Source organism: Paramisgurnus dabryanus, chromosome 21, assembly GCF_030506205.2.
Source record: "Paramisgurnus dabryanus chromosome 21, PD_genome_1.1, whole genome shotgun sequence".
Classification (NCBI taxonomy): domain Eukaryota; kingdom Metazoa; phylum Chordata; class Actinopteri; order Cypriniformes; family Cobitidae; genus Paramisgurnus; species Paramisgurnus dabryanus.
The window spans coordinates 14,781,393-15,351,825 of record NC_133357.1 but is presented as its reverse complement, the minus strand read 5'-3'; the positions used below and the strand labels follow the sequence as shown (position 1 = coordinate 15,351,825).

At 38.0% G+C, this 570,433-nt stretch overlaps 7 protein-coding genes and 1 pseudogene across 20 annotated transcripts; 5 read left to right on the top strand and 3 right to left on the bottom strand.

Annotated features, from left to right (window-relative positions):
- Positions 1–90,445: 90,445 nt before the first annotated feature.
- her9 (hairy-related 9) lies at positions 90,446–92,260 on the bottom strand. Its single transcript, XM_065285847.2, has 4 exons — positions 91,856–92,260; positions 91,648–91,743; positions 91,449–91,536; positions 90,446–91,337 (listed from the first exon to the last, which is right to left on the bottom strand). Exons 1-4 carry the CDS (start codon positions 91,961–91,963, stop codon positions 90,754–90,756), a joined length of 876 nt encoding a protein of 291 aa, XP_065141919.1. The 5' UTR covers positions 91,964–92,260; the 3' UTR covers positions 90,446–90,753.
- A 54,459-nt stretch (positions 92,261–146,719) lies between these two features.
- Positions 146,720–440,869, top strand: agrn (agrin). 12 transcript variants are annotated; one of them, XM_065285836.2, is made up of 41 exons: positions 146,720–147,162; positions 148,260–148,521; positions 224,450–224,470; positions 271,099–271,137; positions 311,945–312,160; positions 329,885–330,109; positions 334,966–335,178; positions 338,020–338,226; positions 357,586–357,807; positions 361,986–362,186; positions 362,789–362,989; positions 374,348–374,490; positions 374,605–374,710; positions 378,858–378,974; positions 379,340–379,504; positions 381,191–381,334; positions 383,345–383,469; positions 383,550–383,655; positions 391,353–391,709; positions 394,170–394,295; positions 400,651–400,778; positions 403,160–403,274; positions 404,477–404,596; positions 405,750–406,088; positions 407,956–408,148; positions 408,234–408,449; positions 408,809–409,038; positions 413,295–413,429; positions 417,366–417,456; positions 417,609–417,773; positions 417,920–418,031; positions 419,132–419,143; positions 424,905–425,021; positions 425,103–425,286; positions 426,153–426,240; positions 427,626–427,649; positions 432,514–432,546; positions 434,470–434,694; positions 436,608–436,711; positions 438,395–438,589; positions 438,717–440,869. In XM_065285836.2, exons 1-40 carry the CDS (start codon positions 146,962–146,964, stop codon positions 438,550–438,552), a joined length of 6,186 nt encoding a protein of 2,061 aa, XP_065141908.1. In that variant the 5' UTR covers positions 146,720–146,961; the 3' UTR covers positions 438,553–438,589; positions 438,717–440,869. The 12 variants fall into 12 exon arrangements, with proteins under 12 accessions (XP_065141908.1, XP_065141907.1, XP_065141910.1 ...); XM_065285835.2 differs by having other exon boundaries at positions 146,721–147,162; positions 438,395–440,869; XM_065285838.2 differs by lacking the exon at positions 224,450–224,470 and having other exon boundaries at positions 146,721–147,162; positions 438,395–440,869.
- On the top strand, positions 267,056–267,205 carry LOC141281369 (U1 spliceosomal RNA; annotated as a pseudogene).
- Positions 440,870–443,217: 2,348 nt separating the features above from the next.
- ptpn11b (protein tyrosine phosphatase non-receptor type 11b) lies at positions 443,218–476,101 on the top strand. Of its 3 annotated transcripts, none has more exons than XM_065285832.2 (16): positions 443,218–443,368; positions 453,323–453,445; positions 463,404–463,598; positions 464,378–464,570; positions 464,660–464,776; positions 465,627–465,740; positions 466,064–466,160; positions 466,262–466,341; positions 466,456–466,611; positions 467,092–467,223; positions 468,183–468,337; positions 468,589–468,656; positions 468,763–468,914; positions 470,820–470,920; positions 471,334–471,448; positions 472,828–476,101. In XM_065285832.2, exons 1-15 carry the CDS (start codon positions 443,355–443,357, stop codon positions 471,413–471,415), a joined length of 1,779 nt encoding a protein of 592 aa, XP_065141904.2. In that variant the 5' UTR covers positions 443,218–443,354; the 3' UTR covers positions 471,416–471,448; positions 472,828–476,101. The 3 variants fall into 3 exon arrangements, with proteins under 3 accessions (XP_065141904.2, XP_065141905.2, XP_065141906.1); XM_065285833.2 differs by lacking the exon at positions 472,828–476,101 and adding an exon at positions 472,685–472,820; XM_065285834.2 differs by lacking the exon at positions 443,218–443,368 and adding an exon at positions 449,693–449,872.
- Positions 476,102–476,579: 478 nt separating this feature from the next.
- rnf223 (ring finger protein 223) lies at positions 476,580–480,133 on the bottom strand. The gene is made up of 2 exons (XM_065286675.2): positions 479,879–480,133; positions 476,580–478,057 (listed from the first exon to the last, which is right to left on the bottom strand). Exon 2 carries the CDS (start codon positions 478,021–478,023, stop codon positions 477,358–477,360), a length of 666 nt encoding a protein of 221 aa, XP_065142747.1. The 5' UTR covers positions 478,024–478,057; positions 479,879–480,133; the 3' UTR covers positions 476,580–477,357.
- Positions 480,134–525,829: 45,696 nt separating this feature from the next.
- ttll10 (tubulin tyrosine ligase-like family, member 10) lies at positions 525,830–532,952 on the top strand. The gene is made up of 11 exons (XM_065285163.1): positions 525,830–526,070; positions 527,058–527,157; positions 527,471–527,589; positions 527,672–527,792; positions 527,935–528,011; positions 528,622–528,808; positions 529,062–529,233; positions 529,327–529,467; positions 530,473–530,589; positions 531,466–531,559; positions 531,816–532,952. Exons 1-11 carry the CDS (start codon positions 525,830–525,832, stop codon positions 532,508–532,510), a joined length of 2,064 nt encoding a protein of 687 aa, XP_065141235.1. The 3' UTR covers positions 532,511–532,952.
- A 1,176-nt stretch (positions 532,953–534,128) lies between these two features.
- Positions 534,129–545,242, top strand: LOC135775546 (probable pleckstrin homology domain-containing family N member 1). Its single transcript, XM_065285831.2, has 12 exons — positions 534,129–534,530; positions 537,149–537,293; positions 538,424–538,462; positions 538,574–538,717; positions 538,805–538,891; positions 539,019–539,100; positions 539,184–539,320; positions 539,413–539,559; positions 539,640–539,741; positions 542,230–542,305; positions 543,509–543,585; positions 543,774–545,242. Exons 1-12 carry the CDS (start codon positions 534,442–534,444, stop codon positions 543,843–543,845), a joined length of 1,197 nt encoding a protein of 398 aa, XP_065141903.1. The 5' UTR covers positions 534,129–534,441; the 3' UTR covers positions 543,846–545,242.
- A 1,650-nt stretch (positions 545,243–546,892) lies between these two features.
- Positions 546,893–569,659, bottom strand: arhgef19 (Rho guanine nucleotide exchange factor (GEF) 19). Its single transcript, XM_065285830.1, has 16 exons — positions 569,165–569,659; positions 556,293–556,926; positions 555,538–556,062; positions 555,274–555,406; positions 555,106–555,185; positions 554,781–555,019; positions 554,537–554,697; positions 554,142–554,294; positions 553,902–554,031; positions 553,488–553,562; positions 553,295–553,384; positions 549,880–550,043; positions 549,592–549,750; positions 549,385–549,464; positions 549,115–549,219; positions 546,893–549,019 (listed from the first exon to the last, which is right to left on the bottom strand). The coding sequence occupies exons 2-16, from the start codon at positions 556,903–556,905 to the stop codon at positions 548,862–548,864; spliced, it is 2,865 nt and encodes a 954-aa protein (XP_065141902.1). The 5' UTR covers positions 556,906–556,926; positions 569,165–569,659; the 3' UTR covers positions 546,893–548,861.
- Positions 569,660–570,433: the final 774 nt, after the last annotated feature.

Sequence of the window (570,433 nt, the reverse complement as noted above, 5' to 3'; positions counted from 1 at the left end):
TACCTTATTAAGATCCTCTGCTTCATACTTGTCTCCATTTTTTCTCTTTTTGCCAGTCTTTGAGAAGTTTTAATGCCCATTCTGTATTTTTTTGTGTGTTGGCTTCGTAGCTGTCATGCTCTATTTTGTCAAGTTCAGTCTCAGTAAGCTCTCTGTGTCTTGTCGTGGTTGTCGAGTGTTTGTCACAAGATGGCGCCAAACAGACAGTAATCTTTATTGATCTTTATTGGCGCGGAGCGATTTTACTCGTGAAAGTAGTCCGGCTATGCGTTATTATTTTGGAGCGGTTATTATTTGAAAAGAACGAACCTGCAAATGTCTCAACTGACCAATCAGAATCAAGCATTCCAGAGAGCTGTGTAATAAGTAAAATTAATAAGGTGACTTGACTTGACTTGGACTTGACTTGACCTACTACAGGACTTGACTTGACTTGACATAGCCTGTGACTTGACTTGCCCAAGAAAAAAAATACTTGGGACTTACTTGAGACTTGAAGGTTCAGACTTGAGACTTACTTGAGACTTGCACATGTGTGACTTGGTCCCATCTCTGGAAGGAAGCGGTTCCGCGTTGTCCATCTTTTTACAGTCTATGGGCTGGATTTACCCTGCAGATCTTGATGCCCAATGTTTGTCCTGTGGCAGCTGCCATTGCTTCTCTTTGCTTTCAATATTGAGGTTGGCTGCAATTCGCAATCTAACCCCTAGATGGCGCTAAAACACACTGGACCTTTAACAGTTGGTAAAACAATTCGAGGTAGACAAACTGACCTGAAAAAGCTTAAACAGAGAAAGTAAAACGTCACAATACGTAATGGACAAAAACAAAATTATTATACAAAATATTTAAATACAAGATTATACCACTTTATTTCTTTAACAAGACACGAAAGTTCAACATTACTCCACTAAGTGGAGCGGTCGCCCTCCACTGCTTGATACGTGAATCTCTAATCTGTCCGCTAACACTGCTGACGCAAATGCATGTATCCGATTAATATCCAATTTATTTCCACATACAATGAGGCCAGAAAACCAATCTGAGAATATCAAAATCTGTGCATTTTTCTCCTGCTCACACGTTTGTGGGTCACATCTGATCTGCCACATGTGAGAAAAAAATCAGCATTAAATCACTTCAAACATGCAGTGTAAATGCAGCCTTAGAGTGTTTCCAATAAGGTATAGTGTACTATAGCTTTTCTTCAATTTTCAATGAAATCTCATTTGTTAACTGTGTTTTTGCACTGTGTGAGTGTGCGCTAAATGTATACACCGAAAGCCCAGGGATTATATTCCCAAGCAGCCAAAAAGATTCCATCAGCTGACCGCTATCTCTCAAACTGGAAGTCATATGAGTCTGTCTGTTGCCAGCATTCTGGTGTGATATGATTAGTGTACGTAGGACCTTATTTTCCCACTGCTCAGGGACACATCATGGTGAATACCACTGAAGGTATTAATGTCACTGAGCACATTCACATTTTGATCATTTGATACGGCGCTGTCGATCTGACACGTCTTCTAACCGCAGCGGTCACAAAACACGTGCTGCCGCAAGGCAGAATATTGCGCAAGGGTCATATGCACAGACAAGTATTTCATTTGTGAAAATATTACCACTTTAGCTAAAAAAAATATGAATTCTAGTTGAATAAATAAGACACATATGCATGTAGTACTGTATAATTCGTTCCAAATTGCGTGTGCTGACAAGTCCACCCCAAGGCCAATATGTCAAATTGGCTCTGAGGTCTGATGTTTAGAGACATCAAGATTATAAATGTAGACAGCAGGATTAACTAATCTGGCTAATTTGCGAAGTGTTATTAAGTCATTATAATATTAAGATAAAGGATCTCTCATTATCCCATTATCTACAGATCTGAGCAATGTCTGAAAACACTCATGCCTTCTGTTCTTCGACCCTCACAAGAGTCTGGACAAAACTCTATAGGGGATCAAGTGACAAATGCTAGCACACAAAACCCCATATTGTTTTAACATTGCCTCAGATATAATGTTAAATGTGAGAACCAAAGACTGCAGAGAATAACTAGTCTGTATCGCTTTGAGTCACTTCACAAATGGAATGCTATTTAAGTCTTTTTAAAGTGAGAAGTTCGCTTGACATTCAAGCCGACAAAAGCCACTTTGCATTCACACTTTTAATTATTCATGAACTTTATACATTTCATTCTGTCTTCTGTGGGAAAACGCCCCTTACCCCCGCCACCACCACCAATTAACCAACCACAAACTGGGCATCGTGCCCAGGACGGTCTTACAGTATCAATTCATCTGAGGTTTACAGAGAGAAAGAGGGGGGAAAGCCTTGGAAAGTTTTCTGCACCTGGGGCGGAGGGTTGTCTGAACGTGGGTGGGATTCTGTTTTCATCAACAGGATTAAGCCAAATAAATCAGGTTCAGGGATTAAGATTGGGATCTGTTTGGACTACTTAACAGCGGCTAATACGGCTGTGTTTTTTCTCTAATTGTACTGCTGTTTCAGCACCAACAATTTAACGCCTGACTTTTCAATCCCTTGTAAACAGAAACACTCAGGTCAAGTGAAGCATGGCATGGCTTCTTTACAGTTAGACAGGTGCCAAAAGCCACTGTTACAGTATTTATTGCTAAAAGGATTTGATCAGTACATTTATCCTTGAGGACCTGTTTAGCGTCAATAAATGGTGCCATTTACACTACAACTGCCTAAAAATCAGCAGCGACTGGTGCTAAATTATATTTGCGCTACAAAATATAAGTTTTACATTAAATCTGAACATATTTTTGCCAGACGTTTAGTGGCCTTATGCAAATCAGCATGAGGGTGGTGCTCTGAGGGTGACTGACAGGCTCTAAAATTATATACACATCAAAATAGTAACTTTGTATTTGAATAAAATGTTACGAGTTGTGGAAAATTCAAGAAAGGGTAAACAAAGTTACATAAATTCTCAGAACCATTAACCAAAAGTAACTAGGTACATGGGGAACTTGTATATTTAACAAAAACATAATATTATTAATATTATTTTATTTATCTTTAATTGGTTGTTCTTCTTTTCCAATTGTTTCTGATTATAAAAATTAGTATTTTGTATATTCCCATTAAAGTTAAAGAGCATATTTAGAATTTACTCCGATGTTGTTTCATATAGAACTTCTTTTAATTTTCTGATTTGTTAAATTTGGGGAACTTGTGTGTTTAAAAGCGCAGCTGATACTGAAATGCTTTAAATTGCCATGGTTTTATCATAGTAAAAGTGTAATAACATGCTTTTAAGTGGACTGATTAACATATAAACACAATTTTACTAAAAATATCATGTTTAAACTGTGGTTTTTGTAGCAAAAATAGGTTTAAGGATTTATTCAGACTGATCTCATGGAAAGTTGTGTTATAGTCACAAAAAATTTGATTAATTTATTTGTGTCCTTGGCACGAAATTCAGCTTTTTTCGTGCTTTGAGCATGAATGTCTTTTTCGTGTCACTGGCACAAATTTCTATAAATAGTTTTTTGTGTTGGTTGAACAACTTTCTTTTTCGTTTCTCTTTGTTGTCTCATAGTTTTTTCCAATTTTTATAAAAAAAAACATAAAATAACACAAAAAAAAGTTGTGCCATGGACACAAAAAAATATTTATAGAAATTTGTGCGAGTGACACGAAAAGGACATTGTGCTCAAGGCACAAAAAATGCTGAATTTCGTGCCATGGACAAACATAAATGAATAAAAAAATTTGGTGAGATCATGTTGCTTTGTTTGTAGTAAAACCTCATAGTCATAGTAAAATATTTAGGGATCTACGTGTACACAACCCCCTTGTTAAAGATGAACTGGAGAGAACCATAAACACTGGTAACGTTGGTCAGGTTGATCTGGTCTCAGCTCTTACCTTTTAAGTTTTTCTGCCATAGTTTTCTTGTCAAACGGACATTGAAGAAGATTGCCCGGAATAAGTGGGTGAATAAGTGACAACTGCGACCGCCATTGTCACATAGTCAAAATTGCACACCTATCCTCTCAGTATTGAATTTAGCAGATCTCGGAACATATTTGAGGATGCTGATTGGCTAAATTTTATGTCATCATAATGTGTTTATTTCGTGAATCAGCAATTGGCTAAACTTTTACAAAGACACACCTCCTGTGGGTCACAAAATATAAATATCAATACTTTTAGAAAAATTTATTTTATTATTTTGTGTGTGTGCCCAGGAAGGCACCCTATAGCGCCCTTTATTGACCAGCCGCCAGTGCTATTGATTATGAATTTTACACTGCTTTATATAGAAGACATTTTGTTAAATTGTTTATATCGATTTATTTTACATTTCGATTTAATCCTACTTTTTGTAATATTGTTATTTTCATTATTATAACCTTTTATCTTGTTGTGCATTACTTTTACAGTCTACAAAACCTAATATAACCTGTATACATAACAAATAAACTGAACTGAAATTGAACTAAAATGAAGGATTTGAGCACACTGTCATGCGTCATAGCAACATACATATTAGGCTACATTTTACTAATATTCTTTAGGCCTAAATTTAACAACATTTTAAGTCACTGCTTTATTTATTTTATAAATGTATGTACACGTTAACGTAAATTACGTGAGGCATTCTGAAATATCAAATCTATGTCATCTTGGTCATGTGTGAGAATTTCTGATTTAGGCCTAAATTTTACAACATTTTAAGTCACTGCTTTATTTATTTTATAAAGGTATGTACATGTTAACGTAAATTACGTAAGGCATACTGAAATATCAAATCTATATCAACTTGGTCATGTGTGAGAATTTCTGATTATATTCTGATCAACCTACTGAGGCGAATTACCTCAGGAACTCGTCGTTCACAGTAGGCTACACTGACTAGATGCGGCTATTGAAAAAGCGTTTGCAGTATATGCATAAATGTCGACAAATCCTGTCAACACAGGTACTTTATTGTGTTAGCGTGCTCCACTTTGTCCACTAGTAATCTTTACCTGTTAGCCAGGGGCGTTGGACGACGAATTACTGATGCTAGACAATAAGGGAATCTGACGGCTTGTTCCTCGGAGCTCATCCTGCACGCGGAGGCAGATGACGAACAATCACGCATTGTCTCGTGACAGCAGCACCTGAGCGCACCAGATAGCGGTCATCAGATACTCTGTATACTGTCTACCTCAATCCCATTATTTACAAAAGGTGGAATGTCGTTAAGAGGATACTGCTCATTTAAGTTTTTCGGAGGGTTTCAGTTATAGGCTTACTTGCTGATTGACGGGATTTGCAACACATTTGGTGTCAGGTTGTCCGATTGCAAGCACAAAAATGCCCTGGCCTAGCCTACTTCAGATTTTAACGTTTACATTAATGTATTGGACGCTTTTATCTAAAACGACTTGCAGTGCATTCAATATATAAATTATTTATAGCAGTAGGCCTACGTATTTTTCCCTGTAATAAAACTCACAATCTTTGCGCTGCTAAAGTATTTATTTTATAACAGCACAAATAATTTACACAAATACACTGAAAACACGTCCCCATCAGAAATGCTTATGGGAAAAGGGAAATAAAATAGGCTATATTTGATGCGACAATGCGGCCAGGGGCATATGTTACACAGTTGACCACTAGGTGGCACCCTATATTAATCTGACAGCAGAGGATATTAATACTGCGCTTTCTTTATGAGCGTCTGGTCTGTTTCATTTCCTATACAAAGAGTTTAAAATAAAGCTTTTGAGATAAAACCCTTGATGTGTCCATATGTTTGATCTCAATGCCCTGGTGGTAATGCCAAATATCTGTTTATTTATTTAACCTTGCAAGACATACTAAGAACAAACTAAGTTTACATTTACAGGATTTAAATGCTGCTTTTATCCAAAGCAACTTACAATGCATTACACGATACAAGCCTATACATTTTTCACTGCCTATAATTTTTCCACAGTAGCCTACCCGATATTTTGTTCACTGGGGATCGAACCCATGACCTCTTGTGCTGAACAGTGCTCTACCAATTGAACCATAATGGATCAACAAACCAACAAAAATATTTTCTATTGCATGTATAATAGATGCAATAAATAAATTAATGAAAATGTACTTCTTTTAATGCACATAAGTGTTACAGGAGTCTTACAGTAAGGCTTATTTTGTGTGTTTACATAAAGTATGGACCACAAGAGAGTAATACAGCTAAATGTCTCTGACTCAACCGTCTGGCTAAAGTCCATAAAGCACAGTATCTCACTCAGCAGTGTGTGCTCTTCTAGGCCTTTGAGGCTCTAGGGAAGGGTCCGAGACCACAGCCTTCCTTTCCACCATGAGTCATTTTCTGAAAACCTAAAGGTCATGCAGACAGGAATAGGATGAGTGATATTTTTAGTTAAATAACCCTCCTCCATTGTAATATCCTCTTAAAGATTTCAAAACAACACGTAATATAATCCTTTTCTTTACCAAAAACTAAAATCATGCAAACCATGGATACAATACATATAATCTTAACACAGTCTCTCTTTAAAGCTTAATTATCTCTGACTCATTTGAATGCTAGACAATGACCTCACAGTTTACCTTTATTTCTACTTTATTTCTTGTTGTTGTTTTTTGCAAGCAAAAATGTAAATTATTCAAAATTAGAAACAAAATACAGACACCTCAAACGTTTATTTTTACTAGGAAAAGATTAGTCCATTTTCTTAAAAAAAAATCCAGATAATTTACTCACCACCATGTCATCCAAAATGTTGATGTCTTTCTTTGTTCAATCAAGAAGAAATTATGTTTTTTGAGGAAAACATTCCAGGATATTTCTCATTTTAATGGACTTTAATGGACACCAACACTTAACAGTTTTAATGCAGTTTAAAATTGCAGTTTCAAAGGACTCTAAACGATCTCAATCAAGGCATAAGAGTCTTATCTAGCAAAACGATTGTCATTTTTGACAATAAAAATAAAAATATGCACTTCATGTATATCTCCAGTCATGTGATGCGCCAGCGCAACCTCACGCAATACGTCATCACGTCAAGAGGTCACGGCGGACGTATGCGAAACCATGCCCCAGTGTTTACAACGGTGGAGAAAGAGGACCGTTCCGACGTTGTTGTATGTCGAATGATACTAATTAATGTCTTTGTGTCAGTTTATGGTTTAAAATGGTCTGCAAATGTAACATTAAAATGGTCTCTCATATATGTAACACGTGACCTTTCCACGTCGTTACACAATTACGTGAGGTCGCGCTGGCCCTTCACAGGACCGGAGATAGACGAGAAGTTGTGGTTTAAAACTGCATCTTTTTTATTTTGTTTGTCAAAAATGACAATCGTTTCGCTAGATAAGACCCTTATGCCTCGTTTGGGATCATTTAGAGTCCTTTGAAAAGGCAATTTTAAACTGCATTAAAACTGTTACGTGTTGGGGTCCATTAAAGTCCATTAAAATGAGAAAAAATCCTGGAATGTTTTCCTCAAAAACATAATTTCTTCTCGACTGAACAAAGAAAGAGATCAACATTTTGGATGACATGGTGGTGAGTAAATTATCTGGATTTTTTTTTAGAAAATGGACTAATCCTTTAACAATCTAACAAACAGATGCAAATGCATCAAGAAACCCAAATGTTAAGTACAGACAGCTTCCTCTAGAAAGGAAACTATTTTAAATAGATATGAATCTAGGAAGCAAGATTCCTCATTAACATAAAAGTTTAATATTGTATGGAATTAGTTGAAGGATCCACTTTCAGTCGTCCTGCTAAATGTGCTGTTTACATGTGCAGAAGCTCACCAACTTTATCCACACAGTGAGTAATAAATACACAATAAATACTGTTAGACGGTCTGTGTCACTACCCCCAGGTTCGGGGGGTTGAGAGGAAACATGAATAGAAACCTTTCCAGACAGACGCACTACATCCCCTCAACCTCCCGCACAGCCTGCGTATTTGCTCTGAGTTAAACATACCAGGACCGATCAGAGATCCATTCTCCGCTGGTGGAAGTGTTTGTTAATGAGTGATCTGATGACAAAGGTCTGACAGGCCCTCTACCACACACAGACTGATGGTTAAACCTGTTTTCCTGAGGTCGCCTGGGTTATCAGTGCCCATAAAACAATAGAAACCGGCAGGGCCAGGCCCTGACCAGCTCTAGCATTGACATGCTGCATGCCTCCAGACTTATACAAACCAGCGCTGGACACAGAAACCTCTTCACTCAGCCCGTCACTCATCACGGCTGATAACAAGAGCAGGGCTGTCACTACTCATTCATTTATCCACACTGTGAATGGACTGAGAATTGCCCTCTGACCTCTCGGGTCTCCAGCTATTACTCCTCACGGCCCAATCAGCTCTGGACAGCTTCCACAATGTAAAAGAAACAATGGCTTCTATAAGTGTTGAATTGCACTGATGAGAGATATTGCTGGGCAAAGACGCGTTTCAAGATCAGTGGGCAGGCCTAGACAGAATCTGCAGACTTTTTGGTGCTGATTTTGACGATAAATCTAAAATCTTAAAGTACAATCTGGGTTGTTTCAACCCATGATCAGGTAAAACATAGACAAACCCGACCCTTGGTTTAAACAAATCTAAGTTGTTTTAACCCATGGTTGGGTCAAATATGGTCATTTTAAGGTTAATTTATACCAACGATTGGGTTTGCCCATACAAGTAGTTTACTCAACCAAGATTTTTTGAGTGTATCTAATTTGTTGCTTTAAGCATAATCAAATTAGCCTAAAATATACACTCTCAGAAATAAAGGTACAAAAGTTGTCACAGGGACCGTACCCTTTCAAAAAGGTACACCTTTAAATGGTACATATTAGGACCTTTTTTAAAGGGTTCTGCCCCAGTGACAGCTTTGTACCTTTATTTTTGACGGTGTACTTACAAATGGATGTGCAGATGTAAATAAAGGATGCTTCATTTCTGTGGCACTTTCTGCAGGATCAATGGTTGCAGATTTTGTGTTGGACTCCATTCAGCCAATCTTGATGTTCGGGCGATAGACATTTTCTTTGTTATGGCCAGTTAGTGCAAGACTTTTACGCTGTCAGAAAAAAAATGGTCGCAAGCTGTCATCGGTCCTGTACCCTTTAGTAGCATTAGGTACAGATACAGTATGTATTTGGTTCAAATATGTACCTTTGAGGTACTAATATGCACTTTTTGGTACCAGTATGCACCTCTGTGGTAAAACTTAAGGTGCAAAGGTGTATTGTTTGAAAGGGTACTGCCCCGGTGACAGCTTTTTTTGGGACAGTGTAGAGCAGTGGTACCCAAAATTTTCATTTTGCAACCCACTCAAATAGGTATAATCTATCTTGGGACCCATTTTTAAAGGCGGGGTGCATGATCTCTGAAAGCAATATATATGTTGATATTTGAAATCACCTAAACAAACATGCCTCTACCCCAATAGAATCTGGACCTACTTCTGATAGACCCGCCCAACGATGTCGGTTAGTAGACATACCCAGAGGCGTCATGCCCATTCAAACTGAATCTGTTATTTGACTTTTAATCTGTTTAACATGCACAATATTATCAATTCTGTGCTGCCTCCTTTTCACTTTTCAGAGATTTTCTCAGTTTTTTTAGTGTTACATTACTGCAGACAGCGCAGTCGCAGACGTTATAGCGTCTGATCGCGCTCACGGGCTCTTTCTCGGTGTAGCTGATGTATTTTGCTATCTGAGGAATTAAAACGTGTAAGAAATACTCACAACATCTCCAAACCACATGAACGGTAATGTGCAGTTTACCTCCTCAATGTAGAAAATGTATGGTTTAAAATGTGACAGTCTCTGCGTTATATTAGTAGATTTCTAGATTCATCGTCTTGGTACAACGCCAAATTTCACAGGGGCGCGGAATCACAAATGTTCACGTATGAGTTAAAATTTGATGCAGTAATGCATTACTCTAATAATTTTAGCTACAAATTTTTTTAATCATTATTGAATATTAAAATCAATCACGTGGCTATAGCTTAAGTCATTTTCGTTGTTTATATACTTTATGGATTTATAATTACATTAATTTTATTGGATAATGCAGTTGTTGTGCAAAATGCATTATTGACACAATTAAAAAAGTAATTTAATAAAACTTAAATAAATAAAACATGCCGTTTCAGATGTAAATATGATACCAATATGTCATTATTCTGATTGAATAGTATTTGATATGAACACTTTTATTTTGGAGGTTTTTGCATGAAAGCAGGGGTGTTCAGATTGTTAAAAATGTAAGTGCCATGGAAAAGACTGAAAGCTCTATAATATTTTGTTTGATATCTGTGTATGCAAAAATTTCTGTGAGCTCTGCACACTGTGCCCCCTTAAAAAAAATTGGTGATGACACCCCTGGACATACCCCTTACTGCTGATTGGCTACAAGTGTGTTTTGGTACTTCACCTTTTCCAAAGTGTTTTTCAAAAATCATGCACCCCGCCTTTAAATGGAAATATGAGAAAAATACACATTTTACCTCTTTAATTCTCCTTGTAAATAAAAAATGCAATGAAATACCAATCTAATTTATGGTAAATCATATCAAAATCATTGTCATTGCTAGTCATTTATTGGACAATAGCCTACTGTTTTTTTTGTGTCATTCACCCCAACAGCAAACCATATTTCGCGACCCACAGTATCCCACTATGCGACCCACAAGTGGATCCTGACCCAAAGTTTGACAACCCCTGGTGTAAAGCATATACATCACAAAAAAAAAACAATTGATCACACGATACTGCATGTTTATATTTATTACAAGCATTCATTTCTCCAGATGCTTCTGCATCTATAAACATGCACATTGCATTTTCTCTTACAGTAGATGCATGCGCTTTTAAACTGATGAAAAGTGTATTTCTGGCGTTGATAGCGGCAGCAGCTGTGTGACAGCTTTTCATTGTGCATACATAATCACTGATGTGTTTCACCATCGCTTGAGGTGAAATGTTTAAACAGGGCTTTTGTTGTTCTTTCACATAGTTATAAGCCATTATGCTTTTAACCGCATTTTTTGACGGCATATACCCACTGATCTGGCTGTAACGCACCACTTTTTGTTTAAGAAAAGGCTTTATTAGTGATTCTTTGCAGGATATTTTTGGTATATACTGTAGGTGGTATGAGGCCCTTTCCCAGACAAGGTTTAGATTAATTTAGGACATTTAAGTAGTTTTTACAAACATACCTTACAAAAGAACAATATTGGTGTGCACTAATATATGTTAAGATATGCAAGTTGTTTTTAAATGAAGGCAGCTCAAACATACAGTTTAGTCTGAGACTAGGATGCTCCCTGTCCCCATCCCATGTTCTGGATGTTACTGATAGATAAGTATTTCAGATCATTATTCTGGTACCAGAACACAGACTAGCAAATAAAAAGTTCTAACTGGAGTTTAGGTAACTTTAGGTGTGTACCTCCACACACAGTTTTCAGACGGTTAAATCCCATTCTCACACACATCCGGGTGTGTCTTCAGCCCACGCTCTATGGCTCACACACTGCTTCTTCTGTTCTCCTCAGGCATGTACAGTAGAGCTCGATCCCAGCGGAGAAGTCAGGCAAGCAGAAAGTTTAGACATTACCACTTCAGGGAGTGTACAGTACCGTGCGCCCGTGTGCTCGGCTCTGCGGGAGAAGGGAGGATGACGTCAAGACTGGAGCACAGTCAGGATCAGACAGTAAATCACAGGGCATCCGCTCTCTAACCACAAACACACCCAGCTTGGCCAGGGGAGGATGCGTCTGGATTTACTCCCGCTGTCTCTCTCTCCCCGTACACTCCCTTACTGTGAGGCTCTGGGATTGGCTAGTTGTATACAGAGTAATAGCCTGCTGTTGAGAGGAGTGAGGTCTGGTGCTTTCCCTGGACTTCCCCTTGCAGCATGCCAGGCTTTTGGCCGGGGCTTGTTTGTATTTCAACTCATTTAATCTAATGCGTGTCCATCTGTGAGATACTATTTGTGCCTGCGGGTCTCCAATAAATCAACCGAGCCGCACACCTTTTATCATTTATACGGTTTGAAATGTTTTTGGCTGCTGATGCTGCTTGAAAAATGTGCTTCTGCTCGTGCCTGACCAGAGGAAAATATAGTAGGTGGAAGTTTCCAAACTTGTAATTACTCTGACGGGATCATTATAGAAAGCATCCAATTAAATATCTGAATCACCTTCTTCAGGATGGGACCTACAGGATGGTTGTGTGTCTCAGAGGAGTTAGGGCTATATCTTATCTTATTTGTCAGGTATATGGCCCCAGAGCGCACAAACGTTTCCTTCTGTCGAGAAGACTGTTTGTGTCTTTCTGATTTGGATCAGCAATTCTCTACCATTTAGGTAAACATCACTAGGTAATCAGTCACTGGTGACATCAGCCTTCAGTAATGGATTAGTTCTCTCAAAATTACAATGGTCATTTTTAACTCTTTTTTATGTTGTTCTGAACTTGTATGGCTTCTTTGAAAAACAAAGTGAAATATTGTGAAGAAATGTAGTTGTTTTTTCCATGCCATTATTATTTTATATTTCAAGCTTAAAAACAAAAGCACAGTGATGTGTACTATACAAATGCATATTGCAACTAAGTTATGAAGATTACATTGGAATTTACAAGCTGTGTCCCAATTCAAAGGCCGCGACCTTCTAAGGACATATTTTAAGACCGATTGCATCACAGCAGCACGACTTGAGGCTAGTAATGCTATGTACACACCAAATGCGGGGTATCGCGTTACTCACTCTAGTTTACTCGCGGGATTTAACTTAGTGTCATGCAAATTTTTGAGTTGAATATTTTCAACTTGGGCGAGAACACGTTTGAGGCGAATAGCGCATGTTTTCGCGGTAAACGCGCTGCCCATATTGCGTCATTCGCATCGCCCCACGTGAGAACAACTCAGATTGCGTCTTTGCATTGACTTTGTATGTAATCTACTCGCGCAAAACATTGAACTCGCATCTGGTGTGAATCCACAGTTAGGGGCTAATCACACCAAAAGCGGTTTAAACGCTTGGAAACGAAAGGCGCGACGCACTGCCTTTTTAAATAAAAAACAGAGTCAGCTGTCTTGTCGATCAAATATTGAAGCGTGAGCGCTCTTTTGCTGTTTGAGGGTGAGTGGTGCACAAACACGCAGGAGAGAGTAAGCGAGTCCGGTTCTTCAAAGCAACTGTAAACTTCCCTCACCACAACGTAAGGCCCGCCTCTCCCCTCATTCAATTGGACAATGGAAAGACGCGAATGACGTCGGGCGCTTCTCCGCTGTCAGCGCTCCTTCAAAAGCGCGTGCTGTGGCTGGTGGCAAAAACCGCAAGGCGCTCGGCGCGCATAAACAGCGCGCAAACGCTCCCTGCCCATAGAATATCATTCAAAAAAGGCGCCTGCAACTGCCATAAACGCTTTTGGTGTGATTGGCCCCTAAGGCCGTCCCAATTCAAAGGATGCTTAGAATGAAGCCTCAAAATGCGTCCTTATTTCTCCGCGCTGTTAAGGATAGAATGAATGGATCCTTAACAGCCGAGCCTATCCAAAGATTAATTGCGTGCCTGCAATGGCTGAATATTTTAAAATAAACAATTAAAACCTTTATTAAATAAAAGTGTGTATTTATCAGAAAACAATTTCTTGTCACTGTTTTAGTATTATAAGTTATGTTTTGTGTTCCGTTTATGTTGCATATATTCCTAAGGTTAATTAATTTGATATACTGTTGAATAGCTTAATCTACATCAACGTGTCATATTCAAAACAAAAAAAAAACATTCTGATTCCATATTTATTTTAATAAGTCAGAAACGTCTCCGCTGTGTCCTGCTGACGGGCGTGGTGGGTGGGTGCAGCAGGTGACACAAATTATGGGTCCTCCAAAGGCTAGACCGTCTCATTTTAGTTCTCTTCGCGGACTTCTGAGGCTGCCACCTTGAAAGACCGAGTGCTCACCTTTTAAGGTCGCATGCTTAGAAGGTCGCAGCCCTTGAATTGGGACACAGCTATAGTGTGATAATAGTATGATTGTTAAAGTCATATTTCATCAACATATATTTTTACATTACTTTAATTCATAACACTCTAAAAATGCTGGGTTATTTTCAACCCACTGTTGGGTCAAAAAGGGACAAACCCAACCTGTTGGGCTGTAATTAAACCTACAGTATACTGGGTTGTTTCAACCCAAAATGCTGGGCTGTTCTGGCCCATTGTTGGTTCAAAATATTCTGGGTTAATTCAATACAGTTTTGTCCCAAAGCGTTTTTAAAGTAAAGATTAAGCATATTATAGTAACTCATCACTAGTCAAAATTGAAAATAGTATGCTGAAATGACTTGCAAAGCCAATTTGATTCAACTGAAGAGTTTAAATTTATAGTTAAACAAAAAATGAAAATTACCCCCTGATTAACTAACCCTTAACCCATCCGATATACCCATATCTATTGGTAGAAACGGTAGAAAACAGGTTCCACAAGCCCATAAAGTGCATCCATCCTTTACAGAAGTAATCGACATGGCTCCAAGGGGTAATAAAGGCCTTTTGAGGGTAATTGATGCAATTTTGTAAGAAAAATCCATATTTAAAATCTATTATAAAAAGATTCCGTTAGAGGTAAGGGTGTGACAAGATCTCGTGCGATGAGATTAATTATGTCACAAGATTTCTAGAGGTGAAATGCTAGCAGAAGGCTGCATCCTTTTGGAGGTTGCATTTGTAGGCAGCATATGTCATAAAGTCTTATTACAGAAAACTAACAATTAATGAGTAGTCCCAGACTAACTTAAATGTTAGTGGCTTTAGGCATTGAGGATTTCTTGAAAAGTAAAAAAGATTCTTCTCTCATCTCATTCTTGTGAAACCAATCTCGTGTCTTCCCTTAAAGGACAATGGGCATTCACCAGAGAGTAGCGTAGCGTACAATGCACAAGATCCGGTGAGAAAAGACTCTTGCGAAACCTGCGAGTTGTTTTAGCTGCAGATAAAGATAACTCAATATCCTCTTATATTGAAATCTGGTTTAGAAAATGGTTTAGACTTCTTATTTGTGACGATTCGTTTTGTTTTGATCTGCGTCCGTCCCTACGCATTGTATACGTTACGTCCTACACTAAAACTCTCTGGTGAATGCGCATTGTCCGCCACTGCTAGTTTTAAATATGGATATTTATCTTACAAAATCATATAATTTACCCTCAAGACATTTATTTACCCAATGGAGCCATGTGGATTACTTTTGTGAAGAATGGATGCACTTTTTTGGCCTTGAAAGTCGTAGACCATGTTTTCTACGTTATAAAGCTAAGAAGAGCCATGACATTTTCTAAAATAAATTATGTTCATCTGATCTGTTCATGTGGCTTGAGGGTGAGTAAATCATGGGGTAATTTTCATTATTCAACAGAGTATCACTTTAAGGCTTCAAATAAAGTTGAGGGTTATTTTTAACCAAGCACTGGGTCAAAAGGAACGAACCCAGACAAAATTGTTTTTAATATTTGACCTAAAAAATGTTTAAAACAACCTGTGATAGGTTTATCCCATTTTGACCCAATGCTAGGTTGAAAATAACCCAGCATTTCTTCTTATCCAGCGTAGAAGATACATTTTGTATATCTACGGTAATTTTGTGTTTTGCAAAACAGCTTTGGAGTGACATTAGGATGAATAAAACCAAAATTCATTTTTCATTTACTGAATAATTCAAAGCCCGCAGGTTCCTATAAATTATACCGGTATGTGAATTTTCACAATCTTCTACAAACATTTTACATTTACTGTGAGTGGTAATTCGTAAGTCTCTTCTATTGTAAGTTTGTTTGTATGTGTAAATGAAGCTTCTGAAGTGTCCTAACGTTTAGTTCTCCAGTTGAATTGCACATTCTTCACTGGTGTTGTCAAATTACCCAGAGCTAAATAAGACCAGCGAGACCGTGGATAAGATCTGGATGTGAAAACCTCTAAATTAACATAAACAATAAGTGAATTCTTTCTTTCTCATTAAGAATTTGTGTTCAGGCAGCCTCATTTTTCTAAACAATAAAGTGGATTCCAAGAGCTGCTTGCGTCCAGAGCTCTGGAGAAGTGCTGATCTCTGAAGGGTAAAAGCCCTTATGTAGATGACGACAGGGTCTGAGTGAAGAGGTTGGAGCTTATTTGCTCCAACGTTGCCATAACAGTAGGACAATAAGTAGTTGCAACTCATGTGTTGCCTTGTTTAATGAGGCACGAGAAAAGGTCAAAGGTCAGACAAGGTTTTAAGGCCGTTTAGCCCTTTAAAGGCCACAAACATCAGGGGAGACTTTAATATACTCTGACATATTTCAATATCCGCCTTAAAACTTTTCAAGGTTATCACGCCGCGGTGTGCCAGACTTGTGACGGTGAAAAAGAGCCGACACGACCCTCCAGGCCGTTAATCTATGGTGTACCTTGCCAACAAGAGACAAGAACTTTTTTATACCGCACTGCAGGAGCTGCCTGCCCCTCTCTCCCACAGCTCAATGTGGAGCTGCCCTGCTCTTTGAAGTGATATTTACTCTCTCATTCATTGCATGAGAGGAAAAAATAGAAAAGAGGTTAAAAAAAAGAAAGAAACACCTGCCAGACAGCAAACAGCTCCCAAGGTCTACAGCTCCTCAACAACTCCATCCCCATGATGTCATAGCAATCACATGAAACACTGCAAGTTCGCAGACTCTACTTTGTGATTGGCAGGCGCATTAAGAACGGAGAAGTCTTTGTGTAAACCTGGCGATGGATATGTATGGCTGTAAGTACAGGTCATTTTTTGTCTTTGTTAAAGATTAGATGCCAGGAGTGTTATAAAAAAGTACACATTAAAAATGCTGGGTTGTTTCAACTCATGATTGGGTAAAATATGGACATTTTCTAGGTTAATTTAAATAAATAGTTGGGTTTGTCCACATTTTACCCAACCATGAATTGAAACCATAACTTTTTTAGGGAGTACAAAGTGCCCTTTGTCTTGAAAAACAACTATAAAGCTAATATGTTGGTTTAGACCTTATTAGTTAATTTTCTTATCTTTCGAAAGCGATGTAATGCATGTGTTGATATAATGTCATGCTGTAAATGACTCTCATATAAAACGTAAATATTGCTTTGCTTAAGCTTCAAAGAGATGAGAGCAAGACTCAGTCAGAAACACAAGCTGTTAGCTTGATCATCTCGGTTTTAATCAAACATGGAGAGATACATGCTGGGAATGAAGTTTCACCAAGAACAACACCAGCCTGCCTAAACAAAGGGAAACTCAAAACACTCCTTTGCTCCTTCTTGCCCTCCCCAGGCTCCTACTGTGGTCAATATGATAGAGAGGCAGGGGCAGGACTTCAAGACATTTGGGCCTCCAATGCGTTATGAGGTTCACACAGCGAAATCACATTAAATACTTTAATTCTTACTGTTGGGGTGGGGTTGCTGAGGTGAAGCATTTGGGGGGGGGTTCTCTGTACACTCCATTTGATTAAAAACCCCCTTCATGGGTGCATGTGATATACTTTGTTACTTGCTGCTAGCCCCCATTTAGCTGCTCTTTCACGCCGTCTGGTACCCAGTAGCCAACTACGTAAACAGCCTTGGATTTGCAATGTGATGAAATACACTTGGTTTTCGAGCCGATAGACATTGCTAGATTGTGAGGCGTATGCTTTCACATTATGCTTTATGTAAAATGAAAAAAAAAGGCATCTTAGGAGCCATTAACACAACATTGATTTTAAATTCGAATGGAAAGTTTTTGTACGGTTTTGGTCTTTGTGTACACAATGGCGGCATTTTGGGGAACTAGATGGGTTTCGAAGTGCAAGTTTTTGATAACTATGGCCTGTCGTCTCCATCTAAACTACATAAAACACGAATCTGTGATAATGGTGACCTCATGCGTTAACTCAGTCTATAGACATGCACGAACATAACCAAAATGTAACCAAATGGAGGCCTACAGGACTGTGTTTGTGCTGCTCAAGATACTGAGTTTGTTAACACTTCTCAATCAAACCTTACAAGTTTCACTTGTAATAATAAACCAACCTGATCATCCGACTAAACAAAACTACTCAATGTCTTTGCTGAGCTTTACATGAACGCACATGTGCACAGTCGAGTGTTGCGTCTTTAGTGGTCGGGCACACCAAAGCAATTAATCACAGCTGAAAATGCCAGGCGCCAGGTGGACGTAAGTTACCAAAATCAGTATTGTATCAGGTCAGTATTCAAAAGAAAATTCTAAATTTTATGCAAAATCCAATATCCGCCACGTTATTCTGTCATATTTTCTCCCTTTTTCCCAAAACGTGAAAAACGCCATTCCTCCTTTTTTGCAAAATGCAATAAATTTACTCAACAAATCACAGCGCATCATTCCACGCATTGTAAACAACAATGGCGGCACGTTGAATACACACAGAATCTTAGTTTTCTTCATCTACTTTGTACTTTGTGATCAACAAACAAACAAAAACAAAATAATACTTTTGATAAACCTCTGGTTGTTTTGTGACTGAAAAGAAACGTAAGCTATCAAAATCTAATAATTTACACGAGAGGCACTCGGGAGATGGAAAAATGACGGCTATTGCTTGTTCTACCGACAGCATCAAACTTCTGTCATGCTAACACATTGACCCCATGTTATCTTATGAAAAACGTAACATTATTTTACTCCGAGTCAACGTAAGTCGAGCACGACCAAAACATTTGACAGCTGATCTCTGTGAAAAAAGTTTAGCGATAACATCCCAAGGACGACAGCGGCAATGACAGTGTTATTAATATGACAAAGTAAGTGTTTTGATTAATGCCATTAATGTTTATTTTTTAAATCAGTGGATGACACTAGGCAACTAAATGAATATATCATGGCAAAGATAAATGCACAGATAAATGATTTATTGATTTAATAGATTTATTGCATTTTGCGGAAAAAATAATCAGTTTTTATAATAAATCTTTGAAAATCAACTTTTTTATATCCTAAAGATGCTATGTGAAAGTTTGTAACAGAAAATAGTGGTTTTCATTTTGTCACTTTCTTGGTATATAAGTTTTTACAGAAATTAGTCAAAATGGATTTACTGCGTTTTGGAACCAAACTCTTCAAATTATATGTCCACAAAATGGATCAGAAATGACATATAATAAAATAAAAACAACATAATACACTTCCACAATGGTAAAGGGCAATATAACCCGAGTAAAAACCTGCTAGGTCAAATCAGATGTAACTCATTCTTTATTTTATAGATATGGCTTAGCGGTTGCTGCATGTGCAGTATTCTGAAAAACTGAGCTGTGGTGCTCATGCAAGTAATGCAGGTTTGAGTCTCATTTGCATTTCAACATTTTTTATCATCCTTTATCAATTTCCTTGTAATATAAACTAGCAAAAAGGCCAAAGAAGATAATATACAAGTATACTTTTAGTTAGAGATGGCCCTGATCAATCTACCCTCCTCTCTTTACCCTGCTGACAGCAGTTCACCCTCAGATGAACCTCCCCCTCGGCTATGGAGAAACTTGTGATTGGAGAGCCCTCCTGTGCAGTCATAGAGGCTTCACAGTCGAGAGGACCCTTAGGCCACGTTACACACAAACACACAACACTCTCTCTGTCGGACCCCCGGTGCCCTCAGACCTGCTGAAACGGCTGCTGGCCATGTATGTAAATGTTGTAAACTTCCAGCCTCGAGGCTCTCCGCTTGCTCTCTTTACTTTAACCATGTGTCAACTCATCACCAGGAACGTCACCAATCCTCCGCTGCCTAGCAGGATCTATAGTACATTCATTCGAAGCGGTGCTAAATGAATGGATTTATTGGCTGAGATTTGTATCTTTTGTTCTCCCTACCATTAGTGTCTTCTCTTTTTAGCAAAGAGAGTCTCTCTTTCTGTGTGTGTTACTGGAGTACATAGACAGACACACACTGCATTTCTCCACTGCGTCACACTTTCAAGTCTAAAGCTATTTCTGAGTATATCGACGTCTCCTCCAGCTGTGTCGCTGGGACTGCGCTAAATACTGACCCTGAGCCACAGGTTACAAGTCCAAATACTGCTCATTATGGCCCTAATTGATTGTAATGTGGCCTTTGAGAAGTACTCCCTGCTACGGGGTGGTACTACACTTACGGCTTCCCCGCTGTCCCTTCCTGTTGTCTGCTTCGGGTGCCAGCAGGGTCTATGCTTCAGCTACAATCGTCCATCGCAGACGGAATCATTAAAGCGGGGGGGTGGCACTGGAGCCTTTCATTGTGGCTGTTTCTGTGCACCAGCTTGAGCCCAGGACAGTGTCCACTCTACCTTCCCAGCAGGAGAACCCCATCCTGGGCAGTACATTGTTGGGCTCTCCCCTTGACTTGCTGCCTGCTGCTTGAGATGCATGGGTTTGGTTTTAATGCCAAGTCCTTGGACTAAAGCCCACCTAGCGGGGGATCTAGGTCAATATTGGTTTTGAGAGCATGTGGAAAAATGTCAAGTTCTATTCACTTTCCCGGTGCTGTTTGTTTCTGCGGTGAAAGGCCTAGTGGGCCATTAGTGTAAACAGCGCTTTGTCTCTCGGCTCAGCCGCCGGCAGGAGGGGACAGAACAAAACACAGATACAGAGATTAAAGTCTGGCCTTAAAATGGCAAAACAGCAGGGCTTACAAAGACCTTAAAATGACAAAAAAGTAAGAGATAAAGAAAACAAACTGTAATCATCCTGCTGTCAGAAGAAAGAAATTCATTGCATCTGTAAAAAGTCCTTCTTTCTGGAAAAGGGGGGAAAGAGAAAGTCTTTGTTTGAAATGCCTTGATAATTACACAGATTAACAAATTAGCCATATAGATATACCTTTAACTACCACACCACACACACACAAGTCAAGCTAAGTGAATGTTAATGTGTATAGGTTATAAATACATAAAGTTACAACCATAAATAAACAAACATGAAGGTGCAACTGTGTGAAAAGAGACGACCAAGGTGGTTTGAGATATTATGACTTGTAGTACACAAATAAAAATGCAGAGGAAGTGTAAAATATTGCACATATATATGCAAAAACACGTCTGGATATTGGAGGTGGAAGCTGAGCAAATATTATGAGGATGTGAAAATGTAATGTGCAACAGATAACATAAACAGTTACTGTATCTGTCATGCAATATATATGTCGTATAAGACTCACTGTGGGAAAAGTTACAAGGTGGACAGAAGTGATGCTAGGCACAATAGCATGAAGTTATCATAAATGTTATTTTAAAGAGCACCTATTACGTTACAAAAAAAGTATTTTTTGGTGTATTTGATGTAATGCAATGAGTTTGGGTGGTTTATGGTAAAAAAAACAAATTATTGCCTCTTATACACTGCCTCTCTAAAAAAAAACGTCAATTTTGTACTCATCAGTCTGAAAGGCGTGATATTCTCTGATTGCCAAGCTATCCAGAGCGTTGTGATTGGTCGAATACCTCAAGCGTCTGGTGGAAATGTGACACTCCTAACCATATTTGTAAGATCAGCTCCCAGTGTAATACTGGTGTTAATACCGGCCATCTTTACTACCTTATCAATATGAGCCAAAATTTGATCTAGAAAATGCAGATGACCAAGCTGATCGATCAACTTTCCCAGCCCCGCTTGAGCAGAACATAACAGATTGGTAAGGCAAGAATACGAAAACATAAAACCATGTCTGCATTTGTGATCGTAGAAACGATCTTTAAATATAAAACATTGGCTACTTATAGACTGTGAGTCAGAAGCAGGCGGGATTATGATAATGACCATTGTGTCTACGTCAACAGGCTGCGAAAAGTAAACTGTTGCCTACAGTTCTTGCGTTCACTGTAGTCTAAGAAAAGAGATTGCAGTAGGAGACGATAACTCGCTTCATCATAGATTTTGGGATTTGTAACTTTGCAGATCGTTAACATGTACTAACACACATTTACACACCAAAGGAAACGTAAAATCATGAATCGGATAAGAGCGGGTATTTAAATTATAACGTAAAGGCAAATTCCTGTAGTGAAAGACAAGTAGAATAAATTTACATGACTGCTGCTAGTAATTAACGGGTTTAATGTTAATACACTACTGAGAATGTAAATAAAGCAAAAATAAATGTTTTGGTCAATTTAAGGTTTTTAGACATTTATATGGCAATCTCAAGGCAAGTTGTGGTATAGTCACAAAATATTTGATTGATTTATTCCTGTTCATGGACAAGATTTTCTGCTTTTTCATGTCACTCAGCACAAATTTCTTGAAATAATTTCTCATGTTTGACTCTGTACCACAACTTTCTTTTCATGTCATTTTATGTATTGTTCTCTCATTTATATTGTAAATTTTTCTACCGTTGTCGCTTGGGGTTAGGGACAGAACGTTACATTTCAGACATCCAAACCCCAACTCTAACCCCAAGCAAAAATAGTTAAAAAAAAATTCGGAAGGAAAAAGGAAAAACAATACATAAAATGACACAAAATAAGTTGTGCTAGGGACACGAAAAAAAAAAAAAACGGAAAATCGTGGACATGAACATGAATAAATAAATCAAATATTTTGTGACTATACCACGAACTGCCTTGATGTAGCATTGGGCAGACACTTTTATCCAAAGTGACTTACAGTGCATTCACAATACAGTATAGCATAACACCTGAAAATTAAAACCATGAACTTTGTGCTTCTAATGCAATGCTCTACCAACTGAACTAAAGGAAAAATAACACAAATAAAATGTTTAATCAGCATTTTATCTATTCCTTTAAAGTATATGTGATTTTCAAAAAGTATTTTGCCAATCCATCTGTTTACAAAAGTTCTTTCAAATCGAATATTCATGTAACTATTTCATATTTTCTACACACTGCAAAACACAGGTATTTACTAGCACTAGTGCTGAGAAATGATCAACAGACTCGTTTATTACCATGAAAATTCCTCTTCAATATAACTTTCCATTGGAAATGGAAGATATAAGCATCTGTTTTACTGCAGCCCAGCCTCTTCCTCTGGCTTGCAGGCATCCTTTCTCTTCATTCCCAATGACTTCAATTAAACCTACTGCAGTAAAACTGTTTTCTCTCCACCTCCTTCACAACATTCTGCTCTTTAATTTCTTTCTTCTGCCTTTTATTACACAGGTACTTTTCTTAAAAAGGAAAAGGGAAGGAAAAGAGTTGCATTTTGATGAGAAGTGAGAGAAAACAAACAAACAAAACACACATGAAACCACAGCTAAATGTTCTGATCGTAATGTACAAAAGGCTCCAAATAACATTGGCAATACAATAGTTTTTAATAAATACCTTAAGGATACAGTCCATATTAACTTTTTAGGTTGTAACTTTGTTCTTTATAGCTAAGAACAAACATCATAAAGCAAATTCCTTTAACTAAATAAAACATATTTGTCTCCAGAGCAAAGAAACCTCACAGCTGTACATCCATCACACAATGGAGCTGGCATTAAACTAGGAAGACATTAACTAAAGCAAAGGCAACATTAGCTGGCTCATGTCTGGCTTCATGACTGCTAATGGGATAATTGAGGGCCCTCACACCTTGAGGAAACATCACAGACTTAGTTCACACATTGTTGTTATTTATGGCTCTTTTTTTTAAAGAGCTGTGTGAGATTAGTTCTTCGACACTTTAGGTGTGAGACAAGGGCCATGCTGACACCTCTGTATAAACTGCACAATACATCAGCATTACAAGGTTTACTCACACTGGCCCTCCACACAAACAAATAACATTTACATGGGCAGCCGTTACACTGAGGTCATATTAACAGAAAATACTTTCTTTAAAGTCAGAGCACGGGTTATAAAACAACCCTACATACAGAATCTCTGTCTGTTAGAATTTAAGGGAATACGATTGTGTTCTTAGACCACCACTATACATTTTTACCTGTGATTTGCAAATAATTTAAACAATTAAATTAAGTAAAAAAAGAAAGCTTTTTAAGGGCCTGTTTACACGAGAACCCGCGAGGGTGAAAACGTAAAAATATTTTATCGGATTTGCCTTTTGTGTACACGGCGACAGTGTTTTTGGGACTTAAAAACGCAAAAAAGTGAAACCACCCTCCAGAGTGGAAATCTTAAAACGATCTACCGTCACGTTTCCGTTTAAAGGGTAAAAATGCGAAAGTCTGCTAACGGTGGCTCTCGTCGCGTACGTGTTTTCCATACGTCGGACTTTCAAGTTGCCATAGCAGCTCTGATAATTATACAAGAGTCTTTCCAGCAGTTGTACGAAATATTCACAGCTAGTATTACTGATCAGAGAAGGTGCATTAATTACCTCCATGAAATTGTTGATGCGCCAATTCGTCGGAGGCAAACAATACGGCTTTGGACGAGACCTGAAAGAACAAGGACGAAGGTTGTACGCAGGTGTGTGGACTTGGTGTTGTTGTGTGTCAGTGCTTCACATTGCCACCTAGCCGCCTGGAGTGCATACTACATCGAATATCACACACTTTTGTGTCACCATATGCACGCATATTTCCCCCTCAAAATGCTCGTATAAACGCGGAATAAAACGTGATAACGCAACGCCACTTTTCTGTGTAAACCTAGCCTAATTTATACTTTTATTCAATGTCTGTGATTTGGTCTATTAGCCACTAAAATGTACTAAGGTTCATCCCCGTGTATGCGTTTAACTGCAGTGATATTGAGAAGTCATTCGCGTTACTATGGTTATAAATTTACACTCTTTGCTGCCATGACAATATAGAGCTTTCCATCCTCTCACACGTTTGCCAGTGCGCTCTCCCTCAAGATGCGTGCGTCACGTGCAGACCAATCAAACACAACCTGCAACTAAACGAAAGCATTTGCAGTTTACACAAAAGGTAATTATTTGCAGATTAATTCTAAAACAAAATTAAAAGGATTCTGGATTAAAACAAAATTAACTATAAGCTTTTAATAAGTTCTTTACTGTGCATTTGTCTCACACTCTTCCATGCATGAAAGCACACTGCTCGTGTATCCTGCGCATTAGATGCGCTAATGTCTTGTCAAATTTGTTTATTTCTATTTTTTCTATAGAAACATTTCAAGGGTTTATACTTACACCTACCCTTGACTAGATGTAAGATTTAGTCTCAGATGCTACGCCTAGATGGTGCAAAGGTGTAAATTCTATGTCGGACGTAAACTACATTTTATGGCAAGACTAGTCTTGGGTTTACACTTAGCTGTTGCAACCGGCCCCAGGTATGAAGGAACATGGGTCTCTCGTCCACTTGTGAGCCGATCGACCAAAACACATCTTAAAGTTACAGTATGGGTTTTTGCTGCATCTAGTAGTAAGATTGCGAATCACAGCCAACAACAATTTCGAAACGAAATGAGAAGCTATGGTAGTTGGCACAAGACAGACATGTCTTCATCTGAGACAAAGTAGGGACGAAACACGCTCTGCAGAACAGTTTGTCTATTTAAGGCTACTGTAGAAACATGACAGCGACTTCAATGTAAGGAGACCCGTAGTGTATGTGGATAAAAACGGCTAATTCTAAGGTAATATAAGGTAATATACATGTATAATTGTATTTCTTATAAATACAATTATAAGAAAAAGCAAGAATGAAGCCTGAAAACAGATAGCACTAAAAGATACAAATGAGATCATTAATTAATGCAAATTAAAGCCATGAAGAATTGCCATGAGATTGTGTTGTACAAAAACTTATGATGTATAGAATAAACAAACATAAAACACAGAACAGTTACAAAATGCCATGACACTGGGTTGTACTGCCATTGTACTTTATTTAATAGATCTAATCGTTGAAGGATTTCACATTGTGAAACTCTGCTCTCTCACCTTGTCTATAAAAACACACTAATGTGTCTGATTTCAAGTCAGGCTGATGAGGGCAGTAGACGTCTGGCTCGTGTCAGTTACTGGCACGTCCTGTCTGTCAAGACTGACCTCTTTCATTACCCTGAGAATGACAAGCACAAGCCAAAATCTTTGTGCGGTCACTGTTGTAAAGGTACGAACACCCAGACACTTGTCCAACTGGATTTGCTTGACTCGTGTCACCTGTGAGTCTCTCTTATTAGTAGTTGTAAAGCACTTCATGCACACAGGTGTGCCTGCCTTTGACAGATACAGTATGCTAATGGTTAAAGTGATGTAATCTTACGACAATGATTTCAAAGAAGTTTTTCAAACACACGCATGCGAGACCTTGTGCAAACCAAATCGCCTAGTCAGCTATCTGTAAACCGCAGAGGTGTACAATCCTCCATTGTTCATCTGCAGAACGAAGATAAAAACTCTGGCATGTTTATGTCCTGATTAGGACACCTGGGGAAAACACATGTTAGGGTGTTTATGCGTACTGTACCAGAGTAGATTTAACGCCAAAGTGGTGTGTGAAACTTCAACTTTCAATGTAAAACATTCTGATACGCACAGCACAAATACATGCAGCCGAGTACCACCGCATCACAAAAAGATATTACGCAGTGCCCAAAAATAGTCCCCTGCTATTAAAAGTTACTAAGGGGACTATTTTTGGGAGCTGTGTATTATCTATGCGCCTGCTGCAGCCATGTTACGGCAGCAAAGTCCTTGATTATTACGCCAGAATGAGAGTATAGTTCCTAGTCATATTGGCCTAGAAAATTGCAACTTTAAATTTTCCGTCTGTCTACACAATGTAACTACAAAAGAGTCAAGTTTTAAATAGGAAAAATATCGAAACTCTTTGGTCATTTTTGAGCGTGATGCTAATGGTCTAATTAGATTCAATGGATTATGCTAAGCTATGCTAAAAGTGATACCGCCAGACCCGGAGATCAGCTGAATGGTAAAAATCTAATCTTTAACTCTAGGGGAGCTGGAAAATGAGCATATTTTCAAAAAAAGTGGAGTGTCTCTTTAAAGCATATTAGGAACAGTCTGCTCAGCAATTACTTGTGTCACTTTAATGTCACACGCCAAACGATATGTGCAGCGTGCATGATTTCAAACACACACCAAATATTCCATAAACTCAAATTACGATAAGCTCCATCGCATCAATTTTCCAGTTTTCTTCAAAACATTTGCATCTTTCAATGACGTAAACATACTCGCGTATGGATCATAAAATGTAAAGTGAGCGCATAGCAGGGGAGGGGGGACCATTGCACTTTGGTACGATATGGTCCGGTATAATATGAGCGTGCCCTTAGCATCTGAGTGGGAAACCAGAACAGAGTTGAATGAAGAGTGTCCAGTCACAAGGTCCATTCCCCGGAGTGGAACCCAAGATCAATTCCACCAATACAGACCTGTTTTCTCCACGCCAATGAGTCGCCCTCTCCTCAGCCCGCTCTATCCCCGTTCGGACTCATTTACATGATGTTATTGTTATTCGTCTGCGACGTAATCTGATCGCTTCCACGGCACACACAAAACCGACATGAGACGCAGAGCCTGCGTTCCATTGTGCGGCCTTATTTCCCATGAACCGCGGACAAAGGTGAGAGAAGGCGGCAAGGAAAGAGCAGATCCGACGTGAGAAAACAGGTGGTGCCAAACCCTGCTCTGTGTCTGAGGCTAGTGAACCCAAACCTGTAGCCAGAACTAAGAAGGCACCGCACAGATCAAAGAAATGTATGGTATAGTGTTCTTTATATGTCTGCTTTGAATCGTGGGATCAAAATACAATGCGCGTCGTCTGGGTCTGAGATCAGCATTGAGCACGTTAAATCTCCTAACACTTCTTTGTTAATGTTTTACAGAGTCTCTCAACGGCGCTCTTGTCCACACCTCCAGCCTTACCGCTCTTAATCAACTTCCATGACACACTTTACACATTACAAACAAATGTTTAGCAACAGGGTGTGATGCTTCAATGCACAACAGATCATTTCTCAGGAAATGTAATTATGTTTATGGTAAAAAGAAGTTATAAAAGGCACAAGGTTCATGTTCTTGAACACAGAAGAAAGCATCCTTTAACAAAGCCTTGCTTTACAATAGTGCAGATTGTTAAATGTACTACAATGTCTATCCACATTAAAGGACTCCACAATTTTCACACCAAGGTGTCATGCATATATACTTGCCACTTCTATTACTTTTTAGTCTACCCTTTAAGCCTTTACAGACGAAAGAGAGAGATAGATTTTTATTATTAAATGAGGGCATATTATAATGTTTGTGTTATAGTAAACATTATAAAAAGTTTATAATTTTAATTTCCGACATAACCTTACCAGATATCATATTACTTTCCATGACCCAAGGGTGGCAGTATTGGATTTACCCCAGTGAATGTGTGAAACCACAGATTTCTCACACAGTAGATTTCATAAGCTACACTTATTCAGAGCTAACTTTTCTCACAGTTGTTTTTGGTAGATTCAAATCATCCTTAAAGTGCATTTCTTGAAACAACATTCATACAAACAGCAGCACATGGATTACCTGCAAAAGCCTGTAACTTTTTTGAAATCTGTAGTTAATAAACTCAAAATCACTCAAAAATAAATATTTACGTCAATGCTCGTGTCAGTGCCAAAAGAATGACAGGTCCTTGTGTCGCGGTTAAAGGGGCCATGGCACAAGACTTTTTTAAGATTTCAAATAAATCTTTGGTGTCCCCAGAGCACATATGTGAAGTTTTAGCTCAAAACACCATATAAATAATTTATTATAGCATATTTAAATTGCCACTTTGTAGGTGTGTGGAAAAATGTGCCGCTTTGGGTGTGTCCTTAAAATGCAAATGAGCTGATGAAATTCATACACTGATCACAATGATGGTGGTTTGTTGCAATTAACACTCAATTGTGCTTTTCTCTGCACTAAATGGCAGTGCTGTGGTTGGATAGCGCAGATTAAGGGGTGGTATTATTATAATAAGAGCTCCTTATGACATCATAAGGAGAGCCAAATTTCAACTACCTATTTTTTCATGTGCTTGTAGAGAATGGTTTACCAAAACTAAGTTACTGGGTTGATCTTTTTCACATTTTCTAGGTTGATAGAAGCACTGGGGACCCAATCATAGCACTTAAACATGGAAAAAGTCAGATTTTCATGCCATGGCCTCTTTAATGGACAAGACAGTCAAAATGCTTAGACATGTTATCAAAACCCCAAGAGCACAACGATAAATGTGTCTGTATTTCCTAAAGAAAACTATGGCTACAGTTTTCAATGACTGAAAGCTCAAACTGATTTTGTCAAGTGAGACATTTTTCTAAATAAAACCTAAACCCCAACCATAACAATAACCAAACCCTAAAATCAGAGGGACATGATAAGTGAAAATCAATGGTCTAGAAACAGCTAATCCTGGTTGTAAGCTTAAACTTAAAACAAACTGTAAACTTATTTCTGAAATCTGATTGGTTGATTGAAATGTTGTCCCAGGGTCAACATAATGAGGACATCAACCACTTGGCAAAATCAGGAGACTCATGACTGAAAATGTAGCTTGTGCGATATTGATCCAAGTCCAAGAGATTTAAAAATATTTAAATTTACACTTTTATTGTTAGTTACATTTACTAATTGTGATACAGAAAAGAAAGACAAGACTATTTTACAACACAAAAGAAAAAATCAAAACTAGAGAGGTGATAAGTGTGTATTTTGTGGTGGTGATGTACGAAGTTTTGACTGTTAAACAATAGAGAAGTTGAATTATGGATTTAGACAGGTAAACATAAGAAACAGCCCTCAGGCAGAACTGTACATGCTGCGCTTTTTGGGGAATTACACTGCAGTCTTTCCGCATACTTGCATACAATCATCCTGAAACTGACCCCTCTCATCATCAGGGATGAGATCCTTGTAAAAATCTTCATAAAGGTAAGGAGATGCCATGTTTTTTATGGCAGTAAAAGCAATTTGTGTGCAAAGCAACCATGAAAAACAGTCAAGGCCAGCCGTTGGGTTAAATTCACTTAAAAATGTTTATATGACCCAACAATGGGTTAAAATAACCCAGCATAGGTTAAATTTCAACCCAACATGTTGGATTCATCTCCGTTTGACCCAACACTCGGTTGAGAATAACCCAGCATTTTTTAGAGTGTATGTCATAGTTGAATCCAACAATGATCTTATATAAAAGTCCAATTGAAATGTATATACAATAGGCTTAATAGATTATGGCAACTGATTTAACCTTTTGGCATTGGATGACTCATGCAATAAACCAATGCCTAGATGTTTTTGGGGGGGACTATTCAACAGAAAACCACGATTATATACTTTGATCAACAAAAGCTATTAAATTTGTAGGACAAAAGATAACTGTACATAAAAAGTTTGCATGAATGTACCAAAGCATTAGAAACTGCTTTTATGGTTCATAAGAGATTAGATGATGTTGAGGTTAAATTAGTAGTTATGAAAATTGCAATCTAAGAAATGCATCTAAGTGACAGCACATGACATTTATGAAGATGTGAGAAAAAAGCAAACCAGAAACAACAAAGGAAAAGAAGGAAAAGAAGACAAAATAACAAAAAGTAAGTAAAAAAGAATATCTTGACCTGAACAGATATCTACACATAAATTCACATGAGAAGCTAATATATTCAGGACTGAGATTATGCTGTGATATTAGTGTGCTGATATGCCACAGGTGCACTCCAGCTGGCATCTACAGGGTTAACAACAATGAAACCACTCAGATTGGAATAAAAGAAGCAGGAAAAGTTCCCACACTTTGCCTCTACTTTGTTTCTCTCTTTCTTTTCATTCTTTTCTGAATAGTGCCAAGATAGGCTGATGTAAAGCCCAATAGCATGAATGAAATAAGGGGAAGAAAAAAGGAGTAAATTGAACACACTTGACTTCTGTAACTCACCTGTTGGTAAAAGGTTTTGTTTTGTATTCATTAGGTGGGGAGGTTGCTGGCCCCTCCCTTAACTTCTGTGAGTTTCCCAGGTAAGGCTGCGTACAGCCGTCAGAGTAAAGATAGAGGAAGAGAGAGAGAGAGAGAGAGAAAGAAGGGAGGAGAGTTCCCACCACCTTCGTCCGCTGTTCTCACAGGAGCCGATTGGCCAGATCTTGCCTCATCGCTGTAACCCGACCTCCCATGCAATGTAAGCAGGTGTCTGCAACCCGGAGACAAGAGCAGCGGCACACATGTATAGCCCGTGAGGTGGGAAAGTTAAAACAGGTTTCACTGTATATTGTTCCCACTGTCACTATGAAAAAAACACTCAATGATTCAGTAAATACCGACCATAATGCCGCTAAGCCCAACATTATTACTTCATTTGTGTGTGCTGTCAGACATTGTTACTAATGTTCAGTAATAACCTTTGTTACCTGTGCACTTTCATTCAAAGCGACTTACAGCATGTACGTTCCCTGGGAATCGAACCCATGACCTTGAGGTTGCCAGTATCAACTCTTTGAACATGGTGGTCAAACCATAAACGTAAATAATACATGCCCAATGTGTCCCTGCAGCTTCTGTAGTCCTATATTGCTCACCTCTGCCCCAGTCGGCAGCAGCGTGGCATGCATCCTGCCCCGGGCCATCAGACACCGCAGGCTTCCTGCTTTGGGTTTCGACCAGACATGTTTCTCATGCTTAACAAAACGTTGCACGTATGGAATTGCTTCCACTCGCCGACACAAAGTTGACAAATATTTAACCATTTAAAGACTCCTTTGAACTGCAATGCAATGAGTCTATTTGCTATAGCTATCTTTGCAAGTTTTGTGACTTTGATCAGAGGCGGTGATCATGCGAAGCCTTCAGATGTGGTAACACTGACGTGTGCACGATAATATGCATCAATCTATCCATCTGTCAAGCTGGCTGTCTATCTCACCCTCTCTCGCTCGCTCTCTTTCCCACACCTACAAACACTCATGAGAACGAGATTCATAGTGGACACTCCCACTCACGCACCATGTGAGAGTGTTTATTGCAGTCTGAAGAGCTTTATCACCATTCACTGTCAGCTGCTGTGTCCCAACCACACCCATCTGACTACACACCTCACACAAAACACAATGCACAGGGCTATTAACTAAATGACAGTGAGCCGAGCACGCTCTCAGCATTCAGCGCTATAATAATAACTCTTTAATATGACCTCAGCCATGACATAGATGAAGTGGATGAAAAATAGCCAAATGTATTAAATTGCAAATGTCCTTGGTCATTCGATGGCCACAGTGTTTAGTTTAATTGGACATGTTTTTTTTGCATTTGGCACATATATGCATCAATGGTTACAAAATGTGCATTGATAAAGTGTTATTTCAGCATCTCACCTCGACCCAACAAAACCGTGTCAAAGGATGCAGCCAGTCGCATCAGCGAATAAAAACACTTGGCCTTTGTTTTTGTGCGTGGGCACCGTGTATTTACTGTAAGTGTGTGTGTGTGAGAGCCTGGGTGCCTCGGGCTTCCTCATCCGACTGTTAAAGTGTGTCAGCGTGAGAGAGGGAGGCTGCAGGCTCGCCCGTGTGCTGCTGGGAACGTGTGCTCGTGTGCTTATGGGTGTGCGTATCTTTGCGCACACACACCAGGCTCGCTGACGGAACTTGTCACTATCAGACCCACAAATCTTTGGCACTGGGTATGTTGACACTATGCCCGAGGGGGAAGGAGTCAGCAGAGGTTGAGCAGAGCAGAGGTTTCCCACGGCTGAAGCTCGCCCGCCTTGGCCCTGCCTCTGCATTCCTAGGCTGCCAGCACTCTGTAAATGTTTGGACAGCCTTGAACAAATAACACACCTTGAAAGGCACAAGTACGGGCTCTCGTACCCTTTCTTACTCTCACTCACACACTCCCAGTCTCCCTCCTCTCCCTGTCTTATACCTCTTCGGACCACCTCCTGACCGCAGGCACGGCGTAAAACCTGTCCGTCAAAGATGTGGCGTGTAAACATGCAGGGGTGAGCATGGCTGCATGAGCACTTTATCACAAAAGCTGCCTAACAGAGGATCTCTGTAAAAGCACTTGCTTGATTCTTAAAGTTCAGGAATTGCAAGAATTTGGGTTCACAAAGAACTGTTATGATGCTTGTTCGTTGTAAAGCAATGCAAGCACATTAATAACATGGGAAATTTGTATCATTTTAATAGGTCTGTAAACGTATTAGTCATCATCCTGTAGTTTTTTATATAGGTTTGTTGTCGATGACAACACAGAACTACCAATAAAGCAATTCTCTGGTACATAAATAATGGGTGATCTAAACTTACATGACCCAAGCAGAGTTTGCATACTTCAAAACCAAGCCCCTATGAGGAAAATGCAAAGCACTCACTATAACAATCTGATAATTTGGAAGAAAACCGTGCCAGTACATTTGATAGGGGCAGGTGACTTACATGTGACATTTGTACGGGAAAACAAAGCTTATAATTTAATGATTGTTAATACTTGTTTATTAACCCTTTACTGCCTTTTTGTGTGGGTTTGGTGAATTTTGGTCTTGTTTTAAAGAAGATACTTTAACTTTTTTTACAGAAGTGTCTGGAGGTGAAAATATCATTTATTTTATAGCAGTTTACATTTATTTGTAATAAATAAAAAATGCAATATAGTATTATTTTTAATACATAAAATATCAAAAAACTGAGGTTTGTGTTGGTTTGCTGTGAGGTTTGCTGCATACTCTTGTCACAGAGGAATAAATTAAAGTTACTGCATTATTATTAGTGCTAAAAGTTTTGAAATATGAAAACTACATTCTTAGACCTTTCCAACAATATATAGTTTATCGTGATAGATTAAAGCTCACATAACAAACGCTGTTTTTGCATTTCTGATGTTAATCTGGAGTACCTTTAGAGTAGTATTACATCCTTTATATCTCCGAAGAGTTTTTAGTTTAATCAGATTTATAAAAGAAAGAATAGCTTTATTAAGGAGGAGTTACTACCGCGGGAGTAGCAAGTACGAGTCATGCAACACTATACAACACTGTTTAACTTATGATTCACTACATGTTCGTTTCATTTATATAATATGCACGTGCCTATTTCCAACATAAGTCAGATGTCTTACTTACTGCATGCAACTCATGACCCGGTTGGGACTTTTCAATGAAATCCAGCGCATCAAACACACACGCAAAACTCCGCTGCTACCCCGGATAATAAACTATTTCCATTGTTTCCATAAGGCTGGCTTTCTTCTCCTTACATCCAAAAACACACTTCTTCTTTCGTGCCATTGCTGTGTTTTGAAATTTAACAAAGATGTGTCGCGTGATGTGATGTTTGTAAGTTCTAGGGTCTCCCGCTGATTGACGGGTGGGCGGGGTTTTCCAGGGAAAGTGCCCATATAAATAAGTGATACGTATAGAAACCCCTGAAAAGTCAGCTGGAACCGTAATCGAAAAGAACTTTCCAAAACTTGTACGAACCCTGGCGAAGTGCATTCGGCACAGAAATACTGCTTTTTAAAACTTTCCCTACGTTTAGCATGAGAAAACAACTCTATAACTGTGTTAATAAGTCAGAATGCATGAAATACAATTGAACCACCCCTATAACATATACATGAAAAATATTTTCCAACCTGAATTTGTATGCATTTTGGCTAATTCATATGAAGAATAGTACAAAAACGTTTGAATTTGGTCTAGGGATGCTAAACAATTAATCACGATTAATCGTTAGCAGAATAAAAGTTTTTGTTTACATCATATATGTGTGTGAACTGTGTATAATAACTTTGTATAAATAAATGTACACACATGCATGTATATGTTTTAGAAATGTTTACATGTGTATATACATTTGTATATTTATGTATAATTTATATTATATATAAATACTTAATATATAAAAAAAAATCTTAAAATTATACATGAATGTGTTCATATTTATATATATACATATTTATTATACACAGTTTACACACATATGTGATGTAAACAAAAACTTTTATTCTGCTAACGATTAATTGCGATTAATTGTTTAGCATCCCTAATTTGGTCATACGAATTCATGCGATTTTGCCACCTCGTAAAAAAATAGATACAAATGCTATGAGATTGTGTTGCAAACTTTAGCTAACACTATGAATAATATGATAAATAAGCAGTGTGAGAACAGCCATGACAGCACATGCCTAAACATACAATGGAAGTGTAAGGAAATAAAGTTTATACAAATTAATATAAAAAAATATAAACAGTAATAACTTCATTTTGTCAACCCTCAAACTATGTTTTAGTTTAAGTGCACAAGAAATGACTAAAAACACACATCTTACTAGGTCAGTTCAAAGTTAGCACAGCTGTGTTTGTCGAATGACGCGTGAACGCTGGCGTGTATACAGCTTTAAACTGATTTATATATCAAATAAGTTTTAAATTTGCAAAACAAATTCAACATAAACCGTTATCGTATTCTTTTCACAAAAATAACAGCGATACACTGACACTCTAAAATCTCAAATTATTTTTCATTAATTTATTATTTCTGGGGAAAGTTTAGGTGAAATGAAAACTGGTTGCCCAAACACACCCACGCACGCGCGGGTTGATGTCAGACGGCAGCTGTGGAATTCTTTAAACTTCTTGCACACAGTAAATCTCACGTCACGGAGAGCGAGACGCGTTAAACTGCTGCTGCTCTCTGGAAGCGTCCGGTCAAACGTCGCTCTGTTTTCACTGTCAGGAGGCCTCGGGCTGCATATTTCTGTAATTAGGCTTTTATGCTCAGCAGTTCTGCAGCTGTGCTGACATTTGGGTGTCGCCCCCTTGTTTCTCACGGTCGGCCTGCCAATGCTGCTCGTCCGCTGGTCATCGGCCAAGACTGAGGTCTATGTGTCAGAAAAAGGTGCTTTTTCAAAACATATGCGATGCCAAGGTCAGCTCATGAAATCGTCTCTTTGAAAGAACGTGATCTGGATGAAGCACCAAAAACAAGGCTTGTATCACAGAAGGGATTTACTAATAGTTACTACTTTACTAATAGTCTAATTCTGTAACATTACAACATATCTGTTACATAAACTCCCTCCCCTTTAGTTGCCCCTTCACATCGTACCTTAATGTCTCTATTAACCCATCCCTATTGAGACTTTACTCATTAGAATGTAATCGCTGGACTTTAGCTGAATGACCTTTTGTGTCTCCTGAGAGCCATTAAGCGTCAAAGCAATGAAATGTATGTGCAGTGCTTTATAATGGCACCATATGTTGCTACTTTAGGATCTGAAAAAAAAACAGTTTAAAAGCACTGCTTCCAAAAAAATCCCAGTTCACAGGCCAATGTTGGACTTTTCCATAACTAAAATTATATATTGAATGTAATAGCAAGCAATTATAAATCAGACTTAATGTAATCTGGGGTATGAGACAAAGTAAGGCTTAAAGCAGTTACTACAAAACTCGGATGAGACACTGCGTACAGTCAGTCGAGAGGTCAAAAAGGTCGGGGTGTCCCCCTGTATCCGCCAGTCCTCAGCTGTCCTCCCGGAAACCCCGGTCCAGCTGCTGCCCATTACAGATGGAATGTATCCTTGGGTCGGATGCCAGGAGTGTAGTAGCATATTATTAATATGGTGACCACCAGCCATGGGCCACTTGTGAGATATTAACATTTCACACACAGATCTTTCCCATGAACCCCCAATCACCCCTCAGCAATATTAGAAGTGCCTGCAGCAACTGCTGAACTCTGTGCATATCAAACGCCACCAGGGGCATCTAGACAGATAATAGTAGGTGTCAACAAGTAGGATTTACTATGGGGAGGGGAGACTATGTGTCATGTAATATTTCTGCATAGTTATAGAATAAAGCAAGCAATGCTCGCCAGTATGGTCCAAAAATAACAGTCTCCAAGTGGCAAATGCAAGTAGAAATTTGCTTTGGAGAGCAAATAAAGTATGTTTGAAACTTTAAACTATATATTGCAGTTCCTTTCAAATCACTAAGAATAATAATAGTACTAATGTCACTGTTTTACTTTGATTGGAATCAAAGACATTCACAACGTTTAATATAGAAACATCAAACAAGTTAATCTAGTTTAAAAAGTTTATCCTCCATCATTTGAGGTTAAACAGTAATATAAAGCAAAAAAAAATTTTCACATTTTAATGACAGGTATTTTTTTTAAGAACATGCAAAGATTCATCTCATATATACGGTTTGTCCAAGGGGCAGCCTTCCGATCTCTATCCTAAAGCCAATATGGAAGTGACTGAAACTCCAATTCATCGACTGGCCGCTTGAGGCTAGCTCCAAAACGTAGTCAATCCCCATAGACCCCCATGTTAAAAAGCCCAACTTTACAGCAGAAATAAATGTTTACAGCCTGGTACAAAAAGTGTTTTTGGTCTGTATAACTAATTTTGCCCTTCATGACAACTGTGAGCGGGGTGAATTTTTGTGTAACTCATCCATTTAAATTATATTAAGCCTTAAAGTTCTGCATAATTAAGGGAGTGGCCAATTGAATGATGGGTGAACTGCCACTGCTGTCACTACCATCAAGCTAGGCTGGCACGGTTTCAGCAACCAGCCACTTTTACCCATTTTCGGTTATCCGCAAGCAATGCACAGTGACATGATGCCAAGATGGTAAAGGCCCTGCCAACTATTGGCTTCAAAAAAGCTCTTGGGTGACGTCACGGACACAACATCCATATTTTTACAGTCTATGGGTTTGTCACATATTTGCTGACAAAACAAAATAATCTCATTTTTGTAAGGACCATACAGTTTTTACAAAAATGCAGGCATTTAGTTAAACTGAACTAAAAATACTGCAAACACCAATTGTGTCTGGCAGTAAGAAATAACTTCATTGTAAAAACCTTAGTAGATTTAACAAAAATAAAATGAGTAAACTGTATTAAGATTTTGATTTTTTTTAAATCAAACTATGAGTTAAAATAACATAGGAATTGTTTTATTTTGAGTAATTCTAAATGAACACATTATTCAGTAAATTCAACTTCATTTTATCAAGTTTAATCCACTTAAATTTGTAAGAAGGAAATTTACTTTATAATTTTGTGTGAAACTACATTAATCAGACTTATCTAACTCGGCAGTAGACTCGTAGTTCCCAGCATGCTTTGCATGGGACTGCATTTGGAAATAAAAATTTCTATTAAAACTCTATTTTATGTGTTTATAATTAAAAAGAAAGACTAGTTTGTGTTAATGTTCATTTATCTTCAAGATTTGGAAGAGTTTCTGTTTCTACTTTGAGCTTTGTAGATACCATTGTTCAGAAGACTGGTGCTTGTGCATAGACTGCATACTGAAGTATGTTGCCTTTAAAGCTGTCCAAATCGAAACTGAGTGGGTGCGTTGATTGAATAAACATTTGGTGCCCTCATCTCACGGAATAAAAAACAACAACAAACCATAAATAAATTACCTGTTCCAAGAAAAGTAATACTAGTACTATTAGTTAACTCAACTTGATTTTAATAAAATTTATTTAAAAAAATCAGATGACATTTAATGTTCATTTTCAATTAAATGTTACCTATTTTAATGAAGTCTGTGTATAATATCCAGATTTTTTTTACACTGATTGTACCTCATTTATTGTCTTTTTCTTAAATAATTTGATTGCAACCACTTACCTTAAAAAAAATTTTCAGTGTATTATGAAGTTGTCTTTACTCAAAATATCAGTTAGTTTAATAAACTTGCAAAAAGTAGTTGGAAAATGTTGTCTTAATTTTATTGAGTTAGATCCAAGTAACAGTTTTAACAGTGTTTTCTCAAAATATGCAGGCTCTCTGCTATCAAAGGTTTCTGTTGGGTAACAATCAAACTAAGAGAGGTTGTATCAGCAAAATTAGAGAATAAGAGAATAAAACCATACGAATCAAAACAAAAACATGTGTTTATGGTGTAACAAAGGCACTTAAACGAGTACTGGAAATTGCATAATGGAAAGTCTGGCCCCTTCATTTTCAACTTCTCATAAAACAAGGAGCAAGACCTATACGTATAACAAGGTAAAACAACGTACTAACAACGGCTAACAAGCGCTGACCGATTCACAGTTCCGTTTTAACAATCTCCCCTATTGTACTCAGCCATAGAGCACCTGGACAAGGGCATGCCATTTGGCCTAATGATACATTAAACAAAATTTTAATCTAGTGGGTTCTTTAAATATTTTAAAGCTGCCTCCTAATTACAGCGAATAAAAAGCAAAATCAAAACGCTCAGAGCGGTAATTGGGGCTCTTTTCTTTGATGGTTCTATAGATGCCATTGAATGCAGAGACCAAGCCAAACAAAACCCTGTGCTTTCACTGACCCAAAGCTTTTCCCTAATTACAGCTTTGTACAATACAGCTGTGCAGCCATTTCCCTCAGGATTACATCTACACACTCCCAAATGAGGAGTGTTTTAAAACGTTTCTCTATTGGCACAGGAAGGTAGTTTGCACACAGTGGATTATCAGAGATGAGCTGATTAAGCGGAGCGGCTAATATCTGAGCAACCCTTAAGAAAATTAACCATGCTTTTACCCTACACAGGCTCATTGGACTTATCTACATTTCTGTATAACCTGAAATATGTTGCTTATAGTACATATTGTGCATTTTTTGGTTGAAGAGCGCTGGAAACGCTTGCATTTTCTCCATTTAAATGCGGGTTCATTAAAGGTTTCAAAGTATACTGAACATTATTGGTGATGTCAGTACTGTCAGGATTGGTTGTGTTTGGCCAACAACTTGTTGTTTACAGGAAGCATAGTGGTGACTTACAAAAGGGACATTAATGAATATTCAAATACATCTGTATGTTTTAGAAATGACGCACTATGTTTTATTGAAATTTAAAAGCAAGGACAACCTAAAGCTAGAAGTATAGTGCAATTTTTATGCCCCCGTCTTTACGCGTACAGAATTTTGTAACCGCATATACCTTTGTACATGTGGGTTGTGCATGCGCGTTCAGGAGAATGTAGTATGTAGCATTTTGTCGCAATGCACATGCATCGACCATTTGAGTACACATGAAAAACAGACTACACTTCGGGCTTAAGTTGCTTAGGCATGCACTTATATGACTCTAAGTACTGTAAAGTACAAAATGGCACAAATCCACTTAAGGGAACACGGCGACTTGTTGGGACTTTAGCTTATTCACTGTATCCCCCAGAGTTAGATAAGTCCATACATACCTCATCTCCGTGCGTGCCGTAAATTTGTGTGACGCACCCACTGGTAGGAAAATATTGGTATTATTTTGTCACTTTTGGTCACTTATTGTCACTTATTGTATGCTAGCTGGAGCCATTTACTTTCTGTCTTTGTGCTAAGCTAGCCTAGCGTGGGTGCATCAGACATGTATAAAGGCTAGATGTCTCGCCCACGCTGCTGGCCAATTGAGTGGAACGTCCGCATTTGGCGGCCATCTTACCACAGGCAGCTCGCTTACTCGTAGCATTGAGTTTAATGGTGCAGATACGTTTAAATGACCATAACTTGCTTAATTTTCGACCGATTTTTAAACTGTTTGGTTTGTTATAAACGTCAATTAAGTACCTATGACACTGCATACTTATACAACAACAAAAATTATGCAACATGTTAAATCATTCAAAATAGCCATGTTTATAACGTTTACAACCTGTTTGAAAATTGGTAGAAAATTGAGCAAGTTATGGTCATTTAAAAGTACCTGCACCATTAAAACTCAATGCTACGAGTGAGCGAGCTGCCTGTGGTAAGATGGCCGCCAGGTGATGACGTTAGAGACTCCGCCCATAACACATCTAGCCTTTATACATTATCTATGGCGTCAGACAGAGTTATGGGATGCACGAAGATGAAAAGGGTATGTATGGACTTATCTAACTCTGGGGGATACGGTGAATAAGCTAAAGTCCCAAAAAGTCGGCATGTTCAAGCAGGCTTTAATCTGTTTATGTTTCTGTTTCGTAACTTTTAATAAACCTGGATCAAGAAAAAACAAGTGCCTCTAGTGAAAGATGCAGCGATATGTACCTGGTAAATGTATTTTAGCTTATGCAAAAATGTAGGCAGAGGTCATAGGGCGAGTGAGCCTGGGTTGACTTTACTACAGTTAAAACCCAAAATCCATGGATACCACAAAATAACCAAGGTTTTGCAACAAAACCCATGTTTTAACCACGGTTACTAGTAAAACCATGGGTTTGCCAAAAGTAATTAATACACCAACCAATCAAAAAACTTTAGAGGACAATATTTTGTAAATCACAAATGTGATTTTTTTGTGTGCAATACACAAACTCATGACACTTATTTAATAGACTGCTTCCAACTTATGGCAAAGCATGCATTTTTTACACAGGGTTAGGGTCTATGGGGCAAAGAGAACTGTGGGATTGACTTCAGGGAAAAGCATATTCACACTTGCTCCGCAAGCAACATCGCAGACATGTGCCAAAAAGATGTTTCAGCCTCACAGGCGACTGAACAGACAGAACACATTATTCTGCTGGGATTTGGCAGCGAGTATTTCTGCCACATCTTTCACAGTGGAGTGATGATAAAACTATATTACTAAGCAACAATGTTTTGAGAAAAATGTTTCATCATTAATCACCTGCTTTGAATACAGCAATATAAATTTAGCTGTGTTTGCTATAGACATCACATATCCAAAGTTACTTATTTTGCATTAAATCTACACATTTAAGTATCTTATCTGGGATCAAACCCGTAATCCTTGCATTGCTAATGCTATGCACTAACAATTGAGCTGAAGGAATCTGTTTGCATCTATAGAATTACGTATGATTTATGCAGAATTACTATCATCAGTAAGCAATGTTATCAATCTATAAGGTAAACGTACATGATTTCTTCAAGACCTTTGCACGTTTTTGCCCACATTCACATGATGATGCCACTTCCTTAAGTAAAATGAGGAAATGGTTTAACAGTCTGGTGCAATGACTGATCAGTGGGAATGTTTCTCATACAACCGATGAGAAATAATCTGATAAGAAAGTTTACACCTCACATAACAACACTTTGACTACATATTTCTAGCCTAATAATTAAAGCTGAATTTTAGATTTGATGGAGCATCATGCATTGCATTGCATTGGATTACATTACATTTATGCATTTGACAGACGCTTTTATCCAAAGCAGCTTCCATTGCATTTACAAGATATATTTTATCAGTATAGGTGCTCCATGGGATCAAACTCATCACCTATTGCGATGCTAATGCAGAAACACATGTAAATGCTTTCATCCATGTGGTGTCATAGTGAGTCCATGACAACAGTGACTCCATGCATTAAACCAGTAAAAGGTTTGGGCATGCTGCCTAAAATTATTAAGCTTGCACAAAATCTTGTAAGCAAGCAAACATACAAGAAGATTCAAGATCTTGCACGCTGCCTATCGAAGAACACAGGGCAGCCGCGTGCACGTGCATCGGGCGAACAGCCTCTGTGAATAGGGAATCTCAGTGAAAGCATTCGCAGGCAGAGAAGTGAAGCAAATGTGTTGGTGTGTGAAGAAGGCACAGAGGCCTAACTGAATGTGGCTCTGCCAAGCCGCTCTTAGAGGCCACGCACGGCCCCTTTCAGAGCGGACCCAATCGCCTCTAATCTCTGACCCCATCAATAAGATGTATTCAGACTCCATCAAACAGCCGAGCTGCTGTGCAGGCGGGCAGAAACCGCTGGGGGAGAACCATGGGAAACACTCCTTTAATTGTCCCTCGACCTTTTTAAAGAATATTAAGCTGCATTAGTTGTCTATGAGCCTTTCTTTCCTGGCCTTTCTTTTGGAGAGGGCTACAGCAGCCCACTCAGCCAACAGGCCATTAAACGTGACAGGTCTTTGTGGAGAGAGGGGAAACACACGGCAGTGATGAGGCTGGGCCGCTGTGCACGGGCTCTGGTTTACATCAATACTCTCAACCCACACTGAGACCTCCGTATCTACAATGAATTATTTACTGTCTGCTATAGGCTTTAGCTCAGCTGCTGCCTACAACACTGCGCTTCTGAACATTTCCCAAGAGAGACTGACACCGAAGAACATAATTACTGTATAATGGTTACATTTCCCAGTGACGTTCCCCACGGTGAGAATTATCGTCATTATGAGAATGTTGAGGAACACGAACCCCGCTTAAGTTGTTCCCCGGCGGGAGACAGGAGTGCTTTATAGAGGAATGTGGTTAGGGCATTTTTGATAAGTTGATGCGTAGGATCTAACCTGTGGAATGCAGAGCTTACTAAGAGAAGCATGTGATGGAATTTTGGGGGGTTTTATTTGCCTTTAATTGTATAGGAGCAAAATAAAAAAAAACATATGAGAAGCTCAAATGAAAAAGCCTCTAAACGCCACCTTTGTCAAAAATGAGATAATGATATTAACTGAATGCTCCGGCATGTACTATATGTTCTTCAAATGCTATTGCTTCAAATCCGCTTAATCCTGCCCTCAGGGCATTCAGAAATACCGCTTTGTTAGCAGAATCCATTAAGAGTCTGAAATTTTTTTTACAAGAAAACATGTCAGATGCACTTTAAGGGATAGTTCACTCAAAAATGAAATTCTGTCATCATTTACTCACTCTCATGTTGTTACAAACTTGTATACATTACGTTGTTTTGATGAACACAAAGGAAGATATTTTGAGAAATGTTTCTAACCAAACAGTTCTTGGACCCCCTTGTACTTCCATAGTATTCCATAGTTTTTACTATAGTGAATGGGGTCTCTGAACGGTTTGGTTAAAAACATTTCTCAAAATATCTCAGAACAAAGAAATGTATGCAGGTTTGTAACAACATGAGGGTGAGAAAAAGATGACAGAAATGTCATTTTTGGGTGAACTATCCCTTTAAGCCCATCGTGCGTAGCCTGTGCATAGCCTGATGTGCACATCTCCAAAATTTTAACAAACGCTGTGATTGGTCGACTAGAACCCCTCCCATCGGGTTTAAAAAACAGCAACATAGGTGTTTCCATTTGCGACGGTGAGAACAAAGATGGGCCAAGTTGAGGAGTGATTTAACTCAAACTGCAACAAAAGTCGCTGGCTATTTACTTCCATCACCCCTGGGGTCTCATTTATAAAGTTGTGCGTAGGATCCTGTGCGTAAGTCTACTTATGCACAAAATCCAAAAATGGCATATGCCAAAAAATATTAAGACTTATAAAACAAAGCAATGTTCCCTTTACAAATCACAGATCACCTGCAAGTGTGCGTACATGAATCATCCTCAGATCCCACCCTGCAAGCCCATTCTCGTGTCAAGTTTGTTTTGTATAGATCACAACCTTTGTGTGGGAACTGGCGTCGGCACGTTTCCGGCCCCGTTTTGTGCATACGGACGCTTTAAAAATGAGACCCCAGGTCTTCTCAAAACATACACAACAAGGTGCTGCTGCTTCTTCGTTTGTGGGTTTTCTTGCCAAGCCGCTTCTTCTTTGGCAGTTGAGCTGCTTCTGTGGTTACATGCGTGGATACTGCCTACTAGGGCTGTCAAATTTTAATTCGAATTTCGAATATTCGTCGAATGTAAAAAAAATATGCATATTCGAACGTAAAACTTTGCATTCGAATTTTACATGTGTCAGGAAGCTCACGCAACGTGATGATGACGTAACTGACGCGGATTGTTATACAGAGCGTTAGCGGCTCAACCAACTATGCGGAGCAAGCCAGCGTTATTCATTTGAAAAATAGCAAGAAAAGACAGTGGGGATTACGAGTCGGACAGAATACATATTAAAAGGGCTGTGTGATGCTTCTTTGGTTTTTGGAGCATCAACTGGAATTCAACCGCAAAGTGAAACTAGCTGAGATGACAGAATTAGTGTCGTCTGCTTCTAAATGCAGTTTTAAAGTTTAAAATAACTGATCAACACGAAAGTGCCATATTTCAGCTGCTTGTTTAGCAACATTAAAACCATATGTGCGTCTACAGAGTCCACACCGCATATGAAAGAGTTGCAATGTAACGCCGCGTTGGCTTTATTTTAATAACTGACTGGAAACTTGACTTTCACCTGGACATTTGATATGCAAGTTTTTCATCAACATTATCTGTGTGAAATATAAACATGATGATCATCTGCCAACTCGACTGTTTCAGCACGTCCTCTATTAATTACGGAGAGTCTGCTTTATTAATGGCTTCGCTCTGCGCGTAAGTTAAACATTTCTGTTCTGTACTTTATTACTCGCATATATTTCTACATATTTTCAACCAAGGAACACACAAAATATAATACAAGTTGTTGTGAATAGTGTTTAAGCTTGACAAAATTTAAGTGACTAATGATCTTTCCCACTATTTTTGGCTTAATTAAAGATTAATTCGCTTTCATTAGAAACACGTTAATTTATCTACTTATAAATATTATATAAAATGCCCTATATTAATATGCATTGTCTATGTATGGCATTCGTTTTGTACATTTACAGGTGCACAAATATACTGGTTAATTTTGATTTCATTAAGACACCGTTGTGTTTGTTTGTTTGTTTATTAAGATCCCCATTAGCTGCTGCAAAGGCAGCAGCTATTCTTCCTGGGGTCTATAGACTTCAACAACAAAAAATGTATATATTCCTATTCTGTATTGACTGAGGCTCTGTACATTTTTTTTTATTTAATTAATGTATGGTACATAAAATAATTTGTGCGTTTTGCACTTCCAGATTTCTATGTGCACTTTTGTTCCTTTGCATATGAATTTATGAAATTATGTTTAATTTATTAGTGTTTATAACATTCGTTTTAACAAAAAATATGCTGTGCATGATTTGTTTATATAATTGGGGCTTTGTGCTGCGCCCTCTTGTGGGCTTTTAGGAGTATTTTCTCCAAGATAAAGTAGGTCTTTATAATTCGAATATAATTCGAATTTTATTATTTTTCAAGGACGAATTTCGAATGTACTTGTTCAGCGATTTTGACAGCCCTACTGCCTACTAGCGGTCTGTATGCGTGTTTGCTCGTCAGTGCAAAAGACGATGAAGAAGTTAATGAAAACCAACGCGTGGCTATGCGGTGGGAGGTACGCACAACTATAATGAGCCCTTTAGAAGGGTTTGCATATGAGCTCTTCATATTCTTTTTAAAAGATTGTTCACCCTTATTTTCTGTTTGAAAGCTGAAACCCAGTCTGTGAAAAACCATAAAGTCATTTTATTGTGATTTACTGTTTTACATAAAACCATACTCCATGATATTAATGTGAAATTGAACTTTGATGCTCCTAATCTCATAATTAGATTACGAGACTTTAGCCGGGATTTCATAGACAGGGTCACATTAAAATGTATAAATCCATAAATTTGTCTGACATTGAAACACAAAAAGAGTAATCTAGCAGAACAACCAAATAGCTTTTTGTCTATACAACTGACGTAAGTGGTGACCACAACTGTCCGCGGTCTCCATCCACATAGAAAATAAGTCATGTGTTCGTAACATAAAACATTATGTTAATGATTAGTATTATGTGAATGACAGAATATTCATTTTTGGACGAACCATTTAATACCCAAACAATGTTTTGAATAAAAAGGATAGTCTCTCAGAACAAGCAGTATTTCTCAAAGTTTTTCAAGTTTTTGTGCATTTCAAGGCAAAGATGAAAGGATAATTTCATAAAAAGATGACTCATGGACAGATGCACCTGACAAACAATTGGAGAGGTTAAACTGATGTTTTGCAACCTCCCTTAAAATGGGGGAAATCGTTATTGTGAGCTTAAACCACCCCATGAATAGCTGCATTCTGAGTAAATTGTGCATCACCTCCTTTTCACGTGTGGTGTGTTAAAAAGCTTGCCTTGACCTTGCGACACACAGCATAGAAATTCAACATAAAGCTCTTATAGAATCCAAAAATGGCATATGTTCTATTGAATAGAGGGTCCATTAATCAACAACCATTAAGCCCTAAATAGGCAGATTCTGACACAGCAAGAGAAACAAAGCAAAACTAAAGTAGACTCCTTTACTTATCCTAAGTGTTCATATGATCCAAAAAATAAAAAAGGAGAGAGAGATTCATCACCTTATCATCCTTTAAGTGACCTCAGATGGGATGGGGAAGAGAATGATGCTAGTGATACACAGATGCGGGGAGGGGACGTCTTTGGTAAGGTTGGGTGGGGCTCTATTTTAGCAGTGATACAAAGGCGTTGCTGTGCAATCAGCTCTGTGTAAAATTGGTGCTCTGTGCTGGATACAATGGAGCACAAAGGCAGGGGGCTGGTGGCCCAGTCGGGAGCGCAAGCACACAGCTGTGAACAGAGCCTGCACAGCCCCGTTCAATATGGGCCCTCATCACATCTGTAGTGGTCCGGCCGCGGCTTCCGCCGGTGCGCCGCACAATGAGAGCCCTCAGCAAATCCTTTGTTGTGACTTTCAAGGCCCTTTCTGGCCGAAATCTTAAATATTTCATTAGGCCCCCTTCACCCACTCCCATTCTTCAGGTCTATTATAAGGCGAAGAACTGCGGTTTACCCTGAAATCTATTCCCAAGAGGGTCAACAAAAGATTCCTCCAGATCTGTTTGAGGTCTGACGCAATCCTGTTGCTCCTCAAACACGTCAATGTTTAAGTTTCAAACTGTGATGAAAGGAGCATAACTTTTAGCTCTCTTATCTGCATATATTCCATCATGAATAATAAGCAAGTTTCATTTTAATCCAGCCTTGGTGGTGGTGATGTGAAATTGATGTTAGGCATGAAATTTATTACTAATTAATTATTAAATATTATTTAATTAATATTAAATGCATACATGTGCTTAATAAGATAGTAAGGAACTGTCCAACTAAATGAGCATTTTAATAAATTTGATTGATCGATCGATAGACACAAATAGCACCAAACTAAATAGAAAAATCTTTAAAATTACTTTTCCAATTTTCCATTTCTGATTTTTAAAATAAAACTGGTTGATGTAAATGTTATCCCATCTTTTTAAGGTTAAAAAGGTTTGTTTGTTTTATAATTGTAACATCAATAACTCTTAAACAATATTTTTTTTAAACATCATGTAAATGCTAAGCTTATAAAGTTTGTTTGTTAATAATTATCTCCTGAAAGATCATCTTTGCTTTGTTGAATCACACTTATATGGACTTCATACAGAAGATGATAAACCACTCCCATACAAATATTAAACACTTGTTAATAACATTTGACTCTGTGCCGCAAAGAGCTCTGTCAGCCTGGCTAAACAGCTCTGAAAAGGATTTGCCTTTATGTGAGGTCTTAAACTGCTGTGCTGATTTGGCAGATAACAATGACTTGGCTTTTGTCGAGGTTGAGGGGGCCTTGATTTATCCAACACTTTAAGCAGCCCTAATGAATAATTCAATGTTATCATTCAACGCACCGCTCAGTTATTATGTTTTGATTCCTTTTTTTCACACGTGAGGGAACCGGACGGACGGGGCGCATGGTGCAGTGGCATAAATAATGCACAGCATGGGACAAAACAAGAAAGGCCCCGGCGCAGAACTCTGCCTGTCAGCTTGATAAATATAATGTGTCACCAATTAAAAACTCATTGCCATTCTCTAATTCAGCCAGCGCCTTGTTAACCGCTGCCTGGCAGGGAGGCTCCCCCTCTCCGCCCCCGGCCCCAGCTACCAGCACCCTCCATAATAGAGGGCCTGCTTTTCCCATCCTTTAAAACCACATCCCCTTTCCATTGGCATGTAAATAAGACATTCATTCAGCACCACTTTTCCATCCAAGGCAAAAAAAATGACCATCAATGTCTTTGATTCAAATCTTTTTTCTCCGGAAAACAAAGAATTCTATAGTTTCGGATTTTTTTACGCCCCCAAAAAAACCTTTCTTGCCTTTCTTTTAGGGCATTCTCATGGTAATGGTGTTGACACAACTTTGGGCAGAGCGGGTATACAACGTGTATGAACCCTAGCAGGAGTCCATTACAGAAATGCCATTTAGCAAGCTGTTTCTGTGAGAAAGTCAAACGTTTAAGAGGCTTTTTTAAAGGCGGCTGAGAATCAGTGCTTCACGGGAACAGCGGGAGGGCTTTTCGGCGAGTTTAACTGAAACTAAAGGCTGTCCAGGTCTGATGTTTGCTAACCGGAGTCAAATGTGTCGGAATGCATGAGAACGCGATTCATTATAAGACGATGTCTAAGGTCTTGTCTCAGAGAACTTCAGTGCTCGTCCGCTCCTTTCTTTTATCTCTTGGTGTTCTGCTCACTGTTTAAGTGTTTGTTATTTTTTTGTTTGCAAGTTTGTTTATTTTTTGTTTGTACAATTATGCCAAAAGGGCTCCCACTTGCAAATCAGAGTAGGAAGGTTAAAGGTCAGGGGACTAATGAGAGAGATGCATCAGAGTCAACGAAGTGTCAATGTGTCCGAGTCCTGTTTGAGATTTTATAAAGTTTTTCCAAACAACCCAACATACCAATACACAAAAATAACATACAAAATGTATTAACTTACTTGTCACATTTTTTAAAGCAACTGCCATGCATCAAAATTACATGGGTGGAATGTCAAGTATCATTCAAGTTAGCTGTATTGACAGCATCAATGGTGCCAGCATGCATTTTGTTTGCTTTAACAAAAAGATAAAAGACGTGGCAATGCATTTTTATTTTACCTATGCATTTGGCAGATACTTTTATCCACAACTTACAGTGCAATGGATTACAAAGTTTACATTTGATCAGTATGTGTGTTTTCTCGGATCAAACCTCTGACCTTTTGCACAGTTAACGAAATGCTTAACCAGCTGAGTTACAGGAACACTTTACCTTAAAACACAAAACCTTTACCATAATACATCCAAGCAAAAGTATTACATACATCGGAAACATACAGATACTGCATAAACACAGTGTGTTCTCCAACAATCACTGCTCTCCATTGATGTGCCTTCAAAGAGACTTTTAAAGATTACGTGCCACTGTTTCTCACATCCGCTCTTAATCACCGTGGCCCCTGGCAAGCAAAGATGAGGGGCCAGCTGTGTCTGTGCCACAGACTAGAGAGAAAGAGCGAGAATGGGAAGAGAATGAAAGAGAGGCAGAATAAGTTGCGCCTAAAATATAATGCCTGCTTGTGTCTTTTCATCAAGCCTCTCTCATACAGTCGTACAGGAATGCGAAATATTCCATTTGGAAGTGTCTAAATAAGTGTTTTCAACATATCAAAGGCGGTCTTGCGAGAAGCATTGAATTAAGGAGAACGTACCCCCCCACCAAATCAAAGCCCACCCTAACTACAGAACCTCCCGCCCCACCACCAGGACTTCTCAAAGCCTATGCTCATTACTACTGTCACATCAGCAGTGGAGAGGCTTGGCACAGCCTCGTGTACTTAATTGAATTAGACATACCCGCTTGTTTAGGCATTGTGCGATGGCATGAGAATCCCACAGCCTTTTTCCATGATAAAAACGAGAGGCCTCGGCAACACTTGTCAGCACATCTATGCGGCCCGACCTCGGTGCGTAAGACTGAAGAGTCCGAGGAAAGGTGGCAGGCAGAGAGGAGATACACAGGAGCATCTTTTAAGAAGCTGGAGTGGTGCCCACCTAGGGAATGCTGGGGGCTGCCTGTTAGGGGTCGTATCTGAGCCCTATAATCACAAAGCAATCAACATCAAACTAAGAAATGACCCACACGTCAGGCTTACACGAGTGACCGGGTCAACAGTAATTTCAATAATTATGTGTGGAATTTCTTGCCAAAGGATTCGTCTTACTACAGCATTTTTTTAAAAATCGGCTCATGCAAATACTTAAAGGCAGTTACATAAAAAGTTTTTTCAATGAAATTAAATGAATAGTCCAACAAAAAATTACAATTCTCTTATATTTCTTTCTTCAGTTCAACACAAACAAATATTTTTATATTTAAACAGCGTCATGTTACCTTATATAAGAGCAAACACGTTGAAGCTTCAAAAAGCACATACATCCATCATTACAGTAATCCATAATCCATTGGATCAATATATGTCTTCTGAAGTGAATTATTATTTGTGGAAAACTGTTAATATTTTTAGCTTTGTTTTAGGGTTAGATTTGGTGTTTGCATTAAAATGTCACTTTGTGTATTGGTTTATACTATTTTTTCTGTTTTATTTTTTTATATGTCGCCTGGCGTTAGGGTTAGAGTTTGGGTAAGGATGTGATTTTATGTAAATCTAACCCTAAACCGAAGCGACAATGGTAAGAAAATAAGACAAAACAGTTGAGTAACCAATACGTGATAATCACACAAAAACAGAAATTCCTTATACGATCACGAAAAAACGTGAAAATTTGTGATAATATCACAAAAAAAGAATAAAAAATTTACGTGACTATATAACGAAATTTCGTGAGACTGGATTGCGAACCAATGAGATTAAAAATTTTCAATGTAAATTAAAGATGCACATATATGTACATGATATTTATTACTTTTGTAGAAAGGAAGTCATATGTATCTGGGATGGCATGAGGGCGATTAAATAATAGCGGAAATTTTATTTTCGACTGATCCTTTCCTTTTTGCATTGTAGAAAAATTCACCACAAATTATTTATTCTGCAAACAAAAATAACAATGCTTACCGCTATTCGGCTGAGATCTCAACATCGGCGCACATAACCCAATGTACATAAAAGAGTGAGAGTGAATGATTTTAAATGCACTATTTTGGCATTTTTGGCTCATTTCTTCACTTTTGTACTTTTTGTATGAATTCAAGTGGACATTCAGAAGACGGTCATTACTGAATGACATTAGAAGCAACAGCTTGGCCCCATGACCCACATCTCTTAACCTAACTTTTAAAGACAACAGCCCATGTGCGCTTTGGTATTTTAGAGTTTGGTTTAAAATTCAGTGCAAAAGAGAGAGAAAGCCACCGAGCAAAAAAGACAGAAAGGGCGAAAAAAGAGGCGCCTAATGTGATTGCCCTCTGCATTTATCCAGCGAGCTTTGAAGAGAGCTAAGAGGGGATGCCTCTGTGCTGTCACTACATAATGCCACCTCACTAACCTCGGGGGTCAGGCCCAGACTAACACCGTAACCCTGGGCCCTGATCCGCCTCCAGACCCTTTAGTGGTGCATCCAGCTGTCAGTAATGCAGCCCAAACTTTATTCAATTCGAGATCACTGAACGTGAAAGGATAATCTCTGAATAATTGGAGCCTATGGACCCTGGAGAATCTTAACTTTACCTCAATACCCCTGACTTATTTTCCGAGAGGACACCCTTGTTACCCTCAATGAACAACCAGATGGGCAATTATAATTTTGCAATAATTGTTGAGAGGCTTTTTTACCGGCTGTGGCGGGTTGTCATTCAGGCTAAGAGGGAGTAAACATAGCTTCTTCAGGGCCACCAGCACTCTGTCTTGCACTACAAGTGAACACCAGACATACAGACAGTCAACCATCCAAAGCCACTCCATGCCACTTCTCACATGAATAAAACGCAGACACAATTAAATGACTGAGACTCTCACATTCCTACACATTAGCATTGAAGAGACGCAACATTCCTGAGATGTTTCTCATTATGACCTATGGACTGTAGAGCTTTAGAAATGTCACAGACAATGCATGACATTTTGATGAAGAGTTCTTCACAAACATCTAATCGCAATAAATCTTCATTTTGCTCTCTGGGAAGGAATCTGTCATAGCGATGATTTATAACAATTCAAAACACTCGCAAGTCAACCGAAGCCGGTCATAATGTTATCATAATGGGGTTGCATTCACCATAACCATAATAGAAACTGTGTTAAAACAATACTTCATTGAGATGCATTGTCACATTTATCAACACAGAGAAAACAGAAGCAACAACAAAGTCGTGCAAACACAAACAAACAAATCCATCTCTGATCGAGCGAATGCATACTCGTGAAGGAACACAATAACTCAGTTTACACTTGAAATATGGCCTTTCTATCAGGCTGAATCAAACAGAGAGCGTGAATGGGCAAAACAGAGGGATCAAGTGGCCCCCGGATTCTCCTTACCGCTGTGCTAAGTGTTTGTCTCTTCACTGTATGGATGATTCGCTCATGGAGGGCCCGGTCACACTGGGAGGGTTTATGCTGAGGACAATAAAATATGAAAATTAGCATTGCTGGTGCTGCTTCTGTAATCCGTCATCATACTGTCAAATTAGCATTGGACCTATGGACCAAAGTTACCTCTGTCAGCTCAATAAACAATGCAAATTCCATTATAAATATCATTATGAACTATCAGCTGTTTACTATTAAAACCATTACAAAATTCCTTTATGTAGTGTTTAAGCCTCATTCCAGTAGAATGTAATGGTGCTGTATTTAGCATTGCTGACATCGCGGACACGCACGTTAAAATTCTTTTTCAATGCATCTTATGCAATATCAAATCCTCGTCGCATAGTTGTAGTAGGTTTTCACTAAATACGACATATAATACGTCAAGTCCAACCACCGGAAGCGTTTGATATTTTGAGCTTTCAACCCAGAGGTGTATTTAAGTTCACAGCAACTGTTTAAAAATTGGTGTCACATTCAAACGTTCGGTGTGCTTCCACTAAACTCTGGACACTAATGAAAGGCAGGTGGACAAAAATATATATATTTTATCTTAGTACTGAAACATGGTAATCTAAATCTATGGATGAGATTGTATTTAAATAAACTGCAGAAATTTGCATATTACGTTTCTGGTAATAGACAGTGAGTGTCCTGTCAGAACATCAGAACTGCAAGCATCGATCTAAAAACCATGGGTCCAATGCCCATTCCAACTAAAGTCTGATGCCCATTCTGAATAAAACAGTAAATGTTTATGATTTAATTTGAAAGAACAAACAAAATTTTACCTTCTGTTAAAATGTCATGCAAATATCTAATAAAATGGAAAGTTACAAGCAAAAACATGTGAATAAGCAGCATTTTCGGTCACACACCTTCCATTGACATCCATATATAACTTTTCCCTCAGATTTCTAATATTAAAAATATCCTAACTTTCTCAATTCTCAACAGATTTTTTACAATCCAGGTATCATTGTAAATGTGAATGTCTGGTCTGTCTAGACATGTGATAGATTTTGAGCTTTGGGGTTTTAAAACTTTTTGTCATCACACCTACTATATTGGCTCCCATTCGCCAATAAAACATCCCCCTATAAGAACTAAACAGATTACCAGACCCACTAAAACACTGCAGTCACGCCATCTGCGCTTCTGAAAAGCACGGTCACGCCATCTCCGCTTTAAATTGCGTTGCGCGTCTATATGGCTTTTTACGGTAACAAACGTGTGTGACTTCAGGCGGCGCTGTAAGAACAGATAGGGGACTGGATTTTAACTTTTGCTCCTTTTGCGAGGATAAGAAACAGAAAAGCATCTCAAGGACTGCAATTATTGTTCTTGAAAATTCGAGTAAATGGTTGAAAACACTATCTACAAGGATCTTTGTCAATACTTTTAATCGAGTTTAGTATTAGCATATGAACCTCGCTCAGACAAATTAAAACATTAAGAAAATCAAAGTGTTTTTTGCAAACTCCAAAACATTCTGGTTTATCACCTCCAAGAGTACCACTGTGGTGATTTTCAGGTTGTTTAACTGTTTTATTATTTAATAATTGCATGCCAAAACCATGACCAATGCTTTATTATAACTTCTATTCAGACAATATTTAAAAATTCATAAAAGCCTAAAATCAAACTGTTTTCTGCAAACTCCACCAGATTATTGTTCTACATCACCCAGAGTACCAGTATGGTGATTGTCAGGTTGTTTAACTGTTTTATTATTTAATAATTGCATGCCAAAACCATGACCAGTGCTATATTATAACTGCTATTCAGACAAGTTAAAAAAAATTAATAAAAACCTAAAATCAAACTGTTTTCTGGAACTCCACCACATTCTTGTTAATCACCTCCCAGAGTACCACTGTGATGATTTTTAGTTTGTTTAACTGTTTTATAATTTAATAATTGCATGTCACAACCATGACAAACGCTATATTATAACTGCTATTCAGACAAGTTTTAAAATTTAATAAAAACCTAAAATCAAACTGTTTTCTGCAAACTCCACCAGATTAATGTTCTACATCACACAGAGTACCAGTATGGTCATTTTCAGGTTGTTTAACTGTTTTATTATTTAATAATTGCATGTCACAACCATGACAAACGCTATATTATAACTGCTATTCAGACATGATTTAAATTTTAATAACAACTTAAAATCAAACTGTTTTCTGCAAACTCCACCAGATTATTGTTCTACATCACCCAGAGTACCAGTATGCTGATTTTTAGTTTGTTTAACTGTTTTATTATTTAATAATTGCATGCCAAAACCATGACCAGTGCTATATTATAACTGCTATTCAGACAAGTTTTAAAAATTAATAAAAACCTAAAATCAAACTGTTTTCTGAAAACCCCACCACATTCTTGTTAATCACCTCCCAGAGTACCACTGTGATGAGTTTTAGTTTGTTTAACTGTTTTATAATTTAATAATTGCATGTAAAAACCATGACAAACGCTATATTATCACTGCTATTCAGACAAGTTTTAAAATTTAATAAAAACCTAAAATCAAACTGTTTTCTGCAAACTCCACCAGATTATTGTTCTACATCACCCAGAGTACCAGTATGGTGATTTTCAGCTTGTTTAACTGCTTTATTATTTAATAATTGCATGCCAAAACCATGACCAATGCTTCATTATAATTGCTATTCAGACAAGTTTAAAAATTCATAAAAGCCTAAAATCAAACTGTTTTCTGAAAACTCCACCAGATTACTGTTCTACATCACCCAGAGTAACAGTATGGTGATTTTCAGGTTGTTTAACTGTTTTATTATTTTATAATTGCATGCCTAAACCATGACCAATGCTTCATTATAATTGCTATTCAGACAAGTTTAAAAATTCATAAAAGCCTAAAATCAAACTGTTTTCTGAAAACTCCAACAGATTATTGTTCTTCATCACCCAGAGTACCACTTTGATTATTTTTAGTTTGTTTAACTGTTTTATAATTTAATAATTGCATGCCAAACCATGACCAATGCTGTGTAAACTATGCTATTCAGACAAGTTTTAAAATTTAATAAAAACCTAAAATCAAACTGTTTTCTGCAAACTCTACCTGAACATTTTTCTACATCACCAAGAGTACCAGTATGGTGATTTTTAGTTTGTTTAACTGTTTTATCATTTAATAATTGCATGCCAAAACCATGACAAACGCTATATTATAACTGCTATTCAGACAAGTTTTAAAATTTAAGAAAAGCCTAAAATCAAACTGTTTTCTGCAAACTCCACCAAATTCTTGTTAATCACCTCCCAGAGTACCACTGTGATGATTTTTAGTTTGTTTAACTGTTTTATCATTTAATAATTGCATGCCAAAACCATGACAAACGCTATATTATAACTGCTATTCAGACAAGTTTTAAAATTTAAGAAAAGCCTAAAATCAAACTGTTTTCTGCAAACTCCACCAGATTATTGTTCTACATCACCCAGAGTACCAGTATGGTGATTTTCACGTTGTTTAACTGTTTTATTATTTAATAATTGCATGCCCAAACCATGACCAATGCTTTATTATAACTTCTATTCAGACAAGATTTAAAAATTCATAAAAGCCTAAAATCAAACTGTTTTCTGAAAACTCCAACAGATTATTGTTCTACATCACACAGAGTACCAGTATGGTGATTTTCAGGTTGTTTAACTGTTTTATTATTTAAAAATTGCATGCCAAAACCATGACCAGTGCTATATTATAACTGCTATTCAGACAAGTTAAAAAAAATTAATAAAAACCTAAAATCAAACTGTTTTCTGAAAACTCCACCAGATTACTGTTCTACATCACCCAGAGTACCAGTATGGTGATTTTCAGGTTGTTTAACTGCTTTATTATTTTATAATTGCATGCCAAAACCATGACCAATGCTTCATTATAATTGCTATTCAGACAAGTTTAAAAATTCATAAAAGCCTAAAATCAAACTGTTTTCTGAAAACTCCACCAGATTATTGTTCTACATCACCCAGAGTACCAGTATGGTGATTGTCAGGTTGTTTAACTGTTTTATTATTTAATAATTGCATGCCAAAACCATGACCAGTGCTATATTATAACTGCTATTCAGACAAGTTTAAAAAATTAATAAAAACCTAAAATCAAACTGTTTTCTGCAAACTCCACCAAATTCTTGTTAATCACCTCCCAGAGTACCACTGTGATGATTTTTAGTTTGTTTAACTGTTTTATCATTTAATAATTGCATGCCAAAACCATGACAAACGCTATATTATAACTGCTATTCAGACAAGTTTTAAAATTTAAGAAAAGCCTAAAATCAAACTGTTTTCTGCAAACTCCACCAGATTATTGTTCTACATCACCCAGAGTACCAGTATGGTGATTTTCAGGTTGTTTAACTGTTTTATTATTTAATAATTGCATGCCCAATCCATGACCAATGCTTTATTATAACTTCTATTCAGACAAGATTTAAAAATTCATAAAAGCCTAAAATCAAACTGTTTTCTGAAAACTCCAACAGATTATTGTTCTACATCACCCAGAGTACCAGTATGGTGATTTTCAGGTTGTTTAACTGTTTTATTATTTTATAATTGCATGCCTAAACCATGACCAATGCTTCATTATAATTGCTATTCAGACAAGTTTAAAAATTCATAAAAGCCTAAAATCAAACTGTTTTCTGAAAACTCCAACAGATTATTGTTCTTCATCACCCAGAGTACCACTTTGATTATTTTTAGTTTGTTTAACTGTTTTATAATTTAATAATTGCATGCCAAACCATGACCAATGCTGTGTAAACTATGCTATTCAGACAAGTTTTAAAATTTAATAAAAACCTAAAATCAAACTGTTTTCTGCAAACTCTACCTGAACATTTTTCTACATCACCAAGAGTACCACTTTGATTATTTTTAGTTTGTTTAACTGTTTTATAATTTAATAATTGCATGCCAAACCATGACCAATGCTGTGTAAACTATGCTATTCAGACAAGTTTTAAAATTTAATAAAAACCTAAAATCAAACTGTTTTCTGCAAACTCTACCTGAACATTTTTCTACATCACCAAGAGTACCAGTATGGTGATTTTTAGTTTGTTTAACTGTTTTATCATTTAATAATTGCATGCCAAAACCATGACAAACGCTATATTATAACTGCTATTCAGACAAGTTTTAAAATTTAAGAAAAGCCTAAAATCAAACTGTTTTCTGCAAACTCCACCAAATTCTTGTTAATCACCTCCCAGAGTACCACTGTGATGATTTTTAGTTTGTTTAACTGTTTTATCATTTAATAATTGCATGCCAAAACCATGACAAACGCTATATTATAACTGCTATTCAGACAAGTTTTAAAATTTAAGAAAAGCCTAAAATCAAACTGTTTTCTGCAAACTCCACCAGATTATTGTTCTACATCACCCAGAGTACCAGTATGGTGATTTTCACGTTGTTTAACTGTTTTATTATTTAATAATTGCATGCCCAAACCATGACCAATGCTTTATTATAACTTCTATTCAGACAAGATTTAAAAATTCATAAAAGCCTAAAATCAAACTGTTTTCTGAAAACTCCAACAGATTATTGTTCTACATCACACAGAGTACCAGTATGGTGATTTTCAGGTTGTTTAACTGTTTTATTATTTAAAAATTGCATGCCAAAACCATGACCAGTGCTATATTATAACTGCTATTCAGACAAGTTAAAAAAAATTAATAAAAACCTAAAATCAAACTGTTTTCTGAAAACTCCACCAGATTACTGTTCTACATCACCCAGAGTACCAGTATGGTGATTTTCAGGTTGTTTAACTGCTTTATTATTTTATAATTGCATGCCAAAACCATGACCAATGCTTCATTATAATTGCTATTCAGACAAGTTTAAAAATTCATAAAAGCCTAAAATCAAACTGTTTTCTGAAAACTCCACCAGATTATTGTTCTACATCACCCAGAGTACCAGTATGGTGATTGTCAGGTTGTTTAACTGTTTTATTATTTAATAATTGCATGCCAAAACCATGACCAGTGCTATATTATAACTGCTATTCAGACAAGTTTAAAAAATTAATAAAAACCTAAAATCAAACTGTTTTCTGCAAACTCCACCAAATTCTTGTTAATCACCTCCCAGAGTACCACTGTGATGATTTTTAGTTTGTTTAACTGTTTTATCATTTAATAATTGCATGCCAAAACCATGACAAACGCTATATTATAACTGCTATTCAGACAAGTTTTAAAATTTAAGAAAAGCCTAAAATCAAACTGTTTTCTGCAAACTCCACCAGATTATTGTTCTACATCACCCAGAGTACCAGTATGGTGATTTTCACGTTGTTTAACTGTTTTATTATTTAATAATTGCATGCCCAATCCATGACCAATGCTTTATTATAACTTCTATTCAGACAAGATTTAAAAATTCATAAAAGCCTAAAATCAAACTGTTTTCTGAAAACTCCAACAGATTATTGTTCTACATCACCCAGAGTACCAGTATGGTGATTTTCAGGTTGTTTAACTGTTTTATTATTTAAAAATTGCATGCCAAAACCATGACCAGTGCTATATTATAACTGCTATTCAGACAAGTTTTAAAAATTAATAAAAACCTAAAATCAAACTGTTTTCTGAAAACTCCAACAGATTATTGTTCTACATCACCCAGAGTACCAGTATGGTGATTTTCAGGTTGTTTAACTGTTTTATTATTTAAAAATTGCATGCCAAAACCATGACCAGTGCTATATTATAACTGCTATTCAGACAAGTTTTAAAAATTAATAAAAACCTAAAATCAAACTGTTTTCTGAAAACTCCACTACATTCTTGTTAATCACCTCCCAGAGTACCACTGTGATGATTTTTAGTTTGTTTAACTGTTTTATAATGTAGTAATTGCATGTCAAATCCATGAGAAACGCTATATTATAACTGCTATTCAGACAAGTTTTAAAATTTAATAAAAACCTAAAATCAAACTGTTTTCTGCAAACTCCACCAGATTATTATTCTACATCACCCAGAGTACCAGTATGGTGATTTTCAGGTTGTTTAACTGCTTTATTATTTTATAATTGCATGCCAAAACCATGACCAATGCTTCATTATAATTGCTATTCAGACAAGTTTAAAAATTCATAAAAGCCTAAAATCAAACTGTTTTCTGCATACTCCACCAGATTATTGTTCTACATCACCCAGAGTACCAGTATGGTGATTTTCACATTGTTTAACTGTTTAATTATTTAATAATTGCATGCCCAAACCATGACCAATGCTTTATTATAACTGCTATTCAGACAAGTTTAAAAAATTAATAAAAACCTAAAATCAAACTGTTTTCTGAAAACTCCACCAGATTATTATTCTACATCACCCAGAGTACCAGTATGGTGATTTTCAGGTTGTTTAACTGCTTTATTATTTTATAATTGCATGCCAAAACCATGACCAATGCTTCATTATAATTGCTATTCAGACAAGTTTAAAAATTCATAAAAGCCTAAAATCAAACTGTTTTCTGAAAACTCCACCAGATTATTGTTCTACATCACCCAGAGTACCAGTATGGTGATTGTCAGGTTGTTTAACTGTTTTATTATTTAATAATTGCATGCCAAAACCATGACCAGTGCTATATTATAACTGCTATTCAGACAAGTTTAAAAAATTAATAAAAACCTAAAATCAAACTGTTTTCTGAAAACTCCACCACATTCTTGTTAATCACCTCCCAGAGTACCACTGTGATGATTTTTAGTTTGTTTAACTGTTTTATCATTTAATAATTGCATGCCAAAACCATGACCAGTGCTATATTATAACTGCTATTCAGACAAGTTTTAAAAATTAATAAAAACCTAAAATCAAACTGTTTTCTGCAAACTCCACCAAATTCTTGTTAATCACCTCCCAGAGTACCACTGTGATGATTTTTAGTTTGTTTAACTGTTTTATCATTTAATAATTGCATGCCAAAACCATGACAAACGCTATATTATAACTGCTATTTAGACAAGTTTTAAAATTTAAGAAAAGCCTAAAATCAAACAGTTTTCTGCAAACTCCACCAGATTATTGTTCTACATCACCCAGAGTACCAGTATGGTGATTTTCACGTTGTTTAACTGTTTTATTATTTAATAATTGCATGCCCAAACCATGACCAATGCTTTATTATAACTGCTATTCAGACCAGTTTTAAAAATTAATAAAAACCTAAAATCAAACTGTTTTCTGAAAACTCCACTACATTCTTGTTAATCACCTCCCAGAGTACCACTGTGATGATTTTTAGTTTGTTTAACTGTTTTATAATGTAGTAATTGCATGTCAAATCCATGAGAAACGCTATATTATAACTGCTATTCAGACAAGTTTTAAAATTTAATAAAAACCTAAAATCAAACTGTTTTCTGCAAACTCCACCAGATTATTGTTCTACATCACCCAGAGTACCAGTATGGTGATTTTTAGTTTTAGTTTGTTTAACTGTTTTATTATTTAATAATTGCATGCCAAATCCATGACCAATGTAAATTATAAAAATCATTCCAGCGGTACTCTGGGTGACGTAGAACAATAATCTGGTGGAGTTTGACTTCACGTTTTTATGAATTTTTAAAACGTGTCTGAAAGCATTTATTATATACCATTGGTCATGGTTTTGGCATGCAATTTTTAAATTTAATTTTCCGTTTTGTCTGAATATCAGTTATAATATAGCATTGGTCATAATTTTTACATGCAATTATCAAACAATTAAAGAGTTAAACAACCTGAAATCAATCAAAATCAATACAGTGGTTCTCTGGGAGGTGATGAACAAGAATGTGGTGGGTTTGCAGAAAACCGTTTTAAACAGATTTTAGGCTTTTATGAAATTTTAAAACTTGAATAGCAGTTATAATAAAGCATTGGTCATGGTTTTGGCATGCAATTATTAAATAATAAAATAGTTAAACAACCTGAAAACAATCAAAATCAATACAGTGGTTCTCTGGGAGGTGATGAACAAGAATCTGGTGGAGTTTGCAGAAAACAGTTTGATTTTAGGCTTTTATGAAATTTCTAACTTGTCTGAATAGCAGTTATAATAAAGCATTGGTCATGGTTTTGGCATGCAATTATTAAATTATAAAACAGTTAAACAAACTAAAAATCATCACAGCGGTACTCTGGGAGGTGTTTAACAAGAATGTTGTGAAGATTGCAGAAAACAGTTTGATTTTAGGTTTTTATTAATTTTTAAAACTTGTCTGAAAAGCAGTTATAATATAGCTTTTGTCATGGATTGGCATGCAATTATTAAATAATAAAACAGTTAAACAACGTGAAAATCATCACAGTGGTACTCTGGGTGATGTAGAACAATAATCTGGTGGAGTTTGCAGAAAACAGTTTGATTTTAGGCTTTTCTTACATTTTAAAACTTGTCTGAATAGCAGTTATAATATAGCGTTTGTCATGGTTTTGGCATGCAATTATTAAATTATAAAACAGTTAAACAAACTAAAAATCATCACAGTGGTACTCTGGGAGGTGATTAACACGAATTTGGTGGAGTTTGCAGAAAACAGTTTGATTTTAGGTTTTTATTAATTTTTAAAACTTGTCTGAATAGCAGTTATAATATAGCACTGGTCATGGTTTTGGCATGCAATTATTAAATTATAAAACAGTTAAACAAACTAAAAATCATCACAGTGGTACTCTGGGAGGTGATTAACAAGAATGTTGTGGAGATTGCAGAAAACAGTTTGATTTTAGGTTTTTATTAATTTTTAAAACTTGTCTGAATAGCAGTTATAATAAAGCATTGGTCATGGATTTGGCATGCAATTATAAAATAATAAAGCAGTTAAACAAGCTGAAAATCACCATACTGGTACTCTGGGTGATGTAGAACAATAATCTGGTGGAGTTTGCAGAAAACAGTTTGATTTTAGGTTTTTATTAAATTTTAAAACTTGTCTGAATAGCAGTTATAATATAGCGTTTGTCATGGTTTTGGCATGCAATTATTAAATTATAAAACAGTTAAACAAACTTAAAATCATCACGGTGCTACTCTGGTAGGTGATTAACAAGAATCTGGTGGAGTTTGCAGAAAACAGTTTGATTTTAGGGTTTTATGAATTTTTAAATCTTGTCTGAACAGCAATTATAATAAAGCATTGGTCATGGTTTTGGCATGCAATTATTAAATAATAAACAGTTAAACTAACTAAAAATCACCATACTGGTACTCAGGGTGATGTAGAACAATAATCTGGTGGAGTTTGCAAAAAACAGTTTGATTTTAGGCTTTTATTAATTTTTAAAACTTGTCTGAATAGCAGTTATAATATAGCGTTTGTCATGGTTTTGGCATGCAATTATTAAATTATAAAACAGTTAAACAAACTAAAAATCATCACAGCGGTACTCTGGGAGGTGTTTAACAAGAATGTTGTGAAGATTGCAGAAAACAGTTTGATTTTAGGTTTTTATTAATTTTTAAAACTTGTCTGAATAGCAGTTATAATATAGCGTTTGTCATGGATTGGCATGCAATTATTAAATAATAAAACAGTTAAACAACGTGAAAATCTTCACAGTGGTACTCTGGGTGATGTAGAACAATAATCTGGTGGAAATTGCAGAAAACAGTTTGATTTTAAGTTTTTATTAATTTTTAAAACTTGTCTGAATAGCAGTTATAATATAGCTTTTGTCATGGATTGGCATGCAATTATTAAATAATAAAACAGTTAAACAACGTGAAAATCATCACAGTGATACGCTGGGTGATGTAGAACAATAATCTGGTGGAATTTGCAGAAAACAGTTTGATTTTAAGTTTTTATTAATTTTTAAAACTTGTCTGAATAGCAGTTATGATTTAGCATGGGTCATGGTTTTGGGATGCAATTATTAAATAATAAAACAGTTAAACAACCTGAAAATCATCACAGTGGTACTCTGCTATAAGTAAAACAAGAATGTGGTGGAGTTTGCAGAAAACAGTTTGATTTTAGGTTTTTATGAAATTTTAAAACTTGTCTGAATAGCAGTTATAATATAGCATAGTTCATGGTTTTGGGATGCAATTATTAAATAATAAAACAGTTAAACATCATGAAAATCACCATACTGGTACTCTGGGTGATGTAGAACAATAATCTGGTGGAATTTGCAGAAAACGGTTTGATTTTAGGTTTTTATGAATTTTTAAAACTTGTCTGAATAGCAGTTATAATATAGCATAGGTCATGGTTTTGGGGAAGCAATTATTAAATAAAAAAAACTGTTAAACAATGTGAAAATCACCATACTGGTACTCTGGGTGATGTAGAACAATAATCTGGTGGAATTTGCAGAAAACAGTTTGATTTTAAGGTTGTTATTAAAATGTAAATCTTGTCTGAATAGCAGTTATAATATAGCGTTTGTCATGGTTGTGACATGCAATTATTAAATAATAAAACAGTTAAACAACCTGAAAATCACCATACTGGTACTCTGGGTGATGTAGAACAATAATCTGGTGGAATTTGCAGAAAACAGTTTGATTTTAGGTTTTTATGAATTTTTAAAACTTGTCTGAATAGCAGTTATAATATAGCATAGGTCATGGTTTTGGGATGCAATTATTAAATAATAAAACAGTTAAACAATATGAAAATCACCATACTGGTACTCTGGGTTATGTAGAACAATAATCTGGTGGAATTTGCAGAAACCAGTTTGATTTGAGGTTTTTATGAATTTTTAAAACTTGTCTGAATAGCAGTTATAATATAGCATAGGTCATGGTTTTGGGATGCAATTATTAAATAATAAAACAGTTAAACAATGTGAAAATCACCATACTGGTACTCTGGGTGATGTAGAACAATAATCTGGTGGAATTTGCAGAAAACAGTTTGATTTTAGGTTTTTATGAATTTTTAAAACTTGTCTGAATAGCAGTTATAATATAGTGTTTGTCATGGTTTTGGCATGCAATTATTAAATTATAAAACAGTTAAACAAACTAAAAATCATCACAGCGGTACTCTGGGAGGTGTTTAACAAGAATGTTGTGAAGATTGCAGAAAACAGTTTGATTTTAGGTTTTTATTAATTTTTAAAACTTGTCTGAAAAGCAGTTATAATATAGCTTTTGTCATGGATTGGCATGCAATTATTAAATAATAAAACAGTTAAACAACGTGAAAATCATCACAGTGGTACTCTGGGTGATGTAGAACAATAATCTGGTGGAATTTGCAGAAAACAGTTTGATTTTAAGTTTTTATTAATTTTTAAAACTTGTCTGAATAGCAGTTATAATATAGCTTTTGTCATGGATTGGCATGCAATTATTAAATAATAAAACAGTTAAACAACGTGAAAATCATCACAGTGGTACTCTGGGTGATGTAGAACAATAATCTGGTGGAATTTGCAGAAAACAGTTTGATTTTAAGTTTTTATTAATTTTTAAAACTTGTCTGAATAGCAGTTATGATTTAGCATGGGTCATGGTTTTGGGATGCAATTATTAAATAATAAAACAGTTAAACAACCTGAAAATCATCACAGTGGTACTCTGCTATAAGTAAAACAAGAATGTGGTGGAGTTTGCAGAAAGCAGTTTGATTTTAGGTTTTTATGAAATTTTAAAACTTGTCTGAATAGCAGTTATAATATAGCATAGTTCATGGTTTTGGGATGCAATTATTAAATAATAAAACAGTTAAACATCATGAAAATCACCATACTGGTACTCTGGGTGATGTAGAACAATAATCTGGTGGAATTTGCAGAAAATAGTTTGATTTTAGGTTTTTATGAATTTTTAAAACTTGTCTGAATAGCAGTTATAATATAGCATAGGTCATGGTTTTGGGGAAGCAATTATTAAATAAAAAAAACTGTTAAACAATGTGAAAATCACCATACTGGTACTCTGGGTGATGTAGAACAATAATCTGGTGGAATTTGCAGAAAACAGTTTGATTTTAAGGTTGTTATTAAAATGTAAATCTTGTCTGAATAGCAGTTATAATATAGCGTTTGTCATGGTTGTGACATGCAATTATTAAATAATAAAACAGTTAAACAACCTGAAAATCACCATACTGGTACTCTGGGTGATGTAGAACAATAATCTGGTGGAATTTGCAGAAAACAGTTTGATTTTAGGTTTTTATGAAATTTTAAAACTTGTCTGAATAGCAGTTATAATATAGCATAGGTCATGGTTTTGGGATGCAATTATTAAATAATAAAACAGTTAAACATCATGAAAATCACCATACTGGTACTCTGGGTGATGTAGAACAATAATCTGGTGGAATTTGCAGAAAACGGTTTGATTTTAGGTTTTTATGAATTTTTAAAACTTGTCTGAATAGCAGTTATAATATAGCATAGGTCATGGTTTTGGGGAAGCAATTATTAAATAAAAAAAACTGTTAAACAATGTGAAAATCACCATACTGGTACTCTGGGTGATGTAGAACAATAATCTGGTGGAATTTGCAGAAAACAGTTTGATTTTAAGGTTGTTATTAAAATGTAAATCTTGTCTGAATAGCAGTTATAATATAGCGTTTGTCATGGTTGTGACATGCAATTATTAAATAATAAAACAGTTAAACAACCTGAAAATCACCATACTGGTACTCTGGGTGATGTAGAACAATAATCTGGTGGAATTTGCAGAAAACAGTTTGATTTTAGGTTTTTATGAATTTTTAAAACTTGTCTGAATAGCAGTTATAATATAGCATAGGTCATGGTTTTGGGATGCAATTATTAAATAATAAAACAGTTAAACAATATGAAAATCACCATACTGGTACTCTGGGTTATGTAGAACAATAATCTGGTGGAATTTGCAGAAACCAGTTTGATTTGAGGTTTTTATGAATTTTTAAAACTTGTCTGAATAGCAGTTATAATATAGCATAGGTCATGGTTTTGGGATGCAATTATTAAATAATAAAACAGTTAAACAATGTGAAAATCACCATACTGGTACTCTGGGTGATGTAGAACAATAATCTGGTGGAATTTGCAGAAAACAGTTTGATTTTAGGTTTTTATGAATTTTTAAAACTTGTCTGAATAGCAGTTATAATATAGTGTTTGTCATGGTTTTGGCATGCAATTATTAAATTATAAAACAGTTAAACAAACTAAAAATCATCACAGCGGTACTCTGGGAGGTGTTTAACAAGAATGTTGTGAAGATTGCAGAAAACAGTTTGATTTTAGGTTTTTATTAATTTTTAAAACTTGTCTGAAAAGCAGTTATAATATAGCTTTTGTCATGGATTGGCATGCAATTATTAAATAATAAAACAGTTAAACAACGTGAAAATCATAACAGTGGTACTCTGGGTGATGTAGAACAATAATCTGGTGGAATTTGCAGAAAACAGTTTGATTTTAAGTTTTTATTAATTTTTAAAACTTGTCTGAATAGCAGTTATAATATAGCTTTTGTCATGGATTGGCATGCAATTATTAAATAATAAAACAGTTAAACAACGTGAAAATCATCACAGTGGTACTCTGGGTGATGTAGAACAATAATCTGGTGGAATTTGCAGAAAACAGTTTGATTTTAAGTTTTTATTAATTTTTAAAACTTGTCTGAATAGCAGTTATGATTTAGCATGGGTCATGGTTTTGGGATGCAATTATTAAATAATAAAACAGTTAAACAACCTGAAAATCATCACAGTGGTACTCTGCTATAAGTAAAACAAGAATGTGGTGGAGTTTGCAGAAAACAGTTTGATTTTAGGTTTTTATGAAATTTTAAAACTTGTCTGAATAGCAGTTATAATATAGCATAGTTCATGGTTTTGGGATGCAATTATTAAATAATAAAACAGTTAAACATCATGAAAATCACCATACTGGTACTCTGGGTGATGTAGAACAATAATCTGGTGGAATTTGCAGAAAATAGTTTGATTTTAGGTTTTTATGAATTTTTAAAACTTGTCTGAATAGCAGTTATAATATAGCATAGGTCATGGTTTTGGGGAAGCAATTATTAAATAAAAAAAACTGTTAAACAATGTGAAAATCACCATACTGGTACTCTGGGTGATGTAGAACAATAATCTGGTGGAATTTGCAGAAAACAGTTTGATTTTAAGGTTGTTATTAAAATGTAAATCTTGTCTGAATAGCAGTTATAATATAGCGTTTGTCATGGTTGTGACATGCAATTATTAAATAATAAAACAGTTAAACAACCTGAAAATCACCATACTGGTACTCTGGGTGATGTAGAACAATAATCTGGTGGAATTTGCAGAAAACAGTTTGATTTTAGGTTTTTATGAATTTTTAAAACTTGTCTGAATAGCAGTTATAATATAGCATAGGTCATGGTTTTGGGATGCAATTATTAAATAATAAAACAGTTAAACAATGTGAAAATCACCATACTGGTACTCTGGGTGATGTAGAACAATAATCTGGTGGAATTTGCAGAAAACAGTTTGATTTTAGGTTTTTATGAATTTTTAAAACTTGTCTGAATAGCAGTTATAATATAGCATAGGTCATGGTTTTGGGATGCAATTATTAAATAATAAAACAGTTAAACAATATGAAAATCACCATACTGGTACTCTGGGTTATGTAGAACAATAATCTGGTGGAATTTGCAGAAACCAGTTTGATTTGAGGTTTTTATGAATTTTTAAAACTTGTCTGAATAGCAGTTATAATATAGCATAGGTCATGGTTTTGGGATGCAATTATTAAATAATAAAACAGTTAAACAATGTGAAAATCACCATACTGGTACTCTGGGTGATGTAGAACAATAATCTGGTGAAATTTGCAGAAAACAGTTTGATTTTAGGTTTTTATGAATTTTTAAAACTTGTCTGAATAGCAGTTATAATATAGCGTTTGTCATGGTTTTGGCATGCAATTATTAAATTATAAAACAGTTAAACAAACTAAAAATCATCACAGCGGTACTCTGGGAGGTGTTTAACAAGAATGTTGTGAAGATTGCAGAAAACAGTTTGATTTTAGGTTTTTATTAATTTTTAAAACTTGTCTGAATAGCAGTTATAATATAGCTTTTGTCATGGATTGGCATGCAATTATTAAATAATAAAACAGTTAAACAACGTGAAAATCATCACAGTGGTACTCTGGGTGATGTAGAACAATAATCTGGTGGAATTTGCAGAAAACAGTTTGATTTTAAGTTTTTATTAATTTTTAAAACTTGTCTGAATAGCAGTTATAATATAGCTTTTGTCATGGATTGGCATGCAATTATTAAATAATAAAACAGTTAAACAACGTGAAAATCATCACAGTGATACTCTGGGTGATGTAGAACAATAATCTGGTGGAATTTGCAGAAAACAGTTTGATTTTAAGTTTTTATTAATTTTTAAAACTTGTCTGAATAGCAGTTATGATTTAGCATGGGTCATGGATTTGGGATGCAATTATTAAATAATAAAACAGTTAAACAACCTGAAAATCATCACAGTGGTACTCTGCTATAAGTAAAACAAGAATGTGGTGGAGTTTGCAGAAAACAGTTTGATTTTAGGTTTTTATGAAATTTTAAAACTTGTCTGAATAGCAGTTATATATAGCATAGTTCATGGTTTTGGGATGCAATTATTAAATAATAAAACAGTTAAACAATATGAAAATCACCATACTGGTACTCTGGGTGATGTAGAACAATAATCTGGTGGAATTTGCAGAAAACGGTTTGATTTTAGGTTTTTATGAAATTTTAAAACTTGTCTGAATAGCAGTTATATATAGCATAGTTCATGGTTTTGGGATGCAATTATTAAATAATAAAACAGTTAAACAATATGAAAATCACCATACTGGTACTCTGGGTGATGTAGAACAATAATCTGGTGGAATTTGCAGAAAACAGTTTGATTTTAAGTTGTTATTAAAATTTAAATCTTGTCTGAATAGCAGTTATAATATAGCGTTTGTCATGGTTGTGACATGCAATTATTAAATAATAAAACAGTTAAACAACCTGAAAATCACCATACTGGTACTCTGGGTGATGTAGAACAATAATCTGGTGGAATTTGCAGAAAACAGTTTGATTTTAGGTTTTTATGAATTTTTAAAACTTGTCTGAATAGCAGTTATAATATAGCATAGGTCATGGTTTTGGGATGCAATTATTAAATAATAAAACAGTTAAACAATGTGAAAATCACCATACTTGTACTCTGCGTGATGTAGAACAATAATCTGGTGGAATTTGCAGAAAACAGTTTGATTTTAGGTTTTTATGAATTTTTAAAACTTGTCTGAATAGCAGTTATAATATAGCATAGGTCATGGTTTTGGGATGCAATTAATAAATAATAAAACAGTTAAACAATGTGAAAATCACCATAATGGTACTCTGGGTGATGTAGAACAATAATCTGGTGGAGTTTGCAGAAAACAGTTTGATTTTAGGCTTTTATAAAAAAGTTTAAACTTGTGTTAATAGCAGTTATAATAAAGCATTTGTCATGGATTGGCATGCAATTATTAAATAATAAAACAGTTAAACAACCTGAAAATCATCACAGTGGTACTCTGGGTGATGTAGAACGATAATCTGGTGTAATTTGCAGAAAACAGTTTGATTTTAAGTTTTTATTAATTTTTAAAATTTGTCTGAATAGCACTTATAATAAAGCATATATCATGGTTTTGGGGAAGCAATTATTAAATAAAAAAAAACAGTTAAACAATGTGAAAATCACCATACTGGTACTCTGGGTGATGTAGAACAATAATCTGGTGGAATTTGCAGAAAACAGTTTGATTTTAGGTTTTTATGAATTTTTAAAACCTGTTAAACAACCTGAAAATCACCACAGTGGTACTCTGGGAGGTGATGAATAAGAATTTGGTGGAGTTTGCAGAAAACATTTTGAATTTCTTCATGTTTTCATGCATTTATTTTGTCTGCGTGAGGTTAATATGCTAATATTAAACTCGATTAAAAGTATTGACAAAGATCTTTGTGAAATATGTATAGTGTTTTAAATCAGTTACTCAAATTTTCCAAGAACAATCAAATGCATTCCTTGAGAAGATTTTTTGTTTCTCATCCTCGCAAAAGGAGCACATGTTAAAATTCAGTCCCCTATATGTTTTTACAGCGCCGCATGAAGTCCCAGACGTTTGTTACCGTAAAACGCCATATAGACGCGCAACGCAATTTAAAGCGGAGATGGCGTGACCGTGCTTTTCAGAAGCGCAGATGGCGTGACTGCAGTCACAAAAACCATTATAGTTTCCATTACAAACCAATACAGCTACCATTATAACCAATAAATCTAGTTGAATTTCAGTGATGGATACTTTCATTGAGGTAAGCACTTCGCGAAGTCATAGTGTAACTATTGGTTACAAAGCATGAAGATTCACAAAATGGCACATCATTTGGAAATGCAGTTACCCACAGTAGACGGTCGTTAAAAACGCTACATGCCAATTAAACTAACTTTATCGTTATTTGCATGTTTTGTTTCTATTGACGTTCAGGGTTATGTTTACATTCTGTGTATGCAAGTATTGCTTTCCATTTACCTCAGAGATCGCTCCACACGATTCAGACGTTGATTGATGAACTTTACGAATTCTACGGACTGAACCGCGAGTGAGTCTATTTAGACCGGTATGAACAGTTCATTCCAAAGAATCGATTCAAAAGCGTATTCATTCGCGTCTTGGGTTTGAACCTTTTTATTTTTATTGCATTAAGCTAGTATGAAATCATCAGCTTGTTTGGATTCTGAACAGGTGACATGCGGCTTTCAAGTGGGGTGCAAATATCGTAATTATGAATACGAATCCCGAGCCTATAATTGACCAAACGAAGTCGTATTTACTATTGGGAAACTCAGGAAGATACGGTATGACACTCGAATCGCCACATTGTGACGGAAGTGTTGATTAGAATCAGAAGGAGCTTTATTGCCAAGCATGCTTGCACACAAAATGATTTTTTTATACAAGAAAACAGATAGTGTGCGAGAATTTCTTTTTGTGTATGTTATAAGAAAACATTGTAATAGCAAGAGACATAGTTAAAAACAGAAGGGAGTAAGAATAAAAAAAAGAAAGAATAATATATAAAAATATAATAGGATGACAATTGTACAGAAGAAATATTTATTTTTAAATCTACCTGTTATGATGTTATATACACCTGTGCAAGGTGTTGATAGGTGTTGATATGTGCACGAAATATAAATAAATATGAATTGACATGATGATAAGCAAGTCTTCAGTTTTCAATGATAATGAATTAATTTGCTTAGTTGAGTTGATGCTGTATTTCAATAGTTTTAAATGTGCAATGTATGGAACGCTTTTTGAAAACTGGATATTTTTATTCATGCAATATTAAAATTTACTATGATTTCAATAACTTCTGTAATGGGCAACCTGTCTGGAGACTAAATAGTTAATAATAGCATTATTTATTTATTATATTTATGTGTTAGCCTAATATTGATTACAAAATATATTGGTGCAGTTTGGTTTAGTCTGTTTTCCCACTTGAATATGTTATGATTGCCCAACTCAGACATACAAGTTTCCCAGGTGCAATGTGTAACTTTTAAAAGCATCTCTTGGCAGAAAGGCAATACAATATACATAACTATATTATCAGTGGTGTATAAAGGCAGCAATACATACGAAAATTATGACATTTTTTTTAAATCATAAAGGAAAATAATAGCGATAAACTTATATTCAAAGTAAACTTAAAAGGGAAAATGTTAAAACTATAAAAGAACATGAAATGTGTTGATTCTTTTCAATAGCTTTAGAGCCAGATCAGATATGATGAACAAATTTCATCAGTCTGTACTGTAAGTCAATGCAACACCAGCAATTTCATCACAGGATAAGCCATCCAGGTCTAATAACATTAACAATTATAATAACAGGAGACAAGAGAAAGTACACGGGACCCAAAACAAACAGACACACAGCCCACCACACTTGAACAAATTTCCCACCAACCATTTAAGCAAAATATTTTCTTTACTCAATCTCAGTGGCACATCACTTCCTGTTCTCGAGAAGGTATCAACAAGTGCTCGTTTTCCATACCACAACTTCCTGACTGCCATCCAGTTTCTCAAAACTCAAATCCACCAAAAAGGGGAAACAAAAAACCGAAAAGCTGCCTATTGTGACCATGATCTTATAGGGCCATCAGGGGACGGGAACCGTCTCTTTAGCAACAGCAGAGAAACAAGCACACAGACGGCTGTAAAATAAGACTTTTTTGTGAGGAAGAAAAGAAAATGCTGCTTGGTCCAGGGCTTATTAGTGAGACACAATGATCAGGATTTATGGCTTGCAACAGAAGGGTAGACAAGAGCACTAGATAACTGTCAAGCCCAACATCACAATAACACTCAAGATCTTATGAAGAAGGATAATTATAATATTCATGCTTTCAATCTGTTTGAATTGTTTCTTATACTGTAATTATTACCTTAAAAATATAATAAATAAAAATACATATCACAATACATTTTAATACAGAGCTGTGCAAAAAAACTTTAATTATAAAAAATCATATTTAAACTTGAATATAAACAATTCACATATAGGGTGAAACAGGAAAAGGAAAGATTAAAATGAAATAATATATTAAATATGCCAGTTCATGTTGTTATTAAAGCAAAAGTGAGACATACCAAATATTAAGACATTGTAAAATTCATGTAAATGTATACACTAACAGTGATATGATAATAAATTCATTAAATTATACATTTTTATCTAAGACTTTTGGACCTTATTAGCTGTATAAATATGGTTCATTTATATAGGTAAAACAAATATTTTCTTTTATTTATAAAGCAAGACAACCGTCAATAAAAGGTCACAAAAATAAATCTAGGTATCATTAGGAGTCTTCCAGATATCTTGACATTTATTTGACACTCTAAATTATAATCAAGCCCAAAAATAAAAGTGTACCTATAAATGACAAGTATTTCCTCCACTAATCCTCTTTAATTACCCTGTTAGTGTGAAAGCCCTTGTGGACAGACTACTTAAGTACCTAGATATTATAAATCAATGACGGTTTGTTATTCTGTTCATTTAAACAAAGGCAAGACGCATAAAAAGCCATTAAAATGACACGTGAATTGGCAAACAAACTGTTTAATTTGTGTCTGCAGTGCCGAGGGGGCTGTGAAACAGTGACGCTGGAGCAAAAGAAATTTACATCTGATTTGAGTTTAATGGGCCGTAGCAGGCCTACCGCCTGGTCTCCATGGAAACCAATCTTTTCTCAAGATTTTCAACAGGCCAAAATGTTCCCTTTTTGTGCGTTTGAAATGTGTCATGTGATCCAAATGGGGCCGGGGCTTGTATGTATCAATTTGTTTCTGTTGCAGGGCCTGCAATAGCCCGGCAATGAATATATGGGCTATTGAGTCAAGTCGCACAATGGTCACAGCTGATGCGGTTGCCACAGAGACACGCCCACACAAAGGCCAGGAATGATGACATATGGTCCCAACCTGCAGACCCCCAATAGTCCTGACTGCATTGGCTTACAAAACCCTTGAGTTGTCCATTTATCTATGCCTACTCATTTCATGCTAAAATAAACTTTTTATAAAGTTTCTACAGCCCTCGCACAAGGAGTAAAACACAGCCCCCAAAGCCAGCATGTAAAGTAGAAGAATTCATCATTAAGTGATTAACAAAGGACTCTTCACCACCTGCTCCTACATTTATACGGACATTACGTACAGCTTGCCCCCATTAAGAGCATAACGATGGCAAATTCGGAAAGGTTACAAGTGTGCATTCCTGGGTTAAAAATAAAAATATAATTTTTTTATTATATTCTATGCAACTATTTACTGAGACTGTGGCTATATGGCTATGCATGACAACATTTTCACTGCAGATGTAATGAACTTCTCAGATTCCTGAAACATGTCTTCATTTGTTTAGTTTGTGTCTTATGAGTAAGTGCAGCTCTGGAAGATCAGTTGCAGTTATGCCAGTATTTCCCAAGGAATGATGAGACAATTGCCAAGAGTCCATTAAATGCAGTAAGTGCCAAGCATCTGAATTCTTTGGATGGTTAGATGGGGAACAGTGTACTCCCTGGGGTTTATGTGGAAACCTAATACCTTAATGGTCAGAGATGCATAGACATATGATTATAGACAATAACAGCATAAGTACCAATATTTCAATGAAAATAAATGTTAATAATATGATTAGCCGAGACATAAACTATCAATGAACTTACTATTAGAGTAGCTTCTTTCTCACCACACCCCCAAAACAATTTTCATGTGACCTTACCTTAAACTTTAAATCTGTTTATTATTATTTTTTGTTGTTTAATTTCGTTTAAACGGAGGAAAATTATATTGCTTTCATAGCTCAGGAGAACTGATGGAGTTTCAGTTGTGCATGGTTTAAGTATCAACTTTAAGTATCCAAAAATTGCTTAGAATAAATAAAAATAGAAACAAATGGGAGAACTTTTTAAATGGAATACGAGTATGGAATTGTAAAATTAATGTAAAATGTTTAGGTAAAATAATCTGGATTTGATGAAAATATTAAGTTTATACCTAGTATAAAGTGAAAAAAAAAACTTACTTCAATTGGTAACACGTAAAAAAAAACTTTTATAAACTTCCATTTTCTACTTTAAGTGAAATTTAAAGTGTAAAAACTTTTATAAATGACACCTAAGATATTTTGAGCATTTTCAAATAAAAAATTTCACTTAAAGGGAGAAAATTAAGTTGAAATAACTTAAAATTTAAGCGTTACCAATTGAAGTAATTTATAAGTTGATCTTTTTACAGTGTATTAAAATAATAACATTGAAGCTCAGTTTGTGACACTATTGAGATATCTTCTGAAACTCTAATGGAGACCTAATATTTTAAAAATCATTAAAAAAATTCTTAGGACAAATATCTCTTACAATGTGCTATCTATTCAATCTCATGTCTTGGAGAAATAATTAAGGATCTAATTTGTGATTTTTCTTTCTATATGTTTCTGATTATTTGTAAGTGACAATCATTAGTCTAACTAACATTACTTCTCTGCGTTGAAAAAGTTTTTTTTCCAGAAGCAACTTTATCCTTTTCAGGAAGATCAAAATATCCCCCAGCTTACGAATAAAGTCACTTAAATAATCTATACGATGTTGTTCTTTTGCACTAAATGGCATAATACTTTACTATTTTGCATTTTGTCAAACATCTATTTAGCAGCCACTTACCTTTATAAGACTTTTATAAAGATGAATTCATGTATAGTTTTCGGTGAACTGCACCTTTAAGAGCTCACTTGTGGCATTAACTTTAATTAGCATAATTAATCCTCTGAATTGGACAAGCAAACGAATGAGTGACAAAAAAACTGTGGTTGGACACTAACCTAGAGTTGAATGTGAAAATAACAATGGATGAATAAATTAGCCGCTTCAAAGACAAACAGCAAAAAGGCTAATCAATCTAAAGTGATTGAAAAAACAAACTTTTTGCATTTAACAAATTCTACAAGTAGAAACTTCAGAGAAATAAAACTGGAAAAGAGTAAAGGAGATGAAAAATAAAGCTGAAAAGCTATGTAGGGAAGTGGCACTGATTCGCTTCTAACTGGATTTGTGGAGATAATCTGAGTTTGAATAAGACATCTCACGAGCTGTCCCTGTGGATTACTCATTTGAGAGGACTAGATGATGTCATCACAGACTTTTGTCTCACAGGGGGCTGGGGACTGAACACTGAATAGGGATAACAATCCACATGACTCAATGAATAAAAGCAAGAAAAATACTGGCATATTAGTTACCATTTTATAATTTATACATCTTAATGAATACAAAGTATTAATTTAAAGGGCTAGTTCACTTTAAAATGAAATTTCTGTCATCATTTACTCATCCTCATGTTGTTCTAAACCTGTATGAATTTATTTTTTCTGATGAACACAAAATAAGGATTTTTTTAAATGATGGTAAACACACAGCAAAAAGTGACCATTGACTTCCATAGTAGGAAAAAAATATTTTGGATGTATTGTGATAAATGATAAAGAAAATATTTTGATAAATGATGGTAAGCACACAGTTGACGGTACCCGTTAAATTCCATCATATTTTTTATTCCTACTATGAAAGTCAATGGTCACTATCTGCTGTGTGTTTTCCATCATTTCTTAAAATATCTTCTTTTGTGTTCATCAGAAAAAAAAATTTCATACAGGTTTAGAACAACATGAGGATGAGTAAATGATGCAGCATTTTTATTTTAAAGTGAACTATCCCTTTAAGTTACAATTTCATATTATTAATCATGAAATCTATCAAAGTTCAACGTGAAAAATGAATCAAAAGTTTTAATTTATCACTCAAAAAAAAAAATATATATATGGGATTGTTTTTTAACCTATATGGACAAACCCATGCTTGGCTCAAATATGGAAATTGTTTTATTTAAACCAATGGTTGGATTTGTCCATTTTTACCTAACTTTAGGTTTAAAACAACACTCCATTTTAAAAGAGTATTCATGCATTTATGAATGTACATTATTTATGTATTTAGTATAAGTGTGTTTAGATGTATGAATTTGCACACTGTCAGAATTCTTTTTTTTAAATAGTCACAGAGACAGTAAAATATCAAGTACATATTGGTACCAAAATGTGCATTTTAGTACATCAAATCCACATATTGGTACCATATACATATGTACCACTAGAAAGTTTCACTTTTAGAAAAAACGGCATAAAAAGGTACAGAATTCGTCACTGTAGCGGTACATTTTCAAAAAGTACACTTTTGTACCTAAAAGATGCATAGTGGTACCTCATATCTCTAACAAAATATGGTATCAAGACCTTTTTAAAGGTACTGTCTCAGTGACAAGTGTAGACAGCAAAAGGTTAAATCAGCAAAATTAAAACTTATGCCCGAAATCTCCCAGAGATTACATATATTTTCATAAAGCCAAATCCAAAAGAGTAACAAATCCTAATGCGACACACCAGAACGGAAAACTGAGGTAAGGCAGAATGGCTGGGGGGGGGGGGGGTTGTTCTGCTTATTCACACACACAGTCTTTATTGTCTGTCCCCAGGTGTTTCCTCCGGTGGACAGAAAGTCAAAGTTTCTCTTGGTTCCATGGTGAGAAGCTGAAAGAGGAGGTCTTCCAAGATTTCTTGCCATCTTTTCATTCAGTGAAAATGACAAAGCTCTCTAAATATGTCTTGTTATCCGTGTTCCATCACTTTAGTTATCAGTGGTCCTGTCTACTGGATGGTCGCCTCCATTGACAGTTTCTCAATGCCCTTGGTCCTGGTCGACTCTCAACTAGCCTAACTAAGAAGGGTCAGAGACCTCGAAATGCCCCCACTGTCCCCCTGCCATACACCCCGCTGGGCGCAAACAGTCCCTCAGGAAATGACCCAATGCTACTGCCTGACACTTTATGTATTGATTTGTCATAAAATGTCACGAGAGACAATAGCCTGTTAAAAAACTTAAAGTAGGCTACACAAACTACATAAATATACAGATTTTAAAATAGTTTAAACATGTAAAAAAATAATATAACTGACTTTGATTTAATGTCTAGTCCAAAAATACTCCAAAGGAAGTGTGACATTCCGGACTGATAGTCCCAACAGTACAAAGCAGCATGCGAACAATAAACTTTCCCTAAATCGGAATCACCTCAGACATTATAGGAAGTAAGAGGCTGTAGAGGGAGGTTTTCCTCTGTTGAACTGTTGTGTCTAAGCATTTGGCCATGGAAACGTGGAAGGCTGTAGCAAGTTGTCACATCAAAAGAATGGGATGTAAAATGGGATAAACAGATGTCGTACTGGTGAGCTAGACTCGTGCAGATGAGAAAAGTTCTGATGTCAATAGACGGAAGCCATAGATTTACCAGGCAGGATTGGATAAGTAGGCCTACGGCCAACCAGACACCAGAAGGTGGGTGGATGTACTGGTTCACTTCCAAAACGACACTTTGGAGGAAGTAATCTCAAATTCAAACCCAAGATTGGATAAGATACCGTGCGTCATAGACGTAAATGGTAAATGGTAAATGGACTGCATTTATATAGCGCTTTCATAGACCAATGGCCATCCAAAGCGCTTTACAATTTTGCCTCACATTCACCCATTCACTCACACATTCATACACCGACGTAAATAAAATGTTAGCGCTGCATGTGGCAAAGACGAAGTCATACCTTTGGATTGACTGACAGCAGCACAAAAAGCATTTGACCTGAGTGATTTGTCAATGGACAGAGATGGAAACAAAGAGGTATTGATTGGCTGTATAGAAAAGAGATGGCACAATGCAGTAGGGTGCGGGATAGGTAAAACAATCAATACTGTGGTTCTGCTCCATGGATCCTCTTCACCAGCGCATACAGTGGGGCTGCAGCCAATCAGCAGCGCACAAACAACGAGCGGAAACCCTGAGCGGCATCTCAGTCTCTCCTACCCACATCCAGTCTCACGCAAACAGCAGCAAAACCACAAAAGCAAACAGAATTTCACACAAGCAATGAAAAATTCAAAGCGCACTTTTATCTCTAAAATCACACAGTTTCATTCTTTGGTGCTTTGCTTTGTTATGACTAACACTGTGTTTTGGGTGTTATGCCCTTTTATTGCCCTTCAGAGTTGAATGTGGAGATGAGCGTGCAATGTAATCTGCCAAGCTTTTGGTGCAGTCAGCAACGTGTGAACCATCTTTACCTAGCTCAAGTTAATCGTGATCTTAACCTCCTAAGACCCGAGCTTTGGTTTGTCTTTTTTTTCCAGATTTCTTCCAGCTATTTTGGGGTTAGGAAGAACCAAATATTTTTTTTTGAACATAAAGCAGTGTAATTGTCCACGTTTGTGTACAACAGGTTCCCGTTACACATAATTATAGTGCAAACAACAAAAAATGTGATGTCCACATTTAAAAGGTTAAAGATGCAATTCTGGAAATTAAGGGGTAGTTCAACCCCCCCCCCCAAAAAAAAAAGAAAATCTGTCATCCTTATGTTGTACCAAAGCCATGTCCAGGGAGCCATCAAACTTTTAAGGGGCCCTAATGATGACTATAAAATTATAAAAAATAATATTCCATAATATTTTTCTCACTATGAAAGTCAATGGTGCTCCAAAACTGTTTGGTCAAACATTTCTCATTGTATTTAGCACAACAAAGAAACCCTGGGAATTTTTTAAAAATAAACATACATAGATACAGGTCATTGAAAGTGCTTGAATCTATTTTATGCAAAACCTTTTCTGGAAAAAAAATCCATATTATTCCCTGTGTTGTGTAGGATAATGTCATTAAAATTTTAGACTTTTTAAGCACACGTGCTAAACTGTTCGCTTTAAATGCTTATATATTCTGTATGCGAATGTTGATTCATACTGTAGTTGTGTTTGACACATGAAAACAGCTTGGGTTGCATATGTAACTATTGTTCCCTGAGAAGGGAACGAGACGCTGCGTCTCCCTTGCCATACTTCCTGCTTCCCTGTAACGCAGTATTTTTACGCAGTATCTTTGGCAATATTTCAGATAGCGATATACTTTCTGCACCCTGTCTTTGTCGTCAAGCCTCACAATTGGTTGAATTTGATATACAGATTCAGAGGCACTTACCACTGGAGGGGTCCCCAAAGTGTCACTGCAGTGCAAGTTCCCTCAAAAGGGAACTGTAATAATGTATCTTAAAAGGTAACACAATGTAACCTTGCTTTTACTTGGAATGTGTCCCCACATTTAGTCCTTGAATTTGAGGGTACTGGACCTGGAAAGTCCTTGAACGATCCTTGAATTTGAAGTTAAGGTGTGGAAACCTTGTATATAATAAATGCTGGGTTGTTTGACACATGGTTGGGTAAAATATGCACATACCCAACCTCAGGGTTAAATTAACCTAGAAAATGTCTATATTTTACCCAACCATAGGCTAAAACAACCCAACAGTGTATAAAAGAGTGAAATATTAACACCGTTGTTTTTCATACAATGGAACTAAGGCTGGATACATTTGACAGAATAATCATCCTCTATCTTCTTTATAAGGTTTAAGTAAATAAAAAATAAGGCAAATGTATTGGTTATGTTTGTCATAAGTTTGTTCTGCAATACAAAATCCTGCACATGAGCAGGTGAGTTGACATTCATTATAATAAATGACTGTTTGAGTCGGGATACAGAACTTTACCCAACATCACTTTCTATAGTAGACGCATAAAAGAAAGGAATTACAAGTTTGAAATGTGCTAACATAGAATGAAAACGTAGGAAAATGTGAAGACCAAAAAAACTTTAAAAGCGGACATTAATGATTTGAGAGCAAAACCAACATATGTATTCGCTAGCCGACTGGTAAAGATTAATTCACCAATAAGGAAACATGATGTGCAGAGTATCACCCAATAATGTGTGGTTGTGTGTGTGTGTGTGTGTGTGTGCGTGCGTGCGTGTGTGTGTGTGTGTGTGTGTGTGTGTGTGTGTGTGTGTGTGCCCAGCTGTGCTCTCATTTCGCCCTTCCTTTCACTAAGTGCCTTTGTTTGGAGGGAAGCCATTCTCTTATTGACACTTGACTCGACTGTTTCATGCATGAGAATCAACACCATAAAATCACCAAGTGCAAGGCACACCGCTCTACATTTACCATAAGAAGTGAAAGACAAATATGATGAACAAACTTTACCTTCCCGTTGGAAGAAAAGAGAGGTAGAGATAAAAAAAAGGAGATGGGCCCAGTGGCTGTCCCTATCTAGATGGAGACCTGTCACCGTCTGGCTCAAGAGCTTTAAAAAAGGGCAGATCCACATGAGGTTGCATGATAAAGAGAGGAAGAAAAACAATTTGATCTTTTGACAAGACGAGGGGAGGGAAAGTGCAGGACGTGAAAACTCCCAGGCACCTTTTCAAAAGCTGGTAACATCTGGTGAGGGGATTTGTCTTGTAGTTTCTTTTTGACTTTTCTTTGTCACACGCACCCTAGCAACCCTGTACCCGGCTAGATACCAGGACATCCTGTACGAGGACAATGAGCCACACGACTGGATAACTGGAAAGATTAGACCGCCTGTCAACGATATTTCATATACACACACAAGCTAATCCAACACACAAATCATAATGTTTATAGTTGTCTATGTATATTAAACCAAGTAGATTACTCATTAAAAAAAAAAACATTACTCACATCACCTTTAATAAAAAATTAATCATTACCATCAATGCACAGTTATGTGTCTTCAAAACAAATTCCTTGATTTGTAACAGAGTCAACGGAAATGCTCTATGTTGCTTTATTGTATTGTTCAAAGCTTTCCAGGGTGTGCACAAACAAGATTCTGTGTATGACACAAACACACACACACATTCTCACAGATGGTTTGAAAGGACTGACATGAGTCAGAGCAGTTACTTTCAGGTGTCTATCTAGGGCATGTCTGAGCTTGTGGTAAGACAGCGGCTGATTCACCACCCATATAGGGGGCAAATTTCCCACTCCCACTAACTGTGGCCTCACAGTGACCCTTGTACACATTGCCATCCTATTAAAAACATAGGAACCGCATTTATTAAAAGGATGTGAAAACGTATGGGAACGTCTATAACGTCCAAAACTTTCAACAGTTGAAACCAAAACTGTGCCATTCATTGCAGCAGCAAAAAATAGGTCAAGCAGAAAATAAATAACGTTGGTTCAACTCCTCCGGTCTTCCATGGGGCACATAAACATTAAAATGTGACTCACTACCTTTCCTTAAAGTCTACCAGTTTGCCCAAATGTAGAGCTTTGTTATTGAGTTCAAAACGCAGGGGAAATGCCATGCAGAGAAAAGTGATTTCACTACCTCACATCTACATCCCACAGACATCGGAGGCTTCAGTAGACTCATAGCGAAAGAACCCACAGTTCGTGCCCTCTGTTTGACTTTTCTTTTAACCATTTTGTTTTTCAACTTGTTGGACTTAATGTATGTTTCTTAATGTGTTTAATTACAGAGGTTACAGTTCAGAAAAAAACTGTTCAGTTCACCCAAAAAATTAAAATTTGGTTATGATTTATACACCCTTGTGTTGTACAATACCTGTAAATGTCTGTAAATTCTTCTGTGGAAATATCTTAGTGGTTTGTGTCCATACAGTGGATGTCAACGGGGGACAGTGTTGTTCAACGTTATCAACATTTAAAAAAATATCTTCTGAGTTTTGCAGAAATAGGAAAGTCATAAAGGTTTGGAATGTCATACGGGTAAGTCAAATTTTAGCAATTTTTTTATTTGGGTTAACAATTTTATTTGGGTAAATCTATTTGTATTTGTGTACTCATTACGGACATACAGTATAAGGAGCTCAGATGCTAAAGTTGCTAAAGGCACCTCTATCAAAAATGAGATATGATTAATATTTAATGTTTCATACCTTACACTCTAAAAAACAAACGGTGCTATATAGCACCAAAACAGTTGCTTTGGATCGTAACGATAGAAGAACCATTTTTAGTGCCATATAGCACCGGTGAAGAACCAGTGAAGCACCAGTGAAGCACCTGTGTAGAACCATATAGTGCTATGTAGAACCATATGTGGTGCTATATGGCCCCTATATGGTTCTACACAGGTGCTTCACTGGTGCTTCACTGGTTCTTCACCGGTGCTATATGGCACTAAAATGGTTCTTCTATCGTTATGATCCAAAGCAATTGTTTTGGTGCTATATAGCACCGTTTGTTTTTTTAGAGTGTACAAATTAGGTAAATAGCCGTGTAATAAGTGGGATAATGTATAGGCAGCCGGTTGTTATCGTGAAATAAGCCCCTTGTCATAGTATACATTCATCACATCACTTTGCTTCAAATCCGCTTATCCCGGCCTCAGGCTATTCAGAAATACCGTTTTGTTGGCAGAATCCGATGATTTTTCACCAAAGTCCTATAAAAGGTTTCATCAGACATACGCGCGTTGTCACAGTTACACTAGACGAAACTTAACTTCAGGTCTCTGTTTGTTTAATGGTCTAGCTAGTGGCTTAAAGGGGACATTTCACAATACTTTTTTAAAATGTCAAATAAAACTTTGGTGCCCCCAGAGTACGTATGTGAAATTTTAGCTCCAAACACTATATAAATAATTTATTATAGCATGCTAAAATTGTCACCTTTGTAAGCAAAAATGTGTCGTTTTGGGTGTGTCCTTTAAAATGCAAATGAGCTGATCTCTACACTAAATAGCATTGCTGTGGTTGGAAGGGGCGGTATTATCCCCTTATGACATCACAAGAGGAGCCAAATTTTAATGAGCTATTTTTTCACATGCTTGCAGAGAATGGTTTATCAAAACTAAGTTACTGGGTTGATCTTTTTCACATTTTCTAGATTGATAGAAGCACTGGGGACCCAATTATAGCACTTAAACATGGAAAAAGTCAGATTTTTATGATATTTCCACTTTCATTTTAACTCTGGAACAAATACATCATTGAAAAAAAATTGGTTTCCTAAAGATGAGAGGAGACGGCGATCATGGATCACCAAAGTGTGAATGGAGGTTTGGCAGCAAATCTGCAGAGGTTTATAGTACTTAAGTATTTTTACTTTCTACATAAAAGTAAATTTTCATGTATTCGTATTTTATTAGTGTTTTTCTTTGGAAAACATACATTCCAATGCATATTATTATAATTTTTACTCATCTACATTTCATAATTTAAGGTTTTTGGTTTATATTTAATATTTAAGTACATTAAACATCTCTTTTTTTTTTTACTTTTACTTAAAGGGACACAAGGCAGCATTTTTATGTTAATAAATCATCTTCGTAAGTCGGTATATGGTTAAATGACTCATTACATGACGAATGAAGACTCTCTCGCCCGCCCCTACCGTCTGTAGGAAGAATACCCCACTTGCAAGTTCGCTGTATCCGACCCGGTGTCCTTCAGTCTCGTATAGTCTTAGATATAGAACGCATTTACTCCCAGACACTAGGGGGAGCTAGTAGAGAAATAATACTCAGACTTGCCTTGTGTGCCTTTAAGTAAAAAGTACTTCCGTACTCAAAAAAGTAAAAGTACACAATATTTATGTAATTAGGTATTAAATCAATTTTAATATGCAATATTAAAGGAATACACAGTATGATTCTATGCTTTAGAATGTAGTGAAAAAATCTTAGTAAAGTAAAGTAAATTTTTCCTAAGACAAAACACAAATGCTTGGAAAATTTAACTAAAATACTTAAGTATTATACACCTCTGGACTGTATAGATTATATAGTACACATTTTATTCAGTAGCGTTAGCCCAGTTTAGTTTTTGATATGCTTTCACTGTAAAAAAAAAAATACAGCATGAAGTTAATACAACTTGGTTTTGCAAGTCAATTAAACATAATGTAGTATTTTAAGTTTTTACCTGTGTTAAGTTGACATAAGTTGAAATGATTTAACTTGTTAATATGTTTATGTTACTTTAACTTAACAAATTATGTTAACTTGACATAAATGCTGCATTTTTTACAGTGTATTATTTGAACTAAGGTAATCTACTTGTTGTTTATTTTGCTTGTTATGAACCCAGTCTCACCCCATGGCGTCAATATTTGACGACACTTGACCATGCGTCAATATGTTGACGCGGAGGGTATACCTTTCGCGTCATTTTTTGACGAACTGGGGACTTCAATACTATTACGTCCGTTGCATTCTCTTTCCTATTTTCTTACCATTTTCGCGTCGGTTTAGGGTTAGATTTACATAATGACATCCCTACCCAAACCTAACTCTAACCCCAACGCCAGGTGACAACTGTTTCAAGGACTAGAGTTAATGATTCTTTGTGGGAGTTTACCGGAAGTTACGTTTGTTCCACGAAATACGTTTGTTTATGTTGTTACTCCTGAAACCATCTATAAGTGCACGGAAGAAGAGTTAAATGAACGACGTCACGGCGCAAGAGTGTTTTTTACACGAAAAAAGGAAGTATATATTAGGATATTGACTGAATTTTTTTTTATTTTATCTTTATTCAGAATTCAGAAGTGTGACTGGATTTTAGAGATTTGCTGTTTTCTACATATAACCATTCTACATAATATAAAGAATGGTCTGTGAAAATATAACCTTGATATCTTTCATATTGACTGAGTAAGGTCAGGTCAAATATTTTTCAGGTGATGTCAAATACTTTATTCAGAAAGTGAAATTACTGAACCTCAACCCATCTTGATTTAGAGAGCACTTTCAACATACAAGTGCAACTACAGATAAAGGGGTTTGCATTTCTTCAAGCTTTTCATATTTTGCCTTTTATTTATGTAAAATTATGAAAAGAACCTTACACCTTCTCAAACGCTGTAAAAATAGGGATTGTTTAAAATAACACTAATAAAAATCATGAGAATTCATTGTTCACTATTTCTACACATTTTGATCTTGGTGTTCTCCAAACGTCTGCCTGTAATATAAGATCTTCACTTAAAATAGTACAGCAGCTGACCAGTCAGATCCACATACTCATCTTCAGGATGAGTAAAAACATAAATAAAAAGTGTGTCCAAATTTAAAGACGGCCTTCTTCAAGGCCACCAAGGAGATGGAATTAAAAATACTTGGAAAGACCTCCTGACTGTCAGGGGGTGGTCTTCACTTCTCCTGTGGAATCTGTAATATTCGCAAAGGCTTCATAGACTGCCAAGACATCACGACTTTTGAAACCAAAGATTGTGCTGAAAAGCAAAACCTGGACTAAGAAATATGTCCTGCAGACAAGTGACAAGGATCTGCGGACCTTGCGGCTCCTTGAGCTGTGATATCTGATAAGGGTCGGCAGTGCGTCCATACGTGTCTCCTCGGCAGATCCTCCCTCCCCTACCGTGCGACTCCTGCTACTAGGGAGATATGGCCTGTTTTGCTATTAATATCAGACCAAGTACAGATCAAAGTAATACAAATGTTTGAGAATAAATCTCCTAATATTTCTAGCATGTACAGATACATTTTCTAAAACTGGCTCTGTAGCAAATGTATGATATTGTTTCAAACAATAGCGCATGTGATGTCTGTTTCACACTTTGCATAAAAGCATAAACCTGTGTTTAGGGTAAACAGTGCATGCTAGCTGCAAAGCATGGTTTACCATGCAAATTATATCTTGATTTTCCCCAGCCAATGGTTTAGCAGCAGATTCTTATATCTTACCAAAATGTGTTCATGATGTTGACAACCCTCTGTACGTTCTGAGAAGATGAACTAAGTCTGAGCATAATTTTGCTGATGACTATGTCTTTCCTAACTGCTTGGGCAACAGGTGCTGAAGGAGAAGGAAGGTGCGTCAGTCTCCTCTGGGGTTTTTTCTGGACCACAGTGCCTCTTAGCCCCCACCTTTCTCCCAAAGCTTCCATATCCAAGCACGCAGAGCATTTCCCTCTTGTCCTCGTGAGTGAGTCACTTTGAACCGGAATAAATTTAGACAGGGTAATGTGTATGGTAATGTGCTTCTGAAGGCAAAAAAGACAAGACTGCCCCAACAATTAAGTATATACTGTACATATGTAAAACATGCATGTGTGAGAGAAACAAAATTATGTTGTATACAATTTTAGAAAATCGGCTGACATTCTCCCCTTCCCAAATCTTATTTTAGATTATCAGATAAGATCTGTGTAGCACAAACAAAGATGTTATGTTCCTCCTTGTGGTCAAAAAGAACACTACATTTGGCCCCTACAAATCATTTTGGTCAATACTCAAGATCAGCAATATCCAGTCTATACATTATACATAAACTATTCATAAGAGTTACTTTATATTTCTTTTAATTATACACCAACGTGCTAGAGCTTGTCTATTAATAGAAAAGTTTGAATAAAATCTACTTGACAGATGAATCATTGTTGTATTTAATAGCCTTATATTAGATGTACGTACACTAGGCCTATTTAAAATTAAAGAGCTTTAAAATTTTATTGAGGCCGATGCCCTGGTTTTCTAAAGAAGCTTTCAGTCCATGGTTTCCAAAATATTTTTTTATCCTATCAAACATTTTTCCACTACAAAGAACCTGATGTGCAACAAAAAGGTTTTGTATGGGACCAAGCAGCCTGACAATGAAACTTTTAGGGTGACCTTTATATTTAAGAATGCTAGGCTTATTGAGTTTTGATATCTGAAAACAAATGATATCCTTTAATATGAAGATTGCAATAAAACTAATGTTTCAAAACAAACTCAAAACGAATGAAATTGCTTTGGTTTTTAAAGAATTTGATATTTTAGTTGAAGTGTAGTACATGCTCCCTTAAGCTTATTGCGGTTAATATAAAGTCAGAAGCTAATCTTCAACTCTCAAATTTCACTGGAAAGGCCAGCATGCTCTCCCTTTGTGTATGTGTGTTTGTGTGTGGTGTGTGCGTTGGCCAGTGGCTCTTGTAATTATTATACTTTGGCTTAAAACTTGTATCTTGGCGGCCACGCGTGTGCGCCTCTTCACCTCCAGAGAGTGGGGCTCTGCGGCCAACGCACGACCCGGCCTGCCAGCGGGGATTTACGGATTGGCGCTCTGCCCGGCCGCAGGCAGTCTAGTTCGCTCGGTTCTCACGACCTCAGCACCACAACGGCATCTCTGAACTATTAACTCAGACACGCAGGCAGTGAGAGAAGCCACGAAGCCCACACACTGCCAACTAGTGTTTCAACAATGCGCATGCGCGAAAACTCAATGCGATGTAGGCTAGATGAGCCCCGAGGGTTTTTAAAGAATCTTTTTTCCACATCAGGGAGATGACCAAAACTGAATTAAGTAAATCGTTTGGGACACTGATAAGCCTGAAGTCTACCATAAATTTAGGTCTAAATAAAGCATCTAAAATGAAGCACAAAAATGTAGCCTAAGAATCTGACATGAAAAATACTGCAGTATAGGCCTATTTTAGTATTTATTTACTATAGTACATTGAAGTATACTACAGCAATTACTACACTTTATTAATGTATACTATAGCCTATTCTACTGAATTGTGATGAAATATTTACTCTAGTAAATTGTAGTATAGTTTAATATAGCCTATTATTTGTTACACTTTGTTCATGTATATAATTGTATTATATATAGTAAATACTGTAGTATAATTAATTTACTATGGAAATGCTCAAAAACAGTATAGTATAGAAATATCACTAGCTACAGTAATAGCCTACTAAAGTAGCCTATATTGCAGTATTATTGTGTGATATATTAAAATTTCTTGGAGATGACATGTTAATAAATTACTTAAAACTTTGTTCATCTAAGCATTACTTGGTTTAACATGATGAAGTGAGTTGTTAAGTGGGAAGCCCCAGGGCAGCCGGTCACTAGGGTATGAAACCTAATCCGAAAACGAAGAGAGCCGCTGACTGCAAGTGGCAGACACACGGCAAACGTCATGCCGACAGTCCGCGCAACACGTCTCTCAGTTCCGGAGCTCACGCGCAAAGGGAAGACGATACGTTTACATTCAGGGATAACATTAACGACATGAGAGACTCGATCCCCCACACTGCCTTCAAAATATTATGAGGTTTGTAGCCTTAATTTTGAAATTGTGTGATTTAGTCAGAAAAAGAAGCGCGAAAGACACCCCACACGCTATTCAGGTACAGCAAAACAATAAAAGCAACTGGTACACAAAAGAAAAGGAGGAGAGGAGTCTTCCATATTCTCTTTTCACTGAGGCAATCTGTTAGTGACATTAACCCAAAGCGTATTTCCCAGGCCAGTGAATGGGGGTTTAGGACTTCTTAAAGATCCCGCTGCATACAGGATGAGACCCTTTTCAGATGTTTAATTACCTTTTTGCAAAAGAAAAGAGAAAACCTGCTCATTGCTTTTGTCATTTCAACCCGCGACACTTTAAGGGTGATTCCCGCCAGAATTGAAAACTAATAGCAATACTTGGCATTACAGAAAATGTTTGTCATTTAAATCAAAAGCTGAACATTTTTTAAAGTCACATGAAAAGCATTTAGTCTTTGTGCTACCTGAGTATTTGAGTGTAAATACACAAAAACATAACTTGCCTAAATAAATGCCATATAAATTAATTCAATATTTCAATTAAATTTGTGTGCTAAAATACAGAATTAATAATAGTTTAAATTAAGTTGATTTAAAATACATATTGTCTTAAAATAGATTATGATTTATTCTATATGGTGTCGGTTATACAGTGCAGATAATAATTTAAAAAAGGCTTCTCAACAAAAGCATTTAGTTATTTTGATTTATTTAGCATCAAACATAAACACTCATGAGAGTAACAAGAAAGCTTTGGCATGATACAGTCTTTTACAAACTTTGTACAAAACTAGATTCTTTCATTAAAAAAGTACTTTATAAACAATAAGTGTTATTCTGTTGAATTAACAGCATATTCATTAACAGCATCCAAATTTTGGAATTAGCTAACGAACACTTGCGCCGTGTCCAACAGAAGGTTAATATAGTCCCTTAAAACGGAACTCAGTATATTTCTTCATCATGAAAAACTTTTAAAAGTTCGTATAGGTTGACAAGTCTACCAGGGTCGCCAAACAGGCTCATTGCTTTCTGCTCCAGCACTGACACCAACGGGACTGACGGCTTGTGAAACGCCTGCGAATGAGGTCATTCCGTGGACAGGAGATGCAACCGTCGGGGCTGAGCTGGCCTGGACCGGACTTGCGTTGACAGTAAGGGGTACACCTGCATTTGCGTAGAGGGGAATGACCGGAGTTGTTGAAGAAGCGAAAGCTGGGTTGGGGATAAGAAAAGCAAACTGTCCGTCAGTGGCTGGCACCAACTGGAATCCTCCAAAGACTTTGGGTGAGACAGCTTCTGAAGGACTGAGTTTGGATCCCATTGATGCGCTGTTGATGGGCAAGGTTGAAGGAAGCTGCACGTGAAGAGGCTGAGACAAATGTGCTTGCTGAACGGGGGTAGGCTGTGGGTAGTTCATGGCCATCATCTGTCCCATACAACCGGACAGGTGGTTGAGAAGCCGTGACCTGACATCTGTATTTACCCCCTCGCAGGAGGAGAGAAATCGAGTCACCTCGTTCATGCACTCGTTGAATCCCGCGCGATACTTGCTCAGGACGTTTGTGTCAGCTGACAGGGCCGCTAAAAACAAAAAAATGGAAATGTCTATTAAGAAAGCGTTTAGGAAAAACAATTGCATTTTTTAAATAATATTTTAATCATTGTAGTTCATTGCATGGACATGTAACTTACCAGTCATTTGAACACGCTGCAAATTACGCAAGTGCTTGACTGTCATCTCGAGAATATCAGCTTTCTCCAATTTTGAGTGTCTGGAGCTCTGTGAATGAGAAAAAAACATTAAAAATTGAGTAACTTGCATTGCTAAATAGTTTTTTGTTTTGTTGTTGTTATACAAGTATATTTGTTTGTTATGTTAATATTAACTTACATCTTTCTTAAGAGCATCGAGAATCAGGGTCTTCAGCTGGCCAAGGCTTTCGTTGATTCTCGCTCTGCGGCGTTTCTCCATGATTGGCTTTGAAGACTGCAGATGTGAAAACATCATTAGCATCATTCACATGTGGCAAAGACAGGACATGACAATCTCGTTTTCATAATTACAAATACCAACTGCACAAAAAGTAACACTCATTTACCTTTCTGTGCTCACTGGCATTCTTTGGTTTATCCGGAGTATGAGATCCATTGGCAGGGGCACCCGCAATAGGTGATGCAGTCTGCTTCTCCATGTTATCGGCGGGCATGATCAAACCCAAACTGTGTCCGGTAAAAATGCCAAAAAAGTTTATATTCCGTGTGTGGTCTTTAAAAACACAGACCTGGGCTCTTAGGATTTAAAGCGTGACCAAGATGCGGAGCGTAGCCAAGATCTTGGGACGGTCACGAGAGAGAACGCAAGTCCCTCTTATCAGCTATATGACTTATAGTCGGCGGGCTGTCATATGGGTGCACGAGCGTGTGCGGCGTAACGCTTCTGAGGGCAAATCGACTCTCCCACTGCCACACGCCAGCGGTATTTATAGATAGATCGCATGCTCCCAGTTCGTGTGAAACCCTCTCTGCATTCTTTCCCACACTCGCTTCAGCCAATAGGCGCACGGACTCACCCATTGGGCGCGGGCAGACTGCTGATTGGACAACACCCCCGCGGGCTGTCAGTCACGCGCTGCTCAATCAGCCCTGGAGGGACAAACAACAAAGAGGCGAGTGCAGTCGGCCTGACTGTGAAGTGATAAGGGGAATTGGAGGAATACTCTTGCTGGTTGCTACCAACTTTTTTTCTTCCCTGGCTAAATGATGAATTTAAAGTGCACGACAACATTCCTTTACACTTTGATATGATGTCGGAATTTTGTATTATTGCCAAATCATGTAGTATTGAGATTACAAATAAAATCCTCTCTCATTATCTCTGCATATATATTGAATAATATCACAAGTGAATAATTTATAATTGACTTATATTATTAAAAAGTAATATGCTACTTATTTTGTCTACCATTACTTTTTATATTATAAAATGCGTTTTATTGAAACTTGAGCAACTTTTCATTACAGATAAAAATTGTACTTGATTTACCTGTATTGGAAACAAAACTTAGTGTTGACATTAAAAAATAACATCCAGAAACTTTGGATATCTAGTTGCGCTTCAAAGAAGAAAACAGCTGTAGAGGCACGCGAGGCGGTTCAGAGCAGCACGCAGAAGACCAATAGAAAGCTGCCCGCTTTATGCAAATGAAGCTGAGCTTCGTCTTATTGGCTGGGTGAACATCATGCGCGTCAATCATTGCAGCAGTGCAGGAGGCAGAGAGCGCGCGGCGCGGGGGAGGTGTTGCTACATCTGTCCGCGTGCCAGCCCGTCTCCTCGCCCGCTCAGTGCACCGGTCCGTCCCCCGAGCACGTGCCGTTCCTCAGCTCGCTGGCTGTGGGCTGTAGAGTAAGTTTCGTGGCTGTTTGTTTTATTGCTGGTGCTAAATGTTCAACTTAGTTTACAATATTTCCCTGACTGGACTGTTTAAAACTTGCATTCTATTAATGTTTTTATTAACAAAGTATATTATTAAAAAGTAAAATATTATTCGTATGCATCAGATTAATTTTAGGTGGTTGCTAATCACACTGCTTCACTTAAATTTGCTTGGTATGTTGGCTGCAAGTGGAGTTTGTTATAAAATAACTTTTTACATTTTTTTTCGAGAGTTAAATTACTTTTAAACTGTTTATTTAAGCTGTTAAATATTGTATGTAAAATATATTTTGCACTATACATATAGTATTCAGTAACGTGCATTAAATCACTAACAAATAGTGATGAATATATTATTCATACTTATTCAGCAAGAGAAATAAAAAACGGGCTAATACCGATAAGAGACGATGTAATTAATAAGTGTCGTGCGCCATCTATCGAAATCCTGTTTAAACAGTCACGTGTTGTACCTTATCGGGCCACCAGACGGCGCACAGCAACGGTTCAATCAACTGCAATCAAATTTACTGAGAAATTAAACGAATATTTATTACAGGATTAATAAAAAGATGTTTTTATGTCTTCTATTATTTATTTCGTACAACCAACATATTAATGACCAAATAACAAAACAACGGTTTAAAAAGTGCAAAATCACTTTTGTGTTTTTTAGTCCTTTTTTACTTTTAATTCAACAGCTAGTGCTACAGATCAACTAATCAAAACAAAATTCTCATTATTATTAAAATCATCACTACTGGTTTTTGTTGAAATAGCAATTAAATAATACATGAAAATGTAACCAGTTGAAGTCTAAATCTTCTTTTTATTATGTATCCACCAAGAAAGTGAAATGGGAATTTATTAAGTCTTATGTTTATCCACTTCTTCTCTATTGTTTGGGATTGTCTTGTGTTGCAGAGACTAGATGGGGCATGCTGGAAGCCTGTTTGCCCAGGATCCTGAGGTCTCAGGGGCCAGCTGTGCTCTCATCCCTTCACATTGGTCCTATTTGCTCTGAGATTGAGAGATATTATTCAGCCTTAAATCCTACTTCTATACTTGTTATACCTCCATAATACCTCATCAGGAGAGGTTCAGAAACAGAAGGAATTAATAATTAGCCTACAAATTGACAAAACACTGCCTAATTTTGTGGACACTTGTTTCCAAAAAACAATGTTTATTTATGAATAGTTAGAAATTACAGCTAATTTCCCAAACTTACAAACTCTTGAAGACACACACTTGTAAAGGTTGTAAACAAAACAACAAAATGCACCTTGACTATTTGTGACCCTGGACCACAAAACTTTAAGTAACACAAAGGCCTTAAGTAGCATGGATATATTTGCAAAAAAAAAAAAAATTGTATGGGTTAAAATGATCAATTTAACTTTTATGCCAAAAATCATTAGGATATTATGTAAATATCATGTTTCATAAAGATATTTAATAAGTATCCTACCATGAATATAAAAAAAACTTTTTTTGTGAGTGGATGCAGTTGCAAAGGACTTCATTTGGACAACTTTAAAGGTGATTTTCTCAAATTTAGATTTTTTTGCACATTTAGATTTCTGATTTTTAAATAGTTGTATCTCTGTCAATTGTCCTATCTTAACAAACCATACATCACCAAAAAGCTTATTTGTTCAGCTTTCAGATGATCTCTAAATCTCAACTTAAACATTGACCCTAGTTATAAATATGACTGGTTTTGTCGTCATGATAACCATGATTAGATAGACCATAGCTATTGAAATCAATTAATTTATTAAATCATGGTACACAAAAATATATTGTCTTATATTGTCTGTATGAATAAAACAATGAATGAAGAAATGTTTTTTAGTAGACCAACAGATTATATAAAGAATAAGTCTAACATGCAGTTTTAAAAAAAAATGGGTTGTGACTTAAGAGATTTTAAACGCATTGTACTTAGACTTAACTGTGATCAGCACACTGTTGTCTGAGATCAGAGCGGGTTCATTGGTTTCTTTGCACTGAGGAAAAGTTCATTTGTTGTTGGGTAATGAGTCTCACTCCCTATCCAAATCTCAGCACAGAATGCAAAAAACAGTCAATCCCTTTACACGGTCTTTGATCATACTCTCTTCCGGTCTTAGGTTTGAATACTTTGAGATTTGAATAATTTTGTCATGCATATTATGATTAAAGAGTCAGAATTGAATTTGAGTTAAGTAGTTAAAATATTCAGACTTGCACTGAAAATAATGGGTGTGCTTTCACACTTATGTAATAAAAAAGTAAGATTATAGAAACAAGAATACAATGTGTTTTACGTAAATTATGCAAACAATCAAAATAAATATAATATATTGTATTATCTTTGCTGTGTTTCCTCTGGAGCAGTAATGTTAAAATTACAACCAACTTATGAAATATAGAGTTTGTTTGCACAAAGTTCTCACTTTAGTGAAGGCTTTGTTATTTTGTGTGTATACAGTTCTAGAATAAGATTTTGTGCATATTTTGTTAGGTTTAAGAATGGAATTTGAAGTAGGTCTAGCGGATCATATCCAGAATAAAGAAAAATATTGGCATGAGATGTAAAGAGTTCATCTTGGCAGGGGAAGATAACTTGCAAAATTGTTGCAAAGAATTTTGCTAAACCAAACATTATTCTATTAAAGTGCTCTAATGCATCTATGTGTCAGCTTTAAAAAATGTTATTTACTCATAGAGTCTTTTATCTTTTTTAACTAGCTCCGTGGGGAGTTTTCAAAACAGAGATATAAGCCAACATTAATTCATTAAAATATGAAGTACGTGAATTTCTACATCGAGCTTCCAAGAATTACACATTAACACTGGTTGTGTGATATAAAGTGTAGCATTTCATAAGCATTTTTTTCACTTCAGTCTTTTTTAATCTGAGCTCATACCTGCAAAAACTTGGATCAATTGTGTTTGCGTCGCCATTCAAACGGGTTGTTGTCATTTTACCATCTGTGGACCAGCATGCCTACTACAATGTGTTGTATTCACCCAAACTCTTTGGTTAGAGCAAGTAAGAGCATCCCCCATCCCATAGCTTTTCCGACCAATTCATGGCTTTCTTCTCTTTTTGAAGAGGGCCGTTGATGAGGTTAGCCTAATCAGATTAAGTCAACTCACATTGGTTGGTATAGTTTGTTTTCCCTCAGAGAGCCTGCTGATATCTCCAAATACTCTTCCTTTATCTCCTCTCTATGCACTTTTCATCGTGGCTTCCCCCCAAAAAAAATCTTTTCAGAGCGACTTCCAATAGACTCTTTATAAACCCTAGTTCCAGACCGATATAGGTTAGTTGGAATGGGTCACTTCACTGCAATGCCTGGACCAAATGCTTTAAAGGCTGTGCGGTGACACATTTGATCATTCTTGCTGATGTCTGTGAAAACGGATGGACTGAGACAGATTGAGGAAACACATAAAGCAAATTGAATTCGGGGAATTGCTGGAACCCTTAATTTGATTCTTAAATAAATGGTTGGAGGAGCTTACAATGACGTGGGATCAAACTGTTCATGGTTGCTTGTAGTCTGTTTTTAAAATTAGGACCCTAATGTTCTATTAACCAGTGAGGTGCTAATTATAACCTCATTGAGTGAAGTTCATTAGAAACCAAAATGAATACGTTAGACCAGTGTTTCCCAATCCTGGTCCTCGAGGACCCCCTACCAGAATGTTTTATACGTCTCCTTATTTAACACACCTGATTTAATTCATCAGCTTGTTAGGGAGACATGTTTACTATTTTGGAAGGAGGATGATTAGTTGAATCAGGTGTTTTAAATAAGGAGACGTCTAAAACTTTCTGTGAGGGGGTCCTCGACCAGGATTGGGAAGCACTGCGTTAGACAACAAACAGTGGCATAAAGCAATAATACTTTAAATATTGTCCAGTTCTTATTCACATACAGTACAGAATCTGCACATTTTTGACAATGTTTATTTAAGACATTTCAAAAAAGATGTGTAAGTAGCGCTTTACTATAATGTCACCACCCAACAGTCCATAATTATTCACTTTAACAGGACTATCATTTTAGAGCCATTAAACCAGCTCAAGAAAAGTGTCTTAAGGAGAGGCTTATAATTATATCTCATCTCTGAATGCAACTCCTCAGTTGTCTTTCACTATTGCGTCCATCTCATTGCACAGTATAAAAGTCAGGCAGTACAGATCTTACACCTGTGAGCTCTCTGATCTTCGGCAACTCAACTCATTTGACTCTCTGCACTAATAACAGGCTTCAATAAACACAATGAGTACAGAAGAGCCCTTTTCATAAGGTTTTAAGAAACCTCCCTTCAGGCTCGCTGCTTAAATTGGGACTACAGAGAAGATCTCCTGGCCTGCCGATATAATTACATTATGAGGTATCAGCTCTGATTTGGGTCCCGCACGTTTAGAAGCGACATACTTGTGCACTTCTTTCATATCACAGCTTTAAACTGCAAATTTGTGCTGACAGATAAGACCACCGCTGAGCAACGTGCCTGCGCTATGCAGACCCCCCTCCACTCCTCAACCAGAAAATTCCTGGAGGACGCGGAGTGACGCACTTAAAACAATACATCAAAGAGGATGGGAAAACAGTTGGAAGATTGAATTATTTTTAGAGCAGGTGCGCAGTTTTGTGCATGTTTCTTTTGCTTCAGTTCAATACAACTAACAAATAAAACAGGGATTTAAAGTTCAGAGCTGTTAAAGTGCATTGACTGGGACATAAATATCAACTGTTTAGCAAAAGAGAGCATGAGAGTGGTTTCAGTGTTTTCAGTATCCACAGATTCCCTGTTCACACGTACACATGTATTTTTCTATGCAGTTTAGCCGTTCGTCCAAAATCAAACACAGTATTATAGGTGACTGAAACCAAACTTTTATGCAAGCTGAGCTCCTGTTAGGGTGAAGATTTTTAGAAACTCCAGTTGCAACGCTAGTTTTTGGTTGTGACGTCAGAGTCCACTCTTTGTTGACATCATGCAGTGCAGACCTTAGGGACCCTTAACACAAGTCCACGAGGGTGCACCGGGTTCGCATTTTGGGACAGACTCGAGCGTCACGCAGGAAATAGAAAGAGAGGTTACCCATCAGTGTGAACTCCTCCCTTCCGTCTTCTGATTGGTCGGATTCTTTTTCCCAAGGACTTCTGGGTTGGTAAAGTGCGCAAAGCCTGCTGCAGTGCGGGCTTCGCCGAAGACCGCATCAAGGGTGCAAAGGGGGCGCTGATGAGCACACTTCGAAGAGTTAATATTTATGGCCACGAGACCGAACGTCCACATGAACTGGGCCATTTAGGGCCTTTGTTAGGCGAGACTCTGCAATGGCTTGTGATTGGCCAACGTGGCTTTACGTTTAGGGATATATCGCCATCTGTTGGTTTGGCATGTTCTTGACAGTGCTTCATATTGGGTTTTTGCTCCCGTGTATGTGTGGGCTAAATAAATTAGTATAAAGAATGGATGTTAGCTACACTGTAAAAAGTGAAAGTTGGCTTAAAGGCACAAAAGAGGATGTTTTTCGCCGACTGAGAATCCAAAAACGGTTACTGAGTTTTTTAAATAAGCGCATGTGTAAGAACAGCCTCCCTCCTTCACAGCTCATTTCTAGGGAACGCCTTCCAAAACTCGTGAACGAATATTTGAACACGAGTGTTTGTTTACCACCGGCATATGCTGTGTCGCGTCAGTGGATTCATTATGTGAAATGATTTGATAATAAACAAATAAGACGTTAAAACGTTAGATCAGTCGACGCAACTCCCATTTCAACTAGCATGTGGCAGACTGGTCACTGCCTTACAACTACAGTACAAGAACAACGTCAATATACCTGAATAACAGTACAACAATAATTATTCCACAAAGAAAGAATAATCACTGTTACCTGTCGGGAAGAATTTTGCGAACTGCGCGTCTGTCTTGACACCTCTCAGTTCCTTCATTGCTCTCCAGCATTGAAATGTTTCTACAATAATGACTCTTGTTAGATGACGTTCTTCTGACAATTTTCTCCTCTTCTCAGAGACTTAAAAAAGTTTTTCTTTTGCGACCTCCTTTCTCTTCCATGGTGCAAATTCGAGGAGGAAAGCAGGATTGACAATGAAAACAAACCTCAACTAAAGACGGAGTTTCATGCGCTATGCGCATGCGTCGCCTGTGTATAGTTACTGGAGCGCGCACGTCTCTCACAAGGATTGTAATGGCAGTGATTGACAAGCCAGAGGGCCAATCGCTTATGCGATGACCGCATGCGCAATTGGCCGATGTTTTTAAGGCCCTATCTTGTGCACAGATGACGTATATTAATATTATTACTTTCAGTGCACCCAATAAATAGTTTTTATCATTTAGTAAAGACAGTTTCAAGTAATATTGCAAAAATGTATAAAACAAACATCGTCTTTGCACCTTTACCTAAAAAAAAAAAAAAACATCAATTGGTAACAAACACTTACAAAAAACGAAATATTTCTCACTTTAGGTAAAAAATCTAAATTGACGAAGGTTCATTTTTTAGCTGTTACTAATTAAAGTCATTTTAAAAAGTTTTATCACCTTAAATATTTCACATAAAGTGAGAAAAATTAAGTTGATAAAACTTAAGTGTTAACAATTTAGGTAGATCCAACTTGTCACAGTGTATATAATGCAAAAACACACACACTTTAAAAATACTGGGTTATTTTTAGGGTCAGAAATGGACAAACCAAGCCTTTGGGTTAAATTAACTAAGAAAATATTTGTATTTGACTCAACAACCCAGCATAGGTTAAATTACAACCCAGCAATATAAAAAAATCCAACATAAAAATATATTTAATACAACAAAATAATCTTCAATCTTTAATGTATTTTTTTTGTGCAGTATAGAAAACAAACATATTTGGTTACGCTATGCCTGAAAATTGTTTGTCAACTAAGTACTATTAATCCATGTAAGACTGTGTTGAATCCATTCTGTGTCTGACTAGACAAAACAAGCAAAACAAGTATTTCCCATGTTTGGTTAATGCATTTGGATAAGGTAAAAGCTAAAAATGGAGCAGAAAAAAGAACATTTGTCACTTCTTTAAGATTCTGAATGCTATCATCAATCCTGTGATTTCCACAGAAATCTTGCATTGTGAACCAAACAAACAAAATTATTCAAATTCGTTGGTTTTCTCTGAAGAAATCAGCGCAAACTTGAACAATGCGCAGAAATCACAAAACCAATATCGTTCAATGGAAGCGTTTCCAGGTTTTTGGTCATTGATAACCATGCTAAAAGTGCCATTGATCTTTTTGTTCCATTTGGTTGGTTGAAGAAAATGGTCTGCATTCTGGTTCTCGAGTCCATAAAACGACTCTCTTTGTCAAGAAGCAAAATCGATGCAAATTAATCTTTTATCCGTTTCCCTGTGAATAATTAAATGTCTTTCTACTTTTGTCTGCGCCTACTTGCCAAAACAAAATCAAAAAGGTAGAGAATGTGGGCATTTATTAGCTGGCTGGAGCAATGAGTTGACCCTTCTCTCCAATGACAAAGAAGCCTTTATAGAGGGAGCACATTGTATGGAGTGAGTTTATTCCCTTTTGACTGACCAGCACTGCGGGACACCCACCACGTGCTATCGGTGCCTCAGCCAAACCCGGGACTACTTACCCCTATGAAAGGCCGACTAAACAAACCACCAAATCCATGGCCATGACCCATTCTCATCCGAAACAAAATTGCAGACAAGATAGCACTAGCTAAAGATTTGTCAATCCATGTATCTATCTATCTATTCTTAAGAAATAAACATCTAAATCTACCGACAGTAACTGTTTGTTTCCCCCCTGCAGTGAATTTGAACATTTCCTCAAGTCTTTCATCTTATTTTGGGCCAAACAGTGCTGAGGAGATGGGTTGTGTTCCTCAAAACACCACAAACTCACCAGATAAAATAAACTCATGTAAGATCAGAGCAACAAAGGCTCGGCTGGACCGGAGACACAAACACTCCCATTAGCTGTTTCTTTAAGAGAGGCTTCAGAGCAGAGATCACCATGTTTACAGTGGGAATACTGCAGGATTGTAAAGCCTGAGGGTGGGGATGACAAAGGACCAGACAAGACAATCACCGTTGGATAATTTAAAGATGGCACATGTGCAAAGTAAGCATGCCTTGAATGGTAGAGAATTACCCGTCTTTCAGTAGTCTCAGTTAAGCCTTTTTGCTGACACATCATCATCCCTCCTTCCACATATGACACAATCACAGTCCCAGCATCTGTGCCAGGATCTTTTGTATACAGTAAGCATCCCAAATCTTAATGAACTTTCTGTCTGCGTGTCACAGTTTGGTCCCCCCAGTTCAAACACCCTGCAAGTGTCCGACCCTGCACCCCTCCTGCCCAGGGTGGTTGCAGCCGAGCTGGGGCCTTGGCTCATTAGTGTGCCCACCTGGAGACTAGCAGGCAGCCTACGGACACTAGACCCTTGATCTGTGGGCTATGAGCAACATTGTGACACAAGGTCCAATTGGAGCCAGCAGACCAGCTCAGACAACATGACACAACACCGCACCGTGGGATAAAGAGACGCCTCCTCAACTATGGTGTCGCTCCACCCAATTACTTTAATTATCACTGTGGCTCACCAAGTGGGCTTTTTCTCAAACGTTTTGAGTTTTCTGAGATTAACCTGTTTTAAAGATTCAGCTTTTGTATTTGTTTTCAGTTAAAGCTTCACATTTTCGTGCCGGTCTAGCAGCTGATTAAAACAACAGTGCTTTTATATACAGCGCCCTCACAAAATATTGGGACAATAAAGACAAAATTGCTCTTTTTTGCTGTGGAGTCAAACAATTAAAAGTTGAATATGACACAGAATGTCACATTTTAGCATATTTTTCAATGGAACAACATGTTTGGATTTTAAAGGGGCCGTGGCACAAGACTTTTTTAAGATGTCAAATAAATCTTTGGTGTTCCCAGGGCACATATGTGAAGTTTTAGCTCAAAATAACATATAAATAATATAATATAGCATGTTAAAATTGCTACTTTGTGTGTGTGCAAAAATGTGCCGTTTTGGGTGTGTCCTTTAAAATGCAAATGAGCTGATGAAATTCAAACACTGATCACAATAATGGTGGTTTGTTGCAATTAAAACTCAATTGTGCTTTTCTCTGCACTAAATGGCAGTGCTGTGGTTGGATAATGCAGATTAAGGGGTGGTATTATTATAATAAAAGCTCCTTATGACATCATAAGGAGAGCCAAATTTCAACGACCTATTTTTTCATGTGCTTGTAGAGAATGATTTACCAAAACTAAGTTACTGGTTTGATCTTTTTCACATTTTCTAGGTTGATAGAAGCACTGGGGACCCAATCATAGCACTTAAACATGGAAAAAGTGAGATTTTCATGCCATGGCCCCTTTAATACTTCTAGCTAATGTGAGCTGTGAGAATATTGAGACAATTGGTTCACAAGTGTTTAGTGATGAGCTGTGTCCTGATGCATCAATCATTCGACACATCAAAAGCAGAGAATGTGTAAAAACAAACGGTGCTATATAGCACCAAAAGTGGTTCTTTGCTCTTCATCATAGAAGAACCATTTTTAGTGCCATATAGCACCGGTGAAGCACCTGTGAAGCACCCGTGTAGAACCATATAGTGCTATGTGGAACCATATGTGGTGCTATATGGCTTCTATATGGTTCTACACAGGTGCTATACAGGTGCTTCACCGGTGCAATATGGCACTAAAAATGGTTCTTCTATGATTACGAGCAAAGAACCACTTTTGGTGCTATATAGCACCCAGTGTAGTAACAGTTTGATCCATTACTTCTGCAATCTAAGTCTTGCATTTAAAGAAAGCAGACTTTTGCTATTTGTTGGTAAAACATGTATGTGTTGAAACAATCAAATGTTAATAAAATATAACATTTTGTACTTTTGCCTCATATTTATATTACAAACGTCTTTCATTCTAAATTAGTTTATTTCTTATAACAAGCAAAATAAACAACGTAAAGATTACTTTCAAATAATATCTTATGCAAAACAAAAACTGCACTGAGCTAACGTTACTGCGTAAAATTTGTACTTTATAATGTATAAAATGTTAACTAAAGATCGACTGCCAAATCTCCATTCAAATAGCATGATCGCTGTCTCCCCTTAAGGAAACCAAAACATTTGTTTTTTCCGATGAGGTATTTGTTCCAGACTTCAGTTTAGCCACTAATCAGACCATTAAACAAACAGAGACTGAAAGTTAAGCTCCGTCCAGACACGTAACCGCGACAACACACGTGTGTCCGATAAAACCGTCTAGGATTTCCAGTGACTACACATTAAAAGGGATCATTTACATCTTTGGTTAACTTCACACATGGGGGAGTTATGGGTAAGCTGTGCAACATATCTATAGGCAAATGTCATCAAAAGTAATGCTTAAATATATGTCAGGAAATTAGAAGAACATTCTTCTGAATAAAAGCATAACATGACAATTACAAACACTATAATTCCTTGCATTCCTTCGCGCCACCCCAAAAAAAAATTTGTGACAAAAAACTGTTCTAAAATTCAACATTTTAATAAAAAAAACATTAAATTATACAAAAAAGTAGTGCTTTTGGTTAGTAGCCTTATTTTTTTAGGTTTAATTACACAGAATTCATGATAAATTAATGTATTTCATAAAATGTCATAAAACTGGGCCCCCCCCCGGCACCATCTCACGGCCCCCAGTTTGAAAACCAATGAGCTAACTAACAATAAACAATATTCCACAGCATTTATTAAACTTGTTTATTTCGACATTTACCAATACATTTATAAAATCAAAAGTTAATTTTAACATTAATTAATGCACCTTAAACTAACATGAATAACTGTATTGACATTAACTACTATTAACAAGAATTAATACATGATGAAAAACTTTATTGTTCAATGTTAGTTAATGCATTTACTAATGTTTACTAATACAACCTTATTGTAAAGTATTACCAAAAATTGTATTTACAAATGCCCACTCCCATCACGGGTCTTACTTTGTTGTCAATTATTTGCATTTGCAGCCAAATGAGCCCCAACTAAGTATTGAGTGCTGTACATGCTCATACTTTTGATGTTCATACTTTTCAGTTGGCCCAGATTTCTAAAAATCCTTTCTTTGTATTGGTCTAAAGTAATATTCAATTTTTCTAAGATACTGAATTTGGGATTTTCCTTAGTTGTCATTTATAATCCTCAAATTACAAGAAATAAACATTTGAAATATATCAGTCTGTCGTAATAAATTTATATAATATACAAGTTTCACTTTTTGAATGGAATTAGAAATAAATCAACTTTTTGATGATATTCTAATTATATGACCAGCACCTATATATTATATACACTATAACTATTATATGCACTATTAACTTAGCTAATGAAACAGCATTTCTCAATGCATTTCACAAACTGTACCCACATTTTGCTAAATTTATTAATTATTTATTAATGGAAATATTTATTTATTTCCAATTTAGCAAATAAACAAAATCAAACTTTTTACATTTTAAGACACATCTTACCCCACCAACCAACTTTATATAATCAGCAGTACTTATTTATTTCACCCGTTGCACCTTCAGGAGGTTTAAATGAGCTCATTTAGGAGGGAAAGATCTCTGAACAGATGCTAACAGTAGCTGCACTCTCTCCTCTTCACTAACTGCATGATGACAGATTTGAATTGAAAGTAACAGCGGGGAGGAGACAATGGTGTATTAAGAGGAGCTCATCAAGCTCACTGGTCTGTTTGATGACTAAGCACGGCCTCAGGTGAGACTCCCTGTCGACACCTCTGGGCCGTGAAGCTCTCCCCGCTGAGAGGAGAGCACGGTGACCAACTAGCAATTATTAGCCACTCATAATCCTTCAAAGCCCAGCACAGAGCTATAACTTTAAACAATAGCCTATTATGTAAGATATTAACTAAAATATTTTGATTTGCCCTTTAAATATTTCCCATTCAGTGATGTCTTTTTAAACATGCGGAAAAGCCATGCTAATCAAAATTATAATGAGAGGAAAGCCTTCTTATTCGGCTAAGCCAGTGTTCAAAGGAATTTAGCAGAATTTACCTTCAGGCACCTGCCTCTGCCCAGCGGGTGACAAAGTGCTCCATCAAAAATCTCTGTGACATCACTCTTTTAGGGTGACAGAGAGAATATTTGTACAATAAAAAAAGCAAAACTATAAATATAAATAAATAAATTAATTATATATATATATATATATATATAATATATATATATATATATATATATATATATATATATATGTATATGTATATATATATATATATATATGTATATATATATATATATATATATATATGTATATATATATATATATATATATATATATTAGTAAATGCAAATCCTTCACACACACAGGCCTATACACACACACACACACACACACACACACACACACTCACACACCCACACACACACACAATACACATGATTATATATGCATATGATTACAGACCAATTTTGTGGTTTTAAACCATGCAGCTGCTCAGCAAAGAGGTGAAGAAGCATCTCTCTCAATGGGTCATCACTAGTTCAGTGAATTCCTCCATTGTTTCAGAAAGGCTAAAGAAGCCTTCAGGGCAATTGAGGCTTCATGCTCTTTTTACTAGATTAAGGCTAATAATCTTTAAATAATGAGAAATCTCCCATCTGCATATTCAGTGGTTAAATGTTTGTTCCAAAAAAGTCCCAAATGGTCACTATAAGGTGCTGATGATTTGTTCCTTTAGTGTCTTTACTATGGGTTTATTGAGAAAATTATTATAATGTAATGATAAATAAATCATTAAAGTCCACATGGACATTTTTTTTTTCAGAAACAACACAAAACCCATCAGTATCCATCTGCCAGTTAATGATAACTAAGAATATTACACAGTTTATACCTTGGGCTGTGGCTGACTGTTCAGGAGGACTCAGTGATATTGTTGGATGAGAAGAGTGTCTCGTGTCTGAATGAATATAACAGTGCGCGGTTTGACAGCAGTTCCGAGCACAGCAGGTTTTCGGGTTTCTATCGGCTCCACTCCTAATTGAACTCAGTCAAATTCCTGACTAAGCCTTCGTCATCCTGGGTAATCATTTCCTCTGGGACACACGGCTAAAAGATTGGCTGTTTATCACACTGCGTTTCTCTGCATTTACAAGACAACACAAATACAAACTGTGTTTCTGAAGCCACCTATGATTCTGTGGACATTATGATTTGTTGTTAGTACAAAATACAATATATATTTTATATGCAGTTTTGTTGTATTTTTAACTCTGTCCTATAAATTGTATCGTGTAAAACAGTGGTCTCCAACGTGGTGCCCGCGGGCACCTATTTATTTATTTATTACATATATTTAATATTAGCTTGGCTTCTTTTATTTATGTTAACATTTAAACAATGCTAAAACATATCAACAAGTAAAATAAAATAAATTCAACAATTAAAACAAAAATGTTTTGAGTAGACCGGCCATTCCCAAACTGTGGTCTGTGGACCACTAGTGGTCTGTGAGGGTACTGCAGGTGGTCCGTGTAAAGGCAAAATAAAATATAAAAGAATATATTTTATTAAAAAATATATAAAAGAATATATTTTACTTAAAAAAATATCTTTTTTTAAGAATATGTTTTAAGAATCTGTTGTACTGATGTGATGACCAGTTATAGTTTTAGTGCTAGTAAGCCTATTTAGACTAGAGGTGCAGATAAATTCAGGACTTTGTGTAGACATATTTTATTACGAGTATTTTGGGGTGGTCCGCGAAAATTCTTGATTACAAATAGTGGTCCACACACACAAAAAGTTTGAAAACCCTTGGAGTAGACTATATCAAAAGGTAGCGCTCCAGATTGTTTTAAACTGTAGAAAACATTTGGGTTCAACTTAAAAATAAGCATGTCAACTAATGTTTTTTAAGTTGAATAACTTAAAAAAGTAAGTTACTTGGTTGCCTTAAAATTTTAAGTTGAACCAACTTTTTTACAATGTATCAAGAACAACAGACAACATAAAAGCTTTGAACAGCTGTATTTAGGAAACCTAAATGCAGTGCAATTCACAAAATAAAAAGTACAGCTCTTAACTGTCAGCGTGGGCATATTTAATTAAAAAGAAGAGAGAGTTACACTACTGTGGCAGGCTTAGATCCCTGTTGTCGAGTATATTAAAGTAAAGGGTAGGAGACCTGCCTACCTTCCTGGGAAAGTGTACAAACCAATAATGTGTTGCTTACCTCCTGCTGTATGAGTGATTTGAGAGATTCCTGCGCTAGAGCAGCACGTCAGGACCCTAGTGTGCTTTATGGCCTCTGGTTGCTCTGTAACACAACAATACAACACACACATCATCATGCTCGCACAGGCATGCATCATCTCTCATATCTACCTCTGTGTTGTTTTATTCATTTCAATGCTGTGGCAGTGCGGAGGTGAAGAATTTACTTTTGAGAACTCAAAAGTGCCATGATGAAATATGAACTTTTGGAACAAACAAACAATTTATAACAACCACAAGATGTGACAAGATTATAAACTGTGTGCATATTTGCAAAGATACCTAAACCTACAGTCAAACATCTTAGATTTTGTATAAACGTTTTTCACCAAATTCTTTCAAGCCCGAACAATAGGACGTAAGTATATCGTATGTAAACAATTTCCTATTTGCATCCAGCTTGATTTCTCCTATAAAGAATTTTGTTGTATCACCATTCTCACTCTAGTACAAAAAGCATTTACTTGCTATATGTTTTAAGGTCACGTTTTTCCTGACCCCTTTTTTTCAAACTTTAGTTAGTGTGAAATGTTGCTGTTAAAGCATAAATAATACCTGTAAAATGATAAAGCTCAAAGTTCACTGCCAGGCGATATATTTTCTTTAACAGATTTCCCTTTTCAAAGCCTACAGCGAACGGCCGGTTTGGACTACAGCCCTCTACTTCCTGCTTTAATGACGTCACTAGAACAGTTTTCTGACTAAACTACGCCCACAGGAATACGTCATTCACCAACTAAGTGAATGACGGCAAGCTAAGCTGCTATCGAATCACAACATACTAAACAAGCTACATAATCAGAACTCGATACGTATTTCTGAAAGAGGGACTTCATAGAACAAGAAAGACATCAGCCCGTTTTGAGAACAATGAAAACAGCGCTATACAGATCAGTAAATTGTGTGGAAAATACCGTGTTTTTAAAGCTTTAAAAACACAGAAAGAATGGGACCTTTAAGTGATAAAGTACGAGAGAGTGTTCTACGGATTCATTGAACGCATGTGCGGTGACGAGATACCCTTTTGGTCCGAACTTTTACTTCCAGTTTCCGTTTTTTAATGGTCTGAGCTAAACTGAAATCTTGAACAAATACCTCATCGAAAATAACAAATGTTTTGGATTCCTAGGTAATCTATGTGTTGTTTATTTTGCTTGTTACATAAATAAACTACGTTTAAAGTACTTTGTTGTCATTTATTCTTAGCCGAATTTACCGGAAGTTACGCGTTGACCACGAAAGCCGCTTGTTGATGTTGTTACTGCTGAAACCATCTATATGGTAATTAGTATTAAAATAAGAATATAGAACTAGCCTTGAGAATCTTATTGCTTTTATAAAACAGTTACTACACAATACCAAATATTACAGCAAAAAAATAGCATTGCAACTTTCACGAAGTAAAATCACTAAAAGCCTAATATTACACTGTAAAAGGTAAAAAGTTGGATCAACTTAAAAAACTAATTCAATTGGTAACACAAGAAAAGTGAGTTTATTCAACTTAAAATTTAACTTTTTAGGTGTTACCAATTGAAGTACTTTTTTAAGTTGAGGAGCTCAGATGCAAAAGCTGCTAAACGTGACCTCAGTCAAAAATTAGATAAAGATATTAACTGAATGCTCTCAGTATATGTTCGTTTATTAAATAGTTTTGCTTCAAATCCGTTTAATCTCCACCTCAGGTCATTCAGAAATACTGATTTGTTGGCAGAATGCATTAAGAGTGATAAAAAAACTAATTTAAAAGAAAACATATCAGACGCAGTTTAAAGGATTTTGCATATGTTGACAGTGCAGTGCAATGATATAATTGTTGGGTGCAGCGGTCATATATTTTTATCGAAAATAAAACTTGCACTGCAAAAATGATTTTCTTACTCAGTATTTTTGTTTCAGTAATGTTTTGACACTTGCATATTAAATAGATGCTTAATATTACTTAAAAACAGTTAGTTCCAGTTGATTCTGATTGGTTAATAGCCAAACTGCAAAAAATACTTTCTTACTTAGTATTTTTGTCTTGTTTTAAGTAAAAAATATCTAAAAATTCTTTAATCAAGATGTATTTTCTTGATGAGCAAAATTACCTAGGAAAATAAGTCTATTTTTTTGACAAAAAATATAACATTTAAGCGAATTTGTGCTTAAAACAAACAAAAAAATCTGCCAATGGAATAAGAAAAAAATTATTGAATTAGGTGTTTATGAAAAAAGTAAACTTATTTCCAGAAAATTTTTCTTGCTCCATTGGCAGATTTTTTTTCTTGTTTTAAGCACTAATTTACTTAAAGTTTGCATTTTTTGTATAAAGACTTATTTTCCTAGATTTTTGCTCATCAAGAAAATACAACTTAATTTAAGAATTTAAGATATTTTTTACTTAAAACAAGACAAAAATACTAAGTAAGAAAGTATTTTTTCCAGTTTGGCTATTAACCAATCAGAATCAACTGGAACTAACTGTTTTTAAGTAATATTAAGCATCTATTTAATATGCAAGTGTCAAAACATTACCTCAGAATATGTGTCTGTGTGGGAAAAAGAGGAAGAGAAAAACAGACTGTTGGAGGTTGTGTGAAAAAAGGCTGATCTCACCGTGACCCCACAGGGCATCAGAATGGTGCGAGTAGAATTCACACCAGCTAAACAGCAAACACAGGCTGTGAGAACCAACTTCTCACTGTACAGGACAAATTCTTCACCTGCAGTATATACCAGCGGCTGTCAACTCAAACATTGCCCCAACATTCCTCTCATAATGTTTACACCACAACATTATTTATTGGATTCATGGAAAACTGAGAGAAGGGTACATCGGTGTAATACAAAGTATCTTTGGACTCAATGAAGGTTTCTATTAAAAAACAACCTACGATTATTTTTACAATAACACATTATAAGAAATACCGAGCTGCATAAAACAGTTTAAACCAGTTTAAGTTGGTTGCTGGGCTACACGCTGGGTTATTTATTTTTTAATCCAATGATGGGTCAAAAAGTGTCAAGCCCAGACGTTTGGTTAAATTAATGCACAAAATGTTCATATTTGACCCAAATATGGAAAAAAATAACCCATCATTTTGGGTTAAAACCCAGCATAGGTTAAATTACAACCCAACGGGTTGGGTTCACTCCTTTTTGACCCAATGTTTGGTTGATAACAACCTAGCATTTTTAGAGTTTAGTACTGTTCTGGTTTAGCTGGTCAGGATGCTGATCTCAAAACCTGACCATGCTGAAAATGGGTCAAGCGGCCAAAAGTCCATCCAAATTAGGTGAAAACCTAGTAAACCAGCCTAAGCTGGTTAAAGATGCTTTTCAGCAGAGTACTAATAAGGTTGTTACATGTTATTAAAAAAAACCAATAAGAGGAACAGGTCAGAAGAAACAATAACATTCCATTTAAGGTCGCACATGTGCTTCACGGCAGGAAAAACATCCAAACACAATCATTGATGAGTACACCAGTTTTTCATGCCTGATGCAACACAGACGACTGGAAATGTTAGGAATGCTAGACTCCCGCCCCATGGGAGTCCATGTTCCACTTATTGGCTACCAGTGTCCACATCCACAAGAACAATGTCCAAGATGAGTTCCCACACAATAGGAAACAGGACATTTATGATGCTGGTGTAATGGAAAAATAAAAGAACTCTCATTCCCGAGCCATAGAGCCCCACGTATCTCTGTGGCACTCCGCAGGACTGGGCTGCTCAGACAGACACCTTCACATTTTTGAGAGGTGGACATGGAGAAGGTTTAAAGGGAGACTCCTTCTGTCCCATTTACTTGATTTAAATGGTATGTTATTAGCTTTCCCATTGTCTCACATGTGGTCACTTTCTCGGCATGATCGCCTACATCATTACTGACCAGGCTGATGAAAACAAGAATGTTAAGGGAATTCCTATGTGGAAATATAATGTCTATAATCCTTCAGGAAAATTGCCTATTGACAATAATCTGTCATTTTTAAATCTATAATTCTGAGACATTAAGACCTGGTTTCACCGACAAGGCTTAGTTAAAGCCAGGACCAGGCCTTAGTTAATTTAAGGTGTTTAAGCATCTTTTGAGAACATGGCTTAGAAAAAGATGTTACTAGTTTGTATCTTGAGGCAAATCAATGGCACTGGCATATTATAAAATTTGTCAGTGCAAGTAATTTTCAGTTAAGACATACAATCATGTGTTTAAATCTAGGACTTGGCTTAAAGGGACACTCAAATAAAAAAAGCTAATTTCTAGCTCCCCTAGAGTTAAACATTTAAGTTTTACCGTTTTGGAATCTATTCAGCTGATCTCTGGGTCTGGCGGTAACACTTTTAGCATAGCTTAGCACAATCCATTGAATCTGATTAGACCATTAGCATCGCGCTCAAAAATGACCAAAGAGTTTTAATATTTCTCCTATTTAAAACTTGACACTTCTGTAGTTATATTGTGTACTAAGACCGACGGAAAATTTAAAATTGCGATTTTCTAGGCCAATATGTCTAGGAACTATACTCTCATTCTGGCGTAATAATCAAGGACTTTGCAGCACAATGATATTATGCAGCGCCTGAAAATGGCCCCCTTGGTAACTTTCAATAGCTGGGGACTATTTTCCGGCACAGCGTAATATCAGTAAATTGTGCTAAGCTGCGCTAAAAGTGATACCGCTAGATCGGCTGAATGGATTCCAAAACGGTAAAACTCAAATGTTTCACTCTGGGGGAGCTGAAAAATGAGCCTGTTTTGAAAAAAAGTGGAATGTCCCTTTATGCCTTGTCTGTGAATCCGGGGGTATATCAATTTTCGGTAGCTTTGGACTACCAGTGCAAAAAGTCACAAGTTTGATTCCCAGAGAATACGCGTACCGATATAAAGTTTAGGTTAAATGCACTGTAAGTCAGCAAAATGTATGCATATACATAAACAAATGCATATATGTTTCATATGATATGCAATGCAAACCAATACTTGAGAAATACTGAATCTAGATTTTTGACATTTTATCAAAATAAAATAATTTATCATGAATTCTGTGTAATAAAACCTCAGAAAAATAAGACTACTAACCAACAGCACTACATGGTATAATTTATTATTTATTATATGTTTTGTGTCATACATTTTCTTTAGGGGGGGACACAAAGGGACACACAGCGCATAGTACACGGGGGTATGCCAAAAAGTTTAAAAAACCACTCCTGTATAAAACTGTCTGCATATACTATGAATGATTTGGTCTAGACTGCCACCTTCTGGTTGCTATTTGCTGCCAACTGGTAGTGTTACTGGTAGAAATACCAGCGGGCCAAGCATACATTCACACAGACCATCTTTAGGTACTCAAACGCCAAAAAAATTGGCGAAATTAAGCTAAAACCTCTACTTAATAAGGAAAAGGTTGTACATAAATAGTTTTTTTTAAATAAAATGTTTGATATCATTTCCTGAACTACCAGGAAATAAATCTCTTTTATTGCTCAGTTTAAACAGTGTTATTTTAGCCTTCATTTTGTTAGGCGATGATCCCTGCTAATTAATTGTGCAAAGTTTTCCTTTTATAGACCTCCTTTGATACTCATCATTCATTCAAACCGCTAGTTAGCACCAGCAACTCTAAACAGCTGAATATATCTGTCCTCTTGGTATAGCCTTTGTGCCGGTGCTATTTGAACCCCACATTATAAGATGTCTTCCAATTAGAACCATCTTCCACTTCTCTTTGGAGTTTTCTTTTAATAAGGAGGAGAAAACAGCCATTTAACAAGTGTGCAGCATTCTCCAGATCTCTGGAAGTTTACCCACATCTGCACCGCTCCATAACCCTTGCAAAAGAACAGGTCAGTCGCAGGGTTAAGGGTCACCACTTATCCTATTGTGCGGCAGAGCCAACATGAACCCTAGTCCGACACCGTCGGAGCAGGGTGTTCAGGTTCAGGAATGAGAAATGAACAAGAGCCGTTCCTCGACATGCTTTGCCGCTTAGGACGCTCAAAGGATCGCATGGGTTTTCCAATTAGGAAGAAAACGAATAGCCGGGAAGCTCTGTCGTGCTTTTATGCGTCATCAATGACTGAGAACAAAACAGAAAACAAGCAGAGGCTGAGACTTTGCAGGTGCGCAAAGACGAATGTGAGACTAGATAAAAGGTGCTCTGAAGATCACTGATGGAGCCAGCAGGAAGAGATCCTCGTTGGAACAGATCTGTAGGGAACATCACAACAGGGCTGGTTAAACAAGGAGAAGGTCGGGCCAAGGGTCCACAGCGGGGCCAGCAAGATGCTGCTCGATTATCTTAAAACGGCAACCTGGCCCCTCCTCCTTCCTTTCCTGTACTTTCTCTCATCAGTGAACACTCTGTCCTCTCTAATTAACCTGATTCCCACAATCCACTGCCCTGTGACCACCCTTACTGCTGAAAAATGGGCAGCATAGGTGACAGAACATTGCCCGAGCCAAAGGAGTGCCAAAGAATGTATTCTTCTAATGGCTCTGAATAGCAGGAGAACAGGGAGATCAACATAATGGTCATGCACCCCTCCCACACATTCAGTCACACACTCTCTCCCCTCCTTCTCCTCTCCTCATCCAAACCTTGATTAACCTCCTCTTTCCCTCCCATGCACATTCACACAGGCACAATGTCCCTCAGAGGCCCTGACAGATGGGGCCAGGGCAGTTTCGTGGGGGTTTCTCTGTGTAAACGGCAGCATGGTTTGGTACTGTGTTGTCAGGCCAATGAATTGATTCCGAGCACTATAGAAGATTCTCTCTGCCAGAGCATCACAATGGCAGTGAGTGTGGGGAGCTGGGAGCAAGCTTGTGGAGGCATGGAGCCCTCACTCATGAATGATGGCCCAGCAAATGGTATTCCTTTTATTGGCATTCACCAAAGCTCATACCTCACTCGCTCTCATGCTGCCCATCCAAATACATAAAGAGCAATAGTCCAATAGTATTAGCAATAGGAACAGGCAGAGGAATAGAGCAAACGCAAATCTTAGCAACAAGTGTTTACCTACACATTTTACCCAAATCAGTTACACACGTTTTTTTTTGCATAATAAAATGACAGAAGATATAAAGATATAAACACTTTTTCCACAGTAATTTACATTGCATTGAAGGTAAAGGTAAGGTAAAAACTTTAAAAGCTAGATTTTTTTATTTGTATAAATTTGGTATAAAGACTACTGGTTATAATTACAGTATAAACAGTTTTTAAGCCTAATTACTATTAAACACAATGCGTAATTAAAGTTGTTTTTTAATAATATAACACAGTGTAATATAATATAATGAAATGTTCTATATTTTAGATTAGTATGCATAATAAAATACATCCCAATATAATCAATAATAACCAGTGGCGGCTCGTGACTGCTCATCCGAGGGGCGCAAATTCAAAATAAGTCTTCGAAGTGTCATGTGTGTTGTTTGGTTTTCAAAATTATGTGTTTGATTATGTGTTTGTTGCGTCATGTGAACCATGAGCACCACGTGTTTTGTCAAAATAAGTGCCTGCTGCACACCCGTCAAAACAGTTTATGATAAAAGAGACGCTCACGTTCACAAAATACACGCAAGACACTCCCTTAACAGTAAACTCTGATTACGCATGAGATTATGCGAGTATCTGACAAACGCCAACTTCTCTTTCATCATAAACCTTTTAGACGCGTCTGCAGTAGGCTCTTATTTTGACAAGACACGTGATGCACAAAGGATGCTTGACGCGCAGAACACATATTTTGAAATTACGAACCACACACATTACGGGCTACATACATGTTGTGACGAACTTCGCATTGAGCGCCCTCGAAAGAAGTCACAGGCCGCCACTGAACAGCGGTTATTAGTGACCTTTAACTAACGCCTTCCTAACTTTTACCATACTATCCCAGTTACTTTTAAAAATTGAAGTTTGTATTAATTGTATATACAAACAAACCGTACAACTGAAAGCCGTTCTCATGTGGATTAAAAATACGCTTGTTCGACTTCCACGGCGACGCAAGAACCGACAGGCGAATGACGTCAAGGTGCCGCGAGTGGGATTCGACAAATCATACGGAAAAATGTAATAACGAATCGCTCTCGCGGTACTTGACGTCATCCGCCTTTCAGTTCCGGGGGCGCTGCATTAAGTCGAACAAGCCAGGTGCACGTGACAAGCTTGCCTTAACGCGATGTCGAGATTTGGGTTTTAAAGCTAAATAACACAACTAACTTACATCGGTAATAAATTACATATTCGTTGTTTATACCTAGCTGAAAAATTACCGATGATTTCCGATGATCAGCCGAGCAGCAGTGTGTTTCCTTTTCCTCGCACATGAAGTTACCGCAGGCAAGGCCACTACTTTAGGTTGTCATGACAATCTGCGAGTAACTTCCTGCCAGATAGCGTTTTATGTCAGTGATCAGTGGTACAAACCACGTCATGTGGATAAACGCAACTTACCAACACTTGTATGTTCCACAGTGACCATGGCTGTTTCCCAGTTTGCCTACTTTTACAGTTTTGGATGGGTAAGTGCATAGCAAACGTTATTAAGAAAAATACACATTAATTAAAATACAACTCCTTGCATTTTGGCTTGCTTCATGTATTATTTCTTATGTAAGGTTTTAACTAAGTTATTATTTCGTTAATATAGCGTCACTAAGCTCCTCCCTCTCATGCAATATCAGCTGTTAAAGTGTGCATGGATCTTTATTTTGAATTGTCACTGGAAACAGTTCAACATACTACAATTTTGACATACTAATTGCAAATACAATTTTGGATGGATAGTATGTGAATCAGGATGCAGGCAGGGCATTTATTCAGGATTTATTCAGGCACATGCATTTATTCAGGGTCACTTTTTTATATTAACATTATCAATATAAAAAGTTACTTTTTATATTATTCTAATGTTGTAATGAGTTGCTTTAAAAAATAGCCTCCTTCAACTACACTGACTGCAAACGACAGTCCTTGTGTTGACATCAAAACCAAAGTTTTGGCAGTCACTTTCTCCATGCCCATCCCAAATGGGCATTAATCTGGGCGTTACGCCCACACTGACCTTTCGGCTGACCTCAGACAACAGAGACTGGGCTGAAAAAAGTCTTTACCTCAGGGTGGACAACAGGTCCATCACACTCCTGTCTCATTCCATCAGTGTCAGCCAACACAACCTGGTTAATGTTTCACCTGCCCTCCATTTTGTTCCCTTAGCCAGAAAAGAAAAGAGAAGAGAGCAGGGGAGGGTTGGTTAATCACAGGGAAAATGGAAGGCAATCGATCGACAAACAAACAGGGTAGAGGGACAATGCAAAGAGACTGAGGAGATTCCTTTCTCTGTGTATCTGCAAGCACATTAATTTATCACAGTCCATTAGAACTTCAGCAAATCACAGAGGCCACACCGACAGCGCACTTGCCTAAATGTTTGGTGTTAAGTTTGGACCCACACGTATAAGAGCAAGCGAGGACACTGATTTCATTAAGACCACTTTGTATTCAGATATATGCAACTGTAAAATGTTTTATATAATTCAGTTCCATTTTAGCAAGGTATTTGTAATATAAAGGACGTTTTGTTGTAAGGTCATGAGAAAGATTGAAATTAAAGTGATATCAGTGATCGAAATTAAATTCTGATGCTCCAAATCTCAAAATTAGATTGTGAGACTTTAGTCTGGATTTCACAGACACATACAGGTATGCAGATATTGGTCTTAAAGAACATATGAGATTTAGTGATGTTAGGTTCATTTAAGTATTGACTTAGTTTCAGGTTTGTTTCTCAATAATAGACTAAGACATGTGTGCCTATGACATGTAGACTATTTGTGACATACACTAAGATTAATGAGCAAGAAAATGAATGTGTAGTTTAGATAGCAAACGTCATGGGTATCCCCAGGTTCATTCCCACTAACTTCGAATTAAACCGTCTGCCAATGTGTAAATGTAAAAAGATCTCTGGTGATTTTTCTTTTCCCATGGGACTTGTATGAGATGGGAAGAAGTTCTGTTCTGCCTTAGCCCTATTGGTGCAAAGACGTAATTGTAATCCTTTATACGTGGCTGCAATTTCTCATCAGTGTGACTGCAAATGATTCATAGACATAACGGAATTTGTTTTTGTTTCACAGTTATCCATATTAAGTGGTCCCATCAGGACGCCACGGTCTGGGCATTGTGACTGAAGGCCGACCACAGAGTATCACCTTCCATCACCCAGTACTGTACGCCTCTCAGCGTGTTAGTCTACACAAAAGGGAATTTGAAGAACCTACAGGTAGGGCATCGCAAACCAAAGGGCAACATGCTCACACATACATAACTAACTGACAAGTCGTTGTATTTGGTCGGGCCGCTGTCTTTTGTACCACCGGAGTCTGCATTCCAATAGCAAGTACATTTCCATGTGTTAAAATGCGTGGGGGACAAGGCCGCAGTGTGTATTGTTGAGTGGCCAGGTCCAAAAAGAAAGAGCACACGGTGGAGAAAACAGGGAGCTCACAAAGGACTTGAATGAGAATCAATTAATTTTCATTTAGCGCAACAATCAAAGGGTAGGCATTAGCATGTGTGAGGTTCATTTGATGGTGGCAGGAGGCAAGGCGGGAGAGCCCATGCTCACATTAAGGTAATGACAGGGTCAGGCCTGCCCAGCCTCTCTTCCATTAGCACCCCAGTGTTCTCAAGCATAATCACAAAACCCCAGTGTGGCAGGGCAGATGATTAACCATTAGCAGATTCCAGTGCCACCGACGTCATTGTGTGCACGACAGGGGAAATAAATATACGGTTAAGATTTTGAGGGATTACATACTACTTAGCTTTTGTTGTTAGGAGATGAGTTGTTTATATTACAGAACAGTGGGGTTGTTTCTTATTTGTGTTTATGGGATAAAGTGTGTCCTAAGATCCATTGAGTTAAGTAAAGTGATGTCATTGAAACTCTTTGAACAGGACCAACATTTTGTTTTTGCTATTCAGGTTTGTGTAAATCTTAAAAAGTAGTGCATTGGTCTGAGAAAATAAGACAAAGAGGAATTTATAGGGAAATGAGGGAAGATTATTTAAAACTCATGCTTTGCCCACCGTAATGTTACACATAGCAAAGGTGTTTCGGCAGTGTTTTTGTGTCTGTCACTGAATGGACATTGTTATGCATAAACAAGATTGACACAGGGATATTTATTGAAAGTTTTGAACAACCATAATGTCTTCCCTGTCAAACTTTCATGAATGTGAAAGTTTTATTAGACGGCAATGTTTTTTAACATTACGTTTTTTTCGAAGAATGTGTAACTTTAGAAAATAGTGCAATGTCACTTTTCACTCAGACGTCCAATCACAGTTAAGGAGGGGTGGAACAAATACCACAACAACCAACCGGCACATTGTAGAACGACTGACAGACAAAACGCAGATATTATAGCCACCAAAGCGCTGAACTGAAGAAACCAAAGTCTTTTTTAGGAAGTCGTGTCACTGCGCCACCATACTTGATAAAATAATACTGCACAAAGCCCTTCCCCCAAAAGATGACATTTTTTAACAGTTGACAAATGGTTTATTTTAATGGAAGGCGGGACTAGAGTGACCATACTGACTTTTGCCATCATAGACATTATATACATAGATGCCTCATAGACTGAAGCTGCAAATTGGAACTGATGTATCAGCGCGCTGCCACCTTGGATGGGTCCCCAATGCGCCCCCCCTGCATTTATTTCTACTGAGGAACCTTAGTTATGATGACTTAACATTCTATAAATGGTAAAATAGGCAAAATTATTGTTTAATCTTGTGAAAGGTAATCCCATGCAATCTGGTTGCGCCGGTTATTGCAACCGTAAAATGCACAAAATACGGTCATAGTTGCCTGCTCTCCGTTGACTCCGATTGACTCTGGTGCTAGTGTAGAGTGAGGAGATCCAACCAATATGGCGATGATGCTGGATTACGTTTCATCACGTCATGAGGCGTCTACGTATATAATTTCAATGGTTGCAAGCACATATTTATATCAATACCAGTGACGTATCTTGTTAATTTTAAATATCTTGTTGGCTTCTGTCTGGTATTTTCAGCTGTGTTTAATGCTTTGGTGTACACCCCCCTTAAGGGTGTTACATGTTTCCTTTATTTCAAAACAGGGATTAAAATTGTTAGAATGTTTCATTTTTCTTTTTTGTTTGGTTTGGTTTTATGTGTCCAAAATTTGTTAATAAAACTCGTGTGAGATTAAAGTTTCCTCTTATTGGTTAGAATACATAACAAAGACAAAATACATTAACCTGCTAAAGTGTGGAACTGAGAAAAATAACTTTTTAGTTTAGAGTTTTTAGAAACTGTTGTTGTCAGTTTTTTTCTTCTTTATATTTATTTTCTCAAAAAAAAAAAAAAAAAACAACGACATTGACAAGATGTTAACCACATGTTAAAGAAGTTCTAGAATGTCCCAAAACTCATATAATGTCCCAAAACTAATTTTCGACCAAAAACAAAGTTACTACCTTTTGCTTTTGTAGGGCAGAGCTGCAATCTGATCATTAATAATCAGCTGCGGGTTTATTGTGGGTTTTTATTGTAGCTGTCCTTATATTATTGAATCATTTTGATTGCAGTCCTGTTCCACTGGGTGATTAAAGTCCATCCTATTTTTTGGGATAGGTACATTTTTGTTTATTTATGCATTTTGGACAGTTGTTTGTCTGAACCTATTTGCAAAACACACTTTTATTTGCTTTCTCACCAGAAGCTAATTACTAATTACAGAGTTTGTTTGCAGTCGGGCCGAGACCACCACGTTTAGGCGGTCTCGGACAGATTGTTTTGATGCAGATCCAAGTGCAATTTCCTTGTTCACATATGCCAAAACCATCCGAACCAAGGGAGAAAATGAACAAACACTGAAAGTATGATTTTCATTACTGTTTATCAGCCTTTATGCTGATCATGTGTTAAAAATGCTATGCATAAAAATAACATTTAAAATTGCATGGATGTTCGAAATAAGTTCAATTGTTTTAATCTAAAGCACAAAGAGGCAAACCCTGAAACCTGGGGTCGGTCATTGCTCCAATTTGTGCATTTATCCACGTGTGTGTGTGTGTGGCTAAAGGGTGTGTCACAGACAGCTGAAATGGGGCGGAAAGTATTCGGAAAGAAAAGAATTTAAAGAACAGTGTAGTTACGACTGCAAAAAAGGGTCACATCTGTGACACTCAAGACACAAAACTATAAAGAGGTAAAAGTGTGTAGACATGCCATATTGTGAAAAGCAGTCAGCCAGCTGTTTTGGATATCTGTCAATTAAATGGGAATGTATTTCATTCCTCATAGGGGTAAGGACAGCTTTATAGGGCCAACAAGACAGGAAGCTATTAAAGAGATGGGTCACCTCACGTTCAGTAGTAAATCAGCATCCTTATAATATTTGTTATCCCTTCATACAACTAAACTCTGTAATATAATGAATGACAAGGTTCTAATGAGCTTTGTGTATTTAAAATGTAAATAGTAGTTTAATTGTAAAGAAGATACTTTACATGAAAATTGTACCATTTGGTGGCCCATGATATTTTTAAAAGCATTATCGAGGCACCAATCACATGCTTTTTTGGTTCCTAGTGTTAAAGATAGACAAAGACAAATTTTGGCATACTTTTTTATAATCGTAGTAACATTTTTGTAATTTTAATGACCTAACATGGTATTCAGCTTTGCTCGTTTCGCCTGCAACATTGTTATATAATGGCAAGCACATTTTATTTATTTATTTATTTTTACAGATATTGCTGTGTGAATGGCCTAGACATAACAATTGAACTTAGTTACCCAAGCATTATTCAGTGCAATTTTCAGACATATACTAGTTGCATTTTCCATACTTAAATAATTTATAGAAAAGTGGATTTCTGTGGAATACCTGGATATCATCCAAGAGTATTGTGCAACCTTAATCGGCCATCATAAATACAAGAGTGATTTTGGGCTGGGAAATGTGATTGTCTAAAAAGCTCTCTGACAGATTATGGGGTATATGGGGCTATACCCCACTTTAAAGACACATGTCTAAAACAAGCAGACAGAAGAAATGGGCTCATTTGGTTTTTCTCGGATCATCAGTCAAGCGAACATTTCAGACTGGACAAAAAGGCCAAAAGGAAGCAGAGAGGTGATTTGAGGAAGAAGAATGGGTTAAAAAGAAGCACTAAAACACCTACTGAGCAAAAGAAAGTGAGAGAGAAGGCAGAAGAGGGTCTCTTTTCATGGCTGTGCACAGACTAAAGACAGGCAGCACTTGACAATACTGTACAATGCTGTTTTGCACTATTAAGTGGTGTGGAGGGCAGGGCTGGAAACAAAGCCTCCTGTGGTCCCTGGAGCTGCCAGCCCCAGTTGGTCTTCTGTTACAGCCCATATGTTTCTGCCCACTCACGGACCCCTCACGGGCCGCTCACAGCCTGTTTCTGCTGTACAACCTCATGCTCAGCATCTGGACACCCATGATCCCTCTGGTCACCTCGACAACAAGTCCTCTTTGGTTTTTAGAAATGTTTTCAGTAATAAAGTACAATGGGGTCCAAATATCTGAGGCCATATTGAAAATCTGTGATTTACTAAACCATTGAAATCTAAACCATGGAAATTGACAGCGTTTTACAGCAAAGAGAAGTGATAATGTAAAATTAAGATAGATTTAAGAACTTTTAAGCATAACAAATATTGGTAACATTGACACATCAGTTGACACAAAACTGGCACACAGGGATACCATGGACCATTAGGTTTTGAGCATAAATGCCAGCTGAAGAGCTATCATTTAAGCAAAACGGGAACAATCCAAATACTTAGAAATTCCAAAATTGATAACATTTTTAATTATCTACTACCTTGTTTTATATCCTGATATTATAATTTGGAAAAAAGTTATCTATAATTTAGAAAAACTCAAGCAAAGAAAGCAATATGGCATTCAGTGTTTGTGTCATAAATGTATCGAGTTACTGTCTGTGGTCTAAATCTGTGTGTTCTTTGATTGATGGACATTGTTTGTGTGACAGTGATGGACTGTCAGGATGCTGCTAGTAGAGAGGACCTGCCTTAACTTCTTTAACACATGGACACAAAAGAACCAAGGCGAGCGAAAGAGGAGAGAGAAAGAAAAAGGGATGGGGGTAGTGTAAGGTTGAAGGAGAAGAAGAATCGCTTCTTAACAAGTGTTTACTCTCACTCTGTTCCTGAGCTGCGGAGCAGTAACCAACCATGAAAAAAGGCAGCTCCTGATCCAGGAAGAAATCTCAAAGCCTTTTAGGTCAGGGGTCACTAACTCTGCCATTGTCCCTGACAGGGCAAGCACACTCCAGCTTTTCTCCATCTTTTAAAGGCCTGGGCTGGGGGAGGAAAGATATGCCAGGAACAACTGGGTCAGGACCAGGGGCTTTGTGGCTACCAGGGAAGAAAGAATCAGTCAGAAAAGGTTAAATGAAGAGCGAAAGGACCCTTCTGTCCAATTATGGAGGGACAAACGCTATCTGTGACCCTGCAGGGTCAAAGTTCACTACAGCCTTTGGCAGTGGCACACTCGGACCCTTTGTGGCTCAGATGAAATGAACCTCTGCTGTGTTTATTTATGTCACTCATTGGCTAGTTTTTGATGATATAAATATTCCAAACATAAGTGGCCACTTAATCATTTTATTGATCACCAGTCTAGTTGGGTCAGTATGTCCACCCTCAATTGAAATGCTTTGCAGCCGATGCCTTTTTCATTTGATGGCTTGCTAAAGAAAAAAGTGAACAAGAACATCTTGACTTTCAAACAGTGTTTCCAAACTTGAGCAAATCTGGCTTTAAGAAAAAAGGCTTTATTGAGAAACAGAACAGCAAACAGTCTGGCCACTCGGATTCAGATGTTGTCTGATAAAAAAAGGAACACAAAAGCCACTCTGAGACCCAGACTCTTTCATGTCCACTGCAAACCAAAAGAAACTGCAAGCCTAGCAAATATAAAGAGAAGAAACCCTTGAGAAGAGTGGCCTCTTTCTGCCCCTCCCACTCTTGGCTCTTTGGGGAAGGCCTCCTCTCAAGCCTGTAACTATTGCAGGTCAGACCTGCACTTGTCGGTTAATACCTGTCCAACACAAAGGCCTCAGCTAAATAGCACAGTGAGTGTCTTGGGCCTGTCCTGGGTGGATTAGGGCACCGGAGGTATTTCCGCCTAGACCTGGGTAGCACAGGATTAGCTCCTAGAATTAACCACCTGCTTGTTAGGTTAACAAGCAAGGTGCAATCATGTTACTGCGCTTGAACCTGCTTTCCCTCATCTCTGTACTGGGCTTTTGACTCTTAAGAGTACCTATGAAGTTATTGCAAAATTGAGCTGGATAGGCTGTCTGATTGCTGTTCCCTTGTCATTAGCCCGGTAGTGATGGGGGGCAGAGTGGACTAGTGGTAATATATTAAGCTCTGGCATGGATTTAATCGCTCTCTAGATCAAGGCCATGGTTTTGAAGTCACATTCCTGAGACTCTTTAAAGTTCTCAGACATTGCATTCTTGTAGTTCATAAGAAATACTGGATTAGACATACAGAAAGGTTGCCACTTAGGCTGTTTTTGCACCTGACATTAACATTCTATAGGCAAAGCATACTCTCTAACTTTAATGCACCAAAATGTTAAGTTTGGGTTAGCCTCTTTCTGGATTTCCCTATTTCCAATCAAAAGGCGGCACTGTTAAAGGGCACCTATTTCATTGCTAAAAACAACCTTATTTTGTGCATTTCGTATAATACAATCTGTTCGCATGGTATATGGTTTAAAAACACATTATTTCCCACATACATTATATTTTTGTAGCTCCATATATGCTGCTTTCCTCAAACGCATAGATTTTGTAGAAAACTCATCGATCTGAAAAGACGTCAGCCGGAAATGTGACGCTCCTTACCATGTTTGAAAGATTCGGTCAGAATGCAATGTTGACAGGAGTTAACTTACAGGTTGTGAGTCCAAGCGGGAGGAATTATGATAATGTCGGTCTTGTCTACGCCAACTGGCCCAGGATGTAAACTGTTGTCTACAATCTGTAAGTTTGTTGTAGTCCAAGAAAAGAGATTTACATTGGAAACGATAACTCGCATCATCGTTTACTTTGGGGTTTGTACCTTTTGAATATCGTTAACATGTACTAATACACACTTACACACCAAAGGAAATGTGAAATCGTGAATCGAACCATAGTTGATCTTTAAAAAACGTGCTGTAAGATAACTTGATGATCACAAATTGATGCTTTTTAATGCAAAGGCAAGAAACTTAAACCATGAAGTCCCTCAGGCATGCCTTGAGAAATCCATTTTCCATGCCTGTGCCTCTGAGCTATTTGCATCGGAGCCCAGAGGCAAGCCAGACATAGTGGGGAAGTAAAGACTGATGGAAGGGGGTGGTTGTGGAGGATTTTCTTCTCCCTTGGACACCTCTCCACAGGCATCCTCCATCCCTCATGAGCTGCTCTAAGCCTGTTGGACACACATCAGGGCAGTGTGAGCGTGCCCCGCTGAAGCATGCCAGGCTCAGCTTTTCTTACATTCCTATAGAAATAACCGGATGACCTTTAAACAGGGGATCAAGAGCCATGCCTGCAGCTGGACACTTCAAGAATCCTGGTAACATCCAGACCAAGATCACGTTATATGGGGCCAAGTTTGACTTGTGTTATGCAGTGTGCCACGCAGTCAGAATCCCATATAAGCCTGTGTGAGGAGCAGCCATGAATGTCACCATGGTATGAGCCTATCGCTCTTTACATTCCACAGTATTGTTACTCTTAACTCAGTCTTATTTTACTGACTCTTATTCACATGCCCACCAACAATTCACCAATGTGAGGCCTTGGCAGGTCTGCAAGATTCACTTTGAAGTCTGTTGTTTTATCAATGAAACTCTGTCTCGCTTGAGAACAGGTGCAACAAGTGTAAAAGTTACTTTACTGTTGTCTCCATTCAAGACGTAAAGCATAAGAGAGGGGACTCGCTGTGTGGTAAATAAACAGTTGATCTAACAAACACTTGAAAAGATCAAAAAGGTGCTCAGTTCTCTTCAGCATCTTGAGATTCCCAGCATGGTGTCCGTACGGCACACAAACGACTGATTAGCACAGCGGCATCTATCTTGCGGCTGTTTTAAGCCATGGTGTGGGCTGACACCGGACTATGCAGAGCTCCCAGGGTGCGAATGGGGGATTTCTCGGAGGTGCTGTCATCCGTGCTGAAAGGCTTCTCTGTCAGCCATGGGCAGCGGGGAGCCTTAATGTGTTGACCGAATCATCGCTCAGCTCAGTGGCCTCACTCTGAACAGCAGTTTGTCTTGTGCTGGCACGGATTGGCTCTCTCAGGGCACGGGAGAGACTTTTGTGGTCTGTAGGGTTCCTTAGTCATCTAGCCTGGCGTAGGCGCCTTGCATAGACCAGGGATTACAAACCCTCAACCCAAGCACAAAAAGAAAACAATTCTCCAGCTTTTCCAACTCGCATACGCCTTCACCTTATTTTTTCTTATCGTTTCTCATCCACCACCCTCCTAGGCCCCAGCCCACCCTCTTACTCATACCACCAGCAAGGCGCGCCCTCGTTTCTGTTTCCCACTCTTGGCCAGAAGAGGAGGAGGATGAAGAGCCAGGGTCTTTTTATCAGGAACAATCTGCCAGGGAGCTGGAAAATGAGCGGGCACTCAATTAAGAGCTGCCCATTGAGGCAGTAGAGTGAGCTTGAATGAGGGCCCCATCCAAAGGAATGAAGTCCAATGAATAGATTGTGGGGCTTCATGAAATATTAAAGAGTGGACGGATTTCCCACAATATTTGTACACCTCTCTTTGTGGGGATTTCTCCCTCCATTGAGCCTGAAACTGTTAACACATCCGCTCAGAAACACGGTTCAGCCACTGTGCTAAAGTGCCTTGGGGGCCCGGCATCAAACGCTAGCCTTCTCTGTCTCGCTGCAGTATTGCTCATGCATAGCTTTTCTCACAGTGAGAGAAACCGTGATCTATTCATAGAGGGGATTACAGCAGTTTTAATGACCACCTGGCCTTTCTGCTGCTCCACATTGAGTGTTAAACTGCACAACTTCCTAGAACGCTTTGCTCACCGCACATATGGGTCATGCTACCCAACCATGAAACCAATATTACTGTTATCTCATAATTGCAATCATATATGCAGTGCTTGACCGCTATGAATAAAGGCAAAGCAAAGAAACAAACTCAACCTGTGCTTTTGACAATAAGTTTACACACTCCACTTTTAGTCGCTCTCTCTCTCTTTCTCTCTCTCTCTCTCTTTTATGTGTCTCACATTCTCTAGTCTTTTTTCCCAGCAGATCAAGTTGAACAGAGGCTCAGACATTGTGGATAAGGAGCTGGTTAAATCTGCTATTAGCATTAGAATGGCTGCATATTCCTGCAGTGAACCAACATTAGTTAATGTCAGAACTGAAGGGCTGAGGGCAGGCCAAGAAGCACAACTCTCCTGAGTAAAGTGTGCTTGGTTCGTACAGATTGCACCTCTTGTGTTGGGACGGCGTGTGTGGCCCGTTTTGTGGAGCTATTACTGATGCATTACAGTTACAGTGAGTTTCTTCAAAGAAACACTTAAAAGTCGAGTTTAGAGGCAGCTGTTGACTGCAATTACACAAAGGCATTTTGAGTGTTCCTAAATTCTGACTGGATCTCTGGAAGCGCCCCCACTTTGTATTGTATCATCCCTGGTATTTTGCAATGATTTTACCTCAAGTTTTGAAAGTAAATTTGTAACAAACCTTGTTAAATGTGTATAACACATTCAACTGTTAATGTTCCAGCAGAAAGGAGGGGTGGGAAATCTGTATAATATACTGTTTAAATTACTTGTAAAACACTTGTTACCTTTTCCTTCTCCCTAAACAGCTAGGCCTGGTTTCAGAGACAAGGATTAAGCCAAAAATATGCGTTAGTTTAATTGGGACATGTAAATAGTTTTTTTTAACAATTATGCTAGTATATTTTAACATACAGTACTGTGCAAAACTCTTAGCCACCATCACCAGCTTTGGTGTGTTTTATCAAAGTTTCAATGTCTATTCATATTTATTTTTCACTCTTTTTAAGATACAAACAGAAAATACAGGAAATATGTACACAAAATTAAAAACAAAACCATTTTCAGCACTAAATGTCTTCTTCAGGCATCAGTCAGTATTTAGTGTGACCTCTCTTGGCAATTAGAAGAAATAAGAATTTCATTTCATTTAGGTTAAGAGATCCTGCAGCTGCCTGCTATTCCTCAAGTGGAAGGGGAGTTTACCCTAAATACTTGACACTTCAGCTTATACTTTTATACTGGTTTTAAATACTGTTTTTAATACTACATACACATTTCCTGTATTTTCTGGTTGTACTGAGACTGAGAAATAATTATATATGCAGGTGTAACTACTGTAGCATGTAAGTAATGCACATAAATAACATGAGCAAGTGCGCTTAACAATTATATCGAATAAACAGGCACGTGCAACCTAGCTAGCAGGTTGCTCAAACAACAAAATCACCAGCTAACTTACTTTAAATTTGCAAGAACTATAGACTAAAACAATAACAGGCTTAAATAAACCCAAAACATAAGTCCACTTACAGTTCTCACGGACACCCATTTTATCAACTGGCTATCCTCCAGACATTACGGACCATTTCGGCCATGTGAGGCGCGTTCATGCTTTGCGGTGTTAAGTGCGTCACCGCTATTCTCCGAGATGCACTTGATGGATTTTTAGTGAAATTTTTTAGTTTTTTTGGACAACCTAGTTAGGGCAGTAGGGCTTCCCAGCTTAGGTGGGCCGCCTGACATGCAAAGTGCTGCGGAAAATATGATATGATCACTATACAATTGCAAAAACAACAAATCTGATGGTACTAGCATGGTGGCCAAGACTTTTGCACAGCACTGTATGTCAGTGGCTCATTGTAAGATGTTTTCAACTAAGCCAGTTCAAACTAACATGCATTTTAGTCTAGGTTAATCTTACATTTTGTCTGTAAAGCCAGGCTGTAGTGTCTCCAGAAATGTTGTAATGCTATGTACACACCAAACGCGGGGCATCGCGTTACTCGCTCTAGATTATTTAACTTCGTGTCATGCACATTTTTCGCTCGAGTTGAATATTTTCAATTTGGGCGAAGACGCGCTTGAGGCGAATAGCGCGTGTTTTCGTGGCAAATACGCAGCTGAAATCGCGTCATTCTCATCTTTTGATCACGTCTTTGCATTGACTTTGTATGTAATCTACTTGCGCAAATCGTTGAACTCACGTCTGGTGTGAACCCACAGTAACTTTGTAAGCTTAAAGTATTATTGTATTGCAAAATGTTACATAAGCTTACATAAGATCAGTCGCTTTATTGTGATTTTTCACTTTTGTGAGTCAGTTTGGAAAAAACTGTCGGCTAAATGTAAGAGTTTCATTTACACAAGGAATCTGTAATATTAGTTCAGCTTAATTTTGGGAATAATGGAGAATATTAAATCATATTCTAATATGATTCCCATATGAAATAATGGGAATATGAAAACATAAAATGTGTTTTAGCAGGTCAACGTACTTGCAATTGTTTCAGTTTACCAAAATTCTGCCTCAGAATTAGCTAAGAATATAAATCTTCCAAAATTAAACGCAGGTGTAAGTGACAAACGGGTAAAAGATCACAATTAAATATTGTGATCAATATATCACCATTTTGAATATAGAGGACATAAAGAATCACAATATTATTGAATCATGAATCATATAACTTATTGTCACCTGATTCCTACCTGTAGCTTAAAGTAAATTGCTGGGGATCTTTGGCAACAAATTATGATTGAAAAATCTGATGTGTTTTGTTCTATACAAAATTATTGTATATTGTAAAACCAGACAGAAGTAAAACTTAAGTATGACTTTGAAAACCCAATAGACATTGTTTTTCCAATGGAAAAGTCTCCGTCCAGTAGAAGTTGTCCATCATGTCCACATTTCCCTCTTGACTTTTTTATTCACATCAGGAGCTGGTCTTAATAACAAGTAGGGGGTCAATTGAATGGTGTAAATACCAACAGTTTGACGTTTGGAACCAGACCCCCAGTCTTTGGTAAAACGAGAGCCGAATATATTTCATGTTTCTTTCACTCTTCACGCTGTCTTTCACAACAGTTTTAGTGCGCCCTCGCCGTAAAGTGTCGACCCTTGCAGTAAGATCTCATGTCCGGCGCTCTGGGAATAGGCTCCACACTGCTGCTAGACAGTGTAGCTGCTGCTGGGGGGCCACAGTGGAAAGCAACCCCCTCAGTCTGGCCTCCATATGCTGGGGATCTGGAGCCAGGCTGGGAATGTTCTCCCAGTGTAGCAAGGGCAGTCAGGGGGCAGGGGGCCTTGGCGGGCCCCGCATTGTGATGGCGGACAGGAGCCGAGCTGGGCCCAGCAGGAGAGTGGAGGCTTTTTCTATAGAGGAGCCAACCGGAGAGCTTTCTCACAACCTGCTTTCTCTTCCTCACCCTCTCACGTCATTCAGACCTATGCACTCCCTCTTTCTTGTGCTGCTTACTGGCAGATTGATACATTCGCTGAAATGTGCTCTTTTTGTTATTCTCTGTGAACTGACTTTTTATGAAACTTTGCCCCTCCCTCAAAACTCGACCATTTTCAACCGTTCTTTGGCAAATTAAATCAACCCATGCCTTCTATCTCTCAATCATCTTGTGTCTTTTGCAGAGGAATGAAAAGCACTTTTTTCTTTTGATGATCTGTACAAAGGTTTTCTTGCCTGAAATGTTTAGGTTTTGATATAACAGGCCTTAGTGATATGAAGATATATATTATTGATTGTTATTATTGATGTGAGGTGATAAAGTAATATAGAATATTAAAAATATACATTGGACATGTGCAATATTGGGTCAGAAGATTTAGTCTGTACATTTGGTTCCCTACCTGATCACTCAGACGGATGGAGACCCTAAGGAAGTTGCATTACTTACAGGTGTCCCTGAACCACAAAACCAGTCATAAGGGTTAATTTTTTTTAAAATTGAGATTTAAACATAATCTAAAAGTTGAATAAACAAGCTTTTCATTGACATATTGTCTATCGGACAATATTTGGCAGAGATACTACTATTTGAAAATGTGAAAAAAATCTAAATATTGAGAAAATTGCCTTTAAAGGGACCTTCCACTCCCCTTGGTAACTTTCAATAGGGGACTATTTTCGGGCACTGCATAATATCATTGTGCCTGCTGCAGCCATGTTACAGCAGCAAAGTCCTTTATTATTACGCCAGAATGAGAGTATAGTTCCTAGCCATACATGCCTAAAAAATCGCAACTTTTAATTTTCTGTCGGTCTTAGTACACGATGTAACTACAGAAGAGTCAAGTTTTAAATAGGAAAAATATCCAAACTCTTTGGTTGTTTTTGAGCGCAATGCTAATGGTCTAAACAGATTCAATGGATTATGCTAAGCTATGCTAAAAGTGGTACCGCCAATCCCGGAGATCGGCTGAATGGATTCCAAAACAGTAAAAATTAGAGATCGGCCGAATGGGCTTTTTAACGGGCTTCGAATCTTAGATTTTTTTTCCACCAAACCCTAGGCTTGCACTACGCTGGTCGACGTCACGCGGCCGTTGATTACACACATCGGGTGCTGACATGGAGATAAGCATTTTTTTCGGTGAGCCTTAGGGGCAGTTCACATCTCGTGGACGCATCTGGAAAAAACTAGAGCATCACACCGGATCGCTTTCATTATGCATAGGCTTATGGCAATTGTCAAAATAGTTTTCCCACTTTTCATCCTGGCATAATGTTGCCTATCCTTTTTTTACAGTTAAAATCAAATAAAATGAAAAATACACTGCTGTGGACGTTGTTTACTTCATAAATGTGTTTTACTGTATTAATGGAATAAGGATGCGAGTATGATTCGGTATTCGGATTCGGCCGACAATGGATTCGGTATTCGGCTAAACCCCAAAAATCTGGATTCGGTGCATCCCAAGTAAAAATCAAATGTTTAAATCTAACACTCAGTGCTGAATCACTTAAAGTGGTTCACTGGCTCGTAATCATAGGGGAACCATTTTGAGTGCCATATAGCACCAATGTAGTACCTGTGTAGAGTAGGGCTGGGCAAAAAAATAGATTTTTCGATTAATCTTTTTTTTTAAACGTGGTCGATTCAAAATCGATCTATTTTTTTATATTTATTTCCGCAAGCATTGAACATAAGATTAACGTTCATCTACTTACTAGTCTTCTTCACTAGATGTCACCCTCTTTTTTGCCTTGTGCAATGTTACCAAAGAGCGAAAGGTGAGCCTGTCATTCATTCATTCAGAGCTTAAAATGGCGGTTAAGTGCTTCATTGACGTTGATGCCACCTTCATATAAAAAGTCAGAGGTATGGAAGCATTTTAGATTTCGCAAGCAAGACGAGGACGATAGTGTTGTGGCTTTTAATTTCTTTTTATAAATTACCCACTTATAAACTGCTGTTCACTGTTCTTTTTTATTAATATAGTATTTGTATTAAATCTATATTCATTGAGTTGAATCGGGAATCGAGTATAAAAACCGACCCCAGATCCGGAATCGAAAATTGAAAATTGAACATCTAAACCGATACCCAGCCCTACTGTAGAACCATATTGTACTATATAGAACCATATCTGGGGCCGGTTGCATAAAACTTTAAGACTAGTCTTAAAAGTTAGTCATGAATTTTTTTCTTCAAGACCGATCATAACTGTTTTAAGTATGTTACATAGAAAGGTAGATTGGTCTAATTTAAATCCAAATAATAAGATTGATTAGCCCTAACTAATTGCTAGTTAGTAAGAATCATTCTTAAGACGCAGTCTTAATGTCACGGCTATGTTTATGCAACTGGCCACTGGTGCAATAGTGGTGCTATATCACCCCCGGATGGTTCTTCATAGGTGCTTTATAGGTGCTATTTAGCACTAAAATGGTTCCCTATGATTACAAGCTTTTTGTGCTATTTAGCACTAAATTTAGCATTTTTTTTAGAGTGTAGGGAAGCTGGAAAATGAGCCTATTTTTTTAAGTAGAGTTTCCCTTTAAAGTTGTCCAGATGAAGGCCTTGACACTGCATCCACTCACCAAAAAAAAGTTTTAATATATTTATGTTAGGAGATTTACAAAATCTTCACATGGAACAGGATAATTTTGACTCATATAATGTATTTGTGGCTTTATACATGTGCTACGTATGACTGGTTATCTTTCCTAATTGAAAAATATAGTATAACATTAAAATGCAAGTTAAAATTGCAACTAAAAAAGTGAAGTTACAACTCAGTTTCTTTAAAGTGCTGTGGTTTGCATTTGGTTTCTATCAGCCATTTATGAGTGTTAAGATCATACATTTCTTATAGCACACGAATGGCCAACTACTCTTTTTGCTTTTCTAAGTCTATGCGGGATTAATGTGTTAATGCCACAAATTCTGTGACAGCCACATTATAAGAACCATCTAGAGAAAAGTTTATTGTTACTTACAAGTCTCCTTTTGACATTTTAAATATGCTTTGTTTTTAAATGAGCTTCATTACCTACTTATTCCTTCATGATGATATTGTTGTACTTTAATTTGAAATGTAAGTTAAAACCTATTACAGAGTTCAGAAAATGCTAAATGGGATTTTAAGTGAAATGTAAAAAGTTGAATATGTTTACTTCAGTTGCATCTGTTATCATTGGAACATCACATGTATACTGGCAAAATTCTCATATTGTTATTATTTTGCAGTTTGTATTTGTTAGTGGTTATTTGGTCAGCTGTGGTCAAGCTGGCATGCACTTTTTATAAGCATGCATCTCTGCTGCCCTCTTGTGATAACCTTAAATAGAAAGGTAGAAAGGGACGAGCAGGAAGAGTAACTACAGGATTGTGTTTTAACAAGTGACTTTCTTTTATAACTACATTTTATGTTTTAAATGCTACTTCACATACTGACCCAATAAAACCCATCAAGTGAACAGTTTGGATTTTGTTGGTGTCTATTGGGACTGTATTTGCTTTTATCCTACTGTACATGGAAACCACAATCCCAGGATTTGGTTGACCATAGCAACCCTGTAGATAAACAGACTTTTCCTTTTTATGTATTTTATCTGCACTGGTGTCAGTCACATCAACTCAAACATTTCATCATTGAACTCTGACACTTTGAACGTCTAGCTGCTAGACTACACAGACTAGAGCTCTGCCTTAGGGCTTTTAAAGGAGTCGTTTAGTATGCACAGAGCGTTCAACCATGCAGACAAATCAAAAACACAATGTGAAAAGGATTTTTGAAGGGCTTGTCTTTTTTTTCCCCGCTTTCTCTTTTTTTTCATTTAGGTCACTGTTTTTGGCATCCGCCATCGGTTGTCATCTTTTCTTGCACCTGAACATTTCACTTCCTAATGTTAAGTGGCATCAGTTTGAGATAGAGCTTGTATTTAATTTGAGCCTGCTGCCAAGATTAGAGGACATTTAATCAATCCATCATGCGCACAAGCCAGATAGTCAAGATATTGTGAGAATGAACTCACAGACTCCTGAAGATTTGTGATGTGGCGAGAGGTGTTGAATATTTCATGAGTCCAGTGAACAGAAACAGACAATAATTGTGTCTATTTTTATCTGAAGAACACAGTAATTCAACAAATTTGAAAAATATTCCATTTCAAAAATACAAATTTACATTTTAGCTGTTTTTTTAACACATCAGGATTATTATTATCGTCTTTCACATTGTCAAAATAAAAGACTTATTTGTTTTATTAGCATTGATAATTTATAAAAAATAATATGATCTTATTGGGTCTTACTGACTCAGAAGTGGGAGGCAGTGTGAGGCATCAGGGATTGCACTTTGCAAACTGCAATGAATGTATTTGACCAATAGGTGGAAGCAAAGATTGTAAAGTGAATAATTGTCTGTACATATAATTGAAATGTTATATTCAAAGTGCTATTAGCAAGTATATAATACTAATATAATCACATAAATTGGGCATATTCATACTAGCCAAGTGTCAAAAATTTATGCCAGATACAATTAATGGAATTTCTAAACAGAAAGATGACTGAATTGATGGCAACTGTGTCCATTCAGGATATGAACGCTTGTTAGGCTCTCTTAGTTTTAAAGTAAAAACTTATTTTGCTTTAGGATAAAACGCAAAGCAAATTAGGAATTAGGGAGTATTTAGGCCTAATTTTAGGCCATTTGTTGGCTGTCAGAATCATTTTAGGTTTGTTTAGCTTTTGATAAAGGGCAGGGTCACATTAACATGTTCTTTATTCATGCAACAGTGCATTACTTCCCATCCCTTTTGCTTTCATTCGATTTCTTAATGAAAATGGTAGGGTTTGGATTTCAGTATGCATGCTTTTCATTACAATATTTTAGTCAACACAAAAGCATAGGAGTATTGACTGGAATTAACTTTCCATTAAATCCTCTTGATGTTTTGTTTAGCGGTCATTGATTCCCATAAATTTACTGTAGTTGTGAAATGATGGCGCTGCAATGCACAGCACCACCATTCCTTCGGATTCTTAGATACTTAGTAGGGCTGGGAAAAAAATCGATTTGATTTTAAAATCGAGTTGGCAGGTCAAATCGATTCATATTTTAAAAAAATCGATTTTTTTAGATTTTTTTTCTCCCCCTCTGCAGTATAGAGCAGTACATACAGTGTTTCCCAAACATAGGCTCTACTGGGCATTCCGCCCAGGTAAAATGGACCCGCCCAGGAAAAAAAATCACTTTACGAATTTCCGTATTTTCTGAACTCGACTGGATGACCCGTGTTTTGTTGAGAGAGCCCGTGAAGATGCACGCGTCATAAACTCATTATCCAGCGCATCATAAACTCATCATCCAGCGCGGCAAACTGGATCAACTGCAGCACATACTGAGGTAACTGACCAGCCAGGGAACTACACTGCGACCAAAATGGTCGCATATGCTTATGTGCATATGTGTTTATAGCATCCAAGTTGGCTTCATTTTGCGTGCAAGCACGTTGTGTCTCTCCCGTTGAGTGTCCGTTCACGTGCTCTTCGTTTCTCAATGAATTGGGTGCGACGCGAAGCAAGCTCAGTGTCACATTGTATCCTTTATGTTTCTGAACTTGAGCGGAGTTTTACCATTAGAGGTCTTTCTTCCCTGAGAGGACCCGTACGGTTCCGGGTTTATATTAGAAATGGTCAGTCTGGTCCGGGTCGGTCCTAGTTTATTACTTTGAGTCCCAAGTATGATTAATATTGTGTGTAAAACCCGATTCGACCGGAGAACTGCCGTGAGCGCTACCTAAAGCTCGAGTGAAGTTTCAGCGTGCCTCCGGTTTCTATGGTGATGACAACTGGCTCTTGTTGCGCCCACGCGCTGCATTTTCTTTAATCCATTTTTTATAATCTAATCTATACTATTAATAGACCATATCTTTTCTAAAATCTAAAAAGTTTGCACAGAGATTGTAGCAAAAAGCAGTGCTACTGTCAAGCCCATTGCACTGAACGAGCAAAGCTAAAGCTGACTCAGGATATAAAAAAACGCTAAGCTGTAATGTAAAGTCTGTCATCAGGACAGCAAGTAAACTTTTAAATCTGAAATAATGAGTGGATTAAGCTTTTTTAATCGGCAAAAGAGAAATAGAAAGCAGAAGCAGTAAAAGTGCCTATCTCTAGAAATTATTACCATTATAACATCAGTCACATTTATAATCTATAAACCTGCACTGTCTTTTAATATACTGTACATAATATTGTATTATATTGAGTTTGATAAAAGGGGTCTAATTGCTTCATATATCAGTGCAAAAACAGAAAGTGTTTTCGTGGTGCTTTGACAAACAGTGTCAGCTTTGTTCATGACAAAGAGAGTTTGGGGTGGTTAGATTAATGAACTATAATGTGAAATTAATATTAATGTTCAATAATTCAAAGTATTGTGTTGTGTCACACATTATTAGTTCTGTGTCACATGTATAGTAGACCATTTTTTGTCGGTGGATTATAATGATTGCCCTTTTCACCAGCTACCACCACAAGTAAATTTCAGATCTGTGGGAAACACTGACATACATTTTGCATTCGCCAATCTTCATTCCTTCCCAATTTTTTGTTGATGCATTTTAATTAAATATAATAAATATATATTTTAAAAATATATACAGTTTGCAATTATTTTGTTTTAAATGGGGTCGGGGAAAAAAAATCGATTCGAATCGTAAATCGAGTTTTTTATAAAAAAATCTCAGATTTTTTTATGGGGACGAATCGCCCAGCCCTAATACTTAGGCCAAGAATGTGACTTCTTTGCTTTGCCTAAAGGGACAGAAACCTAAGAAATAATTGCATCACCCACACAGATAGTTTATAATTGTACAAGACTTAAAGGAAAACACCATCGTTTTTCAATATTTTACTATGTTCTTACCTCAATTTAGATGAATTAATACATACATATATTTTTTTATTGCGTGCACCTTTAATCTTTGTACAGCGCTTCGGGAATGTGTTAGCATTTAGCCTAGCCCCATTCATTCCTATGGCTACAAACAAAAGTTTTATTTTGTGCCACCATACTTACTCGTGTAACTACATGTAACAGTCTTTAAATAGGGAAAACTTGGACGTGTTTGGTGGCTTCTAAATTCATTCCTGTTTGGAGCCATAGGAATAAATGGGGCTAGGCTAAATGCTAACACATTTACGAAGCGCTGTACAAAGATTAAGTGCACGCATTGAAAAATATTAATTCATCTAAGTTGAGGTAAGAACATAGTAAAATATAAAAAAATGGTGGTGTTTTCCTTTAACAGCCACTCTTTCCAATTCTGATGATATCACCATCTATGACAATCTTCGATTTTTTTTTTGATCCAGTTCCAAGTGGGAAAACATTTCAATGAGAGTTAAGTTAAGATATTACAATAAATCATCATAAATAATTTCTACCACTATAATACATTTTTATCCCATTTACACACCTCATTACATTCTGACACATTGTAATGTACTCATCATTTATTTACATTTTTATGTTCTCTAGGTCTTCATTTAATTTATATATACTTATGTCAAAGTCTTATAAAGGTGTGTCTGGGCAATGTCTACAACATCTGAATGCATGTGCCGATTGATGGATTATAGGTTAGATGCACCAGAGCTGATGTATGGAAGAAGGTATAAAGATGAGTCAAGGGTGATTATTAGAGGGAGTTTCTCTTCTAAACCTCTGTGTCACAGTGCTGAGAGGAATAGCTTGCGGCTAACTGGCGCTCGCTGAGGAAATTAGAAGGCAAATGCAAAAAGTGTACAGTAACAGCCGCTTTTGAGCATTGGCCATGCTGTGGCACAGGCCCGGATACATTTTTTACCACTGAGACATCAGGGCTGCAGGCGTTGCGGTCTGAGCACGATGTGTTATTCAGTAAGCACTGCAGATGTAGAGAAAGGAGCGTGCAGTGAACATGCCATAACTGGCTGCTACTGCTGTGGTATAGACAGATAGGTTGACAATTTATTAAATTTATCACTGGAGCTAGATTTTTCTTGTAACCCCAGCTGTCACTGAAAAATGGTTTTACTCATGACTCCAGACCAGCAGGGGGCGCTGATGACCTGAGTCTTATATTCACTAAACCTGCAGAAACAGTTTTATATTTACTTTGCCTGTTTTAAATTAAATATTATTTATGCCAATAACACAGTAATTTTAAACACTAAATACCACTTTTGTTTGTTTATTTGCCAGATAAAATTTTCCTGTAGCTCTGTGGTAGACCATTGTGCACAAAAGATCATGGTTTTAATCCTAAGAAACACACATACTGATAAAATGTGTACCTTGCTTTGGATTAAAGCATCTGCCAAATGCATAAATGTAAACATTCCCAGCATTTATTTTAGGGCATTGCAACTTCATAATCTGTCCCTAAATCTTTGGTTTTCAGAAACGTAATTTCCATTTGGAGAGCTCGGATGCAAAATTCTTTTGTGTTGTCTTATTTTTTTCTTGTAAATTAGTATTTTTATCACACTCTTAAAGGGACACTCTACTTTTTTTAAAAAATAAGCTCATTTTCCAGCTCCCCTAGAGTTAATTATTTGATTTCTACAGTTTTGGAATCCATTCAGCTGATCTCCGGGTCTGGCGGTACCACTTTTAGCATAACTTAGCACAATCCATTGAATCTGATTAGACCATTAGCATCGCGCCAAAAAATCACCGAAAATAGTCTCCTGCTATTGAAAGTTACCAAGGGGACTATTTTTATGCAGCCATGTTACGATAGAAAAGTTCTTGATTATTACTCCCGAATGAGATCCTAAACATATCTGCTTAGAAAATGCTAATGGTCTAATCAGAATCAATGGATTATGCTAAGCTATGCTAAAAGTGCTAGCGCCAGACCCGGAGATCAGCTGAATGAATTCCAAAACTGTATAAATCAAATGTTTAACTCTAGGGGAGCTGGAAAATGAGCATATTAAAAAAAAGTGGAGTGTCCCTTTAATGGATTCCTCAAAAAAGAAAAACAGTATTTGTCCAAATGCCTTAAGGCAGGGGTGGGGAACCCTGGTCCTGGAGAGCCACTGTCCTGCAGAGTTTAGTTCCAACCCTAATTAAACACACCTGAAAAATGTAATTAAAGTCTTCAGGATTACTTGGAAATGAAATTCAGGTGTGTTTGATTAGGGTTGGAACTAAACTCTGCAGGACAGTGGCCCTCCAGGACCCAGGGTTCCCCACCCCTGCCTTAAGGGCTAGGATTAAGTGGATTTGAAGCGAAAGTATTTCATAAACATATAATACATGCCGAGAGCATTCGGCTATTATCATTATCTCATTTTTGACTGACGTGGCATTTAGTGGATTTTGCATCCAAGCTCCTCATTCATTTTTCATCAACTAGAAAGTATAGGTCATTGAGAGGTGCGTGCCTGCACGATGTGTTAAGACAACGTCCCAACTTAAAAGTGCATTGCAACAGCTGCTTCTCTGTTATAGGGGGCGGTACCCACCGTAACATATACTTGAGTTCTCCATACCATGACCCCCCGATTCCAGCCATACCACGTTTACCCATCGTTTCTTTTGACTCTGCAGGTTGTCTCTGTCCACCACACAAGACATCTTGGAAGGACGTCCATTTCATCACAGGGCCGATCACTGGACCGGACTCAATCAGTCAGAGAAATCATTTCCAGCAGGTGGCATCTCTGCAGCATCTGCAATCACCTAATGAAGCGGCACAGGCCATTAGCAGAATGAGCTGTCTGGAGCTTTCAGGTTCCCACCGACTTCATTGCTTTTTTATGTTTGCGAGTGATCTGTTCTTCTTTGACTTAAAAATGACTTAAAGGGATAGTTCACCCCCGAAAATGAAAATTGTCAACATTTATTACTATGGAAGGCCTCTTATTGGTCTGGTTACAAACATTCCTCAAAATATCTTCCTTTATCAGAACAAAAAATGTATGGAGGGTTTGTAGCAACATGAGAGTGAATAAATAATGACAGAATTTTCATTTTTGAGTGAACTATCCCTTTAAGATTTAAAATGTAAAATCTGCTACATTAGTGTGCTTTGCGTATCAAACTCAGAAATTGAATTGGAACTTACAAGACGTTTTTCAATTCGTGCACAACCCTGAAAATAAGTGCTTGTCTTCCATCACGTTCATTTTTAAAACCTGCTGTGTTTCTGCTTTTATGTTTCTGAAAGGGCACCATTTGTCAGCCTACAATCAGCGGGGGCAGACGTTTTGATTAGAGCTAATTTACAGTGGCGTGAGGGAGCGAAGTGACCCCGGTGGACTCATTACCTAATTGAGCGCATGTGGTCCCTCTGCTCCAGCGTCCTGTTAATAAATTGCCTCATAAAACTGATCTAAGTCTAAATCATGTCCTTGTGCGTTCTGCATACCTTAATGTATATGCACTGCAGCCAGTGAGTCAGTAGAAAAACCTTTACATTAAACTTGGACAGCGGCTACCTTTAAAAAATATAGTGTAGTGATTTAAATCATGTATTACATTGATAGACTGAGTCAACTACAGATGCAATATAAGCAGTCAGTATATAGACGATGTTGCTTGGCCATAAGTGATCCCTACAGTATGTCCCCTTTGACCAGAAACTAGTTTAGTACTGCCCTTAAGAGCCCAATAAATTAGTTTAATGTCCTGCTGTTTCTTCTGTGCCACAGGATAGCCCTCGCAACAGGAAAACAAGCAATTTGGTAGAACTTAATTTTAGCTTATTTTGTAATCATTGGTTAATGCAAACCAGCACACTGAGGGTTTTTTGGGGGGGCAGTGAAATCCTGAAACCCTCTTTGCATTGCCCCAAAATCATACAATAGCAGGGGTCAATTTACTTTGACTTACAGTTTATACTGCATGTGTTAGTAAAGAAAAGATCACTGAAAGTACATCTAGTATTGAAGAGCTCTATCAAAGGATGACATTGTGCCCAGCAGGCATTTTACCATCTAGGTTAACTATGCATTTAGTCTGGCAGAGTAACCCACTTAAAGGGATAGTTCACCCAAAAATGAAAATAATGTCATTAATGATTCACCCTCATGTCGTTCCAAATTCGTACGACCTCCGTTCATCTTCAGAACCCAGTTTAAGATGTTTTAGATTTAGTCCAAGAGCTCGTTGATTCATTCAAAATCTACGTACGATATATTGTCCATGTCCAGAAAGGTAATAAAAACAACATCAAAGTAGTAGTCAATGTGACATCAGTGGGTCAGTTAGAATGTGTTGAAGCATCGAAAATACATTTTGGTCCAAAAATAACAATAATTACAACTTTATTTAGCATTGTCTTCTCTTCCGCGTCTGTTGTGAAGCGCATGCACGAGACTAAAGTCACGTGACTGCAGTGACGCGGCTGACGTGTTATCTGGTGCGCCCCAGCTGTTTTTTTTGTGCCCCGAACTTAGTTTACAGTCTGAGGGAGACACACGCTGTAAGTTTGACATGTCTGTGGATAACACGTCATCTGCGTCACTGCAGTCACGTGACTTTAGTCTCGCGCATGCGCATCACAACAGACACGGAAGAGAAGACAATGCTGAATAAAGTCGTAATTTTTGTTATTTTTGGACTAAAATGTATTTTGGATGCTTCAACACATTCTAACTGACCCACTGATGTCACATGGACTACTTTGATGATGTTTTTATTACCTTTCTGGACATGGACAGTGTACTGTACATAGATTTTCAATGAAGAGTCAACAAGCTCTCGGACTAAATATAAAACATCTTAAACTGGGTTCTGAAGATGAACGGAGGTTTTATGAGTTTGGAACAACATGAGGGTGAGTCATTAATTACATTATTTTCATTTTTGGGTAAACTATCCCTTTAACCCGCCAAAATAAACTTCAATTTGGTATAGTTTTTGCCAAAATAACTTGAGATGCATGATATATCATGTAAGCAAAATCTTCCATATCCAGTCGAATAAATCAAACACACAAGATTTTACTTAAAGGCTCTCTAAGCGAATATGTTCGACGTCACTTGTTGTTGATATTTGAACTGTTTTCAAACAAACGGAGCATAGCTAACTCCTCCCCCTCTCTTCCGTGCTTTCGTGAAAGCGACCAGCCCCCACCCCCAAATCCTTCTTGGCGTTTATTGGCTGTAAAACTTTGTTTTGTTTCGTGGTGCAGGTTTGGCCACTGTGTGTATATTGAAGTTTGTAGAGCCTGGGCTGTCTACAGAGATCGCGTTTTTTTACAGTTTAATCAGCGTTCAGGTAGACAGCAGATAGTGAGGAGATGTGTGCTGTATGTAACAAAAAATGTTTTATGGTCTAAAACGCGTGAATTCGCTTAGAGAACCTTTAAATGCAATGTTCTGGAAAAAGAAAGTAAAGATAGCTGAGGGAGAAATGTTTGCCAAGGAAACAGTCTTAACACACCAGGTGTGAAAAACAGCCTCCTGTTTAGACCTAACACCACAACACAGAACATCTGGCCATAAGCTGCTAGCATTGTCTGTCTGCTTCATTTCTTCTTAATATTTGGCTTGCAGTACTTTGCTGTGTGTGAGATAATGAAGGATGCAAACAAACAGCCATCTTCTTAATGATTGGTGGCTTCACTTATCGCAATAAAGAGCCAACTCTGGCCCCCTGCTTCGATTCCCATTATGTATATTACGTCTGAGGCCTCCAGCATCGCTAAGCACTTTTCTTCTTCATGGTTTCGTAATTTGTTTCTCTAACTCTGTGAACTCTGATATCAGATTTTCTTAGTCATTCTGCTGATGCAGTCCAAGCCACCTGCACTTTTATAAAAGCAGTCCATCACAAAGAGTCATCCACTTTGGCTTTTGTTCAGTGTACCGGCCATTACATTATCTGGTATATATTGCTGTGATACAAAATCATATGTCTTTTGTGCAAGTTAACAGGCACTTTTTAAAGCACTTGCAATGTATGTTTTTTGGTAGCACAGCATAGGATTCTGGGTAAACAGCAAAAGTAAGACAGACAGCTTGTTGGACAAATGATCATGTTTCACTCATGTTACAGGTGTTACTGAGATATTGTGTCCTGCTTAGGACATTTTTAAGAAAACTAAATGTGATTTTATTGTTCGCTGGGAATAATGGAAGATCTGTACAGGTTGGTTCAACACTATCTCACGAGAATCCGTACATATTTTACAAGTTGGCTAACTTATATCAATTCATATGACCACATTTGTAAGTTTTTGTACGATTTGCCTTGACCCATGTGAGGTGGGGTTAGGTGCGGGGTTAGGGGTTCGGTTTCGCTGTTGTTGTTGTTTTTTTTCATGAGAATCGTACGATTTTTTTGTATGAATTTATACGAATTGACCAACTCGTAAATATGTACAATTTATCGTGAGATCAGGCTGGATGTTGCTTGCAGAAAAAGAGAAAGTGCAAGTTAAGAAACAGAATTAAAAATCATAAAGACACATGGTAATACTACAGTATGTTTAGTAAAATCTTTATGCTGTCCTTACAAAAATACAAACTTTTTTGCACAAAATCTATTGAGACCCTCTCTGACCACAACCAAAATAAAATATTTTGCAAAAGCAATAACATACACATGCTATAAAAAGAACCAAAGATCTTTTAAAAAAAAAAACACAAAACCAGTCATAAGTCACACGAGTATATTTGTATCAAACATGTATTTATCATTAGTAATATGTGTTGCTAAATACTTCATTTGTACAGCTTTAAAGTTAATTTTCTCAAAAGTTAACCCTCTGCACCCTGAAATTTAAGATTTTCAAATAATTGTATCCAATACAGTACATTAATGGAAAGCTTATTTATTCAGATGATGTATAAATCTCAATTAAAAAAATGACCCTTATGACTTGTGGTCCAGGATCACAAATGTGCTTTTGTTTATATTTTAGTTTCTGTTTCCTAAAAAGGTATAGTAGATGTCTTCGATTTTGCAAAAACAAAAGAAATGCAAACAGCTTTTTGTTTTTATTTGGAACCTGGGTTTACAGAATATACTATATAGATGTTATTTTGCTAAGTAAATATGTCAGGGAAGATTCGCTATCCATGTATTTATACATTATAACATATTATATTATAAAAATTCCACATTATAGAGTAAAGAAAATAAAACAGGACAGTGACTCTTGTTAGTACCTGTTTAGTTTTTTCTTTTGTGGTAAAATATTTGTGGCCAGGTGAAAATTATTGTTGAAAGCTCTCAAGTTTCAGATGATGACAGTTTATGTAATCTGAACGTGTCAAGTTTATAACACAAGCCGTCTTTTTAAATCAATTCAAGCTATGTTAATTTTTTATATTCTGAAGTGCAACGAGGTTTCAGAAATAATAAACTCCCACACTTGTTTCAAAGCAGAATGAGTAATTTTACTGCAGTGATAGATCGGAATATGAGTGATATTTCTCAAAGAGGTTGACTGGCTTTATGTGGGCTGTCTATATTAATTCTATTTAGTAGAGAAAAGGGGAGTCTGAGAAGGTGGGCTGCTGAAACAAGATTCCAGTCATAGCTGAATAGGATGAGATTTGTCTATTTGGTTAAGAATTAACCTAAAATAGTTTTAAGCAGCAGACCCTCTGACAGTTTCTGAGACCATGTTTCTAACACAGTGGTTCTCAAACTGGGGGCTCGCAAGATAGGGCCAGGGGGGGCCCCAGTTTTATGACATTTTATAAAATACATTAATTTATTATGAATTCTGTGTAATTAAACCTAAAAAAAAATAAGGCTACTAACTAACAGCACTACTTTATTTTAATGTTTTGTTTCATTAAAAGGTTGAGTTTTAGAACTGTATTTTGTCATAAATTTTCTTTTGGGGGCTGTGAAGGAAGGCACCGTACACAAGAGGGGGTGCACGCTGAAAAGTTTGAGAACCACTGGTCTAACATATTGGACATTAGTTTTTAAAAACTTTTAAAAGGTCAAAGTGTTTTGTTATTGGCTAAGCTTTTTTAGGGTTTATCTAATTTTGTACTAAGAGACAGAAGCTGATGAGTATGTTGCCAGATAACAGTTTTTTGAAGATAATGAGCATATTGAGTCATTTTAACACATTTTAAAAAAGGGGGATAGAATCTATTCGTATATTGTACAATGAAATTGGGGCTAGTACACGGTGCTATTAAAATGAGTGTATTTCTACGTATATATATCAGTGCAACCACAGATTCCACACCCTGTCATTTACCAGGAATAGACCGGTTGTCAAATTACAGCTTTTGTAAGAGTGGAAATTTATGCACAGTCAGTTTATTACTGGCATAAGAGTTTCATCTGTCATGCTTTTTAGAATTATGTTTAAATTAATATGATCATTATTCTAATGACATTACTGTCTTAAGATACTGTCAAAATTCACTTACATAAACTAACATGCTTTTACAAGTAGGGTATTAACAACAATTTGTGTCAATAAGATTAACTGCCTCGTATTTATTGGGTCACTTTACAGTCTTCATGGTAAAGTACTAAGTAATTTCAATGAACGACGTGTACTTAAAATATCGTTATTGTGTGGAGGTGCTTGTAAATGCACATTTCTTATTATATAGAGCTTCCAAGTGAACTGAACCCATTAAAACTTTGAAGTTTATTCACCCTTGATTGTGCTTCTGTATTTTATAAGCACTTTGGTAACACTTTACAATAAGGTTCATAAGTTAACATTAGTTAATGTATTAACTAACATGAACAAACCAAGAGAAATACATTTTTACAGTATTTATTATTTTTTGTTAATGTTAGTTAATAGAATTAAAGCTTTTAGTTGTTTGTTCATGTTAGTTCATGGTGCATTATTAACAATATTTTTAAAAAGTATTAGTAGTTGTTAAAATTAATTTTAACAAAGATTAATAAATGCTGTATAAGTGCAGTTCATTATTAGTTCATCTTAACTAATGTTGTTAACTAATGAACCTTATTGTAAAGTGTTACCAGCACTTTTATATATTAAAAAATGTTTTAGAAGTGGTGTTTTTCTGGCTACAAACCTTTATTTTTAAGGGTGATTTATACTTTTTTAATAAAATAAAAAATCCATTAACAAAATGATTTGTTAAATAGTAATATCTGCATAATAAATTGTGACTGATCTTTATCAAACATTAGGATTTCATATTGCTTATGAAAAAGAGTAGACTGAAAGTTAATCAAATATTTATATTTACTCATCATCTCATCCTCAATTGTATTCTTTTGCCAGCACTTATGTTTCCATTAAGAAATGCTAATTAAATTACTGCCTAGATTATTAAATTTATCATAATTATAATGAAGTACTAATGGATTCACTTTAATTCAATAAACTGAAGATGAAAAGATTAAGTGGGTTGAAAGTTTTCTCTCTATATATTCCACTGGACCGGTTTAGTTGTCCGAATTGACGCAGTCTGTCCAAGGGGTGGCGTTTTACACCCGCTTGTCTCTCTCCTGCACTCGAATCACCTCCTCAGTCTCTCTTATCAGCAATTCAGATGCATGCAAATACTCCGTGAAAGGAGCGTCATACTCTGAAGGACGGAGTACGTGGGGGCGAGCAGCCGCTGACGCGCATTCCGCACTCTATTCTTTTTCTTCCAGCCGGCGGGAGCGCGCCGCGGACCTCAGTGCAGATATGACCGCAGATCGCTGTGAAGTTTGAAGAGCACGCAGAGAGCATCGCGCGGTCGGATTGTTATTCGCATCAAACTTGCGGCAGAACTCAACATTTAGTTTGTAACTTTCTCTTTCTTTGCGTTTTGTTGACCATGGGCTGCCTGCCCCGAAAGACGTTTTATTGGCCCATTTGGTCATTTCTTGTTGTTTTTGCGCTTTTGAGTCAGCGTTGTCATGGAAGTTGTTCAGAGAAAGGGCTGGAAAAGAGAGAAGAAGAGGCGAATGTGGTTTTAACCGGGACGGTTGAGGAAATATTGAACATGGATCCCGTGCACAACACTTATTCTTGTAAGGTAAGGAGACACTTTAGCGCACCGGCTATCGTTTAAATGCGTTAAAGTGAAAGTCAACATGGTGAATATGTACATCACAGCTCTGTATATGATACGTTTTAGCTTGAAATGTAATAAATGTGGTGCAACTGTGTTGTATGTTAGCTATTAATCATCACCTGTTAGCCACGCACCCATCCGTTACTAAACATTAAATACGCGCTACACTTAACTTTTTGCATAGCGTGGGACTCCATGGTGCCCCAGAAATTCGCTCTTGGTGGGCACATAGGTTATTTTAAACAATAATCTTTGTACAGTTAGCTGCACATTAAACCTTTTCACGTTTAAAAATCTAAAAATTGTAAATCAAGTGTCATTATGTCATATTCTGGTCATAATTTTTTTTTTTTGACATTGGTGCTTTTCATTTAAGTTTTTAATGAAAATGTCAGCCTGCACACTTCTACTTGGATCCACCTGTAATTTAATCTTTCGTTCGCGAGGAACCTGAACCTCAACCAGTGACTCCATGTCCTTTTGAGGTCTATTAGCACTTCAGGTCCATTTATCTTTAATTATCATGTAATCATAGGGTTAATTTGATATACATTATCACAAAGTCCGGCATAAACTAATATCTATTGCGTAAAAAATAACAATGAAAGCTTTTTAATCATTAAATGAATAACAATTATCAGCAACTGTGGCACTTCTATCATTTAATATAACCTGAGGGGATTGAGAGATGGCAGTGTAATGATGCGTATACAGTGAGGTTCAAAAGTCGTTGTCTTTTAAAACATTTTTCCGTACAAATTGCATCATCAGCAAAGTTAAACTTAAAAAAGTTAACTTCAGTAAGTGTTTTGCTTTACTAGGATCATGCATGCGTGTATGCTGTCAGTAAAGCAAATCTAGTGGTCCGTGATATCCAGCATGATTTGGGGAATTTCAAGCGTGCTTCCACAAAAGCAAAGCAGTCTGACCTTTTCTAAAAGTCTGCATTGTCAGTGTCTCAGATTTTATCTGTGATCTTTCCATATTATTGAATGTGACCTTGAAATGGTGTTTATTGATTATCATGTCTTCTGTCCTCTCTCTGTGTCTGTCTGAAGGTCAGGGTATGGCGCTACCTGAAAGGCAAGACTACAGTGAACGGAGAGATTCTACTTGACGGAGGAAACAAAGTGATGATCGGCGGGTTCGGGGACCCAGACATTTGCGACAATCAGGTAGCCACCGGAGATACGCGCATTTTCTTTGTCAACCTGGCACCTGAGTACATGTGGCCCGCTCACAAGAATGAACTGATGCTCAACTCTAGCCTAATGAGGATTACTCTCCGTAACCTGGAGGAGGTGGAACACTGCGTAGAAGGTAAGAAACAATCTCTGTACATAACTCGCCTGGGATTAACACGTTCTGTGTGGAGATGTGAGGGTTAGAAAGCTCATGTGGTTGTGAATGCAATCATGATTGCAAAAGCGGTTTTGTGCTCTGTGAGTTAAAGTATAACTGCATCTAATAAAGCAGCTTAAGGTTTGTGACGTTAACCATTTATATCCATAAAGCAGTGATTTCTGAAAAACTTTCATCATGTTGCTTCGGTAAACATTTTGTTAGCTGGCAATATTTTAGCACGTGCAATGCAAAGGTTTGATCCATATACGGATCTAAAAATGGTAGATTGAATGCACAGATTGAATTCGCTTTGGATTAAAGCATCTGCTAAATGCATAAATGTAAACATGAAATTTAAAACCATAGCATATGTGCACAGCCACCTCGAGAGCTAACCTGAGTGAAAGTCCAAATCTCTTGTCACCTTGAGGAAAATCATTTATAGAGTTATATAGTGAAGATACTAAAACCTATCTGCATAGCCTCAAGCTTTGCGGTCCTCACAAGAGCCTCTGTATCTCTGTCTTACGAAGGAATGCCATTAACGTCATGTTTCCACTTTCCCAAAGCCAGACTGTCAGAGGAAAGTTTGGCTGGACAGGTAATGACATCAGAAATAAAGGAAATGCACTTTGTGAGAGTGAATGAAGAAGAGCTGTCTGTTTCTAATTCTGTGAAATATCAAGCGCAAGACGAGTGAATGTTTTCTTAATGTTAAAGGATGCGAGACAGACACCTTCCTTCCTTAATATAAACAGTGTCTCTTTTTAAAACCATCCAGTTTAGTTTCTTAGTGCTGTACAATGCTGGCAATTCTACAAACTGAGGAAATGCAAAGCACATTAGTCCTATCGATTTTGTACATTTCTTATCGACATCCTTTTTGTATGATGAGGGAGTCAAGAGGCATCAATGGGGTTCAAGCATAAAAATGAACAAACCTCTTATTTTCCATTTCCGTTAACCTTTTCTCCTGTCAATTTTTTTTTCAGGGCTTTTAGTGCTTTTTAAGTCGCTCTTGAGGAGAGCTGGTCTTTTTGCTGCTAAAATCTTAAGAGGAGCGCAATTTAGAGGTGGAAGTGCCAGGCCCCTTAAAATAAACGCTGGTCTGTCTAATAAACGCCCATGTGCTTCATTTAACAAATGCATTTATTTTTGTATTATAATGGTATTAGATCTCTTTTTTTAAACATGGGATGCTCAAGTATACGCTACAAATAGCAAACAGCTGTGCTCAGAATAGCCAACTGGTTAGTTAAAACTGCAGCTTAAGTACCATTGCCTCCCACAGGTCCTTGAAATACTTGAAAATTTGTGAATCTGGGGAAAAAATTGGGATCTGGGAGATTTTTGAAAATATAAATACATAGATACAGGTCATTGAAAGTGCTTAAATATAAAAAAGTGCTTGAATTTTATGCAAAAAAATCCATGTTATTCATTGTGTAGGATAATATCATAAAAATTCTAGACTTTTTAAGCACACATGCTAAACTGTTAGTTTTAAATGCTTATATCTTCTGTATGCAAATGTTGATTCATACCAAAATGCATTTTTGCATAGCTGTGTTTGACACATGAAAACGTCTCGGGTTACGTATGTAACTGTTATTCCCTGAGAAGGGAACGAGACGCTGCGTCTCCCTTGCCATACTTCCTACAGTACGTCCCTGAAACGCCGTCTTTGGCAGTATTTCAGATAGCGATATACTTCCTGGCTCCCACATCACCCTGTCTTTGTCATTAAGCCTCACCATTGGTTGAATTTGATATACACATTCAGACGCACTTACCACTGGAGGCGTCCCCAAAGTGTCACGGCAGTGATGCAGCGCGAGTTCCCTCAAAAGGTAACTGTAACAATATATCTTAAAAGGTAACACGATGTTACCTTGCTCTCATTTGAAATGTGTCCCCACATTTAGTCCTTGAATTTGAGGGTATTGAACCTGAAAGTCCTTGAAAGATCCTTGAATTTGAAGTTAACCAAGTTGTGGGAACCCTGAAACTCTTGAGAGAATATGTGTTTGAAAACGTTCAGTGACAGCCGTTCTGACCCTGGTTTTGACATGGTTAGGCATGTACTGTACTGTATATTATAAACCAGGCCTTGAATGCAAAAAAAGTGCTGCCCTGAAGGTTGTAGGACTTGGACTTGCGCCTAATGCTATCTACTTAGTGTTGGCTAAACCGAATCAGGAATTTGATGTTATCCATCAGTTATTTAATAAAGCATGACCCTTCAGTGAGGTGTTTATTTTTCTCTCCCTTTTCGGTCACTGTTTATAATGCAGGTTTTAGACCTACAGCATGAAAGAGTAAAAGAGTGTGTGTGGGGTGGAGAGAACAAGATCGTACCTGTCAGCCTGCCGAGTGTATCCTTTACTCTCTCCTCACCTCTGACAGGTTAGATAGCACTGAGAAATGAAGAGATTCCAAGCTGAATATCGGAATATTTCAGTCAAAGGAAAAAATGCATGTGCTAAGAGAGGATTGGTAGGTGGAAATGCGATAATGCGAGAACGCAAGGAGAAATTCTTGATGCATGTGTGGACTGGAACGAAGATGAGCAAAGCTTAAAGAAGGCTTAGAGGCGTTTAGATCTCCTTTCCACCCTGTCTGTTAAAAACCTTGGGTTCTTAAAGGGAAACACTTGGGTTATTGGGTTTTTTGATTAAAAATACACAGTCTTACGGGCTTAAGTCTGATTTATACTTATACCTACGCTGACCCTCTATGTTGTAGAAGAGGTTCTAGCAGACCAATCACAGTACTTGCAGACAGCGTAGAATTGACTCGTTGTTATTTTCGGGGAGGTGTGCATCAGGCTGGGGTAGGCAACATGATCTCACAAAGTTCCGTGGGATAGTCACGGAATTTTGTGCTCATTTTTCCGTGGCATTCTCACGGATCTCCGCATTTTTCCGTGGCCCTGCTACGGACTGTCTTTTTCCGTGGCATTCTCACGGATTGGTTACTCAACTGCTTTTTCCTATTTTCAAACCATTTTCGCTTCGGTTTAGGGTTAGATTTGGTGTTTTTGTTAGTATGTCACTTTAACTATTGGTTTATATAATTTTTTCTGATTTATTCTTTTATATTTTCTAAACTTTAAACAATTGTCGCCTGGCGTTGGGGTTAGAGTTGGGTTTGGGTAGGGATGTCATTTCATGTAAATCTAACCCTAAACCGAAGCGAAAATGGTAAGAAAATAGGACAAAACAGTTGAGTAACCAATCCGTGAGAATGCCACGGAAAAAGACAGTCCGTAGCAGGGCCACGGAAAAATGCGGAGATCCGTGAGAATGCCACGGATAAATGAGCATAAAATTCCGTGACTATGCCACGGAAATTCGTGAGATCAGGTTGGGGTAGGGTATGCATAGGTAGTGCCATACAGTCGACGCAGAAGTATGAATTAGGCTTTATTCGCAAACACACCTCAGATTAGCACATAATTTTTGTTATATCAGAAGTTCTTATTTCTCTAAAGCTGGCATGTGTGCATAATAGTGAATCCATGTGTTTTACTGTAGGAAAACTGTTTAAACTAAAAAAGGCCGGCTTAAAATCATTGAGGTATTACTGACATCTTGTATGTGAGGAATTATGTAATGTAAATCCCAACATTCATTGCCCTTAATATAGTGCTTTGACTGACGAATCGAAGGAACAAAGAAATAATTCCTTAATTGACCATCACCCATCACTAATGGATAGGTGATAGATCTCCTGCTGTCTTTTTATTAACTTTTGATTCAGTCTCAAACAGATCCCTCCCTACTTTGTGTCAGCGTTTTTTTTTTTCTGTTTTCCTCCATGCTTTTCCCTCAGTTCTCTGTGTCATGAGGTTTAGACTTGTTCAAGAGGCCCAGCTCAAGTTGAGCTTTAGCCTAAGAACAGAGGGTCCGATGCTGTGTGCTGGTGGTCTCTCGTGATAACGAGTGTGCAGGTCCTGTGGAATGCTCTGGATTGTGTGTGGCAGGTTAGAGAATGGGAGAAGCAGGTCTCATGTCAAGGCCTATGGGAGCACTTACTTTTATTCTGGCTGTTTGTGTAAGGAGTCGGCCCGGCGTGCTTCTGATTCTATGAAGCACGAAGGTCAGACGGCCAGGTAATGATTAATAGATCAAGAATACTTAAGTGAATGACTTCCTTCACCCATTGTTAATGGTCTTAGCGCAAGAATCACCAAAGAAGGGCCCTCTTAGAGGGGCTTTATTAAAAATGTACCTCAGTGTTGTTATTTCAGGCTGATCTTTATGAGCCCAGGGATTTCCAAATGTACTATGATATTTGGGAAACTCGCCTTTGGAGAACGCAGCTCTGATATGTCACCAAAAGCCTGTGACATACAATTCAATTCAGTTTTTTTATTGTTCACATACACAGTTATACAAAAAAAACTTACAGTGAAAGTACACTTTCAGAAAAAAAATTCTCTAGCTGTCACTAAGGTGGGACCATTTTAACCTTTGCACCTAAAGAGTTCCTATTAGGACCTCAAAGGTACATATTGGTACCAAAGCAGGGAACTACACTAACCTTTTCCACTGGTGGCACTTGCGCTACCAACTTTTTCAGTTACTGGCGCAAAATATGATTTGGTCGCACATATTTTTTTCAAGTTATAGTAAGGCGCTCTGGATAATAATGAACAATAATAAAACTGTATTGCATACAGATATGCTTTTTATTTTACTTGCCATCTTTTAAACCACATGCCGCCTTGTTTTCTTAAACGTTGCAGTGTTTCCCACAGATCTGAAATGTACTTGGTGGTGGTAGCCGGTGAAAAGGGCAATTATTACCCACTGACAAATAATGGTCTACTAAACATGTGATGTAGAACTAATAATGTGTGACACAACACAATACTTTGATTCATTGAAAATTAATATTAATTTCACATTATATTTCATCAATCTAACCACCCCAAACTTTCTTTGCCATTAACAAAGCTGACACTGTTTGTCAAAGCACCACGAAAACACTTACTGTTTTTGCACTGATATATGAAGCAATTAGACCCCTTTTATCAAACTCAATATAATACAATACTATGTATAGTATATTAATAGACAGTGCAGGTCTATTATAAATGTGACTGATGTTATAATGGTAATTATTTCTATTAGAAAGGCACTTTTACTGCTTCTGCTCTATCTTTCTATTTATCTCTTGCCGATTTAAAAAGCTTAATCCACTCATTATTTCAGATTTAAAAGTCTACTTGCTGTCCCGTTGACAGACTTTACATTGCTTTGCTCGTTCAGTGCAATTGGCTTGACATTAGCATTGCTTTTTGCTACAATCTCTGTCCAAACTTAATATGGATATGGTTTTAGAAAATATATGGTTAATTAATAATAAGATTATTAAAAAAATGTGAGAAAGAAAATGCAGCGCGTGGTCGTGAACCATCGCCATAGAAACCGGAGGCACGCTGAATCTGCACTCGAGCTTTAGCGCGGTAGCGCTCATGGACGTTTTCCGATCGACTCGGGTTATAAACACAACATTAATCAGACTTGGGACCCAAAGTAATTAAACTAGGACCTAACCGGACCCGACAGACCATTTAAAATATAAACCCGGAACCATACGAGTCCCGCGTCCTCAGTGAAGAAAGACCTCTGCTCAAGTTCAGAAACAAGGAAGACACTGCGCTTGCGTCGCGTTCCACCCAATTCATTGAGAAACAGCTGAGCACGCAAACGCACACTGATAGGGAGAGACACGACGTGCTTTCACGCAAAATGAAGCCAACGTGTTGATGGCTCAGAGCACGTTATAAAACGTATTCTTAAGATCCACATTTCTGTTTTAATAAATGCTCATAGTAAATCATAGCATATTGTCTAAAACATTAGGTAGCACATTTGCGACCCATTAAAAATTAGGGTCGCAACGGCAGTTCAAAAGGTCGCATATGCGACCATTTTGGTCGCAGTGTAGCTCCCTGCAAAGAGTGCATATTGGTACATCAAAGGTACATAATTGTACCAAATGTATATACCTGTATCTAAATTATACATATTAGGACCTTTTAAAGGTTTAAGCTCGTGACCGTTTTTCTGACAGCGTAGGTTGTTTATACTAAGGTCATTTATTAATTATAAGCTTTGCATTGTGAATCAGGGTGAGCACTGTTTCTTATGTACTTGCTCAGTAACTGATTTTTATTAATTTTTACCCACAATTACCTTCATGGTGCAAGGCGCTTACAAAACAGAGCAAGCCGTGATGCATCAGCTTGAGATGTGTGTCGTTTTGCCTAAATAGGAAGCAGATTAAGGTTTGTAGATGCTAAAATTAGAAGCTCATTTTCTTCTCAAGTCATTTAGTCAGCACTTGTCACCCTGAGGTTTTCTTAACACACAATTCATGTCATAAGAGATCACAAGATGCTTGGCTTCCCCACTGAGAGTTTGATGGGACACTCGCATCATTACATTTTGCCTGGGCACAAGCACATCTTTGTAAAGTATGGGTCATGAGAAGGTGTTTTCCAACGGTTGATTTTCAGCATGGAGTGTTACTGGGACTTTCTTTAGGGAGCATGATTAGAGAAGACCTGGACCAAAAGCTGGAAGTTAAGATCTTTGCACAATTCTCATCCCAAATTTTAGCACGTTAAAAAATAAATATGACCTCCCGTTGTGTCAGCCAGGTTTTACAGACTACCTTCGAAACGTGATTGTCAAGTATGGTAGTCCATACTCGAAATGTTAACCCATCTCAGTGAGTAGTGAACACTTCCCAACCTACGGCCTTGAGACTGGAGCCGGCGACCTTATCAAAGATTATATGGTTATGTGCTCAAATGAGCTAAACAATAGCTTGTTGCTAACATTATTCATCCATTCTTAGTGAACAGTGCTGTAAAGTGAATTGTGCTATAAAATGTTATAAATAAACATTTTGCAACAGATTCATTAATACTGTTGGGGTGCTGAACCACCACTGGATCAGCGCCCCATTACCTTCAATTTCTTTTACAGACTTATATACCTATATTTCTAACTGTTGGTTATGTATGCACTTATGTATTGCTGTTCTTGTGTTGCTATAATTGCTTCTATTGTTACCTCATTTGTAAGTCGCTTTGGACAAAAGCGTCTGCTAAATGACTAAATGTAAATGTAATAATCATTTCAAAAAATAAATGTATCATCTTTATTATCAATGCTACTCTATGACAGTGGTTCTCAAACTGAGGGCCGCGAGATGGTGCCAGGGGGGCCCCAGTTTTATGACATTTTATAAAATACATTCATTTATCATGAATTCTGTGTAATTAAACCTAAAAAAAAAAATACTAACCAACAGCACTACTTTGTATAACTTAATATGTTTTGTTTTAAAAATTTTAGAACAGTATTTCGTCATAAACTTTCTTTGAGGGTCCGCGAAGGAATGCACCGTACACAAGGGGGGCCGCACGCGAAAAAAGTTTGAGCACCACTGCTCTAAGACATTCAAAATAACATATTTGTGTGTGCAAAAGATTTGAAATTTGAACCGCCCCTAATTTTGTGTAAAGGTTAAGAAATAACTTAAAAAAAAATTTTTTTAAATGTAACATTCAAATAAAAAAATTAAAAACACGGGCATGGAAATTTGGAAAAGCTACAGAGGCACACACCGGGGTACCACCTGCCCGGTAAAATGGTGGTCAAAAGTTCACTGAGGACTTTACAATTCACTTTTACAGTTTGTTTGCCAAGTGAAGTGGCCCGTGATGTTGGGGGTCCAGTGGCTTTTTCGTTTGCCCCTGTTGGAATGTCTATAGTTGTAAGGTGTAAAGCACAAAGAGCACACAAAAGCCCAATAACACATGCTAATGCTGTGTGTGCGGTGCGTGGCTTCCCTGAATGGGATGAATCTATTCACATAGGCCAGAACCAGCATGGCACTCTACAGTTCGGACCTGTAGTAAGTTAATGATTAAACTGGACCTGCATTGCTAGTTTTCCACCCTTCGAAGTGTACTTAAAAGGGTCACAGAGCAACTTATCCTGCTCAAATACATAACTAATCCAGCCCTCAATACGCCTATGATGTTACAAGCCAAAACTGTGGCTTTCCCAGCCAAGATTTAAGCTTTGTTGTTCTTTAAACCACATCTTGTTATCAGCTATATGTGAGCTACGGCAGACTCTGCTATCACAGGATGTCAGTGTTTTTTTTTGTGCTATCGGGTGGCCATTTCCATCAGGATGTCTACGTGGGGATACAACCCCTTTCCGTTCTCTTTTGCCTCCTTTTCTTCATTCTTGTCTAGATTATTTCCTCCTGCTTGTAACATCTTGAACTTCTTTATTTCTGTGATCTTATAATGGGTTCCTCTCTATCATCCGGCTGACATCACGGCCGCCCAGAACCGAATGACTTCGATATGCTGGACCATTTAAGTTAAATGTTTAATGCGTGAGAAACAGTAGCACTTGTCAAGTGAAGCAAACGTACCCTTAGCTTTCCCACAGTCCTCTGTTCAGTCATCTACTGAGAAGCATACCTGTAATTACATTGGAATCTGAACTGTAAAGCTGCCAATGTAATAACCACCAGGTGCAGACCCCTAGACCTGCTGAGGTGCAGCAGACCCGGCCTAATTCTCTACTCAAACATGTACTTATTAAATCCTACGCCCAATATGCGAGGGAGTTTTTGCATGTACATATCCCCAGGGTACGTTATTTCCTAATGTAAAGTTTCTGAAGTATACTTTGTAATACTGTATTTTTTTTTTTAAGAAACAGTTCACCCAAAAATTCTATGTATATAGACTTTCTGTTATAGACTTTTTGTTAAATACACAAAGAGACAGATCCCATTAAATTTTCCAAGAAACAGATTGACCAGCTATATGGCAATGGATTGATGCAGTGGTCTACTGTACGGCTGCAGACCTCTTAAGCCAAAATATCTGCCTGGCTTTTGCCTGGTAATCCTGTTGTTTTAGCTAACAATGGCAAGGAAGTGTTGGCTTTCAGAAGCAAACAGCGATATGTGAAACAGGGCATCTCAGTTGCAAATGCACACACATATGTTGCTCAGATGTTTGCAGATATTTCTGAGTCTGACAGACAATTGCAGTTTGGTTTTACTGTAACAGTATTTCATTCATGAACACTCTTTCGCTCTCTTGTCTTTCCGCCTTACTTTCTCTCTCACACACACACATGCTCATGGCGAGACTGGCAGCCTGCTGTGCAGAGCTGTCAGTATCTGTAACCCAATGGTCATGTGGAAAGAAAAGCCCTCATTACTGCTCTGTTATTATGGAACTGAGCTTGCTGGAATGATACATGCTTGAAGTAAAGCAAGTCTTGTAAAGAATTTGTGGCCTTTGAACTTAACTGTTTGCTTATTGTTTCTGGGCTTGTAACTCTCTTGTTCGTAGTTTGAAACTTGATAGGGGGATTTTGCACTGTGTCAATCACATATACACTGGTAATGTAAAGCATTAAAGGCACAATATGTAATATTCTTATAAGAAAATATCCCAAAACCACTTACACAGTGTGATATATTTCATACAGTTGCATGTTTCAATATTATACTTTTATACTAAAAAAAAGGCATGGGTTCAAACCCAGGGAACTCAAGTAATGTACAGCTTGTAATGCATTTTAAGTCGCTTTGGTTAAGAGTGTCTGCCAAATGCAGAATTATATATAGTGAAAAGGGACAAGGGATTATTTATTATATATATATATATATATATATATAATAAATAATCCCTTGTCCCTTTTCACTGATGCTTATCCATGACATAATTTCCGCGCTGTATTCACTTGCAAATTCCATACATTTCTGGATGGTGGATATGACATCTCCCATTGTTCCACTCTTTTTCATAGCAAACTACAAGTTAAAGTTACATATTGTGCCTTTAAATGGTCTGCTTTGAAAATAAGTTTTTGTTTAGTTTCATCATGTAGTTCAAATTTACCCTATTTTCTTGCATGTTCAGGCCTTATTGTGAACTAGTCATTGATTGGGCATTTTGAAGGATCATTTCACATTATTTATCACCATTTTTAACCCTTTCATTCAAACTATTATATAGATCATGTAGAATAAGTAAATTAATAAATATGCAACATTTAGTATTCAATTAAAAGTCATCAAAGATAATTGGGTTGAATTTGACCCGAATTTCCCCCTTACGACTATCCTTGGTAAAGTCCCGATCTTTTTGTGGTTGTACAGATTGTCTTATCTGATTTTCCTGTGGTTTGTGGTGCATATTAAATCCTATTATGGGGCGGCAGTGGTTGAGTGGTTCATGTAGGTTGTCTACAAATCGGAAGGTTGGTGGTTCAATTCCCGGCTCCACCTGACCAGGTGTCCTTGAGCAAGACACCTAACCCCAGCTGCTCCCGACGAGCTGGATGGCGCCTTGCATGGCATCTTATGTGTCAGTGTATGAATGGGTGAATGTGAGGCAAAATTGTAAAACGCTTTGGATGGCCATTGGTCTATAAAAGCGCTATATAAATGCAGACCATTTACCAAATCTCTATGGAAGCACATGGGCGCTCCGATCGCAAACATGTTGAATATTTTTTCGATCAGAAATTCTGTTGTGTGGGGGGAACCCCGAGGACAAACGCTTATGCATGCTGTGCATTGTCACGTGGACCAAAATGATACCCAATCAGAAATAAAGCGGATGAAATATGAAACCATAACAGCTGTAGTCATGGTGCAGCAGGCTATTTCATTTTTAATGCAGGGCTCCAGACTGCCCCCAAATGGTGAAATTTTAGAGTGTGCCACTGAATTTTACATCCAGTCGCACATGTGCAACCAGTAAATTTGACCTTTTTTTCCAAAAGTGCACAATAAAATGTGACACTGAATTTGAAACATCACATTGTACTTTCTGCATCTATCATTAAAGTATTTATTAGTAATACAGTGGAAATTAGTAGAAATGTAAATATTTGGTTAGCATGTTGATTTATGGTGTGTGCCCCTAAATTTTCTGGTTGCGCCCCTAAAATTTTCAGTTGGGGGCCACTGTGCTCCTAGTGAAAAAAGTTAGTCTGGAGCCCTGTAATGCCCATCGTCCACCATGTTTGTTTACTGTGAAGTCACATTTGACCAGGAGAGACATCGCAGGATTTTCTGTGTTCTTAGTCGAGACTCCCATTGTTTGTGAAGGGCATCTGATGGTGTATATTGTGATTGTAATGACCACATAGCGGCACTCCACACACTATAGGAACCAAACTGTTAAATCAACTTAATAAAAATTGTCATATTTGTGGTCTTTTTAGTGTGGCCCTATATGTATACAGTATAATAATGAAACTGGTGCCTGGCTCCATCTTTCTATTCACCTGAAATAGGATGAAGAACTGTGATATAGAGACAGCTTTTAATGATCAAACTTATCCTGCTATAAAATAAATCCACAATAAAATGTGTTTAGAAGAATTTAAAAGCACCCTAAACATCTGATGTGTAGTACATTCCCTTTTCAACTTCTGTTAGCCCATTTTAGAATATAGATTAAATAGTGGTAATGAGGGAGAAATAGGAAATAAACTGGAGATTAATGTTAACACTGGAGCAAGGAAAAGCGTCCAGATCTTCTTCTGTGGCTTTTCGGTTTGTGCTTTACATGCTGGGATAAATCACAGTAAGAGCAGCCAAAGACCGCAGATCTGCTCTCCACTGTCCTCTATGCTGCTGTTCTCTAACAAACCATCTGTCCAGCTGAAGGGAAGTGTTTTTTGGTGGGATATTCCTTTATCTCTGGGTCTTCTTTCTTCAGCGAGCACGGAGACCTGAACCTTTCTGTGTTTGTATGTACACACCAGACACAGCTCACACTGGCACGTTTTTTTTATTGCTTTAAGCCTGAGGGTGACGGCACAATGACTTCGATTGTCTTTCTTATAATCAGTGTCTTCATGTCAGATTCAATCAGTTTAAAAGCTTATCTGTTTAACTACATCTGGAACGTGGAAAGTGAAGTGGATACATTCTGTAGCCTAGAGGAACAATTCACCATCAAAGACACACTGCCAGCGGTTGACCTATAGAGGTCACGGACTTGCTACTGATCTTTACCAAGTTGCTTCAGATGGTACATAAAGGCCGAACTCACCAGATTTATCTTATGTGTCTTTCTCAACCTTGTTATGGAGTATGGCATCATGTCTGTGTGTGGCTTTTCTGGGAAGCTATAATTATAGTGGATTTAAGGAACAATGCTGATATTATGAAATACATGAATCTGTAGCATCATGCTATTTGAGGAATTCTTAGGTTGAAATGTTTCAGTCATTTCGTGAGCTTAACCCATTACTGTGAGTCTTTCCTATAACATTTACAAATCAGAAACATCTGAATAAACAGAATATTTGTTTGTTCTGTTATTGCGTTCTAACAAAATGCATTCATCTGTTTTTGTGTTGGCTTGCAACCTGTTTACCATTGTGTTAAGTGTGATTTCATTGTAATTGAATGGAAATCCAATTGGAATTTCTGTGGAATTCCCCACTTTTCCCCTCTGGGCTTTAGGTGAGATGGATAGAGGCTGCTCCAGACCTATGTTATCAGTAACATCAGTGTTTCTGTGTGGATACGTGTGTGTTGGGATATTAGAGTGTTTTCTCAGGGTGTGTACCAGTAGCAGCAGTACAGGTCAGTGTAAGTCAGATCTAGGGCAGGTGAGAACATGTTTCTATTTCCCAAAGTGCCGTGTTTCTGCTAAGAAGGAGGGGACAGCTAGGATTTACAAAGGGGTCATGTAGTGGACAGATCAGATTGATTTTCAAAGGCAGCATTTTGGACTACATTTTCTAAGGAACCTTTGACTGGTGTTTGTCCGTGCAAAATCACTGCCATGGTTGGATATTTTTGGTGTTTGCAAGGTTGTTGCTAAGTAACTTAGCATGTTGCTATGTGTTTGTTACACTGTCAGAAAAATGGTTAAAAAATAGTCCCAAGCAGTCACTGGTGCAGTACTCTTAAAAAATTATCTAATATGTACCATTTTTGTACAGACATGTATACATTTGGTACCAATACTGTATGTAATTCTGAGGTACTATATGAACTTTTTTAGATGCAAAGGTGTACTTTCTGCAAGGATACTGGTCCAGAGACAGCTAGGAACTATTAACTGAAGGTTTCTACTGAAGGTCTGGAAACCATGGCAGCTTTGATACCTTGACAAAGGCTTTATGCCGAAACCTTGGTATTAATAAACTTTTTGCAAGTGAGTGTGCACTCACATTTTTTTCTTATAGCTTTGATTGGCCAGAGACCACCCAAGAGGCCATATGAGTGACATGGAACCAATCACATTATGCTTTGTGTCATGTTTAATAGCTTGGAGATGTGCACCCATCATTCATGAATGTTTTTAAAGTTCAACAGTGGCAAACACGTTAAAATACCTTGCATACTTTTAACGTTTATTCGATCTTGATGTAGCATATTGTCACCGATGTAAACATGAACGCTTTCTTCCTCGATCAGATGTCTTTGTGTTGTTTCCAGGCGAACATGGGGCGTAAGCGTTTGAAGGAAGCCTTGTCTGAAGCGTGGCCAACAGCCAATCACAGTGGCCGCAACACATTTTCCGGTCTTCCATAAACGTAATTGTCTGACTCTGCCTAGGTTATTTGCATAAGGCAATCTGATTGGCTGACACAAGTTGAGAAATTTTCAACTTCTGCCACGAGCAACGGCAGTGACGCAGCGCAGATGGATCTACAATTCAGTTGGGCAATGCTTGACGTCACCCATTAAAAGTGAATGGGAAGCGTTAACGCTTATGTACCGTGTGAATGTACCGTGAGACTAGGCAAGACCATAATTTGGAAGATCATAAATCTGATAATTTAGAAATGAAATGGCATATATCTGTTCAGCAATCACATTAAAGGTATTTTGAATAGATATAAAGGTTTGTTGAACTCCCTATACTTAACTTCAAGTCATATTAATCCTGGAGAACCAAATTGGTTCAATAGAATTAATGGGTTTTTGGATTTTCCGGGGTTCTCCAGGGTTAATTGCCTTAGCATACATCTTTAAATATTGTCATAGATGGACTTCTGAGGAGTAGTAGCTCATCATATATTGTTTAGTTTTTTCTAGTTTCCCCAGAAACCAAGTTTTTCTTAATGCCTTTTTGTTCTTGAGGTGGCAGTAGGAATGTGGATGGATTTAATGTGAGATGGATGACCAGACTGAGGGACCACAGGCTGACCTCATGGGGGAGGGTCTCAGGAACTGGGGAGAACCCATAAAGAGGGAACTTGGTTCCCAGAAACTGTCTCTTAGAAATTTGGTAAATTATGCTACAGTGCGTCAGCTTACATTCTTTTGCACCTGTTCTGTAAAAGCGATTTACTTTGTAATACTTTGTTTGAAGAATTTGATGGATACTTTGGGAAGATGATGTGATTGAATTATGTCTGAGGAAGACTTTTAGGGTTTTTATCAAATGATTCTTTGATTCAAAAGGTTGGATTTTAGATGTAAGAAGAAGAATACCCAAGTTTGCTGTCTTCGTTCCCTCATAGACTCCTCAGCGTACCTTTGTAGATAAAACTTGTACTGCTGGAATCTTGATCAGTGTGTCTTTTCATAGAGACAATGGAGCAGACTCAAGTGATGTTGCTCTCTTTTTCCATTATCTCCCGCCCCTTTCCCTCTTTTTTTTTAAACTGTGATCGCTTTTGAAGGATCCGTATGTCTACAGTAGAGCTGCTATAAACAGGGCCGACTTCATATCTGCTTGTGTCTCCCAACAGCTTCCCTCACATAATCGACTCCTCCACGTTCTCTCTGTCCATTGGTTCATCCCTCTATTCAGACCTATGCAGATGCAGCTTGACATGGCACACCCCATCTGTTCCCAACCAGGGTGTTATTCAATTGAAAAATGACCTTGTTAAATGGGGTGGCAGCCACACCCACCCCTATGTGTTGGTACTGGGTCCATCCCCCCACCTGCTGCTTGAAGTTTACACTCGGCATATTACATGCAGTCAGTCATTAATGTTATGTTTTAGTTTTGCCTGCTTTAGCTGAATTGTCAGCATGTAAGAGAAATGAAGAAATTACATTTTATCGTTCACATTGCCTTATAAATGAAATGCCCCAGCCAATCCTTTAAAGTGTATTTTTTACAGAGTGTGACCTTTATTAGTATTCATCCATAAAGGTTTAATTTTGCCTTTGTTTAATAAAAGGTGACATGTTATAAGATGATATTTAAAGAGAGCATCTGTGGAGACAGGGAGGAAAATGTGTCACATGATCTTTTTGGCTGGCGCCAACCTGAAGGATGCCCAGACGTCTTTAATCGTGCAGTTGTTGTTGTGTGAAATACTGAAATTGAATGTTGCAGGTCCCTCCCCGGGGCTCAGAGTTGAAGATATTTAAGAGTTTGATTTTCTATCTCCCTTTTGTCCTGTGACATTTACGACATTGTTTTGCTCAACTGCACTTGAATTTCCTCAGTGGTGGTCTGAGTTGTTTTTACCAGGTTTTCTAGCAACAACCCAACAATTTTTTGCAGCCCCCCATGCCTCTTGATCGCAGTTCCCAACGGGGCCTGCAGAATAAACGTCAAGATAAAGGTCCTGCTTTTGCACCCCTGGCCCCTTTCGTTGTTCGACTGTGATGATGGCAGGAAGAGTGGGCCAAAAAGGGGATTTAACTTTGACTAAAGGAGGTGGGTTATGTGACAGGATTAAGGGGAGGACCCGTGGTGCTGCGAAAGAATCAGAGTATTGTTGCAGCCTTTTCATCAAAGCGTGCCGTTGCGTTTGTGAGGTTTGGGGAGTGAAAGAAGAAGCCATGAGGGAGAATGAGGCAGATAGGATATGAAAAAGTCTCAGAATGCTTTGAATTTTGACATTTTACGAGACACTAGCACTTGTGCAAACATACTTGCCTATATTTACAGATATTACGCCTTATATTAGCTGTGTTTACATGGACAATTGTAGTCGGTTTAAATGTTCAATCCAAATGAAACACCTCAATCGGAATAAAAAGAGCCAAACTGATTAAGAATCCAATCGGATTGAGAGGGGTGGTTTATACGTTTTATAAAAGGACATGTAAACACTTGATCGGATTGATAACTGAAACTGGGACGTTCTGCGCATGCGCAATCTTCTTCTTCTTAATGGCGGTTAGCAAACCCACTTAAAGATGCATTTCCGCTACCTACTGGACTGGAGTGTAGAGCATATGCAATGACGTAAAATTGGCGTAATCACATTTGACGCAAAGAAGAACGCAAGCTTTTGTTGTTGAAGGAAGTCATATAAAGTGACTGTCTTCTTGTCCTCTGTAAAGTGATACAAGACAGCGTTGTCTGGACAGTGAATGATTTATATTCTGATTCACCAACGCATGTGTTTGGACTCGCTCTCGGACGGTTTCATCAATCCGATCACATTATTACATGTTCATGTAAACGCTAGGTTAGGATTTATCAATCAGAATGATTTCATCCCAATGAAGGCAAAAGGTGTTCATGTAAACATAGCTTGATTGATACCCAGTCAAAGAGTTGAGACCACCTGGGCTGCAGGTTATTCACAAAGATTTTCATTCTTGAATTGAACCGTAAAGTTCATTTTGATTTTGTGATCAAAGTCGCAACTTTTCACCTGATGTCCATGAGGAATTAAGTCTTGTGTGTACAGACTTTGACTGTAAAAGCTTGCATGCGTGGACTGCAGGCCTTTGATGTGGGCCGCATGGTTGCGGAGTGTTTAGTAGAAACAATCACTCAGCACTTACCTTGGTGCTTGTGCCTGCTGGCCTTTTATTTGACTTTGTTCTGATACCTCTGTTTCTGTTTGTTTAGCTCCCATTTGAGAAATTCCAGTGGGATTTGTTTAGAAAGAGCATCAAAAATCCTCCAAACTTTGCTCATTTATAGCTCAGGAAACTTTATTTAATTCTCAGTTATGTTACATGTAGCTATTGCCTATGATAGTTCTCATAAAATAATTTAAGGGTGTTTTCCGACCTAAGACTTTGTTTCAGAACCTGGTGTGTTTTCTCCCTTTGTTCGGTTCGTTTAGGGATATGTGAACATGGCGATCATAAGTGTGGAAGCAATACGACCCAACTAACCAATAAACAGGCTGTCTTATTGCTTTATTAACCATGAATATGCTTGATAGCTCTTTGGTGACTAATTCTGGTGAGCACATCAGCACCATTCAAAACCAAAACGCACCTTTTCCTTATAAAATGTCTTCTAAATGCTCTTCTCCGCAATAAGTACATGATAAGAATGTTGTCCCATCTAAGTTTTGATTCCTGCTTAAAGGAAAAATATCATGAAAATCTGACTTTGTCCATGTTTAAGTGCTATAATTGGGTCCCCAGTGCTTTTATCAACCTAGAAAATGTAAAAAAAAGTCAAACCCAGTAACTTAGTTTTGTTACAACCATTCTCTGCAAACATAAAAAAAAAGGGCCATTGAAATGTGGCTTCCTTTGTGATGTATTGAGGGATCCCCTTATTCTCCACTATTCAACCACGGCACTGCCATTTAGTGCAGAGATCAACTCATTTGCATTTTAAAGGACACACCCAAATACGGCACATTTTTGCTTAAACCTACAAAGTGGCAATTTTAAAGTGTTTTTTTTTTTTTGTTAAAACTTCACATACGTACTCTGGGGACACCAAAGATTTATTTGACATCCTAAAAAAGTCTTGTGAAATGTCCCCTTTAAAATAGTGAAGTAATATTACCGCAGTTACCTAAAAAGCCACACAATAATCCCGCAAGCTGCTTTTTCCATCCTGACGGACAACTTTGAGTGGAATCACGGAAAATAAACAGAAGCACTCTGACAAATGAAAGGAAAGTTTACTCGGACGTGACTTAGACAAAGTTTGGAAATATTGCCTTGGGCAACATTATAGATCTACAGGTCTGAAAACACCATTAAAGAGATACACAGACATACAATAGACCATTGTTTAGATAAGGTACACTTATAGATCCATTAAAGAAATGTGGAGGAATGCAAAGTGTCAACAGAAAATTTAAAAGAGATCTCAAATGTGATTTTTATTTATTTTGGAATAGTTTTTTACACAGGTTGCATCTTTATGCCAGTATGATTACCAGATGACCCCTGATCAAGTCTTGGAAGTACAGAAACTTTGGAGGACAAATCCTTTTATCTGTATTTAGTGTAGTTTAGACCAACATGAGGGTGATTAAATTATGACATAGTTTTCAACTATCTTTTTAAGACCTCTAGGAAAGATTTGTTTTTGCATCAGGTTCGGTATAAATGAGACGTTTGCATCTCTTCAGAAGTGGCATTAAACTGTGTAAACAGTCAAACCTTCCATTGACAATTGTTGCACCTCCGGCAGTATTTTCTCACGAGGCCTCCAGGGTAGATGTCAACAAAAGCTCCCAAATTAAGTGACACATGCACCTCCCTTTTTTCTTAATGAGGATCAGATGGAGATAGCTGCTTAAGCAGTAAACTAGGTTTTTCAAATAGTAGCTGGCATCATTTTATCCCATTGGATGGCACAGTAAGGATATACCATAGTGTTGTAAAGGGAGTCCATTATGTGTCATCTTCCATGACAAGGCAAATGTCTTACTCTCAGGTCTCATGGCAACTAATGTAGGCTTTTGACTTTTAAGACTTCTCAGAGCTCTATTTCAGAATATTCTTTATTTACTTGGACAGGTGGTACTTTGCAGCATTAAAATAAGATCCGAAGGGAAATAGAGAGGTGAAAAGAGAACAAAACAGTACTCCTGAAACCCCTTCAAAGTGTCTGATCTATGTGCTTACTTCCTTTAAGCTGCAGGTATACCTCCGCAAAGGGAAGCATCTTGCTTTTCCTCTTGACATCTGCCCTGGATGGAGACTATTTAAAGCCTGCATCCATACCCTGTCAGAATTTGACAGATGAGTTTAAAACCGCTCAGCCTCTTACTGTCCAGTAAAAAGCTTGCCATACAAAGGCTGCCGTAACAATGACTCAAAGATGAGTGCCCTTATCGGTTTGCAGTAATCAGATTTCTCCGACATCTCTGGGACAAAAGAAACACTACTCCTGCAAAATGATGCTTGCTGAATCCTGGCAGAACCCCAGAGGAAAGGATAATAAAATTCCTTTAGGTTGGCATCGATGTGAATAGATTGGGCCCTGACTCACACTTTAGTGTAGGCAAAAGGGCTTGTTTTAGGTCGAGAAAAACTGGACACAGTGCTAGGAATGTAGTAATAATAAAATGCAGGTTTTCATAAAATTTGATATTTTTCAGGTAAACTAATGGTATAGTTGAGGAATTTAGTGGTACATTGGAAGAAAAAGTACTTTAAATCTCTTTATTGTATAGATGAGAAGTATACAAAAAAAGATATATTATTTTTATTATTGAAAATGTATATTTTTCTTACAATTATGCTTTAAATTTTGGGGTCATAAAGACCCCAAGGGCCAGTAGTGGAAACGGAAAACAAGAACCGTTTGAGGAATATTTGCATGTATATACGGTACATGTTAATATTTATAAATATATTAGTGCAAGTTGTTTTCAGTTTGAACAGCTCTTACATTTACTTTAGTTTAGGATAAGGACTGGTTTAATCCCTGTCCGGGAAACCGTCCCATGGAGTGATGAGGTGGCATTTTTATCAAATTGATCCGAAATTAACCGAAAATATAGTATGAAGCAATAAGCTCCTCGAGATGGAAATCAAATTTGTAGCAGAGTAATTTCTGTTCACCTCAGGATTTTTGAAAGACACCCCAGGAAACATTGATAGCATAAATTGGATCGGATGTTAAACGTTTTTCTATCTAGGGTTGGCCGTCTAACTAAAATCTCAAAGGTAAAGGGGATTAAACTTCAGGAGGACATTAAGAGCCCTCAGGCTAACAGTTATGGATCTGCAGGTGTCTTGCATTTGTTCATATCTGTTTTTAATCCACCATAAAAAACAATATATAGAAGTGATTTAAGTGTATGTAACTCATACCGGTTTGAGTATGTGGTTTGGGATTGTTTTCTAGCTTGGAGATTAGATGGCTTGCGAATTATGAAATCTTTAAGTGCAGATGTTTCAGAAACAATTCATAAAGTTTCATCATTTATGACTCAGTGTTCAACACTCCCTAAAGTTGAAGTATATAATAGTTTTGATGTTAAAAAGATTTCTTCTATTCCATCTTAAACTGCAAATACTTGTATGCATTTGGCACACACTTTTAACCAAAGTGACTTACAATGCTTTCAATCTTTCAGTACATGTCTCCCCAGACAATAATAAAAATAACTTCTTAATTAGATTCCTCTATAAAGTATAAACATTGTGGCTCAGTGGTACTAATAAAATTATCCACGTTTGCTTGAGCGTCCCAGCCGGTCCATCACAACAACTTTGGGATGCAGTCCCACCCTGCATAAATCACAGTTCTCTGTAGATGTGGGCAGACTTCGGACGGTTACTTTTAAAATGTATTCTGTTACAGTTACGAAGAACTTCATAATAAAATTATTCAGTACTACTTCAAGAACCAAAGTAAAGTAATATGATCCTTCAAGGTCACACATATATAGATAATTTTATGTTTTATTTTTAAGATGTAGGTAAAATATTTAGAAAGTCTGAACAAAGACTACACAATCTACAGGAAAATATTAAGAGTTTGGTTCCAAATGCTATAAACACCATTTAAAACCAAACAATCAGTATTGTATCAGGTCAGTATTAAAATCCGATATCCGCGGTGTTAATTTGTCATCTTTTTTCCCAAAACGCAATAAACGCCAGTCCTCCTTCTCTGCAGAATACAATAAATCCGCTCAACCAATCACAGCGCACCATTCCATGCATTGTAAACAACAATGGTGGTGCGTTGAATACACACAGAATCCTAGTTTTTATCATCTACTTTGTACTTCGTGATCAACAAACAAACAAAAACACAATAATACTTTTGAAGAAATTGATAAATCTGTCTTGATTTTTTGTGCACTCAGGTGACAGAAAAATGTCGGCTGTTGCTTGTTCACACATGACAATATCGATCTTCTGTCATACTAACACATTGACCCCAGGGGATCTTATGAAAAGCTTTCCATTATTTTACTCGAAGTCAACGAAAATCGAACAGAACCAAAACATTTTACAGCTGATCACTGTCAAAAAAGTTCAGCGACGACTTCCCAAGGATAACAGCAGCAATGACCGTGTTCTTAAAATGACAAAGTAAGTGTTTTGGTCAATGCCGTTAATGTTTATTTTTTTAAATCAGTGTATACAACTAGTCAACTAAATGAATATAACATGGCAAAGATGATGCACATTTATATATTGATTCAATAGATTTATAGCATTAAAAAACTGAATAATAATCAGTTTTTATATTAATTCTTTGAAAATCAAATTATGGATTTAAATTTTTATGTTTTTATAACCTAAAGATGCTATGTGAAAGTTTGGAAATGAAAATAGTGGTTTTCACAAATTTTTTTAATTAGTTAAAATGGATTTATTGCGTTTTGGAACCAAACTCTTCATAAGTTTATTTAAAAATGCTGTCTGAAGCCGTAATTTGGCCTGGGACGTTGGCAAAGTGGTAGTTTTCCTACCTATACAGCTAACATCTTTATTAAATTTTTCTGCAAGAGATTGAGAAGGGACATTGTGAGTAGATTACAGTACCATTTTATGGAATTGTAACGGATTACAGTTACTCTTTTTTGTATCCTGGTTACCCTGGGTGTGTTTGTGGTTGCTGTCATTGGGGATACTTTTATGTCTCTGGTTCCTTTAACAAACCAACCACTGGATTCACCTTATAAACACCTTGTGATTTGTCCTTCTACACATAAACTCCACCCTGCTATTATTGTCATTCAGCCATGCAGTGACTGTCGTCTTAGGGAAACATTTCTCACCTCACAATAAACATCTTGCTCTGTATTATCTCTGCTTTATCTCTGCTGAAACATTTTGAAGAGTCTTTATTCCCCATCAGTCTTGTTTTCCTATCACAGTAGATATGGAAAAGAAAGAAGGGTGGGTTAGTTTTCATCTTTGAACTATTCCTTTAAAATGTATTTCTTGTTTTGAAGGCCTTTTAAGGGCCCTATTGTAAAGATCTAAGCGCATTGTCTAAAGCGCACAGCGTAAAGTCTAAATGGGCGTGTCCGAATCCACTTTTGCTAATTTAATGACGGGAAAATGGTTTGTGCGCCAGCCATGGTCGAAAAGGGTTGGTCCTATTTTTTTAATGAGTAATGGGATTATTTTGGGCGTAACGTGCAATAAACCAATGAGAGTCTCAGCTCTCATCCCCTTTAAAAGCTAGTTGCGCTGGCGCTATGTCTAATCCCTATTTAGATGACGAACTTTGTAAAATGAAAACTAAGCAGAGGAAGAAGATCCCTAGTTTACGATTAATGTTAAATTATTGTGTTGTTTTTCACTATTGAAATTGTTATTTTTTATTAAAACCTTTAAAACCCCTTTTCTTTTAGTCATGGAAGTAAAAAAGCAGGCTTTTAATTGCTTTAAATGTATGGCTATTCAATATCATAAAAAATTATTTACAAGTATGTAAGAAAAGGTTTGTACTCTAAAATACTTTATTTGTAACAAACAGGAGATTAAAAATTTTTCAAACGGCTCTTAGCACGTTTCAGCACTTGGACAGCGTCAGTTTTTTTTAAGCATTACTTAAAAATGTTTCTCTCTCACCATATCCACAGGTACAGAGTCATTATATACAATAAATCTGTGAGCTAGCATTTAAAAAATCATTTAAAAACAGATGCATTTGTTTAAAACAAAGCATTTATTTACTTACCAGGCTACAGATGAAACAGCTCTTTGCGTCTTCTAACGCCTCATAATTAGTCCTCATTTATGTCCAAGAGACTCAATAATAATCTTTTTTTAATCCTTTAATCTTTTTATATTTGAAAAGCGTTTTTGTGCTGCTGAGCATTCATATGTGATAAGAAAACCTGCGTTGTCGTCCCGTTTATATAGCGCATATTTCTAACGTGCTCTTTAAATAACAAAAAACATATTGCGCCATTGACTTCAGACTTTAGACCAGGTTTTTGTTGGTCAATGGCGTAGTCTCAAAATAGCAACCCGCCAACAATGCGCCTGAACACACCTTGTTTTCAGACCAGAACGCCCATGGGCGCAAACATGGGCGCAAATGCATTTGCTATTTAAACAACGTGGCGCTAAACGTGAAAATTATAATTGCGCTGAGTCGAAACTAGCAAAATACACTTGCGTCGCGCATTGCGCTGCATTGCGCCGGGTGTAAGATAGAGCCCTAAATGTCAGAATGAATGTCAATATTCTCCATTAGGGGTTTTCTCAACAATTATTTACTCTTGCTCTGTGCTCGATGAGCCATGCTTCTTGGACTCTTTCTTCAGGAACTGAGGTCCGGATAACAAAGTTTTCAATCTCCGGAGGCATTTGTCTTATCAAAACCCAAAGATTTCATTCAGCCTTCCTTTTACCACAGAAGTTCAAAGATAACTGTGTTTGTACGGTTTCACTGTTAGCCTGTCTTGCGCTCAAAAGGTGAAATAGATCTGAACCACAAAAAGACAGATTTTGCCTTTCATTTATATGGGCTTTAAGCCTGCCCCCCACTAATGGACTTGGATCTGTTCCTCTTTTTATTCTCGAGTTCAAACAAATAGTGCCAAAAGGACTCTGTAGAGACTACAGTAATTGCTACCTGCATCACAAAAGGCTTTGGAGAATGCTGTTGTGTGGACACAGGTGTTTTGCAGAATAAAAAGAAAAGTAGAGGATGTAGACATGGAAAGGGGGTTTTAAAGGAATATGAGCAAGCTCTGAAACACTGGCAGTTATGAGATATGGTTTTGACTATTGGACAAAGCTCTTTCTTTTGCTACCTCTATGTTGCGATGGGTTTCATACAAAGACATGCTCTTGCTCTGCCATTTGTTTTGGTGTGTGATGGAGATAAACAGTAAAAGATATAAGCTTATAAAGAGCAAAATGTTGAGCAAATCGACTTGATACAAATGCACATTAAAAAGCATTCGCTCAATGTTTACAGATGTTTAAAACCACAAGTAATGTTGTTGTTGTAGCCTCAGCTGCTGGATCAGCCTTTGCTAATGTGCCTTGCATTGTATTGTTGCAAAGAAGGGTTTAAAAGTGTTTATTTTGAAATCATGCCAAGTTATATTTGTTTCTGCTGTTAACCTTTTAATACTGCAAAGCATCACCACTTTTATGATTTATAGGATTGCGGTTTTCGTATTGCTTTTGTTGTTCATTGTGATTTTTTAATATAAAGCTCTTTGTGAACTATGGCCAATGTGTCAATCATGTCTGTTTTCCCCTTTGAATTTGTCAGGGCCAAGTACATTTGTTTGCTAAGTACATTACTTAAAAGCAGACTGCTCTGATAAGAAAGCGATTGAAGGTCGGAAGTAAGAGGTTAGTGAGTCAGTGTTTACGTGCTGGGTTAGTCACCATTCAAAAGCATACAGATGAACTTTGATTTGGAAAATGTCTGTTGAGAGGCTCTTTCATTGAAATATACAGCACATGATTCATAGTTGATTTTGAAATGAGCTTGCAAGGAAGTGAGATAAAATTAAAAATAAGTTCTCGAAAGTAAAATGGGTTTCAAAACAAGTGTATAATTGTTCAAATTTTTAACACGAATGCTTTACTGAGGCTGTCTTGTTGTAGATACATACATAAAGTGTGCTTTTGTGTTACTGTGGTGGTTACTCCAGGGGCTAATGGAGTTGTATTCAGATGTTTGTTCCATTTAACCAGATGTGTTATTATTTGGGGAGCCAACCATAAACATGTCGTCAGTTCAGCTCATTTTTAGTTTCAAGCGCTGCTGTATTTTTTTTAATGTTGTGCCACCATAACGGTGCCAGACTGAGAGCAAGGAGATGGTGGACGCTAAAGCCTGCTCTGCCCATTGTGCCAGTACTGGGTATTTAGCACATACTTGCTGCATTATTAATTGTGGTTGTTCCGATGTTGTAAGTGTGCAAAGTACAGAACACTGACCATATGCTTTCGTCAAAGTCATAGATTCCTGTTCTCCTGCTGATCGCCGGTTCCCTGCAAAGTTCAGCTGGCTGCTCTCCTGGGACCTTTGTAAAATAAACTATACTGGCAGGGCTGTACAATTAATCGGTTTTAATTTTTAATTCGAACAATTATAAAAACAAAACAATTATTGTCAACAATTATTGTGCAATTATAAATTGCATGCTGCTGGACGAATGTGTTTGTAAGGCACTTCGAAGGCACCATATCTTTGACACATGTAGCCTATTGCAACACTTACTTAAAGTGTCATCCAAAATGGTGATGTCTTTCTTTGTTCAGTCGAGAAGAAATTATGTTTTTTGAGGTAAACATTCCAGGATTTTTCTCATTTTAATGGACTTTAATGGACCCCAACACTTTACAGTTTTAATGCAGTTTAAAATTGCTGTTTCAAAGGACTTAAGGATTTCAAATCAGGCATAAGGGTCTTATCTAGCAAAACGATTGTCATTTTTGGCAAGAAATGTAAAAATATGCACCTTTAAACCGCAACTTCTCATCTTCCTCCGGCTGTGTGATGTGCCAGCGCGACCTCACATAATTGCGCAATGAAGTAGAAGGTCACGTGTTACATATATGAAACGCACATTTGCGGACCATTTTAAACAATAAACTGACACAAAGACATTAATTAGTATCATTCGACATACAACAATGTCGGAATGGTCCTCTTTCACTTGTAAACACTGGGGCGTAGTTTGGCATACTTCCTCCGTGACCTCTTGACGTGATGACGTATTACGTGAGGTTGCGCTGGCGCGTCACAGGACTGGAGGAAGACGAGAAGTTGTGGTTTAAAAGTGCATATTTTTATATTTCTTGCCAAAAATGACAATCGTTTCGCTTGATAAGACCCTTATGCCTTGTTTGAGGTTGTTTAGAGTCCTTTGAAACTGCCATTTTAAACTGCATTAAAACTGTTAAGTGTTGAGGTCCATTAAAGTCCATTAAAATGAGAAAAATCCTGATTTTTTTTCTCAAAAAACATAATTTCTTCCCTACTGAACAAAGAAAGACATCAACATTTAGGATGACATGGTGGTGAGTAAGTTATCTGAATTTTTTTTAAGAAAATGGACTAATCCTTGGCTCATACGTGAACAAAGACATTCGACGCATGCGCATTAGGGGTGTAACGGTTCAAATTACTCACGGTTCAGTGCATCTTACATTTTTAGGGTCACAGTTTTTAACCTATGTCAAAATCAACATTTTCACTAAAGAGCACTTGCATTATTATACTACATGTACGCAATAAGTGACACGCCATATTAGATGTATTGCCTTAAGCATACGGCACTCGCAAATTTTACAGTTTTGTCCACGTTTTTTTGAGCATCGCTGCTGCAGTAGACTTAAATGAAGCTGGCGGTGCCTCTATTAAAGGATTAGTCAATTTTCTTAAAAGAAAAATCCAGATAATTTACTCACCACCATGTCATCCAAAATGTTGATGTCTTTCTTTGTTCAGTCGAGAAGAAATTATGTTTTTTAAGGAAAACATTGCAGGATTTTTCTCATTTTAATGGACTTTAATAGAGCCCAACATTTAATACTTAACTCAACACTTAACGTTTTTTTTCAACGGAGTTTCAAAGGACTCTAAACGATCCCAAACGAGGCATAAGTGTCTTATCTAGCAAAACGATTGTCATTTTTGACAATAAAAATAACAAATATACATTTTTAAACTACAACTCCTCGTCATGTAGATCCGGACGTGATGCGCCAGCTGACCCCACGCAATACGTCATGACGGCAAGAGGTCACAGAGGACGAACGCGAAACTCCGCCTCAGTGTTTACAAGCGTCTTGAAAGAGGACCGTTCCTACGTTGTTGTATGTCAACTGATACTAATTAATGTCTTTGTGTCAGTTTATTGTTTAAAATGGTCCGCAAATGTGCGTTTTATATATGTAACAAGTGACCTCCCTACGTCACTACGCATTTACGTTAGGTCGCGCTGGACCAGACCTAAACGAAAAGTTGTGGTTTAAAAGTACATATTTTTTATTTTTCTTGTCAAAAATGATAATCGTTTTGCTAGATAAGACCCTTATGCCTTGTTTGGGATCGTTTATAGACTTTTGAAACTCCATTGAAAAAAACTGTTAAGTGTTGAGTTAAGTATTAAATGTTGGGCTCTATTAAAGTCCATTAAAATGAGAAAAATCCTGCAATGTTTTTCTCAAAAAACATAATTTCTTCTGGACTGAACAAAGAAAGACATCAACATTTTGGATGACATGGTGGTGAGTAAATTATCTGGATTTTTCTTTTAAGAAAATGGAATATTCCTTTAACGGCTTTTCTCCTGGCTTGCCGTGCTAAACGGTCCGCAACACACACACAAACAAAAACACGTGAGGAGGATGTGAGGTTGGCAACAGATTTGCATACTACGAGTTGATTGGACAGGCACTCTCATGTTAACACACGCACAGCTTATTCAGAACCATACATTAGCAGTTTTATGCATTGTTTTTTCACCAAACTATATTAGAAATGCGTGGTTGAATCAAAAACGGTACACCGCGGGGCACGTGCATGCCGAAAAATTGGGAGGATAACGTGACGATTCGATTCTTTACCGAGAACCGTTACTCCCCTAATGGGCATTGAAACAAAATAAATACTACATTCTCCTGTAGGCGCATGCGCGACCTACGTAATACGTATACAATGTACGCAGCCTTTCAGACATCTGATGGTGCACATAAAGTGTGCAAGCACTCTTCAGATGACGAAAATAGCGTCACGCGCACTGTACACGGACCCTTAGATATGCATAAAAATGTACCTTTGGCCTTTTTTTAAACGTATTATGACTTGGGAAATACTGATTCTTGTTTTGAATACTTTTTAGAGTTGATATTTGGCAATTCACTTGGGATTTAACCCCTTAGGTAATTGGCTCAAAAAAGAGAAATGTATAACACTTGTAATCGAAATTAAAATAAAGCCCTCTCTAGATATAAACTAACTACTTTGATGTGTATGGTAAACTGTCTAGCATTGACTGACAGCAGCACCAGGCCCACTTCTGCATTTGGGGCTAAACCACTTCAATTGACCTTGATAACTTTCATTTCCCAAGTCCTGATATTCATTACTCATTACAGACTCCCAGGGTCTGTTTAAAGGAACAGTATGCAAGAAATTGATATCAATTAATCATAAAATGGCCCTGATATATCACTAGACATTAAGAAATCATTTTCATTTCAAATACTTATATCACTGACAAAAGTAGTCTGGCCAGGATATTGTCATTTAAAAAGTGGAGTTGCAGCCCTCAACTGATGTTTATGTTGTCATTTTGTGTATTGGCCACCAGTTGTGTGATTGCAGTACCAGTTTTAGCCACAAGTTTTGTGATTGCAATACCAGTTTTGGCCACAATCCTACATACTGTTCCTTTAATACCCGCAACTGTGCTGTTAATGAAATGCTTTCCCCTAGCTCAGCTTCCGGGCACTGTTCCCACCACAAACCACTCCATGTTTTCGGAAATACAAACTGATTGATGACAAAATTATCTATCCAGTAAGTCCAACCACTATACACAGACACAGCCCACGTTGCGGTAGCTGCCCCTCCCACCAGTTGCCTGGTAACTCTGGAAAATGTCAATGTAAGATACACCGCTAGGCACTGTTAACCTCTGTCACTAAAGATCCTGCTTTTGACAGTTCCTCACCACAATATCCTGCCACCCATACGGAGAGTGTTTGTGAAGCTGAGGGACAAGCCACAGACTGAGGGAGACCTCGGCTAACCTCTCATGGTCAGGAGATGGAAAGGAAACCGGCCAGATCTACATCTGGTGTCAATCACTATATCTATATCCAACCACAGCTGGAGAAAAGCCAGACTCGATGTGCAACAGGCTGGTGGATAACTGTACTAATAGAAACCAGACGTCTTTCACATATGGTCTCAGTTGATAAGTTTGTATTGCAGGAGATTATACATTTCCAGCGATTGGTAAAATGACTGGTGCACCTGTCACATCATTAGTTTCTTCTCAAGAAGATTCAATTAGGACCGTATGCAGGCAGATGTATGAAAAACGACAGCTGTTTTTCATTTCTAGCCAAACCAACACCAGGTTTTCCACCTTGTAGAGGAAGTTCTTATTTATTTTAGAGGTGGATTATGTGGTTTGTTCACAGTGGGTTTACTTTGTTAATCTAGACCTGGCTCTCACATTAAGAGAAGTCTACATTTCTGTGCAGTTCTTCGTCAAAAGACAGGTTTAATTTTATTGAAACAGCATTGACAAATGCATTGAGTGGCATAGGAGGTGCTTTGGAGAGGTTAAATCCAGAGGGAGATTTTGCAAAATATAAAAAGTCAATGGATAAAGGCATGTGAAGAAGAACAAGCTTTGTCTTTTCTTGGCTCGTTATATCTGATCTCGAGCACAGCGTGGCCCCCAGGACAGATAAGACGAGACAGGATGTGGAATGTTACAGATTTGTCCCCCTCTCCTTTTGTTCCCATCTTTGTTTTCACATTCTTGAGCTCTCTGACCGAAACCTTGCACGTTGTCCTTCTTCACCGTCTGAGAGCTCGAAGAGGATGCGACACTGCAGGCTGATGTCATTACTCAGGGGCGGACTGATGGACTGTTGAGAAAGACAGTGCGGGCCAATTTCATCTTCATTCCCACAAATTAATTTAAGATCGCCACTATTGACTGCTTTACGCTGACATGGTGCTGTTTTCATACGTGAAGCCTTCAGGAGCTACCCAAGATGAGAATTACCGATGTCTATTGGATATGCTTGTTTACATCTTAAAGGGGACATTTCACTAGACTTTTTTAAGATGTAAAATAAATCTTTGGTGTCCCCAGAGTTCGTATGTGAAGTTTTAACTCAATATACCCCAGAGATAATTTATTATAGCATGTTAAAATGGCCACTTTGTAGGTGTGAGCAAAAATGTGGCATCTTTGGGTTTCTTTTTGAATGCAAATGAGCTGATCCCTTCATTAAAGTGCCGTGGTTGGAGAGTGCAGATTAAGGGGCGGTATTATCCCCTTCTGACATCACAAGGCGAGCCAAATTTCAATGACTTATTTTCCACATGCTTGCGGAGAATGGTTTACCAAAACTAAGTTATAGGTTCTTCTTTTTCACTTTTTTTAGGTTGATAGAAGCACCGGGTACCCAATTTACGCAATTAAACATGGAAAAAGTCTGATTTTTATGTCCCCTTTAAACCTAAGTAAAAGAAAATGTACTTCCTTTTTTGATACTTTATACAGTAGGTTTTGAGAATGGCAAATAAAAAAGAACATAGCACAAATAATAATACCATGAATAACAATAACAAGCTACGATAGCACATGCCGGCAACCGAAAGCGATCAACCCTGTTTTCCGGTTTGGTCACGGTTTGATCCAGTTTGGACGTTGGACATATACCGCATTTGTTTTATTTTGAAAAAATTTCCAGTCAGGAATTATCTCACAATCAGTACCCTCTTTGGTGAATGCATTAGGTCAGTGGTTTTCAAACTGGGGGCCGGGGCCCCCAGGGGGGCCGCGAGATTGTGCCAGGGGGGCCCCAGTTTTATGACATTTTATCAAATAAATTAATTTATCATGAATTCTGTGAAATTAAACCTAAAAAAATAAGGCTACTAACCAAAAGTACTACTTTTTTGTATAATTTAATGTTTTTTTTATTAAAATGTTGAGTTTTAGAACAGTTTTTTGTCACAAATTTTCTTTGGGGGGCCGCGAAGGAATGCACCGTACACAAGGGGGGCCACACGCTGAAAAAGTTTGGGAACCACTGCATTAGGTAACTAAATGAGTGTGGTTGCATACTGACTAAATAGGGGGCTTGACTAGTTCATTTAGATGTTTTCATTTTTTTAGCTTTTTAGACTATTAAAGGTATTCTGAACTTGGATGGTTTTGTAGTCTTGAAAAGACTTTGCTGTTCTGAATTATTCTTCTGTTTGCTTTTTGTGTACAGATAGTGGATTTATTGTTTTGGTTTAGTTATGGGAACAGAGAATTTATTGCCATCATTACCAAAGACAAGCACACATTATGCTAATTATATTAGCTATCAGCTATAATTTAAGATGTAGGCCAGGGTGTCAAGTGAGCTGAGCTCAGTCTTGTACTGTAAATTTGCAGCTTCAGTTCTGAATCTATCTCCTGTGCAGACTCTGTCCTCAGAATATGTCCTCAAGACAGAGATTTGAAAGATTAAGATCTTTTTACCCTTTAAGCACATTGACTGAAGGGCATTTACAGCAGTTGGTCTCAGCCTTTCGGACTTTACTTGACTTTGGTGGGTGCTCGGTTCCCGTTGTTTATCAACTACTTGTGCTACGGAAGCGCACGGAAGGGCTTATTCATCAAAACATTGTAGATATTACAACTCGTGAGATCCTCCAATCAGAGTGGCTTCCAAATTTTAAAAGCATTTTTGATTCAAATTAATTTGGCATATCTAGTGTTTTGGATGCTCGCCCATTTCTCGAGCCCTGGAACCCTACTGGATAGGTGCCTATGCTGTCCAGAACAATATTTGTAGCCTGCCACTCAAAATGTCTACCGAATAAAATATTCTAGAACTTGGCGTAATTACAAAGATAGTGTATTTATTGTAAAAATAAACCAATCACTTAGAAATTGGTTTATTTGATTTCTAAAGAACTGGACTGAAGTTTCAAAAGTTGCTTTAAGACAGAGTAACATACATTGAGGGCCAAAAACAATGTGCGAAATTAATTGTTTTTCCAAGTGTATAGATCCATGTAGAATCATAACCTTTTAAACATCTGGAAATGTGAAACAGCTGCAGTTTGAATGCATTTGAGAACCAGGTAGTATGTGAGTTGTAGCTGACCAGCCATGAAACGACCAGAGGTTCACCACATAAATCTATGTAGTTTAAATCCTTTCTCTTTTCTATCCAAAGGACTATTTCACCCATGCAATATAAGTCTCCCCAAAGAAACTGTATCGGAATTTATAACTGTTCCCAGGTAACTGTACCATAGCTTCTGTTACACTACATTAGTCTTCGATGGCAGCATCTGTCAAATGATATTGCATTTGGTGATCGGATGTGATAAGCACCTGAGAAACGACAGCCATATCTCCATGGCTATGAACTTTGCCTTCCCTGGTAACTCTGGGTTCACAGAGTTTCACACAGCTGTCTGGAGAACAATAGGGTGAGCAACGATTGCTATTATCAGCTGTGACGGGTACCGTGGATATCCAACTTTTAAACTCACCTCCATCAAATTTAACCAAACTAGCATGCTTTATTTCTCTGCTTTGCTTTTCCCACAGATTTTTAAGGGGTTTAGAGGTCGCGTTCTCAGATATTTATATTACTAGATTGGTGCTTAGATTAAGGCTATGTTTATGCAACAACAATGCAGTGAAAAGCTGAAAAGTTTTTTTTTTTGGGCGTTTATGAAAAATTTCACTTTAGGGCTGGAACGACGCGTCGACGTAGTCGATTACGTCGATTACGTAATTACGTCGATTTGCCGGAAATGCGTCGATGCGTCGCACTGTTTACATTTTGAAATGAAGGCGGGCTTCAGCTCCGACCGGGTGATACAAGTGTTATACCAAACAGACAGAACGCGATCAAAAGTGTGGGAATACTTTAAGCAGAGACCAAATAAAACACATACTGTGTAAAACTGAAATGGCATACCACAGCAGCGCAACACCTGTGTATGATCATCTTAAAAGAAGAAAACCTGGTGCTCTCCGACCTCAAAATGACGAGACGTCAGCGTAAGAATTTGAACTATTACAGTAAGTTTTTATACTTACTCTATAAACAATAGAATCAATACATATTGTGCTTAATACAGCTGCGTTTACATCTTCGTTTAATACGAGCTGCGAGACGCCTGACAGACGCGACATTGCATCGCTTCTGGGCAGTATGTTGAAACAGTAAATAAAGAGCAGGACATGTTTTTATATTAAGAAGTTATGAAATAATAAGTTACTGTCACATTGAGAACTGATAGGCATGTGCCCGCGTGCACTGAAAGCCAGCTGGCAGTGCGGAGTTCCCAATGAACGTCTTTTTTGCGAATATGTGCGCAGATATTACAGAAGCTCGTCTTGTAAGGTATTCCTGACCAGTGTTGTGTGTAACGCGTTACAAAGTAACGCGTTACAGTAACGTAACTACTTTTTTGAGAAAAAAGTAGTGTAACGCGTTACTACTGAAAATTTGGTAACGTAACGTAGTTCATTTTCCAATTCAGCGCAACGTTACTTTTGGTTAGATTTGACAGCGACACTGCCATCTGCGTGCTTGCGCAATATAAGGTCCACACACATGACAGAGGCTCGTATCAGTCTGCAAAGAAATCATGGCAAGCAAGAAGCAGCTGACGCTAACTTTTGAGGGATGGAGGCATCTTAATTTTAATCAATGTTTTATCAACCAATTGCCTGATTTTAATAAATAAGAAATAAATTAAAGAAAACGATTCAGCTTCATATTTATGTTTAAATGAAATATTTTTTTTAAACATAAATATAAAACTAAATCGTTTTCTTTTATTTATTTCTTATTTATTAAATTCAAGCAATTGGTTGATAAAACATTGATTGAAATTAAGATACAATTAATACAAAACGAAATTCACTTTAGAGAAAGGTTTCTACGAAAACAAACTTAATAAAGTGGTCAAAATCATGTCTCCCCACTCCGTATGAAGTGAATTTCGTTTTGTATTAATTGTATCTTAGCATATTATCTCGGAAGCTCGTGCTTGTTAAATAGCTCTGTGGCTATACTGCACTGAAGCGGCAGTTTAAAATATAAACCCAGAATTCAGCGAACGTCAAGAACAAGAAAACGGAAACAACAATCAGACAGAGACGCGGAATTTACATAATGTTACACAGACCATGTTTAAATTTCAATGTTTCTGCACAGAAATACCAACTTGTTCACTTTGTTTGGTATTAATAAGCTGCGCATTGGAGTGCTGGCCGCGGTGCTGAAGACGCGCTCGGACGGAGTCTGGTGGCAGCACAGATATTTACGTGCAACCTATTGGAAACTATTATTCGTTATTATATAATTATTCGTTATTTTACATTATTACTTCCACTTAAGAAGAGTTCTGCACTTTTTATTTCAATAGTTCTCTTTATATAAATACTATTTTGTACTTAAATCTATAATTTAATTATTTTACTAACCCAACTAACTCATCTGGGCTTTCCGATAGGAAGCACGAAAGGGGGAAAAGCTTTCTTCCCCTTGAGAAGAGTTCTGCACTTTTAAACTTAAAAAAATATATCTCTTTACAAAAAATTTTTTTTTCTTCTATTTAACAGCTGTAATTTAGTTATTTTACTAACCCAACTAATGACTCCTCCACTTTCCAATAGATTGCACGTAGATATCTGTGTATATGTGCCATCACGCGTCTTCAGCACCGCGGGGAGCAGCCAGCACTCCAATGTGCAGCTTATTAATACCAGACAAAGTTGGTATTTCTATCCAGAAACATTGAAATTTATACATGGTCCGTGTAACGTAATTTAAATCCCGCGTCTTGGCCTTATTGTTTTTTTCTTGTTCTTGACGTTCGCTGAATTCTGGGTTTATATTTTAAACTGCCGCTCCAGTGCAGTATAGCCACAAAGCTATTTAACAATGAGCACAATCTCCCGAGACACTACAACATGCTACTAATAATTAATTAATAAGAGCTGTTTTCTTGTACACAATTAAATATTTTAAGTTAAATGTACAGTGTTAAAACATGTAAAAAAGACAAGATTTTAACAATGTCAAGATCAAATGCCTGAGTAACAGGGTATTGTGTGTATGTGTTCGTGTGTTTGTGTGTGTTTCCAAAATATTTTCAAAATAAAGAAAAACAAGACAAAGCTGTGCAGTTTGTTTCTGTGTAAGTTATGAACAAAATGATCGGAACACAATTGTGATTCTGGGATTCTAAAGGGCACCAGGTGAAATCTTGCCTAGGGCAGCAAATTGGCCAGGGCTGGCCCTGCACCATCCAGTGCACTAGTGGAAAGGCTGTTCAGCCTGGTAGGTCTTGTGCTTACCCCCAGAAGAAACAGACTTTCAGATAAATTTATTTTGAGACATATGACTCATCATTTTGAGGTTACCATGATGTTCCTAAGGAACTTATTGATACTTTTTTATAATAAAGAGCACAAAAGAAATACCTGTTATGTCCTCCATAGTATAACTTTATTTAGGCCTACACATTTAGAAACAGATATTGGGTTCTGCCCAATGTCAGGCAACATAAAAGTAACGTAAAAGTAACGAGTAACGTAAAAAGTTACTTTCCAAAGGCGGTAACTAAGTAAAGTAATGGATTACTTTTTTAAAAAGTAACGAGTAACGAGCAAACACTACTTTTTTAAAGTAACTTCCCCAACACTGTTCCTGACATGCGTTTATTTAAAGTAACAGCGGCGTAAACGCTGTTTATAAAATATTAGAAGATCATACTAACTGAACTTGTTTTTTACCCGGAACTTAAGAAAAGTTAAATGTTAAAGTTAAATGAGAATGCAGTACTACTAATAGTAATAATATTAACAGTAATAATATAACCATTACATCTTATATAAGGGTTCATGAATCACAATGAACTTATTTTTACTTCAGTCTGAACTAATGCTGAGTTAATGCATGTACTAATCATAAACTAATGTTTAAAATATTAATATATGCCTATTTTATTGTTTAAGGTGAATAATGCCTCTTTTAAAGTGGCACTGCCACTTTATTTTTCATGTTGAAAATTTTGGTTTGTGTGTTTGTTTAATTAAGAAAATGCTTAAATAAAATGTTGGCGTTAATGGCAGATGTTACATTTATTATTTGTTGGGGAATTATATGTATAAAAAAATCATTAGACTATTCGATTAATCGAAAAAATAATCGATAGATTAATCGGTTGAAAAAATAGTCGATAGTTGCAGCTCTATTTCACTTACACGCAACAACGCGAACAATGCCTTTTGCGAAGACGACTAAATTTGTGCCACCAACGTAGGGCTAGACATCAGTTTTCATATAATACTTCTGCGTTGTCATCTACAATGACATGTAATTACACATGCAGACCGCTAGTAAGCAGTATCCACGCGTGTTACTCACAGTAGCAGTGCAACAGCCGAAGAAGCAGCTTGGCCAGTAAAGCTTGCTGTAAATGTTATTTGAGAATACCAGCTGTGATGGAGGTAAGGAGGTAGACAGCGGCTATTGTTGCAGCTTGAGTTAAATATCACTCCTTAACTTGGCCCATCTTTGTTTTTTTACCGTTGTAAGCAGAAATTCGAATAAGGAAATGTGATGCAGATTTTTTTGACCTGACAGAAGGGGTTCTAGCGGACCAATCATAGCCTTTGCATTCCACGTAGAAAGGACTCACTGTCACATTTTTGTAGAGGTGCACGTCAGGCTACGCAAAGCCTACGGTGTTTGCATTCACATAGTTTACACGGAGACTACAAGACTTTGTTACCAAAAACCCGTTATCTGAAACCATTAGTCTTTAGAAGTTTGCGTTTTTGGGACCCAAAAACATGGTTCTGTAAATGAACAGCTTAAAAAACTATTCATGGTTGAAATCGTTGTTGTGTAAATGGACCCTTATACTGTGTTCACACCAGCCGCAGTAGAGGCATCAAGCGTGAGTGATTTCAATGTTAAGTCAATGTGAAGATGCGTGTCTGGAGGTCTTGCGGCGCAAATGAGGCGTTTAGTGCGGTAGACGCGATATCGCCTCTAGTTGCCGCAGCAAACGCGCGAGTTAAAAATGTTGAACTTAGACGGAAAAACGCGCCGTGTTAACCAATCAGGAGCTTGCTCTAGTATTGACGTGATTACAGGATGTGAGCAGAGTCACAGAAGCCCCTCAGATGACTTGAATTTCACACATGGCTTTCTCATGCGAATGAAGCAAGTAAACTCAAAATGTTCAAGCGGCAAACTAGACGCGGTATGCGCGAATTTTACGCCTCAAACGTGGCTGGTGTGAACCCACGGTAAGGCTGCTGTATATTCACCCACTGTGTGTTCCCACTTGTTGAAAATACACTGTAGTGTTTTTTTTTATCTTTTTGAATAACCTAGAAACTCGTAAGTTTCCTTAACTGTTTCACCGCCAATGACGAGTATTTCTGCTATTATCCAACTTATGCAAGAACTCATTGTATGTTTTGAGGATCACGCTGAATGGGATCAAAAGTCCTTTACAAAAATTTTTTTTTTTAAAGAAACCTACCCATATTTGAGAGGTGATTACAAGAGAACTAATGTGTAATGTAAGATGAAACTGTTTTTTTTTTAAAGAAGAGGGTCTGTTCTTTCATTTGATATATTGTATGTTTATATATTTAAAGAAGAACATATTCTGGAAGGCATAAAACTTTTGTGAGAATCATGAAAAATGCTGCCACTGGCTGGCATTTTTTTTTAAATGCTGGCAGCGAAAGAGTTAAACTCTACTCCATATCATCTATTTCAACTAATTTGTGGTAATAATGGAAGCTATTATTAAAGTAGAAGAAATACAAGACTTCGCAACCAATTTTATTCTCTTCCACTACCTGCCTCTTCTCTTTTTTTGCCTTCCCTAGCCAGTATGAATTAACTATGTCGCTGGTTAACTTTACCAGGGATACAGCTTTGGATCTCCCTATTCAGCAGATTCTGGCTAGAATAGGGGAACAACTTTATCCTCCTGCCGGTAATTAGATCACAGCGGTCACTCGCGGTAGTAGCAGAATAACAAACCCGCACAAACCACACTGTCACACAATAGATGAATGCAACTCTATCTCTCCTGGTTGGTCCTGGGAGGAGACGGGCGTCAAAGGACTTGAAATGGAATCGCTGGGCAAATCTCGGCTGGGGGGGTGGAAGCATGTGAATAGCTCCGCTGGGAGTCCTTACACCCAACGCCCCTTCATAGTTGTAGTCTCTGTGACTGTCATAAAAGAGTAAAACAGAAAGGGAGAGTGCTAAGTATTTTCTTTACTATCGACTAAGCAGATGTCCACGTAGCTGGCACTTCCCATAGGATTGTGGGACCAAACTTCTTGAAAGGCGCACATGTGCAACACTTGGACACGTGTGGTCATTCAATGTGAACGTATTGGAAATTGGGTGGAATCCTTGGTCAAAGTTATCACTTAACTTAGTAAGCTCTTTTTTGTTTAACACAAACATCCATGAGAAATGTTACTCATCTTCAGAATAACAACTACAACATTAATAGTGTTATCTTTTTGAAGAGATAATTTTAATACAGTTTAGGTTTGTTTGATATACAAAGGCTGTTTCAAAAGAAATGCAAAGAAAGCTCACAAGTTTGTTTTGCAGAGAACACAATCCCACAATACATTGCCTGCAAAGTGAAAATCATTGACAGTGGATGAGGTGAAGAAATGTTGGTTGTAAATATACTTATTTTACTCAATACTTAAAAGGTATGGATAAATATAGTCAATTGTGATTGAAAATTGTTTCGTTTACATTGCTTTTTGTGTACTGTTCTGTTATAACAGGTGTTTGTGTGTGTTTGAGTTTTTTTGTGTCAGCTAGTACAATGCCGTCCTTATTTGCTGAATACCTGTGTCACATTGACTCTGCAGTCACTTCTGAAGAACAATGAACTCCTTTCTCATTACTTTGCCTCCCTGTACTTCTCATGCCCGCTGGTATTTCCCTGAATTTTTTCTTGAAAGAGAAAAAAATGTCCTCTGGTCTTTCTTTTAATTTTTAATAAGAGCATTCATTGGCTCGCTGTGCTTTTAAGTTTTGGGGGTACAGACCTTTTCATTTTCAAATAAAGATTTCTTTTTTGAACCATAATCAAAGCGGGATCATGTGTCAACTTAAAATCTATGGAATTTCGTTATCTAAACTTTCTCTATCTCTTTCTTTCTCTCTCTCTCCACGAAAAAATTGCTAAAGATTTTAAGCTCACCCATAACAATAATGGCTTGTTACTTTCGGTCCGAAAGTTTCAGACATGTTTTTTTATTGAGACCCATTTCTGTAAGAGTGTAAATTGTTTCATAAATAATTTTGAGGGAGTAGATGGACCACTTATGGAAACGTAAATACAATTGCTTTTTATTGATTTTGTTTCAAACAGTGGAGCTCAAACTTTTTGACTTTGACGCGCCCCCTTGTCCACAATAATATTTCAATCCCCAGCCCTTTCAAATTCTATCAACTCATCAAACAAACTAACCCAACTCCGAAACAAAGAAATATCTGAATTTTTTGTTGTTTTAACCTATATTGTTTTTTAAGATTACAGATATCGAAAAACACTGAAGATTTTCTGGGGGAGGGGTGTGGGGCACTTGCTAACTCGTGTGCATATGCAGTACCTGAAGCGAACTTGGAAAAAATGTTTTTATTTGAGTGTAAGAAACAACAGTTAGGGTACAGTATATCTCATGGCAATTCGTACATATTTTACAAGGTGGCTAATTCGTATTAATTGGTACGACCACATTCGTACATTTTTGTACAATTTGCCTTGACCCCTGTGACGCTGGGGTTAGGGGTGAGGTTTCAGGGTTCGCACAATTGCTTGCCTAACATCCCAGGGCTAATGACCCTTGCAGTCGGGGCTAACAAAATGCATCTCCACCCTGCCTGTCGGGCTATCTTGACTTATAGGGAGGAAAAATATATTTAACTGCTTATGCATTCTCTCACAGATTTGAAAGGGTAATTATGGTGTATGTAATTCGGGAATTGGGTATTTAAATAAGCACGCTTTCACTTTCAGGATCATGCGAATCATCGTGCACTGTACAGGAAGCAAGCAGTACTAATTTGTCATTGACGATCTGGATCTGTTGTGCAAAATTTCCTCCAACGTCGTCCTGTCAGTCATTACTATCCTCACGTAAAAATGAAATCCCCCGCAACAAGCTATGAAGTGATATAGATTGCATGTGCAGGGAGAGAATTACGAAAAAGGCTGCAGTATATGCGACCCCATGCAGAACTCGCTCTTAAAGCGACAGTAGCCCCTATTTTTCTGATTGAAAAAATTATCCAATCTGTAATTGGAAAAACGGTATGATCCAAACTGTGAGTTTTGTGACCCACTGAACCACTATTAAATGGTAGTATATGAGTATGATTATGTCCATGTGTATATCCAGTGTGGAGATGAGCAGGAACAGTTAGGCTTTGCAAGCCCTGGTTTTGATTTCATGGGGACTAAGATAATATGTTGTTGAAACATAACCTTTACCGTTTTGAATATTTCAGTCTGTCCCTGCTTAAGTATACAGGCTGTACTTGTACACCCATTACCTACAATGCAATAACTGCCAGCGGCATTTTTCAGATGGTCGGCGAGTGGATTGTCTTACTTTAAAGGGACTTTGAATGTTCCTAGTGCCAAAGTCTTTTGTATTTATGGTGCGTCTGACGTACTTGAACATTTTCTGTCTTGAGTAATTAGTGCTGAAGTGTATGCTCGCTCAGGCAATAACCGGCTCCAGCCCTGTATTATAAAACTGATTTATTTTAGCAGACCGCTTTCCATTGATCGTTTCTTAATAAGACTAATGGAATACAGAGGACACATTCAAAAAACTTTGACTTTAGTTTTGTTGCATAGGCCTAATAGAGATTTATCCTCAACAGAAGGAATGGACACAGTTAGTCCAGCTAAACTGAAATCCAGGATGCTTGGTCTCAAAGTGAGGTCCGTTGGCATGATTGATGGTGTATTTCTGCACGTATAGTTTCCACAGGAAATCAATTAGGCTGTGGCCCTGACCCATGTGTGAAAGCGATTTGACAGATTTCTGCCCAAACCATATGTGAGATGTTTCAACAGGTACAGCACAAAGCTTCTTGTTGAGATTGCCGCTACAAGTTCTTTCACGCTTCGCAATGTTTCTGTTATGCCAGTGTTAACTCTGCATGCTGTGGCTTTTTTCCCAAGTTAGTTCCAAGTGGAAGTGCACAAGTAAAAAAGTAGCGGTCATTGCAGATACCAGAGACGAGGGTTAGCCGAAGTGATTAACATGTCTCAGTTTTCTCTCAGACAGCACATTCTAGATTCAGTAGAAGATAAAGTAAGAAGGCCAGATATAATCTGCCACTCTTCATATGTTTTTTTTTTTAACTATTTTGTTACTTTTTTATAGGAACAATAGAGGGATGACATGAAATTGTGGAGGGCATTTTAATCAGGAGTTGTTGCAAGGCAGATTTGAACCTGCATATTTATCCCATCAGTGCTATGCTTGTATCAGGAGGAGTGAGGTTTGTCTTTTCTGTGTCTTTATGTGTTTGTTGGTCTGATATATCAATTTATCACCAGGGAAAAACTGTGAAAAGGGCAACTTGAATCATTCCGGTGAATATTGGCAACTTTTCCAATAACAGTTTGTTTTGGCAAGACTTTATGTTTGTATTTTTATTGTAATGCTCATTGTCAAGCTGGTTGTTTGTCGGCTGAATAATTGAAAATGTGAGTGTGATCTCAGATCCGGTGTTGTCCTGAACTGACCCATTTGTTGATCATGTGACCTACGGCTTGTTGTCTGAATGTCTGAGCTAAACAGAGGCTGAACTGTAAGGGTGTTAAGAACAGGGGTGTTAGCTGTGTAAGAAGGTGTATGTGTCATGGTCTGGATATGGGATTTATATATTGTCTAGGGTGTTGTGATCTTTGCAGAACATGGAAATAATATGTTAGGCTGCAACTTCCAAAGTATATAGCTTCCATCTGTTCTTAAAGATGCATTTAAAATCCTAAGGTTTTCTGCATCCTCTATGTATTATACAAGACATTACATATTATCCTTCACTTTAATTTATTTTTCACATAACCTTCCATATACGCTTTTTCCAGTCTCAAAATTTGTCTAGGCCACATTTTTACCCCAACATTTCATTAAAAAAATATTGTTAACACTTAACAATAAGGTTGTATTACACTGTAAGTGTAACGTTGGATCCAAAAATTTATTCAATAGTAACACAAATTTAATTTTTTTGTGAAATATGACCAGGTTCTGAAATTTACTTTGTTATATACCTTAAAGGACACTTTACTTTTTTGAAATTATTCTCATTTTCCAACTCCTCTAGAGTTAAATATTTGATTTTTACAGTTTTGGAATCCATTCAGCTGATCTCCGGGTCTGGCGCTAGCACTTTTAGCATAGCTTAGCACAATCCATTGAATCTGATTAGACCATTAGTGTCGCTCTCAAAAATAACCAAAGAGTTTCTTTATTTTTCCCACTTAAAACTTGACTCTTCTGTAGTGACATCTTGTACTAAGACCGATGGAAATTTAAAAGTTGCGTGTCACTCGCACAAATTTCTGTAATAGTTTTTTGTGTTTGTGGCACAACTTTCTATTTCGTGGCCTTTTATGTATTGTTTTCTCATAGTTTTTTTGTATTTTCTTATCATTGTCGCTTGGGGTTGGGGTTAGAATCACGTTCTGTTACATTTTTAGACATCCTAACCCAAACTCCAGGCAAGAATAATTTTAAAAGCGGAAGAAAAACACGTAGAAACCAATACATAAAATTACATCCAAACCCAAACCCCAAATTTAACCCAAACCCCAAGCGACAATGATTTAAAAATGGGGGGGAAAATGAGAAAACAATACATAAAATGACACGAAATAGAAAGTCGTGCCACGGACACAAAAAACTATAGAAATTTGTGCTGAATGACACGAAAAAGATGAATTTCGTGCCGTAGACACAAATAAATGAATCAAATTTTTCATGACTATAACACGACTTGCCGTGAGATCATGTTGTAAATTATACAAAGTGGTGCTGTTGGTTAGTAGGCTTATTTTTTGGGTTTAATTACACAGAATTCATTATGAATTACTGTATTTTATAAAATGTCATAAAACTGGGTCCCCCCTGACACCATCTCACGGCCCCCAGTTACAACATTGTTTTTGACTCTTGTTTATACACAATGCTTTCCGTGTAAGTTAGAACATCCCAGAACATTTACGGGACGTGTTTATGTTCACACAGATGCCTGTCTGCCAATTTTATGGAAATTTTCTGGGACCAAAGTGCTGTGTGAATAAGGTTGAAGTCACAGAGTCAAATGGGAAAAAATTAAATCCCCACACCCACTTCTTACACCTTACACTTGTTTCCTGTGCAGTAGTAGGATTGTTTGACAGCCTGTGTGGCAATATGGGACTCATTAGAGACAGAAAAAGATTACAGGCCCCCTTTCTTGTGACTAGGGTCAAAGGTCACGCATAAAGTGGGGGGTAAGGTGTGTGGGAATATTCACATTCAGTCACTCAGTTTGTTTGTGCATTTTGTGCACAAAATGCAGGAAATTCATTGATGTTTTTGGATAATTAGAGCAATAAGCTTTTCAACATTTGACGTGTTATCACCACAACACCGGTAATACTTTGCCTTTGTTCTTGTAACTTGGAGAGGAAGTGAGGTAATTGTTGGAATCTGGACCTAGTGTTTTGTAGACATGACTTGGATATGAGAACTTTTATTTTGGGTCAGGGAACAGCTGAATGCACGAAATACACAAATGTACAAGCACACATTTTAAACGCATGTTCTGGACCGCAACCATAAGTTTAGGTTTTGATATTTATTTTAAAGTAGCACTCTGTCATTTTATGCAACTGCATTCTGTGTTAATTTTAGCTTCAAGTTACCAAAAGTTATCTACGTTAAAATGTGAATTAAAGATAAGATACTAAAGACCTAAAGATAACTCTGAAGTTTCTAAGACTGGTTCCGTACCCTACATTTCTTATAGCTTAACCAACAAAAATTTTGAATAAATTGCAACTTGAATCCATATTTAAAGTAATGCTTAGGTCTCCCAGAAGGGCTGCCGACTCTTAGATGTGCTGACAGAGTTGTAACTTTTATATTGCTGATGGGATTTGTTGGTTTAAGTGGCTTAAGTGTATTAATCTATAGATGAATTGAGCTAAGAGTGCTGTACGTCAGAAAAAACCTGGCTTAGTTTTTTACAAAATAATAACTATGTTTATGGAAAGGAATTGTTCAAAGGTTAGTCAAAGTATTTTCCTCTACCCATATAAGCATGACTTTAGTCTTTTGCTTATGTACAGACTATCTGGTTAGACGTTTAACCGTAGACTCACTTGGCTTAAACTTGACATGCACATTTGTGTGAAGTTGTGGCGGATGTTAATAATGACCTGACCTAAGTACTGTAATAAAAACTGCTTTCCAGATGTTAATGTTTTTTATCAGAATCAACAGACATCTTATTCTTAGACGTCTAAACAGGGATGGGAGTCAGGGAAGAGGAATGTCCAGGGATCTGGGTGGCCTGAGGCTCATACAGCGGATACAGAGAGAGAGAGAGATAAAGCCATTCATGGACTGTGACTCAAAGAGTCTGGATGTGGATGCATTTCGAGACTATGACAGGTTCAAATTACTCACTCGTGATTTATGAAAACACAGACGAATTACCCCTGTCAGCCATGCAAACATAACCTGTTCACTGAATGAACTCATACGGATGGTTACGCCCTCTAATGTCCCTCAGGGGGGAGATGTTAGCAGGACCGCAGGTTTACTTAAGCTTAGACATTGATCAGGCCAAATACCAATCCTCTGTGCTATAAATGTAAAAAATTTGTGTAAATATTGTAAAATGGTTATGATGATAACCATAGTTTCCATCAAAATACAAAAAATACATATTGTTACTGTGGAGTACAGCTAAGGCATTTTTTTGTGGTATTATATGAATTTGATTATTTTAAAGAGCCCCTATTTCATACCTATTGCAAGAAAGTTATTTTGTGCATTTGATGTAATTCCGTTTGTTGGTTTTTATGGTTCAAAAAACACTTTATTTTCCACATGCCATTCGTTATTACTGCTCCACTATGCCCCCATTTTTTTTTAAACACTTGGATTTTTACAAAGCTTATCCGCTTGTTAAGTGATGACGTAAGGAATACTGTTTCCAGGTCTAAACCGCCACTCATTTCAATAGAGGATATTATTTAAACAGCCGATTATGAGCACTATTTATTCATATCACACATTTAAGCGAAAATTTTATAAACTCACAGTGTACACTCCAGTCTCCAGGCTCATGTTATCCGCTTTTTAAGTCATGACGTAAAAAATACAGTTTCCAGCTCTAAGACACCACATTTAAACTGCCATTTATGAACACTATTTATTTATAGCACAGATTTTAGCAAAAATTGTATAAACTCACGTGTAAACTGCAGTCTCAAACTCACAGAATCAAAGACAGCAATATATTAAAAATTCATAAAAAATCCACGTCCATAAATCCATGTCTGGTCATCTCGGATTTTGTTATAGAGATAAAAATTAGGATCGGGTGTTTTTGGTAGTTCTTCATTGAGATACCAGTGTATTATAGCCGTGATTTTTTGTTATTTCTCTATGACATCTGTGAGTGGTTGGAACTGGAAGCGGTGCATGACGTCAGACTTAAAGCAACACCAAAGAGTTTTTTTACCTTAAAATAAAACACTTTCACATTCACTTTGCAGCCCTCTATCGGCCAAAGCCGCACTTAAGAAGTTTCCAACCGTCGGGTCGTGGTCCTGTAGTTCGAGTGAAAACTACAGAAACTTGCTTTATGGCACGTTACAATCCAATCAGAGCCAGCTTTGCTGCAATAGGCTAAATTATTTACGACATTGGTAATGGACAATTCCGCTTCCAACCTGTAGGGGGAGCAAACAGCAAAAACTCTTTAGTGTTGCTTTAACAACCAGATTGTTTTGAAAAGCATGATTGGCCAGCTATCCTGTGCGTTGTGATTGGCCAAATACCCCAAGCGTGTGCCGGAAATGTGATGCCTTTTACCATATTGGGAAGATCAGCTTCCAACAGATCAATACGAACCCAAATCTAATCCGTAGAATGCAAATGACCAAGCTGATTGATCAAACTTTTTTCAGCTGAGGCTACATTTCAATTTTTTTTATTTTTAAGTTTTTCAACTAATATTTAGGTTTATATATTTTTTAATTTCGAATAACAGACGTGTTTATAGTTATCAATAAAAACCTTGATTGAAAACTTGACGATGAAGAGGTTAAGGACAGTGCTTTCCAGTCCTGGTCCTCAAGGACCCCTTCCCAAAAAGTTTTAGATGTCTCCTTATTTAAAATACCTGATTCAACTTATCAGCTTCCTTCCAAAATGGTAAACATGTTTTCTTAACAAACTGAAGATTTAAATCAGTTGTGCTAATAGCACTGTTTTGGTGGAGAGGGGAGTGAGTTGTTTTTGTATTTCGGCAGAGAAAGGAGGACATTTCTGCGACCGCTGTTGTTATAATTTCATTAGTTCAGCTGTTAAAAGCAAAATACTGTTTTGATTTAGGGCTTCCTGAGTTTAGAGACTCAGAAGCACAGCATTAATCATTTGCTTCACATCAGCTTAAGCCCGCTAAACCATTACTGTGAAAGAAAAGAAATTGCCTTTGGCTACACATTTTTTAAAAACACTTTGATATATTGTTTCTATTTTGCAGAGCTTTCACAAGCCACTGCAAATTTTAGGTTATACTTTTCAAACCTGCAATAAAATCTTGAAAATACACGTTGTTCATTTATCAACATAGTCGTTTTATCAAATATGTTTATGCAGTAGTTATACGGGACTCCTGTCTGACATGTTTTTGGCCATTAGTACTATAATTATCCCACATAAATGCCATATGCTATTTAAATATGCTAATCATCTAGTTGCAATACTTGGTGTAAAACCATGGTTAGCAATGATGTCATCAATGAAGTACCACACTCGTAGCCTGACCACTAACACATGCAAAACCAACTTGAGCTTTTAGCAGTGCAATTGTTTGTTTTTTATCAGAGATTCTTGTGTGCCTGACTCAAAAAGTCCCTGCAGTGTTTATGGGGCAGAGGTGACCGTGACTCCAGCAGGGGTGTAGAGAGGTGTGAGGCTGGGGCGGTCGACCAGGCTAAAGATGTGAAGATGAACAGCTGGAATGATCCGGAACACATGGCCACCGCTGATGGATCACAGCAGCAGGGCAGCTCCGCCGTTTATTTATTTCATTGCTCTGTCCTCAGGAGAGGTTCAGCAGCTGCTATCTGGAAACGGTAAATTAGGATACAAAACCCGCAACCCAGCACGTATTTCACGTTTTAATATCCCCTCAGGGTTTGTTTAAATTAATTTACCCTAAGCTCCATATATCATTTCTTTTCTAGCATTGTGGATCATGACAAATGGGATCATTTGATCCGGTCTGCGCTTACTCAGCACGACGCTGTGTCCGTGAACATGCAGAATAGATTATTAAAGTGGACTGAAGAGTACAAATGAATCATTCAGACTCCTGATTGTTGATTTGTCTGGAGATTAATCATCTGGTTATCTGATTTCATGCGATCCACCTTACCCATTGCAGACCATTATGGAGGGGATATTTGATAGCACTCCATTTCGCCAGGACACCATTGTACCGCAACCTGGCTTTTATCATGACTGTGCACACTTGACTCAGCCTCAATAGAGTTGAGTTTAGAGCTGTAATCGGGCCTTAAAAGTTAGGCCCGAAATGTCCGGAGCCCGACAGAATGCAGCCCGAACCCGAACGTACATTTAGATTGACAGCTTTTTAAAAGCCCGAACCCGTTTACAGCCCGACATTATTTAAATGTGCGCACACACACAGCTTTTGTCAAGAATGAGAAATTTACACAGGTTTTAACATTATTTATTCATGACTAATAATCTACACGCCACTTGGAAGTTGAAACAAAGAAATAAGTAATCTGTAACAACATCTCATTCTAAATAGGCTTATGCAATACACTATAAATATGCCAATAAAATTATTATTTCTTAACGAATTAAATTAAGATAATACATTCTGAATTAAGATGGGTATTTGGCAATAACGAAATTAAGAGAAAGGCTCCGCGGGATTTGCGTCGGCACTTCTCTCCATTACTGCCAACATTAGTCTATATCCTCTGTCTAAATTATGTAAGACTCGATTCATATTTAGTTATACATTGAAAAACCTACTCACCAAGATTAGGCTACATGTTTTTGATGAGGAAAATCATTAAATCCACTGTAAATGAATTCAGCGCGATCCTGCGCTACTGATTTGAACTTGACCGCTCATTTACCTCACAAAGCCGGAGCGGAAGCCCGAGCCCGCCCCGAGCCCGTGTAAAATGTTAGAAATGAAGCCCGAACCCGCCCGAGCCCGTCGGGTCCCGACGGGTCCCGTCGGGTTCGGGCAAAGATCTTCAGCTCTAGTTGAGTTGCACTGACTCAGATAAATGCGGCACGAAATGCATTTAGACTTTAGTTTTTGTCTTCTCTTTTGGAGTCACCTTCCATTAGGACCACGGCTGTGCAGTGCATTATGCTATATCGAGACTAACATCCATCCCTGGACAGGGTATATACTGTAGACCATTCTTCTTTTGACTAACAAAAATAGGGCGATGATGTTGCATTGGAACCTGCATACTTATTGCATTAAGTGCAATCAATAAATTCCTTTTTTGTGTGCTGGCACATCTCCTCCTCTGAATCTCAATAAAGTAGAGTGCTCTCCTTGTAATGAAGATTGCTGAGCAACTTGATTACTTTTAGTGCATTCAGACTGAGGGCCCTGCACGGCAATTTCACTGATGGCTTTGTCCTGCTTCCAAGTATTTTTTTTACCTTACTTTTTTCTTGTTCCAGCTCAGAAGGACCATGACTGGCAGCACTATATTTTTCATACTATCTGTTGTTTCAGGGAACTGTTTTATAAGATAATGGCAAAACTTTTGCAACTTCGACTGATAAGCCAGTGGCAACTAGACCTTGAGAGATATTTGAGCGATGTCCAAGATCCCAAGAATGTTATTCACTTCTTTGGGTTTCGGTTTCAGGCAATGAAAAGCTGTCAGGAAAAAGCTGCCTTTAAGTACCTATTCTATTTTAAAATAAAGAAGTAACGATAAGCAATTTGTGCTTATTCTCAATTTGTCCTCCTTCTTTTTGGTAGAGGCACACTTCGGCTTTAACTTCACTTGGTGATTCTCACGAAATCCAGATTTTGGTGTCCAGCATCAGAATCAAAACAAACCCTTCAAAGCCATTTTTTTGCCCATAAGGTCTAAACTTACTACCATTATTTTTAGAGGATTTAAAAAATATTTCCTATAGAATTATTTACATTTTTTTAGATTATCATTATAAAAAATGATCATTACCGCAACATGATATTACATTAAATTTATGCATTTACAAACTCATGTTTCGGTAATGAGAACCAAAAAGTTGTCTAGGTACTATGACAAACAAAATTTCAACTTTTATCTGGAAAGAAAAAATAAGAACTGCTTAACTGGTAGCCATCTTGAGTGTCAGAGTCAATTATGTCCCTTCCAACAAATTGTTTTTGAAAATGTTAGTTCCTTGAGGGCTTAAACAATGATTGAAAATTGTTGGGGAGGATGAGGAAATTGGTCTTGGACACATTTATATTCTTTATTATTGTCAGTACATTTAACAATGATCACCAAATACCACATGTTTCTTTACTGTAAATGTTTATAGTATAACATGCACTGAAGCTTTTTATTTTTTTCGATTTTTTAATTATAAATATTCCCATGTCAAAGAACCCAAATCCATTCATGGACACGTTGCGGTAATGAAAATTTCCCCCTTATATGTGGAAAAAACAACAAAATTGGTTTGTATGATGTCATTTGAAATAATGTGCAAAATAGTACATGAAGAGATGTTTGTAACTGTATGCTTCTTATTTTGATATCATTTACTTTTTTTTATCAAAATGTTTCATGACAAATCTAATTTCGCGAAAATCCCCACACTGTATTGCCGTCTGTTCTGTCTGGCAAACTTTAATGTCTTGTTAAAGGGATAGTGATGAACAACAATGAAGATATTTTAAGGAATGATTTTATTCAACCCGATCAGATTCGACTTCCAATAAAAAGAATACTATGGAAGTCAATGTGGCCTTTGATCGGTCCCAGGTTTATATCGACTTAAGGGTAAAGTAAATGATTGGGTGAACTGTCCCTTTAAGTTAAACAGAACTGCAAATTTGACCGTCCCATTTAATCTTTTTGCAGACGTCTATGTGACGCAAAACCTGACTTTTGTTTAGAACTTGGGCTCGTTTTGTCTCCTGTCCCCCAATGTGTTTGATGACAAACAAAAGACTGCACGTGCAGACCAGACACGATGCATATCACCCTTTAGAGGATGGGGGGAAAGAGTCATATTTTGTCTATTGTCCTGCCCACTGCAGGTTATCTTTGTATCATGGCACCAGCAGCCTGATAGAGGATGAGCATCTACACCCCCATCCCTCACCTCTTCTCTCTTACATCTTTAAACACATATAAGATCTTTAAACAGAGTGCTGACCTCATGCTTGATCTAATGTTAGTGATGAAAAGTACCCGCGGGACGTCCCTACCGTTTCACACTTTCTCTGAAGAGCCCAAAGCACCTGAGTCCATTATTAACTTCTCTTTAAGCACATTGATATGCTTTGTACCGCAGGTCAGTCAGTGCTTTACACAGGGTCAGCTTTGATGCTTTCAGCCGCAAATGATTATCTCTATGGGCCGCCCAACCGGATCCGGACTGAATTTTAAAACCCTTGAAATTGTTTGATGAGTAGTTAGTGTTGACGCATTTCCTATCAAACAGGAAGTTTGGGCGACGTGTATCAGCATGTCAAACTATGATTTGCTATTTGCTAGTAGTTTGTTTGTGGTATTTATAGTACAGGCATTCTCAATATAAAGAGCATCTGATTGGACAAAAATACTTTTAATGTATATGCAAGAATTAAAATTTTGACCTTAAAAGTTATTACACTCTTTAACTAAAAGTAATTACTGTAGTTTTATTGTTTTTAATGTACAGATTTAGTTGTATCCTTATTCATACCGTTCCTGATGTCAAATTAAGAATTTTTATGGGAATATAAGGATGTATTTCTTTTTCCAAAATCTATATGTGTTAGTAATTGTAAAGTGACATGAAGGCCTCATTTATGTTTCAGGCAGAGCCGTATCTGCAGTTAAATATGCATGACATGGTTACTGGGTTTTGGCTCACAGTAGAGCCGGCTGGGGAACTTGTACATGTGTCTGGTCTTGCTGTAAATATTTCAGTGAGTGTCAGAGAGCTGAGAGATGGCAGCTGAGGAAAGGATGGAGATTTGCAGACCTCAATACTCCACTGAAGAACTAAACTGTCAACCGTTCAATCTCACCGAGTAGATGTATGGGAGTGCTTTTGTGTAGTTTATGTTTGATGTTGCAGCTGTGTTGTATTACATTTACCCTCAGGTAAATCTCGCCTTCCTAAATCTGAAAAGAAATCATTGTCCTAAGAGGTTTTGGATTCTCATATGCTATATAGCTTAAATTTTACAAAATGGCTTTTAAAATATATGCAGTCCTCAGTATGTATTCAAAAAAACAAGAAGAAAAGTGTGAACAGACGTGTAATATCAGATGAGTACTTGTTACGTGTTACGTATGTGTTGCAGTAAATGTGAAACAGAAACTGATGGCATAATACTTTACCTACAGTATGTTCCAAATCCTACTAAGAAATACATAGACATATCAATGATGGTTTCGCTTTGATCAAAGTATAAAAAAGCCACTTTTTTATCACCAACTCATAATTGCTGCCCAAGTTACGTTGGTCCTTCAATATACAAGCATTGCAGTTCATTGGGCTTTGAAACCGATCTAATATGTTGGCTGCCGGATATTGTTCAGTGCTCTAAGAATTTTTTTCTCTTCTTCTCTTTCATGTTCCATCACTGGCTTTGTGGACGGCACCTCTCAGGTAAGACGCTTCCTGACTTTCATCATTCACCAAATAAGCCGCTATCTCTCTCTACAAAGCTCATTTTGTCTTCTCTGCGCACATATGCCCAGTTCTTTCTCCATCAGCATCAGCTGTAATTGCAGCCCTCATGCCTTTTTCCATCTTTCTTGCGAGATCAATCACATCTTGAAGTTGTTGCAAGAAGCCTCCATAGAAACAGGAACAATATTCCTGTGTCACACATCAGTGTTTTATGTAAATGCATGCCGTTCATTGTTGCAGATTTGTCACAGATTTGTTGCTGTGTTGTATTGATTTGGTATTTAGGCAAAACTAAACTAAACTTTTCAAAACTATGGAAGGCTTTGTGAAAGCCTGAATAATGATGGTACATTCACATGGGGCGAAAGTGTTAACGCTTGACGGAAGGCTATTTTGTATAAGGCGATCTGATTGGCTGACGCACACGTTGGCGCTTGAAAAGTTAAGAAATGTTCAAGGGCAGTGACTCAATATTGAATTTTGTAATTCAGTTTGTCAACGCATTACATCACCTATTAAAAGTAAATGAGAAATTACGCTCCGTGTAAATGTACCGTGAGGGCTCTAGAATTTTTTTTTCTATTAAGTAAAAATCTTGTTAAGTTACTAGTTGGTTCGTGGACGAGTCAACTGGTTGACCAATGACCATTGTGACACTTAGCTCACAGTGTAAATGAATGACACTGGTATACTGAACTGAATAGAGAGAAAAAGAGGTTGATTGTAATCCCGCCCACAGCAAAAACTGATCGGTCTAGTTTTCAGAAAAAGAGACCGATCAGGATGCCCTCTCTGTCACTTTCTCGCTTTGTCTTGTCGCACGCTATGTTAATCTATTCAGACTGAAATCTTGTAAAAAATTATTTGAACATGACCTCTCTAACTTGCATGTTCTCAAATAATTGATTTTTGGGATATTTTACGGGCATCAGGGAGGCGCTATCAATATGCGTGAGACTCCTGGAACGTCCAGAGTACAATAGGCTTGTTTTGAACAAACACACCCCTCTGTTTCTCTTAGCTAGGCATTTCTACAATTTGTCACGGCTGGAGCTTGCTCTGCATCTGACGGCTGGAAAAATCGATACTGTGGGGTACATAAAAATGTGTCCAATGAGACAATGAGACGCCATTCGCTCCCAAACACTAAAACACAGATGCGCACTGACTGCCTCTTTAGGCTTACACTCCAAAACACATTGTTTTGATCTGTTACGTTCCGTAGATCATCAGAAAATGAGTCGAAACTTGCTGCCTTTTGAGAACACTGTCAGAAAGCCCATTTGTCATGCTTGTCCGAGTAGTTTGACTTCAAAAGCAGTACTGAGACGCAAACAGCACAACAGACGCCATTGTGAGGAAGCCGTGCGCCCGTGTTTCTGTAGGTGGGCCTGTGCTTTTAAGCCGTCCTTTCTAAGGACGTCCTTTATCATGTATATTAAATGCCAGGAGACAGTCAAAACAAGCCCTCTGTGTCTCATAAAACGGACGTGAGGGAGAGACCCTTTCATCCGTTGAAGCCCGTCCCTTCCTGTAAATCTCCTTGTGCCCCTTACCAACACCTCACTCCATGGACTAAATGGGTCTTTTATTGGCTTTTGTCTCGTAGGAGTGGGTGCTTATCCCTGTCCGGTGTTAAGCATGTATCCCAGCTGGCATTACACAGGAACTCATAATGAAACATAATGTTGAAGCCAGAATGCTAATATCCTCTTTCGTCATTCTCTGACCTGTTTGAATCCTCTGTTGCTGTATGTACCCATCCCACAACACAGGAGTATCAGTTGGCTGCTAATATTTGTCTTCGTGCCGTCTTCAAAGTGAAGGATGCAGTTAATTTTTTCACCTCAGCTGTTTTTTTGTCTTGGCCCGGTGCTAACTCAGCTCTTGCAGGCCACTTCATTAAAACAGAGTGCCGTAGCCAAACACTGCAGTCTTTGTATTGGTTAATAGGATTTTTATGCTCCCCCTTTTGTGGTTTAGAAACATTTTAACTATTAATATTCCCATAAACATTAAAGAGCTGCGGCTGGGAAAGTACATGTACCTAACTGCTGTAGCACGCCTGGATACTTTTAGTTTATATTATAAACGCCTTAATGATTCTTCTACAAACATCTCAAAATCATGCTTTTGCTCTTTTCACTGCTTAAATTATTTTCCTTTATATGTGTCATTCGGACCGCTTACGAATGGCTTGCGTAAATGTTGTCTTTGCCATAAAACTGGGAATTACCGTCCTGTAATGAGAAAAAACATGATCTGGAATGATTTGTATAAATCCAACCTGCCTAAATAATTCCTCTTTGCCCTCATAAAAAGATCTGTATGAAATTATCTGTGCTTTGTGATTTTTGCAATGACAAAACCTTTGCGACCTTCACATTTACCTTAACTGAATAGCCAGAATCACCTCAATTCAATATAACGGAGCTTGTAACATTACAAAAGGACAAATCTGAGACATCGCTCATTTCTAAGACCTAGTCCACACGGACACGGGTATTTTTCTAACCGTGACTTTTTTTACGTGGTTCGGCCGTTCGTCTACGGGTGAGGATTTTAAGAAACGCTGGTTGCGGTGTTGTCGTGTAGACAGTAAAACCGGGGGTTTTTGCCTTGCAACGTCAATTTTGTTAGGCTTTTGATTGGCCCTGGTGGCTTTACGATTTGGGTAATATTGCCACCTGCTGGTGTGGCATGCTCTTGACAGCGCTTGATAGCATGTTTTTGCTTTTTCATGTGGACAGAGATTTATTTTAAATCTAGCATGTGTGGACGGGAGTTTTTGGAGAAAAAACTGAGCTTATAAAAATACCCGTGTCCATGTGGACTAAGCCTAACCCCCCAGTCACATTAGCTACAACAGACAGAGCCACAGGCTGACATTCATTTTCAATGGGAGTGACAAGCTTGCCGTTGCGCGAGCAAGGTGGGGCCAATATAGACAAGAAGGCTATTTTATGCAAATGCTGAGCGATGCGACAAAGCGACTGCCAATCGCAGTAAAGGGGCAGCGTGACATAGGTCTGTGGCCGAGTCGAAGGAAATAATTCAAGATGGCGGAAATTGCGTATTTCTGTATATATCTGATATATATATAACAATACCTCTAAAGTGACTTTTGATACCGCTTTTAGATACTAGCCAAAGAACGCCCATCAAGCGAGTGCGTGTTGCTCAGTGTCGCTCACTTTTGTAGCTAATGTGACTGTAGGGTAAATCATGATAGCTAGCAGTGGGGGCCGGTGACTTCTCTTCCGAGGGGCGGGGATTTAAAATATTTGTTTGTTGAGTCATGTGAACCATATGCATCACGCGTCTTGTCAAAATACGTGCCTGCTGCACACACGTTGAAAGGGTTTATGATAAAAGAGACACTCACGTTCACAAAATATTCGCAAGACACTAACTTAACACCAAACTCTGATTACACATGAGATTAAGTGAGTATCTGGCAAACGCAAGCGTCTTTTTTATCATAAACCCCTTCGAAAAACGTATTTTGACATGACGCGTGATGCACATTAGTTTACACGATTTGCTGAACACATATTTTGACATGACTAGCCACACACATGACTGACTAAATACATGCTGTGACGAGCTTCGCATCGTGCGCGCCCTCGAAAAAGAAGTTACCGGCCCCTACTGATAGCTAGCTTATATTTTAATAAAAAAGTTAATAAAAAAATAACATATACACCTTTCCCAATCTGTATACTTTTAATTTCGATCTGTTCTTCACATACACGTTTGCCTCAAAAGACCTTGTTCTGTTTTGTTAAGTTTGTGCCTTATCATGCCACTGTTTATATTCCCAAGCACTTGCACTTGATGAAACTGCGCTGTTTCGATTGATGCTCTAATGTAAATTTGTTGTATTATTTAAAATAAAATATTAACAAATAAAATTTTGGGACACAATGATACACAGCCCTCTTGCCATTACTATCATATTGTTTACTGGATCTATCGCTTGTCTATCTGAAGGTTTTTACGAAAGCCGATGAACTTGAATGACCTTCGCTAGCTAACGTCTCGCATTTTGAACTGCGCACTGCCACGATTTGCGCTCACACTCTGCGTTCCGCACCTGAGCCCAAGTAAACATCGCCCGATCCCACCTCTACAAATGGGCCAGGGTGCGATTAACCAGACTGCACCCAGGCATGGTACAGGGTGCTCACACTAGTCAAATGAACCAAGATTTGAGGGTAATTTATGCATGGACACGGTTCGGTTTGGATAGCGCCCTATTTGCACTGCATATGTGGCGAGCACTTCTGGGATTATGCACGGTTGAGGAGGCTTTGGAAGCTGTGCTGATTCATGCCCTCATGAGGCATAGATGGACGCGGAATGTGAAGTACACCTGGCCCTTTAAAGTCTTCTAAACCACAGGTTTTAATCATCATTGTATACTTAGTAACAACTCCTTAAAAAAATTCTTCTTTCGTCCTGAAGTAAATTATGACAGAATTTATATACTGCTTTATTTGTACCTTGAATTTAGTGGTAGTACTACGCAATAGAGCTTTTTATGCAGTCTGATCTTTAGCAAATAAAGCCCTTGAGTGTGCTCGTAAAACTGCACTTCATGTTTATGGCACTATACATGTATTTCTCATCACGCTCGCAGCTCAGCAGAGACAGCTTTGAATCTTATGAAATCCTGCACCCGTGAGATCACCTGCAGGTCAGACTGTGGGTCGGTTGGAGCCTGTCTGCTGTCAGCAGAAGACAAAATTGTTTCAAAATAGTGTCAGTGTTGGCACATCATTGACTTAAAATTACAAACTGTCTTGAGACAGAAATCCTTTCCACTTTATTTCGTAGCTTTAAAAGGAGCTCAATCTTATCAAATAAGTGCCGTGTGTTTATATTTGCCTGTAGTGTGTAGTGATAGACATATTTGTCTGGTGTTTGACATGTCATGCTGACCACTGGTGTAGATGTTGTCTTTTGTAGATAGCGTTGAGTGGACTGTCTGGATCCAGTTTCAGATTTTCTCTCAGGACACATTTAACAGGGGGTGTTGATATGTCTGCTTTTATAGAGAGCGGGAACCAGGCTCAGGCGGGGAGTTGCAGGAATGCAGATTTCATACTCATTCAGATAATGAGATTAGGAACATGGAGTTTGGAGCAGGAATTTTAGCGATCCTGTTTCCACCCACAGGTCCTGGACGATCTGCCAAAATTCTCTTCTTTTTATATGCTCATTAAAGGTTTAGATATCGAAGAAAAGATTTCTTTTGACATTTGATGAATTTTCTTTTTTTGACATTGCAGGTGTTCATCTTGCAATCGTGTTCTTGAGTTACAATGAGTCATTTAATGAGAGTTTTGTATGAAACACTTGGAAGCCCTGCAATAGGCCATAGAATGCTTTGTATTTTAAATGTGCATAAAAGAAACCAAACGGTGTGGTGTAGTGCGCCTGAATCTGTGTGCTTGTGCCTTTGTGTATATCAAGTACAGTGTTCATGCTGTGGTACGTGTAGGGCACACATCTGTCCCATTGTCTGGGTGAATCTGGTGTTTCGTCTCGGGACTCTGGGGGCTGGTGGGTGTTTTTGTCTGCTGCAGGTAACACGAGCGCTTCGGATGACAGAACTCGTCCATTCCGTCCATTCACCCATAATGATGCCTCTTGTTAAAGTCGACAAGATCCATTGTCCCGCCCATTTTTCCACAGCAAGGGGTAATTATATCCGGAGAATACACAATTTTGCTGTCCTGCATGGTATCCGGAACACTTGTTTGAATTCCTGAAGACTTCCGGCTTTTAGATGTCCCCCTTTTTGAAACATTAACTTAGTTTTATCTTTATCTTGTCATCAAAAGGTGGTCACAGTTACTTCAAAGCCATGCGAGAGGGGCTGCACAAAGCCAAGATGTCAGCCAAGAAGGTGCTTGTTTTTGTGTAGTAGTGGATGTATAGAGGAAGAGGAACCTGTGCGGACGTGCCAGCGTGATCTTGTGTTAACCTGCTCGGCATTCCTCTCTGACGAGCTGTGCGTTTTTCACTATGAAGAATCCACAGCTCTGATCTATGCATTTCCAGCCCTCACCATCTATTAGCATGTTATGTGAGAATGGGCACTGCATAAACCAGATGTCTGCCACGTTTCCCTGAATTCCTGCTGTCATTATAAAGACAGGAGACGGTATCAGTTTTCATGCGGCTTTGTGAACGCCATCTCAGGTATAAATGACATTATAGCTCTTCCGAGTTGATTCAGATTTGCAGCATCCGCTGCACGTTAAAAAATTATTGTATATTCCCCTTACAGATGATAGTGCAAAGTCTGAAACGACATTGAAAATCTTGGAATCAAAATATGAAATAAGCCATTGCTGTGATCTAAGATTTGTTAAAAATTAATTACAAAATACATTTATTGCAGCCGTTTTCATCCAAAGCGTTGTACAGTGGATTTAATATCTATACATTTTATTAGAATGGGTGTCCATGGAAATTGAACCCACGACCTTTAACCCAATGCTGTTTCAATTGAGCTACAAAAGTAAACTTGTGACATTGTAACATTGTCAATCAGTCCTTCCAGAAAAATGTGATTAAGCGATTGCATGATTCAAAGCATAATCAGCCAAAGTCTGCAGCAACATTTTTTAAATACGCCACACTTTCACAGCATAAATTGCATTTCTGCTCGCAAAATATGCTGGGCTTGCATGATTTAATAATTCCCGCATTTTCATAGTAAAAAGTCATATATATTTTAGCAGAAAGTTGAAAAATGTTGCATTTAATTCACACATGTGCAGCCATGTTCCCTGTTGTCATGGGAATGTTAGAAAGTGATGTTATTACGTGACCTGAACATCAATGAAAAGCTACAAACAGTTTTTGCAAGTTCCCGCATTGCATAAATATCCCGCATATTCCATCGCATGTTTTAAGAAAACGTGCCGCAAGATCAAGGATTTTTGCACGCAACAATCACAAAAAAACTCTTTTTCTGGAAGGACTGGTCAGTGCATTTTGTCAGTAGTCCAAATGTCCTTGGTTTCATTCATTGAATGACACAAAATACCTTTTAGTAACAAGGATCATCAGGAATTGTGCCAACTTTCTGGGTTCAGTGCCAACTTAAGTGCATACTGTCATTAGCTGCGTTTCTTTCGGAAAAATTAAGCATTATTTTCTCAAGAAAAAAAACTAGTGCAAAATACTGGCGTATCCATTAACCGATGATATGCGACTGAAACATATTTTTTCCTCTCGTGATAAGTCATTCCAAACATCACGTTGACTGATGTTGGTAGGTTTAGTAATACCACATCCTAGGGATTATTTTAAACCGAAGGAGACGTAAGAGTACTATCCAAATATAAATGCCAAGGAAAGACCCCTATACTTAGGGGCGGCAAAGTATAGGTGTTTCTTGGAGGTAATAGTACATTATTTTAAAGAAGAAATCTAGGACTGTTATCCAAACATTATTGGGGAGAAAAACCCTCTTGTACTTTGGAGCAGAGACCAGAGTCCTGCACGGGTCCATTTTTGGAGACCCGTGTCCGTCCGTACCCGCAAAGTTGAGCACCAGATCCGACCCGTCACCCGTGATAATATCAAAATTAAATCCGCACCCGCCCGGACCCGTTAATATTTGGCCCGTTACCCGACCCGTACCCGCATAAATCACACACTCTAAAATCATTCCAATTAAAGTGCTTTATTTTTTATCTCGTACCTCTCTAAACATCACAACAGCGTCATGAATAGGCTAATGAAACAGGCTAAAGTGCGCTCTGTTTTGTGCCATTTAAGTAGTCTATCGGCACAAATGGAACATGATAACTATACAGAAATAGACATATTAATAAAAAAACAAGAAAAAGAACAACCTACCTACACAACCACTGCTGTGCTCCTAAGTCTCGTCTCGAAATGCTTTCTAAGCTTCCGGCTATCAACAGCAAAACTTTATGCCAGAGTCCCGCAACGCTCGCTTCAACCATAGGGCTCCAAGCATAGACAGTAAAAGAAAGGCTCCAACAAACTACGAGAAGAATCAACAAACTGGTCGCGCACTGTTGTAGTGGTGGTGACGTGATGGGTCAAATGTCATATGTTCCGCGTGTAATGGTAATTAGGGCGTGCACACCAAAGCTTTTACCCCCGCGGCCGTTTTTCAAATAAGCCGGCGGTCAGCGGTTTTTCCGCGCTCGGCGCTGAGGGTCGAGAGTTGAAAGATATTAAAGTTTGGGTGAAATTCTCCGCTCGTCAATGTCAGTTGTCAGTTGTCACACGGCCGTCCAATCACAGTGGAGAAAGGGCGGGACAAGTATCATAACAACCAAACGGCTCACAGCTTAAGTATCACTGTGTCACTGTGATACTATCACAGCTAAAAAGCGCTTGGCTGAAAAAACAGCCGTGTTTCAAAGTTTGGTGTCACATCATTAGACATACAGATTTTGCACATATTATCATTTGCACTACTACCCGCCCGCGCGGAGTTAATTATCCGCCCGCGGCCCCGCCCGTGAATTTTAGGAATGTCACAATCCACCCGTTTGAGACACTTTTATGCGGGTACCCGCGGGTACCCGCGGGTACCCGACCCGTTGCAGGACTCTGGCAGAGACGTTTTGAGGTGTTTCTGGGAGGTTTTAGGTGACCTGCAAATAAAATGCAAATAAACTGTGAAGATTGCAGTTTTGCGAAATACACCTTTTGCAGATTGCCTGAGAAACCATCTCATTTGAGTGTAAAAACTGTTTTGCGATATATAGTAGTATACATCAGTGGCGGCTCGTGACTGCTCATCCGAGGGGCGCAAATTTAAAATAAGTATTCGGAGTGTCATGTGTGTTGCTTGTGTTTTCAAAATATGTGTTTGTTGCATCATGTAAACCATGTGCATTACGTGTTTTCTCAAAAAAAAGGGCCTTCTGCCCACGCGTCATTGATAAAAAAGACGCTCACGTCCACAAAATACATGCAACACACTCCCTTAACAGTAAACTCTGATTATGCATGAGATTATGCGAGTATCTGGCAATTTTATTTATCATAAATCCTTTAGACGCATCTGCAGCAGGCACTTATTTTGAAAAAACATGATGCACAAAGGATCCCTCGATGCGCAAAACACATATTTTGAAATTACGAACCACACACATGACGGACTACATACATGTTGTGACGAACTTCGCATTGAGCGCCCTCGAAAAAAGAAGTCACCGGCCGCCACTGGTATACATGTTTTGACATGTTTCCATTGGCCATATTTTCAATTTGCAGTGTCAATTTGCGCAATTTTAAGTGTAATAGATAGGCAGCTATTGCACAGCAAAAACAGGACATAGCAAAGGTTTTATACTCCAAATCACTTCAAGTCATTTTTCATCAAACAATTGCATGTAAAAAAGCAATACCGATGCATTTTCATGAGTATAACCTTGTAACTTTTGGACCACACTATACACCACATTGGAAAAATCTGTTTATTTTTATGGTTGGTTGGTTCTGTGCTCTGGATTCCTTCATTTGCAGTGTGTTTGTTGCCTCACTATGTAAATCATCTTATGCGGTCAGGTCAGTATGTGTGGCTGATTTGCACACCGCCACTGTGTTGTATGGAGCTTTTCAGCACTTTAATGAGCCTCTCTGGTTGATTGTGCACCGCTCTGAGCAGAGAGAGTCAAGCCCCTGCCCATAAGCTCCAGTCCCTATGGAAACATAAGTGGCCATTGTTTGCAGAGGGTGAGTTTACCGAATGCAAACTGGAGACGAGCCCGAAATTCTGGGGCAAGTTGAGCATGCATGCACAGCGGGAGAGTGCCCATTTCCTCTCTGTCTTTCCATTGCTTGTTCTCTCCAAACTATTCTCTTTTCCTTCTGTATCCCAGTCACCGATTCGGCATCACTGTTAATTGAATTAGCTGTGCTTGGGGACTGGGATTCTGTGCGGGAATAATGGATCTCATTGTTTTCTGAAGAAAAAAAAAATTACCTCAGCGATTACAGAAAGGAGTTAGGACAATTCCTATCCTAAATCTTTAACCTGGACATTTACAATGATAAGAGATGGAGAGAAACTATATTTGTAGAGAACACACCTTTTGTTACCAACTAAAACCTTTTCAAAGGTTATAGATTTAAATATGGGTCTTGTTTAGCCATTTTCCAGTGTCTAGAAGTGTGCTCATGATATCATTGTTGTTTTTTGATGCTTTATGAGACCTTTGCACTTAAAACACTTTCACAGGTTGTCTATGGCCTTTTATTGCTAGTATTGTGCCAATTAATCTCATCTGTGACAGATAAGCTCAATGTCTGTTGAATACTTGTTATCCTAGCCTCATGCAGATGTGCTGCTTGTCTGTTTCCGCAGGAGTTTGTTTCCATAAAAGGAATCGCATTTGCGCAAGAAGGATGAAACATTTCTCAGTAGTGACATCCAAGGAGGTGTGAGTTATAGAGTTACTGCGAAGATTACCTCTTGAAGACAAATGAAGAGAAACAGGTCCACAGGCCAGTCTCCTATGGAGCATTTGATAACTCCCAAGCTGTTTACTTACAGCCCTGTGTGTGGCAGAACTGGTTTATAGATGAACAAAAACACATTTTGTATTGTCAAGCAATGGATTCTCTAGAATGGTCAAATGAGGACAAGGCCTCGTGGGCCAAAAATGCTTGCTGTTGTCCAAGACTTCAGCGTTGAATTTTATATAAAATGTTGCAGTCTGTATTTGGACTTCAAAAGAATACTGCAGATGTGTTTGATTTTAAGTTTGATTTCAAATAATGATGCCAACTTTATCAGCATTTTTTAGCTAAATAAGTGAATGTGTTCATTACATGCTAGTTGTGTGTCAAAATATCATTTGAAAATAATTAAGAAGCCAATATGACTAAAGGCTGATTCATACTTCTACATCATTGTCCGTATCGACATACTAGAAGGTAGTGCAACTGGCATGTTACTGGTACACAGTGGCGGCTCATGACTGCTCATCCAAGGGGCGCAAATTCAAAATATGTGTTCAGAGTGTCGTGTGTTGCTCGTGTTTTCAAAATATGTGTTTGTTGCGTAATGTAAACCATGTGCATCACTTGTTTTGTCAAAATAAGTGCCTGCTGCACACGCATCAAAACCGTTTATGATAAAAGAGACGCTCACGTTCACAAAACACATGCAAGACACTCCCTTAACACTAAACTCTGATTACTCATGAGATTATGCGAGTATCTGGCAAACGCGAGGGTCTCTTTTATCATAAACCCTTTAGACGCGTCTGCAGCAGGCACTTATTTTGACAAGACATGTGATGCTCACAGGATCACTCGATGCACAAAACACATATTTTGAAATTATGGACTAGGGCTGTGTTGAAAAAATCGATTCACCGATTCTGAATCGATTTTCATGTTAATTACTAAAGATCGATCCTTAACTCAGAGAATCGATTTAATAATTAATAACTTAAACTTGCCGCGTCGTTGAATTCACGCATGCGCGCGAGGTGGAAGGATATTAAAACAACGAACATAGCGGTCAGTTACGTTAAGCAAGCGGTTGTTTTGAAAACTCTAGAAACGCTCAAAGCTGCGATCTATATGTAAAATAATCCACTCATAACAAATGAACGAGTTATTCGTGTTATTTTTATAATAAGCGCCAGTGAATCCACCGCAGGTCTCCAGCAAAACTCTCTCTTTCTCTCTCTCTCTCTCTCCCTCCCTCTGTGCTCATGCAGCCGGTCTCTGACGGGCAGAGGTTTCTTGAGGCGCGCGCAACGGGTCGCCAAATGAAGAGTTCTTCTTGCACATAATGCTAATAGTTGTAACGTTTTCTGAACTTTAAGCAAGCTAAGACAAAACTCATCATATAGCACCCGTCATGATATCTATATCTAGAGCTCCGTCTCTCATATACAGGTATTTATCCTGTCAGTAGGTTTGTGCATATATTTATACCTGTTCATTTTACCTTTATTTTTAATGTAATGTATGCATAAATACAAAATACAATGCATACTATAGCTTCAATAGTCTATAAAATTAATAACTCAATTAAAAACAAGATTCTGTCTATCAAGACTTGCTGTTATCCTCTGGGCATTTTCACTTTAACATTATTTACTTTAAATTGTCCATATTTTAAAACTGTGGTGAGCAGTTAAAAGCTATAGTGAGTGGCAAATAACTGCACATTTTTATAATCCAAAAACAATATAAACTGAAAAACATGTATACATGAAATATACAGTTACTGTGAAATAAAATGACTCATTCCGTGGAATAGATTTTTGGTCATTCCGCCCACCCCTATCTGGCACCATTTTGGGCTTTTTTCAAAAACACTTATCTAAATCTCGAAGATCGGATCAGATCGGATCGAATCGAATCGAACAATGATAATCGATTCAAGACCTTGAGAATCGGAATCGAATCGATTCTTGAAATTTGAATCGAAACCCAGCCCTATTATGGACCACACACATGATGGGCTACATACATGTTGTGACAAACTCCGCATCGACCGCCCTCGAAAAGAGAAGTCACCGGCTGCCACTTCTGGTACAGTATCAAGGCAAAGGCTGAAGAAGCATGAGTTTGTTGTTTACATTGATGGAAAAGCATCAGTGGCAAATAGACAGTGACTTTTGATACAGCATGAGTTGTTAAATATCTCTCCTTAACTTGGTCCATCTTTATTTTTACCATTGCAAAGGCGTATGTGGAATGCAACTTTATATATCTCAGATTTATTTGACCTGAATGAGGGGTTCTAGCAGACCAATCACAGCGCTTTGGGATGGGTATGTGACTATGGGCTATGCATACTCTCAACACAAAAGCATAAATTGGGCTAAGCAGTTGTTGATGTGTATGTGTCATTTAAAGCTATGCAATATCTGTTTGGACGGCCATAATATTGTGCTGTGAAAACAATCCTGGTTTCCACTACTGGTTCTGTTTCATTAGTTTCTTATTCCCTGGATAATCATAACAGTAGTTAGAAAATCGTTCAGGAGAAACGCTCTCATCTCAACCCACATTTTTGAAACCAAGATCAGAGCTCCGTGAAAAGCAATGAGGTGTGCGAAAGCAGATTTTGTCAAAATGTGTATAATAACAGGGTGTAATCACTAACAAAAAGTAGTACCACAACAAACTGTGGTGCTATCATGCTTTTTCACATCATGTTGGCCATCCTTTTTTTGGACAGGTATTGGGTGGGATTCTTTGGAGTATCATGTAAATATTGTGTGAAGGAAATTGGGGTAAATTTAAGTATCATGTGGGGCCACGCGATATATAACCGAAAACATCAGAATATTGCAAATGTGCATATTGCAACGGTTTACAAAATGTGATTTAATTTCAATACCTCAAAATGTAGGGCCCCATAATTTCCACAATGTGAAAAACGTGGGTCTAATCACAGAATCGAAGCATAACAATATGGAATTCACAGTACAACGTGGAATGTCACGGAATTTGGCAAATTTTGCATTCAGTCATTTTTAAAACCCCATTATAACTCATTTTCAAATACTAGTTTTTTGTTTCAGAGCGCAAGCAGGTTTTTGTTAAAGCCCGGAACACAGCAGACTAAAGGCACAGTATACTTTCTTCCTGCGTCTGCCTTCCTCACAGGAAAACACGGAATTTGAGAACGATAAAACGGAAAACACGTAATTTAAGAATGAATAAAACAGAATTCGATGTAAAATAAAGCAAATTTCATAGGCCCCTAAAAATGAATGGCATATCGAATAGTCCATTATCAGAATGCTATTGCATATCGCATTCCTTCAATATATATATATCATGGTACCTTGTGAAACCCTTACTGTACTACGGTACATTGTTCTAAGGAATGGAAAAGAATTAAAAGAGTTTTGTGAAAATATAGTCATATTCGCATTTTAAAAAGACAACAATCTGCCAACTACTGTTTGAACGATGTCACCAAAGTTCAGTTGAGTTGGAGTCTATGTAATTTTCTACTTCGTAAGCTAGAAAATTGAACAGTTTCTCACAGCTGTGAGTGTATTGGAGTTGTCAAGTGCTTGACTGATGGTGCTGTGGGATTGCAGAGCAAAAGTTCCCCTACAGTCTTTTAGTCCAATCACAGAGTAGTGCCATTTCTCATGATCATCACGGCTCTCTATGGGTACTTCATTATTACTCCGTAATTTATACTTCATTTAACATTTCAGTGGTCATATTAGTCACTTAGTGCTCTTTCTCTAAGGTACGTGAAATGGCACTTCAGTGCTTCTACAGTCTACAAGTCTCTTCTATCAAAAAACGGCCAGCACTGAAAAAGGGGCAGCTATCACACACTTCACTCAAAATCAGATCTCGATTAAAATGAACCGAGATAGTCTGGCACAAAGAGGAAAGTAGGATACTTTTGCATGCTGTACAGGTTCCAAAATTTAGCATTCGAGCTCCATTACCTCCTACGTTTGAACTTCTAAGCGGCAGTGATGACCTCAAAGGTGAGACGCAGACACAGCAGTGCATCCTGGGATCTGTGCCACGAGTCACCGCTTTCATCAGGTTAATGCAATGCTGAAACTGCGTTACTTATAATGACACTCTGATCTGCCAGCAGGTTAAGGGTCGTGCATTGGATTATATAAATAAAACTCAGGGGATATGTTAAGGGAGAGGATGAGATACCAAGTGACAATCTCTGACAGTGCAGAAGCCCAAGAAAGAGAACGCAAGGTTGTGTTCTCTCTGCTTTATTGGTTTTCTGTCTTCCAGCCAGTGACTGAAGTCTGTATTTAATCTCCTTCCTTGTTGCCAATGCGAACACTTAAAGCAATTGATTCGGAGGTGACCTCTATGAGACTGCATGCTCATGGGTGCTTCGCGGTACACTATGTATTATGCAGCACTAACAGTGAAACGTGAACTGGGTTGCCAGATCTTACTAGAAAATTAAGCAACATTGTCTGACAGAATAGTAACTTTCATCACCAAAGCAGGCTTAAATAAGCAACTTGCATTACAAAGTCTATTAATTAAATGTAAATGTAAAGATTTTTAAATGTTTAAATGGCTTAAAATTAGATGATTATAAAAATTGGCCATATGAAAGCTGTTTAACAGAACAATGTAAACAAAGAAATAATGGGAATATTACCTCAGTTTAACCCAAATATATGACTGTATTAAACTTCTCAGCCTACATCTGCCCTTATATGCAAAAAAGTTGCTTATAATTTGGAGACATGGCAACCCTGAATGTGTCAGTACTGCAGTGCCTCTAATGGTCTCCTGCGTAATGACATCACAAGTGCTACTTTATGCTCCCATCATACTCAATTGCTCATTAAGCTAAACAGCCTGTTACACTGTTTTCTCTAAAAGGAAATAAATAAAGTGCAGACTTCATTAATTTCCCCTGAACTACAAGACATGACACAGTGATAAAGATTGATTGCAACCTTTTGAGGGGCACATTATCTGTAAGCAAATGAGAGCGAAGTAGAACGGGCCCTTGGCTCTAATCAGAGCTGATGAATAATAGCAAAGCAGTGTTATCATCCAGACCTGATCCTCATGCTTATGTATGAGATCAGGAGAAGCTGAGATTCATCTGATGTGTCTTCAACTTTAGCTTTGGATTTGAAGAGGGTTTGTTATTTCTGAGTGGCTCATTAACCTGAATAATACAATCTGTGAAGGTAAAGTGCATCTTCTTTTTTTTAATGACTTTGTGAGCTTTTATTCTAGGAAGAAAGTTCACTGTCTGCATAATCGCATCATTTTCAACCTGTGGGTCAGGATCCACTTGTGGGTCGTAAAGTCAGTGTGCGTTAAATGCCACAAAAAACCCAGTTCAATTTAGTCATTCATATTTTATTCACACAATGACAAGGAAAACAAAACTGTTCTCTAAGAGAAAACAATCCCCATATTGTCTTGTAAAAATATTTTAGTGGGACTTGAGGTTGACTACAACTGTCTGTGTGGTCCTGGAATGAAGACATTTGGGGAACTCCTGACATAGTAAACAAAATCTTAATATCTGTGACACTGCCTGTGAACTCCAGGCTTAAGTCTCTAATGGGGCATACACACCAAACGCGAGTTAAAAGATTTGCGTGAGTAGATTACATACAAAGTCAATGCAAAGACGCGATCAGGCACGTGGAGATGCGAATGACGCAAATTATTCCCAATAAAACATTAACGACAAGGTGATCAGTAAGTGATCGCTAATGTTTACGCAAGTGATCGGTAATGTTTACGCACTGTGCGAAATGTTGCGCAAGCACTTCCGGATGCGGCACGCGCTCTTGGTTTACAATCACAGTGTCAGTTACGTTAGACTTGAAGAAGTGGAGTAAGATGAGGCAAGTTATTCATTTATTAGTAGACCCCTATGATTTTCGCGTTGCGGATAACGCGGACGGAATCACGGAATCCAAATGCGTGGAAAGATTTTCCCTTTGTGTAATAGTTGATGCGCAAACAGGGCATCCAATATTATGCCCTGTGTCATTGCCCGGAACACAGCAGACAAAATAGGTACAGTATACTGTACTTTCTTTCAGCATCCGCCTTGCGCGTGCACACGTCCGCACAGCTTTAAAAGTATATTATTTACAGGACATTCACAAATTCAGGAAACTAAGGAAAAACAGTAGATCCACCACTGCAGTGAATATACTGTATGAGTGTGCACTCTCTCAGCTACTTGATGCTCTTGACATCCATTTATCAGCGTGTATAGCTTGTATATGTTAAACACACGTGTGATCAATGAACTAAGTTTTCTTTCTTGTTTAAGTAAACATAAACAGCTGGATATTGAAACTTAAAGCAGTCTGTCTCGGGTCTTAAAGTGACAGTAGCCTGCTGCTTTCTGTGTCAGAAATGTGCTGATTTCATAACAAATATTATCATTATTATCATTTAATACAGATGCCTGAACATTAAAACAAGATTTTAGTATTTGTATGTGTCATGTTCTGAATAAAAAGTAGTTTTATCCATTATTAAAGGATAATTCCGGTATTTAACACTTTGAGTCTCATTTCTGGTTTGTTTTGGATGAACTACAGTAATGGACACTGAAATTTTGACAATGGGTCGTGTCTTGAGTTTTTGACTCGTTTAGAAGTGTCTCTTGACTGCTTCAGAATGGAAGTCAATGACCATGCACAAACATGTCATTAAAACAACACTTAACGTTCATTTTCAAAACTGTACTACTCACCGAGTGGTTTGTGGTGTTCGTTGATGATTTAAAAACAAGTTGTGTAGCGAAATACAGCTTCTGTCGTGTTTTATTTTGTCATTAGAAGAGTGCGCACGTACTGTACGAGCACTGCCAGATTTTTTAAACCCCTACGTTGGTCACGCATCCGCCTACAGGAGAATGTAGTATGAACGTTTGTGTACACATACTAGTAAAATAAACTATACTTGTCCATGTGCTGAATGTTGTGCATTCGACCGTGCACGTACATTCGCGTATATGTAAACAGACTATACTCTGGGCTTTATAGTCCAGGGTCACATGTAGTAAATATCCTACCTTATCGTTTGTCCAAATCAAGCTGCTCAATGCTTTTCCGTCTTGATTGTTTGTATGTATCATTCTGTTGAAGAATTTGTATGTACGCAGGCATATCCACAGGAACACATGATGAGTTTGTGCAGAAACTTGTATACACAGATCTTTTTGATAACATTTTTCAACAACACAGGAAAAGCATTTACGTTATTTACTCAATCGTAGTAGGAAACTACATTTAAGGATAGTTTTTTGTGTGTGTTTGTGTATTATGAGGGGTTGTGCTGATTTAGGCTAATTCTAGGTCTGGTTTGGCTGCTAGGAAACTTAAGCAGACACATTTATGTGCCATTTGATTGGGAAGATTAAAAGCAGTTTCATGTAATAGCAGGGGTTTATAGAAATTAAATGACTGTATTTGGTTGGAGGCATGGAGAGTGGATTCACCCTTGTTAACACAGCGCATGAAAAATGATTAGGGTAATCAAATCCTGTCGGCGGGTGGGGAAGGGGGGCTTAAAGAATGCCATGTCATTGCAGGCACCTTCTGTAAGGTTTAACGCTTGCATAACTTCACATCACACGGATAGAAAGATATTTCAAGAATCGTCTAGGTCGGAATAATTCAGCTAAAGAGTTTTTTTTTTTATAGTCGTATCTGGTACATGCCCTATAGAAAGTTATTCAATGCAGGGTATGAATGAGAGATTTAGCCTGAAACTTTTTCTCACGATTTTCGATTAGTCAGTGCATACGAGTGTGTAATGAGATTCTTGAGAAGAACCTGTGGGAGACCCTGTGTTCCCAGAATGCCCTTTGCTCTCTGAACTTCACTGCCCTTCTCCAAATCCACATCAAAGCTTTTATAATCTTATACCACACTTTGGTGATGTAAAAGTGAACCATATATTGTGCCATTTGAGACAAGGCTTGAGCACTGTACAGCATGTCCAAGTCTCCCACTGTTTTAAACGGACTGATATTCCTGGTAAATGTGGAATAACTCTTGCAGCAGCGGTTGTGCTGAATCACTAACTATAAAAGAGTGGGTGGTGGTTTACCCTTCATCAGTCAGGCAAAACGATGACCTGTAGGAATCCACTCCATAGAAAGGTTGTCGATAACCCTGCTGTTTTTCTTAGCGGCTTGGACTCTTCTGACAGCGCATAATGTTCAGAGCTCCATGTCGTGATCACTGTTGGAGTCCATCTGTTTCAACTCAAATAAATCAACCCTGATTCCTTTTTTATCCGCTGGCATGAAGCTAGAGCCAACTGATAGATTCTGGGAAATCGGATTTGTGTTGCAGATTTACCAAATTGATCAACGATCTTAAATTAGCCTGCACATAGTTATATGTAATTTGTGTCCAAATGGGCAGATTTATGAGGATAGAAAACATCTCGCTAAGTTGAACAGACTAAAGCACAAGCTTTTCTCCTGATGGAGTATTTAATCCAGCCACTGCAACTAAATTAAACAAGACAAATCTTAAACTGATGAGTCGCATGGCGTGAAATTGCACTATTTTGAGAAAATGCGCCCATCTGAGCGAGAGAGGTCCTTTTGCTTTTCTATGCACGTCATACAATTAAATCCCAGTGTAAATGATGAATGACATCAGAGTCCATCTCTGGTGGGTTTCCATGTGAAATGTAGAGGAATGCATACAGAAGTGGCGTGAGATGGTTTTGCTATTCTGATTGTGTGAAGTCTTCATTCAAATTCAATGCCAGTTTTCCTCATTCTCCTATGGGTTTTTAGATGTATTGTATGGGAATGTTCGATGAAATTGAATCTGATGAAAATGAAATTGAAAAGAGGCATGTCAGGGAGTCTCGTGTTTTGATTCAATGCACACTTGTTTGTTAAAATCCAGTAGAAAGGACATCTGCCATGTCCTTGTATTGTTGAGCTCTGCAGCCTTTTTTTTCACTGGAATTTGTTACTATTTCTATTACTATTTTTATATAAAAATACAATAAACTGGACTCATTCCGTTAAATGGATTTTTGGTTATATTGCCTCCCCTAGTATGTGCTAAGAGCATCCGGTTTTTGAAGGAGGTGGTATTTAGTGGCTTTTGCATTTGAACTTTTCATATAATTAATACAAAAGCCCCCCATGAAGCCCCACCTCAAACCCAAAGTTCAACGACATGCAGGTTAGGTGAATTTTTGAAAATAGCACTAATCAAAGGAAGTTATACCACTTTATATATAAACTTTATAAATGAACATTATTTCTGCTAATTCTCATAGCCTGATTTAACACAGTATTAAGAGGATGTAACCGGATTGTTCAGTCAGGATTACACATTTGTATTAATGTCTGTACTGTAGGTATGAGAACAGCCAAGCCACATGACTTCATGGCTCTGCTTAGCCGGGTTATGTGATGTCAAGCCAGAAAATGAGCTGATTTACATAAGTGTGAAAGTCTAAAAAGTCTTAAATCCAAAGGAAATCTAATGCAGAGGGCAATAAATGTGGAACAGTCTCTCCCAAATGCAAATGGTGCCTGTGACCTTTAGCTGAGGAGTTAAGTGCTGTCAGGATAACTGCAGACAGAGGAGCTCTGAACTGGATAGATAGCACAAATAGCTTTTAAGAGTAAAGAGTGTCACAGAAAGGGTAATTAATCTGCGGCCTATATAAATTGCAAAGAAAAGTCATCTGTCCTTTCTGAAGTTGAAGAAAGTGCGCCACAGGTTTTCTCTCATTGAGTGTCATTCACTACAGTTACTGCACAACCACTGTTACTGCAGAAAAGTACGGGTGGGGCGGAATTGATTCACATGAATTGCGATTCGGTCTTCTAGCGATTTTGCTTCAATTCACAAATGTCAAAAATCTATTGTTCTTTAAAGTTAGTTTACAAAAAAGCAGGCAAAAGCATGCCCATCTTAGTAGGGTGCTCGACAAAAAATATCCCATCCCAAAATATGCCATGTAATAGTTTTTAATAATAAAAATTTTTGATACCTTTGGACAAGAAATTGTGGTTTAAAAGTTTATATTTGTTATTTTTCTTGTCAAAAATGAAAATCGTTTCACTAGATAAGACCCTTATGCCTCGTTTGGGATCGTTTATAGTCCTTTGAAACTCCGTTGAAAAAAAACTGTTACGTGTTGAGTCAAGTGTTGAGTGTTGGTGTTCATTAAAGTCCATTAAAATGAGAAAAATCCTGCAATGTTTTCCTCAAAAAACATAATTTCTTCTGGACTGAACAAAGAAAGACATCAACATTTTGGATGACATGGTGGTGAGTAAATTATCTGGATTTTTCTTTTAAGAAAATTGACTATTCCTTTAACAAAGGTGTATAATGATGATGAGAAGATATGGCAGTTCCTGGAACTGCCTGTTGACATGTAGAATTAATAAGTCACATTTAATTACTACTTTTTAACTTTTTTAATGTCTGACAACAGAAACATAACATATGTCAATGAGAATGGCTTTATTGAGCACTTCGTTGCATTATAGTACATTTTACCATGGGCCTGTTGAATGCTTTATTCTGATTGGTCGAGAAATTTTCTATGGGTGTTGATTATTTATCTGTAAAATGCACACCTGACCTGATAAATGTCTTAAAATAACCACCAGAGCAATGTTTGTGGTTTGCGAAATTATTAACTGGTGCTTTGAATTGTTTGGAAAAAAAAATGCACACCCGTGTTGGCACTCCGATTTGCATTACCACCTTGTGCATTATTTTCGTTTTTCATCAGTTATTCCTTACGTATATGACAGTTCCAAGACTAGTAACTTCACAAATATGCTAATTAGTATGTCAATAATCGATTCTGAATTGAACCGGGGCCCTAAGAATCGATTCATGAAGGTACAACGATCCCCACTCCTACAGAAAAGCAAGTCAATTCTGTGAGATTTACGTTATATGCACATACATTTCTTTGAGAAGTATACTGAAGATGTCGTTTTTAAAGTATTGTGTCCCTATTGGACCTCAGTGTCGGGGTCCTGATCAGGGGAAGCCAGGGTTGTACTGCACTGCAGTGATACAAGTGTCTCCCATGCAAATTCAATAAGCTCTTTGTTTTCTTTTTTTTGTGCTGCACTAAAGATCAAATATCCTTTTCTGTGACTCAAGTGACTTGAAAGTCTCACTTTTACTGTGATCTAGCAAACCCACAAGGACAAGAATCTTTATCGCATACTAATTTCGAAAGAGGGTTTCTTTCTTTTCTTTCTTTCTTTCTTTCTTTTGACTAAAATGCTATTATGCATGCCAGACCTTTGTAAAGAATCAAGAATTACAATAATCGATCCCTTTTAAAGAATTGCACTTCCAAACTTGTTTTCAAATGCTTGTGTATATAGGATCCCAAAATGCTGTTTTGGTGTAAACAAACATGGAACATGGTGTCGTGTCATGTCAACCGTCTTTAATTTTATGACCTCTCCAGATGAAGTTGTATGCATGCATATGTGTCTGTAAAGTGGTCAAGCATTCTCTTATCCAGAAGGTGAAAGTGAAGGCCAGTCCATCTGTTTCTTTGAGAACCACTTGTCAGTGTGAATGAAACGCTCAACTTCATTTAGAAGCACACATATCTGCACTTTTTCTGCACACTGCGCCTGCCATCTGTGACAAGTGTTTCACGTACCCATCAAACTGTGCATACGCAGCATGATGTTCATGAGAGGTGCTTTATAGATGCCAGCTTATGGAAATCTATGTAGGAGTCACTGTCTTCTACTCATCCATCATTTAAGCTCAGAATGCAACATATCACGGTCGGGGCGCCGGGTGAGTCAGACATATGAATTGGTAAGAAAAGAGAGACATCGCTCATTTGCTACTAACAAACATGAGCTCAGAGAGTGCATTAAGGTGCAAAACTTATAATGGGCCATTTGTTTCATTGTTGATTCAAGCTGGGATGACAAATGATGAACAAACCCGGTGACCTGAGACCAGAGGAGAGACAGTGTGAAGGATGGAGAAAGAGGTTTTTGCTTAGTGGATCCAAGTACACATAAGACTGAAGCTTGTCTCTTTTTAATGTGTACTTTTTTTTTCCTTTTTTGTGCTTACAAAATACCAACCAAGTGAGCCACAGAAACACTAATTATAATAGTGATGTTGTCATTTATACACATAGTTTGCAATATGAGCATGACAGAAAACCAGAAATGGAATTTTATGTGCGCTTTAGTTTAAACCTGTGCTAAACACGTGAGGTAAATGCAACAATCACAGGTGTAGGTTTAAGTGAAGGGTCTTTAGTGAGCCGACACCTGCGTTTAAAGGCTTGACTTTGGCAGTACAATAATAGCCTGTGGTGGAGTGGCTGTCTGCTTTATTTTGCCTAGGTAAATTCATCCTCGCTGCGCATTCATGCTTTATAGATGCGATCTGGTTTGCAGTCGGGATCACTTACTCACAATCTGCTTCAAAATAGAGGTTGATATGGCGACAGTGTGTGTGTGTGTGTTTGTGTATGTATGTATGTATGTGTGCATGCTTGTTTATCTACCAGGTGCATCATTCGCATAAGGGCAACATGCTGTAGTTGTTGTGAACATGAGGAGGTCTTTTGTCGGGAAGAAGCCGAAATTAGCTTGGATCCTGAAAGACAAGGATTTGCGGGTGATTCTCAAAAAGAAATGGCCAGGTCAAATTTCACCCCAAATTAAACCATAATAATGCTTTAAACAAAGCAAGTGTGTCTGTAAAAAAAACACCTTTTGCATCTTATTTTGAAAAATTAAGCAAATTTTCTCTTTTAAATTAATATATGGAAAATGTTTTTATATTATTATATATATATACTATATGTGAACTGTTTTTGATGTTTAATGTTACAATCTTGATAATACTATAAAATAAGTCTAAAAAATATATATTTAAAAAATATATAAATTAATTACTGTATGATCGGCTGCTATCCTTTTTAAGACTCATTTTGCGGTCCTTTCAAATTTGTATTCGGTCAATATATTGCATTTGATCCTTACTTCATGGAAGTTTCTAATAGAAACCAAAGTAAATCAAAAATATTTGTGTGGTTATAGACTTGAGGAAATCTATTTTAGTTGTATGGGGGTTAGGAACATGATGGATAGGCTTCATCAGATATCACCACTCCATCTTAAACGCTTGTTATGTCTCCACCTCATTCCCCTCACATCTTTCCCACAATGCCTCTCACAAATGCTCGCTGCATGAGCACTAACCAATGTTTTTCTTGTCTTTTCTTACTTTTGCCTTCTGAAGATCATAGAAGGATTGTTGCAGGTAAGCACATCCAAATGTCTCTTCGGTGCCTCTCTTAGATGATGTACACTTAAAGGAAACACCACCGTTTTTCAATATTTTACTATGTTCTTATCTCAACTTAGATTAATTAATACATATCCATATTTTTTCAATGCATGCTCTTTTAATCGTTGTACAGCGCCTCGTGAATGTGTTAGCATTTAGCCTAGTCCCATTCATTCCTTAGGATCCAAACAGGGATGAATTTAGAAGCCACCAAACACTTCCATGTTTCCCTATGTAAAGACTGTTACATGAGTAGTTACACAAGTAAGTATGGTGGCACAAAATAAAACTTTTGTTTGGAGCCATAGGAATGAATGGGGCTAGGCTAAATGCTAACACATTGACGAAGCACTGTACAAAGATTAAGTGCACGCATTGAAAAAAATAGGTATGTATTTATTAATCTAAGTTGAGGTAAGAAGATAGTAAAATATTGAAAAACAGTGGTGTTTTCCTTTAAATCCCCTCTTACTGCTCTGCAGAGCCTGAAACATATCTAAAGCTGAATCGCTGGGATTGCTTTATAAACTTCCTTATTTTGGTGGGGAGGATGTGTTTGGATTTTGTTTGCATTCCATAATGCTTTCAAATCAACCCTTCAACCCACCATTGTTGTGGCCCGTATGAAGCACCCGGCCTTATCCTCCACTGTCCTATCAAAGCTTTTTTGCTGAGGGAAAGAATCAGGATAGAGAGACTCTTTGAGTCGGTGGCTTGTGAGGAATCTAAAAGCTTGTGAGGAATGAGCCCCCCTTTTTTCCCCCAAAAAGTGGCTTGATAGCTGTGCCAGGCTCTAATTGAAAATGGCTGTAATGAGTGTGTGAAAGATCAACGCGGTCTCACTGCACACATTCTGCGGGCAAACCCCTGGAGTGCGGTTAAAAGACGGAGGGCCCTTCCTTGTTCACCCTGCACACTAATAGTCTCCGCTTTAGTAAACTGGTAAGGGAGATTTTTTTCTCCCAGGAGGATGAATGGGAAGAATCAATGAGTGTGTACCATGTCCGAAAGTCACCGCGATGAGAGGAAATAGAGACGGATAAAAGGAGCGAATGTTGAAAAAGGAATAGACTTAAGTGTTATTCAATCAGATATAAAAGCTTCTCCATAGGGTCCTCACTTTTTCTTATAACATTTTTAAGAGTTTACACATTAAATATACAATTGTGGGTGGGTACTTTTAGTTTTTTTAGTATTTACTTTCATGGATGTAATTATTGTAGATTTCAGTAATATGAAAAAAAATTTATACAGTGCACCCCCTTCACAACAGTGGTGCAATTTCTTAATTTTAAATATTTTGGTACCTGACCTGGACATTTCACTGACATTTATTACATGTTTTCTAATTAATTTACAAAATTTGGACAATTTTATTCTGTAATTGTTTGCTATAACTTAATTATGTGCAGTGAACACATAATCCTCTACGTGTCATTAACATGAATTGCACAACGCTTGCACATAAGTTATTTCAGCATCTATGGCTAAATTCATGGTGAGAACCGGTTAATCTACGTATCTAATACAAGGTAATCCATTGACCTTATCACTTAACCTCCATGTTTTTGGACTGTGGGAGGAAACCGGAGTACCTGTTGAAAACCAACTCTGACACAGGAAGAACATGCAAACTCCACGTAGAAAAGCCACTCGATCCATCCGGGGCTCGAACCAGGGACCTTCTTGCTGTTAATACTACTTATTAAGCCACTGTGCCAATCCCGCCTTATAGTTATAAACAGAACCACTGGTCTGAACGAGCCAGTATAAAAAAATCCTTAATGTTTATCCCTGGGTACAGTATGCTGCAGAAAAAGTGAAACAACAAAAATAAAATGATGAAGTTGTTTTTGTTTAGTTTTTTTTAATGTAGAAAGGCGCTCGGATGTTCTGATGGAGCTGTAAACATCATTCTATAATCAATCACAGTGCATCTAAATGTTCTGGAAAACAAGAATCTAGCGTCTCTTAATGTGTTGGCACACGAATTGCATGTTTTGTTGGTTTGTGGAGTGAGCTCTGGGGTCATCATGGTACCACAGTTAGGGAGGTTCTGAATTTATGCCATGCTCCTCCCTCTTCTCTGCACCCTGTCCAGCGTTATAAGGTGGCGAGTGTATTTGTAAGTTTAGTTTTGGGTGTCTGGCTCAGAGCGCCGTGCCCCGTAAGGCAGCAGCTGTTGCCTGGAGAGCTCATTAACTCCAGAGATGTGACTTCTGTTTTCCTTTCGAAGCAGATATGCAAACACAAAACAACCACCTGCAGGGAGAAGCCCTGATGATGGCGCCCGGCACCTAGACACACAAACACACACATACACCTCAGCCACAGAATTACTGTTTAACACAACAGCCTGAATTCGTATTATTGGCTGCTGTTTTGTTTGCATGATGTGATTACGGCTGAATGCATCTCAAAAGACATGGGAGGATTTTCAGGTATTTTACCCAACATGATCTCACGAAGTTCCGTGGGATAGTCACGGAATTTTTTGCACATTTTTCCGTGGCATTCTCACGGATCTCCTCATATTTCCGTGGCCCTGACACGGACTTTCTTTTCCGTGGCATTCTCACGGATTGGTTACTCAACTGTTTTTTCCTATTTTCAAACCATTGTCGCTTCGGTTTAGGGTTAGATTTGGTGTTTGCGTTAGTATTTCACTTTAAGTATTGGTTTATACTATTTTTTTTATGTATTCTTTTATATTTTCTAAACTTTAATCAATTGTCGCCTGGCGTTGGGGTTAGAGTTGGGTTTGGGTAGGGATGTCATTTTATGTAAATCTAACCCTAAACCGAAGCGACAATGGTAAGAAAATAGGACAAAACAGTTCAGTAACCAATCCGTGAGAATGCCACGGAAAAGAAAGTCCGTGGCAGGGCCACGGAAATATGAGGAGATCCGTGAGAATGCCACGGAAAAATGAGCAAAAAATTCCATGACTATGCCACGGAAATTCGTGAGATCAGGTTGATTTTACCATTCTATCCCGCCATTATCCCGTTTAAATGATTTCACTTATTTCTACATGTAAGAGAGCCATACAACAAATAAAACATATATACCCACCCATTATCTCACCTAAGCCCTTTTCACAATGAGATTACGGAAAATACACAGAAAACGAGTCCAGGATTTGTCTGGGATCATTCGATTTTTGGTTCATTCACACTGCCAATGATTTTCTGGAATCTGTGCGTGTAGTCAGACACATACAGTACCATAAAGATCCTGTAAAGACAAGTAAGTGTTTAAACTTCTGCACTTGTTAGTTTGCTGATTATTCGTGATTTTTTTTTCGACAAACCATGCACATGCATTTTTGTTTATGACAAGATCATAAGGAGCTTGTGATGCGCTGTTCTGTCATGCTGGTGAATGATCTCAGCTCCAGTGCGGATAGTGACGAGATCCCTGATCTCTGCTTCAGTCCAGTTTGCCAATATTACACGGCGCCCAAAAATAGTCCCCTTGGTAACTTTCAATAGCTGGGACTATTGCTCCTGCTCCATCCATGGTACGGCAGCAGAGTCCTTGATTACCCCAAAAAGAAAGTACAGTTCCTAGCCATATCGGCATAGAAAAATCGCAACTTTTAATTTTCCGTCGTTCTTAGTACACGATGTAACTCTGAAGAGTCGAGTTTAAAAATAAAAACAATTTGGTTATTTTTGTGCGCGATGCTAATGGTCTAATCAGATTCAATGAATTATGCTAAACTATGCTAAAAGTGGTACAGCCAGACTCGGAGATCGACCGAATGGATTTCAAAACGGTAAAACTCTACGTTACTAGGTCCTCCCTAACGGAGCAATCCTAGAACATTTACAGGATGTGTTTGTGTTCGCACAGAAGCCTTTCTGCCAATTTATGGACATTTTCTGGGATCAAAGTGCCGTGTGAATGGGGTTCTGGTGGTAATAGGGGTTAAGTAAAGAATGAGAGTTTGAGTTTTCATAAGGCTTTTTGGAATACTTAATTATTATTGGTCAATTGGGGTTAATTCTTCTTGTGTAATGATCATTAAACTGTATAATTAACTGTTTTACGATATAGTTATTAACTGTATCACTCCCTCTTTCCACATAATACAATAATTTTAACCGAAGTACATCCCTGTAGCTCAGTGATGCAAGCATTGCATAGCAACGCAAAGGTCATGATAATAATGCAATGAAATGCAAGTCGCTTCGGATAAAAGCATCTGCCAAATAAAAATTTTTTAAAAGTCAGTACAAGCCCTTTAGAGTGACACAAGACCCTTCTGCTTTATTTCAGTGCCCTAATATCCTAATCAATGTATATTTTGTTCTCCATAACAAAACTCATAGAACCACAGGTGGAAAACGGATCAAAACCAAAGGCAAAAAATCAAGGGCCAGATTTACTGACATCATTTTGTCATTAAACAATGACTTTTTGGATTTATTAAAGACGCGCAGTGGATTATTAGCGTTGAAAAGGTGTGGTAGTTATTTTTACCTTATTGCATATGCATTTCTAGGTGTTTTCCTTTCAGATGCAAAATGCATGGGAGGAGAATATTTGAATGATTCACCCAATGCGATTTACAAATGTTTGCGCATGTGAAATTACTGGTATTTGCGCAATTATTTAACTTTAAAAAAGTATGCCTTAAATAATTTTGTGCTTGAAATGGCATTGCATAGATCAGAGAACGCATGGTACAAGGCAGAGGATTTGTGAACAAGTAACCGAGGATATTATTACTCAAAAAATATATGTTTGCCAAGCCATGTTATTTTTATTTGCTGGAGAAAATAACAGAGGAGTCCCTAGAAGTCACACAATACCAGGTGTTTCAAAACGTCTTGTAAACCATTTTTTTAGTCCTCCAGTTCTTTTGAGTGTCCTATGGCTTCATTAGCTTGAATTTCACACCACAATTTTTTCGCAGCGATGTCCATGGTGCTGAACTCAAGCGCATCAGGCGTTAGTAGATCACCTGCACCTCATCATCTCTGCAACCCTGAACTAATTTGCGCTGCTCTAAGTAAATTGTGTTGGTCATTATGGAAATCATCTGTTGTGCCTGTGTTATTTATTTTGCGCTTTTTTATATTACCACTCCCATAGGCTTTTTTCCTGTTTAGTAAATCTTGCCCCAAATGCCATTTTGAGGAAACACAGGCAACTAAGCCATGGTTAAAATCCATTGTAACATAAGTTCTTTCTAGGTAGTGGTAGAAAATCTTACAATTTAGTCCATCATGGGTGTATGTGGGCTGCTGCCTGTTTAATGGGCTGTCTCAAAGTTCAATGAGGCTGTTTATTATCCAGCTTCTCAGAGGTGTGAAAAAACCCTGTCCCGTGTCTTTTGTCACCATGGCAGGGCCACATATAAACACCATCCAATAAACACTTCTCCTAAGCACAGTGGGCATCCGATGACTATTGTCCCATTAGCTGAACTCGCTAGAACCTTACCGTTTGTTTCTTTCATAGGTTTTCCCCGCTTGACGCATGATGGAGATGGCTTTGCTTTCTTCTGGATTATCAGAGCACCTTTTTCACCTTTGATGTTTTTTTCCCCTATAAGAGCATTTTTTGTCGATCACTAAACCTTATTTATAGTTGCATTTAAATTAGATTTTTTTTTGCTGTTTTTGCATTAATGCCCCGAGTTTTTTCTGTCCCCCTGTTTGTAACAGAACTCTGACATTCAGTGCTTTCTAAGGACCTGCATTAAAAATGTCTGTGAAGAAAAATTGCATGTTTGTGAATGGATCATTGGGGGAACCTGTTAGATTAAATGCGTTCCATGTGCAGTCATGTGCACAACAGTGCCAAATTCATTTTCTCGTGTGCTCTTTATCTCACAGCCAGAGCGACGGTAATAAGTTTGTTACCTGCAAGATCGCAATTATAGGGTGGTGAGGAGTAAACCCGGTGAGCCACGCCTGAGGTTTCAGCACAGCCGGCAGCTAAACGTTCAGATTCATTAGTGGCTCACTGCTGTCTGTCACAATGACTAATGCTTATTTTCACTTTGATTCAGCTTGGCACCAGATCGCATAAAACAAAACATGCGGGAGACTCTGCAGAACATGAGTTCTGTCGGTTAATGTACTTTTTAAAAATTGTATCCGCATGAAGGATGATGTGAAGGATGAGGTGTAGGGATGCAGTTTTGTTGTTGCTTGCAGCTTTGTGGGCTGAAATGCATATCACTGTGAGAAATACAGGCTGTAGTTTTGCAATATGCTGTTTGGTAAAATAAAGGCACGCAGGGTCGAATGGTGTTTTAGGTCTTGTCTACATTGGACTCAATGCATTGCAGCGAATGCAGATTCAGTTAATTTTCCATTTAAATGTTATTTTTGGAAAGTCAGCTTTACAGTAGGGGTGGGACGGTTGTCATGACCACCGCACCACCGTGGTGGTGCAATGCCACCGCAGTGTTGAAGTGCCACCGGCAGTTGTGTGACGTCACATATCAGGTGAATAATTAAACAAAATAATAAGTAAAAATTGCAGTTTTTTGTACACGTGAAAAAATAATAACAAAAGTTGTACAGTAATTTATAGCCTAAGATACAAATTTATAACATTGTTTTATGTTAATACTAGGGCCGGGACTCGATTAAAAAAATTAATCTAATTAATTAGAGGCTTTGTAATTAATTAATCTAAATTAATCGCATTTTAATCTCATATAAATATTTGACCTGAGAACATTAAGAAGTAATTTTTACATGGATTTTTATGAATAATGACTGAATACATAAGCTTAACAAAATATTGTTTATTTTTGTTCAACCATGTCGTTGTACCCGGAGTGGGGCTAATGTCCACCCTAGCTGCTGTATGTTTTGCATTGAGATTATACTTGAGGCTCGATGTGCTGCGGTGATATGTGAATTCCTTGTTCCATATCTTACACACAACCATGCTCTTATCGACGCTTACCAGTGATGCGCGGGTCAATGTATAAACAACCCGCCCGCAACTCGGACCGCAACGAAAAATATATATATATTATACCCGACCCGCTTCCTGGCCCGCATTTCTTAAAGTAGTTTGTTTAATATTGCAGGGTTCGGGACTTCTCAGGTTTTGACTGTCTGTGTTCTGGTACCTATGTGCGCGGATGCCCCACCTCGCGTATAAAAACAACAAAACATAATATACTATATATAAAATATATAAAAATGTGCATAATATATTTTTTAAGTTGCACATCGTTTATAGGTTTCTTAAGTGGGATTCGGATGTGAAAAGCGCTGCATAATGTACGCGCCTTTAGTGTTACCATTGAAACTTAACTAAATTAAAAAAAATAAGAGGTGATATATAGCTTTAGCCTACATAAATGCTTATTGCTTTAATGTTGCGAGTTCCTCTTCAGCTTTTCTTGCTGTTATGTTTATAATAGTTCATTGTTCAGAGTTCATATTGATGATCTTATAGTCAATTTAAAAATGTTCTTACAAACTGACTCTATTCGTTTAACTTTTTTCCTTTACCTGCCGTCGCTGTTCTCTGTGCGTGTCCTCCGTCAAAGTAGCCTATTAAAATTAATATGAAGTTGATTTTTAAAAGTCTTAAGCACACCGCAAATCAAACGTGCTGCTACAGTATGCTCTAAATGCGCGTGTAAATTTAACTTCTGGGCACTGCCAGGCTGATTTTTTGAAAAGTAAGTGATATAGGCTACTCACTGCATGTTTTGGCATTCGGTAGCATATGCATCAATGAGATGCACGGTGTTGCTTTTAATGTTCTTTTTAATTTATATTCACAAAACCTAACAACAAAACATTGTTTATAATTACGAGACAAATTATTTGAAACGAAATTCGTTTTAAAGTAGCAAACAAAACTTAAATTAAACTCGTAATAAACTAATTAAATTGAAACAAAACAACATTACAACAATATTTAAACCCAACAATACTCAAACATTAACATATAACAGACATTAGGATACATGTTAAAATAATCTGTAGTTTGTTGGTAGATGTTTATTGGGCAAAACCTCCGTTGCAAACCTCCATTTACCAGAATAAATCATTTTTACTTTGAAATTGATGCGTTGTCACGTTAAAATCAGCTGTTCGTTTAGGTTCCGTCTACTTTTATTTACACTGCATCACAACCCCGGAGTTCTCGAACTAAAACAGGGTCTGCAGCATTTACGAATGACTCTATTAATAAGTGCGATTAAAATGCGTTAAAATGTTTAACGCGTTATTTTTTGTGTAATTAATTAATCTTAATTAACGCGTTAAAGTCCCGGCCCTAGTTAATACACAAATCTCCGCTACATTTATGGCGTTTCCACTAAACTGGTGGATTTTAGCATAACTCAGCACGTTGGAGTTTAGCCATGTCACTGTGTTGTGCGTCTGCGTTAGTTTCTTTTGGTCTCCAGTGACAGTGAAATACACACACATCACGTTTGTCTTTTGATGTGAAATAAAAAATTTACCAGGTTAAAGTCGCGCGCATCAGGAAGCGCATTTAGTGAAAGCTATTTTCTTTCACCATTTAATCCACCCTTACCCCCCCCACGGACCCCACCACCGCAACACCGGCGGTTGTTGTTGATGGTTCCACCGCGGTGGTAAAAATTTGCCACCGTCACAGCCCTACTTTACAGAAAGGGAATTTTAGTTTAATAACAGTATTTTTAATGCCGTTTTAAAGCTTGAAGTTCAAAAATATTTGTTTTATATAGCCATCTAACTGTAAGGCTTTATTTGCTTTTCACACTCATAAACTAGAGCGGTTGATCTATTTGACCCTCTCAACCCAGGACATGCAAGCGTGAGTGTGTTCTTGATGCAGAAACGGTGTTGCATGACCTCGTCCGGGATGTACGGTATACACTGACAGTGAATTGAGTGACAGGAAGTCATTCATTTTCAATGAGAATTAGCAATTTGAGAACACATGAGCAACAGCAGCTTTTAGCGATGCATAAATGTTGAACAAACTTTCATTATGCAAATGACTTGATGAGAGCCAATGAGAGTGCCTACAGCTTCATCTCTCTATAATAGCTCACCCCACCAACACTTTCCTTAGTGACTCATCTTACTTTTTCTTTAGTATCATTACTGTTATTTCCCAGTCCCAGTGTTTAACCCTATTTTTTATTATTATATAAAGCATGCTTTATTTGCGAAGTGGGTTGCCAGGTACCCTCGCCCCTTAACACACACTTTTTTTTAACTCTGCGACTTTCAGAATGATCAGCTGTCATCTTTTTTCTTAAATTAATCCAAAGCTACTATCTATACTTATGTGTGCATGTTTATTTTTCATATTCTGGGCATAAGTTAGCACTAGGCCCTAACACACGGCCAAGCGGGACCCCAGAGGCCTTTTATCTATGCCACAGAGCCCATAAAGGGTACATTGCAAATTCAAATTAGGTGTTTGCTATTCGATTCACAGTGGGTGGAGGGCTTCAGACATGTGCTTTGTGTGATTATTTTATGATGTGCATGTCTTAGAAAGTCATACTGAAACTAGTGTATGTGGCAGAGAAAGATGGAAGTAGTTGTGTCAAATGAGACGTTACTTTCTGTTAACAGTTTCAAGATTTTCCATCCCCTTAGCTAACAGATAATGATCATAGCCTGTCATGGCAAAGCACCTGAAAAGGGAGGTGTTTAATATTATATGTTAAGATCTACATGAAAGATTGATCATGAAGATTTTTCTTTATTCGTCTGTTTATTTTATCTAATGCCATTTCTGGATTGTTGTTCTTATCTTCTTTACCATTCTGCAAACTGCAACATCTGTCATACTTTTGAGTTTGCTTAAAGCTTGAAAGCTCCATTCCCTTTTTTATTGCAGATATAACTTGTCTACATTTTGTGACAGAAGAAAGCCATTTTAGGTTTAGCACATGTGGGTCAGTGAACGGTAACAGAATTTTCATTTCATTCTGAATTATTCCTTTAAATATTGTGGCTAATGCAATTAAACTTTTTGCATCCCTTAACTCTTTCCCTGCCAATGTGCCAATATTTCTGCTATTATTCACTAAGTGGTGCTCTTACCCAACTTATTAAACACTTATCTAAAAACAGTAAAAAACTCTGTGTACGTTTTGATCATCGTTCTGAATCTGATCTCTAACAAAAGTCCTTTACGAAAATGCAGTTATCTTAGCTTTTTGCCAAAATGTTGTATTTTTTAAGAAACCTACCCATATTTGAGAGGTAAAATAAAGAGAACAAATGAAGATAGGATGAAACAGGTCTGTTCTTTCATTTGATATATTGTATGTTTATATATTTAAAAAAGACAGACTGATCTCATGGAAAGATATCATGTTATAATTACGCAAAATTTGATTAATTTATTAAGCTTTCAGCTTTTTTGTGCCTTAAGCATGAATGTCTTTTTCGTGACACTTGCACAAATTTCTTTAACTAGTTTTTTGTGTCCAGTGCACACGTGTCATTTTATGTATTGCACTGAAAAAATGATTCATTCAATTTACTCAATTTTTTTAAGGTAAGTGGTTGCAATCAATTTTTTTAAGCTACATTTAAACAAAAAAGATTAGTAAAGTAAAATACAATAAAAAGCTTTTGTTTAAATGTAGCTTAAATAAGTTGATTGCAACCACTTACCTTAAAAAATTGAGTAAATTGAATGAATAATTTTTTTCAGTGTGTTGTCTCATATTTTTTTCCTATTTTCTTATAACTGTCGCTTGGAGTTAGGGTTAGAATCACTTTCTGTTACATTTTTAGACATCCTAACCCAAACCCCATAATCTAACCCGAACTCCAGGCGAGAATAGTTTTAAAAGCGGAAGTAAAACATGTAGAAACCAATACATAAAAGTACATCCTAACCCAGTGGTTTTCAAACTGGGGGCCGCGAGATGGTGCCAGAGGGGCCCCAGTTTTATGACATTTTATGAAATACATTAATTTATCATGAATTCTGTGTAATTAAACCTAAAAAAACAAGGCTACTAACCAAAAGCACTACTTTTTTGTATAATTAAATTTTTTTTTTTTTTTTAGATGGTTTTAGAACAGTTTTGTGTCAAAAATTTTCTTTGGGGGGCCGCGAAGGAATGCACCGTACACAAGGGGGGCCACATGCTGAAAAAGTTTGGGAACCGCTGTCCTAACCCATACCCCAAATCTAACCCCAAGCCACAATGATTTAAAAATAGGGAGATCATGTTGATAAAAAAGAACATGTTCTGGAAGGCATTAAACTTTCGTAAAAAATATAAAAAATGCTGCCGATGGCTCGCAACTTAAAAAAAATAATAATACTGGTGGGAAAGAGTTAAGAGTGCAGTAGTCAGCTCGCAGCTTCTCAGACCACAGCTTTCTATCCCAAAATCAATACAGATCAGGCTAAACCCCTTAGCAGATTCTGCCTAGGCCTGTTCAATATTAAAGTTTCTTAAACTCACGTAAAGACAAGTTGGCATTCCTCATTTTTCATGTTTTCTTTAGTATCATTCACCCATTGTCGTGTTTTATTCGCTGAAGCTTTGATATGACTGTAGGCTCCTGTTCAAGTCAAACGTAACTCTAAACTCATTTCATCACCTTATTTTTTTTCTTCGCGTCTCTCCCTCTTACTATCTCTCTCACACCTTTCACCATCTTTGGGCTCCGTCCGACTTGAAATCAGATTGAAGTTTTGTAGCAGTTGTTGCCATGGCTTGTCTAATTGGCCATGGGCCATAGCTCATCCGGAGTCTTCTGTCTTCCACTAGACCAGCTTGCACTTCTTGGGCGTCTAAAAAATGTTTACCAGCTCGCTGTCTGTCAGTGTTTAACCAAGTTAGGATGTGTATGGTGTGATGCAAACAGCCTGCTGCTTCTGAAGGCCTTAAGGGCCTTGTTGCAGCAAGAGTATAAACCACAATACTCTGTTTTATTGACTGTGTTGAATGCTTGATAATTACTGTTGTTTTGATTTTAAAGAAGAGAGAGTGATGGTAGTGTTGAAAATGATTTATCACTGCTGGCTCTGACAGATCTGATCATTTTAATCCTCTAAATCAAACCCATGGTATTATGTGATGCTTCAGGCATGAGATAATGCACATACGGTATTCATCAGTTCTTTTTGCGAAATAAGGTTGAGTAATTGAATAAGCTGATCAGTCATCCCTGACCTGTCTGTTCATGTGAAGGACAGTCATTACATAGAAATGCTATATTTGATTTGACTGAGTCACAATTAAGTAACTAGTCAAGGAGAAAATGTTTTATTACATTCATAAATAGGTTGAACTAAATGTAGATTGCTAGATTAGCTGTTTTTCAATGTGACAGGTGTGTAGAAAGTCAGCCAGCATTCTTCATGCAGCCATACTGTACGTCTCACCTGTGGAAATCTTATATAGAGTACACACCGCCATCTGCTGGTCACTAAAGGCATTACTTTTCTACATTTTTGAATGGGTTTGATTGCCATTGAGATGAAATAGAGTTTAGCTCAGGTCACACCTCTGCATACCTTTGACTGAAATTTAAACAGTCTTCCTCTGTGACATGAACCATGTGCTAAATTTTAGTTTATTAAAGTTATATAATAAAAAAAACATCACAATACATTTGTTGGCTATAATTTAACTCCTTGTAGATATTGTACTGCTCAAATGAGTAGCATGATAAATAAATAAAATAATTAATTAATCTGATACTATCTACTTTGCTTTAGTGCATAAAAAGTATTAATAATATATGAATATTTTTTAAAACATGCTTAATAATAATATACATTGATTGCTGTAGCTGTTTAGGCGCAGTGTAGTTATGTTAAATGGGTGATTCTCACGAAATCCAGATTGAGAAGGTGTCCAGCATCAGAATTTTTAAAAAGCCCTTTTTTTTTGCACATATAAGATTAAGGTCTTAACTTACTATAACCATTATTTTTAGAGGATTTAAAAAATATTTCCTATAGAATTATTTAAATTTTTTAGATTATCATTATCAAAAATTACAATTACCACAACATGATATTACATTAAATATATGCATTTACAAACTCGTGTTTTGGTAATGAGAACTAAAAAGTTGTCTAGGTACTATGACAAACAAAATTTCAACTTTTATCTGGAAAGAAAAAATATGAACTGCTTACCTGGTAGCCATCTTGAGTGTTACGGTCAATTATGTCCCTTGCAACAAATATATTTTTAAATGTTTCTTGAGGGCTTAAACAATGATTGCAAATTGTTGCGGAGGATGAGAAAATTGGTCTTGTACACATTTATATTCCTTATTATTGTCTCTACATTTATCAATGATCACCAATTACCACATGTTTCTTTACTATAAATGTTTATAGTATAACATGCACTGAAGCTTTTTATTTTTTAGATTTTTTTATTATAAATATTTCCATGTCAAAGAACCCAAATCCAGTCATGGACACGTTCCAGTAATGAAAATTTCCCCCTTAAATGTAGAAAAAAACAACAAAATTGGTTTGTATGATGTCATTTGAAATCTTGTGCAAAATAGTACATGAAGAGATGTTTGTAACTCTATGCTTCTTATTTTGATAGCATTTACTTTTTATCAAAATGTTTCATGACACCTCATAAGTCTAATTTCGCGAGAATCACCCAAATGTGTTAGGTTTCCCCCAATGAGATGTTACTGTTACAAGTGTGAGTGTGAGCTGATGCATCACATTTACACCTGCCTGAAATAATATAATATGTGATGATCCCTTTAAACATTTCACACAAACCTTCTTAACATGTACAATACATGCATTCTATATGACAGCACCCTTCATATGTGAGTAATAATCACATGCCCACCTTTTAGTTGAAATTTATGTTAAAATGCAAAATTAAATCTTGTTATATAAAGAAATGTAAAACCAAAGAGATATCATCACCCATTTATGATGGCAACTGCACCACCGTTGTAAAAACTACAGTATGATCATTTGATAAAAGGCATCATTTGTCCATGTTACAGTACCAACACATCACTAATCACTTGATCATTCTTTTCTTATTTGACTATGACATGAGTCTTTAGAATTAATATGACAATACATAATTTGCATACAGTACTGTGATACTGATAAATTGTTACCAACAAACAGAATTGCATTTTGGCCCTTATATATGCAAACTAATGCTTTGACAGCGTAGGGCGTTTTTATTATGCCAGTTAAGTTGTTTATAATCATCATGCAAATGATCCAAGAACAGCTTAAAGTATATGAGGCAGGAGGCAGGCTATTAGTCAGCGCTCCCTTTTGAATCATATCCACAAGGGGGCGCAGCTGCACCTATGCTGATCCTCGTTGTTGATTAGCATCTGTATTGATTTTTATAGCTGCTTGAAAGGCATAAACCTAAATCCTTTGGATGTCAACTCGGAGAACCTCCTCACACATCATAATTCACATCCCCTGCCCATGCAATCACACATGAACATAGCTTTTACTCACAGGGATCATTATGAACACAGATAGCACCATTCAATTGCAGCCAGCTTTATGTTGCAAATGCTCCATTGATTTCATGTCTCTTTATGGCTGATGGATGGAACAATATCGTACGTGGCTGTTAAGAGATGAGACCGATTGGGTTGAGTGGATGATGAGCGGTGACCTAGAGGTCACAATGGGTGAGAAGCGAGAACATGGGCAAGGGCAGAGTAATACGATCTGTTTAACTTTCAGACGGCCACACCAGGGCACGGCAGGGCATGAGGTTCGTCCCCACCCAGCTTGGTGTTAAGTGGGGGACCCATCTGGTCAGCAGACATCTCTGATCCCCAGTGCTCTACATTAATAGAAAATCTTGGCGCCTGTCCATAGTTCCCCCCTTTATTTCTGGTCTCCTCTCATATCGGCTCCCCTGCTAAAATGCACACATCACTACCATTTCTTCTGATGTGTGCGTGTGTGTCGGGGGGAGGTGTGCTTAAATGGGGCTAAGGTCTCCATTAGCCTGCCTGACGGAGCTGGGCTTCAGGCAGCAGACAGGCGTGAGGGAATTGCTCACCCTGACCCCGATCTACCCGCCACTCACAACCCCACCCCTCCAGTTCCTCAGAACTAACCATCACCCCAATGCTTCCCCTCGGCACAGCTTCAAAAGGAGAGGTCAAAATCAGCATTGTGAAAATGATTTATTCTTTTTAAAAAGATGGAGGTCAGATTTTCAGCACATTGACTGTTAACTTATGGTGACTGGTCATTTTTTGCAATGCTTTGCATTTATGCATTAAGCAGATGCTTTTATCCAAAGGGATGTACAGTTAATACAAAGTATAAATTTTTTCACTATGCGTTTTCCCAAGGAGAACGTTTCGGTCTGTGTCGTGAAGCCAACACAGAAGTTACTTAAACTGCGATTCATTGACTGACACCTAGAGACTTCGTATTTTTGTTTAATCTTGAAATTCTTAAATCTAGATGTTTTTCTTGATGAGCAATAGACCTAAGAAAATAAGTCTAGTTTTATGACAAAAAAAAACCCAAAACATAAAATTTAAGTAAATTTGTGCTTAAAACGAGCAAAAAGATCTGGCAATGGGAAATGGACATTTTTCTTACATTTTTCTTGAATTAAGTGTTTAAGAAAACATTTGCTTTAAGCACAAATTCAATAAAATTGTATGTTTTTGTCTAAAAACTAGATTTATTTTCTTAGGTCATTTTGCTCATCAAGAAAATATATCTTAGTTTTTATTTTTAGATATTTGCACTGAAAACAAGGCAAAATGACTAAGGAAGAAAGTCACAGCAAAGAGACGATAGTCCAAAAACTTTACCAGTTGACAAATTTTTACCATTTTATCATACCTACCGGTTAATCGCCCGCCCCTACTAAGGCCGTGTTTGCGCACTCTCAGTATCGTAATGAATCAGACTAATCTGAATACAGAGATTGGTGTTATTTTGCCCACAGTGTTTTCATGACGATGTAAATGTGTAAAAGATATAATCACACTTAGAAATCACAGCATTTAAAGGAAGGAGCCCTGCGGTGTCTCCGGGAGGAAGTGTAAAAATAGAGAAGGCGAGCTGCGTCGCTGTTTAAGGACGCTGTCAGATTTCCCCACGCTTGTGCTTCATAATCTCAATCAGCATTCTGACACTGATTAATTCTGCTGGAGACACATTTTGGCTTGTCACGCTGTCTTACCCCTGTAGTTGTAAATGCTAGCAGCTCTTATGCATGTGTCAAATGGAAATCTGAATGACAAACATATGGACGATAATAATAATGAAAGGCATGGATTACTGTTTTAAAAATCTCACATATTTAGATACTTTTACATTGATGCATTTGGAAGACACCTTCATTCGAACCCATGCACTTTTGTGCTGCCATACAATGCTCTACCAGTATACAGGAGCACTGTGCATATCTTTTTATCAAATCGGTTCATATCTATTCTTCAATTCAAATGTGAAACAAGCTTCAACTTGAGAATCCCTGCGCGTCCGCGGCACTGAATCGTTCAATGTGTAATTAATTTATAGATCTGTGATTAAAGTCTATGCAAATGCACATTGAATCTGGGATGCTAACGTTATGGCAAAAAACAATGGCAGTCGTCAAACAAAAGCTGTTTGTTTGGAAAATTACTTTTGGCTACTTTAAAAGAAATTCGAATTCGGCCCATCATGCACCTCAATTTATTCACTCGCATTCTCCCATTATCATACAAATCATGTCTTAATCCATTGTATAATTAATTGGATTAATTGGTTCAGGGTTTATTTGTACCATATAGAGGATGCTGCTCTCCCTCACGGCAAAAAACGTGGAAAAGAAACGATTGTGTCTGACTAATTGATAAGAAAAAACATGGCAAACTATTAGCATTCCCGACGAGGGCCTTGGTGCTGAGTGTGAGGGCTTCACCGTGTTTATCAATTGCTTGATGTAATTTAAATTCTGTAATAGAATGTGATGTAAAAATGCAATATTGTTATCAGACTCTCCCATTAATTATATGCACCCCAGGCTATACCATTATGTGCACTTACCACATACTGTTCCTGGTTCCTACAGTGGAAATAATGAAAAAGAGCCCGTTTCAATGGTTACGACATGCCGATCTCATAAGAGGAAGAAGAATAAAGTATGAAGAAGAAATTGAACAGGATGTCCATTAAGAACCTGTTTTGATATGCTTACGAGCAGGGACTGATGGACTTAATTGGTACTTCTGAATGCGCTGTCATACAGCACTTTAATTAGCTTAAATAAGATGGAGCTGAGCTGAAGGGGGAGTTAGGTGGGTGGGTTGGTGGGTTTTTGCTGTGGGGTGTGCGTTACTCTGCTCTCGGAGGGCTTGAAGAGGAAGGAGCTTGATCGGCATAACGCATTAAACATTTACATTAACCCATAAACACAGGCTGGTCTCATTATAGCTATCAGCCTCTCCCAAATACACAGAATCTTCATCGAAGCATGTTTGGTGGGTGACTGATGACGAACGGGCTGGCCACTGTTGTCGTTTTCATTAGTGGTTTCCAGCTAGGGGAACAGATACCCTAAGGGCACTTTAGTAGGTTGCTGTGTGTAATCTCAGGGGAGATTGATGTTTTTTTGCTAAATGTATGAATCCGATATTGAACTGTAATAAATTATTAGCATGTTAGCGTTAAAGCCGGAGTATAGTCAATTTTTAACGTACACGAGAGTCTGCATACAGTGCGTGTGCCGCAATTTACCTATCGCTAAGCCCTGCCACCCTTAGTTACAGTTCCCAGATCAGACAAACACACGGTTGCTAGCTGTTTTACAATGGGAGCTGTCATTTTGAAAATGTTGCCCCATGATGTTTTTGATACATTTTGGACATTGAAGGACCACCGAATGGGACTTTAATATGCCATAAATGGATACATAAAAGATTTTAATATAAATATGGTGGGAAACAAGATTAATTTGGAAGCGAGGGTTTACAGATCACAATGCAAGTGGGATAAGCCTCGTTACGGTCGTCATGATCGCAGATGACATCAGGATTAACGCTGTTCATGTACCGCAGGGTAAGATTAAATCAATTTAACCAGTTTAATATGGAGAGGTACTGAACTTTAGCTAGCATTAGCACGAGCTATCTATCTAACTTACCAGAGGCTGTTTTAGTATATAATGATTGCGATTAAATAAGTTTAGGTGACGTTAGCACAGATTAAAACATTGCTTCTTCGACTTACCTTAGAACAAATGTATACATCCATGTTGATCTGGACATTACGTGTAGGGTGGCCATTCCTGCCAGTTCTGCCGGACACGTCTCGAACATGTTTTAGGGGTTTGTTCTCCGGAAGTCGCGTTGCTCGACCGCATACGTCATCGAGGTTCTCACATTTCAGTTAAAATACATTAAAAAAAATTAATATTTCTTTCTTTCAAGACCGCGCACTGCCGGATTTTTTGAAGCCTTGCGTATATTATACACGTAGGTTGCGCATGTGCGTACAGGAGTATGTAGCTAGTAATGCAATTTGTCGCAATGCGCATGCATCGAACATTAGCGCATGTTTATGAGTCAAATTAACTATGCTATGCGACTGTGCGCTCGCGTATGCGTAAAAAACAGACTGTAGTCATTTTCATTGGACGCACGCATGTGTGGACGGAAATTAACTTCCTGTCTGTTTGTTTAATGGTCTGGCTAGTGGCTAAACTTAAAGCAACACTAAAGAGTTATTGCTCTTTGCTCCCCCTAAAGGTTAGACGCGTAATTGTTCATTAGCACTGTCGTAAATACTGCAGCATAGCTGGCTCTGATTGGATTGTAGGTCTGCCGTAAAGCAAGTTTTTGTAGTTTTCACTCGAACTACAGGACCACTACCCGACGGTTGGAAACTTCTTTATTGCGGTTTTGGCCGATAGAGGGCTGCAAAGTGAATGTGAAAGTGCCATTCACCCTGTTTTGAGTGAATGAACCACTGAAACTTTTTTGGAAACGTTATTTTAAGGTAAAAAAAACTCTTTGGTGTTGCTTTAACTTTGGAACAAATACCTTGTCAATATAACAATTGTTATTGGTTTTCTAAAAACAAGGGAAGACGGTGATCATGAATCGGTGATTAGCATCTGATTGGTAGTTAACATTGTATACATTATATAGTACACATTTCACACAGTAACATTATCTCAGTGTAGTTTTTGATACGCTTTAGCTATGATTTAAACTAAGGTAATCTACTTGTTATTTATTTTGCTTGTTATCAGAAATAAACTACTCTCGAATGACTCTATTGTTATTGATTTTTTGAGAAAGTTTACCGCAGTTTGTTCCACGAAAGCCGTTTGTTTATGTTATTACCGCTGAAACTGTCTATCTATACCCAGGGCTTTATTGGTAGGGCTAGTCAGTATTTTAAAAAATATATTTTTTGTAGTTAACAGATTGCACATTTTTAGTTTCTTTTTAATCATTGCAGTGTTTGTTAAGTCGTGTCACTTTGTGTGAGTGACACTTGTAGACGCTTATATAATAACACCGCATGCACACTTTTCATTTCCCTGGCAGTTGATAATTGATACATGTCTAGTTTTGATGACAATTAAATTCCAGCCTACAAAGTCCGCTTATGAATTTTCTTTGGTGAACGTCCCATCTGGATTTAGTTTATAAATAATTAAGTTATGTCTATCTCGGAAAAGGTTTCTTCTCGGTTGCCTCCAGAACAGATGTAGCTACATGGTGAGTCTGTCACACGCTGTATTGATACATTTTAGTTAAAAAAGTAATTTGTCATAATAATGCCCACTTTAATACACGTAATAATAATAATAATGTAAACGGTATCCAGTATTAAATGAATTTACACCCTGCTAGTTAGGTGTTAAAGAATGTTTAGTACTTGGGTTGTGGCTGTGTCAGTACATTAAACATGAAAGGTTGGGAAATCAGCGCACTGGTCTCGAAAACACGCATGAGTTTTAACACCAAATCACTTCGTGTCACTTGTACAGCGTATTAACAAGGATTAGCGGATGGCCTTTGCTTTTGTCATTCAGAGGTGTTTAACACAGGTCAGTTAATCTAGAGGTTAATTCACTCTTTTTAAATGAACCGGAACGAAGCACCGGAGCCGTTACGAAAGCGAGGAAAATGAAAATGGGGTACGGTGTGAAAATATGTGGGAAATAAAGACAAGAGAGTGAAAGAAAGTGACAGAGAGGAAGTGGGTGGAGGTGCTGTTTTTCTCACACAGTCCATCACTGCTGGCTAATGTATGAATGGTGCGATGAAAATTGATTTCCAAGTGAATTATTCCAGGCTCTCAGGCTTTTATAAGACAATAACCTTTACCAAAGTGCCACCGGCTTCTGTAGGATGAGTTCACTTGTTCATCTCGCTGCCCATTTTCTTTCTCTCTTCCTCTTATATTCCGCTGTCTAACGGAGTCACTAAATACAGCTACGAATTATAGAGAGACTGTTTTGATCGATAGAAGTGGAAATGATACAGGAGAGATGGAAAAAGTATGAAATATGAGGCGAAAGAAAACAGATGGAGATTTGATTGTGGTGTGAAATTGTGAGAAATGGGGTATTGTTTTCTCAAAGATTTGTTGTGGGCAGGTGTTGGAAAGACTGACAGGTCAGCTAATTGACCCAAGTCGGACTCGCATGTGGCCAGCACAGCCAGACGACAGACGGGTCAGAGACGCATCACTGTGGTCCACCCGGTTGTCCGTCCTCGACCGGGGTGGTAAATCACCCGTCTTCCATCACTGTCAGCATCTAGCCGTGGTAAACTGCTCTACCCAAACGTGCCAGGTGTTCCTCAACAGAGTTTGGCTATTGTGCACCCTATGCTTTGTTTTCGTGAAAGTATTTTTGTGAATATGTTGGTTCTGGCTTTAGTTTTCCATCAGTTCTTTCAACCCCAGTGCCGGATTGGTTTTGGCTGGGTCGCTGCCTGGCTGCAGATGCATTCTGGATTGCGTCCACTGTCAGCAGTCTGTGGTCAGCGGTCAGCCTGCACAATGGAGACGCGCCGTCCTCTGTGTGGGTGTGGGATGAAAACACACGTTCACCCACGCATGGATACTACCAGCTGTATAGACAGTGCAGCTGGCCTGTAACACTTCATTTCTGCATTTTACTGGCACAGCTTACAGTAACACATTACTCTTGACCAGGCCCTAAAATTAACATTCGCCAAATGTGGGTAAAAATCAGCTTTGGTGAATTTGACTGATGACTGCATAAGCAACTACAGTTTATCAAAATTAGTGAAAATAGTCTGACCATCGTTGAATAATTTACAGTTTTTAAAACAACTATAAAAATGGCCAAAAATGGTTCCAAGCTGCCACAGGGGTAGTTCCCTTAAAACAGTGTTAAAGGTGCAGGGTGTAGATTTTAGCCGCATCTAGTGGTGAGATAGCAAATTGCACCCCTCCCTTTCCAAGCACATTAAAAGCTACGGTAGCCATCATAGAACAAACACAATCTGAGACAAAATAATGACAAACGCGCTCTGTAGAGCAGTTTGTCTGTTTAGGGCTACTGTAGAAACATGATGGCACAAAATGGCGGGTTTCATGTAAGGGGACCCGGGGTGTATGTGGATAAAAATGGCTCATTTTAAGGGAATAAAAACAATACAGTTCATTTTGTAAGGTCTTTATACACCATTGAAAACATAGTTATCAAAATTATATTGCATTGCTGTCAAAAGATCCGTCTAAAAATGACACACTGCACCTTTAATATGTGCATATTAGGTACCGATATGTTTACATTTGGTACCAATATGTACATTGGAGCTACTAATATACACTTTTTGGGTGCTAATGTGTACTTTTTGGAAGAGTAAGGCCCTAGTGACAGCTATAGATAATTTTTTTCTGAGAGTGAAGTTTGAAAAGGACTGTAAAAGTTTAATACTAGATATAGTATGTGACTGGCTTAGATATTATGATGCTGTAAGTGGCAGCGTGTTCTGCACTTTTATTTTGTATATAATAAAAAATACATTTTTTTACAAATGTACAGACAGTACTTTTTCTCAGTTCACTGGCAGGTTTGCTCTTGTACAGATGAACTCCCCATATTTCATCCGTTCTTTTGTTTATCTCTGGCTTATCATCCTGTGCGATTCCTCTCTTCTCTCCATCTCTCCGATGTTTTCCCCTGAGTCTCTTTGTTTTGTTATTTGACTTCGCTCTCCTGATCTCATCTTCACCTCAAATGCGCTCTGTGCCTTCTCTGCCTCTCCCCAACCCAAGTGTGACCTCCACCACTAACCCAGCAGTAATGTACAGTATATACACATCATCCTGCAGACCACCCAGACTGCCCTTCCTTGACCTCCCATGTGCTTTTTCCCACCTTGTGTTTCTCTTTAATTATTATAGTGTGATACAGAAATTGGGTAAATTCAAGATAATTGGGTGACTGAGATGCAAAAGGTGACCCTTTAATATGTGTAAAAATGATATTAATAGTAACATTGCAGATATTGTGATATCTATGGTGCAGAGGAGCTATAGCAATTATTGATGATAGAATAATAAGGATTTGTCTGTCACATCACTTCTTGTCTCTGATTTTTGCTTATTTTTATCATAGATGTGATGTCAAGGAGTTCATAACAATGCATTTTTTGCAGTAAATGAGTTGTTTGGAAGCGTTGTTGAATTGCCTTGGTATAATAAATTGGGTCAAGCAGTGACTAGATCTCCAAATAGAAAGCAGAGGCTAGCGAACACCATCTTATTCACCATCAGTAATGAGTCTAATGATCTCCTTTGTGTGGTCGATCAATATCCATCCTCTTTTTTTTTTGATACAAGGCGTCTGAGCGATCACCATATAATTTTATTTCGCCCAGCCTCTCCGAGATTGTATGTCACAAACAACCTCAGAATGAATGAGATCATGCAGTTTTCCACGTACGTGTCAGTGGATCGTTTCGAAGGGTGTCACATGACAACGGCCCTTTGGTACACTGGAACACGGAGCCAATTTGTTGCCTGGTGAGAGGAGTCACATGACCCTTGCTCTCTCCTGAGGGAAGTGGGGGTTGGGTGGTACTTTGGTCAGATAGCTAAATGTGAGGATGATTGTCAGGAAGGGCGAATATAGATCATCAGTATAAGAGCAATTGAAAAAAAAGGGAAAGTTGGGGCGGGCTGAGTAGGCTGAATCCCGCAAGGTTGCGTTCACATGCTTGTGATGTTCCCCTAATCAGAAAATGCAATGAAGTTATCACACAGGAGAGTAGCGGATGTAATTGGAAGGAAATAGGGAGACTGTAGAGCCGTGTTGCTGAATAGATACCTGGAGGGGGGACTTACTGATGGGTTCGACGCTGCCGCGGCTGACCCATGGCCTCTGGGTTGCTCATTAAAATGTGGTGGTTTCAGTCAAAAGAAGCTTCATTTTTTTTCCATTCACACTTTATTTAGAATAACTCCCTTACTAGCAGTGACTAGGGCAGATAGAATGTACTGGACTGATCAGAAAAGCAAAATTGACTTTGTATTACAGCAATAATAGGAACAGACATTTTATTTACAGCTGTTTGAGAGGGTTGGCATAAAGCCGCCTTTCCACTGCACACGAAAAACGACGGCCGATAAGCCGGAAGTCATTCATTTCCTATAGAGAGTCGCAAAGGGGTTGCGTGAGGGGCTGACCATCTGCGGATGCGTAAATATCGGATCCGTTTTGAGCGTTAGGGTTGTGCGACTAAACCGCATGCGATATACCTACCGGAAGTGATGTATTTCATTGTATTCCGATCACAGATTGTGTGTGAGGTGAAAATTATTCATCCTTTTGGTTCAACTTTATTAGTAACACTTGAATCCTTAAAAAACACTTTTGATAACTGATAAGTAATACATTATTAATTTAATTTGTGTACGTTATTATTTTAATCTTGTCTTTTATATGTTCTCTCCAAAAAATATTGTCAATCTTTGTCATATATGCATAGCTGTTTATTGTTTCATCCATTTGCGTTCATTTATTTATTCCACCATGGTAAACATATTAGAATTAAGAATCTCGCGCTGCAATGAGCTTCTCTCCCATATACAATTAAAACGAAACTTCATTACGACTGCCACTAGGGGGAGAACTCCGACTGTCGTTTCCGTATGTGGTGTGCAGTGGAAAGGCGGCTTTAGGCTATTGTGTTATTAGCCAATAGAGACAGAGTTATCTAACTAAAGGCTGGGGTAGAGAGAGCTTAGCAGTCGGTCGGTTTGTGAATTCCTCACACGTCTAAGACTGTCAGACCTGATTTTTGATGAAACAGGTGCCCTTTTTTGTCCCTCAAGCACGTATGCATATGTTTATCAATAGGTGACGATTTAAAAATGTCAACCCTGTTACTACGTTTTATAGTGTATTGGACATTTGTAGATTTATTAGCATTACATTTTCGAAGAAATTAAAGGTTCAGTGTGTTTTATTTTTTAGTCGCATTTAGCTGTGAGATTGCGAATTGCAACCAACAGCTCAATCCACAGCTCACCCCTGAATTTTGAAACGCATTGTGAAGCAACGGTAGCCACCACAGGGCAAACATGTCATCGTCTGGAGCAACGTAGGGACGAAACGCGCTCTGTTGAACAGTTTGAGCCACTCCCACATTAAAGAGCCACTCCCACATTAAATGCTTTCAAAGCATCAATTAAAACTTATCTTTTTTCTCAGGCCTACTCATAGACAGGTTTTATATTGTAGGTTATTTTTATACGCTATAAGCTGTGATGTTACAATGTATACATGATTGTGATTTGTTCTGTTTTTATCTTATTTACATAGCTTTTTAATTTTTTTGCACTGTTGTTTTGCTTGTGAAGCACTTTGGTCAACATTCGTGTTGTGTAAAGGTGCTATATAAATAAAAAACCTTGACCTTGACCTTGTTTGTCCGTTTAAGGCTACTGTAGAAACATATCGGCGACTTCCATGTAAGGAAACTCGGAGTGTGTGTACATAAAAACGTCTCATTCTAACAGTGTGAGCATCGAGGAGAGTTGAAATGAGATCAACTTCATGGTAATGAGCTATGACATGGTTTGGCGGCAACCAATCGGAAGGTGGAAACATTTGGCGGCATCCATTCGGAAGGCTGAAACCTCTGCTTAAAGGGATAGTTCGGCCAAAAATTATATTAAACCCATAATTTCCTCATCCCCAAGCTGTCCGAGATGCATAAGTCCATCATTTTCAAGACAAACACATTTTCGGATATTTTAGAAAATTTTTTAGATCTTTCAGTTGATTAAATGTAATGTTACGGGGTCCACGACCTTCAAGTCCCAAAAAAATCCAAACGGCTCCACGATGATAAACAAAGGGTATTCCGCACCGTTTTGTTGTAGAATGATGGACATATGCATCTCGGACAGCTTGTGGGTGAGTAAATATTGGGTTTGGCCGAACTATCCCTTTAAGAGAAGTCCAGAGGATGGATTCGCGCGTCAGTTCGTCCAGTACACTTTTTTCTATAGCGTCGTTGACAGGGCAGCCAGTGCATTTTATGATGCTCTCGCTGGTGGCGGTGTGAACGTACAGTAAGGTAATAAAAACAATAGAGTTTATTATGTAAGCTCTTTGTACACCACTTATACTAAAGTTATGTATATTATATTGCATTTCTGTCAAGAGATCCTTTTAAAGGCTCACATTGCACCTTTAATGAGCATAAGCATTAGACTAAAACGGTCAGCCTTGTTATAGTCAACCGTGTTACCTGTATAAATGTATTATCATTCTTACATAAGGAGTATTTGACCTTGAACATAAAATCCAGACTAAAATTTCTAACTAATTCTGAGCTAAAAATCATCAAAGTTTGATGCCATTCATTGACTTCAATCTTTGACATGACCTTTCTCAGTCATGTTAAGGATTGGTTGAGATGGCACAATGCACTTTATATGTCTAATATAATGCTAAAATTAACTGACCCAGCTTAGTGCAGCAAGTCTTATATTTTCATTCCAACAAGCTTAGTGTTTTCCTCCAGTTATATTTTTTCTGGCATTGCTTTGCTTACGTTTGCTGATTACGCAGAGAACAAATGTTTGCATTGGATAAGTCTGAGGTCCTGTCTGCTCCTCATTGTTATTTCTCTCGATTCAATCTCTCCCCTCCCTGTTTTCTTCTCCCTATCTGCCACTCTCCAGAGAATCCTGCACGGATTCTTGGAGGAAACTCGTCGTCCACACCACAGTGTCTATTGTTGTCGCTCATTGTTGGTTTGCAGGTGAATAATGGATGAGGCATCTCCAGTGTTTAAATGCAAACCAATCATTGCACCACGCTTCCAAAAGCAGCTGTGTGGGTGGGTGTTTTCTGTCGGTTTCCCTACGCTTTGCATACCGGATGTCATTCCAGGATAGTCGAGGGCCCGTTGCGTTTGCAAAGTGAAGCGGGATGGAGAATGAAACACTAGGAGAGATGAGTTCTCCAGTCCAAGTTCATTTAACATAAAGCACTAGCTGTATTTAGCCTTTGAAGAGTTTTTAAAGTGAACAGAGAGAAAGTCGGTCTCGGCGTGAGAGGAATTTGTGTCTATCTAACTGGGCCGTTGGGTCTCTATCGGCTCTGACTGCTGACAAATCGTTCCAGGTGATGGAGCAACCCTGTTTTTCCTCATCCCTCGAACACCTGTGTCATTGCGACCGGCTGTGCGGGCGTACAATGCCTCGGTGTCACAGATGACTCAACGGGTTACCCGGCTCTCCGCTGCTCTTAAAAAACAACAACTGCAATTGTGCAGTCAATCTTGCGTTCCCTGTAATACCCATAATGCCTTGCCTGATTGCAAATACACAGCTGCATAAAGCTTCTCCCACATTTGACAGTTACTCTTTGAAAACTGTCTGATTGATGTGAGAAAGGATGAAAAGGCTGTTTTGTGGAAGGAGACTTGCAGAGGCTCTTGATTTGAAATATAAATAATTGAAGCTCCCTTTTTTCTCCTCGGATGGGAATGTATGCCAATTAAGATTCCCTTCTGCCCTCTACCCAAGATGATCTGGCACGACAGAGAACGAGCCGTAAGAGAGAGAAAGAGGGAGAAAATGAAAGGTTGAAGAGAAAGAGTTCATTACTGTAAATGCAAATGAAACGGTCCCAGCGTATAATAGCTTGTCACTGTCAGAATTGATAAGAGAAAAAAGCTCGGTTTTGTGTGGACAAGTGTGCCCGTGCATATTTTGAAGAATTTTGAGTGTGTGGAGCTACAGTATCATATAATGGAGGAACCTACATGATAGAGATGGTACAGTATGGTATATTCTGATGCAGATAATGGTGATATTAAAAAAGCGCTTTTAGAGTGTTTATGAATTTTGTATTTAGCTCAAGCTTGTTAGGACTCCACATAGAAATGTAATATTCATAACAGCGTACTGTGAAATATTCTGAAAACATAAAACACTGGAGAGTGTAACTTTCTGAAATGTTGTGAAAGACTTTTTTATGGAGAACAGATTGCCCGTTAACTGTTTGTCAGTATTTGGATTTTTATATGTGGTGTATCTGTGTGTGTGTTTGTGTATGTGTGTGTGTGTGTGTGTACCTGGTAATTATCACGTTGTGGGGACAGTATTTTTTTGACCTTGTGGGGACATTTTGAGGTCCCCATGAGGAAACAAGCTTATAAATCAAACAGAATTATGTTTATTGAAAATGTGAAGTAGCAGAAAGTTTTTTGTGATGGTTGGGGTTAGGGGAAGAATATATAGAATATATAGTTTGTACAGTATAAAAACATGGAAACCAGAATGTGTGTGTGTTTTTATGAATGTTTTATGTGGGTCTGCAGTGAAAAAAAGCTTCTGGACATTGGTTGCACACGATTGAATTAGGCTTTGTTAAAATGAAATTAAAGGAGGGGTGCATGATCTTTGACAGCCAATGTTGATATTTGAAATCACATAAACAAACATTCCCCTTCCCCAATAGAATCTGAACCTTCTTTTGATAGACCCACCCCACACTTATGCAACCCAGGCAACGATGTCGGTTAGTAGACACGCCCCTTACTGCTGATTGGCTACAAGTGTGTTTTGGTACTAGGCCCGACTCCCTTTTCCAAAGTGTTTTTCAGAAATCATGCACCCCGCCTTTAACATGAATTGAAATTAATTTCATTTTAAGAAAAGAGATTTTTTTTCAGTGTGTCATATATACAGTAAATACTTATATTTGGGTGATTCTCGCGAAATTAGACTTATGAGGTGTTATTAAACATTCTGATAAAAAAAGTAAATGCAAAGTAAGAGTATCAGAATAAGAAGAAGCATACAGTTACAAACATCTCTTCATGTACTATTTTGCACATGATTTCAAATGACATCATACAAACCAAATTTTTTTTCACATTTAGGGGAAATTTTTAATTACCGCAACGTGTCCATGACTGGATTTGGGTTCTTTGACATGGAAATATTTATAATTAAAAAATTAAAAACATTCAGTGTATGTTATATCATAAACATTTACAGTAAAGAAACATGTGGTATTTGGTGATCACTGGTTAATGTAGAGACAATAATAAGGAATATAAATGTGTCCAAGACCAATTTTCTCATCCTCCGCAACAATCCGTCATTGTTTAAGCCCTCAAGGAACTAACATTTAAAAAAAAAAAATGTTGGAAGGGACATAATTGACTGTGACACTTAAGATGGCTTCCAGGTAAGCAGTTCTTATTTTTTCTCTCCACAAAAGTTGAAATTTTGTTTGTCATAGTACCTAGACAATTTTTTAGTTCTCATTACTGAAACATGAGTTTGTACATGCATATATTTAATGTAATATCATGTTGCGGTAATGATAATTTTTAATAATGATGATCTAAAAAATCTAAATAATTCTATAGGAAATATTTTTTAAATCCTCTAAAAATAATGCCTATAGTGAGTTCAGACCTTAATCGTACATGTGCAAAAAAAAATCCGATGCTGGACACCTAAATCTGGATTTCGTGAGAGTCACCCATATGTGTGTGTTTGTGTGTGTGTGTCAGTATTTGAGTCTGTGTGTGTTTGGTTACAAGCAATCATAAACTATGAGCTAGAGTAGAATGTAAAAATGTCCAGACGGGCTGGTGAACCACTCCCCTGCTCCCTGAGCACTTGCTGCTTTGCAGACGTGCCTTCATTTAAAAATGAAGTAGCACAGCTGGTTTTTGTCTATATACTGTAGACCTACGTGAAACGATATTCATTCGGCACTCCCGTTTGTTTATTTTTATAAAATGTGGCGCACACCATGTCACCCAATCACTGCATCCTCTCCACCTCTGGTTAATTTATAGTAGATGGAAAACAGGCTGAATTTGGCCTCTATTCAGCAGAGGTTAATTATGTAAAGGCGAATCTGTGCTGCTATTGATGTTGGCGGATGAACCGAGAATAAGTATTGTCTCAAGTGTAGATTTGCCGATAAATAGACTGCAGTACTACACAGAACTTTCCGTGATAAAATGTTGCACCAGACAGATGGTGTTGAAGTAGCTGAGCCAGAAGCTGAAATGTGCATGTCATTATTTCATTTTCCATACATTGAGCTAATGAACAGCATTCAGACATCAATTCCACTAACAGAAATTCTTAAAAACAACTCTCGGCTATGCCGCCTTTCTCGTACAGATTTAGCAGATCAGGAGACGGAAAGCGGTGTAGGTTCTCAACTTGATAGGTTGCGAATATGGGTGTCTATCCTTGGATATTTCATTATGTTTTTATGTTAAAGGCATAAACTGTTATAAAGTCCTTAAACTTAACAAGCCACTCTAGTTAGAGCAAGCTAGTCCTCAAGTTTAGTTCCACAGCTGCTCTTGCTGCCCACCTTCATTGCCTTGGAGTTCAATCACACGGCTCCTGTCCGTCATGGATGCCATCTCTCATGATTCCCAGCGTCAAACACAGCCGAATTCGGGCAAGTCTCCAACACAACATTCACTCACTGCCTTTCCTGCTGTCTCTGTGTTGGCACATTGCCTCATCGGCTCCTTAAAGATCCCCCACCTTCCTCGCCCTGCCATGGTCCCAGCACAATTGTCCTATGAGGGCCATTAAGAAAGCACTTTGAGAAATAAAGAACAGAGTGGGTAGTTGAAGCATGGCAAGTATTAAATGCTGCAATCATTATTGCAGTTACCATGATGAGAGAGAATAACATCACGCTGATGAATGATGGGCTCTGAATGCCGTCGCTGGTTAGTTCTTCTCCATTAGTGCGCAGCGGCTGGCCTGTTCCCAGACCTCCAGCTCCCAGCCCCGGGCAGCTGTGCTCCTGCCTGCGCTCAACAGCTCGTCCCTGGGTGAGGAGCAATCTGGGTGGGGGGGTAATGAGCTTGCTCCACCCAGAGCTGAAGATCCAGCTGTGGAAGAAATAAGTCTTTATCAAATCGATGTTTTTGTTTGGAAAAGTTTTCTGGTGGAGACGTAGTTAGGGATATGTGATTACGTAAGATCACAAATATGTTCCTCTAGCTTATTGGGTAGAAAATTTGATTAGCAACACAAAAGCCATGGGTTTGATCCCAGTCAACATGCATACGGATAAAAGTAAGTTGATGGAATGTTTGGATAAAGGCATCTCAGTTTTTGGGCTAATGGATCTTGTTTGGAGAGATTTTTTGGAGAAACACCTGCGACGAATGTTGATTCCCTAGGGAAATGTAAGAGCAACCACTGAGCAATAAAACATTCCTACGGAGTGATTTATTTGCTCGTTCTTAGATATACAGGAGAAGGTGGGATTTATTTGATGCTGGTTTTCTTCAGTCCTAAAGCACTTAACCTGAGTGGCAGTGGCTATCCTCAACCAAAATCAATATGTGATGTACGGTAGACGCCCGCGTGCTGAGCACACATCACCTAATAGGTATTAGGTTGAGGACTGAGCTAGGAAAGAGGGATTAGGGTAATTGTGTTTTATCTGCTGTGGTCTTTATTGGATTGTGCCAAGGACACACACACACATGAACAATATATAGCGAGGTAAAGAGAGACCTATGCAGTGACTTTTGCAACTGAACAGGATTAAAAAATAGTAGACATGGCTTTTCAACTGTGTTTAATGGGAAATATCAGATTTAAAATCTTTTGATTTATGTAGATAGCAGAATGGTACTAAAGCATTTTTAACCGTGTTAAAGGGTTGGTTGGTTAAGAATCATGAGTTAAACTGCTATATTGCTTCAGTTGCTAAATTGGACATGAAAAATTCCACCCCAAAAAAGTTATTTTCTGTTTGTTGTCAACCGTTGCGTCAAAAAGGGATGTGACAAAAACCGTTGGGTTGTAATTTACAGCAATGTATGCTGGGTTGTTTTAAAGGGGACATTTTACAAGACTTTTTTAAGATGTCAAATAAATATGCAGTATACGTATGTGTAGTTCTAGCTCATAATACCATAAAGATAATTTTTATAGCATGTAAAAATTGCCACTTTGTAGGTGTGAGCCAAATTGCATTTGGTGTGTCCTTTAAAATGCAAATGGCTGATCTCTCCACTAAATGGCAGTGCCGTGGTTGGATAGTGCAGACTAAGGGGCGCTATTATCCCCTTCTGACATCACAAGGGGAGCCACATTTCAAAAACCTATTTTTTCCACATGCTTGCAGAGAATGGTTTACCAAAACTAAGTTACTGGGTTGATCTTTTTTTCACATTTTCTAGGTTGGACCCAATTATAGCCCTTAAATAAAAGACAGATTTTCAATATATGTCCCCTTTAAGCCAAAGTGCTGTGTTGTTTTAACCCACTGTTGGGGCGAATTTAAACATTTAACCCAACGGCTCGGGTCTTCCCTTTTTGAGTCCCATTTTTTTTTAGAGTATATGCAAAATATTCTTAGCTTTTCAAGAAAATAAAGCCTATTTGTAAGATTATTGATTTGTTTGCAGCATGACATTTTGACACAACAAACCCAATAAACCTATTCCATATTTGACCCAACCATGGCTTTAAACAATTCAATTTTTTTTTAGATTGTAGTATGACTCATTATTATTATACAGTAAGAAAAAACATCCTATCTGAACCAGTGGCGAAGCCAGAAATGTTTAAGTGGGTGGGCCTTTATAAAACAGGGTGGGCAAAGCATAGAATGTACATAAACTGGGGGCGTGCACAACAAAATGTTTACGCCCGTGGTGGGCGTATGTTTTTTTTTCCCGATGGAAGCATGGCGTTTTTCAAAACAGCCAGCAGCTGTCCATTTATTGAAAAAGCTCAGCTCGCCAATGTAAGTTCTCAAACGGCGGACAAATATCACAACAACCAACCGGCTCACAGCTCAAGTATCACAGCAACCAAAGCGCTAGGCTGAAAAAACAGCTGGTATTTGGCGTCCTCTAGGCGTTTTCAGCCGCGTTTTAAAACGTTGGTGTGCACGCAGCCAAAATTATAAAACAACTTATAAATAACCAACAGTAGCTTGTCTACAGTATATAGGCAGGTGGGGCTGTGCCTGTTTTATACAGTCTATGGGCAGTGCCACACCAAATTATTAATCCACTTGAAAACACAGAACTCAATATAAACTGAATTAGTAAAGGAATTAGTTTTTACGTTATTTACGTTACGTGAACATAGTTCCGAACAATGATTTGTCATTCCTCGTCAGCAAAATGGATGACGTGAAAGCGTCATATGATACGACAGATTCAACAGGTAACGTTAGTGATTTGATTTTACTAAAGAACTCGTTTGAGAGATTGTTATTTAATGAGAAAATGGCCATCAAACAACATGGCGCAATACAAAATTGCATGTGTTGTCATTTAAGTGTACATTTTATTCCAACAACAGTAAATCATACAGCCTATGACACGACACAGAGTCTGCCCCCTTAAATAGTTGACTGGAGTAATACTCCTGACTATAAACTGTAAATAGTAATGACACCACTATAAACATTACGAAAATGTCTGAACTCACCTTTAGATGTCCTACTGTATTAGTCTGAGACGGGGCTTCTGGTTAAAGATGGAGAAAGTCTCGATCATAATAACAAAGTCCAATATCTTTGATAATAATATGTCCCTTCGCGCAAAGAAAAGCAGAAATACATTTCTCAGACGAGCATTTATCATCGATGAGCGTAACGTTATATGTTTTATACAGTATGTGGTGAAGAACAGTCTTTGACACAGCATGACGTCTTATCAAAGTAATAAGTGCTCGTTTCATTTTGACGACGTTTGAAAAGATGTCCTCAGTAATCCAACATTTCCATGAGTGATGTATAGTCTCCGTCTCCAAAAGTAAACAGGCATAAGCAGATGTCATCGTGGAAAGGTTGTTAAACTTGATGATTTGCGACTCGCTGTTTTCAAATTCAGTTCAATCGCGCGTAGGCGGAACTAACAATGACTGACGAATCATATTCAACGTTTCATGTTGACAAGCGTGTGCACCAATAGGGTAAAAGAAAACTGCGAAACTGCTTGAACATGCAAACTTGCACTTATATTTTATATTTTAATAATATTTATAATTGTATTACATATATGAAATATAATTGTGATAAGACGTCTATTCGTATAGCTATTATTTATTTTTGTTAAATTATTTACACATTTGTCTGGAAAATGGCCTTCTGATTGGATGGGCCACAACTCAAAGTGGGCGGGCCCAGGCCCGGCCAGGCCCACCCGTAGCTTCGCCACTGATCTGAACACAATGTTGTATCAAAATACATCAAATTCAGTACCACAAGTACTATTATGATACATACACACTGAAAAAAATGATTCAATTTACTCAATTTTTTAAGGTAAGTGGTTGCACATTTAAACAAAAGTTTTTTATTGTATTTTACTTTACTAATCTTTTTTGTTTAAATGTAGCTTAAATAAATTGATTGCAACCACTTCCCTTAAAAATTAAGTAAATTGAATGAATCATTTTTTCAGTGCATATAATATAATATTATTAAATTATTTATTTGTTCCTTTTATTGAAATATTGTCACAATGCAAAAAATAATTTTGGTCCCAATATATGTTTCTATTTTTTATTACTTTTCACATTTATAAACCCATTTTAACTCTGTATTTATCATTTTTTGGTAACCCCCAAGAAACAATTCAGAATATACAATTTAAACAGTTACAGAATACAATTTCCCACCCCGCCCGACAAAAAGAAATAAATAAACAAAAATAAATAAAATTGAAAAAAACCCACAGTTTTTATACATACATACATACATACATACATACAAGTACAAATATAGAATACTTCAGCCTGATCTCACGAATTTCCGTGGGATACAGAATTTTTTGCTCATTTTTCCGTGGCATTCTCACAGATCTCCGCATTTTTCCGTGGCCTTGTCTTTTTCCATGGAATTCTCTCTTTAAATTGTTTAAAGTTTAGAAAATATTAAAGAATAAATCAGAAAAATAGTATAAACCAATAGTTAAAGTGACATACTAACGGCTAACGCAAACACCAAATCTAACCCTAAACCGAAGCGAAAATTCTTTGAAAATAGGAAACAGTAGTTGAGTAACCAATCCGTGAGAATGCCACGGAAAAAGACAGTCTGTAGCAGGGCCACGGAAAAATGCGGAGATCTGTGAGAATGCCACGGAAAAATTAGCAAAAAATTCCGTGACTATCCCACGGAACTTTGTGAGATCAGGGGCCGTATTCACAAAGCATTTTATCTTACCACTAAAAGTACTCCTAAATCGCACTAAAAGATTTTAGCTAGGAGTTTTCTCTTAAAAGTTATTCACAACGCCTTTCAGACCTACTTTTAGTAAGGAAAAATGATAACTCCTAAACTAAGAGTGAGTCTTCGTTGCTACGGATGACGTCAATTCTCATGCACGAGCTGCCTCTTAATGACCACCGTGATTGGTTGTTAGATGACAGCTGTCATGCGTAACATAACACAGACGCACCAAATCATGGAATTACAACATTGAAATATGTCTGTGTCCTACACAAAATAATAATAGTAATGCCATCAAAATGCATATATTAAAGAAAAGTCGTGAATGAAATTAAATTAAATCAAGGTAGCCTAATACTCAAATGAAAACCGCCAATTGCCTAATAATAAAAAACGACATTACATTAACACTTGCTTGATTAATTGACATCCTATTAGCCTAAATAGACTACTTAAAGCAAGTAAATGTTGCCCATATTGAAGAATCCTAATGTAATAAATAAATGACGGTGGATTATGAACTCGCCAAAACGGAAAAGAAAGCCCAACTGGATGCAGGATCAGTTACTGCTGCTGTTCCAGTTGGTGCTGGAAAAAAGAAACGTAATAAAAGGGAAATTCGGCACTGATATATCAAGCAAAAGCGTGAGACATGCGAGACAACGATGCGCGGGTCAATGTACAAAACAACCGGCACCCGACCAACGTTTTCAACTAACCCGCCCGCAAGTCGGACCGCAAAAAATCCGCGGGTGACCTCAGGCATCCGCTCATTTCGGATCAACCCGCGCATTACTGATGGGAGAGGATTTGTTGCAGATCAATGCAGCATTCCCGCTTGTGTCGCGGACCCCGGACTGCGAGAAGCGGTGGTATGCATTACAATCGCAGTAGAGGGTTGAGATTGCAGCCTTTAAACAGACTAGCATGGCAACAGGTATGCCTATAATATTAAATATTTAATTTCATTATTGTTTCATGTAATTCTAAAAAACTTCCTGCTTGCCATGAATGTAATGAATTATGAAACAAATGTTATAAACAATATTCTTACATTAAAGTGTGCTTTTAAGTATGTGCAATGCTTTTGAGTTGGTGAAACTGTCCATGTTAAGGAGGATCAGCACCTAAGACATTTTAAGATCCTTTGTGAATAGGTCTTAGTGAGTTAGGAGTCCTCTCGACTTCTTTTAAGCTGTCCCAGACTTAGGTGCTACTTTTAGGGCTAAAATGCTTTGTGAATTACTCTTAGTGAAAAAAAAATAGGAGTCCTAAATTTAGGAGTGACACGCCCAGTATTTTTAGGAGTTGCTCCTAAATTCGCCAGTTAGGAGCTACTTTTAGCCTTAAAATTCTTTGTGAATACGGCCCCAGGTTAAATAATCACAAGTGTTCACATATACAAATACGATTTGTTGAGATTTGTTATTTTGGGGGAAAACTGATGTCAATTTTGGTTTGATTTGGTCCTGGGTGCATAAACCACAGCAGATACAAGTTTGAGTTTGAACAATATCTGTTTATATATTATTTTACCAGAATCATCTGGTTTGAGATCGGTGGGCAGAACAGCCAGCATGAAGCTGTCAAATTGACATAGATTTGATTTGGACATCTGTTCCCATGGGATTGTTGGAAATGACGGCAACCATACGAACCACAGTCTTCAAACTCATGTTGTTCAAACAAAACTATTGAATTGACAGGTACGAGTTAAAATTAGAACTGGAACCTCGACATATGGTTTTTGATGTTCCGGGTCTGATAAAATGACTAGATTTTGTGCAAACAGCTTAATTTGTGTGATAGCCCACACCTGGATGCATCGTAGACAGGCGGAGTGCATCCACCAGACAGCAGGCCAGCCGGCAGATGTGTTCTCACGTTAAATCACACTGATGTCATTTCCCATGTGTAAGTCTCTCGTTCTATTGACACGCCGGCAGACAGTGTGAAAGAAAAATACCCACTTTCTCATTTTTTCTTCAGCGTGGTGGTGGCGTTGTTTTCTATTTTTGCAAGCTGTATGACAGAACACTGGAGATAGGAACTCCCAGCCGTTTAGCTTATTCTCACACATAGGTTTCTCCATCTCCCACCTTCTCTCCTGAAATATCTCCCTGTATCTGTCTTTCTTCCTGTCAAATTTGTGTCTGCTGCATGAGCAGTGTGCCGTAATGAGTTGGGTAGTTAGGAAAATCTGCTCATAATCAAAACTGTCTAATTTATGTGATGATAATCTATGCAAAATGACAATCAACCAGCTGCTGCGCTCCGTATCTGGATGGAGCAATTTAAGCATGAGATGCATAGAAACTCCAACCTGTGATGAAGTAACAGGGCAACAGGTTTAAAGGGCTTTTTGAGGTGTGTTGTTTCTGTAAAATGTTCAGATGGATTGGGGAACTGCACAACTATATCTTCATAAAAGTAATTTCAAAGAGATCTTCTTGCATTTAACTATACCAAATTGTAAAATAATGGAATAGAAACCAATAGCTTTTTTTAATACAGCATGCCGCCCCATGTCACAACAACTCTAAAGAACACCACGCATGCATCATTCCAGGAACTTGGCAAGATAAACCAGCAGAAGCAGATAAAAAGCCTCACGGCTGTTCTCCGTGTGAGAGCGGGAAGTGCCGAGAGTTTGTGGTTGTTTCTTAATGAAAGTTGCCAGCTGGGAGAGCACACTGAGAGAGATGTTAACCTTCTGAGATAGCACCACATTAAAGATGCATCACTGAGTGCTTTGAAGTCAAATTAGGTCTCATTTGAATCATGATAGAGGGTATGTCGAATCCGCCAGATGTGGCGCCCCCTTCTGTTTCTTCATTAGCTGATGGGAGTTATTTTAGCTTTCTTTCTCGAATGATACTGAAGGACCAGTTGTCTTTGCTAAATGTATTACTTAGTCTGCGTGTCAGCCTGAAGGGAGATTAATGGCCTTGGTGGAGTGTGGGTGTTATTCATGGGGCCCAGCACCACAGCTGGTGAGTGAACTCAGGGCCCCGTGCTGGAGGCCTGGTTGACCCCGCGTTCTCTGGTAGGAGCCCGATTCCCCAAGGCCCCTAAAGTCAGTGTCCAAAAAGATAAACGGCCCCTGATGCATAACCTTGTAAGATATGTTTGTGCGCGGCTGTGTGCATGACCGTGTATCTAGAGATGGGTGGGGTAGGAAACAGACCGTATACATAATTGATAGCATGTACTGGCTTCTTTGTAAAGATGAACCTCTGTTGTGTATATGTCAGTTGGTATTGGAGATTGGGGGGAGTGTATAAAAAAGAAGCATGAGCTTTTTGTGCCGTTGACCCCATTATGGATGTAAAATTAACATATGTAGTAGTGAGAAACTACTAAAATGATGCTGCGGATTAAAACACATTTTCTACTGATCTCCTGCCAGCATATTCATATTCACTCCTGAATATTCATTTGCATTTATGTTTCACAGTATGACAGATGAATAAAAAACATGGCACGGTGTCACACGAAGATTAATCATTACGCGTTTTTTACAATTCGGGGATGTTTTGCCTGCCTGTTGATTTTTATTGCATGCGTTTCTGTTCGCACCCCCATTCTGCATTTGCATTGTAAATTGAGTATTTTCAATTATCGCTCATAGAAATACTTAAATAAATAAAGTAAAATAAATCTTTTCTGATTCAGTTTTTTATATTTCTCCACAAAGCCAGCCATTATTATGTAGCACAATTGCAGTAGATTGTTGGCTACACTGTCCTCCACAAAGCTTGACATGTTTTTGGTCCAGTTGCCCTTTTGTGTTTCGCTGTCATTCCAGCTTCCCCCCTTTTAAAACACTCCCAAGTATTCCCAAAAGCTTTTCTTTTCCCCCTCCGTGCCTCGCCGCCTCCCCCTTCTTACCCCTCCCATTCCTTTGTTAAAGACAGCCCCTCATCCACACCCCCTCTCACTATCTTCCCCTTCATTCGAAGCAGAGAGAGGGAGACACGAGCGTCCGTGCCGTGAGGATGTAAGAAACGCGTTCCCTTTATTATTCAACGTATCAGAGGGATGGACTAAGTATCATTAGGCAGTTTGCCTTCTTTTTTCTGCTTTTCTTTCTCACTCTCCACTCATTTCCGAGTGCCGCTCCCTGGCCACAGCTCTCTCTCTCTTTCTCTCTGGCTGAGAAGCACTGGATGAACGCAGGCTCGCACTGACAGGGTACCTGGCACTCCGGGGATTTCTGACATGAATAGGACCGATCAGTGTGTATGTTTTGGCTAGCACTGAACACTTCCTCCGAGATCAGCTTGAGCGAGTTGGAGTCCAGGAGAGGACACGAGGAGAAACACCGGGAGAAGAGCAAGCGCACGGAATGGATGCTTGACAGAACGCAACGGAGAGGGACCTTTAAATAGCTTCTGACTCAAATGCAAATAAATCACAATGAAACTGGCACTTTTTCAAAGAGACAAACAATTAAACTAAGTGCACTGAGCTTGTCTTTTCCTTGGAGTCGTTTGCTTAAAAGGATAGAGGAAGTCATAACAACGCATTTCTGAACCAGTCTTGTGTGCACACCGGCAATCTCAGCTGTTCTCCATATCGTATCTTGTTTCCGGATGCCCGAACAGAGGGACGCGTCTGCACGACATATGTTCTGAGGGACAGGTCTGCTCAACTGCCCACCGTACGTTTTGCCCTCCGCTGACAGTTAAAATCGAGCTTGTTGCCAAAAAGGAGCTGTGTTTTGAAGGAGGTGGGGGGAGCACGTGGAGGGGGTCGCTCTCTGGGGCATATGGTCGAGTTGACCCCAGACAGCTGCGGACTCTCTGTGAGCTAATTCATTTATTCAGGAGGTCCACGCTGGGGCAGGGGTTAGAAAAGTTTCTCAATTTTACGACCGAAGACGAGCCTTGTGTAACAGTTCGGGAGGCTTGGCTCAAGTGTGTGTGGTACAATTTGTACGTTGTGTGCGTGTAGATGAAAGGCTAATGACTCTAATTGAAGCCTGGGAGCAACAAATCGTTTCCCTGGGCTGAATGCTAGCATGATGCCCAGCCACACCCGCAGTCAAACCTGACACGTGCCACGCGGAGATCAGCCTGGCAACTTTACGCGGATGGTGTGCACAGACAGGTGGCATCGCAGCCGAAGAAATTTGGAGAATAGAGAAGTAATTGTGTCGTAATAATTAGAAGTACCAATAAAGACACACAAACACAAAGTTCTGCGTTTGGGGATTTATAGTACAAAGTGCACAGGAGTTGTTTGCCTTCGTTTGTGTGTGTGTGCTGCCAGTCTAGGCCAGGGTCCAGCTGATCTTTTTGTTCAAACACACTCAGGCAAACTAACCTTTCATGACCATCCACCCCTGTGTTTTGGAGAGTAATGGAGGGTTTCTGGAAAGGTTGAGGACATTAGGAACGGGATTCGTACCCTCCCGCAGAGGATGTAATTTGGGAACAAAATGCGTTGCTTGGAGACCGGTGAAAGCATTTGCCTACATTTTTCTGAAAGGAACTGCTCTGAAGTGTCCGTCGAGAAGCGTCACTGGAGTTTAAGTTAAAATTCTCAGGAGGAGGAGTCTCTGGATTTCTTTGGTCTCTTGGCCACTGTACTTCATCTCCCTTTTTCTCAAAGTCCCTTCGGATCACCTTGGCGTACTTCAGGGAAAACGTGGACTGGAGTATGACCAGTTGTCAGTACCCCACACCGCCCCCGGAGAGGGACCGCATGTACCAGCACAAAGTATCGCTGGTCGTGCGGTACTTCATGATACCTTGCAACATCTGCCTGATACTGCTGGCCACTTCAACGCTCGGCTTCGCCGTCCTCCTCTTCCTCAATAACTGTAGGTCACAGTTAATGAAACATGACATGCAGTGTATGTATATATACATATATGTCTATGTGTATGTGTTCATCTAAATATACACATGTGTAGTGAAATATTCTCTGTAGATTTTATAAAAGCTTGTTTTGCCTTAAAGGTTGAAAAGAGTAAAGTTAAAGGTTAGTGGTGCTCTTGTATGTAAGCATTTGGGCACAAAAGTATTTGGACACTTTGGGTACATTTGAATGCTGTACGTTTATTAATAGGTAACTTAAATAACTTTTAGCCAACTTGCCCCAAAATTATTATTAGTAGCTTTATGATATTTATTCTTACATATTTTGGTCCATAGCAAAGCAAGCACAGGTTTTAGTAAATATTTGAAAACAAGTGTACTTTTGGGTGAACTATCGCTTTAAGTATCCAATGCTTTTTGGAATTACTGTAAGAGCCTGAAGTTTTCCTACTTTGCTGCTCACAGAGGTAGAGAGGCATTTTGACGGATGGATGGTTCAATAAGGATCGATGGCAATCAAAAACTAATCCCTAATGTGCAGCCTTCGATCCCCTGCCTGACAGTGAAATGATTAAGGATGACACAGATAAACTGTTCTCATCGTATAAAGTGCTTTTAGCGCTTGTGTGTAAAAAACACGGGCCGGTGGCATTCTGTCATCCCCGAAGCGCTGGTATTTAGCCTCCACAGTGGGATGAAGGGGGCAGATTAAATGCCTTTGGGTGTGAAAGCTTGGCATTAGCGACAGTGCTTACAGTATCTGCTTGAGTGAATCTGCAAATGCTTTGGTGTCTTAGGATGCCCCGCCAGCCTGTGTGTTGCCAGATAGATTTGCCACTATGCTTACAAAGGGGAGATTGAAGAGAAAACGTGTGAGCTTCAGAGCGTGTCACAATGCGCTTTGATGACATAGAGCAGCAGGTAATGCTCTTTTTTGGATGTCTTACCATTTCCATCCTGTTTTATCAGCGTTTGCGCACTCTTTGATCCACGATTTTCTCTTTTTCTGTAAATTCCATTTGAAACTATTCTGAGCTTGAACAGCAATGTGTTTTACTAGTACTGTAGGTTTTTATAGCATGTGTTTGTAGTTTCTTTAAGGCTGTTCGACAGGAGAAAGGTTTTATAGTTTTTTGTGTGTAAATGTGTTTAATAGTAATATAAAACATTGAATTTTGACTTCAAAATTTATAAAAGTTTTGTTCATCTTGTTGGACAAAACATGTAAGTCTCATAAATGTTTGTTAAACACACTGAAAAAAAATAATACGCTGGATTTAGTAAAATTAAATATTGTAATATTATATATAAGTAAGTTTTACATTGAATTTTAAGCCACTGAAAAAAATGTTTCATTCAATTTACATAAATGTAGCTTAAATAAATTGATTGTGACCACTTACCTTAAAAAAAAATGAGTGAATTGAATGAGTAATTTTTTTCAGTGCAATTTAAACAAATGCAATTTTTTTAAGTAAGTTTAACATGGAATTTTAAGCAATTTCAGCTTAATTTTTTAAGCAATTGCTTAAAATTCCGTGTAAAACTTACTTAAAAAATTATGCAAACTATGTTTGTAAGGAAATTCAGTGTATTATTTTTAACAGTATTCAAGTCCACTGCCTAGGTAGTTATATTTACTAAATAATTCAAGTAGTTTCAACACAAAATTATTAAGTTAATTTCCTTCTTACAAATTTTACATGATAAAATTTACTTAATAATGTGTTCATTTAGAATTACTCACCTTTTTTATTATTTTTACTCAAATTTGGTAACAATATATTTTTAAATAGAATGTACTCATTTTATTTAGTTAAATTTACTAAGCCACAAAATATTTTTACAGTGCACCAAGCTTATTTTTTGCGATAATCCAAAAGTCTATAGGAAAAATTCATGGGCCTTTTTTCGAGGGAACCAGTATCCTGCTAACTTACGGATTAGCCTACAAAAAATACGTCATCTCTTTGTAAATACTCTATTATTAAGGAGAAAACAAGCTCGCTATATGTCAGTGACGGCCAATCAGAATGTATTTGATGTTATGCACATATGTTTATACTTACCTGGCAGGGGAGACACTATGATCGTGAATGTGGTTCACCCAGGGCCATTGCAATCCGGTTGTGCTGACTCCTGCAAATTCATCAAATGTGGGAATCTTGACTGCAAAATTTGTTGCATTATGTTATACAAATGGGTGATGTGGATTTAGTAAGATTTCACGGTGGGCGGAGCTACTGAGCGTTTACATTTGACAGACACATTAATCCAATGCGACTTACAGTGCATTACAAACTATACTGTACATTTTTTATAATTTTTTGTGTTCCCTGGGATGGAACGCACAACCTTTTGCACTGCTATTAAAATGCTTTACCAGTTTAGCTACAGAAACACTTAGCATTAGCCAGTCTAAGCAGAAACCGAGCAATTGACAAAAACAGATTTACATCGAAAAGTTTTTCTTTGTTTTTTCTCATCACATCTGTGTAGCTCACTGTGTTGAGCACATTGCTGCTGTGTACAAAAAATATGTCTAGTGTATGTAACTTCCTCCTGTGCAAAAACATATCTACTTAGATATGTATCCTGCTTTTAAAAAATCCTTGGAAAGGAGAGAACCGAGTGAATCGAAAGTAAAAGAGAGCATTCGGCCCTGTGCACTTTCTGTAAATCATTACCAACCTCATTTCTCATAATCTTACCTGTGCCCTCACTTAAAGGAACCCGCGGTGCCTCTACATCAGATCTATATTAAAAGACCAAAAAGGGCCCTTCATGAAATTCTGAAAACGTGCCCTCTCTATCCCTCAATAAAGGAGTCCGAATGTGAGGTTCATTTATAAGCCGAGCTTGTCGCGAAATCGATTTAATCCAGACAGATTCCATTAGATTTAAACACAAACTCACTGAGTGCTCTCCATTCCCATATCTCAAAGAAGAGTAAAAATGGGGTGGAATGAAAGAAGTACCATTAACATGGAGAGGTGCATCATAGTGTTTGAAAGCTTGTGTAGTGGGAAACAGACCAAAGGTTACTCATTTTTGTTTTCATTTAGCAGACGCAAAAAAGAGGCAGAGCTGCTCAGCTCTTTACAACCACATTCAGTCATATCACACATTCATCACACATATACACACACATATTGTATTGAATTGATATACAGCGTACATTCACATAACATGTATACAAACACACTGACTGAAAAGATCCTTGCAAGCCATAATTCCATTTACTGATATGTAACAGATAGTATGCTACATTTGCATTGATGTCGTGTGCAATATAAATAAATAGAAATAAGGGTTGCAAGATATATCAAAATTATTGAAATATTGCAATATGCATATTGTAATGGTTTGCAATAACTGATGATTTTAATTCTTCACAAAGTTACGTGCAGACAAAGTTTGAGGTCGATACAGATAGCAGAGAGATATGTGATCGATATGGCGAGGGTGATGCTTTTTTTCTAGACAGAATGTGAATCTATCTTGGTTAAATAGTAAAGTTTTTAAATATATTTTATTTAAATTTACATTGAACTTAAAAGCGTTATGTATCACATATTTTAATACACATTATTAGCATAAAAAAATGTGTTTAAAAATGCGAATAGCAAAATATTTGAAAATATTGATGCAATTGGTTTAAGACTTAACCAGTCATAATGAAATATTTAAGAGAATCGTGTAATAAATTATACATTTGTAGGAAGAAGTGGAGAATTTCGAAAGAAAAACATTTCTGGTGTGTATTATATACATGTGAAACAGATGTCTCTGTATGACGTATGCATCACACTTGTGTTCTCCTTCATGCGCCACAGGGCATTTCAGAAAGTTGAGTCGTGCATGTGAAAGCCCTGGTGTTATGCATTACAGTGGTGTGAGCAGTATGTGTTTTGTCTTTTTATGATACACATCTATGTGTGTGTGTGTGTGTGTGTGTGTGTGTGTGTGTGTGTGTTATTCGCCCTCAGCTATGGTGATGTTTCCCTGAGGATGAAACACTGTAACTGTCATGATTGACTCTCAGACCAGTTCAACAGACACTCCATTATTCAAGGAGAGAAGCACAGCAAGCCATTCCCCATATATTCCCCGTTCTATCTCGCCCGCTCATTTTCTCACCCCTTCTCTTTCCACTCTGTTTTTCTGTCTCTCTCCCATCCCTCTCTCTCCGCTCCCGGCTCTCCAATCTTCCTCGCTCTCTGTTGTTGACAAGCAATTTGAAGTGATCCTAAAATTAAACTCTATTCTGGCAGTTGGGGGTGCTGGTGAAGAGAGGAACAGAGATTTCCAGCTCCGGCCCTGCGAGTCTCTCTCTCTCTCTCTTTCTCTTTCTTTCTCTCTTTGTGTTGTTGGTGAGTGCAACCGGCTGGCTGGGCAATTGATGTGATAGTTTTGTGGCTTCGGTTATTCCCACCCACAGATGCAGGGTGTTGTGGCTGCGCTTTAGCTAGATGGCTTCACACGTGTGTTGTCGGAAAGCAGGTTCTGTCAAGAGTAATAAGGTAGCAGGAGTTCAGTGTTTTCAAAATGACTCACCTCCGACTTACCAGACAGTTCTTGCTTTCAGTCAGCTCTGATTTTAATGAGTTTCTTCCCAGCGCTACTGACTGATGATTTAGACTTTACGTTTTATTATTGTTACAGTAGTTGCGCAGACAAACATATCTCACCCAACTTCGGTCACTGCGTGAGGTTTTAATATGGTCTGTTGATATTGTATATGTTATCGAATCAGATTTAGGTTATCAGAAATCTTATTATGTGTTAATAAGATTTGTTTCATCAGTTTGTTTCCTTTGTCGTGTATAAATATTTGTATATATTTTAACATTCAAATACAGACCACAGATAATTTTTACACACAGTCCTGTGTAATATAAAAATACAGTGTTTTTACAGTAACATACAGTGGTATACAGAAGCTGAAAGAGCAGAACTGTGAAGCTTGTATTTTGGTAAAGACCCTTGAATGTTTCAGATAAAAGGTTCATTTTTTGTTAAAATTGTGTAAAGTAGTCCCTTTTGTTTTATCTGGGTAGACATCTTGTTACACATAATATCCAGCCTGATCTCACGAGAAACTACATATTTTACAAGTGGGCTAATTCGTATTCGTATCTCATACAGTACATAATCGTGCTATATTGTACGATTTTCATGAAAAACAACAAGGAAACCGAACCCCTAACCCCGCACCTAACCCCAATGTCACAGGGTCAAGGCAAATCGTACCAAAACTTACGAATGTGGTCGTATGAATTAATACAAATTAGCCAACTCGTACAATATGTACGAATTCTCGTGAGATAGCATTGTAATATCTTGGGGAATAGAACTAAATGTAGATTTACAGAATATGTTGGGATATTTACCAAAATTTTAAGGACAGGAAAGACTTTTTTAGAAATGGAAACAAAATGCACTTAGAGGGTTTTGCAGTGAAAGACAAATTTGTTGAATAGAAATGAAATGGCTAAAGTCATTTATTAGAATTAGAAATTAAGATTTGATTGAAGTTTAAGAGATCCTGCAGTGCAGCTGCCTGCTATTGCTCAAGTGGAATGAAGGTTTACCCTAAATACTTGACACTTCAGCTTATACTTTTACACTGTTTTTAATACTAAATACACATTTCCTGTATTTTCTGGTTGTATTATAATAACAAGACTGAGAAATAATTATATATGATCACTATACAATTACAAAAACATCAAATCCAATAGAAGCATGGTGGCCTTTTTGCACAGTACTATATATACTTGTTTTCTAAAGCAGCACTATCAACCCATAGACTCCTTTGTAAGAGCATTACTTCAAACGTAGGAGTATTTTCTGTGGTAATTGACAGCTTGTCATCTCACGGATGGTTTCGACAGAGCTCAAGTTGTATTTAACCCTGATATTCCTTTAATCTTATATTCTGTCTGATCTTTTTTCTTTATTCTGTTTTAGTTTGAACTTATCTAATATAAAGTCATTTAGTCACTGTCCACCCACTCATTCAAAACGACTGCATGGCCACTTGAGACATCCTGAAGTCTTATTTTAACTAATGTGCCTCTCTCTCTCTCTTTTCTCTACAGATAAACCTGTTCACTTCACCGAAACTGCACCTCCTGATGGTAAGTCCCATAAGATTTCCCCTGACCAGAGTGTTTCCAGCCTGCCCAGATAATGATCTCAGATCAGACCTGTCTTCTGTTTGAAGTGGGCGTCTTCACTGCGCCTTGTCCCACACCACCAGCTTGTGTGTAGCCTGTTAACATGGTCAGACAGAGGCAGAGAGAAACATCAGCTTTGATGTAGGAATCTCATGACAACTTGATTTATCCCAATTGGATATCTTTGCAGAGAGGGTGGCAGACTTCTTAGGCACATGGCAAAGTTTTCCGATATTCCTTGAGGAGATGAATGCATCTTCTATGAAAGGAAAGAAAAATCACAAATGGGATATTTTTATACTCATTTGTTTCTCACAGACAACTGATATTATATAAAAAATAGGGCTGTCAAAAGATTAATCGCGATTAATCGCATACAAAATAAAAGTTTGTTTTTGCATACTGTATTTTCCGGATTATAAGATGCATCGGAGTATAAGCCGCATCATTCAAAAATGGGTCATTAAGACGACATAACATATATAAGTCGCAGTGGACTATACGTCGCGTTTATTTAGAAAATTATTTCACAAAATCCATGCCGAAGAACAGACGTTTAATCTGGAAAGGCAAGTTATTCAACTAAACAATAGCAGACAAAACAGCAGGCTAAATAGATGTCTGTACGTTAAAGTATTATCATTTATTTAAACTATAAACCATAGCGTACAGAACTTACCTGAAAGGTTGAATATGCTAAATTAACCGAACAAGACAACTAGCGTGAAGTTCGCAAACTCTTCATTCCGCATCACTGAATCCATCGAATTACATAAATATAGGCGTAGCATATAGTGGACTCCTGCGGCTGTAGATGGTAATGATGTCTATTGCCTCATAAATGTCAAAATTAATTCATACTGACTTACAACGCGCACCTGACTATAAGACGCAGCACCAGCCAAGTTATAAAAAAGCGTGGCTTATAGTCCGAAAAATACGGTAATATATGTGTTTGCACTGTGTAATCATATGTACACGTATGTACATGTGTGTATATATATATATATATATATATATATATATATATATATATATATATATATATATATATATATATATATATATATATATAATAAACACACCACTATATTATGCAAACACAAACTTTAATTTTGTATGCGATTTATCACGATTAATCTTTTGACAGCTCTAATAAAAAGCAAATTTAGATCTGAGTCTCTTACATCATGTGATTTTTGTTGAGGTACAACTTATATCTCATTGTTTTAGATTGGTATATGTTTTAAGATATTAAAGTATGTAATCAATAGTCACATTTTTTAGATTTCATGAAATTACTCCAAGACTATATAACACCTTTTGTATCTAAAGAGTTATATTAGTAGCTCAGAGGTACATATTGAAACTAAAAAGTGCATATTATTACCTCGAAGGTACATATTAATTTGTCAAAGGTTCATATTGGTACCAAATGTTTACATATCTCTACCCAAATGTTACATTTTAGGACCTTTTTAAAGGGGTACATATTTTGACCATTGTTATGTTAAAAAATATTTTGATTATACACATAATGTTTTATGTAGAAGCATGAAATAATTTTAATACAGAAACATAACTAAGAACTACACAAAGTCTCGTGAGATATAAAAGAGAAACCTCTCGGCGGTAAAACTTTCCTTTGGGCATTTTTCCTGAAACTGATTAGCTGCCTGCCTTTGCCAAGTTTATGAAAATAAATCTCAGCATTAAATGAGGAATTGTTTTTGTTGTTGTCGCCATCCTCTAAGAGTCATTAATTATACAAGAACAATTTATTGGCAAATGGCAGATCTCTGCACAGATTAATTGGAAGAAACATCTGGTTTCCCCACTTTGTTAATGAATATTTATATGCTGCAACGTGAAATGGGGTTTGGTGGTTACTCCTGAGCGGTTGGCAGTGGAGATGCTTCTCTTTACGAGCTGGATGAAGCTTCATTACGGACACCATCGTAAATACTTGAACAAAATAGCTGTGTGTGGGAGTAGTGGTTATTAATGCACCAAAATTGCACGTTGCGTAATTAATTCCTGTGCGCTCGTGCAAGCATTTTGATAGTTCATCATGGCCACCATCGCAGAACCAGAAAGCAAAGTGTTTAAAGGCGCAGCCATTTCGGCGAACGGCTCTGTGGGGGGCGAGCCGAATTTTTCGCAGTAATTGCACATTCACCTGCTCTGTAGGATCGAGGTGTACTAGCAAAAGCTCCATCCGCTTACAACAGCTCTGAGATGAATTTCGGTCCCCTGCAGCTATAAGACAATAGTTATTATCTCCTTGAAACGGTGTCCGTGTGGCAGTGCTTGGTAATTACGGCTGATTGATGTTTTGATTAACCTTGCTCCTTGCCAGCACCCAACACCTCAATTTTTACTTAAAATTTATAGGTCTGACTCAGTGTAAAATCGAGGCAGTGTACACTTCTAACCGCATTTTTAATAGAAGTCCAAAGACATCACAGATAGCTTTGAAAAACGGCAGTTCTTAGGACAAGACGAGAGCTTCAAAAGAATTGTGAGGCTCCGCAAGTGAAGTTACTAAATTCATTCCTCCCTTGATGGTTTCTAAGCAGTAAGCTATTGATCACACACTTTTCGATATATGGAAGTTTCTTTTTCTCGCCTGTTTGTTTCTGCCCTAGCCGACCGTTTAAAAGCCACAGGCAGCTATTAATTACATTTCCAATTGTTGTGTAACTTCTCATATGGAGGGTTCTTAATGTGGCAAAATTTTTGCAAACGCACCGTAAAACTCTCATCTCTCGCCCGGCCGGCGCTGTCTTCTGAGGCTGTTTTGCATCAGGGGAGATCCATTGGCCAATTACAGTTAGTCCTGGCACTATCCTCAATCCTTCATTGTCACATTAATGTGTTACAAGGCCGAGATGCACTTATATAAAAGCCTGTACATTAGGAAAATGAGCATGAGTGGAAAAACATTTCAGTGAGCAATGGCATGTACCCTGTTCCAAGGGCACAATGACACTCCCAGACCAATTTATCTGCTGATATTTAATTAAACCAAATTACATCACAGCCACCCAGTACCATCCAAAACTGTTGCACAATAGGAAATTAAAATGTTTCCCCTTCAAGTATCTGAAACCAATTTAGGGCTCAACAATAAGGGTTGCTCTCTAGCTGATGTTTTCATTTATAAAGTATATATGCTTGCCCGAACATTATCTAAATTGTTAAGCTATTGTATTAATCTAAAGACCCCCCTTAGTTCCCCCCACTTGGAGGGGTGTTTGTGTGCATTATAAAGCAAATCGTACCCGATAAAAGACATTCAATCACCAGCTGGTGTTTGACAAAGCAACCTTTAATTTACGTCATTTGGTAACTGGAAGAGCATTCATTCGCATTCGGCTGCTGTCCGTCAGAGAATGAGCGGCATACAGAAACATTGCCAGATTCTCAGAGTTTTAGGGCGCTGTTGCCTACATAAGGGTCATTCGTAGAAAAATTTGGCAGCGTTACGTTAATTATCTCTGTTAGAAAGTTGGCTTGTGAAAACATCTTGAGTTTAGTAAAACCAATGTTTGTTTGTTTTTAGCATCTCGCTTTTCAAGTTGAGAGCTGCCAAGCGATTAACTGGAGAGTATTTCTGTTCTTCTGAGCCCTTGGTTTCAGTTGAATGTTGTCACATGTTGTCTTAGATTAATGGAATAGTTCTCCCGTGAGTTAAAATTTTGTCATTATTTACTCACCAAGTAAAAGTTTTAGTAAAATAGGAAAGTTTTAGTAAAGTAAAAAAAGAAAAAGAAAAAGAACATATAGAGTTCACAGTGGCTACATTATGCACGGTTCCCACGGGTCCTTGAAAGTTTGTGAATCGCGGGGGGGATGTGGGGGGTTGGATTCAAGGCCCTAGGAAGTTTTTGAAAATATACATACATAGATACAGGTCATTGAAAGTGCTTGAATCTATTTTATGCAAAAAATCCATTCCCTGTGTAGTATAGGATTATATCATAAAAATTCTAGACTTTTTAAGTACACGTGCTAAGCTGTTCACTTTAAATGCTTATATCTTCTGTATGCAAATGTTGATTCATACCAAAATACACATGAAAATGACTCAGGTTACGTATGTAACTGTTGTTCCCTGAGAAGGGAATGAGACGCTGCGTCTCCCTTGCCATATTTCCTTCGTCCCTGTAACGGTGTCTTTGGCAGTGTTTCAGATAGCGATATACTTCCTGGCTCCCGCGTCACCCTGTCTTTGTCGTTAAGCCTCACCATTGGTTGAATTTGATGTACACATTAAGACGCACTTACCCCTGATGGCGTCCCCAAAGTGTCACCGCAGTGACGCAGCACGAGTTCCCTCAAAAGGGAACTGTAACAATGTACCTTTAAAGGTAACACAATGTAACCTTGCTCTCACTAGAAATGTTTCCCCATATTTAGTCCTTGAATTTGAGGGTATTGGACCTGGAAAGTCCTTGAATTTGAAGTTAACTAAGGTGTGGGAACCCTGATTATGTATTATGTGTATAATTTTATCACAATATTGTGTCTGTGTTGTCTTGCGTAGCAAGCTGGAATGGTGCTTAAAAAAATGACAAAAATGTACCACCACCATGGTCTCGAAAGAACGCTTAGGTGTATGAAGCCCAAGTCAAAAGAAAACCATGAAAGTCTTTGAGTCATAAAGAGACAAAAGTAAAGCCACTATTTACTTCCGATTTGTCATTCCGATTCCAAAAAATGGATTTAGTGAAAATAAGCAGTTTCACGGTCCCATTTTTAAAGTTTGAAAGACATGGTCACTATGAACTATTTTTAGATAAAAAATAGGAGTGTACTGTAATTTCTCAAAAGATAGTAGCTTTATAATATATAACTGGTTTGAGAGTTTTACGTATCTGAGTGAATAAGAAAAGATGTTGCCTGTAGCACTAGGTCACCTAGCCTTCCCACTACCGGGTTTTATTTAGGTCATGTTAAAAATGAGAAATTAGATATGGACATGAGCCTCTCACTGTCACTCTCTTACACATCTGTGTATGTGGTAATGAATACACTTGTACTGAATGCAGAATCCGGGTTGGCATTTGTCACATTGGTTTCCCCCTCAGGGCCGAGCTGTACCTGCATAACATAATAGCAGATCGAATTGAGTAGGTGGCTGGATGAGGGCCTGAGATGTTTTTGTGATACCAAACTGTGGATTTAATACTTCACATTCAGAAAATCTGACAATTTTTCGCTTTGAGAAGCACTAACCGTCCGCTGCCTTAGAGATGAGATAAATAAAAGGAAGGACTTGTATCGTATATTTAGCCATTCCTGTGTGTTCTTGTCAGAGGAAGGCAGAATTAATTATTACCAGGTTCTTATCTTAATTAAATCTCTTCATGTCACGGATTTAACACAAAAGAGCCTGAAATATCATGTTCATCTCTTTTTCTGGCTGCCAAGGACGGGGTGTATCAAGATATCAAATATGTGCCATACATTTATCTGGGGATACTGTTATACTGTACTGTGAGAGAATGAGATTCAACTCTGTTTTTAAAGTTGACATTATGACAGCAAAGTTTGCAGCCCTCTTTGCTGTGTGTACATAAATACAGCTGCTTGAAATTCTCGAGATCGCTTGTCTTTGTAGTTCTGTACAATCAGCATTTGCTTTGCATAAGCAACAAACAGTACCGAGCTCGACACGAAAAGGAAGCTGGGGTTTTGTTATTAATCTGTCTAACATATTCTTGACATAACTCAGCGGCATACTGCACAGAAATGTTATCTATTGATTTTTCAAGGCAGATGGCAATTATATATATATTGAGGGTCAGAAAGTCGACAAGCGGCATTGGTACAGATCTGTAACCGAACTGGTTTATTTCCAAGAAACATGAGAAAAACAGATCATATTGACATTCACATCTGTGAGGTTTTTATAATGGCTGGACCTCGGATAAATCAGTGCAGACTATTCAGACCGAAACACACGCTGACCTACAATCTTCTGTTTGTATTGAATTTTATCACTTGTTCTAGCAATGTCCCATTGTTCAGATTGTCCGGTTTGCTGTTCCTCATCTGTTTTTCTCTTTCTGTCTGCCACTTTGGCCAAACAGCGATATACAGCACCGGTAGAGCACTTAGTAGATCAGCAGCATTGAGATAAATATAGTCTCAGCAAAGAGAAAAGATGTTTCCTGATGTACTTTTAGCTTTAATTATTGTAATTATAATGCATGGCAGTAATGCATTTCAGAAAATGATGAAACCTTAAGTGGTATTACTGGAGCAATCGCAGATGCGCAACTGAGGCAGAAAATGCTCGCCATGCTGCGTTGCAAGATTGATGCGGCAGCTTGACTCATAGATCCAGAACTCAGACTTGGTTGGCAGGCTTACAAGGAAATACGATATGACTTGATGGGACCATAATATGGGGGCAATCCCGAGAGTTTTATTTAATTGTTAATCGCGCCAGTTAAAATTAGAAAGCTCTTTAGTCTCATTATGAACCCAATTATGTTGCATACACTTCAGTTTCTATTACACAGACATTGACTTGTGTTTCTATTAGTGTAATCATTTAAGATTGACTAATTTAACAGATTTTAGACGTTGGATCGGATTATGTTATTTAAGCATGCAATTGCATATTCTTACCTCAATATTCAGTGTATATACAGTATACACATTATACACAGTATATATGTATACACAGTATACACAACTGTCAGTTGCCCGCATGGTGCTACATCATCATGAAAAATTGTCATTTTAAGCCTTGCCATTGTAAAAATTTAAAGTGATAGTTCACCCAAAAATAAAAATTCTGTCATCATTTACTCACTCTCATGTTGTTACAAACCTGTATACCCAAAATAAGATATTTTGAGGAATTCATGAGCCCCATTCACTAGTATTCTTTTTCCTACAATGGAAGTGAATGGGGCTCGGTTACAAACATTTTTTTAAATATCTTTTATTCGTGTTTATTGGGACACATTTTTTTATAGGTTTATAACAACTTGATGGTGAGAATATGACAGAATTTTTATTTTTGGGTGAACTATCTCTTTAAAGTTCCCGTTCTTTCTGTGTTTTTGAAGCTTTAATTGTGTTTAGAGTGCGCAATATAACGTGTAAATGTTTCACGTGTAAAAAAACCTGGTATTTTTCACACAATTTACTTATCTGTATAGCGCTGTTTTCACTGTCCTCAGAACAGTCTGATGTCTTCCTTGTTCTATGAAGTTCCTCCATCAGAAATACTTATCGAGTTCTGATTGTGTAGTTTGTTTAGTGTGTTTTGATTCGACAGCAGCTTAGCTTGCCGTTAGCTTAGCCCCAAGTTGGCGACTGATGTATTCCTGTGGGCGGAGTTTAGTAAAAAACTGTTCTACTGACGTCATTAAAGCAGGAAGTAGAGGGCTGTAGTCCAAACCGGCCGTTCGCTGTAGGCTTTGAAAGGCGAATTCTGTTAAAGAAAATATATCGCCTGGCATTGAACTTTGAGCTTTATCATTTTACAGGTATTATTTACGCTATTATAGCAACATTACACACTAACTAGAATTTAAAAAATGGGAGCAGAAAGAACGTGACCTTTAAGAAAAGAAGACCCGAAGCAGATTTTAATCCAATCTCCTGCGCTGTTGCATCTGTAGTGTAAGCCACATCTTAAGGCATTAGACAGCGCTCCAATACCTTCATGTTCATGTTTCCTTGCTCTTGAATTGACATATTTACACAAAATTATTTTGAAATTCTGTGATTATCTTCGTAAACGTTGTGTGTTGGTGAATGTGAACCAATAAAAAACCGCATTTGTAACTGTATATTGGGTAAGTCTTAAAGTGACAGCACACCAAATAAATTCCATGTATGCAGAACTATTTTTTTTTTTAATATAGATAACTAATCGATATTAGACTACACTTTAAAAACTAAATAGCACCAAAAGTGGTTAGAGTGTCTAAACAAAACCATATATAAAAAGACCAAATTGGTTGCAATACCCAGCCAGAGCACTCAGAGCATGTGTACTACCAATCAGATCACTTCTTTGACCTGCACTCAAATAATATTTTTTATGCTGTTCACTTAAACAAAAATTTTTTATTTAACACCATTAATGCAGTTTCTGTTTCAAACATGGTTGCATCATTTTAAAACATGTTAATTCAATGTTTTTTTTTTTCAAATGTAGGCAGGAGATTTTCTGTTCCCAGCAAGCTTTGCGTTGGACTGAATAATGAGACTAAATGTAGAAATTAAGTGGGTTTTCTTTTGCATTTTTAATCAAGATGAAATAAGGAGGAGAAATATTAATGTTTAGTGTTCCGTTGTGTTGGTATTTAAAGGTGGTGTGTGTACATTTTTGCGGCATCTAGTGATGAGATTGTGATATTACAACCAACAGCCGCCTCTTTTAAATTTTTAAAACCCGTATGGTAGCCATTACAGGACAAACATGTTGTAGATGAGATAACGTAGGGACGAAACATACTCTGATTCAGTCATGTTCTAGTATTCACATGAAGTAACTGAGTAGAGCTTGTGTTCATTTCATGTTGAGAAAACGTGGGACAGTCATGTTGAATCACTATCCATGATTAAGTCATGTTCAGCCAATGAGCTATTTTTGTGCCAAAGTATGTTTACTTAGATTGTGTGTTATGCCTGTAGTACAGTCTCATGTTTCTCAGTGACAAGACTAAATACTTGTATTTTATTAGTCACAGTTTTTTTCACTGTACTTTTATCTTTTTCATATAAAAGGAAATTGCCACACCAGGAGCTCTGCTTTCTTGTAAAGTGTGTGCTCTGGTTTCTCTGTCCACTCTTCTCTAACTGTAAGCCAGCACTGTTTTGTAATTCTATTCAAATGCTCCATCTGCAGCAGTCAGTGTTTGTGCCTGGACTGCAGCTGACATGACGGAGTAGACCTGTATAAATACACTGCAGGAAACCATAAATCTTCCAGTTTAAACACCTAAAACATTATCTTTCCCCCTCTCTCTTGCTTGCTTTCTCTCTATCTTTCAGGTGTTAGCACTAGTGACGGTTCATGATATTTGATCTAATCAAATGTGTCGGATAAATAGCAATAGATATTTTTTGCTATAGGTTGTGTTATGTTATTAACAAACACGCCCCTATCCCAATAGAATCTGGACCTTCTGTTGTTAGACTCGCCCTATACGCAACCCAACAACGATGTCGATTAGTAGACAAGCCCCTTACTGCTGATTGGCTACAAGTGTGTTTTGGTACTTGTTCTGACTCTCTTTTTTAAAGTGTTTTTCAAAAAAAATGCACCCCGCGTTATATTTTCAAAGAATGTTCTTAACATTATGTAGGATAGAACAGAAAATCACAAAAAAATGTAGTATGTCAAATTATAATTTTTTTATTAATAAAACTATTTTTCATATAAATTTATATCAGACATTGTTAAGAATTTAGCAAAAATATTGTAGAAATATTACATATCCCATATGTGGACCCATAGAAACAAACCGATTGTTGTGTCCTTCCCATGTTACTCATAAACCAACATAACACTGGGCAGTTTTGTGGGCAGATCAGAGAGCCCATTTGTGTGTGTTAGTGTTAGTCTATTGCCTCTGGTGTCATATACCCTACAGGAGTTCCACTCATCCTGATCTAATTTGTATTGTTTTCCAGACTTCCCCTTAATGGCTTGTTTGACATGTGTGCGCCGCACCACTGCACACAATTATGACAAGGTGCTTAGACAGCCCGGCGAGGCTGGAGGCCAACGTTTCTATTGACACTCGCTCTTTTGCGGTCGTGACCTGCCGAGTACCGAGAGGCAATCGCCGCATTGAGTGATCGTGATAGATGCGGCTATGTATGCAGTTTCATAGATGCATATACGAGCGACCGTGCGTGTTTATGTGTAGGCAAACTAGCATGGCTAAACTCACTGAAGTGCCTTGGATGTGCAGTCTTGTTCGATATGTTGACCGAAATTTCCATCGAAACTGAAGTTAGGGCGGAACACATTGAGAGACTCCTCCCGCTTTCAAAATAATTAACATTGTTTAGTTTAAATGTGTGAAATGATTGATAATCATAAAATCGTACAGTGTGAGACTTTGTTTTGAATGCTTACATCTTCGAAATGCTAATTTTGTCAGTATTTTGGAGCACACTAGTTTATAGACGGTTCATCGGTTTCATGAATGCACAGTCTTGTTCGATATGTTGACCAAAATTTCCACCGAAACTGAAGTTAGGGTGGGACACATTGAGAGACCCCTCCCCCTTTCAAAATAACCAACATTGTTTAGTTTAAATGTGTGAAATGATGATGATAAAAATCATACAGTGTGAGACTGTGTTTTGAATGCTTATCTTGGAAATGCGAATTTTGGAGCACACTAGTTTATAGACGGTTTCATCAGACGCACGTGCAGTTACGCGATACGCTTCTGGTCTGAACTTTACTTCCGGTTTCAGTTTCTGACTAGTTGCTAAACTGAACTCTTGAACAAATACCTCGTCGAAAATTACAAATGTTTTGGTTTCCAAGGTAATCTACGTGTTGTTTATTTTGCTTGTTATACAAATAAACTACGTTTAAAGTACTTTGTTGTTATTTATTCTTAGCGGAGTTTACCGGAAGTTACGTGTGGACCACGAAAGCCACTTGTTTATGTTGTTACTGCTGAAACCGTCTATAGATGTGCTTATTGCTAACATTAAAAAAACCAAAAAAGTAAATGTATTAATTTCTTACCGCAACATTTTACTTCTCTGATGTTTAAGCTTTTCCGGGTCAGTACTGTATGTCTACCTTATATTGTTTTGCCAAGCATTTAGTGTAAATGCAGATATCGGATACGAGCCGCTCAAAAAATTGGATACATGCAACAAATCGGAATTGTGCATAAAGATTTGCAGTGTAAATCCAGATTTAAGTGGTTCAAACCACTGCACATATAATCTGTAGGGATTGGGTTTAAAAATGGCTATTTTATTGACATGTATCATTTGAGAAAGTACTGATAAAATGGATTAAAAGGATATACGCAGCAAACTTGTGCATTATGCCAAGGTATCAGAGTCAATTTAGATGAAGAAAATGTATCCAAATCGGAACCAAAACAAAAATTCACTAAGCACACATTTTAAACGAATGACAAAGAGAAAACTTTGTGAGCAAAACAGAACTTCTGCCGACAAGATGTGTTTTTACCCTCTTGTTTGCCTTTAATGATACATCTCCCTCATTGAGAGAGGACAAATGAAGACTGTTTTGTATGCAGCCGTTTGCGACTCTTCCATGCGGCTCCGGAGAAGCTGCATCGATATCATTTGCATAATAAAAGTGATTGTGTCACGGGAGGAAAAACCAGGCAGCTGGAAAGTTGAAGATTTGAGAAGAAATTCACACGCACCTCACCAAATGAACGTGTCCTCTCTGTGTGAGTAAACGCCTTGGAAAAGATAGATAGGGTGAAAGAGTCGTCTAGTGCATAAACAACCATGTGTTACGGTGTAGGCAAGACCCCTTTGTTGCTCAGGGAGACACTTTGGGAATGCATAATCAAAGTATATATGTTTGTACGTGCATTGACAAGAATAATGCCCCAGATATACAGCGATGCCCTTTAGCCTGTTATTCTACCAGGCACTGTAGCTCACTCGTGAAGACAGACCATCAGTCAGGCGTGCTTCCCGGGCCACAATGGGAATGTTTAAGTCGTTCTCAAAACAGGTCTTGTAACATAACTAACCTTAGGTTACGCACCCCTAGATTTTCTCATATGTAACCTATTAAGCGTGTCGCTGTGCCTCACTGTGATCTCTTCCAGCTGTGGTTCTGTATGTGTTCCAGCACATTCGGGACTTGTCCCAGGCCTGAGCAGTTTAACGGATGGGTGGTTCTTTCCGAGGCCATGTCCGTCATAATGGGCTCTGAATTCTGCACCATAGCTCAGAGAAAATTTACAGCTCCCAAAATTAATGATCCCATCAGAGAGACTCTCCAAGGTGTGAGTCAAGCCAAAATATTGTACTGCCTAGTGACCCAGGGCCACTCGTGTGCCGGCTAGTCCGCAGGCATGGCTCACGGCCCGACCCTGTACAAACGTACCATTTACGGCAAAAGAAGAAACGTTCATGCGTTGTCAAGCCAGACTGGTTAGGCAAGTCAATTTGGGATGCCTGTATGGAAGATAGTCGATCCCCTGCTGACGGAAACCTCGTCATTAGATTTGTATCAATATTTCAGTCACACATTGCGTCATGGGGAGATGACTGTAGGGGGTCCGTCTTGAGAACGTAACCAGATGTCATTTACATTTCTCTTCATGCACTGCTTGGCTTTTACCATCTCAAAGTGTCTACTTCCCTGCAATGTTCTTTGCCTGTCTGTCTCTGTCTTCTCTTTCTCATCATCTTCATAGCATGAGATATGTTTTTCTAACATGCTTCCCTGTTATGTGAAGATATTTTCCATTGACTTAAAAGTTTTGAGGTGGTTGATGGCTTTAGGAAGAGGAGGGGTTTGGGTTCTGCTTTAGGGTTGGGCTCAGGTTAGGCGAGAGCATCTGGATTTGCAGAAGTTGTTTATGCAGCCATTGCTGTTTCTGAGCTGTCAGCTCTCTAGTTTGGTTGTCAGAATGTGAGTTGTCAGGGTTGCTGTGGTCAGAAACTTTCTGGTGGCTTGCATTTCAAAGAGGGTTTTTTGGGGGGCTGATTGCATCCCTAAGTGTCAAATAGATTTAGTCTCTCCAAGCATTAAATAAATGCTAAATTTATTAGTATTGCAGTATTTTTCTTTTCTATTTTAAGGAATAGTTCTGACATTATTCTCCCTCTTGCCATTTTTTTCTTCTGTGTTAGCAGATGGCAGAATGTTCACCTCGCTCCTTGCCATCCATTGAAAGTGACTGGGAACAGGCCATGAATTATTCGAAAATAATGCACACTCGCTGCCCGTCATGGCTGCATTATTATTTTCGAATGGACCAGAGTCAATCTTTATGCTTATACAACGTTTATCACATTATAAGACATAAGTAAGGTGTTTTGTTTTAAGACATCTGACAGGTTTTTGCACTTAAAAATGCCTGGTCAAAAAAAAAAAAAAATATATATATATATATATATATTTTATTTATATTATTCAGTATTTATGTATTCATTTGTTCTAGTTTATATTCTTTTTATAATTTTATTCATTCTTTTTAATTGATATTTTCACTACCACACATATATTTTTGCTTTATTTGTTGAAATTAAATAAATCTGTTATTTCTAGGGATACACCGACAGCATTTTTTTGGACCGATACCGATTTAAACAGACAACTTCTGGCCGATACCGATGCCATATCCTATTATACACAATTGTATACAGTACTATACAGTTGGTCTATTAGCTAGTTTATCTCTGCATCAAATTATTTTTACTGAACATGGATTTGATCTAATTAACATTCAACTGACCAACATAATAAGAGAGGAACAAAATAAGCTAAAACAAATATAATAAGACAGCATGACAACCTTCAAAGGTGGTTTTTGCTATTCAGCATTTATTTTATTAACAATATTAACTCATTTTTTTCACATATAATGGATTTCTTATGCAGTGAATTAATAAACAATCGGTATCGGCCTTTCTTGTGCTATTGCCGATATGCAGATGATTTCAAATTCATCAAGAATCGGCCGATACATATCGGCGACCGATACATCGGTGCATCACTAGTTATTTCAGTTAAACTTGGCATAATGATATGGAACTGTAATGTGGTCGACAGACTTATTTGTTCTCGATTGACATTTTAGGCTTTTTATAGACGCAATAACATTAGTCAAGCGTAGCCAGACCTTCAATACTGAAGGTCTTTCACACAGAATCAATAACAACAGTCCTTTTACAGTAGTTTATTTTTGACAACAAGGGAAATAAATAACAAGTAAATTAACTTTGTTCTTATACCACGTGGCCTGTTGAATGCTTTATTCTGATTGGTTGAGAAGTGTTCCATGGGTGTTGATTATTTTTCTGTAAACCGCACACCTGACTTGTCAAATGTCTTAAAAATAGGCACCGGAGCAATGTTTGTGGTAACGTTGGTATAAGCGGAATAATTGAGTCAGGTCCTTTGAATTATAAGAAAGTAATGCACACCCTCCGCTTCACGTCGTGCCACATTACAATCTTGGGGGTGCATTTATTTTCTTATAATTCAACGGCCCGTCGTCATTTATTCCCTACATATATAATATCTAATGCGTATCAGCTAACGTTACAGTGTAAAAAATAAATGCCTGGCATAGTTGTGATCCATGTTCGTCAGACGATACGACCGGAAGTTCACATTGGTTCAGGCGCAGAACCGTGACAATGCTCAAATATACACATTTTCACAGTGTCAATTGATTTTGGTAATGTATTATTAGAAAGATGTGCGCAGAGACGACTGAAAGCACAGCCTGTTTATTTTGTTTATTTGACAAAAACACAGTTTTGTTGTTACTATGAATGAGTAGACACTTCATGATGAGTATTTTAAGTTGATTCCGCTTTGATGAGAAAAAGTCATTCAAACCGTGTGTTTTTCGACCACAGGGTCTTTCTTAATAGCAAAGTATAGTCAATTTTTAACGTGTACGTGTTTTCGTCATCAGCAGGTGTGCGCATACAGTGCGTGCACCACTGGATTTTTAAAACAATGTGCCTACAGGAAAATGTAGTACTGTATGTAGACCAGGAGATGCAATGCACATGCATTGAATGTCTGTGTACACTTACGAGTCAAATAAACTATACTATGGCTGTGCGTTCGACTGTGCACGTACATTTGCGTATACGTAAAAACTATACTTTGGGCTTTATGAGACGTGTTGGAACCAGTGGTGTGTTTTATATCTTTCATTCTGAGTGAGTTTCTGTAAAATAATGAGCTAAAGTTTCTTTTATGGTGCTTTAAGTGATTTTTAAGTTTGGCAGTGTCAATAGCATTTGGGACTTTAAGCTGAATGTTATGTGTACGAGGGTTAGTCAATGAGGACAGAATTTTTATTTGTAAGTTTAAAGTCTGTTAGACTGTTTTTACATCACATTTCCCATCAGTAGACATTTTACAGTTTTATCTGTGTAGTTTATGCAGAACATTGCAGCGCTTTCTAATTGTAGGGTTTTTTCCAAAACACTGAGCAATCGATTTCACACAGGTGTTGAATATTTTCAGAATGAATTTCATTGAATTTCTCTAAAGAGGTACATATTGTTATTCTTTAAAGTACTATTTGGGCATCTTTTCTTGTGTGAATAGAAGCTAAAAGCATTGCTGGTCTTTCTTTTGGAAGCTCGCATGACAATCTACGCACCGTTTTGTGCTGTAATTGTGCAGATCTGAGAGCTCAAATAATGATAATGAGTTATGCGTAATGTTCTGTATAATGGCTCTTGTTTGTGAAGTTTGTTTTGTCTATTTTCTCTGGTTGAACAGAAAAGTGTGGCTGTGATCTTAAGCTCTTGTGATCCATTTACAAGGTACAGCTCCTCTGCGTAGTCCTTCAGACTTTCTTGTAAGATTATGAAACATACTCAGAAATGAATTTGAAGGATCAGTGGAGATCCATTTTCCAGTCAGACGTCAGCACCTGGAAACAGCACATTCCAACGTTATCCATCACGGAAGAGAAAACAGCCATCTTCAGGGCCCGAAAAGGTCGAAAGACGTAAAGCAAGCAGTGCGTGGAAGCAGATACGGCTGGTTTAGTGCTGCCCTGTTGCGATACAGGAGTTTTCAGCTTTGTAAGAGATAGGAGATGGTGATAAAGCTTTAGGTGATATAGTATTTTGTCTTCTGTCAGCCAGAATGGTCTGCTACTATGTAACACTAAGTCTAGTTTACAGCCTTATTTCGGTATCAGATTAGCCTGCTGAATGCATGTGGCACGCTGTCAGATGCTCATGATTGAGGCCTCCGTTAGCAAAGAAATTACAGTCTTTGACGCGGTGCCTAACAACCCGCTGCTATATCGGATCACCCGTGCCACCTTGAGTTTAGCCTGTTTCGCTCAATGCTGAAATTGAAGTCAAGTGTTCGTCGCTCCAGGACGCCTCTCAGCAGCGTGTACGGCAGCCAGCACAGCTTCACTCGTGCATACGAGACATGCTGGAGAGGACGGGATGGCTCTCTGCTCGTGCACAGAGAAGCTCTGTTTTCGATGACATCATTAAAATAGGGGTGATGTGCGCACAGTTGGAAGAGGAGGGGCGAGCGGAGGCTTGCTTGTGTCGGGTGTGGAAGCTTCCCAGAAAAGGAGATTATGTGTTAGAGTCGCCATATGCTCCCCTACCCCAGGTGACTACCGGCAAAACAGGAAGTGCCACCTTTTTAATAAGAGCCGCAATGCCTGCCAGCGTAGTATCAGTCGCCGGGGTATAACCGTCAACTGTGCATCTCCATTTCGCTCGCTGCTATTGAGTCGTCATGAAGAAAAGATAAAAGATGATCTCATTTTCTCTTTCAGCCCTCTTTGGGTCCGTTCTGAGCTGCGATCCGATTCACAGAGCCCCTACGCAGTTTTCACTGCTCCCTACACACTCAGCAGGGAATATCTGTAGATGTTCACTTCACTTGATACAATCCATTTGTTAGGAATACCAGATTTTGGGTTGAATTAGGGTTGATTTGTATTTGTTTATTAGTCGAGGATGTGGTGCATTTGTTAAATATTTTCATTAGTGACGCCTCAACTGAAGAGGATTTAAGGCTGGCTGTGTGTGTGTGTGTGTGTGTGTGTGTGTGTGTGTGTGTGTGTTAGGTTTAATAATTAAATGATGATGTAATGTCCTCAAGGAGAGAGAGGGAGGGAAAACGTGACAGAGAAAAGTGAGAGAGAAACTGTTCACCTTTTAGAGTCACTACAAATTTGTACTTCAGGCAACACTATACGAGAACTCATATCACTAATGGTATCGAAACACGGGAGTTTGAGTTCTCTCTCAAACCATTTTTTCAAACAGCAGGGTTTTCTGGGTCTTATTTTCGGACCTTACAAGTCTCCTGCTATGGATTTATTCTTGTGCGTGCGCACTTACACACCTGAATTCAGTGTTGCTCAGTTCAGAGCTCTTTTTTTTGTGTGTTTCTTGAAAGCACACCATCTGTTCACCCATCTCTAATTAGAGACAGATGAATCAGATCATGTGTTGTACAGTTAATGCCGTTCATTTGTTTGAGAGCATGTGCCTACCAGTAGATCATCAATGCATGTTTAGGAATTTGATTTTGAATAGAATGTCATACGGACAACTTGCGGGTGGGTTCTTTTCACTTTCGTAAGCAAGCACTTACAGTAGCACCCTAGCAACAGCGTAGAAACGGAAAAGCAAAAACCTGACATTGTGTTGGAGAGTTTGCCAGTGTGATGGAGATTTTGTTGTTCTGAAAATATTTAACGAATGCACCACAAAAAACATACTTGCAAATTTGACAGAAAAAGCTATTTAAGATGTTGAAATGTTTGAAAATGTGTACTTGTTAATGAGCATTTCTTATTTTTAGGTTCACTTTAATGGCAATGAAAAGGTCATTAGTTAGTAATGCCTTATAACAAATATCACTTTAGTCATTTCATTGGTATTTTACAAACTTTGACTTTCTTTCTCTGCAAACCCCTCAAAGTGCATGCCAAAATCTCCACTTTTAAAATAAGTTTCCAGTCGCTCTTCACTATGCTTTTTGAATAAAAATAAAAGGCTCAAAAATTTGGTCAACATATATCAACACTTAAATATTCTGTAAACCTGCTTTAGCTGAGAAAAACTCTTGTATCTTTGAAAAATCATTATGCTGTTTAATGGATTCTGCCAACAAACCAGTATTTCTGAATGGCATGATGCTGGGATTAAGCAGATTTGAAGTGAAGGGCTGTGCAAAAATACTGATACAGCAAACTATCGTGATATTTTTCCACAATAGTGTATCGATATTTCAATCTCTACTATCAATTTTTTTTTTTAAACCATCAAATCCCTATGTGTGCGTCAAATATATATATATATATATATATATATATATATATATATATATATATATATATATATATATATATATATATTAATTACAGAGCACCTATTGTCCGATTCACGTTTTTACATTTTCTTTGGTGTATTGGTACATATTAACGATATGCAAAAGGTACAAACCCCAAAGTAAATGATGATGTGAGTTATCGTCTCCAAAATAAATCTACCAAATACACAAAATAACATTGTTTTTAGCAATTAAATAGGTGCTCTTTAAATGTAAACATCAAATCAATTACTTTACATAATGATTTATTTAATTTGTGTAAACAAAGCACATACCTTGTAAAGGATATAGCAGAAATGTTTGTGGTTTTGAAACCTTGACTCTTTAAAACCTTGGTATACCTTAAAACCGGTAACCGACCCAACTGTGTTATTCCCAAGTTTTGATAAGTTTACTAAACATTTGAACGGTAGTGTATTTTATTATTTATTATTTAACGATGTTTATCATTTAAGTTCTTGCATTTGTGTAATTTAAATCAAGATTTATTCACATATTTTTCCATTAGTAAAGGTCACACACTACCAAAGTCATTTACCTTAGAGGTAATTAGGTGGTCTTCAGTGTGCCCCACTCAAACACAACAGATAATACTGTGCAATCTTTTCCAAGCATACCAGCATGCACAGGACTGTCAGCTACATTAGCATGTTGTTAGCATTCTGACATCGGCCGCAGCACAAATGGATGTCATTTTCCTCAAGCTTCTGCTGTGAGACGTTATGCCACGTTTCGTTCGGTTGTGAGACCTCTGTATTCCTTTGCCAGCACTCTTTGTCATTGCCACTGTGTCTTGCATTAAGCATTTACCCCATTGATTTTGGCTTTAGATTGGTAAAATGTAATAAATACCCAGATTGACTTTTAAAATCGATGTATTGACAAAAGAGACACATTGTATTAAGAGGTAGACTAAGCTGGTCTCAGGAAGAGATTTGTGGCTATAGATTAATGCCAGTGAAAATACGCGCTTAGCCTTTAAAGACAGAATGAGTAGCGCTTTTTAGCCAATGCCAGAAAATGCAATTATGTTCAAACAGATGAACAGCCAGAGACAATGTCTACGGATCAAATACAATGCAAATTTGCATGCGCACGCACACGCGTGCCTGCATACTCAGCATGAGCGGTACCTAACAGACATGATTTCATTATATTTCCAAAGTCATTTCACTTCACACACTGGTGCTCCTATGCTTCTTGTGCTTGCTTGCTAATTTACTCTCTCCCACCTGCTGTTGGCAAAAGTATGTCTAATTGTTTTAGTTTTGAGCGGCGTTTTATGCTAAACGCATAACAGCATGCCGAATTTGAGATAGATGAATATGCATGTCCTATCTGGGTGCCCCATCACCAATCCATCGTGTCAGAGCTCGCAGATGAGACCCAGCTGGAGCCAGTAAAAAGAACCAGATCGGTCGGCATGGCAACCTTAGCACCAAACCATTCATGCAACATTCATGCTGACCTTTCATATGTCTGGGTTTGGCCCCTGCGCAACTCCTCGCCCCCCGGCCCCTGTGCGTAATACTGGGGCCTTATACAGGTGAGTCTCCTTTCACCCAGTCTCGCCATTCCAACCCGATTCAGCCACAAGTCACCTCGTACAGCTTTAATATATGTCAACATGCTCCACCGGCAGCAGTGCGGGGGAGAGAGAGCTGAGGGAGAAATATGATCTGCTTTAGAGAGAGACGTATGGAGAAAATGACCTCACTATGGAGGAAGAGAGGCAGTGTGTTTGTGTCTCATTGAGAGAGGAGGTAGCAAGAAGATAATCACATCAAACGCATCTTTCTGTTGTTCTGGATTTAGACTTCGTGGATAACATTGACCAGAAACAAAGCTTAGCAAATGACAAACGCATCTACGGACGGCTTATGTGATTGACCAATTAATGACTTCAACTATTTTATCTACAGTTTCAGTATGTGTGTGTGCTCTTGTACCTGTTAAACCCTATGTGTGGGGACCAGATGTCAGAACAAAGATTATAATGGCAATAATTTTTGACCTTGTGGGGACATTTTTTGATTCTATGAATCCAACTAAATGATAATGATAAAATGCTGTTTTCTGTGAGGGTTAGGTTTAGGGGTTGGGTTAAGGTAAGGGGATTGAATATACAGTCTGTACAGTTAAAAACTCATTACATCTATGGAAAGTCCCCAAAAAACATGGAAATATGTGTGTGTGTGTGTGTCTATACATGTGTCTTTGTGTTTTTTTAAAGCTTATCACCAGCAGCATTGCATTTTTCTTGTGAACCCAAAATCAGCCAGCAACACAAAAAAGTTAAATTTTGTGGAAATTAGTTTTATAACTCAATCTGCGGCTCATTTTGGAGATAGCATCCACCGAAGGTCGCATTTATGGGCCATTACAGTTTCATTTAAGCAACGGTGGCAACCGAGCTGTCAAAATACACTGTTGGGTATGCTGGCAGTGGGCAGGATCACACAGACTAAAACAAAAACCGACATCGGCCAGAAAGCGCTTTTCAAAAACAGCATTGTTTCTCAGAGCATGTTTCCAAAATATCTACAGATATTTACTGTGTTTTTATTAAGTAGGGGAGAGCGGGGCACAACCTAACGTTTTTTGGTTTTGGCTCAATCATTCAAAAAATATTTGATTAGTTTGATTAATTATATTTTTACACAAGCAACACACACATCTCTGCTACAAATGAACATTTGAAGTTTGTTTCTAGTACTTACCATTCTTGGACAATTACACCAAACGTGACAGAAGTGCAAACGTTACAACTTACCCCATAGGTGAGGTTAATTGTAACAGGCAGGGGGTTAGTTGTAACACTTGCTAAAAATTAAGTTTGCAGGCAAATATTTTAATACTATTTTGTCTATATACTTGAAGTGGATATTGTTTATATATCTGTCTATAATAGACAGGTATCCACAATGTTTTCATTCATCCAGCCATTTTCTAACAATAGTTCAATTATAAATGGATACAAATGTCTAAATATGTGAGAAAACGCCACACAATTATGACAAAACATTTTTTATACAGTATGTGACCCAGTCTGTAATAACCATACTACAGTACAGTTTCAAAATCAAATTTTTAGATAATGAGCATCAAAGTCTGATTTTAGCCATTCATTTCATTATGATTTCAATCTTTGACGTGACCTTATTCAATCAATATTAAAGATATGAACAAAAATAAATTTAACACACGATTTTTTGATCAGACAGGCACATTTATTTTGTTGGGAGCCAGCAATCATTCGTGTGTAGCCTATTTAAAACAACGGCAAGAATTACGCTAACGTTAGCGGTTTTCATATCATAAGTGCTGAGGGGTTTGTTGTAACACAGCATTACAATTAACCCCGCTGGGTCAAAATATTTTCAAGCCCACCAAAACTGTTGCTAAGAGCTGCAGACTTCAAAACAATGCTATGTTTTATTTAACAAGACATTGATTACTAAGACATAGCATTGGATTTGGTATCTTACACACCCAACTTAGAAACCGAAATAAAAACATATGATGAAAAAAAATTTACTTGCATGCCACCAAAACACTCGTTCATCAATAACTCTCTGGAAAAATATTATACATTTCCAATAATTTGCAGGAGATTGTCTATTGGCAGTGTGAAATCCATACAGAAAAAACAAATCGCTCAACCCTGTGCAACAATGTAAACAGTCCGTGTTACAACAAAACCCATGTTAATTTCTCCCCCGCGCACCCCTATTAAGTGTTAGCTAATGCAATCAGTAATATTAACAAATAAAACCTTATTGTAAAGTGTTACAAATGAACCTAATTATACAAGGAGTTTTTTTTAGCATGACTAGTCAGTTTTTAACTACTGTAGCTTAACACGTGCCTGGCATTTAGAGCTTTCCTCCATTTGTTTTGCCCTACTTCTGTACAATGATTTACAGTAATACTCTTTCAAGATGTTGCGACGATGCTGTAGTTAATTGTTGAAATTTATTAGATAACCAGTGATTTCCGTTTCAGCTACGCTGAGCCATTCATCATTCAAACTGCTCAAATTTGAAAGGTCTCTACATTCAGCCCATTTTCATCTATTTCTGCATTAGCATCTATCACAAGCGATTGCTGAATGGCCATTCACTTTACCTGACTGCAGATCTCATTAATCAATGAAAAACTGGTAATACATTCAGTTCAAGTGCACTTAATGCAGATCACCTAATATTCTTAAATATGTGACATTTGCTGAATGAAGAGCCATTAACTCCATTTGCTCCTGCATGGAGTCTGTTTTTGTGAGAATGCGTGAGACGGATATTTTTGTACCTAATTCTGCTTGCATTATCCCTACTGGTAACTTCCCTTGAAATGGCGCCCTAATCAACCAGGAATATATTTAATTTTTCATAATTACTTCATTGTGCCTTTGGGGAGAGGTGGGGGCATGAGAGGAGGAGTGATCCGCAAGGATTTTTGTGACTCAGAGCACAATCCTATCTGTCACCCTTCACTACACATGCTGCAAATCAGGGAAGAGGAAAGAATTTGTATACAGGCCTGAAGAAAAGAGGAAAAATGGAGAGAGTTGAAAATTGGCTCTTTGTGCATAATTACTTTCCAATTGTGTCCAAAGTCAAGCCTTATGCTCCATGCATATTACAAGTTATACACAGCGAAAAATATACACAATACCATTCATTTGAATGCAAAAGTGATGTTTGGGGACGAAATGGGGCGTGTCCAGCAACGCAACAAAGTTGAAAACCTCCAACTTTATGCAAATGATGATCAACTTTTGGGAGCGACAACCAGTGGGAGTGAAGCGTGGGGTTCACGTCACTTATTTTTCATTAGTCAGTGCAATGAATATTACTTATTTGTTTATACGGTAATTGTTACTAGAAGAACTAGATTTAGGAACGCCTCCTATAAATTGAAAGAGACACACAGCAACAAAGTCTCTGGCATGCAGCATTAGCCCTTGGTCCTTGGTTTGATTGCTTTGCTGAAGTTAAATATTAGAGAGAGAGAGAGAGAGAGAAAGAGAAAGAGAGAGAGACTAAACACTTCAGGTGTGTTTGAGTTAACAGAATACAAAAATCATGTTATGTGACTACCTACTAACCCTCATCCAAATCCACATGCTCTTATTGTTATGTGGGACACAAAAGCAGAAATGCACTATGCAGCTTTTAACCCGCAGAAATACTACAAACATTAAACTGTGTGTCTCGTTCAGTACTGTACCACAGGAGTGTTATTCTGTCATCTGGTTTTGAGGCCATACAGTGGGTAAATGTATTCAGGTCTCTATTGGCTGAGGTCAAACACAAAAGACTTAGTTACAAAAAGCTTTCAAAAGAATCTTTAAGCTGCTTTGACCTGATTTATTACCTGTTGCGGTATTCATTACACTAATGCCTGAGATACTTTATTGAAACTGTAACTTGCTGGCTTGCAAAACCAGGTTGCACTCATCTGCACTGTTTAACAATAGACAATAAAGGCTATAGCCCTATTTGGACAGGATTAGTTTTACAAGGGGACATCTGAGAAAATCGTGCTTCTCAGAGGTCCTCTGTGTTTCTAATCCCTTCCGAATCGTTTTTTCTCTTACGACCTCCGTAAAATTTCAGAGCAATTTGCCTACTGTTTTTGCTGAACTCAAAGGTCTTCTGAGTAATGTAATCTCTCTGAATTCGAATGTTTGTGTTTGCCAGCAATATCTTTTGAATGTTGGTTCGTTTCGTGTTTTGGCCAACGTGATCTGCTGTAAGGTCTTACTAACGTGTGTATATTATACTTTGTATATTGTATATATGCATCCTATTTATTCAAACATGGGTGTTTTATCAGCGAAATATATTTTTTATCAAGACAAGCCTAACCTCGTACACAGTTAAGAATGGCCACTGGCCAACCTTATTTTTGTCTACTCCGCAATAGTAATGTTAATTAATGAAGATAATAAATTGTTATTAATCATGATTTCTTTATTTCTATGGGTTCATTAACAATTGTATAACTTGTAACAACTCATCTCTTGTCAAAATAAATAATAGTAAGTTGAAATCACTTAGATGGCAAAGATTTTTTTACAGTGCACTGTAAAAAAAATTCCGTAGAAATTGCAGCTGGGTTGCCGGTAACTTACCGTAGATTTACATTTATGTTTTTTTACTGGCAACATTTTGTTAAAAGAACATTAAACATTTACAAGTCTTTATCTTTACAGAGTAAAACTAAAAAAACAGCATCAAGCAAAACATTCTCGGAAACAAAATCTGGAGAAAAAACAGAAAAAGGTTTGATGATTTCTGGTTCCCAGAAAGCTTTGCATGAGGCTGTTATTGTATAGTTTTATTCTGTACAGCATAAAGACTTGTTAATATTTCAAATTTATTTAACTTTGAACAAACTCTTGCCAGTAAATAACATAAATTTAAATCTACGGTAAATTACCGGCAATAACATTGTAATTTCTACTGAATTTTTTTACAGTGTAGGCTGCTTTAGTAGGAATTTTTTTTGGAAAAATTTTGGAATTAAATTAATAAATTTCATGATCTGTAATAATTTTTAATTTAAAGCAAAACCCCAATACGCGTATCCAGAGCATGTGATCTTCTGCAAAGCCCAAACCATAGACTGTAAAAAAGATTGACGTAGTGTCCGTGACGTCACCCATTGGTTTCTGAATATCGTTTTAGAAGCTTAAAGTAGGCGTTGCTTGCCTCCGCCATCTTGGCCACGCGTCATCGTGCATCACTGGCAGATTTCCAAAAATGGGTAAAGAGGCGGGACGTGGGTGAAGCTGAGGTGTCTGGTTGCTGAAACCACACCCGCCTAGCTCGATTCTAGTGACCGCACTGGCTGTTCACCCCTCATTCAAGTGGCCACGCTCTTAATTATGCAGAAATTTAAAGCTTAATATCATTTAAACGGATGAGTTACAAAAAAATTCACCCCCCTCACAGTTGTCATGAAGGGCAAACTTAGCTATCCAGACCAAAAACACTTTTTGTACCAGGCTGTACACATATTATTTTTCTACTGTAAAGTTGGCCATTTTAACATGGGTGTCTATGGGAATTGACTCCCTCTTGGAGCCTGCCTCTAGCGGCCAGTTGATGAATTGCAGTTTAAGTCACTTCCGTATTGGCTTCATCAGAGAGATCGGAAGATTGACCCTCTGCCCAAAGCACGAAACAGATGTCGTGGAAAAATAATACGAATACCAGGATCTGTCCATCAGAGATGATTTATTTACTTGTACAAGGACTCGACACATAACGACAGTGAAACGATATGTGAAGAAGTGAAGAATCTCAAATCCTTCCTTCATTATATACTGACATTGAGTTTGTACCACCCCCCCATGCTATTCGGTCAAAACAACTCCTTATTAGGTGTAGTTTAGACACTTCTGGGTGGTTATATTTACTCTACTTGTATCCAGGCAGACGATACATATGTTTTTTAAGCACATCATCACACAAACAAAAACCACACTTGCACCTTGCCATACTTCCTATCCCGAGCTCTATCGAGCTAGACTTCCTGTCCTAGACTTCACCCCACGCAGATTAAAATGTCATGACTGACATAAATCATACACTGAAGAGTACAAAAATAATATAAATGCATAAAGAATAAATTTCCATTACACAGACACTCCCACCTCTGGAATAGCCTGTGAATTTTAGTCCCTTCCGTTTGGAAAACTAATCTTGTCCGAGAATATTGCTTATGACAACTTTGGCTTGCCTTTGCCCCAACGCAAGATGTGTTTCTACAGGCAAAATCTATTTCAGGACTAACATAAATCCTCAGGGAGTCATGGTCCTGTTGGCCCTTTTGAACATGTGAACGCTGGACAGATTTAGGTGATGTTAAACCCGCTCAGCAAGCAGACTGTGATTTCAGGGTGAGTGATGGGGACCCAGGGGCCGACATTACACTCTGGTGGTTTGGAGCATCAGTGCCTGTTAGAAGAGCCAACATTGATTCTACTGAGACCCTTGAGACCTCCAATCTACACCTGTCCTTTAAAAACCAAACACCTCAGTCAATCTTCCCCTCTGACCTGATTTTGAAAGACTCTACATTGGGTTTCTTGATGTTTACTCAATGCTCAGGACCTCAGCTGGTCTCCCTTTTATTCCACTCAATTTCACTACCATCTCTTGATTTATTTGGAGTGTTTGGCAGTGCAGTCGGAATGCTGGGAAATGTTTCTTCCAGTCACAGATGTAGGCATTACTTCCCTTTTGTTTTAAAGGGGGACCTTCTGTTGTCCTTCAGCAATGCATTTCAATTAACCTTGGATATAATTTATTATAAGCTACTGGTACAGTAACTGACGGTAAATGGTAAAGAGACAAATTGAACGCTACAGGGTTTTAGAGGAGTCGGAAATCATGCAGGTGATGTTGAACTTTTAATGATTAAATTGTTTTAATCATTGCACTTTTAATTAAGTTTAATGAACTACTATAATATGAATAATATGAAATATAATATAAATTAATAATTCAGTCACTACCATATCTACACTGTACATTAAACAATTTTACATTAGGGAGGCCACAATTCTTAATATACAGTAATATTGAACCGTGCGGTACGATTTCAATACACCCATATGAATTGCATTTTTTTTGGCTTATACATCCAAATCCGTTTTATTATCTCCTGTGCATCTGTTTGCTTTTTTTTCAAATCCACACACCTCCTGCGAGTAAATATCAAGTCACTATCGGCTAGGCAGCCAACTATGCTTGCGGTGCTGGTGTCAGATTTCACACAAGAAGAGAGACACCAATGCAAGGCTGCTCGGCCATCTTTCAAATCTGTAATGTGGGTTAATTATTTAGTGGAGTAGATTACATACAAAGTCAATGCTAAGATGCAAATAGATGCAAATTTGCATGGGGCTATGCGAATGACGCAAACGCGTGCTATTTGACTCAAATGCGTCATCCTCAGTGGAAAATTTGCATAACGCTAAGTTAATTCCCAAGTTATCTAGAGCGAGGAACGAGATACGAATATATGGTGTACTGTGTCAAAATTTTTGCATTTACATCAAATAAAAATGTTTCTTCTTACTGTTCCATGTCGCTTAAGCATAGAATAATGTAAAAACACTTTAAGGGCCTACTTACGCTATCCAAACCACGCCCAGGCGTGCTTGACCCCCAAAGCCTATTTTTTGGTTGCTTAGTTTTTTCGCTCTGTACTATGCCCTGACGCAGTTTGGCTAATCGCACCCTGGCCGGTTTGCAAAGGTGGGCTCGAGCGCGGGTTACTTGGGCCCAGGCGTGGAACACTCAGCGTGATCACAAATTGCGCCAAAGCGCGATTCAAAGGAGAGACGGCAATTGCACAACCACTTACCTTCATATGACTTTACTAAAACCTTCTGATGCGCACAGCATGGTTACATGAATGTCTGAGCTGCTTATAAGACACATCAATAAGCAATACGATAGGCATGTGAGAGGGCTGTGTGTCATTGTGCACCAAACCCTGGGTTAGGTATGATGTGAGTGCACCCTAAGGGGCTAAAACCAAACCAAAATGTAAACTTGTTTTTAACCCTGGAGAACCAAAGAACCCTTTGATAAGCAGCAATTAACATTGGCCAAATTTAACCCATGTGTTCTCCAGGGTTAAAAACTGAGTTACGTATTCAACCATGGACTATTGCTGCATCCCCAATAGACACAATATATCTTAGATCTTTGTCACAATCACCAACACAAAAATAAATGAGAGAATTTGTTGATTATGTAGTGTTTACCATATTTCGGCAGCCAATTAAAAGTAATTTTATATCCTCATCTCCGGCGGGTGCACATATGCCTCCAAAGATAATTCCGGAAGAGAAGGATATTTTTTGGGCAAGGTCAGATCTTCTGCTGGTCAGACAGGTGTTAGCCTTCTCCTCTCTGACTCTGTTTTTCTCTCTGACTCGATCTCACAAGTAGAGAATAGAGGAGTGATAGTGTAGCTGGTGTAATGGGGGTGTAGATCTCCATCTGTTCTCTACATGATGGAAACCTGTCAGGGAATTGAGGCACCCCCATTCGCAGCTGTCACTGATCCATGGACAGTGCTGAAGCATGCTGCCAAGAGCTACTGAAAGATGGGTTTAGGGGATGGAGGAGTAAAAGCCTATGCTAAGGGCTGATGGTGGACAGGCAGTGTTTCTGCACCATGGTAATTGGCTTTAATATGCCCTGCTGGGATGATCGAGCTTGGTTGGTGTTTGAAGCTGAGCTCTGAACTGTCGATGACGCACTGGCCTTCATCTGATGGTTCTGTTTAGGATCTGGTGCTGATATCGTAGGTTCTCCCCCACACGTTCCCATCCCAGTCTCTGTTGTTTTTTTAATGATATCATTAGCTAAACCCCCTTCTCTGTCAAATCCCACTCGGCAGCCTTTAATAAAAGCTAGATGAACGGACGGACGAAGAGAGGCAGGTCACGGTGAATGGTTTGTATTAACCCTTCGAACCCTGTGAGATGCAATGCCAGTGTATATCCCAGAGATGGGTGTCATCCCATCTCCCTTCAACCTTATCCGTGACTCCGGCTAGCTGAAAGGCACTCCTCAGCCATACGAACAGACAGCTTTATTGATGCGAGTGTAAATTAATGGCACATAGCTATTTCGCAACCATAACTCACTGTGTGTTTGTGCCTCATCATGTGGTCTGTTTGAGAGCGGAAGAATTCAGCAAATTTGGGAGGAATGGTATTCAATCAGCACATGCCAGAATGTTTTAGTGGGACATGGCTGGTGTACGTGACCGTCTTTTCACGTAATACTTCTCCCTGCTCTCTGTTTGTTTACAACACACGTCTTAGGTCAAAGCCGAACAACATAATAAACGTACATGGCGGAAATACAAATTAAAGAGCATAAAAACCAATGAGGGCTTTGATTTTGAATAATTTCATGCAGGGTTTTAGGGACAAATCTCTTGACCGTCGGTGAACGGGTACGCTTTGCGTTTTTACGTCGGTTCACTTCTGGTATCCCGAGAGAGTTCCATGTATTGAATTTTGCTATATAAATACTTGACTGAAGACAGAAAGCTTGAGTTTGATTGATGTACATTGTTATTTGCTTTGATTTCAGGGAAAAAAGCCTTATCGTAGGCAGCACTCACCTTTTAGAGTTATTAAGAAAGAAAGGAACCGAAAGAAATAGAAACGAATGATGGTAGCTTAAACGAGCTCTTTCATTGTGAAATACTAGGTGGCTTTTAATGGGTCTTATTTTGTACTTGTTCTTTGGTTAAGGGGGCAGGTCACATACTACATAGGCAGCCGGCTCTGTCTCTCTCTTTCTCTTTCTCTGCCTCTGGCAGATGTAAGTGTGAGTGCAGGAGAAAGAAAAAGAGAAAATGAAGTGATTTGTGGGGGTATTGATCTGCAGCGTGGTTATCGATCAGGGTGTTGCGTGAGATGGAGAAAGGTTGGGTGTGGGCTTAGTAATTCTTTGTCTGTCTGGGCAGCTGGTATAGATGGGAACTCTGCTCATTGTGGTTCTGCTGTTGGCCCTGAACCCAACATCCTCAAACCACAATTGCTGACCTCCACCATGACATACGAGCATAGTCACAGTGTAGCCCTGAGGATGTAAGTGCCTCATTATTTCACTTTTTTTCAAAAATAAAGATTCTAGAAAAGGTTCCTCACAGTGATGCCATGGGAGAAACATTTTTAGTCATTTGATGAAACAGGAATAGACAGCTAGTCAAGAAAACCAATGAAATGACGTGGCGCCTTATTCTCTACAAGTTCTTCTCACAAATGTATTGTTTAGCTTCAAAACTCAATGCTGTCATATGGGATACCTTTATTATAGATGGATGCGCTTTTTGGAGCTTTGAAATATTTAAGGGCATTACAAAGCTAAGAAGAGCTGATATTATTTAATGTTACTCCAATTCTTTTTGGTTTTGGCTCAATCATTCAAAAAATATTTGAGTTTGATTAATTATATTTTTACACAAGCAACACACACATCTCTTCTACAAATGAACATCTGAAGTTTGTTTCTATTACTTACCATTCTTGGACAATTACACCAAACGTGACAGAAGTGCAAATGTTACAACTTACCCCATAGGTGAGGTTAATTGTAACAGGCAGGGGGTTAGTTGTAACACTTGCTAAAAATTAAGTTGGCAGGCAAATATTTCAATACTATTTTGTGTATATACTTGAAGTGGATATTGTTTATATATCTGTTTATAAAAGACAGGTATCCACATGTATTCATTCATCCAGCCCATTTCTAACGATAGTTAAGTTATAAATGGATACAAATGTCAAAATATGTTAGAAAAAGCAGCACAATTATGACAAAAAAATTTTTTATATGTGACCCAGTCTGTAATAACCATACTACAGTTTCAAAATCAAATTCTGAGATAATGAGCATCAAAGTCTGATTTTAGTTATTCATTCCATTATGATTTCAATCTTTGACGTGATCTTATTCAATCAATATTAAAGATATGAACAAAAATAAATTTGACACATGATTTTTGATTAGACAGGCACATTTATTTTGTTGGCAGCCAGCAATCATTCATGTGTAGCCTATTTAAAACAACGGCAAGAATTATGCTGACGTTAGCGGTTTTCATATCGTAAGTGCTGAGGGGTTAGTTGTAAAACAGCGTTACAATTAACCCCGCTGGGTCAAAATATTTTAAAGCCCACCAATAAAGTTGCTAAGAGCTGCAGACATATTTCAAAATGATGCTATGTTTTAGTCAACAAGACACTGATTAATATGGCATTGGATTTGGTATCTTACACACCCAACTTAGAAACCGAAAAAAACGTATGATGAAAAAATTTACTTACATGCCACCAAAACACTCATCAATAACTCTCTGGAAAAACATTATACATTTCCAATAATTTGCGGGAGATTGTCTTTTTGGCAGCGTGGAAAAATACCTGATAAACTAAAGTTCAATCTTGTGCAGTAATAAACAGTCCGTGTTACAACTAACCCCGCATTAGTTTTGCCCTGTGCACCCCTACACCTAGAATATAGCACAAAGGTGGTAAATTATGAGATAAAATTTATATTTGGATGAATTTTGAATAGACTGGTTCAGACCTTTTGGTTTCATAAAACACAATTCCAACCCAACTTAAGCAGCCTGTTTGACTAAATTAGAAAGTATTTCATTATAACAACAAATGTTATTTCCAATCAAACTAAAACAAATTAATTGGAATACATCTTATGCAGAGCAAGTTAAAACATGCCAGGAATAAAACTTAAACTAAAAAACTGTGAAAAACATTTGGGTTTTGGATTGGCTACAGCTATCTAACATAGTGTTTTGTAATTTAGCAGATTTGTGGATAGATATTAGAGATCTTTTGGTGTTTCTGTGGGTGTAGCATGAAGCCATCTGGATATAGCTTGGGTTTGGTCCAGAAGAAATGCCACAGCCCCCATCCCGCTCCATTATTGAGTGCCTTGCCCCCACCCCATTCACCATAACTGCAATATCTCACTTCATAAGACAGACAGGAAACATTTACATTAATGTAATCTCTTTTCTCAATCCTTCATTTTTCCACCATTTCAATATTGCTTCACTCTCATCTTTGAACTTGATGGAAAAAGGCTCCTAGAGGCTGATGAGAAAGAGAGAGAGAGAGGAAAGGAATATGGGAAGTTGGAAATGGCTGAGTAGGGAAAAATAGATTTTTAAGGAAATTGTGTCAATTGTAAGCACACAATAATACAAATGGAATACCAGGCACATCGGAGAGAATTCTGGGAGTAAAAACATAAAGTGTGTTCATATGACGATACACACACACTCTCTCTTTTATTCTCTCTCACTCTTTCTCTCTGGACAGCTTAAATAATAGAATCATACGTAGCTTCGCTGCCAGTTGCTAGTGACTTATTCATGTATATTTCAGGATGTTGTAATCATTTCATATCTCGGCTGTTTTCTTTTGTGCTTGGAGATGGAATTGTGACAGAACAGGGCCTCGTCTCCGCTCTCCAGTTTTAATATTGAAGGTTCGGCAAGTGCAGACCAAGCCAATGCCTCTTTATTTTTACAGAAATGCTCTCCCTGGCCTTTCCATCATGAATTTAGCTTTCCAAGACCTTTGACAAGCCGCTGGGCACTCCTACATACAGGTGGATACCGGTTACATGGCTTAACAAAAAACAAATTGCTAGTTTCTGGATCTTTCTTTTTATTTTGAATACCTCTTCATTCTGTTGGCTCTTATCCCTGTCCTTTAACCTTGGTTGAGATGTGTGGGAGAGTTTAAACCAAGGCTCGATGCTGGTAAATAAGTTCATCGAGGTTTAACCCGGATCACAGTCTCATGCAGCTGGCAGCGAGCAAGAAGAAAAGAATTGATTGGGCTATTATGTGTGGATATTGAGAAAATCAAGGGGTTTTTGGCGTGACCTACCTTTGCTCACTGTACTTTCTATAGCTATAGAAAAACAAAATAACACCAGTTTTTAAATTGTGTTTCGGTGTGTGTTGTTTAGTTTTCATGGTCATTCGATCTTTTAAAAAGATGTAATGAAAGAAGTATGAAGCAATAGAACAGAAAGATCTTCAAGAAATAAATGGCCAAAATAAGTACCCTTTAAAAAGGTCCTAATATCTAACATTAGGTACACATATGTTTACATTTGGTACCAATATGTATCTCCGAGATACTAATAATCCGGGTTTAAAATTAACACCCACCAAATGCGGTTTATAAATCAGCTATGGCAAGTCATTTAACTAGCCAATTTGGCTGCTTACTTTTATATGTTCAGTCGTTAAAGGTGCAGTGTGTAATTTTTTAGAAGGATCTCTTGACAGCAATGCAAATTACATACAAAACTATATTATCAGGGGTGTATAAAGACCTTTCATAATGAACCATTATGTTTTTTTTACCTTAGAATGAGACGTTTTTATCTACATACACAGAGGGTCCCCTTACGTGGAAGTCGCCATTTTGTGCCGCCATGTTTCTACAGAAGACCTTAACGGACAAACTTTTTACTAAGTTGTCTCCAACAATGACATGTTTTTTTTTTGGTGGCAGCTACCGTAGCTTCTTAATGCGTTTTAAAAGCGAGGGGTGAGCAGTGGGCTGAGCCGTTGGTTGCAATTAGCAACCTCACCACTAGATGCTGCTCTGCTAAAATTCACACACTGCACCTTTAAGTTCTTTGTAAAGCTCATGTAAGCCAAATCTGCACAGTGTAAGCACAAATACTCAAATTGTGAGTCATCAACAACATTATTGTGCAGCGTCTGCGCATCTCTTGCTTACTTTAACACACCGGACTCGAGACTCATACATAATATTGTGGCGATGCTTAGCTGGGGTTACTAAAGTTTGTTTCATTGCTTTGTCTGATGTTCATTGTACTGTGTTGATTTGCTTACCTAAAAGACATTTTTGATGAAAAGGATGAAAGAGGAGCAAGAAGATGGCAGGATGACAGAATTTAGTTTGAATAATATAAAATTCAGAATTTATAATAAATAATAATAAAATATAAAAGTTTATAAATAAAAATGTGACATAGTTAATCTGCTTTTTTTCTTTCTTTTTTTGGCTAGTAGAAGTTTTAAATGGCCAGTAACTTAAAAAATTAGTAGCCAAATTGGCTGGTGAGTGAAAAGGTGAATTTCAAATCATAATTTATGTATCTTTGAGTCACTAATAAGCTCTCTTTGGTAGCAATATGTACCTCTGAGGTACTAACACTGTATGAACTCTTTAGGTGCAAAGCTGTAGTTTTTGAAAGGGTACAGACAGCCCCAGTGACAGCTGTGGTACATATTTTGACCATTTTTTTTAATGACAATGTAGGAGCATGAATTTCAGCCTCAGGTACCTCCATATGGATGCTATGAATAAACAACATTGTGTGACTGTTAATTGTAATAGGGCAGTAAGTCATTTTAATGTAAATAATTGGCATTTCTTTTTTTGTAGTTCACATGTTGAGTTCCAAACAAGTAACAAATTCACTTGATTAAAATCTGCAATTATTACTGTTTCCCAGAAATGTATGTGTTTATTTCTAAAAAAGATGTTTTGCCACTGTCGTCTGATGGTTTTCTCATTAATGCTTATAATATTTTTTACTTGTTGAGCTATGATGATAATTACCATAATACTTTTTTAATGATGATGTACCCCTGAACTCCAGCAGTGATTTTACAGTAGATTGGATTGCAGAAAACTTCCAGTAGTTACTTTACTGGAGTCTCAGCAGCCAGCCTATTGTGCCTCAAGATCTTCCCTGCGCGCTTATGTATGCGTGTGTGAGTGCCGCGTGGAGTAGTCGATAACTTTATCAGACAGTAAACACTGGGAGATCTGTATAGGAAGCCTTGGAGATTTACGTACCTGTTATATTGGAGTCTGCTTATTCTACTAGAAACTCATCTCTCTCTTTTTCTCTCTCGGTCTGCTTCTGTGATGTTATCACAGTTACAGAGAGTAAAGCCGATGCTGTATTTGCCTGCCCGCTGCGGTCATGCTCTCAAGAGTATGTCTCCATTACTCATGTTCAGAGCACAGGTATCACACGTATCCCTGGTGGTCTTGCTATAAATGAGATTTGTTGAATCACATCTCTAAAAATGGACATCTCCCTAGAGATGCAAGCCTCTTTACTCATGCAAGCAAGCTATGATTCCTTAGTGACTTCTGTAGCAGTCCCAAGGGGTCTAGGTTTGGTGGGTTAGCATGATCCAGTTAATTCCTACTAGTGGATGATGTAACCATACTACCTTTGTACATGTTACTATATGGTATTACTATAGTAAAACATATGACCTATGGTGCGGATTGATAAGAATTTGTATTAGTCTAGTTAAATTGCAAATACTGTATCAGAGTAATGCTGCTGTAAGTATGACTGCCTCTGTTCTTTCCATGTATTATAAACCTCCTTGAGTGGCTCTATATCTGGTATACATTTATATTGTGTTCATAAAAATATCTCAGATTTACTGTATCTGAAGTATCGAGCCACAGTCATCACAGTTAACTCGCACCTGTATGGGCAGAAGGGGCCCATTGTAAAACCGTCAACGTCTTTTCCCTATTGATTCTCGGCCTGTCGTCATGGCAACATGTTTCCAGCGCTCATGGCTGTGGCACCACATGGCTCGAAAATGAGCGTGAAGCTCGAAATGCATAGAATGAGATTGTGGCAGAGAGATGTGTGGTCGCAGAAAGACCCCGCTAACACTACCATCCGTGTCAATGAAAACGTGTACATCTAATGCATATATTATTGCGAATGATGTCTAACATCATGTTCCAACCTGTTTCGTCCATCCATACTGAATGCAAAACTATTGCATGACATTCTCACATAGTCTCTGCCAATTAGATGACTGAATGTTTGCAGTTTTGTGCAGCTGTTGTCGCTTTATGTCAAGATGTCTCTAGATGGAGCATGGTGTGACATTACAGTATGTGTAAATTACAAGTTTTCGGATTGTAACAAAATTGTGAGGTATTACATTTTTATCATTCCTCTTTCTCTTCCTTTATTTCTCTCTTGACTTGGATATGCAAAATATGCAAGCTGATTGAAAGATGTGCATGGTTGTGCATTATTGAGACATGAATTTGCATACAGTCAGTGCTTGTCCAGTCTTTATTTTGTTGGGTGCTTTAGCCGATTGTGTATTGTAGTATAGTGTGTTTTCTATAGGGTTCTCAGTAACCGTCCATTCAGAAAATGACCCTAGATTCATGTACTGTAGCCTGCTCCATTATTACATCTATATTTGATAAAGCTCGACAGGCACTCAGATTAAACGCCTTACTTTTCTCTGCACTTTACACAGTCAACAGTCATTGATATTGGGATTGTGGGAAATAGAGGGGATGTGACAGAGTCAAGATTTGTTTGAGGCTTTTTTGTAGAAGTTTGCATCAGCTATTCAATATAAAAAAATCATTTTTATGTATATGGCACAGATGTTGTAGAATGATCCAGTTAGCAAGTAGCAAAAATTACATAATGACTGATATAACCCATTGTTTCTTATTTTCCATAACACGCTTTACAGTGATGACTGGAATGTCGCCAGGCACTTTATTTAATCTCTAGCTGGTGTTTGCAACAGTAACATGCTTTTCCAGGAGGTACTAGAGCCCTTTGCAGCTCAAATCCACTGAGATCTTCAAGCTTTTGTTAAGTCTATACGGATGTGTCGTGAAGTTGCTGGTTTTGACCTGATTTACTCAAAATCAACAAAGAGCCGAGCCGCCTCTGTGCTGTTGTGAATCTCAAACAGCCAAGGAGATGACAGTGGCCATGTGTGCATGTCAAATTGAGAGTGAAGTTCAAGCGTATGTGTGCACCCTCGTGTACACGTTCCACGTGTTTGAGTCTGTGTTCAGTAGCTAGCCGCTGTCTGATAACAAAACCCGTTGTGGAAACCTGATGACTGCCAGTCAGCTTGTGGCAACTCTGCGTGCTTGCCTTAGTGGACTTCGCCCCCAGGGATTTTGGGAGTATGTGTTTTGATGCCATTTATGAGACTGAAGCAGGCGAATGCAATAGATGGCCTCAGAGGAGTTAACACAGATGCTTACCTGTCAGGATCAGAAAATTGTGTGTGTTTCTGTGTCATTTTTATGTTTGTGTGTGCTTGTATGAAGTGAAGTCAGTGATCAGGAACAGCTAGACATATCCTGAAGCATACCGGGCGGTCATGCCACCCGAGTCTGGACCTGTTCTGGTAGTCTGTGATAAGACAGAGTAAAAATAGAGAGAGAGAGACAAGATGCGTTTGTAAGATCACTCATCAAAGACCAGGTTTTTTTCAGCAGAGTTTTAAAATGGTGCTAATATTGATTATGAATGAGAAGACGGATGAATGGATGGATGGATGGATGGATGGATAGATAGATAGATAGATACCTATAGATTGATAGATACCTATAGATAGATATAGGTAGTCAGACAGACCGACCGACCGGCACAGATGGATGGATGGATGGATGGATGGATGGATGGATGGATAGATAGATAGATACCAATATATAAATGGAAACATAGATAGATAAATAGATAGATAGATACCAATAGATAGATAGATAGATAGATAGATACCTATAGATTGATAGATAGATAGATACCTATAGATTGATAGATACCTATAGAAAGATATTGGTAGACAGACAGACCGGCACAGATGGATGGATGGATGGATAGATATATACCAATATATAAATGGAAACAAAGATAGATAAATAGATAGATAGATACCGATAGATAGATAGATAGATAGATAGATAGATAGATAGATAGATAGATAGATAGATAGATAGATAGATAGATAGATAGATAGATAGATAGATAGATAGATAGATAAATACCAATAGGTAGATAAATAGACAGACAGACAGACAGATAGATAGATACTTATAGATTTATACAGTATATACCTATAGATAGATATAGGTAGTCAGACAGACCGACCGACCGGCATGGATGGATGGATGGATGGATGGATAGATAGATAGATACCAATATATAAATGGAAACATAGATAGATAGATAGATAGATAGATAGATAGATAGATAGATAGATAGATAGATAGATAGATAGATAGATAGATAGATAGATAGATAGATAGATAGATACCTATAGAAAGATATTGGTAGACAAACAGACCGGCATGGATGGATGGATGGATAGATAGATAGATAGATAGATAGATAGATAGATACCAATTAGGGGTGGGCGATAAACCGGTAGACAAAATTAACCGGTAGAAATTTGTCAACCGGTAGAGATTTTGGACTATCGTTTCTATCGAGGTTACGTGCCCACGTCACGCTCCTGTGCGTGTGGTCGCGAAAACGTAACGTTTGTACACGTATTTAAGCACTGCAGTTTTAAAACAAGTTATTTTAAGCCATTGAAACACAGACAACAGATCTGTATGCGTGCGTTCTTTCTGTGTTTCAGGAGCGGACAAGTCGCGCAACCGCTGCTCTTTCTGTCTGTGATAGTGATGAGCGAGTCACTCGAAACTCGGATCATTTAACCCGATCCCTAAAATGACTCGAGAACCATGAGTCCTTAGTGACCATTAACCCGAGTCAGTTGAGTCCTCTCAGATTTTGCTTTGAAAATGAGAAATTGTATCAAACACAAAGCTCTTCAAATGTTTACAACACAATTGCAACACATAACTCTGCATAAGCTGCCATATGTTCTATAACTTGAAACAATGAGTTAATTTACATCACCAAATGTCGACTGGGGGTACCGAGTGAGCCAAAAGCTCACTCGTAATTTTCTGCAGCTCTGAGTCCGAGTCCAAAGGGATGCGTTTGCGCGACAATGAGTTGGTCGGCGGCTCGAGGATTCACACAGAGAGTGACTCAACTCATAGAGCTTGAATCCTGGACTAGGAGAAACGAGCCTTGCTCGTGTTATTAACCCACTGACTCATGTAGGCTAATATGTTGCAATATTTGACTGGCACAATGTTTTGGGTAGAAGCTGCAAATGTTTAAAAAATTTAAATACGAGGACTTTGCAGCAGTGCTGCTGTAAAGATCCGCCACCGACGGACGTACACGGCTCCTCTTGTTGACTGAGTCACTCAGAGTGACGTGAGTGGTTCACTCACAGGACCCGTGCAGCGGGCGAGCGGCTCTGTCTGGGACTCACTCACAATATCATGTTCTTGCGCGGATGAGTGACTGTGTGGCTGCATTAACCGAAGCCTATCGTGGATCTTGTAAGTCAATCTGAAACAGGACACGTTCCTCTCACGTCCCAATTCAACAAAGCCTCACATCTTTTAAACGTGGTGTTGATATATTTGTCGTTATGAAATGAAACTAAACACACACACCGAACTTTTACAATTATGTTATTGATAATGTTACCACGGACATGCATGTTTTTTTACAAGTTCCTCAGGTCACATGAGCCCTTTTTTGCGAGCAGAGGAGTCGTAGACTCGTAGCTGCATGCTTGATCTGAGTTGCTTGGTTGCATTAGTATTAGCGATTGGAACTGGGAGATTTTGATCAAGTGATTCAAGTGACTCAAGTGACTCGCACAACCCGGATCATATTAGTGAGTGACTCAGAATAACCCGAATCCTTAAAAAGATCCGGGTTGACCATCACTAGTCTGTGAGGAGCGCGCAAGTCGCGCGACCTCTGCTTATTAAGCTCGTGAGCATTTTTCCCGCTTTATTGGCCTTAAATACACATATGCGTCAAAATTCCCGTCTTTGCAAGCATCATCATAAACACGACCAGTAAGGTCTTAAGAGAAAGTAAACAGCTAAAAAAAAAAGCGCATGTGTAACAGTGTATTGGATCCGGACTTTGGTCTTAAAGGGGAAGTTACCTAATTTTGCTCCTGTCTGTCACTCGTGTTAATCAAACAGCATTGAGAAAAAAATCTCTCACTGCTCCTGATTAAATCACTTTTCTACCTTAAATAAAAATATATATAGGCCTATACATACATGCATGCATAATTATTTATTATCATTCTTATTGACTGTGTATCTTCAGAGAGCTTGAGTTTTGTTTGTTTTTATCTTCTTTCTATGCTTGTATATGTTTTTTGTGAGAATTATGAACATTTCTATGGTATTAAAGATTTAAACCTTATTAAAACATAAAAAACTCTACCGTGATACATATCGTTATCATGATATAAAATTAATCCTATCGTGATAGAAGATTTTGGTCATATCGCCCACCCCTAATACCAATATATAAATGGAAACAAAGATAGATAAATAGATAGATAGATAGATAGATAGATAGATAGATAGATAGATAGATAGATAGATAGATAGATAGATAGATAGATAGATAGATAGATAGATAGATAGATAGATAGAGAGATAGATAGATAGATAGATAGATAGATAAATACCAATAGGTAGATAAATAGACAGACAGATAGATAGATACTTATAGATTTATACAGTATATACCTATAGATAGATATAGGTAGTCAGACAGACCGACCGACCGGCATGGATGGATGGATAGATAGATAGATACCAATATATAAATGGAAACATAGATAGATAGATAGATAGATAGATAGATAGATAGATAGATAGATAGATAGATAGATAGATAGATAGATAGATAGATAGATAGATAGATAGATAGATAGATAGATAGATAGATAGATAACAATATATAAATACACCGATGGATGGATGGATGGATGGATGGATGGATACCAGGAACCTGGGTTCTATTCCAGCCTGGGTCACGTCCTGATCCCATGTCCCCTCACCCCTTACTTTCCTGTCTATACTTTCATGGCAAAAAGCCCAAAAATAAAATTACAAGAGGGTTCAAATGTTCCACATACTTGTATGCATGTGTAACAACATGAGGGTGTACACATAATTGCTGTGCTTTTCTGAAAGTGCTCCCATTGATTCTGAATGAGAAAAGAACAAATGTTGAACAACATCCCCTCATACAGGAGCCCTAAAGGTCAGGTATTGACTAAAACAATGTTGATTCGCATGTGCTTTTTTCAAGAGTCTTTTGTTCGGCTCTCATTTGACCGTAGTCAATGAACGTTTTGTTTATCACATGATTAACTAATGTTTACTCTGTATTTATCTATGTGTCTCTGCAGGTTGTCGTGGGAAGTTGTGTGGTTTTGGAGCGTTGTGTGAGAGAGACCCGACTAACCCCTCTAAAGGAGAGTGCGTATGTAAGAAGACTCCATGTTCGCCGGTGGTTGCACCGGTGTGCGGATCGGACGACTCTACTTATTCCAATGAGTGCGAGCTTGAGAAAGCCCAGTGCATTGCGCAGAGACGTATCAAGGTGATGCGCAAAGGCTCATGTGGTAAGTCCAGTCATATGCACAGACCTATATGTGTCACTCCACATGTCTCTCTATAACATCTTATAACTTTTTCTAACCCTTACCTCCAAATTTCTGCATATATAGAGTTACAATAACACATGAATTGGCCTATTTATGTCTTTTTATTAACAGTAAGAACCATTTTAATTTGTATAGGCAGGGTTACAACTTTTCTACAAATGCAAAAACCCAAATGTAAAAACTAAATACCGCAATGGCAGTTTCAATGTTGTGCAGCCCTAATTCGATCTGTTTTTAATGCATATTCTAAACAACATTTGCCCCCCTATTATCACGTATTACCATATTCATGAATCCCGGTGTGCGTAGATTGTCACATACTAATATCCTGCCAGTGGAGAATATGTGTTTCGTGTTTTCTGCACCGTTCATCTTTTACATTCCAATCAATTACATTTCATGAATGATAAGTAATATGCGAGATGTGGTCCGTTATTAAACCCGCTCCGTGGTTGTGGGCCTGGCCATAAATTAGGCTAGCTGGTGGAACAAGTCGTACAAAGCTTTCAAAGAGCTCTAATTAGCTACCACACACGCTGTCTACCAGAAACTGATCAGCGCTGAGGAATGAGAGCTCCGGCCTACCGGTCTCCATTCAGAAGCGCATTAAAGATCACACTATCCCAGTGTGTTAAGCAGTCAAAGTTCTGCTACATGGCGGGGCTTTAATGGGCAGTAGCCTCCCTGCCATTGCGCTAATGAAATTGACAGTGTTGCTATCGGGGGTCGTATCTCTCAAACTCAGCTGGGATCAGCAGGCACAGATAACGGACGGATGGATAGCGTTTCCCCTGGGAAGAGAGGTTGAGATGGTTGACGAACTGAGAAGGGTTGACAGGAGAGAGACGGGTTTGGCATAAGACTTCGTGGGGATGGGGAAAGGATGAATCACTTATGTTATATAAGTAGCCTGTCACATTGACAAGCAAGGCTCATTATGACAGCTGTGGGAAGGGAAGTCCCACCCTATAGCTGAAATAGCCAATCACCTGTTAGTTTATTCTGTTTTTTTTCTTGTTCAGTGATTCAAGCTAAATAATTTGAGATACCAGTATAGTCAGAAATACTTGTACTGTATTTGTATTTTTTACCAATGATAACAAATAAAAAAAGTTGAATAAAATTAGAGAAAAAAAATAGTTGGTAATTAATTGATGATATTGTCAAATATACCAAATATTTGCATTATTTACCAATAGTAATAGATAATAAAAATAAATCCTTTTCCAGTGAATTTTACTTTTAAAGGAAAACACCACAGTTTTTCAATATTTTACTATGTTCTTACCAAAAACTTAGATAAATTAATACATACCTATCTTTTTTTCAATGCGTGCACTTCATCTGTGCACAGCTTGTTGTAAAGCATTTAGCCTAGCCCCATTCATTCCTTAGGATCCAAACAGGGATGAATTTAGAAGCCATTAAACACTTCCATGGTTTCCATATTTATTTTGTGCCACCATACTTACTGTGGGTTCACACCAGATGCATTTGAGGCGTCAAATTCGCGTCTACCGTGCGTAGTTGGACGCTGGAACATTTTGAGTGTACTCACTTCATTTGCGTGTGAAAGCCATGCGTGAAATTCTAGTCATCGAGACATTTACGCGAAAATTTGCGTCATGGGAGGGGCTTCTGTGACTCCGCTCAATTCCTGTAATCTACTAGAGCAAGCTCCTGATTGGTTAATGCGGCGCGTTTTTCCGCCAAAGTTCAGATTTTTCAACTTGTGCGTTTCCCACGGCAACACTCAATTTGCGGCATTTACGCGAACTAGTGGAATGAAGCGGAATCAGAACGCAGCAATGCTCGTGTAACTACTCATGTAACAGTCTTTAAATCGGGAAAACATGGAAGTGTTTGGTGGCTTCTGAATTCATCCCTGTTTGGATCCTAAGGAATGAATGGGGCTAGCCTAAATGCTAACACATTCACAACATGCTGTGTAAAGATGAACTGCACAATGAAAAAAGATAGGTATGTATTCATTCGTCTAAGTTGAGGAAAGAACATAGTAAAATATTGAGGTCCTTTGCCGTCCCGTACGCCTCTCTCCACCATGTACTTTCCTGTCCTCTCCTATACACTGTCTATCAAATAAAGGCAAAATGGCCCAAAAAATAAAGACTCTTTGTAGTTCTTGCTATTGAACCAAAATTTTATTCAACAATTTTGGGCATTTTGTTTATTTTTCCCATTAAAGTAGATAGAAGCAGTAATTGCAGGACTTCAAATACCAGCCTACGGGCATTTAGAATATTTGTACCCTAAAGCTCGAGATCGAAGCTGTTGTGTAAGTCAGTGGGTGAGAAAGAAATGGAGTGTGCGTCGAGCTCATTTTAGACTGGCAGCGCACTGGAACTCCTCTGGATTGGCAGCAGTAGAGCGGAGCGTCGGGTCGGAGCGATTGATCAATAGAAGGATTGATCATATGTGTGCAGAGCACGTCTTAAATTACTCTGGTGATTGCCAATAGCGCTCTCTTTACACGCCCCCTCCATTTTTTCGTCTCCACCCGGACCCAGCTGATGAAAACCAGTCATGAATGCCCACGGCACTGAGTAGGTCAAATCTGTGCTTCAAGTATTCACGCCCTAAACCAGGACTAATACTTACACTATCCATTGAGGCTGAAACTGTCAGCTTCTGTTGTCTAAATAAGGTTATTCGGCTCAGAAGAGCGGGGGAGGAAAAACTTTAACCTCGGGGTATCATGGGAAGCAGCTTAATGGAAGAATCAATATGTTTGTCCCGTTATTGACGGCTGAAACAGTGTTCCTTCACCGGGGAAGTATGGCTCATTTCTTTCAAATCCTTTACCTGCTAAAACTTCAGGTGTTGATCCAGACGAGCTCATATGTGCCGCTTCTCTACATCCAACCGTTCCCCCGTTGCAAGGCGATGCGTGCATGTTTAATGTCAAAGCCGACGTGCATTGCGGTTGATGTAGCCATGAGAGACTGTTTGATTTATGATCTCTCTGAAAACACATCTCAGTCAATAGTAAAGCAACTCAGAAAGTACCGTAGGGATTATATACTGTTTGTGCTGTATAATGTTAGTAGACAAGGAAGAGATTTTTTTGAAAATGTAAAGATGGTTGATTTATTATGTTTGTTTAGGTAAAAATGAGTGTTATTATAAGACCATGCTGGGTTTAAAGTTTAAAACACATGTTCTGTATTATACTGTAGTCTGTCTCTGGATATACACTGTCATTGAAATGTTTTACTTTTATGGAGTACAAGATTGTACCCTAAGGTAGAAGGACCAATTTTATACCAGTAAAATCTTACAAAAGTAGCCTCGAAAATACCACTTAAAAGAAAACACCAATGTTTTTCAATATTTTACTATGTTCTTACCTCAAGATGAATTAATACATACCTATCTTTTTTCAATGCGTGCACTTTTAATCTTTGTACAGCGCTTCTTGAATGTGTTAGCATTTAGCCTAGCTCCATTCATTCCTTTGGTTCCAAACAAAAGTTTTATTTTGTGCCATCATACTTACTCGTGTAACTACTCATGTAACAGTCTTTAAATAGAGAAAACATGGAAGTGTTTGGTTAATCCTTGTTTGGATCCTATAAGGAATGAATGGGGCTAGGCTAAATGCTAACACATTCACAACACGCTGTACAAAGATTAAAGTGCATGCATTGAAAAAAGATATGTATGTATTCATTCGTCTAAGTTGAGGTAAGAACATAGTAAAATATTGAAAAACGGTGGTGTTTCCCTTTAATTTAAAATTAATTTTTAAGACGTGGAGACGTGAAATGAAAACTAACTTCCTGTTTGGCTGATCATTCCCTACGATAGCTCATTATTCAGGCCCAGCCAGGGTCCTGGTGACATCTCCATGGCCACTGAGATCCACAGCCACCGATGATGGCACGTAGCCACCCCTACATCGTGCAAATGAGTTTTTCGCTCACCCTGGTCCACCCCTCCGTTGGCGCCCGCATGTGCGTGGAGACGCTCGCCAAAACACATTCACCTTACTGCGTGACAGGAGACTCAATTCACACTCATCAGCGCAGGGTCCTCGGCTTACTTATTCCATCTGCAGTACGAACCCTGCGGTTCTTCACCCTCAAACTATTTTTAGCTCAGGTTGGGTCTACTAATGTAAAGTCTGGATCGGTTCACCAGCACACAATTATAGCATGAGAAGTAAATCGACACTGTCTTTCAGTAATGGGATCTTCGAAATGAATTCTGGAAGCAGAAACTCCCTGATCTCGCGGTATCGATCATAGTCTTTTTCTCAAAACCCTCTTTTTCCGATAACTTTCTCAGTCAGATGAAAAGCTAGTTTGATCTGCCCATCAGGAAACAGTTATGTTTGCTGCTCTGCGGCCATGCTGACTTGCTACTTTTGGTTTTGCTATATTACATTTGTGCATTTGGCAGACCCTTTATCCGAAGCAACTTTGTGTACACTGCAGTCTCTCTCTCGATCTTTCTCTGTATATATTGTGTATATATATACTGTATATATAGCTAATATTTCCAGATATGTACTTTGTATTTTTCTCCATCTTGCATTGCTGGGGTAGTCACTAGTGAGGGGTTTAAAGACCGTGTGCGAACTAGTGGTGGAATCGGCCAATCAGCTTTAATATGGCATCATTATCCCTAGCCTGTGTGAGTGACGGCTTAGCTGATTGGCTGAAAACACCTGGATGCAGAACTGAATGCTCGTGAGACCGATACAGAAGATTTGGCCAGGCATTGCAAATCTGTATAAATTAAAATGAAAACAGTACATATTTATTAATAATAAACTTAATGCAAACATGAACATGCATAAAACCCAAACTTAGGCTGAAGTTTATATGTATATGTGTCTTTTTCCATGCAACTTATAGCAGTGCTACAGGATATAAGCACACAAAACACTGAGACGTCAATGTGAATATGAAATCAGGGGCTTTAGTCTCCGTTCAATCACCAGAGCCTTCATTCTGCCACTTATCCCCTGGAGAGTGAGAATACTTCTTATACAAATCTCTCTCTCTCTCTCTCTCTCTCTCTCTCTCTACTTCTCAGTGTCTTTATTCTCTCTCTCACTCACTCTCTCACTTTCTCTCTCTCTCTCTCTCTCTGTCCCGTTTAGCCCCTTCAAAGGGATGGATGCAGTGTTGAAGTGAGATAAGGCAGATTAGAGCAGGACAGGCACATTAAAAAACACATTTTCCACACTAATACAAGATGCGAGACGCTTCTTACAACTTATTCATCTATTCGTGCAATTGACTGGCCCATTAATGCTTTATTTTTAACCCTTTGTGCACTTTAGTGTTCTACTGACTAACTAATGTTAATTTAATTAGATACGTATATTTCACTTGCATGTCTCCATTGTTATTTGAAGCCTGTAGATTGCTTCATATCAACACGTTCTGTGTGTCTGAAAGTAAATCATGAAGACATCTTAAGGAAACAATCACAGCTGATTGTGTATGATTGTATTGTACCTTAGAAAACAACCTTTGAATGTGCTCCAGTATTTAAATAGGTGCGCTTGCTGTGCTAGATAATGATTATTGACTGTTACATTCAGCTTCCTGTTTGTGTAGTTCACAGTTAGACGTGCCGTCACACACCAGCAGCAAAACCACTGGCCTTCTTGTCGTCTTTTAGATAATAAGCCTATTTGTCCTCTTTTTACTGCTCCTTTTCATCATTTTCTGACTCTGCTTCTAGAGCTTTGTTCCGGAACATAAGCAGTAGTCTTTTAAGGTAGCATACTAATCATAAAAAGAGCTTACAAATTACGGTTTGAAACGCTTTACTTAGTCAGCAATTGACTGATTTCAATGAAGTTTGGTTATTTTAGCTTAGCAACGTTACATTTACATTTACAGTTATACTTAATTGTGCTCTCCGCAGTAGTATACAACATACAATACAGAAGAACAAGATTAAATGCCATAACAATTAAGAAATAAATGAATTATTGCAGTGGTCACTTCTTTTTAAAAGTACAATGTGTAACTTTTAGAAAGATTTCTTGACCGAAATGCAATATAATATAGATAACTACAATGTCTGTGGTGTATAAAGACCCTACAAAATGGGTGGAATTGTTTTTATTACTTTACAATGAGCCGTTTTATCTACATACACAGTGGGTCCCCTTACATGGAAGTCACCATTTCACGCCATTGTGTTTTTTACAGTGGCCCTAAACAGACAAACTGTTCTTACTTTTTCTTTAGCTGACACATTTATCCAAAGCAACTTGTCAGAGGTCGCACGCCTCCAGAGCAACTAGGGGTTAAGTGTCTTGCTCAGGGACACAATGGTGTGTCACGGTGGATTCGAACCCGGGTCTCTCACACCAAAGGCGAGTGTCTTATCCACTGCGCCATCACCACCATCACCGTCCCCGTTCTATTTATGAATATCAGTTGACGTCACTCACATCTCCAACTTGTCTTCCGCCATTTTGAGTACCTGAAGTGATCGCAAAAGAACTAGAAGCTATGTTGTGAGCATCAAAATCGCTATTTTTACAACACTATGAAGGTTTGACACAACATGATACTTTGCTCGAGTATCATGTCTCTACACATGAACTCGAGCATTGAGAACATTGTTTGTGTACACAGAGTTTACTAAAAGAAGGTTTTGAACAACTGACTTTGGTTGTTTTGGTGTCCGCTCGCCGCCATATTGCCAGTCAAGATGTATCGATCTCAGAATGCGATGTAAGGAGGAAGAGCGTAAAGATGGATAGCCCCTAAAGCATAGTTCCATATAAATGCACGGATAATTAGTTGTTTTGGCGCAAGTGAAAAGCAATATTGACCTTCTAGTTGTGGAAAAAGGTGCCTCATATCAGATTCATTCATTCGCATTCGGAGATCGATTCTTTATGTCTGGCAAAGACACCGAGTGGACACCATAACAGCCCAAGTCAGTTTTTCAAAATCTTTCTTTTTTAGTAAACTCTGTGTGCACAAATAATGTTCTCAATGCTCCCGTTCATGTGTAGAAATCCATGTGATACTTCAATCAAAGTTTCATGTTGTGTTGCGCCTTCTTAGTGTTGTTAAAAATAGTGGTAGTTCGGTAGCAGCGGACAGCGGCTGGAAGAACGCATTAGGGATCGAGTAAGCATCACACCCTAACCAAGATATTTTTTTAAAGTGGCGTTTCTTTTCATGACATGAAATGTTGTCTTTCGTAGCCATTTCCTGTATCCGTGAGAATCATAGACAGTAAAAGATAAGAAATCCGTAAATCGTAGCAAGCTAGCCAATGCTTGTCAGTAGCCTACTGGTACTCGGTAGGTACTCAAGATGGCGGCAGTAAGCTGAAAAAAGGGCGGATGACGTAAAAGGTCACATGACTGATAATCATCTATAGATTGTGTTTGTTACTATGTTGTCGCAGGCGACATATTTATCCTGTGGCAGCTAGATGCCGCTAAAAGTCCCACATTTCACCACAACTTTGTACCACTTTCCTGACTTACATTTTTATCAGTATGTGTGTTCCCTGGGATCGAATCTATTACCTTTGCAATGAGCTACCCATTGAGCCACAGTAACACCCATTCAAATATTTTTAAATACTTTTTTACATTTTCTGAACCATTTTATTATTTCTTTTTATTATTGAATGAATTGTAGGTATATTTATAATCCACACCTTTGGCTCCTCTGCTTTATTTGACTGTACACTAAAAATGTCGGGTTTGTCCTTACTTTACCCAACCATGGCTTAAAACGTCACATTATTTTCAAAGTGAATATTTTGCCTACGGTACAGGTCTATGAACATAATAAAAACATGCTATCTATACGTAATATTTAAAGGGGACATTTCACAAGACTTTTGTAAGATGTCAAATAAATATTTGGCGTCCCCATAGTACGTATGTGAAGTAGGTGTGAGCAAAAATGTGCTGTTTTGGGGTGTGTCCTTTTAAATGCAAATGAGCTGATCTCTGCACATCTCTGTGGTTGGATAGTGCAGTTTAAGGGGCGGTATTATCCCCTTCTGACATCACAAGGGGAGCCATATTTCAATGACCTATTTGTCACATGCTTGCAGAGAATGGTTTACCTAAACTAAGTTACAGGGTTGATCTTTTTCACATATTTTTGGTGATAGAAGCACTGGGGACCCAATTATAGCACTTAAACATGAAAAAGCCAGATTTTCATGATATGTCCCATTTAAATCATTGTATCTGCATTTTTGCGCACCTTAGATAGCTTAATACACTTTAAAAGTGGCTGGGTTATGTTTAAGCTATGTTGTGTAAATATTGGACAGAACACACTGCTGGGTTAAAATTGACTCAATGCTGGGTTGTTAACCAGCCATTTTTAGACTGTAGATTTTCTAACATTGCTTTGTTTTTGTTCCTACATTTTTTTGTACATACTTTAAAATACCAATCACACAAATCCAGACACACACTACTTCCTGTGTCCACTAAAAGTTCTATGCAGTAATCACAGTACAGGACAGCTGCTCTGCGTCTGGCCTACCTATCTCAGGTTAATGTAGGAGAGAGCAGCTCTTCCCATTAGCCAGTGGGGCTCTGGTGACGAAGAGGTGGTTTACCCGACCCCTCTGGAGCTCTTTATGTCTCTTTAAGTGTTTCAGTGCTCTTCTCGATGCACGCAGGTCCCAGCAACTCCAAGAGAGATATCTTTAAAATACTGTTCTCATTTTCTTTCACACCCTGGTGTCCTCTGAGAGCAGACGTGATATAGACATTAGCCACACAGTAGCTGAATCAGATTCACCTCAGCCATTCCGGTTTGCTGTTTGTGCAGTAAATCAAGCTAATAAAAGTTTTACACATATATTTGGGTTTCATGCTGCTTTTATAAGTTTCTTACTGTTTTGACTTTTGTTGTATATTGGGTTCTGGCCATTTCAGCTACTATACTATAAAATATCATTCTTGTCTCTTCAGATAGGCTGGATACTGTGTATATTACTAGCAGAATGTAAGACTAGTACCACCTCATAAATGTGTGTGTGTTTGTGTGAATATGTTTGTGTGTGTTGGCAGAAGCTTGCTTGAAGGAAAGGAAAATGATTATCGTCGAATGTGTCCGCTGATTGTACTCGGGGAAAAAATGTTAGAACAAAAATAAAGAAAATACGCTTTTTGTGGATATTGCTTTTAGCTAAAACAAACTATTTTATCTTTGTTATTGTACTTGAATATTGAAAGAAAGCAGTGTGAGAAAGATCATTATGTAAGCTGTGCGTGGCCTTAAAAACAAGTTTTCCTGCTCCTTTTCCCTGCCTATTATATCATTAACCCTTGACATATTAAAAAACCCAAGCAGCTGTTCTTAATCTGGTGAACTTTATTTATCGGAGTGCAGTGTCTTGCGGTGCTATGCTATTGTTAATTAATAGTTAATTTGCTATTATAATGAGATGTGCGTTGAAAAAGGAACCTGAACCATAGGGAAATCTTAGCAATTACACAGAACCTTAGCAACATCAGCTAAAGGGGGTCGCACATCGGACGAGAAGCACCACGTTGCAGACAACTCGGACGTGCATATTAAATAGCGCAAGCTTAGTCAGATAGCGCCTACTTCAAAATGCAAAATAATATAGACGGTTTCAGCAGTAACAACATAAACAAGCGGCTGTCGTGGTCCCCACGTAACTTCCAGTAAACTCCGCTAAGAATAAATAACAACAAAGTTCTTTAAATGTAGTTTATTTATATAACAAGCAAAAAAACAACACAAAGATACATAGGAAACTAAAACATTTGTTATTTTCAACGAGGCAGTTGTTCAAGAGATCAGTTTAGCAACTAGTCAGACCATTAAAAAAAACTAAACCGGAAGTAAAGTTTGGATCCAGAAGTGTATCGCGTCAGCGCAGGTGCGTCTGATGAAACCGTCTATACAGTACGTTAGCAGCCAATGTTAATTGCTAACGATTTGGGACAAATATGATGTTATTTAATGTTAAATATGTGAGTGGGGCTCTGTGGCGCGACGGGGATTTGAGCAGCATCGTCCAGATTCACAGCGGACATCCGCCGTCATGCGCACCGGTGTGCGTACATACATAGATATGTAATATAAAATAATGTGTTCTGTTTTTAGATTTGTGGCGCGAAGCTTCTCGTCGAGTGTGCGACCCCCTTTATTCTTCAAAACATCTTAGCAATTACATAGTAACATCCTGGTAACAACAAAGATATTAAATAATACAACATTAAGCACTCTTGTTACCATGGCTGCATCCGAAATTTCTAAAATGCTGCGTTCGGAAGCAGCATTCCAAGGCATGAAGGCATCAAGACATGTTCGAATCCAAATTTTTGGTTTGCTTCCTGAGATACCTTCATCAAATTTTGTGTAATAAAGTACAATGTTAACTTTTTACACATTTTGATTGCATTTCTAGCGAGAAATTTGTATTGTAGTTTTCAAATATATGATTAGTCATCACATAGGACCTCTAGGTTTATATTTCAAATGTGTTTCCCGGAGCACAAATGCTGCCTCCAAAGTCATTGCCTCGCAAGTCAGCTGCATGAAGGTTTCAGACGCAGCCCATGAATATAGGATTATGCAACACTCAATTTGGCTGTTTTGGTGACATAAACTACGCCTTTTAGTATAAAGAACCAATCATCAAATGATAAAGACTGTTGTTTCTCAAAGGGAGGGGCTCTATACAGAGTTGCCTAAGGCTCTTACCAACCTGTGTGAATGCGGAGTAGCCGACAACCTCGAAAAGTGTTTTTTAGAGTGTTGAGCTTAAGAAACAAATGTTATGGTACAGTTGATGTCAGATTTAGTTGTTGGTTAGAAATAGGTTGTCTTATTGTGTAGAGATATCTGTCTTTCCCTATTCAATAAATAGGACTTTAGTTTTGCATGACTGAAATAACTGCCAGGACGCGTTGCAAAGATGGCTGCCTAGTGGCACGACTTCCCTAAGGGGATTTTAGTAACAAATAACAACAATCACAACTAACATTTCATTCAGAAAACTTGAAAAATCACTGTTTAGTTTTTGTGCACCAGTTTTCTTTTTTTTGTTGAAAAAAACAGTTTTTGACACCCTCAGTAATAAAACCCCTGTTTATGTTTAAATTCAGGTCAATTGCTATCTCTTTCCATCCACACAATCACATGCTTTCTTCCTTTGATGAACGCACGCATGCCATATCCAACTTGGTCTTAGATTGTGATCTGAAGCCTTCACAAAGATTTGCAGCTTAGCATTGGGTTAGAGCTCACAAACGGAGCATAAACCTCGTCCATGATAGGTCAGACAGGAATGAAGTGGCTCACCTATGGAATGCTACAAGTACAGTAGTACACACATACGGACATGTGTACATCATCTGTCCTTCTGTCATTGTATATAATGTAAGCATATTGCCTGGCCTTTGAGTTCCACCTGAAAAGCTGTGTATTATCAGTTTTTCTGCCCATTTTTCTTTATTCAATTGTAACACTGAGGCATGTAAAGAAGGAAGACAGCTGCAGTCAAATAAACCCTTTGAAGAATTACATCAAAAGAGCAAATCGTCTTACTGTGCGATGGATGACAACTCCAAAGGGTGGGGGTGGCGCGGTGGTGTATGATGTTGGATTTGGAGGTCGTTTGTGGAGGTTCACAAAGAGGTTCATCTTTATTTTTGGGGGGTGCTCCTCGATCTTTGATCTTGTTACATTACATAACTACAGTAGGACATTAATTTACTGTATTTTCAAACCTGTTAAAGGGACATTCCACTTTAAAAAAAAAAAAATGCTAATTTTCCAGCTCCTCTAGAGTTGAACATTAGATTTTTACCGTTTTGGAATCCATTCAGTCGATCTCTGCATCGGGCGCTACGACTTTTAGCATAGCTTAGCATAATCCATTAAATCTTATTAGACCATTAGCATCGCGCTAAAAAATAACCAAAGAGTTTCGATATTTTTCTTATTTAAAACTTGACTCTTCTGTAGTTACATCTTGTACTAAGATTGACAGAAAATTAAAAGTTGCTATGATATGACGCAGCAGCCGAAAATAGTCCCCTTGGTTACTTTCAATAGCAGGGGACTATTTTTAGGTGTTGCGTAATATCATTGCGCCTGCTGCAGCCATGGTATGTCAGCAAAGTCCTTGATTATTACGCCAGAAAGAGAGTATAGTTCCTAGCCATATCTGGCTAGAAAATCGCAACTTTTAATTTTCTGTCGGTCTTAGTACACGATGTAACTACAAAAGAGTGAATTTTTAAATAGGAAAAATATTGAAACTCTTTGGTTATTTTTGAGCGCGATGCTAATGGTCTAATCAGATTTAATTAATTATGCTAAGCTATGCTAAAAGTGGCACCGCCAGACCCGGAGATCGGCTGAATGGATTCCAAAACAGTAAAAAATCAAATGTTTAACTCTAGAGGAGCATATTTTTAAAAAATTTGCATATTTTCAAAAAAAGTGGAGTGTCCCTTTAAAGTTTTTGTTTATGGATTGAAAGTGAATTGGGACCTGAGACGGTCGTAGTCACCATTCACTGTACGGATCACAGAAGCCTGATTTTCTTTGTTCAAAATAAAAAATCATTTAGGTTGTTAGGCTAAGTAAACAATGACAGATTTTAGATTTTGGGGTGAACTATCTCTTTAAAACCCACATAATATGCACATATCCTCAGTTACACTAGAACGGGTCGTGCAGTGCACGGTGGGTGCCGCCGAGCGATCCCGCCAAGATCACGTAGCAGCAGACAGCTCCCCGCACACATTACGCATTAATACATCCAGCACTAACACATTATCACAGTGCTGTCAGCGAGGCAGATCAGTACTTCTCTCTTCACCTCACTTCCCCCTCACTTCCTCTTAGCCTGTTGGCGGCTTTTCCTCTGCGTATTAGTCGGTTGTAAAGTCTAGATAGGGCTCCTATTATATCCTATTTTCGCCATGCCTCCCATTTCTCATTGTCCTAAGACTTCAGAGCTGAGCAGTTTAATTGGCTGTGAAAGGCATTTCCAGTTCGTAAGTAGGTAACTATACACACTCTTCCTCAAGATACTGTATTTTCAGTACTAAAGCACAAGGAGGAAGCAGCTCATCTCCTTGGTGACCCGAGAGGTTCGGCTTGTTAGGCTAGTCACATTCTTGCAGGCAAATTGACTGCTTGTTTGAAACTGAGAGGAAGGCTTATCTGGGCTTACATGACGGAGAACTGTGTGTACGCCTCATATAGGCTGGCCTTTTGCTCCGCCTCTTCCTTGAAGCTCATCAACTAGCTGTGACAGTAACTATTTAATAGATTCACAGAGGCAAAGTCTGTTTATCGCCACACCTTATGACATATCGCGGCACCGAATGTGTAGCTACTTCTGCACATGTCTGACAGACACATCAGTACTGATTTAGAGACCCGCTTTAGATCAGACAGATGAAATCAAACATCTCAGGCTGTTGGGGATGAAGCAGATCCATTGAAATAAAAGTAATGAGTCTGAGCTCGGTTGTCATTAGTTATGACTGTGAGGATAAGGAAAGACTCTTACCGGAAAGCGTCAGTCCATCCCAAAGGCCATCACAGACTGAACAGGCTCATTTGTCATCGTAGAGAAAAAAATACAGCATATGACACTTTTCACGAATAGGGTGCGAGATAGGGCCTGAAACTCTTAAAAAATGAAGTGATTTGTTTCTTGGTCAGTGAAAGGGGAATGTTAACCTTCAGGAAATATTGACTGTCAACCTCAGAAGGTCAAACTAAATATTATATGAGCTGGGTTTTATATGAGCTGTATTTCGTATTCATTTTAAATGAGGTTTGGATACATGCCGTAACAAAACTGTGTACAATATGTTATGCCGAACATAAAAATATATGAATGAATATATCAAGGCTAAAAAGTGCGGGGTTATATTTAAGCCAGCGTTGGGGCAAAACCGGACGAACCTAACTCGTTGATTTGTAATGTACCGTATTTTCTATAAGTCGCACCGGAGTATAAGTCGCACCAATCAAAAAAGTCCCAGTGGACTATACGTGGCATTCATTAATAAAATGATTTAACAAAATCCGTGGCGAAGAACACACATTTCATCTAAACAATAGCACACAGAACAGCTGGCTGAATAGATGTTCGTACGTAATCGTAACATAATCGGTTATTTACACGATAAACAATAGCATACAGAACATACCTGGAAGGCTGAAGAGGATAAATTAACAGAACAAGCCACCGAGCATCAAGTTTGCGGACTCTTGCCTCATAAATGTCTAAATTAATTCATACAGACTTACAAGGCGCTCCTGAGAATAAGACGCAGCACCAGCCAAATTATGAAAAAAATGCGACTTATAGTCCGGAAAATACGGTAAGTTGTGCTTGTTTGTTTCAACCCAAAATGCTCGGTTGTTTTAACCTATTGTTGGGTAAAATATACAAAATATACACTGTAAAAAACAATGCAGAACTTTTGACAAATCAACATATATTGTTATGTTACTTTAAATTAATAAATTAAGTTAAACAATTTCAACTTGTTTTATAAGTTGTCAACTTTTTTAAGTCAAAACGTAAAGTAGTAGGTTGAATTAACTTTGAGCTGTTTAAACTTCATGCTGAATTTTTTACATAGTTGATTAATTTAAGCCAACTGCTGAGTTTGTCCCTTTTTGACCCAATGCTGGGTTAAAAAACACAGCATTTTTGTGTAATAAAGATAAAAATAGCCAATTTAGTAGTCAAAATCATTTAAAGACACACCATGGAACTTTTTGGCCACTAGGGGGTGCTAGACATGTATTTTTCACTTCTAGCGCCCCTAGAGGCCACAAGCGCCGCAGCACTGTCGCAAAGGAAAAGAAGACAACTCTTTAGGTCACAACGTGTGCCTTCCATCATGTCATGTGTCATATAATATAATTTCATGGGTTTTATTTTCATCAAACGCCAAAAAAAATCCAAAGCTCACTTTTAGAAGCCATTTGTAATGGTGGTGGCTTGGTTAAAGTTTATATTTAAAAAAATATTGCCCTAAAGGGGAATCGAACACAGATCGGCCGTGTTGTAGGACCATGACGCCACCACAGTGCGACAATGTCACTTGATATTAGTCTCTCTCTAAACTCTCCAAGTAGCTTCCAGTAAAATTCACGTAAAAAAAGTGTTTGGGCGCCAGACAGGACTTATATATGCAAGCATTATAACATTACTTACTAGTACAAAAGCATGAGGGCCAAGTCAGCATCGGTCAGAAACCCTTCTTCCTTCTTTAGTTCACGCCAGTTGCGAACGCTGGCCCAATATAATTGATACTCGTCCTTCTTTTTATTCTGTCACTTTCCCCTTTTCTCTTTCTGGTCTCCTCCGACAAAACCTTGGGTTTTTTTTCTTAGTTGCTGCTATGGCCATGACAAAAACATCAGGAAAATAGATAGTTGCGCTCTCACGTCCGAATTTTAGGAAGTGGAGAAAGTGACGTATGCCGTTATGCACATTTTTGTAGTTTTTTGTTTTGTGCACGGGTTACTACCTGAAACCCCAAGTTTAAAAGTGCTAGTAAAAGCGATACAGACCCCGTCAGTCTATGGTGGACATGTCATTCAACCTATTTTAAGTCGATTTACCATTACAAGGGTCACTTTAAAGGAAAACACCACTGTTTTTCAATATTTTACAATTTTCTTACCTAAACTTAGACAAATTAATAGTCTACCTATCTTTATTCAATGTGTGCAGTTAATCTTTGTACAGCGCGTCATGAATGTGTTAGCATTTAGCATAGCCCCATTCATTCGTTAGGATCCAAATTTTGTTAAATTAACAAAAAATATATAAAATAATAATAACAACTATTATAATATTAATAACAACTATAATAATAATAGCAATAGAAATATTATTAATAATAATAACAAACAAACAAAAATGCTGCATTTTGCTGCAAATGACTACAGAAAATTGTAAAACCGCCTCGTTCGGTTTCATTTTTAGTGCCACTTATTTAAAAGACATTAATGTCTTTAAAAATAAGCTGCTGTACTCTTCATGTTATTGGACTCTTCATGCTACTGTGCTCTTTATGCTTTGTTAATATTTTGTTAAATAACAGTTTATCTAGCATACCGTATAAAGGTGTAAAAACGCTGCCCGCTGAATTTAGTTTGCGGTATTGAGTTGTATATCAGCACATCCTCCACACAGACATTCACAATGAGTTTTTGGAAACACGAGTCGTTGGTTAGCAAACAGAGGCTGGTGAAGTGCGAGGTTCAGACGTGCAAAGACGAGGGAGGCGCAGGGAGTCTTTTTTTAGCGAGGGAAAGGAAGAAACGCTTTGATCACACGGCACACGAAAGCGCCACTGATCTCATCCTTACGATGCCATTTGCCAGGTTTATCACATCCATATGAGTGGGCTTGTGAGCGTGCGTGTCACGTTGAAAAGTAGAACGGGGTCCTTGGAGAGATACAGAAAAGCTTTAATTAAACAAGTGGATTCTCTTAACAGATTCACACAAAGTTAAACCCACAAATGATGCGCGGAGGCTGATGCAGCGTCGAGGTGAAAACAGGGACAAAGAGAGTGAAAATGAATTGGATGCGGATGTTATAGGGGTATGAGGGGTGGTTGGAAATTAATATAGCCTTTGTTAAAATGCATTCTTCTGTTTATCATTGCTTTATAAATATGTATATCGAAATAATAATTATAATTGGGTGGCTATTGTGAGCATCGGGTATCAAATACAAACATGTATTTTTAGTTAAATCGTGTTAAAAATCATAACTTCAATCTTTCCCATTTATGTCAAATTAGAGTTATCTCTGAAATAGACAACGTCTATAAATAGTTTTTTTCTTCTCAGCGTTTAAAAAGCTGATTAGGTCCCTCCAGCATTGGATGGGTACGCTGAAGCATAGCAATCGAGAGTGTTTTTTGAATGCTAAGCTTGCTTGAAATGGTCTGTGTTGAATTAGAGTGACTTGTTTGTACACCCACCCAGATGTGACGAAAAATTCAAGTCTTTTGCACTGAGCTGTTTGGGTTAAACCACTTTGCGCCATCATCTGTCCTGACACGGGGCACGTTTGAGCTTTGTGGAGGTGCAGCAGGACCACGTCTTACTTTAACCCATTTCTCTGTAATGGGCTTCGTGTTTGAAAATCATGCTGGGCTGAAAGTCACTGTTGTTGCTTACTATTTTTATTTTGGGTTGGGGATTTAACAAATTGTGACTTTTGTGTCTCATAATGTTTGTGCTACTTATACTCTTTAATGATACACAAAGGAGACATGTTATTACTTTAATAAGCACTTGAACATATCATAGTCACCTGCTGTATTATAAAACTATATTATTCAAATTTAAATTTAGATTTATTTCTGTAGCATTTATTCACAATTTTGCATTGTAGCAAAGCAGCACAGTATATAAAAAAATACATTAGCAGTGTCAACTGCAAAAAATAGGGTGGACATTTTTACATTATCATTGCCTACTGTAAAATAGTTGTCTGTAGGATTGCAATCAAAGCATTAATTTCATTTTTATATCACATTATCCTCTAGACGCCCCATTGGCTGTGCCAATAAGCTTTGGGTGGCCACTTTCATTATCTTTAAATAGAAAAATTTCTGTTATGTTGTTGCTTTAACCCCTTTTTCTAATTTTTGGTTCTCAGCTTTGAAGGACCCTTGCAGCGAGATGACCTGCAGCTTTGGCAGCACCTGCATCCAGTCATCGGACGGCCTGTCGGCCAAATGCATGTGTCCTCTGAGCTGCGAGAACGTCCCCAAGCTGGTGGTCTGTGGCAGCGACGGTCAGGACTACCAAAGTGAATGTGAACTCAACATGAAAGCTTGCACCATCCAGAAAAACATCCGCATGCATCACAAGGGTCGCTGCGGTGAGTCTAGAGAGCCTTTATTGAGTCATTATCTGTCATTATCACTGTGCATTATTGTCTTGCCGTCTTACATTGAGGCTTCTTTTAAAGTGACGGTAAAGTGGTTGTCTGTTTTTTTTTCTCGGAAAGTAATTGTGGCTCCACTAAATGTCGAAAGCCTGACTTGTTAATGAATATGGTGGATAAATTTTAAATATAAGAGATGAAATTCAACAGATCAATTATTCCGCGGAGAGCTCCTGCTCCACTATTTCTTGACGTGCTAACTATCTGGATTCGTGAGTTCTTGTGCGTCTTTGATTAAATCCTGACTGTTTCATGTTAGCGGGGAGTTTGAGTCACAGGCACAAAGTGCTGTTCATGAAAAGCCCCCTGCCCACCGTGGACTGTCTAATGACATTTCCCTTCCACACTGCCTGATGAGCTGTCAGATTCTTTTCTCGGCTTATCCTGCCCCTCTCTGACATTTTGGAGGGGCTTTTGATGTCTTATATTCGACTGTATCCATGATGAAGATGAGACACGTTCTCATTTTTATGAAAATTTTGTAAAGTGCCCTCCAGACTGGCGAGCGTCTGGCTTTATTAATCCTTCAGTCGTTCCAGTGTTTACCGACTTATCTCCCCTGAACTCCGGAAGGGGTGATTGTTAGACATCTTCAATTTTCAGGGATCCGTTGTTTCTTTATTACATAAAGAAGATCAAACACTCCCTTTTATTTAACCTTGTCTTTCTTTAATAGATGTGACAGTTTTATCTTGTTAAATATGCAACACAGTGAGATGATCCGTAGCCTCTCCTGTTTTGTAGAGTATACAGCTGTATTTTAATATAAAATACACAAAACACAATTATGGGTAATGCTGCACAATCCATTTTTTAAGTATTCAAATTATGTAATTGTAATTGCATCTCTAAACTTACAATATTAACCATAGTTTTACGTAAAAAAATAATGGTTACTATAGTTAGGTCTCTGTTTTTATTACAGTAACCATGATTTGATGACCTTTGTAGTAGAACCATGGTTTTAAAATGATGCAGTTATCAGTATGCCAAAAAAGACAACATTACTACATCTTTACTATACTAAAACCATGGTTAATTGCAGTGGCGGCTCGTGACTGCTCAGCGAGGGGCGCTTATTCAAAATAAGTGTTCGGAGTGTGTTGCTTGCGTTTTCAAAATATGTGTTTGTTGCGTCATGTGAACCATGTGCATCAACGTGTTTTGTCAAAATAAGTGCCTGCTGCACACGCGTCAAAACCATTTATGATACATGCAAGACACTCCCTTAACACATCACCTTGTGCAAATAAACATTTTAAGGCTGCTTTTACTGTCCACATAAAGCGGCTGCCAAAACGCATTCATCACAAATTTTACCTGATTTGCACAATTCAATGAACCAGGTGTTTCGAACAACCAGACAGCAGGTGCAAATAAATCGCCCATCAATTCGTTCTCACAACGAATGACAAATGAAATTGTTGAGTGACACTTCGGGAAGGGGATGTCCACAAACACTCCAGATAAAGAGAAAATTTTGTTTTCATTTAATCAGCCATAGTTTGAAACACAATTGCGCAGCTCTCTCCAAACCTTCTGATCTTCAAAGGGAATAAGTCATAGGGATGATCACTTCAGGTTGAAATTCGCTCTTTCCCAACTTTCTGGAAACCTTTGTGGTGTCTGACACTGTGGTGTTTCTTGAGGCAGACAAAGGCAAACAGACTCAGAGGGAAGTCGCCTCTTATAAATGATGTCTCCCTGTGAGGCAGGGTTAGATGAATGCTCTGGGTCCCAGAGGACGTGTGGTGTATGCATCTCTGCCGAGAGTGTCTCTCGCTTTAAAACTCTTGGGAGCACAAAGCACCAAAAAGTTCAGCCAGAAAATTAAAATCTAACAAAGGTACACCATCCTAGTGATCTCTGTCTCTAATTCAGTCTTGCCACGTGTAGGACAACTCGCAGGTATTGCAAACCGCGCATGCACGTTAAATAGCGTGAGGTTAGTCAGAGTCTATTTCAAGATCCAGAATATGCGTTAGCAGCCTATGTTAATCGTTAACCGTTTAGGACAAATATGACGTTATTTAATGTTACACTATGTGAGTGGCGTGGCAGGGGTTTCAGCACCGTCCAGTGCGTCACCGCCATGCTGCTCTTTGTTTTGATGACGCATGCAGCCGTGAAACGCAGGTGTTGCCAGATTGGGTGTTTTTTTCCGCTACACATTCAGACTCTATAGAAATCTGGAACCCTATTGAACCATCTTAAACTGAGAGAGTGTGCCGTTCACAAGCCCTAGAATGAACGAGTTCACAGTAACATTCATCAGGCACTAATACAGTACGTTACGTTCGCCCAAAATATGAACGAGTTCATAAACTTTCATTCAATGAACTCGTTCAGGCACAGCACTGGTGACTAATATTAAATACTAATAAGATGGTAACATGCCCTGTGGTTTGGCATTCTGCACAGCATTTAGCCATTTTAAATGACATTTAGCTTTTTTATATCAGTTTAATTTATTTTTCCTCCAATTAATTGGAGACTACAGTATGTGAAAACGCAATAAATCCATTTTGACTAATCTCGGTAAAAACATGTTTTCTATACCAAGAAAGTGACAAGATGAAAACCACTATTTTCTGTTACAAACTTTCACGTACTTTCTTTAGGTTATAATAACATTAAAAATTCAAATCCATAATTTGATTTTCAAAGATTTATTATAAAAACTGATTATTTTTTCAACAAAATGCATAAAATCCATGACAATTAAAAAAAAAAAAGTAAAAAAAAAAATCTAATGTAAATCTATTGAATCAATATATTAATGTGTATTCATCTTTGCCATGATATATTCATTTAGTTGACTAGTGGTATACACTGATTAAAAAATATTATTGGCATTAATCAAAACACTTACTTTGTCATATTAAGAACACTTTCATTGCTGCAGTTATACTTGGGATGTTGACGCTTAACTTTTTTGACAGCGATCAGCTGAAAAATGTTTTGGTCCTGATAGATTTTAGTTGACTTCGAGTAAAATAATGAAACGTTTTTTTATAAGATCCCCTAGGGTTAATGTGTTAGCATGACAGAAGCTTGATGCTGTCGGGAGAACAAGCAACAGCGACATTTTTCCGTCTTCCAAGTGCCTCTAGTGTAAATTAATAGATTTTGATGGCATACGTTTCTTCCCCGTCACAGAAAACCACCACAGGTTTATCAATGCCATCAAAGTATTATTTTGTTTTTGTTCGTTTGTTGATGACGAATTACAAAGTAGATGAAGAAAACTAGGATACAGTGTGTATTTAACGCGCCGCCATTGTTGTTTACAATGCATGGAATGGTGCGCTGTAGGGATGCACCGATACCGATACTGGTATCGGGTATCGGCCTTATTACCACATTTTCTAAAGTACTCGTTAAAAGTCCCCCGACACCTGGAATCGATACCACGGTCTGAGAAATGTCTATGTTTGAGCGGCGTGTAAGGGGTCAAGTACTCGGTATCTACTCGGTATGTTTTGGAACCAAACTCTTTATATGTAGGCTGCTTAAAATGTACAAATTTATACCAGCTTTGTATACTCACATAAAATCCCATAAAACTAGTATTCCTTCAGCGCATGTATTATTACGGTCTTGGCCAGGGAGTATCAGATACACAGATAGAGGGGTTACACTAATGGAGGGTCTCTGTTGAAGCGGGGCTCAGTGTGTTTGGTTAATTACAGCCACCCCTGCATGGCATACACTCTCTTAATGGGAGCTAATGGTTTCTCCACTGGTAATGGCTGGCTTGCGTGGTGATGTCGCTGCCCGCATTGTACTAAGAACCTTTTGGTCTGGTTCCATATTCTTCCCCTGTGAGCCGTCCAGTTATTGTGTTAGTATATACCAATCCTTGACCTGGCATCAACACTTCCTGCATTACTCCGCGCTTTTATGTCCAGGCCTGTCTTTATTTTTAGCTTAGGGCCTTAGAATCATTATGCTTGTTGTTTGCTTTTCGTGATGTCTTTCTATCTGTGTTGCTTTGTCTTCATTTCCCGATTATTCTGTACCCGGTTCTTTTATCTCTTTCTTCGCCTTTGATTCTCCCTCTCCTCTTGGTCTTTGTTTTGTTTATGTGTTTTGTCTTTACGCTCGTCATTCTTGTCTAATTTCCTCTGTCCGCTTTCAGCGTCTCTCGTCTTTTTCTCTCCCCGCGCTTCTTTCTCTTCTTCTGTGATTACGTGACTTGCTCGCGGCTTGGCATTGTCTTAGTGCGACACCGACTGATAAGTCCATTGTGTCGTCTTGTTTCTGAAAAGTGTGGAGGCAGGCGAAACTGTCACAATTATTTCAATAGCCATCATGGCATTTCTATTACAATTATGTGTGATCTTGCCAGGGCCGGGCCCTGAAGCCCCCGGGGGCCCCGTACACCCATCAGCTGTCACCCTTATCTTTTCATATTTCACTATTTCTACTCAGTAAATGACATGCTGTTGACAACAGCTCCATCAATGGTGGCTTGAAGATGCTTTCAAAAAAAACATCTTTCTCAAAAAATTAGAAGTTTGTGAAAGCTGTGCCTAATGGAAAATTCAACACAAAATGCGAGATGTGCTTTGAAACATGGTGACTGTTTTGTGCCAGAACCAGATAGTGTGCATCAGTTGTTTCATTTCATCAAACAATATATGTTAAAAGAAAGTGAAGGATGTGTTTTTAGCTGGAAATGTTGTAATCTTGTAGTCTAAATTAAATATGGTAAAAGGCCTCAAAGTAAAAAAAAAGTTTTTTTATTGTGATTTTGTTGAATAATAACTAATGTCATTTTATCTCAGACCCTTGCAGCGACAGCTCGAGCAGGGGCTGTCGGGTGGACCCGAAGACCTACAAGCAGACCACCTTCGCCACGCCGGATTCCTGCCCACCTGAATCGCTCATCTGCGCCAGTGACGGGAAAACCTACAAGAGCGAATGCGAAATGAAGAACACCGCTTTGCAGAACAACTTGAAGCTCAATAAGGTCTCCGCGGGCAAGTGCAAAGAGGAAGGTGAGTTTCACCCAAATCGGGGACGGCATCACCTCACGGGAGCTCATGCTTGCCTCTGATAAAGGAGCCCTGTGGCCGCTTTTGATTTATTTTTTCATGGCTGTGGTGCGGAGGCTCTGGACAAATTAAGTCCGGTTAGCAGTACTGTCATGCTCGCAAGATACCAATCTCCACAAATCCAATTTGCCTGGCGGGCTCTGGCAGGTGTATTGTGGCAGGACTGTATCATCGCGAGTGATGAAAAGATCGTCCCTGCTTCGCTCCAAAGCCAGTGCGTGCTCGCCTTTGATAGTGCGCGCACGGTGACTTAATACACGCGTGTTTAAGCAGCATTTGTGCCTTGAGCGATTGTGTTGTTGTTTGTGTACCACTGTTGTGAGTCCCAGTACAGAGATCGGTGTCTGTGTGTCTGTTTGTTTGTGTGGGTGTAACTTAAGACATGATAGCAGCTGTCTCAAATGAATATCCTACAGTGTAAGATTTCCAGATTTGCTGTTAGCATGTGTTCGGGATACAACAAATTAGTACTTGATTAAAAAAAAATCTTCTCCCATGCACAAAAAAAGGCTTATGTGTGTTTTAGACACATATCCACTTTATAGTTTACATAAAATGAGAAATTGACTCTGCTTGCTTTTTAAATACACATTTCTAGTCTTGCTGTACATGCAGTGGTGTAGTGCAGGGTATACGCAGGTATACGGAGTATACCCACCTCTGTATTTGATGGCAAGGGGTATACCCACTTCTACTGGGGGCATACATTAAGAGTATACCCACTTCTACTGGGGCATAAATTAAGAGTATACCCACTTCTCCAGACACCACTACACCACTGTGTACATGTAGTAATTAATTAGGATACACAATCACAAAAAAACTTCCTCCACTGTTAGTTACTTTTAGTAGAAATTTTAAATTTACATTTTTGGCAAACGCTTTTATCCAAAGCAACTATACTCAATTTACACATTATATCAGTCCTGTACACTGTCGGAAAAAAAGGTACAAAGTTGTTCCTTTTTCTGTCCCTGGGGTGGTACCCTAAAAGGTACCTTTTTGTACCTTTATGGGTATAAAACACATTGAAATGTTGTACCTTCTGAGATACAATATTTTACCCTAAAGACCAATTGTGTACCTTAAGGAAAAATTTTGTACCATTTAAATTTTAGGGGTACAAAATGGTTAACTGTACCTTTAAAGGTACACAATCGATCCTTAAAGAAATAGTCAATTTTTTAAAAAGAAAAATCCAGATAATTTACTCACCACCATGTCATCCAAAATGTTGATGTCTTTCTTTGTTCAGTCGAGAAGAAATTATGTTTTTTGAGGAAAACATTGCAGGATTTTTCTCATTTTAATGGACTTTAATAGAGCCCAACATTTTATACTTAACTCAACACTTAACATTTTTTTTAACGGAGTTTCAAAGGACTAAAAACGATCCCAAACGAGGCATAAGGGTCTTATCTAGCAAAACGATTGTCATTTTTGACAAGAAAAATAAAAAATATGCACTTTTAAACCACAACTTTTCGTCTAGGTCCGGTCCAGCGTGACCTAACGTATATGCGTAGTGACGTAGGGAGGTCACGTGTTACATATATAAAACGCACATTTGCGGACCCTTGTAAACAATAAACTGACACAAAGACATTAATTAGTATCAGTTGACATACAACAACGTAGGAACGGTCTTCTTTCAACACACTTGTAAACACTGGGGCGGAGTTTCGTGTTCGTCCTTTGTGACCTCTTGACGTCATGACGTATTGCGTGGGGTCACGCTGGCGCATCACGACCGAATCTAGACGAGAAGTTGTGGTTTAAAAGTGCATATTTTTTATTTTTCTTGTCAAAAATGACAATCGTTTCGCTAGATAAGACCCTTATGCCTCGTTTGGGATCGTTTATAGTCCTTTGAAACTATATATAGTTTCAAAGGACTATAAAATAGTTACAGTGACATCCTAACCCAAACTCCAATTCTAACCACAAACCCACACGAAAATGGTTAAGAAATAGGAAAAACTATTGAGTAACCAATACGTGAAACTGACATGGAAAAGAAAGTCTGTGGTATGGGCACGAAAAAATGCGGAGATCCGTGAAAATGAAACGGATAAATGAGCAAAATATTTTGTGACTATACCACAGAACTTTGTAAGATCATGTTGTCTCTGGGACCAAACCCATCACTTCTATGTTGCTACTGCAATGCTCTACCAATTGAGATACAGGACCGTGTGTTTTGGCTGATGTCATCCAGACCATGCATTACATTTTTGTCCAAAGTGACCACCATGCATCTGATTTATACATTTTTATCATTCTATATGTTCCCTGGGATCAACCCCATGACCTTTGCATTGCATTCATATTTTGTTTCCTTGTAAATAAATACAACATTGCAAATGTAATTTAACGCAAACTAATGTAAAGCGTCTCTTTCTCATCAGTATGTATGTCACATCTTAAAAAAGCAGGTTGAATAATGCAATCAAACATAAATCAAGCTCAGATTGTACAATGGCATAATACATCTCTTAATTTTTCGAACAGATGAAAGGCAGCTGTAATTACACGCCGCTACGGCCCGTCTGTGACAGCTTAGCGCAACTACCATTGGAAAAACACCCCAAATCAATCTGAATGGAATTTGATAATTGATTAAATAATAAGGCACGGTAATGAATTCAAAACCCCCGAGCGAGTCAATATCCGACATCTGATTAAGTGACGTAGAAAGAGATGTCTCCAGTCAGTGTCGATTAGCTCGGGGACAATAACTAGCATTCGTCACGTTGTTGACGCATGTATGTTTGTTCTCTACAGGGAGATGCCCGAGTGGTTGTAAGTTCAGTGCCGTGTGTTTGCTGGAAAACGGAGAGTATCGGTGTTCCTGCGATCCAATACAATGCGACGGCACGTACAAGCCATTGTGCGGAAAGGACGGCAAGACGTACATCAACGACTGCGAGAGGAAACTCCAAGAGTGCCGGACTAAGACAGACATTCCCGTTAAACAGCAAGGGCCGTGTGGTGAGTGTAAAACTGAGGGGAATTGTGGGATGGCTCCACCCATCCCACCATACAGGTGTTTGTGATTGAGAAACAGTGTTGGGGAGTCCATTCTATACAGATTGTTCGGTACTATAGGCAAAAATGTTGAATGTTATCTTGTTTGCACATTTAACTGCTTAGCAAGCTGAGGGAAAATCAAACTCTCACTCCCATTCAGTTAAGTGAATCGATTCATCCTAAAGTCTGATTCATTCTAGTGAAGTGTTTGTTTGAACAGATCAATAATTAGCTGATATGAGTCCATTCACAACAATTTAACCCTTAAGTAGATTTAATATACACATGACTAACTATCTTTCTAGTTTGAACAAAGTTTAAAATCATATATAGCTTCACAAACTACCATTTCTATGTAGCTTCCCCAACACTGGTAAGACGAACGTATCTATTATTTAATTGGAATCGTATATCTGGTGTCTGTACTGCTTGTTTTTTGCGTGTTTGACTGTGTGCTGCCGGGAAACTCTTGTGGAAGGTGCCCATTTTCCTTCATCGCCATGGCGCTCTCATTCTGCCATCAGCTCCGATGACACATGAAACACTGACTTCATGTTTCATTCATATCCTCATCCCTCCACTGCCTCCAGTCCTTCACGCCAGCCCGTTCATGTTCAACTGTCTCGTCATTTCCCCCCCTCTGTCCCTTTTATGTGCTTTTTTGGCTGTCTTTAAACCGTGTTTTTTCTGTTCCAGTGTGTCTCTCTGTCTGTCTTTGTCCGTGTGACGTCTGCTCAGGGCTGCTGTCGGACGCACCACTCGTTGAGAGCGGGGAAGAGTTCAACCTCTGACCTTTCTTGTTGGGATTCTGTAGGTCTCCTTCAGGTGGCCCTTAAAGGGCCGGTTTGATGTCTTCATTCCACCTCTACCCCTGTTCCTCTTTTTCTCTCTTCTTGTGTCTTTATGTGATAGAGGATGTCCCTGCAGCTTTAGTCCTTATGGTGCTATTGTCACTTGCAGTAAAAGTGAAATCAAAGAGATATATTTTCAATACTTTTGAACCCTTGTGCCCTACTTTCTAAACTCTGTTGTTTTCTTAATACCTGCTTGCCTGGATGCATATGCATGCATTCAGCCGAACTAGGTTGGTACTGCTCTACTGCAAAAAAATGACTTTCTTACTTAGAATTTTTGTCTTGTTTTCAGTAAAAAATATAAAAAAATTATTAAATTAAGATGTATTTTCTTGATGAGCAAAATGACCTTGGAAAATAAGTGTAGTTTTAGACAAAAAATATAAGCTTTAAGGGGCAGTTTCCGAGACGGGTATTAGACTAGTCCTAGACTAAAATAAATGTAAGAGCTGTCCAAACTGAAAACAACTTGAGCTGACATAACTTAAAATACATCAGTGACCTTTGTTTTGCCTCAAAATGTACACAAGTAATGTGTTTAGTAAGGCATGTTTGTTAAAACTAGTTATATTTCCTAATTAAACTAAGGTCTAGTCCTGGCTTAAGCTAATCCCTGTCCGGGAAACCACCCCAAAGTGAATTAGTGCTTAAAACAAGCAAAAAAATCTGCCAATGGGTTAGAATAATAAACTTTTTTCTTAAACACTTAATTCAAGAAAAATTGTCTTACTCCATTGGCAGATTGTTTTTTGCTTTTTTTAAACACAAATTTGCTTACATTTTTTATTTTTGTCAAAAAACTAGACTTATTTTCCTAGGTCATTTTGCTCATCAAGAAAATACATCTTAATTTAAGAAAGTTTTGATATTTTTTACTGAAAACAAGAAAAAAATACTGAGTAATAAAGTCATTTTTTATTAGTGTCTAAGTGTTCACTGCAAAAAATGAAAAAAAAAATGGTTTTCAAGAAAACATATTTTAGTATTTTTGTCTTGTTTTCAGTAAAAATATCTAAAAATTCTTAAATTGAGATGCTTTTTCTTTATGAGCAAAACGACCCAAGAAAATGAGAAAGTCTAGTTTTTAGACCAAAAATATCAAATTTAATTGATTTTGTGCATAAAACAAGCAAAAAAAATCTGCCAATGGGGTAAGCACATTTTTCTTGAATTATTCTTGAATTTAGTGTTTAAGAAAAATTTTCAAGATTTTTTGCTTACCCCATTGGCAGATTTTTTTTGCACCAGAATAATGTAGTACTGTATGTACAAAATGTTTTATGCAAATAATTACCTAAATTTGATATTTTTGGTCTATAAACTAGGCTTATTTTCTTGGGTCATTTTGCTCATCAAGAAAAACAATTTAAGTTTATAATTTGTATATATTTTTACTGAAAACAAGACAAAAATACTACGAACATTTTTCTTGAAAATCATTTTTTGCAGGATTCCCAGAACCCCTAAAATCAGCAACGTAGTCTGTGTACGTTTTTAAGTGTACAGCAATGTTCACACACAGTCAAATGCACAGACTTGCAAAGTAAAGTTTATTTGACTCGTACTTGTACACAGACATTTGACACATGCACATTGCGACAAAATGTAATATCTTGGGCTACATACTACATTATTCCGTAGATACATGCGTGACTTGTGCTTACTTCACTTGGGCCTTTACACTGGCTGAAGGCCGAAGCATGGGCTATTTTTATGCGAATGCGAGGCTCCGCGTACAGTGCAGCGTTGTGCAAATTTCGTCATCAATATAGTACAGGCGTACTGTACGACAAGGTGGTAAAAGGGAGGGGGGTTAATTCACAAGGTAGATGGTAATAAACTACATAAACAAAGTGGACTGGAATGCATGCCAGCTACATAGACAACAAAGGCCATATTATTGGGAGATTTGAAGTTTGAAGAGGTCAGGAATTACCTCCAATAATACAACTATACCATGAAAGTGTACAAAGATGTACATTAGTTTTAACTCATGGCGTCACTCCGTTAGACCTACTTAACTCTTTCCCCGCCATTGACGAGTTATCTCCTCAATTAAGAGAAAACGCTGCCCTGCCAATGACGAGTTTTTCTGGCAATCCGTATTTCCGCTATTATCCACCAGGTGGTGCTCTTACCCAACTTATAATACCGGAAGTATTCCCTTAGTGCAAACAGTACAAACTCTGCGTATGTTTTGAGAATCGCACCGAATCTGATCTCTATCAAAAGTCCTTCACAAAAACGCAATTAACTCAGCTTTTTGCTCAAAATTTGGTAGTTTTGAAGAAACCTACCCATATTAGAGAGGTGATAAAAAGAGAACAAATGAAGGTAGGATGAAACTTTTTTGTTTTTGTTTGAGAGCAGATGGTCTGTTCTTTCATTTGATATATTGTGGGGTGGTTTCCTGGACAGGGTTTAGGCTAATTCAGGATTGGGTGCATCTTGAGTCAAAACAATCTTACCGATATATCTTAACTCTTTCCCCGCCAGCATTTTTTTTTTAAAGTTGCCAGCCAGCGCCAGCATTTTTCATGATTTTCACAAAGTTTAATGCCTTCCAGAAAATGTTCTTCTTTAAATATATAAACAAACAATATATCAGATGAAAGAACAGACCCTCTGCAAAAAAAAAAAAAAACGTTTCATCCTACCTTCATTAGTTCTCTTGTAATCACCTCTCAAACATGGGTAGGTTTCTTCAAAAACACCCAATTTTGAGCAAAAAGCTGAGATAACTCCATTTTTGGGAAGGACTTTTGATAAAGATCAGATGCAGAGCGATCTTTAAAACATACACGGAGTTCTTTCTCTTTCACGTGAAGCGCTACTTCCAGGTTGTATAAGTTGCGGAAGTGCCACCTGGTGGATAATAGCGGTATTGCGGAAAGACGGAAAATCTCGTCATTGGCGGGGAAGCGTTTTCTCTTAATTGACGAGATATCTCGTCAATGGCGGTGAAAGAGTTAAGGTTAGCCAGGACAAGGTGTTTTTAAATTAAAGCAGCTCAAACTTGCATTTTAGTCTGAGACAAGGATAAGCCCTGTCCGGGAAACTGCCCCTGTATGTTTATATATTTAAAGAAGAATATTTTCTGGAAGGCATGTGAAAATCATAAAAAATGCTGAAAAAACGGTGGCGGGGAAAGAGTTAACTGCTACTTATGGACCCCTGTAGGCTAGGAGAGGTATTGCATGTGTCCAACACCTATGTACACGTTCGAGTCAAATGAACTATGCTTTGCGATGCTGTGCGTTCGACTGTGCATGTATGCTGACATACGCTTAAAAAGATAAACTATAGTTCGAGCTTTAGGAAGCTTGCAATTCTTTTGTACATATTTGTTAATCATTGTACAGAATTATCTCTCAGGTGAACTGGAGAGGACACAATTTAAAAAAAAAATATATAGTCCTCTAATTTGATTGGGCATAACAGTGATTATATGCACTGATGTTTTAGCATCTGTATCTTGCTTTGGCTTCATTTATAAAAATTTTCACGAAGAGGTCATTTATTGTGTAACAGTATAAACGTCTTGTTTGCCTACCTGTTTTACAAAAGCCAAATCTTGTTTGTGTGCCTAATATTGCCTAATTATAAGTTATAACTTATACTTTTAAAGAACGCCAATATAAACTTTGGACTTCACTCTCCGCATTAAGCCAAATATGGATGACACATTTAAAAATTCTCAAGGCAGAAAAGAAAAAACAGAATCTGGGCAGCATTTTAATTATGAGCAGTGGAAGAAAATCCAGGGCTGTTTTGGCAGAGATCAGAATTCAAACACATTTTAATGGTACAGAAATATCTCCGATTTATTCCCAGTGCTATGTGTGTCCTACTCTCTGGCAATACATATGAGACAACTATGGAGCTGGATGCATTCCTCTTCTTCTCACTTTCTTTCTTTTCTCTTCACTATTAGTTTCTGACTCATTAGGATTGTTTTCTGGTCTTCAGCGAAAGATGCATAAATTAACATGTAAAGAGGCATAGCGCTTCTGTCTTCTCCTATATTTATTTTATTATTTCTGACAAAGTAAATGTTTCGGTCCTCTCAGTGTTTCGCTGGTGGCAAGTTACAGTATGTTTTTTATATAATACGTGTATCTATATTTGCATATTTCAGAAACAGCACATTAATTAAACATCAAAAGCTCGGTGGCGGACCTGAGCCAGGCCGGCTGCCTTTCATGCAGGGGAGGATACTGAGTTTTGATGAGCAAAGCGTTGTGTTTTGGACACCTGCATTTGGTTTGATGTTGAGCTTTGTCTCAGTTTCTGGTTCTGTACCTTCTCTCTTCCTCTGTCTTTTGCTTTATATCTTTAGCTCAGTTTTTCTCCCAAACAGTGCAGACAGCAGTGTGTTTTACAGTGTAGTATAGATTCAGTATTTCTCCCACAGTGGGAAACGTTTAAATGGATCTCTCCTCGTGATAATCAATAGCAGATGCGCTCCGTGTGCCACGTGTCTTTACTTTGAAGCTGTGAGCACGTCGGTGTTTTGTTCCTGCGGCTGACGCGGTCTCATCTGCTACCTGTTGTCCTCCGAGAGAGATACAGCTGGGTCACTGTGTCATTGGTACGTTTGCGAAGACACGATTCGTTTCCAAAATGAAAGAAATCTCTGGCGCTGAATAAGGTCACTGTGAGAGTGCAGCTTATGAGGAAATGAGAAAAGACATTGTAGATGTTGATATATTGAGAATGAAGGACTGACGATTGATATAGAAGATTGTGTTCTGGTGCTGGAACATTAGAACCGGCTCAGTTAGTGTCTGTGTGAGTTACTCATCGGATGAAGCAGTGGCAGATGCTGAAAAGACAGTAAGAATGAGAAGAAAATAAATAGTATGGGGTCAGAGCTATTCCTTGTTTATGGGCTCTGATGTAACATCCATATTATTGTACTGTATCCTGTGAATTTTACAATGTCACCTTTGTTACAAACAGAGACAGTGAGTTTTATAAACTTGATGGAAGAGAACCCTGTAAGATCTTTTTTCTCTAACAGATTCAATCTCATTCCCAGTCTATTTATTTTAAAGCTCATGCACAAATGCATAAAATAAAGATTTAATCATTAAAAGCATCATTTGTGCTTTAATGATAAAATTATGTAGCCTGACGTTGTCATACTCAAAATTCTAGTCAGAATTTGAGTCTGATACCGCTCCATTGGGCTATGATGTTTCAACCGATAAAGGACAAAAAAATGCCTCTGCACTCAATTGGATAGACCTACAACCAATCAAAGGAGCTGGCAATGACCGCTAGTTATATCCACCTTGTTGTGCACGCCGAGTTGCATGTGCACGCCGAGCCAGCCGATAAATTAAACTTTTGCCGAATCCTGTAGGAGGGACGGCAAAAACGTCTTTTCGATCAGCAAATGTGTTGATCTCTGTTCCTCTTTTAAAATCAATGTGCTGATATCTTCTAGAACAGACTCGATGGCAGAATCTTCACATCTTAATTCTCCAGCGATAGCCGTCTTTGTTGTAAACTGATTCAACACAACCGCTCTTTGGTAACGTGGTTGATTACGTTACTGTTGATCATCTGTCCATCATTGTATAAAACCCTCCATGACAATTTGATTGGTTCCACCAGCTTTGGTTTGAGCATAGTTGTGCCGCAACGGAGCGGCACCAGACCGAACTTCCCGACCTGAAATGTTGTGGGTGGGGCTAAGTTTGGCTGGCACCCAGGCTAAAAATAATGTCTAGTCAGTGTCTACACTGACTTTTTTAAAGTTTGTTAAAGTGCCCATATTATGCAAAATCCACCTTTACAAGGTGTTTGGAAAAAAAGTGTGTTGGCAGTATGTGAACACAACCACCCTCCTTTTTTCATCCCCATTAAACCAGAGCAGTCTTATTAAACATGCTGTTTTTATTCCTTTTGTTAATGTGATGTCATACTGATAAAGCCCCACCCACAGCCACTGACTGATTGGTTAACTTTATCCAAAAGCTTTTCTTAATGTGTTTGTTAGCACATTGTACCACTAATGCACCTAAATATACTATTGTCCCAATGTATTCACAGGAATCAGATTTATTTTTTAACGAAAGCAGTAGTTCATTTGCATTTAAAGGTACACACATAAAACAGCACTTTTTATAGGGTTATTTTGGACATGCCATTACCAGAGATGGGGACTCGAGTTTGAGACTCGGATTTGAGTGCGACTTAAGTTGCACATACAGTGACTTCAGACTCGACTTGAGACTCGTCCTCAAAGACTTCAGACTCGACTCGGACTCGAGCCGCGGGACTTTTTTTAGGAAACGTCTGACCTCGCATTCGATTCGTGGATTAATATGCAATTTAAATAGGGTAAGTTTATCATTAACGTGTTTCTAAGGCTTGCAAATGTTTAAATGGTTAAACGTGTCCGGTCCAGCTCCAGTCAGGTCCAGAGTTGTGCTACTTTGTGTCATACTGTAGTCCGTTAACATACATTTGCTGAATAGAGCAATGAAAAACATTGTAACATTTTTATGTGAAGCGACTGTTTATGCTGCATCTTCTTCCTGAAGCGCTGTTTGGAATTCTCCCTCCGCCTGTGTGTGAGCACGCATTTAAGTGCCCTCAGTAGTGCATATGGAAAGAAGTGTTTCCAAAAGTAAGCCAACATAAAATCTTTCTGTTCTTGACAGGGCACATACACACAAAATGATCTCACAGTATTCTTTTTCTAATAAAAAATGTTGTTGTGGTGATGTTTATGTCTTAAGAAACCAGTCAGAAACCAGTCTGTGCTTATTTGTTCTTAAAGAGACCGTAACCTCAATTTACCTACTTAAGTCTGTGTCATTTATGTTAATCAAACAACCCAAGACAAACAGAAAATCAATTCTGTTGCTCTAAAAATAATAATAATAATAATATTTAATTTGTACAATAAAGACAGTGTTATAATTCATTTAATTCAATTTCTGTACCTAAAGCTAATTTTAGACCATACTTAATGTGCAGCTTTGTTCTTTTTTATAAATGTTTGTAATTTATTTTTGTTATTAGAGTTTTATTTGTCACAAAGAGACTTGAGATGTGACTTGGACTCTAGCCCGGAGACTTGAGACTTGACTTGGACTAGAGCTTAAAGACTTGAGACTTGACTTGGACTCGAGCTCAAAGACTTGAGACTTGACATGGACTCGAGCTCAGACACTTGAGACTTGACTTGGACTCTAGCTCAGAGACTTGACTTGGACTCTAGCTCAGAGACTTGAGATTTGAGATTTGACTTGGACTCATGCTCAAAGACTTGAGACCTGACTTGGACTCAAGCTCAAAGACTTGAGACTTGACTTGGACTCGAGCTCAAAGACTTGAGACTTGACTTGGACTAGAGCTTAAAGACTTGAGACTTGACTTGGACTCGAGCTCAAAGACTTGAGACTTGACTTGGACTCAAGCTCAAAGACTTGAGACTTGACATGGACTCGAGCTCAGACACTTGAGACTTGACTTGGACTCTAGCTCAGAGACTTGACTTGGACTCTAGCTCAGAGACTTGAGACTTGACTTGGACTCATGCTCAAAGACTTGAGACCTGACTTGGACTTAAGCTCAAAGACTTGAGACTTGACTTGGACTCTAGCCCGGAGACTTGAGATTTGACTTGGACTCTAGCCCGGAGACTTGAGACTTGACTTGGACTCTAGCCCGGAGACTTGAGACTTGACTTGGACTTGTGCTCAAAGACTTGAGACTTGACTTGGACTCAAGCTCAAAGACTTGAGACTTGACTTGGACTCTAGCCCGGAGACTTGAGACTTGACTTGGACTCTAGCCCGGAGACTTGAGACTTGACTTGGACTCTAGCCCGGAGACTTGAGACTTGACTTGGACTCTAGCCCGGAGACTTGAGACTTGACTTGGACTCTAGCCCGGAGACTTGAGACTTGACTTGGACTCTAGCCCGGAGACTTGAGACTTGACTTGGACTCTAGCCCGGAGACTTGAGACTTGACTTGGACTCGAGCTCAGAGACTTGTGAGCATCTCTGGCCATTACAAATGATTTTTGGGGTATTTTGAGCTGAAAATTCACATTTTCGGCACACCTGAAACTTATATTACATCTTGTATAAAGGTTGTACTGCATTTAATGACAGATAAAAATTAATTTCATTGGCCGAATGACCAAGGCACACTACAACGATTTAAGTCGTCTCTTACATTCCTTACAGCATCATTCGCTTTGAATTAAAAACTGTGTCTGCTTTGACTGAACTCTTTGAAACCTTGACTGATGAGCTTTTGTGCATTATCGCGGCTCAGCCTTGTTCTATGTAATTTCCGAGCTCTATAACTCAGTGGGTGTGCCGGCCGTAATGGACTCCTAATGATAAGCAAAGAAAGCCGTCTGTTTCTCTAGGCAGCACAAGATGGATCCCGCAAATGAAGCTGACCTAAATACACAGCTGTCATTATAGTCCAGAGGATGTTTCATAGCTTGTGAACAGAGGCTCAGAATACACCAGCTCACCATTTTTCATTGTCTGTCTCTCTTTTTCTTTTCTCATGGCTATAACTCATAAAGACTTACAATGCTCACATTGAGTAAAAAGAGACGCTTGGGAATCAGGCGCCCCAGGTGACAAGGCACTCTGATTAATATTTATCATTTGCATATTTATTTGATTAGCATCGCTCGCTGAAAACGGCACAAACTTGAATTTTTTTGCTTTGGAAAGAAGAAACAATAACAGGTTAAGCACCCATTGAACTTTGGAGGGCCCTGAGAGATGTGTGTAATGAATCCAATTAGACTGGTAGATTGAAGAGCCGGGGTAGTGTGATTATATTTAGTACCAACCTTTGCAATGCGCTGTTTGTGAAGAGGTTGAATCTGGGTCACCGTTGTAGGTTGAAAAGCTCTCAGCAGCTTCTGCGTGTTTGTGTTTGGAGGCTCTTTGTACTGCATGCTTCTGCATTCACTTTCTTTTACCTTCATTTTCCTCATCCTCCTCTGCTTGCATTTCTCTGTTTTGAGTGCTATGTGCAAGGCTTCCCATCTGCTGAAAGGATGCACGGATACTTTTCATTCTGTACTCTGTTTTAAGCTTGCTTTGTTTGTGTTTGTTTTGTTCTCTTGCTGAAAAACCCAGGCAGGTTTGGCTGGTCTCGTTTGCTAGTATTAGAAGGATTTTGAGCCATTTCAGATGGTCATACTGGACGAATAGCTGGCAGAAGACCTCTGTAAACTAGGCCAAGCTGGAGGCCTAGCTTAAGTCGTGTTAAAAATAAAGTTTCTAAATAGAGTTCTTCATTGTGATGTCATAGAAGAACCATTTTTGGTTCATTTCTTGATTAAAGGTTCTTCAACAGAGACTTAAACCAGAAAAGACCATCTTAGGCTTTTTCAGCAAGAACATTTATTTCCTCCGTTCTTTCGCTCTTGTTATTTCTATTTTGCTCTTCTCGCTTTCCGCCTTTCTGGTTTCACAGTGTCTTACCTCATCCATGTCTTCCCTTGTGGCGTGGAGAAGGCGACAGAATTGGTTGCCTGGTTAAATTCTTAACGCGTGGAGAAAAAGAAAGTTTCGACGCCCTTGAAGCCATTGTTTGGTGATAAGTGCTCCTTCAGAAACCAAACACTGCCTCTGGGGGGATTTCTACTTGTGTCATGCTAATATTTCCTTCTCTCCATTTTCCTCACACCTTCTCCTACACGCTAATAAATGTTTTCCCTCAAGCTTAAAGGGAAGGTAGGAAACGAGAGCGAGAAAAAGTGAACCAAGGAAGAGTCACTGCTTTAACGGTTTTTGATATACAGAGGGACAGGAAGTGAAATAGGCACTGTTTGCTGGATATCATAAACACTCTCATATTGACGAGATGTGAGGGAGAAAATAGATGGAAGCTGGTATGTTTCATGCTCGTGTGAATTCATACATGTCCCATAATCCCGATATGTGGCTTAAAGCATAGCGGATCTCCATATGCATGGCTAGAACAGATTGTAGCATTTACTGTCATACAGATGTGTCAGGGCTGATGGTGTTTCACCTAAAGGGCTTACAGAGATCCACTGTAGTATTTGCTGGTTGACTGTACAATTTGACATCACTTTAAACAAGTTCACTACTTCACACAAAAAGTAGTTTTTTACTCTCAGACCATTGCATCACAAATTGTGATTTTCTATCATATTATGTATAAAGACTCAAGCTCACTCATAAAGGGATAGTTCACCCGAAAATAAAATGTACCCCATGATTTACTCACCCTCAAGCCATCCTTGATGTATGTGATTATCTTTTTTCAGACGAATACAATCAGAGTTACATTAGAAAATCCCCTGGCTGTTCTAGGTTTATAATGGTACTATATGGCTTCTGATTTGAAGCCCAAAAAAGTCTATCCATCCTTCACAGAAGTAACCCAAATGGCTCTAGGGTGTTAATAAAAGCCTTCTGAGAGCAATCAATGCAATTTTGTAAGAAAAATATCAATATTTAAAACTTTAAAACAAAAATAACTAGCTTCCGGTAACAATCGATGTGCATTCACGAGATTTCCGATGTATGAAGTAGACGCAGTGGCTTAGTGATGCATAAATCGTGGGGTAATTTTCATTCTTGTGTGAACTATCCCTTAAATTTAAAGGTGCCACAATAGGTACTTCACAACAGGCCATAGTGGAACCGTTTTTGGTTTTACAAATTACCATTCAGTTAAAAGCTCTTCAAAGAAGCATTTTATCAGGGCTGTCAAAATTAATGTGTTAATAACGCGTTAACACAAATTAATTTTAACGCCACTAATTTTATTATCGCAACACGCAATTTCTGTTTGACTCTTGGTCTAGCCCACAGCTGGATGAATTGAGACGCAGCAAGTGACCCGCACTGTCCAGATAAGTCGGAGGGTTTCATAAAAATAAGAACATTAAGCTCTCGTCTAGCGAATCCAATGCTCTAAATGGTCATTAAACATTTAAAATTAAATTTATCTGTATGTTTCCTGAGAGGTGTACGGTCCAAAATCCATTATCTAAAGCAAAGATGCATCTTTTTTCACTTTTTGGTTTCGTTTTTTAAAGCATGCAGAAATTATAGAACATAGACTGCAGGACTTGCTTGATGTTAAAATAATTATTAAAAGAGATAAAGTTCGGGACCTGATTGATGTTAAACGAGTTATTAAGAGTGACAAGACTCAAAAGCGATCTTCCTGATGCTGACGTCTGAAGTGCATGCACACAAACGTGCGAGACCCCGATATAGACATCTACACAAAATTACAGTTTTAAAAATAGCTGTTCACGCAGGTATGGCCTATAATCTGTATATCTGAAGTGAATGTTTGGTTAACTGTTGAGGAAAAGTATCTGTTGTTTAACATTATATTAAACCCTTGCATTAGCCTAAAGTATCTTAAGGCGAGACAGCTTAAAGTCTGTCTCAATGTCAAAATTAAACAATAAAAGAAAAACATATATTTAACATATATTGATTACATTGATTGCTTTGCGTAAACAGATGTAGTTCTGTCATGCTTTGTCAGATCCCAACAAATCATTCATTGTTTTGAACTTTTTAAATAAAGAATGTTAAAATATAAATAACTATTTTTGGAAAATTTACTCATCCCAACTCAATTTGCCAGCACAGGTCACAAATGATGCAGCAGCAAACAGAAATGGAGAAATAACAAGGTCTTCTAAAGAGAAAATCATATATAAAACTATGGCTGATGGTTCTGTTGAAAATGTAAACAGGCTGTTGTAAACATACATTTGCATATAGAATTTATATTTGTCCAAATCCATGCTGATTAGAGCATTAAAAACTTGAAAAGTGTTAAATTTAGGTAAATTTAGAACAGATAAAAATGTGAGATTAATTTGCGATTAATCGCGAGTTAACTCCTGAAATCATGCGATTAATCTAGATTAAATATTTTAATCTATTGACGGACATCATTTTTATACCTTTTCATGTCCTTTTTCATACCCACTACAAAAAGTAAAAATAATGATGATGCCATAAAAAAAGAACATCTGACAAACCTTTCTGTTGCGCTAAAGTATCTTTGTGATGAAAAAATTTTTTTCCCGATTTTGAAAAGGCTTGAAAGAAGTGGTTCTTTAAAGTACCTTTAACTGAATGGTTCTTTGAGGAACCAAAAATGGATCACTGTGAAGAACCTTTCAAGCACCTTTATTTTTAAGAGTGTTAGGTTATTTTCTGGCATCATGTAGCATCTTTGTTTTTCGAGAATGTTCAGTATATTGCAAGAAATAAAGTCATGAGAAACACAAGGTCGAGTAAACATAAAAGCACATTAGTCCACCATCAAAAGAAGAGAAGCCTTTGTGTGCTATCTATGTTAATAGTCCTTAACACAGTGTTTCAGCCTCAATTATAATTAAACGGTACTTGGTACAAATGTGAAATGTAATGTGCAGTGTTGAGCAGTGGGCGGGGCCACAGCGGATATTATATAACATCTCCGAATGTGGCGGAAGGGGTCTGAGGACTGCGACACCCTTGGTCCACAGTTCCTGATCACAGCAATTATTCGGCTCTTCCAAGCCCTGCTATTTCCTCGCACCTTCTCATTATAGGGCCGCCTGTCCACACATTCACATTTTCGCGTGGGCTCCTAATTAATGTACTCTGCCACTTTTCAGTGTCGATTTCTTTTTTACTTACAACATCGCATCTCTCTTTATGTACGTGAACCTATAAAAAAGCTTCAAATGTGCCAGTTCTGTGCGCATCTCATCCCGATGGCAGTCCCAGAGAGGCATGTGGCTGTCATCCAGCTTACAGCTGGAGTCCTTGAAGACTGCTGCTCCAGCACAGGCCTCGGGGATAACAGCCCACTATTTCAAAGAGGCTCTGCCACTCTTAAAAAGGGACTCATTTCTTACTGAGAGAATATGCAAGCCAACTCAATATACCAAAGGATGGCTGCTAGAAGATTTTTTTTTACAAAGTCTGTAATCGTAGTTGCATGTAACATTTTCTCTGAGAACTTTCTCCCTCTTCCTTCCTTATGAAATCCGCTCGAATTTTGCAGCCCCAAGAGATGGAAAACATAAAATAAGAGAGCGTAAGAAAGAGAAACCAGTTTTCGTTCTGTTTTTGGAGTGAGAAATCTTTCATCTTTTTTAAGAAACACAGTAAAGCAGCATTATCGCAGACTGCAGTTGGGTTTTAGGAGCCGTGCCATGGGAAACAGGTCATTGAACCATTCTGAAGGCCAGAAGGCTTTACTGATGAGCTTGATTTCATCATCCTCCAACCCTGCACAGATGGAGAGGTGTGGAGATCTGGAGGAAAAATCCGGCTTGCAAAATTAGGCAGTTACGTGCCAGTTCGGTGCGTATTTTAAGCTCTCGTTCTCGGCAGAGAAATCAATAGCTTTGTTCCTGTGGAAACATTCCCTCAGAGGAGCTTTTACTGTAGGACACTTTTAGATCAGCGGAGGAACACAGTGGTCATGAAGATAACCTGCTTACTTCCCACTTCTGTTTTTATTGTTGTTGGCACAGCCGGGTACTTAGAGTGGGTACGTGTGTGGGTTTAGAAAGGATATGTGTGTGGCGCTACTTGATTTTCGTCATGAAAAACGTGCTTGGCAGCACGAAACGCACTTTTTGATGCGTGCTGAGCTTGATATGGGTTTGATATGCTCTCCTCCTTTTCCCGACTCGCCTTCAGATGTGGGGTGGGATTTAATGTAGTTGCCAGGAAGAGGTTGGAGAAGGGTTACGTTCGAATCTTGCACCGTCCATTGCCATTCACTTAACTATCTGAATGAGAACCACGGTATGGCTAGCTAGACGTCTTAGTCTGTACATACTGGGAAAAGATGACTATATAATTTATTATGCAATCAATCTATAGCTTTATTCCAACACCCATTGAGTAGGGGTGTGAATCATTCGATTTGATCAGAAATCACTTATTGAGAAGCCAACATAGATAGCTGTCTTTTAAAGGGGCCATGGCATGAAAATCTGACTTTTTCATGTTTAAGTGCTATGATTGGGTCCCCAGTGCTTCTATCAACCTAGAAAATGTGAAAAAGAATAACCCAATAACTTAGTTTTGGTAAACCATTCTCTGCAAGCATGTGAAAAAATAGCTCATTTAAATGTGGCTCTCCTTATGATGTCATAAGGAGATCTTATTATAATACTACCGCCCCTTAATCTGCACTATCAACCCACAGCACTGCCATTTAGTGCAGAGAGAAATTAAAAATAATTGACAGCACAATTGAGTTTGAATTGCAATAAACCACCATCATTGTGATCAGTGTTTGAATTTCATCAGCTCATTTGCATTTTAAAGGACACACCCAAAACGGCATATTTTTGCACACACCTACAAAGTGGCAATTTAAACATGCTATAATAAATTATCAATATGATATTTTGAGCTAAAACTTCACATACGTACTCTGGGGACACCAAAGATTTATTTGACATCTTAAAAAATTATTGCGACATGGCCCCTTTAAGAAAGCAAAGTTTTTTGTTAATGCAAATTTGTTAAGAGTACACAAACTTACCATAAACAACTTCTTAGCGTGTGCCTTGTAAACTTTGGAAGTAAAAGGAGTGCAAAATACAGTGTGACCGCACCTGAGGGTTTTGGCTAATACGAGGTGTCTTGTAAGGCAGCGTAATTAAATTCCCTACATTTTGTTCCCTTAGGCAGCTCACTAGGTTTTGGTACAGAGCGCCTGTCTCTCTCGTATCCGTTTTTGAACTTCTAAATGTGACATTAATGTGTTCTCCTGTATTATTTTGTGCTTATTTGTTCCAGTCATATTGGAAAACAAAGTTATTTTGAGGAGACGATGTATTAGATTTATCTGAAGGCAGCGCGATGTCTGTTTGTGTGCGATATTAAATGTATCAGTGCGCCTGTAATATTATTTGGGCACGATGGGATCTAATCCAGGAATAATTACTGCCGTAACCGCACCATAGACAACACAGGTAGGGGACGCACACACGCACACAAAACACACAAACGCTTTTGAAATAACACAGAGAAGGACGGACACTCATCTAATTTATATGTACACATGTACAAAGGCTGACAAGCAAACAAACAAACAAACAAAAGCTCTCCTACACACACAGCAGCAGCATACACAAACACGCACCTGCAAACATTTACCGTCACCCTGTCATTTTTACCTCTCTCACTGTACTGAGTGAACCTGACGGGCTGCCCTTTATTTTGACATGTCTTTAATCTTAGTGTGAAAGTGCAAACACATCACATTTAATCTTCTAGCCTTTCTCCACCCGCGGCCTTGAACCCCAAGCATACAAATGTGCAGTGCTTTGTTTATTTTTAATTTAAAGGGATAGCACACCTGAACGTGTCAACATTTACTCGCCCGCACGTCATTTTAAACCCATGTGAATTTTTCTCTTTCAAAGACCACAAAACGGAAGCAAGGCGAGATGTTTACACTTCAAGCCTAGATTGTTTGATTAACACTTTACAATAAGGTTGTATTTGTGAACATAAGTAATGCATTAGTTAACATGAATTATCAATGAACAATATTCATTGCTAAAAACAACATTATTTTGTGTATTTGGTATAATACAATGTGTTTGCATGGTTTATGGTTAAAAACAGATTATTTTACACACATCGTAAATTTTTGTAGCTCCAGATTTCACTTTCTTCCTGAAATGCACGGATTTGAAAAGCGCTGTGTCCCTGATTGGCCAGCTAATCTTTACGTTGTGATTGGCCTGAATACCTCTGAAGTCAGCAGTAAATGTGACGCTCCTTCTTCATGTTTTAAAGATTCGGTCACAATGCAATGCTAACAGGAGTTAACTTACGGTACATTCACATGGGGCGTAAGCGTTAACGCTTAACGGAAGGCTTGTCTGAAGCGTGGCCAACAGCCAATCACAGTGGCCGCTACACATGCTCCGTTCTTCCATAAACGTAATTGGCTTGCTCTGCCTAGGTTATTTGCATAAGGCGATCTGATTGGCTGACGCACGCATTGCCGCTTGAAAAGTTGAGAAATGTTCAACTTCTGCCGCGAGCAACGGCACTGACGCGGCGCCGACGGATCCACAATTCAGTTCGGCAACGCATGACATCACCCATTAAAAGTTAACGGGAAGCATTAACGCTGCCGCCCCGTGTGAATGCGCCGAAGTGGGATGAATAATGATAATGTCGGTCTTTACTACATCACAAATCTCATGCTGCGTTTACACCAACCGCGTTTCAGGCATCAAAATCACGTCTACCGCGCCTAGTTTGCTGCTTGAACAGTTTGAATGCAGACGCGCGGAAAAGGCCAGCATTTGACACGCGTCATAGGCAAAATCCGCTTCTTGTGGGAGGGGCAAGTGCTATGCGGTTGTCTGTTTGCAAGATGACTGATGTTGATTGTGCATTTATCGAGAGAGTTACCAGTTTGTATTTGGTAACCTTACCATATGGGGAAAATAAATAGCCCGGAGCCGCAAACATCACGTGACTCAAAAGTGAAATGTGTATTACAACTTACCAGGTTGCCCGATGTCCTCACTGACACTTTTCCAAGCGAGGTCCTTTTTGTTTCTGTCTCATCTAAAGAAATAAGAACTTGTGTCGTATAACTCCGTGTGACTGCTTACGGACAATATCAAGCGTTCCTTCAGGTTGAATGAGTGACTCCGGGCGTGGCTCCCGCCACAGCAGCAAGCAGGCTCCTGATTGGTTAACGCAGCGCGAAATTACGCCAAAGTTAAAATTTTTCAACTCGGGCGTCAGCTGCAAATTTGCGTGAACAACAAAATGCAAAAAAAGCACCATTCGCGCGTATCGCGCACAATGCTCAATTTGTGCCTTTCGCGCGAGCTTCACGCGCGAATTAGGCGGAAACGGGTCCTTCGCGCCAAAAGCCTCATCCGCTCCGCAGGACCTCCAGATGCGCGTCAACGCGTCTTCACATTGACTTCACACATTGAAATCACTCGCGCTTCACGCCTATACCCCGGTTGGTGTAAACGCAGCATTAGGAAGTAAACTATTGCCTACAATCCGTGTGATAAGAGATTTACGTTAGAGACAATAACTCACTTCATCGTTTACTTTGGGATTTGTACCATTTGCATATCGTTAACATGTACTAATACACACTTACACACCAAAGGAAATGGAAAAACGTGAATCGGACAATAGGTTACTTAAAAACATGACTTTATGTGATGAACAGGCACATCATATTTCGTATGGGTTAAAATCACACAGGTCATTATTATTATCATTTTAGGGTAAGTTATTCCATTAACAGTGTCTCTCTCAGGAACATCCCCCAATTTTCTCTGTGCATTAATTTTTTGCCCTTTTGATTAGCAAAAAAAATGGCTTACTTGAGGACGAAAGTTCACCTCTAGAGAAAAGTGAGCGACGCTGTTACACTCCTGACCCACTTCTCTCTCTCCCCCTGTAAGCATCAAAAACAGTCTTGTGCCCGGCCCCGGCCTCCCCCAGCCCCTCTGTCTACTAACTGCAGCAGTTAATGAACTTACAGCAGAGCTTCTGTGGCACCACTGAGGCCCAGCTCTCTCCTCTCATGTTCATATTTCATATCTCCGCTGTAGCCCAGCGCACTGAATTATTAACTAGAGCGATCCCTATTCTGCGATGATGCTTTGTGTTTTACTTTGTGTCTGTCTCTCTTCTTTGTGCAGCCAGTGCACCGTTGAGAGAGGTTTGGTAGTGATGCATGAAATGAGATGTAGGTAGTTAGTGTTCTGATTGGCCGGTCAAATGAGGCTGCATGTTTGCAGCTACAAAGCGTGGAGCCCCGTGCGGATGCTTATCTGTGCAGCAAGTGGTTCTTGGGACATTATCTCAAGCCATCAGGCATTATGGGTAGAGAAAAACAAGAAAATCTGTCCAACGACATTAGAAGTGAAATGCTGTGTTTTGAGTCGGAACCTTCAAAGCGAATTAACTCGCTCTGTTAAATTGTTTAAAGTTTTAAGTGTGGCAGTCAATTTTAAATGTGCTGATGAATCCCCTTAATTCCCCTATATTAAATACTAAAGTCAATCCTGATCCGATGGTGACTGAGCATAGTTTTGCTCTTTGGTGTTTTTTTTTTGCTTTTATTTTCCAAAGTAAGTAAACTACAATAATGTCAGGAAATAATTAGTGAACCAGTAGATTAAGGCACTGTGTTTTAAATGCTTTTTAAGCTGCTGCATGTAAATAAGCAGCGCTAGAAACCAGGAAGTATGGTGGAGACGGTGTCGTCATTTGTGATTTTAAAGGATCTATTTGTAGCCAAAAGTAGAGTTTGTGGTTGCGTGTACTACACTCCATGTTGCAGAAATAAACCAGAGGGTTGTAAAAACCGTCTGCCCTCTCTTTATCCTCTCCTTCCTACTTCATCTCAGCTATGTGGTAACTCGTATCTCTTTCTGGGGCTTTTTGGGGCAGATCTTAACCTGGTGAGCCCCTGCCTGAAGAAGACCTGTGAGTTCGGAGCCCAGTGCGTGGTGCAGAACGGCGAGCCCGTGTGCGAGTGCTCGAATGTGTGTCCGCAGGATCAGGACCCTGTTTGCGGAAGCGACGGGCACACGTACAGCAGCTCATGCCAGATGAAGGCCATGGGATGTGCCGAACAGAGAAAAATACAGATACAACACAAAGGACCATGTGGTGAGTACACACACACATTGATGCCGCTCACTTTCTTTTTGCTTTTCATCTCGTCCACCCCCTGCACTTAAGCACTCCACCGATATTTCGAAAGAGGACTGTAATTTTCCTCCTCTGCGACCTTTTTTTTTTTAAACGATGCACTTAAGTTAGAATTAAAGAGGGCAGCATCCTTCATGGTAATTGTTTGAATGACTCATGTTTTTTTTTTTGTCTGGCTTCGTAAGCACGTTCCAGATACAGTACAAGTCTGCGGGCCAGTTCACCCCTCGCACAAACACACATTTGCGTGTATACCTCACAAAAGGCTTGTAAAATTTTTTTTGTTGTGCTTGTCTTTTGTGCGCTCACTTGGGAGAGGAATATTAAGTGGACTTTCTTGTGGATCTCCGCTAAGCTTAGAGCCCTGCGTTAAAGACTGTCTATTTCACTGTCGACTTAAGTTCAGGGAGTACGGGGTAAGGCTTTGTGTTGACGTGATGCGTTTTCAGCTCAGTTTCTGAGCATGTGTGGAATGAGTGGTGTTTAAAATGAATGCTGCGGTCATTTGGTAGCTGTAAGATTCATCTCGGAAAAGAGCGCTGCAGGCCACGGTTGCTCTTTATTGCGGTGTCGCCCATCGTGGTAGCCAGATATTAAATGACATACGATGGCAATATCTCGCTTTTCAGAGGCTTGTGGAACATCGGCTTAACTACCCAAAGAGACTTAATTTAACCCACGGAAACGGGTTTGGGTGAGTGCGATTAAAACAAGGCAGCGGGTTTGTGTATTTCTCATCTGTACAAGATAAAAATTGTTAACATTAAAGTTTATGGACGTGGAAGAGTAGTAAATGTTTGGCAAAGCTGATTCGGAGCTGTTTTCTGTGTCCACATAAAAAAGGTAAAAATGTTGGTGGAAATACAGATAAATTGACGGTCTAGATGGTTCTGCAGCTGGACTGCTAACTAGTGAAACTGGTTTCCACCTAAGCTGATTAAAGCTGATAAACATTTACATTTATAGTTATGCATTTGGCAGATGCTTGTGTCCAACGCGACTTACAGTGCATTACAACAGTGGTCCTCAAACTGAGGGCCCCAAAATATTTTATTTAATAAAATACATTCATTTATTATAAATTCTGTGTAATTAATCTCAGAAAAACAAGGCTACTAACCAACAGCAATATGTTGTATAATATAAAATGTTTTGTTTAATAAAAATTTTACTTTAAAGTGACACTTTTTCTTTGAAAATATCCATTGAGTCCATTCAGGTCTGGCGGTACCACTTTTAGCATAGCTTAGCATAATCCATTAAATCTGATTAGACCATTTAGCAGTGCGCCTAAAAAAATAAAATAGTTTCGATATTTTTCCTGTTTAAAACTTGACTCTTCTGTAGTTACATTGTGTACTAAGACCGACGGAAAATTAAAAGTTGCGATTTTCTAGGCACATGGCTAGGAACTATACTCTCATTCTGGCGTAATAATCAGGGACTTTTATGCAGTAACATGGCTGCAGCAGGCGTAGTGATATTACGCACTGCCTGAAAATAGTCCCCTTGGTTACTTTCAAAAGCCGGGGACAGTTTTCAGGTGCTGTGTATTATCATTGCGCCTGCTGCAGCCATGTTACGGCAGCAAAGTCCTTGATTATTACGCCAGAATGAGAGTATAGTTCCTAGCCATATCTGTCTGGAAAATCGCAACTTTTCATTTTCTGTCAGTCTTATTACACGATGTAACTAATAAGAAAAATATCGAAACTCTTTAGTTATTTTTTAGCGCAATGCTAATGGTCTAATCAGATTCAATGGATTATGCTAAGCTATGCTAAAAGTGGTACTGCCAGACCCAGAGATCAGCTGAATGGATTTCAAAACGGTACAAATCAAATGTTTAACTCTAGGGGACCTGGAAAATGAGCATATTTTCAAAAAAAGTGGTGTGTCCCTTTAAGAATGTTTTATGTCATACATTTTCTTTTGGGGGGCCATGAAGGAATGCACCTTACTCAAGGGGGGCTGCGTAATAGCCGTGTAATAAGCGGGATAATGCATAGGCAGCCAGTTGTTATAGTGAAAAAGCCCCTTCAGTGTGATACAATGATTACACTGTCTTGGGTTATTTCTGCAATAACCACCGGCTGCCTATACATTATCCCTTACATTTGTTCCCTGGGATCGGTTTGCCAATTGAGCTACCGGAACACGTTGACCACCTTTGTCCAGCAATACAGCCATTGTGTTCTACAAACCAGTATAAACTTGTATGACCTGGTTTTACCAACTGGGAGTACTTAATACATTTAAAAAAAGTCAATTTATGCCAGTGCTGCATTAGTTTTACAGCACTTTTGCTGCGGCAGGCCGCTCGCTGGAGCAGGTGTCAATGGAACAGGGCAATAAAGTCCGGCCCCAAACATCTAATCACACGGAAGGAAACGTTGCTCATTTAGAGAGCAGTGTACACGGCCAAGCTCTTTGCCGCAAGTGATTTCTATTATTATCAGCGTTAATTATCCAAGCCCATTCAGTCCACAGCCTTTGCCTTACTCAGACCCCAGCTGTGTTTGTGTGCATTGTTCTTCAACGCTCGTATGTGGGAAGCTGCAACGTGACCATCCGAAAGGGAGCACGGCCAAATTTCATTTCATTTTTACTCTGCTTAGAAACGAGACCCATAAATGCCCTTATCTTTATAGTTCAGGTGCGGTCCGACAGAGATATGATTGACATTTATTATTACGATTTTTTGAGTTGCGTTCGACCTTGTCGCTCAACCACGGGAAAGCGCTCCGTTGTAACGGGGAGCGTGAGAAGCTTCAAAAAAACGATACGTTTACATTTATTTGCAAGGAAACTAAAGAGTCAGCAGCAAATAGGCAGTTTTTACCGGTGATTGAAACGTTAGCGGCCACAGTCGGGGATATAGGTCACCTGCTTGACACTGAGCTGGCGGAAAAAGAAAAATCATCAGGCAACGGAGAAAGTGAGAGAAGCAGTAAATATAAACTTGCAGGAGATGGAGCAGACTATTAGAGCGGGTGCCCTTGCCCAAGCACCAATCGCTGGGGAATTTTTACGACTATTCACAAAAAGTGCTGCTGTGCACCTGACATTAAAAATGTGCTACTTCTCTTCTGGCCAAAGAGAGCAGTTTACCGCTCATCTGTAGGAGTACCTAAGGGCAGAATGGACAAATAGTCTCCACTTTTAAGGCTGAGTTACCACCTACAGACCTGTGCCTGGAATTGTGTATTGTGTGTGTGCATACACACACACACACACTCATACAGTACACATGAACACACACAATACAAAGGTCATGAATTTGATCCCAGGGAGCACATACTACAAAAAATGTATAGATTGAATCCACTATAAGTCTCAGTGGATAAAACCATCTGCCAAATCCATACTGTAAATGTAATTTATGTATGTGTATTAAATAATATTTTTGGCCGCTTAGTGTCCCATCCCTTGCCTTTGTATGCTCGAGCATTGTTTAACACTGAACGAATATGTTATGCATTACCCACGCTTAGTCTAAGAAGGGATTGAAACACGTTGCAACCGATAAAGAAACGTTTTTATCAAGACACACAAGCTGATAAAGGAGAATACCAGCAGGTGCGAGAATATGATTTATTGCCCTGCATCTGACTGTCACGCCAGCCGCCAGGCAACACGCTGCAACTGCTTTTAATAAGCCGGCCGAGCACTCGAGCCCCGAGGTTGACTGAACGACGACGAGGTCACTTTATTAATGTGTAATAAACAGGTTGGTAGATGAGAGAGGAGAGATGCATTAGGACCTCTCTCCATTAACACTAAATCAGCTGTTGTTATTACCCCAGCACTAATTGAATGTGATAGCAGTTGCTCTAATGCAATCCCCCAGGTGTTATTGTCATTGGCCGTGCCTCCTCCCCACCTGTTAGAGGCACATTTTATTTTACTGTGATTAATTGGGCTTTCGGAGATCATAGCGAGATATCTAATTTACAGTTGGAGGAGAATCACAGCCAAACTGATGGGATGTCAACAGTCGCACTCCCTTAGAAAATGGACGTCACGTTTTTAGCCCAGGCTTTAGTGGGTTTTAGATTTGAGGCGGACGGCAGCAGTGTGCAATGGTGCGAATCTACATCCCAAATCTCTTTACTGACAGCATACTTCCATTTCAGCCGACGAGTCCTGCACCAACTGTTCGTTTGGCGCGATCTGCGACACTCAGACGGGGCGGTGCGTTTGCGCACAAAGGTGTTTGAACACACGACAACCAGTGTGTGGCAGCGACGGGATGACGTACGACAACGAATGCAAGCTGACTGTGAAAGCCTGCACTAATCGGCTGGATCTAAAAGTGGCGGCCCAGGGAGAATGCAGTGAGTATACAAGAAGCCGGGGTTGTCCGCCGTTCAGAATTGGGTTGAGATTGCCTTTTAAATTCCAATTCAATTTCTTAATTTGAATGCAGTTTGAATTGTGGGGTAGCATACAGGATGCAGAATTGTAATTTGAATGGAAAAATAGGACCCAACGATATTATTTTTACTGCTGTGTGCAATATATATTTATGTTAATTTAGTTTTTAATTTAAATATTCTAGTTCTTGTTCAAATTTCGATTCAACATCCTATAAATGGCCAATTCAATTCAAATGTCTACTCATGAATTTAAAGGTGACCAATTCTTAAATTCTGAAGCCCAGCCCAGCTGTCATCTTCATACATGTTCATGCATCATCAATTTGAGTTTGTCAGTTGATAACGCATAAGGCCATGCAATCGGTTTTCTTGTCACAACACAAGAAACGGTTTTAGCTCATGTTATGCCCCGTTTACATGCACAGATATACCGAATTTTACAGTCCTGTGGTTTACAAACCTAAGTGAATGTGTCTGGATGTTTTTCTGGATGTCAAGAAGGAAGTGTTTCTTTTGTTTGTGTCTCAATTTTCCCGTCCTGTGATTTTGTATGTGATTAGAAACCTGTGGCAACAGTGTGTGTAGCTGGGGCGCGAAGTGCGTGGAGAACAAGTGTGAATGTCAGCAGTGCACAGGTCAGCCGATTAAACTTGTGTGCGGCAGCGACGGCACCACCTACGACAACAACTGTGAGCTGCGATTGGCTTCCTGCAAGAAACAGAGGAAGATAGAGGTGGCAAAACCTGGCGTCTGTGATGAAGGTACTCATGTGCTTCTATACAGTAATCTGAAAATGATTTTGGACATCCAAGTCGCACTTGAAGTGCATGGTTGCATTAGATAGATAGCAAATATTAAATAAAGTGGCATCTGCAAATGTATTATTCTTGGGTTCCACTTAAAGGATTAGTCAATTTTCTTAAAAAAAATAACCCAGATAATTTACTCACCACCGTGTCATCCAAAATGTTGATGTCTTTCTTTGTTCAGTCGAGAATAAATTATGTTTTTTGAGGATAACATTCCAGGCTTTTTCTCATTTGAATGGACTTTAATGGACCCCAAAGCTTAACACTTAACTCAACACTTAACAGTTTTTTTCATCACAGTTTCAAAGGACTCTAAACGATCTCAAATTAGGCATAAGGGTCTTATCTAGCGAAACGGTTGTTATTTTTGACAAGAAAAATAAAAAATATGCACTTTTAAACCACAACTTCTCGTCCATCTGCGGACCTGCGACTTCGCGCAATACGCCATCATGTCAAGAGGTCACGGATGATGTATGAAAACTATGCCCCAGTGTTTACAAGTGTGGAAAAAGAGGACCATTATTCCGACATTGTTGTATGTCGAATGATAATAATTAATGTCTTTGTGTCAGTTTATTGTTAAAAATGGTCCGCAAATGTGCGTTTCATATATGTAACACGTGACCTTTCTACATCTTTACGCAATTACGTGAGGTCAGGCTGGCGCATCACATGACCGCAGATAGACGAGAAGTTGTGGTTTAAAAGTGCACATTTTTGTTTGTTTCTTTTTTGACAAAAATTACAATCGTTTCGCTAGATAAGACCCTTATGCCTCGTTTGGGATTGCTTAGAGTCCTTTGAAACTCGGTTGAAAAAAACTGTTAAGTGTTGGGGTCCATTAAAGTCCATTAAAATGAGAAAAATCCTGGAATGTTTTCCTCAAAAAACATAATTTCTTCACGACTGAACAAAGAAAGACATCAACATTTTGGATGACATGGTGGTGAGTAAACTATCTGGATTTTTTTAAGAAAATTGACTAATCCTATAAGTTTACACAGTTGATGTGGCACTTAATGTTTCATTTTATCTTAGGAAATGATTCACACATTTTGATAAGCAGAAAGTATTTATTACACTTTTTACTTTTTATGTGTCTGTGCTATCTTTATTTGAAATAAATGCCACTTGGTTTTATTTATTTTATTTTATAATACAAAGACTTCCTTGCATCTTTGTAGTTTAGGTGTGGTCTAATTTCCACAAAAGTTTTTGTGCACTGGACATCCAGTATGCAATAAGACAGATCAAAAGTCCCTGTCATAAACTGTATTTATTTGTGTTCTGCTGAGGGCAAGCCCAGTTAATGCGTTCACCCAAAACAATTTTTGTGGTCAATTTAACCTCCTTTCATTGACTGCATTTAGTGACCTGTCATACACTACAGGATGTGAAGCATGAAACACAACCATCAGTATGCACTGCGCGTCCTCCGTATTTTCTCTCTTGTTCGCTGTATTGTGACAATGTCATGTCTCACTTATGTCATTTTTCATCAGCCTGTTGTAACAAATCATGTTTCTCCCCTAGAAGTCTCAACAGACCATTTTGTCCAGTTTTTGTTGTGGGGAAGGGTCTGCTTTTAAGGCTGGAGGGAGCACAGTCCGATCAATAGGTTCTATTAAAGGCCAATGGCTCTTGCTTTGTCAGTTTTATTTGCAGTCCAGTGCTATGACGCAGCTGCAGTTCAAACACACTGTTTGGCCCAGGGCTGCTGGTGTTCATAAGTGATGGATTATTACTTGGTTACAGTTTAGTAAAAAAACAGCCATTTTGTATACCTGGCTTTGACATTGCAATGTATTGCTAGCGTGACTTTGTGGTGGCAGGTGCAAAATGCAACTCTGTTCAATATTTAACAAGCTTCCTAGACTCAAAAGTAGATTTCAGACTCCACTCTGAGTTTGACCTTACTTTAAACATTAAGATTAAAGGGCACATTTTTACATAAGGTTTGCCTAGACTGTATTTTTGAAGTTTAAGTTCAAAATATGCCACATATCATTTATTATAGCATGTCCAAAATGCCCCTATTTAGGGTGGAAGCAAAAAAGCACTATTTTCATGTCTGTACCTTTAAAGGGACACTTTTTTGAGGGACACTCCGGGTCTGGCGATACCACTTTTAGCATAGCTTAGCAGAATCCATTGAATCTGATTAGACCATTAGCATCGTGCTTAAAAATAATCAAAGAGTTTCGATACTTTTCGTATTTAAAAGTTGACTCTTCTGTAGTTACATCGTGTACTAAGACCGACAGAAAATTAAAAGTTGCAATTTTCTAGGCTGATATGGCAAGGAACTATACTCTCATTCTGGTGTAATAATCAAGGACTTTGCTGCTGTAACATGACTGCAGCAGGCGTAGTGATATTACGCAATGCCTGAAAATATTCCTCTTGGTTACTTGGGGACTATTTTCAGGCGCTGCATAATATCATTGGCCTCCTGCAGTCATGTTACAGCAGCAAAGTCCTTAACGCTCATTATTACGCCGGAATGAGAGTTTAGTTCCTAGCCATATCGGCCTAGAAAATCGCAACTTTTAATTTTCCGTCGTTCTTAGTACACGATGTAACTACAGAAGAGTAGTTAGGGTTGTTGTGTTTACACACTGCCAAAATACCTTTATGTGCACCTTATTAAAGTGGACTTTGCATAATATGTGCCCTTTAAAGGAACACGCCCAGATTTTGGGAATTTAGCTTATTCACCGTATCCCCAAGAGTTAGATAAGTCCATACATACCTTTCTCATCTGCGTGCGTCCCGTAACTCTGTCTGACGCAGCCCCCGCTAGCTTAGCTTAGCACAAAGTCTGGAAGTGAATGGCTCCAGCTAGCAAACTGCTCCCAATAAGTGACAAAATAACGCAAACATATTCCTATTTATATGTTGTGATTTGTATAGTCACACGGTGTACAAATAACAAGGTGATATGAGACACAGCGATCTTATAACAGTATACATACTGGGAACTATATTCTCAGAAGACGAAGAACTGCTACGTGGGCGGAGTGATTTGCTCGCAGCACCCGAGAAGCCCCTGGTGAGGAGCAGAGAGTTCGGTCAGAGTTGTGCAAATCACTCCACCCATGTAGCAGTGCTTCGTCTTCTGAGAATATAGTTCCCAGTATGTATAGTGTTAAAAGATCGCTGTGTCTCATATCACCTTGTTATTTGTACACTATGTGACTATACAAGTCACAAATCATAAATAGGAAAATGTTCACGTTATTTTGTCACTTATTGGGAGCAGTTTGCTAGCTGGAGCCATTCACTTCCAGTCTTTGTGCTTAGCTAAGCTAGCGGGGGCTGCGTCAGACAGAGTTACAGCACGCACGGAGATGAGAAAGGTATGTATGGACTTATCTAACTCTGGGGGATACGGTGAAAAAGCTAAATTCCCAAAATCTGGGCGTGTTCCTTTAACTTGTTGTCGTATAGTGTCATATTTAGTAAGATTTAATTTACAAAAAATACACAATAGCATTTTTAGTTACACTGAACTCCCATCATCAAGCATTGGTTTGGTCACTAAGCTTTATGCAATGCATCATGGTATTGGTTTGGGATGATCCTACAGTATAGTTTGTGTACAGGTAGGAATCTTAGAAAGCGTAATAAGTTATAAACACTCATTGTGGTACAAAGGTGGTACACACTTCCATAGAAGAATAATTTTTTGGCTATATGGTTCCATAAAAAATGTAAAATGTAAAGATAAGAAATGGTTATATTACGAACCACTGACTGAATAGTTACAAATGGTTCTTAACAATTACCACAAATGGTTCTTTGGCATCGCTGTAAAGAACCTTTAGTAGCACCTTTATTTTTAAAGAATGAATCGTATTAGATGCACTCTTAAAATGCTTCTTCTGTAGGCTGCCACTAGTATCTGGTTTAGAGCAATAGTGTCACATTAAAACATTTTCTTAGCGGGTCCAAAGGGGCGGTGATTAATTCACTTATTTAGACTTGCTTTAAAAACACACAATCATTAGTCATAAAAGCAAAATGCCAAAGCTCTCTCACTCTCTCATTCGAAGGTTGTGAAAAATGACAGTCTAGCCTGCGTTTGGCCATAGCAGTGAATTTATCACCTGTTTAATTTCACACTCTGCTAGTCTGAAGCGAGACTCATTGTAGACACTGACAAAGCGATAGAAGCAGAGCCGAGCATCACCTTGGGGCCGCGGCCTCTTTTTAATTGAGTATACGTTTACTAAATAGGATTATGCATTGAAAATATGAACGTAACACAGCCCAATAAGGTTTAAAGCATCGGTCTGTAAGCCTGATCTCCTACTGGATGAGAATTTAAGAGTGGTGAACAGGAAAGAGGGTGCAGTCATCCATTAAACACGGGTATCTCCTCATAAAGAACTTCTCTCAGCTCTCCAGGCTACTAGGATGGCCTATTGCTCTTTATGTTGCCAGTGTAACGATTACTCTAAGCAACCGTCTTAGTCTTTCATTAATGCCACTATTCAGGGTGACAAATTACGAATAAATAAAAAACTACCTACCAACCAAACAACCAGGCAGTCGCGAAGGCCAAAGAGATGTGTGTGCGCCTGTAGTGTCGATACAGAGGTCAACAACTTGTGATGAATGTGAATGTTGACTCTCTTGGGGAGAAATGAGAAAAGAGTGCAGTAGAGGATGTGCGTTTGTGTGTGTGTACCGAACCGAAGTGTGACATTTAGAAGGTCTCTGTGTGTTTCCCCGGGAGTTATGCATTCACAGTGAGGCATCCCGGCCACCTGCAACAAACTAGCAGTAATCTCTGAAGGTCACCGTCTTCTTCCTTCTTTCTGCCTGACATTTTTCCCCAGATACGAGAGATCTTTCTCTTCCGCCCGTCATCTATCTCCTCGATGCACGGAAATGCCTCTGACCCCTTGATGGGCCATCTGTATTTTTTTCTACTGGAATTATTCAGTCTCTGTTTACCCACTTTGCCCGGCTCTTTATTCCTTTAGCTCTTCATCTTAATGGAAAACTCATGGCTAAATGGACTCTCGTAAGTACATGATTGAGTTAAAGAGACGGGCAGGGACTTTGAGGACAGCTGATGCATGCATCTTGGTGTTCGCTAATTGAAAGGCTTGCGTGCTGCGCGGGTGCCGGTGACATCAAAGGACAGAAACTAATTAGCACCTCCTCCCACCTCCGTCCAGGTTTATTTATTCACCTTTTCACGTTGAGTTTTCCTAGCGTGCGGATGAGGAATGCAAATGTTTTCATCTTTTGCTTAGCTTGCACAATTGGGCTTTGGTAGCCTTAGAGCTTCATATATGGAAATTATTACTGGTTCTGCTTAGTGGTCAGGCTTAGAGTTTCGCTTAAGCGTATTATTTACAATATCGGTGATGAGCGACAAAAGTGTGCGTCGAATAAGTAATAGGCCTTTGAGGTAAAAAGCTTTCAGCAAAATGTTCCTCTACTGAAAATGTTATCCCTACTTATAAACAGCTTGGTCAGGTTTTAAAGTTTAAAATTGTAATGCATTTCAAAGTGAAACTGAATATTACATGGTGAAAACGAAGATGTGGCTTGGGCGGGGTTAATGGATGCTCTGCCAAAGCCATCAAACTGATGTCATCAGAGAAGGTTAGCCACAAGAGGGTGAATGATTTTTTTTTAAGCGCGCCTATTATCCGATTCACATGTTTACATTTCCTTCGGTGTGTAAGTGTGTATTAGTACATGTTAATTATATGCGAAAGGTACAAACCCCAAAGTAAATGATGATGCAACGTAATTTTTTTTTCATGGACTACAACCAACTCAATCTTCCAATGGCAGTGCAAATTAGCGTAGGGTTTAAGACATGCTTTTCAGCCGTTAAAGGTCCAGTGTGGGTTTTTAGCGGCATCTAGCCGTGAGATTGAGAATTGCAACCACATCTCAGTGCACAACTCACCCCTCAATTTCGAAACGCAAAGAGAAGCTACGGTAGCTGCCCTAGGACAAACATGTTGTTGTCTGAGACAACATAGGGACCAAATGCCCTCTGTAGTTTGTCCGTTTAGGGCTACTGTAGAAACATGGCGGCGACTTCCATGTAAGGGGACCTGCGATGTATGTAGATAAAAATGGCTCATTGTAAGGTAATAAAAACAATACAGTTTATTATGTAAGGTCTTTATACACCACTGATAATATAGTTATGTATATTATATTGCATTTCTGTCAAGAGATCCTTCTAAAAGTTACACAATGGACCTTTAAATAATGAGGTAAAACCAGCAAATTGATGTGCGCAAACCTACGTAAATTCATTTAAATACTCTCCTCCCATAAATGTTCACCTCTGAAAGGAAAACTCCTACAAATGCATTTGCAAAAATGTCAGTTACAAAACAACGGTGCCCATGCCTTTTCGTTTTTGACGACAAAAGAGACGTTTGCATTGACCAAGCTGTTAGTATATCTGGCCCGTAATGTACTTAAAAGAATATTCCATTTTCTTAAAAGAAAAATCCAGATAATTTACTCACCACCATGTCAACCAAAAATGTTGATGTCTTTCTTTGTTCAGTCGAGAAGAAATTATGTTTTTTGAAGAAAACATTGCAGGATTTTTCTCATTTAATGGATTTTAATAGAGCCCAACATTTAATACTTAACTCAACACTTAACAGTTTTTTTCAACAGAGTTTCAAAAGACTATAAACGATCCCAAACGAGGCATAAGGGTCTTATCTAGCAAAACGATTATCATTTTTGACAATAAAAATAACAAATATACACTTTTAAAGCACTACTTCTCGTCTAAATCCGGTCCAGCGTGACCTAACGTAAATGCGTAGTGACGTAGGGAGGTCACGTGTAGGGGTGTGCCGGTTTCAGAATTGGTGATGGCGTTTTGCTCGTTTAAATGCTCGTGGATTGACGGGAAAGTGTCATTTTACCATAAAATCATGAATGTGATGCCAAGTGTGTTTTAAACAGTAATAACTTTGAACAATTTAACAGAAAGCAATGAAATATTTCAAAAAAACACACGGTTGGCAGAAGACTGCGCTGTCACTCTCTGCCCAGCATAAATTAATCCTCTATCTATCATCTATTTTAATAATCTTCGGAGAAACATATTTGTGCATTGGGCTTTTTATGTCTGTAATTGTGTCTATATCTGTCATTACACGGACCAGAACAGCATGAAAACAATGTGGATTAAAAGCGTATTGAAGAGGTTTTGCTCATAAATGCGCAGGTAAAAGAAAGTAATGTGAACTTGAGATTGTTATTAAACGCAGCCGGTGTAAAAGCACAATGGCCACGCGCAGCAAACACTCTCCGCAGACGCGCTGCACAGTGCTCACCCGGCGTTTGAATAAACTAGACACTGATTAGCTACTTGCTCTACGTTTCTTTAAAATTAACAGCAAGACAACTAGCAGTGAATGTGCGTTTAAGAGAGTTAGTAGATTAGCATGGGAGGATTTGAACTTGAAAAGCGGAGTGTACTGACGCCTTTCCGTGGTTAAAACAACATTCCTTCTCATGGTCATTCATGTTTATTTGATGCTATAAATTAACTAGAAGGAAGAGATGATTTGAAAGGTGAGACTTTGTTTAATGTTAAATCTCAAAAGTAACCGAAAAGTAACCTGGTCTGTCCTGTATGTCAGCGCGTTGTCAGTGTCTGCTACGCTCTGTATTTTTCACTGCGTGAGAACGTGAGGGGGCGTATAACACAGACTGTTTTTAATTAGTATTTAAAAATTCTTTATGATAAAAAATGTTTTAAAAAATATTTTAATAACACGGTTTTGGCGGTTATAGAGTTCTAATGACGGTGTTCAACTATAACCGTCGGTCTCACGGTTATATAATGACCGTCACACCCCTAGTCACGTGTTACATATATAAAACGCACATTTGCGGACCATTGTAAACAATAAACTGACACAAAGACATTAATTAGTATCAGTTGACATACAACAACGTAGGAACGGTCCTCTTTCAAGACACTTGTAAACACTGGGGCGGAGTTTCGCGTTCGTCCTCTGTGACCTCTTGACGTCATGACGGATTGCGTGGGGTCACGTTGGCCCATCACGACCGGATTTAAACGAGAAGTTGTGCTATAAAAGTGCATATTTGTTATTTTTATTGTCAAAAATGACAATCGTTTTACTAGATAAGACCCTTATGCCTCGTTTGGGATCGTTTATAGTCTTTTGAAACTCCGTTGAAAAAAAGACATCAACATTTTGGATGACATGGTGGTGAGTAAATTATCTGGATTTTTCTTTTAAGAAAATGGAATATTCCTTTAAGTATTAATGGTAAAAACAACTTATATTTATGAAATGTAGTGGAGTGACAAGTATAATTTTATGCATCAGAATGCAGTGAAGTAAATGGTTGTCAACGAAAAACACCTCTGATACTCAGCAATTGTATTCACCAATGAATTTGCACATGGTTTGTCATAAAACACATTAAAAACACCACACAGACATATAAACAACAGGGGGCCTTTAAAAAGGATTTTGGGATACTATCATCTAGGTAACTGGCAGATCAGCTAGACCAGTTTAGACGAGATAAAATGTCATTAGGATCAGGCTTCAGTAAACAAGTTCTTCTTGTCAGTTTTGTCAGTGCTTTAGACGTTTCATTCTATATTTTGTGCCTCAATAATAAGCGTATGATGAAAAAAGAAAGCTTTTAATAATCATAGTCAAAATACTACATCATCTCCCCTTAGAGTCTCTTGGCTGATCTTAACAAGACTTTGCCCTAAGGCGTGAATTCAACTCGTCTCACATTAAGCAAAATATAACATCTCTGCTCATCACTTCTGAACATCGCTAATGCTCTGAAGCAGAAACCGACTGTCTGGAGCAAATGCGTGTGCTCTCTGTATCAATGTGGCCAGGTCTTCAGGCTCCAGTGCTTCCATTGTTTCCAGACTGGGCTAATGAATTGAATGGCCTCCCTAAGCATCGACCCTGCGAGGGCTGTCGTGCGGATTCTTGATAAGACGTATCGGGTTGACCAACCCCTAGCGAGCCTTAACTGTGACCAGCTCTGTAATCTGCTTAAGACGCGATGTTTTAGGCTAAGTGGCATTTCAAACTATACACAAATGAGTTTTCCATCAGAGCACGTGGGGTCGGCCTGCCCACCTGCCCTTCGCTACATTCAGCTCGGGATTTGGTTTTGTTTTCCTTTAGCTCAATTGATAGAGCGTTTGGTTAGCAGCACAATACGGTTGTGGGTTTGATTCCCAGAGATTGAATGCATTGCAAGTCGCTTTGGATAAATGCATTTGCAAAACGCATAAATGTAAATGTAATGTTTTTGTGATTTTTAGTATTAAGCTGACTTTGTTGTTTTATAAAAGCCTATATTTAAAAAGATGCATTGATTTTTACTTTCATATGCTTCTGCTATGATTTACTGTAGCTATGCTGCAGTACTCTGCTTACAAGGGCAGTGTTTGGGAATGATAAAGCCTGGTAATATGGGTACTGTTTATGAGCGCTGTGCAAAAGATGCCTGAGTATATAAATAAAAGAGGTTTTATTAAAGTGCTTTCTTGACTAGAGCTCTTTGACAGCTTTCATTAACAGTAGGAACTATAATGCTCGGTTACAGAGAGAGGTGCTTTATATCTCCAGTGAGTCTGCTTTGTTGACTAATAACCTTTAATTCTAATTAGGCAAGATAAGAGTGTGTTTAATGAGGCGACTCATCTGAAGAGAAAACTTTACCATTTCCTCGCTATAATCCCTAAAGTTTGGATCCTGGAGAGAATCCAAATTTTTGTCTTTTTTTATTCAGTCACATACTGTATACAGCAGATAGACTTTTCCAGAACTTAAACTAATGCTAACTGCACCCAATATTTTTAATACAGATTGTCACTTATTTCACTTCTAATCGAAGTATAAGGGACGAGTTAGCCAGTGGCGCAGTGTTGTCTCCTTTAATTTATTTTGTTATTCCCTGGTTATTTCCATAGCTGGTCATTATCTTATACTTCCAGCAGTTCCTTTAGTTATAGTGAAGAAAATCTCAATATTCACTGCCCCGTGCTGAATATTTTAATACATTGCCAAACACTCTCCATTAATTCTTGGCAGCCAAGTTAAAAAAGACGCTTAAGTACCTGGCAATATTTTATTTTATTAGAAGACAATGTGCGGCATGCTGATATGCAAATTTGTGTGTGTGGTCCTCAGTGGGCCCTGTCTTATTGTCTTTGCTCTTTTAAACCTCCAAGTACTTATCCGCTGTTATGCAAAGATAGTATGTGCTGTATTGTGTCAGATGGTCTGCTTTTATCTCCTAAATCAATGTTAGCGTGATTCTGTATCTGTGCATTCATTCTGCTTAAAGGAATAGTTCATCCAAAAATGTCAATTTTTTCATCATTTATTCGTCATTAAGTTGTTACAAACATGTATACATTTCTTTGTTCTACTGAAAACGAAAGTTGATATTTTGTGCTGTGTTGGTAAGTTTTTGAGCACCATTGACGTCCATAGTATTATTTATGCACCTGCTTGATTATAAATATCTTCCTTTGTGTTTAGCAGAACAAAGACATTTTCACATGTTTGTAAAAACTTGAAGGTGGGCAAATATAGACATATTTTTTTTATTTTGTGGTGAACTATCCCTTTAAAGGGACACTCCACTTTTTTTGAAAATATGCTAATTTTCCCTCTCCCCTAGAGTTAAACATGTTATTTTTACTGTTTTGGAATCCATTCAGCTGATCTCTGGGTCTGTCGGTACCACTATTAGCATAGCTTAGCATAATCCATTGAATCTGATTAGACCATTAGCATCGCGCAAAAAAATAACCAAAGATTTTCGATATTTTTCCTATTTAAAACTTGACTCTTCTGTAGTTACATCATGTGCTAAGACCGACGGAAAATTAAAATTTGGGATTTTCTATGCCGATATGGCTCAGAACTATACTCTCATTCTGGCGTATTAATCAAGGACGTTGCTGCCGTAACATGGCTGCAGGAGGCGCAATGATATTACACAGCGCCTGAAAATAGTTCCCTGCTATTGAAAGTAACCAAGGGGACTATTTTCGGGCAGTGCGTAATATTTTGAATTCCAAAACGGTAAAAATCAAATAACTCTTTAACTCTAGGGGAGCTGGAAAATGAGCATATTTTTTAAAAAAGTGGAGTGTCCCTTTAAAATTGAGTTTTTGTAGATTTTGTGTTTGGGGAATTTTGTGTAATTTCAAAACAGTATAACTAAAAAGTCCTCACTATAATATAAAAACAAATGTGTGTGTGTATTTTACAGATTGTGGGTCAGGAGGCTCGGGCTCAGGGTCTGAGACCTGCGAGCAAGATCGGTGTCAAAAGTTTGGCGGGTCGTGGGATGACGACACAGAGGATGATCGATGCATTTGTGACTACAACTGTCAGTCTGTTCCACGCAGCCCGGTATGAAAATCTTTGCATCTGTGAATCTGCCCAGACGTTTAACTTGGTAAAATGCGTGGTAAATTGTTTAATCCGTTAATCACACCGTGTTAACCTTGCCGTGAATATTTGCAGGTGTGTGGCTCAGATGGGAATACGTACGACAACGAGTGTGAGCTGAAGAAGGCCAGGTGTGAGCAGCAAATGGATCTGATGCTCCAAAGTCAAGGCCCCTGTATAGGTGAGATAAATCTGAATTTTCCTCAGCCATCTAAAGAATAACACAGGAAATCAGAGGGGTAGGCTGTGTAAAACCATTGTGGCAGGATGCTGCTTACCTTTGAGCTTTGAGGGTTTGTGTAGACCAGACCGAAAGGCTACCGCTAAGAGAGGAAGAGCATGGCTGTGTGATCAGAGCAGTGTGAGAGTCCCTCAGGCTTCAGGCGGAGCTCGACTCCACTTTCGCTCTCACACACACACACACACACACACACACACACACACACACACACACACACACACACGAACGTTCAATCCTCGTCCTTTATCTAACTCAGAGTTTTCTGCTTCAGAGCCTCTCAGGCCCTCTAGCCAGGCTCAGTCATGCTTCTTCAGTGGCCGTGGATAATAAATCTTTTCGGAGAACTTTCCACCAGTGTGAGGAGCTTTTGGCGACTGCTTCCCATTGGCTGAGCTTAGATCAATGGAAATCACATTGGGGCTTAAATTTGATATGCACGGTGCAGTCTCTCCTCAGCCATTCTCTGACCCTGTGTCTTTGAGAGCTGACTGGCCTCCAGAGCACCTTGCTGCTTTTTGCTAATTGAAAATTAGGTCTCGGTGACCTCCAGACAACCTTCTGCCAAGTCTCCTTGCGGAGGAGATCAGAGGATGCTGTAAACTGCCTCTTGCTATTTCTTTTGTCATGTAGCCAAACAGTTTGGGGCACTCAGGGATACTTGTGTATAGTGTATATTCTTAATAAATTTAAATAGCACAGTCTGAGCTTCAACAACTATATCTATGCAGGAACAGAGTTCAATTTAGATTTAGGTTTATTTACAATATTGGTTGTAAGAATGATGCGTTCAGTATGTGTTTTTCTTCTTTGACAGCCATTCAGAAGTTCCTGTTTTGGCTTGAAGCAAAAAATGTTTACAAGCAACATATTTATTGCTGGTATTTTATTACTGCAATGCTTCTCAAGCTATTGGGCGCGGGATGGATTTTATAAAATACATTCATTTATCATAAATTATATGTGATTAAACCTAAGGCTACTAACCAACAGCACTACATTGTACAATTTAATGTTTTGTTTAATTCAAATTCTAAGTTTGAAAGTGTTTTATGTCATGATTTTTCTTTGGTGTTGTGCACCATACACAAGGGGGGGGGGGGCACACACCGAAAAGTTTAAGAACCACTGCATTATAGTTATCAGTGCCCAATGATTTTTTTTGGGGGGGGGGGCTTTTTTGTTTGTGAACTGTATTGTAAGCTTATGTGGTGGTGTTGGTCAGTCAGCAATAGTCCTTTTGACACATACAGTCTTTACTGGTAATTTACTGGTAAATTGCAGTTTAACAGGTCGTGTGTGAACAGAACATTTCTGGTTAATCATTGCAGGTTTTAAGATTACCAGTAATTTGCCGGTAAGTGCTATGTGTGAACAAAAAATATATATATTATCAGTATTTAGAATGGACGACGTCGAACCGACAGGTTCAGGCCAATCATAACGTTTTGATACAGAAGACGCATTTACCCCCGCACAGTGTACAGACGTTTCCATACACACGCTGCTTAAAAGTCGAGCACACCTGAAGTTAACATCCACACCAAATTGTTTAAAACAGCTTACCATCTATATGTCGAATTGCCGACGTCCTTAGCACACCCTCTGTGAAGCCTAATGTGCAAACAGTACTGTTGTTTAAGACGCAGGTTCAGTTTGACGTCACCTAATGTAATGTTGTTTGGTCACGAGCAACTTCGCAACAGTCAGCGTTTGTCACAGATTTGAAAACAACAAAATACGGACTGTGGATATGAAGTCATACCCTGCCATTGTTTATAAATAAAAAACTGAACTTGATGCGCCCCACAGGTAACTTCCGCTTTCTCTCCGGGCACCATGCAGGGACTCATGGACATGGACTTTTTACGAATTATTAATATATTGCTGTCTGTGATTCCATGAGCCAGGAGACTGCAGTGTAAACTGATATTAAATGATATTAAACCCATGATTTACTCACCCCCAAGCTGTCCGAGTTGCATATGTCCATCGTTTTTCAGACAAACACATTTTCGGATATTTTAGAAAATGTTTTAGATCTTTCAGTTGATTAAATGTAATGTTACAGGGTCCACGACCTTCAAGTCCAAAAAAAGTGCGTCCATCTTTCACAAAATAAATCCAAACGGCTCCAGGATGATAAACAAAGGTCTTCTGAGGGTAATCCGCGCGATGTTGTTGTAGAAATATCCATATTTAAAACTTTATTAATGTAAATAACTACCTTCCGGTAGCGCCACCATCTTAGACTCCTCTGTATTCAGGAGAGAGTATTAGCGTAGTGTACGCACTTTTCTTAGTGACGTATGACAAATTCGGAGGGTGGGGGCACAGAGCAGCAGCAGAGTAGCCTCCGTAGGCTGCGTAAGCTCTCATCCTGAATGGCGGCGCTACCGGAAGGTATTTATTTTTGGTAATAAAGTTTTAAATATGGATATTTCTACAACAACACCGCGCGATTACCCTCAGAAGACCTTTGTTTATCATCCTGGAGCCGTTTGGATTTAATTTGTGAAGGATGGACGCACTTTTTTGGACTTGAAGGTCCTGGACCCCGTAACATTACATTTAATCAACTGAAAGATCTAAAACATTTTCTTAAATATCCGAAAATGTGTTTATCTGAAAAACGATGGACATATGCAACTCGGACAGCTTGGGGGTGAGTAAATCATGGGTTTAATATCATTTTTGGCCGAACTATCCCTTTAAATGTATAATACGAGTAAATAGTGCTCATAAATGACCTGGAAACAGTATTCCTTACCTTACGACTAAACAAGCAAATAGAGGAGCGCATGTCTCTTATGGCTGCTGAATAATAAGTCAAAACAGTTTGCACAAAATCTGAAACCAGCTATCATTGCGTATGTGACCCCAGATAACCTGAGCCAATAACCTGAGCCATTATTGCCAGGCAGGTACGGTTACAATATGGCTCATGTAATTGGTCACACAGATTTTTTATGGCACACTTTTATACTCTAACACAATTCAGATGAAGGGTACTACTAATAGTTATCCTTCCCCAAATATTATAGACCTCCTTGGTACTATCTGTAACAATAAACATTACTTTGATAGACCTCGGTTGAGCTGATGGGCTGAACCTCACCCGCGGCATTATCGGCACCTTGTTGTGTCGGGAAGGATTGAACTAATGGGTGTGAAGGAAAGAAGGTGAAGAACCGCTACTAGAGAAGACAGGATGAAATTAAAAGCACCTTTGTCATAATGGGCTCAGTATGAAGAGGAGAAGTTTAATGAGGTGTGGACAAAACCCATCTCTGAAGCCACTGGCACGGTGACACATCACCATTATAGTCGGGGATGTGAGCGTTTACAACGGAGGTCCCCTGATTTATAACAGTTTCCAATCTCAAAACCGCAAACAGCTCTCCTAAACCTCCCGGCTTCAACACATTCAGCTCAATGGCCTAGAGAGAGCAGTGGAAATAGTATGAAAATCCTGTGAAAAATTGAGATAAAGAGTGACATAGTAAAGATAAATAGGCATCTGCCATCTGCCTTCCGGCTCGACGTTATAGTTAAACACCGCGACAAACTTCCCGCGTACTGTATGTGTGCCAGGCATTCGGAATAGCAGAAGTGTAATTAGGTTATATAGCGAGAGTGGACCGACATCGCTGTGTCCTAATTTGCGTTCCGGTGCATTTCCGCAAGTCCATAAATCTCTGTTTGACATGGCAATGTACGTGTAAACTCCGCTATCTGAGACAAGAACAAATAAAGAGAGCAGACCCTGGAGGATAAGTCAAATGTCACCCTAGTATCAGACATTCAACGAACAGCCTATTGTTTGTTTTCACGTCGGAAAATAGCATCATTTTTTCATGATTTTGAATTGGTGTCTGGATTTGTAAATGGTTTTGTTATCTGGCAACCAGATGCAGGCTCTCCCACCTCTACTCCTTAAGCAATTCTTATTGTGTTGTACTAAATTGCATTTCAGCTTGGATTGTTTAGTTTAATTTGTCTTAAAATAAAATAAATCTCACCATCTGTCTCTCTCTTTCGCTCTCTCCCACCCCTGTTTACTCCTCTCTCGCCCATACCTCCTCTCTAGCTGTTCCAACTATATTACCAGAAGTAGATGTCTTTCAGCACTGCAGTGAAACGGTTTACGGGTGTTGTGAAGACAACAAGACTGCCGCCCTGGGTGTTGGACTGGCAGGGTGTCCAAGTGCGTAGCTAAACCTTCATTACTCTCTGCATGAACACTAATCTCCCATGCATGTGTAATGTCTGATGTGCTCAGTGGTATTTGACTGAGTTTGATTTAGTTTTTAGTCTTTAGCCGTGATTATCATACCAAACACATTTGATAGATAAACAAAATTTTATTTACTATCTTTAATATTTACTGAGTAAAGATTGAAATCAATGTGTGATATTAAACGTTGATGCTTATATTCTTATGCAAATAATTAGATTATGAGACTTTAGCCTGGATTTCACAGGCAGGGTCACACATTGGAGATCTGTGTCTTTACAACATGTCTATAAAAAAATGCACTATATAAAAGTTGTCAAAATGTTACTCTTCAGGTGTGTGTCAGTGCAGTCCTTATGGCTCGTATGGAGGCACCTGTGACCCCGCCACTGGCCAGTGCTCTTGTAAACCGGGCGTTGGGGGACAGAGGTGCGATCGCTGCGAGCCGGGATTCTGGAACTTTAGAGGCATCGTGACAGAGAACATGAGCGGTTGTACACGTATGTTTTCTTGCTATATTCTCTCTGGAAGTTTTCATAGTTAAATAAATGACCACAAAACTAGTCATAGGAAGCACATGTATATTTGTAGCAATAGCCAAAAATACATTGAATGGGTCAAAATTATTGAATTTTTTTAATGCACAAAAATCATTCGGATCATGTTAAATGAAGATATTTCGTAAATTTCCTATCGTAGTTATGTCAAAATTGTATTTATCATTAGTGATATGTGTTGCTAAGTACTTCATTTGGGCAACTTTAAAGGAATTTTCTTTATTTTTTTGCACTCTCAGATTCCAGATCTTAAATAGTTGTATTTCGGCCAAATATTTTCCTATCCTAAAAAACTATATATCAATGAAAATGTACTTTATTCAGCTTTCAGGTGATGTATAAATATCAATTTGACCCTTATTGACCCTTATGCTTTGTGGTCCAGAGTCGCATATGTTAAAGGAAAACACCACAGTTTTTCAATATTTTACTATGTTCTTACCTCAACTTAGACAAATTAATACATACCTATCTTTATTCAATGCGTGCACTTAATCTTTGTATAGCGCATCGTGAATGTGTTAGCATTTAGCCTAGCCCCATTCATTCCTTAGGATCCAAACAGGGATGAATTTAGAAGCCGCCAAACACTTCCATGTTTTCCCAATTTAAAGACTGTTACATGAGTAGTTACACAAGTAAGTATGGTGGCACAAAATAAAATGTGCAGATTTTTAAGCGAATAAAAAATGAGAACTGTATTGTATGGTGGAAGAGCACTTAGTTTGCAGCACTTCAACCACGGGTGCAGTAACATTGACGGAAGTTTGAGCGAGAGGAGGGAGTAGTCAGAAGTGGTGATGTTACAGCGCTCCAAGGTTCAAAGTTCTCATTTCTATCTGCTTAAAAAATCCCCACATTTTTATTTTGTGCCACCATACTTACTCGTGTAAAAGTCTTTAAATCATGGAAGTGTTTGGTGGCTTCTAAATTCATCCCTGTTTGGATCCTAAGGAATGAATGGGGCTAGGCTAAATGCTAACACATTCGTGCTGTACAAAGGTTAAGTGCACGCATTGGAAAAAGATGGGTATGTATTTATTCATCTAAGTTGAGGTAAGAACATATGTTGTGATATCCTTTAAATGCACCTGTATACTCAGAAATCCAAAGTAATGCTTCCTACAACATCAAGTCACAACATTCAGTCAAAACAAGTGTTTTGCCTCCGAGACACTGAGACAAATATAACCTCTCTAAGTGTGCAACATGGCTTGACCTATAAGTTCTACCTACAGACAAACAACACGGTGCTTAGTGTGTATATGGGTGTGTTTGTACAATGCTACAAAGCCAAGGATGGGAAAAACAAGCATTGATTGAAAAGTTTTCCCCCCGGTGCCTGTGACCCTGGGTGCATTAGCACATTCTGTGGCCACATTCACCCCAGGGCTTCTTGACCCGGCACTGAACTCCACCAGACTGCGGCCACTGACACAGACTTACTGCTATTGCCATATAGCTCTGGGCTCACGGACTGGAACCGCTTCAGATTGCCTGTATGAGTTTAGTGCATGTGTGGATGTTTTTGTTGGGGTGAAATTGAAGAGAAAGAGACAAGGAATCTAATCAAAACTGTTCAACCAGATTAGGCTGACAGTCTGCTGTCTCTCTTGCTCTCTCCATCAGCGTGTAACTGTGATGGAGTGGGATCGGTTCGTGACGACTGTGAGCAGATGTCAGGGTTGTGCTCCTGTAAGCCTGGAGTTAAGGGCATGAAATGCAATGTGTGCCCCAATGGGAGCAAGATGGGAGTCAATGGCTGTGACAAAGGTAACTTTGGTATTTTTTTTTAGGATACAACTTTGCCAGTTTCTTCAGAAGTGCATGTTAAATGTTGCTAGGTTATGGTATTATTATGAGTTATGAGGTTTGTTTTGTCATAATTACCGGTTAAAGTTTGGTACTGGTCAATTAATAGTCCCTAGTTCACCACAAAATCATCCCCCTCATCATGTTGTGCTAAACCTGTATCTGTTGAACACAAAAGAAAACTTTCATAGTGTGAAAAACAAATACTATGAAAGTCAGTGGTTACAATCAACTGTGTGCTTACTAGTGGCGGCCGGTGACTTCTTTTTTTCGAGGGCGCTCGATGCGAAGTTTGTCACAACATGTATGTAGCCCGTCATGGGTGTGGTTCCTTTTTTCAAAATATGTGTTCTGCGCGAGATCCTGTGTGCATCATGTGTCTTGTCAAAGTAAATGCCTGCTGCAGACGCGTCTAAAGGGTTTATGATAAAAGAGACGCTCGTGTTTGCCAGATACTGGCATAATCTCATGCGTAATCAGAGTTTACTGTTAAGTAAGTGTCTTGCGTGTATTTTGTGAACGTGAGCGTCTTTTTTATCATAAACGGTTTTGACGCGTGTGCAGCAGGCACTTCTTTTGACAAAACACTTGATGCACACAGGATCTCTCGACGCGCAAAACACATATTTTGAAAAAAGGAACCACACACATGACACTCCGAAAACTTATTTTGAATTAGCGCCCCTCGGATGAGCAGTCACCACATTTATCAAAATATGTTTTTTGTGTTCAACAGAATAAAGAAACTCATACAGGTTTAAAAAAATAAAGGGGGAGTGAATGATGACACAATTTTTGGGCGAACTGTCCTTTTAACTCTTTCACCGCCAGCGTTTTTAAAAAAAGTTGCCAGCCAGCGCCAGCGTTTTTCATGATTTTCACAAAAGTTTAATGTCTTCCAGAAAATGTTTTCTTCAAATATATAAACATACAATATACCAAATGAAAGAACAGACCCTCTGCTTTCAAACAAAAAAATAGTTTCATCCTACCTTCAGTGGTTCTTTTGCAATCTGCTTTTGAATATGGGTAGGTTTCTGCGAAAACACCACATTTTGAGCAAAAAGCAGAGATAATTCCATTTTTGTGACGGACTTTTCATAGAGTTCCCATTCAGAGCGATCTTTAAAACAGACACGGACATGCAGCAGCTTGCCATAGGGCAATACTTCCGGGTTTAAAAATTTGCGGAAGGTATTGCGGAAAGAAGGAAAAACTCGTCATTGGCGGGGAAGCGTTTTCTCTTGATTGACGAGATATCTCGTCAATGGCGGGAAAAGAGTTAAGTAAAAACTCCTTTAGTTTCCTGACACTGCTTTCCCTCAAGTTCTATGTTTGTCCACTCACTGACTAGTTGGTTATTTGAGGAGTAGCATAATCCTTTTTCATTTTTGGGTAAACTATTCCTTTAACATTGCTTCAATACAAGGATTTTTTTGTTTGAGTTTTTTGCTGCAAAGATCAGCTTAGATTAGTGTACATTCATGCTATAAATATATGATTTATTCAAGTTTTTGTTGGTGGACCTGCACTGTCGAACACCCAGTTTTGAGCCATGTCGGACATTTTGACATTTAACAATTATTAATGTTATTAAATTGTGAGTAGAAATCTAAAGGTGTTTGTTTGCTCTACATGTGACTGTAATCCAATTAGATCAATGAAGTTCAAAGTTTAATCTTCAAATGCACAACGGGACCAACATTGAAAATGTTACCCACTGTGTTTAAGCTTGGTGTGTAATATAAAGGGAAGAGCTTAATGAACTCCACAATCCCAGAATAGCTGCATTCATGCAGCGATCCTGCCAGATAAAAGCTGTCACATGAAAGTGAGGAAGCGAGGCGGGTCAATTCTGCACTCCTATACTCTGATGTTAGAGGAAGTAGTAAGACTTAGTGGTGGAGAAGGTCACTTTTTTAAATGGATTTGAATATGATTCATGATTAACCCGGTCAAATTACTCCACAGGACCTGAGGCACCCAAGTCCTGTGATGCGCTGGTATGCAACTTTGGGGCATCATGTGTGGAGCTCAATGGTCAGGCTCACTGCGAATGCCCCTCACCAGACTGCGACGAGGAAAATAAGACTAAGGTGAGTTTGCATACATCACTATCCTGCGACACTAAACCTATTTCTTTCAATAATATATAATGTCTGTGAATTTTGGACAGGTATGTGGATCTGATGGGGTTACATATGCAGACCAGTGCCAACTGAGAACCATCGCCTGTCGACAAGACAAGATAATCACTGTGGAGCATTCAGGCCAGTGCAAAGGTGAGATTTGCCTCTAGCTCCTTTCGTTCTGGTTTGTATCTATTTTTGCACTTATGCATACTCAAACAAGCACAGCCCTTTAGCATTTCCTTTTTGGCATAGTTTTTCGTCTATGAACAAAAGAAAACACTGATAATTAGTTTTTGCAATATACCGGTTTTGTTAGCGGAAGCAGCACTGCTTTTGGACAAGAAGGGGTCGTGTGATGTCCAGGTTTGTTGTTTTGTTGATGTGGGTGGCAGGTGTTTATGGGACAAAAAAGCTGCCTAACAGATGCTCCCCTGTAGATAGATCCGTGCCGCCTGGCTCCAGACTGGAGACTTTGAATCCCTTGGAACTGGGCGACATTTGAGTTGTTTGATTTGCATTTTCCCTGTGTGGATTAGGGAGAGTTAACTGCACAGTTTGGGGTGGAAGCACCTGCCGGTGATGCTCGCTGCCCTGGTGCCGATGTGTAGGTAATGGACCATCTCTCTTTCTTCCACAAATCTAGTCAAGTCTAGTCATCTGTTGGTTGATCTGTATTGGTGTGGGAGTTGGGAACCTGGTAAAAGGCCAAGGTTAAGACTTTCATGTCAGCTGTATGTAAGTAGCCGTGTGCCAGCTCACGTCAGAAAGTGTTCAGCGGGGAGCTAGCAGCTCTTGGATAGCCATGTCACGCGATGGACATCGCCAGCTGCCGATATCTGGAGCTGGGCCAGTGGCAGGTGCCAGGCATTTTCAACATCAGCTTACGATGCCGCTCGTTCAGTCCTGTTAAAGCCACATAAGTGATTTGGGTTTTATCTTCACACATGGTGTGGCCTGTTTTAGTACTGCATTGAAACCCGTGTGCATTATGTTTTTATCATAGCTATAACTGAACTGCTATACTAAATGTGCGCTTTCAGATCTCCATAGGTTTTAAACGCCCCTTAGTCCTTGCCATTTATGTATACCAGGGGTTCTCAAAGTCCGGACTCCGGTCCGGATCCGGACCCGACGGCAACTTGATCCGGACCCGCGTCCACTTCATATTACAAGTGCATTCATTTCTATGTGATTGATTAAATGTGTGCATTTGCTATTTTACAAATGCATATTAAACGTGTAAACCATTCGTTTAGTTTTTTTTTCTTTTTAGATTTAAGAGTATTCCTAGTCTAAAATAAAACGAGTTATTTTAAAATTTCCTGTGTGACGCTGTAGCCATCACACCCAGATATCATGCACAGCTATTTTATGTACTACGGCTTTTGATCAGTCCTTACCAATCACTGTTGGTTTGAGTCGTTTAAAACATGCATTTAAAAAAGCAACACTCGGCATACATAATCTTTATACATATTCTTTATTATCATGAAATACCTGAAAAGGTTTGAAGAACAGCAATATAAATATATCCTTAAGACATTTCCTGGAGATGCGTGTGTCTAGTTCTTCGTCTGCTGCGCATATTAAGTTTCTGCCCGAGAGCGCCCCCTGGCTTTTGGATGTAGCGGCATTTCACCGTAATTCATTGAGAAGCATAGCAAGCATCATCAGCCAATTTATAGGTGCACCCCTAATTTTGGCGTGTCTCTGCCTACCGACCACACTTATTTTTGCCATGGTTTATGCATATGATGGAGAACAAACTGTGCCATTTCTCTAATTAGGTTTCTCTGTATTTTGCACCTGGTTACTTTTGGCATATTTCTTGTGTTTATTTTTATTTTTAAAATTTACTTTAAATGCAAAATACACTTATGTTTTTCCCAAACTATTTGTGTTGATTTGTTATATAAACAAATGATTTACATAAAGTTTTTCCGGACCTATGAAAATTGTGGGAATTCAGATTTGGACCTTTGAATGTAAACTTTGAGAACCCCTGATGTATACGTTGGTTAAATATTATGGGATACCTTAGTTATACCCATAATAAAAAAAAAATATTATTTGCTTTGCTCAATCATTTTGTTATGTGTAAAACTATTTGCCCTTCACTTCTCAGCACAGATAATGCAAAGAAATCAACCAATTTTAACTCTTTAAAAGACACACTGATGTTTTTAGGTCCTGGTTGGACCAGTATTTTCATCCCTAAAATCTTTAAACAAAGAACCTTTCTTATTTCCGTCTTTTGGCATTACCTGCCGATATGACCAGAATCCAGCTTCTGTTCTGGGTTTATTTAGGGATCTTGGAAGAAGTGAAGAGCAGGCTTATGTTGGATCTTCACCAGCCTTAGGCAGAACTGGCGACAGCAGCACCATTTATTAATTCCTTCCCCAACACGTGGGGTAAAGCAGACCCGGACTGCTCGACAGCCCTGAGGTGGAGGGGTTAGATCGCAACTCATTTCACGTGTGACTGGGTGTAAACTAGCCGAAAGCCTGCATTTTGCTTTGTATTCATTTTTTGTTTGCTCGCTAAGCTCATCTTCCTCTCTCATAGCCTCATTTCGGCAATTGGTGCTATGGAAGATGTCACGCCTCAGACCGTACGAGTTTCTCTGCGTGTTGCCATAGCAGGCAGCAGATGAGGGGATCAGTGGTGCATCTTGGTACATGACGTGGGGCATTCGGGGTCTTGAATGGCTGACAAACTTTTAGCACATAGAGAGTCCAAGACTTGGCAGTTCTTTGCGCGCACATATGGTGTCATCACCTGTATATTTGCAGCAAATTGGCAGCCTACACATTAGCATATGGTGCATGCAGCTCTGTGCTTAGATTCTCTCATTTTTGTTCTTAAAAATGTTAATGGGATTCAAATGAAAATTTTGGAATCATCCTTTAGTTTGTAAAACTAAATAGTTATCATTATAGTAAGACACTATAGGATGAATGGAAGGATGTGGGGCAGGGCAGAGCATTATACCACACTATGTTGGATGTACACTCACCTAAAGGATTATTAGGAACACTATACTAATACTGTGTTTGACTCCCTTTCGCCTTCAGAACTGCCTTAATTCGACGTGGCATTGATTCAACAATGTTGGCCCATATTGATAGGATAGCATCTTGCAGTTGATGGAGATTTGTGGGATGCACATCCAGGGCACGAAGCTCCCGTTCCACCACATCCCAAAGATGCTCAATTGGGTTGAGATCATGTGACTGTGGGGGCCATTTCAGTACAGTGAACTCATTGTCATGTTCAAGAAACCAATTATCAAATCATTTGAGGTTTGTGACATGGTGCATTATCCTGCTGGAAGTAGCCATCAGAGGATGGGTACATGGTGGTCATAAAGGGATGGACATGGTCAGAAACAATGCTCAGGTAGGCAATGGCATTTAAACGACGCCCAATTGGCACTAAAGTGTGCCAAGAAAACACCCCCGCACCATTACACCACCAGCAGCCTGCACAGTGGTAACAAGGCATGATGGATCCATGTTCTCATTCTATTTACGCCAAATTCTGACCATCTGAATGTCTCAACAGAAATCGAGACTCATCAGACCAAGCAACAGTTTTCCAGTCTTCAACTGTCCAATTTTGGTGAGCTTGTGCAAATTGTAGCCACTTTTTCCTATTTGTAGTGGAGATGAGTGGTACCTGGTTGGGTCTTCTGCTGTTGTAGCCCATCCGCCTCAGGGTTGTGCGTGTTGTGGCTTTACAAATGCTTTGCTGCATACCTCGGTTGTAACGACTGGTTATTTCAGTCAAAGTTGCTCTTCTATCAGCTTGAATCAGTCGGCCCATTCTCCTCTGACCTCTACCATCAACAAGGTATTTTCACCCACAGGACTGCCGCATACTGGATGTTTTTCCCTTTTCACACCATTCTTTGTAAACCCTAGAAATGGTTGTGTGTGAAAATCCCAGTAACTGAGCCGATTGTGAAATACTCAGACTGGCACCAACAACCATGCCAGGCTCAAAATTGCTTAAATCCCTATAAAAATTTCTTTCCCATTCTGACATTCAGTTTGAAGTTCAGGAGATTGTCTTGACCACGACAACACCCCTAAATGCATTCAAGCAACTGCCATGTGATTGGTTGATTAGATAATTACATTAATGAGAAATTGAACAGGTGTTCCTAATAATCCTTTAGGTGAATGTATAGCCACAAGGCTAAACATATCTTAGCAAGAACCTTCTATAGCGTGATGAAATAGCCTCATCTGTGCAAAGTTATATCCAATTCTTCAACTCCAATTACCATGTAAAGCCGCTAAATCCTGTCAACAGCTCTTGCTTACACAGAAGGATACCAGAAAGAGATTTTGCATAAGCAAAATCCTTCTACAGGAATTTTGGCAAATAACCACAAGTTCATCCACCTAGAATAAGACAACTCAGTCAAAACAGACAACTCAAATAACCCACATTTTGTGCTTGAAAGAATTCTGTACTATAAAATACTTTTTTTTCATTTGACTCTCGCCCCATAGACTTTCATTGTAAGTGCATTATTGTAAATGCAATTGATGTGATGTCCTTATCAGACACGCTTGATAAAGTAGAAAGCAATAATAACAACTAGGGATGCGCGGATAGAAAAATGCACTGTCGATACTAATATTAGATTAGTTAGAATGACATTTACCAATACAGATACAGATAGTTTTGCTTTTTACTCAAATTATGATGACATGAAATCCCAGAAGTGCATAGCGTACAAACTGCAATTCTGTTGTCATTGTGACCCATTGTCATTTTACCACCCCTTTTGATTTCCAGGACATAATCTGTCTTGATCGTTGGCTGTTGTTAAACAATCAGTCAAAAAAAAATGCTTTTATGTGTCGAATATAATGTGCATTCCCAATTACTGTTTTCATCCCAACCAAATGTGACCATGATGAGCAACAGGTCATTTTGATGCTTTTTTACTTTCGGAGCAGACAAACCAGCACTCTTGAATCACATTCTCATCTGCTTGTTTTTACAAACAAAATAATGATTATTTTCTGTAATCATCAGCGTCACAGATGTTGCTGATGGTGCTTAGCTTGTTTCGAACATTTTGTTAATCTCTTTCACCATCATCCAGCTCCTGTTATCTTTGATTTTATCACATTTTATTTAGTTTGGGATGTCGCGCATTTCTTTCTCTCTGACAGTCAACGTTTCTCCCAGCCAAAATACTCTCACGCATAGAGTCGTGTGGAAGAAACCCAAAGTCATTTTAATAGCAGCCTTTCAAAAACTAACTATACTGCTATGGTTGTGAAAATGACAATGATTTTTGCATCTCCTAATTGTGCACCCTGCCTCTCTGAAAAGCAAATGGAGCGTTAAACGTGATTAAGGCAAGCTTCCACTCAGCTGCATCCGTTGCCAGTTACTGCCTTAGTGCCACAAAATCCAGCGACTGAAGCTCCGCACCCCAGATCTCTCTTTCCCTTGGAGCTAACGCTACACTGGGCTGCTGAATGACAGGTGCAGCCGGTCGAATAAAAAAAACGTGTGCCGTGACACACACTGATAGCATCACAGCACTCCTGCACAAAGCTTACCATATCTACTCTCGCTCTCCCCTCTCGCCCGGCCTGTGACAGCCGGTCTGATAGATGTAGTATTTCTGTAAGGTATCGCATTTCACACCCCGTCAACTACTCGCTGTTCAAATGCGAGATGATTAGCATGTAATTAAGAGCCTGTGCTCGCATGTTATCAGGTTCCCAACCAAGTACTGTTAGCCTGTACACGGGGGATTCATTGAACACAAGGTTGTGTATTATTACCAGTGATTGCCCTTGTTCATATCTCGGCCCCTGTTGTAGCAACCTTCATTTTCAAAGTCTATAGGAGGTCTATTAAGCAAGACCACTTGTATAGTGAGATGTCACTTTGATTAATTGTGACAACTTGCTTTATATGTAGTGTGACAACATGCCCCACTGTGTGTCAGTTGTCGTTATTAAATCTTTAATTCTTGACTATAATGTTGGAAATGTTTAATAGACTGGATTGGATATGTATTTGCGACCCTGTTTGTGTAGTCCATGAATGTCTTATAATCAAAATTTGAGATTCAGTCACTATTTAAGATATTAAAGGGACCCTTCACTTTTTTTTTGAAAATATGCTCATTTTCCAGCTCCCCTACATTTGATTCTTACCGTTTTGGAATCCATTCAACTAATATCTGGGTCTGGCGCTACCATTTTTAGCATAGCTTAGCATAATCCATTGAATCTGATTAGACCATTAGCATCACGCTAAAAATAACCAAAGAGTTTTGATATTTTTCTTATTTAAAACTTGACCCTCCTGTAGTTACATCGTGCACTAAGACCGACAGAAAATTTAAAGTTGCGATTTTCTATGCCGATATGGCTAGGAACTATACTCTCATTCTGGCGTAATAATCAAGGACTTTGCTGCCGTAACATGGCTGCAAGAGGCGCAATGATATTACGCAGCAGCCGAAAATAGTCCCCTTAGTATCTTTCAATAGCAGGGGACTATCTTCGGGGACTAACTTTTAATTTTCTGTTGATTTTAGTACACGATGTAACTACAGAAGAGTCAAGTTTTAAATAGGAAAAATATCGAAAGTCTTTGGTTATTTTTAGGCGCGATGCTAATGGTCTAATCAGATTCAATGGATTGTGCTAAGCTATGCTAAAAGTGGTACCGCCAGACCCGGAGATCCACTGACTGGATTCCAAAACAGTAAGAATCAAATGTTTAACTCTAGGGAAGCTGGAAAATGAGCCTATTTTCAAAAAAAGTAGTGTCCCTTTAAGATTATATTTTCTCAGAATCTTCTTTACCTCATGTAAAATTATTTTATATAAAAAATAAGGTGTTTTCTCAGGCAGGGTCACATATATAGAAGCTGTTTTTCCAAAAAAAAATTACACCGTGAAATGTTCACTGGGGTAAAAAGTGTGACAACTAGCCCCAGACTCCCCTATATGAGTCTTTGAAGCTAAATCTTGCATTGGTAATGTCTTTCTTAACTTATAGCTGCTGCAGTGGAGAGGTTTGCGAGTGTGTTGTCAAGGCTGTGTTGGTTGGCGCTTCGACGGATGCCTGCATGAAGCGAGGGCTCGCTTTGAAGCCCCAGCTAAACCCTGCTTTTCTGCCCTATTTATATCAATCATTCATCACTAGAGGCTCTGGCTGTCTGTGATTAAAGTCTCCCTGCAGGAGGGCAACATCTGAATATGTATATATAATTCATATCTACAGGCACAAGCACACACGCTCATGTTTCCTCGTAGACGTGTAGATGAACCATATTTTGCAATCTAACACATATTCAGCGGTATGTAAACACTTCTGGTCAAGGCTCTGTTTATAGATTCGTTCAAGCTTTGCTAAAGGCCAGCTTTTAAAAAAGCTCAAAGAATCAAGCAGCTACCTGTTTTTTCCAAAAGGTACAGTTCATTACTTAGGGGGTAAATTAACGCTATGCCTTTTTCTTTGAAAGGGGCTCTTTGCAGGTGCTGGGATGTAATGTAGCTTAAATGATGTGATTGAACCAGGCTGTACTAGTGGGTTTATTCTTGGCATTTTCACGTATGTGATTTTGATATGAATCTGTGATGCATACAAAGCATTGCTCAGGATAAAGACACCCTGCTGGGCTCTTACAGACCATTGAGACTTTTTTAAATGGCAGGGAGAAAGAGGGTGTGACGATGTTGGTAGAAATGAAAGGTAGGAAAGCGACTAAAAAGTGTGTGTGGGGGGGTGAAAAGAAAAAAGTATTTCCATTTCCATTTATGCTTACCCATCATTCCATTCCTGCTTTCTCCCAGAATCCATTGAGCCGGAGGCCAAACCCACCTCCTTCCCAAATATCCCCCGCACCACCCCACCCTCTGCTTACGTCAAGAACACCGAACAGGACCATGGCCACACCATCGCCTTCACCACCACCTCAAGCTTTTACGATAATCCCGATGACAGCTCCGTGGTGGAGGCACTGCCACCTCCGAAAATTGAAATGGAAGAAGAACTCTCCACATACGAGCCCTCCACACCCTACACACCCACTCCATCGCCAGCCCTGAGCACCAGGCCTAGATTCTATGATGGATCGGGTAGCGGAGACCCCAGTGGGGACGACGACTTGGATGGTAGCGGTATGGAGGGGAGCGGAGAAGAGCCACTTGGTAATGCAGACCACTCAGTACATTCACCATATTCTATCATTTGTAAGAGGTTTAGGCGTAATTGTGAGGAACAGATGATAAGAGAAGATATGCGGACTGACCTTGAGTGTGAGATGACCTCTGCTTGAATTGTAATGTCATATCAATTTAACATTCCCCATTATCTCAGAGCCCATTATTATCTGAGGGGTTTTGACACCTGACATCAGCCGCAAAGGGGGCAATTTTCATTTGGAATCACTCAAATAATTCAACAAAATGACTAGCTTCAGTTTTCGATTTGGCTTAACCTTATGAGTAAGAATCTTTTGAAGGCCTTTTATAATGGAGACGGTATAACAGCTGTTGCTTTTTCTCACTGGAGCTACTTTAACTGGACAGAAAAGAAGTATATATAGTAAATATTTAAAGACTCTGTAAAATGTCTTAAGGAGCGCAGTTTTCCTTCTAGTGTTGACAAATTTTCCATAAATACATAATGTTGGTAAGTGATGAAATTAATGAAGACACTTAAAATAAATGCATTCCCAATGGGACTGTGTTTATCCCTATAGATCATTTTATTTTAATTTTAAATGGTCACAAAAACAATTTGTGGTCTGTTGTACCTGTATAGAAAGACATATCTAAATGGTCAATAAATGGTCCCTAATGGCGCTTTTTCATTGCATAATACCCCACAGTTTGGTTTGGGTCAGGTCGGGTCAGCTCACCTCACTTTGGCCTTGTTAGCTTTTCCATTGAGTTTAGTAACACTTCGGAGTGGGAGGGATTATAGGCGTGTCGTTATTTTTGCGCTGCCTACTTCTGTGACGACATACTAGTGAGAGCGTCGTCGTACATTCCCATACATTAATTTATTTCTCAGTCCGCCACAAATTTAAAATTGACCACCACAAATAGATGTTTACACATCGCGTTTATCACTACCTCTGTTTCACATGACAATTTCTGTACAAACAATATTGCGAATTGCGTATGTGCCACTGGTACGGTGTTCCTGTGGGTGTTTTTCATCGCTAAAGGGAGTTTGGGAACTTATATCAGAGCACAGATGACAAAATTTTTGCTTGAGACAGCGCAAGCTAGCATGAAGATAAAGCTAATCTTTTACGTTATAGCGATGATGACGTTGGTAGTGACGATTCTCTCAGACCAATCAGTGGTCTACAGTGTTTTTGGATCATGGGTTGGTGTCGGGTACTATGTACTGCACCCAGTGGAAAAGCCCCCAAAAGTGAGCTGACCCGACCCAAACCAAACCTTGGGGTACTATGCAATGGAAAAGCGCCATAACTCTCACTGGGCAGTATTCTTTAAAATATGTTCACCTTTGTTTGCACCTAAAGAGTTCATATTAGTTCCTCAGAGATACATATTGGTACCAAATGTATACATATCTGTGTCAAAGGGGTACTGCAACTGTGACAGCTTGGGACCATTATTTGACCTTTCACTGACAGTGCATAAAATTTCGATGACCTTAAAGCTATCACACATTAACTATAAGCCACTAATCTCCAAAATCTCCCATTTTTGTTTCATGGGGCCTTTGAAAACCCCCAGTTTATGAGATTATAGTCTCATGGTTGAGTCCTTTGTTGTTTTTGTGTCCTTCACCACAATGATTCACTAAGCAGACTATTTTTGCTCAGCTAATGCTATACACACACACAGTTTAACTGCCTGAACAGATAAACTAGAGAGCAGCAGGGCCTGAATATGCCGTTCATCAGATTTATTCTCTTGTCACTGTTGGAACGAAGCGCTTTTCGACAGACAACACGTGAAGCATGTCTGTCAACGCAATAGGAGGCGTCTCCTGGGACTTTCTGATGACTTTACGCCTCCCTGTGAACCAAAAGCCTGCTAGGCCGAAGAAGCGTGGCGGTCGACGTGCACTTCGGGAGGCTCATAAATTTGTACGGAGCCGCAGCGATGCTTTCCAAAATCATTTTCCACCACTCACTATCTCGTTCACATGCTGCCTTTATCATACCCACATAGCCCTTGAACATCTGACGGCTTTATGGCTTGTTTGGCAAGCAGGATATGGTTTTAATCTTTCGTATGTACTTGTAGGTGTCAGGCCGAGAGTTTTAACAAGCTATTGTTAGCGTCTGCATAAACAAGTCTAAAAAGTAGGAACACATTGAATAAGAGATAAAAGTGATTTTTCAGCTACTCGCAGATTGTTTACTGCAAATCAAATAGTCAACCATAGAGTCGTCTGCCTGTATAATTATTTACACCATAATTTTCTTGCTCATATCTACCACAACTTGACATTTTAATTGTTTTTTGCATTTGCAGAAACACAGAGATATTGTAATTAGTTTTAACCTACACTACAGGTGCCTAGAAAATCCTTGAAATAAGTACAGACAGATTCGTGGCTGTTAAACAGGTTTGGTAAAACCGTGTGACATTTGAGGCTATGATCTCCGTTTCTCTTTCCAGGTACAAAAGTAGCAACTACTACTCTTCCCACAGCAGAGGAACGGTCTTCATGTGACAACACACCTTTCGGCTGCTGTCCTGATGGGAAAACAGCCGCCATTAACTCCGACGGCACTAACTGCCCGTGTAAGTCTCCTACAAACATACTCAAACGCGTGTCTCTTGGGTTTTATTTTTTTGGACGCAAAGAACAGCATGTGTTTGTTTCCGAAACGTACCGTAAGACCAACCGTACGACTGAGCCGCCAGCAGCAATACTCTCTTTATCCTGAAAGATTTAGAGGGTGGTGAAGAGGACAGAGCCGGTAATGATGGGAAAAAAACTACAGTCTATGAGCACTTATTATCTCAGAGCAACCGTGTGGATGTTGATTTAGTGTGCCAGGATCTTTTCTGTTCAGCGGAGGCGAGGTAGCTGGTTCTGTGTCTGAGTGACTGAATTCAATTCACCAATAAAGTTTTTGTTTCAGTTCGGTTTCTAAACTCAGGTGGTTAACAGGATGCACAATTACGATTTGAATAAAAAAACTCGCGTAACAGTTAAGTTTTTATTTTGCGGTACATTTCATATTTCAGTACAAATTACCTGACCCTTTTACAGTTGGTAAACATTGTGACGTATTTGTGTGGGCGGGGCTTAGCTGGAGGCAGAAAGAGCCGCAGAGGCTATGTTGACAAGCTTAAACTGGCACGTTTTAGGAGGGATTTATTAAACATGGATGCAGAAGAAGTTTCGGATCTGTCCGAATATGTACAGTCACTGATTCTGCGGGACCGTGACAGGTATTTTTGTTAATTAACTCTTGCGATTTTAACCAGGTTTTAGATATTTCATAGACAACATATGAATTACTTTCAGGTGGATTTGGGTAATTTTGTCTAGGCTTACTGTCTTATGTAACCTATCACTGGGCTAACTATGATTAGCAATATGGATTATTTTAAGAGATCATTCAAACGATGGCATACACATCTATCGCTGTATGTTTGTTTAACATTTAAGCTAAACAATAGCGCGGTTGGCGACTTTTCACCTATAAAACAGAAACTTGCTGATTTGTACTAGATAAAACCAACACAACAGTACATATGCATAGATTATTTTACCTGATATGAAGTGTGCACTGCAAACACGAGTATTATTTATGCTCGTCTCCGTCTAGTCTGTGCGCCGTATTGCATTCAACCACAATTGTCTTCTTGATTTCTGTGAAGAAATGTCTGCCGGAATCCGGTAAAACTTTATTTTTGAACCAAAAGTGCTGTTCCTTCTAATCTGGCAGCCAAAAACACAACAAGATGACATTTCAAAGTCAAAAACTCAAACTTTAGCGCACCGGCTATGAGTTCCTACTTATTTTTTGCCTCCAGCTAGAGCGGTGACGTCACAGTGACGTGGGCTGTAAAAGGGTCTATTTACTGTAGTAAGTTGTAGTTTTAGTGAATGGAGGGAACTGTAGTAAATCATAGTATACTACAGTAATTAACATACTGTGTTTATGTATACTATCTTCTGTAGTAATAAATATACATAATTTATAAACTGTAGTTAATACTGTAGTATACTTCAGAATTTACTAGGTAACGCTTTACTTGAAGGGTTGTTCATAAGACTGACATGACACTTTCATAATCATAACACGTGTCATGAACATGAAGGAGATTTTATGCATGTTAAGTGTCATTCGCTTAAAGGAACACGCCCACATTTTGGGAATTTAGCTTATTTACCGTATCCCCCAGAGTTAGATAAGTCCATACATACCTTTTTCATCTCGTCTGACCCACCCCCTGCTAGCTTAGCTTAGCACAAAGACTGGAAGTGAATGGCTCCAGCTAGCAAACTGCTCCCAATAAGTGACAAAATAACGCGAACATTTTCCTATTTATATGTTGTGATTTGTATAGTTTGTGTACAAATAACAAGGTTGTTAGAGACACAGCCATCATTAAACAGTATACATACAGTATGCCCAAAATGTGGGCATGTTCCTTTAATGATGTCATTTTTGATGCTTGAGATGTTATGGCAGTTTCTCATAAACCAATACAATAATTATCAAACTTAAGAAACTACCTATCTTTATGGGTTAAAATTACATTAAACTATCATGTGGTTTGTTTGAAAATAAGCTGTCCTGAGGCCATTATAATTGTGTCTGATCACTTTTTATCAGTGATACAAATTGAACTTGTAATTAAAATGTCATTAAGTGTTAATAGTTAAAAAAGTTTTATTACAGACTTTGATATAGTAGACTTAATGACATTTTAATGACAAGTTCAATTTGTACCACTGTAGCTGAGGTCAAGAAAAATATTTGTGATGCTGTTATAAAGCAATTTTACAGAGTATTAATACTTTATGACATTTAAATGACAAGTAAATTTGTACCACTTCAGAAAATATTCATGACGTTGTTATAAAACTATTTGACAGAGTATTAACACTTAATGACTACATGTCCATACTCCGGCTAGATCATTGAGGTCGTCCAATTCAAGCATTGAGGATTTTCAGTGGCCTAAATTATGGAATGGTTTACAATTTCATATAAGAACAGCTCAAAATATAATGTTAACCCATAAAGTTAGGTTAAGTTTGATGAACAATCTGCTATAGACGGTTTCAGCAGTAACAACATAAACAAGCGGCTGTCATGGTCCGCACGTAACTTCCGGTAAACTCCGCTAAGAATAAATAACAACAAAGTTCTTTAAATGTAGTTTATTTACATAACAAGCAAAAAAACAACACATAGATGCCAAAACATTTGTTATTTTCAACGAGGCATTTGTTCAAGATATCAGTTTAGCAACTAGTCAGACCATTAAAAAAACTAAACCGGAAGTAAAGTTCGGATCCAGACGTGTATCGCGTCAGCGCACGTGCGTCTGATGAAACCGTCTATAGTATGTCGTGTATGACAGATTTATGACAAGTTATGTTGTCTTGGTAATGTCAAGTTGTCATAACAAAGAAACACAACTCAAACAATGTCACCTTTGCATTAAAAATTACATGAGCAAAAGACACTTAATGACAGTTGTCATAAACGTGCATAAAATCACCTTCATGTTCATGACATCTGTCATGCCATGATTATGAAGGTGTCATGTCAGTCTTATGAACACCCAATCAAGTAAAGTGTTACCATTTACTATTGTAAATTGTATTATGCTGTTGTATTATAGCAATTGGTACACTTTGTGAAAGTATACTAGTATTCTGTAGTATTAACTGTAGTTAATTAATAAACCATAGTAGATATTGTAGCATACTTTAGTATTTACTATAGTGAACTGTAAATTATAGTGTATATTTAGTGTATTTAATAATTACTACATTTTGTTAAAATATTATGCAGTTTTCTGTAGTATTGCCTATAGTGATTTTATAAACTGTAGTAAATATGGTAGTATACTTCAGTATTTACTAAAGTAAAATGTAGTAGCATACTGTAGTGTATTATAGCGATTAGTACACTTTGTTAATGTAGTATTCTTTACTATAGTGAATTGATCAACTGTAAAAAACACTGTAGTATACTTTTTACTATGGTAAGATTCAACAACACTAAAGTATCTAGGAATTTTATAACACTTTACTATAGTAAATATTAAAATATACTACAATATTTTATGTAGGTACTCATAAATAGTAGCATACCAATGCAGACGCAAGCATTGGTACTTATTTATTTATAAATCTATTTTGGGACAGCTGCCTCAATATCTATGCTCTCTTACTCAACATAAACCTCCTGGGGCTTACTCTCTGCGATCACAAGAATGGTACACTCTTTTAGTACCGTCAATACGAACAAAATTTGGCAAACATGCTTTTTGGTATGCAGCACCAAGCGATTGGAACTTTTTACAGAATATCATCAAATTACCTACCCTAGTGTCAACGAATATTTTTAAATCTCTTGTTACAGAGCTGTTAAAGGAAGAAATGAATTGTAAATGTTTTTAATCTGTACTAAGGATGTGCACATATCTTGTCTGATGTGTCTATTTTCTATTATTTTTTATTTTACTTTATTTTGTTTTTTTTTTTATTTCAATACTGTGTATTTCATCTTGGCCAGGTCACTTCTGAAAAAGAGATTTTTAATCTCAGAAAGTTCTTACCTGGTTAAATAAAGGAAATAATAATAATAATAAAAAAATACATTTACATTTAGTTATTTTACATGTATGTAGTTATTTACTAAACACGTTTATCCAAGAGCAACTGAATTTTTTTTTTTTATTGCACCTCAGTTGCATTCATCTGATGTTTGGCTACATCCGTTTCAATTATATTTAACCAATCAAATCTGACTTTTGCCCAACCGTAGTATCAGCAGCTATTGATAAAGCATTTCTACAAAATGTGTCCTGACTGGCATAAGACCAGAACTGTCCGCACACACAGACCTTTTTTTCACACCAGCCCCATCTATTTTATAAGAGCAGAAATTAGACACAATAGGGACCAATCAATACACGACAAGCATTGAGGGGCAGGCAGATGTTTTGTGTTCACTATATGGGGAACAGTAGGTCAAGCAATCATGTCTGTTCTTATATCCGTCAGCCAGGTCTCGTAACTCGCCATCGTTTATTGGCAAAGTGTCACGTCGGCCAGGGGCGAGAAAGCTGATGTCCAGTGCGCTCAGTCTTCTCTGGCAGCTTTAGCTCTCGCCACACCTCTCATGCACTAACTGAAGGATAACTTACTTCATCTGTCTAAAAACAGCCAGGGGTGCAGTTTACCTCCTGCTGCCTGACTGCTGTGTTATAGTGGTTTGTTTTCTCTGATGTTAAGTAAGTCGTAAAACAAGTTGTCTTAAAACAAATCTTCAGTTTGAATTTGCAAAACTAGCATAAATTAAGAAAATAATAGTAATTATAAAGTTCCTCGTTGTTTAAAAGGAAACCATCTGGATGCGCTGTAACCATAGATAAGGATAATTTAAATGAGCACATGCTAATGTGACACTGTGAGAATTTAGGACCACGTCAAAAGCCAGATGTACCCTTGTGTCTTTGCTCTCCGTGGGAAAGCCTAGTCCTCAGATGTTACCGATTTACAACATCACCGTTTCCCTCCATCTCTCTTCGCATTCAAATCTCCCCCATTTGCTCCTTTTTGAAAATCCCATCAGATAGGACGCGATGTGCGTCTGGGCAAAAAGACCCTTATCGTGCAGTTTTAACCAGCTTCTGTCACTCACACGTTCTCGGGATTAGAAGACAATTACGGCTATCTTTCATGATAATCATACGAGTGCTTATCCCGGTCCCAGCCAAGCTGGAGCCCGGCCGGCATGATTGATTTGGGCAATTTGTTCAGCTGATTACACGGTGCACAGAACCCAGCGTTTCTCTCCGCCTTTCTACAGTTGTGCTTCGCTTTTATTCATTATTTATTTCTCTCTGTCATGTAAAACTGGGCCTCTGATTGTACCTCACTTTTACCGCTTATTACTGTCAATGAAAGGTCAGCGATAAAAAAGGAATCTTTTGGGTATTCAGTATTACAGTAAGTTCAAGATTTAAGCTGTGTCGGCACTCGGCAGTATTAACAATATGACAGAATATGTAATAATATCACAGAATTAAAAAGTATGGTTAAGGTGAAGCACTAAATATTGAATGTTATACATGTTAGCATAAGTATAGTGCGAGGATCACTAACTAACATTGTCTGTTTAAAGTTATATTCAAACTTTTAACTTGGTTGGCATGGCTGTTACACACTAGCCAATGCAATGTGATGTAACAGTCTGTAACACATTGAATACATGAAATAACATTCATTTCCCAAAAGTTTATTCATATAGCTTGGGCAACTTTAACAACAAACAGATTTCACTGAATAATTCATGCAAATGCAAGTTTCAAAAGTGTGCTTTTAAAACATCTTGAACAGCGACTTGAGTTTATTTCACTTGTATGTGTGTTACAGTGCATTAATGCTTTTTCGTTTTAATAAACATTATGCCACAAATGCAATGTTACTTAAAATGACAGCTCACCCAAAAAGGTTTTTGGCTGAACTATCTCTTTAAACCAATGTTGAACCCATAGCTTTCAAACCGAGCCAGAAGATCTAAAACTTTCTTTTAACCTGCTTGTAGTACTTGTGATGTAAGTGTTGTGTTGTTTAAGTCTGCTGTGTATGTCTAACTGATCTCTCTTCACTCAGTCCTCCATGCCAACTTTTGGGAAGAGTCTCGGTCTGGTAAACTCCAGTTCATAACCCCCCACCTATACTCTCACTGTTGTCCATACTCTCACATACTTCCCTATACCCTCCAAATCCACACCTTACCCAACTCAATAACCCCACAGAGGGTCCATCACTAACTTACAGACTGCACCGACCACAAGTGTGTGAATCTGAGAGTGTGTGAGAACCAGAATTGTGTGTTTGGTTGGTTTAAAGATCTTCGATATAACCGCGTTTGCTTCCCTGCCTTCCATACAGCCACCATGCGTTTCAGTGGCATCCTGCACCTGGATAAGGTAGAGGGTCAAGAGGTCTTCTACACACCTGAGATGGAGGACCCCAAGTCAGAGTTGTTCGGCGAGACGGCCCGCAGCATAGAGAGCGCTGTGAGTATGTCGCATGACGCATAGCAGTGGGTCTCAGATCTTTTAGTTCTGGTGTCTTTTTTAGAGAGGTTCAGATTTAGTTCATGTATTTTTAATATTAAAGGGACAAAAATATGCTCATTTTCCAACTCCCCTTGAGTTAAACATTTGATTTTTACCATTTTGGAATCCATTCAGCCGATCTCCAAGTCTGGCAGTGCCACTTTTAGCATAGCTTAGCATAATCCATTGAATCTGATTAGACCATTAGCATCGCGCTAAAAATAACCCAAGAGTTTGATATTTTTCCTATTTAAAACTTGACTCTTCTGCAGTTACATCGTGTACTAAGACTGACGAAAAATTTTAAGTTGCGGTTTTCTAGGCCGATATGGCTAGGAACTACTGTATACTCTCATTCTATCGTAATAATCAAGGACTTTGCTGCCGTAAAATTTATTATTACGCCAGAATGAGAGTATAGTTCCAAGCCATATCTGCCTAGAAAATCACAACTTTTAATTTTCAGGCGGTCTTGGTACACGATGTAGAAAAAAAAGGAAAAATATTTAGAATCTTTGGTTATTTATAGCGTGATGCTAATGGTCTAATCAGATTCAATGGATTATGCTAAGCTATGCTAAAAATGGTACCGCTAGACCCGAAGATCAGCTGAATGAATTCCAAAACGGTAAAGATCAAATGTTCAACTCTAGGGGAGCTGGAAAATTTTCAAAAAAAGTGGAGTGTCCCTTTAAGTTTAGTTTATACTTTCAGTTAAAAGATAAAGAAGCAAACAGTATCTATGCCTTTGAAACCACAGTCATGGAAATGAATAAATAATATTTCCCAACTTTACTCTTGTGCAATCACCATAAAATGAACACTAAATATCAAACACTGGAAAGTTTCTGACAATCTGTCATTCCCTAGACAAGCTTTTCTTTAGTACGCCAGAAATGCTGACAACACTTTCAAATTTGTGATCAACCAAATCCTTGTTATTCAGTCCTCAAAGCAGTCCAAATTCTTTACAGAGTTTTATATTCTTCGTCTTCCACTATAAAAAGTATAGTGAAGGATTTGACGAATTGTCATCGGCTTGTTAACCCATTTTGGGCGTCTCTGAAATAAGGGTCAGCGTGATAATGAGTCCTACTTATCACTCTAATGTAAGCTAGCGCTGTGACCGAGATTTCAGACAGAAGTAATCGGCGATCCTCCTGACTGCAGACGTTAATCCCCCACACTTTGCTTTCTCAGTAAGGTCCAGATTTCAAATAAGGCGATGGGCAGCACAGAACCAGCAGTTGAAATGGTTTCACTGGCCTTGAGCGGGTTTTAATCCCTCTTCTCCTCCTCGCGTAATGACCTCAGGCTCAACTGAGCTGAGAGATTGCCGCAAACACCTCTCCATCCACGCCTCGGTATTCCCCCGCTGTCTTTTATCTTTTTTCATTTCATACCTTGTCTGCTGGGTTGTATGCAAGCTGCATATGGGGATGAGGGCAGTTTCTGGGTCACCGTGTCCGTCGGGCTGAGGCAGCAGCCTTTGTGGCGGTGATCTCTGCTGAGATTGAGGTTTTTGGAGGGGAGGTTGCGACTCCTTTTTATATTCCCAGCATGGTCCAAATGTAAAATGAGCTTGTGGGGGTGTCAGGCCAAAGGTAAAATCTATTGTGTGCAAGTTTTTTCTCTCTTTTCTCTTTTTTGAATTCAAGTGCAACATTTTCAGAGCGGAGAAGGGAATCAAAAAGTCATTTGTGTAATTGTGTTTATTTTTCTTTGCTTAGTAGTGTGTGTTTATCGTTTGTTCACTTAGCATTTTATTGCAAACTCCCATTTAGATTTTTATTTTGGTTAGCAAAAATATTTGAATTGCTAGTTTATCCCTTTGTGATAGTTTTAGTTAACAGCTAATAACCTTGAGCTGCGCAGACATTGGAAAGCAGCGTTGTCTGCGCTCATCTAATTAAAAATTACTTGTTTTGCTGTAGTCATGGCCTATGTGGGGCATCTGTCACTCTTGTAGCTTTGAAAAAAATATAAGTATTAATATAATTATTCACTTTTTGGGAGGCAGCAGTGACCAAATTGGTGACAGAAGGCTCCTCCGCGTACTGTATCATAAGCTAAAGCGATTCTAAACGGGCATCGTGGTAAGCTGACATTTACCGCTGACATCAAAACGTGTTCATGTAATTACTTCTGTGCTGTAGTTAAATGTCAATTTGTGCACCGAGACCCAATAGGGTTCAGCAGAGGTTTTTTTTTCCAGTGACACAGTTTCTAGTCCCATAGAGGAATTTGATGTTAACAAGAACTAGAGCAACATACACTATTAAGCTTATTAAGTGTCTTTTTGTATTGTTCCTCTCTTCTTATATTCACAATCTCTCCAGCTGAATGAGCTTTTCCGTAAGTCTGACGTCCAGAAAGACTTCCAGAGTGTCCGGGTGAAGAATCTGGCCCCTAGCAACTCTATAATAACCTTCGTAGAAGCCCACTTCGATCCAGGTAAAGTACAGTAACCAAGTTTTCCAAAGACTGTTTGCTAAAATATGAAGGTTGTGGGCTCTGCACTGTGCACTGTTTATTTCTTATTTCTCACTTCAAACCGCCTCTAATTTATTTCTGAAGCAAAGAAAGTGTGACGTACGCTCCTCTCACATCAAAATTCCCTCCTTTAGAAACATGCCCGCGGCTTGAAACATAAAGCACATAAACTCCCTCGTACTGTATGTTTGAAAAAATTCAATATTGCCGAATAAAGCATTTTAGTTGTGTAAAAAATCCCTTAAGATACAGCTGTGGCGTTTTCTGTAGGCTGGATGAGCGGTCAAAGTGTGAGCCCTCTTTAGTGATGTAATTTATCAGCTGGGGTTTTTTGAAAAAGCTGCTTTATTTCAGCCTCCACGTCTTTTCGTGCTTTTAAGACCCTCCAGGCGTCTCTGCAGCTGATAAAAATCTCCTATACTGTTCTCTTTTATTGGTCCTCTTCAGCGACACAAGAGCACAATTCTAGCACAAGCGCCTGTCATAAACGCGGTCTGCGGTGGCCAGTAACAGGGCCATCTGTGGATGTGTTATTAGACTGTTTCATCCCAGCGTCCCTGAAATTCAAGAACGGCTTTCCCAAGGGCCTGATACACACTGGCTTTCTGTATATATTTGCAATATGTTATGTCAAGTGGGAGGGTCCTGGGGAAGAGATGGAGGGCTGGTTAGTGTTTTCATCATGCTCTGGTGTGCGATTCGTTCACCCTTGCCTCTGGCACCTCGGCATGTGGTGCCATCACAAAAAGGCACAAAATCACTCTCATGCTCCTTTTTTGGACCGCTCCCCATTGGTGGAATGACCCGCATATCTCTACAAGATCAGTTGAGTTGTTAACCATCTTCGTGAATCGGCTAAAGACAAATCTTTTCATCTACACCTGACTCGGTACTACACCAATACTAATACTTAATTATGTTCCCTCCTACTCTTATCTTTTCTACTCTTTCACAAAAACAATTATAAAAAAAAAAAAATTATGGCTTCTTGTATTGCGTTAGGTTAACTGAGATCAGGTTCAGAGCAATCACGCACTGTTGCACTTTTGTTGATTTGATTGCTTCCATTTCTTCCCTCATTTGTAAGTCGCTTTGAATAAAAGCGTCTGCTAAATGACTACATGTAGATGTATTATAATTATTGTGTTCTTATTGTAATGCAGACACAACTTTCAGTGTGGAAGACATTGAGGGCGCTCTTCTCAAACAGCTCAAGGCATCTAAAGACACTGGGATTGTTGTGAAGAAACCAGAGGAGGAGAACATCCGCATCACCAACTATGGTAGCTAGACTTTTTAAGCACAATTGCTAAACTGTTCGCCTTAAATGCTTATATCTTCTGTATGTTGATTCATACCAAAATGCTTTTTTGCATAATTGTGTTCAACACATGAAAACGTCTCAGGTTACGTATGTAACTGTTGTTCCCTGAAAAGGGAACGTGACGCTGCGTCTTCCTTGCCATACTTCTTGTGTCCCTGTAACGCCCTCTTGGGCAATATTTCTGATAGCGATATACTTCCTGGCTCTCGCGTCACCCTGTCTTTGTCGTTAAGCCTCACCATTGGTTGAATTTGATATGCACATTCAGACGCACTTACCCCTGGAGGTGTCCCCAAAGTGTCACCGCAGTGACGCAGCGCAAGTTCCCTCGAAAGGGAACTGTAACAATGTATCTTAAAAGGTAACATGATGTAACCTTGCTCTCACTTGAAATGTGTCCCCACATTTAGTCCTTGAATTTGAGGGTATTGGACCTGGAAAGTCCTTGAAAGGTCCTTGAATTTGAAGTTAACTACGGTGTGGGAACCCTGTGGGAGGTATTTTGAGCTAAAACTTGTTTGGGGACACCAACGATTTATTTTACATTTAAAAAAATGTCCCCTTTAAGTTGACCATAATGGCAAAATATACTGAAATGGATGATACAAAGTCATGATTTATTTCTATACATTGGTCACTGCCATTGGTCACCATTTGTTTGCATTATACCTGTATAATAAATAGTCATTCTGCTAAATGCTAAATATCTGCTTTTGTGTTGCATGCAAGAAAGTTTGGATTTGAAAAAGTTATAAAAGTTTTACAGAAATGTCATATTTGGGTAAACATATTTTTTTTACAAAAGAAAATGAAGCTGTGAGAAATAGATGCGTGGTTTGTTAAAAAAAAATGTATTCCATCTATTCCTCACAACCCATGTTTTCCAGAATAAGTATTTTTAGGGGTTTACGGTTTTTTGTGTGTTTTTTATGTTTTATAAGATAATACTGGTACATTTAGATACATACATTTATGCATTTGACAGGTGCTTTTATCCAAAATGTGTTTCCTTTGGATTGAACCCATCTTTTTTGCGTTACTTGCGCAATGCTCTACCAATTGAGCAACCCATTGGTACAACCCATTGAATAGGCTGTGCTTCTCTTTAATAGGTCTTTCAGTTGTTCCGTTCTTCACCACCACAACGACCACTGTGGCATCCGTCACAACTCTTGCCCCCACCACGTTGCCTCCCAGCACTGCCTTTACCACGCTTTACCCAACCACCAGACGACCTTTCTTCACCCGCAAGACCACCACACCAGCACCGGCCACCACTGCACCCACCCAGGTCCCCACCTCAACACTTTCTGCGAGGACCAGGCCAGTGGTTCACGCCAGCAGACCCTGCGACTCTCAGCCCTGCCGTCATGGTGGAACCTGCGAGGAGGAGGGAAGTGACTTCACCTGCATCTGTCCTGCTGGGAGAGGAGGAGCTGTCTGTGAGAAAGGTAAGGAAGGATACAAAATAAAGTCTATTAGAAACAGCAAACTGGATAAGGATTTTATATCAAATCATAAGAAAAAGCCACTTTTAAGGGCTTTAAAAACTGCTTTGAATTATACAATATTTTGTGACTCGTATCCACCAAATTCTCATGATTTGAAAGGGAAACTCCACTTTTTTTGAAAATATGCTAATTTTCTAGCTCCCCAGAGGTAAACATTTGATTTTTACCATTTTGGAATCCATTCAAGCTGATCTTCGGGTCTGCCGGTACAATTTTTAGCATAGCTTAGCATAATTCATTGAATCTGATTAGACCATTAGCATTGTGCTTAAAACTAACCAAAGAGTTTTGATATTTTTCCTATTTAAAACTTGACTCTTCTGTAGTTACATCGTGTACTAAGACCGACATAAAATTTAAAGTGATTTTCTAGGTCAATATGGCTAGGAACTATACTCTCATTCTTGTGTAATAATCAAGGAGTTTGCTGCCGTAACATGGCTGCAGGAGGTACAATGATATTACGCAGCAGCCAAAAACAGTTCCCTGCTATTAAAAGTAACCAAGGGAACTATTTTCAGGCAGTGCGTAATATCTTTTACAGCAATGCTAATGGTCTAATCAGATTCAATGGATTATGCTAAGTTATGCTAAAAGTGGTACCAGACCCGGAGATCAGGTAAAAATCACATTTTCAAAAAAGTGGAGCGTCTCTTTAAATGGTTTAGTATTGAGTGTTTTTTGTATTTCCCCTTTCTCCCATTAGATTAGCATGATTGTAATACAGTAATTTATACAACATTACAATAAAAGCATTGCCTAATGCAATGTTTATCTGAAAAGTAATTTAAAGTTAATGATAATACAATTACTACTATACTGTATATCGCATTGCCGTAAAAAAGCATGAGCATTACTGCAATGACTGGATAGGGGACGTGCTTTAAATAATGTTAAAAATAATGTCACTGAGCAAAGAAATGTGTTAATAGTGTTATTAAAATAAGCTTTTCTTTGCTTCATTGCTTTATGTAAAATAAATTTTCTTCTGATTTTGGGGTGAAATATGGCTTTGACATTTTTGATACAGTAGCTTAATTCAGAGCCCCACGCCTTACAAAGTCGCAACCGAAACATATTTCAAATTTTCAATTATATTGTAATGTTTTATAATTGTAACAGGCAAATCAAATTTTCATTATTTGGGCACATTCACGATTCAAATAAAACTTGACAGACTTTCCATTTCAAATTGCAGTCGTGCTGTGGTGCTGAGGAAGTTTCAGCTCACTTCATTCTCTCTGTTGGCGGTATTGAGATATGAAACTACCTTTTGCAGCTGTGTCAGGTTATAATTGACACTAATTACATCAATGAACTTTAGCTGGTATCAAACCACTATGAGGTGAAAAGAAGCCACTAATTAAATGCTTGTAATCGTCCCCCAACACTTCCTCTGATCAATCGGCCCATTAAGGAGTGATGAAGAGAGAAGGCTTCATCAGACTTGCATTCTCCTGAGAAAAGGGTGAGAGACAGCCAAGAACAGAGAAAGAGAGAGAGAGAGAGATACGTCTGAGCGTGAGGATTTTGTCTGGAATGTAAATGTCAACCGAGAAATGCCCTGGGAGAATATGCAATTTCTTAAAGATGTGCTCATTGTATATTTTTTAACCCTGGGATATATAACAAATACCACGTGAACGGCAAAATCCAACACTCGCCATTTCACTGTTACGTATCTGTGTTATCTGAAAGACACACTTGAGTAGAATTTTGTTTGTGACTCTATCAGTAGAGAGCAGACTGAGTTTGAGACCCGCTGATAACCTGTTGTTATCTGTTTTCTACCTTCTGTCCTACTCAGTTATAAAGTATTTTATACCATCCTTTGGTGGCAAGTCCTACCTGGCTTTCCCAACCATGAAGGCCTACCATACTGTACGTATCGCCATGGAGTTCAGGACATCTGAGACTACAGGAATATTGCTTTACAATGGGCAGAACGGCAAAAAGGACTTCCTGTCTCTCTCCCTGGTTGGAGGCAAGGTGGAACTGAGGTACATAACCGACTGAAATGTATGTACTATGAACTAAATTTGATATGTTGTTCACAAAAGTCTTCCCCCTTTCTTGGTTTTCTAGGTTTAACACAGGTTCTGGGACAGCTTCAGTCATCAGTAAAGTCCTGGTAAAGCCTGGTCGCTGGCATCAATTAGTGGTGGTCCGTAACAGACGTAACGCCATGCTTAGCGTGGATAACGAACCAAGTGTCGAAGGACAGAGTCCCCCGGGTACAGACGGACTTAACCTGGACACGGACCTTTTCATTGGAGGAGTTCCTGAAGACATGATACCAGAGTAAGCCTCAAGTTAGAAGCCATTATAAACGATATGAAGACTAATAACCCACTGCGTTCACTGTTGGAGATCTTCTTGCACATAGGCAGAAACTTGCCAGAGAAAGTAATTTGACTTAATATGATCGAGCAGAAATAGCCAAATCAAATTAGCGTCAATCAGAGATGTTTTGAAACACCTCTCATGCTCTCATGAATTTAATTGAATGTTTGTCTGACTGTGCTGAGTCAAGAAAGCAGTTTATTTTCTCGGATAAGAAGAAATAGCAAACTAGCATAGATTTTTTTAGGCATGAAATACTCAAGTCGTTTTGTTTTCATTTGAGGAAATATGAAGCACTGACAGCTGTTAACTTTCAGTGTGAAGGAGAGGACATCCGTCACCACAGGACTGGTGGGCTGCGTGCGCATGTTGGACGTCAACAACATGGTCTATAACCTTCAGGAGAATGGGGGCAGCGTTCTGTATGGCTCAGGTGTGGGCGAGTGTGGCAACAATCCGTGTTTGCCAAACCCCTGCAAGAATGGAGCTTCATGCCAAGTCAAAGAAGCCGAGGTGTTCCACTGTAAATGTGTCAATGGTTTCTCTGGTAAGTGCTGTCTTTAATCTTCTGTTCTTTGTTAAAGGCACATTTAAACAATAACAACTGCATTAAAAACAGAAAAGGTTAACCTTGTGTTTTTTGCATACACACAACAACATTGTCAAAAAGATTCCTGTTGACACTTATCTACAAAAACAAAAAACTATATTATTGTACTCCAGGCCACGCATATGCACCTGCACACATAGGGCCCTATTTTAAAGCGACACCAAAGAGTTTTTTTACCTTAAAATAACGTTTCCAAAAAAGTTTCAGTCGTTCATCCACTCGAAACAGGGTGAACGGAAATTTCACATTCGCTTTGCAGCCCTCTATCGGCCAAAACCGCACTAAAGAAGTTTCCAACCGTCGGGTCGCGGCCCTTGTAGTTCGAGTGAAAACTACGAAATCTTGCTTTACGGCAGACCTACAATCCAATCAGAGCCAGCTTTGCTGCAGTAGGCTAAATTATTTACGACATTGGTAATTGACAATTCCGTTTCCAACCTGTAGGGGGAGCAAAGAGCAAAAACTCCTTAGTGTTGCTTTAAACATGTCGAGAGCCGATTCCGAAAAATGTCAGCACTTGGACAGCGCCGTGAGGGTTTTGAAAAGCATTTCTTAAAAACAGTTTTCATCTCAGCATAGCCACAGTTCAAACTCATCATATACAATAAATCCGTGGGGTAGCATTTAAAAAAAAAATTTAAAAATAGATGCAATATTTGCATTTGTTTAAAGAAAAACATGCAATTACTTACCAGGCTACAGCAGGTGAAGCAGCTCTTTAAGCTAACTTAGGTCTCGTAATCGGTCCTTATTTATGTCCAAGAGACTCAATAATAATCGTTTATATTTTAATCTTTTCATTTTTCATATTTAAAAACATTTGTGTGCTGCTGCGCATCCATGTGTGTGATAAGCAAACGCGTGTTGTCATCCCATTTGTAGGTGCATATTGCGCTCAATAAATAACAAAAACAATATTGTGCCATTGACTTTAGACCAGGTTTTAGTTGGTCAATGGTGTAGTTTATTTTAGTTGCAATGCGCCAACAATGCGCCTGAACACGCCTCTTTCTTAGACCAGAACGCCCATGTGCGAAAAATTGTACGCAAATGCATTTGCTATTATAACAATGTGGTGCTTAACATGAAAAATGGTGAAAGCATGAGCAGAAACACAGTCCTGTAGGTCCTGTAGTCCTTGTTGTTATGATTGGCATGTCTGTAGACTGAAAGTGTATTCTTTCAGTCTACAGGATGTCGCAGGATGTCACCATTTTTACAGATTTGCATTTTTGTTGTCTACATGGAAACAATAATGGTGCCATTTTTTAAAAACGTATATATTAAAGCTCATTTGAGAACCCCAAACCATGTTGTTGAGTAAACAAACAGCCAAAATGCGTAAACTTTTTTTGGTCGTGTAAATGGCCCCCAAAGCTGTGAAATTTTAGCATTACAAGTCGGACTAAGCAGAAATGATTGACTGGCGATTCTTATGGGTATCTTATCAGTAAAGCCGGTTTCGTGATAAGTAGTAGATCGCCATCACCTGCTTTCAGATGGAGCGCCATTTACTACACAGCCGTATTTCACCGAGAAGCTAGGAAAAATCGCATACATTATGGAGGCGATTTGTCCACGATTATGAACACGATTTTTCCTAGCTTAAAATACGGCTTTGTATAGTAAATGCCGCTCCATTTGAAAGCAGGTGATGGCGATCTACTACTTATCACGAAACCGGCTTTACTGATGAGATACGCAGTTGATTTATAACCCAATGCTACTGTTTGGGTATTTTCAAACAAGTTTGACAAAAAGATGCCCCCCCAAACAAATGACAATTAAAGAGTAGTGCAATTTAAAAAAGTGATGCAGAAACGACACACGTCCCCTTTAAATATGTGAAACGTTATGGGCCGTAGTTATGCATTGAGTGGTTGTTTCAGTTCTGTCTATCTGGACTTGACTGTATTGATGAAAGATTATACAGGGCAAAGTGTGCATGTCTAATCAATTTTTAGTCTTACGTGTATGGTAAGACAAATGAATGTTTACCTAAATATTCGAGGGCAGCGAGGACAAACACAGAGAAAATTCGAAAATGCAGCTTCTCCCTGCCTGAATATACCAGGCATAGAAAACATATTTTGCAAACCTATAACTGAATAGGAGAATAATAAATATGTATTATATTTTTACCAGGTTGTTTATGCCTAATATGCTTCAGATTGTTTTTATTTATGTCCCACAGATTTCTTAATGAATGAAAACGCAGACGTTTACAGAAACAGACTAGTCTTGCAGATGTAGTACTCTGTGTTTGACACAGATACATCTTTTTTTTTAATAATGTGATACATGTGTTGCAATAGTTGGCAATACCCATCACTACTCCTGCTATTGCATAGCAGATATTCAAGCTTCATATGACCTGTTTCTGACAGGTCCTTTACCAATAACCTTACGTTTTATAGATATAACCATAGAAACCAGCCAGCAAAAGTAGCAATTTTCTCTTTGTTTTTTTTCTCCATTTTGCAGTGTTGCTTCAGACACTTGAAATATTGCCCAGAGTAAATTGCGCTGTTGTTCTGCTCACAAGCCTTTATTGAACAAGCTTTATAATAATACAGTTCAATATCTTCCACTTTATTTCAGTGCTGAAGAACGATTGGTATTAGGTGTGTAGGAAAATGAAGACCCTTTGAAGTAGAAGTGTACACAAAGAAATTGGCCAGAGGGATAAATATGTGGCATAACCTTTAATGTTTAAAGAGCATGATTGTAAGTTTGAGGGCTGCTGCGCTGTCTTCGTGATAAAACAGCCTTAGAGTTTCAGAGCAAGAGAAAGACACCTAGAATATCTCAGAACACAGCGGGAGCTTTCATTACTGCATGCAGTGGTTGCTGCCCGTGGTGTGATCTCATACAACGCCCGACGTGAAGATGGGAGGGCTATGATGAAGCCGAAAGCACTGACCTGATGCACTTTTAGTCAGAATGCTGCTCTGTGCTTCATCTTAAACTGTATTATTTCAGATTTCTGTTGGAAAATATCCTTGGTTGGTCCAAGTGACTTCTTGTCTTTTTTTGGTTTGGGTCTTCATTCACTCAAACATAAACTCAGTGTTCAGTAATCCAGCCTTGGTCAGTTCAGGGTTCCCACGGGTCCTTGAAATCCTTGAAAGTTTGTGAATCTGGGAAAAAAATTTAAGGCCCTGGGAAGTTTTTGAAAATATACATACGTAGATACAGGTCATTGAAAGTGCTTGAATCTATTTTGTGCAAGAAGTTTTCTGAAAAAAAATCCATATTATTCCCTGTGTAGTGTAGGATAATTTCATTAAAATTCTAGACTTTTTAAGCACACGTGCTAAACTGTTCGCTTTAAATGCTTATATCTTCTGTATGTGAATGTTGATTCATACCAAAATGCTTTTTTGCATAGTTGTGTTTGACACATAAAGTCTTGGGTTACGTATGTAACTGCTATTCCCTGAGAAGGGAACGAGACGCTGCGTCTCCCTTGCCATACTTCCTACGTCCCTGTAACGCCGTCTTTGGCAATATTTCAGATAGCAATATACTTCCTGGCTCCCGCGTCACCCTGTCTTTGTTGTTAAGCCTAACCATTGGTTGAATTTGATATACACATTCAGACGCACTTACCACTGGAGGTGTCCCCAAAGTGTCACTGCAGTGACGCAGCGCGAGTTCCCTCAAAAGGGAACTGTAACAATGTATCTTAAAAGATAATACGATGTAACATTGCTCTCACTTGAAATGTGTCCCCACATTTAGTCCTTAAATTTGAGGGTATTGGATCACGAAAGTCCTTGAAAGGTACTTGAATTTGAAGTTAACTAAGGTGTGGGAACCCTGTCAGTAATTGTTTGATCTAAAACCCAATTTCATGAAAATGTAAATATGTGCTAAACAAAATATACTATTCAACTAAAGCTAAAGATCAGATTTATATTTTATTATTCATTTTTAATCAAATAAAATGCAACATATGGGAATGACTCATAAGACTAATTTTTTTAAGGAACAAAGTTGTAGTCTTTGAAAGGGTACAGTCCCAGTCCCAGCTTTTGTATCTTTATTTCTGAGAATGTACTGTAATATAAACCAGGTTTAAAATACAACTCCCAGTTACGTAAAACAAGATGTCTGTGCTCATTTTTCTAGAGGTCTTCGGCCTGTTAAAGACCGGTTTAAGTTACAAGAATGTCAATTTCTGTTAACAGGTCCAACCTGTGCTGATGCCCACAACCCCTGCGCCCTGAATAAATGTCACCCATCTTCGCGGTGCCAGATCCTACCTGAGGGAGGCTACAAATGTGAATGTCCAATGGGCCGTGAAGGAAAGCATTGCGAAAAAGGTACAGTATGGCATTGTAGCAAAAACAAAGTGAATCAGTTAATCGATTCTCCTATGGACCAGAATAACTGTTACTGCTCAGCAGCAATTTTATTATTGATTTTTATCCAAATCCATCCAAACTTGGATATTTGCTATAGAATTATTATTATTATTGAGGGGTGAAGAAAAGGAGAAGGTTAGGCTAGATTAGAAGGATGTGAGATTGTTAAAGGGATAGTTCACCCAAAATTTTCCCTTTACTTGCCATTATGTTGTTCAAAACCTGAATGAGTTTCTTTTTTATGTTAAATACAAAAGAAGTAATTTTGATATATGATGGTAACAATTGACGATTCCCACTGACTTCCGTAGTATTTGCTTTTGCCTACTTTGGAAGTCAGTGGGTACCACCTACTGTGTCGTTTTGGGTGAACTATCACTTTAACTCTAGTTAGCTCATGCCATACCATAAAATTGAGTTTTATCAGCGAATATAATGGACTGTTGGCATACAGCAGGGGACATGATGTTGTTTTCTTTATTACACAGTTGCACTGTTCTGAAATCTAGCGAGCTGCCTACAGAAAGACCAATTAAAGGCATCATAGAGCTTCAGATGCTAATGGTGTTCTTGATAATGAACTTTTATTTTGCGGAGAAGACAATCCCAAATGCATTTTAGCATGTTTAGTGCCAATTCCAAGGTGGTGGACAAACAAAGAATTATAATTATATAATACTGAAAGGTATTGGGAAAATATAGCAGCTGCATAACTAGGCAGTGAGGTAGCTCACTGGGTTTTGGAACGGAGCTTCTGTCTGTGTTACCATCCTGAATTAAAAGATCAAACGTATGCTAGGTTGAGTGCTGGATTCTTTATGCAGATTTCAGTATTGCAGCATCCTTGGGGAACTGGACCCTAACCAGACAGAAGTTTCTCCGTTCTGCTGCCATTTTAAAGGGTTCATTAGCGCTCTCACTCTGTACCGTTTCCCTCATTAAAATTCCTACAGATGTTTTAGACTGTAACCAATAGAAAAAGGGAGGCCAAATAAAAGATTTAGAAACACACAATATCTCTCTCACACACACCTGTTTAACCCAGAACTGTCAAACGCAAGAGGGCTAGATAGGTACCTTTTCGACTAAGAACGTCTCCATTAGAAAGTGATTAAAATAAATTGAGGTGAACCAGAATCAATGAGTTGAGAGCATCCATCAGATGGAGTGATTTTTTTTATCGCTTAAATCAATGAGATGAGTAATTCTATCAGTCAACTGCACATAATGATTAATGGCGAGTCATTCAGGGAAAGTGTCCAGAGAGAGTGGCACTCTCTCAGATAAGAGACGGTCTGTTTGACTCATATAAAATGACACACTCAGTCGTGGTAACATGTACGCAGTCCCTGCTGGAGATATAACAGAACATGGTGCAGACAGAAGGAAATGTATAAAATGAGTAACAGGTGAGCATGATGTACCTGTGAAAACTGTGATGTCAAAGTTAAAAACACCTGACTCTCACATGTAATCATTTCCTATTTTTGTGGAAGCACAGTAGGACACAAAATAATACATCTTTCTTCTGTTAGACATCATTTGGAAATAAGAAAATTATTACTTATATATTTATTTAAATATAAACCCAGTAATATCATATAATTTATATAATTTTACATATTCATGTAAAAGTGATATTTTGTACAACATTTTTTTGTTTTATAATAATTAAAGAAATAATATTTTTATATATTTTTTTTTTAAAATGGCACATTTATTTATTACTTTATTAAATTACAATTATAAATGTGTAATTTCTGCAGCAGTGCACTTAAAAAAAGATTTTAGGTTTGTAAGAGGGTATTTGTCTGGCTGTTTGGTTCCATAAAGAACCTTTAATATCCACAAAACCTTGCACAAAATGTTCTTTGTACACTTTTAAACTTTTTTTTGTTCTTCAAAGAACCATTTAGTCAAAGATTTTTTAGAAGAACCATTTCTAAAAAGTTAACTTAAAAAATTCAAAATTTGAAGGCAAACAGGTAACTTACTTTTATAAGTTGAACTAACAAATCTTTTTTTACCTTTTTTAATCTGCAAAGATTATACACACTTTTTTCTTACTACAAAAATCTTTATTGAAACAGAAAGGTATTTAAAATCTAGACTTTTTAAGCACACGTGCTAAACTGTTCGCTTTAAATGCTTATATCTTCTGTATGTTGATTCATACCAAAATGCTTTTTTGCATAGTTGTGTTTGACACACGAAAACGTCTCGGGTTACGTATGTAACTGTTGTTCCCTTAGAAGGGAACGAGACGCTGCGTCTCCCTTGCCATACTTCCTACATCCCTGTAACGCCATCTTTGGCAATATTTCAGATAGCGATATACGTCCTGGCTTCCACGTCACCCTGTCTTTGTCGTTAAGCCTCACCATTGGTTGAATTTGAAATACAAATTCAGACGCACTTACCCCTGTAAGCGTCCCCAAAGTTTCACCACAGCGACGCAGCGCGATTCTTCTATGGCAGTGATTCCTGGTCCTCGAGTACCCTCTCCCAGAAAGTTTTAGATGTCTCCTTACACTCTTAAAAATTAAGGTGCTTTTTGTCTGTAAAGGTGTCTTTTTTGTCTAAACGGTTACAGCACCTTTAACATCTGAAGCACCTTTCTGTTTCAGAAAAGGTTATTTAAGGTGAGAAGGTTCTTTAGATGATAAAAATGTAAAAAGAAATCCAATCCAACTTTATTTAAAGAGCACAGTTTAAACAAACCTCAAGGTTACCAAAATGCTTTACAATTATAAAATAAAATGAAAAAAAAAGAAATGGTTCTTTGACTAAAAATGTCTTTGAGGAATCAAAAAAATGTGTAGTGATATTACGCACTGCCCGAAAATAGTCCCCTTACTTTCAATAGAAGGGGCCTATTTTCGGGCACTACGTAATATCATTGCACCTGCTGCAGCCATGTTACGGCAGCAAAGTCCTTGATTATTACGCCAGAATGAGAGTATAGTTCCTAGCCATATCGGCCTAAATTCGCAACTTTTAATTTTCTGTCGCTCTTAGTACACAATGTAACTACAGAAGAGTCAAGTTTTAAATAGGAAAAATATTGAAACTCTTTGTTTATTTTTAGCGCAATGCTAATGGTCTAATTAGATTCAATGAATTATGCTAAGCTATGCTAAAAGTGCTAGCACCAAACACTGTTCTATGGCATTGTGAAGCAACTTTACTTTTAACAGTGTAGGTGAAAAAGGTCCTTCAGATTATTAACAGTAATAAAAGCTATTATTTTAAAACGTTTGACTGAAAGGTTCCTTGGGAATCAAAGATGGTTCTTCTATGACATCTTTACCACCTTTATTTTTAAGAGTATAGCATGACCAAACCAAATTGCAAATTACCAATCAGTTTGTTCACACAGTTTTAGGTGAAATCACCCATTTTATGGCTTACCTTCTGTCAGCTCTCTGCATATTAACCTGGGGTGAAACAAAGTATTTTAACACGAAACAAGTGCCACATTACCTAATTAATTATTTCAAGTACTGCAGGTCTGTTGTGAGCTCTTTATTGGTGCTGTAATAAAATGTGTCATTAGTGTTTTTGCATGCCTGTCTTGTAATATTGTGTGATGCCAAATCAAAATAAGTCCTCTCCGCTTTGACGGTTTACTTCCTTGTTGTGTCTGCAAGTGTTGTTCCCCTGTACAAGAGTGAAACTGCCACTGTGTTAAACAATAACTAATTAGCTTTTTAATCTCAGTCTAGCATCCCTAGCTAAACCTTTGTAATTACTGAAGAATGCATGCTGTGTATGTGTGTGTTGATGGTACTTGTGTAGGCTATATGCAATCTGGTCTTATAATTGCGGAAAATCTACTCTGCCACAAATAAGGTTGCATCTGCAAAGCATGATGGGATTTTTCATATTTTTCAGTATCAGACAAAGGAGGAGCTTTCATTCCTTACTTTACTGGCGACTCGTTCTTGGAGCTCAAGGGCCTTCATCTCTATGGCCAGGATCTGAGGTATAACTTTGGATACAGTTGCATTGAAATACATTTTCATTTCCTGAAAATCACACCCTTGACATCTTAACATTGCATATTTTAGCCTATCACTTTGACATGTATGTTTTATGATGCACACATAATGTTACGATTTCATTATTTGTCCATAGACAAAAATTTAGCATGACTGTTGTCCTGCTGGCCAATGACTCAAAAGGCGTGATCTTCTACAATGGTCAGAAGACGGACGGTAAAGGAGATTTTATCTCTCTCTCTCTGAACGACGGTATCCTCGAGTTCAGATACGACCTGGGCAAAGGGCCAGCTGTCATCAGGTAAACACAACACTCTGTCTCCTTTGCGCAATTATGTTTCAATTGAAACTATAATTATAGTGTCAACTGTGAGTGGCTTAATAGGTGCATATCAACACATGTCTGTTCCCCCACCTTTCTGTCTCCGTGTTTGTCTATGTGAACAGGAGTAAAGAGAAAATCAAGCTGAATGAGTGGAACACGATAAATCTGGAACGGGCCAGCCGTAAGGGAGAGATCAGCATAAATGGCAAAGACCCGGTCAGAGGAGAGGCGCCGGTATGATGATACTCTGAATAGCATGTTTGTTACTTTGTGACATCAGATTCATAAAGTGGTCTATTCAAGTTGTGATACTCTATACAGTACCATGGTATTATATGGTATACTATAGTACTTTATATACAGTGATATTGGTGTTTATGGAAGAACTTGTTGGGTAAATGTGCTTTGCTTTGTGTGTTTTGTGGACGCATGGCTTTGGATCAGAAAGTTTTTGCATCGTCTGCCTTCAATGCCGGGTCTAGGGTGCATGTGTGGGAAGCTTTGGAATTGGTGCCTTTGGTATCTATTGTGTGTGTACTTTTGTCTGTGCCCTCCATTGGCTTTTAATCGCCATGTGGAAATGACTCGTCGTCTATTTTGCTACAGTTTCTCGCCCACTCAGATCAATCCCAGCAGCCTCTGCCTGTGCTCATGTCATACCTAAAGAACGACAGGAGAACAATGATACCTACTGTATAAAAATGAAAGCTGGGTAATAATCACAACCCTCTCATCCTCCGGTTATTCCAAATAGTGTAATTTGTGATAAGCTCCATGTTGTCCACCGCGTAGGTGCTTAAGTCTTTTTAAAAGAGACTTTTTAGTTGCCATCCTACGTATGATAATTGCGTATCATTGTGGCAGAAGATGTTATTAAATGGAGAGGATGAGAAAGGACATTGCTGAAAAACCGCAGCAGTCTTGTTGCAAAGGCCCGTCTGTAGAGAATCCCCGGGAGGAATATTTTTTATATTCCCTCAATGGCCGTTTTACAGAACAGAGTCTAACTACAATGCCATGTCACAAAGCCAATATAAATAGTGTGGGTTCAGTCGTGTAAAACACAGAGCGACTTTTATGCCCTGCTGATTTACTCCGAAATTCATTTTTTGGGGCACTATACACACATACATACGTATATTTATTTATGTATTTGTGCCCTGCATGCCAAGTGTCTCGCTTGAGTTATGTGTGTGAATATTTTATTCCTCAGGCTTTATAGTTATGCTGCATGCTGTTGTGTGAGTGTACTGACATTCTCTGTGTTTTCTTCACTGGTAACATTTTTTTTCTTCCTTCCCCTGTGCTTTTTCTGTACGCTGTCTGGATATAAGAAATCCCGCAAGGTAATGACTGAAATCTGAAATCGCTTTCACAAATCAACATCCTCATTTTCACCAAAAGCAACATTGAATAGCCCACCGTCCATTTCAGCTTCATTTTCCATCAGTCAAGTTCTGCTAAAGCAGGGTCTCCAAAACCTGGGTAGACTCATATCAATATGAATTATTAGCAAAATTAGCAATTTGTCAGATCTCGCGACCTGTTGGTGGCCCTGTCATCAAATTTGGCACGGACCCACAGTTCATGGTCCCAATGAAGGGTACCAACTCTCGTTTTGATTGATCAAAGAATTACCAAGACACAGCGTCAGAACCAATTTTGCTACCATTACGCGTTTATTACTTTTTAATAAAGATAATATTTAAATTCTGTTTAGTGCGGCTCACTTGAAAGATCATCCGAGCAAAAAAACTAAAAACTGTATATTTTAAATATATGAGTCTTCAGTTATAACCATTTGAATTGTGAATTTTTTTATTGCTAGTGGTGCTGTAGAGTCAGTAGTTGTTGTCAAGTTCATGCGGCGCTGCGCAGACCAAACAACAAGGTTTGCCGCTTGCAGTCGAGGGAGAAGACGACAGAGCCGTCAAGTCGGACACTTGCTGCTTGCCGTAGTGACATGTGCACCATGTTTCCTTTATTTAATCGCGAATGAAGAGAATTAGATGGTGAATTTGTCAAAAAACGAATATTTTTTTAAAAGTTCCAACCAGAAACCCTTTATATTGAAATTCAAGAAAATTTTCCTTACCCCATTGGAAGATTTTTTTTGCATCAAAAGCATCTTATTTTAAGAATTTTTAGATATTTTTACTGAAAACAAGACAAAAAATACTAAGAACATTTCTTCTTCAATCATTTTTTGCAGTGCATAAGCCTAGATTATTAAAATGCATGAAGAGAAATAAATGGTGAATTTGTCAAAAAACAAATCTTTTAGTAAAATTTGCAACCAGAAACCCTTTATATTGAATATTTTAGTTGCTATTTATTCTGTATGCCCGAAAATAATGGGAAACACACTGCAAAAAATTATTTTCAAGAAAAAAAATCTTACTATTTTTGTCTTGTTTTCATTAAAAATATCTAAAAATTCTTAAATTAAGATGCTTTTTCTTGATGAGCATAACGACCCAAGAAAATACGTCTAGTTTTTAGACCAAAAGTATCAAATTTAAGTGATTTTGTGCATAAAACAAGCAAAAAAAATCTGACAATGGGGTAAGCAAAAAAATCTTAAACACTAAATTCAAGAAAAATGCAAGAAAATTTTGCTTACCCCATTGGTAGATTTTTTTTGCATCAAAAGCATCTTAATTTAAGAATTTTTAGATATTTTTACTGAAATCAAGACAAAAATATCTTCTTGAAAATCATTGTTTGCAGTGCATAAGCCTAGATTATTAAAATGCCTACAGAGTTGGGCATTTTACTTCTTTTTATTTTTATTTTATTAAACGACACAATTTAACATATTTAGGTAGGTTTTATTAAAACATGAATTTATAATGTTTATTAGTGCAATTGAAGGTTGGATTAAAAATTAAACATACGTGATCATTGTCATTAGTGCGGCGACCAATCACAAAGAGCTGTGTCATCATCAGAACTCCGTGCAGCTGCTCTGGAGAGGCTGAGCCAGCCGGCTATACTCTCGAAACGCTTTATAAGTGTGCCAAACTTTATATACCGTCACATGCCTTCAGCGCTAGCTCAAGTTGGACAAAATTTCTAATCAGCATGCACTGCTTCAAGTCAGCTGCCGATCGGTCTGCGCAGCGCCGCATAAAGTTACCAGTGACTACTTAAAACAAACACTATAAGTGTGCCAAACTTTATAAATTTTGTTTATACGGCTGCCATAGATCGGCTAAGAAGAAGAAGAATACTAACAGAAACAATAGGTGCCCTAGCACCTATGGTGCTTGGCCGCTAATAACAAGAACTATGTAAAATACTACTGATAAAAGCTTTAAAACGGATGAAAAATAATTGGTTTTAAAGTTAAACATGCAAATGTGCTGTTAAATGATTGAAATATTTACTTACAATCTCAGCGGCTGAATAATTTAGATAAATATAAGTAAATCATTTAGGTCAAGGGGTTCGTCTGACAAAAAAGTTTGAAATCCCTTGTGCTTGATGAGTTGGCGAACGCAGGAAGGGCATTATTTAAACTTCAAACTATCCATATGCTTAAAGGAAAGTTTAAAGAGTGCGCTGGCTTTCACCTCAGGCCAGCTGGTATGGGGGCGGCGAGAGATAGTTATCATTTGACCACCATTGTTTCGTCAGCCTTCCAACAACAATGAAATGTCTTCATTAGTCTCGCGTGGGAAGCCCATTAAACAGCGTCGATCTGGATGCAAACCGAGAGAGCGGGAGGGAAAGACCGATGGCGTAGGAGAGTGTTATCACAGAAGAAAGAGATGTGTGGGGAAGAGAGCGTGGTTGTTATGTTGTCACGTTTGTTTTTGGGCCTATTTTTATTTGCGCTGGTTGCAGTCCTGATTCACCCTAGGTGAGAAGAAATGACAGAGTAGAGAAGACATGCAAGAGCTTTAGGCCACCATTAGATTTGTTGTCTTTGCGATATGTAATTATTTCTCATTCTCTTAATTAGAATACAACCAGAAAATACAGAACATTTGTATGCAGTATAAGTAGTCAGCTGTCAAGTATTTAGTGTGAGCTCCCCTTACATTTGTGCAATAACAGGAACCTGCAGGCTTATTTAAACCTTAGTGAAATGAAAGTCTAATTCTAATCTAATGACTTCAACACTTCAGTCTCCTCAAAAGAGTTCAAGATGTGTTTAGTGACTTTTTGTTTAAACATTTTCTGTTTGTATTTTAATAAACAGAGCTAAAATATATGTGGGTGGTCATTAAAACTTTGCTGAAACAACAAAGCTGGTGATGGCCTAAACTTTTGCACAATACTGTCATTAAACAATTTATAAATTCAAGATGAGTTTGATGGAGTAGTTTTGGTTTAGCGTGCAACACAATGCATAATTTTTGCGAGTAAATTGCACCCGGTGATTATCAAGTTCAGTTTCTTTTGGTGTCTTGACAAAGTAGTGACAGAATTTTCAAATGCAAATGAAGCACGAAAGTGCAAAACAAATTTACGTGGGCGAAACAATGATTCCTGCCACAGCGCTTTGGAAAAACACTTTTTTAGATACAACACTTGTGTACTTAATTATCAAAAATACCATTTCTTTTATCATTTAAATTTCACTCCAAACAATGGCCATAATGCTTTTGGAGCCCTTAGGGAAACAGTCAGTCGTTGACTTCACCTGCTCAATCTCAGCTCATTCTGGCAGAGAAAGCGAAACTGAATATGTCTCTTCCAGCCTGTGGCTGTCGGTGCATTGCCGTTTTTTGTCAGGACTTCTCATTGCACGCGTTCCTGACCACATCAAACAGCAGCTGGGTTAAAACGTTTCTGGCTATGCTGTCTTGGCCCAATCGCATGCTTGGACAAGCCCCAGGTCCATGGCCAAACCTTTTCAAGCCTGCTTGTGTCCATACTTATCTATTCTTTTTTATTGCCGGGATTAGAGCTGGACAAACATGTCTGAAACTGGAAAGGCTGCGGACAGCCCATGGTTTTCCCCGGCAATTAACTTGCCTTTCCCCAAGGCAATTATTGGCCTACATAAAATAAAGATTTTTAATTCGTTTTAAGTACAGTCTCGCACGAAAAATCCCTGTGAAACAAAAGGGATTTCACACGGGTTGGTAAAGCGCTCATTTCATGGTCATCTGCCTTGTGAACTGTACTCCAATTAGAGTTTAGAGCTCAGAATTTTAAAAGTCCCTGAAACAATCACACATCCATTACACTCTTTCAATAAAAAAAACATTCATTTCAACAGTCCTCATATTAATCGCTGCTATTACTTCTGGACTTTTTTCCTATCTCTTTTCTTTTGTGTTCTTATGTGTTAGTTTCAATAATATTCCATTCAGGGAAGTAAGCTTAAATCAATTATGCTTTGTACTACAAGACCCTCATTGATGTGGGTAACAATTAGGTGTAAAAGTTGAATCAATACATTGCCTGATGTGTACCATCCTCCAATACGTTGATTGGTTTTACTTGCTTTTCTAATATTAGGGTTTGCTTAAAGTCCCCCTGTAGTCGATAAATCATCTTTGAGCATCATAATAACATATGTAAACGTTTTACCGGTGAAAGTAATTTCTTCATGCTTTAAAACAGCTTGAATGAAACTCTACACCCTTGCCTCAGTTACTTTTCATGGAAAGTAAAGCTTATGTTACTTTTTAGTTACTTTTGCGTTAGTTTTTCTTCGCTGAGGCTTGATCCCTTTCAGGCTTTGCAGGGGTTTTTTATGACTGAAAAAATTCTGTATTCAGAAATTGCATATTTCATTACTAAAATGTCAAGCTCTGGCCTGCCATCTTAGTTTCTGACTGAAATGGTTCCCACACAGGCGTGTACGCATAGAGTGCATAATGTGACTATGTTTAGTTTAATTCAGTACATATTTTTTTTTAATCGAATTAACTAAACTAAACAAGTAACTTGAATTACTTTTTTGAAAAAGTAACTGAAATATTCATGTGTACATTTAAAAAGTAATGTGTTACTTTACTCGTTACTTCAGAAAATTAATATTATTACTGTATGTAATGCACGTTACTTGTAATGCGTTTCCCCCAACACTGGATATATATGTAAGTAGATGCTACATTCACAATGCATACGTTAACTGCGCGTTTGCAGCACTAATCTTTTTAGCGCAGATGCTAACAGGTTATATATATATATATATATATATATATATATATATATATATATATATATATATATATATATATATATATATATATATATATATATATATATATATACAGGGTTATAGCGTTCACACTGCATATGTAAAGCTGAAGCAGCAGTGCTGCACTCGTCTCAGGGCCGAACCTATGCAGCATCCATGCATAATATCTATGGCTCAAACTACTGATCCACTCGGTGTGATGACGTGACTGGGTACATGGTTGTGACGTAGTAGGAATCGATTATAAACCGTGGGAATAAGATATCTTTGCAAAACTCAATTTTATGGAGAAAATACTACCTCTTTCCCCGCGATTGGAATCAATTAAGAGAAAACGCTTCCCCGCCAATGATGAGTTTTTATGGCAATCCATACTTCCGCTTTTATCCACCAGGTGGCACTGTTACCCAACTTATAAAACCCAGAAGCATCCACTTGGGCCAAACAGTAAAAAATGTGTATGTTTTGATCATAACTCTGAATCAGATCTCTATCAAAAGTCTAAAAATGCAATTATCTCAGCTTTTTGCTCAAAATTTTGTATATTTGAGAAGCGATAAAAAAGAGAACAAATGAAGATAGGATGAAAGTTTTGTTCTTTGATGGATGAAAGTTTTTTTGTTCTTTCATTTGATAGATTGTATGTTTATATATTTAAAGAAGAACGCATTCTGGAAGGCATTAACCTTTTGTGAAAATCATAAAAAAATGCGCGGACAGAGTTAACAATAGCGTTAAATTATTAATTTGCACATGGTTTGCCTTAAAGCATATTAAAAACACCACATAGACATATAAACAACAACTAATACTTGATTTTCACCACAGGGGGACTTTGAAGCATAAGGGTCTCAAAGCTTTCATTCAAGAAGAGTGGATAGAGAATGTGGAACGGTTAGGATAACGTTCAGGTTGGTTCTCACACTAATATTTGTACTCTCCAGAACCAGCACACAGATCTCAATCTGAAGGAGTCGCTGTTTGTGGGTGGAGCCCCTGATTTCCGCAAAGTAGCCAGAGCTGCTGCTATCAAAGATGGCTTCAAAGGGGCCATTCAGAAGGTAAGAGCTTGTAAAGACGCATCAGGGAAGACGTTTTTTACGCTGTATGTTTCACTGACTTTGTTGTGTTTGCTTTATTAGATTACTCTGATGGGCATTCCAATACTGAAAGCTGATAATGCCCTTCACTCCAGCGACGTGTCCATGTATCCCTACCATCCCTGCTCCAAAGATCTTTGTGAGAACGGAGGCCGTTGCAATCCCCTGTTGGACAGCTATGAGTGCGTATGCCGGCATGGCTTTGTCGGGCATCACTGTCAGGATGGTAAGTGTTTTTTTTTTTCAGATTGACCACCATTTTGCTTGTCTTTATTAGCCAATAGATACATCTTTAGATCAAGATTTGCTTACATCCTTAGCAGACGTTAACTTTAAAATATGTTAAAACAACTGATACCATACTTAAAGCAACGCTATGTAGTTTCCATGTAAAAATGACTCACAGCTCCCCCATGTGGTTGAAAACCGCAACAGTGCCTGGTATCAGACACTCTTCTGCAGGCAGGGGGAGGGGCTAGGCTGTGTTTCCTACCCTCCACCACCACTTTCAGAGTGTGCTTGTAGCAACTAGGAGGCTGCTCAGGTTGCAGCAACAGTACAATTTGTCCAGTTAAAAGTTGTTCTATCACTGAAATAATTTTAGAGACATTATTTAAAGGTAAAAAAAACTACATAGTGTTGCTTTAAGGGAATAGTTCACCAGAAAATGAGCACTCACTTGTATATCATTGAATTTCTTTGTAATTGTAATTTTGAAGCATGTGCTGGTTTTTGGTTTTCATTAATTTACAATGCTTGGGGACTTAATCTATTACAAAAGTATCTTATTAAAAAAAGAAGTGTGCCAAGATCTAGGACATATATTAAGATTTTAGGTGAATAAAGACAAGATTTTAGGAGTAAACTCTTTAGTTTGTATTCTCAACACAAAAACCCTCACAAAACACCCAAGAACTTTTGCTCACCTCATTAACCTTACCAGGTCTCACTGTTAAATCCCTAACCTTAATTAAAGCACACAAGCATGAAGCTCACAATACATCACACGTTTCCTGCATTTCTTTAATTAAACAGAACTGTGTCTCGCATCGATCGCTGTAATTTCACTCCATCTTCTCTCCTCCCATCCAGCAATATTCGAGAAATCCGCCGGAGACACGGAGGCCATTGCTTTTGATGGCCATACGTTCATTGAATATCACAACGGAGTCACCAAGAGGTAATGTCAGCACATGACCTCCCCAACAATGACAGCCTGCCCTAAATGCACCATATCTTCATATTACTGCTCAATGAGGGATGATGACAAGCTAGATTACTCAAGAATCGCTTTGAAACCGTCGTGCTTTCTCGTTTTAGCTAATAGCCTGATTTCATCAATTACCACTTCTTGCCTGACTGTCTCTACGGTATTATGTGAACTGTAGCTGGTTCCAATTAGCACAGCACCCGAGGAATCTCATGACCGCATAGCATTATAGAAAACCATGCATGTGTACTGTAATGAACCTTCCTGTTGGATCCCAAAACCACACGTCTTCAGTACAGCACATATCCTAAAGCACATCTTGATAATTGGTTATCAGATATATTTAAGTTATGAGATGATTTCTTGTCCTCGGGATGGTCTGATGTGTCTGTGATCCACCAAGCACCAATTACTGTGCATCAATTATTATTTCATATCTGTTAAGAAAGATAGGTTATCTGTATATGCTTTATGTTTTTTGTGTCTTATATCAATTGAGTATTCTGTACGTATAAATATATATAGGGTCTACTTATATGATTCTAAATACAGCGGAGAAAATAAATATTTGACACATTAGGATTTTTATCAGTAAGGGGATTTCTAAGTGGGCTATTGACACAAAATTTTCACCAGATGTAGCCAGCAGGCCAAATATTGAATTCATACAAAGAAATCTGAAGCTGAAAATGAAAAGAGGGTGGACATTTCAGCAAGACAATGATCCCAAACACAAAGGAAACAATGAAGTGGTTTCAAAGAAAGAAAATCAAATTGCGTGAATCACCTGACCTAAATCCCATAGAAAATCTATGGATAGAACTGAAGATCAAAGTTCATAAAAGACGCCCAAGGAACCTTCAAGATTTAAAACCATTTGTGTGAAATAATGGGCCAGAGTCACTCTTGAGCAAAGCAGACGACTGGTCTCTCCATACAAGAGTCGTCTAGAAGCTGTAATCACCAACTAAGGCTTTTCTACGAAGTATTAAATGTGTATTTAATATTTATTCCCTGTGTCATTTCACTTTATTTATTATGACTCAACTTGTATACTTAAATGTTCTGATTTCTTTGTATGAATTCAATATTTGGCTTGATGGCTACATCTGGTGGACATTTTGTGTCAATAGCCCCCTTTAAATCCTCTTACTGATAAAAATGCTGATGTGTCAAATACTTATTTTCCCCACTGTATGATTTCATGTGAAGAATACAAAATTAATCATGATTACCTACACCTATCTGTATGTTAAGTGTCTGTCTGTCTGTCTGGACGCGTACTTTCTATGGTCTATGCTTTTGTCTTTCTGTCTCATTTAAGTGTGCTCTATTGTCTTTCTTTCACTCTAAAGCCAAACAACCAATGAGATCCCAGAGTAAGTAACCCAGTTGCATTCTGGGATGGATTTCATTACGCTAAACTAACACTTCAGGCAAGCCATCGACTAAACCCAACATTAAACATTCATTTCCCCCATATTACTATTTACATCACGCACAAGGTCATATTTTCGAAAAATACAGGGCTCTTGTTTATTAAATATATATATGTATACATTTATCTACGTGACAGTCTGTAGTTTTTCCCGGGAAAGGTTGCATCATTTTCATCATCATATAGTTTCAGGAATGCATGCTCGGCATGAATGACGATGAGCATTGTGTTACATTGTGATTCCTGCAGGAATTGTGCATGAAAGTACCTGAACTGAATTTGAAAATAAGGTCTGCGTATATTCACGGAATGACTTATGAAAATGTAAGTGAGGCGCCTTGTAAAGGGAAGAATTTTTTATTCTTATTGAATTTTTTAAAGCACAGTATACATCAATATTTAGTTGGTACTTCAAGGCTGGTTAAAATGGCGTTTTACTGTCCCATTAGAGAAATGTTCAATCTGTTCTTGTGTTCCTTTAGTGATTCTTATTTTAAATTATTTGTTTCTTTCTGAATGTAATTAAGTGTCTAAGTGGCTGCGCTGAGCCCTTTAAAAGCTTGCAGCTTGATTAAATGGAATTATCTTATGTATTATGCTCCATAAAAAGTTCCTGTCTGGCTTTTAAGCCATATCAGTTTGTTTGTCAAATCGCTAACAGTGATTTCTAATAATTGTGCCCAAGATGAGAGAGAAAGTGACACATTAATTAAGGATTTGTGTCTCAAAAACCGGCCTAAATGAAAGGCTCTGTCCAGCATAGAGAATAAACCGCTGCAGACATCAATAATGGTTAGGAACAAGGCCCTCTTCATTGACTTTTACTCTACCCGGGGTTTAATGCGTGTCACTTCCTGTACAAATGAAGTGCCAGATTAAAATTAATCTCAACCAAGAAGCAGACCGGCCCTTCACAACGAGTGTCATCTATTCAGCATGATCTGGGTTTAAGAGCCCTAAAAGTTAATGAATTCCTCAGAGAACAGGACAGTGGCGCTGAATCTGTGGGAAATGGGGATGATATTTCTGTTAGTGTTTAGAGTGATCTTCATCTGTCTTTATTCTCTCTCTCTCTCTTTAGCTCGGAAACCTTGGATCAATTTCCCCGTGCTTAGGATTTAAGTGACCTGATCTTAATTATGCTTTTTCATAGTTAGTCATTTAAGGAAATGTATTTAGCTCTGTTTCAAAATGTAATGAGCTGCCTCTCTACTTTTAAAGGCAACATTATAACTATGATAAAACAACATATTGTAAGTGAATCATTTAGAAACAATAATAATAATAATAATAACTTTTTGTTTCCAAGTATTGAATATAATAAGCAACATTTCTCTCAATCTCACTTTGGATAAATTTAATAGAATTTTTTTTGTCAAGGACTTTGAATACCTAGCCTGTATATACACTGTCAGAAATAAAGTTACAAAAGCTGTCACTTGAATGGTACTCTTTAAAACGGTTTTACCATGTAACATTTAGGTACGTTAAGTACGTTAAAGGGGAATTCTGCCTTGAAATGATCCTAGGGTTAATAACAAACGTGTACCGAGTTCGACCGTTCACTCGAGTTTGTTTTCATGCTAGTCTAACGTGACCAGTGTTATTGCTAAATGCAAATTAGCATGTTATGGTAGCCTTCGGGGCATCGGTGCATTAAAATCGAAATTGCTATGTCTATACTACTAATAATGCTCAAAATAACACCACACTTACACTGTAGCACAATGAGGGTCTCTATATGTAAACCGAAGCATTGAGAACTTTGCAAGTGTACAGGCAGTTTATTAAAAAGGAACACTTACCGTTCACGTCTGGATCAAATATCCATGCGGGCGCCATCTTGGGAAAACTGAACTCTCGCGTGAAAGCACAACACCTGTTCCACAACAACGGGCAACAACGTTTCACGCGAGAGTTTAGTTTTCCCAAGATGGCGCCCGCATGGATATGTGATCCAGACGTGAACGGTAAGTGTTTATTTTTAATAAACTGCCTGTACACTTGCAAAGTTCTCAATGCTTCGGTTTACATATAGAGACCCTCATTGTGCTACAGTGTAAGTGTGGTGTTATTTTGAGCATTATTAGTAGTATAGACATAGCGATTTCGTTTTTAATGCACTGATGCCCCGAAGGCTACCATAACATGCTAATTTGCGTTTAGCAATAACACTGGTCACGTTAGACTAACATGAAAACAAACTCCAGTGAACGGTCGAACTCGGTACACGTTTGTTATTAACCCTAGGATCATTTCAAGGCGGAATTTCCCTTTAAGGTAAGTATCTCTTTGAGGTACCAATATGTACCCATTAGGTACCAATATGCACCTTTAGATACTAATATGCATCCTTTATACTCTAAAGAAGTTAGTTTTGAAAAATAGACACATTTATGTGTTATTATTGCAACGATACATTTTGTGTTACTTTTAGTTATTAATTTAAACAGAAAATCAACACAAAGTGACACATTTTTTAGAGTGTAGGTACAAAGGTTAACTTTTAGAAAGGGTAACATCCCAGTGACAGCTTTTGGTACCTTATTTTCTGAGAGTGTATAAGTATCGAGACCAAGTTCACCCAAATATATAAATTCTCATAATTTTCTCTCATGCCATCTCAGAAACTTTCTTTCTTTAGCCGAACAATTTTTTTTATTGCTGTCTCTTCCATATGGGCATCAACAAACCTCATCCACCCATCATTAAAGTACACTATAAAAAATGTGTTGGGTCAAAAAGGGATAAACCCAGCTAATAGGTTTAATAACCCAGAAAATGTTTACATTTAATTCAACCTAATAATGGGTTAATGTAAAATAAAGCCTGGAGTAAAGTCTTTTTTGTGTGTACGCAAATGCGCACAGCCTTGCAAAGTATAGTTTATTTGACTTGTACATCTACGGCTGGCAATGTATGTGGGGTTTTAAAAATTCGGTGGTGCACGTATAATACGCATGCACTCTTCTTATGACGAAAATTGCGTCACGCACACTGTACGTGAACATAAAAAGTGGTCTATATTTCCCTATTAACTCAGCATTTTGGCTTAAAGGGGACATATCATGACTTTTTTGAAGTTTAACTCTTTCACCGCCAGCGTTTTTAAAAAAAGTTGCCAGCCAGCGCCAGCGTTTTTCATGATTTTCACCAAAGTTTAATGCCTTCCAGAAAATGTTCTTCTTTAAATAAATAAACATACAATATACCAAATGAAAGAACAGACCCTCTGCTTTCAAACAAAAAAAAAAACGTTTCATCCTACCTTTAGTGGTTTTTTTTGCAATCAGCTTTTGAATATGGGTAGGTTTTTGCAAAAACACCATATTTTGAGTAAAAAGCAAAAATAATTCCATATTTGTGACGGACTTTTCATAGAGATCCCATTCAGAGCGATCTTTAAAACAGACACGGACATGCAGCCGCTTGCCATAGGGCAATACTTCCGGTTTTAAAAAGTTGCGGAAGGGCGCCACCTGGTGGATAATAGCGGTATTGCGGAAAGACGGAAAATCTTGTCATTGGCGGGGAAGCGTTTTCTCTTAATTGACGAGATATCTCGTCAATGGCGGGGAAAGAGTTAAGTGCTATAATTGGGTCCTCAGTGCTTTTATCAACATACAAAATGTGAAAAAGATCAACCCAGGAACTTTTTGGTTTGGGTCAACCATTCTTTGCAAGCATGTGAAAACATATCATTGAAATTTAGCTCTCCTTGTGATGTCAGAAGGGGATCTTATTATAATAATACCCCCTCTAAATCTGCAGTGAAAAGTGCAGTGATCAGCTCATTTGCATTTTAAATGACACCCCAAAACTGCTAATTTTTGCTCACAGCTACAAAGTGGCATTTTTAACATGCTATAATAAATTATCTATATGGTATTTTGAGCTAAAACTTCACATACGTACTCTGGGGACACCAAAGATCTAAAAAGTCTGGTGAAATGTCCCCTTTAAAACAACCCATTATGAGTTAAATTACTACGCAGCAGGTTGGGTTCATTTATTTTTTGCCCAATGCTGTTATTTTTTAGAGTGTAATACAAAAAACAATGGATTAATATACGGTTCATTCTACGTATATGATACAATTGTGAGAGAAAACAATTCATATTTTGAGCTTATTTAGCAATCAATACATTGTGTATCTATGGCAACATTCAGATCAGCACAGTTCAGATATGGTGTCACAATGATAACCTTGAATCTCATTGGTTCTTGTGACTAGTTGTCATAATATGCGTGTAATGATGGATGGATGTGTTTTCTGGAGCTTGCCATGTTGACCCCATATATAGAGAGAATTTTCACATTTTGTTGAACTTTTCCTTGAAGAGAAAGCACTATTAAGTTGCCTGGCTTTCTGAAACAGGCTTTGTGTCATAGCACGTTGGCTCTGCAGGCAGCTCACTATATTTTGGGTTGAGAACATTTGATTGGCTTTGCTCCAATAGACATGATATTGGTTTAGCTCTTTCATACAAAACCACTGAAACATACACTCACTTACTCTCTTATGCCCTCTCTCTCTCTCTTGCTCTCTCTCACTTCATTGGTTGAGAATGATGAAATTATTGTAAGCTGACCATACAGTACGACAGAACAGTAACTGTTATGACTGAAGTGTCCCATATTGCCACACAGTTACTTTTGGAAGACTAGAATAATCTAAGAAGGTCACGTCGATGGCCCTCTAGCTCCTTGGCGTATCTTGTCTCAGTGTTATGCGATCCTTGTTCTTTCCCTCCTCCCATTTGCGCTTATTGCATGCCTATTATTTCTTCCCTTGCTCTTCTAAGCCCTGAGTCACTGGAGAACCCCTCTGACCAGAGGTGAGTCCCCTTTGTTTAAACTGTTTTTAATGACATGCCGTCCCTATACGCCCTGCACAGGATAAAGGCCAGGGCCTGGGGGTCAACAAATTGGTTTTTATTACATTGAATGGAGATCTGGGCAGTCAAAATGACTAAAAAGCAGCACAAAAGTAGTCCATATGAATCTATTCTAAGTCAAACAATAGCTTTGTGTTAGAAACACACAAAATGTAGGTTATTATTTACTGATAAATGCATCAATGCATCCGCAGTGTGACGTGACCAATCATCATTAAGAACTGAATCACATGAACGTTCAAGGCGTGGCACGTTTAAATATGCAGAATAGCAAATAACATAATGTATACTGTATACAGTGAACCCCAAAAGTACATTTGTGTTTTTCTCAGAAATCTATTGTATGACTAGAAGGCTTAATATATGGTGCATGAGGTCTATGTTCCGCTTTTATGATACTTTTGTGATGCTGTTATCCATTTTACATCAAAAGCATTCTGGAAAAACATTTACTGTCTTTATTAAAAGTAAGAACGTCATGAACGTAAATGATAGTTAATGATCCTTTTAGTAACCATTCCTATGTGAGCCACTGCCCCCTGTAGGTACACAACATGAATTTTTTGTAAACCTCCTTGCTTCTGTTGTGAGTAAATAATGCACCACCCTATTGCACATGATGTATCAAAATGCATAATCTAAAGTTAATCCAAAAGCTCTGCTTTTGAAAATGAAATCAATCTGTAATGGTTTAAATATCACTTGCCTTCAGAATCTTCTAGATGCTTGAGATCCTAATGGGACGTAAGCAATAATGAGCTGAGCAGGGTGGTGGATAATCACAGTTAGTTGCCTTGATAATGGAGCTCTGGCCTGGGGCCCTGTGCAGGGAAGCCCTGTGGAAAGAGTCCAGTCAGCACATTACAGTACATGTGTCTCATCGGAAAAGAATTCAATTACGGCAAATAATTATTCGGCTTTACATCATCACACAATTAGCATAATGAAATTCTGTCTTTTTAATCAAACGAATTAAGACGTGTTATTTCCGATTCTGGAATACGGAGTTCACAAACCGTGTGATATAAAATTGATGTTGTCAGTCAGGTCGTCAGACCGGAAAAGACTCGGAGGAGTTGCTGCACCTGCTCCGGTTTGATTAATTTGAGCTGACGTTCATTCTCGGGGTAACCATATGGCTCCCCGTATCCGAGACTACATGCACTGTGCTCTTTCTAGTTCTACAGGTTCATTTCTCAAATAAAAATACACCTGTGATCGATTTAGTAGCACACTTGAACTTCACCCTGAAGTGTGGAGATATAGCAACAGACAAACTTGTAAATGAACACCAATGGTGAGATCACGGTTTGATTGAGCGTCCCACACCGTTGCTCTGTGGTGTGAAGGTGCAAACCAACCGTCTACTTTCTCTGCTTCTGTGTCCATTGTCTCTGTATTTTGTCTTTGTCTTGTTTGTGTCTTTTTCATGTCGTCTTGCTCCTGTTTACACATTACCCGATTTAGCAAACAAGCCCTCGCACATCTATTTGCCATTCTGACTCACAACACACTCGCTCATAATGTCCCCATCGATGTTAGTGACTACAAATACACCACTGAGGACAAAAGAATTGCAGTCGTTGTCTTCTGTGGTATATTTGGGGTGAGGTGTGTCAGAGACCTAGTTTAGGGACGTTAAAGACCGAATACTCACAATTTGTTCTTACACTGTATTAATTAAGTCATATAGATTATACAGCCTGTACTGTACAACCCCAAAAAAGTTTTTATTTATAATTTCAACACTTTTGCTGTTATAGCAGGTAAGTCTCAGGGTGAAATCCTCATCATGTTGTTAACACGGCGTCACTGGAACAAAAATGGATTTGTGATTGCGATTCCTTTTTCTCTTTGATGTAGTGAGAAGGCGCTGCTGGTGAATAAATTTGAGCTGAGCATTAAGACCGAGGCGACCCACGGTCTGATTTTGTGGAGCGGGAAGGGAGTGGAGCGCTCTGACTACATCGCTCTCGCCATCGTGGACGGACGTGTGCAGATGACCTATGACCTCGGTTCTAAGCCTGTGGTGCTACGTTCCTCTGTGCGTGTCAACACCAACAGCTGGATTCGAATCAAGGCCAGCAGGTACTGTAACTCTAAAAGTTATTAAAGCTGAAATGAGAATAGTATTTTTTTGTGACAAATGTATTTTTTTAATAAGGACAGAATATAACTGCACACGCTCACTTTATGGATTTATTAAATCCGAAAAGCAACAAGCTTTGTAAAGATACAACTTTTACAAAATAGAGCACATCATACATGGAGGCAATATTTACTCACAGGTGAAACTCATTACATCACAATCAATGTTCAATAAATAATGAACAGCTTAATTTTATTCATTAAAAGTATGTTGTTTCTGCCACAACTTTGCAAAAAATCACTAGAGGCAGATATTCATGTTTGCTTGGAAAGGCATACACTTATGTACAGTATGCTATTTTGGCATGTTGATGACCATTTGTATAATCATGGTTTTACTGTAAATTCCATTATTAAACGGTAGCAAAACCATGTTTAATTTGTTGTTACCATTGCTTAATTATATTATCCGTGTTTTGAGGTTTCATCATTGTAAAACCATGGTTATTTTTCATTAGGGTGTAACTGCTTGCCAGTAGAAGCATACATTAATATTTACCAAAGGTTTGCCATGTAACTGCTAGTAGATGCGATCATTTATGTTTGCTAAAGGTTTGCTTGTAGATTGGCAACTTGTTTATGGCTATAAAAAGTCACATTTATTTGCATATAGCATTTTTTATTTGTATTTATTTTGGTTCATTGCTTAAAAGCACCTTTGCAAAAAAGACCAAAGAAGAAAAACAGGGAAAAACTAAAAGTGCCAAACTAAAAAAATTCTGTTATTAGAAAACTTTTTTTTAATCTAATTTTTAATGGATGACTTGAATATTGAAGAAAAAGCAGCCAATAAGAGCCCAGATTAAATGTGAACAACTTCAATATTCTTTCAAATTCATCCTAAGGTGAAACTTTAAAAAGCTGATTGATAAAATGACACAAGTACGGTTTTGCAATTTCTAGGCAAAGTGTGACTGCACTTCAGATGATACATTTTTCAGAAGTTTTGATTGATTTTGGATGCGTTTAGAACAACATAATTCTCACAGTTACATTTGTGTAATACCGAAGTTTGTTTGAGTTTATTATTATTCTAATGTGAAAAGAAATATATAAATAAAGAATATGAATATTTTAAATATATTTTATAAGTTATCTCATCTCTAGTCAAGATAAATAATAGTAAGTTGAAATGACTTGTAAATCTGAGTTGATTTAACAAAAATAATTTTTCAGCAGTGTACAGTAGCCTTAGGGGCGGTTCACATTTAGCTTATAAATCCGGGCTGGAAACGCGACTATCTGTTGGTTCTTGTCACATGACCTGTGGTGCCCTTGTGGCATTCAAGAAAGTTGAAATGTTTTTAACTGAATTCGGTGCTGACGCCCCTAAAAAAAAAACGAGCACGTCGCAACGCATGCGCGTCCCGAACGCGTTGCTTCCATTTTGAGCATGCATACCGCGCACCTACATTTGAATAACAAACTTGAGCCCGCAAAAAATCCAAACGTGAATTGCCCCTTAAAGTGGTCTTATAATGGTTCCGACACTCATGTACAAATTCAATGTGTGGAAACTATCTGTACCATATTAAATAGCATGGCATCATATTTTTCATTGCATCATACTGCATTGAATGACATCTTGTTATATATTTATACATAGAATGCATATTTGATATACTTTTTCTAGACATGCCTTTCCATCTTACGTAGAAATGGCCTTTAAAATACCTCTACTTATACAAATACACATACCGCTACAGATCTTTAGTAGTTTGCTGCAAATTTAGTACATTTACAGTATACTTACTGCATACCTGTGGAAAGAGTAATCTTCCGTTGTTTTTTACAGTTTTGTTAGCGTTTTATTTTACCCAGTTGTTTACTATTCATCTCTGCTTTCTCCACAGAGCATTGAGAGATGGCTCTCTGCAGGTTGGTAATGAGGCAGCTGTCACTGGGTCATCGCCCTTGGCTGCCACACAGCTGGACACAGACGGCGCACTCTGGTTGGGTAAGTCCTTGGGTAAACTCCTTTGCAAAATCTTTGCTCGTTTATAACCAAATGCACACCTGCTTTGCCACAGAGAATAAATTTTCCACTTTAGCTTGTACTCGCTAATTGGATCTTGCCCCACAGCAAGTGTTTTTATGGCCTAAATCTCATTCCACTCGAGCATTACCCGAGAACTTCATGGTTGCACCTCATTGGTTATTAGAATAACATGTTATTGGCTTGTTCGAGTTTTAAAAATGTCTATGTTTGACATGCAAATATGTTTGACAGTATTAAAAGAGAGAGTTTAAGGATGTGGCGTAGACGACTTGAGAAATGCATTTGTGCCGAGCAACACAAGGCCACCAGGTTTCAGTAAAACAGGTGCTGTGGATGCCCGATAGCAAGAATACATTATTCTTACAAGAACTGAACATCAAAGGCTCTCCTTTAAAATTCCTTCTTTCAAATGCTATTATTTATTTACTCACCCAGATGTAATTCACTTGAAATTTGCCCTGTCAGTCCTTCTTGTCCAAAGCATACAATCCGATTAAAAGGGGCAACACAGGGAGGCACAATAAAGCAAGACTACGTGAACTCAAAGCTAACAAATTATAACAGAATACATTTCATGCTCAAAGAGAGAGAAACAGAGATAGATTTTGACAGCGTGAAGGAATGAAGCTCTCACTATGAAACTTTTTTAGCATCCCTGGAGCCTGAACTTCCAAAAAAACACATTTTGAACTTCCCACATGTTCCTGAATTTTGCTCACCTGTCTCTCAATCTAAGACCCCTGCTTTAGACACGTATGTGTTTTGGGAGTAATAATGTTTTTAAAAGTCTGCCAGGCTGAACCTCCATAACATTAGGTTTTTTATAGGGCTGTCAAAAGATTAATCGCGAATAATCGCATACAAAATAATAGTTTATGTTTGCATAATATACGTGTGTGCAATTTTTTGTAAATATAAATACACAAACATGCATGTATGCATTTAAGAAACTTTTACATTTATTTAGATTTTGATATATTTAATATTATATATAGATTAAAAATATATACATAACATGAATATGTATGTGTGTATTTATATATACAAAATAACTACACACAGTGCACACATTTATTATGCGAAAACAAACATTTATTTTGTATGCAATTAATCGCAATTAATCTTTTGACAGCCATAGTTTTTTATTTATTTTTCTATATTAAGATTTAATGGTCAGAGAGTGGGCTTGTAACCCAAAGGTTGCTGGGTTAAAGTCTCACGGCGGGCAGGCACGACAGCTGTGGGTCTGCCTGCGTGCTTACTAATGCAGAGGTCACATTTTGAGTATGGGCTACAATACTTGCCAATCACATCACACATTGTGTTCATATATCTATTTTAAGTTACACAATGATTTGCCTATTACTTTGAATCTGACAAGCACTTCAAACAAGCTTTAAAATTGCATACTTGTCTATTGTACAATAGTTGATTAATACAGAACATACTGTAATCTGCAGGTAACATGCATGTGTGTCCTCTGCTCTAAGGTTACAAACTTCATAGCACCAAGAGTACTCAAAAAATACTCTTATTGCTTTATACATGAAAAGTAATACCATGTAATGTTAAGTACTGTGCAGTCATCATTTGTCAATCATGTGTACTTGATATGATCTTTTTAATCTTTTTTCTCTCAAGGTGGTCTTGAGGAGCTGTCTGTGGCTCGCCGTTTGCCCAAGGCTTACAGCACAGGCTACGTTGGATGCGTTAAAGATGTGATAGTTGACGGGGTGGAACTTCATCTGGTGGAGGATGCCTTAAACAGTCCCAAAATATTACACTGTTCGGCCAAATAATGCGGCATACCTTCCTCCCAACACCATGTCTACTGCTGTAATTATTTTTCTTTTTTTTTTGTATACTATTCTTTTGCTTTTATATTGGAAAATTACATTGTTTTAAATATAATTTTTTGTTTCGTTTAATTTTTTTTCCATCTTTGCACCCATCACATCCTCAGTTGCAGGTGAACATGGTGTCACAGGACATGCAAAATGCGTATTAATTCAGTGCTGCTTCTATGGCAGACAAAAAAAACATTGACTTGCTCAATACTTGAACTGAGGCAGATGAGGTTGGTGGTTTTGTGCTGTCTGGATTGCCTTCCGGTGCCATATCTCACTGATGTACGGCAATCACCATACATTCCTCTGAGCTGTTGCTGCGGTCCATTACTACATCTAAGAGATCTAAAAAAAAGACTTCCTGCTTCATCAAGAAACGACAGCAGCCGTGAAATAAGCTGAGCAAATGTATGTACGATACTTCTCATTTATGATACCACTAACAGGGGTGAACGCTCAGCGATTCGGAGCTTTGCATCTCTAGACGATAGTAGCTGACATTACACTTAGCATTCCTCAAAATTCAATATTTTTTTTCCATGCAAATGTCATTATTGACCTGTGAGATGTAATAAATAGTAAAGAAATACATGAGACTGTGAATTTTGAAGATGCTATTTTTTGTTGCAATCGTTCGTCTCATGTGTTGTGCATATCTAAAGAGCAATTACATATATATATATGAATATATATAATATGACCACTTGTTGCATGCATCTTTTTAAGTGTTGAGTTGATTTTTCTTTGGTTTTCTTGATATCCATTATTATATTCAGGGCAGAAATGTAGCTTACCAGGAGGACTACATTGCAATGTAAATGACCTTTATTACTTCTGTTTTGACATTTGATCATTCAAAAATATTGAATTTTTATATATTTGCTTTTTGTCAATCTGGACTTGTGTATGTATGTGTGTGTGTGTGTGAGACGGATGGATAAAAACAGTTACAACAATTCAACATCAGGAGGCGCTGTAACACAGGAAGAGATTATAGACTCATTGAACACATCAGATGGACATAAAAGCGGAAATACTTGGCATGTTCAGTCATTGAACAGATATCTTGTATTCATGGCATTATTTTCTATTCTATATCGACCGAAAATGTTGCTTTAAAATGCTGCCGGCACTTGCTGTAATGGGATGACGTTTGTTGTAGACCCCTTGCATCCTATGACTGTGGCCCCCAAAACAGCTGTTCATGTCACAACAGTAATCAGTGAAAATAGTAATGCATGAGTTTGTCATGTCAAAATGGTTTTTGTAACCTGTTTCAAGACAGATGCAATGCTATGGTTTCTACTGCTGTCTCATTGTAAGAAATATTACGAGTTTGATACTAGATGCTTCGCAATATTCAAAAAGAAATGCCTGTTTGAGGTAAATTACCACTGTATCTTTTTTATTTTTGTCATTTTCTTTTTAAATCCTGGGACATGCAAATTCATCATCATGTACAGCCCTGTGACTATCTAAGTTACTGAGGTTTTGTTTAAGTATTATACACTGGAACCAAGTCTGACTTGTCTATACACAAAGCATATCCAGATGTGGCTCATATATGAGGGATGATATCAGGAAATTTTTGATTATGTAACAGCGTTCAAAGGATGTCTAGTGTTATAGACTAAGACCAAGAGCCCTTTGTTACTGCAAGAGCTATGGATCATTCACATTTTTAGTATAGTGCCCTCATCTTTTCAACCGGACTGAATTTTTTCTCTTTTCTATGCTCCTGCATACTCAAGGAATGAGGCTCATGGTGCAGATCGCCATGGAAATCTGCTCCGCGTGTGAATGGAAACTGAGAAATGCCTTAAAGTCATTCACCATTCATGGGTGACAAAAGTTAATGTCCATACTGTTCTGTGCTCTCACTTTAGACAGTATTTTACTCTCATTCCCATGATGTAAATTAATTCATAAATGTTGATAATTATATTAATAATGCTTATAAAAAATTTCAGAAAGCCTCAATAATAGTGGACTCTACAAAGTACTATTTACTGTACAAATACTATTTTCAGAATCGTATTTATGTCTTAAGAGGATTCCCAGTCTGGCATTTGTAAACTACTGTTTAACTATACCTGATGGGCAGTGCACAGAATGAGAGGCATGACATTACCATTACTAACTTTATTACCTGTGTCTTGTGTTCCAACCACCATAAAATAAAATGTAAAACAAACTGAACTGACTTTGAAACTTTTCTGTAACATTTCTTCCTGATCAAATTCGTGAATAAATCCCTACATTTACCAAACTAGATGTCTCTTATACCCATTGTACTGTGTTCACAACATAGATCTATCTAATCTATTTTTTTTCTTTTGTTACAGTACTGACAAACATTTGGATGTTCTGTGATAATTTACTTGTCTTCATGTTTTTCTACAGTAATTCTGTAAGACTTTCTTGCATGGACAAGGAATTATATACTAAGTAATATGACAAGACCTGGATTCATTAACGAAATTTGTCAGCTGTAAGAAGTAGTTGATCTAGAAATATATTAGATTTCTCTGCAGGGTAATGCATACGAAATAATGCCTATATGAGCAGAGATTTGTTCTGTATTTAAATTCATACCAGTGCAATAAAGGGGCTTTGACTGCAAGTAAAAATGTTTCAGCTGTCTGGCAAAATCAGGGGATCTGTGGCTCTCTTTGTTCTTCCTCATGGGTTTTGGTTTGGACCATGGAGTCATCAGGCTGTAGGGTCAAGGGGCATCTTGGAGGGAAGGGGGCTTGTCGGTAGCACTGGTTCTTCCTTTGGGGAATGATTTCCTTTAGTGCACTTCCTTATGTGACATGTACGGCACCGCTGTCTACAGTTCAGAAAATCTAGTAAAACAGTGTTTTGTATTTTAACTTAATTTAATTAGTGAATACGTTGTAAATAAAAAATTTATAAGTATAATCAAAGATTTACAAGTCATTTCAACTTGTTTAGCTAGACAGTGAAGAGTTGCTGTATAAAAAAGTTGAATTATCTTAAGTTAAAGCAACTCGTGTCAAGATAAAAAATCTAAGTTGAAATGACATGCAAATCCAATATGTAAAAAAGTGATCATTTTATTACTCTCAATGTGTAAATAATTGTGACCCTGTTTGTGAAATCTCAATCTAATTTTGAGATTAGGAGCATTATAGTTTAATTTCAGTCATTGATTTCACATTGATTTAAAATTAGTGCTGGGCAAAGATTAATTACGATTAATCCCATACAAAAGTATGCTGTGTGTAATTATTATTTATATATAAATACACACACATTTATGTATGCATTTAAGAAACATTTACATGTGAAAAAAATATTTATTTATATTTTTATATATTCTATATGATATATACATTTAAAAATATTATATTTTAAAATTTTATATAAATAAAAAAATTCTGAAATGAATCTTCGTGTTCGTGTGGTTAAATATACATAATAATTACACACAGTACACACACATATATTATGCAAAAATCACTTTTATTTCGTATGCAATTAATCACGATTAATCTTTGCCCAGCACTACAAACCGTGAATCACAAAAGATTGTTTTAGTTGGGTTTTTACAGACTGGGTCACAATTGTGGGTCATTTAATTCATTTGTGGGTGTTTTTTACTCTACCAGTATATAAATAAAATAGTTATTTGCACAATACAAAGCTCTCAAAGATAATGTTACCACACACGTTGTTTGCATTGGCTTCTAGACTACATGGAGAACAGCAGGGCAGACTCTGTACAGAAAGAGAAATCCATAGATAAAGTAAATTGCATAACCACATCCCCCTGCAGATTAATCTCCCTTAGGGCCACTGACGTCATGGCAACCATGACATCACTGCAGTGACCTGCTGGCTACAGACTGTGCCCACAGCTGCCACCTTCAAAAAATAAATAAATAAATAAATAACTCGTGCAAAAAGATGCAATTTGCTGTTGTTTAGTGTTGTGTATCCTCTATTCATGCCATAACCTGAAATATCAGAAATAATAATCAATGTCGCTAGATATTAAATTTGGCTTATTAGCCTACTTAATTTTTGAAATGGTGATAATGACGCGGGACTTTGACAAATTGAATTAAATATATAGCTAGTATGTACAGTAGGCCTACATTGTACATCTCGGAAATTTTTGTAACCTTCTTTAACCCCTTGCACGTTTTTACATTCCATAATATTATATTTTTTATTTATACAATAACGTCCTATTCTGGTACTAAATAATGTCTGCTGGTGAGAGAGAAATAAGTTAAAAAAATATATAACGGGTTTTACAGGTTACGAAACATCATTAAGTATTGTTTTGGGTCATTTACCATTTACCAAAAATTACCATTGGTTTAATTTTGTAACCACTTAGCAATTTTTACGGTGGAATAAAACATGATTATAATAACTGACTTTTTAAAAAAGACTAAATAAAGTTTGACAGCCTGTTGTGTGTGTTTGTGTGTGTGTGTGTGTGTGTGTGTGTGTGAGAGAGAGAGAGAGAGAGAGAGAGAGAGAGAGAGAGAGAGAGAGAGAGAGAGAGAGAGAGAGAGAGAGAGAGAGAGAGAGAGAGAGAGAGAGAGAGAGAGAGAGAGAGAGAGAGGCGGAGTGAGTGAATGAGAGTCGGGCGCTGTCCTCGCTCGCGCGCGCGTTCTGCTTCAATCCGCTGCATTGACTCGGCGCAGGATTATTTTGTTAGTGAACACTTTCCCCTGCTGTCCCCTTACACACCTCTGACAGCCCACGGAACGGCCATGACGTCTAGAAGGTAAGCTAAAGACAATATTAAAACGGTATGAGGAGGCACTGATGGTTACTTTCGTGCACGATTCACTGTCTACTTTGGCCCATTGCACCGAACCGACGATTGTTATGTGTTCGCATGGGTCAACAATCACGCAGTATTAAGGATTAGTTTGTCCTATTGTTTATGTCAGTAGTATGCATATTTTATCGTTCTTGTTACCAGATATCGATAATGAATCTGCAAACTAACTGTAACAGTTACACTTGTGACTAAAACAATCTTAAAACTGTTTAATGTGACTGTTTATTGGGAGGTTTATGGTAATAAGCTGTTACTGTCTGTGGTCGTATTATGTCACTGTATTTACTTCAGTTCACCAGCTCGTGACATTAGAGGATAACGGTAGTTTATATTCGCATACGGTTAAACGAAACTGTTTTATGCTGCTACCTAGCTGTTCCACTTAACGTAGCTAACGCAGTTAACGTAAATGTATCTTTGTGTTACTATGCTTATGTTGAGTAATAAAAAAAGACGTTGAATTAAAGCGTCTTCAAACTGCACAAAATTGTAATGTAAGAAAATTAAATAATTTAAAATATAATGCAAAAAAATTGGTCATGAAAAGTGAATCATGTTGCGCTTCAAATATAACGTTACATTAAAAAGTATTAATTTAACCATAATTTGTAGCCTATTAAAGTTAATGCAAATATGAAAATGCAGATCACTTGCCTATATGATCTGCATTGTCATATTTGCATTGACAGTTTAATGCACATAAACAAAGAGCTTTAGCACACATCAGTTATTGTGACAGTTTGCACAGCTGGCCTTTAGTAAACAGTACACAGTATGATGAGAAACCCTCAATTCTTCATCACACTTACCGTTAACACATACAGTAGCTTTCTGTAATAGACAGTGAGTGTGGGCCTTTACTTATACATCTATATAAATAGTTACACTGCCACCAGTTATCATACACTGTTACAGCATTAAGATAAGCTATGCATTAAGCTACATTTGTCCCCGTCTGTGAAATCCATGCTAAATTCCTATAATCTAATTATGAGATTTGGAGCATTAAAGTTTTGGAGTTTACGTTTATTTACATTATCTTTGACATGGTTTTCCTCGTCAATATTAAAGATATCAAGGTTATATTTTCACAAAATGTTCTTTACATTACACTAGGATCTTTTTAAGTGTAATTACGTACGGTAATATACTGTAAGTTAAGTTCATGAATGTATGTGACTCAGTCATAAACAACAATAGGGGTCCTAGTTGTAAGAAGGCCATAAAAGTAGTTTTCCTTGATATAGTGTGGAAGACTTTATTTCCGTTTTGTCTCAAGATTATGAATCATATTTTGTGCCGTTCTGTGTGTCTGAGTTAGCGTGTACGGGAAAAAGGAAAAGGAAGAGATGGCTCATTGCATGCTAATTTTTGTGGGGTCATGTCAATATCTGGGTCATAAATACATCTGTTGTATGTAAATAGCCATCGTTCTCAAAATTTCCACACTTGTGTGAGTATGTGATTGACTCATACATGTTAATTCTGCATCAGCTTTTTCCTGTCAACTGCATGTATGTCAAAAGTTTGACTCATAAAATCTAAACTCAGAAGGGACAGGAGCGATAGCGTAGTACTAAATATTGACATACAGGAAAGCTGCCTCTCCAGCCTGCTGAAATGAGATAGCCTGTACGAAATTTACAGGAATTCTGCTTGTTATAAGCAAAAGAGTTTGCTGGGAAGTGTTTTTCCTTCTATCGCAGTTATCAATTTTTAATCCTTTATTTTTTGTGCTAGCATTTACGGTAAAAGCCACCCAGTCTCATGTAGATGCATATAAATAGCACGAAGTGTGAAAATCGTGCAATATATACGCCAAATTCCACTTTGGAGTGATACACCAGTCCTTCCCATTCACTTAAACAGCACATCTTTTTTTCTATTTTATTTATTGGTTTCTCAATTTCTTTCTGTTTTTTAAACCATTTTCGCTTGGGTTTAGGGTTAGGTTTGAGATTTGCTTAAGGAGGTTATTTAATATACAAGTTTCTCCATGTTTTTTTCTATATTTGAGCCATGTATAGAAACTTCATGCTATTTATACTCAACTACGTGAGACTGGGTTGGTAAAATCAAAAGTGTTACGTAGTTGATGATCACTGGTTATATGGTTCCTTAAAATAATACCACAGTCCAGTAGGCTGACATATACCCACAGTAAACCTAAGGAAATATGTACCTCATACAATCACAAAAGAATTTCTATTCAGTAGATACTATCATCAAGAAGGATGTCCTTCATTTCATGAATAACTATATAGAGAATGGCTCTGGACTAAACTTTAGCCCTTAAAGGCAAGTGCTTGATTCCATTCCAGGTCTCTGTTTCTATTGGAAGGGTTGTTATCAGCTGTTGAGAATTTGAATATGATCGTTGACGTTAGATTTTGTTTCACGTGTCCTTGGGCCGTCTGTGTTGGGGCAAGTTCAAAAATGGTAACATATCTGTGCGACGGTGGGGTCGGTGCGACGTCCAGCCTTGAGTGTGCCATTCCAGTTTACATTTACTTGACCTCATATTTATGTGTTGGGGTCTTTGTAATGCAATCTAAAATCAACACACTTACAGATTTACTGAATTATATTGCATAGGTAGAGAAGTAGGACGTAAAAGATGTATCAAGCATGCCTCATTCCATACTTGAATACAAAGCTTGATTCGAGACAGATCAGCTTTATTTGCATATGCTGCAGATTCATCAAAAACTTTTTTTTATCTTTATGATGTAGGTGTTGACAAGCTACAGTGCTCTCTGTGTGTTTAAACTGACCCTGCGGGTCTTCTCTAGACTGACATGTGGCAGCACAGTCAGCTCTTCTAAAAATATCAGTAACGCTACCAAAATCCAGCCAGCAGGACTCGTCTGCACCCGATATAGACACGAGAGGGTCTTTGAAGCTGAGTTGGGGGTACTAAGTATATCACTTTTTGTCACCAAGCCTGCCTCTTTTAATAGTCAACTATGGCGAACTTGAGACATTATGTAAGAGGCAGATCGCTGTGTGCACGTGGGTCCTTGTGTTTCCCCTGTCAGAACACTGCAGCAGCACTTTCCGCCTGATATCTCTCTCTCCCTGGCCCACGCTGTATAACCCATTTATGCCCCCGGGTTATCATAAGCAAAAATTATTTGAGTCTCTGGTGTCACTCAACAGCCAATACTGATGTGACAAAAGAGATTTATAATGGCGCAAAAATATGTTAAATATACGGTAGAAAATGCCAGCTGTGTTTGCCAGGAATTTGTGTCAAGAAACACAATCTCAAGGCAATTCATATGTATTTTACGATTTAATTTATAAGACCACATTTATACGTTTTTGTATGATTTTATCACTCCTGTGATGTTGGGGATTATAAGAGTATTGTTTTTTCTAATAATCATACGTTTTTGTAAGATTAACTTTGTACGACCTTGCACGAATTAGTCAACATGTAAAAAACGTACGAATTCCTGTGAGATCAGGCTGCAAAAAACAGCGAATATTATAATTTGCATTGCAATGTCTGGTAATATTGTTCAGTTTTGTTGTTTTTTTATAGTGCATTGCTATTTTTATCAAGCTGCATGCTGGACAATGGCTGTTAATTATTAAACCAGGGGACCACCATATTTCATCGAAGGGGAAGCTGAAAGAACAGAAGCACTCTTTCCTTTGCGTTCATTAATCCAGCCATTATAACGCTAATGGTCTCAGATTCCACTTACCGTATGAAGTTTTATAAGGTTTACAGGGAAGTTACTGGAAGTTATTTCTTCCTTGAAAAGGGTGGGTGATACGGCATTAAAGTGACGATTAGAATAAGACTTTCATCGATGTATGCCAAGTAAACTATAAGTAATGGGTAAAAAAAATCACTTTTTTTCCAACACAGCAACATGATGTGAGTATGGGGGTGGGACTGTCTGTTCTTTTGACCAATTAAAGACAGGGAGCATTTGGGAAACCTGTTTGAAAACAGTTTTTATTTTTGAAGGAGCGTGTGGTGGTGCAGAAATTACACACTTTGACTTTTAACTAAAGCTTAGTGGAAAGCCTCTTAATATTTTAGACTCATGATTGTACGTCCACATCTATTCTGGGAAAATTAGGGTGCTTTCCTGACTCTCAAGGTCTGCCTTACTTCTCTTACGTCCCATAGTGACACTGAACTCGTGCCAAAGTGTCTCTGTAATTAGAAAAAAGCTATGTAAGCCTCAGCTGTAAATTTCATGCCCTCCACACGTTGTTTGCAGAGTCTCCTTTAAATCTTAGTCATGCTTCATTTTCAATTAGATTTAGATTCATACCGACAAGCAGTTTTGATTTTTGGTTGCAAGCACAAGAGCAAAAGCACACCATCTGCGTTAGCTAGAGAGTTTTCACAAAGTTAATTAAAAGTACATTTAATGCTTTCAGAAACTTCCATAAGTCAGTTATGAATATGCAAAATTGTGAATTGTTATGTTTCTCTACTACAAAAATATACTGATTAAGAAAGTGATATTATTTGTTATTATATAAAAAAAATTCTTGACTTGGGAATATTAGCACAATAATAATTGTATCCAGGCTGTAATGAATATATTTGATCTTGGCACGTGGTATACGTTTATCAAATACTTTCACTTCAAATCTGCTTAATCCGAAGATCTATCAGAAATACCGGTTCGCAGAATCTGTTAAACACCATGACGATTTTTCTGCAATTCTGCATGAAAGAAGAATTGACCTATCGCTAAGCCCCACGCCTTGAACGCAGATGAGCCAATGGCAGTTGAGTATCAGTTGCACTAGGACCGGAAATCGGACAACTGCAGGTTTCAACGCCATAGAAAAGCATTGTAAAATCATAAGCTTACATCGATTTTATTGTGTTTATGCTTCCAAAATGGTAAACAAAGGGCCTGGGGTACTTGTAACGCTAATCCAAGTTATCTTAGGAGAATGGGCAATAAAATGTATTTTATACCACTTTCTAAACCCAAAAGAGACAGAGCAAAATCCCACGTTATGTCCAGATCAACAAGGATGTATACATTTGTTCTAAGCAGTGGCGGCTGGTGACTGCTCTTTTGAGGAGCGCAATTCAAAATATGTGTTGCTCGTGTTTTCAAAATATGTGTTTGTTGCGTCATGTGAACAATGTGCATCACGTGTCTTGTCAAAATAAGTGCCTGCTGCACATGCGTCAAAACCATTTATAATAAAAGAGACGCTCATGTTCACAAAATACCCGCAAGACTCACATGACTCTCACTTAACAGTAAACTCTGAAAATCTGATATTTGGCAAATGCGAGCATCTCTTTTATCGACATAAACCCCTTAGATGTCTGCAGCAGGCACTTATTTTGACAAGACACGTGATGCACATAGGTTCACTTGATGCGCAGAACACATATGTTGAAATGACGAACCACAGACGACGGGCCACATATGTTGTGACGAGCTTCGCATCGCAAGTCAGTGGTCGCCACTTATCTTATTTCCCATCATATTTATATTAAAATCTTTATATTGATATTAATATCACTTTGTGTCATAATTAATGAATGCTCCTCGATGAGTCCTTCTGTGTCCAAAATCTATCAAAAACATCCTGTGACATGGTTTTCTAACTGACAGCTTCTATTGTAAAACCGCTAGCAACCATTTGTTTGTCTGAGTTTGAAGCGGTAACTAAGTGGGTGGGCGGACTTAGCCACAGGTCAATTGGATGAACGACAGCATGCGTACGTCAAGGTACAAGAGGTTTTTTTCCAGTTATAGGTGGTTTACTGAAAATAATGACAGAATTTATAACCCTTTATCTTTATTCAGAAAGGACAATTTGAAGGGTGACGGAGATTTTTTTTCAGTCAAATTTGTTAAATACCAATGAAATGACTAATGTGATATTTGTGATAATAAGGCACTTCAGTTACAGACTAATAACCTTTACATTGCCACAAGTTGAATTACTGAAAATAAAATTAAAATGCTAATTTACAAGAAAACATGTCAGATGCACTTATAGTAGATGATTTTTCATTTGAGCTCTTCATATACTATTATATAAGGTTTAATAATGTATGTTGTTCCTTTTGCTGTTTTTGGTATGTACAGTATTGTATTTTTTAAAAGCCAACTCTTTCCATTTAAGCCTAAATGACAGCAGAAATAAGGGGTGTAGGAGCGTTCCGGACTGCGTCACATTCAGAGAGAGAGAGAGGAAGATATGAGGGGCGGGAGGAATGGACAGTTGCTCAGAAGCCGATTGTACGAGCTGGCTTTTCTATCAGGGCAGCTCACACGCTTCCAAATCCCAGATTAAAAACCCCCACCTTTCTTTTCAACCAGCAATACTCCTACAAGTCTCCCCCCTCTCTCTTTTACCTTGTGTAACTGTACTGAGCGTGGATTACTAAGCGTTGAGGCAAAGCGGGGGGCTCTGACAGGCTCCAACCAGAATGGTGAGGTAGGAACATGAGGCAATAGTTTCTGTTATCATTTCGTATACGAGCTGCGCCGTTACTTGCGATTGCATTACACCTCTCTTTCATATGGTCTCGTGGTTTGTGGGAAGTTTTGTGTGTGCGGGCGCAAAGATGGATTGTTGTGTCTGTGTGTGTTGTGCTGAAAGAAAGCTGCTTCTGGAGGAGGCTCAGTGGGGCTTACATCTGACCCAGAGCTGTTTGTTACTTGGAGCTGAACTGGAAGAATCTGTGCATAATATGGCCTGTAAGAGTAATGGACCAGCCGTAAAGAAAAGATGGGGTCCTGCATCACGAGACCAAAACATGCAATTTTGGATCATTATTAGAGTGGTGTTGGAAAGTTGTCGATGTTGGCCACTATCTAGTTTCAACAATAATCATCGTGATTGCAGAGGGGTTTTATTTAGTTTTGGGAACTCTGTAAGGAAGGTTGAAAAGTCAGACTGTGTCTGCTGTCATTATTTTATGAAAACACATGTAGTAGAAGTTTAGCAGGGATTAGTGTCACCTGTTCATTAGGTTTTTTTTCAACTAAGCTAAATCCCAAAGTTAAATAAAGTTTTTTTTATTAAATGCAGATATAATACAAATACATTTTTAAAGAAAGTCATGCTCAAATCTTTTTTTACAGTTTGCTGGTTCATTGGCGTTCTATAATAAAATGTCCATTATAGATTTTTTCGGTGTAATAATTTTGTAGTTCGTTCTGTAATATTTCACATTTGACTGAATTGTGTGAGGGTACATTTTTAGAACAGAAAGGTTTCTGGCTTTAAGTGTTTCTAAATGTTATATACCCCATGCATTATCAGCTAACAGCTAATGTATGAAGGAATGTTTATCTACACAGCCCAGACCACATTTAGTGCTCTATCTTTCTTCCAGTTATTCAACATATACAGTACGGCATTATGTTATTATATATTGCGGGAGTTTTCAAATTTTTTTGTCAGCCGAACCCCCTTAATCTATATTATTTACATGAAGTATCCCCTGCTTTTAAGTAAATCTTTTAATAATCGAATAACACATTTGCATGTTTAACTTCAAAACATTTATTTTCTCACTTCTCAGGTTTCTGATAGCCTATATTGTAGTGTTGTATGGTCACATGACATTTAGAATGAACAAATAAAATGTATATATTTATTGTAAGTAAGTGTTTTATTTAGATTTTTTAATTGAATTGTAACTAATTAATTGTTTATCATCAACTCACAAACCCCCTGCAATTCTCTGGTGGAGTCCAGGGAACCCCAGTTTGGAAAACCCTGATGGGTGATTCTAATGAAATCCAGACTTAAAAGGTGTCCAGCATCAGAATTTTTAAAAAGCCCTTGAAACCAATTTCTTTGCACATATAAGATTAAGGGCTGAACTAACTATAGCCATTATTTTTAGAGGATTTAAAAAATATTTCCTCTAGAATTATTTACATTTTTTAGATTATCATTATAAAAAAATATAATTACCGCAACATGATATTACATTAAATATATGCATTTACAAACTCGGTAATGAGAACCAAAAAGTTGTTTAGGTACTATGACAAACAAAATTTCAACTTTTATCTGGAGAGAAAAAATAAGAACTGCTTACCTGGTAGCCATCTTGAGTGTCACAGTCAATTACAGTATGTCCCTTCCAACAATTAAAAAAAAAAAGTTAGTTTCTTGAGGGCTTAAACAATGATTGCAAATTGTTGTGGAGGATGAGAAAATAGGTCTTGGACACATTTATATTCCTTATTATTGTCTCTACATTTACCAATGATTACCAAATTCCACATGTTTCTTTACTGTAAATGTTTATAGTATAACATGCACTGAAGCTTTTTATTTTTTTGATTTTTTAATTATAAATATTTCCATGTCAAAGAACCCAAATCAAGTCAAGTTGCGGTAATGAAAATGTTCCCTAAATGTGGAAAAAACAAGAAAAATTGGTTTGTATGATGTCATTTGAAATCATGTGCAACATTTTACAGAATATTATAATATTGGTTTAATATTGTCTTATTTTTGCTTTAGTAATGCAAACTTTAAAATAGATAGGAAAGTTAAGGACTGCATACTCTAAAAAAATGCTAGGTTGTTTCACCCCATGGTTGGGTCAAATGTGGATAAACCCAACTCTAAATGGACAAATGGACAAACCTAACTCTTGTGATAAATTAACTTAACATGTTCTGGAAAATTCAAGGTTAATTTGACCCAACATTTGGGTTTGTCAGTAACTGACCCAACGTGTACTGGAACAACCCACATTTTTTAATATGTATTTTAATATGAGTGTAGCCATGATTCAATAGGAGAGGACAATATAGACTTTTGACAAACATTGAAGCTTGATTCACAACAAACAGTAAAAGGTTGCAGAGCTCATTTTATTTGGTAAACATTAATTACTAATGGTTACATGATTTTGACTGAATTTACATGTAAAAACCCTTGCAATAAAGGGAACCACAGCATACATTTTAGGTTAATAAACTGGAGATATCAAGCTAGGATAAGAAAAAGAATTTTAAACATTAAAAATATATCAAATATAAAAATACACACTTGGGTTTAAATCCTCTAAAATGCTTTGACATGATTTTTGTCTGGTTGTCAGCATGGAGCTTGTTTAATGTTTATACAATGTGGTTATCATGAGGATTTGCACAGTTTGGTCAAGGTGAAAGTAAGTAACCACATTCTGTCAGAGATTATAAGGTGGGGTCTACACAGGCAGCCACACTTAGACACAGCGTACAGATAAAATTACTCCTAACCCCAGAACAGCCATTTATAAAGCATTTTCACGTGAGTGACCCTGTGTAAACCCAGACGGGCTGCATGCAGTCAGACAGCTGGACCCATCATTAACCCAGATTACACTTGACCCTTATCACCTTCTACCCCCATCAACCCCAAAGGATTAGAAAATAACATAACTGATTAGTAACGGTGTAATACACTGTGAAATTAGACACAGATATGCATGTGGATAAGCTGGCTTGATGACATCATTAGAACAGTGGGCCAGGGGAAGGGGCTCATGAAGTGGGCGGGGCTTGTGAAGTACAGGACCATGCTAGATTATATGACCCACTTGATTTGAGTCAGCAATTACAAATCCTGATAAAAAGATTTAAAGATGTGAATTTAGAAAGGCATAAAGATGCAAAGGAACAAAGCTTACCAGTTTTATGTCATTAAAATGTGTCTTTATGTGTTAGGTGGGCTGACTCCCAAATCCCTCCAGTTGAAACTCACACCCCTCAAACACAATCCGATTGCACATACATAAACAAAATGCATAAAATAACATTTTAGTATACTTTTAACACATTTAGTATATTCTGCTTACATTTTAGTCATTTGCATCTGTAGCTTTTTGTGCACCCTGCGAGCAAAACATTTGCTAAGCTTTGGCTTTTATTCCAGGTGGTTTCATCCTAACATCACCGGAATCGAGGCAGAACACCTCCTCCTGACACGGGGCGTCCACGGCAGCTTTCTAGCGAGACCCAGCAAAAGCAATCCAGGAGATTTCACTCTCTCCGTCAGGTTCGACTTTTAACTTCATTGTCCTGTTTTTGTCGCTTCTCCATGCTTGTGAATGAAGCTGATCCAATACTCTGATTCAAAGCATGGGACACTTGTGTTGTTCATTTATCACATAAGAGAGGTGGCATGCTTGACCTGATGTGATTGAGCGTGAATAACATCTCTCCCGTTGAATGTTTATCTGTGTGTTATTGATTACTTAAAAGGGAACTGAATGTTCCCATTCTTAATGCATTTCTCTGTGCAACAAGAATGCATTTCGATCTCAGTCAATTTTATTTAAGAGTTTGTTTACATTTCCTTTTTTCATGATTCATCAAATTGTGTTATACAGTACGTGTCAATACAATACCTTAAATACTTTCTTGCAAGTTTAGGTGCCATCAGCACATCTTTTATGCCCGAAAGTGCTCAGAACCGGTTTGCTCAGCACAGATTTTGCCAGTGTTTGCATTATCACCAGATTTGCATAATTACTTAAGTGACCTCATATATGACACAACTTATGATTCTGATTATAAATGCAGTATGCATACTTGCATACAGCAGTATTTTGATTGATGTCCATCAGTATTATGCATCTGAATATAAATCACATTAATGGACAGCACTTTCCCCGCTGCTCTTTAGGACCTCAGAGCATTTAAGTTGCCCCTGGGCTGGTGCTTAAGGATTACAGTGTCAGCTTGTGGGCAGGTCTGTGAGCCATTGCAGCTGCTTGTCTGATGAGTGATTGAAAGAGAGAGAGAGAGAGAGAGAGAGAGAGAGAGAGAGAGAGAGAGAGAGAGAGAGAGATTAACAGTTGGTTATAGACTGAAGATGTGGAGACCTGCTGTTTGCGGTTATTATATTGGTGGGACTCAAACTGTATCTAATGTACTCCAGACCCAGGCCACGTGTCCCAGCTCCACCACAAGCCTTCGAGGGCCGAGCCCAGATGTCTGTAGGCTGATGTATCTGCCCAGCTGCTCAGCTTGTTCTGATTATCGGGATCATGACACATCGTTGTCATACTGTTGTTGTTTAATCGAACAAGTTAATAGTGGCGATTAACAGATCAATGCATTTTGAATGCATGTTTTGCCCATTTTAGTTTTTAAGGACTGGAGTATGCAAAGTCATGTGTGCAGTACTGAAAAGTGTTAACATGGTGGCTTTTTGGTACTTTTAACAGTACTGTTTAAAGTGATAAGTAATGAGTTTGAGACACTGACTACTTATTTGTCCAAACAATAAAAGGTAGGGTGAGGTGGAAAGATTTTTTTGTCTAATATTTGCACATTTCTGTCTGTATATTTGGCCCACGTTCACATTTACTATTTTCAAGGTTTTTCTATATGGTGGTCCTGCAGCCCAATTTGAGAGCATTAATTTGAGAGCCAATAGTTTCAATTATACCAGATGACATATGTAGAGCAACATAAATTCAAACGTAAACAGCTTTAATCTGTACTTGTGCACACAGCTAAAAGCTATGCAACTACGGCTATGTCCCCACGAAGCCGGTGCATTCCCTATCCGATCATTTTTTTCCTTGCTCTAAAAAAGTAATCCGTAAACACGAAACCACTGAAACCGACTGAAAGCGGTGTAGTATATATGCCGGACCAGTATGGGGCGCTGTAATTCTGCCACAGATATGCACTATACGCGGAGAATAAGACTTTGAGCATGCGCATAACCAACGTATGGTGTTGTCCATTATCGCTTGTTGGCTTCTGTAGCACGAACACAATCACGTAGTCCGCCGTTATTGTTGTTGCTGTTACGTGTGACGCTTCCAACAAGTGATGTGATGACGTTTTTGCTTCACAAAATATACGGATTGGCTGTACAGACGAAACCGCAAGGGTGTAAGTTTCAGGTTTATCCACTTTAGGACCCGGTTTCAAAAAATAGCGGATTCAGTCTCCCAAAACGCCGGATCCGTGTGGATGAAACGCCAATACGATAACAAATGTATACGTATACAGTGATACGCGTCTCCGTGTGGACAGCCCCTAAACCAGTAGCTGTATATTGATATTGAAAAGCAGCACAACTTAGTGGCACTGTGACAACCACAGTACAGGCATAATGACAATATGATATTAATAAATACCACTTTTTTTAAGTACCACCATTTATAAGTTAATTTTACTTCATCTATGACGATGAAGTAACAGGTTGGTCCTATAAAACTCTGTGGCTATCATGTCTTGCCATATCCCCCTTGCAAACATCCTTCTTACATATAAAATTGTTTAACGCCAAAAATGGCTCTTTTTTTAAATAAACCCTGCGTTCAAAACTACTTAGGACACTGTCTAAGGCTGCATTGAAAAGTAACTCCGCCTCTGCTCCCCCGTTGGATAAACAAAACTGCTTCGGTGTGTCACATAGACGTAGTCATCATCTTTCTGCCCCCTCCCTGTTCTGTGATTGGTTCCTTTTTTCAGGGGCAAAAAAGGTCCATAGTTTCCATGCTAGACTTGCAGCAGCGTGAATAAATTTGCACGCAAGGCAACAAGGGGAAACCCAGGTTAGCACCCCAAAGGTTTTGGGTTTGATTCCAAAGGAACACACACAGTGAAGAATGAACTGTTAAGTTGATTTGGATGAAAGCATCTGCCAGGTGCATAAATGTTAATGTAATGTCCGCTAAATTGTATTTGCATTGTCCCAGTACCAACAATTACAGTACATAGATACTCTGTAATCGCAACTTTTAATTTTCCGTAGTTCTTAGTACACGATGTAACTACAGAACAGTCAAGTTTTAAATGGGAAAAATATTGAAACTCTTTGGTCTTTTTTTGAGGGCAATGCTAATGGTATAATCAGATCCAATGGATTATGCTAAGCTATGCTAAAAGTGGTACCGACCTAGAGGTTGGCTGAATGGATTCCAAAAAGGTAAAAATCAATTTAACTCTAGGGGAGCTGAAAAAGTGGAGTGTCCCATTAATGCCTTATCCTACCCCATACATACACTTAAATGCTACAACAGCTACCTTACTATGTATTAATAAGCAGCAACATTTGTAATAAATAGTAAATGTGACTATGTATTACCCAATAGTGTTATCGAAGCATTCAACTGGCCTACTGCATTGACTGCATCATTTGCTTTCACAAAAATGTCTCACTATGTATCCAGATGAGAGGAAAACTCCTCTTAAAATTCATTATTAGATTAAAGGAGTAGTCATCTGGCCAGATGGACACCCATGGACTCCATCACATAATGCCTCTGTTTCTCTTATCTGTCTCTCAGCACTTTTCCTGGGTGGAGTCTATTCCTCAGCATCTGTTCTATTGTTAAACGTTAAGTTGCAAACGCTGCGAGCCGAGTCAGAGGAATGGCGCGTTGAGCTGCAGTGTAACGTAAGATGTGTCAGGGCCAGGTGAAATGTGTCAGGAGATGTTTCCTGTCTGTGTGTTATGGCTATCAGGAGCAGGCTACAGGAAGTGACCCCTGGACCTGTTTTCATAGTCACAGAACACAGTTGGACACATTACTTTGAGTTAAACTTTCACTCTGGCTCTTATGTGTATACCTATCAATCTCAAGCTCGGTAAAGAGAATTTTTGTGGGAATTTAGTAAATATTAACCCTGTGCTAACCTTGTATTGGATTTTTCCCACTGTACCACATACAGTAACCTTCTGATATTTAGTCACCCTCATATTGTTTTGAACCTGTATCTATTTTTATTGTTGTGTTCTTGACACAAAAGTTTTATTAAACAGTGGCTGTCAAGTGGCAAAATATTACAAATCTGCCTTTAGAAGTACAGAGTACTTTAGTTTTTGGGTTTTTATGTACTTTTTGGACTTTGAACCCAGCAAGCAATAGCCGCAATTTCACCATCTATAGATCAGGGGTCTCCAACCTTTTGTGAGCAAGGGCTACCAATGGATAAAACAATCTGGAGGGTTACTTTTTTGATATAGTCTACTCAAAACTTTTTTGTTCAACTTGATTTTAATTTAACTGTTGATATGTTTAATCTTTGTTTAAAATGTTAATATACATAAAAGAAGCTAAGCTAATATAAAAAATATGCAATAAATAAATATTAATATGCAGGCTATTAATATGTGCTTTAGCGGGCAACTCACAGGCACCATGTTGGAGACCATTGGTCTAGATTAACTATAAACCTGATGTTGTCCGACTACGTAACCCACTTTTTAGCTAAAATAACCTTGAATTTGGATGTAGTTTTTGCCAAAACACCTTAGTTGCGAGATTTATGATATTCCAGGCAAAGTAAACATCAACGCTTGTTTTAGCCTATACATATGTGCTATGTTTGGACTGCTATTAGACATCTTTTAAACACAAAAATGCTTGCTGGGAAGAGCTGCGTGATTTTAAAGATGTGTAACAGGTTACAAGACCATGGGTCATTAAATAATGCCACCATTTTTATTTACAGTAGGTTAACTACTTGTTCCAATAACACACTGTAAAAAAGTTGGTTCAACTTAAAAAGTAAGTTACTTGGTTGGCTATTTAAAATTTTAGTTGACACAATGATTTTTACACAACTTTTTGGATTTAACTATATTTTTAAACTGATTAATAAATTTAAGATGAACCAACAAATCTTGTTTTACAGTCTATTTATGGATCTTTACAATTTTATTGATATAAACTGGATTAAACAGTGCTATTCAACACAATTAGATCACCGGTAAGAAAATACAACAACATTAGATTATGGGTCAATGACGTGACGTTAATTATTTTGTGTCTGTATGGTTCAATTAAATGTAAAAGGGTTAAAATTTCAAAATAAATTTGCGGATTACATTCTCTTTGTTAAGGACCAAGTCTAAAATTTCTTTCATTTCGTTTTATTTCATTTTGAAAGAATATTTGGGGGATAATTGCAAAAATGTCAATGTGGTGTAACCAGTTTGTGTCAATTGGTGTAACTAGTATCTTTTTAAATGAAAATATAAATATATTCATAAAAAAATATATATAATCATCTAGTTTTGTGTAATATGATTTTTTACTACATTTTTACATCGTTTGTCAAAGATTGTTTAGAAAACAGAGCTGTTTTCAGCATATGTCAGGACGAATATTAAAATGTACATTTAGAAATAACTAATCAAATGATAATTTAAACTAATTTTTTATGATTATACTTATATGCCATTAAGGTGGATAAAATATTAAATATTTCTCATTCTTTGGCCCAATTGGCGGTTACACCATTTGACATTTTCAGGTCCATTCAGTCTTAACTTTCATAAAAATGGTGCAAATGTCATTTTTTTATTGCATAAAATCAACATAAATACACTATGTGCATTGAAATAAACCTGATGCATGCTTTTAAAACAAGTTTTTTTTTTAAGATTTTTAAATTTCTCATCTTGCCAAACCATTTTTGTCACTGCCCCTTATAAACGTGTTAAAGGAATAGTCTACTCATTTTCAATATTAAAATATGTTATTACCTTAACTAAGAAGAGTTGATACATCCCTCTATCATCTTAGTGCGTGCACGTAAGCGCTGGGGCGCGCTGCGACACTTCGATAGCATTTAGCTTAGCCCCATTCATTCAATGATACCAAACAGAGATAAAGTTAGAAGTGACCAAACACATCAACGTTTTTCCTCTTTAAGACGAGTAGTTATACGAGCAAGTTTGGTGGTACAAAATAAAACGTAGCACTTTTCTAAGCGGATTTAAAAGAGGAACTATATTGTATGTCGGAACAGCACTTTTGGGAGTACTTCGACTCGGCGCAGTAACACTCTCCCTCTCCCATTATGAGAGGGAGAAGGGGAGCGGATTTTTCAGGCGAGTTGAAGTACTCCCAAAAGTGCTGTTCCGCCATACAATATAGTTCCTCTTTTAAATCCGCTACGAAAAGTGTTACGTTTTATTTTGTACCACCAAACTTGCTCGTATAACTACTCTTCTTAAATAGGAAAAATGTTGATGTGTTTGGTCACTTCTAACTTTATCTCTGAGTGGTACCATTGAATGAATGGGGCTAAGCTAAATGCTATCGAAGTGTCGCAGCGTGCCCCAGCGCTTACGTGCACACACTAAGATGATAGAGGGATGTATCAACTCTTCTTAATTAAGGTAATAACATATTTTAATATTGAAAATGAGTAGACTATTCCTTTAAAGAAATAAATACAATATAGTTTGGCTACAGCTAAATCAACCACTGCTGAAATCAGCCTTGGGTTTCTACCACACAGCTTTGCAGTTTAAAATGTGTGAATCACCATAGAAACAATCGTTTCTTGATGCAGATGGTCATTCATTCGGGAGCATCCGTTGCTCCAGAGACAACAGAAAGCTAACAGTTACAGCCTGCAGCTTTATACATGGACTTCTAGTACAGAGGAGCTCAATAGCAGTATTGTGTTTCTCACTGGGTTTCTGCGGAGGACGGCTTTAGCAGGAAAATCAATGCTTGAAGATAAATTTAGTCAGCAGGCGTCCTTGAATCAGTAGCAAAAGTTCAGTGACTCTTTGCTGTGACTTTCAACAAATGAAATCTCTTTGCAAATGCGTGAATCACACCTACATGAATGTTTCTGTGAAACGAATTGGCCGGAGTGAGATCACTGTGTTATAAGATAACCAATCGACCTACAGTAGCAGAATACAAGAAGAATGTTGGCAAATAGATGTGCTCTATACCAAAGTAAGGCATTCTTGTTGCTTCTGCATTTGCTTATGTGATATTCATCAAGCTGAATATGTAAATAAGAAAGTTTGAGATAGCAGGCACACATATGGTGTGTACGTGTGCATGGCTGTGTGACAGTTTCTGGCTTGACCTACATAAGGGTCACACAATATAGGAAAACTTGTCTTTTTACAATGTTTTAATGTAAAAATATAGATGAAGTTTATGGATATGGTTACTAGAAAGTCACTATAATGAATAAAGTCCATAACTTAAACAAATCTGATTAAAGGGATATCTCACACAAAAATGAAAACTATTTAATCATTTACTCACTCTCCTGCTCCGTTCACACCAGCCGCGGTTGAGGCGTCAAGCGCGAGTGATTTCAATGTTAAGTCACTGTAAAGACGTATTGACACGCATTAGGAGGTCTCGCGGCACAAAAGAGGTATTTAACGCGGCGCAGTAGACTCGATTCCACCTCATTTACACATCTAGTTCACGTGAATGACGCGAATTGGGCGTTGCCGTGGAAAACGTGCCGCATTAACCAATCAGGAGCTTGCTCTAGTAGTGACGTGATTACAGGAAGCGAGCAGAGTCGCAGAAGCCCCTCCAATGATGCGAATTACCGCGTGAATGTCTCTCTGACTAGAATTTCCTGCGCGGCTTTCACGCATGAATAAAGCGAGTACATTCAAAATGTTCAAGCGTCCAACTACGCGCAGTAGACGTGAATTTGCCGCCTCAAACGCGTCTGGTGTGAATCCACAGTCATGTTGTTCTAATAATAACGAATGAAGATGTTTTGAGAAATGTTGACCAAACCGATCAGAGGTCCCATTAACTTCCATAGTAGGAAAAAAATACTATGGAAGTCAATGGTGGCTCTGATCGGTCTGGTTACAACATTCTTCAAAATTTCTTCCTTTGTGTTCGTCAGAACAAAGAAATTTATACAGGTTTGTAACGAAATGAGAGTGAGTAAAGACCAAATATTCATTTTTGGGTGTCTATCCCTTTAAACCTACTTCTTTATTATAAAAAATGTTTTAGCGATAGCGTTTAGGATTAGTCTACAGTCATTACAAATATGCCTTTATTTAGATAGCTAGATAGCTAATGGTCTGTGTATATTTGGATTGCATTAGAGACCCTCCCAGACCAGTAGCACCGGACCGCTCATCTGCAGCAGTCAGCAGCTATTAGCCATTCACTACTGAGACCATGATGCCATGCTGTTCTTGCTCTTCTGTTACCTCCATAATGCAATTACACAGAGGAGAGAGCAATTTCACGAGCCAGGCCGGTGATGGATAGAGCAGTAGATGCACACAGAAAAGCAGAGGGGATAGAAAGAAGGTCTTTTATTTGCTACAATGCTGCCGTTTTATCCGTTTCACGGTTTTTATGTTTGTTTGTGCAGTCATTTGCGTGAGCGTGTGTTTTAGCTGAATTGCAGTAGTTATGATCTGCTCACAAAGCGTGAGGTTGTGGTTTTGTGCCGGAGCCCAACTGATTTTATCTATGCAGGTGTGCCTTTCTGCATTTTCCATACGCTGGCATTTAAAGACGCAGTGCTGTTTCGACTTTTGCCAAGAATAAACTTGAAATCTGCAGAGAATAATGTTCCCTTAGGTACTGCATGTTGCTCCAAAAAACTGACTGCGCTTAATTTATTTAATTTTTATGACGGTAACCTTCAATCCAAAACACTATGGGTACATTTGCTTGCCTAAGCAGATATGAATGTCTTAAATGTTGACCTTTAAAACACCGCCTGAATTCAAATGCAGTTTCAGCATTTTGTAACATAACATAAATAGATCTTTAGATGGATTATTTCTGCTATGTAAATTTGTTCTGGTTTTGTTCGGTATATCAGTTTTTCTTTTTGTGCTAACTTTTTGTCTTACCCATAACCCCAACAGTAAACCTTAAGCACCATCATCTACACCAAACCACATTAAATTTATCATAAGTTCCAATAAAAAATAACACGGAAAAGCTTAATCTTTCTACAGTATATTTACCCCTTAACGTGTTTAAGTAACACTAGTTACTAGAATAATTACTTTATAGGGACTACGACTAGCTAGGATTTCACACCTCCATAAAATCTAAATCTCATAAATTGAACATTACCCAGATAGCATGCAACCATTGAAACAATGTTAAAAATCGTTGATTTGTCAATGTTAATACCATTGAATCAATATCACGTTTGCACCCTCCATTAATATTGAAAAAATATTGAAATTTCAACAAATCACCATTATCGTGATCAGTGTTTGCTTTAGTTGGGCCCTTTACTCTTGTGTTTTAATGGTAAGTTTTCTTTGGCTGCTGAAGCAGTGTTTTAACAAAGATCTTTATGTTATCAAGTAATTTAATTCTTGTAGATATACCTAAATTATATTAAGGAAATACTGTTAAAGTTATGCAAAAACATCTTATGATTTTACAGTACTAGTTGGAAACTGTGTCAGGTCTGTTATTTTGAGGATTACATAAAAACATTAAAAAAGTTAAACTACTGAATCTATCTCTGATATCATGAATCGGTCTATGAATCTCATCAATGGTGACGATTAACAAAAGAAAGCTTCATGCTGCAATGCATGCTGGGTATCATCGTAGTACTAAACTAATTTATAACTCCCAGCATGCATTGCAGTTGATTGTTTTATATGAATTTGTTTGATGATTGTCACCATTATCGAGATTTGTAGGATGAGTAATGATGTCTGAATGTGTCAGCAATTTTTCTGTTTGTCTTGTCACAGTGTATTTACAAACCAAAACAATTATAAATGTCAAAAATGGATCAACATAATCATGTAAAGCAGCTTAATTTTATATAATCTTGAATTCTTCACAAAAAGCAATCAGTTTCAAGTTCAACTTAACTTTGAAACACATCTTTCTTTTCCAATGCAGATGTGTTTCTACATAAACACAAACAAACACTAAAAAAAGAAAAGAAAGATTTAACTTAGTGGAAAAAGGAGTCAAGGACCCAACTAAAGCAAACACTGATCACAATAATGGTGATTTGTTGAAATCTCAATATTTTTTCAATATTAATGGAGGGTGCAAACCTGATATTGATTCAATTAAGTTTACATTGACAAATCAACTGTTTTTAACATTTTTTCAATGGTTTGCATGCTATCTGGGTACTTAAAATATAAAGTGTCTGATTTTATTCCTGCTGGTAACTGTTATCTGTATTTTCCATCCTTGTCCCCCCCCGCCCATTTTCCCTGTTGTGTCCCATCTGTTTGTTCTGGACAGGAGGAACGATGAGGTCACCCACATTAAAATCCAGAACTCGGGGGACTATTATGACCTGTACGGTGGGGAGAAATTTGCCACACTGGCTGAGCTGGTGCAGTACTACACCGAACAACAAGATTCCCTTCGGGAGAGAAACGGAGACGTTATCGAGCTCAAATACCCTCTAAACTGCAAGGACCCCACATCTGAGAGGTACGAACGAGACTCATCCATCCAGCTTGCTTTGACTAGCTTGACATTGGCTTTAGCATGGTTAAAGGAAACCTGCCCCCTGGTGGTCAAACCTAAGAAGTTAATTCTCCACCAGCCAGGTGCTTTTGTTGTTTAACTGAACTAGGCTATGCTTATCTTTATTTTAATGACTAACAGTTTGTTTCCATCTGTGGTACTGTTTATGTCTGATGTTTATGTGTCTCATTTTAAAAAGTTTACTTTTTAACTTCCAACCCCTAAATAAGTTTAGACTTGGTGTTTTGCTTTCTGTGTACTGTTAAACATCCTCAGTCACAAAGTGAAGGTAAAATATTTATGTATGCGTATAAATACATATAAAACATAGCAGGTGAAAAGCATTATATTTACATTCAAAGACTGTAGATGGTTGGTTTTTGCGGTTTTTCCATTATATGAAAACAGACAGCGCACGAGCGAGCACCTCCTACGCATATCCTCATATCATAACAGCTCAAACCCATTTATATCTACATAGGCTATACGTGCACCCCTGTTAATTTTCCAACCACAAACGTATAGCTACTATAGTGAAAGTTTGATATTTGCATCGCAAGTCAAAAACAAAAAGTCTAAATTGTTTTGGGGTTTTTGTGTGGGGGCAGGTATTGTTACTCACATATTTTGAGTTTTATACCTTGCAGGTAAAAACATCATGTGTACGTCTGAAATTTGTTTGTGTTTTACTTTATGTGCATGATTTTTTAAACGAAATGTCTGTTTCTGGTTATTGTTTTCAGGTGGTATCACGGACATTTGTCGGGAAAAGATGCTGAAAAGCTCCTCCTGGAAAAAGGCAAGTCTGGCAGCTTCCTGGTGAGAGAGAGTCAGAGTAAACCAGGAGACTTTGTGCTTTCCGTCCTCACTAATGAAGAAAAGCATGAAAATGTGGACCGCAAGACTAAAGTTACACATGTTATGATTCGCTTTCAGGTATAGTTTATTTACAGGCTTGAACGTTTCCTTAGGAAATTCAAAATGAGTTTGTCAATGGAATCTTTTTGTCTTATCTCTTTTGCCAGGATGGGAAATATGATGTAGGAGGCGGTGAAAGGTTTGACACTTTAGCAGATTTAGTGGAGCATTACAAGAAAAACCCCATGGTGGAGAAGAGCGGAATTGTTGTGCACCTTAAACAGGTAAGGAATAATTGAGTAAACTAACTGAAAGATTAAACAAAACACATATGAGTCATTTTTAACAAACTGTACAGCATGAAACCCTTTTTTACATGACATTAAAAGGGAGACTGCACTTTTTTTGAAAATATGCTAATTTTCCAGCTCCCGTAGAGTTAAACAATTGATTTTTACAGTTTTGGAATCCATTCATCCGATCTCCGGGTCTGGTGGAACCACTTTTAGCATAGCTTAGCATAATCCATTGAATCTGATTAGACCATTAGCATCACGCTAAAAATTCACTCTTCTGTAGTTACTGAAAATAGTGCCTGAAAATAGCCCCCCTGGTAACTTTCAATAGCAGGGGACTATGCCATGTTACGGCAGCAAAGTCCTTGATTATTACACCAGAATGAGAGTATAGTTTCTAGACATATCTGCCTAGAAAATCGCAACTTTTAATTTTCTGTCAGTCATAGTACAAAATGTAATTACAGAAAAGACAAGTTTTAAATAGGAAATATATTAAAACTCTATTTGGTTATTTTTTTAGCCCGATGCTAATGCACTTATCAGATTCAATTGATTGTGCTAAGCTATGCTAAAAGTGGTACCGCCAGACCCTCCAGGTTTGCCCTACAAAAATACATCATCCCTGCGGGGCTCTATTATACGGCAAATTTGAATGATTTAATATTTCAACTAATGTAGCAAAGATCAGTGTCCTGTTTCTTTATCATAGGGACATGTATCACATATGTCCTTTACCATTTAAAATATGTTTTTGGTTATATTTTATTCAGGTATTTCAATACATTTAATACACTGTATTTTCTTCTTTTCTGATTTTTCTTTTCAAATGTTAAAGCCATTCAATGCCACAAGGATAAATGCAGCTAACATTGAAAACAGGGTGCGAGAATTAAATAAAGTTGCCGACAATTCAGAGAAACCCAAGCAAGGCTTCTGGGAAGAATTTGAGGTAATTCAGTCTATATTCTCATTGGTCTACTCATATTTTCGTCATCATGGGAAATTATGATTTGGTCCAGATTCCAGAATAGAAAGTTGTGTACTTTCCTGTAATACACTCATTAAATCTCTTTGAACTGTTGATAGTAGAGTTGTTTAGATAAAGACTCTGCTCACTGACCTCTCTTACTCTGCACTTCCTGTTTGGATAAGTTAAATGAGATATTCCTGCAGGGGGTGCTCACCTAACATCTCATTACACAGCAAAGTATGAATTCTGTTATGTGACATTCACCTGTTTGATCCCATCCTGTCCCCTTTTTGATTTTGTAGGTTTTACAGCAGCAGGAATGTAAACTCCTTTATCCCAGGAAAGAAGGACAGAGACCAGAAAATAAGAACAAGAACAGATACAAGAACATTTTACCATGTTAGTAGTTTTTGTGGTGTTTTGTGATCTTATTGTCAGACCAAGTGGGTCGAAGCGTTCTCATAGGGTCTTGCTTTATTTAACATTTTCTCCTGTTGCAGTTGACACCACAAGAGTACAAATCAAGGAGGTGGATCCTGACGTTCCTGGCTCTGATTACATCAATGCTAATTACATACGAGTAAGCCTCTCCCATTATTCATAATGTCACAAATAAGTTTAGTCCTGTGATCAATTTATTCAATATTGTATGTTCTTTAAAATGCTGATCTGTTTGTTGATGTCTGTGGTTTAGAGCACGCCTGAAGAAGGCCGTCATACGGATGAAGGTAAAGTGTTTATTGCCACACAGGGTTGCCTTCAGAACACAGTTTTAGACTTCTGGAAAATGGTGTACCAGGAAAACACTCATGTTATCGTCATGACAACCAAGGAGATGGAGAGAGGACGGGTGAGGTTCAGCCCTGGAGGTTTTATTTGTGGAGTTGTTGTTGTTGTTTTAGAAGTTTACATCACACACAGGAGGAGAGCAATGATCATTGCTGAAATAGAAAATGTTATAGAAACAAAGCTAACAATATTTAATTGCAATGCATGTTGTATTTTATGTTAAACAAAAATTATGACATCATACATGTATGAATTTAAGAATAAGGTTTGGCAATCGGATGTGGATGATGTATGCGTACGCATCAGTCGCAAAAAAAACAATTGCTTTATTTCTCCGCATTACAGCGTACAGGAAATTCTAACACAGGGCTCGATGCTAATGCGCTATAATTCAATAATAAAACTTTCCCCACACTTTATGGATGTAATTTGACATTAAGATGTATTAGCTGCAGCTCTGCGGTTCTCCACCGGTGTTCACATTAACATTTGTTCGAATGCCGGTGCATTTAGCCAAAACTAAATTCACATCTGTCCACAGAATAAGTGCGTCCGGTATTGGCCGGATTTAAATTCAACGAGGGAGTTTGGGAAGTTGAGTGTAAAGAACATTGAGGAACACACAGCTCAGGACTACATACGACGAGAACTGGAGGTCACACGTCTAGATAGGGTAAGAGCATCATGGGGCAGCAGTGATTGAGGGCAAACATGACTTTTCTATAGGTCCTAATTTATTATTTTCAATTTTTTTGATACAGTTTTAAAGGAAAACACCACTGTTTTTCAATATTTTACTATGTTCTTACCTCAACTTAGATGAATTAATACATACCTATCTTTTTTCAATGCGTTCACTTTTAATCTTTATACAGCGCTTAAATGTGTTAGCATTTATCCTAGCCCCATTCATTCCTATGGCTCCAAACAAAAGTTTTGTTTTGTGCCACCATACTTACTCGTGTAACTACTCATGTAACAGTCTTTAAAGAGTAACTAAACCCCAAACCAACTTTTTTTAGTTAATGATCTGTAAGGATTATGTTTTATTAGTGCTGTTTATTGATTTTAGTAATTTTTTTGACATTTGGATATAAAGTGTTTCAATACTGCAATATATGGTGTAAAAACGTCTGAGTGCTGCCCTCTTCAGGTTGAACGGTGGCTACTGCAGTTGAATTTTCCCATTGGATGTTGGGTCCAAAAAATGACTCGTGATGTAAGCAGGTTCAAGATCACCACGCCCTTGTTACGATCTTACCACACACTTGGTACAAGCTTAGTTCGTCCCCTCTATCTTCGTAGGGATCTGCCCACTTTTCTTGCATTTTTCAAATATTGCCAGTGGGTGGAGTCAGCCTCTGACCAGGGGTTTAGTTACGCTTTAAATAGGAAAAACATGGAAGTGTTTGGTGGCTTCTAAATTCATCCCTGTTTGGAGCCATAGGAATGAATGAGGCTAAATGAAGCGCTTTACAAAGATTTTAAACGTGCACGCATTGAAAAAAAGTATGTATTAATTCTGTTACACAAGTTGAGGAAAGAACATAGTTAAATTTTAAAAAAATGGTGGTGTTTTCCTTTAAATTACTCTTAGCCTAATAACATGTCATTTTTCATCTGTAATTTTAGAGGGAGCCTCCCAGGTGTATCTGGCATTATCAGTACTTGAGCTGGCCTGATCACGGCGTTCCCAATGAACCCGGAGGGGTCCTGAGCTTCCTAGAGCAAGTAAACAGAACCCAGAGCGCCATTCCAGAGAGTGGACCTATAGTGGTTCACTGCAGGTAAACCTGACATCAATCCATAAGATCCTCTTATTTGCTCATTTGTGTTGATTTCCAATGAACTGGCTAGTGAGTTAAAGCATCTTCTTATTCAGCCTACATCCCTACACAATGTCCATCCTTGACTATATTAACAGTTGTATTGTAGTTGTATTGTACAACTGCAACATACTGTACTGTTTCACAGTTGCTTAACTTGACAAACTCGAGTCATTTGTAATCCTAAACTGTATTTGTGACTGTCGTTCCAGTGCAGGGATTGGAAGAACAGGCACGATTATTGTGATTGACATCCTTATCAACATCATAAACAGGCAAGGTAACTGCTTGATGCTTTTAGACAGGATTTTTTATTTATTTAATGATGCAAGCGCCTCCAGATGGTTTGTCTGCTGTAGTCACTTCATCTTCCCATCTGTCTGAAGGATTGGATTGTGACATTGACATCCCAAAGACCATTCAGAGAGTACGCCAGCAGAGATCTGGTATGGTTCAGACTGAAGCCCAGTACAAGTTTATCTACATGGCTGTGCAGCAGTACATCGATACTGCTCAGAAGAGACTTGAAGAAGAGCAGGTACTTGTGTAGTTTAATTGCATATGGTTCATTAACATATGGTGTTCATTGATGTAAGTGCATTCATGTGATTCTGTGTTTCAAATTTCAAACACAATGAAAACGGTCATATTCTCACATGCACAAAAGGAGAATTTTCTATACAAAGACAGGTTATAGTGGTTACATCTGTTAAACTGAAAAAAACGAATCATTCCTGTAAGCTGATTCTTTTCAATGAACCAGTTTATCTGGTTCGCAAAACATACTAGACTAGTTGTTCCTGAATTTGATTCAAAAATTCTGTTTGTTCTTCATACAAAACTATAATGTAGTTTAAGCTACAATAGCTACGTTTGCATGCAGCTAAATAATTTGTTTGTAATCGTATTGATGGCTCAATCGTATTGAAAAGCTTTTATGTAAACACCTTTATCAAAACGATTGAAGTCGATCAGATGCAAATTTCGATTCTATTGAAGGGGGTGTTGTAGTCCGATCTGTGATCCGATCATCAGGAGATAAGACCGCATGTAAACACGTGAATCGTAGCATTATCGGATGCAAAAATCAAGTTCGGTTTCAGCAGTAACAACATAAACAAGTGGCTTTCGTGGTCAACACGTAACTTGCGGTAAATTCCGCTAAGAATAAATAACAACAAAGTACTTTAAAGGCGTTATAAGCGAATCGTGTGTTGATTTTTGAAATGTGTTTTCAAACAAACTGAGCGTAGTTAACTCCTCCCCCTCCTCCTCCCTTCCGTGCTTTCATGAACGCGCCCAAACCCAACCCCCAAATCCTTCTTGGCGTTTATTGGTTAGAATACTTTGTTATGGTTTCTGGTGTAGGTTTGGCCAGTTTGTTATTATTGCAGTTTGTGGAGGCTGGGCTGTCTACAGAGATCGCGATTTTTTACAGTTTGATCAGCAGACAGGAAGCAAGCAGATAGTGAGGAGATGTTTGCTGTATGTAACAAAACATTTTTTATGGTCTAAAACGCGTGAATTCGCTTAGAGAACCTTTAAATGTAGTTTATTTATACAACAAGCAAAATAAACATTTATTTTCTACAAGGTATTTGTTCAAGATTTCAGTTTAGCAACTAGTCAGACCATTAAAAAAACTGAAACCGGAAGCAAAGTTCGGACCAGTCGCGTATCAAGTCACCGCACGTGCGTCCCATGAAACCGTCTAAACGTATCACATGATTCTCGTCGCAGAAACACGCAATGGCAATACACATTATTAAAGTAATGGGGTCACGCGCTGTACATTCTGCAGGGTTCATGTGTACTTTCATAAAATCAGGCTACATAAAGCAATGAAATAGCGTTGTGCCTTTAGAAAATTTTGTTTTTATTACCTTTATCTGAAAACTTTCTCCAACTCAGCTTTGACTTTTATCCAGAGATAAAGCGTGAACTCGGCGTTGCCAAGTCCTCTACTTTTTTTCAAGTTCAGATTTGGGTTTTAACCAGTGTTTTTTTTTTTGCTGCGTGTTAAAGATGAAAGGATTTTGTTGATAAGTTATTGGTATTTGGGCTGTGAATAGTCATTGGGATGCTTTTGGGATAGTTTTGAATGTCCATTGGGATGGATACGTGAATCTGGCAACCCTGGCTGTGCGCTTGCGCAGACATTTGGTTCGGATTCTATTAAATGTTCATGTAAACGAACATTTTAATCATACATTTTAATTTAATTTAAGGGTGCATGTAAACTGTATTGTCATAACCTTCAATCAGATTAAATTGAGTCAGATTTGACAAAAGGTTGTGCATGTAAACATAGCTAATGAGTTTTTTATAGACTATTATTGCGATGGTTTTTTATCCTTATGAATTTTCATTGCAAGGTTAAAACTGTGCGTCTCTTACAGATAATAATCTGTCATTTTTTTATTCCTTGTTTTTTACCTTGCAGAGAAATAAAACAAAAGAGAGAGAATATTCAAATATCAGGTATCCACAGATGACAAATGCCAGAGCGAAGCCAAACATGAGCTCATCTCGCTCTTCATCTGTGTAAGTGCCAATTTCCTCGCACACAAACACACACGTATACAGGCTTTGAATATATGGCCCACTGCTGTTGTTACTGGAAAACAGTTAATCATTAAATCAGTTACCTTGTGTAGACGGTACTGGCTCCCACACTTCCTCAATTCTGAATTTATTTGTTGTTAAGTGAATCATTTTCCGTCAATGGGTTCTGACGCTGTCATGAGTCATTCTTTATATAAAAACTCACACAACAGTGTTGTTTCTTAGGTTTATTTTTACTTTAAAGGCTGTAAATCTGTTGCTCAAGTATAAACTGGTGAGTTTAGATGGTGTAGCAAGCTGGTTTAGCTGTGTTATGGCAACTTTATAAGTTGGGGTTAACTTACTTTATGTTCATACTTGAGAACTGAATCTGCTTTTCGATTCTTTTTCAGAATGAACGATGACTCTAGTGTGTATGAGAACTTAAACATCAAAAACCCAAAGGGCTCTGCCAGCGCTAACACCAGGAGATAAGCCACATGTGCCGCTGATTCAGAATCTATGGAAGTATGTTTTATTTCACCATTACATTCAAACACAAACATGCTTGGGTGATTCTCACGAAATTAGACAAATTAGATTGTCATGAAATTTTGATAAAAAGGGAAATGCAAAGTAAGAGTATCAAAATAAGAAACATACCGTTACAAACATCTCTTCATGTACTATTTTGCACATGATTTCAAATGACATCATACAAACCAATTTTTTTTTCACATTTAAGGGGAAAATTTTCATAACCGCAATGTGTCCATGCCGGATTTGGGTTCTTTGACATGGAAAAATGTATAATTAAAAAATCTAAAAAATTAAATGCTTCAGTTCATGTTATACTATAAACATTTACAGTAAAGAAACATGTGGTATTTGGTGTTCATTGGTAAATGTAAAGAAGACAATAATAAATGTGTCCAAGACCAATTTTCTCATCCTCCACAACAATTTACATTGTTTAAGACCTCAAGGAACTAACATTTAAAAAAAAAAAATAGTTGGAAGGGACATAATTGACTGTGACACTTAAGATGGCTACCAGGTAAGCAGTTCATATTTTTTCTCTCCAGATAAAATTTGAAATTTTGTTTGTCATAGTACCTAGACAACTTTTTAGTTCTCATTACCGAAACATGAGTTTGTAAATGCATATATTTAATATAATATCATGTTGCGGTAATGATCATTTTGTATAATGATAATCTAAAAAATGTAAATTATTATATAGGAAATATGTTTTAAATACTCTAAAAATAATGGTTATAGTAAGTTCTTAATCGTATATGTGCAAAAAAATGGCTTCAATGGCTTGTTAAAAAAAATCTGATGCTGGACACCTTTTAAGTCTGTATTTCGTGAGAATCACCCAGTTTTCCGCATGCACCAACAGCAGGCTTGCAGAGGTAGAGAACAAGTAGACGGGGAGGAATTGTGTCTTTGTTGCAGCCTTTGATCAGCCTTTACATTACATACAGTAGCATAATCCTCTTGAATAGCGGCTGTGGATGAATTGCCTCGAAAATTACATAGCACATCAAAGACGATGGACTTTCAACTTTTGTGTGGTTTGGAATTGAGATTCCTTGATAATTCAGACGGTTTAAACTGTCAGAATGAGCGTTCATCATCATTTCCTCCACTTGATGCACAATACACACTATTATAAGTGGAAAAATGTAGATGTGTAAAATATGTGGCACATACGATTTCATCATGGACTTTTTTTCTGTCTTTTATTTCTTGCTGCAGAGATAAAATTCACTTGGCACCTTGCTGACGCCTACATCATTACTATAGCAACTACATAACCCTGAACTGAATAACAGTACAGAATCTGAATAGAGTACAGTAAGAAAACAAAAAAAACAAAGCCTTTTTCATCTCTTCATCAGGTTCAAGAAGAGGTGCCCGTATAGAAGCACCTGTCCTTGGTGCGACTCTGAACCACGGCTCTGAATAGACCGTCGGCTCTTATCCCGAAGCTGCTCATCTGGAGGCTGAGTCGAGAACTCTACAGTTTTTCTCTCCTTATTTCTTACATCCCTCTCAGCCTGACTGTGACTGAGATACTCACACTCCTAAACCAAGTGCCTGAAAGCATCCGAAACTGTTCCCAGGAAGAGGACTTGAAATTGGGTGCTTTCCCCCCTTTTAATCGAATAAGCCTCTAAACTGCACTAAGCTATACAATTGTTTGTTTATATATGTATCAAATACATTTACTCAATATTTATATAAAATATAACTTTCACTTGGATAAAGCTGCGCTCTTTCCGTTCTCTGTACGGCTGTTTCCAGACTCTGCTTTGCTGGATGTCATCTGCTTTAACCAAAGACCTTTGATTTATCTCTCGGTATCTTTACGGGCAACCGCCATTAGCTCTGTGATGAGTGATGTTGGCAGCGCTGTGATGTCAGAAGAGGAGAACTGTACTGTACAGTATGTCAGACCTCATGAACCCCTCGCTTTTTGACAGGGGTATGAGAGGTTATGAACATGGAGGAGCTTTGAGAGTTTGGTCAATGTTTGATCAATATATTGGATATGCTAAGTAGGTGTTTTAAATTCGGTACTGGGGTTTATATAGTTTGTGCCAATTACAGCATCCTGTATATAATGTTTGTGAAAGCTTTTGCTTTCCTCCAGCCTTTTGAAAAGTGCTACTGGCTTATCCACCAATCAGGCTCTTCAACAGGTTCCTCCAATTCTGCTTAGGCTTTCTTGTTTTTTTTTTTTGTTTGTTTGACTTTTTTGCCAACTATGATCCCTTTAGAAACTTTGATATTTTGTTGTGATGTTTGTGAATGTGATTATGAACCACAGATGCAGATCTATTTGGCAAGTGTTTATTCGAATCGCAGAAACGTAAATATGTGACCACATATATTTCTTATAAACAGGGTATGTGTGTATTACAGCCTGATCTAAATGGCGTGGTCTAATAACATTCGATAAGCCATAGAGCTCTGCAGTACGTCAATTGCATGTTAATGTAAATGAAGAATGGATTTTTACTAAACATCTGCAAGGGGGTTGCGTCAGGATGCCGGCCAAGCCGTTGACGTGTACAGGCTTCGGTGAAGACTTTAGCTAAAATGAGAAGGCCAGATGGCCCTCGGCTAAGATTAAAGAATAGATTTGTGTAGGGAAAAGTAATTTCAAAGATGGCTCTAATCCAGGCGTTGCTATTGTTGGTTGAGTTTAGCGTTGCTGGTGATGTCATAACATGCTATATGTGTGTTGGCCTAGATAAAGCAGGGCACGATGTGTCTGATTAATAACAGCGTTTGACTGTGAAAGTGGCATTAGGGTTGGCCACATGAGGAGCTTGGATCTGTGTACTGTATAAAATGTGGATTTTATACAGAAGTTTTAGTTTTTATTAGATCTCTTGGGAGGTTTTATAGGAATGTCACTGCATATGACAATCGTTTTTAATCATACATGTGGTCTGTTTTAAGCACATAGGATTGTGCTGGTCTTGAATGACTGACTGAATGAATTTTGATCTGTGATTTATGTACCCGATCATGTAAGAGTATTAACTTGCAGTGTGGTAAGGTGACCAGATGGCTTGGTTTTTCGCGGGCAGTCCTGTTTTTTGGTGTTTGGTCCTCCACAAACCCATGACGAAAGCATTCAAAAAGCTAATAACAGATAGGATTTCAATATTTTGACCATTGAACTAGGAAATGTCCCTGCTTTTTATTTAAAGGGGACATATCAAGAAAATCTGACTTTTTCCATGTTTAAGTGCTATAATTGGGTCCTCTGTGCTTCTATAAACCTAGAAAATGTGAAAAAGGAACAACCCATTAACTTAGTATTGATAAACCATTCTCTGCAAGCATGTGAAAATAGGTCATTGAAATTTGGCTCCCCTTGTGATGTCAGAAGGGGATAATACCGCCCCTTAATCTGGACTATCCAACCAACACTGCTTTTTAGTGAAGAGATCAGCTAATTTGCATTTAAAAGGACTCACCCAAAAATGGCACATTTGTGCTCACACCTACAAAGAGGCAATTTTAACATGTTATAATAAATTATCTACACCGAGGAAAATAAGTATTTGACACATCAGCAGGGGATTCACTAACAAAGGTTTTTCAACAAAGTATTAAATAAAGTGTGTTCAATACTTATTCCCTGCATCATTTCACTTTATTTATTATGACTCAACTTGTATACTTAAATGTTCTGATTTCTTTGTATGAATTCAATATTTGGCTTGATGCCTACATCTGGTTGAAATTTTATATCAATAGCCCACTTAGAAATCCCCTTACTATAAAAATAAAAATGCTGTCAAATACTTATTTTTCCTGCTGTATATAGTTTTTGAGCTACAACTTCGCATAAGTACTCTGGGGACACCGAAGAGTATTTTGACATCTTAAAAAAGTCTTGTAAAATCTGATCACCTTACAGTATGAGAGAAAAGTGTTAAAAATAAAGGTACACAGTGATGCCATAAAATAACTATTTTTGGTTCCTCAGAGAACCATTCAGTCAAAGTTTCTTTAACGAACCATTTCTTTCCCATTTTTTTTATAATCTAAAGAAACGTTTCACTACAACAAAACTCAAAATTATTTTGTGGCATCGTAAAGCACCTTTATTTTTAAGTGTATGCTCATGTCTTGTGCTACTGGTATAACTGAATGCTTTGTAATTTTAAGTGACATGAAGACAAGTACTTGAATTGAACAGGAATCAGAATGTTATAAAGTACGTCCTCTGTGTTTCGCCATCAGTGTAGTATTTTTTGCTTTTTTGGTCTGTAAATTTTACTTGTTTGTTCATACACTGATGGAAATATTCAAATTTAGCACAATGTGTTAGAATGCATACAATTATTGTTATTATTAATATTATGTAAAGCATTGGCAGTTGTGAACCTATTTGCTATTTCCGTTTTAAAGTCTTCTCTATACATTTACTTGAATACTCTCTTGGTGAGTTTTTTTTATCTCAATAGGTTTGATCTGAATAGTGTTGTGCTGACTGTATGGTATTTGTGTGGTAAAGACTGTGTTCCTTCTTGCACTGGTTCAGCCTAAAATGCCTTCTGCCCGGGCAAATACAGCTGATGTAATAACTTGCGTCTCAAGTGACGATACATGATTAGATATTGAATAATAAAGCATACACTGGCAAATTTAAACAAATGTTTTTGTCTTATTTCACCCCGTTGCATACAAGCAAGAATGGACATTGAATCCAAAGCCGTTATTATGATAAATTCAAGATAGTGGGTATCTGTAGGTTTGTTCCTTATATAATAATGCCGTTACTGTACCTTGCTTTTCGCCCCTTAAATTATTTACACAAGTACCTTAAATACAATAAAATGTCCTTGTCTTTTTACTGTTTAAGGTTTAATGATGAACCCGTTTAATTGCATTTTTCCTCATAAAACCATTAGAAAACACTTGGAACAGCTTACGTGGGTGTGAGCAGGTTCATAGCACCCGTCACATGGGGGTTGAGGTTTAAGGTTTCAGGCGGTTATTCTTTGAGGCGTGTTCCTGTAACCGTCCCAGAGCAGGAAGTGAGATAATGCAGCCACGTGAATCTGTTTGCTTTTCCCTTCTTTTGTCACTCAGCCTGAGCTATTAACATAGTACCAGTCAAAACTGGGAAAAAGCAGTTTTCCCTAAACAACATCCACATGCTTTTAGAAGCAACAGTCTTTTATTGTTTATAAAAAAGAATACATTTCATAAAATACGGTCAAATGTAATGTACACAAATATACAAAAGTAGAAATCGTTTTGCTTGTCAAAAAAAGTTTTTAAGTAACGTCTTTACAAATTGCTTTGATGCAGAAGCCGCTAAAGCCACCTCTTCGAATGCTCTCGGCACGTATTGCATGTTCATCAAATACCGAATCAGCTTAATCCCGGCCTCATTCAGAAATACTTCTTTGTCGGCTTTTTCAGCAAAGTCCTCTAAGTGCATGGCAGATTAATTGGATGAACGACAGCGCAGTGGATCACATTCAAACTTGGGTACCTTGTGAGTACTAAACCAATCCAAATGTGGCAGTGACATGGATCACAGCACCCCCTAATGCGTGGTTCAGTTTCTTCTTTTTAACTTTCTGACTTTCATCATTTGCAATGTTTCTAATTTATAATGTAGCTTTGTCAGATGCTCAAATGTAAGGTAATGTAATGCAATGCAATATAAATTTAATGCACTGTCTGGCTTTACAAACCCATTTACATCTGCAGTAGGATTAATACAGCAAGTATGCAAATCTTGGTCATTTTTAATCCACATTCTTAGTGAATGAATGGAGCGCAAAGTAGTGCGACCGCACCCTAACTCCCTTAGCACCCAACAGGCTTTGCAAAGAGCTATGTAAACATTGCAAATCCTGATGCAAGTCCAAAAGCATTTCTTTATGTATATTTTACTGATTCGTTGTAGCCATTGTGATCGTTGTGGTGGTAGTGGAGACGGTGGTAGTGGATGGCCGTGGGAGCTGGGGAGTACAACGCATAGTCCCGGTCGTCACGATGCACTGTAAGGGCCACAAAATGATCACCATGAGTAATACCATAAGGGAAATAAAAAGCAGCAGCCGCTTCCAGTCCATCAGCCTCTCCAGGAGCCCAACTCTCCGTTGAGTCTGAGGAGAGGCGGCAACACTTTGTCCATTGGCCCCAATATCGACGCAAATACAGAATGCTTGCACACCAGGCTTATCCATGGGTCGCTGGTAGCACAACTTCTCTCCATCCAGCCATACCGGCTCCTCGTGTTGCTGGTGGACGGGGAGACGGCACAGCACCTCCTGGCTGGTGGTCAGAGCCGGCGGACCCTTTTTTGGGATGGTGGTGTGATGGCGGCAGAAAGGACAGGAGATCTGGGAGTTTTGGGGGTCCATTGAGGTGGCCATGATTCGGGAAATGCACTCAAGGCAGAAAGTGTGCGTGCAATCCAGCTGTTTGGGTGTTTTGAAGACATTGTCATAGGTGTTAAAGCAGATGGAGCACTCGGGTTGCGAACTCGCCCTTTCTGGGTCACCGTACACTGGGACCACCTGGGTGTGCCACACCATGGGGACTGGCTCCATCTTACAGGAATGTATTTTTTCAATTGGAGATTCACTGAAAAAGAAAAAACAAAGAGATTTGGGTTTATGCACAATGAAAATGTTACAATGGTATATGTAGTTTGATATAGATCTTTGTATATACGGTAAACATGTACGCCAGGTCATTTGTATGTGGACACTGAGAGAGAGCTCTTTGTATGCACATGACTGTACAAACATAGAAACAGTACACAAAGCAAGTCTGAGCAAGACAGGTTTTCAAGTCAACATATGTCTTTGTCCGACTCTCTGTCCTGTTTAACCGATTCTAACTGACTTTTGAGTCATTGGTCATTTGGTCAAGTTAATTTTTTTATTTCCTTACTGAAAAAAATATGATCAATATCTTATATCACCATATGAGAAGCAAAAAGATGCAAAAGCCGCTAAACGCCACCATCTTTAAAAATTAGATAATGATATTAACCGAAAGCTCTCGGCATGTATGTTCAACAAATCCTTTCGCTTCAAATTCGCTAAATCCCGGCCTCAGGCCATTTAGAAATACCGGTTTGTTGTCTGAATCCATTAAGATATAAATAAGCTTAACTACAAAAAAAAAACGTCAGACGCCCTTAAAGGGTTTTGCATCATATGTTTTTCCATTACATTATATAAAGGTCAAGACCACATGGTACACGCATGCTTACAGTGTTTGTAAGACACAGACGGCTTTGTTGTCCTTGTTTTTTTTTCCTAATGTCAGCAGCACTTGTCCTTCAGAAGTCCTTTCACTGCACTCTCTACAAGTCATCGCTCCACTGATCCTGGCATTCGGAGACGTTAAGCATTTTATCAACAGCAAACTTCATTATCATAATGTTTAGTTAAATTGTATCTGCGTCTGATTCTATATGCTGTCCCCTCTCTTTTATGTGGTTTTGTGCTCACACAGGTCCAGGCACGGCATTGGCCTGGAGCAGATGGCCCCTGCAGGGCTGACCCGTGTGTATGTGCGCGTGCGTGTGTGTATGTTTCGTTCTCCAAACCGCACAATGCTCCTGTTTGTTCTCCATTATATTGATCTCACTTTGGCATTCCTGGAGAACGGGCAGGTGCCCAGGCGGCCAATCTCTCAGCACTGCGTAAAACCCCAGACTCATCAGAGCCGTGGGCCGTAAGCACCTGCCGTCTCAAGCTCCGCCTCAACGGACTGTTTGACCACCAGAAGCGCACGAGTTGTTTGCTATTCATTAACTCAACCATCTCTGTTATTCCCAAGCAAAATAAGCAAAGGGTTTGAATGTTTTTTTCTCCATGTGCACAGGCCCTGATGCTTGAACTTGAACCGTGCTCTCATAGTAAAACATAGAGCACCATAGACATTGGTTGGACAATGTACCTTTGATATTAAGATTAACTGTCAATCAATGTGGTGTGCTTTTAAAAAAAAAATGAAATATATCTTGAAAAGAAGTTAGTTACATCTTTAAGTATATGCCTACACTACGTCTACACTACGACACACATGGGTTTGTTAGGTAGAGTAATGCAGGTGTTTACATTTGCTCCACTAACCTACTTACAGGTCTGGGCTAAAGCTCAAAAACTTTACAAGTTTATACTAGTTTCGATTTGAGCACTATGTAACTTCTGGATTCTTAACTTGATATTACGTCAACATCTTTAATCCTAAAATCTCAAATTTGAAGCATTGTCTATTCAAGAGTATTCGACTGTATCTTATGCCAGGTTTCTTAAACAAGATAATTCTCACCCAAACAATAGTCAGTTAACTACTCCGGTTGTTAAGTAATCCATGAAGTTATTCTTCGCTCGAGTTGCACTGTCAAACCTGCCCTCAACTGAAGTTAAGTATCACGCATGTTCTTACCTGTAAGCTCCGGTGCAATGTGTATCCCTCTTCTAGTGATTCCACTTTTATCTTCTCATCACTTTGTCTCCCTAAGGAGTGAAATGCATTATCAGCTCAGGGCTGTCAGCAGTCCTCTTGTTAATGTAGTGTTCCCCTTTCAGGAGCCAGAACAAATGAGGCTGAACGCAGGTGGGCTGTTGCCTGCTCCTTCTCTGTGTCTCACGTCCACACTCACCTGCCTCAATTTATCTGCTCTCTTTCAGCACGCGCTATGGAAATGACACTGATAGGCAGGAACAATAATATGGCCTTGAGGGAGTGCCGGTGGTGGGGGGGGGGTGAAGGAGAGTATATTCAGAGAGAGTATAATATTTCTATTCTCTTCATCTCTGTCCCGTCCTCTGTTGTTTTGTCATTTTCAGGAAGACTCTTTATATGCATGTAAGTTTGTATTTTACTGGCTGGGATTAAGTGAACATTTAAATAAAGCACAGGTGCTCTTAAGCTTCAAATGTGTGAAATTACCAGGTTCAACAGGTGTTATTTTAGGAAGTTGTCAATAGCTTGTCTTGTCTTGTTATGATCTGCTGACTTCTTAGATATATGGAGATCCACATGTTGGTTTATCATTACCATGAATGGTCAAATATAAAAAGTAGGTCAATACAGTGTGAAGTTTTTCCTTTGTAATATTTCTAACACTGTTCAAAATTTTTTGGCTAAAACAAGGCAAGATTTGAGCTGTCAGTGAAAGTCTAATAGATGTCTAACCATAGCCCAAGAATAGCAATACGTATACGCTTAGAACATGTAAAAGAAATGAAAGCAAACACCTTGAACACCTGTTGACTTTGCTTACATGATGTAATGTACACTAAAAAAAAACAATTTTTATTGCTTTATAGCACCTATAAAGCACCTAGAACCATCCAGGGGTGATATAGCACCACTATACCACCAGATATGGTTCTATATAGCAAAATAGTGGCTACACAGGTGCTATATGGCACTTAAAATGGTTCCCCTATGATTACGAGCCAATAAACCCTTTTTAGTGCTTTTTAGCACCGTTTGTTTTTAGTGTGTAGTACTTCTCCAAGTTATTTAGGCAAAAACGGCATGTAACCAAATTCAAAATTATTTAGGGAAGAGCTTGGTTACTTATAGCCGGACTATATTGGGGCTTTAGTAAGCCATAAATTTACTGTCTAGGTTTTTGCTTGCTGGGATGGTACACAGGCACTCTAAAAATTGTGCTAAATAGCACTAAAAGCTCGTAATCATAGGGGAACCATTTTTAATGCTATATAGCACCTATAAAGCACCTATGAAGAACCATCCGGGAGTAATATAGCACCACTATAGCACCAGATATGGTTCTACATAGCACAATATGGTTCTACACAGGTGCTGCATAGGTGCTACATGGCACTTAAAATGGTTCCTCTATGATTACGAGCCAGGGAACCACTTTTAGTGCTATTTAGCACTGTTTGTTTTTAGAGTGTAGGGCAGTACCCATTAGTATTCCTGAAAATGCTTAAAAAACGTCTAAAAAGGACACTAATTGTATCTGCTGCGTTGAGTGTATCTTAAACGATTTACATCATGCAAATCACAAGAATCTTAGCTTTTCAAAGATATGTGACATGTTAGTTTTTTTGAGTTGTTGTACGATGTAAAAAGTGCTGGGTTATTTTCAAACCAGCATTGGGTCAAAAGGAATGAGCCCAGCCTTTGGGTAAAATTAACCCAGAAAATGTGAATATTTGACCCAACCATGGTTTAAAACAACACAGCAATTTGGGTTAAAACAACCCAGCATAGGTTATATTACAACTTTTTGACCAAACGTTGGGTTGAAAATAAATAATCCAGCATTTTTTAGAGTGTATGACATACATAAAGGGACACTGCACTTTTTTTGAAAATATGCTCATTTTCCCAGCTCCCCTAGAGTTAAACATTTGATTTTACCGTTTTGAAATGCCGTTTTGGTCTGGCGGTACCACTTTTAGCACAGCTTAGCACAATCCATTGAATCTGATTAGACCATTAGCATCGCTAAAGCAATATTTTTCCTATTTAAAACTTGACTCTTCTGTAGTTACATTGTGTACTAAGACCGCCGGAAATTTAAAAGTTGCGATTTTCTATTTGTAACTACTGTACAAAAGAGTCAAGTTTTAAATAGGATAAATATTGAAACTCTTTAACTATTTTTTTGTGCGATGCTAATGGTCTAATCTGATTGAATGGATTATGCTAAGCTATGCTAAAAGTGGTACCGCCAGACCAAAACGGCATTCCAAAACGGTAAAATCAAATGTTTAACTCTAGGGGAGCTGGAAAATGAGCATATTTTCAAAACAAATGGCGTCTCCCTTTGAGTTTACTGTCAAGGAATGCAATGTTCCGACCACGGTACACTAGAAAAAGGTCCTAATATTTATCATTTACTTACAAATATACATTTGGTAATAATATGAATCTTTGAGAGTGCCTAAATAAAATCTTTAGGTGCAAAGCTGTACTTTTTGAAAGGGTACCAGCCCAATGACAGCTAGGGTACATATTTCTTTTAAAATCTGAGAATTGTCTTCCTGTTTTCCTTCATCTGAAAAATGTATAATGTGTGTGCTATGAGGAAGAGATGAAAACATTGATAAATCATTATTAAATTGCTTAATGTTTATGGCATCTATTGGGAAGACCTACATTCTTTTGCATGACACCAGTCATATACAGTAAATCAGGCACAAATATTGCAGCTTCATATCTGCTATGTCACTATTTTCGTTATTTTTAGAGTAAACATGATTGTCTTAAAGGGATAGTTCACCCAAAAATCTAAACAAATATTATGGAAGTATTGTGATAAATGATGAAGAAGATATTTTGATAAATGAAGGTAAAAACACAGTTGATTGTACCCATTAAACTCCATTGTATTTGTTTATGAAAGTCAATGGTTACAATTAGCTGTGTGCTTACCATCATCATTTATCAAAAATATACTTTTTTGTGTTCATAGGAAAAAATAAATTCATACAGGTTTAGAACAACACGTTGATGCAAAATTATTTTTGGGTGAACTATCCCTTTAAGAGAAGTTGACAGTGTGATTTCAACACAATTCTGCTTAGAAAAAAAAACAGGATGAGAGAAATCAGTATTAGTTTGTCGTTGGAGGAAATAAGATAAGGAGGATAAGATGTGAGGTCTCAGCCAAGAGCAAGTGTGGTTTGCGTTTAGAAGTGACCTTTGAAAATAATGAGAAGCATATGAAGTGAATGCTCTTTAGCTATTGATCGTTTAACACAAAAGCAACATGTTCAGGATGTAAACTGACATTTGCAACAAACTGCTAGTAATCTGTTAATATAAAATAAGCTTATCCAGACTCTGACAATGGTCAATATCAAATCCTCTATAGTTCAGACACATGTCATTCCTCTGGATCTCATTCCACGGGAATCTGAAGAATGTCTGGCCGATACTTCTCAAACGGTCCCGCATGATCACACAACAATGCTTGCTCAATGACCTGTGACATACCTGCGCTAATGTGACTAAATAAAGGAATTTTTATTTCTAAAGCTAAGCGTTAGAAATAAGTTGCATAAAATATGCAACAAAAAAACTAATAATAATACTCCTTCACAGAATGAATTTGTTTCTTTTGAAAGTAAAAAAAAAACTGAAACCAGCATTGACCACTGAACCCAGGCTCGCTGTGCCCTAAATAGGCTAAGATGTGTTAGTCTCTGTGTCACCTTGTGGTTTTCTTTATTACCACTATCAATAAAACGTGACATTTCAAAACATGGAATATTACAAAAAGTGTTTAGGTTTATTAGTTGTGTCAACTACAGCGAAAATACGACACTGTGTGTGTTTCTACAACTTGAACAGTAAAGTGTTAGTAACTAGTAAGCTAGTAACACCAAGGTCATGTGTTCGATTCCCATGTAAATTTGCTCAGTGGTAGAGCATTGCGTTATAGCAGCACAACAGGTCATAGATTTCAACACAGGGAAGACATAAATATGCTCATAGATGCTGAGTCGATTTGAATATCTATTGTCCTTACCATGGCCTGTAGCAATACAGCCTAACTGTCACCCAACCCCCCTAATAGAAAGCACCACATAATTATAGCAGTCAAACAAGATGACTGTTAAGATGCCCTTGATATCCCGACAACAGAGGACAGGTAAAACTGCATTTTCTCCAACTTACTGTAAACTAATATGATGCCTCGTTGCAGGTGATGCAAAATATCCACACCAGAAAGTTGTGGAGTACTTGCGCACTGCACTTGCAAAGCCAAGTTGTTTGACTAAAAAGGATTGGATGACTTTTATGGCCTTGTTTGATTTGAAATCAAGAGATCTGGGCAAGCATTTACGTTTGGAAGTTGTTACAAGGGCTGTGTTTTAATACTCTGGATTTTAATGCACTTGTTTGACTTCCTCTTAATCATTATATTTTTCTACAACTCTTGGGTAAACCACATTTTTGTTTTAAGTGAAACCGCATTTCTGAAAATATTTTTTATAACTGTCAGGTGTGGGTAAGCAGACTTCATTTTACAAAATAATACAATTTAACAATTTACATGCTTCTTTAATTGTTTAATTTTTTATTGTTTTACTGTTACAGGCTGGATCTGTCCAATAACAATGGAAATGTTTTACATCTTCTTTGTAGTCAAGATTTTATGACATAGTGACTCAAAAATAAGCCCATCGGAAACATTCAATGAATTCCAAGGTCAAACAACAAACACAAAATAAATCAGTGAACAAAAATAGATTTTCAATAAAATTGAATTGTATGTCATCTTCAGTACACACCTTTCATAAGGGTCAAAGTCATTTTAGGACGTCATTTTAAGATATGCACTGTACTTTACCCTCTAGTTTGTCTCATGTCCAATTAGGTCATAAACTTGCTTTGTTTTTTTCTATAAGCATGCCGTTTGGAATCTAAACTGGCAAATACCTGATGCTTTTTGTTCACAAAGGTTCACAAGGAAGTTTTTTCCAAAACATATTTTCAAGTGTACATGCTTTACCTTAGAAAAGATATCAATGCAGTAACTTTTCTGGAAGTGAGGTCCATAAATAAAGTTTTTAATACAGTACATATTTATCTCAATGATTGCACAGTACTAGTCATATAAACACACATAATGTAAAACAACACGGTAAACAATGCCAACATTTTTCAAGTTAAAATGAAAATGAAATGAAAATTCTGTCATCATTTACTCATCCTTATGTTGTTCTAAAACTGTATTCATTTCTTTTTTTCTGATGAACACAAAAGAAGATTTTTTTGAGAAATGATGGTAAACACAAAGCAGATAGTCACCATTGACTTCCATAGTAGGAATAAAAAAATATGATGGAATTCAATGGGTACCGTCAACTAGTTTCTTCATCATTTATCACAATACTTAAAATATTTTTTCCTACTATGGAAGTCAGTGGTCACTATCTGATGTTTTTTCATCAGAAAAAAAGACATTCATACAGGTTTAGAACAACATGATGAGTAAATGGAAAAGGAATTTTCATTTTAAGGTGAACTATCCCTTTAAGCTCCTGTATGTGTTACTATTTGCATAAAGATTTCCTTTGAACCAATTAAATCATAAATGCACCTTTTCTCCATTTAGGACCCTAACTGTAAGGCACTTTGTATGAACATGCTCAAACTCTCATGTTGATTGTCAGGAAAGGTTCAGATTTTGAGAAATTGACAATGAATGATGTGTAAGGGAAATGTTTTCCTAAATAAAAAATGTTGTCCTCATTTATGTTGTTACAAACCTGCATAAATTATTTGTTTCTATGAACACAAAGGAAGATATTTTGAGAAATGTTTGTAACCAAACCGTTCGTGGACCCCATTTACTTTCATAGTATATTCTTTTTACCAGCTATGAAAGTGAATGGGGTCCACGAACGATTTGGTTACAAACATTTGTGTTCATCAGAAAAAAAATGTATGCGAGTTTAACAACATAAGAGTGAGTAAATGATGACAGAATTTTCATTTTTGGCCGAACTATCCCTTTAATGGAACAAATCATTTTGCAGCACAAAAATATGTGAAATGTAAACACATTACAATAGAGGTGGGCTCTTTCCTACACTGTACGTGGTTGTGTGTAAAAATTCAAGATTTCTGGATCGACCCACGAGTTGTGTTTGCTGGGGAACTTTATGAAAATTGATAAAATGTTAAACCGATTTCAGACACATTGTTTAGAGATAGCTCTGGCAGTGGCTAGAAAATGTATTACTGTCTCATGGAAGTCTGACTCCCCTCTATAACCAAGTGGTATTTAGAAATGAATAGATGTGTGCCTTTAGAAAAAATAACATATAGCCTCAGAAAGGGATACAATACCTGTATTAAAATCTGGCAACCCTATTTAGATTACTTGGACAATGTGATATTAGTATGTGATTGACCTCAAAGACATTGTTAAATTGAGATCTACTGTAAAATATTGGAGCACCCTTTCGGGGAGGGGGGCTTTTTTTCCTTTCTTTTGTTAGTGTCGTTTTTGTAAACTGAAAAATTGAAAATAAAGTATATATATAAAAAAATGTAAACACATTATCTGATGTTTACCATTTCCATAGGGTCTCTACCTCCATCCTTAATGCACTGTTTACGCACCACTGTTGTTTCTGTCATATTCAGCGTCCTTTAGAGCTGGGGTGCTTGATGCTACCTGCAAGCCAGGCCTATAAAAACAAGATCAACCGGTTTAAGTGCAGGTGTCTTTGTGAAACCCTTAACAATCAAATGCTCTGTGAATTATCTGAGTACTCACCTGCTGCAATGTCAATACTTTACATTTAATCAAATTACAATGTCAAAGGCCAAACATGTAAATGATAACCAAATGATCCTGTACTTCATCCTCATCCACACAAGTCTCATGATGAACAAAGTTATGCTGTTACTGAACACGCAGGTCGCCCTCTGTTGGTAATAGAGAGCATTACAGACACATTTATACATGCAGTCGTGCCCAAGAATTAATGTCAAAAATTGACGAATTCACTCTTTAATCAAATATATGATAATATAATAAGAACCATTAAAACATACGCTGAAAGTAACTTTGTATAGAAGTTCTCATAGTATTGGTTCCCTAAGACAAATTTTTCAAACCTGTTTTGTATTTAGATCAATTATAATTCCAACTGCATAAATGTAAATATAATATATATATGTCATTTTGTTTCACTGTAACAATTTCGTTTTCAACTTGTGTAGTGCTTGGGAGTCAAAAAATGCTTTGGGAAAAATGCAAATTTACACAACACATGAGCAAAGCCCATAGGGTCAAGGCTCAAAAGAAAATTGTAGTCTATATGCTTTGCATCTTATTACATTAGATTTTCTACTCATCTTTGTAGTAAAACTCTGTACTGTAGTTTGCATTTTTTGCAAATAAAACAAATAAACCAAGTACATTGATTTCTACATTTTGTGCCATACAACTCATATTTAAATGGTTTAATATACCTGAGGGGGCATTAAAGTCAATTATTTGTACAGGCTTTGCCAGCGGACATCATTTTGGGCCATTAAAGGAATTTTTAGTTCAAACATCAATTTCATCTGTTTAGAAATAGGCTATTTGTTGTTTCTGCAATCTTTCATTATATTCAAACATTAGAAACTATTAATTATACTATAATATTATGATTTATACTACTGAAACATAAAATGTAAAAAAATTGTTAAAACTCTTTCATGTGATATTCTGAAATGTTTCTATAATATTTTATATTGAGGTTATGCTTTCCCTTTGTCTAAGTTAAAAAATAAATCGTGTTTACAATTTGATGTGATTTCCTGTAATGTTAATGGGCTCCAGAAGGAGACGCTGTTGTTGAATAATGAGACAGCTGAGCGCGTGCTGTTGAAGGAAGCTCGTGTCGTCCTCGCCCGTTGAAAATCTTCCTGTCCCAGGTGCAGTACATGAAGGTAAAATCATCATTTGTACCCTGCACCAGACTTCAGATACTGTATGTGAGGGTGTGCTCGACAAAATGAGAAAATATGGTTAACATTAATATGTTGGAGTAGGCCAGAACATTCAAATGTTTTATACACAGAAACAAATCTTAATTAGCGTAAAATAAATAAACAAACGCTAACCCTAAGGCATATATGATCATAAATGAGATAACTGTCAGCTAAGAAAGCAAAGATAAAAGTCACTTAAATGGCTTGACACATTTCACATTATTAAATGTGATTTGAGTTTGGTTAATGGTGATGTGAGGCAGATTTTGTAGGACTGTCTGAGACTGTACAGAAATAGGATGAATATAAACAGTCTAACATTTTTATTGCCATTCACAAAAGCAATTATTATTATTATTTTTTTTTTTGGTTAATTATATTGAGTATTTAACAAATAACAGGTAAAAAGACTATTGTATTAGAATACAATATAATCATATATTATAGTATATGTTATATATTACTGTATATACAATATATTTAATATAATATCATATTCATGATGAAAAGCATGTGTCGCATACTGTAAATTTATAGGAGTGATCCCCTCCACAATATTTAGATTTTAACGGTTAAAATATCCAATAATCTAGCATTTATTTACAAGCCTATTTCTATTTTTATGTTAGTGTGTAGTATTATGAAATTGTATATAGTATGATATCTTGTAGGATGTGAGTAAAATTTTCAGCATGGTTAAATGCTAAAACTAGTTGTTCAGATAGAAAGTGCTTGAAAAAAACTTAAAAATGACACCAAGACCATGTCTATGGGTTCAAGAATATAAATACTGGCCATTTGAAACTTGATAGTCATCACTTTATTTTGTCCCATTGTGGTAAAACTCTGGTGCACGTCGTTCAAATTAATTGAAATTTCGTTCACTTGAAGTTTAGAAAATAAACTAAATGTGAATTACAATTTCAAGAATGTATTTTTATTTCGCACGTCGCCTGAGGAAATCCAAAGTTGTGTTGAGGGGAACCAAACTCACAGCCGCGACAGCGGAGATAGTCACATACCTATATCTTAAAGGAAAACATCACAGTTTTCAATATTTTACTGTTTTTACCTCAACTTAGACGAATTAATACATACTATCTTTATTCAATGCGTGCACTTTTAATCTTTGTACAGTGTGTCGTGACTGTGTTAGCATTTAGCCTAGCCCCATTCATTCCTTAGGATCCAAGCAGGGATGAATTTTGAAGCCACCAAACACTTCCATGTTTTTCCTATTTAAAGACTGTTACATGAGTAGTTACACGAGTATTTAGTTTAAGTTGAGGTAAGAACATAGTAAAATATTGAAAAACAGTGGTGTTTTCCTTTAAGGTTACTGTATGTGACAAAAAAAATGTATAAAAAAATTGTACAAAATTACGTGCTAAACTAACCAACGTTTTCTCAACTTAAAAAGTTTACATTAATTCTTATACATTTTTACTTTGATCCAAAGACACTTTTTTTCAGTGTAGCATCTCATTTCCTGACTTTTAAAGGTTAAAATAAAGAAGTTCAGTGTGTATAGATGTTGTAACCATATGAGAGTTCTAGATGAAGTACAGCAGAAAATATTGACGTGACAACTTGAAATTGCAATCGAATCAACTATATGCATATATATTTTAAGTTTATATAGGTTTAGTGCTGTTGCAGTATATAGACTGTAGCAAAAGGGACTCTGGTTTCGTGACAGCACTCATGTTTGTGTGCGCATCGCTCCACAGAGCGGACCAGAGAGGCTCTGTTTCCATGGCTCAAAACAGACTGATGCAATGACTCTTGCTCTTTGAAAGCCCTTATGGGTTTGACTCCGAAGACAAGTTCTTATTTTATCTTGCATTACTCATATGCCACATTGTTGTTTCCGTCTACAATGCAAAGCATGCCTTGAATCATGCTGAATGTAAAAGAAATGTTGAAATTCAAATGAAATGTGGATGATGAATGCATTGCAGTTAGCTAATGTGGGACCAGAGCTTAATATTGTTCACACAAGGTAGACTAAACAAACACCTGTTCAACATCATATGGATTTTGTGGTAAATCTGGGATGAGGTGTGTTCTTTACCTGTGTAGTGTAATTGAGGTGTGGCCGTATGGACCATCTGTCCTGTTGTACTGATGCAGATGGGGGCTCATTAACTCTGTCCACTAATAATCACTCTTGAAATCAACCTGTCGATTTGGAGCCATTCAAGGGAATCAAGCAGAAGCTCAGAGCAATTTGGGGTTTGGTTTTACCTTTCATTTCCATTGTTTGTTTCCAAGTCACAGGTTAGTAGATGCAGCCTACCGTGTCAATTTTATATTTCAAGTTATAGTGCTATATGATTAATTTCATGGCAGTATGGAAGTCAAACTGCCAGAAGCAGGTGGTACATGACCTTGGTTATAGTGCGAGTATATTATTGCACAGCGTGTTGGTGCTCGGTTCTGTTGTAGTTTGCTTTGCATGTTGGTTTGGTTGCTCATGGAAGTCAGAGAAGCATCACTCAGTCAGTCTATGCAAATATTTTTGACTAGGAAAATAGAAGAATGAGCTTTCATTGCTGGCTCTACTACTGGTAAAGTTTGCATAAGCCTTTCACTTTCTGACCTCATTTCCTATCCAACATTCAGCTTATGTGCTTGTTTGTATTATGGGGAGGTACCAAATTTCATAAATATTTAATACCTGCCAATATGTTTACCAGTGTGTCTTAACTAAGCTCTTGGTTTACAGACGATTGGTGAAATAAGGGATAGACATTTTTCTCTTCACTAAATGTTGGCACAATAGTGATTTGCTTGGGATGCAAATATTAACTGAAGATTTGTTGAGGCTGATGGTCCAAACACACTCGTCCACATGTCCAAGGGAATATTTGAATTTTTAACGACAGGGAAAATACACCTGATCACATGCCGTTGGGGGATGGACGGCTGGCTTTGGGCGTGGGTCTTGCATGTCACCTGCATAGTGACATATGACCTCAGTGTTTACTTTGTTGTGCATTTCTCAATAGTTTTCAATACCCTTCATTCATGTTTTTGTTATTCCTAGCACTGCTTGAAAAAAGTCATATATGCCTTTTCCTGTCACAGTATCGGTATTAAGTCACATAGTCACAATATAAGATAAAAGAAGGAGCGTCAAACTTTGATTTCAATCAGTGATTTTAACTTGCAATCTTTGACATGGCCTTACTCAGTCAATATTACATTGATCAAGGTTTTATTTTTTGTACACAATATTTACATTTCGTAGGACGAATTTTATTGAAAAGACTTACTGTAGATTCACACCAGCCGTGTTTGAGGCGCGTCTAGTTTGCCGCTTGAACATTTTGAGTTTATTCGCTTCATTCGTGTGTGAAATTCTATTCAACGAGACATTCACGTGGAAATTCTCGATATGGGAGGGGGTTCTGCAACTTTGCTCGCTTTCTGTTATCACGTCACTACTAGAGCAAGCTCCTGATTGGTTAACGCGGCGTTTTTCCGCCAAAGATCAAATTTCTCAACTTGCACGTTTGCCGCGGCAATGCTCAATTCACGCCATTCACACGAATAAGGGGGAATCGCGGCTACCGCGCCATGCTAAATGCCTCATTCATGCAGCGAGACCTTCAGATGTACGTCAACGCGTCTGCCGTGCTAAACGCCTCATTCGCGTCGCGAGACCTCCAGACATGCGTCAACGCGTCTTCACATTGACCTAACATTGTAATCACTCGCATTTGACGCCTCTACCGCGGCTGGTCTGAATGCAGCATTTGGCCCGGTTTCACAGACAAGGCTAAGCTTAAGCTACAGTTCGAAATGTGCATTAGTTAAATAAGGATATTTAAGTCACTTTTATAAAAATGCCATAGAAAGAAACATTACTGGTGTGCATCTGGAGACAAAGCAATAGCACTGCTATAGTTAAGATATATCAGGGCAAGTTATTTTCAGTTAAGACCGCTCAAACATTCATTTTAGTCAGCCTTAAAGGGACACCCCACTTTTATTGAAAACATGCTCCTTTTCCAGCTCCCCTAGATTTAAACATTAGATTTTTACTGTTTTGGAATCCATTCAGGCGACTTCCGGGTCTGGTGGTGCCACTTTTACTGTAGCATAGCTAAGCATAATCCATTAAATCTGATTAGACCCTTTAGCATTGTGCTCAAAAATAACCAAAGAGGTTTAATATTTTTTCTATTCAAAACTTGACTCTTCTATAGTTACATCTTGTACTAAGACTAACGGAAAATTAAAAGTTGTGATTTTCTTGGCCGATATGGCTAGTAACTATACTCTCATTTTGGCGTAATAATAAAGGACTTTGCTGCCTTAACATGGCTGCAGCAGGCGCAATGATATTACACAGTGCCCGAAAATAGTCTTCTGCTATTGAAAGTTACCAAGGGGACTATTTTCAGGCGCTGTGTAATATCATTGCAACTTTTAATTTTCATTCAGTCTTAGTACATGATGTAACTACAGAAGAGTTAAATTTTAGATATCAAAAAAAAATTCGAAACTCTTCGGTTAATTTTGAGGGTGATGCTAATGGTCTAATCAGATTCAATGAATTATGCTAAGCTATGCTAAAAATGGTACCACCAGAACTGGAGATCGGCTGAATGGATTCCAAAACTGTAAAATCAAATGTTTAACCCTAGAGGAGCTGGAAAATTAGAATATTTTCAAAAAAAAGTGGAGTGTCCCTTTAAGTCTTATCTGTGAAATGGGCATAAATCCCAAAAATGACTTTCACTAGCTTTTCACAGGCAGAGTCATATAAAAAGAAATAGGACAATAGGTTTATTGATTTATTATGATTTTCAGTGAATAATTAAAATTGGCACGTTCTGTGTTCCGAATAACAAGGATACCCTGCCTGATAAATACCTGTTTGACAGACTTTAGGCGGACTGAGGGATTCTCTGAGCCTTGTGTATGAAGCTGAAGTAATGACAGAGTTATGAAGCCCGAAGTCTACCACACAGCAGCAGTCTGTGTCTCTTTAGACTTTGAAGTGTGTATTTGTGCGGTGTGTGTGTGTGTTTTTGTGCCTGAGGATACCGCGTCTGTCTCGCCCTACAGATGAATGGGACTTGAGCCTTGTGCAGTCAGCAGCTGCTTCCTTTGAACACGCGGAAACAAAAAAGGCTCTAAATCTGTACTAGAGCCCGACCGATTTATCGTTTTGCCGATTTTATCGGCCGATATGAGCATGTCGCAGATATATCTGTATCGGCGTATTAGCCGCAGATATGAAGCCGATATGAACGTTCCTTACAGAACACATTAAATGCTTTTGAAAGATGTAAGTACTTGTTTGTCCAGCAGAGTGCGCCCTATTGGTTGCTAATGGCGACTCAGGTCACTCACTGTAGTGACATCAGCCAATCCCCCACCCCCTTCACTTTAGTCAGTCTCTCAGTTCAGATGGCGGCCGCGGCAGTCACGCGGTTTCTTCAAAACATTTTACACCTGGTATTAAGGCGCGCTTTGGTCGATTGGATTATAAGTGGACGAGAGAGACACATTCCTGTTTACATTTGGTGGTTTTAATCAGTCTTTTTTGTCCACTTGCGAGTTGTTTCAAACGCAAGCGGAAGAAATGACGCGAGGCGGAGAAAGGACGCGCTTAAACTGACGCGCAGTCTGTGGGAGTACAGCTGCTTGTGCTGTTACACAGGGGCGCGGGAAGTGGGGGTGCTGGGGGTGCTGCAGCACCCCCTGGTGGCAGAGATTTAAAACTGCGATGACAGTAAAATTATATCTCATAAATATCTCTTGATTTTGGTTTGTTTCTGTACAAAGACATTTTGTATGCCATGTTGGGTGTGTGATGAAGAGAGGGATAATTTTAGTAATTTTAAAATTATTTAATTTATTTCAGTGTGTATTAGCCAGATTCTATCAGATTCTGTCTTGACGACGTGATTGCATTCAGCCGATATGCTGTAATAGGCATAAGCATAACACACAAGCACGCACACTCACAGCCACATACTAAACGCCGAATGAGTTTATCTATCAGCTTCGCAATGTCTCAAAAGAGAATTTTGGATTTTTTTCAATCACACAACGCAAAATTCCCGAGGACTAGTTATTAAGGTATGTATTGCTAATACATTTTTACAATGATTCGCATTGATTTACAATGGTCGCACTATATAAATAGCATTTTAGTTTGCATGCGTAAAAAGTGCATGCAACAATGAATAAAACGAACAAGAATGAACTGTGGAGTGTGGTTGGCCTATATTAGAAGGTCTACTACTCTTAAAATAATTTAGCATGGTTTTAGAATATATTTTAATCAAAATATGTTGGCCCATTTTGATATTTTAAACATATTCCGATGGAAAAATGCGTCCAAGCTAAGCTAGGTTCAGTAAACGATTTTCTAGTTCGTCATCTTTTCAAAAATATGTAAAAATATAGCCAAATTGTTTTGCGGTGTTTAACGCACTTGTAAATGTTACAGAACATGTGCTTTATTAAATGAAAGTATAAACGGTTGAATTAAATTATTAAAACGACGTAAAAGGAACTAAATTATACATGTACAATAAGGAACATGCATGCGACATTTAAAAGGTATTTCAAAAAAAAATTATATAAATTATTCCCATGCATCGATTTTAATGTTAAACGTCTATAAATTCAAATGAATCCATTTGGAATATATTCCGACAATTTAGGACATGATTTTGGAATTTTAAAGTCGAAAAATATCTTATTTTTACACCGCAGGAGGCATGGCAAAGTGAAACAAAAAGTAAAGACACAAATATTAGCCTACATTTACGTGTAAAATAGAATTAAATGAAACCCGTGAATTGAAAGGACCACTATAATCGCCTTAACTCGAGTAATGTCAATAAAGTTATTATGTTAGAGTTTAGAAATATTAAAAACTTAACCAAAGGACAACAAAAAGGCGTACTACTGGGACCAGTGAGAATGCATATGTGTACATAAACTGGTTCCATACCTCCGACTTTCCTCCAAACTTGCTCAAAGTTAATTCTTCTGTTTTTCTTTTTTCTTTACATCTTCAAACTCCATGTTCCACTAAAGCTCCACCATACCGCACAGCATGCCAGGTGCGTGATGCGTGCCAGAGGAGACTCCGCACCTGACTCGCGTTGCATTTTGTAACTTTTACAAATCATTTTGTAATTTGTAATTTGTGTAACTTTTTGGAGACATTTGTTACTTTGGCCTAAATAAAGTCATAATATTTCTGATTATGGCATAGCTTTCTCCCCAATTGGGCTAATAAAGTAATGATTCAAAATATGCTTATATCGGCCCGGCCCGAGGATAGTAGCGGAAAATAACGTCCTGGGCAGAGAATCTCTACTATGTTGCAATAGGCTATAGTTTGTATGCCCCGTCAGCTCAGCTGTAGGCTACTTTATGGATGGGAGGGGCGAGTGATTTTTTTAAAAGAAGACATAGGTAGAGTGGTCTGCAGAATACAGAGCTTGTGAACAACATTAGAATTCTATAACTCTATTCTATAACCCCCCCCCCCCCGCACCCCGCACCCCCTACCGAAAATATCTTCCCGCGCCTCTGCTGTTACATGCTCATTTCAAAGCAATTGATTAAATAAGCTCGCGCAACTTTACACCCTTTCTTAAATAAAAGAGGCGGAGAGCAGACGCTTTAGTTTTATGAAAGTTTAAAGTCCCGGCAGAACACTGTGGGTTCGTGTTATAAAAAAGTTGTGCAGTACATTAAACATTAGCCTACATCAGTATGTTGTCAGTAATTCAAGCATTGTCGTCTTAACGGTAAGTTTTTAATTAATTTGTGAAGTCCATAACTTACTCTAAAGCTAATAAACAATGACTTTATAAGTTTCCATTTTTTAAAATAAGCCCTATATAACATTATTCTCGTTAAAACTGACAATGGTTTAAGTTATATGTATTTTGTTTTGTTTGTGTTTTAAAGTTATTTATAATAAGTCAAATTTACTGTTTTGTGCACTTATATCAGAATCATTTTGGATAATAAAGTTTATTGTTAACTTGTAAAACACACCTGCCTATATTACATATCTTTGTCACGTCATTTTAAGTGTTTGATCACCACATTTGTGGTGTGATCATAGAGTGATCATTGCAAAAAGTATTCATATATAGTATATTCTGTTAATGTATATAGTGTATTCTATGTACAGTACTGTAGTAGTATAATATACTGTAGTATATGTGTACTGTACTATAATATGCACATAATGAATATCGGCCGATATATCGTTATCGGTCTTTTTTTACTCTGTAATATCTGTATCGGCATCGGCCCAAAAAAATGCATATCGGTCGGGCTCTAATCTGTACTGCCGCTTTCATCTGAGTATTTGATACCAGTCTTCCTCACCTCACCGCCATTGAGCGTAACACCCTTTGACACGGGGTGTTCAAAGTCATTGTGTGTCTTTCATTCTTAAATTCGTTTTTATTTTGCTTTTCCGGTATGTACTGTACGTATGCGTTGCAGTATTGAAAAGAAAGAAACAAAATAGTGTATTGTCTAAAACATTTTTCCCATCATTTCATTATGCAGATTTGACCTGAAAAAACTTTTTTTGTGCTATTCAGTTTTATGTAATTTTATCCCTGTATACCACGTCTTTCAAGCGATGACCTCATACTCAGTGAAAGGATGTAGTACTAAAAATAGTATGCCAAAATAGCAAGGGTGTGAGACAACCCAAGCGGTACATCTTGGGTGAGCCTGACAGATTCCCGCTCAGAAGAGGCAATTAGGAATTTTTCAAAGCAGGATTCCTTGGCCGCATGTAGCAGAGGCCCAGCACTGTACCAGGCAAAGGTTTCCACCAAACTATTCTTGCATAACCTCTGGTGATAACACTAGAGCATTCTTTAAAGCAGTCTTCCTAGACGCCCAACATCTTTTTCCCATGCACGAGTCTGGGTGCACGTTTTATATAGATAGAAAAGTGCTGATTAGGAAAACTAATGTTCATGGATTTTTATGTGCGTACTTTTGTGGCACATTTTACCAGCTTATGTTCTGGCTGCGTATGTTTGGAGGGCTGCATCTGAGGTAGGTCAAGGGTTAAGGGGTTCTCAAAAGCTGCATAATTTGATAATCCAATGCTTCCTCCTTCTTTCTGTCTGTCACTTTTACCACCCATGCTTTTGCTGCCAATGGTCGTCTTCTTCGTCATCTGTGCTGCTTTTTTGACTTGGTTTTAGGTTTGACCATTGTAAAGAAAAATTCATACTAAAAAGCAATGGAAGACTTTATTTAATTTTAAAAACAGGTTACTTTTGATAATATTTTATAAGTTTTCATTTACAGTATATTTGGCAAATGCTTTTATCCAAAGTGACTTACAGTGCCTTCAAGCTATACATTTTATATTTTAATCATTATGTGTGTTCTTGACGACAATCGAGCTACAGGAACATAGTTGCAGTTGTCTTAAAGCCATAAAGTATCTTGCATAATAAAATTTTACATGACAGTGAGTGAATCTGTTAGACCAGTGATGGCAGTATTTGCATTTAGTGCATATTTATGCAACATTATTGTCATATACTGTAATTCTGTGTAGTATGATTAAGCCAATGTAAAAGCACAAAGCCTTTGTTACCTGGGCACGTGTATTTTTTCTTGCGTTATATGCAAATTTTTCTTTGAAGAATACAATGTCCTCGTCCATGCACGTCATCTTATCCATGTGGAGAGCTTGAAAGCACTGCTGTGTCAACAGCAGACACACCTTGACATTTGCTGTGACGATTATCGTACCAGATTTAAATGTATGCATTTGGCTGATGCTTTTATCCAAAGCGAGTTAGTCTATACAGTACATTGTGTTTGGTCCATATGTGTGTTTTCGCTGGGTTTGAAGCCAGTGCATTCATGTCATTTAATATTTGTGGCAGGTCATAAATTGACATGCAAAGCATAACTTAAACCAATTACTCTGTTATGTAATGTTGGGATTGTACTGCATGATTTAGGAATTGGATTGCACTCTTATGTTTTGAATTGCTTTTGAAAAGCTTTTGCTTATTGTTGCAAAGCTGTTTTATAGACAGACTGACCTGCTGGGCTGTATTTGTGCAGCAATAAAACGACCAAGCCTTCTGATAGTGCTGTGTTATATTAACATTGGCACATGTGATGTAGTATAGCTGGCCCGTAGAGACGATATTTGAAGAACAGAGTCAGATGGTGCTTAAGGCTTTGGACTTTGATTCCTCGCAATTCATAAAAAATATGTACATGATGTGAAGTGGGCTGACATAGATAACGTCTACCATTTTGAAAATACACTAAAAAAGCATATGAAGCCTATGCTTTAAAGCTTTGCTTTATTAGATTATTGTTTGTTTTTGTTATTGTAAGATTTCTTCACTGTAAATTATTGTTAATGAATTTGTCAGCGCTCAGGTTTGGCTGTAAAATGATTTTTTTTTATTTAGTAGTTAGTATTATATTTTACTCCTGGATAAAAGTACATAAAACTTGTTTTCTATTATGTTAAATTTCCAGTTAAGAACGTCATTTATTTGCTAACAATATTTCTTTGTGGACTGCACACAGGTGTAGAGACATTACCTCCTCATTCATTTACCCTATATTGTCAAGGTTTCTGTATCAGTTAATCCACACATCACATCCCTTTTGAACAACATTGATAAAGGGAGCTGGTTGAAAGCATTTGTCTCATACAGTATCAAAATGATTTAAACATAAGTATTCCTTTAAAGACCTAAGGCATGTTTTAGTTAAACTCATGCATCTACTTCACACAGATGTTAACAGGTTGTTGATCTCTGTGCCCTTGGAACATCTCATTGGTCCAAAATGCCACTCCTCTAGATTTACTGTTTAGTAAACATTAAATGTGTTCTGATTGGTTATGATTGTAACACACATTAGTTTCACATTCAGTGTGGACATGTTGTTTGTTGCTTGAAACTTGGCGTGTGGCACCTGATAAAGACACTATTGCAGGTCATGCATCTTATTGAACTTGAGTTGGCAACAGGTTAGAAACTGGCAGATCTGAATGACATTAGTAAATTGTGTGAAATCTTGATATACCGTCTGTCTATAATGAGGATCCGTGTGTCAGAGTTTGTTCTCACTGCTGTGACTATTGATATCACCCAGAGGAAATGAGCATCATCTCCTGAGATTTTCGTGTCCTGATTTAAGATCATCATCTTTTATGATGTCATACTGTGGAGAGGTACAAGTCAGTATAATTGTAGTCTCATGTACATGATATAAATTAAACTGAATGTATTCACATAGTAGAATAATGCACTCTATGGGCCCTATCTTGCACCCAGCGCAATTGACTTTGTCAGTGACGCATGTATCATTCGTATTTTGCACCGGCGCACAGCGGGTTTTTCCCTCCACAGACGCACGTCGGCAAACTAGGGAATGAACTTGCGCTCCCTGGGCGGTTCAGCGCAAAAAAAAGAGGCGTGTTCCGGCGCAAACCATCCCTGATGCTATTTTGCAGTTTCAAAAAACAATTGCGCCACTGACCAGAAAAAAAAAGTTTAAAGTTAGTGGCGCGTTGCGCGTTGTTCATTATGCTATTTTAAGGGCGCATGCTTGACCATAATGTATAGCGTGCACAACGCGCATACACTTTGCATCTAATCTACACAGATGCAACAGTTATTTTTGCAAATCATAAATTGTTACATTTAAAAATATTAATACACGAGATAAGGGGAATCATAGTGGTGAGCATTGTGGTGATAGTTTTTATTTATTGTGTGGCTGCGTTAAAAAATTATCATGCAAATAACGATTTAAATATTTTCATAAGTTTGTTGTGTGGCTGTATTACGTTTATTTTATGTAAATAATAATTAAAATGTTTTCATAAGAAACCTTAATGTATATGAACTTGATTTGTAAGAGTACTTTGGGGTTGGACCTTGCTTGCGTTTCTTGGGTCCGATTTCAAAGCCCCCAAACCCTTTCAGCGGTGAGGGTGGACGCAGCGATGTCCTCTGCTGGCGTCTGTGTAGAGGCAGATCCCCCTACCGTTACACGGCGTGCCCAATTTATGCTGGCAAGCTTAGGATTCCCCCGTCTCCTGACATCATTGTAGCGCTTGGCGCAACGATGGGGATGCCAGCTGATGAGACTGTGGCTATTTCCTCTCACGCCTGTTTAACCTACGCTGATTTGGGCAGGTTTCTCCCATCCCCATACAAAACAACTTCTCTGTCTTTGACTGCTCTAACAAGAACGTCCGTCTCCTCGGCTGTGAGCCGCTCCTGGCGTACGCCTGGTAAATCCGTCATAATAATAGCAACCCGCCATGGAACTTGCGCCCTTGCGTTTAAAGGGAATGTTGGATAGCGTTCTGATTGGTTTATTTGACGTTACGCCCAAACCACACCTATGAATAATGAACCTACTTCAGACCAACCCCTTATTGATTTGCGCCCGGCGCAAGAGTTATTTCTCACGCCGGGAAAATAGCAACAGCACCCAAGATCCGCCCACAAACTCACTTGCGCGTTGCGCTTCGCACTTGCGTTTCAGATCGTTAAAATAGGGCCCTATGCGTGCGCGCCTGAACAGTTTGCGTCAGGAACAGTTTGCGTGAGAAACGGAGATGGCAGGCCAGAGCTCGAAATTTATCCAATAGAAATATACAATTTCTGAATGAAGAACAAGGCCTGAAATATTTATGCGTTACTTTTTCAAGTGTGAAAAAGTAACGCATAAATAACTTAAAAGTAATGTAAGTATTACTTTCCATGAAAAGTAACTAAGTAACGCAATTAGTTACTTTTTGGGGGAAGTAATTTTGTAATGCATTACTTTTAAAAGTAACTTTCCCCACACTGCACTTGAGCAATAGTAGGAACCTGCAGGCTATCTTAAAGGGGACATTTCACAAGACTTTTTAAGATGTAAAATAAATCTTTATGTCCCCAGAGTACATATTTAAAGCTCTAGCTTAAAATGCCATATAGATAATTTATTATAACATGTTAAAATTGCCACTTTGTAGGTGTGAGCAAAAAGTTTCCCGTTTTGGGGTGTGTCATTTAAAATGCAAATTAGTTGATCTCTGCACTAAATGGCAGTGCTGTTGGATATTGCAGATTAAAGGAATAGTCCATTTTCTTAAAAGAAAAATCCAGATTTTTCTCATTTTAATGGACTTTAATAGAGCCCAACATTTAATACTTAACAACACTTTTTTTCAACGGAGTTTCAATGGACTATAAACCATCCCAAACGAGGCATAAGGGTCTTATCTAGCGAAACGATTGTCATTTTTGACAAGAAAAATGTGCTCTTTTAAACCACAACTTTTCATCTATATCCGGTTGTGATACGTCAGCGTGACCTTACGCAATACGTCATGACGTCAAGAGTTCACAGAGGACGAACGCGAAACTCCGCCCCAGTGTTTACAAGTGTGTTGAAAGAGGACCGTTTCTACGTTGTTGTATGTCAACTGATACTAATTAATGTCTTTGTGTCAGTTTATTGTTTACAATGGTCCGCAAATGTGCGTTTTATATATGTAACACGTGACCTCCCTACGTCACTACGCATATACGTAAGGTCGCACTGGATCGGACCTAGACGAAAAGTTGTGGTTTAAAAGTGCATATTTTTTATTTTTCTTGTCAAAAATTACAATCGTTTTGCTAGATAAGACCCATATGCCTCGTTTGGGATCGTTTATAGTCCTTTGAAACTCCGTTGAAAAAAACTGTTAAGTGTTGAGTTAAGTATTAAATGTTGGGCTCTATTAAAGTCCATTAAAATGAGAAAAATCCTGCAATGTTTTCCTCAAAAAACATAATTTCTTCTCGACTGAACAAAGACAGACATCAACATTTTGGATGACATGGTGGTGAGTAAATTATCTGGATTTTTCTTTTAAGAAAATGGAATATTCCTTTAAGGGGTGGTATTATCCCCTTCTGACATCACAAGGGAACCAAATTTTAATTACCTATTTTTTCACATGCTTACTAAGAATGGTTTACCAAAATTAAGTTACAAGGTTGATCTTCATCACACTGGGGACCCAATTTTAGCACTTAAACATGGAAAAAGTCATGATATTATGTCCCCTTCAAACCTAAATGAAATTAAACCCTAATTCTAATGACTTCAGTCTCCTCAGAAGAGTTTAAAGGTGTCATAGAATAAAAAACGTTAGTATTTATCTAAGCAAGTACGTGGTAATGATGTGGTAATGAGGGGCAGTTGTAGCCTAGTGATTAAAGCGTCGGGCTTATTACCCGAGAGTTGCTGGTTCGAGGCTCACGGGCGGCGGGTTGCAACTGTGGTGCCCTATGCCTTGCTAGGATAGCTGGCCACTGCTCCAGGTGTGTGAGTTCTCACGACTTGTATGCGTGTGTTTACTCACTAAGGATGGGTTTAATGCAGATGTCACATTTCAAGCTTGTCACTTTTCACTTTTTTTTTACATGGTAATGACATATCGTGAGCTTCAAACACAATCGTTTCCTCCTTCTTATGTAAACCTTGTGCATGCAAAAGACAATAAATATGCTACTGGCATAAGCTGCAGAGCCAATCAGATCAGAGCTCCACATTATTTATGACCTTTCCAAAAAGGGCAAAAATAGACTATTTCATTCAAAGGATAAACCCGAGGGTTGTAAATGGACATGGTAAAACGTTTTGGATATTTTTATATATGGGTGATCATTAAGACAAATTTTTAAAGCTGGTGGTGACCTAAGACTTTGGCACAATACTGCATGTAGAGGCTTCTGAGAGTAGTGATATTTTAAATATGTTAAATTGTTTCTCAGACATCTGAAATGACCCTTGGGCTGGTTATTTCTTAAAATTTCTTGCACTTTATTCCTCCTAATTCACATTCCATTTAAATAAGCAATGCGTTAAGCGACTTTAGTATTTTTTTAACCTCTTTTGCTTTGGCTAGAATCAATGACACAAAACTGTGCCCTGTACATCTAACGTCATCCATGGTAACCGGTCCATAGGGATGAGTCTGTGAAAGAGTCTGTGTAACCATGATCAGAGCTCCCTGTGGGCAAAAAAGACTCACAAACAAATCTTGCATCATTACCAGCCTTCTGTTGCTTTTTCATCTGTGCACACACATATTTCACAAGCTTTTTTTATTTTATGGCAAAACACAAAAGAAGATTTAAGGTGAGATACAAATAAAAATCGATTGATCCCTTGCCTTTATTTTGCATGCATGCTGACTCATAGGTCTCTGATGTCATCCATAAAGTTCTCAATGTAATAAGCAAATACGCCTGAAAAATTGTGCCGGCAGGTGCGTAACAGTAGGAGATATTGTAATGGCTGTTTTTTAGCATCCTCTCCTGAAAAGCACACATAGCTTAACAATACTCTGTGTGCCTGAAAGCTAAGTGAGCAGAGAGGGCTTTTAGCAGAAACAATAGGAGAGGAGATCTGCGAGACAACAGAACTCCTTCTCTCTTGTTTTTCCCTCATTATGTTAGTTGACATAAAACAGGCCCAGCACAGGTGTGTTTGATGGTCTGTTGAGGGTAATACTGGAAAAGAAGCTTTCTATTGAATGTGTGCACTGAGTCAATACAGTAATATGGTAAAGGTTTGAATCTAAATGAAATCATTCTTAACAGAATAGGACTGAAGTCCTATTACAATATAATATGGGGTATTCAGCACAGCAGTACTCTCTAAAAAATGGTGCTAAATAGCACTAAAAGTGTAATCATAGGGGAACCGTTTTTAGTGCTAAACATCTCCTTTGTAGAACCTGTGTAGCACCATATTGTGTTATGTTAATACATAAGTGGTGCTTCAGTATAGTCATTCTTTAGCACCACTTTATGGTTCCACAAAGGTGCTATGTAGCATTAAAAATGGTTCCCCTATGATTACAACCTTTTTGTAGTCTTTAGCACTATTTTTTCATCAATTATTGTGTGCCTTCAATTGTAGTTTTGGGTGTTTATTGAAATATTCCCATAGTTGTGTAAAATATAGACATTATTAACCTAAAATATGTCCCTATTTGACCCAACCATGGTTTGAAACAAACCAATGTTTTGGGTTGAAACAGCCAAACAGTTGTGTTTTGTATATATTTTACCCAACCATAGGCTGAAACAAGCCAGCCTTTTTGAGTGTAAAAGATGAGACATAAACAACTGTCATGATGTTAAAGGGGCTGTAGAGTGTAAAACTGTATTTAACTAGGCATACATTAATAATAAGAGCCTTAAGCATGATTGTTTCTTCTTTTTAATGTAAACCTTATGCATACAAAAGGCCGTTGGAAAACAGGCCAATCCTAACATAACATCGATATGTACGCCCCAACATTAAATTACACATTAAATTAAGTACAATGTTGTTACAATACTAAAAACAAAGTTGTGACTGCTTGAGTTAGTGTTATATGTTAGTTAATGATATATGCTAGCATTTAGGCTGAAGTTCTAATATTGACGTTATAGTTACGTTTTGCAGGTCCATACTGAAAAAGCACAAACTTATCGTTTAGAAACGGCAATTAACAATCTCCAAACAATTGATTATTCCTCAAATTCTGTATCTTCGTCTGATACAGGCTTAAACATAAAGTGCTCAATCATACACTCGGCGCAATGCACGACGCAAGTGTCTTTTGCTAGCTTTAACCCGGCTGAATTATCATTTTCGTGTTTAGCGCAACGTTGTTTAAATAGCAAATGCATTTGTGCCCAATTTTGCGCCCATGTGCGTTCTGGTCTGAAAACGAGGTGAGTTCAGGCGAGGTGAGTTGGCGTGTTGCTCTTTTAAGGCAACTAAAATAGACTACGCCATTGACTTTAGACTAGGTTTTTGTTATTTAATGAGTGTGTTAGTAATATTCACCTATAAACGGGATGACAATGCGCATTTGCTTATCACGTGGATGGAGCAGCACATAAGCGTTTTAAAATATGAAAAATAAAATAATTAATATGTAAAAGATTATTATTGAGTCTCTTGGAAATAAATGAGGACCGATTATGAGAAGTTAGAATTTATCTCCCGTTGTTACACACATAAAGTAGTTTTAGAGTACAAACCTTTTCTTGCATATTTGTAAATAATTTTTTGAGATTACTCTGATCATGTAGTCTATCCATTCATTTACAGCAATTAAAAGCCTGTTCATTTTACTTCCATGACTGAAAGAAAACAACTTTTAAGGATTTTAATACCAAAAAAGTACAGTTTCAATACAAATGAAAACAACGCAATTTTTTTATCAATCTTAAATTGGTGGTTTTCTTCCTCCGCTTAGTTTTTCAGTTTACAAATTCCACCATCTAAATAGGAAATTGGCATAGCGTCAGCGAAACTGGCTTTTAAAGGGGATGAGAGCTAAGACTCTCAATAGTTTATTGCACGTTACGCCCAAAACACACCCATTACTCATTACAAGAATAGGAACAACCCTTTTAGGCCGTGCGCTTGCCACACAAACCATCTTTCCCGTTGTTAAATTAGCAAAAGTGGCTACGGACACACCCGTTTAGACCATGCCGTGCGCTTTAGACAATGTGCTTGGATTGGACACACAGCTACTGAAAGGAACTGCTCTGTAAAACAGCCAATCAAAGCAGAGCTCAACATTATTATTCATAACCCCTTCAAAAAGCTAATAATAGACCATTTCATTCTAAAGGCAAATCCTAGGGTTGTAAATGGACTAGGGCTGGAACGACGCGTCGACGTAGTCGATTACGTCGATTACGTAATTACGTCGATTTGCCGGAAATGCGTCGATGCGTCGCACTGTTTACATTTTGAAATGAAGGCGGCTTCAGCTCCGACCGGGTGATACAAGTGTTATACCAAACAGACAGAACGCGATCAAAAGTGTGGGAATACTTTAAGCAGAGACCAAATAAAACACATACTGTGTAAAACTGAAATGGCATACCACAGCAGCGCAACACCTGTGTATGATCATCTTAAAAGAAGAAAACCTGGAGCTCTCCGACCTCAAAATGACGAGACGTCAGCGTAAGAATTTGAACTATTACAGTAAGTTTTTATACTTACTCTATAAACAATAGAATCAATACATATTGTGCTTAATACAGCTGCGTTTACATCTTTGTTTAATACGAGCTGCGAGACGCCTGACAGACGTGACATTGCATCCCTTCTGGGCAGTATGTTGAAACAGTAAATAAAGAGCAGGACATGTTTTTATATTAAGAAGTTATGAAATAATAAGTTACTGTTACATTGAGAACTGATAGGCATGTGCCCGCGTGCACTGAAAGCCAGCTGGCAGTGCGGAGTTCCCAATGAACGTCTTTTTTGCGAATATGTGCGCAGATATTACAGAAGCTCGTCTTGTAAGGTATTCCTGACATGCGTTTATTTAAAGTAACAGCGGCGTAAACGCTGTTTATAAAATATTAGAAGATCATACTAACTGAACTTGTTTTTTACCCGGAACTTAAGAAAAGTTAAATGTTAAAGTTAAATGAGAATGCAGTACTACTAAAAGTAATAATATTAACAGTAATAATATAACCATTACATTTTATATAAGGGTTCATGAATCACAATGAACTTATTTTTACTTCAGTCTGAACTAATGCTGAGTTAATGCATGTACTAATCATAAACTAATGTTTAAAATATTAATATATGCCTATTTTATTGTTTAAGGTGAATAATGCCTCTTTTAAAGTGGCACTGCCACTTTATTTTTCATGTGGAAAATTTTGGTTTGTGTGTTTGTTTAATTAAGAAAATGCTTAAATAAAATGTTAGCGTTAATGGCAGATGTTACATTTATTATTTGTTGGGGAATTATATGTATAAAAAAATCATTAGACTATTCGATTAATCGAAAAAATAATCGATAGATTAATCGGTTGAAAAAATAGTCGATAGTTGCAGCTCTAAAATGGACATGTAAAATGTTTCTGGATCATTTTTGCCACATACCTTCTACGTAGATTTCAGATAACTATTTAACATTATTATTTTAATGGATTCTTTGGCACCTTTAAAGCCCTTGTAAGTTTTGCATCATTCAGTCATTTATTAAACATTGTCAATTTACTTACAGTAGCTAAGGTTGAAAGATGCAACCTTTTTTTCAGTCATGAACGTCTTGTACCTTAATTATTTGAGCATAGCTGTAGCAACACCAGCGTGATGGTTTCAGATAAAATGTATGGCTTGCACTGCAAGCTGCTTTGGATAAGATGCATTTTTGTAATGTTTAACTATTTGAAAGTCTGAAATATGTGGTCGTGTCAGTTTGCAAATCAGTGGTCGGGCAGTGTCGGGTGTCATTTGTTAGCTGGTGTGTTAGAGAGAAAAGGTGCATCATTAATTGGTAGGTCTGACTCTTTTCCCCTCACCTATAGCAACTGATCCTTGGGGACACAACGACAGACTTTGTGACACACACACACGCTCACGCCCACAATCCCCAGAGGCCAATTACCCAATGAAGATAATTCATGGCAAGTCAGAGCAAGGCTGTGGTTGCTTATTCGCTTATGTTTCCCCTTAAACCTCTATTCCCGGGTGAATTTTCTGTCGCGTTTCAAAACGGATGAAGGCAATAAAGTTTTTTACTCCCAGATGTTAGATTTTGACATATAATGTAAAAATCCAACCTGATCTCACACATTTCCGTGAAATAGTCACGCATTATTTTGCTCAGTTTTGCGTGACATTGTCACATATTTCCCTGCCACGACTTTCTTTTGGGTGACGTTTCACGTATTGGTTACTCAACTGTTTTTCCTATTTTTAAACAATTGTTGCTTCGGTTTGGGGTTAGATTTGCTGTTTGCGTTAGGATGTCACTTAAAGTATTGGTTTATACGTTTTTTTTTTTTTTTGTATGCTTTTTAAACCATTGTCTCCTGATGTTAGGGTTAGAGTTGGGTTTGGGTAAGGATGTCATTTTATGTAACAGAAAGTTGTTCTAACCCCAAACAGAAGCGACAATTGTAAGAAAATAGTAAAAACAGTTGAGTTACCAATACGAAATACGTGACAATATCACGCAAAACTGAGCAAAATAATGCGAGACTATTTCATTTATTTTGTGAGATCAGGCTATAAAAATCGTAGGAATGCCAGATCCTTAAAGCGAGAGTGGGTTGAGACAATTGTGAAATAATAAAATATGCTTGATATGTTTTCTTGGTGTGTATAAACTACTAAAGATGTAAAGAAATAGATGTCTAGTTAACAAGAGCCTACGCGTTGACCCATCTGCCCTAAGCCCTTATTTCCTGCAAAGACAAAACACAACTCTGTAATTACCCAGGAGTCACCAGAAACAAAAAAACAAAAGCAGAGCAAATGGAGCGAGATGCACATAGAGATAAAACATACAACAGGTGTTAAAGTACACAGAGCCATCACAATGCTGCACTTTTCCGTTTTATCTACAGATTATTGTTATATTGTTGTTTACATTTCTTTACATTCATAAAAAAAATCCAGTTCAGGTTCTCTAAATGTCATTGTTAAATCATCAGTATTTATAACATTGAACATATTAGACATAAATATGAACATAAAATACTGTAGATCAAGATTTTGTTAAAATGGTGACAGTAAATCGTGGTTTGACATCTGGATGCCATTGCAACTCCATAAGCATGCGCCATCACACTTTTCCAAGCTATGTACATGTTTAGCCGAATATATTGACTTTTTGGAATCGTTTGTTTCTCCCCAACGTAAAGTGACTCATCGCCAGTGTTCATACTGGGTCCAGAATGCAAACCAGTATGAAAAACAGAATGTCACTATACATTTACATTGTCTCGCCAATGCAGAATATATTATCAAAAAGCATTTCTCACAATGTCTGTCGCTCCCATTTCCATCAAGAAAAATGATTGACATGTGCTGGAACAGAGTATGAAATAAAACAGATAAACACAGTGGCGTGATTGGTCTACAGCATGGATCTTTTGGAAAAGAAGCCGGTCCCCTCCACTAGCCTTGCGTGACACTCTTGACTGATATCTATCTCTAACCAAATGAGTTTTGGTTGTGCCTGGCTGGTTCAGTCTCAAACCTTATTTGGGATGCAAATGAAAGGATGCCAAACAAAGCAAACCTTTTAGACAGGCCAATTTCCTTTCAGTCATACAGGGGGCTTTCGCTGCCGAACAGCCAGGGGAGAGAAACTCTAAGCAGTCGGGCATAATGGATACGGCCATTTGTCTCGTTTACCTTAGTGCAGCACTTCTCTGCTCTACTGATCAAGAAATACTGTGTGTCAGCTCTCATCAGAAAAGAGATCGTATAAGAGTCAATGACTAACTAGAAGTTACATTTCTGAGACGGTTGTCATGTTGCTTTTTCTTTCCACAATGAATTGCAGGCTATAGTGAGCTTTCAAATATTTAAAAACTGTGTATTTCTGTACTTCTAATACAATGTCTCCCACTGGCTCTCACTATTATGTTTTTACCCGAACATTTCAACACGTCTTATTGTGGGTTTGTTCTTGAACATCAATTTTTGAAACTTTTAAAAACATTTTTGTGAGAACATTTTTAGTTTCAGCACAGTTTTAAGGTCACAGTAACCAATCACGAATCAAATGTAAGACATTGAACATCATGCTTGAATAACAAAATGTGAAGTACATGTCAGCTCTTTCACTAGTGGACTCAGATTTTTACTTGTACATAATACTGCCATTTGTATTTCTCAAATAGAAGAGTTCAAATTAGACAGAAGAGATGAATGTGCTCTTGATGGCAGGGGTGTAAAGCAGGTCATCAGGGTCCACACCTTTGAGTGTCAGGTTATCATGGGAAAAACCTCAGTCTTTTGTTCTGACATGATACTTGCACACAATCAGTGATGGCTGAGGAGTCACCTGCCCATTAAGCCCTTTAACAACATCATTAAATGGGCTGCTTTGCGCCCCTGACATTTCCTATAGTGGTAATGCTCTCATTATACATCACATGAGTACTTAAAAGATAACTGTGCTTATAGGCATGCCAAAATTATAATTTAGACATTATTACAACCCCAAGTATGTTCCATCAAGGCATATAACGTTGGTCATGTAGACTAATGGTCCCTATAGCTGTCACTGGGCCAGTACCCTTTCAAATATTACACTTTTTCCCCCTAAATAGTTCATATTAGTACCTTAGAATTACATATTGGTACCAAATGTATAAATAAGGGTACCTACACTCTAAAAAATGCTGGGTTATTTTCAACTCGGAGTTGGATAAAATAAGACGAAACCAGCCTGCTGGGTTGTAAATTAACGCACTCCTACTGGGTTGTTTTAACCAATTTTTGGGTCAAATATAAACATTTTCTGGGTTCATTTCAAACCAGCTGCTGGGCTAGTCCCTTTTTGACCCAACGCTGGGTTGAAAATAACCCCGCATTTTTTAATACTGCAATTAGCATTTCCTAATGTGCAAATAAAAAAATGTGTATTAGGACCTTTTAAAGGGAACTACCCCAGTGACAGCTTGGGACCATTTCTGACCATTTTTTTCCTGATGGTGTACTATACTGCAAATATTTAAATGTTAAACATTTGTATTTTAATTTATATATACACTCACCTATAGGATTATTAGGAACATCTGTTCAATTTCTCATTAATGCAATTATCTAAACCGATCACATGGCAGTTGCTTCAATGCATTTAGGGGTGTGGTTCTGGTCAAGACAATCCCCTAAGCTCCAAACTGAATGTCAGAATGGAAAAGAAAGGCAATTTAAGCAATTTTGAGCGTGGCATGGTTGTTGGTGCCAGACGGGCTGGTCTGAGTATTTCACAATCTGCTCAGTTACTGGGATTTTCACTCACAACCATTTCTAGGGTTTACAAAGAATGGTGTGAAAAGGGAAAAACATCCAGTATGCGGCAGTCCTGTGGGTGAAAATGTCTTGTTGATGCTAGAGGTCAAAGGAGAATGGGCCGACTGATTCAAACTGATAGAAGAGCAACTTTGACTAAAATAACCACTTGTTACAAGCGAGGTATGCAGCAAAGCATTTGTAAAGCCACAAAACGCACAACCTTGAGGCGGATGGGCTACAACAGCAGAAGACCCCACCGGCAACCACTCATCTCCACCACAAATAGGAAAAAGAGGATTTTGCACGAGCTCACCAAAATTGGACAGTTGAAGACTGCCACGGCCTACCTGAGCATTGTTTCTGACCATTTCTATCCCTTTATGACCACCATGTACCCATCCTCTGATGGCTACTTCCAGCAGGATAATGCACCTTGTCACAAAGCTCGAATCATTTCAAATTGGTTTCTTGAACATGACAATGAGTTCACTGTACTAAAATGGCCCCCACAGTCACCAGATCTCAACCCAATAGAGCATCTTTGGGATGTGGTGGAACGGGAGCTTCGTGCCCTGGATGTGCATCCCACAAATCTCCATCAACTGCAAGATGCTATCCTATCAATATGGGCCAATATTTCTAAAGAATGCTTTCAGCACTTTGTTGAATCAATGCTGCTTAAAATTAAGGCAGTTTGAAGGCGAAAGGGTGTCAAACACAGTATTAGTATGGTGTTCCTAATAATCCTTTAGGTGAGTGTAGTTATTATTAATCAAATATAAAATTAGCACAGTGTTTTATGTAATGCAATGCCTTTCACACAAAAATGGATTGTAGTTTGTTGTTTGAGTGAAACTCATTACATTTGACATTATTTAATTGTTTTTATTAAAAAGACTTATGACTAATAATGGCTAATAATAACTAAAAGCACAAAAAAATTGGGGGGAAATTATTGACCTATATGTATATAAAGTGTAAAAAATTATTCTTATAAATTTTGATTAGATAAATTACAAAACAGGTGATAAAGTTGCTGGTTGGCTAAAGTTTTTAAGATATTTTCTGATAAAAATTTAAAATGTATAAAAATACTCATACAAGGGACTGGGTGTCTAATGATCATGATGCCTTGTAACTTCTCAACAAAGTACAGTAGAACAATAAAAAAGGAACCATATGAAAGTGTGTAATTTATCGACACTTTTCAGAGGAAGGATTTTAAACTGTTTTTTACTGGTCTTTTAAACCACAGGGCTGTTGAATGCTTTATTCTGATTGGTTGAGAAATGTTCAATGGGTGTTGATTATTTTTCTGTAAACCGCACACCTAACTTGTCAAATGTCTTAAAATAGGCACCAGAGAAATGTTACATGAAGAAAAATCAATAAATATATGAAAGGTTCTGGCATTTTGCTAAAAAAGATTAAGGATAATCACACAAAATGAATGATTTTGATGCGATGTTGACATGAGGCTGAATCTTGGAAACTGGAGACAATTAACACCCAGGACTTCATTTTCCTTTATTACTGACCCAGTTCAGGTCAAATTTACAGTAGCTACTTTCATGTCCGAGGCTTTCTCCTTGGATAGACAGGGTTGTCACCAATATACTCAAAATCACAGTCCTTTCACTTTTCAAGCCACTTCATTTATTGTGTTAAAATCAAGCAGTTTGACTCCTAAAGTACACTTTGCCACAACAGCAACTGTTAAAAACTGATTTCTGTTCTGAATCTGTCAACAACATGGAAGCCATTTAACCATTACGATTTCTTCTGATTTTCCTTGACATCCGTCTGACACGGGATCAGTATCAAGGCAGTCTCCATTGTTCAATCTAATCCAGCAATTACTGGCCCCAGTATGTAGCTGGGCCCGACAGGCTGCAGACAGGGATTAGAACAGATGCCTCAAGGCCTGGCTACTCCTGCCAGGTGACAAACAACCACAATCCCCCCCTTTACCTGCGTCCCCTCTGCTATAATATTTATCGCACTGCGAGTCTTCAGTTTTATATGACTAAGTTTACAGTTCACTTGGGTGTGGGAATAGAAATGGGGCAAAGGGCACTTTGTCTTTACCTGTCAGGCCACATTTTCTTTCATTTAGTTTCCGTCTCATACCCCCATTTTTCCGATAGTGGCGTGTCTCTTTGAATTTAGTTTTCTGTTGAAATAGGAAAAGAAGGTGCACTCACACAAAGCCAGAGATGACATCATAAACATACACAAAGCAGTTGGGCGGGGGCAGGTGGTTGGTGAGGGTTCTCCCGGGCGGGACTGACCTATCACAGAGTTAGGGCCACACCTGCAAGCGCTAGAGGCTAAGGAGATTGGCTGCCGCATGAAAATTACACCTGTGGGGGTGGAGGGCGCCCGCTACATGTAAACCAAGCTCTTTACAAATTCTGTCTCTCGTCTCGAAGAGGTTAAACAGGTAGCATCACCTCGAGCTCCCGGCAAAACACGTCTTCGCTGAGACAAAGACTCACCTGTTGATTTTTACTCTTTGCTACTTTTACGCACCGTGCTGTGTCGGGAATCCAGTTCCCATCCCAAGATGGTCTCCGTCCGTCTGCAAACATGGCTTTCGGTAGCAAAAATGTTAAGGGCGTCGTTCTACCGAAGACGAGGACTGAACTTCTGAACCGGCAGTGAGGTTTCTGGACACTGGATCATTTCGAGGATAGAATGGGTAACTTTTTAACCTCAAAATTAGTTAGTTGTTTCTTTCTCTTTCGTTTGGCTTGGTTGACTTTCATAATTGCTTGCTGTCGTCGTCTCCACCCTCACTTTTGTTCCTGTTTGCTAACAGACAACGGAGCAGTTGTCACTGTATAGCCGCATAGGGGTATTTACGACGCGTACATTACAATTTAATAGCTCATAAGTAACACAAGGGGATTTTTATTAAAGTTTGGGGGCGCGATTACGATCCATATTAAATTCCTGTCTATTTAAACAGAAAGAAAAAGAGAATACAATAGACACAAACCGTCATTCCTTGACTGGATAGACCAGTTTGGGCAGGTAGAGGCAAACCGCCAGACTTGTCAGAGGGGATAAAGAGAGGGGCTTATGTTCTCTTACCTCCCGAAAATACATTCTCGCTAATATCTGAAGACGTATCAGTATGGCCTTCAGCAAGATAGGTTTTTTTGAGTAAAAATTAAATATTCTTTACTTGCTCTTAGTTATTAATAGTATGTTTATCTTTTAAAAATACTTTAGTATTAGATTAGTTACAATTGCAGAACTTCATTCCTGTCAGCGAGACTTGAAGTGACTTAAGTATGCAAGAATTACTTTTTTTTGTGCAATAAAAGATAACCACAAGAAGTGCCATTTAGATTATACAGACTAATCTACCATCTTCAATGCTTTCTTTTGATGGCCAGAATTACTACAGCTTATCAACTACTGTTTTTAAGGAACTTAATTTGATTATTTGCTGATAAGTGCATTTTGAAAGTGCATGTCTACAGCGGAAAGAAAATGTCGGCTAGGCAGCACAATGGATGCACAGTGAGGTGGAGGGTTGTGATTGGTAGCTGGAGGAAAATGAGTCGGTTTCATTCCCTCATCTGAATGAGTCATTTGTCAGAGTCTTATAACCCAGCCAAAGCATTATTAGAGTAAAGCTCTCCTCGGGACAATGTGGAAAGGTAACAGATCTCCACAATAGGGCGATGAAGCCATGAGATCACTTTAGAGCCGTTAGTGTGAAGTCAATGCTGGAAGTGGGCAGTGGTTTATCCTGTAGTGTTTGTTCCTCTATGTGAGCACAGAGAGGAAAATGGCGTATTAATTACCGCACACGGGTGAGGGGTCACAGAAGTGCAGAACATTGAACTTGTGTACTTAAGAGAGACATTTTACTCGGCAACCCGGATTAGTGCACGTTTAGTGTTCGTATGTTAGCAGGTGTGCAGGATTTTTAACTTTTCAAGAATTGAAATCTTAAAAGCGTAAAATTATTTTCTAGTCAAGGTCGTTTAGGGTAGTAAGAAACTAAAATCAGTTTGCTGGAGCATCAAATCTGTTTCTTTGGAAATTCGAGTTTAGGCAAGGTAACATAACATGCAAATAACCCTTCATTAAAAGTGAAACTTTAAAACTCCAAGCAAGTAACAACATAAACAAATTTTCTAATTTTGCATAATCTCAGGTAGAATGCAAAAAAATAAAAAAAATATTCATTACGTATTTCTCTTTACACGCTCATAGTAGCACAACAGGAACAACGCATCCATTTAAACCTGAAACGCAAATAGTCATCCGAGCAAGGCCCGCCTTTAAGTAAGGTTTAGGGTTTCCTTATCTTTGTTCTTCACAAACTATTGATTAAGGCCAAGCCTAGTTTACCCCTCAGGTTGTCCATTTCAGCGTGGAGTCACATTCCAATAAGGAGGGCAGGGTTACCTGATCACACCTCACACACCGATGCAGGCAGACAGGAAAGCTTAAACCTGGAGCTGAAATGAGAAGCGAAACATTTTAACCAAACAGAGGCGACTATACGACGCTGAGGGTAGACGTAATGAAGTATGTGCTTAACTTTTCATGATTTCTTCTTCTGCCCTATAATACTTTTTCTCTTCCTTCTCTCTCTCTCTCTCTTTCTCTTTCTCTTCACCTCTACCGCTTTATCTTTCTCAGAAGGCCCTGCTGCACTGGTTTATAATGCTGATGATTAACCAAATAGAGGCTGCAGTCTGGAAGAGCAGGTCTGCTTGGGGTTTTCATTGCATGGGTACTGACTGAGCGAGGAGAAGCTTTACAGACACTTGGTGGAAATTTGAGATTTTTTTTCTTTCTTCCCCCCTTACTTGCTTTTTTGTTACTTTACCAGGGTCCCTTTCATGACGGTAAGGTTACAGGCAGTCTCTCTACCTTTGGCTTTCTCTCTTTAACTCTTTCTCTCTCTCTTTCCCTCCAATTCTTTTATTCATTCACAAACTCACTAAATTTTCTCTCATATAGATCTTAAAGCTGTTTTGCTTTGTAAAACAATGTTTTGAATATTTTGCGTGAAGATTTTCCGAATCTTTCAACTATTACAATTGGTTATTATAAGCTATTTGTTTATTCATTTACCATGGCATTCATGCGAAAAGTTATTAACGTTGTAATTGTATATTTAACCATGTTCACGATAGATCAGTATACCAAAGATGGAATTTTTTACTTTGCGAGATACAGACGTTACTCAGTAAACAAGAGGTGTGGGGAATGACCTTCCCAGTGAATCCGATCGCAGATCAGCCCGGAACAACATTCCAACTCGCTGTTATCACTACACACAGCAAAACATACAGCAACAGCTATCATTAGCATCAGTCGATCCTTCCCGCACCTGTCGTAACGCCGTTTCTCGCACGATTTATTAAAGAATACGTTTGCATTGTGCACACTTTAGACTTCACTTGAAGTTTGACCAATCTCTCAACACCCAGTAAAGGCCTTTGTTGCATTGATCACAAAGAGTCGGGGGCGAATCCGAATGCATATTTTCCTCAAAGACGTATATTGTTAAACAGTACAGCCCTCCCAGCCTGGCGGTGATGTCATATAAGACCAGTCAGAACAGGTTTGGGCAATTATTAACTGCCTTAGTGGCCCACTCACTGCCTTGGTTGCTTGCTAAGCTCCAGTTTTAAGAGGAACAAAGCCGTCTATTTCCTGGGCCATACTAGCTCTACCTGTTTTTTTTTTTTTTTAGCGGGTTGGCGTGTTCATTGTCTATAGTATTTCCCTGGTACAGTTTCTGACTGAGTCACATCTCTTATCAAACCCAGTTTCTGTGGATGTCTCCTCAAATGACGTTGGGCTTTATGCACGCAAGAGATGGGTAGTGTGTAACTTGTGATAATTGCCATGTAATGCTGAATTATATTTGACGTTTGTTTAAAAATGTACAGAATTGCTTTATCCGGATTGATCTGGGTAGTCTTCTCCATCTTACGAGGCAGCATTGGATTTCATTACTTTTTCTAATACTGCCTGGTAATGATGATGAGGGCTGTCCGCGAACTTCACACATCAGAAGATCTAAGACTTTATTTTAGCTCCCCTCCAAAAAATAAAAAATCCTGGAATTATTAACCCATTAAGAGTCTCATCTCTGGCACTTAGCAGTCATCTTACCTGGCAGTGCTGGACTGTGTATCTGTTTTCTAACACTGTCTGGTAACGATGTTTGTTGGGTGACCTCATGGCGGCGAGGGGAACTCTTGGTGTTAGTTCACATCCTTACAACCTCATGTCAATCCGTGACCCTACATATTTATAGTCCGAAGCTATGATTGTAAATGTTCAACTGTTGAAGGTGATAAGAGGGAATACACTGTATTCTTGTCATAGTAGTGATTCTTATCACCACTATGGTGTTTGACATCTTATCTTTGTCTTTATTTCCAACGTTACGATGACAAATTGTTTGACAGTATGCACAGGCCATGTTTTCCCAGAAACCATATGGCCTCCATTTATGCACTTTAACACCATAAAATGAACTATAGTACGCTGGCTTTGAATATACCTCGTATTTGAATGTGAAGCTCAGGACTGGATGGAAACATGGCTAATGTTTGACTTTTTGGAGAATAGTAAGGAAGTTATGAATTTAATAAAAGTGTTGCCCTTTGTACGAAGCGGTTTAGAAATGATCAAAAAATTGACTTGAGGGGGTAAATGGGTGGTAGAGTTCATTCTCCACAGCTTTGTTTCATTCAAGTCATTGTCCCGTTTTTTTTTGTTTCAGACGTCGAACCCCACCCAGCCTTAGTTAAAGAATACCAGTCCGTTGACTGTTAAACCAGACTGGCTGAAAGTTTGCTTCTCCCCCTCCCCCTTTTATGCTCGGTTTGGCTTTTGTAAAAGCAGGATGAGTTGTGGTTGGACGAGCTTGTTTTACCTGCGTGGCACATCCTGCTACTGACACATGATCACGGCGTAACACTTCTGATAAAAATAGACATAATGACATCCTCAGCTCCACCTCTTCCCATTTCTCTCTTCCTTGACTGGATATGCTCCGTAGTATCGTTTGTGATACTCATCACTTTTCCAAATTCACCTGTACGTAGTTATGAAATACATTGGTACTCATTGGTCTTAAAAAACCTTTAAACTAAATGTATGGACGGATCCAATGGGCGTAAAAAACCCACGATGTTTGTTTAAGGTGGGTGAATTGACAGGCAAATATTGCACCACACCCATATTTGCTTGTCTGGGGTACTTTTATAATCCTCTGATAGGTTTGAAATGGACTTGTGTTTGTCATTCACTGCCCCCCTTTTTGTTTTATATACAAAACCACGTCATTTAAGAGAAGGTCCCTTAGGCATTTTAAAACCAGGGTTACAGGTTTCCTTTTCTTCGTTTTCCTTCTAATCACTTTACTGTGGATTCAAGCCTCTGCTAATATTTGTTTGTAACAAAACCGTTTTATGATGGTGGTACTTTATCTGTGTGTTTTTCTTTTTTGACAGTTAACATCATTTTCTCATTATCATTGAGCAGGTGTGTGGTCACAGAGTCAGGCCTGCTGATAGGCGTCTTACCAGACATGGTTAGATCTAATACCCTGTGTCTAATACTGTCTGGTAATGCCGTCCATCATGTGGCAATGTCAACGCTTCCTGTTCCAGCCGTCCGTACGGTCCCTTTGAAAGAATAAACTTCATTCAGCTCTCTGTCTTGTAAGAGGATGTAATAACCTGGGGGGAAATATTTGTCATTGATGTTATTTTCCTATCTACATATGCAAATTGAGCTCCTGTCATGTCACGTCTTTATCAAGAAACATCTAGTGTTTGGTCGTTTTGATGCAAACCTGAGCTATATTATAACGGTCTTTACTGACGCCTAGTGCTGTGTTGAAGAACAGGACACAAATACACATTCAGTAGGGTCCACAAGTCTATGATTATATGTGAAATATTTTGCAAAAAAACATACATTTTGTATACATTTTTCATGAGGAGTATGACAAATGTGCTTTTATTTTATTACAAATATAAATACGAATCTCTCTCTGTACAAATCGTTTTCAAAATATTTAAATTCAATTTTATGTCTCGCAAGTAATCTTTGCTTTTTGGATCCCACTGTATGTCACCAATGTGTCTAATGTATACATTATAAGTAATTTTATAAGGAACTGTGAACCCTACACTGGAAGACTGTTGAGATTTTGCAATTCACTTCCATGTGTTATGAGTCAAAGTTTCTGCATTGAACCTCCAAGGATAATGTAATTTTGCCTTTACAGGAAAGAGTAGAAATCTAGGACATACACATCTATGTATATTTTATGTGTCTATATATTTAATGTGTTTCACTCTGTGTATTTCCTTAGATTGCATCATGAACTGAACTGATATAGATGCAGCTAAGATGCTTTGTTACATGCAGTATATGAAGTGTATGTAAAAAATAGATCAGAAATGGGCTTGATAAAAGGATTTTTGTCACTTGCTGATTATCTAATAGAACGATCTTTCCGTGTTACCATAGTAACAAAATTTCACATGGATAACAGCCCTTAGTATTCATAGTGACGCACAGACATCCATCCAGCTGACTGTGCTCTCTTTTACCTGCTCATCGTAGATGTGCAAATACGGGAATAAATGGATATCAATAGTGACTACAACGTGTTTAAAAGTATGAAAGCACTTCAGACTTTAATCGAGTGTGTCTGAGACGTTTCTTTAGATTATATCGAGTCAGCCAGACGTGTTTTCAGTCAGATAAGGTGTATGTTAATAGCTGTCAGTAAATCTGGGCTTGGCTCTGTGACCGCTGGCCTGGTCATTGTGTTCATGCGACTCCTCAGCGGGTCGACCGGAATGCCTGGCCTCGGAGCACAGCGGATCCAGTTACATGTGAACAGAGCTCCTTTTAAAGTACCTCAATTTCCCCTGTTCTGCCAGAAACTCATTGTGTTGCTTTGGAAAGCACACTCACTGCCAGTCAGGCCTGGGTGCAAGGACACCATGACATGTAAAGTAGCATTTTACCTTACGATTTACCTTTTTGCACCTAGTTTTTTTTCCAAAATACACACCACTGTGAATGTAAATATACTGTATGAATGATTCAATAAACTTCTCATTTAATGATCAAAATGGTTTGTTTCTTTGTTTGATTTATTATGTATGATATAAAATAAACACAAAGGCCATTTTTATATTGTGTTTCTCTGAAATAGTAGTTTGTGAACTGGTTTTCTCTGTTTCTGTGAAATGGCACCAAACTCAGATAATGTTATTTTGTTTTGTCTTAACCCATTACATACAAAGAACTCTTAATCATTTTGCTTCTGACTTGTAGTACATAGAGTAAAAATAACCTTGTGCATAGATGTGCATTACAAAGAGTGCTGCCCTTAATATATGAGCACAAGCTCATATATTATGCAAAAAATTAAGTATGGATACTTAATTTTAGATAAGTATGGATTAATAAAAGTAAAATAAAACAAAACCTTTTACAGAATAAAAGTAATTTTTTGCATAATATATGAGCTTGTGCTGTGTGTAAATTTTATGTATATTTAAACACTCATACATATATATACATTTAGAAATATTATAATATACAATAAGAAATATTTTGTTTATACATCATTTTTTATTTTATATATATATATATATATATATATATAATACATAAATTAATATATACACATGTAAATGTTTCTCAAATACAAACCTGAATGTGTGTATTTATATATACATAATAATTACAGCACAAACTCATATATTATGCAAAAATTACTTTTCTTTTGTTTTTAATCTAGATAATCTATGCCCAGCACTAATATATTATGACATATGTGCATGGATATTCATTCCAGTCATGTCAGCAGAATTTTTTGAAGGTTTTGATATAAATGTTAATTCCTACAATGATTACATTTTGTTGAAAAATCACATTGCTTAAGTGAGCAATCCTTTTTCAATACATAGTTAACAACAGGAGACATCCAGACAGGATTTGTAAAGTTAGTTTTCCTATAATGTAAATTATTTGTATACCTTTCTATATTATGTAATTACCTTTATACAATAGTATAGTATATCTGTCATTAAGAAGTTATTAAATAATAATATAAGAAAATCTGCTGATTAACATCGCATAATCAAACAGTGTGGCATAAAATATTACAATGAGCTTAATGATAATGCATAAAAATGCTTATGGACATGAGTGAGTTGAATACAAAAAAAGATAAAGTAAAGAAGCGCCATTGCGTGACATCACGAGAATTCCACATTGCCGGAAAGACTGTGAAGAATTCCGACACTGGTCTGTGCATGCTCAGATGTAGTCCAACTAGATTCCAGACAACAGAGTAAGGTTAAACTAGGTTTGCTAATGAGGTGGAACAGGCTGTCAGATGAACACGTGTTTAAACGGTTGTGACATACCTTTAGGGTGGATAAGTAGTACTCACGTGTAGGGAACTCCCTGGATAGCTGCAATATTTTTAGAGAAACTTTAGCCATCCCTTCTAAAAATAAGGTTGAATGTAATGTGTCCAGTTAAAACAAACCTAAGTTAAGAAAACTAAAATGGGACAATTACGTTTCTGATTTCATTAATGCTCCACCTTAAGTAGATCAATAGACCTTCTCTATCAATAGAAGGAATCAGCATTCCTTATAACTTCGCTAATACAGAAACTATTTAAATACTGACTAACGGACAAGTTACTGTTGACATAGCATGACAACATCACATTACATTTCTTTTTAAACACTGAGCACATTGGTTTATATTATTCAGTAATTCCTGATGTGATTGTGAGAGTCTCCAAAAATATTATCAACCCAGAGTTCTCTCTTTCTCCCTTACACACACACACACACACACACACACACACACACACACACACACACACACACACACACACACACACATTCTGGTTTCCATGTTTTGTGGGGACATTCCATAGACGTAATGCATTTTATTCTGTACAAACTGTATATTCTATTCCCCTTACCTGCCCCATTCCCTAACCCCAACCATCACAGGAAACTGTCTGATACCTTAGATTTTCAAGAAACATCATCTTGTTAGATTTATAAGCTTGTTTCCTCATGGGGACATCAAAATGTCCCCACAAGGTCACAAAAATACTGGTATTCCTATCTTTGTGGGGACAATTGGTCCCCCCAACGTGATAATTACCCGGCCACACACACACACACACACACACACACACACACACACACACACACACACACACACGCACACACACACACACACACACACATACACAGTAAGCAGATGGTGAGCCAGGGGAGTAACATGGCTGTAAAACAAACCTGCTTTCTTTGTCCACCTACACACACTCTGTACACAACGTCTATCAGATTGCAGCCTGCTGGCAAGGTGTGGCTGAAACCTGGAAACTGGTTATGTGCTACAAGCCATGTTTAAAGACCTGAGGCCGCTACAGTGAGAGCTTGTGGCCTCAATCCAACAGACATTGGCTGTGTGTAGGGGAGAGCGGGGCACAACCTAACGCTTTTTGGCTCAATCATTCAAAAAATATTTGAGTTTGATGATATTTTTGCATAAGCAACACACACATCTCTTCTACAAATGAACATTTGAAGTTTGTTTCTAGTACTTACCATTATTGGACAATTACACCAAACATGGCAGAAGTGCAAACGTTACAACTTACCCTATAGGTGGGTTTAATTGTAACGGGTAGGGGGTTAGTTGTAACACTTGCTAAAAATTACGTTTGCAGGCAAATATTTCAATACTATTTTGTCTGTAAACTGTATATTGTTTATATATCTGTCTATAATAGACAGGTTTCCACACTGTATTCATTCATCCAGCCCTTTTCTAACAATAGTTCAATTATAAATGGATACAAATGTCTAAATATGTGAGAAAAAGCAGCACAATTATGACAAAAAATGTTTTATATGTGACCCAGTCTGTAATAATCATACTACAGTTTTAAAAATCAAATTCTGAGATAATGAGCATCAAAGTCTGATTTTAGTAATTCATTTCATTTTGATTTCAATCTTTGACGTGACCTTATTCAATCAGTATTAACGCTATGAACAAAAATAATCTTTTTGATAAGACAGGCACATCTATTTTGTTGGCAGCCAGCAATCATTCGTGTGTAGCCTATTTAAAACAACGGCAAGAAGTACGTTAACCTTAGTGGTTTTCATATTGTAAGTGCTGAAGGGTTAGTTGTAACACAGCGTTACAATAACCTCACTGGGTCAAAATATTTTCAAGCCCACCAAAAAAGTTGCTAAGAGCTGCAGACATATTTCAAAATGATGCTATGTTTTAGTCAACAAGACACTGATTAATTTGACACAGTATTGGATTTGGTATCTCACACACCCAACTTAGAAACCGAAAAAAAAAACATATAATGAAAAAATTTACTTACATGCCACCAAAACACTCGTTCATCAATAACTCTCTGGAAAAACATTATACATTTCCAATAATTTGCGGGAGATAAAATAAAAAAATGCCGGAAAAACAAAAGCTCAACCTTTTGCAACAATGTAAACTGTCCGTGTTACAACAAACCCAGCATTAGTTTTTGCTCCGCGCACTTCACATCAGCCCAGTCACACGAAATTACGTACCTATAGTCACGTAATTTTTTATGTGTCATTGTCATGTATTGGTTACTGTTTTGTCCTATTTTCTTACCATTTTCATTTCGGTTTAGGGTTAGATTGAAATAAAATGATATCCTTGCAAACCCAACTCTAACCCTAAAGTCAGGTGACAATGTTTTACATTTCAGAAAATATAAAAAAATTAATCAGAAAAAATTGTATAAACCATCCAAACCTAAAAACCAAATCTAAACCGAAGCGAAAATGGTTTGAAAATAGGAACAAGCAGTTGAGTAACCAATACGTGACAATGACACATAAACAGAAATTCGTGATACGATTACGAAAAAACTTGGAAATTCGTCACAGTATCACGAAAAAGAATAAAAAATTACGTGACTATAGGTACATAATTTTATGAGACTGGGTAGCCTACATTCTAAGCAAAAATGCAATGTTAATGTTTTAATTTACATTTTAATATTATTTCTATGATTGAATAAAGTACATTTCACAAGATCACTTTCAAAATACAAAATCATTTAAAAATAAATAGCTTTTGCTTTTTTTGAAAGCATCTCCTCATAGTTAGGGTTTATGAATTGAACAAATAACTAAACCTAAATATTAATTTTCGTCATTTAACATATTAAAAACAGTTTTATGCACTTAGAAGAGGTGTTATGTTATAACATCTACACCTTAAGTGATTTGTGCCTGGTGGATGACAATATGATATGAAGAAATCTCCACACCACTGTCTGAAAAAAAACTGTCACAAGAATGTTAACCTTTCAAAAGGTCCTAATATGTACTTGGGTACCTTTAACATCACCCTCACATAATTAACATTATGCAATGCTGTTTTTTTCCAAATAAGACTTATGCTTAAACGCATGCCTGTTTCCGATTGTCTGAGTGGGATTACAGTTAACTGCCAGAAATGTCTGGGTGTGCCTTCCAGTGTTATGAAGAGCAGTCATTTCACACTTTCTTGAAGACATCCTTAAATTTGGTAACTGACTAGCATCTCTGGAACATGGAAAAACTTGTATCTGAATCCAGTCTATAAAATGTTAGTTAGAGCTTATAATATTTTGTGAATACAGACGGTTGATCGCCTCAGCTCTTTATCAAGTGAAACTAAAGAATGTTTTGAATATTTGCAACACAATAGGTGTACAGACAATTAGATGGTAAACAAGAGCATGTCCTGTCAAAGACTGCAGAGTCTCTTTATTATGTGGGTAATTGCATAGAGACAGGTGTGTTTGGCTTCCATATTTGTGTGCCTTTATTCAGGGTTTGTTTGATGTTTTATCATGACAACACAATTGTTTGTGCACCAGCCCAAACCATATGATCATAAAAATAAAGAGCCCTCCACTTCTATACAACTTCTATGCCGTTAAAGCCATTGTTGTCTTTGTGGGACATTCATCCGTTTTGAAAATTAGGATCATTTAGACTAATAATAATAAGAGAGAGAGAATCAATAGGGTTAGTTGATTATGTTTTGTTTCAGCTTAATGTAAGATCAGATTTCCCCATGGCTATAATATAATTTTACACCTAATTGCACACAATAGCTTAAGAGAGGACAATTCATTGCGGTTGAAATCCATTCTCATATTACTCCAATGACAAAGCGGTAATCTGTAATACAATAAATGATAAATGACGTTAAGCCACAGAGTAGGTTGGTAACACTGGGAATCATTTTGTTCAACCCACCATTAGAAGCTGCTGCTAAGACACCTGTTACCGAGGCAACAAGAAGTTGTTTACATTGGCCTGGTTAGTTTGGTTAGCGTAGATTTAACTCCAAATGTCTCCTGCAGTACTTGACTAAATAATGTTAGACTATCACATCATTTGCCAGCACTGCTAGTTTAGATGTTCCCAAGGAAGAAAGGTCTACTGTAGAGAAGAACTGAAGAATAACCATTATCTGATCTCCACAGTGTAAGTGTAATAGAAACTGTTTTACTGAGATTCAAGAGCTAATATACAACTGCTAAAATTGTAAAACTTGCTTAGATGTTAAATATTATCTAAGAGATCTTCTAAGTGCATGCTGTTGGCCTCTCCAATAGATAGATAGATATAGATATATGGCGTTTTTAAATTGTATTGATTTAAACTTCCTACCACAGTCTATTGTCCAACTGCATTAAATGCTCAAATCACTCTTTGAAATTGCAGTTTCAAGGTTATTTTCTCAAGCAACTGCTCTGTTTCACTTCAGTGACCACAATAAATACTGAGTTGAAAAGTAGCCATGCATACCAATGTAGCTTTTTATGGATTACTAAGTCTCTACAGAGGTCAGTCAGGCACTGTTGTGAAGCTAATGGAAAGTCTTGCTCCTTCTCCGTAGATCTAAGGAAGTTTAAGGGGATTGACGGTGATGTCATCAGCGTGCTGTGTGGAGCCTGAAGAAGAGCCATGTGCTGGACAGACACTGGACCAACAACATGTAACTAATGAGAGAGACACACAGCAAAATATGGATGATCAGAAGGAGACGGACAGCACGTTGAATGCTGGGGAGGTTGAACGGCAGAAGGAAAACAGGGAGATAAGGAGAAAGGGAGCAACGCAAAAGATGCACAGACGGTGTGTAAAACAAGCAGATGGAGCCCTGCGAGGTGTGTCTGTTGTGTGTGATAGTTTTGGTTGTTTGCTAATCTTATACGCTTACAAATATTACACAGATGTACTATTGGATATTTTAAAAGGGGGGCATGCTGTGTGATAGGCCCTGCTCATATTTCCTGTTTCAATAGAATACATCAGTATAAAAAACTGAGCTCATGGGTGCTGTTTTGTATTATTTTACAAGGGGACATATTAAAGACTTTTTTAATATGTAAAATAAATCTTTGGTGTCCCCAGAGTACATGAGTACAGTATGTGAAGTTTAAGCTCAAAATATAATATAGCATGTTAAAATTGCCACTTTGTAGGTGTGAGCAATAACGTGCCGTTTTTGGGTGTGTCCTTTTAAATGCAAATGCACTGATCTCTGCACTAAATGGCAGTGCCGTGGTTGGATAGTGCAGATTAAGGGGTGGTATTATCCCCTTCTGACATCACAAGGAGAGCCAAATTTCAATTAGCTATTTTTTGCTTGCAGAGAATAGTTTAACAAAACTAAGTTACTGGGTTGATCTTTTTCACATTTAGGTTGATAGAAGCACCGGGGAGCCAATTATAGCACTTAAACATGGAAAAGTCAGATTTTCATGGTATGTCCCCTTTAAATGTTTGATCTATGTTTTAAGTAATGGACGGTCTGCAAAGGTAAAGTACCATTTTGTTTTCTGTGGCTCACTTGAAAGCATGATACATGGTGAGGTCTGGTCAGGTTATACTCACGGGTCAGAAAGCGGGGGTGAGATAAATTAAACACTTGATCGGATTCGGGTGTCCCCCACCTCTACACCTCTGACCTTCCCTCGGCCGGCAGAGCATATAACTAAACACATCGGATATTCTACAAATGGATTATTTTGTTAAACATTTTCATTGCATTCAGTTGCTTTACATGAATAATTAAGTGCAGGCTAGTTTGTTTAATTAAAAATGTATTTGTAAAATTAAGTGTGTGCATGCATGTGTGTGTGTGTGACCAGTGAGTGTCTCGTTTGATGAAAGGGACAGAGACAAGCGTCTTGAAGATCCACGAGGCCCTGGACCCTTCTTCTTTTTTGGGGGGAACAATGGAGCCTCCATGTGAGTAATTTTTTACATCGTAGAGATTTTATTTTTTAACAGTTTTTCCATTTTGTTTTAAAGCAAATAATATGTGCTTGTCAATGTTTAATGTATGATTTTCAGAAATCTTGAGTAATTAAATAAATGCATTGTAGTTATGATTGCTTTGAGCTTATGTTGGTCTTTAGCCTAGGGTTAGCGCTGGCCTGCAACTTACATGACTACATTAAAACTACATTTATAAATTAAAAATGTATAATATGTATCCCTTTATTTTAAACATTTTTCAAACCTTTTTTAAAGATGATATCCATCTCTGTTTGATATTTAGAGTTATTTTATATTGTGAGAGTCAAGGCTGGCAGCGCATATATGACAAGACAAGGCTGGACTACAAACTGAAGTGGTGTGAAATCAAATCACCTGCTACCTACTACAACTTCAAAGCAGGTGATCAACATTTACTTATTTTAGGTCCACAACAATCATTCATCAATAACCACTGAACACTTGTCTTTTGATGTTCATACAGGTAGCCAGCTGCTTTACCAGATTCCCAATAATAAGGTCCTGACCACTAAGATAGGCCTGCTGAACAGCCTGAGAGAGTACGAGAGAGTCAGCAGCAAAGTCAACTATGGCCATGGAAACAGGTTAAAAACCAGCTGCCGCTTTGCAAGCAATATAACTATACTTAAGTATTTGCTTTTGTTTTAACTTACTGTTGAAATGTTAATATTTTATTTAATTGCTTTCTTTCTTTGTGTCTGTATGGACTTTGTTTACAAATTGCAGGAGGATGAAGATTGAGGACTTCTTTCCTGTCACTTACCGTATGGATATGAAAGAAGAGAGATACGCTTTCTTTAATGGTATGATGACAGGTTTGCAAGCGTACCAATTTTGTGTTGATTTACAAAACAAGTCAGTCAGTTATTTCAGAGAATTGTTTATAAATGTTAGAAATGTATTGCTAAAACAATGAAAACACGTTACAAAGACTGACGTGTAGAACTGAATTATTTGGGCGGGGCTAAAACGAGCATAGCCCCGCCCCGTACGTATAACCGTGACGCGAGCATCCATTCAACAGTGTTCGACTACATGAGGCGCCGCTGGAACTGACAGGAGGATGACGTCAAAGTGCCGCGAGAGCGAGGCGAAATTATATTTTTCTGTATGATTCCTCGACTCGCGCTCGCGGTACTTTGACGTCATCCGCCTGTCGGTTCTTGCGGCGCCGCATTAAGTCGAACAAGCCTAGTCTTTGAAAGTTGAGAGAGAACAGAGAATCCCGCCTGTTTTTCCAAGATTCTGATTTTTTACAGTATTTTATTTATTTGGCTTTTAATCATACGGATTTGGCTGGGTGGTTAATATTTGTTTCTGTGGTGTGACAAACTGAGAACACATTTAAGTTTGGACTAAAACGGTATTTAAACCTTTCATATTATTAAGATAAATATATTTGTCTGTTCTTAGGAGTATGCGATGATAAAAGCAGCATGTGGATCTGCAAGCCAACAGGCCTTAACCAGGGCCGTGGTATTTTTTTATTGAGGACACCAGAAGACATAGCAACATTCAGAGAAAGACTGCAGAACAAAACAGAGCCGCAGTCAAACAGGAAATCACCTTTCACTTTACCACAAGCTCGGATTGTTCAAGAGTGGGTAAAGATAAGCATTTTTTTTAAATGTCACGTGTTTTAATAAGCCTTTCATTCAAACATCTATCAACATTACAAAAACGGAAGTAGTACTTCCTTTCTAATTTTGTGCTTTTATCACTGAATCTAAAACAGCATGTTTAACAATTTATTGAGCTGCAGTGCATAAAATAGCAAGCATGAACTAAATAGCACGCAGTATGCTAAAACCAGTATACTGTGTCAATTTAATATATATTCTGATTTTTTAAAGGTACATTCAGAATCCGTTGCTTCTCATGGGTAGGAAATTTGATGTAAGGTCGTACTTCCTTATTGCTTGTACTTCACCATATATGGTGTTTTTTCGCCATGGATACGTCCGATTGACATGCAACCTTTATGACCCCAAATCTGACAATATCACAGCACACCTGACCAATCAGGTGAGTTATTGTGTATTATATATGTGATTAATATGTCTATAGCTTGTCAATGAATAAAAAATAACACCAGATAATAGTATTTTTCTGTTTCAGTACATGCAGAAGAAGAATCCTCTCTACAGTCTACTCAAAGATGAGACAGTTTGGTCAATGAAGCGCTTTAATGACTACATCAATGAGATATACATGGCCCCTAAGGGTCTACCCAAAGACTGGGCTCTGGGTCCTTTTGCTGTGAGTTTCGTTTAAACTTCAGTCTTATGATCTCAATAAAAAGTGAAGTAAAAAGTGAAAGAAAATGTCTAGCTCTCTAACCATAGAGCAGTGTTTCACAACCAGGGGGCCGGGGCCCACGGGGGCCTCAGCAGATTTCCAAGGGGTCCTCAAGATGACTTAAAGGAATAGTTCACCCAAAAATGAAAATCCTGTCATCATTCACTCACTCTCATGTTGTTACAAACCTGTATAAATGTCTTTGTTCTGATGAACACAAAGGAAGATATTTTGAGAAATGTTTGTAACCAAACCGTTCGTGGACCCCATTTACTTCCATAGTATTCTTTTTTCCTACTATGGAAGTAAATGGGGTCCACAGACGGTTTGGTTACAAACATTTCTCAAAATATCTTCCTTCATGTTTATCAAAACAAAGACATTTATGTGGGTTTGTAACTACATGAGAGTGAGTAAATGATGACAGCATTTTCATTTTTGGGTGAACTAACCCTTTAAAATTATAAAAAATTTGGCAAAACAAGCATGAAAATAAGCTAAAATATGTCTAATCATTACAAGCTCTAGTTAATTTTATTTGAAACAAATTGAGTGAGTGGGGGGCCTTCAAATATTATTGTGGGCAACGAGGGGGCCTTGAAGTGAAAAACGTTGGAAACCACTGCCCTAGAGAATTTAGTACAGTCAGATAGTGTACATGTAACCACCATTTTATTTAAAGTAAAGTAATGACTGCGTGTAGATTTATTTAAATTACTTGCAAGGGATGCAGATGTACTGTTGTCATGGTAACAACCATTTCAATATGTAGTATTAAAAGCTCATAAAATACATTGAGAATGATGCAAATGAATAGGAGAGTCTAAATATTTGCTAAAGTAGGGTCATTGTCTTTATTTTAATGCTCCAACAAACAATCTTTATGTTAATAATTTAAGCTATGGTTAAGTATAAATCAAATGCAAAAGATTGTCATTGTTAATAAAACTATGTTGTCATTTGCAGAAAAGAATGCAACAAATTATTATGCAGTGTTTTCAGGCTGTAAAAGGAAAGCTGGATTGCAAACTTGGTTATTTTGACCTAATCGGCTGTGACTTCCTGATTGATGAGAATTTCAAGGTGAGACAAAAGAGACTTCAAGAGCAAAAACTGTGTGTGTTATATATAGCTATGTATGTCATAAATAATTCATGAATACATTATAAGTGGTCCTGAAAGGTTCAAAATATAAAAAATAACTCACCTAGTATGAAAACAATACTAGCATACTGCAGTGAAACAAACCTGTGTGCGTGTGTGTGTTAACTTGTTAAATTGCTGCCTGGCAGGCTAAACGCAGGATTAGTATTAGAATAATTTAGTAATGTAGTAAGAAGCATTACAAACATTAAATCTTTATTTATCTGTACTGTAATCTGCTTAGTTCCTTCAAGACAATTAAAATACATTTTCTTATGCTACTATGGTTCTCTGGAAACATGATGTTCAGAGACCAGTTTTCCCCCTATGGAGCATCCTAAATTCAATCCCTGCACAGAGTTGCTAGGCAACACGTTTACTGTCAGTGTAAACATGTGTTCCCCAGGCCAGACAGATTCTGGTCTCCAGGTTACTGGATCATTATGGATGCACACTTAACAACAGCATTTATACTGAATAAAATGACACTGCATGCATTTAATAGTACTTATCATATATTGCTATATGAGTCGTTTTGAAGCTTTGCATTAGGACCTAGACAGATTATAGGATGCTGCCGAATTAAATTTATGTCAATGTGCTATTTTGACTGTGATCTTTGCACCTAATACACATTATTGTTCACAAATTATTGTATTATTAGCGAGTAAAGAGTTAAAATTAATAGAACATTATATTATAGTAGGGTAAGACTGCCCTCTACTGGTTCAAAATAGTGCAAAAAATACCAAATGTATTTAATCGTTGTAACATGATGGGATAACACTTGATAATGATGTGTACTTATTTTGGCAGGTCTGGTTGCTAGAGATGAACTGTAATCCTGCCCTGCATACTAACTGTGAAGTACTGAAAGAAGTTATTCCCAGCACAGTCACAGAGACCCTCGGTGAGCTGTTTTCATTCAACAGAGGTTTCATATAATCCAAAAGCAAATGTTTTATTGAATGCAAAATATCCACAGTGTAAAATTTCACTTTATTCTGAACAAAGAGACAAATAAACAGAACTTTGTTTTTGCATACTGTTGTAATGATGTAATGCACATACTGTATAGGAATACTCATTTTATACATTACGTGATAAACATTGCATAATAAGGTGTGAAAACACATGACACAATAGCTTCCTTTCTTTCTTTTTAGACCTGGCTTTTGAAATCTTCAACAAGTGTTGCTGTGGGTCGAAGCTGCTGCCTCTGAACAGTCAAAGAGATTTTGTATTGCTGCACGATGGTGAGTCGACAGCAGTAGGCAAGCAAAGGCATAAAACCACAGGTCCCCTCTTAAACCTCAACTCAAAGGGCAGCTCCACCCATAACAATGCCAACAAAACACACACATCTGCTGCTACAACAACAACACCAACATGGAAATCATCAAACAGGTTCACCAAGTGTCCCATTAATCATGCCACGAAAGAAACTCCAGCCTGTGGCTGGCCCAATATCAGCCAACCTTCACAGCAACCTGTGAAATTGGCTTGCGGTGGATCAGCCGTAACACAGAAGATCCCGATATCCAGAGATCAAGAAACCAATCAGCTCCGACTACACCAGCCGAAACCTGTTCGTGTGGAGTTGCACCTTAGCAAGTGCACCTGGCAGGAACCTGCGGAGATCTCTAGCGGTTCTGCATGCCTGATGTCTATGAAAAGTGCAATCAGGTCTCTATCTACACCAGCTCTGAGCAATGGCTTAAATTCCACACTAAGACTTGGAGCTCAGGGCCGACAGATGGACAACACGGACCATGTAAGCTGCAACCTAAAGACGTCCAAGATTCATTTGGCTCAGATGGACAAGAAGGAGTCTAAAGAAAAGACAATAGATGATGGATGATAAAAAATGAGGAACTGAACACATGTTGAAGGCATCAGAATAATCTGACTTAGAGTGACCTTTCTTTTGCTTTTGGTGTTCCTCATCACCATCATTATTTCAATAAATTGCCTCAAGTTCTTTAAGTTTTTAAGTGATTTTTTAAAAATGAGATTTTGGTCACACTCTTAGGATGTAAAATTTCTACCCAGACCCCCTGTGCATATGGGCTGCACAGGATCTGGATATGATGTTATGCATAAAAGTGTTGTTTTTCCATTCACACATCATGGATACCGACGTGATCGATAATGATGTCCGTTATTGTTGTTTTTGTTATGATTGTACTAACTACTATTCTTCACCTAAAAAGGTCATGCTATGATGTATTGACCATCTTTCAGTCACACGTCTTCGCGTGGTACGAATTTGCAGGTTGAGCTTTATCAAACTTGAACTTTGACATGCTTAAAGGAAAACTCCACCATTTTTCAATATTTTACTATGTTTTTACCTAAACTTAGACAGATTAATACATACCTATCTTTTTTCAATGCGTGCTCTTAATCTTTGTACAGCGCCTCGTGAATGTGTTAGCATTTAGCCTAGCCTCATTCATTCCTTAGGATCCAAACAGGGGTAAATTTAGAAGTCACCAAACACTTCCACGTTTTCCCTATTTAAAAACTGTAACATGAGTAGTTACACGAGTAAGTATGGTGGCACAAAAAAAAACGTGGGGATTTTTAATACAACTATATTGTATGGCGGAAGAGCACTTAGTTTGCAGTACTTCGACCTCGGGCACAGTAATATTGGCAGAAGTTTGAGTGTCAGGAGTGATAATGTTACTTGCGGGCCGAGGTCGAAGTGCTGCAAACTAAGTGCTCTTCCGCCATACAATATAGTTCTCATTTTTTTATCCGCTTAATTTTTTATTTTGTGCCAACATACTTACTTGTGTAACCACTCACGTAACAGTCTTTAAATCTGGAAACATGGAAGTGTTTGTTGGCTTCTAAGTTCATCCCTGTTTGGATCCTAAGGAATGAATAAGGCTATGCTAAATGCTAACACAGTCACGACACACTGTACAAAGATTAAGTGCATGCATTGAAAAAAGATGGATATGTATTAATTTGTCTAAATTGAGGTAAAAACATAGTAAAATATAAAAAACGGTGGTGTTTTCCTTTAAAATGTGATATATTTCACATGAGTTCACATTCTACTGCATTTGCATTGTTCCTGTCTGTAAACTTTGTTCATTTTGTTCTTTGCATTAAGTTCAAAGTAGCGCATGTCTTTGTGTCTGTGGGGATGTTAATGCACCCACAAATCCCGCCTTCTTCCTCCATTGGTAGGAAATGCGACAAAACAAACACCAGACTACACTATTATACCCTCCTCACCACTAATAAATACACTGTGCAACACGCATCTCATGTTCAGCTGTGGTTTGTTTTGTGCGTACTTTGTGTCCAGACTTCACATGGTGTAATCATCTTAACTAGGATTTGCTCTGCATCCCATGTGTGTAAAACTGTAGTTAAAACAAAACCATTTCCATTCAAAGTTTTGCATATAGATCAGCCAAGCTGTGAAACTGTCAAAGAGCGAGGTGAGGAAGTTGCGTTGATCTCTGCTGCGTCACCACCTCACCACTATACTAGCAACAGGAAGAAACACTCCAGCATTTGGGCCAGTTAAACCGCTGCACTTGGTTTTACAAACTTGGTTTAAGTTGTCTTGTTTCGTCCAGTGCTTTTTAGGATAGACTTAAATCTGTGCGTCATTTTCAACCCTGTTCACTGCTTGCACCTCAGTGGCTGTTGGGGTTTGTGGGGTGTGTTTGTGTGGGGGTGACTGAAGCTTTGGGGCAGATGGCCCTCAGTGTGTAGTTGAGAAGAAAAGCCATTAGAGAACAGTGGTAAGGTGAAGCGACCAGAAATATGGGATGCTGCAGTGTGACCCAGAGGCACATGGGAACTGATGAAGTGGGGCCTGATGAGATTGAACTCATGGAAGTCGGCAATACAGGGTAAGAGTTTGGCCGCAACACCATGATCGTTTCTTTGAATATGCAACTTTGTTGAGTCCAGACTCACGGACAGACAGAAGAACAGTCTTAAAAATACTAGTACTTAGTACTTCCTTCTTTTGGAGTGTTAATGTTTGACTGCTATTTACAATAACAAAAGGTTTAAATAGGAACAAGTAGTGTTTGTTGTTCATAATCACCTGGATGTTAAAATACAGTAAAAGTAGCTGTCATACAACACTGGTTGAAACAAGTAAAGGCTTATATTTTTATTTTGCACTCGAATTTTGAGGTTGCTGGAATTGTTTTCAGAGGAATGCTATTAACAGACGCATGCAATAAAGGGGTTTCAGTTTCAGCCAGTGTAAAGTACGTGATTTCTAGATGATTATCTGATTATCTATCTAGATGCATGTTCAACATCAACTGATGCTTTCTTCCTCATTTACATTGAAATTATGTCAGTATCAAATGTGCTAAATGTAACATGTTAAGATCTAATGAAATTGCAGGAAATGCCCCTTGCATGTTTAGGTTTATCCTCTTCGTGATGATAGAGTTTGCCACGAATGGGCGGCATTCATGCTGCTACAGATCTCATTAGAGTCTCTCGTACAACAAATGGGGCAGAACTAATGCAGCTAGTATAGCTTATTAAAGGAGCGCAGTGTGTTTGAACAGTCTGCTGCCTTACTCCAGCCTGCAAGCTTCAATCCTCTCATTAAGAGACTGTAGGGATTAGAGTGGGAGTTAATCAGAGCTCATGGGCTTTATGTGCCCAAACCAACAGAGGAACAGGATCAGACAATGGTTCAATCGGAAAAAATAGACACATCTGTTTGAAAAGTGTGAATACATGCACACAATCCACTTGTCTTATTTACAGAAGTGTGTTTAACGTAACAGGAAGATCAATTAGTTTATTATATGGGGAAACACACACGTGTATTTTATTTGAGTATGAGTAGTTAAAATATTGGCACCCAAAGAGGGTCAGATGGTGAGTGTCTGCTTGTCAGGCAGCACCCCCAGTAAGCTGCTTACTGTATGTCTGGGCAAAAGGATGGAGCAAAACCAAGATACTTTGAGGATCTGGGGATAAAAAGAGGAAATATTTAAGGTGTGAACCTTGGCTGAGGGGTTGGTTAATAGGTAGTGATGTCACAATGGGCAGGGATGTCCGGATAGGCTTGTTCAACTTCATGCAGTGCAGCAACAACTCACAGGTGGATGATGTCAAAGTACTGCGAGAGTGATTCAAAAAATTATGCTGTGAAAATGCTTGCGGAACTTTGACGTCATCTGCCTGCCGGTTCTTGCGGCGCCGCATGCCGAACAAGCCTTTTAAGTCATGATTTCATAATGGGTGGTGCCATAATTAGAGATAATGTCATAATAGGTGGTGTCATAATGATCAGTGATGTCATAATGAGAAATGATGTCATAATAGGTGATGTCATAATGATCAGTGATGTCATAATGAGAAATTATGTCATCATAGGTGTTGTCATAATGATCAGTGATGTCATAATGAGAAATTATGTCATAATAGGTGGTGTAATAATGATCAGTGATGTCATAAGGGGTGATGTCATAATGAATGAGGATGTCACAAGGGGTGATGTCATAATGAATGGTGATGTCATTAAGGGTGGTTATGTCACAACAGATGAGGATGTCATAGTGGGTAAAAATGGCATAATTAGTAATGATGTCATAATGGGTGATTATGTTGCAATGGATGAGGATGTCATAATCATAGATATGTATAATAAAGCCTAGATGTCTCGCCCCGTGCTGCTGGCCAATGGAGGTCGACGTCTGCACCTGGCGGCCATCTTACCTCAGACAGCTCGCTCACTCTTAGCATTGTGTTTAATGGTACAAGTACCTTTAAATGACCATAACTGGCTTAATTTTCTACCGATTTTTAAACGGTTTGGTTTGTTATAAATGTCAGAGATGCACCTAATAATTTTCATGAAACATGTTTAAGCATCCAGAATTATAGCCACAATTATAACATTTGTAAGAAACCAAACCATTTGAAAATCTGTAAAAAATTGAGCAAGTAACGGTTGTTTAAAAATACATGCACCATTAAAACACAATGCTACAAGTGAGCGAACGGTCTGAGGTAAGATGGCCGCCAGGTGATGACGTTAGAGACTCCACCATAAGACATCTAGCCTTTATTATACATATCTATGGTCATAATGGGCAGTGATGTACAGTGGCCGTGAAGTGCAAAACAAATCCCAAATCAATTAAAAAAATTAAAAACACAAAGGCAAATCTAAAAACAAAATGCACAGTAAGTCAGTAAATACACAACACATCTATTAACTGGAAAAGGTACTGTAGGTAGAGTGCCTGCAGGGATGACATGTTGTAGGCAAAACACGGAAGCAAGTTAGCATTTTAGCACTTTCGGTTCCATCATCCCAAAGTTATTGTCTTCTAGCAAGCCCAAAGCTGATTGCATTAACTTTCATATGGAAAACAACCAAATCTTTTTCCAATGACTTGATCATATAGTGCAGAGCACAACAGTTTGCATTCCGTTTACTTAAATCCTGGATAAAGGGATTTGACTGTTTAGCAATCTAATGTTTCAGGCTCTGGAGTCTTGCTGAAAACCGGCTCCAGATGTCCATAATGAATGACAACAATGAAGATCATCATCACGGCCAGATTTCCACAGTGAATGACAAAGATAAAAGTATTTATCACCGCCTCTCTCTTTCGAACATAAAGCAAGAGGTAAGCCAGTATATACAGGATGTGGGGAAGGGCGTAGCTATGTTTTCAAAGAAGATGTGAAAAACTATAAACAATGCATAGGCTAATACAAAGGTCTTAAAACGAGGACTTTTTTGTCATGTCATATATTATATAATAAAGTATATATTACCATATATTCAAAGTGTAATGTGTTGCAGCAATTTTTTGTTACATAATTTTAGCAAATGCATTTTATACTGCATATAGGCAGGGCACTTCTTCAACTTATGAGGGGTGTATATAAATATAGGGGAGACCGGGGTTGGTTGTCACAATTTTTACTCATGCATGAATTGCTCATCTTCAACAAAATCTTTCAGTAGTAATTCCTTCATGAAATGAAAACTTGGGCTCTTGGCTTTAAATGTGTATACTTTTTACTTTTAGAATGTATTGTAACAGGAAGTAATTAACCATCAAAGACACTCTGACACAATGTGACAACCAACCCCATCACGACAAACAGTCTTAAAAGGTCTACATGTCCAATACTCACATGTGACAACCAACCCCGCAAGCTATGAGACAACCATCCCCAACAGACTTCTTGACAAACATGCTAAGCTAGCTGCCACAAGGCTTTAACTTGATAGCTAAAAGATGACTCAATATAAAGCTACTACTTTTAGCTTTTTAATGAGTGTTTTGTTTTTGAATGACTAATATCCTACAAGATCTCAACACACATATATATATATAGGGGAGACCGGGGCTGGTTGTCTCACGGGTTGGTTTTTACACTACTTATTCCAGACATGGCGCTGTCTGGTACAATTTTGATATCAATTTGTCAGCCTTTAATAGCTTACTTATTTGCACTTGTAATTTATATATATATATATATAGAGAGAGAGAGAGAGAGAGAGAGAGAGAGAGAGAGAGAGAGAGAGAGAGAGAGAGAGAGAGAGAGAGAGAGAGAGAGAGAGAGAGAGAGAGAGAGAGAGTACACCCCTCATAAGCTGCCCTGCCTATATGCAGTATAAAATGCATTTGCTAAAATTATAAAACTGCTGCAACACATTACACTTTGAATGTAAAAAAGTAAAGTGCTATGTGCACATGGAAAAGAGCTTGAGTGTCAACTTCTCAACATCTTTTTCTTGTGCAAGGATCCTGCACAGATGCTGACACAACACTCCAATTCACAAGTATGTGAGCATATCTAAGTTCATCAGTTCATGTGTTTACAACATATTACAAGTTCCACATAGCATAATTATTAAATACATTGTGTGATATTGTGGTTGGTTGTTTCTCAGCTGGTGCTTTGGGGATGGACAAAAGACGAAATCCATCATAGGCTGTACACTCAACCAATCAGAGAATGGGAAGGGCAGGCACCACATACATATGGAGACATTATCTATTCATCTTCTGTGTATTTACACGGTGGATACACAAAGGTAACAATTCACAACATTTCTTTACATGGACACAACATAGTCCTCCACAGTACTTCTAATCTATACTGTACAATTTTTTATTTTTAGGTTATGAGTGAAAGATATCTGGTTTTATTTTCCTTCCATTTGTTAATCCTGGCTTTGGACAGCATTAATCATGATTTTATTTATGAGGTAGGACCCATTTTTGGCTGGATGGTTCCATAAAAAACCTTTTACATCTAAACACTTATGTTAAATGGCATGACCTTCACCAAGCTCCCATTTCCTCATTCTGACATATCAGTTTGTCTCTTTTCAGGGCATTCTTCCTCTTTCTGCCATTGAGGTGCATCTGATCTCTCCACAGGATCCTGGTTCTACACATATGTTAAAGATTAGCGGTGAGAATCAATATCATCCCCTCATGATCATCTATCATATAATGTTTTGATCAAAATGCATTCATTTATGGCTTTCTCTGCAGGACCTATGGTGGACTCAAAGATCTTCATTTGTGCCAATTCTGCCGAAACAAAAATCTGGAAGCAGAACATTGAGGACAGGAGATACAAATGCCAAAGGCAGCAGCTGAGCCCCTCCCATAGTGCTCTTTCATATCTGGTATTATCTTTTTTTAATATTCATTTATAATATTTCTATATAACCACAAATTGTCTTTATTAAAAAGGTGACATCTTTATTCACTCTTTCAGGTGCCATGTAATGAGAACTGGAAGAAGGAGGAGCTTAAAAGATACTTACTGCGTTCTCCCATCTTGCAATGGGAGGGGAATCCCATTCAACATATGGGCTATCCAAAATACATTTCATTGGTACACATCAGCAATGTATACTCAAAGGTCAGATACAGCTGACTATAATTATAGAGTATTATTCATGTGACACATCTGGTACTAAACAGACCTCTATCAAACAACAGGAGCCGATCCTGCAGGGACCTCAGGAACGTCTGCTTGTGCTGTTTCCAATTGACCTCCTAATTCTGTCCATTGACTGTCAGCGTGTACGTGTGAAATATGAGGTGAGATGTTCTTTCTGGCTGAAGGGTGACAGACTGACCTTGTAAATGTGAAACAGCAGGTCAAAATTAGTGTTTCCTTAAATGGGTCTATGAATTTTCCAACCAGTCCCCAGTGGCAGAAGCTAGAACATTACATTTTGCAAACATGGTAGCTAGAGCCAAAATAAGAGAGTTTAAAAGTAACCAAAGATCTCAAATATCATGTTGAGACTTGAGACTGTACAAGTATTAGACGCAAAGCACTTCAGTATGAGCAATATATCTTAATAGTGATCCATAGAAATGTATGTGACAATCTTAATTAATAAGCATTGACTTCCACTGGATAATCCATTTTAATTCAATTCAGTTTGGTTCGGTTCAAATTGATGTAATTCGAGTCAATTCAATTCAAATGTATATATTTAGAGCTTTTTGTAGTGTTACATGAAAAAAACAGAAACAGAAAAATGATTAAATATAGGATATGTGGTATTACTGCAAATTGTATAGTCCTTGTAAAATGATTGTACTTGAACAGAATGTAGTTTTCTTGATATTATAGGACATTTGGTTAAGAAAATTGGAATATGATTGATGGCAGGTGTATGACACCAGACATAACTTTAAGCTTACATGAAAATAAAAGATGAAAAATATATAGAAACAGTGTAATAAATAATTTGCAATAATAACATGAATAGAAATTCAAAATACAGAAATTGTATTGGTACCATGAAATGTATGTTAGCACTACATACTTAAAAAGTAAATAACGTGAAAAAAAAGTGAAATGGTGAAGTCTTTAAGAATGTTACAAAATCCTGTGCTAAGCTAATATCAGTGATTCATTCCCAACAAACATTTTTACAAGATGTAATTTACATCTCAGTTGTGCCTAGAATGTGTCTGTTACGGCTCAAAATATCCCACAGCTCATTTGTTATAACATGTCCAAAATTCCAGTATTTGGGTTGGAGTAAAAAAGTGCTGTTTTCATTTGTGTACCTTTAAAGGAAAACACCACTGTTTTTCAATATTTTACTATGTTCTTACCTCAACAAGACAAATTAATACATACCAATCTTTTTTCAATGCGTGCACTTAATCTTTGTACAGCGCGTTGTGAATGTGTTAGCGTGTAGCCTAGCCCCATTCATTCTTTAGGATCCAAACAGGAATGAATTTAGAAGCCACCAAACTCTTCCATGTTTTTCTTATTTGAATTCTGCTACATAAGTAGTTACACATGTAAGTATGGTGGAACAAAATAAAATGTGGCGATATTTAAAGTGGATCAAAAATTTGAACTATATTGTGTGGTGGAAGAGCACTTAGTTTGCAGCAAAAAAAATGGAAGTGTTTCGTCGCTTCTAGATTTATTTCTGTTTGGATCCTAAGGAATGAAAGGGGCTAGGCTAAATGCTAACACATTCACAAAGCACTGTGCAAAGATGAAGTGCACACATTAAAAAAAGATGGTATGTATTCATTTGTTGAAGTAAGAACATAACAAAAATATTGAAAAAAAAGTGATGTTTTCCTTTAAATGCAAATGAGTTAGTGCTTTCGGTTAAGCTGTGGGCGGGGCTTTGTTACATTAACAAGAAAAATCAAACAGCATGTCTAATGAGACTGCTCTGGTTTAATGGGGATTTACACACTGGGGTCGATCACACCAAAAGCGTTTATGGCAGTTGCAGGTGCCTTTTTTGAATGATATTCTAAGGGCAGGGAGCGTTTGCTCGCTGTTTATGCGGGCAGAGCGCCTTGCGGTTTTTGCCTCCAGCCGCAGCAAGCGCTTTTGAAGGAGCGCTGAGAGCGGAGAAGTGCCCGACGTCATTTGCGTTTTCCATTGTCCAATCGAATGAGGGGAGAGACGGGCCTTACGTTGTGGTGAGGGAAGTTTACAGTTGCTTTGAAGAACCGGACTCCACTCGCTCACTCTCTCCTGCGTGTTTGTGCACCTCTCACCCTCAAACAAGGTCAGAGCAAGCGTCCTCTTTTGAAAGTTTCTGCTAATATGACAGTTAACAGCAAAAGAGCGCTCATGCTTCAATATTTGATTGACAAGAAAGCTGACTCGGTGGGTGCTTAGCAATATAAAAGGCCGCATTGCACTGCTCTTTTTTAAAAAAGGCAGTGCGTCGCGCCTTGTGTTTCCAAGCTTTAAAGCGCTTTTGGTGTGATTAGCCCCTAACACGCATTTATGTCAAAACACCTTGTAAAAGTGGATATTGCATCATATTGGCACTTTAAAAGATGTCTAATAGCCATCCAAACACAATCCAGACATCTGGGCTAAAATATGGGAAAATTTACAAAAAATCCATTTTGCAAGTTATTTTTGACAAAAGTCACATGTAACCAAATTCATTTTTTTTATATAAGTGGGTTACTCAAAGACATTTACTCATAAACTACTGCTTGCTTGCTTTATGTGTCTAGTTGGTACTGTTTGCTCATCACATCAAAACACTAACTAAGTTATCATGATTTTGTACTACAGGGTCGATTACCACTAAAAAGCATCAAGGCTCGGGAAAGGTCTGCTTTACCTGGCAGGCTGGAGTTTGAACTCACAGGTATGAATCAGTATCATAAGACGTTTATCAGTTTTATTTGAGCATCTAGTTTTCAACACTTTAAATACTGATACAATTATATTAACTATTACTAATATCACTAGCTGAAGAATTGGTTTAATTCTTCATATATAAAAAACATCTGGGGCCTCACAGATTTGATCGTAAAGTGTGTGTACGCAAAAATCCAATACAAAGTCCATATTTATGAAAACTGTCTTTGATGTGGAAAAGTGCTTAGCGCCACGTCAGGGTCTGAGCAGACGTACGCACTTTTGCTTATCCGATTGCTGCAGGTTTTTGGAAATAAAATCCATTCTTGCTGCTCGTAAAAGATTTAAACATTGAAAAGTTTTTATGTCTGTGACATTAATTAAGCATTGTTTAAAGAGCGGAGATCTGAAACTGCTCAGCTGTGCACAAGTTCAAGTTCTTTTGTGATTTATAGATTTAAAAAGAGGTACGCGTGTTTTCTGCACGTACCTTCGGTTTATGAATCACACGTATGCAGTTTTGATAAATGAATGTAAGATCAAATGTAGGATGGTTTTTACACAGCATTTCATAAATGAGGCCCATGGTTACTGTTGAGTGCTGTGTTTAAAGATACTAAATACAGCAGCCACAGCAACAGGCTTTATAAAAAACTTTTGTGGCCTGTGGTATACAGGCCTTTGTGCAAAGACAGGGTAAATGTGTAGCAACATAACACCTTACGTTAGAAGTGTATTACAGTATTTATATCATCAATTGACCAAAGTTTGCTAGATATATTGGTCCTTCATGAACCTTAAGAAAGCCACACTTTAAGACAGTTAAGAGTCAGAAATCAAGTGATCCGTTTCAGTCATACCGAATCGTATGACTCACTTTCACAAAAATAGCCATATGATAAACACTCAGACTGGCTTACCAATGTTCCTCTTACAACGTGGATTTTGTATAACTGCTAAAACGGCAATACTCCAAGTTATGGAGACAACTTGTTTTTTAACCTAATTGGTCGTTACTGGGAAGTTGACCAGCTATTTTAAAGTACATTTGAAAACTGAATATGTGCATTTTTTCACGTACTGTAGGTCCGCACGGGTCAGACAGTTTATGACTGAATTCAAGACACACAACAGTTTGAAACAAGTTAGTTCAGTCTGTTTTTTAAACTTGTGTAATCTTTATACTCATCTGGCGTAATGTGTTTTTCAGGCAAACTGATGGAGCCTCTTTTAGTCTCCTGTACTTACCCTGAGGATTATCAAAACTGGATCTTCCAGTTACAACAGGTAGCCTACAGGAAGCTTTGGCAACAGATTTTATTCATTTACAGATTCATCATGGTTATGGCAGAACAAATCATTATAAACTTTAGCATGCTTTGCAAGATTTAAATATTGTCAATTTGAACTCATAATACTCATAATAATAAAATTGATCTTAAAAAAGTTAACATGCTATTTTTTCACCCCCACAGCCTGATAAAGGGACAGATTCATTGCCACATCACACCCCTCCACCTCTCATACCGAAAAAGCGCAGAAGTTGAGGAAAATGTGAAGATTAAAAAAAAAATGACTGTGTTCAGTTTCTTCGACACATCAGAAATTCTCCCGTCATTCATTTTGACAAATGAATGCTGTTGATGGAAAACAGACCTTGACTGTGTAATGCATTTTACTCGCAAACCCCTTCTCAGCACGGCTTGTAGAAAACTGTGCAGATGTTTCTGTTAGATAATAATTAGTACAGTTTCCATTATATATATTTTAAAATGAGATCAAGCCTCACACATGCACGCGTTATACATTGTATGAAATAAACGCAGAATGTTTAAGTGAGATAATAAATGACTTTAATTAGAAACGCATGTCTGGGCTCGGAGCGCTATGTCTTATCTCTCAAATTCAGCATTTTTTTTCATTAGCTGGAAACTGTTCAAGGGTTTTAAAGCTGGAATAGCCGTAACAAATACATGATCCTCTTTCAATGAGTTGCAGTTAAAAAATGACATTTACGGTTTAACTGCACCTTTGAAATCTCTATGATTTGCATCCAATAAGCCAAAAGTAAGCCTTTAGGTTTACTGTGTAGCTGACCAAGCTGTATACAAAATATTACACATCCTGCACAGGCCATATTTCTGCCAGGTTGCAGTTATTCTTGGAACACAGCCTAAGTTTTGAAGGTTTCTGAGGTTTCAACCCACATGTTTGTCAGTGACTGTTTATAGATCTTTATATTTGTGAATGTCCTCATTTTTGTAAAAGATAAACAGGATCTGGTGATTTATTTGTAAGTTCTGTTGTATCTTTTATATTTATTCCAAAAGAGAATGGTAAGGTTTTTGTATGCTCTTAAGATTTTAAACACTGTTACAAATAAACACAACTGAGAAATTACAATAAGGTTGTATTTGTTAAAAATAGTTCATGCATAAGCTAACATGAACTAACAATAAACAATACTTTTTAATCTTAGTTCATGTTAATTTCAGCATTTACTAATTCATTAATAAAACCAAGTGTTGTAACTGGACTATGAACTAACATGAATAACTGTATTGACATTAACTAACATTGAATTGATACATGCTGAAAAACTATATTGTTCATTGTTTGTTCATATTAGTTAATGCTTTACTAACTTTTACTAAAACAACCTTATTGTAAAGTGTTACCGAAATTTTAAACAATTAACTAACTAGTTGTCTCATGCACTCTGTCGCTAATTTTCTTTATTCACTGACTTCATAAAAAGACTTTTAAGAACATTTGTTAGGGCAACATGTTCAATAATTTAAGGAATTAAATTTTTTTTTACAAGTTAAAGCGATTCAAAACACTCAGTTTAAAAGATTTGTACAATCAGTTTTATATACTAAAAAAAAGTGGCCAGCAAATGCAGTTTTTTAAGTTAAGGTGGACATTTTTTACAGCATTCACAAGATAGTAAATAAACAGTACACCTGACCTGACAGAAGGGTGAATTCAGGTCAGTTGAGATAGTTTTTGTTATCTACAGTGTCAAAAGTGTCCCAATCTACTTGAATTCACCCCAAATAAAAAATGTGACCCAAATAAAAACAAGTCTGTGTGTAATATAAGTCATAGACCTACACTGTAAAAAAAAAATCAGTCAGTCATATCAACATTAATATTACATTACTTTAACTTATCATGTTGAGCAATCTATTTTTTACAAGTTATAGCAACTAATTACCCCAATTTAAAATAGTAAGTCGTAATTGCAGAGCTAAAGTAAACTGATTCAATAAAAATATTACAGTGAGACAGATTTTTCAAGCTTGGCCCTAACAAAAAATAAAGCAGTATGTCAAATTTAAATTTAATTAAAGTTAAAAATATGGGACAAATATTTCTGTCGTTCCAGACTATTAATTCATCAGACTTTTTTCTTGATAGAAAGTTTCAAATAAATTTGATGGACCTAAACAAATGTACGTTTTTAATGTGTAGTTACAAGTTATGGTCAGCAGAGGGCAGCGGTGTGAGGTAACAAACTTGAGGCCCGAGGTTTGACTCGAACTTTTTACCTCTTGTTTTGACAGCTTCTTTGGTCGGTTGCCAACCATTTATACCACTAGCTAACACCTAAATACTTTGTTGAAATTATGTTTTTACAGTAAAACCAAAAACTAAAAAGGCCTATAAAGCATATATGATAGGCTACGTTTTAAAATTCATAACCTTTATTTTGGAAAAAAAAAACTTAACGGAGCTTGGTGAGAATCGTCTAGAGTTGCTAAGATACAGCATAAAGATGTGCATAGCAATTAGTTTTGATAATGATATGCTTCCTCTGTCAGGTAAGCCATTCATTATTTTTATATGTTGCACTTTTTATGTGACACGCCTGTAAATTGTATGTGAACATTAGTAAAAGTTTCTCCACACTTAAATAACATGAATCTAAAAATGTTTTTGGCACTGCAGTTATTGCTGCAAAGCTTTACCCAAAAGTGATCCAAGCAGAATGGAAGATTGTCTACTCATATTAAATAAATCAATAAAAAATGATTAATTTTAAAGGCAATTGTATTAATTTGTTATGATATTAAATGAATACGTTATTTTGATTGAACTCATCTGAATCTTAACAGACTAAATTAATAATGTAAATTAATAATGTCATCGACTGCTCTACGTTTCTTTGTTCACGTTGGAAACAAACCACTCATAAGTAAGCATTGTATTAAACGAATTCAAAAGGTTTCAGTGAGATTTGATAAATTGCTTTAATTACAAATGCATTCCTGGGCCCCGGGAGTTCGTCTCTTATCTGTCTCTAACTGCGGCTTCCTTTCTGCAGCCTTTCACTCTGATTTACAGCATTTGGAAAGCAGTCAAGGTTTTAAGAACAGCTGTGACAAAGAAGCCATTCTACTTACCTTGTACCCGGCTGCTTTATTGCCCCATGGGATACGAGGTGAGTCTGATGAAACTCGTTTTTTTATGAGGCATTCTTTGTTGTAGCTGTGTGCATTGCTGGGAATCCTGGTTACAGTAAGGTGAATTTTTTTGGGTTGGAATTTTACACAGCATCTGAAAGTTAAACTTAAGACAACTTGAGACGTTTCCAGTAAGAATATTTGCATTTATTTTATTTACATAGTCACCGTAAAGGATTATATTTCAAATGTGATTGATAGAACATGCTCAGGTTATCTCGGTACACCATAAAGAAATTGCCCATTGCAAAATAAACAGCAGTATCTCTGTCATAAATAACGTTCATCATTTTAATTTAAAGCTGTATTTCTTTATACTCCAATACTATTTAGTAAATGATGCTCTACAGAAGACTAATGGCAATATAGCAGCATCATTCACAATGCCTAACATTTGGTTCCATTGTGACACTAGTGAATTGTGCGTTTGCTTTACTGGGTTAGTGATAAATTTGCTTAAAACAAGAGTATGGCTGTGTCCAAAAGCTTATGCGGCTTTCACACAGGACGCGGTTAAACTATTTTGAACGCGGCGTGAGCACAACCTATGCTTCGCTGTGCTCGTGCTTTGGTGGACGCAACAACAAACCGTCCTCGCGTGGCGCAAGACATTGAAATGAGTGGGTTTTATAGCACAGCAAAGCAAACACTGTGTCATGTCTGAAAGCCGCATTAGGCAGCTGCCTCGTGAGGCAATGACTTCAGTGGCAGCTTACAGTATTGCATGAAGTGGGCTCAGGGAAACGCATTCGGACAGCCTTCATAGGTAACGTAATGCTGCGTTCAGGCCAGCCGTGGTAGAGGCGTCAAGCGCGAGTGATTTCAATGTAAAGTCATTGTGAAGATGCATTGACGCGCGTCTGGAGGTCTTGTGGGGCAAATGAGCCGTTTAGCGCGGTGCGGTAGACGTGATTCCGCCTCATTCGCATATTTAGTTGCCACGGGAAATGCTTGAGTTGAAAATTTGAACTTTGGCGGAAAAAGAACGAGCTGCTTTAACCAGTCAGGAGCATGCTCTAGTAGTGACGTGATTAAAGAAAACAAGCAAAGTTGCAGAAGCCCCTCCCATGACACGAATTTTCGTGTGAATGTCTTGATGACTAGAATTTCTCGCCCCGCTTTCACGCCCGAATAAAGAGAGTAAACTCAAAATGTTCAAGCGGCAAACTAGACGAATTTGAAGCCTCAAACGTGGCTGGTGTGAACCCACATTAACGGAAAGTGTCTTTGTGACTACTAATCGAATATTTAAAAACTACAATACTAATTTCTCGATAGAAATGCAATCAAAAGTTGTAAAAAGTGAAAATGTAACATAATTTTACTCCAGGTGCTGTCGTGGCCACTATTTAATTTTTTCGAACTCGACCAGGCTCGACCAATCACATTCCTTGTGGACGCATACGCATAGCATTGTGAGACACATCTATGTATCCTTCAAAACTTGACCTGATTAAGGTCAAGATTAAGGAGACAGGAAGTAAAGCAAACACTGGATTCGGACGTGCCTTGATGCCTTCCTTTCTCGGGGAGCTTTTGGACGCAGCCTATATACGTGTAAACCTCTCGCTCATATGTTTTGGAGACACGCTATGGAGAAATCTAATGAAAACACATGATTGTAATATGGCTTACATACCATCTGAACCTGTGTAAAAGGTGTATTATAATTATGCTAAACAACTTAACAGAGTAGCCTACATATCCAGATTTGCCCCCAATATGATGAGCCGTGACAGCTGCGTTTTGACCAAAGTGCATCTGTAGATTGAAAAGCTCAGCATCAAATACTACATGCAGTATTGAAACATGCAAAAGATCTATCAACAAAACCATAAAGGTAATATCTCTACAGAACCAATGCTTAAAAATCAACTGAAGTGCAAAAGTTGTTGACCATGTAATTCAAATATGCAATGCATAGCTTTATTTTTCTATATGCAAAACATTTTAGAAGAAAGACATCTACAAGGTATACAATATAACTTACTAGTACAGCTAGAATGTTAGCCATGGGAATTTTAAATAAATGACTTAAAAATTTACTCTGGTTTGGCGAAGCAAATGTAGCAGTGACTACCATACTTTAAGGCCTTAAAGGGTCTCTCCCTCCAATTTTTGTGAGACGCACTTAATGCGAATGTTCTCGCGGAGGTTTCGCAAACGAGCACTGCGGCTTGTGATTTCCTCCACGTATGCTTTGGGGAACCAGCCCCTCTCTCCATCAGACATCCGGATCCCGTCTACCCACCCTGTGAATTAAAAACATGACAAACCGCATATATCTCCTATCTGTAGTCCTCCAAATTATTACTTGAAAGGAAAATCATATAAATGATTTTCTTACCGTCGCTAGTAATTGTTATAGCTTGAAGAATGTCCGCCTTCTCCAGTGTCAACTCATCGTGCTCCTGAGCCTGGTAGCTTTTGATGCACTGCACCTGAGATAGATCTGTACAGACATATACAGATGAACAGTTACATTGTGTTGTTGGCAAATGTCAGGATTGGGAAGAATTTGTTTTGCATTATTCTGGCAAAAATGACTCCACTGAATGGACATGCAAAGCCACCAACCACAATAACAAGTGATATGTCGGAAGTGATAAGTACACACCATCATTCTCATTGGTCTGCTCAATAGCTTCCTTTGGATTGGAAGGAAACATGGCTGTGATCCACCTCTGTTTACTGCTCCTGTATATATAAAATAAACCGTTCTTCACCAGGTTTTATGAATCCTGTGAGGATTATGTTTTAGAGAAACTAATATCTGTTTGTCAATGTGAGTTGTGTGGATGTTAATATTTGTGATTGTTCTCACTCTGTGGGTGACTTGAGCAGGATCTGATGTTTCAGCTGTTGTCCCTCACATAACTGCAGGTAGAAGATAAAGCCTGAGATACCTTGAAGTTTCTGGCTTAGATCTTTTACCTTAAGGTCTTCAATCTTTGCATGTACAAATACCATGAATTTCCATGTGCTGTGACAGGGAAGAAATTGTATCTTTACATTAATTTATTAAATAAAATGCGTTAAAAAATAATGAGGTATTAGAAATAATGAAGCTTTCTTAATCTTACTGTAATGAGAAAGTTTTTATTAGACTTACTCCTTCTTTCGGGACAGCAGAAGACAGTCATTAAACAGGTGAAGGTACACGGGCCGAGTGGTAAGTTTAAACTTTGACCCAGATATACTCAAGTTTTGCGTGTCCACCTCTAATAGTTCACCATGTTTGACTAACCAGCGAGACTGAGAGATCAGCGGAAATATCTAAAAAAAGAGGAAAATTTAACATAGCATAAACTTTGTTTCAAAAACTATTTTTCAAAAATGCCCATTTTAAAAGACACATGTTCTGCAAAATCCACTTCTACAAGGTGTTTGGATATAAATGTGTGTTGGCAGTGTATGAACATCACAACTATACAATAAAAAATCCACCCTCCTATTAAATATGAATTAAATTAAACCAGTCTCAGTAGATTAATGCTGTTCTGATTATCTTGTTAATGTGATGTCAGACAAACAATGCCACGCCCACGACCCCTGACTTAAAGGTTAATTTCACTCAAAAGCTAGATGTGTTTGTAAGCCCTTTGTAAGGTTAAAGCAGCTGAAAATATTATTATCGCAGACTGTATTCACAGGAATTAGATCTATTTTTAACCGAAACCGCTCACTGTCTTTTGGTAAGGGAGTGAGGAACTGTAGCTCATTTGCATTTAAAGGGACATCCATGAAAACAGCGCTTTTTTGCTCCCACCCAAACAGGGGCATTTTGGACATGCTATTATAAATGATCTGTTGGGTATATTGAGCTGAAACTTGATAGACACATTCTAGGCAAACCTGATACTTATATTACATCTTGTAAAAATTGGCATAATATGTGCCCTTTAAAGTATAGACGGTTTCAGCAATAATAACATAAACAAGCGGCTGTCGCGGTCCGCACGTAACTTCCGGTAAACTCCGCTAATAATACATAACAACAAAGTACTTTAAACGTAGTTTATTTATATAACAAGCAAAAAAACAACACATAGATTACCTAGGAAACCAAAACATGTGTTATTTTCGACGAGGCATTTGTTCAAGAGATCAGTTTAGCAACTAGTCAAAACGAAACCGGAAGTAAGGTTCGGATCCAGACGTGTATCACGTGCATCAGATGAAACCGTCTATAACAGTGGTTTTCAAACCCTGGGTCGTGACCCTCTGGTGGGTCGCGGAAATTAAAAACTGGGTCGCCACTCGCCAGAAAGATTTCAAAAAAATGTTACTAAAATAATTTATTCAATTTTATTATAAAAACTATAAAAATTGCAACACACTTGAATAAAAGCACAGTAAAATATCTTTTAAATACACTAAATAAAAAATACTCCTACACTGTGTCTCATGACCCATGTGCGTGCGCAGCTTACTGTATTAAATTCATAGACAGCAGATTAAATTGCGCACGGGGTCACAGCCATTTTTTAAATGATGCAATGGGAAATAAAAACTTCTAAATAAAAATAAAAATGTGTTTGGTCTGATTTAACAAAATATATATTTTTAATGTATTTGATTGGTTTGTCGAAAGTGAGCGCGGAAATGTTTAGTTGTTTGCTAAGCAAAGCGCCACCGTTACGACATGGTTGAGTTTTGCAGTAAGACTGACACGTTATGGTTCTGCTGTTATCTTTGAACTATTTTCGCTGCTGAAACCACAAAAACAGTCAACATTGCGTCTAAAATGTAAGTGGCTTAATATTAATTACTTGTTTAGTGAACTGTCATGAAATCTGTCACATTTTCAACCGTAATGTGATGCTGCTTAACTGTATCATGTTATTAAAAACTTCACATTTTTACCGCAGTATGTTTAACCCACTTTGTCAGTGTTAACTCACTTTGTGTTTGCTGCACTTATTTGTTTAACTTAGCGTTATTTATTACATTATGCACTTTCGGTTGTCATTGAGACTAAAGGATGCAGAATCATTAGCCTGTTTTGGTGATTGTTATTGGCGTTTTAATCTAACGTTACTTGTCCCTGATAAGCGGACAAGCATTGATGTCGAGCCCTGCGACGTGTTTTTAGACTGCTTCAGTATAAGCTAGGTCCAATCTTTAAGACTCCTCCGTTGTGTTGCGTATTGCGGCTTTCACATAGGATGCGGTGTGCGCTGCGCTCGCCGCTGGGTTCGGCGCAGCCAAGCGATTGTGCTCTGATGGCCAGACCAAAGTAGGCGGGGTTTTCAATAAATTACTACAGTGTTTATATTTGCGTTAAATAGTCGACGAGGAATACAGAGACTGATGTTGCTCATCTCCATTTCACGTAACTTTAACCATACCTACAACAAGCTGCTTGACTTAAACCACACCTAACATGTCAACTTGAATTGCTTACGTGTTTCCATGACACGGCTTTCCTTCCGATGTCTCTGTAGGAGCATAAACTTGTATTATAAAGCTCTGAGAATCCCGAGTATAAGCTTTCGTCCATTTTGCTTGTTTGGATGCCCCATTTCTATTGGCCGCGCGGGTAATCGTCACAGAGCGCAGCGCAAAAGTTAAACTATTTTGAACTTTGACCGCGGCGTGAGCGCAAGCTGCGCAAGCTGCGCTCCGCTGCGCTCGCGCTTTGCTCGGCGCAACAAAAAACCGCCCTCGCGCGGCGCAAGCTATTGAAATGAATGGGTTTCATAGCGCAGCGCAGCGCACACCGCTTCCTATGTGAAAGACCCATATGTCAGTTCTTCCTCGTTTTTTGCCCATTTTCATAATTAATGATATTATGAATTGCAGTGAGGTTGATCTCATTTGTGCCCCCTGAAAAAATGAAATGCCCATCCGTGAATTTGTGTCTGGCGTCGGGTCTGCTCATTAGGTAATACATACAGATGCGCGCGTGCACGTTTCACCGGGCTCACTCCACTATGACGGCTTTCGGCCCCACCCTGCTTCATGCTACTAAGGGGGGGGGTAGAGTGTGGGTCGCATAATTTTTATTTTTTTAAATTAGGGTCGCTCCTAAAAAAGTTTGAAAAACACTGGTCTATAAGATACCTCTGAAGCCTCCAAAAATTCCTTATATGTTATTTAATAAATTTCTGTCTACTAGTTAGAACCACATTTTAGTGCATTATCTTGTACATCCATTATTGAAATAACAATCCCAGAATGCATTGCAGCGAGCTCAGCTAAAAATATATAATATGGTAAACGAAGTGGAAAAAATGATGATTGCTTTGGCTAACTAGCTGTTGCAAGGGTGTTATAGCTTGTTACTGTGTGTTGCTAAGGTGGTAAAGCTGTTTGCTAGGCATTCTTTAAGTCAGTTACTATGTGTTGTTAGGGTGTGCTAGTTGGTTACGGTTTTGGTTCTGGTTGGAAGGTGTTGCTAAGGTGTTCTAGGTGTATATATATATATATAGAAAGAGAGTGATTGGGGCTTTGTGTGTGTTTGTTGTGTGTGTGGTTTCTCTGTTTACATTAACCTTGAACTGCTTAATGTTATAAGAAAATACCTTGCCCTCAAAGTGAATCTTCTTATTTAGATGTATTAGCTCTTCCATCCTCTTCATGGACTGCACACTGGAGTTACATTCCTTTATAATCTAGTGCAGTAGATGATAGCTTTTAATTCATTTAACACATATATTCATATCCTTCTAAATCATTGTTTGTGACAGTTTTACTTCCTCATTGTTAATCTCTTACCTTTTTGAGCTCATTAAGGGCTTTGGTGGCTGTGTCCTCATCTCGTGATCCAGGAGTTGTTCTTTTAAGGATATTCTACAATGGACACAGCACTATTAAATAGACAAAATAACACTAATGGTGGACCATCTGCTACAGATTAAAATAAGGCTTGTTTTAGGTATAAAAATGGATATTTAGTACTGAGTTTCCCTGTTTACATCTGGTATTAAGATAACAACGTGTGATCACCATCTGTGACAGACGTTATTAGCAGGTGTAAAGCATGGCTCATTATACTTCAGTTTAGGGTCCTATAATCTACGCAGTACAAATCGACACAGAAGTACAAAGCTACGCCGTACAATCGACGCAGAAGTATAAAGCCCGCCTAACACACTACTATGAGCACTCTGCACGTGGATGATGGCATACCTCCACCAGCATTTTGAGACGTGTGATCCTTTGAAAAGGAAGGATGAGAAATGAAGTAAGAGGAAGCCTCTGGCATATTGGGTCCTCTTCCAGGCGGGCAAGGATTCCAGGGAATTTGGGATTCTCTTGTCTAAGAAACCACAAAGCAAATGTTTGCACCTCTTAAATTTGGCTAGGATCAAATCATGTATATTTTGGCACTGATGGTTAGAAGGTGTTAGGTTTTCCTCAGATGCTTACAGAAGCCGCTGATAGGTCTGTTCCTGATAAGCTTGATTGGTGACATAAGGCAGATAAACTCTCCTGAGAGCAGGACAGTGTTCAAACACAATGTCACAAACGTCAAAACGCAAAATGTCCTCTTCTAACCTATGCTCCAGATCTTGAAGAAACCTATGGAGAGGGAATAGATTTGGAAAATACAGATCTTAAAACAGGAATTGGGATTCTAGGAGACTCTAGGAGACACATGTGAGATTAGTAAAGAAGCAAGAAAAAAGCTGGTAACATAAGCCAAAAGTCATTGCTTTCTACAATAAAATAAAGATTTTTTCGTTATGGGAGTACACATCTGGGATAAAGACAGAAGTGCAGAGATAGATCTCTTCAAAAAAGTTTAGCCTATTTTCCCTCACCTTTCACTGACTTCTTTTACATCAGGCAGTTTGGAGAAGAGCCACTGTCTCTCCTGTGTGCCCAGACACTCACAGAGCTCAGAGGACATCATAAAATGGTCAACTGCAATAGACAGACTGCGTATGTATGAGGCCTCTGATGTCACCAACTCAAACTTGGCCTGAAGTAGGAAAAATGTGTCAAGATCAGATTTCCTAGCAAAATGTGTTGGTAGAATAAAAAACATTATGAATGTAAAATCACCTCCTGTAGTTTACGCTCTTCATTGCTGAAGTTGTCCAGTTGTCCACTGGTCCGAACATCAGGGATATCCTGCCAAAGTGAGAAGGCGGAGCCTCTCGATGAGCGAAATGAACTGGATGGGGAAAGGTTGCCAGAAGAGACTGAGTCCACCCTTTCCTCATCAGTTCCAGGTTCCGCTCCCTGCTGCCTCTGAATTTCTCTGTTAATAGCAACATCGCTGTATTCCTGATACAAAATCACTGAGAGAGGATGAAAAATTTTAAATAGGTATATAAAATATGCTTAAATATAGTTTAACCGTAGATGCTTTATTTTGCAGACTAACAGTTTGGCAGGAAACGTGATAGACGTTTAGAGCTACTGGGAGGGCTGCCTCCTTCCTCATCAACCGAAACTCTTCTCATTCTGTGAAAAACAGGGCAAAAGTAATTAAAAAATTAGTTCTAAAATTCAGGTAAGATGTTTTCTGTTGGTAATAGAGTATTATGGACACCTTTGCTTGGAGATCTTTCTCTGAACATGCAGGTTAGAATCAGTAGAGGGCAGTGGTGGTGCAGACCCCACAGGGCTATGTGGCACACTGTCACTTGATCCCCCTGAGAAACGTTGTCTGGAGTTGGGTTTGTCTACAAACACAGAAGGGAGAGAGAAGGTATACAAAAGAAATAAACCTGAAAATGTAGCACCCAATTGTCATAATGACATCACAGTACAAAAAGTCTTTCATTGAGCTAAACAGTGCTCATGAGTCACTTACAATCTGGACTGAGGTTTCCAGACAGGTGGCGGTCCCGGGAGGCAACGCGGGCAGAGAGGGACTTGCCCAGCTTAAGGGTAAAGGAGTTTTTCCTCTGTGAGAGTTGCAGGCGGGAGATGAGCTCAGAGGCAGAGAAGCGCCGGCGCTCGTTGTCTGCTGAGCGAGAACGGGGGAGTGGCAGCAAGGTCTCACTGTTAAGGGCAGGGTCTTCCAAAGCCCCACAATCCTCTAGTCCTAGCCTTTGCCTACCCCCATCAATAACGCCCCTCTCTAATCTAGTAGTCTCCTGAAGAGAATCCAAGGAGGATTTCGGAGGGGTTGAAATGGCAAAAGGAGAGAGTTCTTCATCTAGCCCTGGAAGTGGACTGGAACTTTGAGATGTGGGTATGGTAGAACCCACCGTGCCAAGCCCTCCTTCTACGAAAGATTCAAAGGATCCTGGGATCAGGTAGTCGCACTCCAGGCCAGGGCTGCTGAGAGCCGAATCAATCAGATTGTCTGGAGAGTACACCCTCATCTTACGCCCTGTTAGCAACACCAAACGACATGCCAAAATTCACATTGAGACCAAAACACCTTTATCTATTAAAAATAAAATCTCACAATACAGAATTTTCTATACAAAATATGTCATTAACTGTAACTCCTGTATGCTATTCAGTCTTGAGAGATACAGGAACCATTGCACCTTGACAAACTATTTGTGGTAATGCAAGAATGTGGGAGGTATGTGTCATGACCCATTAAAGACTTACGTATGGACTTCTCCTTTATGGATCCCAGGGATGTGCGTCTCTGTGGACGAACTGGGTCCAAAGATGGAAGCTCTGTGGGGGAAGATGGAGAACTCTGGTGCTGAGACTCCAATGAGTCCCTGTCCCCAGGGACCCATGTAGGCGAGAGAGGCAAAAACAAGCCTCTAGAACTGAGACACTTAAATCCTGGTTCAGGCTGTTCATAAACTGTCTCAGGTAAGTCAGTAATGGGTGTCCACATTCGATCCCGGACCACCTCCACAAAATCTTCCAGTGTCGGGTCTGTAGTCCCATTCTTGGCCCAGTCAGAAGGCCTGTTTTCATTGCATCTTGCTGGCTCAGAACAAGGGGAGGAACTGGGCTTCTCTGGTGTGTGTGATTGAAAACCATTAGTGCTAGGCTGTTGAAGGTCAAGGAAGGCCAACGTCTCTTGTTGGCACACGGCAATGTGTTGATGCTGCCGCAGGAGAGGCCTACCCTCCCGAGAGTCGCTCAGAGCTTGGGTCTCAACTGTGCCTGGAAACCACATGTCAGAGCTCTCGCCTCTGCAATGAAACGCTTGGAGGTGAGGCTGGAAGTCAAGTAGAGGAGAGAATCCATAGCCAGGGAGCATGGCTCAGGAGGCACATGGGTACTACGAATAAAAAATAAAGACAAAAAACATAAGATACTATACCTCAGGTACTATATACACATAAATACAAGTTATAAGTTGAAATACCAATTGAATAGTTGATATGCAGTAAGAGTATTGAAGCTTTAAAATGAATGTGAGTAGCACAGCTCAGGTTTATTCGGTTCATTTTAAAATCTCTGATCACAGATTTTGTTGTTGTTGGAGCTGTTCATAGGTTTGTGCATAGGTCATATCTTAGCTTTTGTATCTCCACATATGAACACAGAGAAGTAGATCCCTCTGGCCATTGTTTTTATTGTGTCAGCGCAAACTGATGCACAGTAAAGCTCTTCTTATCTCTGCAGTTTTAGTGGATTTGGCGTTCCTATGTGTAACCGGTTAAAGTCTAGCTGAAAAATATTGCAGGCTCTCCTCTCCCCCATACTGTAGCAAGCTTGGCTCAGTCTCTACTGCTGGATCTTCCTGTTGTAATTAAAGAGAGCAGCATGCAGCCCTCATCCCCTGTACTTATCTACATCATTTACAGCTGGATCCCTCACTCCAAACATAATGGCTTCTGTACTGCTGCTTTAGCATGAAGATGTCGGTCACATGAGGACACATCTCTACCATTGCTAGCAGCTTATACCTATGCCACACAATGGAAACCCTGACAGAGGAGGTTAACTTCGATTCTCTTCCTGGCTTCTCGATCTTTTCTTACATATTTCGCCTGTTTCCAAACAGCTCTCCATTTACCCAAACAATCTGGGTCATAGCAGAGGCAACTCTTATAAGCATTCAGTGTCTTGCCTTAAGGGACAGGCAAACCTCAGCAAGCTTAAGCTGTGACATTTCCTGAGCTATTAAAGCAATAAAAACTCGACAGGCTGTCCTTTCTGATGACCCACAGCTTATCCAGTGACCCATGAAATAAAAAGAGATGTTTTCTAAACTTAGAGATGAAATCCTACTTAGAATGCCGGTCCAGTTGCCACTAGATGCCTTAAACACTATACAGTACAATTTCGACTTACATCAACCAGCCAAAAGGAAAGTAAAATAAAATAAACCATTGTTTATTGTGAAATTGTAAATCTCCATACACTCAAACATCTGCTGTACATCAGTTTTCTCTGAGAGCACAAAAGAAGTCTTTTTCTATCTCAGTCTCTCTCTGAAAGCCAAATGTACACAAAGCTAATTCTTCTTTTCGACTGCACGATTCAACATGATCCACACGCATGAGTACTCGCACACATACATATGAAAAGCCCAGTCAACACAATCTGACTCTCTGTCTTAATAAAAAATTATACCCACATCTGCACAACAAACACACTGCACAACTAAACCCCAAAACACAAATGGTTACCTGTTCCCTACTCAAACAAAGGATCCCATTATTTCTCCAGATGGGGATCGTTCTCAGGTGCACAGGAGATTCGAGAGTTATGGAGCAAATCTGGTTTCTCACACACACATCCCGGAATAATAGTCAATTGGTTTATTACAAAGGAATGTGATGACTTAAATGAAAAAAGATTTACATATAATGATTTATGCATTATGACCAACAGCTAAATGGTGGTCTTTGTTTTGCAAAAATGAATACAAATATAAACTACGCTTTTATATCCAAGTACATGAGCTTCAACAAAATGAAATGTATTGTACAAAGAGCAACAGCAATTTTGTAAATCATTACTATAAAACAAATTTGATAATACAATACAGCTCATTATGAAACAGCCATATATTCAATTTCATCTCTCGTCCCTTTTAAAATTTACAGTGAAATCCACCATGTAATTTTCCTTGTTCTCAACATGTTATTTCCTGATGTTTTGGTCTTTGTTGTATATATTTTCCCTGTAATTTTGGAGGGGTCCTGTAAGTTAGGGCGTCTGCAAAGTAAATGAATAGAAAACTGCCATCTTCTTTATTGTAGCTGTGATCAAAGAAACAAATTCTCTCCTATGACCACCATGCAGACAGTAAAGAAGCACATGACAAATATGTAATGAAACATTTAGCAGTTTAAACAATAGCAATAGATAAAATTTGTAAATATCAGTAGACTGTAGGTGTAGGTGTCTAGATGGACATAATGTCTACTGCTATGAAGAATGTGCTGTAAATAATGAACCTATAGTGCAAAAAGTGCCCACAAATCTACCAGTCAAAACACAAAATCAGGCAGAGGAAAGCACTCTTGCCCCTTTTTTTGTCTTAATTTGTAGATTTTGTAGCTTGTTTGGGCACAGGGTCTAACAGTATGGTGTGATAGGTTACTGTTTGTGTGTTACATTACTCTGAGGCAGACTGACGCCGCTCTTCTAATTGGCCTTTAAGGAAAAGCAAAGATTCAGGGTGCATCATGGCATCTGCCTTTTACAATTTCGACTCATTTTCAGCTGCTTAAACTATGGCACATTGTTTAAAATGCAGGTGGTGACAAAGAAAGACCACCTACATGTATATATTTTCTATGTTGTTAAGCCCTAAATATAAACGCCATAAGAGTAGTGCATGTTACTTATGTGCTAGTAATTGTGTTGTAACAATTTTATCCAAACATGGCGTTCCAAGGTAACATATTGTGGTAGTAACGCAAAAGTCATGGGTTTAAAGTCCTCCTGTAGTGCATAATATCACTTAAAGGGGGCATATCATGTCAAATCTGACTTTTGCCTTGTTTAAGTGCTATTTAATTGGGTCCCCAGTGCTTGTATCAACCTAGAAAATATGAAAAATATCAACACAGTAATTTAGTTTTGGTTGACCATTCTCTGCAAGCATGTAAAAAATAGGTCAGTGAAGTTTGGCTCCCCTTGTGATGACAGAAGGGGATCTTTTAATATATTACTGCCCCTGAATCTGCACTATCCAACCGCAGCACTGCCATTTAGTGTAGAGAGAGAATATTTTATAGCACAACTGAGTTTTAATTTCAACAAACCACAGTTATGGTGATCAGTGTTTGCATTTCATCAGCTCATTTGCATTCTAAAGGACACACCCAAAAATGGCACATTTTTGCTCACACCTACAGAGTGGCAATTTTAACATGCTATAATAAATTATCCATATGATATTTTGAGCTAAAACTTCACATACATTCTCTGGGGACAACAAAGATTTATTTAACATTTTAAAAAAGTTTTGTGAAATATCCCCTTTAACACATCTTTGAGCATCATAATAATATATGTAAAATTTTAACCTGTCACAGCAATTTCTTCATGCTTTAAAACAGCCTTAATGTAACTCTTCACCATTCCTCATACACTGTAAAACCTAAAAGTTGACTCGACTCAAACCATTTAAGCAAACCGATTGCATTCGTTTTAAAACATATACATTTGAGTACTGTGAACTTAAACAAATTGAGTCATATGTAGTTTTGCACTTATATTTAAGTTCACACTCATAAAAAACTAAATAAAAAAGCATAATTGCACATGACTCAAGTTCACAGTCCTTAAATGTATGTGTTTTAAAACTTAAATGGTCTAATGCAACCGGTTTACTTAAATGGTTTGAGTTAAGTTAACTGTTAGGTTTTACAGTGTATACAGTACACGGATTTATGAATATGCAAATTAGTCCCTGCCTCTACTCAATCTCACAGCTCAGGCCAACTATATGTAAGTAGATGCTGATTCGGCAGTTTCAGACACATATTTACTAAGTCCGGTTTCACACAATGCATACGTAACGTGCATATTTAGGAAACTGAGGCGATTGTAAACCCGCTGGAAAGAGACTTTGGAAAATTCAAATTTTATGGAGAAAATACTCAGCAATGGTGTTAAATGATGAATTTGAACATGGTTTGTTTAAAGCATATTAAAAACACCACATAGACATACAGTATAAACAACCATAAAACTTGATTTTCAACACAGGGGGACTTTACTCATCAGGGAACACTCATACTAAACAAATACCACAATCTCATGACATTTGTTAGTATTTTACAAACTTATTTATATACATTAAAACAATTTACACTCTTAAAAGTGCTGGGTTGTTTTTTTAACCATGGCTGGTCCAATATTGGGCAGAACACACTGCTGGGTTAAAAACGACCCAATGCTGGGTAGTTTTATCTCAGTTGCTGGGTTGTTTCAGATTATAGAGCATGTATAGGTTTAAATTCTGGAGGGGTGAACGGGGACAGCTGGAGGTGAGAAACACTTCTTTGTTTGTGTTTGGTGTGGGGCCGTCTGATCCTTTAAAGTGCCTGGAGCCTTCCTCCACCTTCTCCCTCAAGACAGACACCGAAATCCCTTTTCACATAAGCAAGGCATTGACATTGCCCTCAAACCTCTCAACACCAACATAACAAAGAGACAGAAGCCCACAGGTGCAACAATGCCTGGTGTATGGTATTACTATAACAAGCTATGTTTGGATTGTCTTGAACCACAAGTCTTGTCTTAAAGAAAAATGTTGCACATTTATCTGTGCCCTCAGCTTTTAACATCAACACCTCCCATACTGAACACACCCAGTTAAATACAGGAGGTTATGCACACAGACAGTATGCTAAATGTTGAAAACAAATCACTATAATTACATGCTGCAGTTTAGTTTATGAATGTTTGTAACTAATCAACTAATTTATTAAACAGTGTTGTGTCAGTTTTTCCTAAGGCCATTATACAAGAGATATATTTTTCTGTAGGATTTAACAATATTACATTTTAGTTTTTAATTTCATGTACACTGCGAAAAAAAGTGTACATGTACACTGCAAATTTTTCGGTTCAACTTAAAGTTACCTGGTAAAAATGTTTAGTTCATTTAACTTAAAAATATTAGTTAACTCAAATTGCGTAAAAATGTTGTCACCTAATATTTTTAAGTTGAATTAACTCATTCCATGCCAGCCATTTTTGAAAAGTTGCCTGCCAGCATTTTTTTGTGATTTTCACAATGAAATAACAGACCATCTTTCAAACAAACAATAAACGAATAAAAACTGGAAAAAAGTTTCATCCTATCTATATTTTTCTCTCTGCTTATAAACTCTTTAATATGGGTATTTTTCTTTAAAAATACAAATTTTTTTAGCAAAAAGCTGAAAAGAATACATTTTTGTGAAGGAAATTTAGTTAGAGATCAGATTCAGATCGATTATCAAAACATACACAGACTTTAAAATTAGTAAATAATATTTTGGCTTCAGTTTTTTTTCATAAATTGTCCATTTAGTGGATAAACGCCGTATTGCAGATTTACATAAAAGTTCATCAGGAACACTTTTTATGCAAATGTTTTCTCCTAATTGACCAGATAACTTGTCAATGGCGAGGAAAGAGTTCATTTTAAGGCAGCCAGGTAACCTAGTTTTATAAGTTTTATAAAGTACGTTAAAAAAATCTAAATAATTGGTAAACGTATGCTCATTGTTTATGTTAGCAAAAGCATTTATTAAACCGCCTTACAGTAAAAAACAGTCAGTTTTACAGTTTCTTTTTAGACCCCTGTTTAAAAACCCTGACTCTAATCCATGTCCATTAGGTTTAGTCTCAGACGGCACACCCACAGATCACACACAGCCTGTTTCCTAACCGTCTGATGCATATTGCACAGAAGAATATACAGGATTTGTTAAAATACCAATTATTGTCTTTATTTGCAGAACTTTAAAAAGTTACTTAATTACAAGCCTTGAAATAACTGCGTGTACAGAGCAGCAGATAATTCCCAGCAGAAGTTATAAAAAAGCACTAGCAGCTTTTCAGGTTAATGTTGTTCTTTTGTGTAACGGTACTTTATAATGTATTGTTTAATTTGTTTATCATCATGATTTACATGACCTCAACCTGCAGATGCTTTAAGCAGTCCTCCTGGGTTTTTACGGCCCATATCTTTAATGTGCTGTTAAGTTTGTGCCACATTAAAATAATGACCTACTTTTACTGTTTTATTTACGTCACATTCATTCACACTCAGCTTCCTGTTTTCTTTTACTTTGTTTGAGATGTGAACTGAGCCAGTGATCCCCCCACCCCCCTCTCCTTTATTATATGGACAGGTAAAGACTAGTCTCTCTGATTTGCTTGTTTTGAAATGTGATCAGGTACGCTGCATGCGCCTTAAGATTGACCAAGACCATGCTGCAGACTGCATCAATATTTGTGATATTGTATAATTTACACATATTAGTTTGAATGCAATGTTTGTGCAGCATAAATATCCTTTACAAATTAAAATCACAGTTTACTGTGTCAAGATCAACACTGAAAAAAATTATTCATTCAATTTTCTTTAAAAAAAATTTTAAGGTAAGTGGTTGCAATCAATTTACTTAAGCTACATTTAAACAAAAGTTTTTTAGTTTATTTTTCAAATTATTATTTTTTTGTTTAAATGTAGCTTAAATAAATTGATTGCAACCACTTGCATTTATAAAATTGAGTAAATTAAATGAATACTTTTTTTCAGTTAATTCTGTGTCATACTACACATTTGAAGTGTACCAAAAAAATGTCCTTTTTACTTTTATGAAGGGTTTTGATCCACTTCAAATGTTGATTAATTTTAAATTATAAAAATATATTGGAAATCATCATTTATTTAATACAGAGCTATTATTAAGATTTTCTATGAGAGCACTGTAATATTTAATTATGCAAGTCAATTCAACCTGCTCTACTTTTTTAAGTTTTGACTAAAAATACGTTGACATAATTTAGAAAAACAAGTTAAAATTGTTTAACTTAATTTGTAAAGTAACATAAAAAAATAAATGTTATGATATATTTTTACAGTGAGGCTGTACAAAGCTAAAGTATTTTATTCCCATTAGATGAAATGGTTCCATGCCAACAGCGTGCCTGAAAAACCCGCAGGCTACAAAGCTAAACAGGTGTGCACAGAGCAAGAGAAAGGCCTTTTACACATACCTGTAGGGCTTGGCTTTTTCAGGATCGCTTTCACAGACAATCACAAACATGTGCACACACTCGCACACCCATGCGCACATTTTGTGCAAGCTTGCATTATGAGAGAAGCATGACGCACATTTATGCGTACATTAAAAATAATTAAATAACTTGCTTCTGGCTAACTGCCAGGTGGCGTGTGCAAACCATTAAGTTTATCAAAAAGTATGATAAAAGTTAACATAATATAACAACCAATCAATTATTTACTTCTATATGTCTTGGAATTCAAGGGCCAATTGCAAATGCAAACAAAACAATGCATTGGTTAACCATTAAGCCTTCCGTGCAAAGCAAGTTCATTTTCATGGCCGACCTCCACTCACAATAAAGATCTTTGACACATGTAGACACATTCCCTGAATTACTGCGCTTCTGTCATTCCACTTAAATTGCCCAGTAAGCTGTAGCCCGGGAACAAACAAAGAGCCTCGTCTGTCTAAACTCACGCAACAAGAACACTCCCTGTTTGTCCAGCCGCATCCTATCAGTACCGCTGGGGGAAGCTAACTGTCGTACTAACTGTCGCACAAACAAGGCCTGTTCTTACTGCTCTCTTCCGTCACCATCTGTTCATTCGGCAGGTGAGCTCTGCTGTTTTTTCAGCCCTTACAACCTATTTAAGTCCAATCGTATACTAATAGAGTTGAGTGAAGGATCTGGATAACCCTTCCACCCCGAGTGGCCTTGTTGACCCGATTTCGGTGAGCCGAATGAGGGTAAGTGAGGAGAGAACTTTGCATACAGAACCCAACTGGGATAGAGGATTACTAGGTGTGGCTTGGCGTCTTTTTCCCCATACTGCAGATCCAGTGCATGTATGTGCAGATACAGAGTCAGCCTGTTGCCTCCAACTGACAGGTGATAGGGCAGGTGCTTCAAATTCAAAGAATAGTGGTAGGGAGGGGAGTACAAATTATTTTAATGTATGAAAGAAACTGTAAATCAATCCCGCTTAAGATGAATTTAACTGAAGTGAAAAAATGGTTGTGTACCATGGTTAGGGTTAACAAAAATACCACAGTATTACCAAAGGAACATGCCCACAAAACATGGTATTACTTTGTAATCACTTTGTATGTGTTATTGATGTCCGATAAGTGTAATAATATCATTATTCACTTCTTTTTATAGTCCATCCAGAAAAACGAGTTTTTATGTGATTGTCGTGGGCAAAAATGCTTGATCTTGCCACACGTTTTCTTAAAAAATGCGATGGAATATGCGGGATATTTATGCAATTTTATGCGATGAAATTAGGGAATGTTGCCAAAATTGCTGGAATTGCAAAAACTGCGTGAACTTGCAAAAACTGTTTGCATCTTTTGCAGCTTTTCATAGATGTTCACATCGCGTAATTCTGTCACTTCCTAACATTCCCATGACAACAGGGGACATGGCTCTGCATGTGTGAAGTAAATGCAACGATTTTCTACTTTCTCGATCGCATAATCGCGTTTTTCCGGAGGGACTAGATGTAAGAAACACCTGATGGATAAAGATAAACATGCTGTATAGCCTATACTTTTTTCGGCATATGTGAGCTTGTCTTTGACATGGTCTTAGTCAACATCAAAGATGTCAAGGTTTCACGGCATGTTCTTTACATTATGTAGGATTATTTTATGTAGAAATGACCTTGGCTGCGTTTTCACAGACAGGGTCACATATACATGCCAGTTTGTTGGTTGTACTGTTTTGTTTCCAAACAGTACCAGTGCCATCCAATGCTGTTCTTATCTCTGCCAGCATTCATAATGAATCAAGACCTGCAGAGAACTTTGAGAATGCAATGAGTCATGCAAAAACATTCAGCAAAAACACAGACTGGCACAGCCGAGGTGGAGGAGTGGCGAACCCTCCCACCCTCCAGTTCCCGACTGATGTTATTAGCTGCCAACAGTGGTAACACAAAGCACCACCAAGTCACACTCCATGAGATCTATCCACACTGAAACACACTGTTTCAAAAGTTCACTCATTTTAACAAAAATCCTTGAAGACACTGAAATGTTTGCGTGTCTTGATCACAATGTTGCAGATGTCAATCTGCTTGTTGTGTATTGTACTGGTCTACAATGTCCATCCATTGTGGGTGGAAGAAAACCACCTGATCTTACTTCAGTGAAAAAGGCCCTGTAATTGAGTGGGATAATCTGTTACTAAAAGGATATCTGTTACATCTCCAGTGGAATGACGCTGCAATGGTTTTTTGAGGCTGTACAGGATGAGAATAAATAAAAGTGAAGATGAATAAGGGAGGGGGACTTTTCTGTGATGTGATACTTTTTTGTTTACCCCATATTCTCAAGTGGCCTTTAACCCATGGTCCATGACACAGCTTTGATGTTGACTACAAAAAAATCAGATAATATGTGACCCAGTCAGTAAAATCCCAGCTAAGGTATTGTTTGTGCGTGAAAGTATAACTTTGATATCTTTAATTTTGACTGAGTAAGGTAATGTCAAAGATTAAAATAAATCAATGATCACTAAAATTAAACTTTAATGCTCATAATCTCATAATTCGATGAGGCCAGTTTGTAAGAAGTTTTTGAGTTGTTTTCTATAGTAAACATTTGAAGCATCCATTAAATAATATACATTTATCAGAAAAGCTAAATTGCATAAGATCTTGCATAAATAGAATATTTTTAGAATCAGAAAAGATTTGTTTTAATTATAAATACACATAATAATTTTATCATAAATTGAAAAGACTTAATTAAAGGGACACTCCACTTTTTTAAAATTATGCTCCCCTAGAGTTAAACATTTGATTTTTACCGTTTTGGAATCCATTCAGCTGATCTCCGGGTCTGGCGGTACCACTTTTAGCATAGCTTAGCATAATCCATTAAATCTGATTAGACCATTAGCATTGCGCTAAAAAATAACCAAAGAGTTTTGTTATTTTTCCTATTTAAAACTTGACTCTTCTGTAGTTACATAGTGTACTGAGATCGACTGAAAATTAAAAGTTGCGAAATAGGAAAAAACTCTTTGGTTATTTTTTAGCGTGATGCTAATGGTCTAATCAGATTCAATGGATTATGCTAAGCTATGCTAAAAGTGGTACCGCCTGACCCAGAGATCAGCTGAATGGATTCCAAGACTAAAACTAAACTTATCTCGGACTAAACTGGTCTCATCCTAAAAATGTTTGTGTTTAGATATTTTTACTGGAATGAAAATATCTGGACAAGAAAAAGTTCAGAGTTCCAAGATTTGTATTGTTGAATAATGTTTGTCTGGGCAGTCAGGATAATTGCTGCTCCTCTCACAGTAGAGGAAAGCATAAAGCCCTCCATCAGACAGGTGTTAGATCAGAAAGAAAACAAAACCCTTAAACACATGTTGCACACATGCCATGAACAGTCAAATCCACTACAGACAGATTAGCAAAACACACTAAATAAATATGCAACAGTACACTGACATGAGTTTGGCAATACTTATGACTTCAAAGTCATCAAACGGATTTTCTATTTATCACTTAAATCTGACTCAGTGAAGGAAATCTATCTGCCATCTTACCTTTAATATCTTTATAATAGCACACTGCTCAATTTATATTTCTCAATATTTTCTTATAGACAGTGAGATTAGCTCAAAAGAAAATTGAGACTGTTGCTCCTGCTGATCAGACATATATTTGTATATAAGTCCCCAGTAATTTTATGTGTCTCAAATAACATCTCATTGATGTCACAAACCATGCTCAGATTTGCAAAGATACCAAAGGACTCAAGCATTTATCATATATCCAAAACCAAATCTGGACATTGCTATCAACATTAAAGTCATATTTCTGTACCCAAATCTAAATGTCAGCAGTTTTCCTGTTCATGTCTATTTTCTTTCCTGAGCTGTAAAGGCAACTACAGGCAAAATGTGACTGAATCTAAATCTCATTTAAATAAGATTAATGTATTTATCAAAGTGTTGCTTTTTAATCAAAACAAAATATAGTACAGTAAGCTTTACTGAAAATAAAGAAAACAATTCTGCATCGTATCAGAAAAACAAGTAATTAAATAAGTTATTTAAATGGTTAATCTAACCTACACAAAAGCAGCCCTAAAACCCCCACAGCAAGACCCCCATGCAGTTCAGACCTCCCCACTGAGATTTTCTTAAAGAAGAGCACGCTGACATTGAGTTCTGGCTGTGCTGCTTTCTGTCCATGTACAGTCCTTTAACAGTCTCTCGCTCCAGACATGCACTCACCTGCCCGACTCATCAACCTCAGCTCACGCATACACGCTTTTACCATATCTGCTCCCCGGAGCACTCACATATTTATGCCTCATATCCTGCTAAATCTAATGCAATATTATGCATGCAAAATTAAGTAGCTTGTAAGCGCTCCGTAGCATCGGTATATTTACATCTGACTGCGTCTTTTAGAGGTGCTGGAGGGCAATGTTGCTGCCTGCTTATAGGATTTTAAAGCTGGACCACATCCCAGATCAATCGTGAGCTTTGTCCGTACAGGTGAGGTATCAGATTTGCAAAGCAAAATATTTTACTTCACGCATAAGCATCTGTTTAAGAAAAGTAGGCTAGCAATATGAAGAACCTGCGTGACAAATAAACGGTGAAAAATCTTTGTTTATAAGGCCTTCACCATGTCACACTGTAAACAGGAAGTAGTTATATTTTTGCACATTCTGTAACAGAAAAACTGTTTGTTCACAAAAATGATATTTTAGGGCAGCGCTTGAATCATGATGGCTGAACAAGATAGTGGGATTCAAATATCTGATAGCAACTTTGTTTTTTTTAACAAATTGTTTTATTAAAAAATTTAAAATATTTATATTTTTTAAGAATGTCAATCTTTTGATTTCATGGCCTTATATCCCACTTGGGATGAAGTAAATAAGTAAACTTTGCATTGAAGGCATCATGCACTTGAGTTGCAATAATTTAAAACAATTTTTAATGAATTAAAAATCCAAAGGAAGCAAGGAAGGAGTTAACATGACAAATATCACAAATTCGCTTAAATATAAATGTTGCAGAATATTAAATATTTAAATAAAGATAGCAAATAGAAATAAAAAATTGCATGTAATAACATTCAAAATCCCTTCTTTACGTTTAACCATTTTGAATCCTGAGTTTTGGTGATCTCAGATTTTTGGATCCCAGCATAAGTACAATCCCTTCTTATATAGTCAAAAAAAAAAAAACAAAAAAAACAAAAAAAACTCAACCTCCCAGTACATTATGGTGTCATCAGCCAACATGCAACAAATCTCCACAGATACAGATGTAAAGACGGACAGTACCTCATTGGTATCAGTGGACTGCAGGGTGGACGGGGTCCAAAACCGGTGTGCAAATCCAATCCATACAAGATTGAAGCTGAAATGTTATAGCGCCCATGACTTCTTTGTGTTCCTCTTGATTATCATCTTTCCCATGAGCTTCACCCAGTTCAGTTTCTTACTGCAACCAAAACTTAATCAAAACCAAAAAAATAACTACAGACTGTTCAAACTACTTAAAAATGCAGGTTTCTGCTCCATATTGTTCCCCTTGGCTTGTCTCTCCGGCAGCAAAAGAAGACAGACATTTGTCCTCTGCTCTCACGCCGTCTCACGCTCCCTCTGCCAAATATTTATGGTTTTATTTCTAACACCTGCCAACAGAGGAAAAGAAGCAGAGGGAGACGCGAGCTGTCGTCTGGTTCATAAGAGAGTCCTTCCTCCCAAAGAGGGACACGGAGCACAAGTGTGTGTGTGTGTGTGTGTGTGTATGTGTGCAAGTCTGGATTCCTATGTGTCAACAGCAGTACTTTGCAAGTGGATAGCAGTCAGTTGGTTAGGAGGGGGGTTAGTTTGGGGGGAAGTGAGATAGAAACGGGAAAGAGGAGGGTGGGATAAAGGCTGAATGTGAATATCCCTCTTTGCAAGCGAGTGTGTGCATGTGCACGCTTATAATTGGCTAAGTATCGGTTTGAAGATGGCAAGTAGCTGAGAGGGCATGCTTGAACTCACTCAGATATGCTCTTTAAATCCTCTTCGACTCACATACACGCTCATTTATTGACTTGCAAGGACTGAGTGGTTTATCAACCAATCACTAGAGATGAGCTAACATCATTGGACTCTTTGGCAAGACTGATGGATCATCTGTTAAGCTGGTGCTCTTTTGTTAACAAAGCCCTTGTATGTTAATCCGTATCTGGTTATTGACGTGTTGGGACTCAATAATCAAACAAATGGTCTTGTGTAACAGGCTGCAGCTAATAAGGCACATTATTAATTCGGAAAAAAGGGCTGCTGTCCAAGTCGCATATTTCAGCACTTTGACGTGTACCAACCCACCCCTCCTGCAGGCTGAACAGCACAGGAACGCACAGCAATCATAACAATCAAAAAATGAAAGAGAGAGAGAGAGAAGCAGAGAGAGGGGAGAAGTCACAGAGCTCTGGGCTATAGAGATTTTTTGGTTCTGGGTGGGTGGGGTTAGAGAGAAATCATTAACAGAACACCTGCCTCATAAAATATTTTAATAAATCTAAGTATCTATTTAAAAGCTAGAACCATACAGGT

Coding starts and splice junctions, on each gene's coding strand:
- her9 (XM_065285847.2), bottom strand. CDS start 91,963: ATGCCCGCCGATAACATGGAGAAGCAGACTGCATCACCTATTGCGGGT. Junction 91,744..91,855: donor ATGCCAGTGAGCACAGAAAG/GTAAATGAGTGT, acceptor TCACATCTGCAG/TCTTCAAAGCCAATCATGGA. Junction 91,537..91,647: donor TCGATGCTCTTAAGAAAGAT/GTAAGTTAATAT, acceptor TCTCATTCACAG/AGCTCCAGACACTCAAAATT.
- agrn (XM_065285836.2), top strand. CDS start 146,962: ATGGGCTGCCTGCCCCGAAAGACGTTTTATTGGCCCATTTGGTCATTT. Junction 335,179..338,019: donor GGGCAAGTGCAAAGAGGAAG/GTGAGTTTCACC, acceptor TGTTCTCTACAG/GGAGATGCCCGAGTGGTTGT. Junction 394,296..400,650: donor CGACGGCACTAACTGCCCGT/GTAAGTCTCCTA, acceptor CCTTCCATACAG/CCACCATGCGTTTCAGTGGC.
- ptpn11b (XM_065285832.2), top strand. Junction 465,741..466,063: donor GCTTCTGGGAAGAATTTGAG/GTAATTCAGTCT, acceptor TTGATTTTGTAG/GTTTTACAGCAGCAGGAATG. Junction 466,161..466,261: donor ATACAAGAACATTTTACCAT/GTTAGTAGTTTT, acceptor CTCCTGTTGCAG/TTGACACCACAAGAGTACAA.
- rnf223 (XM_065286675.2), bottom strand. CDS start 478,023: ATGGAGCCAGTCCCCATGGTGTGGCACACCCAGGTGGTCCCAGTGTAC.
- ttll10 (XM_065285163.1), top strand. CDS start 525,830: ATGTCATCAGCGTGCTGTGTGGAGCCTGAAGAAGAGCCATGTGCTGGA. Junction 528,809..529,061: donor CAAGCTCGGATTGTTCAAGA/GTGGGTAAAGAT, acceptor GATTTTTTAAAG/GTACATTCAGAATCCGTTGC. Junction 529,234..529,326: donor CAGCACACCTGACCAATCAG/GTGAGTTATTGT, acceptor TTTCTGTTTCAG/TACATGCAGAAGAAGAATCC.
- LOC135775546 (XM_065285831.2), top strand. CDS start 534,442: ATGGGATGCTGCAGTGTGACCCAGAGGCACATGGGAACTGATGAAGTG. Junction 538,463..538,573: donor CACAACACTCCAATTCACAA/GTATGTGAGCAT, acceptor GTTGTTTCTCAG/CTGGTGCTTTGGGGATGGAC. Junction 539,101..539,183: donor ACATATGTTAAAGATTAGCG/GTGAGAATCAAT, acceptor CTTTCTCTGCAG/GACCTATGGTGGACTCAAAG.
- arhgef19 (XM_065285830.1), bottom strand. CDS start 556,905: ATGCTCCCTGGCTATGGATTCTCTCCTCTACTTGACTTCCAGCCTCAC. Junction 555,186..555,273: donor AGAAAGATCTCCAAGCAAAG/GTGTCCATAATA, acceptor TGTTTTTCACAG/AATGAGAAGAGTTTCGGTTG. Junction 553,385..553,487: donor CCCTTAATGAGCTCAAAAAG/GTAAGAGATTAA, acceptor CTACTGCACTAG/ATTATAAAGGAATGTAACTC.